The sequence below is a fragment of the Apteryx mantelli genome, chromosome 1 (genome assembly GCF_036417845.1).
Source record: "Apteryx mantelli isolate bAptMan1 chromosome 1, bAptMan1.hap1, whole genome shotgun sequence".
Classification (NCBI taxonomy): domain Eukaryota; kingdom Metazoa; phylum Chordata; class Aves; order Apterygiformes; family Apterygidae; genus Apteryx; species Apteryx mantelli.
In genome coordinates this window covers 207,389,549-207,872,469 of record NC_089978.1, presented here as the reverse complement: position 1 = coordinate 207,872,469, position 482,921 = coordinate 207,389,549, and the positions used below count along the sequence as shown (strand labels likewise).

General features: G+C 38.2%; 6 protein-coding genes, 1 long non-coding RNA gene and 1 other non-coding gene across 26 annotated transcripts; 3 read left to right on the top strand and 5 right to left on the bottom strand.

Moving 5' to 3' along the window:
- Positions 1 to 12,980: 12,980 nt before the first annotated feature.
- On the bottom strand, positions 12,981 to 31,423 carry LOC106485886 (uncharacterized). The gene is made up of 2 exons (XR_001292804.2): positions 30,819 to 31,423; positions 12,981 to 13,282 (listed from the first exon to the last, which is right to left on the bottom strand). It is a non-coding gene; the product is annotated as an uncharacterized lncRNA (long non-coding RNA).
- A 734-nt stretch (positions 31,424 to 32,157) lies between these two features.
- On the top strand, positions 32,158 to 101,337 carry KMT2E (lysine methyltransferase 2E (inactive)). Of its 8 annotated transcripts, none has more exons than XM_067316499.1 (28): positions 32,158 to 32,237; positions 40,070 to 40,126; positions 42,399 to 46,146; positions 50,647 to 50,831; positions 58,095 to 58,206; positions 58,547 to 58,776; positions 60,559 to 60,639; positions 61,968 to 62,026; positions 68,312 to 68,484; positions 69,770 to 69,808; positions 71,826 to 72,038; positions 73,847 to 73,977; positions 75,132 to 75,249; positions 75,383 to 75,492; positions 77,297 to 77,558; positions 79,638 to 79,736; positions 85,454 to 85,618; positions 86,637 to 86,945; positions 89,265 to 89,519; positions 89,728 to 89,872; positions 90,702 to 90,955; positions 91,099 to 91,155; positions 92,737 to 93,300; positions 96,082 to 96,383; positions 97,589 to 97,677; positions 97,778 to 97,897; positions 98,057 to 98,148; positions 99,056 to 101,337. In XM_067316499.1, the coding sequence occupies exons 4-28, from the start codon at positions 50,761 to 50,763 to the stop codon at positions 100,568 to 100,570; spliced, it is 5,565 nt and encodes a 1,854-aa protein (XP_067172600.1). In that variant the 5' UTR covers positions 32,158 to 32,237; positions 40,070 to 40,126; positions 42,399 to 46,146; positions 50,647 to 50,760; the 3' UTR covers positions 100,571 to 101,337. The 8 variants fall into 8 exon arrangements, with proteins under 8 accessions (XP_067172600.1, XP_067172582.1, XP_067172566.1 ...); XM_067316481.1 differs by having other exon boundaries at positions 32,158 to 32,492; positions 42,399 to 44,398; XM_067316465.1 differs by having other exon boundaries at positions 32,158 to 32,492.
- Positions 101,338 to 103,501: 2,164 nt separating this feature from the next.
- On the bottom strand, positions 103,502 to 263,476 carry SRPK2 (SRSF protein kinase 2). Of its 2 annotated transcripts, XM_067316543.1 has the most exons (17): positions 263,419 to 263,476; positions 263,197 to 263,281; positions 154,939 to 155,090; positions 148,434 to 148,542; positions 147,787 to 147,874; positions 147,454 to 147,541; positions 141,263 to 141,369; positions 135,324 to 135,489; positions 132,791 to 132,816; positions 131,031 to 131,277; positions 129,600 to 130,088; positions 124,590 to 124,690; positions 124,380 to 124,487; positions 113,166 to 113,235; positions 112,383 to 112,475; positions 111,830 to 111,922; positions 103,502 to 105,143 (listed from the first exon to the last, which is right to left on the bottom strand). In XM_067316543.1, the coding sequence occupies exons 1-17, from the start codon at positions 263,432 to 263,434 to the stop codon at positions 104,959 to 104,961; spliced, it is 2,223 nt and encodes a 740-aa protein (XP_067172644.1). In that variant the 5' UTR covers positions 263,435 to 263,476; the 3' UTR covers positions 103,502 to 104,958. The 2 variants fall into 2 exon arrangements, with proteins under 2 accessions (XP_067172644.1, XP_013799891.1); XM_013944437.2 differs by lacking the exons at positions 263,197 to 263,281; positions 263,419 to 263,476 and adding an exon at positions 205,031 to 205,143.
- A 22,446-nt stretch (positions 263,477 to 285,922) lies between these two features.
- Positions 285,923 to 309,373, top strand: PUS7 (pseudouridine synthase 7). Of its 3 annotated transcripts, none has more exons than XM_067316459.1 (18): positions 285,923 to 286,051; positions 286,951 to 287,098; positions 287,903 to 287,980; positions 288,637 to 289,030; positions 290,834 to 290,918; positions 291,063 to 291,164; positions 292,054 to 292,198; positions 296,618 to 296,729; positions 298,062 to 298,139; positions 299,971 to 300,099; positions 300,352 to 300,477; positions 300,789 to 300,850; positions 301,886 to 302,046; positions 302,920 to 303,046; positions 303,158 to 303,259; positions 306,471 to 306,600; positions 307,552 to 307,643; positions 308,404 to 309,373. In XM_067316459.1, the coding sequence occupies exons 4-18, from the start codon at positions 288,666 to 288,668 to the stop codon at positions 308,538 to 308,540; spliced, it is 1,953 nt and encodes a 650-aa protein (XP_067172560.1). In that variant the 5' UTR covers positions 285,923 to 286,051; positions 286,951 to 287,098; positions 287,903 to 287,980; positions 288,637 to 288,665; the 3' UTR covers positions 308,541 to 309,373. The 3 variants fall into 3 exon arrangements, with proteins under 3 accessions (XP_067172560.1, XP_067172547.1, XP_013799927.1); XM_067316446.1 differs by having other exon boundaries at positions 290,834 to 290,930; XM_013944473.2 differs by lacking the exons at positions 285,923 to 286,051; positions 286,951 to 287,098 and adding an exon at positions 287,124 to 287,201 and having other exon boundaries at positions 290,834 to 290,930.
- A 393-nt stretch (positions 309,374 to 309,766) lies between these two features.
- On the top strand, positions 309,767 to 322,981 carry RINT1 (RAD50 interactor 1). Of its 3 annotated transcripts, XM_067316406.1 has the most exons (15): positions 309,767 to 309,822; positions 310,542 to 310,746; positions 311,144 to 311,338; positions 311,503 to 311,744; positions 312,676 to 312,849; positions 312,927 to 313,076; positions 314,286 to 314,442; positions 316,395 to 316,505; positions 316,698 to 316,923; positions 317,503 to 317,640; positions 318,171 to 318,370; positions 319,637 to 319,851; positions 320,528 to 320,708; positions 320,797 to 320,915; positions 322,147 to 322,981. In XM_067316406.1, the coding sequence occupies exons 3-15, from the start codon at positions 311,162 to 311,164 to the stop codon at positions 322,361 to 322,363; spliced, it is 2,307 nt and encodes a 768-aa protein (XP_067172507.1). In that variant the 5' UTR covers positions 309,767 to 309,822; positions 310,542 to 310,746; positions 311,144 to 311,161; the 3' UTR covers positions 322,364 to 322,981. The 3 variants fall into 3 exon arrangements, with proteins under 3 accessions (XP_067172507.1, XP_013799960.1, XP_013799967.1); XM_013944506.2 differs by lacking the exon at positions 309,767 to 309,822 and having other exon boundaries at positions 310,101 to 310,746; XM_013944513.2 differs by lacking the exons at positions 309,767 to 309,822; positions 316,395 to 316,505 and having other exon boundaries at positions 310,101 to 310,746.
- On the bottom strand, positions 319,750 to 325,141 carry EFCAB10 (EF-hand calcium binding domain 10). 4 transcript variants are annotated; one of them, XR_010887016.1, is made up of 5 exons: positions 324,976 to 325,141; positions 324,382 to 324,546; positions 324,091 to 324,175; positions 322,015 to 322,073; positions 319,752 to 319,834 (listed from the first exon to the last, which is right to left on the bottom strand). XR_010887016.1 is itself a non-coding variant. In XM_067316430.1 (4 exons), exons 1-4 carry the CDS (start codon positions 325,076 to 325,078, stop codon positions 319,801 to 319,803), a joined length of 387 nt encoding a protein of 128 aa, XP_067172531.1. In that variant the 5' UTR covers positions 325,079 to 325,141; the 3' UTR covers positions 319,750 to 319,800. The 4 variants fall into 4 exon arrangements, 2 of the variants coding, with proteins under 2 accessions (XP_067172531.1, XP_067172525.1); XR_010887015.1 differs by having other exon boundaries at positions 319,757 to 319,834; positions 321,997 to 322,073; XM_067316430.1 differs by lacking the exon at positions 322,015 to 322,073 and having other exon boundaries at positions 319,750 to 319,834.
- An 8,969-nt stretch (positions 325,142 to 334,110) lies between these two features.
- On the bottom strand, positions 334,111 to 461,921 carry ATXN7L1 (ataxin 7 like 1). Of its 4 annotated transcripts, none has more exons than XM_067316365.1 (12): positions 461,704 to 461,921; positions 461,199 to 461,267; positions 417,564 to 417,668; positions 370,275 to 370,497; positions 360,602 to 360,885; positions 355,437 to 355,519; positions 354,339 to 354,595; positions 351,815 to 352,007; positions 349,141 to 349,262; positions 344,629 to 345,562; positions 340,100 to 340,174; positions 334,111 to 336,774 (listed from the first exon to the last, which is right to left on the bottom strand). In XM_067316365.1, the coding sequence occupies exons 1-12, from the start codon at positions 461,816 to 461,818 to the stop codon at positions 336,733 to 336,735; spliced, it is 2,502 nt and encodes an 833-aa protein (XP_067172466.1). In that variant the 5' UTR covers positions 461,819 to 461,921; the 3' UTR covers positions 334,111 to 336,732. The 4 variants fall into 4 exon arrangements, with proteins under 4 accessions (XP_067172466.1, XP_067172483.1, XP_013799980.2 ...); XM_067316375.1 differs by lacking the exon at positions 334,111 to 336,774 and adding an exon at positions 337,823 to 337,882; XM_067316382.1 differs by lacking the exons at positions 334,111 to 336,774; positions 461,704 to 461,921 and adding an exon at positions 337,348 to 337,842 and having other exon boundaries at positions 461,199 to 461,313.
- On the bottom strand, positions 402,247 to 402,361 carry LOC136991185 (U5 spliceosomal RNA). Its single transcript, XR_010883229.1, has one exon. It is a non-coding gene; the product is annotated as a U5 spliceosomal RNA (small nuclear RNA).
- Positions 461,922 to 482,921: the final 21,000 nt, after the last annotated feature.

Below are 482,921 nucleotides of genomic sequence, written 5' to 3'. Positions count from 1 at the left end.
ACAGACTGTATTATTCAGGAAGTGAGAATAAAATCACACTAGTGTCTCCCAACCTTAAGATCTACGATCAAAGTAGGCATCTTGTCAAAACAAATGCTTCATTTACTCCTTTTTTTCTTAGAGAATATATGCATAAAAGCTAGTTGATTACACACTGCCTAAGGGGCTGTTTTGCAAAGGACATTAATGGGAGGAGATGCATCCTCTCATAAACGCGGCATGGGGGAACAGTGCTAATAAGTGGAGGAGTTATTTAACCTGATACATTTGGTATTGGGAGTATATACCTAATTTGGAAATTCAATAAATAATGACTGAATTATTAGGTAATTATTCATACTCCATACAAACTTGTTAACAGTTTTATTCATTTTTTTTCTTTTACTCCCCATGCATTATCTTGCCTGCATCTGCTTGGGAATGGATTTTCTGTTGGGCTAAATGCTTCAAAGCGTGGTACTCATTACTTCACTAGTGTTGTCTCTCACTGTTGATAAGGATACGTCTTCATAGTTACAATTTCAAGTGCACCTGATGCTGAAAGAGGCAGTCCTGCCCACAGCTATTCCTTCCATCTCCAGCCACACATACTTGCTGGCTTCCTTATGTCTGCACTAGGGATTATATGGCGAATCTCACTGAACAATAACACAACCCTGCAAATAAAAGATTAATTTTCAACTAAAACAGATTAACAGCCACATGAGCACTAGAGTCAGTGCAGTGAAGGAGGTCCTGCATGCCAGCATGGTGAACAATGGGCAATAAGTGTACAGACATCAGTTAGGTGCTGCAGATAGCTCGTACACACAAAAAGCAATATCCAGGAGATAAAGTAGTGCATCGAACAGATCAGCTTTCCAGAGGCTGCACGCAAGTGACACAAACAGCAGGACATACAAAGAGACATTCTCTTGCACAGCTAGTTCGTTTCTGAAATTTCATATAACTGGTTAACGTATTTCACACTACCTACCACCAGACAGACTCAGTAAGAGATTTTGCTGTTGCATCTTTTAGTTTTCTTTTGTTTAGGCATAAGAAAATAAATGATCAGTTTGTAGTGTCAAAGTCAAGTTCCTTTTTATCATGAATGAATAGGAAATTGGTTGTATGGTAGCATGAGAGACTGTGTTACTCATTGCAGCTCTGCTCCTACACCACTTGGAGTTAATCATAGACCTCTGTGTGTATGTTCCTCATATTTATTGTCCAGCTGAGCCCTAGGAGCTTTAATCTGACAGTGAATCTTTAATGAATACTGGCCAGTATACTTCCACATAACAGGCCAAATTCTTTTTATTTTATTCTAGTGTAAATCTTTTTGGAGTCACCAGAGGGCACCACTATAGATAATATTGTAAGATACCTAACTGATGCTAAAATAAAGTAGATTTTGGGAAAAAGTACCTGTTAATAGTTATGGAAGTCCTGATAGGCCTTGTGGCATTCACCAGGAAATGGAGTGACTATTTTTTACTGACTATGGCTTTGATTCAGCACCTTGCCACACATACTCACGTGAAAATACACTGCATTGCATTAAATGTTACAAAACCCCACTGTAAATAGTTTAACTTAATCACAAAGAGATTCTAATCAGAGAATTAGGAACTGAGTAATTAAAACTGCACGTTTCTTCTTCAGCATCTCCTTTTCTCCACTTCCCAGTTTTTTTCTTAGTTGTATTTATTGTGTTGAATCTAAGAGACAATAAAAAAAAACTAAAACAAATCACAAACTCCTTGACGCTATGTTCAATTTGACTTTAAATGGTTTTCCTCCTGAATGTGGCTTTGCCTCACAATGTGCTGCATTAGCAAAGAAAAATAATTTGCCTCCATTTACCCAAAGGGATTTAAAAATGAGAAGTCCATTTATATCTGAAGCATGCAGCTTCCTAGCCCTCCTTGCTGGCAGGGAGTCTATTCAGCTAATTCCCACACCTCTTCATGAGCTCCTGCTGCCAGACCTGCAGCCATGTTAAGAACAAGGCAGTTCCTTTCCAAACACGTTTTCAAGGATCTTTTAACAATATCAGACTTCACATTATGACACCCTTTCTACTGATTGTTGATAGATTCATTTGAACTCTACTCATAGTCATTTGGAAAGACAAACTTGCATGCAATAGCAGAATGTGGCAACAGCTGGAGTGCAGAGTGGGCTCGTAGACATGACTAGAAAAATATTTTATATATATATATATTTTTTTAAGGCAAGGGTTAGCTGCTGTAATGCTGAGAAGGACCGATGCACAAGCCAGTTACAACAAGCCAGCAGCTCTACAGGGATTACCTGCCCCTCCTTTCTTCCCTTAAATGGGAATATGTTTCTGCTTACTCTTAGGAATTACAGAGAAAAGCATGCACGCACACAGACACAGACACAGACACAGACACAGACACACACACACACACACACACACAGTGCAACAGCTGACAGGTGGGAGGTGAAGTGTCAGTGTGGACCAGCCTTCAGTGGTTAACAAAGTACGTGTTGCCCTTGCACCTCAGCACTGTCATACTCATACACATACTCAGTGCACACATTTCAGTCCACACACCTACCAGGCATATATCAATATACTATGTGCATTTGTTTTGTCAAGACATTACAATATAACTGTCAGTCTTCTAGAAACTGTTACTGCATTATTCATTGAGGAGTAATTCAGATGCGTGGTAACCTGAAGAGGATAATTCACTCCCAAGTTGCTGGATTTGTTTGAGGTCTCTCCCCCCCCGCCCCCTTCTGATATTTTGCTTTCTTTCATTTGATAATTTAGGTAAACATGCAAATGCTCTTTTACCAGCAGCTGCATCAGACCTGGCACTGTCAGGTTTTCAAACACTGAGCTTGAGCTGTGCAGCCACAAGGAGCTCTTTGTTGTCATTTTGAAGTAGGTAGATTTAATGAAAGAACAACAATGACCACACACTTCGTTCAAATTATTAACAACAACATCCTGTACTTGCGAATGACTGATTTTGCTTTGGAGATTTGTCTCTGAATTCATTTACATTAGCTACTTCAGCTATGTAAATCATCAAAAGACAGCACAGCTTTACTTGTAAGAGCTTCACTCTGTACTTTGCAAGAGATCTAACTACTACAGACAAACTCTTTCCTTCTTCATCTCTGCATGGAGCTGTTCCCCATCCTCTTCATGAAAGGGAAAAGCAGGCGGTGAGACTCCACTGGTCAAAGGAAAAGCAGCTCTTACATCATCCTCTAATATTCTGCAGGTTCTCCAATGTCTGTCCGGGTTATTCATCACGAAGCATCAGACACGATCGTGAAATGGTCCCTCATAGTGAGCAACATAGCTCAGTAGTGCATGATAAAGAGCCCCTAGAGCAGAGCGAGAACTTGCAAGGCTTGGAAGGGCTCTGCTGGAACCAGCCCTTTCATCCCTTCCTCTGACACCACTGCTGCTCAAGTGTGGGAAGGTTCCAGCTGAGACCCAGAAAAATCCTACCCGAGGCCTAAAGAAAATTCTAGTCTTTACTGGGTCAAATTCAAGCATGCCCTCATGTACGTGCAAATAACTCTTAGTAACTTCAAAGTACATACAAAACCATAATTTGATCCTTTGTATTGTACCTGCTTCTTGTGACTAATAACAACTGCTATTAGATTTGTTTTAAAAGCAAAATAACTTGTATATGAAATATTAATTCTATGCACTTATGCAGCATTCTGGTTTTGATTGTTTGAAAATTTCTCATAGGTATTACTTGTTCTCTGCAGAAACACCACATAGTGCCATGGTATTCTTGTAACAATTCTACAGAGAGCAAAATTAAAGCACAAAAAATAAAGTCGCATTCCCAAAGTCATACTGCCACTAACAGAGCCATAATTCTGTACAATTCAGCCACCAGCAAGTAGTATAAACTGTAAGAAGAATAGAATTATGCAGGTAAGTAACTTTGGAAGGATCAACACGGCTTTTGTAAATAGAAAACTTGCCTCAAGAACCTATCAGGCTTCTCTGAAGGGCTCAGCAGCCACATGGATGGGGATGATTTGGCTGGTAAGTGCCCTTCCAAAAGGTTTTAAACAATGCTTCTCAACAAGGCTTTTAAGGAAACCAAGCAGCTGTGCTTTAAGAGGGAAGGTCCCTGCAGGGGTAAATAATTGTTAAAAGACTGGAAAATGAAGACAGGAGGGTCAGTTTTCACAGTGGACAGAGTTCATCAGTGCAGTTCCACAGGGATTTGTGGTAGAGCTGTCTGGTTCAGTGTATTCAGAAAAGGGAGCAAACAAGAACGGGACATAATTTATTGATGATACCAAGTTATTCAGGGTAGTGATGATGAGGGGTAACTAAAGACGTACAGACAGACTGCACAAGAAGCAGAGAATGGGCAAGAAAATGGCAAATGGAATTCAATGTCAGTAAGTGAAATGTGAGGCACAAAGGAAAAACCATTCTAACTACACACATACAAGCTCATGTATGTACTCTGAGCTGACTAGTACTATTCAGAAGTAAGATATGAGGTTATAACGGGGGGGGGGAATCAACTCAGTGCTCACAGAGATCAAAAAATCAAATGCTAGGAATTTTTGGATCAAAGATATAGGAACAGTTTATATATTCAGAATGATTAAGACAGGACTCTCCAGTCTGAAAAAAAGAGACAACTGAAAGGGACATAGTAGAGGGCTATAAAATCATGAGTGTCATGGATGGTGATTGTTCATTTTTCTTCCAAAATAAAGCTCATAGGAAAGATTAAAAAAAAAAAAGAGGTGGTTCTTCACACATGGCACAGTCAATTGACTGCACTCCTTGCCAAAGGAGTCAATTACATAAGTTTGTATTGGTGTCAGTGGAAGACTAGACAATCCTGGAATTGAAATCTGTCAAGGCTTACTAAACACACAACACCCACAAACAGCTCAGGAGACTCCTGAAGAGCAAATGGCTGGAGGCTGGGAGAGCAACAGAGAACCTATCATTTATACTCGCCTTGTTCTTGGACTTTTCTCAAGGCACCTCTTGTGGTGTCTGCTGGAGACAAGACACTGAACTAGACAGATCTTCAACCATACTCAATATGGCCATTCTTGTTTCATATTCTAACTACCATGGTTTGAAGTGATTATAATTCTCAGGAGCTTTCAGGCTGAGAGTTACACTGATAGAAACCACTAGAAACATCACCACAAAATGTCAGGTAGTCCAGCATAGAACAAACCTGAAATAATCAACACTTAATCCCTGAAGAGACAGAAAGACAGAAAAATGCTGGCAAGAGGAAGAGTTCTGGTTTGGTTTTTTTTTTTTTTTTTGCATCTCAGAGATACCAGTAAGTTGGGAGTTTGCATCATACTAGAAAATAATACAATATTTATGTCCTTAGAACAAACTCAAACTTCTACTCCTAGCAGTAGGTACATATAAAAATCAGTAAAATGTATTGCTTTAGGTGGCAAACCACTGAAAGGCCCATGTTTTCAGAGGTGTTGTAGCCGGCTATTTAGTCAGCTTTGTAAGTTAACTTACCTGTTTTGCACCTTATAGCCTGGCACTTGGAAAAATGAGGCATTTCCAGGCATTTACTGTGGGCAATCTGAAAAAGTGTATTTACTATCTGCCTCCATCAGCGTGATTTCTGGGAAGATGTAGCACATTTTCCTGATATTGTGCAGCACAAAAAGGTGAACAAGCATATAGCATAGTCTAGATCAAAAAAATCTAAACTTGCATCATATTTGTAACAGTATATTTCAAGACTTGACTTTAAATTTTGCCCACAGAAATTTGTTAGCAAACATTGCTACTTTTTGAGTAAATCTAGAACCTTCCAAAGAGAGACAAATAAGGCAAAAGTCACCTTTGCAAGTCCAAAACCTCATTCTATGCATATTGTGTAGTTGGAGTGAACTTTGTGCATTTGTGAAGAAGGAACTCCTACACATTAGAGTTACATTTGACTGTGATGCCAGTAGCCAAGCATACCTCTGTTTCTGTGCAAACTAAAACTGAGTCTGAAATGCTGCTGTATTGTACATGCACAGTACACATTCCTCAAAAGTTGTTCGTATCTCAGTACTCAAGGAGAACGAACACAAGAGGGCGCCTGATGTCCCAAGTATCAAAAGTCTGATTTTCATACACTGGCTCTTCTGCAATAGTATGTTGTACTTCCAATGACAAATTCAGATCAAAAACTGATTGCTGGGGGAGGGATGGGAGGGGGCACCACAAAGCCAAGAGTAACACCATAATTGCTTATGGCTTGGCCTCAGATTTGCTAAAGTGAAAATATTCCCTGATGTTCTTGGTACTGTCCCAAAGACCTGATTCTGTTAATAATTCTGCCTTTCCTAAGTAAAGGCCGGTATTAAGTTGCACGAAAGAACTGCCATTTGCAAGACTTAAATGGTAGGAAGAGGCAGAAATGTCTTAAGAAAATGTAAGACAAAAGCAAAAAAGGTTAAATATCTTTAAGTTAAATTTAGCCTGGCAACTGCCCAAACTATGAACTCTGGCAGATTGCTTGTTGGTTATAACAGAAGCCACTTCCTCTGCAGCAACAGGCAGACCAACACTATTGTGCACTTCCTGGGGATGGGCTTTGGGTGTTTTAGACTGAAGCTGCACAACATTGCTTATGTAGAGCTGAGCAATTTAAAAAAACACCAACAGAAAGTCCACCAGCGGCACTCTAGGGAATTCTCCCATGCATATCTAGTTCAGAAATGAATTGGGGTATTTTTCTCCCTCCCCTGCCTCTGAGAAGCCTGACAGCTCCATTCAGCACAGGGGAGGAATGCAAGCTTGGCAAACACTGCTGCTGAGGGCTCCTCCACAGCTGCAGATGACTCATGCTGGAAGAGCCCCTTCTAGCCAGACTTAAGGGGAAATAGTCTTCCTAAATTTTTTCTAAGTTCATTTTAACACAGTGATTTCTATCACTTGAAACTTTCCAGACAATGGCTACTCACACAGAACTGCCTGTGCCATTGTAACCCGAGTATTTTTACAACGCAGGAAGAGCAGCGGGTCCAAGCATACTCTCACAGATGTGCCAGGGTCTGCCTGCTCCCCTCATGGCAGGCACGCTCCTCCCTCTCCCGCAGCAGGGCTCCTATGGGAAAACAGCTCCCATCCTCACTGCCTTCTCGCAACAGGCAGAAGGATCCCAGGAACAGAGAACCCTGTGCCCCCCCCCCCGGCAGGGCCTGCTGCTCTCCTGGACCACGGAAAGAGAAATAGGAAGCCAGGACTTTCTCAGCACTTTCCAGCAGCTCCCAGAATTGCCTGCCAGTAAGGATGCACTTGAAGCTCCTGATGCAGCCTTCCGTTGTTTTGTTTGCTTGAGGGAGGGGTGGGTGTCTTGCCTACCCATTCCTTCCCTTCTGCAGCTCCATATGAGGCTACAGAAGAAGAGGCAGGCGTTATGCAGGCTCCAAGTGCTCTAGGTGAAGAGCTGACTAAGTAGATGGCATGGGGGAAGGACCTGCTGCTGCCACCTGCTCCTCTTGCTCTGCTCCTTACTGAGGCGTAGAGCAGGCTGAAAAAAGGGAGCCTCCATGTGGCTTTCAAAAAAACAGAAGCCAAGTCTTCCAGTAGGGAAGAGATGCAGCCTTTCTTGCAGAGTGTCAGTATGAGCATACAACCATGTTTTCCCCACAGGGGTGGATGAAAATGACATCATTATGCTAATATATTGAGACAGGAAACACAACCAAGCATAAAAAAAACCACTGAAACTGAATATATATATGAAGGGTTACCAGGAGCAATAACAACTGAACTAAATAGAAAATGAGAAAAAGGGCCTGGTTCATCTAACTTCTTCCAGTTTTAGTAATCTCAAGTGCCACTCTAAACAGTAAGCAGTAAAAATAGGTCCTCAGACATGCAGTGTGGGAGCCTTTAAACTTCACATAGAAAAATGAAGATTTGTCTTCCAAGGTGATGGTGACCTTCTAATGTCTTACCCTGGTATACAATCTGAATTCAGTATTTTGACAGCAGTTTGAGGATCTAGATAGACTGGCTGGAATTTGTAACCTCCCCCCTGCTTTTTTCTTGGAATTAAACTAGTTCACTGCCAATGATCTTGGTTGACCATTCTTGCATTTGCCTTTATTAAGTGGATTCCTTTCTCTACTTTCCAGAAAAGTGCACCGAGGTCTTCAGCCTCCTTTGGCATGCCTCATCTACCTCAATATAGCTGTCCAAACCCAAGTCTAGAGTTCTTTATAGTCATGCAGGACAAAGGCACTTTTATTTCATCTTATTTTAAGGTAAACATGCAAACAGGGTCATCTGAATCACAATGCTATCAAAAGGTATTCTATTAATTCTGGAATTATCTAGAAAGATTCCAGAAAACCCATCACAAGGTTAGGCGTAGAATGAAGCTCTCCTCTACCTGTAGGTGAAAGGGTTTCAAACATTACTGCCCCACATAGTCATCGGTGCCCACAAACGGGCAGCTCCTGCTCCTGGGCGCCCATCCCTGCATTAGTGGACGCCAGCCAAGCACATCCTCCCACTGTTGCCTGCAGTGGCCGACAACAGGAACAGCCATGCCCAGCACAGGGTAATGCTCACAGCTCGGGGCAAGGGATGCCTTCAATGATCGCAGCTTTCCTGACAGTTAACAACCACGTAGAACTTAGAGGTGTGGTTTCACAAAACAGTAAAGCCAACCTAATCACCAACTGCTGCCAAAATGAGAAGTTCCCACTCCTTCATCCCTTGCACTAGCCCTGGCACTCATTTGACCCCACAATAAGCCATTCACAGAGCTAACCTGCCATCAGTCTACCACTACAAGAAAAGTGAATAGTTTTCTGCTGAACCAGCTCACCAAGCTCAACTGAATCCTAGTGCTGGTACAAGGGCATCTCGTGGGAGGGAAGGAAGCACATACTGACAAGGGTAGGCAAGCCACTTAGGTGAATCATTAAATAACATACTACACTACTGAACAGGTTTAACTAAATTGGCAAAGACCCCTGTATGGGCATTTGTTTGGCTTACCACTCTATCACAAAGTGATTATATTGATTCTTCTCAATTCAGTAGTGTGTCCCGGTTTGCAGATGTCAATTAGTTTTAATACCACAAAACTAATGACCTAGTAAGGCAAATGGGGCAGCTCACAGCAGTCAGAGCTGCTGTTTCAATGCTGCATGCAGAAGCTGCTAGAGGTCACTCGTTGAGTACACTTCCAATTCTCCAAGGTTCCTAAGCTGTTTCCTATATATTCCATCTTAATTTAAATCAACACCAGGATTCTTAGAGCTGAGATCATGGATATGCGGTTCTGCTTCTTTGCTGATCTGTAGCACAGAATCTGTACAATATAAAGTAAGTATTACAGCCTTAACATGTCATTCCACCCTAATGGTTGTTTATACTATAGCATTTCCTACAAAATAAATGACCCCACACAACTTATGAAGTGAAATACAAGCAGGAGTTGCTGTTATTATTTGTAAGACATTTTCAGTTTCCTGCTGCCGTATCTATACGCTCTGCCTAATGTTTGGAAAACACAGTAATTGTGTCATTACTTCCCCTCATAATTCAGCATCAGATCTTATAAATCTGGAGATATCAAAATATAATTGTCTTAAATTTTGGGAAATCTGATCCAGCAGTCCTCTCCAGTTTTTAAAATTCACATGGTTGAAATATGGCAAATATATTGCTGTTTTATGTAGCAAGTATGATGAAAGATGAACTCAGGCCTCAGTTTTTAAATGGGTTTCTGAATGAAATACACCTAGAGGCCAGTAGCCTTCCAAAGAAGTTTCAATGTCAAATAGGATTAAATAGTCCTAGAACAACCAGTAGTTTTTTTCAGCAGATTGCCATCAAATTTAGAAGGCCTGCTCCCTCCCAGTTATATCCCCCATATACCAGTTTAAGAAGGAAAAGCATCAGACCCACTAGGAATGAAAGCTGCTTACATCTGTGACAGTGACTCCTGATGTGTTTGCAGGTGCCTGTGGTATGAGGTATAGGCCCAGAGTCTTATCTCCCTTAACATTTTTGTAAGGGCCTTCCACATTATAAGAAAAATCAACCCATTCTACTGGGAAAAATGTAACAGTTACTGTTGATTCAGAACCCATTACAAACAATTCTTTGCTTTAACTACTGTAAGGGGTACATGAATAATTCATTCACTGCTTTTGATTTCAGCAGGAACTGGGCTGGGTGGGTACTCTGTCCTCAGGGCCGTTAAATGAGGTTAAGAGAACAGGTACAGAAACAAATAGCAGACCTTCTGGCTTATGTTTCTTCAGAAAACTGAAGAATTCTTAGTGCTGTATCTGTTCAAAGTTTTGCACAAAGACCAACTAAAGCCAGTTTAACAGTTTCTGTTCAGAGTCAACTCTAAAGAAAGTTAATGAAAATAAATACAAGGCTGTTATATGTTTAAAGCACTGGTCTGTCTTCTATCCTGCAGAAATATTTTTATCACCCTCCTCACACTAATGCCCAGTAACACATATGCAACATGACTAAGTTTGGTCAATCTGGAACACATACATTTGAATTTATGAATTTTTTGTTTTATGGGGAACACTTATGATCATAACCTTCCTGTGGATTAGAAGCTCCATGCTGTAGTAGAAAGTAGCATCTCCAAGAAGCTGAGACAAGGGCAGCCTCTGCAGTCCTACCACTGGCAGTAACAGGACTGCTACCAACAGAATCATCATCTCTTTTGACTAATACCTGCTGGAGAGGTAAAAAGACAAAAAACATCACAGCCTTGCTTTTAAAAAAATATGAAAGAGAAAAAAGACACAGTGAAAAGAACCCAAGTCTGAAGCCTTTGTGCCCTGATATACCACACAGTGTAGTTCAGCAGAGCAGTGATAAAAGCCTGAATTACTGAGGCAAGAACTGGAAGTAGACTGCTAGGTAGCAGGATTGTGAACACTCCTCTCAGAGGCCAGTATGAAAGAATTTAGTCTCAATGAGTAACTCCCATATGTTCAATCTACAGACTGAATCAATCATAAATTGCCTATCTTCAACACAACAGGTTGCACAGGATTATGCGATCATTGAAATACATTATCCACCAATATAACTTTGGTGCTCACTAGAGCATGAAGGTTTTTAGCTTCAACCAGCTACTTATCCTTGAACCATTTCATGACAGCACTGGGCCACTTCAGCAATAGTATATATTTACTGAGGGATAGAGCTGCATGTTAACTGCAGATTTTTGGCAGCTATATCCACATCATGGGACTGGTCACTTCCTGCTACACACAGACACTGAAAAAAAAGACAGAAAAGGATTAGTTTCCCACAACTTCTAATCGGGCGTGTCCTTCCAAAAACACTGCAAAGGGGACTCTATTGTGCCAGCCAGCCCAGGAGGAAGGCACTCCCCAAAACACAGGACAGCATACTTGCTCTTGCACCTTCCGAGAGTGGAGCACATGCTCCCATCTGAACACAGCCCTGTTTGTCATACAGTTCGAGCTTCAGTCAACATGAGAAGAGTCATTCCTTGCTAGGGCACGAGGCTACAGCAGTCAATCTAGAGCACACAGAAGACACAGATGAAAAAGCAAATCTCATTCTGAGGGAACTTCTGTTTACTTGAATGCCTTCCCTATAATCTTATTTTACAGGCCACATGTTTTGGGAATGCTGAACAGTCAGGAGACTGGCAGTGACTAAAGAGAGGCAATTCCTTCCAGAGAACTGCTGAAAAGCAGGATACAGCCTTAAACGCTCTCATGGCAGCCTTATGCTTAGCTGTATAAGCACCATCATGATTAATGTTTTGCTCTTAAATAGGTACTGAACTTCACCAAGCAATACATGTAAGTCACTGCTTTTTTCTAAATAATAAAAAAGCAGTATCAGAGTTTAAAATTCATTTCGAAAAAAAATGTTTTTCCTGTTTGAAAAGAGTGAAAAATAGCACCTTGCTTTTTAAAAATATCATCCAAGTTGGTAATGCAGGTGAAACCGGGGGCAGGGGGGGAAACAGGTCTTTACCCCTTTTTGGCCCACTAGCTCCTTTCTTTACAAATAGCTCCATTAACTTGTAGGCAGAACAGCACACAACTCATCAATAGGTGTGGGTGGCAGATTCGGAAACACTAGCCACACTCTCTCTTTTGGAGGGATAGTAGACCCAGATATCCAGTTCTCTTTTTACAGTAATGACTGAGCAGGGATTGAAGTGGGGGGGGGCACACCAGGGAGTCAATCATGGGGTTAGTAGCAACTTGCATTTCCTCTTAACTTTTCTTGCCCTAGAGACAGGAGATACTGGCAAAGCTGCATACAAGTAACTATCAGGCTTACTATGACAATCATCAATTGATTCACATAACTAATAAAACATTGACCTATTTTTACTGATACAACAGCTTTGTTTTCTAGTCAGGAAACCTGATGTGTTAAATACCTCCCCTCCCCCATTTCAGTAAGAGCAGAGTATTTAGTACCTGGGAGGACCAAGCACTTTTTAAGCTGCTGTTATTCCTTTGCATTAGTGTTTTCCATATAGTACTTTGAACAAGAGGGTAGACAGAAAATATAGCAACTCATAATCCTGAAGAACAATGGGCATTTCTGTGAACTGCTTTGCTACACAGGATGTGGGATGGGCCTTCTTGAGCTTGTGTAATCTGTCTGGAAGTCCAAAAACCACACTCAAAACATGCTTTTCCTTCAACAAAGTCACACATACAGTCTGTCTAACATTAGTTTACATATTGTGAACAACAGGCATGGAAAATTTTCATTTGGAAAGGCTTAAAAAAAACCCTGAATATCTCAAATACAATATATAGAACTTTATATATAAGCCTTTGTTTTAATTCCACCAAGGACTATATTTAGGGGTGGATGTGTCACTTCCACTTATTTAAATTGGAGTTAGGAGCTGCATTTCTGGTAGTGCTTTAAATGCTAGTTCACATCCTAGGATCACTTGAGCCCAGAAATGAAAACACAAAGGCACTGGAAACATTTTAATTGAATAAACTGCAAAGGATTTATAAGCAAAAAAATATTCAGATTATCCTATGAACTAGGTTTTTCTAGATGTTCCGATCATAAAATGTCAGGCTTAAATATCTAGGCAGCCCTTTGGAGTTCCTTATTCCACATACTCCACTGAAAATAATTCTTCCTCCTTCTTCCAAGGGTGCACCAGAACATACTCCTTCCCCACAAGCAGGACTGCGCTGCGCAAGGACTGGACCAAGTATAATGGAGACTAGAACATGTGGAAAGGATGATTTCCTCCACAGCTGGCACCTGGCATGGCAGGGTAAAAAAGAGACAGTTATGAAGCTGCATGTTAAAAGGTGCATACAGCAGTAATTCATTGTTTCATATCATTCCACTTTCAGACCAATTAAACAAGGTTTTTGTATTTACTTCAAAAGCATTTCCACTTATCTATAATAAATTGCTTTGATACACTAAAAAAGAGGAACTCACTTGACCACAGAAACATTTTCATCACAAATGTCTGTGCTGTATTTGTAGAGACAGCACAATAAAGGCATTAGAGCTTTTGCATTGGGCCTTGAACTGAGGCCTCAGAGAAATATAACTCCCAGTAAACAGCAGGGTAATGTATCTAGGCATCAGAAAGCATGTCACTGCATTTCAAAAGTGCAATGACTTAATTGGGGTCATCATCAAAAAAAAGAACAAGTATTAGTTATGGTCTTCCTTCTAAGCATTTCATTTATTGGAGTTATCTGCTTGAAAACATGAACCTCTCCCTCCCCCCTTTTCTGTTTGTCTGTCTCTTGCAGTTTTAAAACCTGATTTATCATGAGCAATTACTGAAGTATTTTTAATACAAACTCTCCTTTACAGTGTGTGCTAATGGTAAAAATACAAACCTTAAGTATGACATTAAAAATGCAGTACTATAATGAATTGTTAGGAATGGTTCCACTCTAAGAAAAAAATAGATGTACAAAACCCGGTATGTGCTTTAAAATATTCTCTATCAATTCACCACTGTAGCTTCTTTTATAATATTTTAATTCCCCATGAGACTAGCTAGTGATGTGAAGCTTCATCATCTTTTCCAGTGCTCAGTTTGAATAAATGCTTTTGAATCTACAGTTTCTCCTGCAAGAAGGTTTTCTTTCTGTAGGAAATCGGAAATAACAGAATTTAAGATTGGGCAACTGGAAAAAAGACAACTTTTCTAACATATTAAAACTTATTTTTTCACACTAACATGTTTCAAATGTCTAGAAAACATCAAGAAAGTTTTCCCCCACTTTCATATGTTGAGATTAGTATGGTAAATTCTGTTAGCCAAGTTATGAATTAAGGGATAAATATCCAGCAATATTAGACACTGAGCAGTTCCTACCACACCCTCCTATGTTTTGACAATTACCACACAATTCGAGTCAGAAACTATTGCATTCTATGCATAACTGTTTAACATCTGCCTTCACCTTAGGCAAGTTCTCTTCTGAGTACATATACTACATAAACCCAGCTCCTGTAACTTTGTATGGGAAAGTTGCAAGGAAATTCCAAAACTAACAGGAAGCAATGCTTCTATGATTCAACAAGTTACAGCTTTTCCTCTGGGACAGCACCAAATCAGTGCAAAAAGCACAATATTAACCACATGAAAAAGTGCTTTTTGTCTACATTGAAGATTCCAAGGCCACTTAAACTTTGGGTGACTAAGCCTACCACCCTGCTTAAATTCCACTGTGTGTTCCTTTACTTCATCCTGTACCTCCATTTAAGGTATCTTAAGGGTGAAAAGAAAGTCTTATGTTGCAGAACTGCATTTCACCTCAGAAATCAGCTGTAACAGAAAAAGCAGAGAAAACACCCTTCTGACTTGAATTGCTAGGTTTTCATCCTTTTAGTTGAAAAACAGTTATAAATATAATATGCTTATACTGTAGTTTATCTTTACTAAGTAAAGCAACATATCTCAGTGAAAGCTTACAGCAGTTTTCCCAACTGGACAGAAGACTGCACATTATGACAACCAGACTGGAGCAAGGTACTAGTCACGTCCTAGCCAAAATAACAATACCCAAGGAGTTTGTTAACATCACAAGCAAAAAAAATAAAAATAAAAATCTGATCTGCTCCCTGCAGTTCCGTTCTGTTTTTGTTAGAGAAAACTGAAGCCTGTATTCAAAGACTTCAGACTAAGTTGTAAACATCAGCCTCACTGCTAGCATTACTACTACCTCATGAAATGCTGGAGTTGCCATGGAAAGGAAAGGTGGGGGCAGGGGAGAAGGAAGAACTAAGTCTATGAAAGTAAGACTTGCTCTGTCATTAAGCTCATTGTTTTAATTGCATTGTTTTAATGCATAAAATAAAGTGAAAAGTGTCTGATGGTTAGAAATATACTTGCAGAAAAATCAAGTTCTCATCTGTTTCGTAACATTATGAAGTCAAACAGTAGAAAGTGGAGAAACATCAGAACAGACAGCCCATGCAACTAGATCTCCTTGTTTTATAATAACTTGTAATTACAGGCCACATACTGTTGCCCTAATTTCTTCCTTGTCATGTTACTGGTAAAAACCCTTCCTCATTTGCTGCAAAAGTAATATTGTTAACTTGTGGCAAACTAATAAAACTACAGCTAACAAAAAGCTAAAAGAGCATCTCAGGGTAATAGTTAACAGTACCTTTAATTAGATTTTGCCCCCCATCTCTGCCTTAGGCTTCCTAAGTAAAAGAAAATTCCTTAAAGTTTTTCATTGATCACTAGTTATTAGTTTCTAGATATCTAAGCCCCTGACAAAGGCATTGTGACAAGGTTTGTGTGAAATTCTGCTTACTTACACCTGAAACAGAAGGGGGAGGGGGGGGAAGTGCTTCAGCAACAATATTGGTCTGCAGGGACTCAGGGACTGTGTCTTACGTCATCCAACAGCTCCCCCTTTATTTTGATGATTCATGGATCTGCACTGGGCTCCAGCTCAGAAACAAAGTCCTGGGGTGGAAGAAGGTGATCTACTCATTAAACAGATCAACCTTCTGTTCAGAGCATCCTCTCACACATGATTAGCCCAAGTGAGGTGACTGCACACTGTGGTTTGGTACCAGAACAATAACCCATAGGAGTGGCAAAGCACAGCAGGAGGTGAGAATACACCTTAAGCCACTACAGCCTCTCTCATATCCACAACAGGCCCCAACATACCACCTGGTAATTACAGTTAAGAGAGCTGGCAGTATTCCAGCACTAAGTCAAACTCCTCAGTTACCACCAATTTGGTATCACACCAGTTTTTACTTTGTAGGATAAGAATGATTTGCTAGTTATCATTAGTTTCTCCCAAGTAGCCATGACCATCTCAACATCTCCTTCAGCCACTAGCTCAAGCTAATAATCCCATCAGCTTTCTAGATGTTGCTTTTGTCAGCCCCATGCTTCTAGGTCCAGCGGACTTCTACTTAGGCTTCTTGATGGCAGGTGTCATTGGTTGAGAACCACCAAGTTTTCAGCAACTCCCCACATAAGGTTCCCTTCTGTCACTTCACCTCCTATTTGCTACAGCCGCCCCTCCTCACTTTAGCTCCTTCTCCTACTTGTATTCTCTTGGATTAGACCACCACACTTCTCAGCCCAATACCCTCCTGTCACCAGTTGCCAGTCCCCTCCTTTCGCTGGCTCCCAGTGCTACCTTCATTCCTGGAGTCCTTAATGTTCCTTAGGAGTTCCTTCTTAATGCACTCCTTTCACCCGTGGTACACTTTACTCCATCTTGCTAGCCTACATATGCAAATCTACCACTTTCCTTCATATTCTTGTTGATCATCTGATCAACAGATGCTTTGAATCAGGTGGTTTCTTCCTTTCTGCTCAGATGTTAGGTTAATTAGAAACAATTCTAACAATTAACACATGCTCTTACACCCAGCTTAGAGCAATCCAGTGACCATTATACAAAAAAAGTCCAAACCTTTTCTAGATCTAGTTTACAGTGCATTTCCAGCCTTCAAAAGGTATGTGTGAACATGCTACCTTACACATGACTAAGTTACATTTATCTCAGGTGTGAAGTATGTATAATCTTACCAGCATCAGGAATTGCAAAAGGCTTATTTGGAAACTTAAGCTTCTTAAAGAAACCCCACCCATCACTTGCACTCCTTTTCCCAAAGGAAGGATCCCAGCTTGGACAAGTTTTGGCAGGTTTTCAAATAAGCAACAAGAGCCTTTATTCTATAACATATAAATAAAGAACAAGAGCATGATTCCCCCCCAATTCAACTACCTTAAATTAAAATATATATATATATATATATGCACGCTCTCTCTCATATAGAACTTTAACCATATGATTTAGGGAAACCAGAAATATAGTAAGAACAATAGGTGGTGCCACCAGCCCTGCTTCTATTCAATATCCACAAAGGACCTGCACACAGTAGTAGACCCTACTGTTTAAGGGGGAACATATGTAGACCTAAGCCCCTGTCCTTTATGTGATTCACTGCTTTAGTCATTATTAAACAGTACATAAAGAGTTTTTCCTACCTTTTAATACCAGCAGTAACTACCACTGTCAAACTTCCTAAGGGTTCACATGGTTCTTAGTGTATTACTAATTTCATATTAAATTACTGTAAAGAGAAATATGAAAACTTTCTTGGAAAGAGTTGCAAAGCAAACTAAGTAAATACATATCAAGCCTGTAGAATTACTGCAAAGTAACAGCAAAATATGACAGTTGTCTGCAATTTAAAAATATATCTGAGGACAAATTGAATTGCTTAACTGTTACTAGTCAGGTGACCATGCTGCTATGTCTCTTTTTAACATTAAGTTAGCATGATTCAGACATCAGGGAATTCATTTTCAAAATCCTTACTGTCTGTGCCTAAGTACTGACGCAAGAGTTTAAGTCTTTCTGTAAACAGACAGTCCTTTTTTTCCCCTAGAGTTCAAGATTATTTTGAAATTGGTATTCTCAATCAGTATCCTTTCCTACATAGCTAGTTTTCCAAGGCAGCTAATACCAGCATGAAATTTTTATTTCGACAAAAGGGATCATAATAAGCATTTAAGATCTGTCCATTTCTCCAGAGTCCTAACTTCAAATGAAAAATTAAAACAGACCAAACTGCAAGCACATGTTTATCTGCTAAAAGATATGTGAGGAACACCCCCAAACAAACAGAGCATGAATAAGTGGAAAATACATACTGGAAAACACAGAAGACTGGAAGGAAAGAACATTTATATACATCAGTGACATTTCTTTGTAGCTGCTAGAGGAACATGCTAGGGCAAGCCTAATGTTTCTATCTTTGCTCCACACAGGGGGACACTTTTGCATGCCAAAGCTAGTATTTATCTGCATCTTGCTTGAGTGGTTCCAGGCTTGTTCTGTACACGTTCTACAATGCCAAGAGACTTCATACTTTTAGGTGGGTTGCTGCAGCTTGATTTGTCAGGAGAGGTTGTTTATATTAAGGGTAGGTGCACACTGATTGTAAATGAGATGCACAATCAGACATTTTTCCTCAAATTTAGCACCTGTGTAGAACTGCCAATAAACACATGCAATGATAAAGATGTATTATACAATTTTTGCAATATCTGTAACTAGGACTTTTTAAATTTTTCCCTTAGGAGAAAACCTAGAAGACAGCTATAGATTTCTTTGTGCCTCTATGGCTCAAACTAGCAATTCCAAATTTAAGATTTTTTCCCCTCAGTTGAAGCAGTTTGACATACCTCAAACTAAACACATACTGTTACTGAGTTATCATATTCTTACTTTATAAAACAGCTTTGTACCAAAACCTACACATAAAAGTAATGTGCAATTATGGTTGAGAAGCAACAGCTCACGTGAAGACAACAATGATTACCACCTGAACATATTCATGTTTATGACTAAGACACTAGAGTATTCTGTTTCATTTCTCACATTAGACATGCCTGTGCATAGCATCGAAGTTCCCATGACAGCAACTGGAAAAGTAATTCTAGTTATGAGCATTAATAGCCATGTTTGGGGGCTATCCACATGCAGTTAACAAGCAAGCTGCATTCTAGTTTGAGAGGCTTTATGCCTTTATGTTGTTTAAAAAGGAAGGCAAAGTATTGCGAGTGTGCTATAAGTGCAGTAGACATGCTATCCCTCCAACAGAAAGAGGTCAGGAATGTACTGACATCATTCTTACATACAAACCGATAAAACAGCTCAGAGTTGCTACTTTGCCCCCCCCCACACACACACACACCTTGTTTACAGTACCCTAGGTTTGAGGGGAGGGGAAGACTGAAAACAAGCACTTTTTCTGCTCCCCAAACCTAAAAAATAACTGAGACAATGTTGCTGTAACGTTTAAGTCACACATGCACTCCAAGAAGTCTGAAATACTCCAGGCAAACAGTCACAGAAGCCTCGCTTTTTGCCCAGTTCTTCTGCCCCCCCTCTTTATCTTTATCAAAGAGATCAGGAGACTGTCACAATAAAGTTTACTTTTGATGGAAGAAAAAAAAAAAAAAAAGAGATGAGCCTGTTGCTGGTTATCTTTTTTTTAAGACTATAGCTGTCTGTCAGTATCTCAGAAGTCAGCTAACCAACAACAAGCTACAGGAGCATTCTGACTTGTGAACACAAGAACCAGCATTTCCCTTTCTGGCACCTCTTGCCCTGTAGTGAAAAAAGGGTCAGTGGGTTTAGCAAGAGTTTATCCATCACATTAGAAGAGAGAGAAAACAAACATCCTTAAGTTGGGTATGATGCACTGGAGAAAACCTGAAGTTAATACAAATAGCTAATGTGAGCAAAGGTCAAAAAAAATCCATGTACAGCCAGATGCCGCTGGACAGATTTTGCAAGATGGCATGAATTTAGACTGCACTAAGTTGTGTTCTCCTTCAATTTACAAACACAGCAGTTGATTCTGCTATACAGAAATATTTAAGATTTACCCATCAGAATTTATAGGAATTTAAGTGATACAGAACACTTACAAGACCTAGGAGGCATGCTTACCAGCTTCATCATTCCATCTTCCCTGCAAGGCAAGCACAAGGCAAAAGCTCTAATCACTAAGCCAACAGCTATTTCAGAAAGCTACAAAAAGGAAAGTTGAGCATGAACATCTAGTTCCAATGAGGGATTCAAAGTAAAAGGAATGCCTAATCAGAGATAAGTGTCTCCTTTTTCTGTGCTGTTCATTTCTGGCCAGTCTTCCTTATTCTCCATTCAGTTGGTTTCCATGGCTCCTTTATGTGCTTAACACTGTCCATTTATTGAATAGGAAACTTGCAAGCTGGTTTTGGAGAAGTCTGGTAGGCAGGTGGGAATTTAGGCATAGAATTGCAATTCTCTTACAATCTAGCCTCCAGCCCAGTCACCTTCCTTTGACATTTAGAAATAACACAGGTCATCACATAGGTCTCAGCAAAACTATTTTAAGTTTGGGAAAAGTCCTGAAGTTTTAAGAATAAAAAGCCTAAGTAGGCCTTTATGCTACAAACTAGCCCACTGTGGTATACCATAGCACATCTAGCCACACCGACCTAGAAAGCTGGGGAAGAGACAGTTATGGAATGACATTCTAAACCCACAGAAAAATGGCTCCCACTTACCCTCTCTACCCCCAGAGACTCCAAGGCCTACTCAGGTTTCACAGATGGGCAGGAAACCAAGTAGTCCACATGGCAGATTAAGTGTTAGAAATTTGTCAGACTTCAGAGATGAGCTCCCAGCAGGAAGGAAGTCATAGTGAAATGCAAGACCAATCTGTGTTTCCCTCCGCAAGCTCCATAAAAGAAATGGGGTGGTGGTGGGGAACAACACAGGCTTTCCTGTTACACACCAGCTAGCAATCTGATGCACAACATAGTGCAACTATTTGAAATAGGGATGTTATTCATATGCAGAAGATCACCTCTAAATTGGTCTTTGAGAGTTCTGGAGTTGGCAGAGTACAGTGCTCCTTTTCTCACTGTTTCTACAATCGACTCTGAACAAAGCCTGCAGTCACTTAAAAGCCATATACTGTTCAAGGGCTACAGGTTAAGCCTGCTTATTTTCCAGCCAAGACAGCTGGATTTCAGTCAATTTCTTTCTTATACTCCATCCTGCAGTTAGAAGGCAGAACCTCTAATGATGAAGTCTTCATAAAAAAAGTGAAAGAGCTTAAAAACCCACCAGTGCTGATTGAGAATACTTTTCTAGTAAGTCCTTTCCAGTTACGATCAGGAATAATGCTCTCTCTTTCAACCCACCTATCCTTTCTCCCTCCCTCCAGAGGGCCACAGTTACCTCTGGAAGCCCCTCTAGATCATCCTCCATTTGGCATCTTATAATTATTTGTAAGCACTGTCATTCACATATTTATATTTAGGGATTTGATTGTTTGGTTCATCTGTCACACACTAAAGGATACAAAGCTATTTTAGACAGGCTAAATGGATCTCAGGTATATGCTGTGAAAGCCTGCTCACATGAGCATGTTTTATCCTTACTTCCCCCCCCCCCCAACAGTCAAAAAGGCCACAATTCTCCTTTAATTAGGAAATATTTTCCTTACTAAAGGAGTTTCAAAGACATATCAAGTCAGACATGCTCTTGTTTCATGGGACTGTCAAAAAACACCAACGCTCACATTAGATTAGTGTATGGAAAAAGTAAAGAATTAATGAGTTTAATGAAGAATCTCATCCTTAAATATATGACTAGAGCAAGATTTAACCTTTGAAGAGCTATCAAAGAAGTGCTCCTAAGCAATAAAGAAACAACCTCTCCTTCATTCCAGTGCCAACTGGGCATATCCAAAATTCAGAACCAACCAGAAGTCTCAGAAAGGAGCAGAAAGAGAGAAAGAAGGCCTATTAGACTTACAGAGCTGGGTTTGGTGTCCAAAAGGGTCTTTGGTTCTGTGACATTAATGTACTTGGGAGTGTCAGTGACTGATGAGCCATAGAGTATCAACTCCAAAATACTCACTTTTGCATCATGGGGAAAACAAACAAACAAAAAAACACACAGACTACCTACTTTATTTTAAACTGTGTGACTTCAGCCATCCCCTAATGGCTTTGAATTTTAAATACGGAATGACTTCTGAACAGCTGTGAAGCTGAAGTATCCAAGTCTGCAACATGCTATTTCTAAGATGATACAACAGATGTTTTACACATGTTAATATGTACATCCTATTCTAAACAGGATGTAGAGTTTACTTGTAATGACTGCAATCACCACATAATTGTTGCTCAACACTATTCTAGCAGAAAGAGGCACCCAGAGCCAGACACACTTCCTGTTAAATAGGCTGCTGGGTCTATCAGCAAAATTCAAGCTTTATGTAACAGCTACAGACAGGCACAAGTAGCTTCCAGCGTATAACTTCTGGGTTGGAAAAGCATCTCTAGACAGTTCAGTCTCCCCTTACTTACGATACACTATTTACTACAAAATACATTGGAAGAATGTGAGGATTACAGTCATATGAGAAATCTGAGACATAAGCTTGTAATTCACAGCAGACTAGGTAAGGCAAAGCCATTAAACTGAACAGAAAAGGACCCCAGCCAGCTAACACAAATGTGTTTTGTTTCTTAAAGAGAAAATAGTTCTAGAATACAACAAATGCTGCAGTATCACAGCATTACTGAATTTAAAGAACATGTTAAAACAAACTTAATTTGGACATTCAAACCAACTTAAGCATAAAATAAAGTGCAGCTGCAGGAAAAGAAAGCGTCATACCCCTCAGATTATCTCATCCTGCAGTTAAGAAAGCAAGGTTACAGCAGGTCCAGTGCTAAGTTTTCCTTTAAAAAAGAAAACTAACATTTGGCCTACAAGGCAAAATTTAGATAACTGATACCAAAGACAACAGGCTACCTACTCCAGTTTACTTAAATGAGAACAAGATTATTAACATATCATACTACTGAAACAGAAAACAAGACTAAGTCAGTTAACACCTGCACTTCCAAGACCAAGAATATTTGTAGTGTGCAATCTGAGGGAAACAGTGAAGAGGCTTGCTTGTTCTAAAGAAAGAGAAAGAATCTGCACTGTCAACTCTTAGAAACAGTACAGCCTTCAGAGTACAATCCTAATGACACTGTACTTTGAGACACCCATTCCCTCCCAGTTAGGTCTATGCCAGCAACTATTTTCCCGTTTGAGAAGTCTCTTGATCAAAAGGCCTAAGACATGTAGAACTCAATGCATTTATTTTGCACTGTACAAGTCTTACAGACCTATGATCTTTTTCTTCCTGTTCACAATACTTCTTAGTCCAACTTAGAATATTCCTCCTGATTTCAAAAGACAAAGAAAACCAAGACAAAATGCTTCAGTAATAACCCTTATTTCTGTCTGAACACCATATATTCTCTGAAATGGTCCTTCAATTTTAGGATTCTCTATTACAACAAGAATATGTTGACACCTATATTTAGTATTTATATTTCAGAATGAGCCTGTAGGAGATGGTCTGGGACAAAAGGGAAAAAACGCAAATACTAGAACATTTACAGAACCTACTTGCATGCAGAACTTAGTTGCATTTTATGCAACTTTTCCCAGTATCAATGCAAATTTAAAATTGCTATAGGTATCATACAACTGTATTAACTGAGTTACTGAAACTCAGTAGTGGATTAATAAGCAAGCCCACTATGTTTAAGACTCACCAGAATGAGAGGTACCATTAAATAAAGGTTCTGCCTCTTAACTCTTCTTGTGCTCTGTTAAGAATAGTGAAGCAAGTGATAGGATATCAATTATCCAAATTCCTTTTAAGGTTTAAGCTAGTTTGACAAACTCCAGACCTGTAGCCTTAATTACAGGTAGTTATAGCCAATGACTCAACAGCCCACTGCCACTTTTTTCTAGTTATAGTTATTTCCCCTCTCCAACAGAGGTTAGTTCAGATTTAAGTTTGCTATCTCTATTAAAGAGGAGAGGCTCCAAGTTCAAAAACTGCTGTTAGGAGCCACAGTGTCTGGTCTCAGCTGCATGAAGGATAGCCTTTCCTATGCTCGTGCAAAGATAGGAGACAAAAGCGTTTCTCAGAAACGGTTTAAAAACAGGATCCGACAACTGCCCAGCATGCCTTTATAAGCTTACAAGCTTGCTCCAGCATATGAATTCTGGAACGGTGGAGCACAGCTTTGGAGATTAATTCAAAGTGCGGCACCATGCCGATAAAAGCAATACTTTCATTTTCTGAACAGAGTTGTCTTCTAAATCAGGGTAACTGCTATAACGACATATGAGCAACATGCTCTTATGAAGTGTTCTAATTGGAAGGACCACAGTGCATTTGGCTAGATGTTTTCAGACACAAGAAGTAACCTGGTCTCAATAGCAGAGCAGACATGTAGACCAACAGTAGTACAAACACTTAGGCCCCCAAAGAAGCAGCACAACTAGTGTTTAGTTTAGCACTTACTAGGGAATGAAAGTGGTTAATCATTTAGTCTCTAGCATAGCAATCTCATGGATCAGCCACAGTCTCACTTACAGCCTCTTAAGGTTGCTGCTTAGGCAGCACTAGTAAAGCAGAACAGCTCTGCACCTCCAGCTTGTTTTATACTTCTTAATTTGGGGGAATCGTGAGACAGTGATCTAACCCGATGAGGAACATGGACAGCAAGTTGGAGGAGGGGGGAATTCAGCACCAGACTGGGAGGGGGGAGGAGTCAAAGCCCAAACAAACCTTATTTTCAGACAGCTTTTTAGTTTATATTCTTGCAGGTCCATTCCCTCCAGCTTTGACACTCACACCCCAGAGCTGCCACATAAGGTAGTCTAGGACTTTGTAATAAGATTACTCCTTTTACTTGCTTGGTCTATAGCCATTATACTAGAATTGGATCAAGCAGCTGTTAAAGACAAATTGAACAGAAGTACAAATACTAGTTTCTGTAGATCAGGTACTAAGAATTATGAACTCAAAGCAAAGCTACATTAGTTGCCAATTTACTGAAGTTCAAGAAACTAATGCACTACTATAGCTGGTAGCACTCAGTGTTAGAACACTATCAATTGATGGCAAAATGGTGCACTCAGTTTTCTACACTTTTGGAACTGAGTCCTAATAGGCCACGCTGAATAGACTACAGCGATCTTCAGAAACTAACCCTCTGAAAAAGAGCATGAAGTAGTGCCGCACTCATGCTGCATTCCTACTTTTGAGTAACAGCTACTGCATTACTGCATATCACTAAAGCTGCCAGTGCTTCCTTACTTGACCTCAGGAGTGCAGGAAATCCATTTGCTGAACCTGTAGTTGTTCCCTACACCTTAAAAACACCCATGTATAAATAAAACTAACAAATTCCTCCATACAAGTTAAGAAGTTTCAGCAGGGATAAGGAACCCCTTCTGACAAACATTTAGCTTCTGTACTTGCGTGATTAATTAGTTTTAAATTTACAAGCTCACAAGAAATACAAACACTTGCTTTGCACATGACAGGAGGACCACCTTCAAGTTATAATTCTGGAATGTTGGAGCCTACAGTTCAGCAGCTTCTCAACTCTAACACAGGCTGACTCTCAGCAAGTCTCTGAAGCAGTGTTTTCCCCCATTTTCTTCCTAGAAACCCTCAAGAGCTCAAAGGTAAAGATATACCACTGTTGTACTTGCACTGCTTGCATCTCAACATTGACTGAAGAACTGGTCTTTATTTGCTAGGTATTTTCTTAGTCTTCAAAGAGCTGTTATTTACAGCATTTAGGGCTAGTGGTATATTATAACCATGTCAGGGCAACACCTCACTTGCTAAGAAAGTAATTAAATATACATAGGCAAGTACTGCCCTCCAAAACACTAGATCTTTGTCAAAGGCCCTCTACTTCAAAGAACAAGGCCATGTTACAAGGGAACAAAAGCTACTGCTGCACTTCACTATTGAAATTTTACCAGTCAGCTGGACTTGGTGCAAACTCCCACTCATCCTGGATTAGCTTGCCACACAACAGCTCCTGGTTAGGAGTTAAAACTGTTAAGAATTTCGCCACAAGCCAGCAAGTGCCCTCCTTCTAGAGGGGAAAGTCTTTGCTACATCCCAAAATTAAAAAATAATAATAATAATCCACCACCACTCATTACAACACAAGCCCTGAAGTGGCATGCAAAGGAAGTTCCTGCTCTGTCCTGATGCAGTTCAAGCCTTGAACACCATCTTCCCACATCAAGGTGAATCTTTTGACAGTCACTGGACCTGCTCCACAACATGGAAATAATGCATACTCATTTAACTAGTGATCACTGTGATCCACAGAGATCACAGGTTAAAACAAGATGAGATCAGAATTCATTCAGTTAATTCTTCACTGAACACCCTAGCTACTGGATTCCTGGCCATTTCTGGAACTAGTATGCTTATTCAAAGTTTTACCTGTCCCAAACAAAATAAGCTCATTAAGTCTGAAATCCTGTGAAGACTTAACTGGAATTCCATTCCCTCCCAACTCTAGTCTAGTTAGTTTTACAGACATCCATTTCTGTGAGTGGCAGCTAACAAATATTTCTTGTCATCTACAACTGCAGGTCAATCTAACACTACATTATATGCTCAAAAAAAACCATTCAAGACTTTGAAGAACATGTCTGACTCCTTAAGCAAGGATTGTAGTGATTCTGGCTATAGTGGCCAGCCTTTACAAGCTGCCCCTAAAATTCCCTTAAAATGGTATTTTTACTGTACAAAACCAACAAACAAAAACTCTTAATTCCACTAACAGCTTAAGCCAACACAACTCCACTCTCCCTGCAGCTGCTTCTTCCTATTCCTGATCAAGCAGGAGTGTCTGCGAAGGCAGGCAGCGGACATATCCATAAAAAAACACTAACCTATCCTTTACAATTAGGTTTATGCCAGATCTGCTATCCAATTCCACTTCCCACATGAACACTTGTGCCATCAAAAAAGAGTGGTGCAGAAGCAAGAATGAACAGCTGGGAAGAGGGGCAGGATCATCTTTGAGCACGAGCACCACTTCAACTGTTTCAGCTATGGCATTAATGCATACTCAGATCTACTACACTGTTAGTATCACACTCCTTTCTCCCCTGTATACCCTTGAACTCTTGTCAGTCCTTTTGTAAGGCTAAAGGTAAACAGTACTGTTTAAATAACAGGACTACCAAAGACAGGCCACATATACACACCCAGGCTACCATTGTGAGTTGGAACAAGTCTAACTGTTGGAAAAACATTCTAATAAGGATATTGGAATTGTCTGCATAAGAACTCTAATTCAGCAGAAATTGTTTCTTGCTCTGGTAGGCTACCATAAATGCAAGCTATATGCCTGGTTTTACCAGGTCTGTCTCCTACAGCTCCCTTTCTTCCAACCACCTTCCAGATAAAGGCACAGCTTGCATCACACTGGCTGTTGGGCAAGTTCTCTCCACTGAGGTTTCTGTCACAGAGTAGTATATGCATTTGCTTTTAAACCATCCTCCTACTGCAAAAGGATTCAGAATGCATCACAGGCCAGACTATTTTGAGACGACAACACTGCTGGAGCTACTGCTTCCTTGAAGATAGCCAATACTGCTTCCCTAAAGATAGCTAATAAAGCAGTCTTGAAACCAACAGAACACTATGGCCTTATTACAACTTGCATTTGTTTCTACAACTTCATACAGCCTTTCTACAACTCTATGCTAAAAGCATAGAGACTCATCAGTTCAACTTCTGCTTTAATAAGCTACCACTTATATAGAGACATTAAAACAGTTCATTTTACTTTGCGGTTCCCAACTCAAAATCTAGTGTCCACATGACCTACCCCCCCCCCCCAAAAAAGCTGTTTTAGTAATTAAAGCTCTGTAGCTGCCATACTTAAACTTTATTTCTGAGTATTCCATATGAAACACTAACACAAACATTCAAACCTCTCCCTTGCAATGAAGTAGGCATATTTACAGAATACAAGCATAAGAGCTAATAAAAGTGAAGTGTATTTCCTGATCTTCAGTTCACCTTGATGTTCTTCATTTAACACACTTACAAGGAAATACTATTGCAAGTCTCAAGTAAGTCAGTTCTACATTAAAAGGATCACTGTACATGGAAAGCTTCTCTGGAACCTTTCATTACAGAGGGAGCATTTACCTTGTGTCATATTATGCCTATAGAGGCAGGATCAGCAGAGTCACTGAAGAGTTTGGTCACGCTGATTGTCTCCCCATAATGCTAGCTGAGCTTTGTCTACTGAAAATGGTGTTAAATTCAACACAACCTCCACAACTCAAGAATCCTGCTCTTCAGACTAGCCTGCACAGAACAAAATTAGTTGATGCAATGCTCAGCTGACAGCCATCATGTGACACTCAGAAAGGGTTTTACTTTTAGGAAGCATAATATCATCCAAAAAAATTAGACTTAAATGAGACTCCAAACTTGCAAATGCTTCATAGTTTGCCATGCTTAATTACTGCCTCCTTTTCTTTTTTGGTATTCTTTATATAACCTACAAAGGAAAAATGTAGTACTATTTAGGTGCTTCCAATCCTGTTCCTCTACCCCCTCCCCCACACCGCAACACACATCCCCTGTAGGCTATATCTGCAACTAATATGGACTACTTACAGTAGCTCTCAAGTCCCCAGTCGGCTCTTATATAACTAGACTCCACCTCACCATATTACTTATGTAACACATATTAAGTAGCGTCTATTATACAGGAGGCTGCTATATTAGTCATACACCCAGTAACTTTCATTCCAGTAGTTCTCACAATACATTCAAAAATTCAAGGTTTGTCTCCTATTACACTATTAGTGAAGAAATTCACACCTATCTGTGGGCCTACTGAGAACAGACAAAGTTCTATGAAAGACTTTAAACAGAACAAAGCACTAAGTTTAAAACATCAGCAATTTTAAATTGTTTGTTGGACTCGCTGCAATAGCTAGTTACACCCTACCATACAAGAACAAGGCATGGGAACAGGCACTGAATTGCCTCAGAGACAAAAATAAAAACAACCAGAACAGTAACACAAATCGCATACCTTAAGAAAAAAAAAATGATAGGATTTGCTTGCATTTTTCATTCCCACTTATCAGAATATAGGCAGACTCAAAATACATCTGTCCAACTCCCCACCCACCCAGACTTGAGTGACAAGTTCATTTTCCTATGAACCTCAGAAAAGGTAATACAAGGGACATCTTCAGAATATTTGCATACCAAAGTTATTTTTCATTAAGTACATACTTGAATCCCTGCGTTAAAGAGACAGGCCATCTGCAGCCTTTGTACTATGTGCCACACTACCCTACGAAAAAGCTGCTCAACTCCTAACATGGGAGGCAACAACACACACGTAAAAGAATACTGATTCAGTTTTTCATACAGAAATTCCACTCACATAGAATAATGCCATTAATAGCTTTCAGCTTTTTCCTTAGTTTATCCCTCCCCCCCCGTGTACCCCCAGCAAAGTAACATTTAAAATACAACAAGGTCCCACTCAGAAGAACAACTCTGCATACAGTCTGTACATTTTCCTCAGCTGTTTTAATGAGATCATTTAAACATCATTTAAACTGAACTTTCAGTAAAGTTAGCCCGAGGAAGCCGACTTCCATATAAGTAAGTGCTCTTTTACATGAGAGGCGGGAAGCCGAGAGAGAAAACTGAAGTGGAGTTTGCGTTAGTAAAAGCGGCAGCCGCCAAGGCCGCGCGCGGGAGCCGCGCAATGCTGCCTCCGCGCTCGGGCAGAGCGGGCAGGCGCCCAGAGGAAACTTTCCCTTGCCGTGGGTAAAGCCTTACGCAGGGAGGGGGCGGAATGGAAAGCTTCCCCCAAGAGCAGCTACACCCTGGAGATGGGTGGAGAGAGGAGAGAAGCGAGAACCTTCCTCAGCGGCAGCTACACCCTCGTGCATAAGGTTAATGGGGGAAGGGAAGAAGGAATCAACGCGGCAACGACCGTATTGTGCAGGGAGGGGGAGGGGAAGGGAAGCACGGACTCTCCCGGGCGGCAGCAGCCGCCGCCGCCGCCGCCTCAGCCAGCTTGGTCTGCAGCCAAACCCCGCAAGAATGCAACGCGGTCACATGACCTCCGGCGGACGTGCAACTCCCTTCCCTCTCCAGGGAGACCCTGCGCCATCTTGTACTGACGCAGTTACAAATGCGGACGCAGGTTACTCCTCTCTCGCTCTTTCCCCGCTCCTCTCCTCACAGCCCCAGCATTATTTGAAAAGGGGAAGCCACGGCCTCTTCCTGCTTTCCTTTTCACGAGGTCTTCAGGGATGCCCTGCCCGTGAAGTCCTCCCTCGCGCTGGGATCATGGCGCCCGTTTTCTCCCTTTGCACCAGCCTCCCCCTACAGCTCCCCAACCCTGCCCAGCCGCGGCTGCCCCTGCTGCAGGATGATGTCAGCACCAGCCAATCAGAGCACGCCGGAGCAGCCCAGCCAGCCCGGCTATTGGCTTCCGCAGAGCTCCCTCCCCGCTCCTGACTCAGTCCCCGCCGCGGTTCGCTGCGGAAACGCGGCCAAGGCAGAAGTGGGGGGAGGGGAATAGGAGGGGAAGAAAAAAAAAAAAACCTACACAAAAAAACCGACAACCAAACCCACCAAGACGCCAGCCGCCATTTCGCGCAACAACAGGCAGAACCCGAGCGAGCAGCCCCAGCCAAGCGCCCTAAGGAGAGAGAGAAAGAGAGAAACAGAGACACACGCACAGAAGAGTTAGACAGGAAAAAATACCCATAGACTCCGCCATGATCACAAGACGTTTAATCACCCCCCTCCTCCCTCAGACTCAATGCCCCATTACAGCCGCCTCCTCTGCGTCCAACCAGCTAGCAGATCCCTTCACCTCGGCTCCCTCCTGCCGCAGCAGTAGCTGTTTAGAGCCCCAAACTCTCTCTGCCCAAGGTGTGGGGGGAGGCTAGTCTATGGCGCTGCTGCTAACTGCTTCTCCAGTCACCCGATTGTGGCGGCTCCATCGAGGCAGGGTAGGAGCTGCCAGCCCAGCTTTTATCTGGTGCCCCGAGTTTGCGCACTGAAGGAGGCTCGCTCAGCCCCTGGTGGGCGTCGAATGAAACCCCAGCCGCCGCCTCCCCTCCCTCAATCAGCCGTATGGCTGGAGGGGCTGAAGCCGGGCAGGGAATGCAGGGCGGCGTGCGGGCAGAACAGGAGCAGGGAGGGGATATGGGGAAAGGCACGGCAGCTCGGGATAAACAGAAGCGGCTGCGTCGGTCCCGAAAGGCGGAATGAGCCTCTTGCTTTGCCAGCTCTCAGTGGTCCAGATAAAAGCAGTCCATACCTGCTCTCCCTGTAAGTGCCATTCCCTAAAGGAGGAACTAGACTCATTCACTGCTCCTCTCGTTCCCTGGAGAAAAGAAACGCCTTCAGCTAGCGTTGTTTCACGCTATCACTCGCTTTAAAGGGGAAAAAAAAAGAAAAAACTCTTTCCTTTTTTCCCACTTGCCTGCTATGACCCTTATACGCTCCGGGGAAGATTCTCGGCCTCAAGCGTCTCCTGACAGGACAGATTCAGTCAGACCCTCCATGTCGCCCTGAATAGGACTCAGTCAAACCTCCCGCTCCCTCCCCTCTTTCGTTCGCCCCCCTCCTTCCCCGCCCTGAAGTAAGTTCCTCTGTGGGATCCAGCGAGTCCGTCCGACTGTCCGTATACTTCGTCGCGAAAATTTACTCCTCGGGTTGAGATTTAAAAAGGTGTGTTGAGAGTAATGACGGACGTGAGGAGGAAGCCGGGGAGGGGAGGCGGGAGGAGAGGACAGACGCGAAGCGTCTCTGCCTCGGAAGATGCAGTTCTGAGTCAGACATCCTCCCGCTCGCGTCGAGGCTCCCACAAGAGAGCCTGGGACGGAGCCCCCGCCCCTCCCCCGCAGCCTGCGCCTCCAGAGCTGCGGATCGCCCCCGACAGCAGCCTGGGCAGCACCCGCCTCACCTCCGCTGCCCCACTTCCCTGCCCAGCCACTGCTGCAGTCTGGGCTCTCGGGACCCGAGGCATTTACTGTAATGAGCGAAGAGCTTTTGTAAAATGGACACTGAGGGCTCGGCGGGCGCAGACTGCGCTCCAGCCCACAAGCAAAATGGCGGCTGTTTGGCTTCGCCTTGGTAACCCTGCCCCTGCCAGGCGGGGCGGGTGAGCCCCGTGCAGTGGGAGGGAGGGGAGAGCGGACGCCATTTTCCCAGAGAGAGGCAGTGACATAGAAGGGAGCGTAGGAGGCTGAAAGGAGGGAGACACGGGAGCAGCGGCGGCAGCGGGGTTTGTACACAGGTCTCAAGGCAAAGGCGCTTCCTAGCTGGTCCCTGTAGGGTTCTGTGCATTGAGCTAGTTTTGGGGGGAGGGGGGGGTCTCCTCTTTCCTTTTTTTCCCTTTTCTTTCTTCTAGCAGGGTCTGCTGAGGGTTGAGTCCTGCCTAGGGTAGGGGTATCCGCAGTGGGGCTGTTGCATTGTTTTGGTTGGGATAGAAAAGGGGCTCAGCTGAGGGGTCCTGCTGCCTGGCCTGTGACCATTACAGGTGAGTCTCTGGTTATTGCTAATGTATTCTGCTGTGGGTGCTTTGGGGAAGGGGGTGCCAAAAAGGGACTGAAATGTGATGGGGAACGTTTCATTATCATCTTTTAGAGTATGACTCCCTCCCCCCTGAAATGTGTTCAAATTCTGTTTAAGTTGTCTTGAATTTCTTTCTCATTTTGTAGGGTTTGGATAAAAAATGGCAGGGTGTCGCTGTATCTTGTGAATATGGCGGGTTACTGTAACTAGAGGAGCTGAGGAGAATTTTTTGGCAGTTATGCCAGATTTATGCATTATGCTTGGAAAAAGAGCCAGAAGAAGCTATTATGTGACAACATACCCTTCCTTGGACTCGAGGTTTTAAGAACGGGTTTGTGTGTTGTTGGGACTGCGTTTTGAGTTTTACGAAGCTTAGGGAAATCTATTCTGTTCCTCCATCCCGTATATTTTTGCTTTGTGGTACTAAAATGGCTCATTATAGGCCTAATCTCTCTGCTTTCCACACCCCCGCCTCCTTTCCTCCCTGTCTGCTAATATCTCTGCTTCGTAGTGTAACCTGGACAAACGGCAAAGAGTCTAAAAGTGTTTCTGTGCCAATTTAAAAAGGGATCATTCTCCCCACCCCCTGTCTTGAGGTTGTAAGTAGTTATATTGGTGCATCCCTTTCTTGTTTTAGCCTCTGTAGCCAGTGTTTCTTGGGTGGCATATCTTCATCTTTTTCTTTAAAAAAAATTGGTGGAGCAGACCCTATTGCTGCAGACATAGGGGAGGAGAAACAAACGGTTCACTGTGTAGTACTAAATAGGGTAGAGAAACATAATATAGCCTGATTATAAAGGTCCTGTATTCCCCCATACTCAGCCATTAGGGAATATGCGGTGGCTAAAAGCCCTGAGGTCTCTAAAATGACATATACTACGTTATTAAAGGCAAAACTTCAGTACTTCATCTGGATTTAAGAATGTTTTAGTCTGTTTATTTACATTATTTTAGAGGAATTAATAACGAAACGTTTTTGTTATTCAAGGCTCAGATCAGAGAAAAGAAAGAGATATCTTTGGCTGTACTTATAATACACAATTATTTGGTTATAAACGCCATACTTCTAAAGTTACTTTTTTAAAAATGTGGAGCAAATTTTTTAATTTCCCTCTTTTGTCCTTTAGAGATTCTAAAAATGGCGGCCTCAGGCTGATGTTGTGGTAATCTAATCAGCTCGGGTCCTCCACACCCCATGCAGTGCGTTTGTCTGCAGCATATTACAGTCTTATTATGTTTAAATGAAAAGACCGTTTCGTTCAAATAACATACAAAACATATCTTGACTTTACTGCGATTTAAAAATGCTGTGTTCCAGCTGATTAATTTTATTGGTTATGTGTGTGAAAGGCAAGTGAACGAGACCACTCTTGTCGGGGAAAAGGGGGGTAGAAAGAGGCAACAGACTCGAGCAGCTTCTTTGAGGGGTGTGTATAGGTTTCTGTAAGGTGATATGTATGTCGGTTTAATAATTTGGAAAACCTGCATTTATGGTAAATATGTTCGTCTGTATGCAAGTCCATCCTGTTATTAATATAAAAGCAGTAATATTTATCGAAATAAGGAGAGGATTAAGATCATTAAAGCAGCCAGCTAAATTCTTTGTGGAATCACATTTGTGAATGTCACGTTCATCTTCCAGGAAATACCTTTGCTGGCTATCAGGTAGTAATTCCATGTATTCATAGTTTGGGAATACTAGAATAACTTAATACTTAGGGAAATAATTCAGGCAAGATTATTACCTGTTACTTTATTAGGATGAAGAATTTCTTCTGCCACATTATAATCCTGGTATTAGACTTTTTTTTTTCTTTATATTGTGATATAGAACATAAATTAAATTGTATATGTGGTAACGCAAATACTGAGTGAAAGTGCAGTTCCTCATCTCTAATTCTTTTCCTAAATGAAATATGAACCTTTTAGTATCACCACTATAAATATGCTTGGGTGGGGGTAGGGAGGTCACAAGGATTTATTATTTGGTAGTTGGTGTAGTGTGCTCTGATACAAGCAGCAGACACTGTAAACTGTATGTTTAAACAAAAAAAGGAAAGAAATTCATATTTCTTTATTTCTTTCTCCATCCTTTTCTCTGTCTCTTTCCTTTTTTCTTTTTTTTTAGTCTATCTTTAATCTTGTCCTTGGTTTAATGAGGTATAAATTTCTATTCTAGTATAGCTTTGGAACCTTCTGGATTTAAACAATCAAAAGTGAAGTACTGAAATGGCAAATCTGTCTTCAGTCGTGAAGAACTTTAATTTAGATGCCTTTCATGTATTTAGAAGTATTGATGTGTGGTTTAAGGTATACCTGAAGTTGAACAACAAGATGATAAGACTTTTAGAGTGTTGTTAATGCATGCCTTTCGTGTGTTTTGAGGCCAAAGGCTGAGTGATTTCAACCACCAAGTGATGCATTAATGGTCCAGTAATGCATGCTCCCATCATACCTTCATTATATTGTAGGGATTTCATTTTTGCATAAGCCATGTCTTTACTGTATATTTATTAAAAAGAAGATAAATGGGTTTCTGAAGGGTAAACATATGGGCCTTTTTAGAAACCTTTTGCCTTTCCCTTCCACCTCTCTAGCTTTAAGGCTCCTGTTCTGGTGAATGATTTTTTTTTAACATTACAATTTAGAGGGCTGCATGGCCCCTGTTAATGTCTGCCTTCATGGCCTCAGTCATGTTCTTGGGCAGGCTTCTGATTCAAGATTAGGCTCAAAAGAAACAAGTTTGCTTACCAAAAAGTGTTCTCAAAAAAAGAAAATTGATATACATACTAAAATTTTCTGTCTTATCTTAGAGGTTGCAGATTTTATGCACTAAGACCCTTTTGGGAATTGGGAGATTTTCCAGAGATTTCCTGTATGAGTTTGAGTGAGTCACTTTACCCTTTGTGACTCAGTTTCTCCATTTGTAAAGTAGATCGCAGATCTGTTTTAAGGAGACGATATTACTAAGGAAATACTAGCCTTTTTTTTAAGCAGTGAATTACTTTGGTGTCAATTGTTGCAGTAAAGTCTATTCATGAAAATGAAATAATCTTTTTCCAAACCCCTCCCCCCTCCAACAACCTACTAACAAAGCTACTTAGAAGAGATAAGGTTTGAAATCACAATTTCTTTTTTTAAAGAAACATTTCCGATTTACAAACATTATGTGTTACAAATGCCATTTTCTAAATTTAAAAAAAAAATCTGGACTTTAGTCCTAAAGCCATTTATGTATCTTTGAGCTGTTCAGATCTGAAGGAAAGATCTGCTTACCTGTCATAGCTGAATGCCTTTTGGGAGGTTTTTTTGGCCATCTGGGAAACTTTGGAGGCAAAATAATACTGCTTTTTTTTTTCCTTAACTGTAAAGAAAATTTCTCCTAGTATCAAGATTCAGATTATTGTTAGGGATTACATTACTTCATATCTGTAGTTCAGTTTCAATACACACAACTGGGTTAATATTCTGTTGGAAAGCAACAGGAATACAGAAGTTGGTGTCAAATTGAAGGTTTTAGCGTATCTCCAGGCCTGATCTCTGTATGATTTAAGGACAGTCTTAATATTACATTCATGCTAATACAAACTTCAGTATGCCTATTTGTGGGACTTAGTTAAGGAGTAGGGTAAGTAATTGTAGAATTGTGCAATTGTTCTTAATAGATTAATGTAAACGAAGGCTTAATTAGAGTATTTTGCTGTTTCCATGAAACATTCTAACAAAATTGAATGAGGGCCAGATCACTGGAGATGTAAAATAAAAGCCAGTTCAGACTTCTGGAGAGATCCTAAGAAAGTTCATCTGTGTTATACATCTGTCACAGATATACATGTGTATTTGTGAATCTCTCTCAAAAGCAAGTTTTGTTGGTCTGTGTTTTTGGAACAGGTACTGTGTTTAAATATTTCCATCATACAAATAGTAGTTTTGATTTATTGCTGAGAATGAAACTTAATCTTTTTGTATAGAGCTGCCTTACTTGTTTCAGCATCTGTAGAATATGTATTAAGGAGGAAAAAAAAGAAGAATTTTTTTTTTTTTATAATCCAGCATTTGAAAGAATAAAATGTTAATTGCATTAGGCTGTTGAATGGTGTAAGATGAATGTTTCTAATTACATCAGTGTTCGCATAGTTCTGTGTTCCTGTTCTTACTAACCAAAAATCTTACCCGCAGAAGTTAATCTAATCTCTTTCAGGATCCAAAATTCTGCTCATGACCTTCATACTACAAAAAATGCTGTTATAATCACTTTCAAAGGCTAAACTATTGTTACCTTTAAGGCATAACAAACAAGTTTATTTAAAAAAAAAAGTCAAGGTTTCATATACTTGTTAGCAGGTACTGAAATTATTTTTTATTTCCTTTTACAAATCTTATATATTGATTTGCTGTTAATGAAAGTGGAGAGATTCTAAGCTCTGCAGGTTGTTACAAAATCTTAATAACTGAGGTTATCTGTAAACCTTTGAAGATAGTTCTGTACAAAGTATTTTTTTTAACATTTAATTTTTTAAATTAAAATATCTGGTATGAACTGTGGTAAATCAGTGTCCACTAAAGTTGTGTGTTTTGAAAGTACAAATGAAGAATAAGTTGAAGTAGCACAGAGGTTACATCCTGTGCAAGTAAAATGTGTTTGTTAATGTTTTGCGTATTTTATTGAGAGCTATCTTTCCTTTCATGTGAGACTTCATATGCTGTTTAGATTGGGACAAAGTGTTGTAAAACTTACGAGACTTGTAAGGGACCAGAAGTTTTGCAGATCAGGCTCAATATGTGAAAGCCAAAATAGTATTTAAGTTAGTATTTTCAAAAGGTGCAGGTATTAAAATGTCACAGCATAGATTCAGGTTTAGAAAAGCTTCCCCCCTCCCCCCCCCCCTTCTCCTCATGCATAGTAATGTTTTATGTCTTTCTTTGTGCCATCATAGAATCTAGGTTATCAGTCACTTTTATATCGTTATCTGAATAATAAATTACCTTCAAGTTCAAGGAGAAGATATGAGTAGGTTTTAATGATATTTCTGTACTTAGATTATAGCTCATATGTTTTAAATTGCAATATATTGTCTTTCATGGTGTGTGATCCTCTTATTTTGCCCAGAGTAGACAAAATGAGCTAACTCGTGATTAGTATGGTTATAATGGGACTGTGTTTAAAACTATATCACAAGACAGCTGATATTCAAAGTCTAGACAGTTAATCCTGTCTTAATTGTTGATTTAAAGAAACTTTTCCAGTGAGAAATGTTTTTAGTAGGTACTGCTTAAACTGAAGGTGAAGGCCTAAGCTGCTGCAATTCTTATTTAAAGTGTTTTGGGGAAGGTACAGAGAGATCACACCTTCATTTGTTTTCTGAAGGTATGGTTTTAGAACTGGGAAAGAAACATGAAGAATAGGTGGGGGGGGGTTGTTGTTGTTGGGTTTTTTTAAGAACTTTAATTTAAAAAAAAAAAAGATAATTACCTTATTGGTTATGAGGATAAGGTTCTGCCCTCAAATGCTTTACTAAGTAATATAGCTGATTCCAGTTTTCAGTTTAAGGTAGGAACACTTGATGGAAATCTTAACTCTTTAATTATGCAGTTTTTAATCCATTATAGTAACAATTAAGAAAAGTTCATTCTTTACTGTCCCTTACTTTCTACTTTCCAATCACTTACATCTTCTGCATTGGAAGTAACAAAGACAAACTCTGCATGTTTTTTCCTCTGTGTGGCAGTAGTATTGAAAGTTAAAAGTTGTATTGTGTGCTTGCATTGCTAGGCAGAAGCTTGGTTGTATTTATTCTGGGATGACATATTTCATATCTTCATTGTTACAATTAAATACATACCTAGAGCTACTTTGAAAACACAAAGAGTAAAGTTATAAATGTAGACACTCTCTAAATTTATTAAGCAAATCAGTTTATTTTTGGATGAAAGTTGCAATTGAAAATAAGTGTTTTCTGTTTGTTTTGAAAGTAGGAAATATCTTTGGTTTTACATATATGTATTTTCTGTGTCTGTGCTATCATTGAACATAATGCAGTCCCCTCCATCTGTTCCCTCCTCCTCTCTTGCTCTCCTGTCCATCCACAAAATCTTAGTAAAGAACATCGAAATGTTACCAAGTTGTTAGCAAGAAATGTAGTCTATGTTGAACTGCAGTTAAAATTATGTGGAAGAGATCTTCTAACTGCTGGACGGAGTAAAGATTTCTATTTGAAAGATTGCAACTTTCTACTTTCCTGTGTTTAGATTCTGGTGCACAAGTGTAACAATTAGGTGAATGTCTGCAAATTTATATGAGTAAAAGTGGAAGCGCTATTGTGCTATTCTTGCAAGTCAAATGCCACTGATAAGACAGGGGAACTATGTTTTTTTGGAAACTACCTAAGTAAAAGCATGTCAAAATAGAAATTAGTTTAGCCAGAAGATCAAACTTTGAGTAAATCTGAACTATTTACTTCTTGTGTAGTAGGTATCTAGTAATTACAGTAGTCTTCTACATCTCATTATGCGGCATGGAAAAGTCCCTTAAATTAATTGTTTTACTTGATCTCAAGAAGGCAGCAAAATGTTTGGTTTGTTGAAACATATAACTATTAAATACGTGTATTTGTAGCTGCTTATTTCTCAAAAAAGGCCCACTTCTTCCTTTAGAGGAATACCAGGCTTTAAAATTAGAACCTTACAGTGACTGAATCACCATTAAATTGTTAAATTCAATAAAAAAATTACTTAGCTCTTCCAGTTGTAGACACAGCTTACTGAGCATTTTTATGGAATGTTGACTGTATATACTTGCAGAAATGCTTTATGTTTTGAAATGTTTGTTAGAAATAATAATGTTATGGTAACAGGTATAAATAAGATTCTCTTAGAGAATATTTGGTAAGTCACATACACAAAATGCCTGTAAGTTTAATCAACAGTTATTTGCCACCTCACATTAGATAGAGAGAAAATGTTTGCAATGAAACAACTGATGAGAAGAATGACTTAAAAACAAGATCTGTTTGCCAGACAACTGGTTAGTTAATTAGTTTTCTTAACACTTGAATTTGTATTTAAAGGAATTTTATATTTTGACGGTGGTGTAACACATTAATATTAGATAGCTGAGATTCTACTTATTAGTACTTCTGCAAATTATATGGCAGTATTGCCATCAAAAAGTCATCTTTTCTCTCATGTTTCTTCACGTTCTGTGCTTGTCTTGTATTTTACAATTCCCTGATTCTCACCTTATATAATATTGTTAATAGTGGTATAGATAGGCCTTTGATCTGTGTGTGGTTTATTTTAAGAAGCATGTCAGGAATTTTTTCCCCCCCCTCTACTTTTTAGGTTATTAGTAATCATAGCTAGTGACATCAAGTGATTGGCAGTTAGTTTCTGCTTTTTTGTTGGTTTTTGTAAATATCAAAACTAAAATCAAAAAGCATAGTATTTTCTGTATTTCTATCTGCAATAAACTAATTCTTGCTCATTCTCTAGCTGCATTTACCTTTATTTCCCCTCTACCACTTATTCTTTTTCTCTTCCTAGTCCCATATTTTGTCTCACTTCCACTGAGAGAAGAAAAGGAGTGAAGAGAGAGAAGAGGTAAGGGGAAATCTTTCATATGTTTAATGGCCTGGCGTAAATATCTGAGGGGGAGAGATGACTTTCCATCACTACTTCAAGAATACACAAGAAGAGCACTCTTGGACCAGATAGTAAAGGAGAGAGAGCCTGCAGCTGGTGGAAACTGGTTCTCCTGTATGGCAGAAACTGTTGCTAGCTGATAAACTGATGCCAGGTTCATACTGTTATGGGCAACTTCCTTTCCTCTAAGTAGAGTTGGTGTAATGCATGTAATGAGCAGGGTGTACTGAAGACTGAATAGGTGGATGATGGAAACTATCACTTCTTTTAGTGTATGAATCTTGAATACAGTGGAGGGGGCAGCTTTCTTCTTCCTTGTTCTGGATTCCAAACTCCGTGCGCCAACTCATGAAGTGTGACTGTCTTACCAAACATGACCGAGGCCCTTGTTGCATGAAGAGTTCTGTATTTAATATAGCGGAATGATCATAAGAATGCTATTCAGCTCTTTGCTTCAACTTGCTACTTCTGTCTTTGTATTGGGAGTGGATTAAGAGCAAAGTAGGAAGAGGAGCATTATCCTGCAGTTGTTTGACTGTCTTATCCTTGTTTCTTAAATAAGTTGGGCTAATGATCACTGTGTTTCTGTCAGTACAACCGGTAACTTTAAAACAAAGTTTGGTTAGGAAGTTAGTATCCTTGAGACCTCTGTTCAAGTTCAATGCAAATCCTGTAAGGAGGTGGAGAAGGGCAACTGTTAGTAATGTCTTGGGAGAGGCAAGGAGAAGAAGCATGGTGATCTTGGCCATTAACTGTTCTCTGTGCTAGCAGCTGGCATGTGGGTAGCTCCAAACCAGCCATAGTAGGTACTTTTGACTGGTTGGCAGGGCATGTGGAGAAGGAGCTGAGGTCGACTAGACTACTGAAAATATGTAGGTGAGTGTGAAGGGCATAAGAGGGATTTGGGAGTGTTGTGTGTAAGGCCAAGACCTGTTAATATTGTGGTGAGGAAGATGGGGAGGAGGATATTGCTATGAGAGGGATGTAGAGAACATGGGGTCAGTGAGAACGCTTGGGCACAAACTACAAATATGCAGGAAATAAGATTTCTTGTGGAAGAAATTTTCTTCTATGTGATATAGAGAAGTTGGTTGTTAGTGGGTCCTAATTTGTGTATGGAATTTGAGTGTGCCTGTTCTGTACCTTATTTTTACCTTCTTTTCTTGTCTCAGCACAAACTTGAAATTGATTGCTAATTAGTCTGTTAGGTTACCATAGAAAGCAGCAAACAGCCAGGAGAGGTCTGAATTTAGACTCATAGTAGTTTCTAAGCCTGAATGCTTCATACTGCAACTTAAGTGGTGTAACGTTTGGGAGTTGGGTATTCCTCTCAATCTCTTAAAATCTATACCGTGGTGAAGAGTATTGGGGAAAACAGAGAAAGAACTTTGTTGTGGGTAAGATTAGTCATTTATTCATGTATTCTGCTTCTAGGTCTGATCAGAGATGTATTATCTCCTTAGACACAGGTGATAATACATATTCAGATTACTTTGACACATATAAATGTGTGCGCGTATGTGTGTGTATATATATACACACACACGTGCACACATTTATATATGTAAATCACTATTTGAATCCTATCTAGAGTATTCCATTAGAATGTCAGTTTCTCTGACTAGTGTTTTCCATATAATGTAACTGTAGTATAGGGAAGATGTGAGTGCTCAGAACATGACTAGAAAGCTAAAGTTTAGCAAAGCCTACAATTGCTTTAATAAAGGGTTTTGTTTTGTTTTTTACTTTTTCCCTTCCCCCTTCTCCTGCCCCATTTTTAAAAAAAATGAGTTCATAGGTAGGGAAGCAAAGAATGAAAACTCAGTTTGTTGGCTCCGTGATGGTTCAGGACAGTGGTTTCAACACTGGATTTGTGGACTATGACACACTTTATTGATAAGTCCATATTTACTTAGAAAGTTCTCCTATGTAGATTGTGCTAGAGCGTATGTGAATCTACTTTTCTTAGGTCAGTTCTTGTGGATTTCTTTGTGGGAGGGGTGGTTCTCAAGAGCAGAGATTAAGATTTTTTGGTTTGTAGACTTGAAGTAAGGCATGACAGGGATTGCTTTTGCTAGTGATTGCAAAATGTGTGTGTATATATATATGACGTAATGTTGGGGGTGGGGAGGAAGGAAAATCTTTAGATTGCATGTTTTTATTAAGGCAACTTATGCATAGAAGATTTTTTTAATGTTTGTCCTCTAAATTCTTTTTCCTTTTTTTGCAGTGTATGCAGTAGACCTGATTTGGGGTCTCTCAATTTTAAGGCACATGCATAATTGTCTTCCTGTGTGTTATACAGTGTATCAGCCTCTCCTCTCCTTATAAAGAACTTATGTTTGAGGGGGGAAAGAAGCCACCGACACACCACATAAGCTATTTTTCCTGGTGTTCTAAGAAAATCAAACAGAATAACAACTTTTGATCATCCCTCTGTTACCTGAGATGACCTGCACAAACAAGTAACACCAAGATCAGCAGGAGTTGGTTGAGGTCTGAGAGCAGGAGTGCTGGAAGTCTCTGCATCATGCTCGCAAGACCCTGCTGAGATGGGGAACTGCAGTTAGAGTGATCCTGTGTGACTGTGGAGCCAGCCTGAGCCTATAATAACACAAATTTACTGCTGGGAGCAAATGGAAGTTGGAGTTTTAGTTTGGGCTCAGTGCTGTGTGAACACAGTTATTCTGCTTTTGTATTCAAATTGACTTGAATAGTAGTATCATGTGGTGGTTGAGCTGACAAGTCTTGCTTGACACAGATCAGGGGTGTGTGTGTGACTAATTTGTGTATTTTTTACCTTTGAATCATTTTATTTGTAAATTTGATAATTCTTCTCTACCCTTCCTCCTCTTCCTTGGTCCATACAGAAGTGGAAAGTTGACTGTGCAGATCTTAAATGTCTCAGCAGTTTGTTTATTCCAGCACCCTTCAATTGAACTCCTTCAGATTTGTACACATTCCTTAAAAAAGAATCTTAATGTTTGCACTGTATGTATTCTGATATTTAAATACTACTCCAGGAAATTGTTTTTAATATTTTGCCTGCAGTTAAAGGGGGTAAGGCAACGGATTTACCAATACTTTTAGTTTAGCAAGCGAGAGTCTCTTCTGTGTTTGTGCCTCTTCTGTACTCGGAGGGCATAAGCTCTGCTTAAATATTGGGGGAACAGCATGTTTCTCAGTAAGTTGGGAAATACAGGCTTTATCTCTTCAGAGTTTTAGGAGTTTAGGAGTGTTATTCTCAGATTTTAAATATTCACTCTATTTACTAAATATGGATGAATTATCACTTTCACTTTACAGGTTTTGTGATGTATATTTAAAGATGTATCACTTTACCTTAAGGAGAGACAATTGAAATATGTAGATAGTTTAGAAGGTTCTGGTTCTTTTTTGCTGGTATAAAGACTTTGTGAAGATGCAGAATGGACGCACGTGGTAACTTAGTATATTAATCTTTCTACAGTGACATTAGTTCTAGGACTTTGAGGCAAAGTTGCACACTTCCATGTAAAATCTAAGTAATTATTTATCTTTAGCTATCGCTTTTCTCTCCTGAAATAATCAACCAGAATTATGATTAGATTTTTCTCCCTTAAGCTCTTTCTCTACATTTAGGCAGGCCCTAATGATTCTCTCTTATATTTTAAAACTGCAGAAGCATTCTATGATGAAATCCCTGAGTTTTGAAATGTCTAAAACTTACAGCCCTTTCATTACATAGTTGTGATGTTTTGATAGATGATGACTGATAGAGACAATAAATAGAGCTTTTTCTTTTTTTTGGGGGGGGGGGGGAGGTTAAAGCATATATCTGAGTCATCCAAACAGCCTAAGAAGAATGGAAGAAAAGATCTACTCTTGTAATCCTAGTGATGTGAGAAACTTGAACCGATTTAGCAAACAACTAACTTAGATTAGTGTAGTCCTGTGTGTGTATGTGGAAAAGTGTTAGATACTGAGCTGAGAAGTATCTGATTGCACTTTTAAAGGGGCATCGATGAAATCATGAATTGCAAATTGGAAAATAAAAGTTGTACTGCACCTTCCTTTCAATTCTATTACTAAACTTTATAGTGTTTTTTTTATTTCTAACTTTTTGAATGCTTTTCCTCTTTAGTATCCATCACCTGGCAACAGGATATGGAAATAGATTTATGGGGAAGAAGAGACGAGGAGCAATGACATTGACTATGTAAAAAGCTGTCAAATACGCTAAGTAGAATGGTAAAAATAGATATCTTTAGTTTTTGGTTATTACAGTGTTAGGTGTGAATGGTGGGGGGAGGTTAACTTTTTGTTGTCATACTTATGTGAGATTGTCTTGGTAAATTAATTTCTCATTAGGGCTTTTTATCATTTAAAAAGTTACCATTTGTGCTGTCACCACCTCCTGTCTTTATGGCTTTTATGAAAAATTTTGCATCCATGCACCCTATTGAGAGCTTTAGTGTTCTGATGCATACAACACAGATTCTAGCAGGCTTTCTTTTGTACTATTTCCTCTTCCCTCTCCCTTCTCAAAAATGGTAGAACATCTTGCAGAGGTGGACTACCAATGTGAGCAGGTAGTCATGTGGGTTGTAGTTTTCCTAGTACAATAGATTCTTATTGGCTTGAAAAATGTGATGCAGTATTAACAAAATAAGTGAAAGTTCTCTAATCGGATTTATATTGTTACTTTGTTTTTGAATATAAGTACTGGGAACCCAGCTTCTGACTTCATAAAATAAAATGCAAGTAAAATCAAGTGATTTTTAAATACTATTTTTCAAACTTCTTCCAAAAAAACCCAAAGAAACAAAAAGAAACCTACATGAAAAATGCCCTGGAAGAACTTGTTTGGACTCTGACACCTGGAAGATGATTGATAGCTGGTATTATGAAACCTTATTGGAGTCATCTAGGCAGTTTGGCTTGATTTCAAGTTCTTATTTCACAAATATACTCTCTACCTTGGTGATCTATCATCTGCTTGTTTCCTGAGACTGTTCTGTACAGCTTTTGATGGTCACACAGGAAACAAGTGGAAGATGGGGGGGGAGCTGAAAAAGTAGGCCTGAAGGAGTTCCCTTCAGCCAACATCTGATCATAGCAAATGTATTTTGTTTGGGTTTTTTTGACCATGTAGGATGAGGTCCAGAAATATTCATATAATTTCAGATTATTACCCATTTACCTTCTGATTCAGGAGTTAGACCCTCTATATTTATTTATTTATTTTTCCTCTAAGTACCAGTGAAAAAGTTACTTTTTTCCCCTTTGCTGTCACACAATTGATCTTAAAAGGATGTGACGGAAAGGAAACATGTGGTCTTCGTTAGACCACAGAATAATGTTGTGTAAGTGGAATACCTCAGGGATAATATGTAACTTATTTTCCATCATTTAATGCATAAATGATGTTCTTTGTACAAAGCCACGCAGATGAAATAATTTGGGATGTATTGTGCTCTAACTTCTATTGGAGCACTGATCAGTTAAAAAGAACAGTGCTGGGACCATAAGCAAAGTAAATCAGTGGTGAAGCTTCAGATATTTTAGACTTGATGTGAATGCTAAGTCAACAAAGTTATGTGTATTCTTTAGAGAGAAAAGGAACTGCCATAGAAGATATCACACTTTAGCATTCAGCCACAAGCTGATTTATGAGTTACTTGCAAGAGGTTGATCTTGCACAAGGTAGAAGTTTTAAGCAGGTTGAACAAAAGTTGCATGCTTTTTAAGGTGAAAACCATAGTTAGGGCAAGAGAACCTTTTAAATTCCAATTAAATAAAAGCAAAAGTTTGTCAAATGCAGAAGGCTTTGTCATGTAAAAAAAATTTCTGCTGATTAGATGATAATGGAGAAAATCTGATGAACCTAGGTTAACTAAGAAATTGCCAAAATTCTTTCAGTGCTTACAGAGTCATACCACTAAAAGAATAAAGAGTCCTCCTAACAAAGTTGGCAGCATTCTGATGTTGAGATTAAGGTATGGTATATGTGCTACTTACTTAATAAAGAACTAATCTATAAACTTTGGACCAGCATATTGTGTATAGTGCCTTTTTAACTATATGACCCTGTAATAACTGGACAAACCAGTGCGGTCTTTCTAATTTTTAAATTTATGCAGCCCTTCAATAAACACCTTTCTTAAACAGTGAGTTGCGTATAATTTATTTGGATTGTAAAAAGCTTCTCCAGCATCCTTTCCTTTCTTTCCACTTCCCTTCCCCCCCATCAATTATTTTAATGAAATGCACCTATGAAAATAGTTTCACAGAGGGCTACACACTATGAGGGTGACATAGAGGGTGACACACTATGAGCGTTCTTAAAGAGTAATGGCTTGAAACAGATGGATACTTGGAGAAATTGGAAAGTACTGTAGTGTGATACCAGATAGTATTTCATGAATCATCTAAACTTTCAAGCTTGGAAGGCTAAGCAACCACTGTAAGATGGATAAGAAAGAAAATTCCTCAGTGATAGTTACTTTCTGTTCTTAACCTTTCCATTTTTGTAATCCAAATAGAATCCAACAAAAAATACAGAGTATTTTAGTGTTGTGACAATACTTCTGGTTCTGACACGATATAAAATAATTCTCTTCCTGCATCCCAAATCTGGCATCACTGTGTTTGTTTGTTTGTTTTTCCCCAGCGGGTGTCTTGTATGCTGTCATTTTCATTAGTAGGCTGGCATAGTGTAATGGACTTACGTGATCCCCCCCCTCCCCCCAAATTCCTTGTGGGTGGTTATTCATAAATGAGCTCTGTTTGTTTGAATTAACTTGTCTGGGTAGGTATTGCAAGTTGGTTACTGCCCTATTCTTCTGTAGTTACCACAGGTCAAAGGAAAAGCACTGGAAGGTTCTGCATTTGGTTTTGTGTGTGTGCATGCTGAGGACCTGAAATTTTGAGGTAGTGAAAAATAAGGAGGGAGCATTACAGTCATGTACTGCTTCCTTTTAGGTGAAACAATTTCTGTTATAATGATGTTTGGCTGCATCAGTTCTCCAGTTTTGTTCAATGTGGATAGGTCTGTTAGAATTTTTCAGTGAATTCTTACCGTTGCTTAAAGTTGCAGGTAAATAGCTTGTAAAAGAAAGCTGAGGATAGAAAGTTTCTTGTCTCTGCTTCCCCCCCCCCCATAAGCAATGCTGTACTTTTTTTGTCAGAAACCATAGTATTAATAGGGCCATGCGATAGCAATGAATTTTCTATCTATACATAGCTTTCAAAACTACTTTTTTCTTTTCCTGCTTTACTCAAATAAAAAAAAATCAAGCCAAAACATTAACTTGCTTCCCAGATTTGGTAACCACGTATATATCTCTATCTCCTTACTCCATGTATCTCTGCTGTCTTTGTTGACATGAAGGTTGCTTGAATATGCGATTGGGTAACCTCAGTTGCTTTATGTAACTTTATGGATATCGTAGCCCATGAGGCAGCTCTCTTGCTGGTTTTTCACTGTCATCTGTCTCCTGGACGTTTTTTGACTATGTTAATTTCTAGTTGGTCAGAAGTTTTCAGGGTTTCTTTTGAATTTTCTTTAGCAAAAACAAAACAGTGTTGAGTGTGAGGAACAGCTATATAAGTGATGGTCTCCATCCCAAACTGTTGTCCAGTATGCCTTTTAGACCTGCTTTGTAACGTACTAAAACTTGTTTTGGGGATGATGTAATATCAGCATGGAACAAAATTCCCTATTGCGCTAATTGTTAGCGTAGTTGAAGCTGCAGTTGACAGAGGATCAACCCCATTTTCTTAATGTGGGATAGTTGATTTAGCTGGATTAAACTAGCTGATGATTTCTTCTCAGTTTTTGGATAGTAATTAGTATAGTTTTTTGACTGTTTCAGAAGACGGGAACTAAAGGGAGACTGAAACTTTCTATAAGTTGAACATGCAGCTGTTCAAGGTTCTAGCCTGTAAGTAGAGTAACCTATATGGCAGCAGGATGAGGACTTGCTTAACCTGTGTGAAGATGGGGTGTATTTTTGTGTGGTTTTTTTGTTGTCGTTTTGTTGTTTGTTTTTAAGTGCCTGTTACTGGAGGATATTCTGTACCTAGTTTTGGTTTAGCAGTTTCTCTTGCTTGTTCTTTGTGAAAATCGTGTTTTATTCTTGAATTTTATTGCAATAGCTAGTGATACAGTTTGACACTTGTGGTATTTGATAAGAAAATGCTCAGAGTTTAAATGAGTATGGCAAGAAATCCAGACAGATAGTTGTCCTGATTGCTTTCCAGTTCATTATATTTGGTGACTCATGTAATGGCCCCAAAACACAGCTTCTGCTGTCTAGAGGAGGAATGAGGTGTTGAATGTTTAGATGCTTCAGAGCATGCTGAGACGTTTGGTACTAATTTCCAGACTTCAGTAATGAGATAAAATTCAAGAAAGTTAAATGAAGACTTGATGCCAGTTCATCATCCTGGAGATAATGACTTTGTCAATAAAAATAACAAATTCAGATTTAAGGCCAGGATGCTTCTCTGAAAAATCCCTACCATGGGTGCTCCTCTTTCTACCAGGGCCTTATTAGTTTTTGTTTTAGGTGTAGTAGCTTTGGCAAGAATGAGTGAGTGGGTTAAAATATCTTGGTCTCCAAACGGTTAGGCATTTGTAGACTGCACCTCACTTTGTTGGATGGAAGAAATGCATTTATTAAGTCACTGTATATGCTTCATGGAGGAAGCATTGCTAAGTGCTAGCAATTCTGCATTTTGGAAGACCTTGCAATTCTTCAGTATGGAAATAGGGAAGATGGGGGCATTTTGTTTCAGTTAATTAGCTACTGAGGGGGGGAAACCTTGTCTGTATTGGGGTATAATAAATTGTTTTAATTTACTAATCTGTGAATGAAGACAGATGAGGTACTAATTGTGCTTGCATCTCCTCTCCTGTGTTCTGACCTACTCACTAAGAGGAGGAGACTAGTAATTGCTGCTCTGCAGGTGGGATTATTCTGTTGATTTCTGTGAGTCAAAGCCGATTGTATCTTTGCACTACAGCTAAAAACGACTTCTGCTTCTTTTCAGTTTGCTGCTTTTTTTTGAGAGAGAGAGAAATTACTACTAAAAATGGCCAGAATTATTTTCCCTTGTTAACATCTTCCGATGGCAGTCTATTAAAATGAGATTGAAAGTGTTGCTTTGTGTCATTATTATGAATCATTAGAATGATTTTGATTAAAAAAAAAACGAGTAGAAGTTCTAGCATTGTTTTCTTCTGTGATGCTTGGTTTGTACTGTGGACATTCCAAGTTACTTTTAAAAATGCGAAACAAAAGTAAAGAATACTCTCTGAGAAATACTTCAAAAATTGTATCATCAGACTTCTACTGAAAGTTACAGCAACTGGGCTCTGAGAAAACAGAGCAGTAAGCAAATACACTTGGAATTCAGCACATCTACAATAAAATGAATGTCACCTTACTGAATATGACAAATTAATCTTTTTTTCCCCCTCTTATTACTGATTTAAATGAACAGGAAGGAAAACATTGATTTAGAACAGTTTTAAAGTAGTGTCACTAGAATTCATATTTTTATATTTTTAAAAGACTTTTTTCAAGTTATTTTTTAGATCTGTTCTGTCACTGATTTCCATGCATCTCGTGTGTAGAAAGTGCTCCTTGAAGGACTGTAGTTATTTCACTTTTTTTTTTAACTGTAATATGTGACTGAAAATATATGTTACATTTGGTGCTGTTATTTAAAGGAGGATATACTGCTCAGTTACATAACATTTTTCTTACTTTGGGAAACAATGAATGAATCATTTCTTAAAACTTGATTTGTAGGAAGCTGTATTTGGTAGCTGGAACTCATTTGAAAAATACAAAAATACACTTAATTTCTAAACAATCAGAACCTTGATGGTGCTGCCTGTATGCAGTGAAAAATTATACTAAGACTTGATTTAAAACCTTTCTATTAATTAGAACTGATACTGAGGTATAGCTACTGAAGCTGTTAACATTTTAAAAGTATTCAGCTTAATTTTATACCTTTTCATACACTGGAAAAGATTTTCTGCCACTTCCATTCAGTTTTTCACTTTTTGAGTAATCTAGTAGTTGAAACAACATAAGTGAATAAAATGAATGGAGGAAAACTTTTTTCTTTAAACCATTTGCGAAATTTGCTGTAGCACTTGAGCTTTCTTTACAGCTATTTTGTCAGTAACTTGACTAGCTTTGTAGTAGAACTTGAGTGGCAAATAAGCATTGTTGAATATTTTTGTCATTATGTGGGGGGGGGGGTTTAGTTCAGGCCTTAAGATTATCATCACACTCTTAAAATAAGTGTATTTGAAATGTTCAATTTTATTTAAAAGTTGTTAGTTTAATTTTCCTTTTGTTTGTCTAAAATAAAACGTACTGTAAGTGATATATAATAAAGGTTTCTTTAAAAAAATGCTCTATAGTTTATTTTAAAATAATATCTGACACAGTTTTCTGTTCTTTGCTTTTAAACAGGGTTTGTGGATGCACTTAGATGTTTGCAATGAGCACTGTGGCTGGCATGCCCCAGTGTTTTGGATACCAATGCATAGGACTCCGTAGTAATCGAATTTATCAGAAACGAACGTCATGAGCATAGTGATCCCATTGGGGGTTGACACAGCTGAAACTTCTTATTTGGAAATGGCTGCAGGCTCAGAGTAAGTATGTGAACACAGCTTGTGAGTTTTCTGGGGGGGTTTTTTGTTTCATTTTGTTTTTCCTACTCATGATTGTTTGAATACAGTTGGACAGAACTTAATCTGCTTAGTTATGTTGAAATTTTAATAACTCTTTAATAAGTAATTAACTTTATTCTTAAAAGTCAGTTTCTTCCTTTTGGGGGAAGTTAAAGTTGAAAAGCTAAACTGTTTAACAGATACCTATTTTTCTTGTTCGTTAGACTGAAAAATACAGATACTGCATAGTTTGCTAAAATGTTTTATCATTTTTGTTTCCTTAAAGTTTTTTGATTTCCTGCGTTAGAAAGATAGTCTTTTGGACTGGTAAACTGCAAGAAAGCAGTGATTAATTAGACAATGATATATTTTATTTTTCAAAGTCAAAGACTTAGCTTAATTATCTAATACATTGTCTTCATGAAGTTATTTTATATTAAACTATTTGTAGAAAAACATCCATTTGGTAATTATTCATTTTGGTTAGTACAGCAAAAGTGGATAGCCGTGATTACAAAGAGGCAAAGAAAACCTGGGTTTGAGAAACCCTGCTTTTACATGAAAGAAATATAGTGAATTTCTGTTATTTTTTACTGCTGGTATCTGATTCTACAGTGTTGATAGGCCAGAGTTTAGGTATTGTTGATCTCAAAGTACCTCTGAAGAGTGGGAATTTTGCCTATCAAAATAAATATCTTTCCATGTGTGTAGCATCCACCTGGCTGTTGACTCTTAAGAGAGAAGAAATAGAATTTTTGGCAACTTACTACTTTGAAGGATTAGAGACCAAGCTGTTATGATTTTTATGGGTTTGCAAAGGTTCATCATCCCATTGAGCTTTTTATAACCTAGGAGCAGTAGCAGTTTTTCTTTTTTTTTCTTCTTCTATTTTCTCTGTTCCTGTTGCATTAGTAGAACATCTGACATTGTGGCTTTTTGGGGGGAGGAGGAAGATAGGTGTCACAAGATACTATGATTAAGTATTAAAGATCGAGTTTCTGTAAGATGCAGTGAAATTTGTGTACTTTTTTGCATATTCATAAAAAAATCTGTGGTTCACTTAGAAAAACTATTAAATTCATTGTTTATATTAAATTTGTTTTGGAGAATTTTTTTGGTTTCTTTCTTTCTTTTTTTTTTTTTAACCACTTCAGATATGTCGCTTCTCTTCCCCCTTCTCTGCCTATGCAGTCTTCCTCTAGTAATGTTAAAGGCTTTCCCTATGTTTGGTTGCTACAAGGATGTATATGCCTGTTTTGGATATTAAAACAATGGATTAGATTTATTTTACATACTGGTTTTTCATGCTTAAGGTCTCTTAAAACAAAATAAACTTCACAAAGTGGCCCTTGATTAAGAATAAATAATGGGTGCATCAGATAACCAATATGAACTTATATGCGGTCTTCAATATTAGTGTGCTTACTTGAGAGTGTGTGCTAACTTAGCACTATTGCTTCTTTTGAGAAGTAAATGTCTGTCTTTTGTCAAAATTGAAATAAATTCTTTACAGATTGTGTGGCAAGAAAAACTGTTGAACAGCTTTTTAAAGGAATGTTTCTCCTGTGTTTTCAGTTGTATGTGAGGTTACTATATTAATCTTCTAGGTGATTTTGAGCTACTCTAGAAAACCAAGAATTCTCATTATGAAACTTTATCATTTTAATGGCTCAGAAAGTTGCTTTGTTGTTCCTTCGTATTTTGAACGCTGATTTGCTTGGTGTAGAAAATTCTTCAAGAAATTTGAGAACTGTTTGCAGCTCTTTCCATTATCTTTTTTTGTGGATTTCTTTTATGTTTAGAGAAGGTCATAATCCCCCAGGTTGCCAACATTCCTTGCAGACACAGCAACCCATGCTGAAATTAGAATAAATAAATACAGTTGTCAGTATAAACAAGATACAGTTCACAGTGTGTTACTTGCTTGATACTGTGGCATAGAGGCCCAGTTAGGGACTGCTTCTCTTCAGTTATTGTCTGTTAACAGTTATTCATTAGTGTTTTCTGCAGTACTTATGCTGAATAAGGTGTAGTTTCATGATTGGCTTAATCTGATTCAAAAGCTATGTCATTGCATAAGGAAGTTTGACACGAAACTGTCCCCCTAGCCTACCTGCTCATACAGTTGTAAAAATTGTTCCTTAACATAAAGTTTCTTAAACACTGCTTTCAATTCTGAAATTCATAATTAAAAGCCGTGTCTTTGGCATGCTGACAGATCGGAGGTTATGCAGGAAGAGCTATTTTCAAAAGTAGAACAGAAAATTAAAGCTTATTAAAAATCCCTTGGAAAATTTTAGTCTGATATTACTTCTGTTCAAATGATCTTTTTTTTTTTAATTTTTTTTTTTAACATTTGCTTCTGGAGAGCAGCATTGTGGGTGTAGATTGTCGATAGTGAATATAGATCATTTTTTAACATGTTCTTTTTTTGTTTTTGGTTGGTTTTTGGTTTTGTTTTCCCCCAAGTGGGAGGAGTTGGAATTTCTGTATTGTGACTGACAGGTCTGGTATTGCTTTATTGGTTGCTAAAGCATGTGCAAACACAGAAGGAGGGAATGGCAAACCTGATTATGTAGGAGAAGGAGCCCTGAAAAAAATCTCTTACCACTAAGCATAATTTTATCTTATGCTTTAAACTGAGGGATAAGCCCATTAAAAAAGATGAGTACTTTACCTTGTTACGTGCAGCTTCATATATATCTAGTAATTATTGTAGCAAATTAGCTATGTGGAGAATAATTTTCTTAAAAGGTTTGTATTTTCTTACAAATAGAGTGAAATAGTCTCTCTTCAGTGTCTTGCACCTAAGTAAGCTCTCCAACAGTTCATCTTCATTGTGCAATAGTAGTTGAAACATAGAAAAATTGTCATGTGTATGTTTCAATAAAACTTGCTCTACATGCAGTATTATGCAGACAAAATACAACCTCATAGCGGTATGATCGTATATACAAAATAACCTGTTCTCTGTTATTTGGAGAAGGCTTATTAAAGATGAATACCAGTGAATTCTTAAAAGAATCCATCTTTAACAGTGGAAGACCGCGGAGTAGTAAGAAGAGCCTTGAGCTTTTTGAATGGTCCAAAATGTGCTTTCTGACTTACGAGTGTGTTAGTATTGCTCAGAGCATAAGTTATGCACCAGGGAAATATTGGTGGTGACATTGTGTTCCAGTTTTTGATATTTATATGCATCTTCTAGAGAGAAGACTAATATAATGAAACTAATTTACTTTAAACCCGACAATCACAGTGTATGGATCACTGTATTGAGTTTAATGTCCAGGAGAAAAGATTACAAACGTTGTTGTAGTCTTAAAAAGAAATAAACAAAAACCTACTCACCTATTATGGTTAAAACAGAGATTTTGGGGAAGTGTTGCAGGAAGAATGGGAAGCCTGCTAGTTTATACAAACAGTATCAGGTCTGTAGGGCCTGCTGTGAGATGCTTAGGTAGCAGAAACTGCTTTGTGGTAGAGGAATAATACTTGGTTCTTTGTTTTCTAGCTACTTAAGCCTATCAAATGTTTTGACTAGATGAACTGTCGTGAAATACAAAATGTTACTGCTTTTCGTACAAAATATATTACGTTCCTTTATCTGAGCTGTACTGCAGTCGATTATTGTTTTGCCTTTGTACCAGGATATCTGAGCAATTTCAGACTCTGTGAAAATTACACCCATCGATTGGTGTTCCAGAAATATTTTCTTTAATAATAATAAAAAAGTTTGCTTGAGACACAGTTAGAAGCAAAAAGTTTCCTTTAGAATTTTGACAAATGCTTTATGCTATTGTGAGTAAATGCTTGTAAAAAGAATACCTACACTTTCCACAGCCTAAAACATTGGTACCCACCTGCTTTTGAAAATCTTAGTGAGAGTTTCTTTTTCTTTTAAATACCTACAGTTTTGTAGAACTGGTTGATGGTCCCAGCTTCTAAAGACTGATTGTATTTTGGGTGTTAGTCAAAACCCAGTTCTATTTCTTTTATTAGTCATTCAAAAACATGACAGTATATAAAAGGAACTGGAAAAAGACTTCTTAAAGAGGGTTTTTAACTATATTGCTTAGAATGATTTATAGCAGATTGCTTTAACATAGCTGAACTAAAAACTTGTAGGGACTGAGTTTTTGTGAACTTGATTGAGTTCATGTGTTTTCCTTATTTTGTTTCTTTCACTATTGCCATCTGCTGGCAGCATGCAGAATACTTTTCAGTTTGCACTGTTCTTTTCAATGTGAACAGCAGGAAATGACCCAGAACGTGAGTTGTTTCACCTGGAGAGTGAAAATTATTTGAGAGGTTTTTAAAAATGTGGGCATCTTGCTCTTTTTATTCGTTTGAGAAAATTCTGTATTCCTGTTTTCAGGCTGCAAGAATGTTTTAAGTCATTGCAGCCTATGATATGGGAAGATCTTTTTTATGGTGCTTCTATGGTGCTGTTACTTTGGAATATTTAGCACAATTTTGAATTGCTAACCTTAACACTTGGCAGATCAATATGTATGGCATGATATGCTGACCATGTTATTTTACTAAAATAAGTGACTTATAAGTTGCTAGGGTAGGTGGAAATAGATTTAAGGAGTAGAATTTATTTTTTTGCTTCATAGATTGCAAAGGGTGTAGAATCCCTTTTAATTTTTGTAATCAGTTTATGATGTATGTATAAACTCTCTTTTTAGGGCATACGTTTCCATTCTGGTGTCTATCATTGAATTCTCCCATGTTGAAACAGCTGGTATTTAGGTTGCGGTAAATTTTTTTTATTATTATTTTAAAAGAAGGAAAATCTTCCAGTAATTGTGACATTGCCGAAAGACAGACTGTACATTAATTCCCTGCCTCCTATGTCAGTACACTTTTCTGCTCTGAAAACTGAGTATTGTGCATACACTGAAGAAAATCTAGATTGAGCATCAAACATAGTAGATAAGGGTAGCCATGCTACTGATTTCTTTCCCCTTCAGGAAGTGTTGAAGAACTGCAGTAGAAACAATACAGTGGTAAAGACTTGAATTAGAAGTTCACTTCTTTATGTCTGAGCCATGATGAATGGATATTCAATTTCTAATCCATTGGCATTTTGAATGGCTAGGTCATCAGAAAAATTAACTGGATCAAATTATGATTACTTCACTAAGGTATTATGTCAGCATATAAATATAGGCAAATCTGTTGGAAAGGCACAGCTTTTCCAGCTCTTGTGTCTGAGGGGTTTTTTGGGGGGGAGGGCTGTTTGTGGGAAGGGGTGGTTTTTGTTTTTTGAACCATGGTGTTGCTGAACCTAGCAAATCCATCCTTGGAGATGCTCAGTATGTGAGTTGACGTGGTCCTGGGCAACCTGCTCTAACTGACCCTGTTTGAGCAGGGGAGTTGAACCAGATGATCTCCAGAGGTTCCTTCCAACATCAACTATTCTGTGTTTCTGTGAAATTTTCAGCTGCTTCTCAGGAGATGTTTCTAACAAACTCTGAATAAAATTATTTTTAAGGAAGAATGTGCCATATATTGTGTCAGAATCAAAGAAATGAAGATTTTACTGGACCTATGAAATAAGTAAGGGCAAATGTCTTCAGAGTCAGTTTTTGTCTTACACAGCGTATGCAAGTTCTGTTTCTGAATTGCTAGTACTTCACATGATCTGCACTCTTGGTTGCGTGCTCGCTCTCTCTCTCGTGCTCTCTCTCTCTCTCTCTCTCTATGCAGCTGATGACTGTTAGACATTAGTGTTTTAAAAAGATGTTTGTTCTTTGCACTTTAGAGAGCATTTTTAATTAGTGTTTCTTCTTAAGCAATTTTATTAAACAGAAACAATATACAGAAAAATAAAAAATGCACTAGTACAGATGTTAATAGGACCCTTCATAGTAGATATGAAAATACTGTGCATTTTTTGAGTAAGCTAATAATGATAAGCAATAGCATATTCTTATAAAAATGTTAGCAACAAGTTAGCGCTTATAAAAATGTTAGCAGCAAGTTGTCGATGTCCTTTTAAATCAAACTAATACCACTTACAGTGGAAAAGCATTCATATTTAATGTGTTTCCATGTCTAAGAAAACATAGTCATTTTTGTTTCAATTTAGGATTCAGAAAGGCCAACTTTAAAAATTATTTAAAACAGCACTTCAAGGAATAAGTATGTTGTTTATATACTTGTGATGGGAAAGAGTTGATGCATAATAAGATTAAAATTAAAAAAAGAGAGCTAGACTTGGTGTGTGATATGAGGCAGAAGCCACTTTAATTCATTAGATATTGATATTTTGCTGTGCCTCTCAGTGTAAAAATATTTCTTTAGGTAACTCAGGGTTCGTTTGAAGTTTGTCCTAATGTGATTGGGTCATCCAGTGCAATGAAAAAACTTAAGTTAGTGACCAGATGAACATCTCAGTCATGAGTGTATATGCTTTCATGCCCACATGAATATAATTACCGAGAAAAGGCATAAAGGTATAATATCTTGTACTTAAAAAAAAAAAATCTGTTTTCCTTCATCTTTTTGCCTTAGCTGTGGTTTAGTGCATATAAACCAAAGTTTGTCTGTTAAAGTTTCGCTGTAAAACTTCTCTTGCAAATTCTTCCTCTTTCTTCATTCTTGGCAGTTTAAAATAAATCAGTAAACTGCTCTTTTAAAGATAATTTGCCCTATTCATGATTACTGTTTACAGAAGCAGTCACAGTATGCTGCTGCTGTGGGTACTGGTTCCTATAGATGGCGAAGGGTGCTGCCCTGATGCTACCACTAGATGTCATTGCAGAATCGAATAGGATTAGAGGTAGTGAAGTGACTATATGGACAAAGATTGACAGCTCTGAGATTGCCTCTTGTATTTTTTTCTCATAATTAAGCTGAAGTCTTTTCTGCAGGTTTTTCTGTACCTATATAGATATAGGCATTTTGATGGCTCCCTGACAAACTGCGTAATCCGTGCTTTTCTGAAGTACTCCCAGATTTGCAGAATATCTGAAGAGATTCAGCATTTACTGTTTTAATTCTTTTGAAGAACATTTTGTAACTCTAGAGAAGCTTGTTCTCTGCCACTCTGAAAGCTTCTTTTCAGATGATAGAAAAGTTATTTTGGGGGGGGAATTGAAGGGGGGGGTTAGATTGTTGTTTTGGTTTTTGGACTGTTCTGTATGTATTTTTTAACTGGAATAGCAGGTAATCAGCTGTTGTGAAACAAATATACATAATTACTTATGTATTTTTCTTCTATCTTTTGCTTTTCAGACCAGAATCTGTAGAAGCTAGCCCTGTGGTAGTTGAAAAATCGAACAGTTATCCGCACCAGTTATACACCAGCAGCTCTCATTCACACAGTTACATTGGTTTGCCCTATGCAGTAAGTTTCACACTAAGTATTGTATATAAAATAAATTATGTGAAATTTGCTGTTCTTCACTACAATAACTCCTGATTTGCAATTAAAATTTTATATTTTATTCAGTGTTAGATAAACTTAGTTGATAAAGAGCCAAATACAGAAAATAATGCACTTAATTTTATGTCAAATGTAATTGGTAAGGTAGAAAACAAGATGAGAAAGAGTAATGCAGAAATAACAGTTTATTATTTAAAAAAAATGAAATTCTCATAAGTTATTTTTAACATTTTTGCTTAAATAACCAGCTGAGTGTATGAACATTTAAGAGCTATAATTTATCTTTCAAAAAAAAATCTAGGACCATAACTATGGTGCTCGGCCTCCTCCAACGCCTCCAGCTTCTCCTCCTCCGTCAGTGCTTATCAGCAAGAATGAAGTAGGCATATTTACCACTCCCAACTTTGATGAAACCTCCAGTGCTACTACCATCAGTACATCAGAGGATGGAAGCTATGGAACTGATATTACCAGATGCATTTGTGGCTTTACACATGATGATGGATATATGATCTGTTGTGACAAATGCAGGTAATGAATATTGAATAAATCAAAAAAGTAAAAATGACTTAGAACTTCAAGCTGCACTGATGAAGTAAATGTGACTGAATGGTTTTCTAATTGTGCTGATTCATAAGATGGAGGAAATTTCCTTCATCAAAACAGTGTTGTAAGGTCATATGGCTTTCTAATAGGTCAAGATAGTTGATTAAGGCCAGAGAGTATTTTACACTTTATAACAGTCTTGACTACTTGTATCAGTTTTTTATGCCTTTATTTATGTATTATTGCTCTAAGTATACCTCTTTTTTCCCCCTCTAAAAAGCATCTCTTTAGTATTTTTTTCAAGTTACTTGTTATTACAATGGAATAAGAATGTAGGGATTTGTTCTTAATCTGAATGTTCCAAGCAGTAAAGCAACTTGGTTCAGTTGCTTTGTAAACTATGTATACATAAACCAAATAACTTGCAGGAAGCTAAATATGTATCAAAACCTAGCACATAAAAGACAGAAACTTATCAAATATTAGATTCTGTGCCCATAGTGTTTCTGATATAAGAACTCTTTAATCTGCAAAAGACTTATTAGTCTATTAAAATTCTTAAAGTACTAACTGAGATTCTGATTTGGGAAGCTGAAGTTAATGTTTAAGCTTTCATGTTCATGCTTAAGTACCTACTTGATTGTAGTAAAATAAGTGGGTGCTACTTGAACGTTGGAAAATTCAGCTTAGTGATTTTTAGAACTGAGACATTTAGCAGGAGAAAACAAAACAGTTTCTGGAATTATTCAGTATTAATTAGCCTATATTATCACATTCAATACATTTAATGAACAAAGTGATGCTGCCAAATTTATCAGGGTGTTGTGTGTTTTTAAAATGATTGTAACAACTAATTAAAACATTAATTTGAGCTTCATTCTTCTGGCTGCTTTAATTACAGGCTTGGTTTGAATTTTTGATGATCCTTGTTTCTGATTAAAGTTTTCCTTTATTGTTAGATGTATTTAGATGTTCTTTCAGCAGTGGCAGTGCAGGCAGTCACAGGTTAAGTGGAATATGTCCCTGTAAAGAGGCGATTTTCTATGAGGGTTTGGGAGAATTGTGGAAAAATTCACAAGTGGAAAGATAACAATGATTTCCATGTCCTAGTTCTTTATAGCAGTGTGGGGATGGGCATTATCTAGTATCCTAGGTTACCTTCAGTCTAGCAGGCAGCCTCTCTTCTTGGCTGTGGAAAGCAGTTAAAGCTATTCCTGTGTTGCACAACAGTGCTGCCAGTCATGCGACATCTGCTACTATGCAAGATGTTGCTTGACTGCAAAAGCATATGTGGCCTGGAAGCCATAGGTTGACCCCTGTGGCTTTAGATGCAAAAGCACTTGAGCAATACTTTGCCCCCCTTTGCCCCCACCCTTTGTTGAAGGATACTGCTTGTGCAGAACAGTGCTGATGCATGTTAGTCAGTTTGCTGAGGCTTTTTGTTTCTTTCTTGCTCTCTGTTGTGATAACTTACCATTTTTGTGTTTCCTGTCTTGGAGAAAAATCTCCAAAAGGGAAAATAAGGCTAAGGAAGCAGACATGGAGAGACAGCCACAAGATTGGTATTACAGAGTGATCAGTGGAATACAAAATCAGTGAGCTAGAGAAGTCATGGTGAAGATAGTGTTTGATATGCAGTTTTAGGGAGCATTCACTCTGAGTCAAGATCATGATTAAAGAATAAAAAGCTATACATATACAGTTTTAAAAATTGTACTTACTAAGGGTGTTGGTTTTTTTTTTTGTGTGTGTGTGTGTGTGTTTAAGTGTTTGGCAGCACATTGACTGCATGGGGATTGACAGGCAACATATTCCTGACATATATCTGTGTGAACGTTGTCAGCCAAGGTGAGTAGTTTGCATGTTTTTGAACTCTAAATAACAAGAATGAATAGAGAATATAAGAACTGCTTTAAACAGATGTTTTTTCTTTTAAAAACTTTATAATTTAGTGACCCAATAAGGAGAAGAGAGAGTAGGTTTGTGCTGCATTAAAAGTAGATGAGGTGCATTTCCTGTAAACAGAATTAGTGATTCCTGGATTTAAACTTAGGTTTTCTGAAAGTGTCTGTAGTTGTATGACTTCACTATATCAAAAATAGAAGAAAATCCCTATTCCTTTTCGCATACCCTTTTTTTTTTTTTTTTTAAACTGAGATTTAAAGAGGAGGTACTAGAACAACCAACAGGTTAAGACATAAACCATGTGGCATAATCCTAAGAATCTTAGATAAAGGAGCTACATTTTTGAGGCAAACGATCTCACCAGTCTCCTTTCCCTTCTTCAGAGTGATCATTGCTTCACCTCACTATGTGGCATGGATAAGCAGCTACAAACACTTAACAAATAGCATTGATTCCTGCATGCTTTCTCAGGCTTGGCAGTATATAGACAATCCATTTCATATTTTATTTCATGATTGTCATGCGTGGAGAACCCTAAACAGCAGTGTTTTCAGGTTAGCTGCCCCACAAGCATTTCTCAGCATCTTTCCTTTTTATGATCTCGTTCACTATGTTACAATGCTCATTCTCAGAGTTTTTCACCCTTAAATATGTATTTTGATACCTCCTCTCAAACTTGAAGTCATATGACAAGTCATTTTTTTTCTTCCTGCCCGGTAGGTTTATTATACCTGACTGTCATGGAAGTTGTCCTGTGACTTACTCTCTAAGACACTACAAGCTTGTATTGCTGATTGTTAATTAAATAGTAAAGAAGACATATGTGTTCAGAACACTTTAATTACCAAGAAATCAGTTTTCTTTTGAGAAACTGTTTGAACCTTATTGTCCTATGATCCTTCTGTTATTTTATTATATGTGGCAGTTGTTTTGAGGAATCTGCAAAGAATTGGCGTAATGCTTGCTTATCTGTAATCCATGGATCACCTGTCAATCTTTCATCTGTGTGTCTGTAGTTTTGCTACATTTTCAAGTGATTTGGATAGAGGCATCCTCAAGAACTAGTATTATGTGCTTTGCATTAGTGGTGTGAAATGAGTGTACCAGATACATTTTTATAAGTATCTAAGAATTCAGCTAGTTGTATACATACTCTGTTTATTCTGTAATAGCCAACTGAACATGGTAACTATGAAAAGGTCTGCTTCAGTACTTGGATGTGTTAATGCCTAAGTGTAAAGAATGGACTAAAATTTATTTTTTAATTGCAGGAGTTTAGATAAAGAAAGGGCAGTGCTGTTGCAGCGAAGAAAAAGGGAAAATATGTCAGGTGGGTAAAGAAGGAGCTTAAGAAATTTTCCTCAGTAAAGGTCATAAAATAATAGTATGTCAGCTATATAGACTTAAGAGTGTATACACAGTTCACTTCAGTTAACTTATTTGAATTGCTAAAATGTAAACTGGAACTTTGTTTCATGATTTTTCTTAAAAACTAAGCTTATTTAGTAGAATTGATGGTTTAAATTTTTTTAAAACCTCACTGTATGTCTACCGGTGCTCACTAGGTTTGATCTGCAGTTTGTGTAGAATGTCTTAGTATTGTATGCTTCCACGATATTAAACAGTATACAGTTACGGTAACCTTCAGCATATATAGCCCAGTAATTCAATGCCTTTTACATGACTATCATAAATAAGATAGCGTTATATCAGAATAGTTGCAGTTCCAAGCATTTTGGTAAAGGATGCATTTCCCTCCCCCCACCCTTTCTCTTTTCATTGTGGATTAATCCAATCTGTTTGAACATTATTAAAGTTCACCACATGTTGTTTATATTTAATTACACCCAGCACGGTTAGAATACATTTGTTATGTAGTTTACCTTCTTGTAGAAAAGGAGCAGACATAAGTCTGAAATCTGTATGTCCTAATACTGTAACTTCGTGCATTTTAGTAGTTCTATTTAATACGGCTGCCATTCTGTTGCTGTTGTTGTTTATTTTGATTCCTTCTTAAACTGGTGCCATAGATACACATAGAAAAAAGATGGGAAATAAAGTATGTAGTTGGAGACTTATCCCATCCTTGTCTGATACGTGTATTGCATCTCTCAAGTTGAGGGAACAGGAAAATCATAGCTGTAGAGAATGATATTAGGAGGTAATAAAGGAGACCAAAAAAAAAACCCTGGAGCTAGGCAGGTCTCATGTATTTCACAGTGGTTTTAGGTTTGTACTATACCATTTTTGTATGGTAAAGGAAGAGGACTAAATAAAATGCTTAAGAAAAAGCTCTTAAATAAGAAGCAGTAGTCGTAGACAGTTCTGGCTAAGAAGTGATAGTGCTTTTTTCTTCTTTTAGAAGTATTTAGTATCCTGCAGATTTGGGGGGGGGGGGCAGCTGGAAGAAAGTTTGGTCATAATTTCTCCCCCCCCCCCCCCCCAGTTTGTTTCTCTTTTGGGTTTTTTCTCTGGAATCTTAAGATGTCAAGGAATCAGAGGAAATAATTAATTAAAAAAAAAAAACTTTTTGTGGTTCATGTAGGATTAGCCTCCAATACGAGGAAGGAATTTGGTTGCTTCTTGCAGTTGTGCTCCCTGTTTCAGGGAGGTGGTTGCCTTCTTGGCAGTTTTTCTGGGTTTTGACATAGAACTAGATACAGACTGCACTTTGCATGTTTTTCAAACTCCTTTAAACAAAAACAACGACAAAGTAGTCGCTCTCCATGTCACTCACTGTACTTTACCTAGACTGGAATGAACCTACCCATTCTGGCACAAAGTTCAATTGACCAGGGTCTTTTTATAGTTGAAAAATGCATTCAGTAATTCCTTTCACAAGCCATTTAGTGTTCTTTCTCAGGACTGCATATAGACAGAGTGCTGTATCATAAGCAGAGTTTTCCAAGCACATGTAGGATCTGAGTCCTTATTTTTCCCTTCCCCTTCAGTTAAAATTTAAGTTTCCTAGCCTATCCTTGGAAAAAGAGGAAAGAACTCCTTTCTAAGGAATCTAGGAAAAGGCCTTTGCCTGTATTTTCTGTAAGCTGTGGTAGATGCTTATGGAACATGAAAGAAAGAGGAAAAACTGAAATAATAAAGGCAAGTCTTTTGGGTATTAAATTTAGCTGTCAGTAAAAAGTCTGAGAAATGTTGCCTGAAAGTAGGTGCTCCAGCAGGCAGAATGTCGGTGCTTTTCAGTATAGCTTTCATTTATGGATCCATTTATGATCTTTAGGATAACTGTTCCCTGAAGCCCACTTTGATTATACAGGAAGAAGGGAGTTGCTGCTGCAAACAACTCGGAAAAGCAAATGAGAAAAGGGAAGAATGTAGCTTTTATAATAATGGGAATATCTTGAGTAAGCCGCTGGAGGCAGATGGGAAAGTTTGAGGTTTCTTTTTCTCTGATGAGAGGGATACTAAGCCCACTGTCTTGTTTCATGAAAAAATGGTTTGGTAGTTCTGTCAATTCTTCCCTCACAGTATAGAGCATTTATATCTTAATATCTTAACACAGTTTCATAGCTCGTGATGTTCCTGTCTGATGATATAATTAAATAAGCTTTATTAAGTAATAAATAATGAGCATAATTAAATGAGCTGTAAAGCAATGTAGCAAGTTCTGAGAGGGAGTTTGGGCGTTTTGGTTTTTTTGACATCCACAAAACTTACTAAATCAGATGCTCCAAGAAACGAACAATAAAATTGTATTATTTTTTGCCTTTTGTGACTGCAGATGAGGCTTGTAGTACAAGTACATATTTCAGTCTCTTTAATTTGTATCTTATGAAATTAGCTCTTCTACCATATACAGAATTTCAAAACTGAACCTGTCTGTTGTCATAAATTCTGTCCAGCCATTATCAAAATGTGTTGTGTTTCTGGATTGATGAGTAATCCTGATGATCAGTCTTTTAAATCTGTTCTGTACAGTCAATGTGTGTGTGGGGGGGAGATGTGTCTTTATCAAAACAGAGTTAAAACCTTACTTTTTAATTCTAAAATAAGTCAAATAAAGCTCTAATCTTAGTTGAAGTGCAATGTTAATTACTATGCTATATCATCTCATTTGAAACCAATGTATGCTTGCTGTCTTTGGTTAATTTTCATTCAGCTAATTCATTTGCTTGGCCAAATGCACTTTGTGTGTGTCGATATTACATGGTTCAATCAGACTTAAAATAATTCAGTGTGTCAGCTGTCTTCTGTCAGATACTAGTAAAAATGTCGTGCTTTTTGCTCTTACTACTTGAAATCATTTACAAAAAGACATAGCTTTTAATGTGTCTATTAAATATTTAAAGTTTTTTGTAAAGAAACATTCAGCAGCAGCAGAATGTTACTTTTAATTTATTTAGCAATAAGTGTACAAAAATCCATCCTCTTCAGGCCTTTGACTAAAGGCAAGGCTGCATGATTTAGACCTTGTTTGATGAAGTAGCATGTAATTAGGGCTATTTTTTTTATTAGGTTTATAAATAATAGGGCTTTTCATTTTGAGAACACCTTACAGTATAATGGCTTTTATTGTAAAGATCTCTGAAGTGTCCCTGCTTTTAGCTGTGTTGCCTCTAGAGCTTAACATTGGGAAGGAAATAATAGATAACTTAGTTGGTTTGCCTTAAGAGGTTTTTTAGGTGGAAATTCCATGTGTTGTAGAAGTGGGCAAGAGTTCTAAACTTGTATGTGTAACCACATCACCTTTTTTCCTGACGTCATCTTCAGGAGCTCCACATCTTGAGAGTAGTAGCTTCTTTTTGGATTAAAAAAATTTTTTTTTTCCCTTTAATTTCTCTGGGTCTTTTAGAGGGGAGTGTTTGTACCTGTTCTTGGGCCTGCAGTTGTATGTGGTGGTGCTGGTTTTGTTTTTCTTCCTGGTATAAACTTACAATGCTAATGTGACTTACTGTGCATTGAATTGCTTATTATGGCTCACTGGAGCGTGTTTGTGAAGCCACTTGTGAATTGTATCCAGGACCCTGTTCTGGAAAGATACTTGTGCTAAATGATTTGGGGGGGGGGGGGGGAGGGTCTGTTTTTTGTTAGAAAGATACTGTATCTAGATGTATTATATGTTCAAGCACCTTACTTCAAACTATCAGGTCCTGAAATTGATGCTGATGATACCATTCACTACTTAAAGAGAAACGAATCTAGGCCCGTAATAGCTTTCTGTGAAACTTGGAGTTTATATCTTGCCTTCCATGATTCAAAATCTTCCCTTAGTGTGCTTTATTAAGGCTCTTCAAAGTGAAAGCAGGTTATGCAGGTTAGGAAGGAGTGTCTCAAAACAATCCTATGTAATTAGAAATTAGGTTGAGGTAATACTTCTTTGGAGTAGGCTGGGTTATAGTATAGACAACAATATTGAATTGCTGCTTCCCTGGGGAAGATTGTGTGTTGGGGTTTTTTGTGTTTTGTTTTTTTGTTCTTGTTTTTCGGTGTTCCCCACCCCGGAACCCTGATTCTGTAGGCATTAGTATATAGAATTCAACATCAGTGTTTTCAAGAGTGTCTTGGGTTTTCATTTCTCATTTGTTGAATGTTCTGCTATTCACTGACATTCTTCTTTGCGTAGGTATTTCTTCTTTTCATGTAAATTTTTGTTTTTGATGCTAGTTCAGAAAATAGCCCCAATAGGTGCAAACAAACTCAGAAAAATTCATTAGCCAATATATAAATAACTCTGTATCAACATGTTATAGGTAAACTGTAATCATGTGCTGAACAAACTGTTTAAAACAACACCAAGGTTGTAAAATAAGATACAAAGTTAAGGTTGCATTTGTGATATGAGTTTATCCCTTTTTGTTTAAAAACAAAAAAGTAACGTTATCATATACTCTTTTCTTCCCCTTCTTCTCCCTAGTCTCCCTTTCATATGCACACCATATGCACTGTACACAGTGAATTGTGCTGGCCAAATGAGCAGTCATTCAATATCTCTTTTTTAATTCAGTGTGTAGCCTTGGCCCTTATTTATATCACTATCCAGACATTTATAGATAAACAGAAATAGCAGTTTCTTAGTGTTTTGTAGCACTAATTCTTAAGTGTTTCTCGGCTGATGGTGAATCTTTGTAAAACTTCTGTTAGTGAAGATGGCAGTGCTGCTTCCACTTTAGAATCAGGAGACGGAAATGCAGAGAAACTAAGTTAAAATGAACTCAGTGAGTTTGTCACTAGTTTGAGATATGTAGGACTCTAATTATCCTATTTTATGTTAATAGCATATATGCATATTGTTATCTATGCAGGCCCAGTTTTCTTTGATTTATCTTATAACCCTGAGAGCTCAGTTCTGCAAATCAAGACCGATCTTGTAAATGAACATACAGTTAGTGATTTCTTTACTGCATACTTCATATTTCTTATGCTTTCACAGTGGAGTTTGTTTTTCTGAACTTGTCTCATGGTTAAGACAGATAAATGTCTTTATTTTCATCATACTTTTCTCATTTGCTTAACCTTGTTCACTGTGCTTTCTTAAACTGCATCAGTAGAATTTAACAGGAATTAACAGGAGCAAGAAAAAATCCAGAGAGATCAGTAGCTGAAGTCTTTTATTTAGTAAAGAAGGTTTCAGTAACAGGACCACTCAATGATTAAGCCTGATTAAGCCTTATGCCTGATAAGGCAACATCCTTCTGAGCTCAGAAGGAATGTTTTCTCTGCTTTTTTACCAAGTACCTACCAAAGCCTGCTCCGCTGCAGTTTTAGAAGAAGTCTTGTTTAGTGTGAAGCATATTTACTGAAGGCAGAATATTTGGAGAAGCTGCTTAAATCTCAGAAGTCTGTACTGAGTGTGTGTGAACAGCAGTCTCTTATTTATTTTGTACCATTTCTTCCAGTCCTGCCCACGCTTGACAGCCTTTCATCTTGACAGAACTGGGGTGGGTCTTGCTTCAGGTCAGGAAATATATTTATCTGACGTAAATGCTGACTTGCACTAAATTTCAGGCTTTGGCTTTTAAGACTGGAGATGCACAGCATAAATTGAAAGCAACGGGTGGTTTGTGTACAATCTTGTTTTAAGAAGTAAAATAGACTTAACTTCTCTCTTCCTTGAAAGTAGCAGGGTTTTATTGTTAGGGGATTTTGAGAAGAGAAGTCTTACAGCTAAATTGATGTACTTACCCTTAAAAAGGTACTGGGCACTGAAATTGGAGCTGAAATAGCTGATTAGGACTTATACATGACTGAAAATAGAATATCCTCATCTGAGCGAATCCCAAAGCAGTATTAAAAGTAAAAGCTGTATGTAGGTGAATGAGTTCATAAACAACTTTTTTTTTTAACCATTTTTGCTCTGATTCTAATTTTGCTTGTAATGGGCTACCATAAAACAACTGCATTCGTTGAATGGAATTTATCTGGTGTCTTTTCCTTACCAGACATTACAAATACCTGTTAATAAACCAGCTTCTCACTGGTAATTCATTTCATGCTGTTACAACTGTTGGTGAATTTTGCCTATGAGTACCTGGAGTATTTGACAGTATAGTAGTGGCAGGCTTAGGGTTTTTTTTTTTTTTAAGACTGGACGTATAGTAAAAAGTGAATGTTCTTTCTGTAGTATCTGATTGTTTACAAAATGTTTTTTATTTTAAAGATGGGGATACCAGTGCAACAGAAAGTGGTGATGAGGTTCCTGTGGAATTATATACTGCTTTTCAACATACACCAACTACAATTACTTTAACTGCTACACGAGTTACAAAAGTCAATGATAAGAAAAGGAAAAAAAGCGGGGAGAAAGAGCAGAACATAGCAAAATGTAAAAAAGTAAGTGAACGGAATTCTTTGTTTTATAACTGTGTTATAGGATAAATTATAGTTATGTGATATAACTTATCCAGAGACACCTATTTAAAAAACAGGGTTGTTTGTTAATATTTTACTTCCTGGGTTTAGATCACAGTATAATACTCTGCTACAGTGAATTATATAGTCACTTTGTTTTCCCTTCCTCTTCTGTCTCCCCATCCCTCCCTGCCCCCATTAATTCAAATTAAAATGTACTAGTGTGATAGCCACAGAAGTCTAGTTTTATAATTGAAGCAGAACTTGTAAGGAGGAATCACATTTACTGGACCAATTGATATTCTTGGAGGTGAGGGAAAAACAGGCTTTGGATACCCAAAGAGGAGTTCTGTGTCTGAAAGTCTTCAGTTGTGGTTTTAGTAATGGTGGTTGAAATGTAACTCGATGCCTATTTGAGTTGAAATTGTGTGGAAATGTGCTGTCAGAAAGTAAGCTGCTGAACTACTTTGGTGGACAGGATATTGAAATAATACTGCTTAATTACAGACCTAAACAGTGATTTCTATGTAAAGAAGTAAAAGTACATTGCATTTTCTAGAGTGATGAGTTGCTTTCTGCAAATATGGTGAGAATTAAAGAACTGGATGAGAGTTTTGTCCTTTAAAACTAGAAGTTAGAATTACAGCAACCACTATCATTTTGGAAATCTTGAGTAAAATGTTTACTTTTGAATGAACAGCCCTGATTATAAATTTACTTCTACCACCTTGTGCTCTTCTGTTGTTATTTTCCAATATAACGTAATTGAGATGATTTAAGAAAATAGTTTGTTTCAGAACAACAAAGTTTTTCCAAAAATGAACTTTATGGGTTATCTGTGGCACTGGTGACCTTCCACTCCCCACACACAACCCAAAATCCACACAGGCACACAAGTAGGATAGTGAAGGATATAGACTGTTTACAGATGTACCTGATAAGTTTCCAGTGTTCTGTAAGTAACTACTGACTTACTCTGCCTTGAATACTGAAAACTGTTATAACCTGGGAGAAGGGTAGGGGTACCTGGACTGCTAGCTCTGAAACCTGGGTTCCACCTAACTTGGAATGCTGAATTTTTTTTGTATAGATATTTTGTGGGAGGTGACCTTCTGCCTTCTCAAGGTTTTAATGTAGTTTATTTCTTTTCTCATCCTTTTGAATGTTTTATTGAGAACAGTCCACATAAAAATGGTTAATTCCTTAACAGTTGACATTTTGTTTTTCCTCTTAAGAAAATAAATACATAGTACTTATTTTATTTCAGGCATTTCGAGAAGGATCCAGGAAGTCTTCAAGAGTAAAGGTAAATGTGATTTTTTTGATTGGTTGTTTTTTGTTTCAGACCTTAATTGTACGTTGCTTAAGGCACAGCTCCAGTTGCATTCTGAACTTCTTCCTCTTCATTTTATGTATTTGAATTTTTGGTAGAGGTATCACTTGCATCTAAGCACACTAATTCTCTAAAATATGCTTCATATTTTATATAATATTTCATATAAAATACTCTTAACTGATGTACCACGTACATATCATGGTAATTTAATATAAGATATGACCAGTACATCTTCTATGCCCTGCATAAAGTCCTTCAGAAATCCTGCAAAATAGTGTAGTGTGGATTTTTATTTTGAGAAGTCTTGGATTTCAAAGATATTTATTCTGAGAAGATGTGGTTTTTTTAAGAGCCAGTGGAGTAATTAGGGTACACTCGTGCTATGCAAGGGAGAAAAGTTGAGTGCAGGACCTCATTTGAGCTGCTTAACTCAATCTTTTTAATTTTAAACAGGACAAGACTGAAGCAGCTATATTACTTTTGAAAACTAAGTTCTGCTCTGGGATACCTAGGTGTATAAACAAGTGGGACACAACTTACAATACATTTCAAATATGTAAGATGATTCTTTTATGACTGACAAATAGTGAAGACAAAATTGGAGAACTGGAGAAGAAAAATCATCTCTATTCTGTGCATTTGAATATGCTGTTTGTATGTTTCTATTGCTTTTTCATAGTGTTCTTTGCAAACATCCCACTTTTTTATACTGGTTATGTGTACTATTCTTTCAGTGCACAAAAGAACACTTGATCAGTGGCAGATAAATTGAATTACTGAAGTACTTGTTATTTTATTAATGTTCTGTAGTGTTTCTGTGCAGGTGGGTAGAAAAAAGAGCACTGACTGGCTGCTGCCAGCCTATAAGGCTGCTGCTGCCACCAATGAAGAGCATTGGTTGGCTGCAGCCTGGCTGCTGCTTGTGAAGTCTGGAGGTACAGTGATACTTTTCTTAACAGTGAAAGAGTCTCTAGAAGCACTGCAGAAGGAAGTTGTTTAGTGAGGAACGGGCAAGGGGAGAAGTAGGATCTATGCAAAGCCTATAATGTTAGAATTGTAACCTCCGCACCTTAAAAAAAAAGTATGGATAGGATTCTTAAAGTTTAGTGAGATGTGAAGCAGAAAGTTATGGTATAACTGTGGAAGCTGATAGAGAAAAATCAGATCTGTGTGTAATGAAATGGAGGCTGGACTTCTTTATATTTGAACCTGTTCATAAAAGTTGAGTAGAATGGGAGAACTATCTTCCAGCTTGGGTACTCATAGGGTCATGATGCAGTGTGGTTGAGGGAGGAGACAATGTCAGTCGTCTTCCCCATTCAACTAAAAATCTTTTTTGGGGTTGTATCCATAAGAAACTTGCACTTCATATGCTTTGTGCTCTCCTGTAGGATCTTTGACAGCCATGGCAGAGCATACATATCCAGTTCTGTTGAGAGAAATGTATGTAAACGTCAGAGGAAAATATAACTGAAAAAAAGATTTATGTATTTAAAACCCTTTCAAAGGAATGTCAAGGACAGATATACTTTCAAGTTTGAGCTTCACAAAATTGATTCACTGTTTCTCTCCACAAGGCATTATACAATCGTCATCATCTTTTTCTAAAGGAGAACAAAACTTCTCGGTTTTGTTACTGGCATAGACACTTCATATTCTAATGCCTCTCTATTGAGGGAGGAGAGAATGTATTACTGAATGTGGACAATAGGTATGAAATTGCAAGATTTATTAGAGGACAGATATAATGTTATTGAATTCAACTGAATGAAGTGATGCAGAATTTTAAACTGGACTTACTAGTTGTGGTAGGTGCAAAAAGGACAACAGAATGAATTTATGTGTTTAGACAAATTTAGATCAATAGCTGTTGTACTTTGTGTTGTATTGTAGACTTGTTGAGTTTCTAACTTACTAGTGGTAACCTTTTCTTTTCAAAATTTTTTTTCTTACCTTTTAATTTCTGGCTGTTTACTGTAACTTACAGGGCTCGGCTCCAGAGATTGATCCCACTGATAGTTCGAACTTTGGATGGGAAACTAAAATCAAGGCATGGATGGATCGTTATGAAGAAGCAAATAATAACCAGTATAGCGAGGGTGTTCAGAGGGAGGCACAAAAAATAGCTCTGAGATTAGGCAATGGAAATGACAAAAAAGAAGTCAACACCAGCAATCTGATTTTCAAACCTCCAGTAGAGGTAATAAGCTATGCTGTGATGTGTGCTTGCATGATGTGTTTGTGTCATGAAAAAGATAGCTGTTTAGATGCCTTTAAAAGCAAACAAACAAAAAAACCCCTGTTTCCTATCTTTACATCCTTGTTCTGTCTTGTCTCACCAATACAAGCATCAGTTGTTACAGCTTTTTTAAATTTGATTATTGGTATTCATACATCCTGTGTCACTTGTGATTATATTTGCATTCACACGTTGTTCTCATAAGAATAGTGAAGGTACTAGACTGAGCCTGAAAACTGAGTTGTCCTTAGAACGGTTTTGTGGAGGCTATAACACAGTAAACTTCCCTGCTACTATTTCTCTACGCTGTGAGGAATATCAGGAGCAGTGAGAGTAGGTAGAAGCATCAGAGCTGGAATTTTTTTTCTGTTATGACTGTCAACATGTTGTTATCCACTTTTTTTCCTTAAAATGTGGTAAGTCTATTCTGGCTCTTCATGTATTTAAGCAGAATTTCATTTATCAATTCATGAAGGATATTTATGATGGTAGCTGGTATGTTCAAGACTTGGAAGCAAAATCATGTACCAGTTTGATGTTAGTTAACAACTTTCAGATAGCAATGGCTTCAACCAGATTATGATCTTAGGTGTAGAGGACTTGAATTCTTAAATAGCAATTAGGTTGGTTTTGTGGCCTTTTTTTTTTTTTTAACTAGAAATGGTTAAAAGTCATTACAGCCTGGCTGCTGCTTTTGGAAGTCTGGAGGTGTAGTCTTTTGCCTACATCATCACATCCCTCAGGTGAAGAATCTCTCTTCACTGAGAGGAAGGATTGACTTCAGTGATAACATTTGTGCCCATTTTCAAAACCAGAGTTGAACAATAACACTTGATCTCATAAGACTAGTTTATTTTCTGTGCCACAATACTAGATAGTTTTATAAATTTTTCTTTCCTGTTTAAACAGCTGCACTGTTACTCGCTGTGAAAAACAACAAATCTAGCTATGGATTTTACAATACTATCTTTTTTTTTTTTTTTCTTGGATTGTCTTTTTGGTGAGGCCTAGGAGCCTAAGATACTATTGGTAGTGACATTTAGGTGCTTTGCCTGGACAAGGCTTGAAACTGTTAACAGTGACAACTGCCACAGTTGTCATTGCTAGTCAGTAATTTTTAAAAATCTTTTTGTAAATATGTGTGTATATTTTAAAGCTTGAACTGGGAAAATACAATTAAGTACTTCATTTAATTGAACTTCATTGAATTATTATGTGAAGTTGCATACCATTGAGTATGTGATTCTCTTGAGTGTGTCTTATGAGGATGCACAGATTAACACTCCAGCATTTCTTACTCTTATCAAAACTCATACTGGGTTCTGTATGTGTTCGTAAATCCCTGGATTTGTGAAGGGAACCATGGTTGGTAGTAGTCAAAATAGAGATCCTGGTTAAAAACTTACAATGACACTAGATAACACTCAAGCATTCTACGTAACGCTCTGGAAAGGTGAGGAAAGGTAAGTGACTGTATAGGAACAAAAAATTAAGCAATCAAGATGTTTTGCTAACTGTCTAATGCTCCTTACTGGTTCTTTAACCAGAGCTGCTCATTATACAGGCATTTTTAGACAGTCACCACTTTTAGGTCACTTTGTTTTTTTGTTTGTTTTTTTAATTGGAGGCAACAGTTATTAGAGGTGTGAGCTCACTAGTTTTTAAGTTCATATAGTGTTGCTTTAATAGAGGCAGAACTATAATGTGGTATTAATAATGAAAAAGTTGGTGAAAAAGGATGTTTCATAGATTGACTTTTGTCTTTACAGAGTTATGTGCAAAAAAACAAGAAAATCTTAAAAGCTGCCAAAGACTTGCCTCCTGATGCACTTATTATTGAATACAGAGGAAAGTTCATGCTGAGAGAACAATTTGAAGCTAATGGTTATTTCTTTAAAAGGTTTGTTTATTCCAAATATGTTTTAATAAGGTAACTTTTAAAATGCTGTTTTGCCAGACTCCCACCTCAGGTACCAGTTGGTCTTATTTATCAGCTATGTCTTGGATTCTGCTGTTTTTCAGTTAAAAATAATAGGGACTGGAATTTGCTTTACCTCTTCTCTTCTGGATAGCCTTACAATTTTACTGTAGAACTAGTTTCCTCATGCTTTTTTTGCTCTACCATGGCTATAGCATTCTTGCATTCTCAATTGTGTAGTTATGTACCTTCAACCAGTGTTTGACAGGTTCTGCCATTCAAAAATAATTCATAAGCTAATGGTGAATACCTTCTCTTCTGTGAGAGAAGTTGATTTTAATTCCTTCAGGCCAAGAAGGATACACAGGTCAACTTGGGCCTTTTTACTGCCAACTGCTCTAGTTGATAGGTTACTGGGCAAAGCCAGGCTGCTGCCTTCTTTCTGTGTGTTGTTCTTGGTGCTGTCTGCCTGTGAATTACGGGTAGTAGGAGCAGAGCTCTCCCAGGACCAGGAAGTGCAAGGACATGCCTACTTTGGAAATTCCAAGAGGCCTGTTGGAGAAGCAAGAGCGCAGATTTTGCTCAGTCAAGATGGAAGGGTTCCCAGGCATCTGTAATAGCAGAACTTAAAGTACATCTTGGCAAAGTGCTTAAATGTTCCCTTTCTTCAGAAAAGTTAGGTACTAGTGATACTGCAGCTGCATAAGCTGGTTAGGCTTTTTTTTTTTTTTTTTTTTTTTTTTTTTTTTTTTTTTTTTTTTTTAGATGACCATGAGGCACCTAAATTTCTGCCTCACTTCCATTTTAGGACTTGCCGTAAGAAAACTTTCTTCAGTGAAGAATATGAACACAGTCTTCTGTGTTTCTTGTTTGCCATGTTGCTGTTACTTCCTGGTCCTATGCAGAAAAATAATGTTCGGGGTTGTAGTTTAAATTTGAGGTATGCTGAAAATATATTTTGAGAATATACCAGTTAGAAGTAGGAAGCTTTTAATACCAACTGGTCATTCTTAAATTAACCTACAATTCACTATATCATGCCAACATCATGACACAAAGTTAACTGATGTGAAAAATAAGCCATATTTAACATCTTGAAAAGGATAAAACTGTGGTTTTCTTTTGTCTTCTTTCAGGCCATACCCTTTTGTCTTGTTTTATTCCAAATTTCATGGGCTGGAAATGTGTGTTGATGCAAGGACATTCGGAAACGAAGCTCGATTCATCAGGCGCTCATGTACGCCAAATGCGGAGGTAAGCATATACATTAAGTTTACCAACTGATAATTTGAGCACTTCCTACAATTTCTATACGGGTATCTTTTTAAAAAGAAAAATGATAAAATAAAAAATGCACTATAATACAGAAATGTTCTCTTGGCTATAGGTGAGGCATGTAATTGAAGATGGAACAATTCATCTTTATATTTACTCCATCCATAACATTCCAAAGGGAGCAGAGATTACTATTGCATTTGATTTTGATTATGGAAATTGGTAAGTGTTTCAGCATGCTTATTAAGTTGTGTTGTGATATATTAGGTGTGGCTTTGTCTTACGTCATTTACTTTCTTGCATGCTCCTTGAGTACATGCTTACAATGAACAGTGTATATGAAGGCAAATTTTTTTTCTGTATTTTTATTACTGAATATCTGTTGCCAGTTTCAGCAGTACTGCCCTTATTTATAAATGATTTGGAAAAGATACGAACCTATCAATGTGAATAAAGATGTACTATGAAAATTTTTCAGTACCTAGGTGACCCATAATGTGAGGAGCTTAGTAAAAAATATTTAGAACTGGTAGCATCTACTGCTATATTTCAGTGTGTCTCTGTAGTATAGCTTTAGGAAGACAATTTCTGTGGAATTTAATTGTGAATCATGTTTATGTTCAATTAACTGACTACTTAGTGCTGTAAATTTTATAACCTGTCTAGTACATGTTCTCTTGGATGTAACTACTGCTTCTCTTATGATGTGGGGAAGTTCTAATAAACTGCAGTCTTGCCTGTAAGTGTTGGTTTGAAACTGTAAAGGGAAATAATAGGTTGTTACACTCTTGTACGCATGAACTGTGTTATTCAAACACCTCTTTAAAGTCTGACGGCAAAACAAGGCCTTTGAGTGATATAATCTAGTAATGATTTTTCTTGATTAGTAGCAAATGTTCTAGGGTATAGGTACAATGTGCAGGAACGTCTAAGCTAATACTAACCTTGGAAACTGAAGCATTGAGGAGGCTAGTTCTGCGTATGCACTTGCTCAGGTCTAGAAGCAGTTTCACATCTTGCTGCATCAAGGTAATATGCTTTTCTGTGCTCTGCTGATAAGTCAGCTTGGTGCAGTGCTATGCAGACATGGCTTTATTGCTTCTGGACCTGAGGTGGCATGTCCGTAGAATATTGCCTATTTTATTCAACTTGGGTTCTCACTAGCTCAAGATAATCTTGTAGTGTTACCTGTTGTAGACAAACTCTTGCATCCCTTACATGAAGGTAATCTGAGAAATTGCCCAGTTGGTAGGTTTTTGGTTTTATTATTTATCCATTGTAAAGTAGTTGTTTTAAGTGTCTGCACCTGACAGCCTGTATCAGTTGTAGGAAAACTGCACAAAAATGTCTCTGGGTTCTTTCCAGTACGCTCATTTTGTCTTCTGTCTTTGCATAAAGCAAGAACTCTTTCTGGCATGCTACCGAACAGATACTGCCAGAGAAATTATACAGGGCTGATTTTGATGCATCAAATTGTATCAGTGAATGTTATATGTGTTTGCATGCAGCATCTTACTCTTTAATTGTTAGCCTGGTAAATGCAAATAGAACCGTGACTTACTTGCTTAGCTTGTATATGGATGGTCGGACACATGCCTCAACTTGTTGGGAGGTACACTTTATCAGACACTTATGTGGGGTCCTTGTATACAAGTGATTTGTGTGTTTAAAAAAAAAAAAGGCAAAAAAATAAAGGGGAGGGGATAATTATTGTGGTGGTTATACCTCCATCCAGAATATATTCTTAGTTTTTTTTCTAGTCTGTTAAGCAAATACTAACCTTGAATTTAAAGGAATTCCAGATTGCAAACAGCAACAATTTCTTTCAACCAGTAGCTAAGAATTTTGAAGTGTAACAATGTATATGTTGGTAAAAACTTGAGTTAACTGCTTTTAATATGATTGGTTTACATCATAGCAGATGTTTAATGTGAAATGTATCAGCTTATGTGGTTTAGTGATGAAAAATCTCATTGCTCTGCAACCTAATCAGAATTTGCCTTCTTGCATTTACTTATTTTTTTAGTAAATACAAAGTGGATTGTGCTTGCCTCAAAGAAAATCCTGAATGTCCTGTTCTCAGACGTTCTGAACCTACAGAAAACATCAATACTGGATATGAGACCAGGAGAAAAAAGGGAAAGAAAGAGAAGGATGTTTCAAGAGAAAAGGAGACTCAAAATCAGAACATCACATTGGACTGTGAAGGTGCAACCACCAAAATGAAAATCCCAGATAATAAGCAGAGGAAGCTCTCTCCCCTCAGGCTGTCCATTTCTAATAATCAGGTATTGACAAAAAGTGATTAGAAAGAAAAGCTTTTAAATGTGAATACTCTCCTCAGTAGTTACTAAAGGAATTAGGACACATTATTGAAAAGGATTGTGTGGTTTTATTAAAAATCATAATGATGGATAAGCTGTTTATGGTTTTTATATTAGTCTCAGTTTTTCTTATTGTCTGATTGGATTTAAAATACTTTGGTTCCCTTGCCAGTTTTAATTATGTATTTTTTTTTTCCCTCTGAATTTCTTTGTGGATCTCTAATGTAAAAAGTCTCATGTCATATGCCTTCAGGATCTCCCAAGCCATCCTGGAGTGGCTTTTAGTTAGTTGCATATGTTACTCATGAGCTTAATATTTTAAACATAGCATTAAATAGCCCTCCTCTTATAACAAATTTCAGCCAAATATATTGTGTTGGCTGTGCCTCTGTGTTGAAACAGTTGATTAAAAACTTAAATAGAATTTGAATAAGAAAAGATGTGTTTTGAACTGAAGTACTGATAATAGGTGGATGGTATGGTAAAGTTACCAGGTAATATACAGTGGTAGTCAATTTTAGGATGTGTCTGTCTTTTAACATGTCAGAAAGAACTACTGAGAGAGATCTGTGAAATTCATTATTAATTTAGTTTTGCAAAGCAGCTATTAAAGATAAAAGTATGTAACAGGAGAAGATGGTTACCTTGGTAACCGTCTTTTTTGCTGTGGGAGAAAATAATTTAACTTTTTTCTGGTGACTCTGATGGTTACAATGAAGATTTGAGGACAGAGAGAGAGGAAGGGTTTTTTTCTGGGAGGGAGCCATTTCAAAGTTCTTCATCTCTTTAAGGTTCCTAACAGTGAAGGGAATATCATGAAAATGAGCATGTTGGCACCAATTTTATGTAAGACTTTTGAATTGGTTGGGGGTTCTAGCAGCTAAATTAATTAAATGCTTGGAAGTCTGTAAGGCATGGCATGTGACTGTTACAGGCGATGATCTGCAGAGGTGATGTTCAAACTTTGTCATTGTACTTGTGACTTTTATTTTTTAAAACTGTTAACTGGTATTTGGAACCTTCCCCTGGGCTTTTAGTGTAATATATAGTGCTTATAAAGAACAGTCAAGGGAGAACTTTTATTGTTGTTCACAACAGTGAACTTAAAGTAGTGAGAGTTGTGAGAAGAGCAAAGCTGTTAAACAGTGCATCTAAATGTAGAAGCTGGTCAAGTAATAGCTTTTCTCCTGTAATGTAATGTTAAGGTAAATAAATTGCTATAAAGCTCAGGGGAAAATGTAAAACTGCTTTTAAGACAAATGTTAAGAATTTTGATTAGTCACTTATGAAAAGGTAAAATAGTATGTAGGTCTAGTAAACACTTAATTCTTTTCAAAGTTACTGTTATGTATTACAACAGACCTGAAAGTTACTGTTATGTATTACAACAGACCTGAAAGTTAAGTGTGTTTTTGTTTTGTTTTTCAACCCCTGAAAACATTATCAGTTAGTTAACTTCTGTGGTATGGCAATCCATTTAAACTCTTGCTACAATCTAATGATAAATGTCACTTTATTAGAATATGCTTTTGAGCCGAGAACAATTTTATGTAACTGTTCATTAACATCTCTGACATGACAATATTCATTCTATTTTACTAAAACTAAAGCCCAAGGTTTTTTTTGTTTGTTTTAATGGGCGTGTAATGTAAAGTTCCTAATTAATTCTTTGACTGTTTTAAAAAGTGGCTAGATCAGTGGCCACTGTTAGTGTCTTGAAGATTCTGTTGGTCTAGAGGTTTAATTCTGATAACTTTGGGTGGGGGGACCCAAACCCCAAAAATTTCACAAAGATTAATATATTGTAGAAAAAAAATACAGATGTGTCTATGCTCAGATTGGAAAAGATTTTGTCAGGTGGTTATATTTATAGATTCATACAAGGATTCAAGTGGATATTAGCTTTTACAAATTGCCTTGCTTTATCAGCTTGGTTGCTTTTGAAGTAGTGACCTTGAGGATTCTTAGTTCTGTGTAGCTTTTAGTTTCCCTAGTTTGCAAGCGTAGTGGAGCTTCTGTAAAGCAGTCATTTCCATCTTTCAGGAGCCAGATTTTATTGATGATATAGAAGAAAAAACTCCTATTAGCAATGAAGTAGAAATGGAATCAGAGGAGCAGATTGCAGAAAGGAAAAGGAAGATGGTAAGTTGGGAAGCAAGTAGCTGCTTAAAGTTGTCACTAAGGCTTAGTGACACCTGCTCTTCCCATGCTGATTGCTGCCTTTCTGTAGGCTTCTAGAATCTGAGTGTCTGAAGTCAGATTGCTACATGAACTTCAACTTAAAATGCAAGGCTTGCTTGAGTGAGAGCATTTCCATCTGGCTTGATCATCAATTTCTGACAAACTTGCAAATCTGCTTTTATTTTCAAATGTATATAACTTTCTATTGCCTTTACAAAAGACATTGTCTGTAGAAATTATCTACACTTTTTTCTTTGCTTTTATTGTTGCACACCATTTATATTGGCTGTTTTGTAGGTACTGTTGGGAGTCAGGATTTTTGACTGATTAATTATTTTTGAGTTCCCAGCTTATGAAGCCTCAGAAATCCTAATTTTCGGAAGTTGGTAAAATAATGTCTTACGAAAGCTGGCATTTTAAAATGTGCTTTTGTGTTGGGCATTCAAAAAGTGAGGTGCTTGGAATTTCTAGTTAAATCATAACATCTTGACCGAGGTATATAATGAAAATTTCTATTAATATTTCAGACACTTTAATTTTTTTCTTTGTTCATGCTTATTTTTCCTACATACATCTTTTTTTTGTTTTTGGAAAATCTTTTTCTAAAGCTTCACTGAAATGTACGTGTTCAAAAATGTTTCTGAGTATTTGCAGGTGCAAAAGCATGCATCTGTAATGAATCTTCTGAAAAGACTTGCTTATTTGGGTTCTTCATACAAAAATATATCTAGCTTCTGCACAGCTTTAATGAGTGTATTAACTTAGGGAGATATAAAGTCTTCTTGTAACATATTTCTAAGGAAGACTTGTGCCTTTTCAAGCCTAAGAACCAAAGATTCTTTTGGCTAAAAATTTGTTACAAAGATATTGATTTATAGTTTAGCACTTTATATGAATATTATACATACTCAGTTCTGAATACTACCTCAGTTGTTTTAAGTAGCATCTCAGATTTCTTTGCAAGATTTCTTTTTGTTTGTATTTTATTCTCTTTTTAATTTCCATGAGTTGTCTTAATGGTTACTGTTTATATATAAATTTAGGTTTGAGCTGGTATCTTGCAGACTAGTGTTCTCAATAGGTTCACCTTCTGTGAAGCTGTCAGCCCAACTCAAAGACTATAAACAGCAACAATACGATACAGGTTTGGCAGGAAGTTGTTGCTAAATCCACCAAATGTAAAGAAAAGATTTTGATATAAAAATTAAAACAACTGAACTAAAAAATAAGAGGAAAAATTGCTGGGAACTATTTTCTGGTGCTAAAATATAAAGAAAAATATCTTTGCTCTCTTTAAGAACTGGGTGTTTGTAGTTTTGTAATACTGTTGCTCTGTATTAAACGAAAGTAATAGATTCTCGTATTTTGTACAGCCAAGCGTAACTCCTGTGTTTAGAGATGTTAATATGTAAACCCCCTTGCATCTAGGAATATAAATCTTAACAGCTGAAGTGAGTAGCAGTCAAGGTTCTTTCTAGTACTGTTATGATTCTCACTTGCCTTCCTGTGATATTTTAATATTTTTGATATGCAAGTATCTGAACTACGTGGGCCTGGGTGGTTATAAGGCTTGACAAGAAAGCCAAAAATTTGAGAGAGGATGGGCGAAGGGGCAGAGAGAGGGAGACATTGTCGGCCTTGTTTCTTGGGTTGATCAGAAGTCCTAGAGAATTTGTAATCTTCTTTCTGCTATACAGACATACATCGTTAAGCAATTTCACTCTTTGATCTTTTCTGAACTAAAGCTAGCTGCCAGATGGCAGCACAGTGTGGGAAGGATAGATGAGAAAGGAAGGGCAATTGGTTTTAGGGATAAGAGAGGAATTTCGAGGCGTAGGGAATGGAGATTATATAAAGAGAATTGGAGGTTGATGGTGGAAAGAATATGGAAACAAAAGGAGTTGGAGATCTAGTCTCCTTCTGTCGATTCTCCAACCTAAGAAATACTGTAGCAAGCCAAAAGGAAGTTGACTCTACATTTAAGACTCAATACTCTGCCTGCCACCCTCCTCCCCCCACCTCCTTAAAAAAGCTTATTCACAATATACACAAAGTACAATAAGGATATTACCTTTTCATTTTGCTTGCAGTTAAGTCTGTTTTTCTTTCCGCATACTTTATTGCTACTGCTTTTCAGTTTTTACACCTTCTACCTCTTAGTTCTGTTACCATCACTCTTCATTTTCAAAATTTTATTTCTAGTGTCTTGACTATTAATGAGTTCTTTGAACTCAAATCATCTTCAGTTCTATCCATGGAATCTGCAGCATTACTTAAACCCTTTAACTATGTCGTTTGCATTTATCTCATCCCATGCTGTCTTAGTGCAACACTGCCTTGTCACTGAACTAGGGTTTGTTTTTTTTTATTTTCCCTGTAGAGCCTTAGGGTATGATCACCTGCCAAGAGCCATTTGGTGCATAAAGACTTTAAATGACTTTTAAAGGGCTGGTTTGCTACTTCAGCAGGCACTTGCAACTTCCTGGTATGATGACAAGATCAGTATTCATTTCTCTGATGATATTCTTGCTCATGTTAGATGCCCTTTAAATGTGTTTAGGACAAGCATTCCTCTTGCAATGATGTTAAGCACCTGGTCTCCTATTCAAAATGATGTTCAGTCCATCCTTCATTAGGTCTATAGACATCAATCCTCCTTGGTTTTGACACCTAAAAGTTATTAGAGTAGGCGGCTGTTCCTTTGGCATTGTTTTAAGCTTCAAAATCACACATGGCGGCGGTTTTATACCATCTGCTGAAGTGTCAACAGTACTGTAAAACACACTTTTTTTTTTTTTTTAATTCCCCAAAGTTTTTATGACAACTGATTTTTTGCACCTATTTCTTCATCAGTGTAATTGGATGGCATGTAAGTATAAGCTGGTAACTCATCTGCATTGCCCATTTGGCTGAGCAGATAATGACAGTCTTCTTGTAATGCAATCACATACTGCTAGAATGCTGTGAGGGTTTTCTGTTTTGTTTTGTTTTTTAATGAAGTCAAAAGGTAGATGGCAACAAACTGAACTTCTTCACGATAGGCAAAAACTGTTACAACTCACCATTAGTATGCCCTGACTGTTTCTGGCCTTGAGTTCGTTCTTCTTGTGGACTGTTTTGTGCTCGTGCTATTTCTTGAGCTGTTCATTAATGATTTCTTCCATTTGTGGGTTTCGGTCTCTGGAATATGCATGAATTCTACAACTTACTCTTCTACATCATGAAGGCATCATCTTTTGAATCCTCTGCATGATTTGTGTCACTAGTGCATAAAAACTTTTCTTTTTATTATTTTCACATTTCCGTACATATTTTCTTCTTTCTTCACAATTGTCAGTTGTTTCTGCATACAGTAAATATACATAAGTTTAAAACTTGCACTGTAGTTTCTTAGAGTGTTTGGTATGTTTCCTTTTTCACTCATACCTCTCACCTCCAGATGATCTGCTGTTTCACAGTTAACTTAAAAGATTCATGGAGGCTCATAAAGTTGCCAAAAATCACAGTGGAATTTTTGAACTACAGTAGGTCACACAACAAGTGAGTGAGGAAAAACAGCAGTAATCACTTGTTCTCGCTGTGGTGTTCTTAGGCAAGCTTCAGGCTGCTTCAGCATATTTTTGTTCATCATTAGGCCAACTTTCCTAAGCCCAAATCATTAAACACAGTTGTATTAACCTGAAAGGATGAGAACCCCTGCTTTTTGTGTGTATGTGTGTGTTTTTCCCCTCTTCTTTTTGTGTAAATGTAGTGAACATCACTGTAAACTAGTGGATGAAAACTGTAGATCAGCTGTTATATACTGATTAAACACATGTTTTTTCCAGTAGTTAAATTGTTACTAAAAATGCAGATATGGTCTCTAATATTAAAGAATTTTTTGCTCTGCTCATTTTCCGGGTGTGACAAGCTTATTGATGTTCAGCATTGTCTTTCCTCGGATGTATAACGTCCATGTTCAATCTGTTATTTCCCTTTAAGGTATGATGGTGATAGTTTGGTCAGTGACAGATTTGTCAGATTAGATTCGTTTTTCTACAATGTATTATAAACAGTATGCTTGCTCTGAGGTAGGCCTGTCCAAGCAAAATTACATTGAACGAGAATAGCATGTCATAGCAAACAGAACTTTAGATTAGTAGAATTCAAGGAGGCACCAAATCTATCTGCATCTGCTCGGATCTTACAAGAAATTAAGGGGGTGAGTGGATTTGGGGGAGGGACGGGCTGAGGCAGGTGCCTTCCTTTTGGTCTTCTTATTTCTTGTAATTCTGTCAGTAGTAAAATCCGTAAGACTTTAATTTCTATCTCTGTTAGACATCGGAAAGCAAAATCTACCCAAGTGTTAATATAAAATCTGAAAAATTACAGCATGAGCACCAGTGTTAACAAGTTTAACGGTGTTACATCATGCATTTGAGGAATGGCTCTTGTAGAACACTGTGGTGCTGAGGGCAAGTTGGCCTTTCTTTTGATACTTTAATGACAGAGTGATACTTCAGTTCATGAAGTTTTATCAAATTTAAACACTACAGTTTTGCATTAAATGAAATGATTTCCATTATGACTGCAGTGATTTTTTTTTCCCTAAGTGTTCTTTAAAATTAAAGACAACAACAAAAAAACACTTTGTCCATGCTAGCTAGTTCGTTAAAACACTATGAAAAATTATAGTGATGCTTAAACTTTTTAATTTTTGCTCTTGAAAAGACTTTACAAAATAAAAATGTAAATTTCTTATCAAAGCCAAGTCCATATGGAACGTAATGACAGCACAGTTGCCCTAACTAGTTGTGGATGTAATTAATACTCTAGCTCTACTATGAGGATTACAAATAATTACAAGTTTGTCTATATTTTACTGAAGCTTGAAGGCAAATCTTCAAAACTAAATTATGTTCCTTTTTCATTCATACAGTCAGTATACTTACAGGTATTCTTTCTTTGATATAAATACACCGTTGCTATCAGTGCACTGCTGGTGTCCCCTAGACATTTATATAAAAAGATAAAGCTTGTAATAGAAGTCCCCAATTCTGCAACTTCTGTACTGGCTTAAGTAGAGCTCTCTGTGTAGATCTGCCTCTGTACAAAGATTAGGATCTGAATTACTGATGCACAGAAAATTTAGCTTGTGTGACCTAGTGTTATCTTATTTTGAAATACTGATTCTTAGATGCTGGTTCTGGTGTGGTTTGTGGCACTTGGAAAATAGGTCAGAGGATAATGGTGTTCTGCGTTTGTTATTGTTGGTTTTTGTTCCATACATTTATTTATTTTTCATATCTTTCTGGTCATCAGCTTTTCATTGTTTTAAAATATTTTATATGCAAGAAGTGGCCTAGAGTTATGTGCTCTTTTTACACTTATAGTCTATTGGTTTCCTAGTAAATGACTATTTTTTTTAGCAAGTTCTTAAATCCAAAGTGGGACCCTCTTCTTGTTTGCAAGGGTTACTAAGAATGCAAGCCTTTCTTCCAAAATCTGTAGTAACTGCAGTCTTTGTAACATCTGCCTTTTTCCTGAACTTTGCCTGAAAATTACCTGCCTGAAAATTACCTGCATGTCAACACACTGTACATGTTCTGAAGTACTTATTTTAAAAAAAACAGGACTTTTGCATTTGCGTATGTGAGATCTTATGATCGAAACTTGATGATTATTATTAAATCCATCAGACAAGAGAAGAACGGAAAATGGAAGCCATCCTGCAAGCTTTTGCCAGACTAGAAAAAAGAGAAAAAAGAAGAGAGCAGGCTTTGGAAAGAATCAGCACAGCAAAAACTGAGGTTAAATCAGAATGCAAGGAAGCACAGATTCTCAATGACACTGAATTTATTCAGGTAATTATCTGGAACTTTATTTTAAGATTTAACTTTTAACATGGCAATACTGATTAGTTAGGAATCCAAAATATACTTTAAGATGTAGGAAATACTTTTTTTTTCCTCCCCTGAACTCAAATATATTTGACCAAAATCTGTATAGTTTTCTGATGTACAGCAGTGTTAGCCCATGACTTTCAAGAAATCTATGCATAAACTAAGTGAAATTCCTCATTAACAAATTCTATAAACGCACACATACGCACAACTGCTTTGTAATTCAGTCTCTTTTCAAAGATCAAGATGGGAGGTGTTTACAGATGCTGATTTTAGGCAAAGGAGGTAGGGTTTCCTTAGGCACCCTCTATAACCAGTGCACCAGGACATGATTCTGCAGTGGGTTCTTCAGGTTATAATCCTTTCTTTTTCCTTTAGAGAAAGAGAATTACTAAGGCTTAGTTGGTCCTGAATTGCTCTTGCAGAAGATACTTAAATTGTGTCATATAAATAATTTATGCTGCTTGGATGCTGGTACACTTCATATATAGGATTGTTGCTCCTCATCTTGCAAATGCTATTACAGATTCTTATTGTTCCATCTGTTTCCCTGGATAATGTATGTCAGCATGTTAAGTACTTGTATGACCATGGTAGATGTTTAGTTAACTATGGTGAATTACAAAAAGGTCATTGAACTGAAAGATGTTATGATGTAAGCAGCTGATTTCTAGTCCGTAGATGAATAAATGTGGCACGGCAATTCTTACACAACTCTGCAGTGATCTGAGCAGTGACTGATCCGTGTAAATACTCTGTCTGGCAGTGATGTATCAGGTGCTTGGGAGAAAAGTACAGGAAATCTTGCAGTCTGTCTTGAAGAAAGACAGAACTATTAACTCTGAAATATTTCAGTTCTAACCACAGAAATGATATAGAGGCTTTTCGGACTTCTGAAGAAGGATGAACAGACAATGATTTGAGTGAGGTACTTAGCTTTACCTATGAGATTTGTTTAGTGGACTTTGTTTTGTACCAGGAACCAGCAAAAGAAGAAACTGCCACCAAGCCTACCCCAGCCAAAGTGAACAGAGCTAAACAGAGGAAGAGCTTCTCTCGGAGTAGAACTCATATTGGACAGCAGCGTAGGCGACACAGAACTGTCAGCATGTGTTCCGATATCCAGCCCTCTTCTCCGGATGTGGAAGTGACTTCGCAACATAATGAAACTGAGAATGCTGCACTGGTAGCTGAGCCTGAAACAGAAACTGTTGTTACAGAAATGGTTACTGAAACAGAAGCTCCAGCACTTAATAAATGTCCTACTAAGTATCCTAAAACAAAGAAGGTATGTCTCTTTGGGGTGGGGAGAAGAGGATGGACTTAAACTATATAATTTTTTTTTTTAACTCTGTTAAAGATACTGATGCAGCAGTCTATATAGATAGAAAAATAAACTGTTCGATTTTTTTCTTTAAAAATTACCATTATGTATCCACTCACTGCTAAGAGATCAATAAGGTTTGTGTTACGTCTATCAGTAGAAGTTATTTTGGATTTTACGAGACTTTCAAAGCATATCTTTCAGAAATTTGGAACAAATACTTTTGAATGGAAGTACTTTATAAATGGACTGAAATAATATATGTAAACAAAACATACTTAAAGCTATTGGGTGTTGGGGGGGGAGCACGTATGTTTGGCAAATACAAGTCTTTACTTACTTTATTCATTGTATGCTTTAGAATATATTTTAATGGTAGTGAACAAAATATCTCAGTGGAAATTAACTTCTAGTATTTCTGAAACAGCTGTTCCAAAATGAGTGGATTTAAACCTTCCAAAAGTGAACACGCTTTTGGGATTGGAGACTCTTAATTTTCATTAGCACACTGTTTCTAACAAAAAAAATTTCTAGAGTGTATTGCATACAGTTTGGAGAAATGCCACAGTATTTAAAGGCATTCAAAAAAAAAATCCTACACCTGCGAAACTGAATAAAATAATAAAAGGCATGAAAAAAATCTACAGACGGCATTAAAAAGTTTCATTTTCTTCATCATGCTTTACAAGTTCTTCTGAATATTTTATTCACAGGTGTGAATACTTTATTCAGAAGATAGGGAAGGAAACAGAGGAAATACTGATAGAGATTGAAACTTGTTGTTAAATGAATAAAATGATGTAGAAATTATCATCTTAAAACAACCCCCCAAATATACTTAACTTATATTTACATTTTTTTAAGAAGGCAGTGGAGTCATCGTGTAACACTGCTTATTGCATCACTAAATTCTTATCAGAAGGGGGACTAGAATCTGCTCCTTCTATTTTTGTGTTGCATAGGTAAATCAGAAGTTAAGACATCTGAGAAGTCTGAATTTTACTATATATTTTTTCTGTTCTATAACATTAAGGATATATGTCTTGTTGCCTTGTACCCAAATACATCTTCAGTGAAGAGGGAGAGTCCAGATTTAAAAATAAAAAAATTTAAAGAGATTTTTGAAAGACCAACATCTTAAAATTAAACATCATATTATGACAATCTGTTACAATCTGTGTTAAAGCCTTAATATTTACGTGTGATATTCTGGCAAAGTCTCTATTTAACCACTGTAATATTTAGTGAGTTTAGTTGTGTAAAAGATTTAAAAAGCTCCCTCCCCCACCCCCCCCCTTTTTTTTTAAACTTCTTGGATTGTCTTAAGCCTTGCAAATAAAACAAGATGTTGCATTCTGCTTTGAATTGGTCTTCAAGCTGTTACAGTGCAATGAATACTGGTATTTGTATTTTATGTGTAAACACTTTATTTGGAAGGAGTGGGTGCTTCTTGCAAAAATGTTCACTAAAAGCGGAGAACCAGCTCACAGCTGAGAAGGCAGACACTCTGGTTTTCCTCTTCAAGTCTCTACATTGGAGAGAAGGATTAAATCTACTCATTTTGAAAAGTAAAGAATTTGGAGGTGAATCTCAAAAGTATTTAATTCAAAGACTTATATACCTATTAGAGTTCAGTTGCTTTACTTCTGGTTCCCTGTTAGTAGGAACTAAAATCCACTGGCACTTTTTCAATGAAGAAGCTTCTTGAACCAGGTAGGAGAGAATATCCTTTTTTGATAAATGTGCCTTGGTAAATGTGTTGTAGTTTTAATATGACTACAACAGGGAAGAATGTTTAAGATGTCCTACCTGACACCTTGACTGAGAATCTTGATAGTATGGAAATCTGATAATGAGGAGTTAACTTTGTTTGATTAAGATGTCACTATTTCCCCTCAGCTTAGGTGCTCAAGCTTGATTTTAAAATATATCCTGGGATTTTTAACAAAATTCACATCATAAGTGCAATCGATCTGGGCATCTGTGTAGCATGTTCAGTGAGAATGAAACTAAATCTAAAAGGACTAAAGCGTTCTCAGTTTATTTAAAACAAAACAAAACCTTTTATATGCAGAGCAAATCTATACTGATTCCTTCTCACCCCACCCCATTATCTCACCAAACTGTTGACCCTTTGTATTCTTAAACTTGCAACCTGGGAACTACCTGTTTTCTGACTTGCATAATAGTTGACTAGGTGAATAACTAAAGTAAAGACATTTCTAAAAGCCGCTGATCTAAACCACTTATTAAAACACTTACGTTTTCTTTCTCTTTGTTTAGCACTTGGTCAGTGAATGGTTAAGTGAAAAGAGTGAGAAAACAGGAAAACCTACAGACAGTCTTCCAGAAAGGCCTCTGCGTATAACTACTGACCCTGAAGTTCTGGCTACTCAACTGAATTCTTTACCGGGTCTCACTTACAGTCCTCACGTATATTCTACTCCAAAGCACTATATTCGTTTTACTTCACCGTTCCTTTCAGAAAAGAGGAGGAAAAAAGAACCTGTGGAAAATGTTACGGGCTCTTGTAAGAAGGTAATGCTTCCCTTCATTTAACCTGCTCTTGAAATGAAAAGCAAGTTTCTGATGGTTCCCCATACTATATTACTTAAAAGTAAGCCTTATTTACTGGCATGAATCTGTGCAGAAAAAAGTTGTTTTGACAAAATGATTCTATCACTTGTAACACATTTAGAAATGTTTATTTCTAAACTATTGAGTGACTAATTTATTTTTATTACAGCGTTGGCTGAAGCAGGCTTTGGAAGAAGAAAATTCAACAATGATTGATAGATTTAGTTCACCATCTCAAGAGAGATCTAGAAGCCCAGCCATCAATGGTGAAAATAAAAGTCCTTTATTACTGAATGACAGCTGTTCCTTAACAGGTGAAGCTTTTACTAATAAAATACATGAGTTATGTCAAAGCAGGTTAATATTTTCATATCTATGAAGGAATGTTTGTTTGTTTTTTTTTTTTTTAAAGCAATAAGATTATAAAAATCCCAGAGGTAGTTGAACCATTTTCTGATACCTAGTCTTTTGGACAGTTCTTTGAAAGAAATGCTTAGTTGCATAGTGCTTTTTTCTTGATCTGTAACTGACACTTACAGATAAGTAACTGATAAGTAACAACCATTTATCATAGTGATGCTGTACAGATGCTTACAATCATCAAAAGACTGATCATTTTGAGTATGAATATTAGAAGGTTAGGTTACAAACTCATTTTCCATGCTGTTCTGTATATTCAGAATTCCTTTTAAAGTCGGTGGTTCTGTTGTATGCAGGGGGAAAGCTGTATAATCTTTTAATAGTAGTACAAAATGGGAATGTGCTAAAAACTATGAAAATTTTTGTAAGGATATGGAGTGTATTAGATGATTCCTATATACAATCCTGACTTGAATTTCTGTTTTTGAACTGAACAGTCTGTGCATCTTTAGATGCACAGAAGTTGACACTTCCTTTTTTGAAAACTTTTTTGGAAACAGTGCTTCCCATCGTCCTAGCATGGAAAATTTCAGATGTTAGTCTCTGCAGAATGTTTAAGAGTTTATTTTTCAGGAAGTCTGGCCTTTGAGATTTTTGTAGTCTTACTGATTCTAAAATGGAGTTGATAATTTTATTGCATCAAGTATTTGAGAAACACTTTGTGATTACCATATCTAGATCTCTTCTAGCTCTTTTTCTTTCCACTCTAATTTTAACATACAGATTTAACCACGCCATTAAAAAAACGAAGACTGTATCAGCTGTTGGAGTCTGCTTTCTCAGAAACGTCCACACCTACTCCTTCTCCATATGCCACACCAACTCATGCTGACATCGCTGCCACAGAGCCATCATTGTTTGCTACTCCTCCTAGGATAAAAACGGAAGACGAAACTTGTAGAAATGGTTACAAACCCATATATTCACCAGTTACTCCTGTAACTCCATGTATACATGGAAATACCATGCACTTTGAGGTAAGATTTGTAGTGAATTTCAGTGTGTGGAGATATACCATTATAGTATAAATCAGTATTTGTACTCCAGTTACAAGGTTTTTTTTTACGTGTTCATCTAGGCTGAAAAGAAACTGACTCATAATTTCTTCTTCTTTGTTTAGAATATTTCCTCACCTGACAGTTCCCCAGAAATAAAGAGGCGAGCTTACAGTCAAGAGGTAAGGATCTTTGCAGAAAACTGCAGATGGTCTTGTTCTCTTGATTTGATCTGTACAGCTGGACCATTCTTGGTTTAATGCTTTTTACCAGATAGTGTAAGTTATCTGGAATGTAATGGGTGACTTCCTCTCTTGTTCTGTTTGTTCTTTACTGTATATTTCCATTTTTCCTCTTCCATTTTCTATCTTAAACTGGTTCTTCTCTCTTCTTTTTCTGTCTCACTTAAAAATCCTAATGGTTGTCCTTGACAAGCAATAATTACTATAATTTATAGGTAAGTACAGAAAAACAACGCTGGTACTTTAAAATTTACTTTTATTCTGCTTGTACCATTTCTTCTTGTTACCAGCATCTCTTAAACATTTTGCTTGAGCCAAGTTAGGTTTAAAGTGAGGAAAGGTAATAAATATTGTGTCCAGGGGGATTAGTTTAGGTGCTGAAATGCGCCCAAACTAGTTCCAGATTGATGTGTCTTGTTGCGCTGCACTGGAATGATTCTCATGGTTGAACCACTAGAGGGCGATCTTATCCTTAAATACAAGAACTTTTGCAGTGATGTTTTTGTCCAAAATAAAAGAATAATGAAAATGCATTATGTAAAGCTCCACAACAATATGTAACTTGAATTATGGGTGATAACTACAAAATTTGTATTAAGATGTCCAACCATAAGCTTAACACATAGAAGAAACAGGTAAAATAAGTAACAATAAAAATTTAGCTGATTATATTTCTAAAGAACTTCACTTTTTGATGAGTCTTGCAAATTAATGATCCAAATACTCTTCAATGAATTAAGTATATTTTTAAGTCAACATCTTAAGTGTTGAAATACCAACATTTTTTCTACTGTCATAACTGTGAATTGAATTTAAAAATTTGTTTTTAAATGATTGTAATTGAATTTTTTAGTGTTCATCAAATTCAAATTAAAAAGAGGGGTTTTATATAGGAACTTCTCTTTCTAACAGAAGTTTTAAAAAATAAATAAAAAAATATCATGAAAGCCTTTAAAACAGGTTGGTTTAGAGAAGACACTTCCAGCTATGGATATGTGCTGGGTTCTTCACACTTAATTCATTTATAAGTAGTACCAAGATCAGTTTCTATAATTTCAGAATTTTTTTCTTCTACAAAATACTGGTTTTAATATTGTCTTAAAATTCTAAGGTGTTCTGGGAAAGTTTTTCCTTCTCTTCCCCCTTTCCTTCCTTGAAATAAGTGTGTCATTGCTAAGGATCTCTTTTTCATTTAAGTGAAGCAAGTGCTTTTAACCCTTCCAGGCCAAAGATTTGCTTCTGTTAAAGCTCTTTCTCTCCTTCCTCTGCCAGTCATAAATAAAAGCTGGTATTTAAAATTTAAGTTAAATTTTTGACTTTGGTCCATATGCATTTCATTAAGATGCTTTTACATAATGCATAGAAATAGTTAGAAATAAATGTCTTGTTATAGAGCTGATTCTTAAAGAAATTCACAGCATCAGATGGTCTTAAATCTCACTTAAAAGCATAACTGAATGTCAAAATAGGAAGAGTTGTAATATGGAAAAATAGTTAACATGCTTTTTTTTTTTTTTAAAGGGATATGACAGAGCATCGATTCTAGCACTGAATTCTTTCAGAAATTCTAATCTGACAGAAATGGGCCTGCAAGAAATTAAGACTATTGGATATTCCAGTCCAAGGAATAGGACCGATGTCACACGGCAGTGCACTGGAGAAATGGAATCTGTGTCAGACCTCCAGCTGGGACTCGAAGTAATTGAGCAAAGTGCACTGCATAAAAACCTGGAAGCCCCCACACATGATAGGACTGATTCAAACAGCCAACTAGAAACTGCTCATTGTGGACGGGGCACAATTTATTCTTCCTGGGTAAAAAGTCCCGACAGGACAGGTGTAAATTTCTCAGTGAATTCTAATTTGAGGGACTTGACACCTTCACATCAGTTGGAGGTAGGAGGTGGATTCAGAATAAGCGAGTCAAAGTGCCTGATTCAAGACGATGCTAGAGGCATGTTCATGGAAGCATCTGTTTTTTGTACTTCAGAAGATGGAATTGCATCTGGCTTTGGAAGGACTGTCAATAACGACAACTTGATGGATGGAAATTGCACACCCCAGAATCCTCCACAAAAGAAAAAGGTTATAATTTTAAGAATCACTTGGTCTTTCTTATCTAGTCTGCTAATCGTATTTCTATAATGGAAAGAACCATGCTAATTAAAAAAAAAAAAAAAAAAAAGTGGGGGGGAGGTGGAAATCCTGCTGGCTAATCTTTAGATATTACAGCACAGATGTTACTGAGGAGGAATTATGAAGAGCAAAGTCACACATCCATTAATAAATGTAATTTTCCAATCTAATAGATAAAAATTCACTTTTATTCATAGTTTTCATTTAATGTCATTTTATATGAATCATAAATGACTTGCTCAATAATAAAACTTGTGTTTGGAAAATAAGCACAATCGAAATTTGTAAGTCTCATCACACAGATCTTGTAGGTAAGTTACATGATCATGGAATCAAAATTGAAAGTTATCCTGCATAAATGTCTTGACGACACCTTATTGTCAAGATACATTCCCTTTTCTTGCAGAAAGGATGACAAACATTGAGGATGATAGTCTCCAATACAATAGCTTATCTCTTCTGTCTGTTAACAGACTGTAATAATTTATCTTTCTTGTTTAAAAGATAAGATTTATTTTCTTTGTGGAAGTAATGATCTGGGTGGAGGGAGGCTGTGTGCAAGCACGCGCATGGTGAGGTTTTGGTTTCCCTGCCCTGTTATGGGGGCACCTTCTAGGAGTGCTCATGATTGTTCCTTCCACTGTGCTCCATCAGAACTAAAATTCAGTTTCCCTCGCTTCAAACTGAGACATGGCTGAAGCAAGGTAGTAGGAGCTTTGTTCGTACCTGGTCCCGGACCCTGAGAAGTTTTATATATTTCATTCATGTTACTGTAGCCCTGCCATTTTTGCAAAGCAAGCTAACATAAAGAAGCCAAAATTTCTGTAGCTTCCTGTTCTTCTTCATCTGAAGGTTAAATAAGTTTGTTCTCTTCAAATCCAAGCAATGCTTCAGTAACTGTGCCCCGCCCCCCCCCCCCCTTTTTCTTGCTTACAAGGAATCTTTCCTAGTTATTACTGCTGAGGGCTTGTGATACACCGAATAACCCCAAATGCAAACAGGTGCGGCTCATCTGCCCCCCCACAGGCAGGCACTTTGTGTTCCTGTCTAAAAGACTGTTTGAGAAAACAGCCAGTATCTGTACTTCTAAAAAAATGGGTTTTAGGCTTTCCAAGGACAGGCAAAAATATTTAGTAACTCTTACTGTCTCAAAGGGGAAAAAATCTCACCCAAGGAGAAGGTGAAGGGGAGAATTCAGGAGTTTTGGAGGAGGAGAATAATTAGAAGCCTTTGCCCAAAATCGGATTGATGTGCATGTCTTTATGCAGCTATTCAAGGAAGTTATTCCACATCTCCACGTTTTTATGGGCATTTTCTCATCTGTTTTCTCTCAGTATTGTACAAGTCTGTCTCATTCTAATGAGTCCTGTACATAGTGGCAATACTTTATTTTCTTTTCAAATAGCACCCATAGATTTTTATCCATTCTTTACACTTCAAGTAATATTCTTCAAGAGATCCCAGTCACATGATGTGGAAATAATATCAATTGTTTCAAAGCAAGATCAATTCTTAACCTGAATTTTATGAAAAATTAGATATTCTCAATTCTTCTTACCCTTACACACAGATTAGTCTTTAATAGATAGATCTGGAGGGAGGAAAAAAAAAGAAAGACACCCTTCCCCCCCCCCCCCCAACCCAAGGACTACAGACAAACAAGGCCTTCTTGCACGTGTGCTCTCTCACATGCGCACTCTCTCCCTCCCAGTTTCTCTGTTCACTTTTATTGAGGACTGAGCCATATAAACTTGAATTCTTTCATTATTGCACTTCAGTTTCTTGTTTGGATGCTAGAAAATTCAGCGTAGTTTGCTGTGAAGTACAACAGCAGGTATGAAAACATTAAATGTAACTGGCACAAAAAGAATTTTCTTTTATATAATGAGATCAGAAGTTCAGGATTTCAGTTTTCTGCTTGAAATCCTAAAGATGCATGGTGAAAGCTTTTTTCTTTTTTTTTTTTCCCCTCACTGAAAGTAATTTCTTAAATTCTTAAACTGTTTTCTATTACATAAAAGCTATTATGTACTAAGGCTTTTTTAATATAGAAAGTAGAAACTATTTGTCCTTTCATGTATCATTGTTTTCGGTAATAAACCATTTTACTTGAAATTTAGCATCAAAATATGTTTCAAATCAGTCTTTTTAGACTGCAGTAAAGACATTGATTTAAAATGAATGGGGAGAAGAATGCAAATTTAAGTTACAGATTCCTTATATTGAGAAAAATTTATGAAGAGCTTGGCGAAACCTTTCATCTATGTACTAGAGTGGAGCTAAAGCCTGGTAGGTTTTTAACGTGAGTTAGACTGAAACAAGAATGTAACATCTCTTAAAACTAGCATTATTGTATAAATATTCCTTTATTAGTGCTGCAGTTGTAGAAATGCTGTGAACTCCATTGTATCTTCAACCAACAGTACAACTTCAGGAAGCAATTTCCCCATTTTCTTGCTGATCCACATCAACTACTTGATCTTCTCTGAGGCAAAATCCATACTTCCTTCTCTTGGCAGAAGCTTTTCTTTGCATCTTTCTTTTAGTTCCTACTACCTAGTACACTGTAAATCCACCGTTAATGGGGTGAAATATCTTCAATTAATCTACCCCCGTTTTCCTTTAGAACCAGGTAAATGGTATGTCTTACTGAAAGTATGCATTTAACTTACTCCCCTGAAAGTGTCAAAAAGAAGCAAGTAAATTTTCCCTCTAATCTTTTCTCCATAGGTATCCTTATTAGAATACCGTAAGAGACAGCGAGAAGCTAGAAAAAGTGGCTCAAAGACGGAAAACTTTCCCCTGGTTACTGTATCGCCTCATGCTGCTGGTGGAGGAAACATAAGCAGTAACAATGGTGCTAATGATGGGTTTAACAACGGTGGTGAAAATGGGGAGCAAACTGATAACGCTGCAAGCCTGCCGTTACCACTGCCAACTACTGTTTATAATGCAGCTCCAGAAGAGATTGGCAACAGTTGTGCAATTAAGGAAACTTCTTCCAGTGAGAAGAATGAACCAGAAGTTCAATGGTAAGCAACAAAACTTTCAAAAGAATTATCTACTTAAAAAAGCCTGTTGTATTTGAAATGTGTGACTACTGATCAGAAGCTCTCATTTCAGATTAGTGAGTAGTTGTTTGGGCAAGACAAGTCGTGTATTACTGTAGGTTATAAAACTACACAGTATAGTTAAGAGTGTAACTCTTCAGAAGATGATATTGATGAGTACGCATGCTCCTTCCACAACTGCACGAGTCAGGCTGTGTGTGCTGGCTAAGGAGTACGGAGGAGGGAGCAACAGTATGATGGAGAGAGGCTGGTCTGACGGCTTGAGAGTCTGGTTCTCAGCGTGGCTGAGGCTGCGCACTCCACTGCAGTGGAGGTGCAGTCCTTGCATCTCCAGTGCTTCATCTGTGGACTGAAGGTAATGCTGCTTCATGCAGAAACTAGCATTTTATATTGTAAGCAAAGGATGTGGAAAATAAAACAACAAAGAATTTACCAGTAACTTTCTCCAGTAATCCTGCTGACTACACAGGAATTTGTTTTAGCACAACAGTATTGTGGAATATTACCATATGTTCTTGCCTGAAACAAACGGAGTTTTGTAGAGTGCTGTTGTTGTTGTTCTTCTTCTTGGCCAGATTGTGAGAATGAATTGATTATAGAAGAGACAAAGACATGGTTGTCATTTCCTACGCGCTATTTGGCAAGTTGAATCTAAAAATTTAAAATTCTTTGTAGTTGTCTAGTATTTACAACTACGGATCCAGTTTTAAAGAGCAAACTCCTTTTTTCTTAAAAAGAATAATTTTTTTCCAGCTTTTGAAGAAAACAGCTTTCTACAAATGGTGAATATGAAACAGTGCCCAAAGCCTCCATTTCTGAAATGTAGCTTTTGGTGTTAGATTTGTCAACTGTTTAAAATATATATAAAATGAAAAGAGCATTCACAGGTCTGTTGTGCTTTTTTTTTTTTTTAAACAGGAATTTTCAGTTTTCTTAATGTAAGAATGTTGCAGGAAATTAATGTATTAAAATATTTTAAGTGTGAGGAAAATCAGATGTAAACTACCTAACAAATCACATTCCTTAGGTGGAACCAGTTATTTGGCTCTTTTGTGTAGTCAACACTGTAAACTTTCTCTGACCCTATATTTGCATATACCTTGTCCTAAATTTAGGACATGTGGGAGTACCTTCTCTTAAATATAAAATATGCTCCTCTCTTCAAGGACTGCATCAACCTCTGTGGAACAAGTGAGAGAACGAAGTTATCAGAGAGCTTTACTTCTCAGTGATCATAGGAAAGACAAAGACAGCGGTGAGTTGATTTATCATGTCGAAGGTGGATTAATCTAAGCAGTCCCCCATGGTAGTCCTTAATCATTCTAATATTATGTTTGGGTCTCCTTCATCTGTAGGAGGAGAATCACCTTGTAGCCCATGCTCACCGTCTCATGTTCAGTCTCCACCTTCATCTCATTCAAATCTCATTTCCCAGTTGCAGCTTAAGGTCCCTTCTTTCACTGAATTTATGGAAGGTCAGTAAGCAGATGACCTTGTATGACACTTGACATATTGAATAGTCTCTTACAACAACTTTAAGTAGCTCTTTAGAGTCAAATGTAAAGTGCTTAGTGGTCTTTGCAAAAGACTTGTTTTTTTCCTGCTTTTATATTTTTTCTGATTTATGTCTGTAGAACCTGATCCTGAAAATCCAGAGCCCACTTCTGAATGTCCGTCCCCAGATACTTCACAAAAGATTTGTAAGAGTCCTTCAAAAGCAAGCAAGGTAAAGCACTGTCTGTGCAGGTGCATGTGTGTGTAACTGTGTGTGTATATATTATATAATATGCATATTAATACATACATACCTCTTGGATTTATTTTTTTTAAATGTTAGTTTCATGATTTAGTTCTTTAAGATGGACATGTGTGCATGTAATCTTTCTGTTAAATATTCTTGCAAATGTTTATATTAATGGTAGCTCATACATGCTAAAAACCTGATTTATGTTTTGTTGTTTCAGTAGGGTATCTATACATAATCTTGCATTCTGTACACACAGAAGATATTATATCGGTGGATTCAGTATCACCACAATTCTGCAGGTTAAATGCTGAAGAACTGACAGTCAGAACTGACAGTAGTAACATGATTTAAGTACTTCTTACCTTAACAGGAGTTTGCTCTTGCCATGTCAGAGTTTGGCACTGTTTGTCAGTTGAGGCATTGAAGTGGAGAAAGTAGCTACCTGTACAATATTAAATGCAGTAATTCAGGTTGTAATGTTCAGTCAGCTTGTTCACATTATCCCCATGTTAAAATGTTAAATCACACTTAAAATTGCTTTGTAAATAGTCTGGAATTATTCAGACTCAGAAATCTAAAACTTTAACAAATAATCTAGATTCTGACTTTGACCTGATAGGTCATATTTCTGTTACTACTTTAAAACATTTGCTAATCTTTAACTTTAAAAGAACAATTCATATATACTGGTTAAAAATAGTGCCTGTACTAAGTTTGAGCTTCCTACCATCTTTATTTTTCATGTACCAAAAAAATATTTGGTGCCATAACTGTCTTTTCTTATAGTCGCAGAGAAAGATACCACTATTCTGAGAAGACTCTTTTAACTTATGCATAGTTAAATGTTTTGAATGTTTTGCACTGATTTATTTTCTTTTCATTCTAGCCTTCTTCACCGAGTCCTGTAGTTTCAACACAGTCACTTGGGAAAACAACCACAAAACCAGATTCACACTGGGAAACTGCAGCTAATGCACCAGAGGCTGAGTGTGTGAATCATCCGAAATCTGAGCTGCAACAAAAACAGCTGACAAATAACGTCCAAGCACTTTCAAAAAATCATCCATCTCAATTGCATCTGCGCAGTTCAGCTGAGCAACTTTCACATTCACAGAAGTTGCCTTCTGCACCTTTAAAGCTGCATTGTCCACCTTCACCTCATGTAGAAAATCCTCCAAAATCATCTACTCCTCACGCACCTGTGCAGCATGGTTATCTTTCACCAAAGCCTCACTCGCAGCAGTTGGGATCTCCATACAGACCTCATCATCCACAGTCACCTCAAGTTGGAACACCCCAGAGGGAAACACACCGAAATTTTTATCCAGCAGCACCAACCCTTCAGCCTAGTAATCAGCAGCAGACTAGTGGACCGCTGTTTACTCAGACAACTTCAGGACAATCGTCAGCTTCTTACAGCCAGTTTAACCAACAAAATTTGAACAGCAGTGCACCACCTCCTCCTCCACCCCCACCGCCTTCTTCTACTTACTATCAAAACCAGCAGTCCTCTGGAAACTTTCAGAGTTACAGTCAGCTGAAGGGTAGCATACCCCAACAGACTGTATTTTCATCCGGACCAAATCAAGCACTTCCTGGCACTGCAGGTCAGCAAACAGTGCCAGGACACCACGTAACTGCAGGGCATTTTTTGCCATCTCAGAACCCCAGTATTCATCACCAGGCTTCATCATCTGCTGCTCCACCTCCTCCTCCTCCTCCGCCTGCTCCAGGACCTCACCTTGTACAGCAGCAAAGTTCTCATCAGCAGCATTCTGTAGCACATGTTGTTGGTCCAGTTCACGCCGTGGCAGTAGCTCCTGGATCACATATTCATTCTCAAGCTGCTGGACATCATTTGCCACCACCACCTCCACCCCCAGGTCCTCTCCCCCACCATCAACCTCCTCATCCGTCAACTGGACACCAAGGTTTGCAAGCACAGCACCAGCATGTTGTAAACTCTGCACCTCCGCCACCCCCACCCCCGCCATCCAATGTTATAGGCTCGGGGCACCACCCAACATCAGCACAAGGGTTACACCACCCATCTCATCAAGGACCCCCCCATTTTCCTTCAAATGCTCATACAAGCGTGTCCTCCTATTCCTCACAAGCCCCACATCATACAACGTTAGGACCTGGACCTCAACATCAGCCTGCTGGAACAGGACCTCATTGCCCACTCCCTGGTCAGGGTCCTCACATCCAACCTCAAGGACCAAACAGTATTCCAACACCTACTGCTTCAGGGTTCTGCCCTCACCCCGGCTCTGTAACCCTTCCCCACGGAGTGCAAGGACCGCAGCAGGCATCACCAGTGCCTGGACAAATTCCAATCCACAGAGCACAGGTGCCACCAACTTTTCAAAACAATTACCATGGTTCAGGGTGGCATTAAAATGGATCCCTTTAATTCTAAACATTTTTAAAATGTTCTGTAATATAAACTGTGTATATTTCATATGTACCTATTCAAGGTACTTTTTAAAGCTTGTACATGATACTTTGTATAAAAGCAAACACCAGTGCTCTTTCATTGTATTCTTTCCATTTTTTGCTTTTTAAAATTCCTGAAAAATGTGCTGTTAAGCCAGTATTAGGTATTTCTTTTTATTTTGTAAGTGAACATTCCAGCTGTTTTTTCTGGCAGTAGGTTTGATGCTGCATAATCTTTAAAATTTTATTGTTGCAGTTAAATTCATTTAGTGAATGTTTTCTATATTACTTTAATACATATGTAATTAAGTAAGTACACAGGCTAAGTGATGGCACTAACATTTTTTTTTTCATTTTCTTCTGTCAACAGTTCTTTGTGTGCATAGAGATAGAAAACAATGCAATACAAATTTTTATAGTTTTGGTGTGGTCATGGCTTTCTGTTTCATCAGTTATTTGCAGAAAATGTAATTTAATGTATAGACTGTTTCTAATGTCTCTGACAAGTGCTGTAAATACTGTATTTCTTTTGCTTGTAAAATTGCTTAAAGCTTCTTTCATTTGATATAGTATTGTATATAATAAGTCTCTTTTGCAAAAAAAAAAGTGTGATCTTTGTGAAAGTAGTACAGTATATGATCTTTAATTTTTTTTTAATATACTGTCACATTGCAGCACTGGTTGGGCATTTTAATTCATGTTAATAAATCACAATTATGTCAGTTTTAACCACTTGTCCTGAAAGGATGGTGTCTGTTAAGGGAAATGTCCATATGTGTATATAAAACAAACAAAACCCCTGCTGTTACCTTTGGGCTATTTCACTTCCCCCCAGTTTCCAGTTGTGTGTTTACTTGTGTTCTGCTTCACCAAGTACAAATAGGTATGAAGGTTTTTGTAGGATGTGGGTTTATTTTCCCCTGCTGAGTCTAGAGGTAAGGAAAAAGTACTTGAAATCTGCTGGAGTATTGTGTCAGTTTACTCGCAGGTAAAACTTATACAAAATGAATCAACACAGTATAGACGCATTATACATAATGTCCATACACCAGTACAGCTGAGCACTAAATCCATATCAGACATGTTATTTTGATCTTGATTACAGACCACAGTAACACTTGCACAGTTTAGTACATATCTGTTGTCCTCTTTTATTGGCTCTTTCAGAATTCTTGTTATTGCAATATATAGTAACTGAGGCCGCCTTAAATTTTCAGGAAACTTGATAATAGGCTAAAATATTTTTATAATGCAGCATTTCTAATTGTTGTTCACCCCACACTGGAGATTCCTTTGCTCATCAAAGGAGAAGTAAGTGTTATTTTGTGGCTAAAACTGGATATGGAGTTTAATGAATTATATAGCAGTAAATTATTTTTTAAATGGAAGTTTACGCCTGCTTCCTAAGAACAGCTAAGCAGAGCAGCTGCTGTAGAGCAGCTACGATGTTGCTGTTGACGTAACTAATGGGTGCAGATTTATTCCATAATTATGCTGTATGATGTCCTTACATCCTGTAAATGAATGCTCTAAACTTTGCTAATATAACAAACTTATCCTCGATGGCTGTATCTCAGAATCCAGAGAAGAAATCCAGCATGCAACTTTCTTTACTCTTGCCACTAGAAGACCTGGAATCAAATGACATTGGAAATGGATATTCCCAACTATTGAAAAAAGGTTATACTTGTTTTGTTTTTTTTAAATGTCAGACTGATAGTGTAGAAAAACTGGGGCTACTTTAAACTTAAATTTGACTGTAATTATTAGACATTTATTAGTGAAAGTACAACACCTGAAATACTTCCCTGTGTGACCAGTGGCTAGGCAAAACACACAGGCACACTATGAATTGCACAAGTATAAAGAAGAACCATCTTTGGCCATCAATTGGAGGGGTTAAAAAAAAGAAAAAAGACACCTTATTCTATTGGCCAGACCCTCATTTTGAAAAATTTGTATCTTGACCCCTCAATTTAACTCCAAATGTGGTTGCACAGACCCTCTTCTATTCATCCCTGAAGGAGATAATTGCATCACTGCAAAATAAGAAAATATGCAGAGTGTATGCAGTGAAATCTTACAGCAGGATGAGGAGTGGAGTGGGCAGGAGGACAGGAGAGTATTACTGTTGCATATGTTTCCTTAAAAGTTTTGTTATATTGACATGCTTAAAGGGAAAGAGGTACAATAGCGGTAACGTTACTCAACTTACTTGGCTTGCATGTAAAACTGGCACTTCAACTCCTACTATTTTCTTTTCTTCTCAAGAACAAACTTTCAATTAGTTGCAGCAACTAGGCACTACTAATGGCAACTCCAGGTGCGAAGTGGAAAATCATTTTTACCTCTGTTTTTGGATTCCATTGTAGTATTTTTCTTCTCATTAGTGTCATCCTTGTTGCCTTTAAAAGAAGTTCCAGGATGAAGTGCTTGAGAAGTGGATGGCCAATGTACTCTGTTCGGAAACCCAGCTGTTGGCATCGCCTTAGCGTGTGGATGAGTTTCTCTCCACTAGTGCATTCTGTGCTGCATCCTACTAGGAGGCTTTCCCTTTTCTTTTTGGATGATTGGCTGCACGTTCTTATCAGGGAAGGGGTAATCGTTTACTCGTTCAGATTAAGTTAAACACATTGTATGAAATAGTCTTTTTCAGTTCTGTCCTGTTTCATCTAGAAAGCACTTAAGTATAGCCCATTGTTCTACATTAGCCTTCAGTATCTTCTGATTTATACCAGGTAAAGTATTTATAAATTAGTATAGTACAGAAAGCTGCTTTTCACTTTGGCTAGGCTAAAAAAAAAAAAAAAAAAAAAAAACCACCCTACTACGAAATGTAACTGTAGCAAACAGTTGGATTTATGGCTAGCAAACACTCCAATGACCAGCACACTGTCTGAAAAAACAAAACACTTTAATTAGACAACTGCAAGCACCTCAAACAATTGGTTATTGTTACAACATGGGGCTATCTTCTCACAATCTAGTTATTGCAAAGGCATGTGAATAAATTTCATATGGACAAAGTCAAGAAAAAGTGGCACCATAGTTAACATGAAAACCAGAAATAAGCTTACATTCATCCCACTGACTTCTAAAAGAGGCCAAAATATACCTCCATGTTTTACATTCTAAAATCTGTATTGCCTATAAGCCTCAGTCTATGTAGCTTTTTTTTTTTCCCTAGGAAACACTTAATTTTTGCGTGCAACTTACAGAGGGTAATTGTATGTCTAGTTCTGGAAAAAAATTAAAGCTAGTGCAAATTGTTTTAGAAACATGTAAAGCTATGAATGGAATGAGCATGATCTTGCTTGTTGGATTATTTTACCCACTGCACTGTAAATACTTGCATCTATCCTTCCTTAACTGATTCCAAGCACACACTTCTATAAAACATCAGTAATTTTACACAGAGAGTGGTTCTCATGCTCAATTTTTAATTTTTTTAAGGTATAGTACAACTTACAGTGCTTATAAAAAGGCAACACCATATGGTACCATGTCTTCACTATCACATTGTAAGGGAAATTGCTATTTTTTTCTTCTTAAAAGCACTTAAAATAGGCAAAAGTTCTAAAAGGGAGTGCTAAATGATAATGCATACTTTATTAGAAAGAAGTCTAGCCTTCCTTTAAAGTGCCATTTGGGGAATGAAATCCTGTAAACCAGAGCCATTTTGTTTAAAATCCAATGAACGGGAACTGCTACAGAATAGAAAGTTTACACAATTCCTTAAAGCAGTGTAAAGTCCACTACATGCAATTTGTTTGCTATAAAGCTCTCTAAAACTTAGTAGCTTTATGCTGAAATTGAGTCCCCAATCCCATATTTAAATGGAAATAAACATTTACAGGGTGCATTTACATACACTATAATACAAGAATGACGTCCCTTTGCCAGAAGATAAAATTGTACAATTCCTCGCCATAACTCAGTTCTGACTTGATAAATTTCTTATGCTTGTAAATTATATAATATGCATCAGCTAAAATATTTTTTTCATAAATAGTTACAAAACTTGCCAAAACACATGGGGGGAAGTTTTTTTTGTTCAAAAATCTGACATCTGAATGCCACACAACACAAGAAACAATGCTTAAAGACATGTTAAGTGTTTTCTGAAGAAAGTGGGTCAGTAAACTACTAGCTGAAGACAAAAAGACTACCCTTCCCCAAGAACACAGTGCACAAAAAGCAAAATGTCAAACAGTACCTCAAGCAAAATAAAGGTCTGAGGATTGAAGCCAGCTCACGTGTGATCCTGCTAAAGAATTTGTGACAGTCACCATTTAGGTCCGATGCATTGGAAAGTGGTTGCTGGCTTATTTTTACAGTTGGGAGATTTTGCTAAGAATTCAGCCATGGATGCCTAAGGCATTCTCCAGCTGAAGCTCGTTTCTCCGGGACCATTTCTAGCATAGGGATCAGGAAATCTGTAAACTGTGCAGCATCTTCGTGAGGCCAACCGTACTTCTCCACGAGCACATCAAAAAGACTCCAAGGTTTCAGCTTGGTGATGTGTCGGAGTTCTCCTGCAAATAGAAATATTACTGGGATTAGAAAAAGACCTCGTTATGCCTGTTTATGACTAGTCCCTGTTCAGTTTTTCTCCCACTCTGTGTTCACAGCACCGTTACATGCTCTGAACAATAAATTAGGCAGGCCAGTATATCGCAAGCTTGCTTCAGGTCCTTAAAGAAAAGGAATATATCCAATGTCAAAAGCAAACTATGTTATACCTGGAGTCCACTGTAAACATTTCTCTTGATTTTTTTTCCTGTTGGCTGCATTATGCCTTCCTTATACAAAGAAGCATTCACATGCACACTCACACTGCATGCACAGACCACTGCAGCCCTTTTCCTGTTGCTCAACCAGCAACCCAAACATTAGAAAAACTGCTCAAATCTGTAAGACGCGAGGTCTCGGCAACACCGGTTACTCTGGCTCCGCTGCATCTGCTGACAGTGCAGCAGTGCATTGAGCTGTTGCAAACCAAGCCAAGCACAAAAGGTTTTACACTGGGAGCTCCTGCTCCAGCTCCCAGGCAAACCCACCCACCCGAGCAGCTTGGGCTGAATTCTTCCTGAGAAGGAAGAGCTGCTGCTGCCCAGGTCTCCTCCAAAACCCACCACCAACACAAGCAGGGGCAGAAAGCAAGATTTGTGTTCCACCACAGAGATTGCATACAGCCAGCGTGGCAATGTACTTGAAACCAAAACAAATACTGAAGGATGAGAGACTCCTTCTGCCATTCAAATCAGCAATATTATCCAGGGGGATCCACAGGTCATCCTGTTTGATGGGCAGGAAGGCTCTTCTGACCCTGCTGCCTCCTCCTCCATTGCTGTCTCCATTTGGCCCAGACGTATATCTGAGCGAGACAGGCTCTAGCGACACTACCAAAAGCAGCATGCTTAAGTACTGCAGAGATTCGGGTGATGATTCTGAGATATCCTCTGGACTCTTGAGGACGATAGTGGTTTCTCAGCACATACTGGAGTTTGAACATGAACTCATCCTATTTCACAATTTCATATATACATAAACTATATATACATATGTACACACACATGTATACATTATACCATCTTGTATGGGTGCATGCAGGTCATATTCTTTTTAAACAAATTGTAAACCTAATTGTTGCCTGTGGCTGAAATCAGCTTCCTGTAATCTACTGCCCATGAAATGCTATCATCAGATGCCAACTCGTGGGTCTGGGTTTTTGTACGTCCCTGTGGCTACATGAGTCCCAAGGCAGCCTAAGAGCCCATGTCTTCAGAATCCCACTGGGAATCTCAGCCTCTGAGTACAATGGATTAAAACCCACCGCACACCAGCAGGACTACGCTGCTGCTCCCAGGGTGCAACGCCTGACAACGCCGCTCTCCCGGCGCATTCACCGAGAACCCCAGACCCTCCTTCTCCAGGCAACCGCAGACGTTTACTAACAGCGGACATGTGCGAAGGCCTGTCACTTGCAAGAGAAAGAAGTGACCTACTAGTAATATAAAGTCAAGATGTGTTGCCCATGTGCACAACCCACTCTCCTTTCTATCTCACTGTTCAACTTTTGGAGGGATACTGAGACAAAGAGGAACTAAATCACATGGTGTTTTCTGCCAGTTTATGTCTGCACATTTACAGTACAAGCGTGTCCCAAGATTTCCAGTTCCAACAAACAAAAAGACTTTGGTTTGGGCCTACATACACCCACAGTATGTGAATGTACAGAGGGACAACACATCTCAGAGAACTTTTTTTTTATTTCCAAGCTTACTCTCAGCCCTTAAAAATCACTGTACACCTCTTTAAGTAAGTGCTGAAAATCTTAACCTTTTGAAAAAGTGTGCGTTGCTGCCTACTAACAAAAACAGGTAGTAAACTTTCTCATAAGAATTTATAAACTCAAGTATTGTGCAACAAGCAATCTCAGCGACAAAAACCATCAACTACATGCAAAAAAAGGCAAAGAAAATGAGCCTGTGTCCATAACTTCTCCAGGTTATAGAGTTCACTGCAAGGGTTGCTGTAAACATTTACAAAACTAGAACGGCTTGAGGGGATTACTTTTTTAAATGCAACATGGTTTTCACCTCTTCATTTAAATTATGTAGTTTTTAGTTATTGTATTTTCAACAAAAAAAACCCCCACAAACCTATTCGAAGGCTTGGAAATTCAAAGTTATCATCCATTTTGTTCATAAAACTTATCTATAACACTCAATTGTAGCATTCCCGTATTTGCCTCTTTCTTTCCATTCTCAGGTGATATAAAGCCAGTCTGACTGCAGTACAAGGTTCCTGCTTCTTCGTGGGTGTTAGTGTGGAAGCTGAGTTCATACTGTTTGCACACTCTTTATATCTTATTTTCTGAAATAGAGTCTGAATTTGAAATATCCAGGCTAAGACTAATGCATTCCAGGCAGCATAACATTCTTTAGTGTTTTTCTGCTGAGGAATAAACTCTCTCAGTACTATGATTTGAGGTTGTCCAAAAGAAATTCAGTAACAATTGTGCAAGTGTTTAAGAAGATGGAATAGAGTAAAAATTATCTATGCATTGTCCAAGAATTAAATTAATGCTTCAGTTTTCCATAAAGATAATGATACTGACCATGGAATCAAAATCAGGATAAATAAAAGGCAATTAACACAACTGAGGTGGACAGAAAAACCCCAAAGAATTTATTTTAATTTAGAGAGTTCATCTCATTTCCAACCTAAAACTCTGAAGAGCAAGCACAGGAAATGGAGGTGTGGCAACAAGTATTTTCTTCAAGTTCATGAAGTTTGTACCATATAGTTGGAGGATAGCAAGGCAGTACCTATATTTAAGAGAAAAATGAAAAGTACAGGCCTACTGGTCTGACATCATTTGTATCCAGGGGATTAAAATGAATTTTGAAGGAAACACTTAAGATGCAATAGTAGGTGAAAAGTCATTAACAAAAGTTCTTGTCTGGATTTTTGATAATGAAGCACATACATAGGAAATTGCCTGAGAGGATTTTGGATTATCAGAATTGTAAGAACCATGTGTGGCCAAAGGGGCCACAGTAATAGACTGTTTTGAAAAAGGAGGTTTTAAGTCAGAAGGAAATTACTAATGACATTTCTTGAGGGTCTGTTGAGGTGAAGATGCTACTTAATACTTCTTTGTTGACCATAACACAAAAAAAACAGGGATAGTCTATAAAATTTGTCAATGACAAATTTGAGATGTCTCATCAAGAAAGTAGAGGATGGTTTATTGAACAATAAGAAATGGATGACATGAAGAACCGGAGAAATAGCAATGGGATATAATTTGCTACTACAAATTCTGAGGAAATGCTCCAGACAACTAATACAAAAACTTCTGATGAGGTCCTATGTTACAGCAGATGCAGCAAGTGAGGTGGAGAAGAACCTTCTCCTTCCCTTCCAGGATGTTAAATAACTATAGCAGTGCTTTTCTTTTAACAGCTTCCCACAGGCAAATCCTCCAGTAGCGAGCCAGCACCTCACACAAGTTTAGCTCACAAAGAAACAGGGGGAGCAAACAGCAATTCATTCAAAGAGTCTGCAGAAAAAGAAAGGGGACTGAGGTCTAGAAAGACAAGGGTTTTAAGTTCTAGTGCCAAAATGTGTTAAGCATTTTTAAAGACAAAATAGCTTCCAGGGAGGCAACAGAGAAAAGGACTCCTTGGAGCTATTACTAGACCCAGTATAAAACAAGATGAGACCCTATAAAAAGAATGTATTAGTGTTATTATGACTAACAAGAAATTATACCTTTTTTTTTTTTAATACACACTCCTATCTGAGGTCACAAACTGCTTCATGCAATCACTGAAAAGAAAGGCCTTCATCCTGTTAACTCATTAGTTGGTAATAACTTTCCTTTTACGTCTGTGATTTCGGTGGAACAATTCAAGCGCGCAAAGTTTGTCTCTGATGGTGAACCTGCTTATGGACAGGAGCAACACTTTATTTTTCTAACTTCTGCTCAATGGTATTAGTCTTTGTCAGAACAAAATAAAATTCCTTCAATGTCATCTGGATAAAATATTCTTAGACATTCAATACATTAACAAAATTGTGATTTCTTGATTTTACCCGAGTCTGATTTTTCCAAAACAGAAGCCAAAAGTTATATTTCTAAGCCCACATTTACCTCACAGCATGAAATTTTCAGAAGAGTCTCAGGACTGCACCTCCTGCAGCCCCTAGCTCAAGTTCAGCCCACGAGCAGCTCAGAGGCAGCACAAAACGCAGCAGCTTGCTGGCCCACTATGAAGCATATCATTCCTCACCAAATGCAAATCCCTCCTGGTCCCTCCTGGATGGAGCTGGGGGAAAGCATCCACAGCACCAGAAGGGCTGGGAACACTGCGGTGGTGAGGAAAAGGAAAGGGGACCTCTGGTACCTGATTAAATGAAAAATCTCAAATGAGCGGGCAGGAAACTCAACACTTCAATTTTTCCTCTTCCACCATGGTTCGCAATTTTATTCCTCTGCAAAGCCTTTCAATTTTCCTGATTTATAGGAATTTGTGATAGCAGAATAATTAGTGTCATTTGAAAATGCCACTTGGACTATTCGCTCATTCATCTTGTATTTGAGATTTTGCTATTTTCAGTAAAACAGGTGAGATCCAGTCTACTTAGCTTACAGAGCAAGCTTGGACTTAAATTTCATGTGCACAGTGGAAAGAGGTTATATCCACCATAGAGCCAACAAAGGTGGTGCCTCCACACACTCTGCCACTGAAATTTAGGATTCATAGGACAACAGCGACTCTCTGCAGTGGAAATTCTGAAGGAAAATAAGATGCTCAGGAAGGCAAGTTAAATCCTCCACTTCATGTTAATTTTAGAAACTGCCCTCTCTTGTAAGCCAGAAACACTGTTATTATTATATAATCATTAGGTCATTTAAAGGTTTTTCTTTATGATCTCATTAGAAAATACCAAACAATCTGGTGTAAACTAAAAATTTGGAACATGAGAAATTCCTTAACGGGTCAGGCTGTGGATCCCAGCTCAGTATCCATCTCTGACAGTGGCAATAGGAGCTGCTATTTAGGGAGCGCACATGAGCCTGGCCACTTTCTGCAGCCCATTCCCCTCTTGCTAGCACCTGCAAGTCCTGCATTAGGGAGGACAGAGGGAACATTCTTGCCCAGTCCTTTTACTATTTTATACATTTATGGACACGTGGCCCCTTAGTTTGTTAATCTCTTCTTGAACTTGCTTGTACTGCCTACCCCTACAACCTCCCGCAGCACCGAGTCGCTGAACTTCACCACCTGCTGTGTAAAGAAATACTTAGTACTTCTGTGTTTTAGATGCATCCCTGCAAATTTCTTTGAGTGCCCCATAACTCTCATACTGTGGGCACTGCTGAACAACAGCTCTGCATTCAGCTCATCCACAGCCTTTACGATTTCGTAAACCTTTATTATCCCCCCATCAACCTTCTCCTCTCCAAACTTTCTCCAGCTTTTTTGGCCACTCCTTGTAAGGCAGTTGCTCCATTTCCTTGATCCAATCTTCCCGTTGCTCATCTTCACACCTTGTCTAACTCGATTAAACCCTCCTTACGGAAATCAAGCCACACAGAGGTCATTGCAAGCTCAGAACAGGCCGTTCTCATGCAACAGGAGAAAGACTCGCTGGCTTGTCTGCCGCCTCGTCACCCCATGCTTGCACAGCCCCGCACCGCAGCCTCGGCCCGCCTTGCTGACCCCACCTGCCCGAGCAGCTGGGCAGCTGATGGTGCCGTGCCCTGCTGACAAGCTGCACGCTTCAGGCACGTGGAGCCATGGGCAAGGGGGACGCTGTAGCTGTTGGGCAGGAAAGCATAGTCGCCAGCTGCAGTCGCCAGCCCTGGGTGTTCCCACCACACAACATCATCTCCTGCCATACCCTGTCACTCCATACAGCACAGTGCTGTCTCGTACACCGGGGGAACAAACGACGCAGGTCTCACCACATTTCCTCATGTTCAAAACCCTGTCTTTTTAAAGACCAGCCTGAACACAAAATACAAGAAGGTAAAAGAATCACAGACTGATGGGTTTGCTAAGATGATTTTTTTTGTTCTTGCGGCAATTGACACTTTTGTAAAACGGCAAACACAGCTAAGTCCTGACCCATGGCTGTGGCTCTCAGATGTTAAAATAATTAGTAGCATTTGAAGTGAGACAGCACTGTGCATGGAAGAGCACCTTCCTCCATCACCCTGCCACAGAACTCTCTTTCTGCGCACTCTCTCTTCAGGAAGCCTAAGAGAAGGTGAGGACTGCACACATCTATGTACCTATTGCCCATATACTCCTTTTCCACCTACTTTAATCCTTATCAAAAGCATATGCTAGACCATCATATACGATCAAAAGTGGCTGACAGCTAATTTTCAATCAAGTTACAAGCTATGCATTATTTGATGATTCCTTACATTCACATAAATATTTGACAACAGATTCACAAAAGCGTTAGCTAATATCCACTTTGTTGAGTACATCGCAAAATAAATTTTAAGCAAAGAACTGAAAGGAATACTGAAAATGTTTGCTTTTTTTAGAAAGGCAAGTTCACACCAAAATTCTTCTTTAACAAGAGCTCTCCATTTAAATGGATATATTTCTTCAGTACCCCTAACTGAATGAACATATTCTCCTTTTGGATAGTATTATGCTTTAAATTAGTGTTGCATAAATACCGTTACCTTTTTTGGTGAAAAACTCCTTGGAATATTTCCCCAACATAGCGTATTTTCGAGGGATTTTTCCCAGCAGTTCAATGATCAATGCTATGTGGTCTGCATTGGAGAACATTGCCAGCAAAACAGAAACATACAACAGTTTAATCAGTACATTGCATGCACACACTAACACTGGCCCGGTACAGACAGAAATAGATTGATCCTGGTAAAACAGACACATGCACACTAGTCAGTGTGTTGATAAGGCTAACGGGGTTAATTAGGAAAAACACTTTCAGCAAAATTTCCTTGTCAAAAAGACATTTGAGTATCAGCTACTATATACATGTTTTGCTATACAATTTAAAATGTACTAATAGTTATTTTTCAGAAAGCTTAGCTAAAGAAGTTGAGTTTGTCATAGATTTCTGCCTCTAATTCATGTGCATTTGTTTTTCAAAAATATTTTTTGTTGCTAGATTTGAGAAAATGCTCTTTAGTGGGACATGTTACAACCAGCAACAGCAATTCCACTTCTGTCTGCATCACGGCACCTTTCAAAAAGAAGAGGTACTACCTCTGCGATTGAAGAATTCCCGAGAATATTTTCCAGATAGAGCAAAGTGCCTTGGGATATTGCCTAGCAGCTCTATGATGTGTGCTATGTGGTCTATGAGGGAGAGAAAAAAAGGATACGGGAGTGGAAGGGGCAGGGAAAGGATGGGATAAAAAGAAGAGGAAAGAAACTGGAATTAGTAAAAAATCAGAAATAGTTTCAAATCAACAATGTTTGCAGCAAATCCATGCAGAGGTTCCCAGGATCAGCAGAGCTCTGGCATCATTAGCAGCATTTAGGAACAATGAATGATGCCCACGTTACCACTGCAAAGGGCATTTACAAGCAAACAAGCATGAAAATGGACAGGTACACAGATGGAAGCAGGAGTTAAATCTGGTTTCAAAAAAATTAGTAATTGCCTAATTCAAATAAAAATACACAATGTAAACATTATTCCAGTGTCAAACTTATAAAGTTCAATTTTGATGTTTCTTTCGTAAACTAAAACATTGTTATTCTCAATCAGGTTTCCACACATATGCAGTCTTACAAAAGGGCAGTTTAATTTCTTCAGGCAGTTGTTAAGTAGATGAGTATCTGCAGAAGGGAGTTTTTGCCCATCTACTGCTACTGATGGGACTTAAAACTAAAAAGAAAAAAAATGTATTTATATTCTAAAAACAAAGTTTATGAACAGTTCAATCAAATACAAAAATTAACCCCACTGTAAGCTTGCTAGAAATTTAAGAAGAGGAGTGTGAAAATATACAGAAACTCATAAATTTCTCAAAAGATTCATACCTTCATCCCTGGAATAGTCTTCACCAGAATGTGGTTCAAACAAATAATCTCCAGTTGCTAGCTCGAATGCCTATAACATAACAAACATATTTATGGGTATGTCAGAAATAATTATTTTAATCTTAAAATGTCAGCAAAACATCCCAACTGTCTTGGAACCAAGAAAAGAATTAGCTTCAAAGCTAGTGCTTAACAAGGCTTAAAATCAGACTTAAGATTCAAGAAAGACCACTTACCTGAGAACCATCATTCCTGAAGTACAATGACAGCCCAAACCCACCTTCTGGAGAAAGTCCCATGCCCAGCACCAAGCCAACTCCCTTTCAGTAAGAGAGGCTGGAGGTGTGCAATGGGCAGACAGCCTGAAGCCCACGCGTTCTACTTGACCGGGAACAACGAAGATGACAGACAAGGAATAAGGACCTAGGGCACCCGTCCAACCAGTAATTCCTGGGGCTTAACTGGCTAACTGAGAAGTATTTCTGTCATTTTCAAAAATTCAGCATCGATCCTCTTGCTAACAGCATCTGGCCACAGAGGAAGTGATTCTGAAGAAAAGCAGCTACATACTATTACATGGCAAGGAAGTGCGAACAGGGCTTCAGTGTAAGTTAGTGTTAAATATGTTTTAACATGCTAATGTGTTATGTGCTAATCATGTTAAATAGGTGTAAGTTAATGAAACTCAGAGTTATTCCTAAGAGAATAAAGAGCTGCACTTGTATCTGAAGTCTATTTATCTTTCAGAGATCCAATGCTGGAAACTGAAATTAAAAAGTCTGAATTGGAAATAAAATACATTTTTAACAATAGTTATCACTTGAAATTATCGCACAGGACAAGCTCTTTCTTCCTTGATCACTCTGAATCTAGAATGGTTTTTAAAAAGGTATTTTTGTTGAATCACAAGTCATCAAAATAAATACTGCAATCATGGGGTAAAATACTATGACTGATATTGATGAAGGCAATCAGAGCAGATACCATGATGACTGATCCCTTCAATCCTTGGATGGATGCTAACCCTACATTAGGTCAGTGACAAAACTCCCAGTAGAGCAGAGTTTCTCCATATGAGTATGCACCTTAAAATCCTCAAAGCACAGAAATAACGGTGAGAGCACCTATTTGTAAGGAAACATGGATTAGTCTAGACTAATCTGCTGAACAATTCTCTCTCTTCTCTGGATTTATTCTCGTAGTACACAGATTACCCAAACAGCCATGGGAATCTAATTCCTTTAAGGTTGTTTAAGTATCACAGTATTTTCCCTCTTCAAGACCAGAAAAAGCATCTGATCCAGAAAATCACTCCAAAAATCAGACAGAACTTCTTGGCATGGTGCTAGGAGGAAATTTCACTCCGTCAGATCATTTTCTACACAATATTTGTCTCCTGGAAATAGACATGCTTTTCTGTTCCAATTCATAGCCCAGAGTTGTTGAATCACCTGTAAATTTAACCTATTTATGGGTACTTGGCTTCTTCAAGCTGTGAACTGTGGAGTGATCCAAGTGGTCTACTGCCAAAATAATTTATTGCCATCATAAATGGCAGTCGAGAAAGTGGGTATGTATGTCTTTTGTTGACATTTCTGTCAATCCTACAAACAAGAAGTCTGTCACTAATAACCAAACTTTCACTTTTTTCTTCTTCTATGTTGAGTTCAAGATGGTGAGCTTTCATTGTACAGCTTAAAAAAATCTGAAGAACTTCATAAATTATCAGGTGTTACAGAAGCTTTTACAGTAGCCAAAACAGCTCACTGGTGGAGATCTTCAAACAAAACACAGAGTGTATAGTTATTCTCTTCATATGAGACTGAGAAAACCCCAAAGTTCCCTTCATCTAATGGGAACAGAGTTGTTGAAAAAGCTGGGCCAACTTTTCTAGGAGAACACACACTGGAGGGGCTTATTTCTGAGGACATTAAGAAACATATACCTATTCAATACAAATTCTTGGAGAACAAAGGAAATGTAGCTGAATTTAGCCACAAAGATAAAGTCCTGTAAAGAATACAGTTTCTGTCCCTAAAATGAAGTATTAGTAGCTGAATATGTCTGGAAATTAAATTGGAAAAACTATAAAAACTGTTCACAGATAAGCACAAGAACTAAGTATAAAACAGTGGCACACACACTTTTAAATCTGACTATATTCAGTTAGAGCTGCAAGTTCTCACAGATTTAGGATATTTATACTATCTTTTTCCTGAGCAGAAACTAAAGTTTTTCAAAATTTTGATGCTGCTTCTTTTTCCTTTTTGTATAGCTTTGACTGTGTGCCCAGGATGGGCTGGAATCACAGCTTCTGAGATCTTTCACAGAATCACAGAACAGTTGGGGTTGGCAGTGACCTCTGGAGATTGCTTGGTCCAACACCCTGCTCAAGCAGGGTCAGCTGGAGCAGGTTGCCCAGGGCTGCATTCAGTTGGGTTTTGATTCTCTCCAAGGATGGAGACTTTGCAACCCCTCTGAGCAACCTGTTCCAGGGTCTGACCACCCTCACAGTAAATACGTGTTTTCTTACGTTCAAGTGGATTTTCCTGTGTGTCAGTTTGTGCTGATTGCCTCTCGTCCTGTCACTGAGAAGAGTCTGGCTCCATCCTCTTTACGCCCTTCCACCAACTATTTATAAACACTGCTAAGATCCCCCCCCAAGCCTTCTCTTCACATGATTACATGACTCTCCTAAAGGACTCTGTACCAAGAACGTGGAAACTTCTGACTCCAAGGCACACAAAGGCAATCTAGAGACAGCCCTGCCTTTGGGAGGTGCAGTAAATATCTCTAGCAATAGTCCTCATCATCCATGCAGGGAAATGGCTTGTGGATTCATCTGTAGCAATCTGCTAACAGGTTCCTAGATATTTGTAGGATGGACCAGCTAGATAACACAAGATAAATAGAATCATTTGGGCCACATAAAAAAAGAAAATCTTTGACCTAGGTTTTTACCATAAAGAAACAAAACCAGAATCAATGTTAAAAATACATTAATAAGCAGGTAAATAGCAATCAGAAGGACACTGTGAAACTTCTGAATTGTAACAGTCAGAATTCTTCTACTTACTAAGTTGTTATCAAAACGTGTGATGCACCAGAAAGCACATGCAGTCCCGTTACTGACTCAGTGCAGAGAGCAAGTGCCACCAAAAGAAGGGATCTCTGCTGCTAGTATTCAAAGTGACAGTTCCAGAAATACACTGATGCTTTACACTTAACTTAGCACTTTTCAACATTTATTATCTCTTAATATCCAACTGTAGGAACATAAAACCACTGAGTCCCTAACTCACAACTGGCTGAAAATCTGTGATAAAATAGGGGCCTGGAGACCCTGAAAAGTCAGCAAGTTGAGTGCAAGTCAGCAGTGCACTCTTGTGGCAATGAAGGCTAACCACATCGTGGGCTGTACTAACAAGAGTGTTTCCAGTTCATCGTGGGGAGTGGTTATTCCCCTCTCCGCAGCACTCACAAGGCTGTATCTGGAGAACTGTGACCAGTCTGGGACCCCCACTATGAGAGAGACATGGACAAGCTGGGGAAAGGCCAGTGGAGGAGCAGCGAGATGGCAGGGAGCTGGAGCACAGGCTGCAGGAGGATAGGCTGGTGGAGCAGGGCTGGAGGTTGTTCAGCCCGGAGAAGGGAAAGCCAAGGGGGGATTTGGTTGCGGCACTTCCCTGCAAGGTGATCATAGAGAAGATGGAGACAGACTCGCCTCAGAAGTGGACAGTGAAAGGACAACTGGCAACAAACGCAGGCTGCAACACGGGACATTTGAACTGCATACAGGGAAAAAATTCTCCCCAGCCATTGGTTAAGCACTGGAACGGGCTGCTCAGAAATCTGTGGAAATGCCATCCCCACAGATATTTAAAACTCTGTGGGACAAGGCTCTGAGTAACCTGATCTAACCTTGAAGTTAGCCCTGCTTCTAGCAGGAGGCAGACTACATAACCTCTAGAGATCCCTTCTAGCCTAATTTTTTCTGTGATTTTTATGATTCTATAAATACAGATTCACCCTATTCACTTAATTAGATCCCCTTTGAAAACAGTCATTTTTAAAAACAACAAATTTTTGACAGAAACCCTGACTTTGAACTATCGTGATCACTTTTTTATTAATGTTGACATATATCTCAGCACAAACCAGTATTTCAAATTTTAAATGAGAACAATAAATAAGATATGGCATATTTAACATTTGACACAAAAGCCCAAGGCAATCATCTATCACTTTCCTATGGCTACCACAGAAAAACAGTCTAGACTACAACAGTTGGAGAACCTTTCAGATAAAACGGCCACGTGCTGCTTTGTGGGCTTTGGAGAGGCTACCCGCATTCTGTCCCTGCCAGGTGATTGTAAATGGACGTACCACTATACTAAACTGCTGGAATCACCTATCATGTACTATGGATCCATATCTAAGCACACGACTGGAAATACCTACATTTTCACTGTGTGACAGCTGTGTACCTGGTCTGGTGACTGAAAATGGATGCACATCTAGGGAAAGATGTCTGGAAGAGGACTGGAAGAATAATTCATTTGAACTGCATCAGGTTCCCTGCAAACCTTCTATGAAGTCCTAGCTGAAAAAGGGCAACAAACCATAGGCCAGAATTTACTACTGTGACAGACCAGATCCAGCTCTTGGCCAAAGTTTCTCTGACCCAGCTGAAATGAAGAGCTGTAAATGAGAAAATTGTAACTGCTTTAAAAATAGGCTTAGTTTAAGAAATCAGTTTCACAGGTAAGTGGGAGCATAGCAAGAAGAGCAAAAGGCTTTTTGAGATGAGCACTCCAGCTGACAGTTCATTCGCTCCTGAACATCTCTCTCGACAGTCAGGCAATGGAAAGAATATAAAAGGAATTTGCATGGCTACTGCCTGGTAAGAAAGGCCAGACGTACAAAGCAAAGACATTCATGGGTTGCTTGAAAAGGAAACAGGTTTCTATTGTTTTCTACAGTCTCATCTCAGAACCATGCAAATGCTGTGTGGTTGCTTTGGAAAGTCACTGTATCTTCAGAAAATCATTTTCTTTTGAATGTTTCAGGTTGTCCACCCACCACCTTCAAAGCAAAAGGGTGTACAGTGATTAATAACAGCATTTCGTACTGTATCTGCCTACTGAAAAATATGTGCATAGTGACTTAAGTTCTTCTTTTCTATCAACCAGATTTTTGATTTTCCAATTTTCCTCAAAATACTTTTTCTGGGCAGACTGAGGCTTGTCATCACACCTTTGGTTGGTGCCGCTCACATGTACTGGCATGGTGATACTCATGATCCTTTGAAGACATGATCATTTTCTCCCATTTACAATACAGAAAGAGTAGTTACATTTAGGAGACTTGCTGCCAATCTACAGCTATGATCTATTAGCTGTTTCTTTTTATAAAAAGAATGTATTTCAGGAATCACAACTCTCCACAACAGCCACCTCAGAAACATATTAGAAAAATATTGTCTTGTTGATGTCTTAGCTTTTGACTTACTCATCTCCCCCCCGCAGCTAACACAAGATTATACATAATGAACAACAAAAGTCAGATGATGAGACTCATCATTTCAGGTGCTTTTCCTGTCTCCAATCCAGAGCCTGGAAAAGCAGTGGAATCATGTTGCTCGCAGTCATTTCCAGGAGCAATGCAAAGGGATGCCCTCTCTGCCAGTACTAACTCCCTTATTTTGCCAGGATTTCTTGGCAGCAGCAGTGGAGTACTGTGTTCCAAGGACTTCTGGATTTAGGAAATGCTACATCATGCAGCGCCTGTTTAGTTTATGCTCCACAGAAAGCAATTCTCTTACTTCTGCAAATGTGGAAGTTCAGCCTCAGAAAATAACATGATCAAGGGTGGTTTTAATTCTGTCAAAGGCATCACTGGCTCCAAATCTGCTCCTTTTTTCAGTGAAAACAAGAGAGATGTACCTCCATGTCAGCATAACTAAAATAGGATATTTAATAACTGTGGGGAGAGATTCCCAGTTTCTAGCTCTGGCATGAGAGCAGTTGAGTATCCCACATTTAGATAAATAGGCCACGTTCTTAAAAAAAAAAAAAAAAAAAAAAAGCACCGTGCAATTCCCTTAGCAAAATATGTAAATGTCCAGCAAATGATCTCAACAATCACTCAGGCCTGGGCCATCATACTCCTTTCTCCCTGCTTTTTTTTAAAGACTCAGATTAGCTGAGCTGGTACTGGTCTGAGGAAATTCCCCTCTCATCCTTTAAATCTGATTTGAAGACCAGTTTTTCATGTTTTGGGCACAAGAACTGGGCCATGATGAAGCATCTAAACTTAGAAGATTCAGCTCGCAGGCTGCTGGCTTACAATACTACTTATTCACTGACACAATGCCAAAAGAAAAAGTACTGTAAGGTTATTATCACTGAGTTACTGCTCCATCTTTTACACCGCTTCTCTTATATGATATGCTGTTCAGAGCAGAGATCTTAAATGGCTCTGTTTATGTAGACTTTCAGCACAGTTTCAGAGTCTGCAGCTACAACCATACTAGAGGCAATAAAAATAGAACAGGACTATTCTTTCTTAAGAAGCTGCTCCAAAAGCATGGGGTTGGGGTTGGTAGGTGAAGCCAACCTGTATTTCCACAGCACAGCTGAAGAGAGCACAGCATGTAGACACAACGTACCAGTTTCTGAAAGCCAGATTTGTAAAGAGGATAATCTGTCACTTGCTTTGCACACATATACATAAAGGAACACACTTTTCACACAGATGTTTGCACGCTCAGGGACCTCTGTCAGAAGCTTTTGTTTAAAAGGTCATCATAATCTCCATCCTTATTGCTAAAAATGAAGTAAAATTGATAGGCGAATACTATGACTGAAAAGACAGTCTGCTATGGTTATGATACAGCATGACCTCTTAGTTTGGCTTAACAATACTTTATGCCATAAATACAAGTCAATACAAGAGCCATTGCACAACTGCTCTCCTAGTCAATGCTAATCCCAATGACCAAGTGATCTTGTTAGTAGGGAAAGGGCAGCAAATGGCCTTAGGCTCAAATGGGAGATCCATAAAGCACCAAGTTAAAATGCCAGGTGGATCCCAGTCCCACACATTCCAAGTAGTCCTTCACAAATTCTACAAACCAGAAAACATGAAAATATTGAGGTGCTTTATGTGAACATACGGAAGTCAAATACTGACATGGAAGCTCCATGGACCCTAAATGAATTCAGAGGAAGGAAGGTCTGTTTTTATTATAATTTATTTTAAAGGAGAAATAATCAAGAATATCTGACACAGTACTGGATATATGATTATAACAGATGGAAAGTCCCTTCTATTTTGCAAGGTAAGCAGCCTTCTTATGGTGCTTTCACTGCTAAGCAGAGTGTTTGGGACTTCTTGGGAACAAGCCCTTTCAGAAGAGCTTGGCAGCCGTGTTGTCAAACTTACTTACACAACGCACGCTGCGATGGAGAACCTGACCATGATTTTGAAGTGGCGGGTCTTATTTCAGCAAGAGCTACTCAGGTGGAGGAGTGAAGAGCACGGCTAAATCACTCTCAGTGAGAATACTGGTCAAAAGATTTGAGGGTGCTGGGTACACACAAGATCTACAAGATATATTTGCACACAATTCCATCCAAAGGGAAATGATACAAAAATATTTTAAACCCTTTTTCAGTGCAAGTTCAGAGAACTAGCCCAATAATTCAGAGGTGTGAGCCAGGAATTTCAAAGCATGTCTCATCTTTGTTCAGATACTACCTTATTATTCTTTGAATCCGCAATAATTCACATCATTCATATCCAGCACACACTTTTGGCTGTACACTAAGTATCATTATCTTTCAATAGATAAATTGAGACAAGAAAGCTTATCTGAAGTCAAAATCATTATCAGAATAAAGGACAGGATCTATAATTTTGTCACGCAGCTCCTAGCGCAAAGCTAAATTCAGTGCAAAATGTCTCCTTTCCTAGCAGGCCAATACAAGTCACAAATGTAATATTTCTGACAGAGGGATATGAAGCATTACCTACCTACCCTGAACACAACATCAAGCTTACCATCACTTCTTAACACACAGCTAGCCCTTAATTAATGATCTTTTTAAAGCACTATATGAGAAATGCAATTTAAAATAAACACAGGTGTCAGCCAGTAGAACACCACTTCATGTGTGCTTGCTACAATCACATTAGGCCAGGTTTGGAAGGATGGAAACTAGGGAAAAAAAGGTAATGGCAATACTGCTGAATGACTCATTTTGTATGTGCAGCTTCCAAAAATGTCCTTAACAACATTGGACCTGTTGTACAAGCAAAGGAACGTGACAAAGAAGTGGAGAATCTCCTTGCACTCCATTGAATTTGAGGTTTTGGACAACATGGCTAACAGATATGGCTGAGCCATATCTTCAGCCAGTCACAGCAAAATAAACAGCACCTCCAGCTCCTCCTCCAACAGACAAACCCTTTGAAAACACACATAACAGTAACCACTATGGAATAAAGTGAATTAAATATGGAAACAAGAGCAATGTGACCTAGAGGGACATTTTATGAACCACATCTAGGTACAACAAGAATCCAAACCTGAAAGAGCAAGTGGGACTATAATGGCATTAACACACTCAGTACTTCACAGTTCTTAGATGCTCCAGGAACTGGAGAGAATCAAATCATAACTTCCAAAGACAGGCAAGGTAAATAAGTTCTTGGCGTCTGTGCAGTTCCACATCAGGGATGTTCCCCTTGCCTCTTATTCCCCATTGAAAGTTCTTTGCAGAAAAGAACTGTTACTGTCTTCAGTTAATACCTACCTCACAGAGTTGTATTCCATCTGATACTGGGATCAGCATTAACACCAATCTGACCCATTTTCTAACCATACAGGAATGAAAGCAGATCACAAGTTTTAAAACTATAAATTTCTGGGGCGAGCTAGAGACACCTGATCTGCATCTTTTCCATGACTTCACTTGTACAATGAAGACAACTGAATTCAACAACCATATGTCACTGCTGTAAAATTATTAAATTTCTACAGTATGTTACAAGGGCAAAAATACAAAGTCTGTGGCAGAAGACAGAACAGAATTCCAATGTTTCTGCCTCAAATACTTTGCTATCCCTAAAGCTTACATAATGAAAAAACAGCAGCATAATTTTCTCATTACAATACTGCAGTTTCATAAATAATTATGAACCTGAATAAATGGCAAAGATTCTTTAGGTTTGGGAGGGGAGGGGAGGGGGTTCTTGAGTTTAAGAAAGGACTCGCACAGAGAAAGCAATACAGCTTATATAACATCAACAAAGATAATTCAAGTGTAAGGGGCAGGATGACTCTCATACAGTGAAACAGCCCAGTATGTGCTGGCACGTTCATCTTCATCTCCTCTCATACCATTACAATTTTTCAAAATTCATTCAGTCACTATAAAGGGTTAAAATCAAATAAACAGTCTTAGAACATAAGATTAGAACTCATACACCCTGCCAGTAACCGCTGCCCTTCCAAAGATACCTTTCCTATTTAAAAGGAATAAGAAAGTCATCTATAACTCATGCCAAGTATTATAAGAGTATTATATTCTCTAGGTGTGAAACTGCTATGAAGTATCCCATTTTATTTAAATGCAATTTTAGATGGATTTTAAATGCAAATTTAGCCTGGTTTGTGTGGCTCTAGCTACAGGGTCGACTATAAAATTAGCAGGATGTAGTGCACCTATACAAGCCTTAAGGAAGAAGAATATAGAAACCAAAAAAAGGTATTAAATTGAACTGAGGTTGACAGAAAATATCAGATACTAGGAATGAAAAAGTAATTTTGCTACAGTAATTTTATAGTTAGTTAAAAGAAGACTCATTAAAGAGCTCAAAGAATTCACAACTTAGATTTCTTGGAAGTTTAACCTTTACACTGACATTCAAGCTTCCTAAATTACCAGATGTCAATCTTTAAAAGCTGATGCAACTGAAAAGCATTCAAGGATGATTTTGCAATATCTTTGCTAGGAAAAGTAGCAAAACCCAAGAACTAAATACAAGTCTGACAAACGCTTCTGCTTGTAGGACCATAACTGTGGAATATCTTGTATGCTTTGTTTTCAATGTAATAGAAAAATTCTGTTTTGCCTCAAAATGGATGTGTAAATTTGGAAATGGTTAATCTTTTATGCGTACTAAAGCAAAATCTAGTATTAAACTCTCAGAGAAAACATACTTGCATTTTTGCTTATGAGTTAGTTACTTCCAACACATGGCTTACTGAGCTTATATCTGTAGGATTTTATGTTCTTTTCAATCCTCCTCCTCTCCCTCTGAGTTCTGCAATTCTTCTCATCACCCACGCCTGCAAACTGTGTCTAGTATTTGAGTCTTCTCCTCCTCCTCCTCCTCACACACTCTTTTCAGACATGCATTTGTAAGAAATAAAGATTTGAATGTGGTTTCACTTTTAAAATAGAAAAAAGTATTTCTAAATGTATTTCTAAAACTATCTCTAATCAGTACATGTATGCAGCTTATTTGTCCTCAAAGAGACATTGTAAACAGAATGCGTGTTTCAAACAGATGGTTGAATGATTAAGTTTTAGTTTTTCCTAATCTTTAAATCTTTTTTTAAATATATCATTTCAGTTTTATTGTGTGTTAAAACAAATTCTACAGAACTTTAAGCACATATTTTACTAATAAACTAAATTCCTTCCCTCCAAGTTTACAATCTAAAGCTGTCATCTGCAAACCTAATCTGATGAATGGTTTCACTGAAGTTGGCAAGAATTTTAAGTATTTTAGTGTTCTATTATTTTATGGAAGCAAAAGGAAAGGAAAAACAGCAAACAGTTGCACAGATTCTAATATCTAATCACCTTTGAAGAAACCATGCAATTGTACTATTTCAGTTAGATTTTGACATTTAAAATATACATAAAACTCCTTGCAAATTTGCATATTTTTGACTACAAGTTTAAAATGCATTAAATCAAAATTAGAAACTTCCTCAAACATACTTCCTTTTAATTGAGAATGCTTAGCAAATTGAAATAAAAGAGAAAAAAATCATCATCAGCTATCTGATTCTACATCATTTATAATAATGTATTTGTATCAAAATCTCAGAACCATCCTAGTCAGGCTCCCTCATTAAATACACAATTGTTTTTTCAGAGGTTTATTCTTGTAAAATATAGGTTTTATTGTTCTTACCATACATGCTGTACTCCAGATATCAGCAGGTGTACTGTAACCTGCTCCTATTAAAACCTCTATGGATCTATATTGTCTTGTCTGGATGTCTTCTGTGAAGTGTTTATGCTACAATAGAAAGAACAGCATTAATGGAAAAAAAATGAACAATAAAAAGGCCTGTTCTAAATAATGAAGGCTAAGTAACTAAAGTGATGCAGTTATACTTACCACCCAGCAGGCATTTCCCAGGTCAGCAATTTTAACTCTAATTTTATCTGCATTTCTTGGGTCCAGTGGATTCACCAATAAGTCAGCAGCACGAGTTTTTGCTAACACAAGCAAAAAGCAGAATAGTTAGTACTTAAGAGCATATTGTTCATTTATATGAGCAGTTTTGCCTTGTCAATTTATCCAGTTTTATAATACCTTGACGGTATGAAAATAATTTGCTGAATGTTATGAGAAATTAAAGCAACATAGATAGGATTTCTTACATGGATTTCTAAATTTCTTTACACATTTTAAGTGTAAATTGTTTGCATTTTTTAACAAAATGTCAAATGACTATTATTAAAATATCTGGAGGAGCTTCTAAGCAAAAATGATGCGTATGTTTCCAAGAACAGACTTGGAAGGAAAATTTTAAATCTCAATCTCTAAGAACTCCACATGAAAGATACATTCTTAGAACAGTTTGGTTAAGAAAATAAATTCAACATTTCCATTCCTGGCTAAAGTACATAAAATTTGGCTGTATTTTTTTAATCTGTCCCATGGGGAAGAAAACTCACCAAGATTTGCCTAATGTCAGAGCCTAGGGACTGTCACCCATTTCACAGATAAATCAGCGTTGAATCTAAGTTCTCTAAAGGATCTATCTGCACTGAACATGATACAAACTAAGAACACAGAACTTTAGACCAATTAATCCTGCAGTCTTTATCAGCTCCTGGGACACTGGGGGCCCTAATGTATGACAGTGAAGGATTGCTGCTTTTTTTAGGCTTGACATAACACCCACTATATCCCAAATAGCATGGGAAAGAAAACAGATTGATTTGAATGCAGAAGAAAGGAACCAGATATCACAAATCAAATGGCAGCAGAGGAAGCATCTCAGTTTCCTTATCCCAAACTTATGAAGACTAAGATTGGAAAGTGATGGTAAGATATGAAGGAGGTACTAGATCAGAAAGGCACCTGGAACTCCAGGAGGGATATAGTGATCAGTGAAACTGGTTTAAGAGCTGGAAGAGGCAACCGCACCAGACAGGGAGATAAAGGAAAGAAAGTCTAGCTAAGTAGGAATGACTGAGATCAGAACTGCCTGGACTCCAAACTTCAATGATCAGTCAAGGGAAGGAGATAAAAGCTAGCTGGGAAAGACAATGGTGGGATCAGCCAGGAGAGAAAAGATAGGACTAAATGGCAGATAAACTGAAGGAGAAAGGTAGAAGGGGCAGTGACCTCAAGGAAACAGTCCTCTAAGAAAGCTGTAACAGAGTGTATGGCTCAAGTTTAAAAAAAGCCCTGAGATATGGCACAAAAATAAAATACACTAAGAGAATATATTAAGGTTGCAAAATTTAGCACTTAAAAGGAATTATTAAACTCAATATTAACTTAAGGTCATCCCTTAAGAGCATGCTGCACAGAACAGACTTTATCAACACAATCACATGCATTGTTCAAAAAATAACATGATTTTTCTCAGTTCAGTAGCCCTGCCAAAAAGTTATTGCCTGAGAAATCCTTGCCATACTTCTCGTTGAAAGTAGAAGATTTACAAATATATATATTTGTAAATAAAGCAGGAGCATGAAGGAAGGAAAAGAAAGGCCTCTGCAGTAGGACATGTGAATGCAACCTTAGGAAACAGCATTCTTCAACCTGCCTCAAACAGAGAGACCTGACAAGGTCATAGGCAAGTGCCTGCAGCTTTGTGTTTTCCTCAGTAACTTGCTAAGTTTGTGTCCCATATTTTCCAAGATGAGTATGAGACCTTGGATTCTGGTTTTGACAAATGCTGATGATTCACAACTGCAAGTGAAGTCAAGAGAAGTGTACTTTTTAGCAAGTACTCTCAAAAAAAAATAAAATAGTATCTTAAGGAGCTCAACCTGAGCACAAACTTAATGAGTATTTCTGATTTTCTCTTTTGTGCGTCCTAGTTCCGTAAAACTGAGAAATATCACCTCCTCTTCTCACAGTCACACCATGACAATATACTTAGTAAACACTCAGACACGGGAATGAGGAGGAAAGTCATGAGGAAATAAATAAATCTATCTTAAGAGCATTTGATCAGATGGTGAAAATTTGAAGAAAAGAAAAACTTAACAGCTGCTCAGCCACCGAGCCCAGATCAGCCTGCGCACTGACCGAGGAAAGCATCCTGGAAAAATGAAACCTTGTCACTTGAGCAAGGGCAGCAACGACTATGCAGAGAGGAGCAAACAAAGACGTCTAAACAAGAAAAAGGTACCAAAGTTACAGCAAAAAGTAGCACCACTTAAAAATATTGAACAGCCTACAACTCTCATAGCCTTTTTCTTTCTGACATACTTTAATCTGTTTTATTCCTGTTTAACCCAACATTATTATTGATTACATTAGTATTAGTAACATTTAGCTTTTCTTCTTTCTGAGGAAGGTGTGAGCTATGGCTGAATTTACTATCTTTCTACTTTCCTGGCACACAAGGCTTCTAAATTGCTCTTGATGTGATACCATCGAGGATAAATCAAGTAGGTTTCTCTGACTATGAAGATAAGCTGCTCCTCTGTTGCCAGTACAGGCTTTCCTCGCTGGAGGCATGGGAGCTGCACACATCACCCCAGGAAAACACACCAGCAGGAGCGGCTTTTTGCCTGCACGTTGCCAGCAGCACGAATGAAGAGCCTACGAGGCGCCTAGGAATCTACTGTCCATGTTTAAGGGAGTACTGACTTGGATGCACTTAAGGAGATGGGCTAAAAGACTTACTAGCTTGAATCTTGACATCTTCCAGAAACTCTTTACCCAATTACACTTTATTTAACATTTTTTGGGCACCTACAGATTACCTTACTAAGTTAGACTCCATAAAACCGTGAATTGCTTTTCTGAAGTCTTAAACCAAGAAATATACTCTACTGTATTTTTCAATACACCTCTTTTTAAATTTAATAACTTTATCTGGGACAATGTTCAGGCAGATTTGGTGATCTTCTCCTGAGATGTCTCATTTTCCTCTATCTGCTTACAGATTTAGCCCCTTAATATTTTCTTTATTAAAGTTGAAACCCATATATTTATCATTTAGCCACTGACATTGTAAATAAAATCTGTGGGTAAAAGCCTGTAGCCCTTGAATTCAGTGGCAAAAATTCTGCTCTTTGCAATAACACCAACATTTCACCTTCTGTGTCTTCTATAAACAAGATCTACAAACAAAGGTTTTTAGTCTGAGCAGTTCTGGCGGCCAAAATTTTAAAATCTAAAACCAAGCTGAATAAAAAATAGCCATAATGAGTTGAGGGTTGGAAAAAATGTCTTACGTAGACAAAGAACTCATCTTGTTTAGTTTTATTAAAAAGAAGATTACAAGATGAATTGTTTGAAACAAATAAGAACCACTAATGGATGAAAATACAGCATATTAAAGAGCTTCTGAATATGACAGAGAAAAGACATCACAAGAAGCAATAGCTAGAAGCTGCAGACAGACAAATCCAAGCTAGCCACAATTCCCTTGAAACAATTCAAAGTATGGACCAGTGGAATAAACTACAAATATACTGAATTTTTTATTATTTCATTTGTCCAAATCAAGAGCGGGTATCCTTCTGGAAAATAAGTTTTAAGCCAAACATAGGTACTAAACTCAACAGAGGGATGAATTACTGACTTGCTATGAACACAAAATCAGGTTAGATGATTTCATGATCCCCTTCTGCCTTAAACTTTGCTTACTTGCATCTATTTCTTCCTCTTCTCTTTCCTGTGTAGACTGTTCTGTCAAGACAAATACATTGTCTACAATAACTTATCCAATAAATTTACCTAATACCTTTAAAAACATGTTCTATGATAGAAGAAAAAGAATCACTGTTTTGCTTTCCTGTTAAAATTTAAGATGGCCAGTTTGTTTGAATTTAACAGGAATTCTTTTGTATTGTGTTCCAAGCTACGTCTATCAAGCTCCCAGACTTGAATGCAAGAAGAAGCATCCAATTTGCTTAAAGTAAGCTAAGCTATTGCCTTTGATCAGAAAATAGTACAAAATTTTCTTAACTGAATTATTGCCTTTCTATTCCACTCCTTTGACTCACTCTTTTATTTCTAATGTAATATACACCTGTGGTACTAGGCAAGAGATTTGCATCAATTCAAATCAAAACATCTTTTTTTTTTCTATTTCATAAAGTCATTCAAAACTAACACATTTGTTTTTTCTTGAATCTTGGTCCTATGAGCTGGAAATTCACCAGAATGCTTTTGGACCAAAGTAACCAAAAGTCTCCTCTTCGGTTCTAGATATCTGCTCTGCCTTTCTGCCAAAAGCTTTCTAAGATGAAATACTAAATTTAAAATAATCATAATTGAGTTTTTGCATTCATACAATATAAAATTAAATGAGCAGACTATCCAGGGCAGATGCAACCAGGAAGGTTAATTCAAACCGCATGGAATAAAGGGTTCCCAGCAGTGGGCTGCAGCTGTACCCCAGTCCTGGTTAATCTGACTCCATATCCCACTTCCTGCTCAATTCTGGGGAGTGCCCAGGAGAAAGAATATTTGGGAGAAGTCTGCACAGATTTCTCCAACAGCGGAGGCTGGCACACAGACACCATCTTTTCAGTGGGCACTCTTCAGACTCTGGCAGGAAGCAGATCAGGACATGAGTACATTTGGCACATATCCAGAAAAAAAAGTTCAAAACACTGTAGGCAAAGAAAGGCCAACATCGCTGAGATGTGCTAGATTTACTGTACAATCAAAGGTCAAGGAAATGGTTGTGATAGAATCATTTTCTGCTATTGAAAGAAATATGTGATGGCCTACCACAGAAGGCCTAGTACTATTGACTGAATTTTCACCAAAAGCAAACAAACAGTAAAATCTGCATACCCATGTCACTGAACAGAGAAAAAATATATATATAAGGTTTAAGCCCATTACTCATTCTGCATAGGACATCACCTGCAGCTCCAAGAGACACCAAGCACTGTATATGACACCAAGGGCAATACTTACTTTTAGGCAAATCCCCAGTGCTTGAAGCTGAAACTGTCCTGCTCCTGTCATGAGATGGGCTGCTCTCCTCTCTTTCAGTTACAGTTGATCCTTCAGAAATAGCAGAACCACAAGCTACAGACTCTAGAGCCCCAGAAAACACTGAAGCTGAAAATTCAGAGAACTGTGACTCGGGAATTTTATGACGTCCATTTGGCAATTCACCATTAAATTGTTCATAGGAGCTGCTATAAGAGTAATCACTTTTTGCATTTGGCTCATCAAGATTATACTCCTCTGGATTTGGACATTCTTCCTCTTCCTCATCTTCATCTTCAATCTGTTGTTCCAATAGGAATGGGCCATTCACAATATGGCCATTTGTTTTGGGGGATTCTATCCACTTAGGGTCTGTAGGGTCAGTGTTGACAAGTTCCTGTTCAACATCGTCATCTTTTTCAGTGTTTTCTTTCTCTGTGTCTTCTTTTTCATCCTGATCTTCTGCTTCACCTGAAAAATTTTAATGAGCAACACATTAGGTCATACCTCAATATATCATTTCAAAATTAGGCATTCAGAATTTTTAACTCTTCAATAAATACTTAACTTCTGAAATAGCACAAAAAGAAACACTCAATATCACTGAAATACACAAAGACTTTAAAGCCTACTAATAAGGCTGTTAGAGAACCAATGGGAAGTGCATCAAGATAGTGTAACCAAGGGATCAATTCAGAAAAGAAGAATGGTATGAAAGGAAGACACAGAAAGTCTTGAAAACAAGCACTACAATTCTACGACTCAATCAGTGTCAAACAGGGAGTCATAGAGGTAGGAAAATTCATAGTATGACCATTAAAAAAAAAAAAGATGGTCTCAGCAGTTGTATTTTTATCACAATTGGAGAAAGTCAACAAGAAAATCTGGGAAGCTAAAAAAGAGCTGGACTGTAACAATCATGGTACAAACCACCAGAACTAAATAAAAATTGTAACAAGACATCTTAAGAGGGAAGAAGCTGTAATTATCATTACCTGATAGTCTATTACCAACAAAAACATGACAAAAAAAAGAAGAAAGCAAGGATGATTCTAACTGCATTAATGTTATAGAATAAAAATTGAGGTTATTTTTCTTCTAGCTCACCAAGATACTTGGTTATGCCACTTAATGTGGTATGATAACTGACTGTTCTGTTGAATGCTCCAGGTGTTCTTTTGTGAGATTTGATAGCTAGATGGCTATTGATGTTTTTCTTCACTTCTACAATACGTTTGACTTCCCTTTTCATTTTAGACTTTTAGTTACGACTTTATCTACAGGAAAAAATGAAAAAAATGATCTAGGAAAGTTGAGCAATTTCATTCATTACAACAGATGAAATGCTGCAATTACATTCCCCTCTCAAACAGTAACTTGGTTTCAGACTCAATAACAGCAGCTAATACTAACCATCATCATTTCCAGGTTCTTCATCTACTACCTCTTCTAGATCAGCTGTTTTTAGTTTCACCTCTGGGTGGTACTCATCTTCTTGCTCATTTGATGGCACAGCTGAGGTTACATTTTCTTCTACTTTTTTCCTTTCAGCTTCTCGCTCTAGTTCTTCTATTTCCTGCAGGCGTTTTTCTAATAGTTCAGCTTGCCTCTTCTGTTTTTTCTTCAGTTTTTTCTTTTTGTTTTTGGATATTTTCCCAACCTGAAATATTAAAAAACAAGAGAAAACAAAAAACCCTAAACAATTTTCCTCAAGGCATCTCATACCATAAGTTCACTTGCAGTGTGATTACTTTTTATTTGAAAATGGCAATCAATATAGTAAATAATTTGTTTTTTTTTTATTTCAAATCAAGAACCACTTAGGATTACATGAAGCAAAAAAGCTATCAAAATCTTACATGGTTATACATGTTGTTATATGTTTTTTTATTAGACACAAAAGCAAAATACAACTAGGACACCATAGTAAAATTTCTACAATCTTACAATCTTGACTAGCACAATAATTTTAAGCTATAACTTATATCAAAAGATCATATTGTTATATGTGGAAGATATTCTGCTATCATTTCTATTTATCCACATATAAATTATAGCCATGATTTCTCTCCCTGTACATTGCAGCTAATAACCAGCCAAAGTAGGCTAAGAAAAATAAGAGAAACCTGAAGAAACCGAAAATGGTAAAGAATTTTGAATAAATCCTGTGTTATTTAGCTACTTCCCTGTGAAAGAGAAAGCAGTTTTATTATTCATTTCTGGTCCAAAACATATGAATCACAAACAACAGATGGCCATTACAAAAAGTTTAACATTTTATATATAACACAAGGATTGAAAAAATCAGGTACAGTAACAAGGAAAAGAAAAACTAAGATATCTGAGCTAACATTGAAACAGTTTTTATTATATTTTAATTTAATTCTGATTTCTAATTTCATTATTGGATAAATTAGTTCTACCCAATTTTTGTTCATTGTTCAAATACCACAATAAGAAAACCTTGTATAGTTCAAAAATGAAGCACAAGAAACAAAGAGAAAGATTCAGTTCTCAGATTTTTATCTATAAATCCTATTATCTTAAAAATAAGCTATAGGACAGCCAAAACCAGTTATTTGATAGTCAAATTACATGCACGTTGTATACACATTTAAATTATATATGTTACATACACAGACATAGAAAGCAGGTTTGAACTTGGATGTTACTATCCAAGTATTTGATGTATTATCACTGTTTATTCGGTATACACATACGCCAAAAACATCTTTCAAGCCTCATGCAAAAGTCTCTTTTTTAAGGCCTTCATGATTAAGACCTTGAAGACCTTAAGCTGCCCACAACGTATGACACTCAGTACATGTGCACATTTTTGTCAGGATTTGAACCTAATGGATTATTCCACGAGAGATGAAAATGGTAATGCTTAACTTTCTTTGTCATGAAGTTGTTGTTATTATACCTATAGAATTGTAAAGGCTATGAGAGTTTCTATCAGAGAAATATTATGCTTAAAACTTGTGCCTAAGACTTCTAAGTCTTAGGTCTTAAGAAAGAGTATTAAAAGAAAGGTATTCTTTGAAAGGTAAAAGCTATATTCAAAGGAAGCTTTTAAAAGGGGTACAGACTACCAACAGTCTAATTATTAGTAGTACCTACAGAAATACAGAAAACAAGATAGTTAATCTGAATTATATAACAATACTTACAGGCTTTTGTTGTGGAGCTGTACTCACTAAAAAGAAAAAAGAAGTTTTAAATATACATTTTTACAAAAACAACTCTGTAAAAGCAGAAAGTAGTAGTAATGACGTAAAAGTATTCTGAACTAAAACCCAAAGCAGAGATTTTTTGTATTTATTAGTAGCTTTTTGACTCTTTACAACTGTCTGCTACTGCCTGAAACCTTTTGATGTCTGTCAGACACTCTACTGTGAACAATTTTGTTCTGTCTTACAGCAAGCAATGAAAAGTAAATCTGTGACTGCTCCTCTCATTCCTTTAAAGAAATAATTATAAAATTGCCATCTACATTTTCTACTTAATAAACAAATAGAATTTTAATAAACCAAAGCTGCTACATTTTGAACAACAGGATAAAAAGAAAATTATTTCCAATATGAAGTACTAGCGGTTTAAGAAGAACTCCTGAAAAAGTTTTAGACTTTCCAGTATTAGAAACCTGCACTGATACCCAACGCAGGCTTTTCTGCACCTGCACTCACAACTGTCAGTTTGCATCCCCAGCATCTGGAACTGGAAGGAGCTGGCATTAATTTGTGCTCGCTCTGTTATGGTGGAGAATTAATGAAATTCAGAGAGGGAAGTCTGAATCAGTACACGCTGGGCAGGAAACACGAACTGACTGTAGATTTGTCACAGATGAAAGCTGTCTGGCCAGCTATAGATAGATTTTAAATAGTTCAGGGAGTATCACCAAAGATGACTACTCTGTCATACTGAACAGAAATGTCAAATATTCAAGTTTCCTTCCTTCTGAAGCAGAGTACTCTCATGGGACTGCTGTAGGCACCAAGAAGTGCCTATGGCAAGACACGCTATACCACCTCCAGCAGCTACCTCTTCCTGTGTGCGTCTCAGAAAGATACCATCAGTGACTAGGTCTGATGTGATTACCATGCTAACCGCAAATGCACATAACAATAGCAGCCACACAAAAATCCCCCAAATACTTGAAAACAATAAAAACAACCAAATATGTGAGACTGCAGCAAAGTGGAAGTGGGGAAGAAGAATCGGAAGGAACTTCTTTGGACACAGAGGCATACAGCCATTAACAAGTGCAAAATAAAAAACTGACATAGTTAAGATTTCATAGTTCTTTTATAGGTTCAGCTTCCACTGCTAAGTTCAGAGAAAAACTGCTTGTACGACCCTGAAAGGGTGATGTTTTCAAAAAGTTTCTTAAACTTCAGTATCATCCCTTTTCTAAAAAGTGAAATTATGCAGAACCTGTTCCTGAAATGCTGAAATAAAATGCATCTTTAGCTCCTGTCTGGAAAATCATGTTTTTAATTACAATTTGCTAAGAATAAAGTGTTAAAAGAATTCCATCCATGTCTTCCTTAAAATGGTGTTTATTTTAATGTCAGGAAGAAGTATCAAGGCTGCATAAGAAAAAACAAGTTACTTCTCATATAAATAACACAGAGCCTTTAGCTACATGATCACACATGTAAAGTTCAGTTCAATATATTCCTGATTTATATACTTTTGTATCTTAATACATATATTGTGAAATATCACAATCATTTTTGGCACAACAACAAAAAAAATCACAGTCAACAACTGAGTCTAAAAATGATGCTGAAAAGAAAATGTTTTAGGAAATTTTAAGAGTCTGAAAATAACATGCTTTGTAGAAATATTTATGGATTTTGATCACAGTGATTGTTCACGATATAACAGATGTTTTTATTACAACTCAGCTATTTTACTCTGTAATATATTTTCTGACAAGATTACAAAGGCATTTAAATGTTATTATTTCTCTACTGCCTGTAGCTGATGTGCTAGCCTGAAAAATAAATAGCAGCCATGGTACTAAAGATCAGTAGAAAAACCACATTTCCTTCTTGTTTGTCTTCACTGATTGCTCAGAATTCCTTTACCTCAGTCTCTCCTAGCTAGGCATACTGTATCAGTTAAACATAGAAAAATGTACAGTTCCTGTCTAAACTCTTGGCAAGTTTAACTTAACATATTTCACGTGCAGTGTGGGGGAGAAGAGCTTATCATAAATTCAAGTACAATAAATTCCAATTTCAAGCAGGAAAGTCTATGGAATCTAAGACTTTCTGTTGACTTGTGAGAATAAGTTATAATCAACTAAAGGTCAGATGATTTCACATATATGCTGATGAACTTATAATAGAATTAGACATATAATTTAAATAAGATTATTAATTATTGTCAGTACTAAAGAGGCAAGGCTCTAGTGCTGCTACAGGCAGTCATAAAAGCAGGGTGGGGGTGGGAGGGTTACTCCAATACATCTTTTTATGTATCAGAGGACTCCGAAAGCTTGAGCATGCAAAACAGAAAAACAAAGCATTCCTCTGACAGAGCTTCAGAGCATAAATGTTAAGTAGACATACATTAAGATCATTTAATATTCACATGCAATTATTTCAAATATGTTAATTTTCATTAAATAAAATATTGTTAGCATTAATATACAGATGCAACTTTACTACAACATATTTAAATACGCCATCATACCTGCTGAGCCGGAAGGAGGAGGAGCACCAGCCTTCTGCCACTCGGTAGCTTCAGCAGCCATTCTACGAACATAGGCATCATCCACACACATCAAAATGTTTTCTGGCTTTATATCTGTATGAATGATCTTGCACTTGCTGTGTAGATAATCTAGACCTTGAAGTACCTAATTACAGAAAGATTTGAAATCTAATTTAATTAGCCAGACCAAGCTAAATGTATCTATCTTTAGTACAGAGATGTCAAGTTACTGCCAGCAGTCCATATGTGGCCTGCCAGAATAATTTACTTAGCTCATAAACCCAGTTTTACAGACTTTCAGGAATAAGATGCTGGCTGGCTGAATTGTCTTGATGACAGCAACCTGCTCTCAGACCTTCCATTTCCCGAGTGCTCTTTAGTTGATCTGCACAGGTATAAAAAACTTAATATTTCTTCCTCTGCAACAGGAATTTGACTGCTCAGTCGGAAAGACTGAGCATCACTGGTTCACTGCTTGAAAGACAGTTATTCCAAAATAAACACTGTAAATACCACATGCTATAACTGAAGTCTGGTTTGCAAATAACCACCTTATACTTAATTATTCTAAAAGAAAACACATAAAAGCAAATGTGTTGTTTGCATGAAATGTTAACTATAATTTTCCATAGAACTGCAGTAGTAATTCAGCTTTAAATGTGAACAAGATGTCACATAAGGATTTTTCTACCTGTGTTTGTTACATATATGCTTCCACTGGTCTTTCACATTCTCTGCAGGCTAAATTCTTCTAGCTTATGTTAAACCTGAATATCCAAAATCTTAAATGTCTTCTGGGACTAGAAAAATGCCATGATTTTTTACAGGATAATGTAACAGGATAAACAAAGTTACTGCTATGATAATCTGCATAAAATATTGTAGAAAGATACCATCAGGAAAGAAAAAAACACAAACCAGCTAACATTGCGTACAAGATTTCTTTTGATTTTTAAAGAATGATCTATAGGAAAATATTAAATCACTTATTCCTGAGCTTCAGCCACAAGCACATCCTTCCATTCTAGACATTTTATAAATAAATTAGCACATGCCCTTCCCTACTGGCTCTCAGGATACTTTAAGACATAAGTAGGTAGGGTGAAATCCAAAAGCAAAATGCATGGGTTCAGAATAGCCATAGCAGAATGCAAAGACATTTGTCTGCCACCTGAGCCGGAGCTAGCACCAGAACTGTTACACCCAGAGAGCACACAAGGCAGCTCAGGTAAGAGACGCACAGTAGCGTGCAAACGGTATTTACATTCAGGCTAATGTATCTTAGAGTTAGCTCGAGCACATGGCTTTCCCCTCGCCAGTTCTGGAGCTAGCCTGCTCACCAACCTTCCTGAAAAGCTTCCATCTTGAGCAGGTCTCAGTGTCAGTGCCCATGATATGGCTAAAACTGTTACATTTGTAATAATCTGGATTTTTTTTTCCTGCGAATCCAAAATATGCCTGAGTGCTTGCCAAAGCAACTGAAAGAACATACAGTGTGTCTCAAAGTAGGAAATATTAAAGAAAGATTGTTTTCTACTAGGAACACAGTTAATGGAAAGCGGTCCAAATTTTAGAAAAGAGGCATTAATAGCAATATCAACATAAAGACTGATTATGATGGTCTCCTCCATCCTTGTGGCACACAGCATCTCACAAATTACCATATAATGTCTACCATTCTGAAGCTAAGAAAAAAGATTTTCGAGTACACTGAAAGCCATAAACTTTCAGAGGAAAATGAAATCTGTTCTACTGTGATAAGTAGAAATGATATTAATATGAAAGCTAGATTTGATATTTCCCACTTTATAAAGATAGCATTTTCCCCTTTTAAATAAAAGTCTTAGGATTTCAGCTTTGTCTTTCATTTTGACTGAAAATTCTTTTTCAAAAAAAACCCCACACAGTATTTTTCCAAAAATACGTCTCATGTCTAAAGAGAAAAGAATGTCTTATTAAACATTTGCACTTAAGTCAATTCTATGTATCTATTCACCTAAGTAGTACTATTGACAGAAAACTTGCAAATTATTTCAGAAAAATAACTATAATACATGCTCAAAAGAAATAATAGCATTGACTATTCCAATGCAGACTTTGCACTCTCACAAGAGTCCATGAAGCAATCATTAAATTCAGCGTATTTAAGTAAGACACCTGGAACTGTTCCTTTTTACTCTATTAAAGATCAAATACCTATTTTTGATAAATATCATAATCAGTTCCATGATTTATCCTAATGACTGTACTGTTAGAATCTTACAATTACCTACCCTAAAATGTGGATTGGATTGCTTTATCCTAAAACCTGAAAGTATGTTATGCCACTAAACCAGTAGGGAAATGTATCCAAAATGTATAGCCTTCGTACCATGCTCTGAGGTCAGAGAACAGGGAAAACACTCCTACTTTTTATTTATTTGGCCACTGAAAAACAAAAATCTGAAATGGGTAGCGTATTGCGAATCTGAAAAATTAGGACAGATCCTGTTAATACAATTACAAATGTACCTGACAAGATTGTATTTCTTCCTTTGTAAAGGTCAAATGGTTAGCTTCACATCGACAAACTTTTTGCCATAATTTGCAGTTTCTAAATAATATTCACTTTCTTTTTCTTTCAAGGAGCCACATCATATTGACCCATTAAACAGATTATTTACTATATTGCACACCTGCAGCAAAAGTAAAAATTTTCGGGGATCAAATACATGACGCTGATTTTGATAACATCAGTTTCAGAACATGCTCCTTTTAAAACAGACTAATGCTATATATTTTACTACCCAAAGCAAGGGCCCTAGAATTAAATAAATTGACGCTTCCAATCATCCCCATTGCAAACAAAAGGAATTGTGACAACCGGCCATTTTTCAATTCTGCAGAGTCATCTCTTACATGACAGTTCATATAACCCTGCCCCAGGGAAAAATACTGCTCGAAACTGAAATGAAATTTCTTATTAAGAAATTCAACTCTCAGGTGCATTAAAAAAAAAAAATTTGTCCCAGTGCTATAAAAGTACTCTGAAATTCAAATTTTTTTTTTTCCAAATCATGGCATACAAGAGTTCTTTTCTATTATAGCATGGAATCACAGTACTGTTAGCACAGTGCCTGCTGTACAGTAACACCAGTGCGGTGCAGTGTTTTTAGAACATGCATGGTACAGGTTTTGTCCGAGTAGAAGAAAGGATACAGATCTGTGTATTTTTCATGACATGAAGAACCTGGAAGGCTTACCAGCAGTCACAATGCCAATCTAACTTGTCCATATAGTTCATTCCAACCTCACAAAATTTAAATCTTCATCTTCTGGGACTAATCAGTTTCTCTTTTGAACTGTTTGAACTACTTGGGATTTTCTCTTTTGCTTACATTCATAGAACAATCTAGGTTGGAAGGGACCTCTGGAGATCACGCGATTCAACCCTCCTTCCCCCCAGGCAAAGTCAAACCAATTTCAAAGTTGGACCTAACCTCAGAATTAGATCAGCTTGCTCAAGAGCATTTTGCCAGAACAGTTCTGAGTATCTCCAGTGATGGAGATTGCGTAATACTGTAGGCAACCTGTTCCAGTGTCCGACTACCCTCACTGGAAAGAATATTCTTCCTAATACGTAACAAGAATTCCCTTTTTTGCAACTTGTGCACACTGCCTCTTGTCCTATCTCTGTGCACATCCAAGAGGAGTTCGGCTCCATCTTCTCTATAACCACTGGTTACATAGTTGAAAACAGCAACTAGTTCCCCTTCTCTTCTTAAAATTGAACAAACATAGCTCTCCCAACTCCTCATACATCATATGTTCCAGCTCCCTAACCATCTTGGTAGCCCCCCATTGGACTCACTTGAGTACATCAGCGTCTTGTACCGTGGGGCCCAGTACTCCAAATGCAGTTTCAGAAGTGCCAAAACTGAAGGGAATAATCACTTCCCTCAATCTGCTGCTTCCTCTCTTGTTAATGTGGTCCAGTATGTGATTAGCTTTCATCACCACAGGGGCCCACCACTGACTCATGTTCAGCTTGTCTGCCCAGACCCCCCCATGCCAATGTTGCCATCAGCCTTCACATTTTCAACCAGCTCCTCCTTAGCAAAGTGCATCCCCTAGCTGGCTCATTGCCAAGAAATGTCTCACCATGCTAAGAAACTGTCCTCAGCATCCTCTAGAAATCTCCTGGCTGCACCCCACCACAGCAGTCATCAAGGTGGTTAAAAGTCTCCCATGAGAACCAGGGCCTAAGATCAGGAGGCTTACTCCAGTTGTCTAAAGAAGTCTTCATCTACTTCTGAAAATGGCAGCCCGTAGTAGTGCCTACCACGATGTCACCCTTGCTGGTCTTCCCTCAGACCCTGACCCAGTCTGCATATCATCCACTCTACAGCAAGGATTCAAGCTTTTAAATTGCTCCTTTATGTAGAGGTCAACCCCTTTTCCCTGACTATCCCTCCTAAAGTGTCTTTATCTGGCTGTTGCTGCACTCCAGGCATCTGAGCTATCCCACCACATCTCTATGATCCCAGTGAGGTCACAGCTCTGCAACTGCACATGCATTTCTAATTCCTGCTTTTTGTTTCCCATGCTGTATGCATTTGTATAAAGGCACTTGAGGTGGGTCCCCAGTCCTGACTACTAGAGAAAACGCAGAGAGCTTCCTCCAAAATATTGTCCCTCGGGCAATTCCTCGCTGACCGCACTTCTCATTGGCCTTCCCATCCCTGAAAACCCCACCTGAAAGCCTTCCTCTACCAGGTTACAGGAGCCTGTTGGCAAAGATGCTGTGAGCTGGGTTCAGAAGTTGACACTTTCCTTCCAAAAAGGGGTTGTTTTTAACTCGGATCTGTTCAGTGGTCTGGTATACAGCCTGTTTCTGCAAATAAGTCAGGGTAACTGAGGTAACAATAGAGTACATTAGGGAGCTCCTAAACCTGGCTTTGCTGCTAAAGCCAGTGTTTCAAGCAATTATATCATAAATTCCCAGCTTTCAGCCAAACTCCAGGACAATGGTGCAACAAAGCAAAAATATTCCAAACATAAAAATGACAATATTTACTGAAAAGAGTGGTTATACACATAGACATACAATACAAATACACACATTCCTAACTTGATAGACAGTTTAATAATACTAATATATGTAATGCCAGTGAAAGGTAATATGAATTTCCTTAAGTGCCAAACTGAAAATATTTCTTTGGTCTTTTGTAGAAATTAACTGAACATGGTTTAATTGTAAATACAAAATCATACAGAAACACCATCTATAATTTTTCCTTGTCAAGACATCATTTCTCCTTAAGATCACCTCCCACCAATTTGGCTTTCATGTAGCAAGACAATATATTTTGAAAGAATATTTCTCAGTGAGATTTTCTGAACTGCCTAATCATGTTAGGGCTTTGACTCTAAAACAACTTAAATATAGAAAGATAACAGAATTAAAAAAACAAAAAACAGATTTTCCTTTAGAACCTAGTTTTCAGACAGATATACAACTGTTGTTCAGTTTTATAATAGTATATTATTTCCCAATGTTCTGATGTTGCATTTTCCAGGACAGCTTAATAAGAAGCACAACATACTGATGGTTTTGTTAACCAAATTGCAATTAAGTATGAATATCCTTACATATATGAAAATGGCATCATCATTGATCATTTCAGCTTTTTGTTTTCTAAAGCAGCACAGGAAACGCTCTTATCAGCAGGGTATCTTGATAATAAAAATACAATATACAGAAATGCAGGCTATGCAGGCTATGCAGGAAGATAGTCTTGCAAACCCTCCCTGGGACTGCCTATAAAATTAACTTATCCTAGATTTGTTAGTAAGATTTCACTTGAAATATCATCATTTTAACCTTCAGACTGTTAACAATTGTGGAAAAAGCTAATTAGAACATTAACAAATCTTACCTGTCGAATTATACTTTTTACGCAACGGATGGGAAGGCCTTGATAATTGGACTTGATTATCCATTTTAAGAGATGATGCCCAAGTACTTCGAAGACCATACAGACATCTGAGATTTAATTAAGGATAATTTCCAAAGAAATTTGTTAATTAGATCAACCAAAAATGTTTGTTTGAGTATTGGCTAAAGCACTCATAATCCTGGAAGAAAACAGGTCATCTTGAACCAAGCAAAACATGATATATGCTTTAGTACTACAAATATAAAACTGTTTTCAATCATATATAAACTTTTGCAAGAGCAGTACCTAAATACAGAACAAATTAAAGTAAAACATTTTAATGATGCAATTCTTGTTAGTTATTTCTAAAAGTAAAAACAGCACTAAGGTAAAGAATGAAATAGCTACTTGTAAAAAATAACTCATTTTTCAGAGAATGGTTAAAGTTGGAAGGGACCTCTGGAGATCATCTAGTCCCAACCCCCCATTTTGTTTTCATTTGAAACAGTTCAAAATACTGATTTTTCCTATTATCTCTAGTTTCTAATAAATTTTAAATGAAATAAATAGAAGGTTTTAACAACAGAAGAGTGGAGCAACAAGAGTTTATAAAATGAGACATACTAAACACATCTTTTTGATTAGGCTCAATTGAGAATCACCTGACAACAGAGACTAAAGTAATAAAAGAGGGGACCTCTTACCACTGCTTCAGAAGTTTTAACCGCAGAGCATAATGGCAATCATTGAAGAACTCAGAAATAAAGAAAATGCATAACCCGGAAGAAGCAATATACACAAACACAAAAACACAAAACCAAAAAGTTAATTTGACCCAACATCTTGCCACCAACAGAGACCAACAGCAGATACCCAGGGAAGAATATTAGAACAGAGCAAGTATTTATGAACTTGCAGTGATTTGTGGTTCAGGACTTGCTAAGTTGGGAGATTCTATATTTAATGCACCTGCATAGATTATTCATCTATGAAGAAAATATTCAACCTAATTGCAAGTTTTAGCATCCACAACATCCTGGAAAGAAAATACACAATTTCACTATACAGCATTAATTCTCAGACATAAGCTGGGAATAATTTTGCAACGGTAAACTGAAAAGAATGTTAAAATCTCAACTACAAGATATGGTAAGCTTGCAAAGAATAATGCAAAACCCATACAAGAAAATGAATTAATGGACAGATACAAAATAATATCCCTACTTCAGGAAAATCTCAACACATGGAAATTAGCCTGATCCTGTATTTCAGGACTACTGACAGAGAATCACACTATTAGGGTAGGTACCTTACCTAACTTACCAAAGTTATGTTAATTAGAGTCTTGGCAAGGATTTCACAGTCATTGCCTTAACTCACATCAAAATGAGACTTGTCTATGGATCTATCATTTATATTCTTCTCAAGTACCTACCAACATGCATAAAGCTAAATGAAGTTTTAAAATCTGTATCACCTGCAGTTAGACTGAAAGATAAAAGGTCAAAGTACTTTGTGAAGAACTGTATCATTCTGATTGCTGCTACTCGTTCATCTCATCTTATGTTCCTTAATTCCTGTATTAGAAGAGAGAGTGAATAATCATTCCCTATTCATATTAATCAATCTACTCAGAATATTATAAATCCCTATTCCATTCAGAAGAGGAAATAGTCTTGGTTGCCTTACCACACAAGCATCCAATGGACAGAAATCCGTAGTAAGCGTACAACCAAAGAGTATGAGCCGAGCACACCCAATTAGTTCTACAGGGCTTATTAACTTGTGGACACCAAGTTAACCATGAGGCAGCAATGTGCCCTTGTGGCCAAGAAGGCCAATGGTATCCTGGGCTGCATCAGGAAGAGTGTTGCCAGCAGGTCGAGGGAGGTGATCCTCCCCCTCTACTCAGCCCTGGTGAGGCCCCATCTGGAGTACTGCGTCCAGTTCTGGGCTCCCCAGTGCAAGAGGGATGTGGCACTACTGGAGCAAGTCCAGCAAAGGGCTACAAAGATGATGAGGGGACTGGAGCATCTCTCTTATGAGGAAAGGCTGAGAGAGCTGGGCCTGTTTAGCCTAGAGAAGAGAAGGCTGAGAGGGGATCTTATCAACGTGTACAAGTATCTGAAGGGAGGGTGTCGAGAGGGAGCCCCGTGACAGGACAAGAGACAACAGGCACAAACTGAAATACAGGAAGGTCCATCTGAACATGAGAAAAAACTTCTTCACTGTGAGGGTGACAGAGCACTGGCACAGGTTGCCCAGAGAGGTTGTGGAGTCTCCTTCTCTGGAGATATTCAAAACCTGCCTGGACGCGATGCTGTGCAACGTGCTCTAGGTGACCCTGCTTGAGCAGAGGGGTTGGACTTAGATGATCTCCAGAGGTCCCTTCCAACCTCAACCATTCTGTGATTCTGTGAACTTCGCCCATGCAAAGCCATAAGGGCTGCCATGGACATAGAAGGGGGAGGTCCACAAGAAAAAAAAAAAAAAAAGATGTTTACCTGAAAAAGATTAGAATATTTTGCTTGGGAGAACTCTGACAAACTCAAGGAATGCTCGATACTGGGGAAGCAACTAAGACAGGGAAAACACATACAGGAGACTCAAAGTTTTGATTAGATATGCAAAAATGTGAGTGTTGTCTGATTTACTCTCATGTGACTTGAAAAAGATTAACCTTAAGCCAGTGTGTTCACAAAGAATAACTAGGGAAAAGCTGTGCATAAATTATTAGGATGCCAGCCTTGGAAGCCCCAGGATCCTCCTACAGCACCAAGGTCCTGAGAGATGACTATGTTCAAAAAGTGCTCCAGAGAAAAGACACCACCTGAAGCCCACCCAGCAGAGCTGCCTCTTGGGAGGTGCTCTTGAAAGCAGTTAGGTGAATACCCTAAAGGGGAAAACCTATCAGAGCAGCCAAAGTGAGAGATTACACATTTATCAATTGACAGAATTAAGTACTTATAACTGTTTGTTCTTGACTAAAATCCTACATTTAATACACACACACGTGTGCGGATGCACCCCCACACACATATGCACTAGTGTAGCATTTAGAAACCTGATGAAGTTTAAAGACTTGTTAAACTAAATGTCATACAGATCTGGTACCAAGGCAGAGCACTTCCAGATGTATCTCAGCTGCTTCTGCGCTGGCAGCAGTTAGGCCCTATGGTATTAGGTAATACTATATATTCTTTAAAGATAAACTTATAATGTTATAAAGGAAGTCAAGAATGCTTCCTTCTTTATTTTTCACTTAGCTTTCCAAACACTTGCTTCATTATGTGATTATTTGAATCTCTTAAAAAAATATGCTACTCTCAGTTAAACATTTATTAATGCTCTAATACATACCCAATGCAGAAATAATACAATAGTATACCTTTATCAAAACCACTGAGCTGCCCAAGTTAGGAAATTCTGTTATTTCCTGAAAAAAGTCATAATTGCAGTCATTTTAAAATACACAAGTAGTTTAAAAAAAAAAAAAAGTAGCAGTCTAGTATAGTGTAACACACATTGTTAAAATTCATGTATATATAAACATTTATTACAGTTCCTAGGAGAAAGATCATTGTTTTCAGACACACAGTCCAGGCTAATGGCTCTGCACATTCCCAGCCCTGTGCTACATGGTTCTTGACAGATTTCCCTGTTTGGAAGTTCCACGACATTTTGTGGTATTAGCCATTTAAAGGATTCACTCACCTCTCTTCTGTATTGCTTTAACTTTTAAATCTATTTCATTTTAAATCTATTTCTATCCTTTATCTATGAAGCATGTGTCATCTTAATTTACAGATGAAGAACAGATAATTAGTGGCTTGCTCAAAACAAGTCAGAAACAGCACAGCATGGAAAACTCTTAAATTATTGTACTTCTCTCAACATGTTCAACTCAATAACAACATTAACATAGCACTAATATGGCTTTTTTTTAATGGAAACAAATAGCAGTGAATACCTGTCCCCTTCCAAAAGAACCTGCACTAAAGATTTTTTTCAAAGGAGATAGAGAGGAGTTGTTCAAATAATCAGTGCAGCCAACTCAGGATGCACAAATTGTTCATACAAGAAAACTCAAAGCGTAAGATACCTGTTATCACATTTTCACTGGTGGTTTGGACTCTGACAGACTTCCAGCTGTAATTTAAATTTGATCCCAGTCCAGGATCAGCCCATCCTGTCTACTGTACCTTTCTGAAAAATTCACTTCCCAGTAAGGCAGGAATATTTTTGTCAAGAACATAAAAACAACTTTTGAACTGCCAGAGTTTTCAATGTAAAGGTAAAACTGAAATGGAAAAGATCAATATCAGCTGTCCAGTTTTGATCTACTAACACAAAGCTTATTTTTGCCCTTATTTTTGACTAATAAACAGTCTCTTCTCGCTTTGACAACCTAAGTCCCTGGTTTCAAAAAAGTTTGGACATGTTTTCAAAATATTATCATTAACAAAACCTGCTCTTAACACGCAGAAATGGCTTTCAGCTTTAATAGAGATGTATACATACATGTGAAAAATCAATAATGTAAGAATGTTATTGGGAAAATACTGTTATAAAGATAAGAAGAAGCATTTCTATGTATATGTGTGAATTTATTTCCTTATTCCCTATTTCATATTAGTGTTTTAATGACAAACTAGTTTTACAATGAAAATAGTATGTCAGATCTCTGATTTCTAAAAATTTTAATTATTCTTCAATGGTACAGTTGTCAGCTGAAGACAGTACTGTACCATCTTCTTGCACACTGAACATAGCATATGGAAGCCAAAATCTAAAGGGTTTAATACTTTGGTCACATTAATTTTTAGTGAATATATTTAGACAATATTTTTACAATACTTCTCAGTAAGCATCTCAGCATCACAGATTAAAACCTATTTTTTGTATCACAGTAGCACCAAGAAACCCTAATCAGGATTCTTTGCCTCATCGTGCTAAACAGTTTCCTTCATCACAAATAGTTTTTTGGGGGTGACTACTAGCAACTGCATGATTTAGTTTAATTCATATTAATTTGATGTTAAAACCTAGAAAAGAAAACCAGACTATACTTTCTTCACCTAAATTTAAGCAACTGTCACGCTAGCTGACCAGTTAAGAAACCAGGAAACAAGCCAAAACAGGACAAAGAAAAAGCAGTTAAGATCCCATTCTGCAAATCAGAATATTTGTCCCCACACTCTCCAGTTCCCTTATTAGACGCACAAAGGCTTCACAGCCAACATCAAGAGGCGGATGGACATGATGAAACCTGCTTGCACACTTCTCCCCGAAAGCATGCACTCTAGAGCATGCACTCAGATTTACTGACAGCCACCTCCTGATTCCTCCCCTAAAGGAGGAGAGGGAGCTGATGAAGAGCATCTTAACCTAATCTGCTGAAGACTGGAGGTGCAGCACCAAAATCAACTTAAGTCTTAAACTCTCTAGAGCAGGAATCATCTCTATCTTGAGCAATGAGGTCTGTTATTAGGGCTCCAAGATACAACAATCATACAAATATATACTAAGTGGAAAATTAAACAAAACGGCAGTAACATCGTAAGCTGCTGAAATATCTAATACAATTAGCAAAGATAATTCATTTTAGTTCAACTTATAAATCAAATATATTCATAGGCCCAAAATTTTACCTGAAAATAATTATTTAGTCATATATTCCTTTGGCTCCATTTTCTTCTTTCTGAGGAGGCATTAGAAGTTACATTTTTAAAATCTTCACCAACAGAGAGAGGTTAACACCTGGCCAAAAGAGGATCATATAACCAAGAACAGAATCTCCATGCTCTTAAACTTCTCAGAAGAAAACAAAAAACAATTTCTTCGTGAACTGACACTTTTTTTCCCTTACTAGTCTAGAGCAAGGCATATTTACTGTAAACCTCAACCATTACAAATCTTTTCAGTAAAACTTCTGTTTCTAAATAAACTACCTGCTCTAGTTTTAATATACCACAGCATTAATGTATTTTTTAATTTTTGTGTTTAAAAAAGCTAAGCTACTTTCATTCAGGTGAATGCATAACACGCTGGACTATTCTTTGTATCTGCATGTATTTTGGTGTTTCTACATTACAATTTTAAACTAAGACGAACTAAAAAAAGCTAAAACTAAATGCTTATTGTGTCAGTAGATCATTTTTAATGAAAGTACAGTGTTTTCAAAAGGATACGTATTCCATTCATTCCAGAAATTTTGAAGTCATCGATCAGCTGTACAACCATATCTTTGTTGGGATCATTAGGGTCACTTTCACGAACCTAAACCAAGAGTGTAAAGATTGACATGTTAGGAAATAATTCGCTTTAAAATATCTAATTAGTTAGTTTTGCCTATGAAGTTAAACAATAGTTTGGAGCATCAAAAATCATGGTAACATATAAGAAGTCAGCCATTTAGAAAAAAAAAAGTAAACAAAGCTTAAAAACATTTTTCCACCTCATTTTTTTGAATTTATTATTACTGTTATTGATACTGAGCACTGTATTGCAAGACTTTTACTTACACATTTGAGCAACTTTATTTCATCCAAGGCTGTCTCTGTATAATGCTGGGCACTTTTTACAACTTTCATTGCAACAAACCTTTTCCCCCTTGAAAACAATAAAAACATTTTCAACACACACTCTGAGCTAAAAATGGACATATTTTAAAGGTCTGGAAATTTTAAATAACATAGTTTTTAATCTAAAGTATTCTGATAGAAAACTAGAATATACTAAAAATTACATTAAAAACAGTTTTTTAATATCATTCTAGTAACAATCTGATTTATTGAGTATTTTTTCTGCTTGACGCTAATGTCTTTAAAAGAGGAACTTGGGTACACATTTTCTCAATCAATGTTTCTTTTTTTTATTGAAGATATGAGAGGAATAAAAACATTAGCTTACTCTTACAAGTTCAAGACAACACGTAAATTCAATAAGCAAAACTAATTTGTACCAGAAAATGGACTTACACATATTTCTGACAGGTTTTATAAAATACACCCTTAACCAAGAGCAAAATAATATTGCAGACATCTTTCTGCATAAAAAGACACCAAGAATTTACATAACTATAATGCATGTAAAACAGAAGTCACCGCACACAAAATAAAGCAACATATATTAAGAAAAAAGAAAGTGAAAGGAAATATAGTTTTCTTACTGCATATCCCAGCACAGCCAGACTGTAGAGAAGTGTCCCCATCCCAACTTTCTAATAACGTGGTAGCGGCCATTGAAAAGATCGCCAATTTTCACTGGATGATAGCCTCCTTTCACGAAAAACACAAGTAGAAAAAGAATATTCAGAAAAAAAGCAGTATTTCTAGCTTTTCAAATAATTATTTTAATATAAATTTTCATCCTCAAATTGTCCTGTACTAAAAATAGGAAATCTAAAGAAAATTTTACTCTAATGATAAGAATTTTGCCTTACTTGGCCAGGAGGGAGAAACCCATGTCCTGCACCTATTGTAGCATTTCTTCACTCTTCCCTGTTATGGCTTTTATTTGCAGTAATATTACCATCGGTCCTTTACTTCCCCAGGCTTATCTTCTACTTTGTAGAGAGTAAAGGAAACATCTACATTATTCCTTTGATTATCACATTTGAAGTTTCTCTAGTCAATATATTTTTGTATGATTGTACAATCTCAACAGAGACTCTTTTTAATTCCCATTTGTTTTCTACTAATAAAGGCAGCAATAAAATACTTCCTGAGAAAATATTAAGAATAATACAGAATTTATTGGTGCTCTTCTACTTTGCTCCTGACACAGCAACAATGCCTTTTTCTCAAGTCTGAGGTTTATTTCAGTGCGGAAGCAGAACGAGCGGGCAGCTACAGGGTTTGCCTAAACTACATTTTAAGCGAAGGCTGCAGGCTAGCTATCCGTTCACACTGCTGACACCCTACTGCCACTACGCAGGATCTCAAAAGCCACAGCAGGCAGAAAGGCCAACATGACTGAGGAGACTGGAGCTCAGGTTTCTCTGCAGTGTGAAGGGGTTGTAAGAAGTAGTGCTGATGCTTATTGCCCCTCCATGAAGCTTTTTATTTCCTTCATATTTTAAGAGGCTTTCTTCCTCCCACTCAAAAACACAGGGAAGACAGTGATCAGACAAGACTTATTATTTAGAACCCTAAGCTACTAATAACAACATTCACAATTTAGCCTAAATTACAAACAAATAATACAGCTGCTCTATGGAGCACTACAAGATACCACCCATGCGGAGCAGCTGCTGAAGAATCATCTCTTCTGTTCTTTCTGGTCCTTCATAATGTCACCTCCAACTGTATTTTAGGTAGAACCCTTAGTTATTGATTACTATCACTATTGGTTACTCTTAATCTTACTACTTGCTCTAAGTTGTTATATTTGCTTTGGAATCCCTAGAAAAACTGGTTAGAAGTGATGCCCAATTAAGTTGCCAATGTGAATTTATTACTTTATTCCTTGGATCTAAAAAGGGAGTTCTCTCTTGGCTCTTTCATATCTTTGGAGCCGTGACACCAAATGTGGATATATTCATATCCTTTCTTTGCTAATAACACCTTTTACCTTAACAGAGATTCAGGGGTTTAGTGAGCTTGTCTCGAAGGCTTCCAGGCAGATTAAGAAATTGCATGGGTGATAGAACTATAAAGATTATATATTCAGCAGACAGAACTATAAAGTTTTTTATATATATATATTGCTTTAAATGTTAGTATGTCCAAATTGAAACTAAAACACACGGTTTGAATATTTGTATGTTAAGGTGTAACTTTAAGCTTCTTTGACTTCAACTTTATACTTTTAACCTGTGGAATTATATATTCACTATCACACACAATACTTGATTTTGAAAATGCTTAGGTACACAGATACAAAACTCTTCCGTTAAAAAAGATCAAAGGAGAAAGAAGGCTTCATGAGCTATGGTGAACTGCAGGACTGAAACATAAGGACCCAGCCTTAAAGACTGCGAGCCACAAGACTGCCCCGCGGGTGAAGAGTTACAGTCTAGCACTAGGAAAGAAGCGTTCATAAATGGCTAGCAGGACACCTGGAAGTGTGTCACCGAGCAACCTAAAACACTACCTCAATTTCCATTGTTGAATTGTGTCCACTTTAGTACGCACATGCAACATTCCCAAAAAGGAATTCCTTACTTGTCAAAAAAAAGAACAAAATCAAAACAAAGCAAAAAAAAAACAAAAATAGTTCTTGTTTGGAACAATGGTCCGAATCTACACTGCAGGAAATTTATAGCGGGAGGGAAGAATTTATTTAGAGAAAATGTTGACTACTATGCTGTCCTCTTCATTTGCAAAAAGAAACAGGACTCTTAATTACTAGGCACTGCAGAATATGAAGCTAGCATCAGGCACATATGCAGCCAGACTCTATAGCAGTTACATTATTACAGAAATTTGCCAGATAAAGTCATGCATACAAATCCATGTCAAGACCAGATACTGATAGAACATAATTTTACCAACAAAACTCAAATCAAATTGCCTATTTACTTAACTGTTCTTGCTGTAACAGCTGAAGATGAAAACATTAAAAAATCTGGATAAAAATAATCTTGTTGTAAGACAGCTATTGACTGGTTTAAAACTAAAATTCTTTTTATTCTTTGGCAAATTCCTTCCATGAAACTCTATCCAGGATGATAAAGTGAAAATCAAATGACAGATATGAGTGGAAGGTTAAGGTAGGAAATGCAGCAATTCTAACTTTCGATTACTGAACAGGTTTGCATTTGTGAAAAGAACCAAGTCACCTGACTTGCCAGCAAGGATTTTGTAAAGCGCTTCCATACAATCCAGTGTCACTTCTTTTTATGTTTGTCCTGCAAATACCATTGCATGAAAACAGTGAGAAATATTAAATACTATTCTGTGCAATCATTATTCCTTTTGCAAATAGATATAGAGTCAGAAAACCTGAAAAATATTTAAAACCTAGTTTTAACACCTCTCTGAAACAGATTTTAAAATTCAACAAGATAAGATAAAAATTTCTGAAATGTTTTACAATCTTCCTAAATATCTAGTCATATTAAATCATTCATGTACATAGTTATATAGCTTCAAAAGTACATGAAAACACACACAGCTTACAGAGCCTTTTGTACTGGTAGAAGGGTACCAGTAGGCCTTCAGGTATATAAAACTAAGGCCAAAAGTCTTTTTTCATACTAAAAAAGGTATTTTCCTTTTTGGAGAACATATCACCCAGCTATAAAGAATTTAAAGAGAGGTAAATATTTGTTTTTAGGAATACTTCAGGGAATAAAGTGTGTTGTAAGTCTGTCTCTCTGCAGATAATCTTTGGGATATTTGTGCCTCTAAGGGTCAAAAATAATCCAAAACACAAGACAGTTTCTTCCCATCACAGATTGGAGAGAGAACACCCTAAAGCAGAAATCCATCAAAGATATCATGTCAGTAAATCCAGGGATTTTAAGTTATTTTAGTAAGAAGCTCTGTATTGCAAGAATAATGGTAATACAGATGTAAGAAGCCCTCTTATTTTGGTCACAACAGCACCCTAACACTATTAGAACAGTAGACTAGCCTGTATATATTCTGTAAGTAGATATAATTCAGAACATATTTCCTACCGTCCTAAGCCACAACAGAAACAACTGGGGATAGTCAACTACTGTCCCTGTACACGCTATTCCTTGACTGTTCAAGTCAGTAAGGTATTCATTAACAAGTTGCGGACAACCAGTAACAGCACGCTTAGTAAAAACGTATTTTAGAAACTGCTGCCACCTTTGCTATGATGAATGTAATTATTTAAGTTCTTCTTGATGCAGAAGCTATTTTCAAATTGCAATAACAAGAAAGCATCTATATAAAATTAAGAAGTTTGAGAAAAAGGATGTACTTTTGGAAAAACAACATTAGTATTTGAAAATATACAATGTATAAGTGGTACTGCTGATAATGTAACAAAAATCTGTTGTGCTATTCAGTTCAGCAAAAAGAAAAAAAGTGTCTCATACAACTAGCTACATGCACTCAAGAAAGAGGATCAGAAAAAGGAGATCATTATTCCTAAAAGTCTCCTGAATGTATTGGTAATTGTAGCTGACTAGTTCTATGTTTGTATAGGGAATTATTCCCTTTGTGAACTGGATGAATCAGAGACATCTCCAGGGGGCAAAGAAGAAGATCAGAGAAGCAAAGAATTCCAATTATATCCACGACATGACACACACTTGAAAAAATCTCCAAGTGTTTCAAGGCATTTCAGAAAGCAGAAAAAATAGCTTCATTGTCTAAACAACACCTGTAAAGATCAGGTAGTTGGCGTTTTGATATTTTCATTTCTTAAACATTTAAAAAGCATTTAATACAAATTCAGTGATATCAGTAGAAGTCAATCCACAGATTTAAATGGACTTTGGGAGAAAGTCCCTGGGGAACAAAGGAGAGTCTAAACACCTTACACAAAAGGGTGTTAGATGTCTCTCTCACTTCAGGTGCTAATTCAAACTAATCCAATTCTCTGATTACAAATACTCTTATGACTGGGAACTATTTATTAACCAGCATGTAATGTAGTGAAGGTGTGAGTCCAGCTCACAGTAACACATCCATAAAGATTAAAAATAAAATTAGCAACAAAAATACCAAGTCAATGCAAAGTATAGTTAACAGGTAAAATATTAAATTCAGATAAAAAGTGAATTATATGCTCCCTTGTCAAAATGGCCCTCCTATGAAATTTCAAACCAGGCTTGAGAACGGATGAAGAATGCTCTGACCCTACTCAAAAATCCCAGGAGAGTCCCATTTTGGAGATAAAATTAGGAAGAAAAGAGTGACCCCATTAACATATGATAATTTCCAAACATTATCTTCTACTCCTTAAATACAGATAGGATTGCCCAAAACAGAAAAACACATATTCAAATTAATAAAACAGGTCTCAAAAAATTAGAAATTAATATAGCTAAAATATAGCTCTATATATAGCTCTCTCTCTATATAGCTATAAAATATAGCTATATATATAGCTAAATATTCCAAGCACACCATGAACCATCTTTAATATTCTTTCGTACATTCAGAGCTTCATAATTACAGGAATTCAAAAGAACCTTTAAGTGTACAGAAATTCCCTTTAATTTTTCACAAAACTTGCAAGTATTCTTAGCCTAACTTGGAATTCATTTTAAAAGCATACAGATATCGCTACTGACCTATTATAAATAGTCCCACAGACTCCAGTAACAGGTGACCTATAAGCAAACTGTAGAGTTAGATTTTTTGTGTGTCTGCCATCTAGCTTCTCCAGATGGTGACATTTTGCAAAAGATACTGGGACACAGACAATAATGGATTGTTTGAAATTAAATTCAGCCCTTATTTCAGGGAAGAATTAACTGAGGGCCTAGGAATGCTTAATCTCAACGAAATACAGTAAACAGATGTTCGAACAACAAATCCTTACTTACTCATTGATGGAAGATGCTACAGATACCAAAAGAGTTATCTTAAAAGAACAAATGCATTCTAAGAGAAATAATTTTAAAAAATACAAACAAGTTTTGGCTATATATATTTCTTTTCCCTGCTGTACACTTCAAAATTTGGCTTGAGTTTACCAGTTTGTTTTCACTATTGGTATATGTAAGCCATTTAAACATTTGAAATTGTGCAGATTAATAAAACTTTTTACACCAAAATGAAATAATCACTTCCAATCGTTAGATCTGAAAAGACAAAAAAAAAAAAAAAAAGACTTTTTCCATCCTGGGAGAAGAGAGTCTTAAAACAGCACATCACCAGGCATATATAAAATTTCTGGTTCAGACAACATTATCAGATTTGGCCCAGCAAGTATTTCTTGATTTGAGGGATATGGAACAGCAGATATAGTCAAGCTGTATATTCCTATCCCTGAGATCTACTAAGATAGATAACCCAAAGCCGACAGACCTGTCATCTATGATTTTCCATGTAAGTACAGTGTATGTATTGCCCTAGCGGAAGCAGTTTAGGAGCAACATTAAAACAAACTTAAGTATTGACGCAGCTGTACTACAGTCACATGCTGTGTAACTATATAAAAAAAGCACCTAATCTAACATAAACTACAAAAATGAGATAAGCCAAAAACTAAAATAAAGGTGTAGGGAGCCAACAACACTGAGGATTACGAAAGACAGCACATATTAAAAAGCATGTAACATCTCAGGCTGGTGCGGGTAAGAAAAGGAGAGCAAAATAAGAAACAGACCCTAATACAAATTTAGCTGATGTTGTCAAAGGCATCAAGGCATTTAACAACCTTTCAGAGTGTGGTTTTCTGGTTGGTTGGTTTGGGTATTTTTGTTTCTTTTACAACAAACATCAATCAAGAAAAGTTCCCCCTCTGTTCTTGTATCTAAGACATAAGGAAGAAAACAGGTGTTCAAGATTTGTAATTTATTTATTATAAAATGCATAAATAAGCTACGGCTGAGTAAAAAGCAGAGCTGAAGACAGATTTGCATTTGGGCCTGAACCTGGCAGTCATTCATAATTCCTGTACAAATCAGTTCCATAACTGAAGAGCAATTCTTTAAACAGCTCCCAAGAACCAGAGTTAAGATTTACAAGACGACGTTTTCCCACCGACATGCAACAACCGCCGCACCGGTTAATGGCACACACCTTTACAGTAATCCGCAGGATCCTCTTGCTCCTCATCATCAGATCCCAAAATCTCCTCCTCAGGCTCGGGGGGGCTGGGCTCGGGCAGAGGCGGAGGGGGTGGCGGCGGCGGCGGCGGAGGTGCAGAGGGAGCTTTCTGTTGAGGCTCTGGCCTGAAAGCAAGCAGAAAGCACGCTTACTGCCGCGCTCAGTCACGGGGGCCGTCTGGCCGTCCAGAGGGCACGAAAAAATGCCTTGGGAAATGGAAGTGAAGCAGGTCGCACAGTTGCATGAGGTATACAGCATTGGGTATCAGCGGGTATGGACCAGTTTTTTTGAGTTCCTGATGAGCAAGTGAGGTGTTGGACCTATGTTCTTCAGCACAGTTGAGAAGAAATATTTTTCAGAGAATATCAAGATAATCAAGTTACTCAAAAGCTCTTGTCTGCTGGCTGAAGGAAGAAAGATTTCATTAATATACAGCAAGGAACAATCTTCTAGTGACACTGACATAGCTCACATGACTCAACACACTTTTCTTAGCGGTAACTTCTGCCAGGACTACAGAAAGCCGTAACGGTATAGAAGATACAGAAAACAACTACTAGTAAGAGAGAAAAGTTAATCTTCCTACTTAACCTATGCTCTACCCCTGAAACACACACAGCATGTTTAATATGCAATAATTGGAAAAAGGGACCAACCAAGAGGTGCTTTTATAACTGTTCTGCTTCTAGAGTTTAGAAAAAACAAGTAAATGAAATATGCTGTTACTCAAGGCAAATGAAACATGTTGCTACTTATATCCTAGTCTGAGAAAAATTGTACTTGGTATTTTTGAACATCTACAAACTACTCACATTTTGAAATTCTGAATATCTTCAATACATATATAAAAGAAGGAAATACAGGGTTGAAGCACAATGTTTGTTAAATAATTAAGAAAGCCTTCTCCAAGCAGGTTGATGCTATTTATTTTGTGTACTCACACTTTATACAAAGAAAAAATGTACTTGCAAAGTAACCTAAAGCTTTTGGGCCATGAAAAGCTGCTATAAATTTGGTTTTATATCTACTTCAAGTCCAAGCTGTCTGAAAAACACCATTCACATTAGTGGCATTTTATCATTCAAATAATAATAATCAGGGCTGAAAAAAAAGTTTCATAATTTGTTAATTTCTCAGCTCCTAAAATCTGGATTCAAATACTACCGGGATCATGAGCAAAGCTGTATTTATATTTACCCCACTCCTATGTTCATTCTTTTCATAACTCGCCACCACCACTTTTTTTTTTTGCAGTTGCTGGAGACGGACAGAGCGGCTGGAGTAGAAGGGTGCACAGTTGGTCAGAAATAAGCTCCACTGGCAACATGCGCCGCCTGCACAGCAGCTGCTCTTACGCCTTGGCTCTAAAGGACTTTACTGGAAGTTGCATGCCTACCAAATTCATCTGCCTGATAACTCTTTCAGAAAAAATAATTCTTCTATTATTTCAGTACACAGTCTGATTTAAAAAGGAATAGTTGGAATTAATATAGTAATGAAATAAAACAGTTTAAGTTATAAAGAGCAATCTACTCAAAATAAATACATTTATTTTTAACTGCATAAAGCTTAGGGCAGAAGTGAGAGAAGGGATCCATTCACAGGATAAACAATAAATGTGTTTATAAGTGCTTCTGCTTCCATAACTTATGATTTTTTTTTGCCTTTATCATTCCTCTTCTGTTCCCAGCAGATGTCTCTATATTATACATTGTGAGGAAAGTAAATTGATTTAGTCAATGGAAGGTACAGTGCATTCTCTGACCAGCCATGTTAATCTTACTACTTGTTAGATTAACAGACCTCCAAAAGCCTGGCTTTACTGTGTCAGCAAATAGATGGCCCCCACGCCCAGGCTGATGGTGGCAGAAAGCTTTAGTCCACTTAAATATACACACACACACCCCAAAGCTCCACATCACAAGGCTTGAAACCTCAGCTCCTGGGCACAAGGCCATTTTAGATGCCCTGATCCAGGCCTAGACACTGCTCAACATTAATCCTGATGAGCCAAGAACAATAAAGCCCAGGAAAATGGGCTGCACTTCATCAGTCCATCTGAGAGTGGTGAACCAGGCAACACAGGTGACCAGGTGACACTTGTGGATGTGGAATTGCTGTTTGGGGTGGTACCACCCTTCTACCTCTTTTTGACCATAAAATTCCATGTTAATGTTTTGGCCACATAAGATGGTACAAACACAGCAAAACCCTAACTGAAGGGCAGATAAGGGCAACATGGTGTAGAGGTCATAATTTTAAAAATTCATTAAGGTTGCATTTGACTTTGTCTTTTAAGCAAACAACTATTTGCTCTATTTCTTCACCTGATAATACCTTAAAGAGAAGGGGAAGCATTGCTGGAATCGAGATTCACCCATTTTGTCACTCATTTTGAAATGAACGTGAAGGAGGACCAAGAATCTCCCTCTAAGACACAAGAGGAAGCGCACTCTTCAATACTTAGATTCACATATTGGCTTTTTCTATTTCTAAGGAAATAGATTGACAAAATTGAGCTTCATCTGGGTCTTTCTCAAGCTACTGTATTTGATTTTGTTTTGAAAAAGGTTATTTTCTTTCCATCTACAATCCTTGCTGTGTTTGGTATGCTGGAATTCAGGAGTATTTTCTTATGCTCCTTTGTGTGTATCAAGAAAGAAGGAAAGAAGGAAGGATTTTATTTATTTCTTTCAGGGGTTATTTACGATTTTATCTGCAAATAACCCAACCCTGATTTAAACTTAGAAGAATCTTGGGTTTGTCCTTTTAGCTTTGATTGCATCTTTTGAAACAATTAAATGTTACTGTGTGAAGAAGGGTGAAGGGAAGAAATGTTGCTCAGCTCCACCAGCCCAACTGCTAATTCCGTATTGCTGTTATTTTGCTGTTTGTTTGTTTTAGTTTACGACTCTCAGGAAGAGACAGTGTTGTTTGTTTTTGTTCAGCATTACATTTCTGACGCATACGCAAAGATCAAGTCTTCAGCACTTGATCTAACTGCTTAAATTCTGCCTCCACGTTCAAAAGCTCGTCGCAGCGTTTCACTGATGTTTGCTCTTCCGCCACTACGCAATTTCACAGTATTAGGTCAGGACATCAGTCCATGAGAACTCCAGTTTTGCCATTTCTTAGTAGCCCTTTTATTGAACTGGAAATATAAAATGCTATGAATGTTTCAACAGTATCTTTCTTTGTGATGTATGGCATAAGCATATGTTTTATTTGGTTATGTTTAGATTTCATCTTTTCAGTAGAGTTTGTTAAAATGTGAATTAATTTTTCTTTAAAGTGGACTTTGAAACATCTTGGGCATTAAAAGTCCAAACATTAAGAAAGCTGTAATAAATGTGTGTTAATCTCCATTTCCTTTTTCAGAAACATAATTATCACAAACTATCATAACATAACACAGTTTTCAACAGCCAGAACATTTCAAGTTACTTTTATACTTCCTAAAACATTGCATGTACTAATATGCATTAGGTAACGCATGCAGAGGCACATACCATATACATTTTACTTTTTCTGATGTAATCATTTGGTACTCTGTGGTCTACCACCACTAGGTTATTCATCACCATCCAAGCATAAATACTTAATTAAATGAAGATGACAACACATTATTTCTAGATCCACAATATTCTGTCAGCAGGTATGCAGAGAACTGACCATCTCCCCAAGCTACAATGACTTTATAATCTTATTAAATAAGCATTACAAACAATTAACACACACCAGGCAGGATATTTTATCTTTTAATTACTCCTTTTTAAACAAACAAAAATACACTTACAGCAGAGTCCAGTCAAAACAATGAAATCCTATTTTTAACCTGCTTTTAGTAGGAATGCTTCTTAAGACACAAAAGACAGACTGAAGCATTTCTCCTGTATAGTGAACTTAAAGCAAAATATAGTGAAATGCTGAAGAGAGTCTTAGAGAAAATCAGTTACCCGCTTTAAGGAATGGAAAACTACTGAAGAGTTCATTTTACTTTTCTCCCTGCACGAAATGTTGCTCCATGTTCCAACTGGGGAACAGCCAACAGCAAAAGTGATGTCCGTAACATTAAAACCTGAAAACATTGAGAAGATTAAAACAAGAGAAAACTGGGAAAAGGTGTTGATGGGTTTTTTTCAAGGGGGGGATTGTTTTGTGGGTTTTGTTTGTTTTGTGTTTTTTTTTTTTAATCTATTCTGGAAATATTTTGGCTGGAAAATATAAAATTGGAAATATAAAATTTTAAAATCTAGAAATAAAATTTTTTTAGTTGTTCTGAAAAAGGTTGGACAAGGGCAGCAAAGGTGATTAAAAACGTGAAACGCCTTCCATATAGGAAGCATCTGAATATACCAGGACTCTTTGGCCAGGAAAACGGACAAACAGAGAGCTATAAAATCTTGAGAGGCACAAAAAGTAAACAGGAAATGACCATTCACTGCTTCTCCCAAACAAACTGAGCCAAGTTCAGAACTAAAAGAAAAAAAATTATTCATGCAAAATGAAGTCAGCTAATGCCATTCTTTGCCCTAGATGTTATGGGTGAGAGAAGCTTCCAAGGGTTCAAACAGGGTTCAGAAAAACTCATGGAAGAAAAATCTATTGAGGGCTAATAGAAAAAACCCTTTGGCTCGGGCAGCCCATGAGCTAGAGATCGCTGGAGGTCGGGCGAGGATTCAGCGCACATGGGCCCAACCTCGTGCTCTTCCCAAGGCGGCTGCTCTTGGCCAGGGAGAAGGCAGACGTACCTCGGGTCTGACCTGGGGCACTCATTTCATCTTCAGACATCCCTTCCTTTTTCCTCAACAAATGAATCACTTCCACGACTAAAAAACAAAAGACTTCAAACCTCTTTATCCAAACCCCTCATCAGACAAAAAACTTTTTTTTTTTAATTATCAACAGGCATAATACAGGAGGTGTCCTTCCCTATGAACACTGTAGGCATGACAAACTACTGATGACGAACTACTATTAATTTGACAATACTGGCTATAAATACCATGCTTTATTAAGTTTGTCTATATTTTTTTAAAGACTACATTCAAGTAAACAGAACTTTGCCTTGAGCATAGCTAAAGCCTGCCACTGAGTTTCAGAAGGGCACTGCCTCAGAAGGAAGACACACTGACTCAAATGAAAACAGTATTGGGGAGAGGCAGAAATCTATGGGGCTAGCCTAAGAATCACCCTAATCTAAGGGGGAAAAAATTCTCCTGATGATTTTCAGAGGACTCTATTGAGAGAAGATTTTTTTACATAGCAAATGCATTTAAAAGGAAGTTCAATGATTCCTTCATATACTTAATAAAATAAAATTTGGAATCAACTGCATTCTAACGACGTTACAAATCTCCTGACATGTCCACAGAGGCTCTTTCAGGAATTTCAAACTGAAAGGAAGAAAAGGAGACAGGGGGAGGGTAAACATCAGAAATGTGCCACGAGCCTCCTAGCACTCAGATGGGTGCTTTAAGACATCTCTGAGTGGGTGCGAGTCCATCTGGCAGGAGTTCCAGCAACGCTTCACTGCAGCTCCGGAGGGCAAAATCTCTCATGTTCCAGGGCAAGACACTCAGGTGGTGTTGAACTTCAAGTCTGAAATTTCTAAACACAAATTTCTTCCAGCTATTATTAATTGCTTAAGGACTCAGTTATTTAAATCTCTTTCTCATATGTCCAAATGGTGTCTGCTTAACTAGTTGAACTCTTGCCTGTTCTTTTTCCCAAATGCAGATTTAGCTTAATTAGACAAGTGCCTTCTAACAGTGAGCTCTTTAAATTTCAGACAGCCTTAAATGAAGGCTTTGTAAATAATTTTATGCATATAACAAGCAACAAAAACATGAGAAAGAAATCAGAACAACCCTGAAACTCTGGCTTAAAGAACAAAATCATGTTGCACGTTTCATATAAGATCTTGAAATTCTTATTATAATTATTTGTAATTTAACAATTTAATGCTATTTTTATTTGTAGTTTAATATTGTAATTATTTGCAATTATGACAGAGGTCATCTTACTGTTTTTCAAGTCAAAGGTCATAAATCCAGAAAAAAAAAAGAAAAAAAAAAGGACATCCTATTCTCTTTCCATTCTTGACCATGGATTCTCTGCCCTGCCTTGGTGCTATATCCAGCAATTACACAGCCACAACGGAAAACTAATCTCTGAGCTGAAGTGCCTCACTCTGCAGCCACATGATCCACAGAAGGAAGACAAGGCAAGCAGGAAGAGCACATCGCCAAGAGCAGAACTGACAGGAACCAGTGGCAGCCCACTATTATATCAAATTACATGTAATATGAAGCAGTACGTTTTGCCAGGTTTGTAGTCATTACAGGAGGTTGCTCTTTCAGGCTTTCTTTGGGCTTGAATTACACCAAGTACCCAGAAACAATTGGTTTCAAGTTCTAAAAGCCAGTCCCAACTGAAATTTTGTTCTCCAACAGCTGCAATTCTGTTAAAAAGTTTGTAAGAGAGCAAGCCATAAGCCAAATCTATCCAGGAAGCCTCAATCTTGAACTTGCCAAGGTATCACGTTTTCTTCTCAAATATTGGTTTCTTGCATAGTTCTACTTTCCAGACCAGTTCTCCATTACAGACTCGCGGAGAAGGAGAAAAGTCAACAGTTAAAAGGGGAAAAAAACCAGACCCACCTGGTGACACAAAAAGAAAAGACCTAGATATATGCTCAGGAGCTTTCGGTTTACTCATATATCTGCTCTCTAGTGAAGTGTTGTAAAGGTTGAGAAAGTTATAAAACAAATTTGACCCAAATTGCGAAAAGCCAGAGGAGTAACACAGCTGTCATAACTCACAGAATATGTACTAAAGAACGGAGAATACAGAGTTTCTTATATACGCAGCCTAACAGATGCCTGAAATGAAACCTTCATCTGAAGTAAATTAGATAAGGAATATTCCTCCAATACAATGATAAAAACCTAGTTAAAAAGCAAACCAATCTCATAACCTGCATATGTAGCTTCACTTTCTCCAAATTCTCTTGTGACAAGAGTCCTTTCTGATGCCACACAGTTCCTTCTACCACCTCACTACATATGTACTTCTATTTCTGACCAGGAGGAGTAATTAGAAGACCTTATGGAAAAACTGGTATTTGTTTTGGCTTTTTTTCCTACTACTATGGTTAAGTTCTGTGATAAATTGCTTTTAACAGAACAACCTACATGTTTAAATAGAAATAATTTGTGCCTTATTAATAAGATATAATTAGAAAACATAATACTTGTTGTTTCAGTATCTTATAGCCACAACTGACGACAAATCTGCAAGTTTTGAGCAGGGTGGGGTGAGTGGGTGGGTAGAAGAACCTTCTCTCTGAAAGAACTACTTACCCCCGCAAAAATTAGATTTCACTTAACCTGGCATCAAAAACCCTTAAGTCAACAAGCCTTTGAAGTCAAAGCTGGAGGTGAAATTCAATAATTAAATTATGAAACACAGGATTTATTCCTAGCTTATCATTACATGCCAACAACTTCCTTAGAGTTATACAAACGTACATAAACTGCAAAGAAGTATGTATTCATTTTACATCGTGTTATAAACCATATGAAGACAACTGTCATAATCTTAAGGGAAGTGAGCAGGAAATTAATCAATAAATACAGCATTTAGCACTCCTTTTCACCTGTGTAACCAAGCCCAGTAGAAAAGACTTAATAAGAACAGTGAGATTGTAATCCCTCAACTAATACCAAACACAGTCAGCAGTGAGTACTTTTTGCTTTTCTGTCCAGTAAGACACCCCAGGAGGATGTAACCCTGACTTCAGGTGATCATCTCAGTGCAAAAAAGCAATTGTCCTCTACATGATGAGCTAATGTTTGGAAGATACACCATTGTGTCTGGGAACCTAATTCTACAGGGCAGTCAGGAAAGGGTAAGCAGGCAAGCATTTTGGATGGGACAATGATCTACTTCAAGTTTCTCTCTTTGTATTGCTTGTTAATGTTAATTTAAGCACCCACTTTCATAACAGAAATGTATAAAAGAAGCAAAAAGATTGCAAAGTTCAGCAGCACTCAAAAGTGAGATAATGGTAAAATTACCATCATACATGTATTTCAAGAAAACTCATTTCCATCTATGTAAGAGATGGATATCCCTAGTGAGAAGCTGGCTTTAAATATGGCCTCAAAAACCACAGGCGTATAGGGCTGCACCTATACTTGGAGGTGAACAAAATTTTAACAGCCATTCTTCTGTATCTAATATTATAATCAAGAGAATAATTCTGAAAACTGGATACTGATCGTGGATAAGCTAGGACCTAGAAATAAACTGCCAGTACACATAAACATGGTATATTCTTGCTAGTCTGCACAGATTTGCATCCTGTCTTTGCTGCACTTTCTCTGCATGCAAGGGGAAGGAGTTTGTAGAGCAGCTATTCCATAGTGGTGAAATGAAAAAGCAGCTGGCAACCTCTTCTGCATATAAGAACATGGCAACTCTTTAGCTCTGAATTACAGTTCAGAATGGAGACACCAGCCAACATCATTCTGGCAATTCAATAAAGACTGGTTTATAGCTCTTCATCTCCAGTATGCAAATTTTCATACTGTAATAAGACTGACTCAGCGACGCCTTTTTCATTTTCTTCTCAGGTAATATAACATGCAATTTAAGGTCCCTTTACTTCGTCTTTCTGTCTTCTTGTCTTCATCAAGGTGGTAATACTTATTATTGTTCAGACACATGGAAACATTCTTTATCTAGATAATTGTTTGAGAAGGTGATCCGGAAGAAAACAATACCTTCAGTTTCTGACAAAAAAAGATCTTTTTAAGTGCCTGGATCTCAGAATAATTTTTCCAGCTTGCTTTCACACCAGCTAAAGCCAGAATTCACTGGAATGCCTCCATTTCTTTAATGCAAAAACTGATCTCTTGCCCAACCACCATCTGCCTCTCTTAAAGAACATGGCATTTTCTACTTATGGCAAATTTCACATCATATGTTTCCAAAAGCAGCTGCAGTCAGTGTACTCTCCTGCCACACATCCTATCAGCACAGAGGTCATTACTCCTCAGTCTGCAGGACTTCTCACTATGGCGAATGACCTATTCAGCACTCCCAGGAAAAAAAACGCCTCTCGGCTCCTTATTCCCATCAATCATTTGTCTTGTGGGTGGCAGAGCTCATCTTGGAGCTCTCCATTTTGCTTGAGGCTTGCAATTTAAGGTCCTTTCATTTGGTTGTATCTTCACCGAGCAGTGGCTTGTCTCAGGAGAATTCAGAAAGTCACTTCAGTACTCTAGAGCTCTGTTCAGCTAGCATGACATCAAGTGGCTTGGATAAGGCAGTTTTGGTTATCTAAAACTCCCATAACTTCTGATAAGGTTTTCAGAATCTCTTCTGTGTCAACAGGTCTGAGAATAAGGGTTATCAAACCATCTGAGTCATCTCAGCACACTTTACCTCACAGCATGGATGCCAGGTGACTCACTTATTGGAATATTCCTAGTTCTAACAGTAGGAGAGATGTTAATTAAGGATCAAAGGAATCCCAGTCTTTGTGGCATTTGGATGGACATTCTCACTTGTAGAAAAGATGGAACTGTAAAGAGGCACCTACCTCCTATTTTCCCATACCCTATACCTTGATACCAGAATACTGTGACTGAGGCTCCCAACACCACTTCAGTAAGCTGTTAGCCACAAGAAAGGAAAGCTCATCTTGCAAAGGTAAATCCAGAACCCAGTTTATAACAGGAAGTGGACAGCAACTATTACTACAGTGAGGCCACTGCCTACATTTCACCTCTTCTACATGATTAATCTCATCTTATGGTTGTAAGGACAATGTCTGCACCTGACCACTACACAGAATCATCTGAGACATGGAAGAACTTTCAGATTCCACGCTTCGAAAATCAAACGTCCAAAATAATTGGTATGGCACAGCACAAGACTGATGTACAACACAAAGTACAACACTTTGGTGCTGAGACCCAAGGACAGTAAGGGATGGTGACAACATGACTTCAAACCCATGACACACTAGAAGCAGAAACTGAAGTCCAAGGAACTTCTTAAGCTCACCACTGTTGAAAATGGAAATGATAAGGTGTTGTGGTGCTGACAGCTCCTGATCTGACTGATGCTAAAGCTAAGACACACGATGTATGTTTGCAATGTATTGTCTTGACTTTCACTAAGCTGAGTCAGTGCCAAAGACAGCTAAGTCTACTCCAGCATTGGCTCAGTTTCGTGACAAGCCTCAAAGACGTTAGTGTGCATAGCTTCTTGAGTTTCTCATATCAAGACTAATCGACAGGAAAGAAACATGGCCACACAACTGAGGGAAACTCAGAGCTGAAGCATTGTGTTTTGAGACAGGAAACTGAAAGGAACTGAATGTGTACCAGGTTCATCTCACCTTCTATACCTATGATTACTGCAGAAGGAAGATTTTTCTCTATTCCTGTTGGAAGTCACTTGCAGTCATATGCAGTCACTGTCACTGTGCACACGGACTATCACTTGAGAACAGAAGTTTAAATTGCTAAACTTCTTAAAAGATGATAGCTGAAACACAAGCTGACTGCAGGATGAGACGGAGATATTCCAATATAAAGCGAGATGTCTTTAAAACATTAGCATGACAAGGCAGCCAAGCCTCGGAGAGCTGTAAAATGCCTTCAAGGTTAATCCCAATTGATAGTGAGAGGGCCAGACTGATAGGAAAGAGGCTAATACTCATCTCTGAACATTTTACCTACACAGAACGCTACAAGAGTCCCAGTTAGGATAAATCAGTTTCCTTTAGATATTTGATGAATTCCTGCTAGGCAACACCAGATATAGATTAGCTGTATAGTACTAGGGTTGGGAAAGAAAGATCAGATGATTCAGTGACATGAATGGAGCCTTTCATATTTCTGAAGAATGCTGCTTCTAGCCAGATTCATCTTCTTGGGAGGATCTGACTTCTCCAAAAGTTCCACTTCGCCGAGGTGGGCATTTTATAGCATAGGCAGCGTGGAGAAACGCAGCGATGTGCAAAGCTTCACCCTAGGCCCCTCAAAGATAAAAGAGAAACTGAAGGCTTTAGAAATCCCTTCCCTTAACAACTCCTGATACCCAAACGAAAATGCAGTGTTTCTAGAAAGCTTCTTGATACCTCTAAATCATGTGTTCCTCACTCCTAACGTTTTCTTTAATATCAAAGGAAAATAACTACCTGAAATCTCATCAGTATAGATTCAATTCTCTGGAAATACAGCTTCTAGGAAAAAAGTCTTTTTTTCCTTTTAGGAAAGTAAGAAATACAGTTGCAATAATAGCTCACACATGAACATCACCTTCTTCACCTCTGAGTGACAGCCCTATCAGCAATCTTCACAATACATGGAAGACAGTTTGTAAAATAGATGTCCCTAATTCATCTAATTTCAGCCAACTTCCCCACAGGTATGTGTGCCAGCTACAATCACTTCTTGAGCAAATAACACCACCACCTAATACAGAAACAGGAAACAAAAGTGTACAAGGAGAAGCAACTGTACAAAACTACTGGCCAGCAAACAAGGTGTATGAGTGGCCTGGCTTCCTTACCCCTCTCAGTGGTGGGGTGGGGGGAATGTAAAGGAGTCAGTATAAGAACTCTCCCCATCGTTATGATCACACAAAGAGTAGAAGGAGGGAAAGTGGGACCCGCTGAAAGATCAGAGGGTCGAAACAAAAACCAAGTCAGCATTATCTTTCAAAAATCTGGAGGAAAAACAGGATAGCATTCCCATAAAAACGAAGAAAAAGATTTTTCAAGAAGTCATTAAAAACCTTTGTGATTTTTAAAGAGTGGAGAAGGTGAAATCTAGATTGGAAAAGCTAGGAGATTAAGCCAAAAATCAGTCTATTTTGTCCCTGTTTTCTTCCTGGCACAAAACTTCCCTTGCCTTCAGGACAGAAGATTTCCCTGCAAATACAACAGTAATAATTGTGTATACACTTAACAATATTGTTCTGTAATGTTAGGGATATGAAAGGAGAATTAATTTTCTATTGGAGACAGCAAACGAGGTTTCAATTTCTATTGTTATTCAGATCTACCTTTTCAATAGATTTAGAAATATTGTTAAATGTTTTTATGCCTTGAGATACATTTCCTATTTAAAAATGTAGGTCTGAATCTCTTCCCTCGCATAAAAACACCAATGGCAGCACAGTAAGAGCCTCTCTCAGAGGGCCTCACTGTTGCCATGGTAACTGGCCCTGATTTCCACTGCCAATACAGGCTCTGTATAAGCAGAAAAAGAGCTTAAGTAATATTTATATAATATGCAACAGAGAACATACATACAAGGTTTATGATTTCAGTGGAAGCCTGAGGACTGATTAAAGTGGCTTGAAGAATTCTCACATTGTTTCTATCAGACATCCGAAGTGGATTTATGTTACTAGCCTCAAAATCATACTGTAGGAAATACATACGTATGGGGACTTCTGTATATTGTTTTCTCTTGTTTTCAATCAAAAAGACAGGCAAGCTCAGTATTCTGTAAGCAAATAAAATCAGGTGTTCTTGAATTGTACTGTGAAAAAAATGGAATTTAATTTATACATTAAGGAGTGAGAGTTAAGCCTTATCTCTCTCTCATTTTTTGCAACAGGAAGATTTTGAAACAAGGCAGGCCAACCTGACCTACAGCCTTATTTGAAGTCTTCAAATTTTTGATAGGATGACATACCTTTCTTCTTTTTTTCTCTCCTTTAAACAAATTTTCTGTAAAAAACACTGCAGTAAAAACGCTACCCTGCAGTTCTGGCTTTCTGAACAGAAGCCATATACAGCCACACAATTAGCTTTCAACCTCTGGCTTGAGAGCAGGAGGCAAATTCCAACTTCCAAAGAGCAAATGACACGTTGGTTAATGCCAAGAAAAAATGCTTTTAATACCAAAGGAACCTTATTAAGACAGCTTTACTGAAAATGACAGTTAGAATGGAAATTACCTTTCAAGTCCGTTTAAAGGGGTGGCAAAAGCTGCAAAGACTCTTAAAAACAGACGAAAAAAATGAAGTCTCATTTCTCTCACCTCTGTTAGACTTTGCTGGAACGTTTTTTCAAAGGTCCTATGTGTTCAAAAGAACTCTGTGTCTGAAATTTTTTGGTCTGGAAGAATTTCTGACTAGAAAAATAAGACTGGGAAACAGACAGACATAGGCGCTCAAACTGCAGCTAGACAGCCTGGGCAAGAGTCTCAAAGCCAGGTTCAAATCCTCGATTTGCATGATATAAGATTAAATTTCTACTTCAAGTATCTGTGGTTCTCTCCTATACCATAAGCCACTATGCATAGTCTATAGGTAGGGTAAATTTTACTCTCTTCCTCACCTATATTGCCTTTTTCCAAATAAAATGTTTTAAGTTACAAAACATTAACTAGAATGAATCATCTTCAGACAGAAATCCCATGGAAAAGAAGTAGATCCAAGAACTTGATATTAAAAGGGCTCTATCAGGAAAAATCAGAGGTCCGTATATGCCAGTATCCTGTATTTGAAAAATAGCCATGTGCAGATGTCCAAGGAAGAGCAAGACATCAGGCTAAGCACATGTGGATCCTTCTTTCCCAGACAGTCTCCTGGCATCCAAGAAATTGCAGATTAGAGATTGCCTGAGGCAGATGGGATTTCGATATATTTAGTAAGGCTCAGCAGATTCTTACTCCATAAATCTATCTTTTCCCCTCAAGCCCATGGGAACTTTTAGCATCCACATACTCCGGCATGACATGCCAGGGCACTGCTTCCAAAGCATCATCTTGCTTTGTTTGCTCTGAATCTGCAGCCTGATAGCTCCAGCTGACACCCCTTGATTCGGTGTATTGCAAGAGGTAGAGAACAGTCATTCTGCAGTCACCCTCTCCCTGGCACACAATTTTACAGACTTCTACTGTATCCCCCTCTGTCAGCTGTTTTCCAGCCTTGAAGAGTCTTACTCAGTTTTGTCTTTCCTCATAAGGCACCTGCTCCAAAATTCAAGATCTTCCATTTCTCTCTGAGCCTTGTTGTGCTATATCCTTTCTATGCAATACTCCGTAGGGGCTGCATGACGGCTTCACTTTTTGGCATAATGATGTTTCTACTTTGTTCTCTATTTCTTTCTTAATTCCTAATCATCTATTTGCTTTTTTGATCACTACTGAGCACTGAGATGATGCTTTTACATAACACCTGTTTTAATTTCAGTACCCTAAATAATGACAACCATTTCATAATTCATTATTTTATATGAAAAGTTAGGATTGTTTTGATCTGTATCACTTAACATTTACCTACACTGAATCTCATTTGCCATTTTAACATCCAAAACATCGGTATGAATAGAGTGAACAAGGCTTGGTGTCATTGTTTGGTCAAGAACCTCCACGATAAAAAAGAAAAAACAAAATGCATATGCTTCCACCAGATAATCTTGCCAAAATAAACATTTTTGTATTTTCATCCATGCAAACCAAGGAACTAGTTTTTGTTGGCACGGGGGTGGGGGTTGTTTCTGACATCCTAGGTCTACGACTGGCTCATATGATTGTGACTCCCCAGAATTGTCTAATTATTTTCTAATTAGAGTATGATCACGCTATGAATTATTACCTCTCCAAGCAGAAATAGATTAATCAGTAGCTCTAAAAGGAAATGACATTTCCTTTTAAAATATCATTTTATATAAAAAGAATTATGTCTCATGAAATTTAAGTAAATAAGATTTTACAATTGCAAAGAGACTTGTAAAGAGAAATTAAAAGTATTTACTCAAGTCATATGTAAGAGTCTTGCCCAGCTTTAGTTAACATTAGACACCATCATAAAGCATATATTTTGCAAAATCATGCAGAAAAGACATGTTAAGATAATTTTATCTTTGGCTCAAAGATACTACCCAGGTGTCCTCTCTCCTGAAAAGAACATGCACAGATTATCTATGTAACCTGTGATTACAAAATAGTCATCACATCCACAGAAATGCATGTATTAAGAAATAATTAATTCATGTATGAAACAAGAATAATTTTGTCACTGACAAAACAAGAAGAAAGCATCCACATGAGAATACTAGATACCACAGGGAAGACTCAAACAGGAGAAAAGCGTTCCTCATTACACTTCTGAAGCCATATGTCAGGAAGATAAACAGCTCCTACCGAATTTAGTTGGGTAAGGAGACTGTTAGAAAACTAGCTGCCTTAAACTCCCTCTACAGCAAAGGCAGAAAAAAGGGACAATCCAGACATTAGATAAGTAGTAAAACAGGTATTTAATTTAAACTGAATGATCAATGCTATATTAATAAATGAAAAAAAATTACTAAATTTTGCTTTTTATTGGCAGAGGACAAGATTAAATACATTGTTCAACATCTTTCATCTGTACATTTCCATGATAGCTAAATGCTTACACTCACAGGACATAAAAAAATGAACTGAACATGTTACAAAATGAAGTTTTCATCAGAAAAACAATACTTTTCTAGAAAAAGTTGCATTACAGAATGTCATAGTGAAAAAATGTAAGGTAAACAAGAGAAACCAATTTTAAAATCAAAAGCATGAGCCGCATTTGTAATCTATTTGCAAAAGCCTAGAATCATCTCAGCCAGTGCAGGACAGAGAGCTCAGAGCAGAAAGCAGATCTGATTAAGCAGTTCTAGGGAAAATGGTAGTTGCTTCAAGCAATTTATAAATTAGCAGAAATCACCCATATGTTTTGTAGTAGGACAATATATTTAAATATATTTATTAAATTTTAAAGTGCAATATGTTTCATTTTCACTATTACAATTGTGTTGGAGACCTGACAGTTGTCATTTTAATTATTATTTCTCAACTAGTAAGAATATATTCAACTAAGACCCAACAAAAGAGTAGCAGGTTGATACTTAATCTAGTGACATAAAAAAGCCATCTGCCCTTCATCCGTTTCTGTATAGAGAAAATGCTGTTCTCAGAGATGCCTGTTGCTTACGTATCATTAAGGACATATAAAAATAAGTAAAATATCTTTATGAAACATTGAGATTCATAAAAATGAACAATGAAAACAATTCTAGTTTGAAAGCAGGTGCTCATTTTAGTAAGTGAGAATTCTAGTACTATATTGATATTTGTTTAGAAATATAGTGTGGTGTTCAGCAGGACACAAAAGTATGTATTACACAAAAAACTGCATCTTCTACCACACAGGGACAACATATACATTTTTCAACAGTTTTAAGAATCTTAATATCAACCAGGTAAAACACTAAGATCATTGTAATGAATACATAAAACATGACAAAATGAACAGGAATGGATCCTTAAGTGCAAAATGCTTTTTAAATATAAAATATTAGTTTGCACTTGAATTTCATGATAAACCTCAGGCAGTTTGCTCTGACTTTATTTTAATATTATTTTTTATGTCAGATCCCACTTGAAATACCACCATATTATCTCACATGCTAACATATACTGAACTACACGTAGTTAAAGCAGTTTTCAAAGATACTCTTTAATCAGAAGAGATCTTCAATAACCCGAAGCAAAACTGAAGTGTCTTTTAAGCTCTAATTTTTTTGTTTCAATCCACTGGGTAAAAGAGAAATCTAAGCTAGGAGAAAGATAACTTAGTGGAAAACTTTCCTGTTCATCTTCAAGCCTTGTTCACTGACAGCTTCACGCTGACAGTGCAGGGCCTTCAACACAACCTCCCCCCCACAAGGGCAGACACCAGTCAGGAGACGTAAACAGGAAGACACGCTCATTTATTTCCTGTATATTTTCTGACTCTGCTAAGAAAAGTGTTTAGATCAGTGAAAGGAAAACAGAGACGTCAGAAACGTGCCCTGGCCCCTTTTTTCTTGCCAGGTTTGGAGTTGTGGCTGGGCGCTACAGCTTATCACAGACTCCACCCCAAGATGGGCTTTCAGTTCAAGAGCGCAGATCAAAACAAAAGGAATTAATAAGAAATTCAAAGATTTTGCCTCAGCTGAGACTTTTTTTTTTTTTTTTTTTTGCCTCTTCAGCCTCTGTCCCTCTCCTTTTTTTGCCATTTATTTCAGGCACTACTCTATTTCAAGTTTTAATACGTAGTTACGCAGTGTGTTATCGCTACGGAGCAAAACCACAACCTGCCTCACAAAGCGAGTGCCAAGAGCCCGGGAAAACCAAGCACTCCCCTTTTGCGAGGTATAAGCTGGTAGCACTGCTCAGCAAACCAACTATTTGTCTTGCATACACAATTTTTAAAGAGTTCAGTGCAACTGTGAATTCAGCATTCCTCCGTCCCCACTGCGGCTGCTGGGTTCAGGCGGTGGAACGAGGGAAGGGAGGCTGCGAGCGGCGGCTGTGAAGGGGAACACGCACCAGCCACCAAAGCCCCTGTCCCGAAAGGCAGAGTCGCCTTTGGCATGCTCTATGGTGCTACGGATTCTCCGTCTACCTTTACTGTGATACTGTTATTTAGTAGCTGGAGAAGGGACTTACTGGCTCAAAGGTATTCAAGGCACCTACACTCTGCAGCACTGTACCTTCTGCTTTTCTTCTGGTGAAGTTAATGTCTGTGTCTGTGTCACCTTCTCAGACACAATCCCCTGCACTTGGATCAGAGCAGTCTAACCAAAAAGAAATGTAAAAAGTATACAGCTTATTAGAGTCAAGTTGCTTTAAATGAAAAATCAGTAAACTCTAAACAGGAAAAAAAATGTTTGGGAAACAATGAACATTTCCAATATCTATTGCATCCGATGCCACAACAGCTTATGGAAGAATAATTTGCAAAACATGGTTCTTAAAAGCTTCATCAACAATATGTAAAGGAAGGATCAGAACACAGTGTCATTCAGAGTACTATAATAAAATGGAAATATCAGCATACACACATACACAAACAACAGAGCACACACCCAAATACCAACAGATACACTTCAAAATATATGTCATTTTTGAAACTTTTTCTTGCCAGACCACAGAAGTGAGACACAGGCACCACAAAACTTCAAGGTTCCAGACAAATTTTAGCATAGTGCTATCACTTAGAAAGACTGAAACCAAAAGATAATCCAATTCATTTTTCAGATGACATGAGCATCCTTAGATTTTACAACATAATTTTATTCTGTTCCAAGGAATTCTTAGGGACCAGAAGCCAGGCAAGCAAGACCGCCACTAGACTTTTACAGAAATATGGCAGTAATTTGTCTGAGAATAAAAATGAGCATGCCACACCATATAATGAATACAGAAGAGAATAAATTGTCTGTTCATTTTTGTCTGATTTCAACAACAAAAAAATTTAGGTTATTTCCATACCTGATTTCATAAACTCCTCCCTTTAAATTAAATACCTACTGCACGCATCCCGGATATCCCTGTCTTGCCAATAAATACAGTAACCAAGAAAAAAGAAAAAAATATTTTAAACCAACTTTTTTTTTTTTTTACAATACAGTATTGGAAAACTGCCAGATTTTATGCAGATAGGAAGAACACTTAAAATAAATACAAAAATTAGATGAAATATCATTATCTTTGTACAATAAGCAAACACATATTACAGAATATATTGTCCTTATAACGGCTCTTGGTTTGTACATCCCAAAGTCCTTTAGAGATCAGTAGTATTTACACAGAAAGATGAACAGCATTTGTTTTCTGTATGAATTAGGAGCACGATTTGTCTGGTGTGAGTGCCATTCTCTGAATATGTTAAAAATTAATTAGGTCAAACCATAAAATTTCTAAATCCTGGCATCACTAGAGACAATTAGATTGGAATAAAGCTTGTTATAAAAATAAACATGCAAGCTAGCTGCATGGTGCAATGCAAAATGCATTAAGATGGACTCCACACTGAAGCGAGAAAATATTTATTATTTGTGCCTTAGAAAACAAAGCAAGGATATTAGATTATCTAAGGCAAAACTCCAAGCAGCAAAGAGAAGAGCTATTTAATGAACACTGGTACTTTGGACCAGTATCTAACACAGAGAATTAACTAGCAAGTAAGCAAGCTTTTGATGGCTATTTTGACCTTCTCCTCAGGAAAGCTCCTTCTCTGCTAGGACAACCGAAAAAATGGTAACTTTGTGCTTGCCAGCAGTAGCACACACTGGTCCTACGTTCCTGTAAAAACATTAACAACAATTCTGGAAAATACATCATCTAGGAAACAGAAAACATTTTCTCACCATTTCTTCAGTTAAATTTGGGCAAGCAGACTTTCAAAGGACTGAAAAACAAGCTGGTCTGATCAACACTGGCTAGCTAAATATCAGCACTGCCCTGTGAATTAGTCAATTAACAAGCAACGTAATCACAGTAACAGCTATGATACTAACTGAAACTCAGGGCCACACGGATGCTGGAGAAGAGGGCTTTAAGAGTTGCAGAGTGAGAAATGATTCCAAGTATCATCCAAGAAACACAGAAAAATACATAAAAACAGGTAACTATATGAGAGAAAGCCAAAGCTTGCCATATTCTTTAGCTTATTTGTTACTCATTTATATATATTTGGACTTAGCAAAGATTTTCTTGTTGATTTACAACTCAAACGCAGTGATCAGGCTGCATATTGATACAGGAATGGTTCTTCTGAAAACCTGGAAATACTTGAAGCCACAACTTGCTTATTGCACCATGCTACTTTCCGTACCCTCTGTACACATCAATTTATTAATCCTTCTGAGAAAATCAGAAACTGGATGCAAGCACTCATAGTGTTACATATAAATACACCCCAGAGCTAGCTCTAACTATAAGCATTCGCCTACTGGTACCTGCACTGGAAACTGAAGTTCCAGCTGGAGACTTGCCCCGCTCCAGCACCAGCAACAGAGGAGTCAGGGCAGAAAACAAGGGAACTGGTAAGGCCTGCAGAGCCATATTCTCTTTATGCAGAAGAATACAGCTTTAGCAACATATGTGAAAAGAGTGTCTAGATTTTTTTTAAATAAAATTTTGTCAGCTTGTGACAGTTCTGTAAGGCTAAATAATTGAGCATATGATTCCATGCCTAAAAAAAGTTTACGGATATAGACTTAGAGAAATCCCTACCATGCTTGCAGTGCTTGGATGCTTTTTTTTAAGTCAAATTACGCTGCTTTTCAAGGCAGCGTAATTCCCAGCACTCCTGGGAAGTAATTTTCTCATGGAAAGGATCAGATCTAAAAATGAATAGACTGCCTAAATAGTTAAAACTCTGGCAAAAAATCCCAGGTGATTTACCAAGCACCCTATTTAAAAAGTGTAGGTACTAGAAGGACAATAGTTTTAGACTATGGCTGAAAATAAACTAACAGTTCTTCTGTCAGCTTCTTTCTTCTATCTAGGACCAAAACAATGGTTAGGAACCTCACCCAAATGACCCACATAAATTTAAGACTTCACAGAAATTTTATTTCATTTTTTGTCTTCATTCTATACTTGCATGAGGGTTAAGTCAAACTAATAATTCCATCTTCTGCATGCTAATATGACCATAATGGGAATGGAAAGGACACTCAGTAATTGTGTCATTAAGTATATTGCTACATAAGTGACTATTAGGGCTGGACAAATGCCTCTGCATGAAGTTAAATGCTTAAGGTCAAAAATACAGAAGGCAGCAATGAACAAAGTGTTCCTCTGTATTTTCCCTCTAAATCAAAATACTGAAAATAGATCTGGAATGTAGGTCTCTGGAGGCAATATCAAAAAAATAAAAAATGTAAAATAGCAACCAATTAAAAAAGAATCTTTCCTTAAAAATAGCCTCTGCAGTTCCTACTTTGCAGATCAATCACCAGTCTAACCCAAAGGAGACCATATTTTGCAGAACTGCTCTCCTAAAATAAGCATTCAGAAAGGATACTAAATTTTAAAAAGTACTGCTGTAAGAGTGTATGAATAGAACAGCAAGTGACAGTTTTGCAAGTCTGCTTTCAAACTAGCAGAATGTGCCCTCGATCCTTCCAGGACAGGGACTGTAGTTAAATCAAAACATGTCTGCATACAGGGTCTAATCCACACAGAAAGCTTATCAATGTAGGCACTCTCTTCTGCCCACCTAACTTCAAAGGCCATGGTAGGCCATCCTTCAAAAAGACTTTAATTCTAGAAAGTAACACAAACAGCTGTTAACTATTTTTCTGCTTTACTGCTCCATCTAATGTATAATACTTTGGAAATATGACAAATAATTGGATAATTAAAACAGGATAGCTTAACATGAATGGTAGGATGGATAACATTTAAGAAAACTGGAAAAGGGTAACCAAATCTCAAAATGCAAAACTAATTCACCCAGCATTTGTTATAAGACTTAGCCTTCAATGGCAAGTGTATCAAAGTGCTGTTAAAACTGTAAAAGTCTACAGATTTAAGGAAACAAGGTTCACCAAGAGCAGCGACAATCTTTTAATAAAATAGTTGATACAATTGGAAATGAAAAGCAGACTAGCATTCAGGTTCAAGAGTTCTTGCATGAAGCCTGGCAATAAGCTGTTTCTTGTTAAATTTGAGGAAAAGGCTCTAAGCCCAAAAATGTGTTCACTTCTTCTAACTAAGCTGGTCTAATAAAAGCATAACATATTTGGTAATGTTAATGGCTTATGTTGCAAAATTGCTTCAGAAGATCATCTGTGGGTACAGATCCTATATCCATGCAGATGACAGACTGAACAGTTGGGTGTAGTTCTCATAGATCTTCTGCACACACACAACATGGAGATCCTCAGACAAAGCCTCAGACATCTGGCAACCTCTCCGTCCCTCTGTTACGATGCCACTAAGCACTTCCTCAGTGGCAGTGGCCTGAGTGCAATACCACCAAATTCACTAAATGAAAACCACTCTTTGCTAGTTTTTCTTCTTCTTGCATGTTTGTGCAAAGGGTTGTGGACAGCACATTGCTGCTTTCTCAACAACAGAATGAAGCAGGTCAGATTTGTTTCTGTCACCTAGCTAGAAAGGCATGTCCACAGAGTTTCTGGTCAGCGACTGGCTGCTGACCTTCTTCGCTAGCAGCTTCATGGGATTTGGAGAGCCAGGCAACCATATTCTCAACTGTACTGGCCATGCCAGAGCAGAGCACCTGGAGAGGGAGCATCCTGCCCACGAAAGCCATACGGCCGGGGCCAGCCTGGCTGCTCTGGTCCTGCTGCCCATCCCAGTAAGGGCTGCTCACACTCAAGGGTCCCCCTAACGTGCTGCCCAGTACCGCACAGTGTTACAGATCTTCACAGCATTGTCCATGCAGCTAGGGAGTTTCAGCAGAAAAGTGGCGATACCACGTTTGAACATAAAAATCTGAGGACTTTTAAAGGAGCTATTACTTGTATTATGGATTCTTTCCCTTCTTAATTTAAGAAGCCAGGGGAGAGAGACTACTGCAGCAAGGCACAAAGAGAACAACTCAAATGCAGTGTGAAGGCATCCAATTTAGACTTTCATTTTGTACTTTTTTTTTTCTCTCATAAGAAACAGGTCACTGCATTTTCTGGACACAGAGTTGCTGAATGTCTGGAGCACACTAATATCAAGCAAAGCTTGGAGCTGAAGTCACTTGCCAATATATTGTACCCTCTCCAAAATCAAAAGAGTTCTTGTTAAAATAGAGCATCCCTTGCAGGGTATGACAGTTAACAGACAGCCTTCGAGAGGAGGTTCTTTGTAACAATGCTGTAGAACAGTCTGTGGAAAAACTCAGCTAAAAATAACCTTGACTTTTCTCAGAGAAGAGTTTAATGAAACACAATGAATTAAACCATATTTTTATGAGGATTTTTTCTCCCTTCTGGCAGAGGGGAGAATCTGCATTCCAGTTACACAACTTACATGATACCCTAACCTCTGAGTTAAATCACCTCTCTCCAAAATTGCATATTGGTCTGGCTGAGTACAACCTTACTCTTTAGCACTGCTCATGGAACTGTCATTCAGATTAAAAAAAAAAAAAAAAAAAGACTCACAAGTGGATGGAACATTCAAAAAGCAGCATATGTTGCAATCAGATTGTGTTGAAAGATAATGCTAAATCTTAGCAAACTATAAGGAACTATTGGCATGGAGAGCACCTAAAAAATCCGGATTGGAGAAAAGCAGAAGTGACATGCATGTCAAAGACTGCCTTTATATTTACTTCTAGTTTCTAATTACAACTGGATTTTGCACTTTTACTATACTTTTACTTTCCTTTCCAAAGGAAAAAAGAAGGAAGCACATAATCTGTTTCTCCATTATGAAGCATGGAGATAGAGTAGAACGAGCACAGCTGGCATCCACAGAAATCCCCGTCATGGATATGCCAAACCACAAAACTTTGAATTGGTGGGGGTTTTCTACACAGCCTTATATGAGTGAGCAAAGCTACATCCAAAGTATATATCTTTTAAACCCAGATTCTCAAACCAACCTGGGTTCAAAAAAGCATTAATGAAGCTACAACTTTAGAACCTTTTGAGATATTAGTCTAGCCTTTAGAGACTCCAAAAGAGATTGTATTAATACTACATTTCTAAGAAAGAAAGTATCAAGAGTATTAAAACTTGTGAATAAGATTTTAAGGAATCTTTGATTTCCTTATGTTTACAGCAATTTTTTTTAAGAGAATTTTTAAAGCAATGTTTTGTAGCAGTTCCAAAAAAGATAAGTGAGCAAAACAAACTTCAGCATTTTCTATGGAAAATATAATTAGATTGTCACTAATTTGAATGGTGTCAAAATTTCATGACTAATATTATAAAAGTGCCTTCTCATTTTGTTACAAAAAGGGAGAGGTGCAACTCTTTTTTTAAGCACAGCTGATTTTCAACATTTTAAAATACTGCTAAAGCTCTGGATAAACACAGTATCACTGAATAAGGCTCGTAGCTTCCAGCAAGTCCCTTACAAAATTAATTTTTTGTTAATGATTTCTTGGTATCCTGATTAAACTTAGGCTGCTATATCATTTAAGATCTGCAATTTATAAAACAAGATAATTATACTTCTCCTTAAAATATTATCTAAAAGATTCTTATAGCCAGATCTACACCAAACAAATTAGTGTATGCTTTGAACCAAACATTTTATGGCAGTACTACAGCAAATGAATACTGAAGTTCACTTGCAAGATTCTTGTCAAATTGATGCAAGAGAGATGGAAACAAGACTGGAAAACCATCAGTAAGATTGAAAACATACACAAAAACCAAGCTGAATCTGATGCCAGCTACCACATATAAGCATCAGAAAGTGCAATGTACCTACCAGTTAAGAAGACAGGACAGCAGCACTTGAACCTATTTAAATAAAAAATGGACCCTCATTTATCTGTATGAACGGGATATATGGTAGCTTAAAATTTCTCAACTATTACAGAGGCAAAAGACTGAATAAGACTACTGCTGAATACTGAAAGTAACTCAAAATCAGGGTTACAACACTGAGACTTGAGCTTAATCAAATTAGGGAGGCAACAGCACCAAAATTTACCAAGAACTAATACTCCTCACACAACAAAAAGTTCTGGGTTTCTTCACATTAAGGGCCCCAAAATAATCTCATGATCTCATCCATTTTCTCTGTGTGTATGACCCCCAGTTCTACCTTCCCAACATAAAAATATGCATAAAATGTGTGCCATGCCTATGATAAGGCATCCATAACAGGTAACTACTGAAAAGGTTTGTCCAGTTTTGTGTGAACCCCGTGATCTGGCCATGATCTCATGTATAACACAATTATTTTGCTACTGTCACCAGAAAATTTTCTTGCGCCTGTCTGCCGGACTACTGCTTAAATAAAAAGATTACCCTCAAAAAGGGGAAAACGTAGGATTTGCACCCTCCCCTTTAAAAGTGCTTTATGGTGTTTGAAAACTTATAAATTTTCATTTTGGGATTTAAATATTTTTCACGCTTGTTCTTACTTTAGATATTAAACTACTGTCTATGTTAGAAGACTCTGTAGGTGGTTAAAAGGATGATGTGATTATGACTTTAGAGACATCATGGATGATTAACCTGAGAATCAGGATGAGATGGGAGGGGTTTTTTGTTTTGTTTTGTCCCCTCCACCCTAGTCTGCCTCGTTAAGGATTCAACAACTCTGCCACTTTAATTAAAACAGTGAGAACTACTAATGCACATCTGACTCATCCACAAAAATCTCCAGCAAAACAGAGAAGACACCAGACTTGATATTCTATTTAAAAGATGTAAAAAGCTGGATGAGAGTATCAAAAACATTTTGGAGAGTAGGAGGGGAAGAGTCCAGAACACCTTCATAACTTCTGTATGCATTTTAAAAATAAGGTACGTGGTTTTTTTCTTCTTTGTTCTGTACAGCTTCAAAAAAACAATAATTAGGAAAAAAGCAGTTATGCCCTTTTGCTTAACAGCTGAAATAGCTTCATTAACTTACCACTCATCATTTCAAAATGAAGTCTTTACAATCAGGAACTGTTACAGGAGTATTTTCTAGGTCAAGAACCTCAAGTTTGTTATTTTAGTTTTGACATACGATCCAATCACTTCCAAAACCACACACATTCATTTTTACTCACCTACAGATCTGAGGCTTTAGTCACATCGTATAGTGATCTACATTACCTAAGTGCTTTAAAAGTTTCCCATGAAATTGCAGTATTCCACACTTGGATATGTGAATTAACCAAAGTTCTGCAATTTTACCATGGAACTGGAGAAGAACTGCTATTCTACCATTAGAGAAAGAATAATCAACAACTGCAGGTTTTTTTCCTAAAGAAAATATTTTTCTTACCCTATGATCTCAGAAGTGATCAGTGTCAAGTGTGGTCCATTAGTCCTCAGTAACAGAAAGCCTACATTATCCTGGGCCATTTTCACTTTACAACTTAATCTTCTCAGTAATAAATAAATAAATAAATAAATAAAACTTGTTTCTTGTAAATACATAGAGCCACTTTGAACTCTGCTAGCAGAAGAACGGCCAGCCTGGGTCAGCTCAGAGTTGCATCTGTTCTGTTATCCTGTTTCTGAGAGGGGCCTGAAAGCAGACATCTTGGGAAGACTGAATGAGACAAGCAAGTAGTGGTATCTTCTCCAAATACTCACCCAGTTTTGCAGCAATCTGCCATAGGTACTTCTTGTGCTACAAATCTTATCTCTGTATTTAACAGCCTTCATTGAACTACTCTTCCATAAACTTGTCCAGTCACCTCTTGAACTGATAAAATTTAACATTAAAATTTAACATAGAATATTAACATCCTGTGGACAGGATTTCACCACATTCACTACCCACGTTTGAGGAACAATTTCCCTTTGATTGTTCAGTACTGGCTTGCAAGCTAAACATGGACGATTCTTGTATTGCAAGAAACAGTGAAAAATATTTCCTATTTATCGTCTTTGTGTCATTTACAGTTCTATAGACCTTCATTTTATCTCCCCATCAACACTTCTTTTCTGGTGTAAAGATCCCTAGTCTACTTTGCCATTCTCTGAATTAAATTTGTTTCATAACCTCAATCAACCAAATCATTTTTCTCAATCATTTCTCTATCATATTATTTCTGAGATGAAGAGCACAGAACTGTGTAAAATATTCAGGGCATGGGGCACCTCACATTTATACGCAGATCACTATTTCTTTCCTGATAATCCCTAACATTCTATTTGTATTTTTGACCATTACAGAACTGAGCTGTGATTTTCATATATCTAATACTACTACAATATTGATAAGTGTACTAGATCCCATCACCAGATGTGAAGGTAGAACTGTTTTTCCCCATGAGTTTCATTTTACATTTATTTACACTGAATGCTACCTAACACTTTCATGTACATTAGCTTTCCCTCTTGTAGAGTTGTTTTGAATTTTTCTTCCAGTCAACCCTCCATTTTATGCTCCAAAGTTAGTTAGTACTATCAGCAAACTTTGTCACCTTACTATTCCCCCCTTTTAAAGATCATTTATGAACACAGTATATAGTACACATGCCAACACAGATTCCCAGGACACTACAGGTGACCTCCTTCTACCATCAAAAATCACCTTTTATTCTTCCATCATATCTTTTAATCAATTCCAGGCAAGGGTCCTTCCTCTTATCTTTCAGATCCTTCTGTAAACAACTTCCTCAAATACTCCTCCTCACCACCTCCAAAATCTAAGTAGATTATATCAACTATGAACAAGCTTGTTGATTACCTGAAAAAGCTCCAACACGTTTTTGAGACTTGACTTTTGCACAGAAATGCCAGCTTGATTTTCTTATGATTTGTCATTTACCCAAGTGTGAATCTGTTCTTCATTATAGCATCTAGAGAATTCATCTGGTACAAACTGCAGGTTTATTGCTCTGTAGTTTCCCCGATCTACCTTGGAACCCTTCTTAAAAACTGGCATCTACTTCAACATTTTCCAGTATTCAACCACAATGGTGGTATGAAGCAAAGGTTTACATACCACAGTTTTCAGCTCAGACTGCTTCACAATTCACCGTTTTGCATCTATCAATTTTGTCTTTTTGATCCAGTACCTCTTTCACAGATACTTAAATCTGGATCAGATTCTCTAATGAGTCTCTCAGAAAGAGAGTTCTGGCATGTGAACCACTAGAAGCTCATACACAGTGAACATGAGCAAAAAATTAAATAATTTTTTATGTTGGCTTTATTCTCTCTGAGCATTCCTATCATCTACAGGCCTTAGAGATTCTGCCACGTTTAAGCTCTTGTTTCTCCTGAAAGGATGCTAAATCTTAACATACTATCATCACTGTTACAGAGTGACTGTTTCCAGGACCTCAACACTAGCTGGACTGAATCAGAGGATGAGTCTCTTAGGTCTGTTTCTTGACTTCACTGACTGTGTCTTAAAGTGTCAGCATCAACCCTCAGTGTGGCCAAAAAAGTCTTCCATTCCTAATGTGTTTTGTGTTCTCACTCTTGACTTTCCATCATCCTACCAGTCAGCATTATCATTTGCTTCAGGCAGGTACTTTTCCTATTCTGAAACCAAATTAGGATAATATACAAACAAAAATTTGTTTCAGATGTTGCAAGTAATACAACACAGTTACAAATGGCTGTAAAAACACATGGGTGAAGTGAAAGAAAAAAAATTGTTAATCCATAAAATTTAAATAAGGAAAGTCTTCCTCTGTTCCTTTATCCACTGACTTGCTGTGAACTTCCTTCATTCCCTGACTTGTCAGGAAATTTTCTGCATATTTTACACCTCACATTGCATCCATTTGTAGGATGCATCCTTCCCAGTGGAACATATTGGCTTTTATAACCTCTCCCTCTTTTTTCCTTTTTCTTTTGATAAGGGCTAGAAAGCTTTCACATATGATTTTATGAGATGGGGGAGCCAGTTTCACAGTCTACCATTCCAACAGGGGGAGGACACACTCCTCTCTGATGTTTTTCACCTGCCTCCAGCTGCTCACTCCCTTCCTGCCACTGATCACGGACAGGCACTGAAATTTACTGAACTCCTGTGTGAACCTCTCCAATTTGCTAAGGGAAGAAAAAAAAAACAGGAAAAAAAAAAACGGCCAAAGCAAATCAAGCTGGTTAGCATTTCTGCCTCCTGAGTTAAAAGCAGTGCGCAGAAGGGCCCCATGAGTGATAGAGCTGATGCAAGATAGGGCACAGAATACACAAAAGCAGAAGAATACACACAGCACAAGATAAAATAAGCCATCACCTCCCACTCCTATGTTTTTGGTGGCAGGGAGCTTATTCTCCTGCTTTGCCTCTCCTAAGGGCTGAGTCAATCCGCAGTTCACTGATACATGCTGAGACAACCTGATAGCCTGCTGCCACTAGAAGACTCAGCCTTGCTCCTCGCTCCCCGCTCCCATGCCCACGGCATGCAAACCTGCCCCTTTCCTTTCTACCAGCTCTACTGCTTGTTTATTCACTTTTTTTGGAGGTTGGTTTAATGAGCTGAAATGTAACGGACAAGTGGCAGAATGAGTGAAGGGATAAGATGATGCAGACAGGAGCGCACATAAGATGGATAAGCCATGTCAGTGATAATGAGCTATCGGATTTGTTCAGTTTATCTGGCATATCTTTTGAGTAATACTTATTGGAGTTCTCTCTTCAAAAACTGTCAGAGTGAAACTTTACAACTGACTTAAGCCGATCTAAGTTCATGCTTCCAGTGGGGGGCGGGGGGGGGGAGATTGTCCTGCCTTTCACTCGTTTTCCACAAATTCCTTACAAACTATGCAATAACACATACCATGCAAATGGCTGAGAAGGGTAAGCACACACGACTTATTACTGGCTTCTCATGCAGACCAAAACTCTGAGCTAAAAGTAAGCGTGAGCAACCGACCCCTGACATTTTTCTTGTAAGGGTATTGAAACAAGTACACATATGTACATACACACACACACACACACATGCACAATCTTCTCCAAACCCCAAATTTGCTATACTCTCAGTCTGTGCGGTAGGGGTGTCCCTGTACTGAAAAGTCAATTGCTCATTAGCTTTCTATGTACATTTCAGCATCACCTTAACTAAGCTATACTGACCTGGTTAATTTAACATTCTGCATCATAAATTATAATAAAGAAGAAACCGAACACTTTTGAACAGATGCTGTCTTTAATACTGCAGAGAATTTATAAATGAGCAAAAATTATATAAAGATGGGTAGTATTATCTCCATTTTGGGCTGAAACAGTTTGCCAAAGGTAAAAGCCTCTTAACTTTTACCATACAAATAGGGTTCCTTTTCCAGGTTTTTCCTTGATTCTCAGAATGAAACTGAATAATGCAATAGTTATAATCACTGAATATTTGTACTGTTTAATTTCTCAAGCCCTTCTTTCTTTACAACTGTTGCAGGGAGAGCAAATGCCACCACTCGCACCAGCTCGGCTTGTCAGAGGCTTGCTGAACAGTAAATATTCTTTTCCTACCTCCAAACAGGACTATCAACAAGGTAACACTGTCTCCTGAGGTTACTAAGTCTCAGATCAAATGTCTTTCCGCATGAGCATGCTCTAGCTGTGCACTGTTCTAACACTAAAGCTTAAACATCTTCCCTTTAACCAAAACATAACAGGTTTTGGGCAGAGTGAACTTAAAACACTTGTTATGAACTATAAATGGGTGCTTTCATATTTCAAATGTGTCTTTGAAAGTATTTAGATCTTCAGTTCCCAGCTGATGTAACTGGATCACTGAAATGGGCAAACGTACATATAAGGTTATTTTCCAGGGCTTTTTTTTTTCCATTTCGATTCAGAAAACTTTCTTTTATGTCATTGTTGAACTGGGTTAGTATTAAGGAGAATTTTCTGCTCCAAAATTCATCTTAAAAAAAAAAAAAAAAGCTTTAGCATTGATTACAGATTAAAACACCTTATCTCATTCCACGAATAAGTATTTCTTGCTATGCATCATAAACTAAGGAGGATGTTACGCTGGGAACACACCACTACTTGATAAGCATTTGAATCCAACTGCCAGTGCCCTGCCCAAGCGAGATTCCATTTTCAGAAATACACATGTGATACCTCACAGCACACACGCTGTATACACAAATCTCCTAAGTGAAAATGTTACATTACTAAACAAATTATAGCTAAACTAAACTACTACTGGAGATCCCACTTGACTTCCACAGCCAACACTGGAGCATAGATGCCGTTAACATCAGCTTTCCTCCTCTTTTCCCCTTTTGAGAATTAAGTCTCTGTTCTGGAGGATCATGGCTTCGCAAATACAAGCTAAACTGATGGCACTGTTGTGTCTTCCAGTTTTTAAAAATGTCGATGCCTCTATTCTCAAAACTTTGTTACAGAGAATCAGAATGCTTTAAGAAAACCTAACAGCTTCACTGCTGCTATTAAGAACTCCTGAGGCAAGAAGTTAAATGATCTTATACTGCATAAATTAATTGTTGCTGCTGATCTGTGAAATAGAAAATAAAACAGACACTGGATTGATCAGTAGTAGAGAAAGACAGAAAAAAATAGAAACTGTAAAAACGCTGGGCTATCCAGCTATCCTAGCCATCTTTGGGGTGGGGTTATAAGCACATCATTTCTCCTCCTGAAGGGCATGAAATTGTATTGGATATCTACGATCCAGAGAAAAAACAAAACAAAACAAAACAAACAACAAAAACAAAACAAAACAAAACAAAACCAAAAAAAAACCCAGAAGTCTTAACTTTCATTCCCCAAAACTGGAAGGAGCTGGGCAATAAGGCTCTAAAAGAGCAAATGAACCTGTGCTTTGCTGGCAAGCTCTTCCTCTATCCTGTTTTCCACATATACGTTTAAGTAGTGGTTGACTTTGAAATTTTTTTCCAAGCCATGTGAATATATCTGAGAATACTTGATGACTTTCTCACTATTCTTGTTTCAGTTTAACATACATTAAACCCAAGATATCTAAACAGTTATCACTATCTAATCATTTGTCAAGATGAAGGAGACATCTACGTATGGAAGGATATACACTTATTGTACATTAGAAGAATTACTGCCAAAGGAAAATTGCAGTTCATGCTAGGACTGGATTAAACTCAGTTATGTAGAGTTGCGCATAAACTCTGTCAGGCATTTGATAATAAAATACATTAAAAGACATGACAAATACAAAAGGTACAAAACAAACAAGCGTTAACTTAGATTAACTTTTTTCAGAATTTTCTGTTAAGTTCTAAAAGTTGGATCCCAACATTCTTCTTTAGCTAGTATTTAAGGTTTGCAAACTGTAGTTATAACAATAAAGGGGACTACAATAAAAAAGTCCATAAAACAATGCTGAAGTGTTAAGACTGATGTAAAACAAGTGCAAAAGAATTCTGGAAGAATTTTTTAAACCTAAACATTAATGTCATTACCATTATTAAAAAAAAAGAAAAAAAAAAAAGAAACTCCACAGCTCATGGAATATAGAATTACTGTTAGGTCAGCAGAGACCAGAAGAGCCCCTTGCGGGACCCTGCTAATACCCCATGCAGTGAGAAAATTTCCAGAGAGCAAAAGTCATCATCTGAAGGCACCAGTGCACCTTTGTTCCCAAGGGAAACCACAACCAACTGGCCAGGAAAGAAAAGGCGGCGTTCCCTGAAACAGCTGAGCCAACGCAACAACCAAAACCGGGGGGCCTGATCCCTCGCCCTCCTCTCCTCCCACCCCCCATGCATGCTCTGGCATTTACCTGATGCCCCAGTGAAGGGGTTCGGTTCACCGAAGCGACAAACTCTGAGGGCAGAGAGGGGGGAGGAAGAGTGGCGCAAGTGGAAAAGCTGCAACTGGGGCCAGATCACCTGTTGCAAGTAGAGAAACGCATGTTCTGTTTGACTGAGGTCAGGTTCTCATGGCACCACACACGCAACGACTCGCCTCTCCCTTCTAAGTTGGTGGCGGGCGTACAAAGCAGTTTGGATAAGCTGGTCATCAGTACCAAAATTCACTTACAGAATTTGCCAACCGGAAATCCATGAAACACCCAGCTAGAAAACAACTGGAGCACTTAAGATACGACTAGCTCTTTAGATACTTTTTCTATGCCAGAAATCAGCCTTCCTGTACAGAAAGAGAGCATGGGATCAACCAATGGTACACCCAGAACCTGGGTTCAACCCCCCTTTAATGCAGGTACGACCGCAGACAGATTCTCTAGCGCGCCTGTTCAGGCCCCAGCGGGGTACCAGAAGCAGCAGTGCCCTGTGAACTGAGCACTCCTCACACCGATCTGCTCAGCTGGTTTATAGGCAGCCGTTGTCTCTACATGGCATTGCACAGGGAACACGCGCTAAAAGCTTGAGAAGACCTTCCATGTGCCACCGAAACAGCACAAATATCTAGAGCACAAGCTACATTGAAAGGTAAATCACAGTATGTTAAAAATAGTAAAGCAAGCACACAACTGAACCTCAGTTCCTCTCTGATCCATAATCTCATACATAACATGGAGAAATAAAAATGACACTAGTGCTAAGTATTTACAAAATGGCCTAGAAGTAAAGCAGCATGAATATTATGAATACAAAATCGTTTGAGAATCAAGCATAGGCCTTTCTTTTGGACTGTCGCAGGCTGGGATCATCAGAGACGGCACAATCTGACCCTGAGGGAAAAGCAAGGGCTTCCATTGCTCTGCTGAAAACCCTAAGGACAATTCAGCTACAGTACTGATGAGCTCTAGAGGGAGATACATCATGCTTTCCTTGAGCAAGGATGTTATAATCAACCCGGATAAAAGAAAGATAGAAACAGGAGTACCAGACAAAAATACGTATTTCCAGTCAAGACAGGGACAAATTAATACAAGCCTATTGAAATCAGAATTTTACCAGCCTCAGCATCTGTATCTTTTATTTAAAAAAAAAAAAAAAGGAAAAAAGGCAAGAAACACTCAACTAAATTAAATACATAACAATTTTTTAAACAATGTATTGCAATTACATACATCATTGTACTTATGTTTTACAGGAAGGGATAAGACATTTTAATTTCTCAAAATTGACGTCTCATTCCTTCTAAAAAACAAAATCTGAAAAAAAATCTTTACCTTCAGAGGACCTACACATCGTATCTTTCCACTAACCATATTCATTTGGAAGAAAAACATAACTTAGCTCTTTCAAACTGAGAAGCCTGGTCCTTAAGAAAAAAATCAAATCACATGAAAGAAAACTTTAAAACAGACAAATCACTGTTAACATCTCTTGTGAATAAAACATTTCCCCTTTGTGTTTATAATGTTACTGAACCTAATTACATCATAACACTGCCACCATCTTAATTACGTTTACAGTTTCCAGTTCAACATTACATGAGTCTGCATTGCTCTAAGTGTGCCAATATAGCAATGTGCAAGTGACTACAATTATTTTAAAAAATAAAAAGTCTCGAGCAAATACATAATATGAATATTTAGTTGATTTTGTAAAAATTAAATTAGTATCAGCTATACTGGAACAGTAATTAGCAGTATCTAGCCATATTTGCCAAATTTAACTAGCATGAAGTCCATAAAACCATGGAAAAAAAGACCTTGTCAAAAATATATTACAGCAGTATAAATAATACTATCCCTTCTGCATATTTTATAGCATTCTTTGTGATCCTTAAGTTCAACATATATAGTACCTTTCATAATTTCTAACTGCTTCTCTTAAATTAGAAAGATTTGTGTTTTGAAGTAAAATGAAAATACAAAATAAAAAGTGAGTTACAAACTCTTAAGCTTTCATTTTACTATCCAGTTAGTGATTCAAACCAAACTAATCATCTCCACTGATACTTTGCTGGCACCATAAATAATTCTGCCCAACAGCAATTTAAAAGCTCCACTCTGGCACACAGAACCGCATTGTGCATTTTGCTGGAGTTCTAGTGCTTCCTAGTACATGCAGTGAAATAAAATCTTAACTGAAAACAGACTTTTTCATTACTATCAAATTATAGGATTGAATGCTAACAGCAGCAACAAACATGCCAGGAAATAACTAGAAAAACACTCTTACTTTAAGATTTTCAAACTTCACGTAACATTTTAAATTACAAAATGTTGATTTCCAACTCAGGAAGATTTGATTAAAAAAAAGATTAGATCACTTGATAAGAAGCATAGTTTTTAAACTAAAATACATCAATATCTTCCTCCTTTAATCACAATTAAACCACTCATCATGACCCATTTACACATCACTTCAAAAACCTTACAGCAAAGGCACTCTACAGAACATAATTATTAGTTCACCATCTCAAAGCTACCTTGAAACAGCATAAATTTTATTGCAATCAACACAGTCAATAGTTTATAAACCCCAAAGCAGTCTGAGCTCTATAGTCCAGCAGACTGGATGTGAAAATCTTGTCAGCATGTTCTTTCTCCTAAGAAAATTTCATGATTGTCCTTCCTAAAAAAATCTCTTTTATTTTGCAAGAATTATCCTCTTTCCTGATTGCCTACTGGTTCTTCAATATTCAGGTCATCCAGCAGGCTACCAGCACTACTCAAAAAGCTGGATCATCAAGTGAGTGGTACCGTGGTCTGTGATACCTCCTGTCCAAGGGACGCAAGAAACAAATTCAACAGGGAAGAAAGAAAATAGATGCAGGTGGGGCTAAAAAGGAGGCAATGTTCCAGTTGTTGGAAACTGGAAAGTTATTACCAAATGCTTCCATGTAAATCATTGAAGTTTACATTTGTTCAAATATAGTAATAGCCCACTAATTCTCATAATATGCGTATTCTAACAAAAATACAGTGCAACATATTTTACAAATAAATCTTGCACACGAATATCCATGCTGAGAGCACCTTCATTACATTTGGAGTTAGCAGTTTTTACCAATCTTTATTTAAATTAAAAATACAACAGTACTCATTTCACTTGAACACAAAACATTTTAAACTATTCTGTATCTTTATTCTTTTTTTATCATCAAAATTTTTTCATTTTTAAACTCTGATCATAAGTTTATTCAATAAGCAGTGTTCCGTATTTTTTGTCATTTTGAGTATCTGTAGTTTATATTCTATTACTTGTAATGGGCTGGTACAAGTCACAGATAAAAATAGCTTTCTAGCTGCTTAATTATGAAGAGTATGTTATGCTTTGCCCAGTTATTACCTCACAACACTTTCCGTAGAAACCAAAACTTGGAAGATGTTTAAACATCTTTGTTAAAAGCAAGCAAAGATAAGAATGCCCAAGAAGGGCAAGTTTCTGTAAGGCATATGACAAGTAAATCAGTCGCATGTCTTAAAGGAGTTAAATCATCACATAATGAATATAATGCAGTAAAAGCTTCCTCCTTAACCACTAAGGATATGAATTTACCATAAGGGGAAAAAAAAATCTTTTTTTAGAATCTGCTGAACATTTAGTAGCTGAAAAACCTAATTTACTATGAACAATTCCATGTATCTTAATTTTTTATAATAGTATATGCTACTGAAATACCCAGAACAGGTGATGAACAGCAATCAAATACTTCCCTTTTTGAATGCCTTTGCCTTGTTCAAGACCACTGTAAAACTGCTGCCCATACAGATCTGACCTGATTCCTACCCTAGACAAAAAACAGCTAAATACCAAATACTGAGGTGAAGTCTAGAAACAGCTAAGGGGAAAACGCAAAGACAAAGAATGAAGTATTGTATACTTAAGTGAAGCCCCAATTACTGCAGCAGGCAAAACAAATAGCAGAGATAGAACTAGACCAGCGAGACGTCTTTCGGGCAGGTGTTTTTGCAGGTTTCGACTTTATGGCCGATAACCAGGAACATACAGAACTATATCAAAGAAAAGCTAAGCACTCTCATGTGAATTATCTGACTACTGAGAAAGCTGCTTTTTATAGAAAAAGATATGGACCAGCTAAAGAAGCAGCAAGTCTTATGATTACAGCACAAGTATAGAAGTATGAAAACCAAACTACTGATGCAAGAAGGCTTTATTTTCAAACAGAAAGGAAAAGCTTTTAAGAAATCTAGTATTTTTCAGTTATAGTTTTAGCTGAATTTCAAAAAGTAAGCTTTATCCAAATACTCTGTTTTCACAGTCAAAGAATAGTTGAGGTTAGAAGACATCTCTGGAGATCATCTAGTCCAACTCCTTGCTCAAGTAGGGTCACCCAGAGCAGGCTGCCCAGAACCATGTCCAGTTGGGTTTTCAGTCTCCAAGGATGGAGACTCCACAACCTTTCTGAACAACCTGTTCCAGTGTTTGATACACTAAAAATGTTTTTTTTCTAATGCTTAAATGGAAGTTCCTGTATTTCAGTTTGTGCCCATTGCCTCTTGCCCAGTCACTGGGCACCACTGACCAGACTCTGGCTCCATCTTCTTTACTCTCCCCCATCAGATATTTATACACACTGGTAAGGTTCTCCCAGAGCCTTCTCTTCTCCAGGCTGAACAGTCCCAGCTCTCTCAGCCTCTCCTTGAATGACAGATGCTCCAGTCCCAACATCATCTCAGTGACCCTTTGCTTAGTCCAGTAAGTCCATGTCTTTCTTCTATTAGGGAGTCCAGCACTGGACACAGCACTCCAGGTGCGGCCTCACCTGTGCTGAGCAGAGGGGAAAGATCACCTCCCTTGACCTGCTGGCAACTGCCTAATGCAGCCCAGGAGGCTGTTGGCCTCCTTTGCCACAAGGGTACATTGCTGGTCCATGATTAATTTGTCTAACAGGACCCCCAGCTCCTTCTCTGCAAAGCTGCTCCCCAGCTGGTCAGTCCCCAGCCTGTACTGGTGCATGGGGTTATTCCTCCCCAGGTGCAGGACTTGGCATTTCCCTGTGTTGAACTCCATGAGGTTCCTCTCTGCCCATTTCTCCAGCCTGTAGAGGTCCCTCTGAATGGCAGCACAACCTTCTGGCATATCAACCAATCCTTCCAATTTTGTATTGCCTGTCAACTTGCTGAGGGTGCACTCTGCCACACCATCCAGGTCATTAATGAAGATTTTTAATGGTATTGGCCCCAGTATCAATCCCTGGGGGACACTACCAATGACTGGCCTCTGCCTGGACTTGGTGCTGCTGATCACAGCCCCTTGAGCCCAGCAGTTCAGCCAGCTTGCAATCCACCTCACTGCACTTATCTAGCCCATACTTCATCAGTTTGCCTACAAGTAGGTTATGGTAGACAGTGTTGAAAGTCTTGATAAAGTCAAGATAAAACAACAGCCCCTGCTAGTGCTTCATCAATATTAAATGTATTTTAAGCCTCTAACAGTTTTGTCTTTCAGTATATATGTAGAACATTTTTTTTCTGTGTCGGAGCAACTTCTATTTGTTTCTCTTGAGAACCCTAGCTCGTATAAGCTAACTGGTTATCTGAAATATTATAAAACCTTTGTCAAAAAAAAAAATGCAGAAGCAAGTACTATCATATTTTCATACTTATAACTTTCACTTCAAATATTCCATATCTCTTTCAGCCTATCAGTATTTGAAAATAAATTTTCAAATAACCAGCACAAAATGAAAGTCAGGAGTAATAAAGCAAGTAGACTGTAGAGGACTACGAGCAGGTGGTATGTAAACAGAAGGAGTAGACAACAAGAATGAGGACTGGGTGTAAGGTGACATCTCTGGGATAATCGTTTTCTTAAATCTTAATAGATTCTTCATAATCTGTTATTTGCACATAAAACTCCACTGCAACTGAATCTCAGCTTTCTTTTTACATGCAAGAGTATACACATGAACATATATTAGCTGTGTGGACAAAACAACTAGGCCTTAGAAGTAGTTTAGAGTGCTAGGAAGTCACGAGAGTTGCAGAAGCTTTCAGGAGTTAATGAAGGAGATGTATCTATGCATGCATGTCAGCTCCAGCTGACTCCTATGGGCTTGGACCACTGGAGCAGGGCAATCAAGCATCATGTGATAATCTAAAGCCAGGCTGCCTATAAAAGAAAACCAGTCACTTAGAGGAAAAACAAAAAGAAAACAAGGATGGAATAGATCTAAACAATTTTGCCTAGAGAAGTCTGGTGAAGATTTGGCAGAAGTCTGGGAAGATCCTAAAGCAGCTCACATCTGTCCATGAGAAAGGCCTGACTAGAGCTATTTACAGTAAAGGGCAGGAGTCTTCAAATGCCAGGCAACACAACTTGGGAAGAAACCGTAGAGTTTAGCAAGTGAATAAAGGGATTATAGGGTGCATAAAGTCTTTTTCTTTAAGTTATATTTTAAATATGACATTGTTAACCTAAAGAACTAATTGCTGTGATCAAGTTGTTCTGTAAATAACTCTGTATTTATCTACGATCAAGACTGATAGTTGGGCTAAATGCCCTCCTTTTACTCTAAATAAAAAAAAGTAACAAGAGACCTTTTATACAACAGCTAGGGGAAAAAAAAAAAGAACTGTCCAAAGCAATGACACATCAAATCTAGTCAGACTGTAAGGTGTGTGGATTGAAGCATTTTATAAAAAAATTTTGAAATTAACGGAGTTGGGAAAAACTGGTTGCAGTTATATATACCCAGGGCATTAGGCAGAAAAAAAACAGCAAAAAATATTGTGCCTGTGAGCTCAGGAAGGTGGAGGAACAAGTTTTTGTTGTTTTTTTTTTCGTTTGCTACAGTACTTGCTAGATAAGCAGACTTGAAAACATCAGCAAAATAGCTGCCTGTTGAGCTTTGTTTCTACTCTGTTCTAGCAAACAGAGCTCTGTTTACATTCTCAGTAAATAAACAGGACTGCACATACACACACACACAAAATCCCACAACCCTCAAATCACATAATCTGCTTCTCCTCCTGAGAGAAGCAACTTGGCAAAGCGTCAACTATTAGCTAACTCTTGGGCTCTTATTATATTAGAAATAACACATGCCAAGGTTTTCTGAATGCAGATGTCAGATAGCCAAATACTGCCTAATATATGTTGTGGGTCTGCTTTTTGCCTGCTCAGCTACCTTGCAATGAAATTGAGCACTCTCTCAATATTTGCAGGTCAAATTAACCATTAGCCTTCCTGTCCACCTTGGATACTGGATTGCCTTTTGCCTTTTATTTTAAACAGGCCCAAGAAATACTATGCAATTGCCATTATTAGACAGTTCTTTTCTTTTCCGGACCAGAACGAGCAGAGGGAGGGTGTCTAGTTTGAGTTGTTTATGCTCCAGCACTCCTACCCCCCGTGTGTCCCTGGGCACCTTACCTTGAATGGGTTTTGCAACAAACACAGAGCACTGTTTCAGGGGAGGAAGTAGCACTATTTGCTTGTGGTCATTGTTGAGCTTTGTCTGTGCTGGTAAATCTGTATGAGACTAACATCTCCAGCAGGTGTAAAGTCTGAAGCACAGTGTATATATTTAACACACTGTAAGAAGACACCTCAGTTTTCCTTTCCAGAGATACTTCTCTGCAAACTGAATAGGAATCAAGAAATAGACAAAACTCTGCAACACTGTAAATTTACAGGAGACCAAGAAGTTGGAGAAAAGGAATTGCGAATTTTGTATACTCAGCAGATTGCAAGCTTTTGGGTGTCCACGTCAGGTTGCCAAAAATCCCTTTCTAACAGGTGCTCCTAGGCCCTGGGACATAGTTACTGGGGAGACTAGTGTCTAAGGTACTAGTGGCTAGTCACAATAAAAACAGATCCAGCAAAGATCAGAGGAAAACAATAGGCAGAGGAACCCTAGAAACCTCATCAGCGAAAGAAGATTATTGCCTGAAGGGTTATGGGACTTATTCTGGGATGCAGGGGAAAAGAGCATTTGGGATTGTGTAAAACTTATGGGATGCTTTAAGGGGATTATGAGAACATGCAATACTTATTATGAAATGTTTAAAGGAAGCAAACAGAGGTGGAGAAAGAGAGGGATAAAGGTGGATAAGGGAGGATCATGCATGGAAAAATAGTGGGGAAAGATAAATGGGGAAGCTCCAGTGTAAACAGGCAGCCAGTCAGTACGCTTGCTGACTGAGCTCGGCACTTGATCACTACAGTCAGTCATATATTGTCATTAAATCCTATTTCTATCTATCTTCTGTGTAGGTGCACTTTCTGTTCTGACGGTGTACATGTGAAAGCTAGTGAACTTCAAGCCAGACCAGTCATCTAGTAAGGTAAACTACTGCACTGGGACCACAAACCTCAGGGCCTAAAGGGTCCAGCTGCCAGCAGCTGGGTAAGAACAAGGGGTCTAGGTGTCAGCTGCTGGACAGAGTGTCTAAAAAGAGCTCCTGGAGTGACCCATATAGTGCGTATGTGTAAATCCCCTCGTGGGCTTCAATCCCGACCAGGTGGAAAGGGGCTGTCCAGGTATTTCATATGTGGTGCTCTGCGTACATTTATGTGAGTGTCGATAAAAGTATTGTTTTAAGTCTGTGCTGGTCTGTGTGGCAAGCTGGGGGGGGTGGGGTGCGCACGTGCTCATGTGCTGTGAATAAGTGCTCAGCCTCATTACTGGCTGGCACTGGGGACAGAACTGCAGCAGCCTTGCTTCTATTCAGCTGGGACAGGACAAATCCCCCTGAGACCCAAAGTCCACCACATCTGGCTACCTCTAACAACTGGCAGGGCTAAAAGGACATGCACCTTTAACAAGTTTCTTAGCAAAACTCTCAGCAATGCTTTGAAATGTGTAACTCCACTACTCTGAAACTCTCCATCTGCTTTTGATTTGAGCTCAGGATGTAACTTCTATGCCTGCTTAAGTTGTCCTGCATTTGTTGGAACACATTCAATTCAATTTCACTAAAAATTTTTGTAAATGATTAAGTATTTTAAATGATAGTAGAAAAATGTATTAGCATTTCTCAGGCACTGTTCTTCTACTCTAATTGCATGCCCTCTGGTTCTTTTACTAGCCCTTGAAATTCCTGAGTGCTAAACATGTTTGAAAGGAATCTTGACTGGATCTTTCCTATGTGTTTTCTTCAGGAGTCAGAACACAATTGTACACCATAAGGGGAGAGTAACACACATAAAGCAAAAATAGAGATAAGATAAAATATATGTAAATTAAATTGCAGGAATATATTTAATAAGTTTGCCTTGGAGAAACCTGTAAACAGATTTCCAACTTCAAATACTAGTGGCCTGCACAAGAAGTCAGGCGTTGCGTGGCAGCGTACTACAAGCAGGGAGCCCAAGGAATAGGGACTATGCTCATTCAACAGTCCACCCACAGGTGCTAAGAGTACTTTGAAACGCTGGTGATAAAGAGATGGGTTGTTTTCTTGTTCACCAGTAATTTTTTTGCAAGTTCGGCATCCTTTGTCTTCTGCCATGAAAAAAAAAACATATCGAGGAAGACTGTCTTTTTTATTTGGCTTTCTAGAGTAACATTCTAATATTCTGAAGCATTAATTACCTGGGAAGGAGTCAAATGAGACTTCAAGCTAAGTGTATAAAGACTGTTTGGACTCTAATTTATATTATATTGGAACAAAGTATTTTCACTGGTAAAAGTGTTCACCACATTACACAGAGCTTAGTTCTGTGCCTTAAACATCTGAACTCTGAGTAAATTTATGTTTCAGAATCACTATGTTTAATTATCTTTTTCATACTTCTTAGGGAAGTCTTGGTCCAAGGCAGTATTACAGTCTTTTCAGAAGCAGACACCTGTCCTAGCTAAGACACCAAGCAGCAGTGGCAGCTCCTGATTCTTGTTACAGCAGCAATAGGACCTATGAAAAAGGCTTTCTGCTGTCACACTGGAAACGATAAAGCACAGCTCTGAGTAGGATACCACATGTGATGCTCCGGCATGTGTAAGGTAAGTCTTTTTATGGATTAACTAGTAAAAAACAGAGCTAATTCCAAACAATGTTAAACCTAGTTTCTGGCATGGACTAAACCGAGACTGATATGCCCACTTGGTATGCAGCCGTGACAGTACATGAATGCTTTGGTGGACAGCAGCTGAAGAAGGCAATGAGAACCTGAAGGACCTGATGCTGGACAGAGAATAATGAAACAGTCAGCTGTCCACTGATCCCCATATGAATTTCAGAACCCCTTTCCACCTCCACACTTGTCAAAATCACTGTTGGAGATTTTGATACAGTACCTGCAATAGTGGTTACAAAATAAAATAACACTCTTTATAGCAATATTAGCGACAAAAAATATTCTGCCAGTTTCTCCCAGAACTATTGCTAATATCTTTGACAACACAGAGCAAACACTTAGCTTTAGAAGAGTTTCAGCACTAATGTGGCTTCATTTGCCCTAAAAAGGAGATACACAATTGATTTATCCCCATGAACATTAATACATAGCAACAAACATATAGTCAGGTCCTTGGCTTCTTAGGAAGGCAGTGGTTATCACAGCAGATTTGGGGTGTAAGAAGCTGCTTCTTGAAGATAAAGCACCAAACTCTAAAAATGTCTCTTGTTACCCTCCAATGACATTTTGCCAAAAAGAAAGTAGCTTTAAAAAACTTCTCTTCCCTCCTGTGGAATTACATTGCTCCAAGGCTTGAAAAAAATGGTCTTCAGATTAATCAACGAAATATTAAAATATGCATATTTCACAAGCTTTCAAAGATGAAAATATGATCTTTTTAGTGATATGCATGTTGCTGATTTACAATTATTTGTCATTTTGGAAGACTACAAGTTAGAATTAGGGCACATTTATCAGTACAGAAAGGCTACTTAAAGTGCCTTCTCAGTATCCCATTAAACATAATGGCCAAACTTCACGCAAACAGAACACCTAATTGGGATATGGTTCTTGTTTTGAATGCTGAACATTCACAGAAGAGAAGCAGTCAACTTGCCTGATGGACCCAAAGCCATGATCAGAAGAAGACAGCTGTGCTGATGAACTTGGTAAAGAACTGGCACTCCTTTTTTTGTAGCACAGAAGACAGGCAGAGTTTGGAGCTGCATGTGTTTGTTTTGCATTTGGTGTTTTAAGGAATAAAATGAGAGAGCAAAAGGGAAGCAAAAGAAAAGGAAATAACAAACCATCATCCCCCTAGTCACAGTCAGCTGTGCCAGTCTGGTAGCATCATAAATGAGATGGCTTTCATAATGTCTTTAAGCGTGTTCAGATTTTGTCAGAGAGCTTACCCCAGCCTCAGGGTCAGGCATGAAGAAAACACAAAAGCACCTGAGGCAGAAACTGGCTAAGGAGAGTAAAATTCCTAAAGACTTCTGGTACCAGAACTTCTGTTCACAACATCCTTTGGACAGGAAAGGTGTCGTAAGTCAAACTGGAAGACTAATGGATATCCTCTGAACTGTACAGCAAGATTCACTGCAACTCATGAACTGAGAGATGCCACAGTTTTCCTAAGCTAATATTCTTATAATACACAAAATATGCAACAAAATTAATGCTTAAATCCAATATACATTTAAACTTGTGGCTTAACTACTCATGGTAACTACATCAATTGTATATCAATGAAAATACATGTATCACATCATAGTAAATATATAGAGTAATATGAACATCTAAATATTCTGTTATTCGTTTGTAAGTATACAACACACAGATGCGGAAAACCGCAACAGAATTTATTCTATAACACAGGACAGCAACAACAGAATTGCAGTAATTTGGCATAGGTATCCATTGTTTGGTGCAATCTATCAGGCAATGTTCCCTGAACATTTGCTTAGGGGCCTGGAGCAGACACTTCAGTGAAGGCACGATTAAGACAATGATTAGGCAAAAAGCTTCAAGTCATGAAAACAGACTAAATTTGTAATATGAAAGGCTTTTCTTAAAATTAACTGCTATTTTTTCTCTGACCTTTTTCCCTAAGTAAAATTGGATACATACATTTATCTTTGAGAGATAAAATATATTACTCAAACCATATGTTTTTATGTATTTACATATATGTTTTTAGCCATTAGCTAATTGCATTCTAATCATCACCAGATTGATTGGATTAGTTTCCAGTGAAGAACAGTTCATATACAGGACAGTCTCACATAAACCTCCGGCACTTTCAACCTCTCCCTTTCCCAAAGATCTCTCATCTTAGTTGCAATAGTTAAGTGCAAACAACTGAGAGATTCAAATTCTTCAGAACAAACACCAAAAACTTCCCTGTAATAAAAATTTCACAAATAACTGTATGATGAAAAGATAAAAAAAAAAAAAAGGGAAGAAAAATAACCCCCAAATAGTGCACAGAAGATAATCTGAGTAGTAGTGAATGAAAAACATTTCTACATTTCACTTGCCATTAAATATCCAAGTACATGATTTTCTTATGTACAGCAGAAATTCCAAACAGAGCCAGGAACAGACAAAGTCTATCACTATGCATTTCAAATTCTAAACCTTTTCAAAAGTTACTAATAAACTGATTCAGTCACTTCAGTCACCATCAGCATATTTAGACCTAAAAAGTGCAGTGTCCCCTAGAAATATCACCTTAAGTGAAAAAGCTGCTCCACAACTGCCTGTTTCTACATATGCTATTTCCATTTTTTTTCCACACAATCACAAAAGCAAGTTGCAACACCCCTTCCCTCTACATCCCTTTTGTATTTCACTTAAAAGTCTGACACACTAAACCACTGAGCCTGTGAAACCTCTAATATGAAAAATATACAAAGACTGGGATCTGTTTTGGTCCAGTTTTAGCCATCTAAAAATTAAATATCTAGTCTAAGATAGCTAGACAGGCTCCTTACACTGTCACGGAACAGTTAGCTCTCCTATGGGGGAATGAAGTGCACCCCTGGATAAATAGCTTAGGCCCCATGTTAAGATAGGATGATTTCCTCCCTAAATGTCAAATAACCTAAGATAAAGCATGACAAACAGCAGTATTAGTTTGTAATTTTGAAAAAAGGGAAATAATATACATGTTCACCGTTATTTCACATTAAGTAAAACTAAAAAAATTAAAGCAGTATGATCAAGAGTACTACAAAAAATAACTTTGACATGTCCTGAAATAGAAGCTAGGCAATATTTCTTTTATACTGAAGTTTAAATACTTCATTAAAAGTTAGTGGAACTAATGAAATAGTTGCATTATTTTGCTAATCATATTTGGTTTCAATGTTAGTTACAAAAAAACCAATAGAAATATTACTTTATAATGCCCTACTATCTAATAATTATTACTAAACATTTATCTGACACACAACAATGTCAGGTCATATTAAATGTTGTAAGCTGATTTCTTCCTCCACTTTTTAATGTGTTTTATTCCTGTAATTCATTACAATAAATGACACTTGTGCCTCAGGAGAAACAGTGCATCCGCAATTAAATAAATAAATAAATAACCACTGGTTTCTAAACCTTAAGGAATCTTTCAACATCACAGCCCATTTCACAATGCCTCTTACATCAACTAGCATTAGATCTTTTCTTAAAAAAGGAAACAGACAATACTCAGTCTCCATCTTTTTTCCTCCCCCTCATCATTTTAGATTTCTTCCTCCTTTACTTCATCCCTGACTGCATTCTTGGGATGACCTGATCAAAAAAACATGTAAAAGCATTAAGAAATGTATGCAATTTGTTCTGAAAAGATAAATTACAACGAAAGAGGAGTTTACATAGCTCAAGGCTAAAAAACAAAATGGAAATAAAAACAAGGAACAGTTGTCCTTAAACCTTGCCTACACTACCCTCCGCCCCCAAATACTTCTGCATATTTCAATAATAAGAACTTTACTGTTTTACTGTCATTTGAAAATATCTTCCCTTTACTGCTATTTTTAAAAACCCTCAGATCGTGAAAATTGAATTATACACATACACTGATTATCTATTTTAAGACTGCTCATGAGTGCTTGATTGCTATTGATTTTTTAATTTTTATTTGGAAAAACACTGAAGCATAAATTCATTTTAAAGCAACATGTATATGCAACCTGTTCAGAAAGACAGGAAAAGAGCAGGTCAAATACTTCAGACCTATCAGCCTCACTAGCGACCTTTACCAGCAACACCTTGTGGTCAAACTACATTACTAAGATCACATAAATTTAGAATCCAGAAATCCCAGCTGCAAAAATACTGAGCTCTGCCATAATGTACAAAAAGGAAAAATATTATATGCATTAAATTTATTGGAAAACAGTCTAAAAACTAGAAAATGATGTGGGTGGAAGAACTGACATTTCTCAAAATGGAATAAAAAAAATCACAAGGAGTTCTACAAAGTCCTTAACAAAGCAATAAAAGAAAGAATAAATACAGCTCAATAACTGATACAATAAAAATAAGTATTTTTGCTTTCTTTGAGAGTTCTTGAAAAACCATTCTCCTCTGTCTGGTTGCTGATATTAGCTTTCTAATGATGTTTATAAGAGTTGGACAAGTAACCTCGCATAGCCACCCCTGAAATGTTCAAAGAACATTCAGGTTACACAGTAGTCAAATTACTGCTTATTAGATAAAGAAAGCAGGTATGTGCCGCATTGCAAGCGTGTCGGAGAAAACCTTTCCATGGCGCTCTTAGCTTCTTTCAATATTTGTAAGAGTTCAGACATACAAACTATTCGGTGCAACAAGTCAGAGCAGGTTAGCTGACCCGCTGTAAGCGTCCATGTGCATGCTCACATACGTGGTTACCAGGTTACCTTATCGCACCATGAAAGAGCACTTTGTCACAGGCTAACACATACACGGACAGTAACTGCAGAACACTACTAACTGGTCAAAATTTTAGGACTTGAAGATGCTATTGAATTGTGTCTACCTAATGAAACATCCCACAGAACACAAAATATCAGCATCTGATCCTCCCATCAGCAATTAAAGTTCTTCTGGTGGAGAGGTGAGGGGAAGGGAGGATGAACCTTAAAAAGGAAAATGTCTCAGGTTTATATTAATTAACCTTTCAAGACTGAAAGGTCTTGCAGGATCCTCAACACAAGGCTTCATCTTGCTTTCTTGCTAATGTTTCCTAAAAGCCTCTCAAAATCATAACAACAAACCATCCTAAGAGAACACTGCAGAATCTCTAACACGGAGTTTCCATACCAGCCAAACCATCCATTATATTCCAGCTTCCTTCTATCAATTTGTTTCTCTAGGATAGGATAACATATCGAACTTGCAAAATGAGCAGGAGAACCTACAAACACCAACAAACTCTTTCATGGGGGGAAGAAAAAGGGAGGGGGGAAATGATGGACTACTCTCATTCCTTCTCTACTCCTATTCCATCAGTCTCTGTAAATGCATAAAGCACCTCCTCTTGCTCGCCCTCCTTACATGCGAGCACCGTCTAGCAGTCTCAGCTAGTGCGGAAAACAAGAAACAAGCCATGGACTCCAATTTAGACCTTCCACCTGGTATTTCAGGGTACTCCAGCTTTGCAGAAAGTCCAACCTCTATAAGCAAGGGTAAAAACTAATAATAATAAAAAGAAGTGCACAAGTTTGCATTAATATTCTACGTTTGTCAAAACATGTATATTTTCATGTGTGCGTATGTGTGCATGCTATGAACACACACTGCAATCTCTACACAGCAGACAGAGACAGTTTTGCAGTTCAGACACTCAATACAACTATTTTTTCTTTCAAAACATCTTATATAGTAATTTTGAAAGGGCCTTGTATGGAACTGAAAGCTAGTAGAATGGGCACCACTGTTTCATAACAGCTTGCAAAAAATTCAGTCTATTTTTAGATACGGGAAAAGAATGTGCTTATTTAAAAAAAATCTCAGATAATATGTAAAGTTGTTTTTATTTATAACTGATCAAACAAATTGTGCAGCTGATTTGCCAAATCAATCTCTAAACGAATAGTACCACACATTTAAATCCCTCAAAAGGGGTAGGTTTATATATATGCACGATGTTCACATTTTAATCTTTGCTGCAAGTCTTCTGCATTATTTCCTGTATACTATTTATGCATCAGGCTGTTGTAAAATCTTACTTTTTAATAAATGGCATTTAAATATAACTCAGACAAATGGATCCTTTTCTATTTATGCATAATAAACATTTACAGGGACACATTCATCTTGGACAACCGTTAGTTTAACTACAGGCATGTTTTGCTTAAAAATAAACTGATCAGTTCTAGGGTGCTGCATAACATTCAGATTGGTTAAAAAAAAAAAAAGGATATATTACAAACCGAATTCTCCCTCAGGAATGCCAACTCTACCAAAAGCCTTCCCAAAAATCAAGTTAACACCTGTTTCCTTTACTATTTTCACCCCATCATCCTCTCTGTTATCATCACCATTTTATTAGCCTTGCATCTAAAAATTTTAAAGCATCAGGGTGAGATAGAGGTAAACAAATAAACATTAATATTTTCTCCCATGAATCTTAATTTTGAATAAATAAATCAATAAAATAAATCTCAAAGCTATTATCTCTCTCCATTTTGGAAGGTGACTTAACAACTCACTCCCCCCCCCCCACCATTTTATCTCTCATTGCTGATATTTTGCTATACTACAGCTAGTGAAAGGCAATATGGTTTGCTGCTATCTTTCACAAATATACTTCAAATTGAACTGCTCATTTTGATTTTTAAAACCATGCATGCCACACAGCACTTGCTCATTTTGAAAGATTTGTCTTTTATCCTGTTTTCTTAAGATAGCTTTCAGTGCGTTATCATGTCTTATTATGTTGAGCCATTCAATAAAGTGTACTTTAGATAATTTCAGCTAAACATACAGTCTGAGTGCATTAAATTAATAACTATTTTTTGCCAATGACAAATATTAAAATGGCAAAATATAACATTCAGATGGCCTTTCGCACACAGCTGAAATGATTAATGTAAATAATTTGATACAAATTGATATTATGTTGCTCCGGACTTAAGCAAATTTATTAATAACAATTTCTGTTACAAACAAGCCTCAAGCAAAACAGGAGTGAACAGGCTTGATCTTTTAAAAACAATAAAATAGTCACTTGGAGATTATTCCATGTCAGAAAACTTATTGTGTATTTAGTACCTCGAAATATTTCTTTAAAATAAAACAGCTATTTAAAATTATTATAATCTGATTGACAGATAAAATAATTGCTTTAAAAACACTTCTGAGTCATTTTGTCCTTACCGGCAGGCATGAACCATTACTGCATGCAGTGACTGCTCCATTTCCTAGCACAGACTTGAACAAGGATCACATCTATCTTACAGAATGTGACTAATTTGAGGATTTGCGATTCCTGAGCTACTTTGCAAAGGACACTCCCTTTCTACATAACAGGACATTAAACGTTTCACCAAGTTATATTTTCTATTAACCTAAATTCAAAAGAACCCTTTGTAACCTTTGAATGATTTTCTAAAATGTAACAAAAACACTACATGTTTAAAAATGAATTTAGAAATCGAGATGCTGTTTGCACGAAAGTAAAAAGGAACAAGGTTTGCCACAACAGCACACACAAACCAGTAGCCTGCTGTATTATCATTTGCATGCTGCAGCCGAGTAGACTTCATTAAAAAAAAAAAATCAATAAACCTTTGCAAAAAGGCACAAAGCTTAACTAAAAAACAGGGATTCAATTAATACATTACAATAACAAGCATGCAATACATCAACAATATTAGCAAACTCGACAAAGAAAAAGAAAGCCCTATGCTGCTGCTTTGCAATGCTACACCATTAATTGTTCATGCAAGAGATGTAGCTGTACCTTTCTGAAGAGGACGACTTCTCAGAGTTAACTGACATCAGCAGCTCAATCTTCTGCTTGATTTCTGGAAAAATCAGAGAATATTCACAACCAAGATTGCCTGCCCTTGCTTTCCAAAGTCTTGTAACGAAATGATTTTTTTCCCTAATCCCTTTTGTTTCAAACGAGGCCACAAGATTCACAGTACTTCTGTGAAGACTGATTCAATCGGGCTACGAAGGAAAAAGCTGCCGAGGCACCAGGCCTGGCTAAACTCCGCACATGACTGTTTATGAAAGCAGGAAGTACCATTGCCTCGAGCAGAGGGGGGTCTCCTTTCGGCAGGGTGAGCTGACACGTTGCCTACATGATTCTTATCGCAACAGTTACCAATGGATGCACACATTTGCGTTTCTAAGAAAAAAAATTAAAACAAGTGGCTTAGGGCATTTATTACTTTTCAGTTTAATTATGTAAATGTTGTTTGCTACCCTCAGAAACCTTCATTTCAAAAGCCCTGAAAAACATGGCTCTTTGAATCATTTTTGTCACAAAGAATGAAGTATTAAATCAGTACTTTAATACATGGGTTAGAAATCATAAATAGAAAATACTACACGTACTTGGATTTTTATTTTTTTTAACTGTCCTGCATTTAATTTTTTTCAAGCATACTTTGAAAAGTAATATTCAATCTTCCTTCAATTATTTTTTATATATTAATTATCAATCTAGCACTCACAACCAACAAACAGAAGCATCTACTAGCATAACCTCAGCTGATGTGTTATACTGTCGTAAAAGAAAACGCCTGACAACACGCTCCAGAACAGAAACCCCGAGAACCAGCTCAATTTTTACAAACAGACCACTCTCATGGGGGGTGGCAGAGGGGAAGGAGGGGAGGAGGAAGGATAGATACATTCTTGTGCCATCTGTGACTTGTTTCACAAGATCACATCAAAACAAAATAGCTGGTTGAAAAATGAATTCAGATTACCAGGAACTATATACTTAAGATGTTTGCGATTAAAATAGATAGATAGATAGATAGATAGAGAGATAGATAGACTGTAACACAAATATGAGCATTATTTTAAGATCCCGTCATAGCTGGAGATAGTAGTGCCACCTATAGAAATACTGGGAAGGGCTGTGCAACATTAAGACTATGTTCAGTTTTTTACAGCTTAAGTAAACTTCAACCATTTGGGATTAAAAATTCTACGATAAGAGAGCCTCAATTTGGCTATATATATATAGATATGTATGTATGTAATTTCAGATACAAAAATCTCAGAAAAATCTCAGAAATCTCTGAAAATAGAAGAGAGAAGAGAAACTATAAACTTTTTACCCAAATTAAAAAATAATTTAGCATCCCCAAGCTCTAGTGGAAGGTTTGAAAGTTACAGGGATCACTTCCTGATTTAAGTGCATGTCACTTGTTCTTCCCAAATCATACCTAGCCAGATAATCCTCCAAGAAGAATCCTAGCTCTCCCATTCAAAGCAGTTGCTTCCCAGAGCTTTCAGCATGTACCTTTGAAATTTCTGTACGCACACAACTGGGTCTACTGCACGACCGCAAGGACCAAGCCAGGCCGGCTTTACCAGCACCCATGCCAGGCAGCAGGTGCTCCTCCAGTTACAGGAATCTCTCTATCCACCCACACTACCCTCGCAACACAGGCAGCAGGTAGCTGCTTAAGGAACTTCCAAGCTAGCCATGGAGCAGCTCCGCAGGGTTTGGGCAGCACCAGAGAATCAGCTTTTCAATCCGTTCTCTTGGACTTGATTACCTAGTCTATAGCAGTGCTAGTTTAGGCCGTATACATCTTTCCCTCTGTGCCTCAGTTCTCCAGCTAGCAAAAGGGGATGACGGTATCAACTAAATCTCACTAGAGTACTGTTTAAAAAAAAGAAAGAAAGAAAAAAGTAGTCAACTTAAGATAAAGCACCAATATGCCCCCCTTCCCTTCTCCCTGCCCCAAATTATTTAATTCTGTGCTCAGTGCAGTCTGGAAAATGGCTCTTAAGTAACTTAGACCTACACAGTGAACAAGAACTGAAAACACTGAGCAACCACTCACTTAGTGAAAGAGCCAGGCATGTTAGGGTAAAAAAAATTCAGACACATCATTAAGAACGATGCTGCACAGCATAAAGGCTTCAAGAACAGCTTTAATACCACCTAGTTTTCATCTATACAGTCATACTGTTATTTTAAAACAGATTTTTAGTGCAACCTATGACATTGGTGTTGATCACACAAGTTATGCAATGCGCTGGGTATATTGTTACTTATTTTAAAGATTGTTTTAAAGAGATGGAGGCAATCATATTATCATAACACAGTATTTTCTAACATCTTTATGTTTAGACTGTATGAAGGCAGTGTAGAAGATTAACTAGATAGAAGAATAGTGGCAAGGGGTAATCAAAAACATTTCCTATAAGACTCAACCAGGTAATTCAGAACACTGCAAAAATATTTGTGTGTGTTAGAATATACAACCTAGTATAAATGGACATAAAGTTACAGTACTGAATTTCAGCTTGAAAACTGAAAGAGACTGTCTTTAAGATAATTTTACATAGATAATTCAGAAAAAATTACTTTGTCAAGTCTCTGAATATAGACTGCTTCATATTGCACAGGTTAAAAGAAAGTATACATTGCCATACCTCTTTTTCCTAATCTAAACTTTCTGTTGTTATTCCACAAACTTTGCTTCCTTCCTGCCAGGCCCATAAGGTAGCCATCAAGTCACAGGTAGAATCTACCTTGCTTTGTAACCCATGTCAGCACTTAAGGTCAACTCCAAGCAGAAGATAATATTGACCTACAATATCTGTAAGGAAAGAGGAATGTCAGTGTTTGTTTCTAACAAGAAAGTTCATACAAGGAATGAAACACATTCCTATTTCGGTACTGAAGACAACATGGCAACTTTCCCAACAATTCCTCCCTCCCATTTTATATACACTGATTCCATTCCTTAATACTTGCCTTTTTATCAGCTTAGAACCCCAGCTGTTCTCAAATATCCATCCAACTTACTAAAAGGCATTTATAATGCGTACTGTTACAAAACACATTATATGTGCAAAGTGTCATATGTTTGTCCTCTTCCAAAACACGATGTTTCATTAAAGGCAGGTGGACCTCTCTCCTACGTGTCTTCTCTGCTCCATGGCCATTCCACAGGCCAGAAATCCCTCTTCTTGAATATGATCCGGTGCACAATGAGAGCCCACCTGCTTTCAGGAAGTAAAGTCCCTCTCCCTTCTCCCAGTTTCCATTTCTAACTGCTACAGAAGAGCAAAGTTTGGAATCTCAGTTGCATTGCATTAGGACTTGACCCAAACAGTTGGTAAGTCTTGGATGTACTGTTTTCTTAAGGACCAGCACACCCATAACTCCTTATTGATTCTCTTTTTATACTCTGACCCAATATGGTTCAACAAGAACAGGATGCTTTGTTACACATTTTGCTAGCAGATTTATGCTGTCAATACTAAAACCTAACAGCTACATCACAGAAAATTTTGTGGATGGAGGAGACTGAGGGTTTTGACAGTTTTGTTGGAAACAGCTTCTGCCTTTAGCACTCTAGACTTTTTTTTTTTTGGTATGAAGGTACCTATTAGACCTGAGAAGAAAAATCTGCCAGGTTTTTCACCCTCAATTCTAGATAGAGATAAAACTGACAAATTTGGAATTGCTCTACCCACAGGTGCTTGACACTGACTGACTGAATACACATCTCATAATCCAAAAATTTTTTTTTATTCCTAATGAAGTTATTTAACCACGTTAAAATTTAAAATTGATGATACAGACAGAAATTACAAGACTAGGATTCTATAACAAAACAAAATCCACAGAGCTTGGAGTAGAGCAATCAACTGATCCATTCTGTAAGCAAGCCTTCAAGCAGGCTTTTCGCATTACCTTAATATAAAATGAATGCTAAGACATTATTATACTTAAGTTTTATTGCTAACTACACACTCCAAGATGTTAAAAATAAAATGCAAGATACAAGCTACTTCGCCTCAAACTTCAAGCATGCTCTAAAAGATGCACAAAGACATTTCACTTGTATGGCTATTCCAGTAAATATTCTAATTTCATTTTTATTCAGTAGTATCAAGGATTTATTTAATATAGGGATAACAAGAATTTAAATAAGTTGAGACTTCACAGCAAAAAAAAATACCAAAAAACTATAATTAACACACAGTTTCACCTATGAGTCAATACAATTTCCACCACAGCATTAAATAATTAACTTAGATTTTTCTTTTCTTTCCCCTCTTTGCCCCTCTCCTGTCAATTTGAGAAACTTTCTCATTTGGCATTTAGCTATCCTTTGTCTCTGTTATCTGAGATTTTGCAAGAGGACTCATTCCCACAACTTTTAAAGCAAATCCATACCTTTCCGCATCCACTCTGTAACTGCAAGGTCATGCTGATACTGCCCCTATCACTCTAGATACAAAACCGATGGCAGAAATAATATCACCAAAATAAAACAGATGTATGCCTATTTGAGTTTTATACTAAGTGCCTTTCGGGCCAGGAGAGAAAGATAGCTGCAGAAACAGCAATGTTACCATTTGTTTATTTTGATTATAAACTACATATCCAGAAATCTGGGCTTGTATACAGAATTTATTAAAACATACACATTTTATCCCAAGTCCAAATAAAGAGCCTGTTCAAATAATAGTTACTCTACCACCTGCTCAGCAGCCTTCACAGACATAGCCTAGAATAATGTAAAATGCAATAACATTTGTTAAACTCAAAGTGGAAAAAAAAAAAAAGTTTTGCAACTAAGCAGCTCTTCCTGAAAGCCTCTTGGTTCCAGTCCCTACAGCTTGACTCAGAGAACTCAAGAGTTCAACTTTTGGTTAACATTAACTGCTGTGACACAAAGACAGCGGTAAATGCTGAGCTATTCAGGACCAACACCAGTTATGGATTCAAAAACCACCACCTTAAATGGCTTTTATGAGTTAATTATATAACTGTATTGATCATTGCATTTCAGCATAGTGAACATTCTGCATATACCTCTGCTTAGTGAGCAAGCAACTATAGTCTCACTGAAGATTTCTGGACTGTCCTAATTTCTGAGGCAACAAAAAGATGGCGTTGTAAGGAGAACCACATCCACAGGAATAGATTGTTCTTGATGAAGAAAGATAAAAATGAATAAAAATTAGTCCCTGGAAATCCAAAAGCAGCAGCAAATGCAATAAAATTCCCAAGTTACCAAATAAAAATAAAGTCAGGTATGGAGAACCATTGTCACTAACTCATCAGTTGTTCCATACACTTTATCGGCTCACTCCAAGTAACACTACATTGCTTACAGATCAAGTGTCAGACAACTGGCTCTCATCCAAGACCTGAGCAAAGCAGATACTCTAAGTCTCTAAACCATACCATTCAAATTGCAATTAAATGGAAACAAAAAACAAGCTCAGGAAGGCTCTGCACTGCCCAAATGACTGCTTAATTATCAGGATTTATTTATTTATTTGTTTAACCAAAGCAAAGCACACACTAACCATTTAGAGGAAGCAGGGCTCAACTTTTCTTTTTAGCCTAGTCCAAGATTTTTCAGGTGTGGATTGACTCAGAGCAAAAGGCATCAGATGAAGTAAAAATGGGAAGGGATCTCCTTTTAGAAAGAGATCACTTGCTTTGACAAAAAAGAAGACCAGAGACTTGGAAAAATGGAGAAGAGAATCCTACAAAGAAATGCTGGCAGAGTTCTTGAACTCAAAAGGGATTCGTAGGAGAGCATCATACCAAACACTCCAAGAATGAATAGAGAAACCTAAAGAAAGTTTCCACAGTGAATCTAGAACAAACAGTGTCAGAAAGGATAAGGCAAGAAACTCTTCAGACCAGCCAAATAAAAGCTATTTTATTTCAGTAACATGAAAGGATAAAAACAATCTGATACAGGAATTAGGAACTCTCTGAGGGATATATAAACTGGAAAAAAAGAACAGAGGTATCTAGCCTGGAGTTCTGTTTGCTTGTTTTTACCAATAAGCAAAACACAAGACTTCTCCACAAACAAAAGAAAAAACCCTCATTGCTGTTTAGCACAGATGGAAAAGTGCAGACAAAGTACACAACCGTACAAAGCATGTTCCCTATGACATATGGGAAGATAACAGAGTCACCACTATTGCAAAGTCAACTGTTTTTTTAATTTCAGTAAAAACTTAATTGTGTCTATTGCAAACAGAATATCTCAGTGGTCTACAACATGTTCAGTCAAGATAAAAATATCTTACCAACAAGGCATGTATGAAATTTATCCAAAGCAGTGAACCACTTTTGCAGGAGTCTTTTTATGGCTTTTTGTTTGTTTATTTCCTTTGGAGGCAGGGAAGGGAGAGGAGCAGAGTCAAAGTGGTAGATAAACATATTAACTTAAATTTATTACAATGTAACCCCCTGCAAATAAAATTCCTGACAGCCCTTTTAAAATAAACGTTATAGAAAACAGAAGCAAGAAAATATCTGTTTATTAATATACAAGCTCATGCACGTTTTGTTAATCTACCCTGATAATAATAATAAAAAAAAATTCAACTATTTTCTTTCACTTTCTGTGCAATGTCTGTTTGCTAGGACATAAGTTTAAGATGGCTGTGCTACAGTATATACTACAATATTTTTAAAATATATCTTCTCCCACCAAAATCCATTCTAACCTATTTCCTTTCTTCTTTTCCTTCTTTTAGTCATGGTAGAATTACAGGTGTTCAGATCCTACCTTACATTTTTCCTATTATGACTCTCATTCCCCTGTGACTTGATTATACTTCTAATGTTACTATTAAAATAAATGATCCCGATTCCCAAAATCCCGTAAAGACAGATCTGAAAATATGATGCAAAATAATTCAACCAAACAACCAATTCTAAATAAATTCTTAATCCTGAAACCATGAAATGCCTTTTTTCACTATTACTAACCTGATTTGATGTGGATAGATCTATGTTTTGAGCTGTGGAGAGTTGTTGTACAAGCACTAGACTAAACAGAACACAAGAAGGCAGTAAATTAACATGCTCCTGCCAAGGCACCAGGTATCATAGAACAATACTAGCCAACAGAGATATAAATACAATTTGAGAGAGTCAGTCCTTGATCTCTGTATTTTAGGTAGTGTACTTTAAAATAAGGAACAGTTCTACCAACTGAACTGCTAGCGTCACAGGCTCCAGGGGTTCTTCAGAAGACTGCACAAACACAGAGCAAGTCTAAATTTGATCAACATATGAACATTCATTTACAAAAAAATGAGGTGGTATGGAAGCACAAAGGGTATAATTACCCTATAATAAATCATTCTTCCAGATGTTGCTAACTTTTTGATGCAGGAAAATTAGTGCTTGTGCCCCAAAATAATGTTCCTTGCTGTTCAGATGGAGAAGTTCACTAGCCATTTATTAACAGACGAAAACCCCCGGCTGGGCATCTCTGATGAGACTGCTTGGTCTTACAGCAACTTTATATGACCATAAAGAACTAGGGAGATGGCTTAAAAGGTTTTTTCCTACTATGATAGAACAAAACTCAACAAGTAGAAAGCAGGTATCTTTTCTTCTTGCACCAAGTGCATTGTGCAACTTCAAAAAGGTGAAAAGATCAGTTCATGTGGAATTTCAAGATTATGATACACTGAATTTGAGATGCATAAGAGTCCTTAGGAATGTAAAACACTATCAGAAGTGTCAATCAGTACAATGGGATTGAAGTGAGATACCAATACAGTCACCCTGCAGACCCTGAGAAGCTTGTTTGCTAGTTTCTTTTTAACAGCATAAAGTCAACGTAGTAGTCTTCAGTGAATTTTTGATCTGTTCTTCTGACCTATTCTTATAGAGAAATCTTCTTTTCCAGAATCACTTATCAAAACAGAATTTCCTGCTTTGTATGCATTTTTCATGAATATACTGCTGGAAAACATCAGCCCTCAAGCAACTAAATGTCCATGTCACAAGGTCTGCGTACAGTCATGAATTTTGATTCCAAGATACCAAGAATAAGCAGGTTGAAAGAATACAGGAGGTTGCCCAGGGGCATCTTAAATGATCTTTAATGTTGTTTTCTCTGGCTAGCAGGTCTTTCCTATGAGTTCAGCACTGAAAGATAAAAATGGTAGCCATGTGGACTTCTTCAGCAATGACCTCTAATACGTAACAGTCACAGCAATGCTGATACATAAGCCAGTGATTTTCTCAAAAAGGAATAAGTAACAGAAAAACAGCTGGTTGCAATCTCTTGTTGTGGAGATTACTTGAATATTTTCAGTTTTATTCCCTTTTAGCATCCTAAATAATATTTCTGCCAAAGGCTTGAGAAAACTGCAATAGAACTTTTAATCTTACGCCATATTTCAAATATAAGATTATCATTTTAAAAAACTGTTAGCTCCAAACCAATAAAGCTAACCCTTTCCTTTTCTAAAGGAGCATATCGAAAGTCAGTATTATCAAAATATACAATATTTTGGACATTTATGTAAGAGCCATGTTTTAGTTACTGCTCAGAATGCAAATACAGGAGTTTGTTTTAAAAAACACCTCCCCTCCAGACATACACAAGTAGTAGAGACTGGATGAAAGACAGAAGCAGGAATGCAGAGCTTTCACCTGTACACACTGCAGACGGGGACACGAGCACCAGCTAGTGCTAAGCACTACAGGCATATGTAATAGGACTTAATACCCACCCAGAAAGAATTGATTTACAGAAATCAAGAGAAAAATCTGATGAAAAGAAATATTTCTTTTTCCCCGTGCATAAAATGGAGATAAGTGACTTTTTCAAAGTTACAAAATGTTACACATGAACTTTCACAGTTAAATTGGAACTTACTTACAAAAGTAGTGATCTTATTTGCTATGTATGAAAAATTTATCCTAGCTTCTCAAAAATAGTCATATTTACTCTCGTTGAGACCAGGATGCAATATTTACTCCATATTTACAGGTACATTAAGCTGACAGTGTTAACAATACATAGTCTTTTTTTTTTTTTTTTTTTTTTTTTTTTTTAAGAAACTGTAGGTTGCATCAGCTCTTACCCTAGTGATCTCAGAGATATAGAAACACTGATTCTTCACATTTTCTATATACTTAAGAGCCCACTGAAATTTTCTGCACAGGTACTTCTAAAGAATATGTTAATATCACTGTTATTCTTTCAAAATTAGTTTTCCCCAAGTTTTTAGCTGAGGTTGGTACATAATACTTTTACAAAAATTCCAAAGAAAACCCATCTTCCTTCAAAATGGCAATCACCGCCCAGTAGTATCAAAGAGAGACGTCTGCGCATATGCTTAAACAAAGACGAATTCCATCAAGATGACAGTGCTAGTACTTTAGCATCGATCCCATTAACACAAAGGGAGGCCAAGGACGATTGGAAAGACAGTTTATACATTTAACAAGGCAGTCTTTGCTTTTTTTTTTTTTTAATATAAACAGAGGAAAATGGAAGATGACAGTATTATAGAAACAAGGCAATTTGTCATGAAATTTTCTTTTTCTGTTAAGGACTTACTCAGGGAGATATTTTATTCATGAAAAATAGCAGCTCTAGTACTACCATTTTAAAACATCAATTCATGAATCTTCATGAGGAGGAGGACATGGCAGAACATGGGATACAGGAAGGATGAAACACGACAGGAAGGAAACCGGTGTTGCAGGCGTTCTCAGGATGGAAACCAGAAGCTTGAGTCCCTCAACAATACATTCAGCTTGGCTTCTATTTCTCCAAAAAGCAAAAAAGCATACAACATATAGAGATGAATCTGCCTTTCAGTTTTCTAAATATTTAGTTTCCAAATATATAAATATCAGCCTAAGCCTCATAGTAAACATCCCTGACGAATTTTTCATATAATCAAATTCTTCAGTTTCTTGTTTATGCTTGCATATAGAAATTTTTGTTTGCAGATAAACTTGAGAAAGCATTAGGTATTTAAGAAGAAAAGCATTAAGGTATGTTATAATTACTCTAAAAATGACCCATTATAAACCCAGAAAAACAGTTACAGTTAAAACTTTATGCATTTGAATTTAAGACACCCACATAACTTTAACTAAGTCTTGTTAACATAATCTGGCACTTGAACTCTTGCTAGGCTGTAGTATTTATTAATAAGTGCTCAATGAAACACACAGATGAGATTCAGAGGAATTCTTCATTCTTCTAGTTTTCATTGGTCTGGCAACATTCCCTATACCAGCTGTTCTCCCAACACCACATTGTCGCTTTTCCGGGGTTTCTCTCCTATCAGGAAGTCTTCTTGCCTTGTGCCCAGGCTCCTCCCTGGTGCACACTAGGTAACACGCCCTTAAGTGTGAAGGGGAAGGAGAAAAAAGAAAAAAGAAAAAAAATAGCCTTCTCCCCTCCCCCACCAAAAGCCAAATAACCACGCTGCCCGATGAGTGTTTGAAAATCTGTGGTCATACAAAAAGCCATTCTTCCAAGACAAAAATAAAAATAAAAAAATTCAACCATCTTTTTGCATAACTACTTGTGAGATTAAATACTAGTAAAGCACACCAAAGAAAACATGACCTATCCCAAACATGACTGTGTTTATTGGTATTTTCTAGTTATTCGTATGTATTTATTTATCTGTCCTGTTTATGAGAAAGTTTTTGATTGAAGGGGCCAGGGACAGAGTTAAGAACATTTCTTAGAGCTGCTGGAAAATAGAAAGCTTATTCCTGAAAGTATATCCATTCTAGGAAGAAAACCCAACATATTCAGCTACGTACGTTAAAACATATCCTCCTGTCCTTTATAATAGGCTGCCAGTTGCTTCCTGTTACTAGGGAAAAAGCATCTTCATATAGGAACAATCACAAAAAAATCTAGCTAAACAGACAGTAATTTAAGAAGTTATTACTCTGCTAGTTAAAACACAATAAGTGATTACAGACATATTTTCCAGACCTTCTCTAATGAGAAGTATTTAGGTTAGTCTGAATGCACATGTCAGCTTTTCCGTCTAGGCTGACGGAAGTTGAACCTCCAACAAAAGACATAATGTCAGCTATCAGTGTTTTATTTTTTTCACACCCTTTAACTAGATCATTTCTAATATCTTTACAGTCTTAATTCATCAGACAGAATTGATAATTTCTGATTTCTAGTCTGATTTATTTCTAATTTATTCCTTTTATGATCTAGCATGCAATCATTATTGTGCTAGGATTCTTCTGACAACAGCATTTTCTTTCAGGTCTGCAATTTGCCTAAATGCCTCTATTCACATTTTCAAATACTATTGTTTTCCACTCATTTGTTATGTGCTTTTTCTTAAAATTTCAAGAAAAAATTAAATTGCTCAGACGTTGTGGAATGACAAATTAAATTCCAGCCTTTGGGAAAAAACAGATTTCTATTCATCTACACTGAGTCAGGCATATGTTACCTTCTAAAGAGTAACAGAATGACTCAAAAAATCTTGCATACATTCCGATTTCTGACTCTCCTAGGAGATAAAGCATAATTTACCCAAAAGGATTAAACTGGGTCACAATTATACATGTTATAATCTCAAACTCTGGGTTAGAATTTCTCTTTTGCCTTACTTTTTATTATTATTCACTGGTCTAGAGAGTTGTATGTTTTTACTTTTTGTTATAAATTTTCAAATTAAAAATCCTTATAATAGAAGTATTTTTGAATTGAGATATTTTACTAGGATATTCACAGGCTGTTTTTCAGTATTTTTCAGTATGTTCTGTCAAAGTTTTTATATTGTGCTGATCAAGGTAGTATCTGCATAACTGGCTTTGCAAATATTCTTGCAGGGTTTCCATATTGCTTATCCATGCTTTATCCAGTTATCCAGTTTTAACAAATTGGTATACTCCTTGAACTCTATGCTGCAAAGAGGATGGTTTTAGCTCTGTTCCTCTAGAACAAGAGACAAGACTTGTTTTGCCTTTTCTGGACTCATAAGAGGACAATCAGTTCTAAGATAAAGCTCCACCAAAAAAGTACATGTCATCCTGAGCACAAATCAAGCCAAAAGACTTAGCATCAAGTTCTACCAACCGTTTTTTGTGTCCCACTAAATAGGAACATGGGTCTAGGTTGTTGATCATCTTACCTAAAACATAACTCTTCAGGAACATCAGGAAGAGTAAATAGCTCTTGCAGTCAAATTTCAATATAGCATGTCCCTTATTGATTACAATGGAGGAGAGAAGGGAAAGAAAGAGGAATGACAAGGAGTTCTTACAAGGAGGAGGAATCAGAGCGTCTGTGGAATGCAGGTAAGGATGAACGTCTGTAGCAGCTATTACAACTGCCAAAAGCCAAGATTTTGATGTTGGCTGCACTGTGCCACACAAGTCAAATAATATTCAAATATTCCTGCTGTTTTTCCCCATGGTTGCTAGATTTGGACGCTGTACAACTGCTGTATAAATAAGGCTGTCCAGGTCCATTGCCACTGTGTACACTAGATTCCAGGAGTCACTGGCACTACTGTACGAAATATTAAGGCTTTGTCTCACAGCAACCTTCCTGTTCTAAAAACAAACCTAGAAATTCCTAATCTGAACAGAGCTAGGCACCTAAGACAAAACAGAGTATCCCAAGATCCTCACGCAGGTTCTTCACAGCTAGTTGCTTGTGGAAAAGACAACTGAAGGTTAATACAAACTCTTTAAGCATGCTTTGAAATCCTCTTTTAGCACTTGTCAGATCAACATCAGTTACTGCAAGAAAAAGGCATCAGATCATGACACCTGGAAACGAGCCTGTCCAACGCCTTCATTACCTCTGAGGTGAAGCACACAGCTAGCAGAAGGCAGGAGAAATGAAAAAACATTACCACTTTCCAGTCATCTTAAATGCATGTGCACTAACTGTAATCATACCTGCTTCCCGCACCCGCTTTCCTGGGAGCATAAGCACCGCCAACAAAAGCAAAAATTGCTACACTGCACGGAGGAGAAAATCAGTCTATTATAATGGACAACTAGTAGCAACGATAAAGCAATAACAACCATCCTTGAGCACAAGTATAGCTCTCCATTACTATAGCATCTTTTAACTATTCTAAAATAAAATTTTAATAAACTAAGCAGAGATGCTTATTTTTAAACTACAGATATAAAACAAACCCTACATACTGATCAATTTTAAGCTTTCAGAAACAGGATTTTTAGTAGAAAGCTATAATACAGAAAAATTCAATTTGAAAATTACTGCAGATAAAATTGTACTGAAGACAGATTTTAAATATGCACACAGTGCCTACAAAAGGAGGAACCTTCTAATTATATTTTAAGGGCGTTTCTCTGGTATAGTATTTTCAATCATTAAGTGCCAGTGCCTGCGTTTACATACCAACATGAAGAGACATTAGTTTTGTTTTTTTTTTTTTTCCTCTCTCTCTCTATTGGGCTTCTCCCTACACTAACAGTGGACATAGTATTAACATAGGAAGACATTTATTTAAACTGATACAAATGTTAAATACCCTCAACATGTTAACCTGGCACTCAGCCAAAATCTTCAAGCAGAGAAAATCTTTCCTTTACACTTTCTTTTTCACAAGGAACAGAAATAGCTTTAATACTTCAGAATACTTCAGGCTTTCTAAAGTCGACATGTAATTATAATATAATACATATATATAGAATATCTATTATTGAATATTTAGGAGAGGTGCTTTCAATTAAAGGGATGCTTTGAAAGCTTCTATTCTTGAATGACTTCCATAAGGAATATTTTCAATTTGACACATAAGACACATAGCACACATGCAAATATATGTCAAAACATCTTCTTGCTTTGCATGTGCTCTGCTGTTTGGAAAAATATGATGTTCACTTTCAAATAAAATAGCAGTGTTATACATATACAACAACAATAAATGATTGGAAAGAATCTGGAGAAATATCTCTAATCTTTTACTGCAAGATTTAGATAATTAAGGATGCCACAAGAAAGTATCATCTGGAAGAAAAGGAAAAAGTATGAGAAATGAAAAACAAAAATCTTATCTGAAAAAATTCTGGCATATAAAACATTCCCAAAGAAAAGGAGGAGGGAGCTAAAAGTAACAACAATAATGGAGGAATTTACAGAAAGCAGAAGTCTGCCCAGACAGGAGATCTGATCTTGCAATCAGTAAGGCTATTTACTTCTTCATCGCCTTTTTTTTTTTTAATAATATCTCATCTAAAACATATCATAACTGGCTATTACTGTAGAAAAATTTAGAGTGTGCTTTGCCGGTCCCCAAGTCTCCACATCTCTTCAAGTTTAACGCTCTCAAGATCTTCTTAGCTCTCTCCCTTTTCTTCTCACACCCTCCCCCTTTCTCCAGTTCACTTCCCCATTACTTATTCAGCAATCACATGAAAGACTTGGTATTGCCTTGCCTAAAAGCTGGCTACAAATAGTTTCTTAGGCAGCGAAAACACAGTGATGTAGCTGGTGACTCATCACCATCCACTCTGCAAATGTGTGGTGACATCATACAGCAGCTAACCTTGATGTCATGCTGTCCTTCGTTGTCCCCCGTCCTCTCCTACATTACATGAAGCTGATTTTGTTGAGTGAGGCCACCCGGAGCTCAGAACTACGGCACTCGACCTTCTCCTCTGCTCTAGCACTCCCAGCTCTTTCCCAGGTCACTGTGCTGATGGCTAGCATTTAATGAGTCAGCACATGATGTCACTTATGCATGTCCATACACACACACTCTCTTCTTCTGAAAAACAAAAAGTTAGAACCTAGATACATTTCAGTCCTTTCTTGCATACACGACCAGAGCAAAATACCCCAATTTCACTTTTCACTGTTGGCAATAAACCCACAACATACAGTCCTAATTTGGCAGCTGATAGAGCAAGGCTTTAAACAATATACAATGTTGAACACACTGCCGGCAGTGTCAATTATGTCTCGGAGACAGACCTACGGGAACTAAGATAAGCTTTGTTGTTAAAAAATAAATATTTATATATACACACACACACACATATATATACATATGAATATTTTGGTGTATATATATATATATATATACATGCACACACACACATATACATACCAAAACAGATAAAGCCATCAAAAGGAAAAATAAAACAGGAAAAAAGGCAGATTTACCAGGAATCCTATGACTGAAGACTCGGAGAGAGTCCCTCCTTGATACTATACACACAGCATTTCCCTTATTTATAAATACAGCAAAAAAATTGAGAAAACAATGTTAAATAGAAGTCTTACGAAAGAGTACTGAGAGTAACCTGTATTCTCTTCTAGTTTCACAATCCTATTCACCATTCCCTAAAATATCTATGTTTACAGTCACAGAAAATACATGCTGAAAGTCAGATAATTCAAGTTGCAACAGGATTGGAGAGTCTAGCCTAGACAAAGCCTAATGATGATCATCCTGGCTCCCTTTATAGTAAAGGAAACATGCATCAAATATTATATGCATTAGTATTAGATTAAGGAAAAGACTAGGGAGCAAAGAAAAATCAGCAGGAATCACTGACAGAACAGGAAAAATCAAGCAGGAGAAAAATAAAGCAAAGTTTCTGGGGAGAGGACAGGAGAAGAAAGAATGCTGTCAGGGAGAAAAGGTATGTTGCCAAGGCAAAAATAGATAGCTGGAGACAGTAGACAAAGAAGGATAAGAAGCTGGGGAGAGTGTAGGAAGGAAAGTGAACTAAAAAAAGATAGGGACTAAATCTTGCAAGGGAAGACACTGAATGTAGCAAATGTGCTCAACATACAGCAACCAATGAGTGGTTGTTTAGGAGAAGAGCACTTTAAATATTTTAAGGAATATTAATGTGTACTCTCTTATGCACCATCTACAAAATACACTAGAGTATGTACTGGAAAATGATACATCCTTCCCTTCCCCTCAAAAAAAGAAAGTCACAGTAAACCGATAACTAGTCCTTCCTGCTGCTACGTTGCTCCAAGAAGCAACTAAGCAGTGATAACAGCAGTGGAGGAAGTGGCAGGTCAGTTATTTGTATGCATTACCTTACACTTAAAAGTACTTTTCAGAGGTTCTTATGTACCAAAAAATTCAGTATCTTCAGTACAATTTATATCTATTTTAAGAGAGTCCAAAGCATATTTGGAGACTCTGTAGCATCCACTTTTTTAAATTAGTAATTCTGCTTTTGCTTATAAAAAACTTGTGAATGAAACAGTAGAATGACATCATGAATATCAAAAGCAAAATGTAAACTCAATAATGGGATTTTTATTCAGACTTGTGCATTTTTGCTGTTATTTTCGTGATTATTAACTACAAGAGTAGGGAGAAAGCTTGCTTTCTTTTAAGCATGCAACACCCCAATTGCTATGTTAAAGCTGGAAAAACTCCCAATGAACATGAGTCATCAAACCATTCCTCTAACAAGAAGACAAGGACGACAAGACTTAACACTGCCCTGGTTTATTTTCACTTAGAAATATCAACAAGAAAAGCGACTGAAGAAGATAAGATATTCAGACTGCCTCTATCCCCCAAGAAACCAAGAAGTCTTTACTTTGTTCCTTTGCTGATATCCTTGAGAAGACAGGTAAATGACTAGATAAAGAAAAGGAGGGCCAAATCCAGAGGCAATATATAAGAAAGTGTCAATTAAATTAAATTTTTTAAATTTTAAAGCTAGAACGGCTTCAGAAGCTACCCGACCCAGCTACCCGTTGTGCCCTGCACCGGAAGCTGCTGACCCCCACAAAACAAACAGAGGCGTCTGCCTCATTATCGGCCAAAGAACGCAGAAAGAAGCCAGCTCATCCTGAGGCAGGGAGCACAGGCGCTCTCCTGGTCCAGTCCGACAGCTCTGGTACAGCAAAACAGATAGCTCAGACAGTAATACCTTAAAACGCTCTTATTATACATGTCAAAGCTCATCTGACCATGCCAGAGTTCTACTTAAATCTGCTCTAATACAGAAACAAGTCTAAGGCACAGTCTACAAGGAACTCTAGCCACGAGGGCATTTGTACTGTATAAATCCTTAGTGTAGTATGGAGATTATTGAGGATCTAGACATTTTTCTTAAAAACAGAAGGAATTGCCTTCCTAAGGTAACTTGTTCCACTGACTGTAGAAGCATGATGACATTTTAGATGGCTAACTTTTAGACAGCTTAAACCAGGTGAAATGAATCCTGCCTTTTAATACCTACCTCTGAGTTACCTGAGATTCCTTTTATAGTAGAAAGAAAAATGGGAACTTCAGGACAGAGTTAATCTCATCTATTTGGTAACTCTAATTCAAAACAAGATGAATCAGACCCTAGAAGTGCCAGTTTCTCTCCACTGATAATAAAGGAGTCTATGTAACTCGATGCCTATATACTGCAGACATAAGGTCAAGCAAATCCCACTGGATTCAAGCAGTTATATCAATGTATATAATCTTCAGGTACTTAGGTTTCAACTCCTTTAGAGTGATCTGATGGGGTGACTGTATCATCTAAAGCCACCATGTTTTCTGACTTGAAGTTCAAGCAACTCCAACAAGAGCCTCTTTTTGCCTCTGCCAGGAAGGTTTCCTTAATTGATTCCTTTGTTTCCAAATCAGGGCAACATTGGCATATTTTCTGTAACCAGTTAGAGTTTAATTGTTTTATTCTTAAAGTCTCTCCTCAAGGAACAGGTTATAGATTAAACTGGGTTTTCAATAATGTTTGTCAGTAAATCTCTCACTTTCCTCAGTATGCTTTTAAGGGGACTTTCCACCCCTTGTCCTTGGAAGATACACCAAAATTAAAAGTTCCAGATTGCTTCTAATTTCACATATTTTGCCTTAACAACAGTTTGAAAGTTTACAACCAAGATTTAGACCTCTTTGCTAGTTAAAAGTCTTCTGGCTAGGCTAAAATTAATTATTAGTTACTAATCATTACAGTTATAATACTATAAAATGTAACACCATAAACCATAAAAGGATAGATAACACATTGCATATCATTAGCTGCTAACACATTCCAAACACAAATCTGTGATCTGAATATATTATTTACATGCTGTGTTATTAGTCAGAAATCTAGTTTAAGCCCTCAGCAGGCCTTTATCAATCTTCCCTTTTGCAATTGTTAAGTACATGTTCTTAAATCACGTTAAGGATTCTTCTTTTTGCCTTACGCTTAGACTATTTTTGTATACTAGATATTTTGTTTGTTTTAAACTGCATATTAACCTGTTGAAACCCAGGATGGCAGTTGCTGAGAGCTAAATGTGTTTTAGACTACCGGTCTCCCTTATATTGTGTGGGAGAGGTAGTAAGAAAATGTTAAAAGGATGTTTTCTCTTCTTTCCTCGAAGAGAGCACAGATTACACAGCAACAGCAGTATAAAATCAGAGAGAGACCTCTACCAAAATCTGAATGTGAACACTGGAGAAAAAGATTAATCCTATAGTAGCAGTCCAAAGATAAATCATAAATACGGATTCAAAGCAAAGAAACATTTTTTATTCAGACAGCAACTTTTCTCAGGCTGAGTTTGTTTCTCAAATAGCTTTATTACATTGAAGCAGTGTTGCGACGAGCTCAAAAACAGTGACCTTTGCTGAATTTGAAAAACAATACAATAAAGGTCATGCAGTAACTACAAAAACAAACAAGGTGAAAAGTTGATTCTCTATTTTTAAACACAGAGCTACGCACCCCGCAGCTACCTAAAAAGAAAGATATTTTTCACTTCAATTCCTCTGACCCTATCGGTCAGTACAGTATTTTCCAAGCTTCAAAATCTGCCAGCAAGTTTCATTGCAAAGGTATTTATGTACACTGATACAAGAAGCATGCAGACTTACCATATAACTAGAGCTAGACTGGTTCTCCAAAAGAGGAAGACAAGTTTAATGCTGTCGTTAAGTTCTGCCCTATAAGATCCATTTTGCCAAGTACATGCTCACCCTTCAGTGAAAACTTTCAGCGGTATAGTGGAGGGGAGACAGGGGTTGAAAACAGTATTTTATTGCCATCAATGCTTAACTTTAAAATCCCTTCTTATTTAAAAGTTTGCCTTACTGTTTGAAAAAATCATTGATCATCTTTTCCATTTGGCATTTCTCAAGGCAGACTGGTTATAATACTTCATTCTGCATCTGTGTAAGGAATATTATCTATAGGAGATATATATATATATATATATATATATATATATATATATATTCCTTACCTATACATTCTATTCTAGCTATAACATTTCCATCAGACACAGAATTCACAGCAAATGCTGGGACTCATATTTACAACAGTCAGAACATCTTCCATAATAATGAAGAATTCTTATATGGTGTTTATATTATATTAGCCTCAGTTAGAGCTAGAACATAGCGTTCCACAAAAACAGAAACACAGACAAGACTGCTCCCCTGAAGACTTTACAAACTAAGAAAACAAGCAATATACTGGGGGGAAAAGGAATGCAGGCATGGGGAGATAAAAGTAAATTTAAAAATACATTTACACAATGTTTATAATTAGAGTAATACGATTGCCAACCATATCCATCATCCCCTCCATTGCTTATGGGTATGATAGCAGAAATGGCTACAGCTGAAAAAGAAGAGTATAGTAGCTACAAATGTTGGAGAGAGGGTTTTTACAAGAAACGTGACAGGAGGAAAAAAGAGCATTCACAGGAGATAAGAAATGAGTGGGCAAGGCTCACAATGTTGTCAGATACAAAGGGATGCAGTGAGATTTGCACATGAGGAAGGGACACAGTGGACAAGCTCAGATAACAGAAAAGAAAAAAAGGAGCCAGATCACCATAACAGGGAATGTTGATGAAGAAATCCAGAAAGGATGATTTGGTCAAAATAAGAAATTAAATATATCCGAAAGGTTTCCTGGGAGGACTAGAAGGGACGATGCTGCAGTAATCAAGCTGCTAGATGAGGCATACATTTTCTCTCTCACACAGATTGGTTTTTGCCCACTTGAGAAGAAGCCTTTTAGAATGTAAATATATTTTATTGCTCCCAGGCTCAATTAAGATTCTCTTCTGCATTTCATATCTTAAGCGATAGCATGACATCAAGCATTCTAGCTTTTTTTTTTTTTTTTTTTTAAGAGCTTTCATGATTCCATATTAACTTCACATAAAAACAAGCTGAGAGTCTAATAGAGTTTCATCTGCAAGATGGTATCTTTGGCAGCACTGTATTCTTCAACATACTGCATTAATATTTCGCAAAATATAGCATCTTGAAGAAGAAGAGACTGTAATACACCTGCAGTGATGCCACCGAGGATGGAGCAGGAATATGAAAATAACATGAATTACATGATTGTGTCTTTAAACGTTAAAATCAAACTCTTAAAAATACCTTCTTAGCTGTTGCATGATATCATTAGAAAGACAAAACTACATCAGTCTCCTATTTCTTCTAATTCTCAGCTGAATTCTATATTTGCTGAGTTATATTGCTTAGTTTTAGGTAACAAGTAATATCACAGTAATATTGTTTACCTTTAAAACACTGGTGCATACATTTAACCTTAAACCCATCTGCATCTACTTTTTGCCTCCAAACATGCAGCAAATATGGAGAGACTTATACCATATCTTTATAATCTGTGTTTCTTGATTCACACATTTTTTCCTTCATGAAATCTGTAACAGCACAGCTTCATTGGCTGCTGGTAATTATCAACAATGTACGATACCACATTTTCTCCCTACAAGTGACCCCAAACGACAAAAAGATATTAGTCAGCTAGCTCTCCAAAAGAAGGTTACAGGTCTCTTCTCCAGACTCTTTGAAGACACTAGAGAAACAAAAGTAGCATTTGCCCATTACAACTTTCACTCCAAATCTATTCTCAGCCTCCAATGTTACAATAATCTCCTCTACCTAAGCACCACTTCAAGGACCAACTTAGCATACAGAATTTCTAACTGCACATGGATTCATGGGAGAGAAAGACTGAACAACAGCTATTTTTTTATAAATCAAAGGACATACATCTAATGAAGATACTTCCATTAACAAATACCCAGCTAACAAATAAGAAAGATCAAAACCTTTTTTGTCTATCAATTGCTTCTCTTCTCATTCTTGAACAAAACGCCCTACTTGAATTTTATAAGTCAAATTATTTTAATTGAAATGTAACGATCTTGTTGCATATCACTGTCATAATCACTGCCTGCTCACTGAGTCTCTGAAGAGTTTAAATTGTAATAGCCATCAGCACATTTATGATATGGCTCCAACTCTCCTTACCGTCAGGACAGCGCAGTTTAATTCCCCTGCTTTCCTAGCATCAAGACAATGGACTAAAACAAGCTACACAAAACTAAATCTGTGAGAAAAATAACGTAGAAGGAATATATTTAAACTGATGTGTTTCGAATATGACCATCAGAGATTTTCAATTTTTAGGGACATCTGTACTCCAGGCAATTTTTATTTTGAAATGTTTTTATGTTCATGTGTAGTCTGGATACATGTCTGAATCTCCAAATGTCTTACCTCTTTGGTGAACTAATGGAATGAAGTCTACCAAAGCTTATTTTCAATGATCACTTTTAAACCTCAAGTACTCCAACACTGTCAACTCATCTGATCAACAAGTATGCAAAGTACTTACTCCATATGCTAAAGAAAAAGAAAGGAAAAGGCTTTACTCATGTACATAATAGCTTTTTCATTTATAGATCTACAAATACTTTAAAATTGAAAATTTCTATCCTCATTTTACTTAAGGGAAGGCTAAGTTGGAATAAACATAACTTAAGATCATTTTGTCTTTTGGTGAAAGAACCAGTATAAAAAAATCTTATGCCTTAAATCATGGATATCAGGTGTTTCAGGGTAACTCAGAGATGGGGAGAGTAGGGCCTTTGGAGACCATTCTCTGAAGTACTAACATAATTCATCTCTCTAGTTGCCTCATGCCATGTTTTCACAAAGGTATCATCCTTTTTTGCAACTTTTTCTGTGCCTGCTTTCTCAGTTTCTTTTCCTTCCTCTGTCAGCAAATGTTTTACTAGCTCCTCTTGTTACTACACTTTCCAGAATGTTACGTGCCATGCCACTTGGTAGAGAGCTGGAGCAACTGAACTGGACCAAATGCCATGAGCAAAAAAAAAAGGTGAAGTGAGAGGTGCTTCCCAAGCATAAGCAAACTATAGGTTGTAGCAAGAGAGTTGCTTCCCGAGCCTGCTCTGGCACAGCAACATTATCAACCTAATAAGCTGTCGCCACAAGAGAAGGTGATTTTTAATGCACTACCCACTGTTTATCTTTGTAGCCATAAATTCATTTGCAGCACAGAGCACAGTGGACTTCATGTCCTCATTTTCACAATTCATCTCTCAATCTCCTATTTCATAGATTTCAGCTGAGATGCACAAGTTAAACTGGTTTGCATTCTAGCCCTTACAAATCACTTCCCATTCTATTACTAAGAAGTTTGAGTACTTGAACAGATAATCTCCAGATAAAATATAAATAAGGCTCTCAGTTAAAACCATTAGCTGTGGAACTTTTTAAAAGCATGCTGAAGCTAGAAAATATTGACCTCCACAGTTACAGTACATAATCAAATAAAAACATAATCAAAAGCATCTTGGACTCCCCCTCCTTTCTTTCTTTCTTTTTATTATTATTAAAGAGTCCACTGGAGTAACATATTAATCATCTATTAGCTCACTACTGTGAGCTGTTTAACTTAACATGGTATATTTAATCTATGTCCCATTAAAAATACAGAAGGTAACTAACAAGGCAGAAATATAACTTCTGGTACTTAACAGGATAGGCTTTCATAGGACAATGTTTTAATATTTATAAGTCACTAATAAAAAATCCTGGGCCACACTCAAGGCTGTTAATTTTCAAAGCAATATATACTGCAATTGCTTAAATATTAGTGGACTAATCATTACAAATGAAGGATGCAATAATGTAGAAAAATCATTTAGAATTCTCTTTGAAGAAAGATATCACAAGCGATTCCCAGGCATGGGTTTGTGTTTGAAATTTTTTCTATACAGGAAAGACAGATCTCAAAATTCAGAGCCATTGGTACTGAAGAGGGAGTTCATGAGTTAGCCTGAGAAATGTCCCGAACGGCCTCCAGTGTCCTCAACTTGAAGTTAATATCTAGGAAGAGGCAAATGAAAGAATATAAAACCTACTAAGAAGATAATTTAAGAGAATACAAGATATTTTTCTTTGTTGGAGAGCTGGCAAACTGTGAGCTTTTACAATGTTCAGTATTACTTACAGAAAATGATTACGGAACTTACTATGATCTAAAAGATTACCTCAGGTTTAAACTCCTGGGAAATGAAATACAGGTATAGGAAGAAAAATGAAACAAAAAGGATATCACCCTCAAAGCTAAAAATAAAAAGTAAACTAAAAAAAAAAAACAGTTTAGCTTAACATATCTATTAACAGGCAACATACTTATTTTTTTCTTCTAGTTTTTTAAGACAGCAATATAGATTTTGAAAAAAGCTAAAAACTAGTCAGAACTGAAGCAGAAATAAAGATCCCTAAAGATGACACTGATTTGCTAATGTTCCCAGGCCAAACCAGTGTAACTTTGCTGAGGATGATCCTAGCCAATACTGCTTTGTGGATTTCATCTATTAGTGTCATGACGTGAAGAATTCAAATTTAACTGTGTAGGATAAAGAACTTCTACGTGTACATGTGACTTTGCATTGCTAACTGCCGATTCAATTAGGGTTTGTTTGTTTTTTTTTCCTCCTTTGCAGACTAACATTAAAAGGCCTGGAGAAGCCATATTGCAGCTAAAAGCAGATAAAAGTGAACCTGCTATAGGACACTTTGTAACTGTTTGCCAAAGGACTAGCAGGTGCATGTATAACACCACGCTGCTCTCCCACCACTGAGTGCTCCTTACAACGACGGCCTGTGCTCTGAAAGCCAAAATCAATGCCACCGGGGAAATCTTTCAGATAAAAGCTTGGAAGTAATGAGGCTCGAAACAAGTTTCTCTCTCTTGAGAGAGCTACTGTAAAACGAAGCACTTCTCAAAATCTAAACATCTTGAGAACACTCAACAGAAATTTACTTTTTCCCCTTTACTTATAGGCTGTTGATTTAGCTTACTATCTTCTTAGAGAAGCACTGAAAAGGCATGCTTTCATCTCTGATGTATTAGGGCTCCAGATTTATAACTACAGAGTTTAATAGCTACTCAGGATATATGAGGCTGATAAAGTTATCGGCATATAGAACTTCTAACATCTTACTAAGAGACCTAAAAGTTATCAAACATATTCTATTTCAACAGTCTTTAATTCAATTATCAAAAACTAGGCAAAAAAGGCAAACAATTTCTAAGATATGTATAGTAAAAGATCCATATAAGATTCATCAGTCAACAAATAAGTTTGACTCAAATGAATCTACTTTTCAAAATTCTGTGGTGTATATATGTATGTCCCTCAAAGGGATTAAAAAAAAAAAAGTGTTTAAAACACGAGGAGCATAAGCCCATCCTCTTTACTTCGTTCTCTTTTAGATGTGATGAGTGATTCCTACTCTGATGGAGAATCACTGTACAGATACTCTGAGCGCCTAAGACAGCATTTAACATTCATTTTATAATTTAATCACTGTAAATTAGATGCACATAAACAAAGAATTTGTTTCCAAAGCCCCGCCAGCTGATGTCTGAGATGGAAACAGGACTCCTTTGTCTACCTAAAAGATGTATTTCTAAGTGATTTTTGACATGCCACTTAAATAGAAAATAGGAGACTAATGCCTTCATGAATCTAAGGTTATACGCCTATTTGCTCAGTCAGGATAATGCTTTTGACCTTTGCTAAAGGCTTTGAATTTACCTAGCATAAGCTGTTGCAAAAAATAGTGTGTTAAATTTAAAATATCAATGTGCTACAAGAAACATCAAAATTGAACAACCTGAAGTGTCAGAAACAAAATTAAATATAGGTGTTATGCACAGTAAAACAGTCTTATTTACTGATATCTTTAAAACAATAGAGGTGCAAGAATATTTGGTTCAGATATATGCATTCCTGTAAGGACGTAAAAATCAATACAACATTCAGTGTCTAATCATATTCATCATCTTATACTGGGTTTACTAAATTATCAAAGATCTTGATTTGAGTTCACCATCAGCAGCATCACAATCAAATAATGAAGCAAATTCAGAAGTAGGTTCATGCTGAAATAATCCACTGTGACTTAATATTTTAATTATGCATGTTTCAGCCCACTATAAGCTTCTGTAAGGTTCTTCTTTACAAGTCTAAGATTTTTTTCTCACCCTTGCCTAAATAAGTACCTACATGTTTCTAATTGCTTTGTTTTTATATCTCCATTGAAGCACTGGCAAATAATATGAGTAAAAGCCCTAATTTCTGTTTAAAAACTTCATTCCTCAAATCTGACCCAGAAAAATTTAATATGCCATTTTCTATGATTACTTTTTTAAAATAATTCCCAAGCAACCTCCTCAGTGATCTAAATTATTTCAATTAAAATTAGTTTTCTCTCCCTATTCTTCTGTTATTAAAATTAAGCTGTCCCCCATTGTACTTTCTGCTGTTTTGATGTGATATAGTAAGACTAACTTTGATTGCTCTTCTCACATGATTGAAGTATGCGCCTTTGAACTACTTACGCCCACTTCATACTTCTCACCTCAGTGCAAGTGCAAAATGCCACATCTAAGGTAATGACATCATCTTAATGATATTCAAAAATTTAAATAACACGGTATTAGCTCCACTCACACTATTCATTTCCTCATGCATTCTTAAATAATACCACACAAGCTAAAGAACAGCCTAAAATTGGTACCTACTGTTCCCTCTTTTAAGTGATAACCCCAGTACATTCAAAACTCCTGAAACACCATACCTATAAAGCCAAAGCCACACTGCTGATCAGCACAACTAAGATATTCAGATAAACTTGTAGTGTCAAGCCAAAAATAAAGCAATATAGGAATAACCTGTATTTGCTTTAAGTTTTGGTTATAAAAACACAGTAATGAGAGTTTTCCTAGGGTTTTTTCCCCCCCCCACAGACATCGCATAATAGCCTTGCAACAAGTCACATAAATGCAGCTCTCTGTTTAGACAGAAATTATATATTTAAAGAAAGAATAATTCAAGCTCATACAGATTCCTTATTTTCCAAAGCAGCACATCTCAAGTACAGCATGAGAATAATCCTCACAGCAGTGTACCTCCCTTTCAAGTACAAAGCAAGTCTACAGCACAGTTAGCTCAGAGACGTAATGCAACTAGACAGCAAAACTCTAGGTCAGAAATTCACTGAGTATGTTCTGTTACAAAAAGATCCACTGTTACTAATCGAAACAGCTATTTTTGTAAAGTTCAATTCAAATTCTCCATAATAAAACTAGATATTAACTAGATATTCATAATAAAACTAGATATTAATACGGACGTATTACTAAAAAAAATGCTCCAGTTTATGAAATAGTAAACACAAATGCAAATCAGGTAATTGCGCCTGATGTCTGACAAGTCAGCCCTAATTTCAGCACAAGTCTTGCAACCTAACAGGGCCACCACCCAAATTCCCTTCAGATAGGGAACTTGAAAAATAAAGCCTGAGAATTTCTCCAAACACTATTAACTGAAGTCACATAAACTAAGCACAAAGCAGTTCTTGGAAACAAAAATCTGTGCACAACTGCCTTCAAACCTGCAAAGGAACATGAAAGCCATTAAGATCTCAAATTGCTAGGAAACTCGGACAAGTAGTCAAGGTGCATGTTTACATTATGAAACAGCTTCCATAACTCCTCATAAAATGTAAAAACCTAACACCAGAACTATGAAAAGCATTGTGATGCAGGGAACTTACCCTTTACATAACAGGCAATTCCACTATTTTCCTCATTTTCTCTGGACCTGTAGTCCCAAGGCAGCACAATGTGTTGTGCATCATGCATGCTTTCGGTATGAAAAGTGATGACAATGCCACCCAGGAGCACTTTTTTTTCCTGATGTGTTCCTCTACCATATACAGGATTAAAAATGTTCTTTGTAGACCTGTGAAAGTGATTTAATTCTTTGCATACTTTTTAATCTGGATTTCATCTTTTTAGTAAGCACTTAAAAGGAAAAAGGGGGTAAGATGGGGCCTACATGATACCCATCAAGTATTTACTTCATGAAAGGAAAAAGACTATATATTGAGAGAATGTTCTTAATGACAATTCTATTTATTATTTATGCTTATTTTAGGACAAATTTTTATTTAACCATGCCCACCATTTCAATAAGAAAACAAAAGAACTCATTTCCCTTTGCTTCCCGCACCACTTTTCACAATGCACTCAGTTTTAATTAAGTTTTAAATCTATTACATATTAAAATTTTAAGTATGTTCAGAAAATAAATTTAATGGAAATGGGTAGAAATACTTGCAACACTAACTGCAAACAAGCTGCCTTAAATGAGTAGCATAATTAAAGAATCCTGGTTTCAGATGATCTGAATCTTTTTTCCCCCACTGCTCTCTTCCTACCCCTCACTCACCGCAGCTTCTCCAGTATTTTCTCTGATATGCCTTGCCGACATGGGAGGGCAACGCTTGCCTAGACCAAGAGCAGGCTGATTAGCCAACCCTCAGGTCCTGAGGATTATGGCTCAGTCCTACCTACAATTCCCTCAGTGAGAGCACTTGCATTTCTCTGTGTCCAGCAGGCAATTCCCACGTCATTTTCATGAATGTTTGCCTTTGAGATTTGCGTCTCTTTCTGATTTGGTTTAAGGGCTCCTAACAAAACAAAAACAAACAAAAAAAAGATTTTGCTTCCAAAGCCTGTTAGGTCTTGAGGCTCTCTTGACTTTTCAGGAACAAGGTAGCACCATTTTTTCAGAACACTACCTGTATTTGGTAGTTACAGAATGTATTTCTAGTACTCACTATTATTTTCAGTCCACGTCCAATTCATATGCATGTCAAGGGACTGACCAACATGTAAAGCTCATCTTAGCTCCTCAAGTTGCTAACATGGAGATTAATCATTTTCATTAGTAAACTGGAGTAGAATTTTAAACATAATATAGTCTAAAAAAATGAGAGTTTTTCTACTTGACAGACTACTTTAGACAGAAATAAGAGCCAGTGTGCTCTCTGCACTTCTCTCCACCAAAACAAAATGTTTGCTATACTGAAGAACAGAAAGAAAATATTTATTCAAAGAAACCTCACTGTAGAAGAGGGAGGTACTTTACAGAAAATCTGAACAGTACAATGGAATCAGAATCCTTCAACACATTCTCAGAGAGGATATAACTTAAATTCTCATTCTTCAAATGAAAGAAAATATCATGCTAGTTACAGTATCATGATAGTCACTAAGACAGATGCATTTCTTCTACACTCCCAATTCTAACAAACTACCAACTACACCTACTTTTGTGAAGCATTTTAAATGAGGATTTTTTGACTGATTTTACTGATCTTGTAACACCGTCAAACAGAAGTAGGTAGGAAAGAAGTTAACTGAAGCATACAGTTCAGACAGAACACAAACTGAAGGGCAGTGCTCCCCTTGTTCCCCAGATCTATCTGAAAATTTTAAACAAAAATCAAGCCATAGTTTAAAAAAATGTACTAAAAGAAGAAGCTTTATCTGGGGGGAGGAGTGGAGTGGGGGGGGGGGGGGAGACTGACACTATTTACTATTTGTCTTTATATTCAGATTATTCATACCACACAGATAACTGTACGTGTTTTGCACATACAATTCTATTAATTCAAGTGTGGCAACCTTCCATTATTGGAAAAAAAATAGAAATAATATTTTTTTCTGATCTTAATGTAGTGTATTATAAACCAAAACCAAACACTTTAGCACATTTAGAAAAAATAGAAGAAAAAATATGATGCTCTTTGCTGTGATGTCTCAAGTGTAATAAAAACATACTCCAGAATCTTTAAAAATCTAGAGAATTTGCTTAATCTACAAAAAATTCCAGTTTTAACCCTGTAGACATTCTCCATCATCTGCGCAGCTCTTTACATTGCAAATTTCATTCACATTTGACAAAGGGAGTAGCCCCCTTTTACTGCAGTAGAAATGAAGTAAAATGCTACAATGCTTACCCCGTAAAGAATTCTTGAACATAAAGGAAAGAAGTTTTAATTTAATGGGAACACTTAGATTTTGTGGCATATGACTTAGTTATCTTTCAAAACAACATTTTGGGCCTAAGCTACGTGGATAACTTCCATATTAAAATCTGAAACAATAGAAACATACAACAGAAAACTGTAATACAATAGAAAGACTATTTTTCTTTGTATTCAGTATTTACTAAATGAGTCATATAATTCCCTGCAGCCAAACTGCATTCACTGTTCTTTTTTTAAAGGAAAAGCAAGCAAAGAAAATAGCTCTAATACACAAAGGAATGTTTTTGTATTGCAGCTACCAAAAATAGAGCCTGGCTTTGGTGATCCAGTTTCTCAAAAGCATGGAGTACTGAAGAAGAATGAAAATCCACACAAGTAGAAGACGGACTCTGAAGCTTTTGGAGACAAGACCACTCTCATCCCTCAGCATTTCTCTCTGACTACTGCAAACACTTACTATCAACTGTTTGTTTCTTGTAGTTCTGCAAATCATCAGCGCTTAGCTGAACACAAATAAGAAGGTAGAGCAAGAAGCAGTAACCTGTACTGAGCACTTCTGGTTATTTTAAAGAGACAGTGTATCTGCTAGCTAAAGTGCTGAGTGGTTCAACCTCTACTGCCTCAGAGGACCCTCTACCATAAGGTCTTCTCCTCTCTAGGAGCCCCCATCTCCCTTAGCACAGAAGCAGCCTGCTGCTGCTAGACATCAAGCCAGACGCTGTTCTGGACCAGTGGGAGCCATAAGCCAAGTGTATATCAACGGAAGCTACTCCCTTCTCAAGGCATGGAAGGGAAAAAAGCAAATCTGTTTTTTGCATGGAAAAATACTACATGTGCAGTCTATAAATTTTAAATCCTGAAGCACTGCAAAAAAATCAGACTGAATGGAAGGAGTTAAAAGAGCTAACACTTGCAGCATGTGAGGCAGACAAATAAACAGACAACCCACAAAACCTCCCACTTTCTGATGTGCCTTGGACAAAAAGACAGGGATATCTATAGAGCACTAATCCCGATAGCACACTTGCTAAGGCAGGTAGTTCAAGTGCTCCATCTGGATTTTTCTCTATTTAAGGACTCTTCTTTTCAAAGACAAAAAAAATGCTTCCACAGACGAAGAAATGAGATCAGGGACCCACTTAGTGAATAACCCATCTGAAGTCAGTAACAAGAGACCCCGCTTTTACAGAAACAATGACAAACAGTACTGATTCTTAATGAGAAGCCTCAGAAGAAAAAAATATATATATACACTGAAGGACAATTTCAACATGAGGGGAAAAAAAAAAAGTCAGAACAAACCACACCACAGTGGATACCAAGTCACAGGGAACGCTCAGTTTGTGTCATACCTGTCTTTCTTGTTACATGTATAACTAGAAACCAGGAACTGCCAGAAGAGGTAAGAGAGCAAGAGTGAGGTACAAACTACAGGAAGCCTTAAAGGATAAACATTTGGAAAGGCTCAGACACAGCAAGTCTGCAGTAACATGGACATCATGATACTCAGTAAAAGCAATCTTCCAGCACTATGAAAGATGCATATGAAGCAAAGCATTTGCAAAAGGAATGCCACAAGGGCATCGACACACAGTGTGCAAAGCACATGCCACGCCTGAACGAAGAGCCGTTAAGCAGATACAAGACAGCATTCAATCTGCTGAAGACAATTCTAGATTAGAAGGTGAAGAGAATTATAGATGTTTCTTCATAATGGAAGAAGAAATACCAACAAAATTCAAAATTGATACAACAACAGAAACTTTATCCTAATACAGAACACAGTCAAGTTTCTGCCTTGCACTAACATCAACTATCTCGAATAAAAGCAGGACACTTCACCTATAGGAAAATGCAACATTGAATACAAATGAGGAAAAACAACAGCAAGAAATAAGTTTTGGACTTCTGGTCAGCAAAGGACTAAAAACCTTTAAAGCATTTCCCAAGTCTTTTTGCCTCATGCCCCTCTCCTAAGTGAATTTTAGTGTTCACATTCCCTGCCCAATTATCCTAGACACAGTATCGATGTGGCTCTATTGCTCCTCATACCTAAGATAACTCATATCCATGAAGCACTTTCTACATGTCCTCTGAGATTATAGTACATAAACTATGAATTATTGAACTTAATAAAAATCTGAACAGCAGTAGGCTCTAGAGAAGCAGATCTTGCCAGAGAAGAAAGTTTTGGAAATCTTTTTTTTCCTGTCCCAGTGATGTTTAAGTATCTACTGTAATATTGCAAGATTTAACTGCCTACATTTACAGAGATGAATGCATGCACAGAATCAAGTTACACTGATGATGCTACCATATATGATGTAATTTACAGCTCCAGGAGTCCCAATCCCCCACAGCAGTGGAGTTGCCAGAGGGCTTCTGTGCCATGTGAAACGGTACATCATAACACTGTAGCAGAAGGCTGGAAACGGGTTACTTCTTGTAGCAGAAGAAAGGCTCTTACTCCTCCTGAAGACTTGCAATTGAGGAACAGGTTTAGTCCCCTCCAGGATGAGGAGGAGCTGGGCATGGCTTCAAGGGAAGCAACTGGGCCAACAGACCATGCCATGCGGGAACACCTGGAAGACGCGGCGAGTGATTGTTGTGGGTGACTCCCTGCTACAGGGGACAGAAGCACCTATCTGCCGACCTGACCTCATGCCTAGAGAGGTTTGTTGCCTGCCAGGGGCTCGAATATGAGATGTCATGGAAAGACTGCCAAGGCTTGTCCATGTGTTGGACTATTACCTTCTGCTGCTCTTCCATGTGGGCACTAATGACATCAAGGGCAAACTGGAAACTATCAAGCAGGATTTCAGAGCTCTGGGGATGGTGGTCAAGGGTCTGGGAGCCCAGGTCATTTTCTCCTCAATCCTGCCAGTGAGGGGATGGATGGGAGGAGGAGTAGACGGGTTTTCCAAGTTAACAACTGCTGCTGGCATTAGCAACAGGGTTTTGGTTTCTATGACCATGGGACTCTGTTTGAAGATCAACAACTGATGAGGAAAGATGGGATCCACCTCACTAAGCGGGACATGCATGTCTTTGCCAACAGGTTGGCCAGCCTGGTAAGGAGGGCTTTAAACTAGGAAAGATGGGGGAAGGGGAGAGTTATAGAGACATGGTAGTTGGCAAAAGACAGCTCAAGTCAGGATGCCTCCAGCAGATGCATGCAGCCAGGGAAGTGTGTACAGGACATGACTATGGGAGATCCTCTTGTATCCCTCCTGGGAAACCTGCATGCTCGATCACCTCTCTGAAATGCCTGTACACCAATGCACGCAGCATGGGGAACAAACAAGAAGAACTAGAGATCTGTGTGTGGTCGCAGGGCCACGATCTCATTGCCATTACAGAGACATGGTGGGATAGCTCGCATGACTGGAGTGCTGTCACAGATGGCTACGTGCTTTTTAGGAAAGACAGGCCAGGAAAGCGAGGTGGTGGAGTTGCTCTTCATGTGAGAGAGCAACTGGAATGTATCGAGCTGTGCCTAGGGGTGGATGAAGAGCGAGCTGAGAACTTATGGGTAAGGATTAAAGGGCAGGCTAGCGTGGGTGACACTGTTGTGGGTGTTTACTACAGGCCACCTCATCAGGAAGAGGAAGTCGATGAGGCCTTTTACAGACAGCTGGAAGTAGCCTCACGATCCCAGGCCCTGGTTCTCATGGGGGACTTCAACCACCCCGATATCTGCTGGAAAGACAACACAGCTAGGCACAAACAGTCCCGGAGGTTCCTGCAGAGCATTGGTGACAACTTCTTGACACAGGTGGTGGAGGAGCCAACAAGGAGAGGTGTGCTGCTGGACCTCGTACTAACAAACAAAGAAGGACTGGTGGAAGATGTGAAGGTTGGGGGCAGCCTTGGCTACAGTGACCATGAGATGGTGGAGTTCAGGATCCTGCGAGGAGGCAGCAGGGCACTAAGTAGGATCACAACACTGGGCTTCAGGAGAGCAAATTTTGGCTTCCTCAGGGACCTTCTTGGAAGAATCCCATGGGTGAGGGCCCTGGAAGGAAGAGATATCCAAGAGAGCTGGTTACTATTCAAGGATCATTTCCTCCAAGCTCAAGAACAGTGCATCCCTATGAGCAGGAAGTCAAACAAAGGTGGCAGGAGACCTGCATGGATGAGCAAGGAGCTCCTGGCAAAACTCAACCAGAAGAAGGAAGTATACAGAAAGCGGAAAGGGGGACAGGCCACTTGGGAGGAATATAGGAACGTTGTCAGAGTATGCAGGGATGCGACGAGGAAGACTAAGGCCCATTTGGAATTAAATCTGGCAAGGGATGCCAAGGACAACAAGAAGAGCTTCTTCAAATACGTCAGTAGCAAAAGGAAGACTAGGGAAAATGTGGGCCCTTTGCTGAATGGGGTGGGTGCCCTGGTGACAAAGGATGCAGAGAAGGCAGAGTTACTGAATGCCGCCTTTGCTTCAGTCTTTACTGCTCAGGCCAGCCCTCAAGAACCCCACACCCTGGAGGCAAGAGAGAAAGTCTGGAGAAAGGAAGACTTTCCTTTGGTTGAGGAGGATCGGGTTAGAGATCATTTAAGCAAACTTGACACCCACAAATCCATGGGCCCCGATGGGATGCACCCACGAGTGCTGAGGGAGCTGGCGGATGTTATTGCTAGGCCACTCTCCATCATCTTTGAAAGGTCATGGAGGACAGGAGAGGTGCCTGAGGACTGGAAGAAAGCCAATGTCACCCCAGTCTTCAAAAAGGCCAAGAAGGAGGACCCAGGGAACTACAGGCCAGTCAGCCTCACCTCCATCCCTGGAAAGGTGATGGAGCACCTCATCCTGGAGGCCATCTCCAAGCATGTGGAGGACAAGAAAGTGATCAGGAGTAGTCAGCATGGCTTCACCAAGGGGAAATGATGCTTAACCAATCTGATAGCCTTCTGTGCTGGAATGACTGGCTGGGTAGATGAGGGGAGAGCAGTGGATGTTGTCTACCTTGACTTCAGCAAGGCTTTTGACACTGTCTCCCATAACATCCTCATAGACAAGCTCAGGAAGTGTGGGCTAGATGAGTGGGCAGTGAGGTGGATTGAGACCTGGCTGAATGGCAGAGCTCAGAGGGTTGTGATCAGTGGCACAGTCTAGTTGGAGGCCTGTAGCTAGCGGTGTCCCCCAGGGGTCAGTACTGAGTCCAGCCTTGTTCAACTTCTTCATCAATGACCTGGATGAAGGGACAGAGTGCACCCTCAGCAAGTTTGCTGACGATACAAAACTGGGAGGAGTGGCTGATACCCCAGAGGGCTGTGCTGCCATTCAGAGAGACCTGGACAGGCTGGAGAGGTGGGTGGAGAGGAACCTCCTGAAGTTCAACAAAGGCAAGTGCAGGGTCCTGCACCTGGGGAGGAACAACCCCATGCACCAGTACAGGTTGGGGCTGACCTGCTGGAAAGCAGCTCCACGGAGAAGGACCTGGGAGTGCTGGTGGACACCAAGTTAAGCATGAGGCAGCAATGTGCCCTTGTGGCCAAGAAGGCCAATGGTATCCTGGGGTGCATCAGGAAGAGTGTTGCCAACAGGTCGAGGGAGGTGATCCTCCCCCTCTACTCAGCCCTGCTGAGGCCACATCTGGAGTACTGCGTCCAGTTCTGGGCTCCCCAGTGCAAGAGGGATGTGGCACTACTGGAGCAAGTCCAGCGAAGGGCTACAAAGATGATTAGGGGACTGGAGCATCTCTCTTATGAGGAAAGGCTGAGAGAGCTGGGCCTGTTTAGCCTGGAGAAGAGAAGGCTGAGAGGGGATCTTATCAACGTGTACAAGTATCTGAAGGGAGGGTGTCGAGAGGATGGGGCCAGACTCTTTTCAGTGGTGGTCAGCGACAGGACGCAAGGCAACGGGCACAAACTGAAACACAGGAAGTTCCTCACAGTGAAGAAGTTTTTTCTCATGTTCAGAGGGGTGACAGCGCACTGGCACAGGTTGCCCAGAGAGGTTGTGGAGTCTCCTTCTCTGAAGATATTCAAAATACGCCTGGATGCGATCCTGTACAATGTGCTCTAGGTGACCCTGCTTGAGCAGGTGGGTTGGACTAGATGATCTCCAGAGGTCCCTTCTAACCTCAACCATTTTGTGATTCTGTAATTGCTTATCATTAAGCATGGAGAAGTAGTTGAAGTTAATCAAATCGGTAAAAAAAACAAGCATGATCCATATTTGCCTAGACTTCACAGGCCTAAACATAGCAATAATAGGGGAACACTACATTTTAAGAAGCACCACTCATTAAGTCCTCTGCAACAAACATTCCAGTCTGGTCTACGACTGAGTGGACTGGGCACAAAGACCATCAAACTAAGCACTTTCAAAACCACTTCAAAAATATTGCTTCAAGAGAATGTCTCTGGTGCATCATTCATACCAGAAATACTTCAGGAGAAGGTGCATGACATATAAGGACTGAGAAGCAAAGTCACTGCAACATTCTAATACAAAGCAGACAAGGCAAAATTCCTCCTGAGCAAGACATCAGAGCATGGCAAAATATAAATCACTCCAGGACAAATTAGTTCCACTGGCCACTGCCTGGTGAAAAGATGATAAATCCTGATCCAAATAAAATCCAAGAAATAAAGCAAGAGAAAAGCTTCACAAAAAATATGTGAAAACCACAACAAGACTGTCAACTTACCCAGCAGCATTAGTACAAATCATTGAGAATAAACCCCCAAAAAACTAAATACTCCAGTAAGAGGAATAGTCTATCACATTCAAATCAAATCTAAACCAGAGAACAGCATAGTACATAGATGTTTCACAAACACACGTGGAATGGCGCAGGCAGGACAAAGCATGCAGACAGGAGCTGACTGCAGTAAACTTGTAGTCAAACAGAAATGCCACTGTTACTGAACGTCAGCAATTTTATTATATGAATTCCCAAAGTAATAACCCAAACAGGACTGCAATATAAACTTAAACAGTTATTAAGCAGGAACATTAGCAACAGCATCTTCAATAACTTTTCAGAAAAGAAAGAAGATATACTGAATAAACATCTAAATAAAGGGACAGGATACCCCTGATAAGACAGGTCCTGATACTGATACAAGGATACAGTTTCTGTATGCGCTAATCTGATCTGCAGAAAGCAGAATGCATTTGAAAGCTATTTAATGACAAGTCTGTTCAGCCTTCTATCTCATGTACAACTCATCCTATGTTACAGATCCAGCAAGCAACTTAAACCAAAGAAGATATAATCAGCACATCTACTAACAAGTGTTTGTAACAGATGCATTAACTATTTCATAAGTTTATCCATAGCCAGTAAGTAAATGTATACTGATTTTACATTACCTAGTTTTTAAAAAGTGATACATTAAATCAAGGAGAATTTGTTTTTAAAACAACACCGATACAATTAATTCTTTCTAACTGGCAGGCTAAAACACATACCATCAAAAAGTAGTAACTTAACAATTCACTTTTTCACGTGTAAAATACATGGCAGACATATGAAAGCAAAAACAAAGTTTCCTCTGCATTCAAGTGAATATACCTAACTAGTCTCAATCAAGTATCACCCACATCACTTTTAACAGAACACCTCCTCTCTTGATCAGGATAACAAATTTTAGATACTAAACCAAATGTTTTCATATAGAATATAGCATGTTTTCACTTTAATCAAATCTACTGGTTAGTGTCCCATTTTAGATGACAACTCTATATCACTTTTTGGAATTTTTTAAATTGATGTTGCCACCTAGTGGTTTTTTTCAACAGTACTAAATATTCACAAAAGCCAGAATGAAAACCTCAATATCTAGAGTGAGTTTGAGACAATCCACCAGTTTTTTTTTTTTAATATAGAAAACTTTCATATTCCTTTCTACCCACAACAAAGGAAATTACCAAGGACTATTAATACAATTAAGCCTAAGGTAGTAAATTCTCTCTAAAATAAAGTTATTTTTATGGGTAGAATAAGATAGCATCATCAAATAAATTGGTTTACATTAGGTAGTAACCCCATTTGAACAACTTTCCGTAACTATTTCAAGCACATAATTTCAGAGGAAAAAAAACTAAAATCTGCTTACTGTTTTTAAAAAGATTTTTCTTTCACTTTCTTGAATATGCAATAGAAAAGAAGAGCATATTTCCAATGTGTCTTGTCTTAGATTTACTGTAGGTTTGCTGTTATGTGTTTAATGGCAAATCTAAGTACCCTAAGCACAGGAGATAAAATGCAGAGCAAGTCCTACTTTATCCAGTATACAAGAAAACAACTTTCAAAATGGTTCTACTAGAAAGTTTGGCTAAACAGTTAAAGAAAAGAGAGAAACTGGAAAAGAAGCTCTCAGTATTGATGCAACTTTTCCAATGCCATTTCTTTCTGATCCAAACCAACACATACGTCTAAGAGAGTACTGCTCTTACAGATAACCTCGTTCTTTGTTCAGAATACATCTACATTCAGTATCTCTTAAAAATCCAGATGTTGATCAGGCAGCACTAGTAACAGCTGCTTGATGAGACTGTATGTCACTTCCATCACTTCTGTTGATGTCCCTGTTTCTACAGGCTAGCAGAAAAAGACAAATTAACTACATTCTAATCAAAATCTTTCAATATTCTTTCCAAACAGTTCAGTGGTGGTTATTTTAGTATTCTTAGAAATGAAACATGCAAGAAGAAAGCCAAATGGATCTGAACAAACACAAAGCCAATTAATTTCAACTAGTAGTTTGTTTTTTAAAGCTATCTTTCTTCTAGCAAAGAAATATAGTTCCTATCATTTTTTTAATCTTGCTTCTTAAAAAAAGCAGAGTTTATGTAATCATTCTGTGTCTGTCCAATTTTTTTTTTAATTATACTTTTCAAATGTTGTTCAAACTGGCAAGTGGATGAAGGCCTCAGAGCTCTTTAAGTTTCTATAAGTTTTGTGAAAACTGGCCACTGGGAAGAAGGCCAGAAGAAGAAAAACCCTCTTAGTACCTCACAGAGGAAAAAAAACAGGGGAATCCAGCTCTTATATTTTTGCACTACATAGGCTTAAAAGAAACAGAAGAGGCAGGCTTACGGAAGGGGGAAACTGAAGCATAGGAGAGAGTAAAGCTATTGAGATATGACTAAGGTGGCATGAGGGTCTGTACTGCCTACTTTAACCTTTGTCTTATTGGCATTATTAATAACAAGTCTCTTGCATACATACATACATATACGGAATACAGAGATTGGTATTATTACTAAGTTTTTTATACATTTCATATACAGGTGCTACTAATGTCATAGGGGGAAAAAAAAGAAAAAAAGGTATTTCTTTTTTTTCAGTCTTAAACAGATCTATAGACCAGATTGTCTTTTGTTTAAACCACCATCCTATAAATACTCAAATGATCTCTCCATTATTTCCTGGCACACTTTTGATCTACTTTAGAATATGAACAGTATTTCTGTAATGAAGAAAAGTCATACCTTGAAAACGCTTTTCAAGCTTGCTATTTCAACTATTTTAGTGAAAATTTCTATTTACTGTACAATGCTACATAGCTTTGTCCACTTGAACACAAAAGCCTGTAGAATTCCTTTTATGAGGGCAGGCACAAAGGTTCTCTTAAGAAAAGAAATAGTGGTTGAATGTTAAATGTAAATAAAACCAAGAGTCACTCTGCAGATCACCAACATTTTAAGATACTACTTTAACAAGATGCAACCTTAAAAGGTCTTTACAAAGCCAATGTGCAAATGAGAAGTCCAGGACTTTCCCACTATCAACTACTGCAGTTCCCAGCACTGAAATAACTTTTTAAACATTAATAATAAAATTAAAGTCATATCAGCTTTCTTTAAAAACAAACCAAGTTGTATTTGAATTTTAACTCAGCTAATTCTCTTTAAAAATTTTCAAATGTACAGAAAAAGGCCCCTTCCCTTTGATGCCATTTCTGCTTACAATGTTCTACAGTTAGGCGAGCTATGGGCACATATTCTCTCAGACATGCTGATCTAGGTACCGTCTTTTCATTTCCAAGGTCATCCATTTTCCTGGAAAAATCTCCAGGATACCATTTCATTTTGTCATCACTAGATTAGCATTAAATGTATGTCTTTTCACTTCCTAGAGGCCTCCAGCAAGCTTTGCAAACATTTCTGAGCAGCAGCAGCAGCAGCACAGATCAGAGCATGGCAGAGGTTTAAGGAATGCAGTATATTTGCATTCAGGTTACCTGAACAAACAGCAGTGATTACTCCTCGCTACAGACCACACACAGCAAGGCAGCACAGCCCAGTAAACACGGTGTTGCCATTGTTCAGAATGTGTCAGACTTTGGGTTAAGCTAGTAACACAAGCCTCAGGACTTGGCAGGCCAAGACAAGTTCAGACCAAGCCTGACTGGAGATTTGTTTTAGCTTGTAACAGCAACTGACCGCTGACCAAATGGCTTAGTTTTAGTGTAGCTTTGTACAATCGTGTGATTTAACACCTATTGTTATGTGCACTTTTATAACTAACATAGCAATAATAAGCAGTTATTTTGTGTAGACTGAATTATCGATGACACTGGACTAAAATGCAGCATAAAGAGGCAAAGGCATGGGACAACTGTAGAAGCCTCAAAAGTCACAGGATGGTATGAAAGGCCCCAGGGCTACAAACAACTCACAAATGCTCAACCACTGGTCAAAGGATTGCAGCCTGGGTGCTGGGAAAACCCTGTTTTAGGTATAACAAAGAGAACAAGTATCCAACATACGTAAAATACACCGTTATATAGTAAATCTGGACTTCAACATGGATTTGCAAGTCAGTGAAGAAAGAACAAGCTGCAGAACATGTTGGCAAACATATAAAAATGACCTAAGTGGATCTCAGAGTGAAGAAGAAACTAATAACATCAACGTCATACTCCTCCCAGTGGAGGACTTAGGATACTGCTGACTGGCCATATCACTCCTCCCAGCTGAAGCCATCAACCTTAGAAGCGTGGGCATAACATCAGAGAAAGGGCAGATACTACAAAGTTTGTGTATTTATTATTCTTACTGTTTCAAATGTTACTATCATTGTAACTTGACTATCAATAATTCTTTGACAGATTGTTAAGACTTTCATTAGACTAACCACAAATTCTTCACTCTGCATATAAAGTGCATTCCTTTTGTCCATAGCAAGATTTTGAGTGTAATAAACTGGTGTGAATTCAAGCAACCTATTCTGCAACTTGGATGCAACAAATTAGTAAGAACAGGCTCTAAGACGAGTCGAAAGAACAAGTGTAGATGGATACATTAGTAGCTATTTTCCCTGCTGTTAGAAACAGAGATTCAAGCTGCATTTGCACACCACCTTAGCAAGTGGCAGGAGAGGATCATGCTGCAAACATGGGAGAGTAGCAGTGGAGAACTTCAGGCTGAGAAAGAATGTACACAAAAGCCCTAAAGCTGGATTCTCTATCTCACAGCCTCCACCAAGAAAACAGGGCTTAGAATAAAATTCATTTATATTATTTTAAATAAGGACAGTCAAACAACATAGTATTAGGAAGGAAAGTAGCAAAGATTTTATATTTTATATATATATATATATATATATATATATATATATATATATATATGCATATACATAAACACACACACACGCTCTCTTCACCTCACTAATTTCCAGTTTCCAACTTTCTGAGAGCCGTTTCAGCATTTCAGTTGTTTGATCACACCAACAGGAGCAAATACCCATTTTTCCCCTTTAGTGAAACACTAAATTGTAAATTAGACTTTTCCCTCTCCTTTACTCAGCCTCTGCCTTGTCCTTTATTTCCTTCCTCCAAATACCAGCAACTATACCCATGTATGTCTCTCTAGATAGGGAAACGGCATTATACAAACCCAATTGTCATTCCACTGTTCTAGGATAAATTTATTGGCAGCAAATCTGGACTTCGCTGTTTTCCATTGGTGCCGATAAAAGCCAAAATAGAATTATATTATGGGAAATGGGGTAGAGGTGTTTTTAGTTCTTGATTAAGCTTTAATTCCACGTTATCTGTGATCATTCACGTTCAAAGAAAAAAAATAAAACGTATCATCTCAACAAACAAAAACAAGGCAGCTTCCTCCTTTATTTTCCACTTGCTTTTAACGTTCTAATGCTTTGATGAGAACACCACAAGAACCTGACCCCTGAAGAAAGATGACCTTACTAAGCAAAGAACTGGAAGGGAACCAATTTTTCTACTTTGTTGTTTTCCACATCTCCTGAAATGCTAAGAGATTATATCATCCCTGCCATTATACTATTACCTTTATAGGGTGGTAAGAGACTTTATGCACTGGTTTGAGTTTAAGCTACGTTTAAAGATCCCCAAATGAAGTTTGTAAAGACAATATTTTATCTGCATATACATACATAATCATTATCTAAATCAATAAATTATAAAACATAATGTGTAGCATTTGTTTTTGTAAAAATTACAGTTCCTCAAAAATAAAATATTAGCATAATTGGCATTGAATATTACCAACTGTGGAAAAAAATTCATTAAGGATACAAACACTGAAAAAACAATCAAATCTGTTTCTTATCATTGCAATGTTATTTTGAAAGAGCTGCTCTGTTACTGATGTAAAATTCATGGCACCAAAATATAAGTACTGTCATGGAATAAAATCTGAGTAGGGGCTTTGAAAAAACAGACTGTCAGAATTAGCTATCAAGCCATCTTCCTGCTGGCGAATACTACTCCAGAGCAATCAGAGCTAAACCAAATGTGCCAGCAACTCATGCCTCACAGTCCAGAGTTTAGCCTATTAATTTAAACCACACCCAGTCCCAATTCAAGTTAATACCTCAGACTGCAAACTCTAATTACAAGGAAGCTGGCATACATTCAGTTCCCTTGCATGAGGCCAACAGCCTCAAAAAAGAAGCCTAAGTAGACATCCAGGGATGCCAATCACCCATCCAAAGCTTTATCTTAAAAACACTCTGAACAAACTAACATGCTCGTTCTCTGGATTTTCTCCACAGGGCCCTGATGCTATGGAAGAACCATCAGAGGTCATACCTGTTCTGGTTCTGCTTTCTTAAGTCTTTCTCAACTCTTGCACTATTATCATTATCTTAATCATAATTAACCACATCCTTGTTCAGATTTAAAAGGCACACCGTCAATATGATTAATACCAGTTTCTATTTTAAAAAACTCAGTCACACTATTCTGCTTAAAGGTATGTCCTCCAGAAAAATTAAGTGAAGTTTCCTTACCCATTTCTTGATGTTATACAAAGAAAATGTAAAGCAATATCTAGCTTTTTATGAAGCTCATAAATAAACGAAAAAGACAATGTTCTGATGCCACTTAACTCTTTGGTGTTACAACAGTCATGAGAGGACTTTCTTTTATCTTTTTCATAATTTTATTTTTAAGATAACTTTACTACTTGACATACTTCTCTAAAATGCCGATTAAATGTTTCAAAGGGAAATAAGGAGATAGCACAACAATGCAAAAATGTCAAATTCTTTGATTCAGATGTGGAGCAATGAGAAGTGTGCATTATTTCTTTTTACACACATACAATCTGAGTCAAGTTAATGTGTGACATTTTCCTCAGTTGTAAAGAGAGAATATCATAAAAAGCTATTTAATAAAGACCTTGATTGTTTCTAAACTATTTTCAGATCTTCACACAATAAGTATATAAACACAACTCAGTACTATTTTAATATAATATAAGCAGAAAAAAAAATCAAAAGTAAAGTCTATTATTTAAAGATTAAAATATTTTTGATGTTTGGTTTGCTGTGCTGTTAAGAGACTCAGGTTACAACACATGAGGATATTTTATTTTAGAGCCTCCCCATAATCAGTCACACTATCTTAATATGTAGCATGCTGTCCTAAAATACAAGGAATATCAGAAAATTAACATATACACAGTTACCAATAATGATGCATAAGATTTATTACATATAATGTCAACAGTTTACTGTGGAGAAAAGCAACTTTTTTTTAAACTACACAGTTTGAATTCACAGCCTCAGCCCACAGCTCTGGTGTCCTTTATTTCTTTTGTGTTGCAGGTGATGAGGTATTTTCGGAAGGACAGTGCATTAGTCTCATTTAAACAGCATTGCCAAGCTTGGGGAAAGAAGGGACGTTTGTACCAAACGCCTGATCACTGCACTCTCTGAAACTGCACAGTTACTGACTCCAAAGCAATGAACTTTGTTTTTAAATATTGCTTGCTTCCAGTGTCCATTTTCTTTCATTTTCCTACAGCCCTGTTGCCCACAGCAGCTAAGACACACTTACCTCTACACCCTCAGCTATGTTACCAGGATGGGCACAGGTGGTGGCTAATCCAAGGTCAGAGAAGCTGGCAGCAGACACAGGACAGTCCAAGCACAGCAAACCAAAATGAACTGGAAGGCCCAAGGCCTCCTTACAAAGAAAATCAGCAACATCTGGGGATTACAACACTGAAAAGGCTGCAAAAGAGAAGTGGCTAAGGCTGCAAGGCAGCGGTGGGACTGCCAGGGACAGAGAACATCAACTTTGCCAGAAACAATGTCAGAGCAAAATTTCCAGCCAGACTCAAACTTTGTTTCCCTTACAAATCCACCCAGTGGTGTCAATACATACTGAGTCTATTAACCATCACTTGTGGCCATGATGGTCAGTTCTCCAGGACTTAAAACTAGGCTTACTATCACATCTGGTTAGTCTTAGATTTTCATAGTCTCTCCTATGAGCCCTACTGAGACAGAGGAAACTTTCCAAAAAAGTATGTTTATTTCAAATAACAAATGCAAATTAAAACAGAGTGTAGAATAAAATATTATACTCTAAATTTAATTTAATTTAATTTAATCCATTGAGTTTCTCCTACTCTACTATCCAAACCACATTCTTATTTAATTAACAGTGGACTATAATATGACTACTGCACATTAAGCATTGATACATGGAACAAATTATGATGAAAACAGAAAAAGTCTCAGAATAAATCTTTAAATGTTTTCCCTTCAATATACATATTCAGTTGTGATTTATGTTAATCTTCCTTTTAACTGCAAATATTAAAGTACTTTTTTTTCCACTAGCCTTGCAAAGTACAGGACAGGCTTTTACTTTATCTCAAGTTCTAGCAAAGTTAAAATTAGGACAAGATATGGCACCTTGTGATACACAAGCTACTGAGAGCCATTTTAGAAACTCAGAATTAGATCTGAATGATCAGTTTACAAAGTTAAGTTCTTTATTCCTAAAACAAAGCATAAAACAATTTTTTTGTGGCTTCAGAAGTAAACATTATAGAATACAATTATTTAATTTCTCAATATTAATAAAAGGACAAATCATTTGATCTTCTGCACCATGTTTACTGTAAAATATGCAGAAAGCTTGCCAGTTCTGATGCAACATTTTCAGATAACCTGATCAATTCTCAACAATACTTGTTTTAGACAATTGGGAAAAAATAGGTATTGGCTATTAAAGAGTTTTGACAGTTTCTAGATGCTGAATTTACTGAGCAATGACACAACTGGTAATAGCAGTGAGAATGCAATACTTGAAAGTAATCGAGCAACACTGAAGACCAATGCAATTATCTAACAGATACCTAGTGAATTAAAAGATGGTAACCTCAGCCTAGTTCTCTATAGTCATGTCCATGTCACAACAGCTTAATCAAAATTGGAACACATACTACCATCTTTTTATGGGCTATTATCCCAGAGCTTTCTTATTCTGTTCCAAATTCTTATGTAAGTGGAAAAATAAAGAGTTGTGTCTAATTTCTACACAAGGTATGTAGATTAAAAAACTCCATGAAAGTAGGTTGTTTTCCATACTACTTGAGTACGCAGCCAGCACTACTCTAATCCTCCAGTTACACAATCTTGCATGTTAACCAAGCACCACCACCATGAAGGGAGTCCTTTTTTTTATCCTGAGTGCTTTTTGTTGATTATATAATACAAGGACTATATCAGATTTATACTTAAAATTATCAGCTTATTCAGCTTATTTTTTTCGTTATACTACCCATTTACTATACCCAGACTTATCATATTGTTCCTAATATTTGACAAAACAGATAAAAAGCTAGACCAACATTGCCTTGCATATCAACTAGAACAGAAACAACACTTAAGTGTTAGGTATTTCATACACATTTCAATTTTACATGCCTGTGCTTCTAGGTCAGCACTTACCTGGAAGGTCAACTGGGTAAACTAAGTATCTTAGCATCTCTCTCACATTTTAAGTCAAATTAAGATTCATAAATTGTGTCTTCACATCTAGTTTATTTAAGAGACTTCACTGGCAAGCATGCTCAGATTATGTCTAATCCACAACAGCAACACTGTGTTCATCATAAAGCTCCCTGTTCACAGGACTGATGGTCCCTTTTGATTAAAGAGTGACTCTATGATATGTGCAGCACTGGAAGCAATTACCAAAACCTTAGGTATCATCTTCTCAACCCTGTTGACACAAGTCATTCCATACAATCTTATATATTAAGCATTTCTAGGTAACAGCAAGTATATGAAAATCTCTAATTTACATAGAAAAAGAGAGGCAGATCTCTTAAAGCATTTGACTGGACTTTGATTACATGTCTATGACCAGTATCATGAGACTTGGAAACCCACACTTGTTGGAATACTGTCTTACTAATACACAAGACAGGTAGCCCCAAGCAACAAACAGCCATTAAAAACAACAACAAATAAAACCAAAGAAAAATGCTTTTTCAGCTACTATTATCTGTACGGATGATTCCTATTCCTTTGAACTAGATCTCAGAAGAGTTTCATGAAGCTTCTGGCCTTTTCCAAGCTCCTCTGACAAAGCAGTGATTTTAAAATATTCACACGGCAACAGAGGTGTCTGTCATACTGTGCCTTGTGACCCCAGAAAAGGGAACTAGAATGAAAGTTTAAGCCTTTTATTTCCTTTGGTCCCTCACTCATAAAAATGCTGAATTATGACTGCTATGCTAAAAAAAAAAAGAAGTTTCCTTTTAACTATCTTAACAGCCTCATTTTGATCAAAACATTGTCCGTTTTTGGAACTTAAGAGTTACTTGGCCACAAACAACCAGCATGTTGATGCCTGTGTATCAGTAACACTTCCATAGCAAAGCTTCCCTTTTAATCACTTGTCCTCTAACTCCAGTCTTTTGCTCTTAATAATTCAGCAGAATAGATATAAAGCTACTGTCCTTCCCTCACACCAAAGCCTAGAACACCCTATAATCCTGCGACTGACACTTGCTCATGGCAGGTTGAAATAATAAGCTTGAAATCACTCAGGCATTGTATCTCTCATTTCACAGATGAGTGAATTATTGAGCTACTACCTAAGCATGAGAACTGAAGCTTAAAGGAAGTTAGTTATTCACAGCAACATATGGAAAATAAACAAAACCCTCAAATTCATGGCTTTAAATCCAAAGCTCACTTTGGCATCGAACTCAGGCCTGCAGGTGGCATTAAAGTCTACAGGAAAGTAGCATTTCAGGCACACCCATTCCTTCAGTCCATCCTACTCCTTGGCTAAGGCATCCCTCCCAGCCCCTTCTTTCTTCTTTCCCTTCCTGCATTTGGGCTTACAAATGAGTATTTTATGTATGGTATGATTCTATATGATTGTTAAACTTCAGATTGACAACTAGGTTCACTACTGATCCAGATACAGGAACACTGCATGTTAGATCATTCAAGCCCCTTTTGGATCTAGGCTTACAGTTACAGTCAGATGTTTGCTCCTCTAGTGAATAGGTCTTTAAAAATCTAAAAGCTGCCACAATAATTCATATCAAAGACCTACCTAGGCCTGTACCATACCACTAGATACCAGAAACATATCCTCAAAAATGAGCATAGAAGTGGATCACTCTATATTGGAAAAAGCTTGCATGACAGTGTTTCAGGAAACACTGGCTTGGAAAGTCAGAAAAATTGCATGTGCAGTAATATACTTAATAACTACTGACGGTTCTAGTGTCTATTCTTATCCTTCTTAAACCTGTTTATAATTTGGCCTCTATAATATCTTGTGAGGACACATTCTGCTGTTTGTACTGTATAAAAAAAAATTTTTTTGGCATTAAACATGCTCTCCGGATACCATAGTTTTGTCATAAGAAGAGGCAAATTATTTACTATTCACTTCCATATGAGTAAAGATTTAAGCACTTCTGTGAAATACCTGTTAATTATCTCTACTTATCCGAAAAGCACTAGTCATAAGTGAAGCTGCTGAATATCCTTGATCACCTTTACTACCTCCTTCATTAAACATTTTCTAGTTCTACTACATCCTTTTAGAGATGGTAAGATGAGATCCATATATAAAATGAGCACAAAGTGTATTTATATAGTAGCACAATTTAGTTTAAAAGATTTTTTAATTAGCTTTCAAACATTAAAATAATCAGCTCTTAAAAAAAAAAAAGAAAGAAAAAAAAAGAAAGAAAGAAGTTGTCCCAACCCAATCTATTCAGGGGTTTTGTTAATATGAATTCAAATAGTTCCTAAATGCCTCTACTATGACACTCTTTTAATGCTCTTTTAAGTTTGTTTTTAATTTAGCTGCCCCTTACAGTATAAATACTTTTCAACAGTTATATCTTGAGTCGGACATTATGCTCTGCTCAGGTTTAAATTAAGAATTGCTTCTCCTCATGAGGTCTGACTATGTGTTCCCCAAAACAGTCCATTGTATAGTTTAACAACACATTCTGAATTATGTCTTGTTATGATATTTACTTAATTTGGAGAAGTCTTCCATTCATATATTTTTACTTCCACTATAACTAAAGCTCCCTTTCATGGTCAAACAGTCAGTAGGAACACTGTAATCCTTCCAGGTAGTCATGGAATTTCAATCCATTAAGATGAACACCACCTTTGTGAGACATCTAATACTTAACATTTTTGACTCTGCGCTTTAATATAAAGGTCACTTCTCCATCTACTTTTTACTCTGTCACTCCTATATTGTTTGTTCCCTATGACAAAAATATACTGATCACCTTCTTTTAGTCAAGCTTCTGAGATCATGTGTCTGCCCTCATTGAAGAGAGACATTCAAGTTCACCCATTAATTTATAGGATTTCATTTTGTTTATTCGGTTTAAATAAAGTTGCCATGTTATGTACCTTGCTTACCTATGACTTAGATACACTTAACTGGCATTCTTTTAGTTACTTTCAACCTGAGTTTTAATAACTTATATTTTATCATTTTTCTGGGATTCAAATTTCTATAGTTTTGCTTCTACAGGATACACGATCCCAAACTGTCTAACTGTCCCTCATCAAAGGCAGTAAGTGACCACTGGGTACTTGTACTCTGGTAGGAGTGAGAAATATAACCAGTTATTTTAACGCACTTTCATAGTTCCATGTTAAACAATAAAGCAGGCCTAGCCCACTTAACTACCTACAGTTCAGCAGGACAAACGAAGACTAAGTTTCTGAGGTTACTGAAAAGGAATTCAGAATTTTATAGTAACCTGAATCTTTCTTCCGTGAATGTTTAGGCATGAAAAGCCTGATGAAAAGCAGCTCTGTACAGTAAACATCTGTTTCCTTTCTTAAAGACTCTGGAAGAGGGAGGAGCATGATGCAATGAAAAAAGCAATCAGAACCATCCTGCTCTACTGACTGTACACACTCCCTTGAAGATGCAACTTAATAATGTATTTCCTATTCTTACAGCAACCTTTCAGGCAACCAGTCACAGAAGCACTTCAATCATACACATCTACAAGCTCAGTGCAATGACCTAAGGATTTCTTCTACAGTGATTTTATACAAACAAATGTAGATGTCTCAGCCCATGAAGAATGAATAACATGTCACGTATAGGTGAACAAAAGCAGGAGGGCAGAAAGTGGGAAACAAGCAAAACAATGAAATAGAGAAATTATGGCAGGGGGTGAGGGGAAGGAAGAATGATGAAACAAGACCAATGAGAAGAAAAAAAAAGATGTACCAAGAGAGGATTTTCTTTAGAACAACAAATACAAGAACAGTATATTTTTAGAACAGTTTGAAAATTAGTAAACAAATTCTTTTAATATCAGAATGTATCATACAGATATTGTACCTAGACAGTTCTGACCTTTTTCTCTGCAACAAGTACAATAGAGAGATTAAATCTTTTTCCTCAGGGACAGGAAAATATCATTGACTTAACTACAGAGTTCTCGCTTCTATTTTAGAAAACTGCAAACTAAGCATTGACAATAGCTCAAGGCAATTGAAGCCCTTGATTGTTTTAGTCTTCTACATTTAAATTAGTGATTTTTTAATCAACTAATTTTAGTTGAGGAAAACTGTAAGGAACCAATACTAACAAGAAGCATTATTTCACAAGAGCTTGTTGTGTGGTTTGCCTTTAACCAACAAGTTCAAGGTGAGATTCCCTTCCTTAGCAGTAACACTCAAAGAGATTCCTCAGCTGAACACTACTTCATTATTCAGTCTTGATATAAAAATCAAGTCTGACAGCTGGTTTGCTAGACAAAACTAGAAAATGTAATTTTTAGGTATATGCACCATTTTAATTATAGGATTTTCAAGTATGTAGGCTAAATTCCAATTAAAAATGGTATACACATAACTCAAAAGTAATTTACTATACTTAGAAGTGCACTTTTAAACTTAAGTAGATCATTTGCTTCAGCCCAAAAGTTTATTCATAATGGTTTTTGTTAAATACAAATACTTTTTCTATGGTTATCTTCGGCTCCAGCAGACATAGACCATTGTAATAATGCCCTGTAATATGTGCTTTATTACTTTATGCTTATCTTTCTAACTATTTCTTTGCATATCTTCTGCACATTATCACAAATCCATTCAAATACAATAGTTCCCAAAGAGGGAGCTCATTCTTAAAAAAAATATTACTGGCATGCAAAAGGGGGCATAAGAAGATCACTACCAAAGCTCTGGCAACTTTAAACAGAGCCATTCCTCTCACCATGTCTAATAGGTGACTGTTGAACAGATAAAAGTAAGAAATGAGAAAGCAAGAGTAAGTGTCACATAAAAAAAAGTGGGGATAGGAGAACCAAGGGTTATCACTTTGAATATATGAAAGCTGAGATCAGCAGTATTTTAGATATAAAAATATAGGAATATGTAAAGATGCATATATAAAGGCTGGTTTTTGTTCCTTCAAATCTCAGTATGATTTTTTTTTAAAGTCTAGCAAAATTGAGCCCCAGTCCTGAAGTCCCCATAGTAAACTAGTGAACTACAACAGAATTAGTTATTGGATTGTCATCATACAGGCTAGAATGCAAAGGTAAGATCTGGGCAGAATTTTAACAGGAATCATCAGGTAAGAAGAGGAAGTGACTGTGCAGCTAACTGCTATATAATTATGCTTTCATCTTTAACAGGCCTATCCCTTTCTTCTGTGCAGGATCAACATCACATCATTTGCTTTCATTAAATATTGGCATAACTTGGGGGACTAGTCTTATGAATTTTTCTCAGTCCTTCTCTTGAAAAGCTATTAAACAATTAACAACTAACACTGGTTTCCCTGACAATCTTTACTGCGTCATTCTAAGATCAAAAAAGGAAAAAAAAAAATAAAAAAGCCGCCCCATATTGTTAATACAGTTCTTACATTCTGAATCCAAATTATCTGCATCTTCTCATATCCCATTCTTCAGGACAAACAGTCATTGCACTGTGAGCTGTACAAAACTAAACAGAAGTAGAGCAATTTTCATTGACCAGCCCTTCTCCATAGCATTTCTCAATTCTGAATTTCTCTGTCTCAAGTGAGCGTTAGAAGCCTAACTTATATGGTCTAATTTAAATTATCTTTTTCAATAGATGCCCACTATGGTCAAGTCAAGTATTTTACATGTTAAAGAAAAAAGGCTTTTCAGGAACTTGTATCTGTACACACCGCGTAAGAAGAGCACAGGAATGATATTTCAGACTCCCTTTGTGGAGGGAATCAAAAAAACCTGGGCTGATTGTTTATTTCAGAACTACGAAAAATTTGAGATGCGTCGAGAGCATTACATCAGTCAGGAGATATTACACAGAAGTGTTCCTCAAGGGCAAAGGGAAGCTTTAGACAGCTCTTTTCTGCAGGCCTGTGCCAACAAGGGAAGAAGGGGCTCCTAACAGATGTTTTAAGTCATCATTTACATTCTCTTAGAATCCACTTACACATTTCAGTTGAGGGGCAGTTACAAGATTGCCTCAAACTTTGAAGGTTCATATAGGAATCCCAAGAAGCTTTTTGTATACACGTAGCCTTTGCTCAGTGAACAGAATACATCCAACAAATACCTATCGGCACAACAACTACCCATCAGATGCAGGTCTTAAGTGAAACAACCTAGCTGTCCCAGCGACACAAAATAATGTTTTTATCCAAGCCTAACACATTTGAGGAATCATTAAAATGCTTGCGCAGTTTCCTGGACACCAAGTAATTCTCCAGTTTTTTTCACCCACATTTAGACCAGGCTTCCTTCAAACAAAAATGTTTAAATAATTTTTAATTTCTATAATATATGTACATATAAATATATGTACATATATATAAACACACACACACATTCAGTAGATGATAGTAATATCCAACAGTATTCTCACAAAAGAAAAACAGAAAAGGAAGTTAGATAATATATATTATCTAAAGCTCATTGTCTTTCTTATGCAATCACAGCCAGAGACAAAAAGGGTTTCTGTAGAGATATAGATTTACTCTTTTATTACCAACATTAAGAAGAGAAACAGATAAGAGTAAATCCATCCAGTAAATCCATTGTTATAAGAAGCATGTGCAGTTTCCACTGTCCTAAAGATCATTAGTTATAAAGGCAGATGTAGTCCACACCAACCTTTGCCTCTAGCTTCTTCAGTGAAAAGACAAGAATCCTGAAGATTACAATCTTCGAAAAGCATTTTAAAACAAAAATCAATTTTTAAACACAAAAACCTAGTCTCTTAAGAGAAGAGTAACAAAAAAAGTCTTGTGTTCAGTTCCTCAGTAGGACCAGCAGTTCTCCACTAAATGAGGAAACGGAGATAGTTCAATATGTTGAACAACATTCTCATTAACCCACACTTCTCTCTCTTTAATGGAACTAGCTTATCTAGATACATTTGCTTCTACAACTCTTACTACTCCAAAAAATGTTTGAGATTGGACACTAACTTTATCTGAGAATAGTCACATTGTAAGGCAGCAAGCAAAAGTTGAATATTTGCTATAGATAGCCATAAGAACAGGTCTCTTTCCAGGTTTTACTTTTGTCCTATGTTTGGATTATCTATGGCCACCAAACAGAACTGTGCGTACACCTTACAATCTTCTTTTTCACCCACAGTAAGTTATTAAAACAGTCAAAAAGCACTTTTAGAATACCATTAAGAAGCTAAGTAATAAAGAATTTTTTTCCTTTATGTTAACATGTAGGAATACAGAGGAGTTATCCAAAACTAAAGGCTGGACCAAATCAAATTAAATTATTTTTATCAAACCAAAATTAAATTTACTATGCAACCTGATGTTCCTTTTTACCCAGTAAAGATTGCCATATATATCTTTAACTGCAGTTGCCGGAAAAAAAAAAAAAAAGTCAATAGCTTCCAGTCTGTCACCTTGATGACAAAAGGAGAAATGACTAATGTTTTTCTTTCAAAATCCATGGCCAGGTCTTGGCCATAAAATTTATTACCATCTTACTTTATAGTTACAGTAAATAACAGAGTTAAACAAAACAAAAAAGCATTCCAGAATACAAGTGGCCTTGTCTCTCATCATGATAGTTACTCCCCAACAGCTCACCTCAATATGATCTGAAACATGAAATTAAGTTATTTTCCCTCCCCTACTAAGGCACTTTTGTCTAATGGAATTGTGTTGAACTAGGGTTTGGGGATTTTTTTAATAAAACAAGTGTTATTGAAAACAATGTTGTCAAATATAACTATTACAAATGAGATTTAGGTTTCAGAGATTTAGGTTCATTGCCTGTTCATAAAAGGCATTAATCTTGGCAAATTCTTATGACCAGATAATTCTTTGATAATAGATGCCCTGACACTTATATGACAGTAACTACTTTCAACATACAAATCTGCGGGTGGACTTCTACCGAATATTGGAAATTCTGGAGTCACTTCCGTTTCAGAACATGTTATTAGAGCTGTGGGAAGATTTCTTACTCAATGACATTGGGAGTATCAAAACAGAAGAACTAGCACACTTTGTAATACACATGCTAGTTTACACTGAAGTTTACTTTAGATTTCATCAGATTCTACAAACAGTCTTTGACATGTTTTATTATCATGATACAAAGGAACATTAGACTATATTACTCAAGCATTTAAGATCAAACATATCACAACTCCAACTTAAATTTCTGTAATCTCAATACATACAGTTATTTACTTCTTTGCAAAGTAATTATTAGTATTATATCTAGACAACTAAAATCAACCTTTTTTTCAGCTGAATCTTTCTGTATGTTGATTTTTTTTCTTTTTAAGAAGGAGCAATGGTAGTTACTAAAGTCTAGACAGACGTAAGTGGACAAAAAAACAAGGCAGAAAGTTAGAGCCCTACAATACAGTTAGCCTAATGAAATCTTAAAATTCAACAAAAACAGAAGGCAAAGCACCATTTAAAATATTCTGAGCAAGAAGACAAAAGGCTATCATGGCAGAAGACTAATAGGACAGTAATAATTCCCATCATCACATTTTGAATAAATACCCAAACCAACATTGAGTGGACTTCATAAGCTGAACCAGTCTAGGACAACATGTGGCCACAGATCACCAGTAGCCCAAAGAAAAACTACAAAAGGCATTGCACACATAGATGCTTCCGTCCTTGCAAGACAACAAACGAAAAGGTTTGGATGGGATTTTCAAATGTTTTGCAAGTAAAAAATAAACTAAGCTAATGAAAGCCACTGTAACACTGTGCAAGATGATGTGGGTATTTTTTTCTCCTCAGAAACAGTGAATCATTTTCACAGATTAAGACCCTACAGTGATGTCATATATTTAAAAACCTTGATAACTGTACAATGCATACAGGTCCAAGATGATGTTAGTTATCTGGAAGTGCACAGTACAAAATTCTGGCACTCTCCATGTTATCTAACATATGTACTCTTCACCACTATAAGGCAATATTGGCATGGTCACCATCATCTGTTCTGAAGACCCCAATATGCTCAGTACTGCTTAAAAAGACAAAACTAAAAAAACACTCTACAAGAAAACTGAATTTTGAAGCAGCAGTCTTCATGTTTGGTCTTCACATTTGCATCTACGTATTTAACACACTTAATCCTCTCCAAACATTCATATGCCACACAACATTAGCTGAATTTTTCTACATACAGAACTCTATTGTTAAACTTTTGGTAGAAATTGGCATTAAAGAAGAAAAATCTCTGCTTGGGTCCTCTTTTGGTTTTTGTGATATTCATTTTGTCCTTAAAATCAATTGGAAATAAAGTCAAGCAAAATAAAAATTATAAAGATAGATGTTTGTTCCAGCTTAAGCCACTACTAGTCTGAATATAAACAAGAGCTTACATTTCTGCTGAATGCAAAAGTTAGACATACCTCAGACCACTTCTTACATAATTGGGTTCTGTTAGTGCTGAGTAAAGGACAGCAAACAAGCTTGTCTATCTGTGAGCAAGTTTATCTCTGAACACAGATGGGGCATCTGTTGAAAATGCTATCTCACAGACCTCTCTCAATGCAGACCTCCATTTTAAGGAGAAATAGTTCACAGAGGACCTGAACTAACCATTCTGATTAATCTTTTGCCTGATCCAAAAAAAAACAACACATAAATCATTTGTACATGCTGCATGCAAGTCCATCCATTACCAAAACCAAGTGCTACCCATTATTTTAAAACAGTCATACTACATTATGCTTCTTCAGTAGTCTGGGTAATTGAATTCAAGAGGCCATCTCTTTTTTTTTATTATTATTATCACATACAGTTTTACATTTAGCCTTGATTCAAGACAAAGTGCTTTCTCTTCAGAACATGAATCACTTACCTTTTCATTTCTTATTCTTCCCACAATATTACACAAACACTATGGATTCAACTCCACCAGTTCTCATTATTGACTTAAGGGGTCAACATTGAGCAGGCACAGGACTGATTTCACAGCCTTCTGTGGCAATTAAGGTCATAACAGACAAAAAGCTATTCAGAATGAAAGAGCACTGCATTTTTTTTTCTTCTTGTGTCATCATCTTAATACTATTCAAACAAAAGCCTGCAAGTTACAATGCCATGCAACTCTCCTAGCCGATTCTAGAAGAATACTGCAGTTCCTTTGAAGCACATCATTACCAGCAATAATTGAAGTTGCTCTGTAAAGCTATGACCCCAACAGACAAGGGTCTTCCTAAAAGCTACAGTTAAAAAAAAAAAACAACAACTTTGGATTCAAAACTGTGTAACAGTTATTACTCTGATCTTATGTTATAGAATTTGCACCTCCTAAATCAACATTTTCATTTGCAGCTACTGTGTATTTAATGTGCACCGCAGATGATATACAGCTCTATAAGATACTAGTATATGCTGCAGCAGTTGCATTTAAAGCAAGGCTAGAAAAAAGGAGAAAAAAAAGAGCTATTTCTGCAGAGATTATTTTCTGAAACAATGTCCAATACTAGCTTTACTTTGTGGGCCTAAACTATTTAACCATATATAAGGAGACATATAATTTTGAAAGAAGTTACCAAAGTAGTATAAAAAGATCTGGATAGCATAAAGGGGGTTTGAAAAGAATCATATGTAGTAGCAAAGAAATGATGGCTCCGTCGTCTACGGCAGCAAATCCACTGTTTCCCAAGGCAACTGAACAGATTGGGCCATTGCATCTGGAAATGCCGACTCAGTATGGCAAATAGCCAGCTACTGACTGTGCACCCTGACTTAACAGTAGCCAGTTTCTTCAGCAAACACAAAGAGAATACCAGTTTTGTGTCTGTTAAAGCAGACTTCTAACAAACTCATTCAGCAAGACATCCCAAGGCAGCCCTGGTAAGAAACATCAAATGTTGTATCATCTAACAGGAACAGTAATTTTTTAGTAACCTTGTGGTTAAGATTCAGCTGAAAGCTACAAATACAATTCAGAATCTAGAATTATAATAAAATTTGAGATTTTTCTGTTTTCAAAGTGGCTAAACAAATCCATGTAATATTAAAAACTGACTTTCTGAAGGCTTTTAGAAACAATGGAACTAATCCAATCATACTGTGTATCTTGTATGCAAAATCTGTTTCCCTCACAACAATAACAAATTCACATAACTGAAAGCACCACGTGGCTTTCATACAACACTGGAGGAAACAGCAGTAGCAGGACAGGATGTGGATGAAAGTTAACTGTCAAAACCTGATGACAACCACAACAGAATTACATCCCATATTGATTTTACCCACCTCAAAGGGGGGGGGAAAATTAATTATAAAAAAAAAACAGGATGGGGGGAGGGGAGTGTTTTCATTTGTTTCCATAGAAATCAAAAACTTGCCCTAGAATCATTTATGGTAACACACAGCAACATCTTTACCCCATTACCTATACATATATACATCCATCCGCCATGTCCAGCTTCCCAGCTCTTAAGACTGGCAAACTAAGAAGAGAGAGATATGAGGAACATCTGTGGAACATGTCTCCGTCAGAAAAAGGTAGGTAGACTAAATCCCCAAGGTACAAAAAGAGAGACAAGAATCCAAGTGAGGCATCATGCCAATAAAGTCTCACTGAACAAAACATAGTAAAAGTTAATGAAAGAAATGCATAATCCTATGAGAAGAAAAAGTAAAAGAAGCAGAAGTCCAAGGCCACAGTATCCTAATAAGGACTCCTAGGAAAAGGCAGTTCAAGCAGGAGTGCGATGGAGATGGAAAAATGTTCTTAAATGTTCCAGTGAAAACAGGTATTGTGAGAATGAGAAAAGATGAACTGGACAGTGATAAGAAAATGAGGGTTACCAGGAAAAAAGAGGGAAAAATAGCTAGTTACTAGAAGTCAGTTTCTGCAAGCCCAACAGAGATCTTAAAAAGATATAAAGACACAGAGGGTAGGAGCACTCACAGGAGAAACGGCTTCACCTAGAAGAAGCACTAGTGGGAGAATTCCCAGGCAGTTAGACACATCTGGAAACAGGAAATACTCTCACAGCACTGAGAAGGAGGTGTAGAACAGGAATGGTATATGGGGCTGTCAGGACAAATAAGAAAAGGATTGTCTATAGATGGGACAAGACCATTAAGCGAGAGAGAGACCACGGAACAAGAAGCACCCCGAGAGAAAGAAGGCCATTACGATGAGAAGTCCAGGGGTAGTTCAAAAGGGACGTGAGAGGTGATGACCACAAAGACCAAGACTGTGCGGATCCCCAGACCAACACAGGTTTCTTAGAAGCTCCAGGAGAAAAGTACCGCAGCGATCTCGGGAAGGAGACAGCGGAGCGCCCAAGAGCAGGCTTCGGCCGGGCAGGAAGGCAGGGTCTGCCCCACAGCGGAGGAGGCCTTGCCCCGGGGTCCCGCCTCGAGACCCGGGGGGTCCCGGGGGAGACCTCGAGACCGCCCGTGGGGGCCGCGCCCGGCGGCGCGGGGGGAGGGGTAACGGCCGCGGGGCTTCCGTTGAGACACGGCCATGGGGGGCGGGGTGGGGATGGGGGCAGCCCTGAGAGACGTTACCGCGAAAGGGAGGGGGGCGAAAGCGGGAGGGAAAGAAACTGTCGCCGGCGGGAGGAGCGCGAGCGGCGCGTGTCCCACGCAGGGGGCTCGCTCCGCTCCGCTCCGCTGCGGCGAGGCAGCGATCCTGCCGCGGGGGGGTCCCGCAGGGGGACGGCGGCGGCGGCGGAAGGGGAGGCTCCGTCCCGGCGGGTCCGGGCTCTCCGTACTCACTTTTTGTGCGGCGGCGGGTGCTTGTCCCTCCTGCCGGCCGCCGCGGGCTGCTTGGGCCGCCGCCTGCGGGCCTGCAGGACCAGCACTGCGGGGCGAGAAGAGGGAGAGGAGAGGGAGATGAGCGCGGGGTTAGCGGCGGGCGGGCGCGCTGCGCTGCCCTCCCCTCGGCTCGGCTCGGCTCGCCTGGCCCCCGCCCCGCGGGACTGCCGGCCGGCACGGTACCTTTGCGCGAGCTCATCGCCCCGCGCCGCTCCGCGCGCTCCTCCGCACGCGCGCGCGCCGCTCGCGAGCTCGCCCGGCCCCCGCCCCGCCCGCCCGCCGCGCCGCCACCGCGCGCCGCCACCGCCACCGCGCGCCAGCCGCGTCCGCGCGCCGGGCGCTGGCCGGCAGCAGCAGCAGCGGCGGCACCCGCCCCGCCTGCCCTCCCGCCGGCTACTGCGCAGGCGCAGCGCCGCCGGCGGCGCCGCGGCCGGAAGGGCGGGGGCGGCGGCAGTGGCAGGTGGCGGCGCAGCGCGGCGGCAGCGCACCTGGCGGCCCAGCTGGCGCTGCCGTGCCGCGGGGGGCCGTGCCCGCCGCCTTGGCCTTTCCGGCCGGGCCGGCACAGGCGGGAGCGGCGGCGGGCCGGTGCCGGGCCGGGGCAGCCCGGGCTCGGGCTCGGGCTCGGGCTGGCGACCCCCCGGCCCGCAGCGCCTCTTGGCTGCCGCCCGCTGCCGGCGACGACGAGGGCCCGAGGCCTTTACCTGGAGCGACCGGCCCTTTGCCTTGAACCTGCTGCACTTCCCTTTCCTTCCCCCCCGCCCTTTTTCCCCCTATTTGCCTGCTGTTTTGAAGTCGCATCTTACGTAGTGATTCTGCGAGCAGTTCACTGGTGGCTTATTTATGTAAAATACTGCTCATCTGTATATTAAAAAAATATTTAGAGAAGGCGAATGCCTTCAAGCGTTGGGTGACGACATTCTTCCACTTGGACACCCGGTCCGTCTGGTCTGACGCCTTTCCCTGGGCTATGCCGTTATCAAATGAGTACAAGTACTTTCCATAGGAGAACTGCGTACGTCGCTTAACTCCTAGTGTAAGAGATTCCTCCCACTTTTGAACCTGGCTTTCTAATGAAATAAGAGTTATGCTCTCAGTTCCTGCTGAATAACTTTCAAAGCCCCCAGCCAACTTCAATCACGTTTGATATGGGTTTCAAAGAAATTGTGTTCTTGGAGACTTTTGAAAACAGAGGGTCTGATAGAGGGAAGAGATACTACTAGTACTTGCAACAGCAGGTACTCACTCCTTATAAGATTATACTGCTACCCAAAGGGACATTTTTGCCCTCTCATCGACTGCTATGCTTCTGCCTTCCCTTTACATGGGCCCAGGTCCCTCACCTGGGTATCTATGCGGTGAGTTTTACCACTTCAGAGAACCAAATGAAAACTAATTCTGCCAAACACCACCACCCCCAAAAAATACTAGTTTGCAATTGGGTTAGCAAACTGATCCCCCCTGTTGCTGCATAATTGCTCAGAGTTGACAAAAGAGAAGGAGAAAACCATAGTGGGTGTGGAAGTGTCGACCTGCCCTTTTGGCAGCTGCCTGAAGCTGGATCAGCTTTAGCTTATCACGAAACTGTAGGGTTACATGCCAGAACCAATTAACCTCATGACATAAAGTCAGAGATATTAGATGTCCTTAATTCTGGTTCTCACTAAGTTAGTTGATTGTCATTACTGACAATTCTTTAACTCTACTTTTTTTTTTCTGCAGACCATGATAGAAATACAGTGTTGTGTTGCTCATGATACCAAGTTCTATTTATATTTGGCCTAGTTATGACCTGTTAAAAATTGCCACTTCTTATTTGTGCTTTGCATTGCAGGGCTACATTTTAATAGTGTTATGATTTGGAGATTTTGTGTAGTCTATAAATTCTGCTTGATGCAGAAGACGATCTGGGTCATACTGAAAACTCCAGTATGAGTGGGAGGCTTGTCTAGCTTCTCTTTTATCTCCATGTGGGACTGGAATTCAAAGGTATAATGAGAGAAAAATAATAATGGACAGTTATTAAATTTCGATTTTGAACCTCCCTAAATACCAAGACAAAGAATCCACAAGGATGAAGATCCAGGAGGAGTTGTGGTCAAGGCGTTATGATGAGTGAAGGTAACGGGCAGTAATCACTAGTTTTACGTAACTGGATCATAAAGATTTCAACTAGACAGAATAATTGTATCCCTAGTTGCAGGCAGTTCAGGTTAGTAATGGGACAGGACTGGAAAGATAGTATCATTCCTTCCTAGTAGGTCTCACATAAAGCTGGACAACTCAGAGAGGACATACCACAATGTATAATACTTTTTGACTAGAAAGCCTAGCAAACAGAAAACAATAGGACCATGAAGCTACTAAACTACAACTCTCATGACGCACCACAGCTGCATTTCTAAATCAAAACATTTTTTGTTTTCCATCCTCCATCATAAAAGGTCACAGGAAAAAAACATTTCCAGTGTAATCTATTACTTGTTTAACACACAATGTTAGCATGTTACATGTCTCCCTTTCTGTGGTTAGTCTAGTTCAATATGACAGCACACCAATGTAGTCAGTCTGATAGATCAGGCACAAAAGGCTATACCGAAACTTTGAAGGCTTTCTGCTCAGAAAGTGTAGATGCGTGAAAATTAGTAATAGTTGAATGTTGAAAAGCAGATTACATATTTCCCCCTTTTTTCCAGGCTAATTTTAACTTCATTGGTTTATTGTGCTGCTGCACAAATTCTTGTGTCTCTATGCTAGAAACAAGCAGCTGATGGGAAAATGGTGAGACTACTTTTTTCTTTTTCAGTGGCAGTGTTGGCTTAAAGTGTTCTTGTAGCTATGGCTATAGAGTAGAAATCATATCAGGGTCCCAAACATCTTTTCAGCTACTCGTGTAATTCTATTTACTTCAATAGGAGATTTGTATGTAGAACTGATTGGACAATTAGGTCTTAGATAACATCACTGAGCTTTGCTTACATCAACAGGGTTATAAATTTGCCAAATCTGGACTCAGGATGGAATTTCCCTCACAGGCATAATGTCAGCAACATAATCAGGGTGAGGGAACAATCTGCTAGCGCACAGAGAAGGAATTATGTTAGGATCAGGTGGGTGTATACTACACAGTCGATTTCTTTCCATTCCATTGGGTACATATTTTTGGACTGTATTCTTCCTGCTTTATTTTTCTTTTTTTTTCTGAAGAGCCACGTAAATGGTGCTCACACAGAAGTGCAAAAAACTCACTGAGACTCTGTATGGATGTATAGAGGATTACCGTGTGCAGTTAACTAAACTGGAGAGTAAATTAAGGTCAGTAGAAGCTAAAACTATTTTGAAAAAGAAGAAACTGTATTTCTCAGACTCTGAGAGTGTAACCCCCTTCTGGCTTATGCATATTCCTGAGGACCCAAGCAGGGAGTGAAAGTTCAGGGTCAAATATTTAATGGAATAATTTGAGGTATGTTAAACCACCTCATTTTATAGATTTGCCTATTTTTTAAGTTTAATGTTTCTTTTAAAATATGCTGTAACTCCATTTGAGCCTGCAATCTGAGAAGTAATTCAATAGAAGATGAAAGAGTCAGGTTTTTGTCTTAATCATAAAAAACTTAGTAAAGGTACTTTCAGTGAAGGCAAACAAGCTGCTCACATGAATAAAGCTTATGTGCTAAAGTATTCACTGGATCAGTCTACATTTGACAAAAATAGAGAAGGGAAGGGACTCCATTTCAAAAAAGACAGAAAGCAGTTATTAAGAACAAATGTACCCTGCATGATATCTATTCAAATTCACTCATTTCAGTGGAGTTCTCCATTCTTATTTCAATATATATCTTATTATATGTAACTTACCTGTTTCAAAAATCAACAACGAGTCAAGAGGGAGGACATACTAAATAGTGAAAGAAGTCATTTGTAAAATCAATAAACAATGTAAATTAAAAACAATGGCCTGGGACAGAATGTATCTGTGCCTGACTCTCTCTCCCTGAACATAATATCAGAACAGGTGTCTGGTTTATTGTAAGGATTACCATAGAGCTCATTCACGCTGGGGAAGGGCACAGTGAGGTTTAGTCACATGACTACCCAAATAGGAGGGACAACAGCAGCAGCAGCAGATTTAGATGATCCTAGGTGCAAATATTAGGGGAGAGGAAGGAGAAAATGCCAAATTACGGAATGATATTTTTACCTGTTTATAATGTAGTTTGAACCAGACATCTGACACCCCCAAGATGTGTGCTTTGTTTCCTTTTCACCTAGCTTAAAACACTTCACTTAGACAAAGAGGCATCAACTTTTCAGACATGAATGAAATATACATCTGTAGAGAATAAAAAACAACCTAGCAGCAATCCTATAAATATGTGTTGTCTGCTGTCTGAGACTAATACAAAACTCTTCCTTGAGCAGAGAGATGTTAGAAGCTGTTGCCCTGGCGTTCTGATTTATGTAGCAGGTCCTTTCAGCGTTACTTCTCCCAGTGTGTGGTAGCATGCTCTCTGAACTGCCCTTTCTCCGAAATCAGGATATTGGCCAATTTCATGCTGCTCTTGCACAGAATGGAAACAAACAAGAAATAACAGATCAGGCAGAGCGGGAAAAAAACGAGGGGTGGTGGAAGGGGAAAAAACCCACAATGTAGAGAAAGGAAATACCCAATTAAAGGAGAGTTCTTATTAATATGCAAGTCCAGCCTTCTCATCCTCTCTCCTTTCATGATTGTCTCTTGTTCCTTCAGTTCCCACCCCCATTCCGCATTTCCTTATAGTATGATACGCTTGTGTGTGCATACTAACAATTAGTCTATCTTGTTCATTTAAAGAATTTTCTGGCTACAAACATGCTTTTTCTTCTAGTATGTAAACAAAGCAAAGAGGACAATTCTCAGCTTGGCATTGAGCAGCATAGACAACGAGCAGATAGGAAGTATTAAGCAACAGTAACTAATGAGCTAGGTTTGCTTTTAAAGTCAGCAGGACTGTTGGCTCATCACTGCTTGAGTATAACTTCAATTAACACTAATAGGAGCAATGCACACTTAAAAAATTTAGGCTTGTTATCTCGGCACTGCAACTGGAGAAAAATACAGCAGGAAACATGAGTTGGAATTTCTGGACAAAACAGGAGATGAAAAACTCCTGAATTTAGACCCCTGGCTCATTCACTGATTCATTGTGCTCTTCATAAAGCAAATTACATGATTCATCTGATTTATTTTCTTCATCTGTAAAATGGGTCAGTGTATACCAGCTGCAGAGAGTCAACATCGATAGAGAATTCTTGTTTATCAAGTAAACTGGGATAATTAATAAAGGAAGCAAGTTATAAAAGACAAAGCAGACCAGTTTAACACCAATTTGACATTAAATTAAAGATTTGCCTATGCCCAGAAATAGCTGCATCAACCCAGATATGTACTGTACTAGTGTAAAATAAGGCAGAAACTGGCAGGACTTAACTCAGATCTGAAATAGGATAGGACAGACTGTGGCAATACTTTTATGCTAAATATTTATTCTGGGTTTAGTCAATCTAGTATGGAAAGTACCCAGATCTCCAGAATGACTCACTGTGTCTTTCCTTCCTCCTACTTTCATTTCTCCCAAGTTCCAGCTTCCCCCATTACTTCTAGCAGGCTCCCAAGCATCCCTTCAGATTGACTTCCTCCAGTTTTCTGGGTTCTTTTCTTAAATTTCTTCCCCAGCTCCCTTTCCTCCTAGTTCCCAACTCTTTATTCATCCTACACTTCTTATTTCAACCTCCCTCATCTCCTTGTCCCAATCTGTTGCCTTTTCTTCTCTGTCTAAATCAAATGGTTTCTTCCTTTGTGTTGATTAAATGTCATCAAGGGACGAGAGGATCACCAAGAGCTCTCAGTGACTGCTCTCAGTTTCCTGATCCAAAGCTCAATACAAGCAATTATAGGGAAAGTTCTTCAACAGTGAGGCAGCCGTGGTTTGGACACATGCCTACCACCTCTCTGTGAATGGCACCGCTGCAGTCTGGTCATGTGTGTGAGATGCATCTGTTAAGTGAATATGGAATATTTTGAGACTTACATGCTAAAATCCAATATTTCTCTGTCAGCATGTGCAAACTGCAGTTTTACAAGTCTCATAATCTGGCCAAATTTGAGAAGATTTTCATAGGGCTTGCAAAGGCACATGTTTGATGTTAAGGCCTTTTTCTATGAAATCTCAACTCCTACTGAAAGGGAGGGATTCACAACTAATGAGGTAAGAGTACATTAGAGATGAGATACAGGGTGTACCTAACTTCCTTCCCTCTTGGCTTGGACTACACAAAACAGTCACAAGGAAAACAACAAGGGACAAAATGTAAGACAGGATAGCTCAAGCTTTGTATAAAAGGAAGCAAATGAGCCATTTTCTCTTGAAGAACTGAGCCTCCTTCTTCCCCACAGTCTCCCCTGTACTCTTACATAAACTTACATGAAGATGTTTACACAACCTTCAAAAAAATCAGACATCAGTTGACTAGTATGATGATGCCATGTTATGTCACTAATGCCCCAGAACTGTCCTTTCCTCAAGGCATGCTTCAGGACGACATGCCTACGTTGTCCTCACTAACACCACCTTTCTGGGAAATTGATAGCCACCACCGTGTAAGGCGACACCTTGGCAAGGAGCAGGGTTCCTTTAGGACACTGCAGTCTGAACTAACCCCTGTCAGTGGAATGGGAGTACAGAAGTGCTGGCCAAACTGGTTTGGCTGGGTACGGCTTGGGAACTTCATCTAGACAACAGAATACCTTTGTCCTGTGTTATAGGAAGCAACTGTTTGGTAACTGATGTCTCAGTTACAGAGTCAATGTGCATTAGCAGCTACAGTTACTGGTATGCTATTGTTTACCAATAAAGCACAGAACAATGCCAATTTTGCTTAGTTAGGCTTGACTAAATAACAAAGTCAAGGAACTACTGCCCTACAGTAGCATTTTAAAGAAAAATCTTAGGATCCTTTTAATATGATCAAAACAACATTCTTTAAAATGCATGTATTATTTTATTGCTCAGCAAAGAATATTTCATCCCATATGATTAAAATTTTAGAAAGTTAACAGCAACTGGATCTTACAAAGTGTAATGTCAGCCAGCTTCAATCATCACTAGCATTATCAGCCAGGTTCATAACATGTGTGAACTAGCCAGTCAGTTTAATTTTACCTAGATATGCCCTTATCTTATCTAAAAACATTTGTTTTACAACAAAATGAATTTTTTAGAAGCAGAAAATGCCATAGGTAATCAGTAGAGGAGAAGCAGAACTGGGCTGGCTTGTCAGCCAACCAGTATTAATAATTCTTTCCAGTCTTTACAAAGAACACTCATGAATGAACGTAGTTAATTTCTGAATAAAGACTGATTATCCACCTCTAGGCACTTGAAATTCCCTGTGCTCCTACTATAAGATGAATAACATCACATAACAGTGAAAATATTCTAAACAGTCAGCTATGTTTTCATCCAAAGCACACAGAAATAATCCACTACAATTTGGCTTGTACATTGTTTCTTAGAAATGAATTCAGTGGGTTTGATATTTCAGTTTTGATTTAACCATGTTTTACACCCACTTTGCCTTTCATTGTAGTCATATCAATGACTGCGGTGAGAAATATTCACATGCTTTTGCCTTCAGAGCTGCAAAATGTTATAATAAACATTAAGAGTATAAATATTGTCACTTAAGAGTATGTCTTCATTACAGTATTTACTCAAGCCAGCCCCTTTTGCAAGTAACTACACTGTAAAACTACACTCACACAATATGTCCATCTATCTACAGTAACTTCTAAGCATCAGGACTTTTAGCCATGTCCAAGAGCATTCGGTATTTGCTATTTGGGCTGCTCTCCAGTTCTGTGGCTCAACTTGTTTATACTTTTTGAGCCCACATACAGAGGAAGTCCGAGACAGATTATGCAGAAAACTAACAGATTATGGCTATTTCAGTTGCTAGTGAGGTAGGAATCCAGTGCAGGACAATGATTTCTTCTTTGCCCAGATACCTGGCTTTCACCTGTTCCGGAAACAAGGGCTCTTAGTCCCTTCAAACACTATGTACAATAGGCATATAAACCTATTTCCTAAAATCTCCTCCTCTGTCCTAATTTATGAATTACATTTAGTGCTCAATATACCTAATATACTTAATACTCAATATGCTTAAGAACACTCGGCAGAAAAACAGTTGCACAATGGTAGTAGAATGCACATCTGATTAGCTGATGGTAGGACACATCCAAATCCATTTGTTTACCAGTATGCTCAGTGCTGCTTGTATTAAATGGAACAATGTGCTATATGATTTCTGTGGGGACGCAGGCAGGCAGTGTTGCTGTGAACTCAATACGCTGCTAAGTCCAGTGCGTACACTCAGGCCATGCCTCTTAACGCGGGATCTCCAGGAGGTGCCTTGTCTGCCTCTCCCTTGAATTGTTGTTTGAAATCCATGTGGAAACGTGCTGTTGCCAATGGTTTTGTCCACATACCAATTTACCTAATTACTGTTCTGGTTATATCATCTTTGTCTGCCCTATTCAAAACTTTGAATACAGCTCCCTGTCTCATCTTTCTTTCTTTCTCTAAAGTCATACATAGTTCAAGATCAAAAATTCTGTTACAAACTAAAGTACTGTTTAAACAATACTGGGAATCTAGCTGCAAATATGTAAAAATCCTATTTGCAGTGAAATTAACAGTAATTGCAATGGTAATGGAACTGTGCATTTTCAGCATACTAGTCTCCTTTTTTTAGATCAGCCTGGACGTCATGTGAAAGGAGTGCATCTCCCCCAGTGGTCTTTCATTTCGGGAGCTTATGGCTGTCTATCACTCTTTAAACTCTGGAATTCCTTAGAGAGCTGGTGGACCTGGTAACGTGAAATATGTGTCCCCTGTATATCACTCACAGCCTGGTAAAGATGCTGGGTCTGCTGCCTATTGGTCAGGAGGGGAAGGAGCAACTCAGGCTATACCTGATTTTGTAACTTGCATTCCCTCACTTTCCAGTTGTTCTCTAAGTTTTGGCAACCACTTTTTTTCTTCATTCCCTCTTTATCCCAGCTTCTCTTTCAATAGAACTCAAGATTCATGTTAGATCCATGTCTTTTTTGTGCAGGTTATCCCCGAGTCTTTGTGCTTTTTAATCTTTGCGGGTTTGGGGTCATTTCTACCAAATATGTATTCTGATTTTGCCCACAGAAAGAAAGAAAGAAAGGAAAGTATCACCTCTCTTATGTTTTGTATTGTGCTAGGTCTTAAATTAATATTTTATATGCTTAGTATGCCTTCATTTCATCTCTCTTTTCTGTTTAGAAGCAGTTATATCCCATGCTGCCAGTCTACAGAGCCTATAGTATTTCATATTAATGTGTCATACCCAGAAATTGTGATGGTTAGGAGGCCTTTGCTAAGGGACTGAGAAAAGGCCTTCAGATGAAAGGGATGTTTATCACCTCTGGTTTCAAGCAGCAGTGCCATGAGAATACATTAATCAGTTGGAGGGCCCACATTGGAAGAAGGAACAGTTTTTCCCAGCATCTGGTAGAAGACTATCCATGTGTGTTAAAGAGCTGTTTCTTTATTATCTTGTGACCGGTTAGCAAATCACTGAATGCAGAGAGCTAATAAGCTGCAGACCAGACAGAGAAAGATAGCTCTCCCCAGCAATTTCACTGACCACCATGATTTTCTTATATTTTAATCATTTGTAAGCCTCATCAAGCAGGAATAGAGAAAATATGCAGGTGAACATTAACAAGATGCTGAATTAGGATGCAGGGACTAGCTAAAAATAGATGTGTCTCTTATCCTGCTGGCTGGAAAGCATACTGTGAACTGAAAGTGACAGGAGACCAAACATTGCAAGCACAAAACGACTTTTTCACTTAATACAGCAAGTGGGACTTATTATGCAGGCTATCTGGGACAGTGCTTTCATGCTACTACCAGTATAACACTCACAGAATTCAGTAGATAAAGAGATATGCACTTGGTTCTTGCTAAGCCTCTAATAAGTTTAATAGCTACCAGTTAAACCCTGGCTAGAGTAAATCATTAATTGCATGGGTAAATTTTCCCCAGCTGGAATTTATTTTGGATCATATGTGCACATATCCATTCGAATAAGAGGTCTGACAAGGGGAAGCAGAAAGGGAGATAATGCAACTTCCATCCTTGACCAAAGGAGGGGTCATGCTATAGCATTGACTATTCTCCATAATAATATCTGCATTGGTTATATTTGGTGAAACTTCCTATTCATACTGTAATCCTGTCCATAACAGAGAACAAACCTCTTACCTGGTGGCTCTGGCATCAATTCTGTTTCTACTTGAGTCTATCCTTTAATAAATCTGGGAACACAGTACAGATTCTCTGTCTTTTTGGTTGTATTGAGGCACTCTAAATCTAGGTTACTGCTTCACTACCTCTGCTGCTGGAATTTCACACAGTACTGCCCTTTTTGCCCCAGTCTAAAACCTGAGGCAAACTGTTCTCCCTCCAAAGCTGTCAAGTGTTATTGCACCAGTAGATCGAACTGAGGCTTTTAATTTTTTTTTTTTTTCTGGCATTGAATTTCCTCCCTGCTTGATCCTTTCCTTCTTAAACTTACAGGAAATAATCATCTGTAAGTGTCCCATCCAGAATTATATTCTTTGCTGTGCTCAACCCAGAAGACTACCAGAAGGTTGGTGCAAGCCTCTGGCTAGCTCACAGTATGCTGGAACACAACTGCTCCAGAGTATCTTTTTTGCATTGCTTAATTGAACTAAGCTGTATTAGAAATGAAGAAAGTCATGTGAAGACAGGGACTTCAACTGCTGTACAGTCTCTCATACTCAGGAAGTAAATGGAAAATGAATAAGTAGATATATAGAAATAGAACTTGAATTGTGCTGGCCCTTGGAGTAATATCACAGTGCACATGCCATCATTCATGTTCACACTGCAAAATACATGGGATGGATACCAAGTAAGCAAAACTTGACTTTAATTTATTCCCTTAGCTACGCAAATAAGACTAGACTCAAAGGACTTCAAGAACATTTCCTAATGGGACTTTTTCATGAAGAGATGACAAGGTATAAAAGTATAAGTTATGTTTCCTCTTCTGTCCTTTTTTGCTACATCAGTGGCCAGTGTAACTCTAACCTTTCCTTTGTCTGAAAAGAAGTGGTTCAGCTTTTCATCATAGTCCAATAATTTTACTTTTTGAGTTGTCAGGAACAAGCATGTCTTCCTGAAGGATTTTTTTTAAATGTCCACTGCAGTCAAAGGTACAAGTGCAACTTGCACAAGCACATCTTTGCTAGCTTTAAATGAGCCAGCTTGGGGTACATAACAGCAACCTGTTACTGATGCCCTGTGCTTAAAAATGTGAGCTAAATCATTGAATTAAGAGTTAATAACGTAGGAAATGAGCAGGCTACACTACTGGAGAAACCCAAGCTAACAAATTAAAGTTGGTTCAAACTTGTTAATACAAGCTGCACTTACACAGGATCTGCAGAGCTGAGAATTATTTCCTGTGGTCTTGGACCCTAAGTTATAACTTTTCATGTAGCAATATACTGCAGTCTCAATGGCCAGTAGGTCACTTAGTCAATGTTATGCTGAAATGAAATCCAGCCACACTTTACCTTCCCCACCACCTGGTTTTGATGGGTGGAATGAGAATTAGGCATCAGGCCAGAAAGGAGCTGTACCACGCTCTGGGCTGGTCTCTGATCTGAAGAACTAATGGACCAGAGTTTGGGTGTATTGCACAGTACAACTGTTCTTATACAGGACTGAGCATCAATGCCTGCTTATACAGGACTTGAGCAAGTTTAGACTATTTTAGACTAATAATGAGTTTAAGTAGTGAGTACATAAAAACAATCTTTCTTTTCCTAATTTAATCACACTGCGGAATCATGCCTCCTTAGCAGAGAGTAAAATAGCATAGACATTTTAATTATTTCCCTTTTTCTTGAAGTAGTGTGTCATTGATTTCCTTTTTCTTAAGAGATATTTTTGTCAGGGCTTTCTATGCTTGACTTCTACTTAAAGGAATAATCCCTATTTGTACATAGCAACAATTCCCCCCATATACTTAGAACACTTAGAATTTGAAAATAGTCTTATTTTTATTACATTCATCTTTTCAGGAAGGTTTAAATTAATTAATGAGGTCATAGCACCCTCATTCTAAACTTCTGCTTGCAATGTCTGAAAACTCTGCAAAACAGCTATCTCAAAAAAGTTTCATGTTTCTTACCATGCTGCATTTTTGTCTGTTTTCTAAGGTATAAAACCATCTACTAATGAAGACCAGACACTCAATTAACCACAAACTTAATGTTTTTTATTCAAACAGTATTTAAGTAAATTGGAAAATCATTGAACCTAAATAGAAATATTGAACCTAAACAGAAATATATGTCAAATTGCTCTCCCCTGCATGAGTACTACAGCTTGCAATACAGTCATTTTAAAATGCCAACAAATGCTAGCACCAGAACATTTGCAAATGTCAGATTTTTTCTAGTTAGGTTTTTAAAGCTTTATCTCTGAGTGACTTATTAATTTCATAACCCATTCTACTTCTTTCTAAATGATAATCTTAAGCTTTTTTCTGAAGTGGAAAATTATTTATTTGTACTGAGTGCAAGCAATCTAATATTCTAAACTAATTAAAATACGTAAAAAGAGTGAATCATCCCAAAAGCTACTCTAATTGCTATTTTCCTCACATCTTAGCTTCTTGGATAGGATTTGCATTAACTTTTTCTTAGCTTACTTTCTAAGAAAACAAGGTTTGTACGAAGGGTTGGTCCTCATCTGATAATTTTTGAATTCATTGTCCAATTTCATCTGAATCTGGCAGAAGATTAGAGATCTCAAAGATACTAAGAAGATCTTAAGGAGAGACACTATTGCTGTCTCCTTTGAGAGGAAAGAAAGGAGAACTCAGGAGCCTTCTACTCTGTTTGACAGGAGTTATATGACAAGTTGCTGCATCCTAGCCAGTGAGTCAACCCATTCTGCTACTGGTTCAGACAACAAGTTGAAAAAGGACAAGTAAAGGATAAAGGGTTCTGCCTACAAGGATGTACAAATGAGCTAGGAGTGTTGCAAGGAGCGGGGAGAACATTCGAGATACAGAAGGGAGCTGTGGGTATTGGAAGGAACTGTAGGAGACAAGGAGGAAGACTGGAGAAACACTTTGATGGTATCAAAGTGATGGTACCTGTTGAACTTGAATCAATATTTAAAATTAGAAGAGATTGTTATAAATGATTATATAATTTGGGGACACTGTCTCAGGATTTCAGTATATTTTCCAAACTTGAGAATTTGATGATCTGCAGATAAGAGAGTTTTGGCTTTCCAAATCTGGTAAACTGAGAGATCAGCAATTAGTACAATTGTCACATTTATTTTCAGCTCTATCCATGAATATATTATGATTTATAAAGAGGAGCAGTTTTTAAATGAATATTGAACCTTACACCTTGATTCTGATAGAAGCAGAGATATTGTAGGGTAATGATTTTAAGATAATACTTTCTCATTTGCATCCAGTTTAGTTCTCTGCACTTAGTTTTATGTTGACTAGCCGAACTGCATTCTTCCCAGTGTCTAAATTCTGTTCACATTTTTGCCATTTTGTCTCAAGTATATTTGAAGTCAAATAAAAACAGATCCTTCGTGGCCATTCTTAGCTCTTCAAGTACAGCTGTTTGTATGTTGGTTATGTGAACTGTTTAATCTCACAATAGAAATTCAGAATTTAGTATATTGTTCTTTAAAGCAAATCATGGTTATGTTAGTTTGAGCTGCAACTTCGCTTAAGGTACATTGTTCCAATTGCAACCATGCAGGCAGTCAAGCTACCTCCTTGTTGAGCGTGTATTTATATGGCAAATCTTGCTGGAAAAAACTGAGCATGCCTTTATTAATAAGCAGTTATTGAGCATGTTGGTATACTGGAGCACAAATCAGGTGACTTGCCCTGTCATGTCTGCAGTTCTTGTAAAAGTTATGGAAAATCCTGGTCACCTGCAAGTAAATTCTTTTAACTTGTATGCAGCACTGTGAGCTATCATTCAGGTTCCCTTGAACTACATGGAGCAGAATCCTTCTGAAAATCTGCCTGCAGTGTGTTGTAGAGCATTTGTTTTTCCTCAGCACCATATCAATGGCAAGTACTGTAACCTGCCAGAGGGTGTGCTTTGTTGCCTGCACACTGCATAAGTACGTTTTGTAGAAATGTAGACTTGCCATGATGTTGGGTTTTTTTTGGAGGGACATCTGATTGTATCTTAAGTGACTGGGTGATTGAATAGCTGTGTAGAAAAATGTTTCAAGATATGGGAAGAATGCTTTGGTGTTTCTTAAACTACATGATTATCAGTGAGATAGAAAGCATAACAAACTTGGAAACAAATATGATGCATTTGTACAAGATAATGCATGTTGTAATTGGTGCTCTGTCCTCAACTCTGCTTCTGGAACTGGAGAACTAAGACCAAGACGGTGAGTGGAATTATTATTTGTAGACCTGTGATGACTAACATTGGCTCCAAAACTTAATGGACCTTATGCAAAAAGAACTGTCTACCCACAGAAGACTGTGTGGTGTAGAGACAAGTCACGGTACAGAAACTGGCCACCTATGGCTGCTCTGTTCCTGTGGCTAGCTAGTTTGATGCTGCAGTTCAGTAGTGATCTACAATGTTGTTGGGAAGGTTGTTTACTTAGCATCAGCATCATGACTTTAAAAGAATGAGACTTTCATACTGCACTGGAGAGAGCTTTTAACATTTTCTCAGTTTGTAAAGGGCAGTTCCAGATCCTATTGTAGGGAGGAGTGTAGAGTCAAATAGCTGCTGATTAATGCCTTCTGTTTTGTGCCTGATGAATTTTATGGATTACAGTGAATAAAAGGCTAATTTGTCTCCTAAAGCATATATTGACATAAACGTGATGACTTTCTGCACTACCTAGCTTGGGTTAATGGAGTGTTGTTTCAGTGTATTGTGTTTCTTGCTTGTTCTGACTATATCAATAATGTCTTTGTGTGGCCTGAACTTCCTATTCATTACAAATCAGTGAACAGCAATAAGCACTTCAGCAAACAGATATTTCTTAAGTTATCAGACTCAAAGCCTGAATAACTTGAAGAGCAGTGCAGTCAGACTTGCCAACTGTAAACAATAAGCACTTTTTAAAAGTGTAGAATGGCTTACAAATCAAACACAACCTAAGAGTCAGGTTGAACTGCAACTCAGTTGTGCTTCATGAAAACATTAGTACACAGAACAACAGCAGCACCAGTGACCATGATATCAACTGCCTGCTTCTCTGCTATTCTCTTTTCCCATCCTGCCTCTTTCATGCATAGTGCAACACAGTACAGGCATACAGTGGGAAATGGCTCTGGGTGCCCTGAATTGCTCCAGTTAACTTTCTTCATGTTTGACTGACAACTCTTGTGCGAAGAAGAGATTAGAGAAAGGGAGTTTGGCCCTCCCCATTAGCTTTGACCTGTAAGAAACTGTTGAAATTCTTGGGTCTGCACACACTTACACTTGAATTTGAAAAGATAATGCCATCTTCTTAGTTACTTTTTCCCCATAATCTCCATTCTTGCAAGCTACTTTTTTGGTTCCCTCTGCTTTTCCTGCAGTATTTCGGAAGGCCCTACTGAACTTTGGACGTTATGTTATCTGCTGCACATTTCCTTTTGGTTCTGTGGCAGCATGTGTGTACAGAGGCTAGATAGGAAAAAAAAATTTTTTTGTGGTAGAAATAGACTCCTCTCCCACCTACTACTTCTACAGGACAAGGCTATCAATCACAGCTTTAGCCTGGTAGATGTTTTATCCTCACCCACACCTCCAGGTAGCAGGCAAATGTTGGTTAAAGTTAAAACAGAAGAAGTCACAATATAATTTTTAATCTATGTACTATTTTTAAGAAAGGTGGCTTACTCCAGGAAAAAGTAATTTGACTGTCAGTGAAACAGCTATCAGGGAACAGAAAATAAAGAGCTGTGTTTATTAGTCAAGGCTCTGCATCTGTCTTTCATGGCAATTCATCAAAAACATGCATATTTTGGAAGCCCCTGAGTGGAAGAAGGTGTCTTTTCAGTCTTGGGAGAGTGTCCTTTCAAGGATACAATGGTGCTTTTTAGAAAACCAGCGACTGTGCAACATATGGACATATCAATGGAAAGGTCTTTCCAGGGTAAACCTTGCTCTGCCACTTCGGGTAACTATTGACTAATTGACTAGAATTCTTGTTTCCTGAAATATCTGTAAATATCACATGTTTAATATGAGTAAAAATCAGGGAAAATACAGATAAATTGCTTAAGAAAATATCTTTTGAATGGTGTCTGTGAACTAGACTTCTCCCTCACCACAAGTTACGGGGAGGAGAAAACAGAACTGTTTGGACTTTGGCATTGAGGGCTTCTCTGACTTATCCCCGCTGAAAGTGTGACTGGCCAACAGGACCTCTGCCAAAAACACTTTACCTCTCTTTCTCTCCTCCCCCCCCCCCCATTTTTCCTATTCCACTCCCACAGTTTCCACAGAAACAGACTAGCACAAATAGTACAGTTTTTGGGTGCCTTTCCACAGCAGAAAGTGTTGTTTCACAGAAAAGTCTAAATGAAGCCTTGGCTAATTAACATCTCATTTCGGTGAAAAACTTCAGCAGAGTTTAGATCCAGTAGTTATCTGGATACTAAAAGATATATTTGGAACTTCTCCCCCCCACTCAACATTTTAAACCTTATGCACTAACTCCAGGGATTGCATGACTATCTGAGAGCAAAAATACTAAGCTAACATTGTAATTTATTGCTTAGTTTAGGGCTTTTTCTGTTTGTTTTTTTTTTCCCCCCCCTGCTACTCATCAGCAACATTGGCAAGTTTGTGACACAAGAAACAGATTCAGGCAAACCACTCTATCACATGCCATGTGCCAAAGCCAAGCTTCTCAGGAAAGCAGAATCTTCCCTAATATTGCACTAATTTGATGACCATTAGGTAATTTTGTACACCCAAAATGCAGTGAAGATGGCTGCACTTAGCATGTACTCCATGCTCCTGGTAGACCACCAAGCAAGTATCTGAAAGAGCTGGTTCACTGAAAGGCTTCCTCTGAGTTTGCCACGGAGTAATTCAGATCAGCCTCCTGACCTTGCTACTGCCTATAAATAATTTCCCTTTCAGAAAAATGTTATCATGCAAGTCATTGGGCTCAGTGCTTAAAGAACTGGCAAGCACCTTTAGTTCCATATAACAGACACACATTGCTGGGATATTTTCAGGCTTCTGGTCCACGTCCTCAGCTGCAGTGGAGCGCTTATGTGCAAGCTCACAGTACGGATATGGTGGTTCAGTGAATATCCAGCTAAACAAGCTGCTATGAAATTACGTTGCTGTGGAATATGTTCCTACTACCATATTTGAAATTGTGAGTGTTAACTATACTCCTTCTTGACAGAAATCAGAATTCAATTGTACTCCTTTTACCAACTAGCCAGGAGGATATAGGGATTATTTTTGCTCATGCTAATTAGCTTAGACCAATCCATAAGTAAATGAAGAATCAACAGTATCTCTAGACAGCAGCAAAGAGAATGGAGGTAGAAAGGTGGAGGACTGCCTGTATTCTGGATTTTATCTTACTCAAACTATGTGAAGAATTAGGCATGTAAAGTAAGGATACTGTAGTATGGCTACAGCCTGGAAGTTAGCCAAACACAGGAATCAGGATTTTCTGTAGGGATAGTGAGGAATGAGGTTTTAAAGTCAATAAAAACATACTGCAGGAACTGCAATAATGCATTGTAGTTTCAAGTCTGTCAATCTTTGACATTAATGCTGTGACTTCTAAAGCATTTTCAGTGGTTGGACTCAGACTTACTAAGGACAACAGTTATTTTGCTGCCAGCTTCATAGGGGACAGAATTTCAAGCCAATAAGGGTGATTAAAGGCAGTCAGAAAATTCATGGAAAACCAAGGATGACAGCAGACACAAGACAGGCAGTCATTTAAAGAACACATTCTGCTACCCTGCAGGTCAGCATTTCAGCAACATGTGCTGCCAGGATAGCTCGTTTTCTCCTTCTACCCTTGCAGTCTTCTGCTTTTCCTTGTGCAGCAGCTTTGCTGCAGGAGATGGTCCCACCCAGCACCACCCAGTGGTGTCCCCCCGCTCTTCGCTAGCCCTTAGGAGAGCAGTAGCAACAGCCAGCTGTGCTGGCAGGAGCTACTTCAGGCTGTGTCCTGGCTCTGCTAATTTTCTTCTTCCCATTCACATGGCACTAGCCCTGCTACACAGAAAGAAAAGCCTTTCACCTCCTAGAGGCTAAAGGCCTTCTGAGATAATTGTGGGTGGAGGCAGAAATATATATTTATTTTCCCAGATCAGCTTCCTATTCTCTGCAATACTTGCTCAATATTGTCTTTGCAAAAATTGAATGCTGCCACTCAAAGACATTTGATCTGTGGGCAAAAACATCCTGTTTTGCTATACTGCTGCAAAGAGCTTTATTCCTTTACGCCATCACTGAATCTTAACAGAGAAACAAAAGGAACAAAAAGAGAATGTATTTTACAGTTATCCCCAATTCTGTGGTTAAGGTTTTACTTAATCTTCTACAATCACGTACATTCTCAACTTAAAATTACTTGTACAGCACAGTACCTGACTGTTTACAGCTACCTTTACACAATTAATTTGATAGAGAGGAACCCAATCCTCTCTGCCTGAAATTCTTGTTTTATCACTAGATAAGATGCTTTTCCCCTTTCTCCCATTACAGACTAATTCACCAAGGGATTTGGAGAGATGAATTTGAAAAATCACACAATCACAGAATGGCTGAGGTTGGAAGGGACCTCTGGAGATCATCTAGTCCAACCCCCCTGCTCAAGCAGGGTCACCTAGAGCACGTTGCACAGCATCGCGTCCAGGCGGGTTTTGAATATCTCCAGAGAAGGAGACTCCACAACCTCTCCGGGCAACCTGTGCCAGTGCTCTGTCACCCTCACAGTGAAGAAGTTTTTTCTCATGTTCAGAGGCAACATCCTGTGTTTCAGTTTGTGCCCATTGCCTCTTGTCCTGGTACCGGGCACATCTGAAAAAGAGTCTGGCCCCATCCTCTTGACACCCTCCTTTCAGACAAAAATAAGCAGCTTTTCATTTTATAAAAAAGAATGGAGGAATTGCAAAAGGTGATGGCCTATTAAACCCTAATATACTTCAATAATTTGTGTTCTCTGAAAACCATTTTTAGCATTCTTTTGGAAATCTGTATGATTCTTTTGGACTGTCTCAGCACATTCAAAGAACCTAACTGAAATTACTTACCTCATGCATTAAGTTTTCTGTCTCCCCAAAACCCAGGATTTCTCATAATACTGTACTTTTAGATTTTGCATGCTAATGAATTATCATCTCCACTTTTCTCTTCATACAAGGCTTCAAAGTAAGCATTAGAAATGCAAACAACCTACCTATGAAAAATACATTAGGCTTTTAATAGTCTTTTTATTTAATTCTCCATGGTGCTGTTAGTGACATAGGTAAAAATCAGACCAGTTAAGTGTAGCTGGTGCAAAGAGGTGTAAAACTACAACTTATCAGCATGATTGTGCCCCTGGGAGGCTTAAAACTGAAGAAGAGTGTGTGCTGTTACTGCTGCTCTCTTTCATTAGTTTTTTTTTCACTGAGTGGGGATGGCTCAACTTTGTGCCTTTGGGCTTTAGAGGAGCATCCTTGGAGGAGGCTTCTTGTTTGTGTTCTCTTCCTAAGCAGATTCATGCTCCCACCAGTCCATATGTGCTATTGTGATTTCCCTTCCTCGGAAGCATGAGTATAGGAAGGCATTATAAACTTGAACTTATTACAAGCTGTATGTATGGTTGATAATAATCTTTTCCAACAAAGCAAACTTCCTTTAGGTTGGATTAAATAAAGTTTCTATGGGAACATACTGATATTCACATTTTAATTAAGATTAAAAAATTAATGTAATTGTACCACCTGCCTGGTATATTAGACCATTTATAATAGTGTATTTCTAATTGTTAAACCTAGAGGACAAATTTAAGCTGAAATTGCAGCTGTATCACTACCTTCCTATTATATTTTACATTATACTTTTGTATGTAAAAGGAGCAATTGACTTACGTAAAAAGAAAGTGGTGATGATTTTGCCAGCTCTTTGCCAGCCTGCACTTAGAAACCATGCTGGGGGTAGATCATAGCAGATCATGACCGATTATACCATTTTTAAGTTCTGATGGTCTCTAATTTCCACCATGGCTCCTCAGTTTTATTTTAGAAACAGAGCTAGAGAGTCTCTCCTTCCTGCCCCTGAACTGCAGGAAGGCCAGCCTCAAGGCTTTTGTCTGCAGACTCTCAAACACAGGTAAATAGTTCTTTTAATATGTTAGAAATTACTTATTAGTATTGAAAAAGGAGCAATAAGCTTTGCTGAATATATTAGAAAACTTGAGAAATGCATAGTAGTGATATTATTAGCTATTTACCTTGTGGTAGCACCTGCAGGTCCTTCAAAATTTTGTGTCTTCACTGTATGAGGCACTTCATAGCACTCCAAATTCTATTCAATCCAAGTTAATGGTAATGGATGGTAGATGAACATAGTCAACAGAGATAAGTAACAGCAGGGTAATTTTCATACCAAGGACAGGTTATGGCATAGAAACTATTTAATTACTTTCAAGGATTTTGTAGATAGAGAGGTACTTAATGTAGGAATTTGGAGGAGTAAAAATAAGTTTTGTTTTTAGGGAACTTCTCCTGTACAAGAGGAAAGAAGCAAGAAGCTATACAAGAAAAAAAGTTGGACTGATTCATGGTAAAAGTCTTGCTGAAGGATTCCCCATTTTCAACCAGATGATATGGTGTCTTCACCTGAGAGAAGGGACTACCTTTCAACGTCTACATCTACAGTTATTGGTCCGATGACAGCAAAATTTGCATGATACATAGTTCTTTTCACATTTTCCCAACCACCAAGACAGCCTGGTAATTGGACAATAGAAGTCCTAGCTCTGGATTCCTCAGCGATGCTACCGTCTTCAGAAGTACTACATTCAGTCTTATCTAGGTAGCTAATAAACCGTGTCCTGTTGACCTATCCTCAGGAGCATAAGCTTCCAGCAGCACATTCAGCCTGTTCCCTGACATCTTTACCGGTTTCTAGTAGGTTATTTAAATCCCAAGTGTGAAAGGTAGTCAGGGAGTAGACTAAAGTTCTGTAATGAACACAGTTTTGATCCTCTAGTACAAATGAACTCGCCAAAACAAAGGTAAATCCATGGATCCATCTCCCTTAAGAACTAAGGATAACCACTAATCTTTGCTAAGTGTGTTTTTCATGTGTGCCACAGAGTAATGCATGTATACATGATTTTTAAAATCTGAACCAAAGCACTCCGTTGTGCAGCTTCTCCTCTTGGAGTAAAGAAAATGAGCACAAGGGATGGGGGAAAAAACCCATATACGCAGCAGTTTTAAGTCTCATCACACACAAGCGTAATGAATAGAATGTAATGACTAGAGAACGAGAAGGGGAAGAAACTGAAGAGAGGCATTAATAGCCTGGCACAGAGGAAGAGGTTGGCTAGGATTAAGATATGCCACAGGGTCTTAAAAGTAAAGGCAAATTGTATGTGTAGAATGCAATGAAAAGATATTCTGCGCAGTACTGCTTAAAATGAAAGGGAATAGGATAGAAGCTGATGTTCTGACAAGGTCAGAAAAGGCTCATATTATGAATCCAGGCTGTGTTTCTATTTAGTTTTAAAATGATAGCACAATTTGCATGAATATGCTGAAGTTTTTGAAACGGTACTCAAACACGCCTGTGTCCTGGGACTAACGTTCAGTTAGCACGATCTGCTGCAAATGCTAGGAGTGCTCAGGAAGGCCACTCTCAGTAACCACCACAACTCACTGCCTTCGCTATAGCTGTACCAGAGAAATTAATTTTTTTCCATACTGTTGCTGTTCTTTTGGGGAATTTATACTAAATTCTTCTCTGCTTCCCCTGGATTCTCCAAACTACTATTTTTCACTGGTTTTGATTATGGCAAAGGAAACTCTGGTAGGCCAGGGCAGTTAAGGAAAGGTGCGCCAGAGCAGCCCTTTGGTCGGCATCACCTCCTTCCTCCTCTACCCGTTTGACCACCACCGCCTCCCTGAGCCAGGCTTTAACCCTTTGGAGGAAGCCGGGGCCGTCCCAGCTTGGAAAAAACGTTGAGCTGAACGACGCTGAAGCTGCTGGAAGCCTGCTGGCGACGCCTGGTGCGGGCACATGCCCCCCCTTCGCGTTAACCCTTGAGGCATCTCCCGCAGGGCCGCGGGGAGGCGGCTCACCCCCCCTCCCGCCCTTCGCTCCCCCGGGCCTCGCGGCGCTCCGGCCGCCACCAGCAATTATCTGCGGGGAAAAGCGGAGGGTCCGCGGGGCCGCTACCGCCGCCTGCACGGCCGCGGCCGGGCAGGAGAGCCGCGGCGGGGCCGGGCGCTGCGGCGGGGCCGGGCGCTGCGGCGGGGCCGGGCCGGGCCCCGGGGGCGGCCTCCCGCCTGCGCCCGCCCCCGCCCCCGCCGCACACGCGGCGCGGAGCCGAGCCGAGCCGAGCTGGGGCGGGACGGGCCCGCGCCGTTCGCTCCCGCGGCCGGCACCTCCCTCCCTCCGCTTCCCGCCTGCCCCGGCGCCCTCGCCAGCGGCGGCGTGCGGGTAAGTGGCGGCCCCCGCGCGGCTTCCGCAGCGGCGGGCGCGGCTGCGCAGGGGCCGGGGCCGCGCTGGGCTCCTCGGCGGTGCCGCGGGCTCGGCCGGGAGCGCGCCGCCCCCCCCCCTTCTCCGCGCGCGTTCTGCTCCCTCGCAGCTCGCCGTTGCGGCGGCCGGGGGGGCCGCGGCGGGGGGGGGGGGGGAGAGGGGGCGCGGCGCGGTGCATGCCGGGCCGGTAACGGCCCCCCGTGGCCTCCGCGCGCGCCATGGCGGCGGCGCGGGCGCGCTCCCTGCCGCCTCCTCCTCCTCCCTCAAGCTGCGGCCGCACGCTGCCGCCGCATCGGGCGCCTTTTAGTCCCATTCTGATGGAAAAGCGGCAGCGTCGGCGTGCTCGCGCTCTTCGCGCGCCTCTCCTGAGCGCCTCTGGGGCTCCCGCGCGGCGGGCGGTGCCGGCTGAGGGCTTCCGCGGGCGCGCGTTGAGCCCCTGGTTCGTAGCGGCGTGCGGTCTCCGTGTGGGGGAGCCGCTGCGGCGGCGCTGCTTGCGAAGGTTGGGGCTTTTATGGAAACGCCCGTTTGCTAAGGAAAGCGTCGGGCTGGTTGGGCAGCCAGGTGCCACAGCAGTCAGGTGGCCCTGGTGGCCCGCACAGCGAGACTGCACGCGTGCGTGCCCGGTCACCGCAGCGTGCTCCTGCACTGATCATCCTGCCAGCGCTTTCCCTGACCATGGCACCAGAATAGTACTTCACTATGTGAGAGTTATTTCTTTGCCATGTGAATAGGCCGTATCTGCTAGCTCTAAAGTATTTGTGGCCAGCGTTGAACTCTGTTAACAGTTTGTATCATTTAGTACCTAGGTACTACAGTTTATTTTGCAAACACAAGACGTGTCTCGTTCCCTCCTTTGGCAGGCTGCTCAGGGGGTCTCGGCGTGCTGAGTTCGGCTTTGTTCGTCATGCAGCGGGATTCACAAACCATCCAGAAGCCTTTTCCGCACGAGTGTTTTATAGCTAGGGCTCTGTGAGTCTGGGCAGACGCGAGAAGAATCTGGAGATGCTGGTGAATCACTTCTCTTGGCTGTGATTTATTTTTTCTTCCAAAAATGCTTTTATGCACTTTCTCAGTTTGAGAGCAAACTGAAGTTGGTGCTTTCTAGTGAAAGGTACTACTGAGGTTTGCTGATCCGCTTTCTTCTGCGTGTGTCTCGTCGCTCCTCTCTTCAAGCATCATACATGCATTTTATAAGTCTCTTCTTATTTCCCTTTTGTCAGTACTTTATTCTAGCTTCCATTTTCAGTTCTTCATTTGAGCAAAATATTTTACATGTTCCTAAAACTGTTTTTCCTGTCTATTTACCGTAAGTTTATGTGACCTGTACAACTGAATGTCCAGATATGATTGTCAAGTCAGTAATGAGTCTTCCTTTAAAAACATATCTTTTAAAATTAAATAGAATGATATCTAGCAGTTGGGAGAAATAATGTAGGATGATGTATGTAGCTCTAAAATATTGCTCTGTGCTAGAATTAATTCCTTACTTAACAGCTGAATTTCATGTTTAATAATTTGCATGTAGGTGTCATAAGAGGTCTCTTTTAAGTGTTATAAACCATTTATGTAAGCCATAAATTCAGGGTCTTCTTGATACTTGCACAGGGCAAATCCTACGGAAGTGTTACACGTACCTGAGCATTGTGTAATGCTCACTGTGAAATTTCAGCAGAGTCATTGGAGCAGTTGGGATCTGTCCAGGTGCCTAAAATTCTTTGGGGATATCCTGTAACTCTTAACGCATCATTGAAAGACAGGAGCATCCTTGCAATCTTTGGGTTTTTTTGCCTGAAACTTTCCTCTGTTTTTCAGATCTTAAGGTTCTAGTTCTGCTGACCCAAGGGTGGCTGCTAAGGTTACCAGTGAGGAGTCAGAGCTCTGTCCACCAGTGTGAGTAGTCACATTTCTCTCTGAGATCATTTCACTTGCTTGTTTTTTTGTTTGTCTCACCTCATTCAGAGATTTTGTTATCTCATCCCTATTTATCTTTTGGTCTGAATTGCTGCCCTCCTGAGTTTTGCGAGGGATTATGTCTGTTAGAAGAGATGAACATGGAAAGGAAGAGATGAAATTTCAGGTTTAGGGGAATGCATCAAGTCATCCTCTCTCAATCCTTGCAAGATGAAGTCTTGGTAGAACAAGGAATAATTGAGAGTAATCATGTTTAACAGAAAGATTTCTAGGTGCTAAATTTATATAGACAGCATAGTCTGTGTGGAAAGGGGTTGGATGCAGCTGTGATACAGTTGGCAGGAGTGACAGTGGTGGTAAATGGACTGTTTAGTATTGAATCTTTTTCTTTTATAGCCTAACTTGCATGCTGCCTCAGGTGGGTATTAAATCCCCTTAACATCTCTCTTCTCTCTTCCCAAGTACATAATGTTTCTAGCTGTACAAATTCATTAATTGTTGTTTAACTTAAAAACATGGAAAGTTATATGGTCTTCCTGAACTATTGCAGGGCACACAGTCCTGGGAGTGACGAGAATATGTATTTGTTTTGCTCTTAAGCAGACAGGAAATAAGCCATTCTTCTTGCTCCTCAGGGCTTTCTATCCTACACTGTGCCTTAAACATGGAAACTGTAGAAATGACTAGTGTGTCCTTGAAACGTCCTCATTCTGAGGATGGTGTGGCTAATGCAGATGAAATTAAAAGACAGAAGATCTCAGAGAAGCCTAAGACAGGGAACAACTCTGGGCAGAGCGTTGAGACTGTAACAGAGCAACCTGAAAAATCTCTGCTTGAGGACACGAAAAATGAAATAATCCCCAATGAGGAAGGTGAGGAGCAGGAAGATGAGGAACTAGAGGACAGTGATGAAGATGGAGATCCAGAGAGCTTTGCAGACATGATGAAGCATGGACTGACAGAAAGCGATGTTGGCATAACTAAATTTGTTAGCTGTCATAAAGGGTTTTCTGGAATCTTAAAAGAGAGGTAACTCTTTGTCTTGTTATGTATGTTAATTCCTTGTCTTAGCAGCTGTTCTCCATTTTCCTTTTCTCATAGGATGCAATTGGACTGTGTGTGGCCATTAGGGAGGTTCATCGCTTTCTTTTCCTCATGCTGAGACTGAAAGAAAAGTTTTATTTGGGATATTCTAGATTGTTTTTCTGTTTTTTTTTTCTTTCCTGTCGAATGGAACTCTGAAGAAGGAAGCTCTGTATGTTTGGAAATACATGATTATACTAACCTTTGCTATTGACCTTGCTGTTCGCAGCGGTATACAGCATAAAATCTTTTTACACTATGCCTACCTTTTACACAATTCTTCAGTGCTGATACAAGATGCACTGGATAACAGTGTTGAAGACATCATTCTCCATTTCTTCCTTGCTTTTTTGTGCTGAAGTGGCTGAGTGCATATATCGGCAGATGGTCCTTCTGACTTTAAATAATACTCTGAGTTATACTATCATTTACAAAACACAAAAGCAAGGAGGTTTATAGCTTAGGGTGTGGAATCCTACATCATATACTTAGTAAAGCTGCTTGGTTGTTAGTATTTTTATTTCATGAAACTTGTCTTTTTTTTTTTTTAGTAACTAGCATCTTTCTGTAAAACTCTCAGAATGCAAATGCAAAACCCTCTAAAGTGAGCATCCATTATTGCCGTAACTTAGCAAAGCAGTTAAGCATGCTTTGTTTTAGACACCAAAAAGTCCTTATTTTTATATACTGGTTTCATATATAGGTCATCTTACATATGGACTATCTTATGTGCATTTTATTATTTATATATTTAAACTTTATGTACGACATAAAAGAGCTAGCATAATCCTCCACTGGTGAACCCAGTCTGTGTTGAACTGCCTTCTCTGAGATTTGCCCATCTCAAACAGAGGTGGCCAGATGTAGCTGTGTGGTAGAGATGTTTGCAGACTCATCGTTTTTCTTTGATCCTAGTTTGTAGCACCTATAACTAATTTAATCCTGATATTTGTATGGTGATCGTCACTAACATGTCTAGACAGCTACAGATAATAAGGCAGAGGACATGTAACACTCCTAAGGAAGGAATTCTACCAATATGATGTACAGCTGCACAGAGGTATGGTAAATGTAGGCTTGGAGGAGATACGATAGAAACGTTCCCATGGTGAAGTTGTATTCATCTCTCAACTTTTCATAAGCCAAGGGTTTGGGGGTTTTGTTTTTATCTTTACAAGCAGTTGCTATGTAAGAAAGAGTCAGGATGTTTTTACTATTGGACATAGTGACTTGGTCTAAAATATGACAGTCAAATTCTGTTTTGCTGTCCTAGAGTGTACAGAATAACTCTTTATTTGAAAGGCGTTCTTTATAATTGAACATATATAACAGAGTTGAATTTTGTCCTGCTTTTCTTAGAGTAGCTAACATACACTTTATTCTGCAGAACAACACAGTTAATGCATTTGTTCATGTTGTAACAACACAGTAGAGCCTTAATTGTCAGTAATGACTAGGACTGAGGATATGAATTACTGATCTCTGTAAGTTAGTAAAGAAATGACTCAGAATAATTACAGCAGTTGTTTGGTTATTCACATAGAAGTCTACTTTGTTTAGATACAGTAGACTTTCTACTATGTTTTCTTGGTATGTTTTTTGAGGGGCAGGAATAGCTAAAGCTTTCTAATGGCTGAAGTTTCTTTTATGCACCCCTGAATAAATTCTGGTAACAAATAGCTTCTTGGAAAGGGAATTCTTTCTTTTTTTTTTTTAACTGCAATCTTAATGCATGTTTCTTTTTATCAGATACTCAGACTTCGTTGTTCATGAAATAGCAAAAGATGGGCGTGTGAGCCATTTAAATGACTTTTCTGTTCCAGTGGATGATGAGGTAAATTCTGAGGTAAAGATTTGGTAATGACTATACTCTTCAAAAAAAAAAAAAACAAAAAAAAAACTTAAGAGAGTGGTGCAAATTGTTCTATATGAGTTACTGTGTGTGTTTTTTTTTTTTTTTTTTTTTAAATATGCTTAGGACCCATCAGAAGAAACATTTACAGTTTTGTCAGATGAAGATAAGAAGCGTTTAGAGGAGCTCCAGCTTTTTAAGAATAAGGAAACTAGTGTCGCCATAGAGGTAAAATTAATAAACAGCATGAAATTTTGGGGGAAAGGAGGGTAGGAATGAGTGAGTGACTGGAAGGTACCTGCTTTCTAGTGCATGTAAGGTGTAAGAACAGTTTGAACTTCGTATAACAGTAGGTAATACAGAAATGTTGCCAGTTTAGGGTTCAATTCTGTGAAGGTAAACTCAAATTCATACACATGAGTAGTCATTTTGATTTCAGTGGAATTATACACATGAACTCAAATGCATGTCTTAATTTTTGTGTTAAAGTTTTGGCTTTTTGTCTAGGAGTATTTTATAGGGTCATTGTTTAAGAAGGATTACATAAACATCCATCCTGATGGAAAAACTATTTCCAAGGTCAGTGTGTAGTGATTTAATAGAAAAGAGGATAAATATGGTCTTCCGTAACAAGAAAAATAAAAAGGTAGAAATGAAAAAAAAAAAAAACCTTGATATTTTTAAACATCCAAATATTCCATACTTGAAGAACTGTTGAGCTAAATTTGGAACAGAGAAATGAGTAGAATTTTAAGTTTGACAATTTCAGATAAGCATTCATATATTAAAGAATCTTAGGGTCTTTTTTCTTTAACGCATATCGAAAAACTTAGTTTTTCCAGAATTGCTCCAGAAAGGTGAAATTTTGTTAAGCACAAAAGAAGTAAATAACTCTTGTGAGTTTTTGTTTGGTAATATTGAGACTGGGGCTTGTAGCAGAGTTAGCTGTTTATTTTTCAAACTAATTTTAATGAGTAGGCCAGACTGTTTAGTGTGATTCAGGATGTTAGTGTGATTCAGTAGGTTTTCTTTAAGTATACAAAACTTTAGCTCTGACAGAATCCTTCTCTGTTTGTATTACTTTATTTGGTTTTTGCATGCATGTATTTTAACACAGGTAATTGAAGACAGCAAAGAAAAAAGAACAATTATCCACCAGGCTATAAAGTCCTTGTTTCCTGGCTTGGAGACTAAAACAGAAGATCGAGATGGAAAAAAATACATTACTGCTTATCATGCTGCTGGGAAAAAAGCACTGGCAAGTGAGTTTCAGTATCACAGTAGTTGGGTAAAGTAAATGCTGAATTTAAACTAAAAATTAAAAATCATTAGAAAGCAGGGTAAGCAGAGCATACATCCTAACTTAGTCCAACGCTGTTGTTTTTTTTTTTCTCCTTGCACTGAGGCGGTGCATCTAAATAGCTAGGAACACAAGGGATATTTCCTACTGTAGTTGGCTGAAATACAATTTTAGATTTGTACTCGCTTTTTCTTTCAGATCATTAATCAAATAGAATTATGTTAGAAGTGGGAGGATTCTTTACTATTACAATGGGAATAGGTGAAATAGGGGCTTTATTTTATGTATTGCTTTAATTTAGCTTTTCTGAACTTAACCTGGATCCATAAGTATTTGCGCATTATGGAAGTAAGGGGTTGTAGATGAAACTTAATTGGCGAAATCCTGACTTTCTTGAAAATCCATGACAAAATTCTCAGTGACTTGAATAGAGACATGAGCTGCTTGTTTTCTCAGAAGTATAGTTTTATATCAGCACAATATATTTACTGTGGTCTTTAAGACAGTTTTGGTTATCAGGTTAGTTCTACTTCCAAAGCTAATTATATTTGCAGAAAATTGTCATTACTCATAAGTTATAGTTACTATTCTGAAAGAATAAAAATAATGAATAATACTGCATTTTGAAAATCTTTTGCCTAAATATTACCAGATTTAGGTTTGATTATTGAGGATAAATTAGTGTGTTCTAGATCTATTATGCTATTATTGTTTATTTGCTTCTGTAAGTCCAGAGGATTGTCTAAATGCAGAATTTTGCACATGTAACTGAAAGTATTAGTGTTTGGTTTTGTTTTGTTTTGTTTAAACTGATTTCATTTCAACCTGCAGATGACATAACATGTAAATCTATTCCTTTCATTTTAAAGATGAAGGAGATGGAGAAAGGAAAAGAGAAGGAAATAAGATAATTGAAAAGTTTAAATAAGAACATCTCCACATTCAGTTCAGTTTGTTACTTTCAAGGCTTTTTCTAAGCGAATATGGGAATGTTGTACAAATTGGTGCAAATTATGTGTTGCGTATTCTGTTCAGCTGTGTTTAGGAAACTTGTATGTTTGCATGCTTTATGCATGGAATATGCATACTTAACAAGAACAAAATTCTCCTCAGCCAGTTTCGTTTTGTGTTGGTTTGTAATAATTTTCCCTCCACCTTTCCCTTTTGCTGCTTATATTCTTTAACCATTGTTACAGTCAAGTGGTTCTTATTAAGCTGACTGGTCTTAACTAAGAGATACTGTATAAAAGAATTTTAAGCATTTGGAGTACATTGAAAATAATTTAGTGATATATCGTTAGGATTAAAACATTATCTGGAGCACCTTCTTGTGATGCAGAGGAACATCATCTATTAAAACTTGGATTCTTAAGTTGTGATGCTGCAGACACCTGTTCAAATTGGTTGAGGTGTATGCAATTCAGTGAGTGTGTGTAAATGCTTGTGAATTCAGGGTTTGAGAGTGCAAGTTGTTTTTTTTTTTTAAGTCAGGATTATATTTGTCTTTTGTGTTTGTACAGCCAGTAACACATCTCAGTCCTGAGTGGGTCCCCTAGGCAAGAAACATTTCAGGAGCACATAATATTCAAATATTACCTGAGAGAGCTGTTTACTTTTGCTTTCAGTATAAAAGGTTACCAAAATACTTTTCTAAAAGATAAAATCAGAGCTGTTTTGTGTGTAGTAAGTCCACACCCAAAATACTTTAAATGCTGCCTTAATAAATTGTCAGTAAATTGCTGTTTCATCATTGTCCACAAATGAAGTTTGTTGCATCTCTGATTGAAGCTTTCCATACGTTCACTGTTTGCCTCTGCACGATTCCATTGCATAACTGTCTAAATTGCTGTCATCCACCACCTAACTGTTGGATGCTGTCTACAGCATAAACAATCCCATAACCATATACCTGCATGTTCACCTCTAAAAACCCTTCAACAGTTTAAAAATTAAATGCTGCTGTTTTGTGCTCTTTATGCTATGCATTGGGACAGAGGTCAGAACTGCAACAGGTAAGAGATGTTGACATTTCATACTAAAAAAATGAAATGCCAACTATTGTGACCTCCTAACAGTGCTAAGACTGGCCAAACTAGTAAAAAATAATTCTAAAAAAACCTACACATAAGTAACATTTAAAATTCTCAGAAACAGCCAATAATTGAGCTTGTGCTGCCTCTTCTTTGCCAGTGCAGTATAGACCCTAGTCATTCAGTGCAGAGAAAGCCTGCCAGTAAGAAGTGATATGAAGGACCAGGATTGATGATACTATTTGAAATCTATGGTAAATTTCCCTTTGATTTCATTAAGCCAAGACTTTGCCCTTTAGAACTTATTTTGAACACCACTGTCTGGATTTAGACAACTTTAAAGCAAACATCTCATATTCTGATATTAAAAAAAGCAAGCTTCTAGCCCTCAAATTGCAGCAAAAGGTTTGAAAAAAAAGCTCGAAAAATATGATTCTACTGTCAAATATGTAACATGACTCTAAAAAATAGTAATAAGGAATACAGACTGTCCCTCACATCCATCTACCCAATTGAATAATTTCAGGTGTTGGGCAAGGAATAGTTAAATATTGGGACTGTAGCTGCAGCCTTCCACCCCTGGGGATGGAGGGCAGTGCAGTGGATAGGCTCCTGGCTGTAGTGACCTAACCATGAGGAGGCTGTTGGTATATTGTACATACGAGTGCTTTAGTCTCACTTTGATTAGGGCTCCCTTTTTGAAGGCTGTCTAAATGAGGGCGTGCAAGATGGAATAGTTAAACTTTGAGAAATATTCCAGCTGGAGAAGACTTTCCTTGTGAATCACTGTCCGTTTTTCTCTCTTCTGTTCTAATTAATGAATCCTTCATGAAGGTATCTTGCTCTTCAAACTGAATGCAGTATTTCATTGATCATGCTTAAGGATATGCGTGAAGTAAATTGATTGGTGTCTCAGAAGGGAGGCCAACAGGAGCATGAGGCTTCTTAACAGCTTTTTGATCATAGTGTCCAGTTTAGGTCCTAGAAAACTCCTTAGTATTTTGGGGGGGACTTTGTTTTGAAACCAATGGCGCAAGGCAGGTGTTGCAATAATTAAGCAATTAAAACTATATACATAGGATATTCCATACTGTAGCATGAGAAATTGTTTTGACAGAAGCAGTTGTATGGATGGTACTTTCTCAAAAAAGGCAACAGTTGTCTTTTATCAGAAAGTTTAATGAGGCTTCAACATACTCACTGCCTGCATGGATACATGGGTTTTATTAGACTTACGTGAACAAACTAGCAAAATTTCCAAAGAACTGCCTTCCCGTGTCAGTGTTGATATACCAGAATAGGACTGGCTTATTTTTTTAGCTTTTACTGTTAAGAAAGGAGCTTAAGCCATTCTTGTACAAAAACAGAAGTATCTGCTTCGTGGCTATCAAGAGAAAATGGATTTTTTTATTAAATAGAAAAAGAAACTCAGTTTTGTTCTTATCAAACAAAAAATTGATAAATGAGGCACCTTAAAATTGTTTGCTAGGCTCTTGTAGGATCAATCCCCCTTCCCAGTAATGCAATCAACAGTAAATAATTGTAAAATGAAAGTTTATGTCTGAAAACATTACCAAATGTGCTGACAGTTTTGCTCCCCTCTCCAGCAAACCCCAAATAATTGTACAGTATTGTAAATCTCTTGTTAGTCTACAAGAGCTAAAGTTATCTCTCCCTTCAGCATTCTCTAAACATGGCACAGTTTCGGCTTTGAATTATTTGATAATTTTTTATTGTGGCAGATTTACCTCTTTCAAAGGACTTTTTTTCTAAAATTCACCGTAAGTAATTTTTTGCCAATATACTTTTTTAGGCATTTGTAAAGATATAACCCATGCTTTTACATTACATGCAGGAAAAAAACCTACAGAAATAAATACCACATTAGTAATGTAATGTAAGGAATGTTGTTGTCTTCACACAAACAGGGCTCTGGTGGTCCTTGTCTATTAACTTCAGCAGGCATTAGAAGAAATGAAGAGTGGTTTTATTGCTGAAAGTCAGTGCACTAATAATGTTTTTGAGGAGCTTAATCAGGCAATAAGGCAATTAAATGGCCAGGGAAAATTTTTTAGGTAACTTAATGCAAAGGAAACTGTCATCATTTGTTCAAACTTTCTTAAGTGACAGAATTGATACCTTTACATAGAAAAGTATACAGCCCAGTGGAAGGGCAGAAGGTGCTTCTCAAGTGCTTTGCAGCTGTAGCAGTCAAATTTTTTTTTTTTTAAGCAGATGGAAACTATGAGAAATCACAGTTGCATATCTGTTTTAAATGGAGCTGCAATGGCAACTATATTCATTAAATTAAAAAATGAAACTTTTGTAATTTTAACTTTTTGTTTTTAAAGATCCAAGAAAACACTCTTGGCCAAAATCTAGGGGAAGCTATTGCCACTTTGTACTGTACAAGGAGAACAAGGATACTATGGATGCCATTAATGTGTTATCAAAATTTTTAAGGTAAGACTATTTGGCTAGCATGCAATCCTCTCCTAAATATTTCGTGTTACTGTGAATATTGTGCTTCAAGAGTATGTGAGAGTAATACAAGTGATTACTGTCATCTAATTTTTAGCCGTTGTTAAAAAACCATGATTTAGAATATCAAATTTGAAACTTTAAGTTTTGGGTGGGGGGGAGAATGCAACAAAATAATCCCAAGCAATTTATTTATAAGACCGCACCATATTACTTAAGGAGAAAGAAATTCTACAAATTCAGTTGGCTGATCCAAGCAAACGTCAGGCAGTTCATAGCCTTCATGTGTGTATTATTGAAATTAAAATTTTCCCAAGTGTGTGAAGATATTCAAAGATGATACGAATCTGTGTCAGATACTGTTGTGGTAATATGCTTACCATTTCTTGAGCAGTCACTGTTGATAATCTGAAACTGTAGTTCCATATATTAATTTCTCCATGGCAACACAGTCTTAGTTCTGTCCACCCCATCCAATGCAACAACAGAAAGATTTGTGAAAGTCATGATGTGAACATAATGAATTGCAGAAGAAGAACTATTTTTAAATTGAATCAGTTCAGTGATCTATTCATAGGGAAGCTTCCCTACTCTTTCCTTCCGCTTCCCTTCATCCTTCCCCTCCAAAAATAAATGTTTATGCTTCAGACTCTAACCAGTGTATTGCTAGTATTTGTATTTGAAAATGGGGTGTAGTTTGGTGGAAATGTATATGTAATGGCAATCCTGCTATCCCCGGTACCCCTAGCTGGAACAACCGGAAGCAGTTTCTGTTTAACACAGACTGTAAATTGCAATGTGGAAAGGAACAAATTTTAAATTAACTTCTCTTATTTTCACATAATGTGCATGCATGGTGTTCGGATAGGCATATTATTTGAAATTTAAAGAAGAAATGGACATGATTAAATTTTTTGATAGTGATCACTGCACATTCTTCCACTGAGTGGATGTATATAAAGAAATATGTCAAAGCTCATATTCTGAAAGAACAGCCATTCTGTAAGTGAATCTGTGCATATAACAATATCTGGTAATTAAAAGAGGAAAGTTTCCCTGTGTTTTATATACTTACAGATGAGGTTAGAAAATGTCACATATATTCAGCAGTGTCAAACTCTAGCATAGTTCTGGGCAATAACTTTTTTTTCCTGTTTGAACAAAATAAAACAAAGTTGTTTAATGTATTTTTTTTCATTTATTTTTAACATAAAAGAGAAACTAATAATTCTAGCTAGTTATGCTGAAAATCAGTTGTGTCCAATCTGTGTTGACCTCAATATATATATAATGTTTTTTACTGTTGTTTTTAAGAGTGAAGCCAAACATATTTTCCTACATGGGAACTAAAGATAAAAGGGCTATAACAGTTCAAGAGATTGCTGTTCTTAGGTAAGTGAAAATATACTGGAGTATTTGCACTCCTAGCGTGATAACTTGGCTACCTTGCTAAAAACTCTGAAGACTCTTGTTTTAGAAATACTCTTTACTATGCATACTGTTTAAAAGCAGTATTTGTACCTTTTGTTCTTAACCTAGACTCTGAGGCAGGTTTTCTGCTTTACTGCAGAAAGCAGTATGGCATGTGACACAAACGGCAGATTCAGGTCCTGATCTTGTAAAGCTCTCGAATGTCACGTGCGTTAATGGAGATGCACTGTACTCTTTTATCTGATGATGATTGCTAATATTTTCAGTCAGTCATGTTCTTGAGTTGTAGATGGGGCACATGGGCATAGGTTTGTTTGAAGCAGTGAGCCAAGTTGTGTACACGCTGTCATGCTGCATGACTCATGCAACAGCAGAGAAACAGAATGACGTGATGAAAATTCACCCCCATTTCCTTCCTGACTTTTGTTTCCCCCTTTCTCCGGTTGGAATCCTATTTTCCTTTCTCACTGAACTCTCTCTGAACAGCTCTGAAGAACGCTAAACACTGCCTTTACTCATCTGTGAGTAACCAGGAGCAAAAAAAGACTAGAAAAATTTCCTGCCTTAATTTACTTCCATAAGTAGCCTACTAAAATAAAGTAAAATTATTTTGGCATACTCCAAGATAATTATATGATTCCTTGGCACTTCAAATTAGTGCTACATCAATAACTGAGGATAATAGATGCCCTGCAGTCAAGCTTTACAGTATCTGTTTAGCTGGTTAGAATATTCTATCTCCTCTGCTTTTACAACTCTTTGAAAACCACACTTGTCAAGTGGAGGAGTTCTCAGATTTGAGAGTTTTAGAACCAGTAATTTTATCAAATCCTTGTTAAAAGGAGGGCATCCTCCCAGGGGTTTGCATGTGCATATGTTTGTGCATGTAAAAGGAATTACTAATTCATGTCAGAAGCCCTAAATTATCATTCCTGAAAGACAGGTGTGCCAACTGATGATGATCAACCAAACTTGTGATATAGCCATCTCTGTTACTGTTCTGTATGTCTGTAGCATCACATTTAGCGTAGTGTCCAAGAGCTTCAGTGTGTTGTAAGCATTGCCTGGGGGAAAAACTATCTATTCTGGTGTCGGTTCAGTACTGCTGAACTACAGGCTCTTCCATATAGCATAGGGGAAGGAGGGGGTAGAAAAGGGGAAGTTACTGATCATCAGCCCACTCTGAAATGAGTGTGCTGGCCATGCTGATCGACGAACTGGTCGATCTGGTCGATCCTGGTGTAAATTATGGAGAATGGCAAAGAGCAGATCTGCAGTGCAAAGAACAGGATATGTTTCCAAAACTGCCCGCAACAAAAATGAGAACTGCAGGAGTGACAGGTAGATTTCCTACTCCTTCATATGCGTTAAGCTTACACAAAGGCTAATTAGCTATGCATTTAAGACTGTGCTGACTTCAGTTCATTCATGGTGTATTTACTCAAATACAGCAAATAAAGCTGTGGGGAGCCAGTATACCTCAATATTGCGATTCTTTTTTCCTGAGTGTTTATTCTGACATAGATGTGAAAAGATACGATGTGAACCATGTCAAAGTATACGCAGTATGCACTTTGTCTTGTGAATATATAGGTCTTGGGGAAATATCTGTCCTTCCCTTTTAGATACTTAAAATAAATATTTTGAAGATAACAGTAGAAAAATGGGGAAGCTGAACCAGTTACTTATTAAAGCATTTGCTTTTTGTCTTGAAATGCTGACACTTCCATGTTTAGTTAACTATGTGCTTTTCTAGGCATAGATTGATCAGTGTTGGTCTGTTTCTTTTTAGAATCACTGCACAAAGACTTGCTCATTTGAATAAATGCTTGATGAACTTTAAATTAGGAAACTTCAGTTACAAGAACCATCCACTGAAATTAGGAGAACTGCAAGGGAACCACTTCACTGTTGTTCTCAGGTAATGTGTTAGTATGTATTTAGATAGTTCTGTTAGGTTCCCCCCCCCCCCCCCTTAAATCATGGGATATCAGTGCATATAACCTTACAACAAAGAAGAAAAGTAATCTATTAGGAGTTGGAGGGAGTCTATTGAATTTCATAATTGTTATATAACATCGATGTTGAGCTTTAATACTTTGGAGATCATTAAATAGTATGGGCCCTTGAAAATCTGTAGATAACAAAATGATATTTTTAAATACGTTGCTAGAAACATAACAGGAACTGATGACCAGATAGAGCAAGCAATGCAATCTCTCAGGGAAATTGGATTCATTAATTACTATGGAATGCAAAGATTCGGAACTACAGCTGTTCCTACATATCAGATTGGCAGGTATGTGTTGTTTCATCCCATCTTTATTTTCGTGTGGGTTTTTTTTTTTTTTTTTACTATATTAATTTATTGTATCCTTGTATAACTTCTAACTTATTTTTGCAAAAGTTTTTCTATCATATTGCCTGTGCCAGTTTTAATTTTGATTCAAGAAAGAAGTTGTCTTTGAAGTTGCTCCAGCATATACCTTACATAGCATTACTACCACTAATATTACATAAATCCAAACATTAATACTGCTTTCTTTGGGTAAGTTTGCCACATACTTAAATATATTAAGTTCTTAATAAACTTTGCTGTTTGAATTTTAGAGCTATTCTACAGAACAATTGGAATGAAGTAATGGATTTGATATTAAAACCACGACCGGGAGGTAAGGACTAAATATTTCAAGTCTGTCTGTCTGTCTGTCTGTCCCCCCTGCCCCCCCCCAACATTTTTAGATTCTGTGGATTTTTTATTATTATTATTATTATTATTATTACTTGTTTATTTGTTTTAACATTTAAAAGGGCATTTGTGTGGAAAGCTTTGCATATGCTGTACTTCGGTCAGTTTAGTGATGGAAAGGTAGCCTTCAGACTCTCTGCCTTTTCTGTTTCTACTTCCTTGCTGTGCATTTTCTTGAGGTGTGGGTGAAAAGGGATATGAGTACTAACACACCGAGTGTGCTCAGGCTCCGCTTGGAGCCCTGGTACTGTTTTCCCGCACAGCCAGGAGCTCTTCCCAGCATGACTCCTGAGTGAGGAATAGCTCCCTCTGGCTTCTGGGGGAAAGGCAGGGGATCCGTAAGAATGGACTTGATCCCCTGTGCAGTGCTGAGGGCGGTGTGTAATCTGGCCCTACTGGCACTGATTGACAGGCACAAAAGAGTGCTGACAAGACCTTTAAGCATGGAAGAGTAGGTGGTTTTCCAGGCGGAAACTACCAGAGCCAGCAGTCTATTTTGTTTATGCTGGAGATGACAGGAACGCGCAGTAGGGGTGGGGGCAGTCCCACTGCCTGGCTAGTCGCCTCACTGCCACTGCTTCCTCAGCCAGGCAACCCCGCAACCCACCCGTCTCTCTGGGGCTTCACTCTTGCACCTGATTTGTCTCTGTCATGTCAGCATACAATTCAATTTACCAGTGCTTCTAAAAAACCTTAAACTGACCATTAACACTTCCAAAAATTATATATTTTTTTCCTTCTTTTCCCTATAAAATAACACATTACATTTAAATCTAGCAGCACTTAGTAGAATTTATCAAAACCATTTCCTAAGTATACATCAAAATACGGTGGGAGAACTGGTGGCACATGCTAACACTAATTATGATAACTACAACTTTAAATTTTCAGTTATTAACAAAAAGATGAATTTTTTGGGTGTGTAGTTAAAATATTTTATTTCACGTTCTTGTTCTAGCTGAGAAAGGATACTTAGTAAAATGCAGAGAAGAATGGGCAAAGACTAAAGATCCAGCAGCAGCCCTCAAGAAACTGCCTGTAAAAAGGTGTGTGGAAGGACAGCTTCTTCGTGGACTCTCAAAGTATGGAATGAAGAACATAATCTCTGCATTTGGCATAGTGAGTGTGAAAGTGTTGTGGGGTGTTTCCTTAAATAAGCATGCTGTTTTTGTTGTGATGGTCTCATGATGCATTTGAAATAGACTAATAGATGCTTAATGAGGGTGAGGTTACGTGTAAATCTTTACATGTTTCCTGCCTGTTTGCTTGAAGTACTGCTACATAGTAACTTGTGACATCTGTAATTAATGTATGCATAATGAGCTCCCCAAATAATACAACGGTCTTTCTTTTTAAGTTGGAAGCTATACTGTTACACTTAGTAACCATGTCTAATACAGATCAGAAGCTTGTGCAGAAATGCAATATCAAATTTTTTCTCTTGCTTTAAGAGTGTGAATCAAACTCATAGTGTGCTAATGAAACAATTTGGCACTGAGATAATGGGCTCACTATCATTTTCAAGTACTGTAATCAAGACTGGATCTTTGGAGAAAATGCCTCTTCACCAGCAGGTTACTGGACCCTGTGTAGAAACTGAGGAGTAATTTCTAGTTTATGAACAAGATAATTAGGATATCATTCTGCCCTGACACCTGCAAAGTTTACTTAAGATATCGGGAGGTTGAGTGTTATGTACCAGCCATCTGTTAAGCTGTTTAATAAAAAATTAAAGCTTTAGTTTTTTTGGTTTTTTTTAATCTAAGCACAATGTTTGTGTGAATTTCAAATGTATAAAAGTATTATTTCTTCACATACTCTTCCTCCAAATAAAGACCAAAAATGAAGTCTGTGTACCACTAAAGAGAATGCTAATCATGAGGCTGGAGAAGGAAATGTTTCAAATAAATCCTTTTTTGGGGGGTGTGATGGAGAGAAAAAAATAAAAATACTTCTCTCTAATGTTTTTTTTTTTTCCCCCCTTACATCCAGATACCAAGAAATAATCGTTTAATGTATATTCATAGCTACCAGAGTTATGTATGGAACAATATGGTGAGCAAAAGAATAGAAGAATATGGTCTTAAAGCTGTACCAGGAGATCTCATACTTAAAGGAGGTAAAATCAGATGAACAAAAAGCCAGTGATGCTTTATAGTCCAGATTTTGCTAAGGTAATTGTAACAGACACTCATACTGGTAACTCTTTATTTTTCTGTTCTGACTGTAGCCACAGCTGTTCATATTGAAGAAGATGATGTTGATAACTACACTATCCATGATATAGTGATGCCACTGCCTGGATTTGATATTATTTATCCAAAGCATAAAAGTAAGTTTGAATGTTAACTTGCATAGTCACTCTGAAAATGCAAATCTTTCTTAAGATTGCCTAGGTCTAATTTTCCTTTTAAGAACAACTTCTGGCATCCTTTAAAAAAATAATCAATTTCAGAGCTCTGATACTTTGATAATATACTACTGTTAGCTGGGATAACAATAGCCTGCATTGTCACTTGTTTCATTTAGCATAAATCTGTTTCATATTTCTTTATAGCAAATAGCTTTTCCAAAGAAAGAAAATACTAAGGCAAAATGTTTTGCTTCATAAAACAGCACGGGGGTGAGGGGAATAATTGGTGAAATGTTCATAGAAAAGTGTGTGTGTATTTGATTTTAAAGTAGAAAATGAACTAACTTTCTGGGGTTCATAGCCCAAGCAAAAGCTTAAAGGTAGGAAAAAGAACCAGATCTGGTTTAATTAAAGGTTAAGGGATATATATGTGTGTGTGTGTGTGTGTATATGTATATGCATATATTTTTTTATGTTTATCTTTCACCTTTGCATATAAAATGTATTAGATCTAAATTGCTTTTGTTAGAGTAGGTTGAGTTATCTATAATTATTTGCATGGAGCGCAATGTTGTTATTAAGGCACAGAGTTGTAGAATCATTGGGTTGGAAAGGATCTCGGGATCCTTGGTCAAAGCAAGATCAACTCCATATTTGGGCCAGCTTGCTCAGGTTTTGTTGTGTCAGGTCTGAAACTTCCAAGGACAGATGTTCTCTAAGGTCTCCCCTAAGCCTTCTCTTCTCTGGGTTAAAGAAGCCTAATTCTCTCAGTCTCTCCTCACAGAGCATGTGCTAAAGCCCGCCGGCCATTGTGGTAGCCCTTCAGTGAATTCATTCAAGTTTATCAGTATCTTCTTTGTACCAGGGTGTCCAAAACTGGACACGGGATTCCAAATGCAGTCTAATGAGTGCATAATAAAGGGCAATAAACACTTTTCTCCATGCAGCTACTGGGTGCACTCCTGTTGACATATCCCAGTATGCTGTTGGCCTTCATTGATGCCAGGGCACTCTTTTAATTAATACTTAGCTTCCTTTCTATTGGGACTCAAGAAATTTTCAGCAGAGTTGCTTCACAGCCACTCAGTCCCCATCCTGTACCACTGCAGGGGGTTAGTCTGTCCCAGATGCAGGAATTTGCATTTGTACTTGCAGAATTTCAGGAGGTTCCTGTTGGCCCATTCCTCTAGCCTGTCTAGGTCCCTCTGAATGGCAGTCCTGCACTTGAGTGTATCAACTGCACCCTCAGCTTGATGTTGTCCACAAACTTGGTGGGATGAATCCCAGCTCCTCCTCCAGGTACGCTGGTAAAGGTAGTTAACATGTTCCAGGATAGACTCTTGAGGAACTTCACTTGTAAGCAGCTTCTGGGTGGATTACAAACCAGTAGCCACTACCCTTTGAGACCATGATCCAACCAGTTCTTCACCCATCAAGTAGTCCACCCATCCAGACTGTAAGGCTCTAGCCTTGGATACAAGGATACTGTGGGAACATGTCAAAAAACTTGCTAAATAAAGGCAAGGCAGACAACATCCACTGCTCTCCCTTTGTTCACAGAGCTAATATTTTTATCATAGAAGGCAGAGAGGTTGATTTACCATTAGTAAATCCCTGCTGGATGTTCTCAATCACGACCTTCTCCTTCATGTGCTCAGAAAAGTGTTTCAAGAGGAGTTGCTCCATGATTTTCCCAGGGATCAAAGTAAGTCTGACTGGTCTGTAGTTCCCTAGGTCATCCTTTCTGCTCTTTTCGAAGATGGATGCAACATTAGTCTTTTACTAGTCAACAGAGACCTCCCCTGATCTCCATGACATTTCAATGATAGAGAATGGCATTACGACGACACGAGCCAGCTTTCAGCCTATGCGTCTTCTCTGGTCCCATGGAGCTGTATGGGTCAAGATTTCTCAAAAGATGCCTGACTTCATCCTCTTCCACTACTGGTAGTTTCTCTCCTTTTTGAACCTTGTCTCCAGGCACAGAGGCCCAGGAGACCTTGTTAGTCAAGACTGAGGCAAAGGATTTAGGAGCCCACATTTTCCTTGTATTCTTTTACTGCTGATGTGGCAATTAAGCTCTTCTTAATTGCTCTTGATGTCTGGTGCCAGTTTCAACTCTAGCTGAGCTTTGGCTTTCCTAACACCATCCCTATGTGTCGGGACGTTTGTACTTTCTTTGTAGCCTGTCCAACCTTTCACCTCCTGTATATATCCTTTTTACATTTGAGGGTAGTCAAGTTTTGCCAAGCCAGTCTCCTGATACATTCCCTTGTTTTCCTGAATATTGGGTTGAACTGTTCTTGTGCTTGGAAGAGGTTGTCCTTACAGACCAGTCAGCTTTCTTGAGGTTCTTTGCCTGTCAGAGCTAAGTCCCACAGAATCCTATTTACCACCCACTGTTGAAATATTTGGAAAGTAACAATCTGTTTGAGATGATGTGTGACACTGAACCACATGTAATTCAAAGATTGAAAAGAAAAGCTGAAATTTTTAATATCAGTATATTTGTAATGTGATCTGCCCTTAGTAAGCTTAAGTTATTCCTCTTGAAACTTCCCAATTGGACAGAAGTAATACTGGAAATTGCACTGCAGAATAGACACATCAAACTGCATATTAGTTGCAGTATATCCTTGTATTTCCATTGCCAACCTCCTCCCCATCATGTGTACATACGCGTACTCTTACTTAAGGATACAAGACCAATGACTCATTCTGTTGGCTGTTTCAGTTAGAAGTACTCAGTGTTCCCTATCAGCTAACTTCTTCAGAGGGCTTTTTTTTTTTTTTTTTTTTTTTAACTCATTTTGGTCTTTGCTGCTTTTTCAAAAATAGGAATGGGTACTCTAGTCCCTCTTTTTTTTCACTCCCCCCCATATACCTGAGATTGAGTCTTGCGTCAATAAGTGAAGTGTCAATAAAATATTTTATGTAAGTTTTGTTTTCAGCTTATATTTTGATTGTCAAGCAAGAGATTCTGGGTTCCTTGACTCTACTAATCAGGTTGTATAAGAAAACATTGTAAGTAATATGATTTGCGACAAATAATTTTAAACTTCTGTCTAACATTTATCCCACATATGCTGAAGATCACTGGAAAACAAGGGAAGGAATGGTATGTAAAAACTACCTCTATTGAAACTGGCCATACTAAACACTCTCTGCTTAATGTTTTCCCTTCTTGCAGTTGGTGAGGCCTACAAGGAAATGCTAGTAGCTGACAATCTTGATATCAACAACATGAGGCATAAGATTAGAGATTACTCACTCTCAGGAGCATACAGAAAGATCATCATTCGACCTCAGAATGTCAACTGGTGAGTAGGAGGATAAAGGAAATTACACTTGAATTGACAGTGTAGAGTATATGTAGGATGACTAAGAAAGTGCCATTAGATCATGGTGGGTACATGTAGACCAAAATGTAAGTAAGAAGGAATCTTTATTCATTTTCCTCACATTTTTACACAGTTGAACTTGAGCCTTATTTCATCACTGAGCCTCTGGTTCTATGAGATGTGTTAGTGTCAAGATGTCTATCTAGTTGTTAATATCCCTTGCAATAAGGCTTGCCTAAACACTTCATAGATAATTAATTATTCATGTTGAAACTACAATAGATAATACAAACCAGGTGTTTTGGCAATCTTACTGTGAGAAAAGTTGGTCTCCAATTGCCTGCATGTTGATCATTTGTATTATTTAAATGTACTAAATCATTATTATGAGGGATACAACCTAGTTGTCATATGGCAACTGAATAAATATCTTTTAAACAGGTTATTGTACAAATGTGCAGAATGACCTGATTACTGTGTTACACAGAAAAGGATATGGAGGATTTTGGATGGAGACAAAAATTCAAATACTTGCATTTTATTTTAGTTACTGCTGATTTTTAGAGCTTATCTGCTTTCTCACTTACTATTCAGCCTAGCTTTATTTTTTTTTTCCTTAAGCATCCTTTTTAGGGTTGATGCCATTCTTTCTATAACTTCATAAACTACACTTGTATAGCTGGAAATCCTGATATCCCATGGGGGAGGGGGGGGAAGCTGACTTATGTAAAGAAATTTCTCACTAGTTTATTATTTTGTGATGATCTTCATTAAACAGACTCAAGCTTTCTATTTAAAGCTTTATCAGTTATTGCACCATAAATAACACCTTCCCAAGTTTGTACTGGTGAATCATTTCATCTCAGGGATATTTTTGTAGCTACCAAATTTTAATAATAATAATAAAAAAGTCTTATGTATATTATAAAGGGAGGTCGTTGCATATGATGATCCTAGAATCCCACTATTTAATACGGATTTGGATAAGCTGGAAGGAAAACCACTACCAGTTCTTCCTACAGGTAAGTTAACATTTCTGCTGATGTTTGCAAAATAGATGTTTGATCTTACTGTTGTTTCAAACCGCAACATATTGAAAGCTCTTTTAAAGAGCTTACTGTTAGGTAATGATAGAGAAGAGGAGGTACCCAAAGTTAGGTACCTGATTAAGGACCCTTATTTCTCAAAAAAGTACAAGCAAGCTCTTCCAGCAGTCTGTATTGACTGTTGGATTTTCTTACAGATCTCTGTAAAATGAAGTAAATGTCTAACCATAAACGTCTATGAAATGTATAAAGAAAAGGTGGAATTAAGCCACAAATTGGCTATATGCTTGAGCACATATTATTTGTGCTAAACATAAGAGACTATTCAAATACTTAAGTCAACTGAAATTTTTTAAAATAACTTTGGTCCCAAGGTCTTTTGATTCTGCTTTCCAGAAAATAAAAGGTTAAAGGGGACTCGGAATTGTTTTGAAAGAACAGGGTTTTTTTTCTTTTTTAAAAGAAGACAAAAATACCCTACTCTGACAAAATTGATCAACTATATAATTTTTGATAAATATTTATCTTACATAGTCACTTCCTGCTGAGAGAAGATATTAAATGGAAGTTATTTTATGAAATTTCACTTTATGCTACACTGTGTACAGTATGGATTGTAAATTGAATTTTTTTTTTAAGTTTTGATGTCCACTTTTGATGGTATCCAGGATAAGCATTTTTTATGGTCTTAACAGTCTGTTCTTGTCTGTATTTCCTCCTATCTCTGATATGACAGACGGTAAATTCCGGGCACTAAAGATGGAGTTCTCCCTTCCCCCATCCACTTATGCTACTATGGCAATTCGAGAAGTGCTAAAAATGGACACAAGTATAAAAAATCAGACACAGCTGAATACTACCTGGTTACGCTGAATGAACTGTAAAATGAGTTAGATTTTATCATGTATAAAGTGTTTTACTACTTACATGTTCTGGACAAATCTTTAAAGATTGGTAGCAAGAGATTTGTATTTTTTAAAGTTTTTATTAGTGCAAGAAATTAACATAAATCATTTGCAAGGTAGTGGTTGTAATATAATGTAGATCTTAGTGATTGATGCTTTTTAATGAAAGAATAAATTGCTTGAGGTGTAACATGGCTGCGTCTTTAAGAAGTGGGCTCACAATAGTTTCAGACCTGGAGGAACCTTTAGTTCACTTGTCTGGAAGTGCAGCGAGCATTGAATGTTTTCATGAGTTTAGCACAACTTAAACTCTCTCCAAACATATTTAATTACAGATTAGGAAAACCAATTCCAATGAAACTAAGATATTGATGAATATTTGTATCAAAAAAGGAAGTTTATGAAGCCCTAGGATGCCGGTAGCATTTGCGCTGATGTGGTAGAGGATTCTGTTAGCAAGCCATTTTATGTGGGGTAATGGTGTACAGCTGTTTTACTTACCTGTAGTCTTTTACTAAGAAAATATTTGTGCGTATTTTCCTGTTTTACTAATACCTGTACTAAAGAACAGGTAATGAAAATAAATTAATCAAAAAGTCTAGGTGAATGTCATAACTATTTCCTCTACGCATCTTGGTTTGTCCATTGCTGGCAGTGGATGAGCCAGATGCCTAGTAGGGGGGGAAAAAAAACATTATAAAGCCATTCTAAAATGACAGTTACTGCCTTTGCAATCTGTTTCTATACCAAATAAGAAAACTTGTGTTGCTTGTGTTAATAAACTCATGGAAATACAAAACAGTCTCTGCTGTTGTACCTTTTTATTGTTCAAATGCAACTTAAATCCTTAAAACATGCCTGATGATAAATGCTCTGAAGAAGATGGAGGGGAGGTGCGTTCTTGAAGCAGCAGGACTGTAATTTCCACGCGGGAATAAAATCAGTGCTACAGCGAGCTGCTCTGCGCCTCCGCCGCCACAGCGGCTGTGAGGGACGAGGCCGTTACGCGCCGCCGGGGCGGGAGGGCGGTGCTGCCCCTCCCCCCACCTCAGGCGGCTGGGCGGGGCCGGGGGCGGTTGGCCGCTCGCCACAGAGGCGGGCAAAGGCGCATGCGCTTTCGGCTCCGCCGGCGCCCGGCCGTGCGCGGCGCTGTGCGCGCGTGACCCGCTGTGGCGGCCGCCGCCCCTGGGCTTTTTCGGCTGGTGACGTGGCAGCGGCGGGGGGCGGTGCCGCGGGCGCGCGGGCGGCAGGTGAGCGAGCAGCCCGCGCGGTGGCGGCGGGGCTGGCGAGCGGCCGCTGCCCCGTCCCGCCGGGAGCAGGTGCGGCCCGCGGCGAGGCGCGGCGCCGCGTAGGCCCGGAGCGGGCCCGGCCCGGTAGCTGTCCGTCTGGCTCGCGGCGGCCGGGGAGCGCTGAGGGGCGGACAAGGGCCGGCGGAGCGGGGGGGGCCGCGCGGAGGCGGCCTCGCGGAGGCGGCGGGGCGCCTGCGGGGCCCTGGCCTGGCCGGGTGCCGCGGGGTCTCCTCGGGGCCTCCGTGAGGGCCCGCAGCCCGCTGTGGTGCTGCTCGGAGCACGCCGCTTGGCGGCCGCTGGGCTGCTGCTCGCCCTGGGTTTTGCGGACAGCCTGGGGGTACTGACCGCTCCCGTCTCTCGCGTGCGGCGCCCTCCCTCTCTCCCCCGAGGGCCTCTGTCCTCGGTGTTCGCCTCTTCCCAGCTACTGTCTCCCAGTTTCTTCTTCCTGGTGCTCTTTCCTGCTCTCCCGACTCATCACTTGCACCTTTTTCCCACGCTTTCCTGTTGTCCATTTAATATGCTTTTTCATTTAATTAAAATGGATAAAGCGCAGGTGTATGAACTACATTTTTAAACACTGTTTTGAAAGTGGAATTAAAAAACTGAATTGTAATACAGCTAAGCAGTCATTGTTGCTTTTTTTTTTCTTTCGCAGTGCATAAGCATTTTCTCAATTTCAGGACCGTTTTTTTCTGGATGCTGCCAAACGCACGGATCAGCGTGTGCCTCTTCTGCTGTTATACTCTATTCTTTTATTATTGATATTTCACTGATGCACTAACTTTATAAATCGTGCTTATTCTGCAAGACCTGACTGGATACTTTGCTAGTCATGGGTCACCTCATCATTTGACATTTCTGGAACATCCTAAACTGCATGAAAAGGTAAGTAGGTCATTGGGTTTTTTTTCCTTCATGTTTAATAAAAATACATGTTTTTTCCAGTATTTTTCCTTGCTTTCAATACTAGAAGCAAGCATACTGAACTATTTTTAATTAAACTCAATTTTGGGGCAGCTGTTTCTTTAAGTAGCAGATGTATTTCACTTTACTAATTAAAAGCTGATAAATCAACAATGGAGTGTGTATTAGCAAGGTTTCATTGTATCTCTGCTAAGCCTTATCCAAACAAATTACCTCATTTACAGCAATATTGAATATCTTATTAAGATTTTACTTAAATTTCAGTTGAACTGTCCTTCTCATGGAATTTTGTATCCTCGGCAGATCAACAATTGGTAGTACTGTCTTAGTGGTGACTAACTAGAAATCATATGATCAGTATTGCAGATAAGAAGACATGGCAACCATTAATGTTAGAAAGAAAGAAGTCACTAGAGATCCAGATCACTGTGATATCCCATACTATGTTTCTGAATTTGTGGAAAGAGAAGTTGGAAATGACTATGATTCTCTGAGGAAGCTAGACAACCTTATTGATAAGCTATCTGAAAATAAAAGGCAGTTAGAAGAACAGGTAAGTGTCTCTTCAGATTTTCATGGAAATGCTAAATATGCTGAATGATTGATTAAGCGTATTTAACTAAATTGGGGCAATTTATTAATATCCCATATAAAATCACTGCACTATACAGAGAAATACTATGTTATTTTATGCTTAATACTTCTCTATAAATATAGGTACTTACAGTTTCATCAGAAGTCCCTAAAAGAATTCAGAATGCTTTAAAGAATGCAGAAGATTCTAAAAAGTCTCTTAGTCGGCTTTTGGAGGAAGAAACCCTTTTATCCAGTTCAATCAGTAGCCACTTACTGAAAGCTCAGCCTTGGATGGAGGATCTTGATGTACTGATTAGTCAAGTAGAAGAGATTGAACGACACCTGTCTTACCTGAAATGGATTTCACGAATAGAAGAGTTAAGGTAAAATTGAAAGACCTTTAAAAAATTCTTACTGGTATTATCACACAGCTTTTTCGAAGCTTCAGTGTTAAATAATCAGATTTAATAAACACATAAACATAAAATTTGATAAACACTGAAAGTCATCTTAAATGCAATTTGTTAATTCATTTACTAGTGAGAATTTGAGATTATTGCTCTGATTTCTGCCAACTTTGAGAAAGAAGACAGTATCTGGCAACTTTTTATGTGAGAGAGAAAAGATGAAAAAACATTTATGCTTAAATTTTTTTCAGTCACTGTAAATTACAATATGATAATTAAAGTAATACCTGAACATTTTGAGAAGAAACATGACACTTCAGACTTCAAAATTCTAATTCTTTGTTTTAGTGCACAGATCTTATTTTAGTACAAATGAGCAAGTTCATGTTAATTAATTCATAGCTTCTTTCAGCAGAGAATTTTTTGTAGTGCACACAAAGAATTTCAGAAATTAAAAGGCATTGTTGGATCGAATTTTATATAGACAAACTTTAGTTGTGAAGTATTATGCACAAAACTATAGAGATGGATTAGGCAGGCCTGCTGCTTTGTGAAATTTGTTTTCAGTGTTGTTCTTGGAAGTGAGAGGAAAAACAGATCTTTAAAATGACTATTTCAAGAAGCTGTGCTTAAAAGAGTTTGAGGCCTTCCTCCTTTTCTCATCTTCCACTCCTTTTCCTCAACAGTTTAATCCTCTGTGACAGACTCTTACTTCCTAGGAAGCTTCAAATAAGGAGCTTGGTCCATTAATCATGTCTGGGTATTGTGCATATGTGCTCAGAGCAGTAACCTAGTTTATCATTTAAATATTTTAGATTAAGCAAGTTTTATCTTAATTTCTCAATATATAGATGATTTTTTTGTGTGTAACCTTTAGTGAATTTTGAGCCTCAATTTTATTTCATAGTGATAGCATTCAGCAGTACCTGATGACCAACAATGTTCCTGAGGCAGCCACTACTTTAGCATTCATGGCAGAACTGGATATTAAACTTCAGGAGTCATCTTGTTCTCATCTTCTTTCTTTTGTGAGATCCACTGTTAAATTCTGGCATAAAATTCTTAAGGACAAGTTGTCAAGGTAAGCAATGCACCATTATTCTATCATCTTTGCATTGTACCATAAACTCATGTTAAAGTGCATGTTTTGTGTTGCAGTGACTTTGAAGAGGTGTTAACCCAGCTTCATTGGCCATTTGTGGGGCCACCGCAGTCTCAGGCACTTGGCCTTGCTGCACCAGCCAGTGCTCCTGATATGTACAATAATTTGGAGACATTGTTTTGTCAACTTCTGAAATTGCAAACCTCGTATCCTTTTGAATAGTTGTGTGTTTTAGTAAGGATAATAAATGTCTGGTGTGCAGGTTCTAAAGGGAAATTATTTAAAATTTTATTCTCTCTGAAGACAGAATAAAAATTGAATTTATGTTACTTTGTATTAACATTAGAATATATTTTTTACACAGAAAGTGTCAGGTGAACAGAGCTAGAGTTTAAAACTTGTGTTGAATAGAGGAAGTTATTCTTTATGGCCATAGCAATATTACAACTCCAAGTCACCAGATCCAGTGATCTCATGGTAGCTGACAGTTCAGGTGTCATGATGATCAGGCCTTATATACTTTGACAGCATTACCTATGCTAATAAAAATGGTGATATATTCTCTGTGAGGCATAGCTAAATGCTTTTCATAGGTGTTAAGCAGCGCGTAATAGGATGTAAGGGCTCTGTATAAACCTGATAGCTACTCCTCTATATCATGAAACAGTATGCATGTTTGAAATCAGCCTTAATCCCTTCAAGATGTCCCATCCCAGAAGGAGTAGAGAGAGAGCTACAGATACGTGTCTCAGAAGGAGACTTTACAAAAAGGGGAGGCCACAAAAGGATTTTCAAAAACTTCAAAAGGGGCCATTGCTCATCCTGTTTCTTTTGTTTGTAAATTAAATAAAGCACAGCTAAACAATTTTCACTGGAGAGATTGTGGCCCCCCCCCCCCTTTTTTTTTTGAATCTTGAACTGGGAAGAAGCAAAGCCACTCTATGCAACCCTGCATTAATAACAGTCTTGGTCTGTCAGTTCAGGTCACTTAAATCAGCTCTTGAAAATGAGAAATGATGTATTGCCTTTATTAATCCCATGAATTTTTGGTCCTCCTGTAAGAAATACGAATATGCAATATGCATGTGTTTTGGTCAGACCCTGTTGGTGTCGTGTTCCCCCCCCCGCCCTGATAATTGATTTCTTAAACCAACTTCAGTGACTTATTGACTGTTGAATAACTAATCCTTATCAGCCTGAGTTACTCAAAATATTTCAGTTTTATGTAATATTTAATATATTTTTCTTATTCTGAGAATATCACAGCCTGTATAATAGTGCCTTAAGTCAACTAGGTAAAACTAAGAAATGTTCATTTTTTATAAACCCATTTTATTGAAATTATTATGTTGGGAGAATTCAACACTTGCATAGTCTATTAATAAAAATGTTTTATCCTTGACCTTCAAACTTAGAGATGAACTACTAACCAAACCTAAACAATTGCCAGAAAAGTACTCTCTACCTCCATCACCACCTGTTATCCTTCCAATGCAGATCATGCTGAATCCTCTTCAGAAAAGATTCAAGTATCATTTCACTGGAAATAAACAAACCAATATTTTAAACAAGGTATAGGAGATTTAGTTGATTGTTTTTAATTTTGGTTTTAGCACCAGATACATTACTGTATTTAAATTACATAGTTTAACACTTTTTTTTCCCCCTGAAATTAAGATTCTTCAAAACTCCATGTGTGGCAGACATCAAGATAGCACTTTTTCATTTGACGTGAAACAAGAGAGGTCCAGTTTACCTGTGGGAAACTGACTTTTTTTTTTGTGTATGTGTGAATTATTATCAAAGATTGAATATTTTTATCTGAGAATTATCATTCAGGCAGGCTTCCTACAAGTAGAACACATATGTTGCTGTAATGCATCTGCAACTGAATTTGAGAGCCGTTTTATAACGGTTTAGTATGTGTGCTTGCATTGACAACACTGGGTAAATACAAATATATTTCCACTCTGAGAATTGCTACTACAGTGCATTCTTAATGATGTTATGCATATTAGTGGGGAAATAGTGACTCTCTTTAGTTCACTAAGGTTTTATAGACAGTTCAGCAAAATGTTCTTATAAGCAAACTGGGAAAATTATTTTCTAGAGATGAAATTTGTCCATAAGGTTGGGTGCACAACTGTTCTTTTAAAAAGACTTGTAAAGAAGTTACAGGTAATCTAGTGTCAAATCGGAAGGATATTCTGGCAGGGCATGGCTCTAGTCAGTTTATTTTCCCTAATAACTTGAATAATGGAATAGAAAAACTACCTGTATAAAATACTTGAAAGACATCAACCCAGAAGGGGTTACAGGTATTTGAGAGGATGGAATCAGAGTTGACAACGATCTTGACAAATTGGAAAGAGTATCAAAAAAAGTGAAATTTGGTAGACAAGTGAAAATACAAAAATGAGAAATAGACACAAAATGTGGATAACAGAATGCATCAACAGAAATTTCTTTGGTGATTGGTAGTGAGGAGGTTAAGAACAACTTCCATTTGCGCTAACACTGAAAGAAACATTTATCAGGCTGCAGGCCATGTTTCTAGGTGTGAAAACTATGGAAAAAGATTAAAGGCATTATGATGTGAAATGAGAAGGTGGTAGACTCCCCAGTTCCAGTGCACACTGAGGTTAGGTACAAAGACTCTAAGAACAGAGCTATTGATGAGTTTTCGAAGGAGCATGTCCTTTCTGCTGTGCCTAGACTTGCACAAAAGAACAGGGAGAAATGTACGTGGAAGTAAAGAGACCTCATGACTGAGAAAGCAACAGAGAAGGGGGAGATAAAAATTTGGAGTTTTTACTTGGAGAAACAAAATAATTAGTTAATTCAAGATACTTCAAGTGCACAAACGCTTCTCTGATGTTGCTTTTTCTTGTAAATAGCTTTAATTTTTATAAGGGTGTTGTGTGATCAGAGATCAGGAGAAGGCAGGGGAAGAGATCAGTATTTTTAGGTGTTTGTCTTTTAAATATTAAGTTAATATACCAGGACAAAAAAGAAGATAGTTTCTCTATAAAGTATACACATACAGTTCTAATCCGCTGTTTATTCTGTTCCAAAAAACAGAGTTAAAAAAAAAAGCACCAAGCCTACTTTTTTTTTTTTTAAATTGTGATGTAAAAGTTTCAGTTGAAAAAATTCAAATTTAAAGCTAATGTTCCTTGCCTTCCTCTTTATTGTTATTTGCCTAGGCATTTGTATTCTGAGTACTTTTTTTAAACTCTAACCGCTGGTTTTGAAAACTCTTCATGCCTGTAACATTTATAGCATGTTAGAACCCATCAGCAGCAGATAACTTCCATTTTTAATATGACTTGTATGAGTAACAAGCAATATGTTTTTTTAATTTCTGTGTCTAAACTCGATTTCAAATATTTCCTTTGTAGAGCATGCATTTTCTTTATCTTTTCATGACAGGTAACACATTAAACGAGTGTATAGATTCAACACTTGGATAAATGTTGTTTGGATGGGTTTAATATTTATTGTTGTTAATCTTTTTTAATAAGCCTGAGTGGTATTTAACACAAGTGCTTATGTGGATTGGAAATCATGCACAGTTCCTTGATGACAAAATCCAGCCCATATTGGACAAGGCAGGATCTTCAGTGAATGCTGCGGTAAGCAGTTTTGTGGTTTAATCTGTATCATACATTTGATGACTTCCAATAGACATGGGTGCAAGCCCATTTTTCTGATTTCACTTGATAAGTGGTGAGACTTAACTCAGTCTAGTAACAGTTTTAAAGCTATCTACATGTTAATACTTACTTACCTCTGAACTTTATTTATTTTATTTTATTTTTTTAAAGCTTGAATTCTCTCGTGGTCTAGTAATGCTGATTTTGGAGAAGTTGGCTGCTGATATTCCATGCCTTTTATATGATGATACTCTCTTTTGTCACCTTGTGGATGAGGTACTTCTATTTGAGAGAGAGTTATACAGTGTTCATGGTTATCTCAGCAGCTTTCCCAGTTGCATGCATATTCTCTCAGAAGAATCCTGCTTCCAAAGGTGGCTAACAGTGGAAAAAAAATGTAAGACTTATAATGGATTTTGTTGGCCTTTATACATATTTTCTTTCTGATTATATAGTGTATACTTACAGAAATAGTCCCCTTAAATAGGGTATATGTAAAGCTCTTTATTTTTATATTCTAGAATTATTTTGTCTAAAAATTGCTTTGACTCTGATAGTGCTTTTGTAATTTGTAGGACTGTTGCCCCTAAGCTGTATGGGATTTAGTAGGCTTGCTTTTAGACAGTGATATATTTGTGTGTGCGGAAAAACGATGGGCGTTTAGATTGAATTAGGAAAGGTATTAACTTATGAGAAGTGAAGAGGAAATATATTGGAAAGGAGCAAGCCAACTATAGAAAAAACTCAACTCTGACATAGTTGTTAACAGAATTACAAATGCAGAGATACTGGAGATGATTCTGTACAAAGCCAGTCATCAGTTGTTTTCACACTCTGAAGATGTAAATTTTTATCTTATTACAGATAAGGCTTTTATATTTTTATGTTCTTATGTACGATCATGTATTTTAGAGAGTTTTTGTTAGGCAATTATCTGTTAAACATTTAAACAATTTACAATTTTTGTGCATCTCAGTTGCTCTTCAGAAAATGGACTCTATGCTTTCATCTGAGGCTGCATGGATATCACAATATAAAGATATCACTGATGTAGATGAAATGAAAGTCCCAGACTGCGCTGAAACTTTTATGACTCTCTTGTTAGTTATAACAGGTAATATCAAGCTATAGACATTCATCTTGTTTAAAATGAATAATAGAAAAACTGTAACTTAATAGATTTATTTTTTACAGTAAGTAATAAAAATATTGTACCATTACTTTTGATTCCTTGACACCTTAGAAGTCATTAAGTACCTTGATTTTCCAGAACAGAAGAGCAAGCAAGTATTCAGGAGACATTCTGACTTGCATACTCAAATGTTTTATCTTACTCTGTGGGAGTAGCCTTTTGGGGCCATGTGGTATTGCTGGGCTGGTGTGGTATAGTAACATATTACTTATATATATATGTTAGAATACAAAATGCCAATGGAATCATGAGTGAAAAAAACAGGTATGTTGTTTCTTTACACATGTTTAGCTTTTGCATTGAGTGGTTTCCCTAACTATTTTAAAGTTAAATATTATGTGATGTGTTCACAAAAATAAGGTTGTGTAATAAGACAGCCATAACACTTCTTTACTGGGACTCAGTTTTTCACGTGTTGGAAAATGTAAAGCAACTTATTACTGTCTTTGCAGACAGGTATAAGAATCTTCCAACAGCTTCCAGAAAACTGCAGTTTCTGGGGTTACAGAAGGAATTAGTTGATGACTTCAGGATACGATTAACTCAAGTAATGAAGGAAGAGACTAGAGCTTCTTTAGGTTTTCGATACTGTGCAATCCTTAATGCTGTTAACTATATAGCAACAGTGTTGGCAGACTGGGCTGACAATATAGTAAGTAATTATTTTGCTTTAAAATGGAGTAGTAGTGTTTTATGTTTCATAGTGAATGAAATTTATTTTTAGCAGTGTTCATCTAACTGTATTAAGTAGGATTAATCATGGAAAAAATAGAACTAGTTATAAATTTAGTTTTAATTAAAAAAGGATAAATAAGTGTAGATTACTGTTTGGGATCTTAGCTATATTAATTATAAACTTTCCAGGGAAATGGGAGGGGAGGCTGGGGAAGGGAATAATCTGAACAGACAAAAAGAGGGTCTCATTTACATACTTTGTATTGTAAAAATAATGACGATTGACTTTGGAGTGCAGAGATCTCTGAGCCACTATTAACAACATTGCTGTTAAAGTGCATGCACTGCAGTGGCACGTGAATGTTGCTGTACTACTCCCATGCCAAGTTAGCTTAAATGGAGCCAGCATGGGTATCTGCATTACAATATAGTTAAAATTTCCTCAGAAAAGCCACTCATTGATAATTGGGAATTGAGAATCGATTATTTTCCTATATAACAGCCTGGTGGCAGCATGGCTGCTCTGTAGGATTTCAGCTTTTCGATGGATATTGCTATAGAAGACCATGAAACTGTCATATGTAAAGTGTGTTGAAGTAGGTATTGTATATGAAACGGTCTGCCTCCAAATTCTTTCTGTCTTCACAAAAACTGTAGATCAAGCAGAGGATAATCTTGACTTTCTAAGACAACAGCCTTCATGTTGTATAGCTACATCTACACACAGCTGCTTGATCTGCTTAAAACCCAAACCAGCAACTTCTTACTGTTACCATTGTGTTACATTACACTCGATCCATTTTCTTGCCTTAGTCAGCCCAGCAAATCTATTATTTAATGAACTGTTATTTCTAAAAAAAAAAAAACCCAAAAAACAAAAAACCCCAAAAAACAAACCCTAAAGATTCTAGTTTATTTTTGTAAATAAACACATTTTGACCCTTTAAAAACATTTTACTGTAAATCTTGTAAAATGTTTTTCAGTATTTCTCTAAATCTATTCCTGTTACCTATCTGCTGCTGTATTTGAAACCCATACCAGTTTCATCACTGTGAAAACACCATGTTTTATTTTTAATATATTAGGACTACAGAAAAAATAAGAGTTTTTTTAATCTTAAAATTTTAAGTTTATAAGTGTGCCAGGAAAATGTCATCTTAGAAGCCTACCTGTTAAAGTACAAATCAGAAATTCAAATGATAGAATTGGTTTTGGTCATATTTGTCTGGTTTTGTTTTGTAGTTCTTCTTGCAGTTGCAGCAGGCTGAACTAGAGGTTCGTGCAGAAAGTAATACTGTCAGTAAACTACAGCTAGGGCAGCTGGCGTCGATGGAGAGTTCTGTCTTTGATGAAATGATTAACCTCCTAGAACGTCTGAAACATGATATGTTGACTCGTCAGGTAGATCATGTCTTCAGAGAGGTCAAAGATGCTGCAAAGCTGTACAAAAAAGAGAGGTGATTCTTTTTTTTTACTCTCCTCTATTACAGTATTATTTTCTGTTAAAAACACTGAGGCAAATGAGGGCAAAAATAGTTAACAGGAAAAATTAGTTTCCTGAATAGGAATGGTTAATGGTAGTAAACCTTGGAAAATTCTTTGTTTCCTTCAAAACCATTTTAATGTTGACTTACGTTTTCTAAACTAGTCCTGCAATAAGTGGGCACATTGTTTTCAAAACCCTAGGAAGAATCTTGGCTTAATTTTTTTGGACAAGAATTATATTCTTGGAAGTACAGTGGTATTAGAGTAAATATGAAAGGACCTGTAATGGCTGCTTCTATCTTCATGGACACAAAAGGCTTCTTGAGTGTTTGCTCCTCAGCAGAATTTGTAAAGTACTTCATAAAATGAAGACAGCAGCTAAATGATTTTATGGATTAGCTGATTCATTGGTTTCTTGTTTTTGTATGGTATATTTAGAGATTTTTAACAAAATGGTGAGCTTAACACTTTAAATGAAATTTAAATAGAGCATTAGACTATGGTTATTTTTAGACATTTGAAATGTGAAAGATCTCTCTCTACAATACTGTAAATGACTAAGGTTTTTTTTAAAGGATAATTTTGATTTCAGTTGTTTTCATATGAATAACTTCGTTACAATGACTTCAATGTGATCACTTTCTTTAGGTGGCTGTCCTTACCATCCCAGGCAGAGCAAGCAGTAATGTCTTTATCAAGCACAGCTTGCCCAATGTTGTTGACCTTAAGAGACCGCCTGCTACAGCTAGAACAGCAGCTCTGTCACTCGTTGTTTAAAACTTTCTGGCAAATGCTTGCAGAGAAGGTGGATGTATTCATATATCAGGAGGTAGGTGTCTGCAAAATTTGGTTTGTGCAGTACAGTGTAGGTGTTAGTGACTAGTCTAAACACAAGGTGTACCTCTGTGTGTATGCAGGTAATTCTGGCAAATCATTTCAATGAAGGAGGAGCAGCACAACTCCAGTTTGACATGAGTAGAAATCTGTTCCCTTTATTTTCACACTACTGCAAGAGGCCAGAAAACTATTTCAAACAGTAAGTAGGCAAACTTCTGATGTATTAATATTTCAAAAGTGAATGGATGGATATATATATATGCTTTACATTTCACAAGTTTTTTTAATAGTTTTGACTGTAGGAGAACCACTTAAACTGTATGGATCATCTCTGCTTCCAATACTTACAAGTACATAAATTTTGATTCTAATATATACTCAGGTAGAAATTGACTGTGGCATGTGTTCTTGGAGTGGTTTGCATAGTCAGGTTGTCTACTGCACACAAGTAACTGAACTTGTGAAATATAAGCAACACAGACTGCCAAAACTGGGGCCAAAGAAAGTACTCAAAGATTTAGTTACGGCACAGGATGATACATTTTCTTTGTCATTAGAAGAAAGGCTGCTTTAAATTATGTTCCTGCTCAGAATTGTCTTGTATAGCAGCCTAGTTGCTTTCACTGATGAGAAAAGAAGCTACTGTCTTTGTGGTCAGTCTTTTTAAGTAGCCCGGAGTCCTCCAAAGAGTCCAGTGCTAAATCCTTAGGCTGATTGGTTTAAGATTTCTGCCTCAGTATGCTTTCAGTTTTGAATACTTGAAGACACAGGTGATATATTGGCATTTTTAATTGGAATATTTAAGTAGCATCTTCTGGTTTAAGATTATTTGAGCATTTCCATTCACAAAGGTAATTGATACATATGTATTATTCCCAGCCTAAGACAGCATAGGGGGAGAAAGGAACAGTAAGAACTATGTTTAACTGGGTACCTGACTATCATATTTAGAGACTAGAAACAATGTGACAAAGGCAGGGTATCAATCTCTTTGCTCCTTAATGATATTAATAAGGGAAGATGTTCAGACTTTAGCAATTGTCTGTTAAACTGTGCTCTTAAAATACACTGACTAAGAAGCAATTTCTAATTATCTTGCAGAAAACTGTAGCTAGGGAAGGCTAGCCAGATTATTAAGTGGTAAATTCAATTCTGTATTTTTAGTATTGATGGAAAAACTAAGAAGCAAAAGCTGTGCCAAGCACTAGGAGGCAAAATATTGATGCTTTTGAAATACGCATATATAACAGAAAATACTTAAATAGTATAGTTATTCTTACTATTTATCTTCATCTTACTTTTCAGTCCAGCAGTTCTGATCCTTTTCAGAAGTCGGTGGAGGCATTTTTGTTAATCACTGTGCATACAAATTTGTTAAATACATCTCATGGGTGGTACTTATATTAATCCTTCCCCCCCCTCTCCTGTAGCATAAAAGAAGCCTGCATTATCCTGAACCTCAATATTGGCTCTGCCTTGCTTTTGAAGGATGTGCTACAGACAGCCTCAGAAAATGAAATAACATTAAAGCCAAACCAGCCATCTGCAACAGCAGCGTTAAATGAACTTGGGGTTTATAAATTAGCTCAAAAGGATGTTGAAATTCTGCTGAATTTGAGAGCTAGTTGGCCAAATACAGGAAAATAAAGATTTTCGTGAAAAATGGTTAATAACTTGGTCTAGGTTACTTACTTCAAATAAAAGTAAAGCAAATGCATTATATTAATATACTTCCTGATTTTTTTTTCACTGTTATATGCTTAGAGATTGGTTTATTTTAATTTAGTTTTGTGCCTTCCTATATTTACTGTTAAAATAAAATGATTTCAAAATGCTACTGATCTGGCTTTTGACCTCACAGCAGAAGTGGGATATTTTCTATAGCCTTCTTGTAATTAAAGTTAGAAGCTAACAGTACCTTCAGCTCTAATGAATATTACTTGCATGTTGTCAAACTATTCCTTTGTAAGGAATACAGAATGAATGTGTATATGCAAATACACCTGCACACAGTGTGGAAAACTGTTCCATATGAACTGGTGCATTTTCAGTTAAAAATACAGGTGTTTACATCTGTAAATCTTAGTTAATGGACATCTTATGTTAAAATATGTATATCTAGGACACTGTTTTCTTTATCCATGCTATTTTGATTTTTTCTTTGTTGTCCCAAAGTCTCTCCTAATTTTTTTTTAAAGTAGGATCACGTTTATTACTGAGCCTATTTAAAAATTGTGTAAGTACTATGTTGTAAATATGAAAATAGTATTTTATTTGGAAGTGCTATCTTTCTTCAAATTTAGACATTTCTCATAGGTTGCTGCAGTTGGTCTTCTTTCCTTCAAAAAAAAAGTTAAGAAACAACTTGTCTCTTAAAGTTAACTTTATTCAGTGGTATTATTGATGGACAAGCCAACAAGTAACAGAGTACTGCTGCAAGCTACACTCTGAATCCATCACTCCTGTTGCAGAAGCTCCAAAACGCCATTTTTGCTGGTTAAAAAAGATCTTTTTTAACAATGCAATCTTGTAATGGAAGAATAGCAATTCTGAAAAGATACCCCTTCAATGGCTTGTAAAGATGAACAATTTTTTTGTCACTTCTCCTTTACATCTAATTGCTAAATTTTGGGAAAAATTGAGAAAAAGAGGACATTGCTTAAAAATGAGAGGACAGCAGCTGTCCACAGATGAAAAAAGAGAAAAAAGATTGAGGAGAATGCTTATTTTGTGTGTGTGTAAATAAATAAATAAATAAATAAAATATTTTAAAAAATGCATATAGCTACAGCTGAAACTAATATATAGCCCAGCTCTCCAGCATCTTTTTATTCCTAGGACAGAAAAAAAGAATTCTGGTTAGATATGTGTTAGAATAACTAGGTCCAGTTATCTTTTGGTGACTGTAATTTTTACTGAAATTACAGTTACCAAAAAATTGCCCCTAGAAACATACCTTGACTATGAGACACTATTAAAACTCTGAGCCTGTTTCATCTAAGAGATGTGTTACTACTTCAGGCAGAGCTGTCACCATAACAAATGTTTCATATTTCTAAATCAGTATTCCAACCACTTAGGCTATCTGATGACTGGGTTAATTGTCTTCGATCTGTGGGGGAGCTAATTGGATAGGTCTGCTTTAATAGGATCTAGAAATTAAGACAGTTGAGGAAAATGCTGAGTTTGAGTCTTATGTTCAGATGTTCAGATTACTGCAAGTCAATCAAGTTAGAGCAACAACTGAGCATTTTCAGTTGTGCAAAGCAAAGTAAAGCAGCTAAGCTTAAACCAGTTAGTCCTTTAATTATATGCTTTTGTAAATAAAAAATAACAGTTAAGCAACAACAAAAAATCCTTGCAATTAAACTTACGCTTCTTCCTTGAATGTGTCTAGTGTGATAGTTGCATCATCTTCAGAGTGCAGACCTTCTGTGCTTAGTCCCAAGGTTTTAAGAGCTAAAGTTAAAATAGAATTTTCTAGAGCTTCTAAAGATAAAGGTAGCAGTAAACATATGTAATTTCTTTAACTTTTCAACTTGCAGATTGTGTAATCATCAAACGTGCTGATACTTTTTAAAAGCAAATATGCATGGTTCTAAAACTTTTAATAAAATTCTTCTTTGCAAACAAATCTTACTAAATGTTATTCAAGCAAGGCTAACCTTCTTTGTACTGTGCCGAGGTTATGTAGCCTTGACCTGCAACATCCATCATCTCAAACATGGCAGTCAGGTTCGAGTCATCCATGAGACAAGGATACTTCCCCTCACCTAGTTTTCCAGCCTTCACGCTTTCCAGAACCTGGATCAAAAACTCGCGTGGTCTTTCTGCAATGAAGTAAAATTAACCTAACTAACTGCGCCAGGTCTCTCAGCAGACACCTGCTGGTGACTGAGGCAGTTAGTTAAACCAGCTTCGCAGTCCCTCAGTAGTTCCTTGCAGCACTGCCATTAACTAGCCTGACGGGGAAAACAAACAAAAAAACCACAAAAAGCAAAACAAAACAAATCTGCCGCCTCGGAGAGATCTGCGCAGGCCTTGGGGGCGCTGGCTCCTGACGGCAGCTTCTCCGAAGCCTGTGGCCCAGCAGGCTAGAAAAAAGCCACCCTTATTTACCCCCACCCCTACCGCCACGCCCGCGCCGCGGAGGGGTGAAGGCCGGGGTCGAGACAACCGCGGGGGGGAGGGGGGGAGGGACGCCGCTCGCCAGGCCTGCGGCCGTCGGGACTGGCCGCGCCGCCTCGCCTCGCCCGTACCGGGCCGGTGATAGAGCAGCAGCGCGCCGAGGCTGTGCAGCAGCTCGGGGATCCGGTGGCGCTCCAGGTACTCGCGGCCGCGCTGCTCGCCCGCCGCCGCCATCCCGCGTTGCCAGGCGACCGGGCACGCGGCGCCGCCCGCTAACGGCCCGCCGCGCCCGCGTGGCACGCGCCGCGCCTGCGCGGTTGGGGACGGCTCGGCTCGGCAGCGTGCTGCTGCGCCCGCCCGGGCCCGCCCCGCACGGCTCGCCCCCCCCCCCCCCCCCCCCCCGCGGGGCCAGTGCGCGCCGCTGGCCGTTAACCGTTGCGGGGCGCGCACCGCCGCCATCCCCCCCCCCCCCCCCGGGCCTCAGCGGCGCCCGGATCACGGCGCGCGTTTCTGAAGCTTTTCGCTAGCGAGAGATTAAGGAAATAGCTCAGACCGGGGGTATGACGCAGTAAAGAGCGTGTGTGCGCGTGCGCGTGCGCGTGGCCGGGGGGGGGGGGGAGGCGAGTCAGGGAGCTGGTTTAGGGCATGAAACACTGGGATTTTTTTCGTCTGATTCTCTCAGAATTGGCATGGTATCAATATAGTGGACAAGTTCATACAAATTATTAGACCAGGAGAAAGAGCTAACGCTAGTACATCAGATGATTACTGAGACTTTATTGTCTGTACAGTACCTGCTTTAATCGGTAAGCAAAAATTAATTTGCCTAGATTTCATTATACTTGCACTAGAACAGAAAATCATTGCTTCCAGCAAAATTACTAGTTTGTACCACGCTTGCATTAATTCAAGGGAAGAGCAACTTCCACAGTATTGAATTTAACATTTCTGCCACTCTTTTCTACTCCAGCCGCATTTTTTTTTTCATATGTGGTAATGCAGTCTACACCTTTTACTTTTTCCCATTTTTCTTCCTTTGCCGGGACGCGCTTGCTAAAGGTGTTTTTACTTAATCCTAGTAAATGTGAGTGGATAGCAAAATGTTTAGATGCCACCTAGTGGCATCTAGTAATGCATGCTAACTACAGAAATAATACTAGTGCCACACAATCATTTTTTAGCTTTACTTTACATCCCAAAGTTATAAAGCAAAGCTACCTCTACAGGAAATTGGAGTCTGTCCTCTGTATGTTGTGAAACTTGGCCTTGATATGTTTGTCAAGAGAAATCATGCAGCACAAAACAAACTCTTTAGAGATCTTCTAATATCCTGTAGTATTTGAAAAGATCGCCTGTAGAAAGATAACTCTCTTGTGTAAAATCAATGAGTAGCAACAAAGAGTAAGAAACATGGCTACTTTTTAAAATCATTATTTAGGTTTGCAGCATAGACTGTAAACAGCAGAACAGACATGAAAGAACCTCATGATTATCTTTCTCCTACTCACATTGGGTAATAAAGTGTCCCACTAAGAAAAGAAAATTCAAGCAAATCTAGGAAGATAGATACCCATCTGCCATCAAATGAAAAATAAACAATAATAAATGGGCATATAGTGAAGAAAATGGAATTCCTTTGAAACTTAATTCTAGTACTATCCATATTTAACTATTTCCCAAAACTGAAATATCACAAAATATTAATCGAATCCACCTATTTTTGTTAGAGAAACAGCAGGAGAAAGGCAACATTCAAAACTGCAGAGACAGTATAACTACATTTTCTCTCTATTCTTTAGTATATTTTTTTAACAGATTATGCCATCTCCCAGAAGTCTTAATTTGGGCTAGAGGAACTGTAGGTTCATAACTTTTACCTCCCTTGGCAGCAACCTGGCAGTACTGGAAATCTTCATCTCCTAAGGAATACAGTTCATAGTTAGTTACTGAATCCAGTCCTGTATTTCACTTTTATATCACTTTCAGTAGAACTTGCAAAGAAATAACAAAGGCTTTTTCCTACAGGAAGTGAGATGGGAGAATGTGTAGTTTGAGGTGCAGAAAAGTACAAACAAGAGACTGAGTTGGCCAGCAGAGGAGAAAAAAAGACCTGGAGAATGTTTCTGTGGAAAGGAGAACCTAAGGATAGGAAGACTGACTAAGAAAGGAGGAGCAAACAAAAGACTGGAGAGAAAGAAAGGTATATGTCAGTGTTTGGGGGGGAAAACAGCATTTAGCAAAGAAAGTTTCTCCTCTAGTGGTCAACAAAGATAACCATCATTAAACATGTGTTGAAGACTGAAATTTTAAGCATAAACACTAGCACTGGAATTTTGGGTTAAAGTATGTTTCTATGGGAAATGGTTCAAAAAAATTTGATCTACTACTAGGAATACAATTTTTAATTTAAATTCATTTTTAGGAGAGCACAATTTATTTCCTTGAAAATATGTTCTGATAATACATCATCTAGGGATTTTATTATTGTTGGTTCATATGAGAGTATCAGCTATACATGAGTTCTAAAAGTATGATAATTTAGGACAATTTGTGAAAAGCTCAGACATTATTGTAGGGAGGGGATTGAATATCTAGTTCAAAATGTGATTTGATAAGTCATCAGAAAGTTTTTTGGCTTCTTTATAGAGATGCTGCTAATTAAGTTTTTTATCAAGAACTCAAGGATCAAATCTGTTTTCATGTATTTAAAGTGTCCTGGTTATTTTAAATTTATTTTGGTTGAAAGAGTTGATATCTGTTGTGACAGAAGCTGAGCTTTTTGCAGAATATTGTTAATAGCTTAAGCCTTTTATCTTATCACATATGACTAGACTACCTAGAATCTCAAAGATTGTAACAGAGGAATTGGGACTGTAGGACAGATAGCTGAAGCTGGTTGCAGAGCAGGCATTTGGCTTGCTGAGGAAAACAGGCAGATGGACTTTTTTTTTTCTCTCTCCAAATTGGGATGTAAAAAACTATAACATCTAAGGCTGTGGGAGGAAACAGGAGCGATAAGTGCTGGGAAGATGCCTAGGTCTGCTTTATACTTAGTGTGAACATGCTGAGCAGCAGCTCACCTGAATGCTTTGCCTGCCTGTGCTCCTGCTCCACATGGGCATTACAAAGCACTCTGTATTAGGGAACAAGGCTGGAGCTGTGGTGAATGGGTGGTGCCATTTCTGTAGCTTCTTTGAAAGAGCCCCATTACACCTTTCCATTGTGTGGGATATTTTCTTTCACTTGTCCAGTCAAGTTTTCTCTGTCTCCAAGATGGAGATTTCACAACCTCTCTGAGTCCCCGTTCCAGTGTTTGACCGCAACACAAAGAATTTCTTCCTTACCTCTAACCAGAAATCTCCTTTCTCTATCTTTTGTTTATTCCTTCTTTACCATTTTGCTGTGCATCACCAGAAAGAGTCTGGCTCCATCTTTTCTACCACCACTCATTATATAGCTCAGGACAGCAGTTAGATTCCCCCCCACCTAAATCTTCTCTTCTTACAAGTGAACAAACCAGTTCTTTTTCAACCTCTCCTCATACATCGTATGCTCCAGCTCCTATTCATCTTGGTGGCCCTCCATTGAACTCAGCTGAGTATGCCAATGTCTTGTACCGTGGAGCCCACAACTGGGCACAGTACTCCATATGCAGTCTCTAAAGTGCCAAAACAGACAGGGCTAATCACTTCTCCCAGGCTACTGCCTACGTTTGTGGCCAGGTATGTGGTTAGCTTTCATCACCACAGGGGCCCACCACTGACTCACATGCAGCTGGTCTGCCAGGACCACCCCAGGTCCTTTTCCTACAGAGCAGTTTTCTTGCCAATCAGTACCCAGCTTGTTCAGTTACAAGGGGTTATTCCTCCCTCCCACATGCAGGACTTTGCCTTTACCTTTGTTGACCTCATGAGGTTTCTGTCAGCCCAGTTCTGCAGTGTATTGAAATCCTTTTGAAGGCAACCCTGCTTCTACTGTATTAATCACCCCCCCCTCCCCCGACAGCTTTTGTTGTTATCCATAAATTTGCAACCCATCCCAATATCCAGAATGATAATGAAAACCTTCAGTGTTATTGGCCCCAGTATTAACTCCTGAGGAATGCTGCTAGTAGCAAACCATAAAAACTGAAGCAAAGACGACACTGAGTACCTCAGTCTTTTCTCCATCCTTTGTCACTAAGGTACCTGCACCATGTAGTAGGGCCCACATTTTCCTCAGCCTTCCTTCTACTGTTGAGGTACCTACAGAAAATCATTTTGTCCTTCACGTCCCTCACTAGTTTCAGCTCCAGCTGAGCTCTGGCTTTCCTAGTTCTGTTTCAGCAAGCCCAGGCAATGTTTCTATATTCCTCCAGGGTAGCCCATCCCTGCTTCTACCTTATACTTGCCTTTTGCATTTGATTTCTGTCAGGAGTTCCTCATTCCACCAAGCTGGCCTCCTCCCATGCCTGCTCAACTTTCTGCACATAAGAATAGACTGTTCTTGTGCTTCAACTAGTTCTCCGATGTCCCTTTGCCCTTCAGGGCAGTCTTCAATGGGAGTCTGCCAAAGAAAAAAAGTGCCTGAATGAGATAGTCTCCTCTCCTGAATTCCTCGGTTGCAGTTCTACTATTTATCTTGCTCACTTCTCTCAGGATCTTAAAACTTTACTATTTCAAAGTCTCTGCTGCCATCAATCTAATATCCCTCACCAGACCTTCCTTGCTTGTGAGTTGCATGCCTAGCACAGCAACACTCTGTGTGAATAAATTGTCCTCGACATACTACAGAAGTAACCTGAACTGCTTGTGCTCCACCATGTTGCCTTTCCAGTCTTCTCCATGAGAATCAGAGCCTGCAATTGTGAGGCCAGCTGTGAATGTTTTCTCCAGTCAACTGCAAAATGAGGACTATATCTGCTGACAAAAGGTCATATACTGAGAAGAATTAAACATTGGGAATTAGAAAAATATTTCCATTTACTGTTTCTGAGTCAAAGAGTAAAAATGTAATTTATGTTGTGTAACTTAATGTTTGGAAACTCAGCTGTCTTACAGAACTGGCCACTTCCCAGTTGAATGAAACCCAAGAAACTAATTTCCTGGTATTTGGGTGAGACCTTTACTGAAGGCAAAGGGAAAAATGAAGTTACTTAGAAGGAACCTGCATTCTTTGCAATATATAGTATATCCTTCTTGTGGCTCTGTGCCCCAAGCTCTTAAGACCAGAGACATATTTTATCCTAGCAGTATCTGTAGACTGAGTTCAGGCTACACAGGGCTGTATAGATCATAGTTCACCTCCATTGCTTTGGTTATTCTGACCCCTCCCAGTCCAAAAAAAGAGACATTTTGAACTACAAAAAGGAGGAGGGGAAGCAGTTAGGAAGCAAATGTAAGCATGGAATGTGTATCTCTAAAGACTCAAGTTACTGGAGAGTAACTTCTTTTTTCCTATATTTGACCGTTAGTTCACACGTGTATTTTAACTGTAGTCACTTAAGTCAGTACCCTATAAAAGTATAATTACCAGGAAGAGGTCTTGAAGCACTTCCTGATGTCAGCATTGCTATACCAGATTCAACACTCTGGATGCATCGGCATTTGGTGAATGTGAATGTCAGTGTAGATGGTTTCCCACAGGTGTCAAGAATGGAGATACTCTTCCCATGGGCTGTAACAGTGCATGTGCTATAATGGAGCATGTTCTGATTACTGGGGATAGCAGATTCAGAAAATAATGCTGTGTAATCTGTTACACAGTTAGCCATCCTTTGTGTAAAGGTGTTCATGATTTTTCAAAAACAAAGATTAACATGCTTGGAGAACATCTGAAGTGCTTGTTTCTGTGAATGTAAAAAGATAAGACTCATTAGAGCAGACAGTAATTTCTCAGCCTCACTCTATGATGTCTCAGAAACAAAACAGGTACGTTGATTCAAATAAAACTGTGATACATCTCCAGGGAGAGATTTAGAAAAAAATCCAATGGAGTACCTGTCTGGGAAAGACATAGTAGAGTGCCAATGATAAGGCCTTAGATATCAGCAGCTCCAAGTGGGAATTATAGCTACTGAGAACTAATAGCTACCAAGTTACTTAATGAATAATATTAAGACCAAGCAATGAAGAAGGCTCAGTATTGTGAAAATACCTAAGAAGGCTCAAAGGAGCATTTCTGAGAAACTGACCCTACAGGATAGTCCTTGCGGACAGATCATCATTATTGCTTCCTCAACATTTGGATCATATGATAATTCAGACTCGAAGGGACCTCAAGAGGTCTGTAGACCAACCACCTGCTCAAAGCAAGGTCAGCTTTGAGGTCAGACCAGGTTACTCAAGGCTTTATCCAGCTGAATCTTGCAAACATCCAAGGTCCCCCAGGACCTGGAGGCTCTGTCACCATTCCCTCCTAGAGGCGAGGCTGGAAATAGCTGACATGGACACTTTGGACTCACAGGTTTGCACTTGGCAGTTTATCAGGCCATTCATTATGTTTACATCAACAGGCCTTTTACACCCGTAGTATTCTGTAAATACACAGAATCACAGAATGGCTGAGGTTGGAAGGGACCTCTGGAGATCATCTAGTCCAACCCCCCTGCTCAAGCAGGGTCACCTAGAGCACGTTGCACAGCATCATGTCCAGGCGGGTTTTGAATATCTCCAGAGAAGGAGACTCCACAACCTCTCTGGGCAACCTGTGCCAGTGCTCTGTCACCCTCACAGTGAAAAAGTTTTTCCTCATGTTCAGATGGAAGTGTCTGTGTTTCAGTTTGTGCCCGTTGCCTCGCGTCCTGTCGCTGGGCACCACTGAAAAGAGTCTGGCCCCATCCTCTCGACACCCTCCCTTCAGATACTTGTACACATTGATAAGATCTCCTCTCAGCCTTCTCTTCTCCAAGCTAAACAGGCCAAGCTCTCCCAGCCTTTCCTCATAAGAGAGATGCTCCAGTCCCCTAACCATCTTTGTAGCCCTTCACTGGACTTGCTCCAGTAGTGCCACGTCCCTCTTGTACTGGGGAGCCCAGAACTGGATGCAGTACTCCAGATGTGGCCTCACCAGGGCTGAGTAGAGGGGGAGAATCACCCTTTGATCATTCTAGACAAGTTTTCTGAAAAATTAGTTTTTTGTGGTGTCACATCACCCTTGCTAGTAACTGCTTCAAAATAATCAAACCCAGCTTTAATTTCAGAACTAAATCTTTTGGGTTCTGGAAATCTGCAATGAGGTAGCTGAATGTTCTGCATCACCTGCAATCACTCCTAGTGTCTTTACCCTCAAATCAAGCTCTGCTGGATCCTGACTGTTATTTTTGTCAAGCTTCCCTTAAACAGCCCCTTTGTGGGGAGAGCAGATCACAGACTAGGTCTAAATGTTTCTGCAGGTCAGCTATAATAAACAAGCAAAATCAAAGAATCTAGCCTGTGTCATTTGTGGTGCATTACACAATGAAAACAAGAAAGCACTGCATACCTTCTGCCATGCTTATACAGCCAAAGGGCAGACAAGGACCTGTTGCTGAACTATCAGCTTTATCTTTCTTCAACTTAGGGAAGTATGTTTTAAAAGAGGTCTGTACTTGTTTTGAGCAGTAGCTTTCAAGAGGTAATCCAGGAGCAAAACAGCATAAAAATTTGCATGAAATCAACATTCTAGTATTCAGAAGTCTGAATCTGTTCTATGAATCTCCTCCAGATATTTCTGGAATCATTATTTGGCATTTCTTCCAGTTGTGGATCCTGACAGATTTGGATGAATTAAAGTTACTGGTTACAGACAGCAACAATTTTATTTTAAAAGAAATACTTCTCTTGTAAAAACAGAAGCATAAAAACTATAATGCAATGAACAAAAAAGTTGTAAATTGATCTGCTTACCTAAGAAACTGGGGGTATATAGAGTATGTTAGATAATACAAGTAAAAGTTCTGCTACAAGCAAAATACTTATTGCATAACAAAACAAAACAAAACGGTAGGGGGAGTGAAACCAATTCCAAATAGAGAACAGCTTGTAAGCCATTAAAACAAATCTACAAGTGCTAACAAATGACTCACCCAGTCATACTTAAAAAAATACTTTACTTTAGTGGTCCTTGACCCTTGCTAGCCATGAGCAATGATAGCAAGCAACTAAAAACCTGTGGGGACAATACTCTATTTTTTTGCTTGTAGTTTTGATTTCTTCTGTCTGCAGTTAATATCAAAGCATCTTATAAACAAAACATCACTTTTCAGCCATACTTGGGGACCACTCTCTGTCAGACAAAATATCACAACCTCCCGAATTTTCAAAATTACTGAAATTTCAGTATCTAGTTCATGATGTTCAGTTTCTCTACAGTATACTGAAAAAGTTAACCTCAAAATTAAAAAAATCCAGAGTTCTCAAAATAGAAACAGTTCAGACCATGACACAAGTTGGGCAGTAAGAGGAAGTTCAGGATTAGCTTTTGGCACATGCATCAGAACATGTAAGACATTACATAAAAAGCTGCTCATCTAGAAGGCAAAATTTTCCTCCTTCAAGTACTGTTTTCTCTAATGCAGGACAACTATCTATCCTTGCTGCCAGTTCTGAGCGTTTGCATGCAAAAACCCAATTTGCAGTTCAATTTCTTGCCTTTAAAAAGATCGCACAGTAAGTGTGAGCTTCTTCCCTACGCTATCTCCAAGACTGACCTTCCAGATACCTCATAAAAAGGAGCATAAAACATTCATCTTCCCCAGATAGAGGAAGTTTGCTGTGAGAGAAAAAATTGCAATTCCTCTCTGCAGAGCTGACAAGCAATGAACAATTTAAGTCTCAATTCATCTGTAATTGCAATAGGCTTTACACAGATACTGGAATCTTAATGCCTAGATAAAAGTTGCATTTTTAACATTAACAACTATAAAAAAATTGTTATAAATTTGCAATGTCAATTAAAGTGAGAATTCCTACATCTAGCAGCTCCAGCAAAGTTAATTCTCACGCTGATAAGGAATGTAAAAATGCATACAGCTAAGCAAAGGAATTTAAAAATGATATATCAGTACAAAAACTCAGTAGCCAATCATGACACATGACCTGACACGTAAATATAGAAATACTTTAGATATGAACAACACAATAATCCCAGAGCAACTCAGCCCTATACAGAGAGTTGGGCAGGTCATCTGAAATACTTCAGTCAAATTCTCAATACTGGTTATCCACACAATGTATTTCAGCCTCTGTCAGTTTTCTAATACATACCATTTTTGTTCTGTAATGATAAATAATGACAAAAACCATTCGTTTCTTACAAACATATAAATTATTTTATTTACAAAGCCATGTTACAAAAAAAAATAATAATAATAAAGCAAAAAACAAAAATACAATCGCTCACTAGAGAATATCTCCAGGCCCGGTGTTGAACCATGGCAGTATCAATCAGATACGTTTGTTCTGTTTTTCCTTTTTTTAAACTGTAAGCCATAGAATTTACTATTTACACCTACTTTAGACATTTATTCTGCTTACAATTATCACAAGCATGGAATGAATTCTATTTGATACTGCTAATACATAAAGGTGCAGGACAAAGAATGAAAATACTTAGTGTTACAAAATATGGATTGTAGAAAAGAAATTGGCTGTACAAGTATGGCCTTTTTTTTTTTTTTTTAGAATGATTGGACATGCTTTCTTCAAAAGTCTTCTGGAAAAGGTTCTAAAATCTGTAGTAGGAAAGCACAATATAGCAGGTGCAAATTCATTTCTGTGCAACAACAGTTATTTAATATACCCCATGACTGACCAGCTATGCAAAACCCACAGAGTTTTGTTAAAGTGCCATGGGTCAACAGCATAACAAAATATAAGGTGTAAATAGAAAAATTTCTTTTTTTCTCCTTTTTTTTTAAAACAATAGTTCACTGAGAATCAGCAATAATAGAATATGCTGTATAAACTATTCTCTACAAAGGTTGATCAGCACTATTTACAATTGTTACATCAATACAAAAGAAGGCATACAAGTTATCCAAGTCGCTTTTTTATGGCTGACGGGCCTATGCATTGCGTATGTGTAACAACCAAAGCTTCTGAGCCTCTATTGCTGGAAACGAATCACAAGATTTTCAGGCAAATGGGGAAGAAAAATAACTACCAACTGAATGCTACACTAATAATGCATTATAGGCTGGTCCAGTTTATATCCATTTTTTTCAAATATTTATTTCCATTTCACTTTTCAGGCTGAAATTTTTAATACATATAAAATTAAATAACAATTCTTTGATGATGAAAGAATACTGTGGGATTTTACTTGGTGCTTAGTTTTCCTGAAATGCTGTCAGCTGTAAGCCAGTTTGAAAGAAAAAAAAAATAAATTAAGCAGCATTCAAAGGACAGGCTTCATATTCCAGCTTTCCAATTGAAAGATGCATGGAAAGAGCTAAAACTTCCTAAAACTACAAAATTGCTCCTTCAGTAATTGACTAGCATTATTTCTCAGAAGCAACCACTGAATCTCACAACCACTGTTTTCCCTCTACAACTAGAAATAGCAGTTCATTGATTATAGAGGATGACTTTGTTACTGAGATTTTTAAACTCCTGCAGTTTCATAACTCAAAATAAATTAAAAAAATCAACATAGTACTGCTCCTAAAACTGAACAAGACAAAAATTGTGCAAAAATAACAAAGATATGTACACATTTTTCAGTCTGAAGAAATGTACAATAAAAACATAATCCAAAGAACATTTTAAAAATATAAACATTGCTTAAACTTTCCTAAGTTTCATACTGTTTCTGAAACTATTCCAGTCAGTTAGCTCTGAAGTATAGCAAAACATAAATTATTACAAAATTAACACTATAAAATTTATTTTAAGAATATTTCTAAACTTTTTTCAAAGGGTCTAGCCTTGTTTATAATTGCTTAAACATTTTTAAGTCTTAAAATTTGCCTTAAGCCTTCTTTTTTTAAAAAAGAAAGTAGTAATAATCTCCCTATTTGCAGTCTCTCGCCTTTCCCGAAGATGTAAATAAACCAGCATATAAGTGCACTTTTAACACTGTAGAAATAAAAATTAACTCCTCTGTACTATTGTCCCAGTACCTAGTATTGGTTTCCTGATTATAAAATCTATATTTTATTAAAAAATTATTCAGTAATCCTATAAGAAACACTGTCAGTGCAATTCTATTAATGCAAACCAATCTGCTCAACTCCTGTCCTTGCAAACCCAAACTGTTTACTTAAGTTATCAAGTACTATGATCTTAAGGGTCTAGAACTCCATCAAGATATGGGGATTTTACATGTTGAGCCTCTGGTAACATTAATTGCTGTTTGGCGCAAAAATCCTCTATGCATTGATTGAAGTATAGATTCCTTAAGAGCCTGATCCTGGAAGAGGCTGAACACTCAGAGTTCCCACTGGAATTAATAAATGCTGTGGGTACAGAGCACCAGTCAGGATTAGTCCCTAAAGTTGCAGTGCCCCAGCTGTTTGCAAATTGCTAAGAAATGCACCCAAATTTTATCCATAGGACAAGCTTAAATACAGAATTACTGTAGTTTTTGTTTAATGAAAAAAAATTGGAGATCATTTAAAATAAATTTAAATCATGATCTGATTTTTTTTTTTTTGGAATGTCCAATGTGTTGTGATAAGGAAACAAAGGGAGCATTGCAATGCTAACAGCTTGAAAAGGCATGAAACATAACTAAGCAGAACGCACAGATCAGTGGCAAATACAAGTGAAAAACTAAACAAATCACTATTACAGTTTTCTGTAAATTTAATTCTTTTTAAAACCACAAATTCATAAAAGGTTAAATCCATCTGCAGGACATAGAAAAGAAAAACCCTGTGGAGTAGGGCTGCTGAGAGCTAGAGATTATAGGCTGGTTCCTTTTCCTTGTTATGGAAGAGTCCTTATTCTACCAGTCCGGTTTGATGTCTTCTAAAAGAGAAACCAGAGCCAGGTTCAAAATCACAAAATGTCTTTCAGTACATAATACTTTAATAACATCTGCATCTGATAGCACAGGACTAAAACCAGGAATTTATGTTAAGTTCCCCAGTTAAATTCCATCCCTATTAAAAAAAAAAAAAAAAGAGAGAGAAAGAATCCACTCCAATTACATTAGACCTTCATGAAAAGGAGCTGCTTTGAATAAACTAGGTATTTCCTTTTGAAATTGCTTTTAGTATGCTTTGGTGAATTTTGTGTTAGTTAGCTTAGTGTATCTGGACAAATAAAGAGCAACAATTAAACAACAACTCTGAAGAATCTTTTCCTCTACAGCTGCATGTATTCAGCACCTCAGGCACAAGGAAACACCATATGGCATACATGTCACCTTCCTTTAATAAAATGATCTAGTTACTCAATATTTAAAAACCACTGCATACTGAAGTCTTGAAATATTAACACATTCAGGCACCTAAAAACGCTATGAAGACAAAAACATTTGATTAGTTATAAACCTACAGAAGGATAAAATCTGGAGGAAAAAAACTTTCAGTACATAGTATCAACAGGCACTGTGAATTGGACTGTAAAACAATCTTGTATTTGTACAACTGTAAAAAATCATGCCATTAGTGTTTATTAAAAAACAAGTAGGGTTTGTAGGAAAAAGTATTTTATTAAACCACCAATAGTTGGAAAAACAGACAAGCTTTTATGTATACAAACCCTTCGCCAGGTCTCAAATAGATGCAGTTCAAGTTAAACATGAATTGAGAACAAATTGTCTGAGTTTAACCTGACCGAGTTTAATGCAATAGGAGACAGCAAACAGGCTCCACAACAGTATCACCACAGTCCATGAGTCCTACACAGCAGTATCTGAGAATACAATGCATTTCATCACATGTAGCAAACGACCAGAAGAAACTATCTGGGTGAAATCCAAACAGCCACTAGGCACCTTTAGCTCACAAATCAGTAATGGAAAACAGGCAATTGTCCGTGGCGGGTCACTTTCACGGCACTACCAGGTGACCTCTTGCCTCTGAGGGATGCCTTCAGAAAGAGAGTGGGGAAACTCACTGTCCTAGTAGGACTGCATACAAGAAATAATAGGTTCAAAAGAGAGACTGGTTTTATGGCCCATTACAATTTTCAAAATGCCTCATTCTCACATAGTCCCTCAATGTCCTGTGGATGTTAAGGACCCCTCGCCCTTTTCTTGAGAAATAAGAATCTTCTCCTCCCCTTCTGACTTCCCCCTTTGCTCCACAGACAACAACTACCTTCTCTGACAAACTGCTTAACCAATTAACATAGTGAATGCAAGTCCAGAGTAACTGTTCTAAACTCATACTTAGCTTGAAGTTGCAATTCGATTTCAACTGACTTGTTTAAAGCCTGTTGTTCAGACTTGAATTCATGAAAACTTGGCTGTTTTTTCCAACTGTAACACCCTGTGTAATAATAGAGATCATCTCTGCCAACAGACCTTGCCTCACTTGGATTCTGTGATTATCATAACAACACTGCTGTTAAGAGCAAAAGAGCTCAGGCTGCCGTAATAATACCTTGACTGCCACAGCATATACTTCCCACTTATTATTATCTAATTAATAACAACTTTATAAAGAAACATTACTGCACAGTTTAAGCCTAAAATTTTATTCAGAGACTATACAGTTGCCAAATTGGAGATGAAAGCTGTCAAAGCAGCTCAAATTTATTTTGGTTGTGACAAGCATTCATTAGATAGGTAATCAGTATTTATGGTTCAAAATACTAAAATTCTGTGTTAGGGTTTAAAAAAGCCAAACATTTAATAAAACCTAATACATCTAATTTTATTTTTATTCTGAGCTCCAGTTTCAACTGCTAAACTGATAGAAGCACATTTTTAACACTAAAGATTCTCTGGGGCTAAAAACAAGCAAACACTTCTTTTTTCATAAAGTTACAGAAACAGGCAGGTGAAAAGTTCAGTAATAGTCTCTGTTTACATAAGGCTGCCACAAAATTAATGTTTTGTACTCTTAGGTTTTCCCATGGGATCTAGGCAACAGTTACCCAACAAACTCTGTTCCTAGGGTAGTGTATATTTTATACAAATACAGTAGGAGGAGGTTAAAGCAAAAAGGGTTATACTTCAAAACAGATTTATCCCATGTCTGTTACCAGCAGCTGGTAACACAGTGTCTCACACAGAAAAATGCCAGTCCATAGAAGCATTTTGGTGTGAATGGATTTTCCATATTGTTTTCCTTTAAATGTAGTTGTTCTTCCATATCTATATTCATTTGCATCCAGTAGCAAAAGAGATAAAAATTATTTTACTATTTGGCAGTTCATCACAAGATGGGAGTGACTCAGAATATTTTTAATGGGGACAATGTTGTGGGTTATCATAATGATAATTACTATTATTGCTCTTTATCTTTTGCTTTGTCTACATAGGAGAAATTAAACAGCCCAGCCATTTGGAATAACTACTCCTGTATAATTTAGAATACATAACAATTCTAAGATACTGAATGGTCATACAAGAAAATTCTCTGGAATAGGAATTTTAGCTTACTTGTGACTACACCTTAGTGAGGTGGGAAACCTTGTTCATATCAAAAATTCTGATAATGAATTCTTGATAAACTACCAAACTTGGAAAGTCAAACAGTAAAGGCCAGATTAAAAAAAAAAACAAAAACAAAAACAAACCATGAGTCCTCAAAACAGAAGGTAACAAAATTACCTGTCTACTAATCTGTGTGGTAAACAGGCATGGTGGGAGTGATAAGGATTTCTTACACTTTAAGAGGAATTCATATTGGGCTGTGATACTTAGTTTAGCTTCGCTGAATAGTCAAATCCCGTCTTCTCTCTGTCCCGTTTCCCTTTTTGCCTGTTTATAAATGCTGCCCCTTCTGTACCTGTTTTGGGACTTTGCTGTGCCAGCTTGCTTGACAGGAGAAGTTAAAAAAAAAAAATGCATTAGCTTGGCTGGATCCTGAGGGGATACAGTTTCTGCTGCTGCTGCCAGCTTTTTCATGACCAAAGGAACAGCCAGTGGGCAGCACATAAGATAACTTGAAGCATATTACAGGTGGTGAAAAACAAGCAGAAAACTCCAATCTTAGAGGGGAAAACAGCTGCACAAAATATTAAATGAGAGGAAAAAAATCTAGTATTAGTTCACTGAAAAAAGCTTTGATTTATAAAGAAATGTATTTATAAAGAGATTGTATTTTAAGGCTTTCCATAATAATTCAAAACCACTTGAAAGATTACTTAAGTACATCTGTTTTTTAAAGCAACTTACTTGTCTGTTGTGTACCGGGTTTGATGTACTCGACGGACTGGATTGTGACAAAGCTACACTGCTATTTTTTCCAATCTGAAAGACATTAATTGAGCAGTATTGAGAGGAATATTTGTCACTTGAATGCACATGCTAGTAATGGCCTTCTCTTTCCTGTGTAAAGTGGTACTAATTGCTTTGCATTTGGAACATAGGTATTTTTGCTATTCCATATTTTAAAACATACTTCTTCAGATATAATCATAATTATCTCTTGGAGCCTGTATACTTTAAATAAACTCTTAAAAGGCAGATAAACATCAGAAAACAACATCAGAAATGCTAACAGAGAATATAGGTTGCAAAACCCACTTCAGGTGTCTGGTTTAGTTAATGTTGTGACCAGTCTGACATGAGATACAAACTGATTAGAGATGGCTGCTTCAGCATGTGCATCTTGTAAGAGCCTTCATAGTTAAACTATGCCTGGCACAACGTGTGCAGAGAGGGGCTGTCAGGGCTGGAGTCCCATCGAGACGGCAGAGTAACTTTGTGCAGCCAGGCAGCAACCGACAGAGCACAGAGTGTGCACGGGCACAGAACTCCTCCCCAGGAGGCCTCCCCCCACCTTGGGGGTCAGAGGGTTAAAGCAAGTGGCCAAGCACCAATAACATGCCTTAAATTATTCCATTTTCTTCCGCATAGAGAGTCTTAATATTTGCTTTATTGAGCAATAATAAACCAGAAGAGTCAAACTTCAGAGGTTTAAATTTGCAATTATATCAATTTACTGGATCAGAGATTTCTTTGGGAATGACTGCAAATTAATAGTGTGTATACACACACATTTAAAAAGTACTTAATTAAAATACTGTAGTAAAACACATGCATATTTCAGTCCTTGAGAAATTATAACACTCTGCAAGAGCAATTTCTCTTATTTTTTTCCACAGTGACCCATAAATATACCATAGATATTTCTATTGCAACACAAAAAGGGGAGATAGCTGTTGAGTCAAAGGAACAGTTTCCCAGGGATTAAAAGGCTCATACAGAATTAACTATGGACATCTACCTATAAATTGCAGATGACTAGATTTTGAATAGTTATTTACATAATCAATGGATTTCAAGTAATTTCAACTTTAATCATTTGATGGAGAGGTAGTAAGAACCTGTCTTTTAAACATGGTGAGAAATGCATTTGTGAATTTCCTACTGAATGTATGGGACTTAGGCATTGGTTTGGAGGGTTTTGACCAACATTAGGTTTTTCTCCTTCCTTTTTGCAACATCATTTGCTATTTCGTCATTTGATTTATACTGTAGAAGGTAGCTTTTGTATCCATATCCATGCTACTGCCCTTTCTCACGGTGACTGTTTAGAACAGTTTTTTCTATTCACATTCTATCCAAAAGAAATATATTAAGTTTTCACAGTCAATTTTGATGTGTAATAGGCAGTTCCTGTGGTGCACAAAGATTAAAAGCTAGGGCTCTGCCTACTCTGTTCACCTTCAGCTTTTTGTTTGTGTGCCACAGCTGCTCTTCTCTAAGTAGTAATGTGCTACATCAGGCTTTTTTTGATGTGCAAATCTTGAAAAAAGACACACAACCTTGTAAAATCCTTCCTAACCATTCAGAACATCATTACAAACCTGCAACAGCACCTGAATAATATTAACAGGTAAAACACATGAAGTCTGTCTTTTTTCAACAGAAGTGAGGATTTACAATCTTTCTTCTTTACATCCATCATTATGATGCTCATAAAGCCCTTTAAAGCTTGGATGTGAAAACTCTTTACAATAGAGTACAAGTACATCCCCATTTTAAACATGAAAGAATAGCCACTAAGAAATCGACTTGCTGAGATACTAGAATCATGAAAGGGAGTAAAATATACCTCTGCAGGCTTTCATTCATTCAGTGCTTCTAAGGCTAACAGACTGATTCTCTACATAATACAAACAAAGCAAGGAGCAACACAGCTTGCAGCAATGCATGCTGCTTCGAGCTGGTTTACTGGCACACCGTAATTCGGAGCTGGAGGGCCTGCACTCAAGAGCAGAAGGGTAATTCAGACAGACTGAACAGTTATGACACTCAATAAAAATAAGAATGAATTCCCAGTTGTGTTGGGTCTTTAATGATGGGAAAACCATTTCAAAAGGATTAGGATGAAGCCAGGAGTCAAATTCTTTTCTTATAAAGTAAAGTATACTTCAAAACCAAATGATTAAGACTTTCAGATACTATCTACCTGGGCCAGACTTGAGTTAGACTAGAACAGTTCCAGAGCCTATCACCAGTCACTTGAGCTTTTTTTCAGTGCTCTTACTCTCTTAATTTAATTTACATCAGGGAACAGGAGGAAGATTTTAAGTGACACTGATTTTTTTTGGTGTGGAATTTTTACTGTGTTTGCATTTCTAGAACACAGAAAATCAAAATAATAGATCTTAAAAGTGATTTAAAATATTCTGCTCTCCAGAGTTTTAATACTTACATGTAGAGTACACAATGTTATTTGACCCATATGTTTATGTGGGTACAAATGTCATTTGTTTACAGCACAAATAAAGTAGGAAATGTCTATTTTGTATAGCATACAATTCAGTATCCTTGTCACAAAGACAATTAGCTACCAATCAGAAATCTGAAATACAACCAACTCCACTTTACTTCCTATTTTTGTTTATTAGTGTAGCTCCAAAGGCAGCATTGAGAGGAAAGTATGACTCTACTTTTATACACAAACACACACACATATGTATATATATAAAATTATCATGTTTAAATATCCTTATATCATAACAGTCATTATATATATCTAGCCTCTCACTTAAGGGAAGATTATTAGTTTAAATTACATATTCACAGATATTAAAAAAGGACCTCTAATTGATTCTTTATGGTTTATTTACTTCCATTATTGTGCAGCGTGCTGAAATACACCACAAACTGGAACAGGAACGTCCCAGGGTAACATGCCAAGTCCCTGAGAGAGTTAGAATTTGAACTCAGGACCTCCTGAATAGATCTATAAGACTTCTGCAGACTGCACAATCTACAGATACAGTCTATGTACTGTGAAAAGAGGATGCAGTCCATTTCTTACAACCAGTATACGTACCAAAGTAACAATCTGCAGTTACTTTTTCTTCCCATTTGAGATACTGTGTCTCAGGGCAATTTAATCTTTTGGGGTACGCTTACATTTCAAATATCAGATGTGTGACAGAATGATGAATTTACAGCATGCTGTAAATGACTGGTGACTTAAAGATTAGTTCTGATTGCAGAACATGGATTTAAAAGGCTTAGAATAGAAAGACAATGCCATTATCCATTTTTAAAAGCCAAACAGATCATCTCAGCTGCATCTCTACTGGGAGTAGGAAAGAGAAAATATACTTGTTAAGCCACTCTGAGACTGTCACTCTGCCTGCTACAAAAGTGTCAGAACTTGTTCATTCCTTCCACTCCTGTCTGCTACTATCATCTACGGATTGCCTTGCCCAAGATATTATCCTATTCCCAAATCTCATTTTATGACCTGTGTCTTCAGGAAGTGAGAGTTTCATGAGTGTTCAGAAACAAAAAAAAATGTCTTAAGCTACCTACTCTAGATTTTCTAAGGTATACTGTTTTCTCTGTTTCTCACTGCCTTCCAGAGGTTAGGGTCAAGCTTTGTTTTCTCTGCACTGCAGAGTACTGTACACATTAGCAGAATTAACAGTAGATCATTATATAGATAATATTGGCAGTGTTTCACCAAAATTTATCAATTCACATATCTTATACTTTTGTCCTTATATAGCATCATGATCTGAAATAAATAAATAAATAAAATCAAAGCTCTGTCGTTGGTGACAATGACATAAGAGATTGCAACCTTATCTATTGCTCTGACTTCAATATTCTGAACACTTGCGCACTTAACCCCCCCCAACTGTCCATTAAAGGCCATCGGATTAGTATTTTAATTTCTTAATTTTTTCCACTTTCAAACAGGAAACAGCATCTTAGGTCCAGCATCTCAGATTCCCCCCAAGGAAAAGGTAGATGTAAGCAGTTTACATAGGAGAGAAATGAGGTGACTTACATAACATTATAAAATGAATCAGTAACAAGTTTGGGAAAAGAAACAAATGAACAGAAATGCTGACTCTTATCTTCCTGTTTTAGTAACAGACAATTTATTTCAGAGAGACCAGATTTAAGATAAGAAATTAATTTCTGTAAGTTATTTAACCATTCTGGACATTCAATTTTACTTTCAAAGATACAAATGGCTACTTTATTCATTGAATAAAATTTGTTATAAAAATATTTTAATATAGTATAAATGCTTTTTGTACACTCAAAGCATCTTCCCATAATGGGTACAAAATAAATACAAATATGTTTCTGTATTAACCTATGGAATAAATAGTGTGATTAAAAACAATCTGAGGCAAACATTATACTGTCTTTTTCATAATGCAAGAAATATTTCAAATAAGTCAAACATGACCCGCAAGAAAACAACTGGAAGAGTCCCTTACCTGCCGAGAGATGGAGCTGCTTGTAGGATCTGGCACCGCAGAAATAAGGTTGGCAGTGCTCTTTCTATGAACACTATTCATACCAGGCATTTTAGTGATTTTACAGGCTTTGCTACTAGAACTAGAGTTTTTACGTTTTTTTCCTTCTGATTTGTCGAAAGAAAGGGGTAGAGAAGACACTGCATTATGTGCTCCCAGGGAGTGGTCCCCCGAGTGGTGCACAAGAGAGGATACAGACAAATTAGAAGAGTCAATACTGCTTACTACCATGCTCATATGTTTTACTGAGTCTGTTGAACTACTTGATAATGAAGTCCGTCCTGAGGGCTCCGATTTGGCACTGAGTGGGCTTGTTCCATTATTTGTATTGTGCACAGACATACTGTTATAGGAAGATGTAGCCTGATAGGAGTTCAAAGTTGAACTGGGGTTCAGGACACAGTTCTTTTTGTGGGACCCTGAAAATGAAGATGAGGAAGATGTCTGCAAAGATAACGAAGACGACGACTGCGGCTTTTTCTTTTTGTTACTTGAAGACTCATCACTACGAGATGACAGGTCTTTAACTTTTGAGGATTTGCTGGTTTTTGTTTTGGATGGCTTGTGGGATGGGGAAGGGATGACTGCTGGCACTGGTGACACAGCTGATGGCGCCTTGAAAGTTGAGTCCATGATACTTAAACTTGCAGCCACATGAGGAAAAGCTGTAGTGTGTGACATAATCGAATTCGTATCCGACGTTGTCACGAAGGCTGCATTTGGTAACATGGCTGATGTCATTATGTAAGAAGAGGTGATTCTTGAATTGATAGGTGTTGAAGGAATATACACTGCACTAGGGTTGCTGAAAGGCTGCAAGACTGATGCTGGAAAAGGAGTGGAGGCATGTGCTGCTGGAGAAGGCATGGGGCTATCTGCCGCAGGAGGAATTTTCCTAAAGAGGGCGGTGGGAAGGGGGAAAACAAACAAACAAACAAAGAGATTTAGATATGTATTTTTCACTCTGCCTAAGAATTTCCACCTGAACAATGAAGATAGGAAATAACTTCCTGGAAGGACCAAGTTATTAAAAAAGTCAAACCTAGGTCATTCTAATTATGACCCCTATTCTACCAATCACATATATTTTAATATTCACAGTGCAAAATAAGCTCTGCAGTCTACAACAGCTTAAAATGTTTTTACTTCTGATTTTTGTTCTTCTTTCTAAACTTGCAATTCAAATATTAAGTTCTTTGGGATTTAATAAAAAAAATAAAATAAAATAAAAAAGACCGACCCATGTGTTTTAATATTGTAAGGATTCAGTAAGGCTGGATCCTGAAGTATATTTTCCTAAAAATTTATTTTAAAATGAGGCACATTAATTCTATGAAGGTAGTGGAGACCTGACAGAAGATTAGGTAAAGAACTATGCATCATAATTTTCCCTACAAAATTCTGTCATGGCACATGACTCCTATCCTTTGTAGTACCTCCACTAATCCAGAACTGTCCTCCACTTCAGCACAAGGGCCCCATGTGGCAATTTAGTGTATGATGTTGCCCTTTAGCACTTTCTTACAGATTTAGTTTCCTTTTTCCTCTCCTATTTTACAAAACAATTAAAAAAATGCGAATAAAATGCCTGATAGTAGACCTATAAACATGCTAGTCACTATGTTTCATTCATTGTATGTGCTTTGCTTGAAAGTGCAAGTTGTGGAACAGTTTAAATATTAACCTAAACTTACAAGTTAGATTGATGAGGGTCGCAACTGAGTCAGTTCTGGGGTTTGTGAATCACTTTATCACTGAGGTTAAAGGGGGAAAAGAGGAATCAGGTAATTTAGTTCATCCCTTTCCCAATGCACTATTCCCAACGGCCCATCTGAGAACTGGTTAGTCGGGATTAGCTAGGTAAATTATTTATTAGTTTCACTGATACTGAAAAATTGACAGAATATTAAACAATGTTTGTAAGCTCTATAACGAGTTGAATACTATTCAGAGAATAAAACATAATAATATCACCTGTGAAATTAGTAGGCTATATTCAACTTCCTTTCTACTCAGCCACTAGTAGTACATCTTTTATTGCTTTATATAGTCCAGCGTTAACAAAGAACCAGACTTCCATAATGTCTCTTGCAAAATTATTACGTGGTCTTTTTTCATCATTTAGACTAAGATATAATTCTCAGTTTAGTTCTATTTCTCTTGGCTAATATCCTCTACATCACCATAACTCAGCATTTGCTATCCTTAATGCTGACACCTTTTCAATGTTTAGAGACCTACTCTTGCCCTCAAAGAAGTATTCCTAATCAATCTTTTCTGGGGTGTTAGTGTTTTATTATAAATCAAATCCTAACTACAGGTGTTCTCTCCTGCTCTTCTTCTTATGGAGACTCTCAGAACACAATGCTCACAGCAGAAATACATATGGGGTTACATACAATCTCTGCAGCCAAAAATGAGCAAGTTCTGCTGCCCATGACTTGCTACATGACTTTGAACAAAGCTGCTTACAAGATCCGTTCCTCAGTTTCTTTATTTGTAAAGAAGGGCCAGTAATTCTTAGCCACCTTTGTAAAATACTTTGAGAACTAGGGATGAAAGTACTTCTTAAGTGTTACTATTGTTCTCAAAATTTGACCTTGCACTCTTTACCCCTTGTCTCAGCTGGATGAGCCACAGCTACAGAGCTGCACTAGCATCAGTTATAAAATAGCAGCTTTACACATGCCCCTGCTTGGGAAAGACAAGAAAAGATAAATCCAGAGGAGGGCTGAGGATAACAGAAGAATACAACAGGGATCAAGCACTGTGAGCTTCTTGTGTTCTGTAAACAAATATTGATGGAATTCGTTACAATATTAGACTTTTCAGAAAGAGCTAGAATTTGAAAAAAACATTTAGAACTGGATTTAGTCAGAGCAGGATGAGGCCTGTTTATTTCTTGTATCACCGAACTAATATGGAAATTGTTTTTGTTTTTTCATGATAGGGGTGATACTAGTGACATTTTCTCAGATGCATGAATGTCTTTTCTCTTGACAAACAAAACCAATAGATAAAAACCTTTCATCTTTCTGTTTGGAGACATCAAATTAGTTTTATTTGTGGAAGGTAAAACAGAGTGGCAGACTAGTAAACAGCCAAATTTACAAATTAGAAGAGAGGACCCCCTTGCAGATCAAGCACTAGCTGAATAAACGAACACGAAACTGGCCCTTTTATGGCAAACCCACCCATTTCCAAAATAGGTCTCCCAGGGTAGTAGCAGTTATCATCAAGTTACCAGGTTAGTCAGACAAGCCAAGCTTTAGTGTTTCAAAATATATATTCAAATAAAAATCAAACCTTGTTTATCTAATGGCTGCCATCCAATGAATATAACACAGTCCTGATAAACAGTAACATGAAACACTGCACTTTAGTGTCATTATAGTGGAAGACATATGCATGTTCCATAGCAGAATACAAAAAAAAACAAAAAAACCCACATATCTGTAGATCCCATGAAGCTTTCAAATAATTAATTTTTTCAATTAGCTTTTTTTTATATATATATATATTTTTAGTAGTAAAGTCTATTTTAATGCATGCGTGTAGCCAAAGCCTATAGTGCTTGGAACCTGTGTATATGATACAGAGGTGTTGTGTGTTCAATATGCAGTCATGAATAGAATATTAAGACCTCAAAGCCAGTGAGTTTAGAGGACGCTGGACTTAAACAAACGAAAAAACAAAAACAAAAAAACCCACACACTTATGCTATCTTACACACTCTGGCAAAGGTCTAGTGAATTCCTTTTCACACAAGAATCTTATGGAGCAAAGGCTGAATAGGAAATCTGATGTGTGATACAAGTATAAAAAAGTTTCCCATCCAATTTTGAGGGAAAGGAAAGAGCAGCATGCAAAGGTCCCCTGATTATGCTCTTCATAATCTGTTGACTGGTCAGCAGTCTCCAGAGCTGTTTTAACAGCAGAGAAAAGAACTGTTTGATATGTTTATTTCGGTAGAGACAATTTTGTACAGTTCAGTAAAGATTAGGTACATCGGTGCATTTTTCTAGTCTCTCTACCATTATGTCCATGATGTCAAGAATAACTTATAGGCCTCTTACCAAGTCTCAGGTAGAAACCAGCCTATGTGTAGTACAGCTATATGATAGCAAGACATATCTCTCCAAACCCAGAAAACACTGAGCTTTAATGCACTTAAAATGTTAACAGAACTACTCCTTCTCCCTAGATATGGAGGAACTTAAAAAAAACAAAACAAAACGAAAAAACCCACCAGTCCTAAGTCTTAAATCTGACAGAAATTTACTTCAGAATAGAAGCTTGGTCTTCTGTTGTGCTGCATATTCTTTAACAGCAAAGTGAAAACTTGTATTCATACTACTAGCATGACTTAATGCAAAGGTAACTTTAAAAATGCTTCCCATGGAGTGTTTAATTTAAAACTTTTACAAAATTAGAAATATTAAACTACCCACCAATTATAAAACTCTCACTTACTTCCACATCTGTGAATTCAAGTGTTTTTCTACCATGGAGTTTAGTGCGAATCGAAAATGGTCCCATCTTCTGTCAAAGACATAGTACCCTCTTCCCATTAAGCGACTGCCATATGAACAAAACTGAAAGAAAAAAATGTTTCGGTGCGTTTTATAAATAAAACAAGTTTATACATTATAAAGTAATTATTATTTATAGATCAAGACACACATGTATTATGTAGATAAAATATCTTAAAAAGGGTATTTTCCACTATCTGCAGCATAATTACTTTTTGCATGACATATGAAATACATGCCTAATGTTTCAGGTTAGTGTAAAGTATACTTCGTACTTCACTAACAATTCAGTTTACTATCAGGTAGCTATATGTAGCAGGGAAAGTATATAAAACCTTAGGTACTGTTGGGGAGCATTTCTGGCTTATACTATTCCTACTGCCTCAAAAACACAGTTATACTATTCTGTGCCCATTAAATCTCATAATTCTGTAACAGGAATCAAAATACAACTGAAGAGGAAAAAGACACAATGGGATTATCTTTAGCATCTATTTCATAAAGAAACAAACTAGTGACATCTCAATAAAAGAAAACAAAGCATCACCTATGGCACATCCTCTACAAAAGGGCGCCCGATACACTCTTCACAGTGTATGGAAATCAACCAAAGGACAAACAAATATTTTCAGAATTGTACAAAGCTCAAGAGTATCTGCACCATTTCCTCTGCAGAATTTTCTGAATTAATTGTAAACCACAATGAAAAGGTATTGGGGGGGGGGGGAACCTACCCTTTCTTTTTGGTCATTCTTACTGATCTCACATCAGGTAGAGAACTGCTGCAACACTCCTTTGCGCGCGAGAGAGAGACCTATTATAAATCATCATGTTCTCACGACAACTCTCCAACATGCAGGGAAAAAGTCAAACAAACAATGGCTGAGAGGAGAAACTACTGATGCAGTAAAAGCAGCAGCAGTTTATACTACTTTTCAGCTGATCAGACAGTGAGAGTGTGACTGTAACTTTTTATCTTAAGTCTGTTTTATGGCAAGGTTAAACAAGTTAATTTAAACCACCACCTAGTCGATAAACTAACCTCACTTTGCAGTCAAACAGGTCAGTTCCCACTGAGAGGTAGTTTAAGAAGCTACTGCCTTTTACACTGTTGATTACTACCACCTAGCTGAGAGAGGGAGCATCTAAGGAAAACTCTTAGGCCACTTTAATACAAAATCTAGCAAGTTAGTTTAAGCTATGCTGAAGGTGATTTACACCATCTTTTCTGACTTCGCATCAACATGGACTAGAAGCACTTGCCCTATCAATAATTGCTTCAGTTGAGAAATGCTAACTAAGATTTCAAAGAACAGATGAAGCAGTGGGATTTGCCTTGCAACAGCACTAGGATCCTAAAAGAAAATGACTGGTGGTACTGACAGCCATGCCTCACTGATTACACCTACACAAGAACTGGCTGGATTTGGATTATTCTTTAAATTGTGTGGACACATGTGCAGTGAGCCTTGAGTATTTAATTCATAAAGGAGGAGAGGCCAAAAAGCTCACCAGGCCAAACATGCATTGTAGACATGAGCAAAGATCAACATTCTCTAGAAGCAAAAACAAGGGGAATACAAAACTACCAGGGAAGCAGGAGGCTACTGGATATCATTTTATTATATGGAATATAATAAGAATTCTTATCTTCTAGATAAGAACCATATATGCAATTTCATCTCATAGTCATTTCTGTTCATCTCTTATTTTTTTGTAGTGTCCTACCTTTACACGTTCTCCTTTACTCTAGGAAAGACAGATAAAGCTACAGTTATCACAGTACTTAATTTTACTGTGCACATCATACAGAAAATATATAGCTGAAGCGTTCACTAATTGGATTCTTTGATCTTTATGAGATCTGACTGCTCAGAAGTTCAATAGTTCTCCCATTACTTCTTGGATTGTACTATGTAAACAAATACACACTGCAGATAAAATGCCATATGGCTGCCCTTACTTCTTACAGTAAAATTTGTTACTAACATGGGGGAAAGACAAAACAGCTGCCAGGGAAGCACACACACAAGCCACTTCCAGAGCAGATGGGCTATGCTGTGCTGTACACTCTCCATTTCTAGATGAATGAAGCAATAGCTTCTATGTCCACATACACTTACATAAATGATACTTAATTACTGCTTCAAGGCAAACTACAAAAATGAGTAACAAAGCACTGTAATAACACTTTGCTGCCATATGATTTTCAGAGCTATAACCAGTCACAAGGGTTAATTTCATAACAACTGAGACAACAAAGATAGATTATCTTTTCATGTTATTTCTAAAACAACGCAGTTGTTCTCAGTTTAGCAGAATTATGCCTGATACAGTCTACTGAGACAAAAGTCTAAAACTACAACTTCTTTTTATTTTTCTGCTTCTTATCCTGTCCTGAAACCTAGTAATGTCACATGCATTGACCAGTCTTATCCTCCTGTCTTATCCAATCCATACCACCATTTTCTGTCAAATGTAGTTGTCCTCTTTAGAATACAGTTTTTTGGGACATAAGGTCCTCATTCCTTACATTTTTACTAAATTACATCTTTTTTCTCCCCTCCCTAATCACATAAGAATAACAGCCAGGCGTGCCAGAGACAGACACATACCCCAAGAGGTCTGGGATGGTGTCCAGAAAAATGACAGTCTAATTTCTCAGATTCCTCAGCTCCATCCACTTCTCCTTCATCACTGGATAATCTGCTAGTTAAATCTCCTCCCACGGAAGGCAGTGGCAGTTCTGGTACATACCCACTGTGGTTTGAAGAACTGTTGCTGTTTATGCTATTTGCAGATGATGGTCTAGAAGGAGAAAATACATTTAACACATCAGTGTGCAAAGGCTCTGTAAACCCGCTTGCCAGAGTCAAGCTTCAAAGTAAATTATGCAAGAAATGAACATATACAGAAGGAAAGTAAAAGATACAGAATACCTGACATTTGGTCTTGTCAGAAAGATGTCATGGGTTATCATCAAGTTAATGTTGAAGAAAGTACATTTGTATTGCTTGAAATTACATTTGAAACTTGCCATAAAGCTGAGTTTAAGATCTTCAGAGAGGCAAATTATATTAAAAATGCAAACAAAAATTAGATGTGTAAAATCTGTTTACATAGCACCATTACTATGCTACTTGATAAATCCCAAAGGTCCAGCTATGAAATTTCATTTCATACGAAAGTTCTACTGATATCAGTACAGTAAATATAACAGGAGCGTTAGGTTACTTGCTCTATAGCTAGTTTTGCAAATAAAGCAACTGGGGAGCACCTCCTGCAGCATATGTTTTCTTTACCTTTGTCTAAAACTCAGTAAAACAAAGAGGGAATATCTCTGCACCACCAGGGTGCAGTGGTGCCTTGCCTTTCAAAAGAAACTTGTAAACAAGTCAAATTAAAAGGGGAGATGGAAAGGATTCTTAATTACTTACTGTCTATACAAGCAAGTATGTAATGTATGTGAACTCTTTGAGATTGGAGGACATGTCCACAGTGAGCAAAATCAGAAGATTAAAAAAAAAAAAGCCATCATTTAGTCCTCCTTAATCTAGTAAATTTATGCTATCAGAATGTAGCAGTCAATGAGCCTGTGGACAGATGTCCTCTTCTGAACTGAGCAGGGATTGTTTAATGTCCATCAGCTAGAAATTACTGCTGCGGTAGCTCTTGCAGGGGACAGATTGTGCGAGTGCTCCTTAGCCTTCTTCAGGAAAAGTTGGCCAGGTCAAGCTAAGTCACCTCCAGTGAAACCAGCAAACTGTGCTGCAGCAGACCAGGGAGCACTCCCAAAACCTCCTCCAGCACCACAGCCGCAGGCTTGCTGACTCCCAGCAGAGAGGCAGGGATGCTTTCCTATAGCACAGCTGCTTGCAAAAGCAGACAAGACAACAGAACAGAGGCGCTGCAGTAGAAACAGAAGCGTGAATTGTATAAACACAAAATGTGACTGCTAAAATCTTCCTTGCATACCATTCTACCTTTCTTTGGGAATTCTTCAGCTGACTCTCACTGAATCATATTCAAGTTTTGTTTCTTTGACTGTAACGCCTACTAAAAACAACATTGGCCAGTCCCTCTGTGCTCCCCTCTATATAAGGGCCATATAAGGTCACCCTTTTAATGAGAATTATGTAGACTTCTCAGCAACTTATCTACATGTATTCTTTTATTGCCCATTCACTCAAAGCCCTGCAAGACCCACCTCTGTCATGGTATGACTAAAACTTCACTATGACTTGATGAACACAGAAAAAACTGGAAACGGCTGTCTCTGTAAGATTTGAGATAGCAAATATCCCTTTGAGATAGGGACAGTATTTTTGTACAAATGCCCCCAAATAGGTACTCAATCCTGACCAAGCCTTCTGGAAAGAAAAGAAATATGAAACAAAATAAATATGAATACACCCAACTAGCTTAGCTATTCCAGCCAAAACTAGTACAGAAGAAAACATATGGAAAGTTTATCAGAGGATAATTAGAATTCAGTTATCCAATAACTTATACTAGTCCTTCTAAAGGTGAAAGGGTTTCACTGATGTCTTTAGAAGTTTGGATTGTCTTTCTGAAGCCTCTTTTACCCTTGTAAGGAAAATCTTCTAAATGAGAAAAGATATACTATAGCCAGACAGTTTCAAATTAATAGTTTTAAAAACTAGATGCTTATATCTTCACTTACACTAAATTACACCTTTTTTCACAAGTCATTCCATTGATATTACTGCTGAAGTATCTGCAGAGGAAATTTCTACTTAAATGTGCAGAATTCCCCCCCACCCCGTACCTGTCCCAATTCATCTAAACAGATTCTTGTTCCAAAATGTGTCAGAATGATTTGAATATAAATGTTCCTAACTGTTACTGACCATTTTAGCCAAAACATCCAACTAGTCTGATATTCAGAAGAGAGGATGGACACCACTACTTACCTCATTCCCAGTCAGACCATAGGCTACTGTGGAGAGATTTATGTTAATGTAAGCATAGTGTATTTTCTACTGCTGAGAGAAACTCTTATTATTTTATCATTCAATAGCACAAAAGAAATACAGAATGTATATTGCATAAGCTGTACATAAGACATTTGTTACAGCAATGTCAGAATGCAACAGTTCACGCTGAAGAATCACTTACCTTGGAAGTACAGAATTTGGTGGTCTAGATTTTGCAGGAGATGTTACTTTAGATTCTTGCCCAGAGCTCACTGAAGATCCTGACAGAGAGTCTTGTGCTGGTGTGGGCTGGCTCTGATAGCTTTCCCTTACAGATGGTGGATGTTCTTTGTCTTTTGCAACTTCTTTTTCCCTGGATCGAGCTTTGTGTTCAGCTAGAAGGATGTCAAACTGTTTTTTACGGCCTGGAACTGCTCGTCGATGGTTAAGTGAATGAGTCTAAAAATAGGGTGGTTAAAAAGCATTTGTGTGTGCATGATATTGTTTATGAGTCCTCTATACTTCTGATACACCACAACTCTAAAAGATAAAAACCTACTTTAAACAACTTAAGCCATAGTTATGGAAATAAATCAATTATCTTTGATAATTTATGAAGTCATTCACAAGAAATGCCAACTTCAATGCTAAAATTACTTTTTGCAACAATTTTCATAATAGATACTACTGACTTACCTTTTCCAAGACAGCAAATGTTATTCCAATAATTTTAGAACATAATATTAAGTAAAATCATTGTAGCTCTTAGCTTACAATGAAAAATTGATTTGATTAGATTGAAAAATGTGAATACATATTGAAGTAAATCTATCTGATCATCTCTACTGACAGGCAACACATACACATACAAATGTTCATTATAAATGTCTTATGTTGTTGCTACTTTTTGACATGAGACTCATTATCACAAGGGCAGCCTCCAAGTAATTTCTTATGGGAAAATCATGTTAATTTTAACTAAAAATTGACTATACTTCACTGTTGTACACATGAACCGAAAAAGGAGCATTTAAAATAACACTTGTGCTTCTACATGAAACGTTAATGTCTTTTGCATAACAAAATGACAAGAAAGAAAAACATCTTTTTAAAAATATCAGTGGAATAATGCAGATGCTCTGATTCAAAGAAACAGAATTACTCAAAAGAATTACCTGAGGACAGCGTCTGAATACCATACCCATTGTCTGTAAGACAGGAGCAGGTATGACCTCAAACTAGTGTGGTGGGATTTAAACTATAACAAAGCATCTGATATTTTATCTTCTAAGAAAAATACCTTGCAGGTGAGCGATCTTGTGCAAGGTTTCTTTGTTTCAGGATCCAGTACTCCACAGTGTTTATTTGGGTCAAATTCTCTTTCTGTTTGAGGGAGGGGGAAAAAAAGGGGGGGGGGAGGAGGGAAAAAGATTATTTCAGAGATTTTAACCACAGCATAAAAGTTTTGCCTGATAGTACTTGATTCAACCAGGCCCAACTTGAACCACCATTCCCAACACCAGCACCCTATAATAGTGCCACATGAATCACTAATACAGTTATGCATTTTTTTGTCCTTACATGTTTCACACTATTCAGAGCAGGATTTCAACCACAGGCTTCATAGGAATAAGCCTGCATAGAGAGTGCTCCGAACACAGGCCCAAGTGAAGTACCTTTGAGTTCAATTCCCTCTCTAACACTGGCTCCCTCTGAGGAGCATTTGCAAATCTGGCCTCCGCGTTCGGCTGCCTAACTTAAGATATCCACAGACAACATATCACACATGTTTAACATCATGTCTTTGAAACACTCAAACTCTGAAAATCAACCAGTGGTGTCTGAAAAGCTAAATACAAGATTACTAGTGACATTAGGGAAAAAAAAAGATTAATCTAAATCTCTTTTTCAGGAAGTATAAAAATGTGTTTGTCAGTTCATATTTCCCTAAGTCAGTGGGGGCACTGAGCTTCAAGTTTACAACGATTTTGAAAAAGAGGCATTTACATGAGCTCTAATCATTAACAACATTAGAACTGCATTTAATATTTAATGTGGTATATTTGCATATTTCAGTCATTAATATTTTATTATTTTTACACCACCTATAGCATCACCTCCTTTAGATTAGGTTTAATATAATATTAGGTTTTGCACTACAGGACTGTAACAAAAATATGGACATATACTTTTGAGTTTATGCCACATAAAAAAATCTACCATTATCTTTATATACCTAGACATCATATGTTGTCATTGGCAGGGCTGATTTGCTTTAGTTTGCTAGTGGAATATAAACTATTTTCCAAAGTCTATTTTAACTAGACAATTGTGTTGCATTCAGATATAACAAACACTTTTACTTAAATATAATTTTTAATCTACAAACTCTTTACAAACAAAAAAATCGGTGCCAAGATGGAGAGAGCAAACGGCTATGCTAAAGCATTGGGACAGCCTCACAGTAAATAGAATAACTAGAAGAAGAAACCGGATGCCAGGTAATCTATGTTAGACAACTCCTGTCTTCCAGATATCAACATTACTAGCAGTTATACGTATTGTGCTATCTGGCCTTAAAAATAATAAAGTAAACATTAAATAAGTGGTTATGTAATTGGCCTAGCAGCAGAGATGTACCAAAAAGTGATCTTGGAAAAACAGTTGGCTGTATGTCTTTTGGTGAAGTCCAGAAGGGACTGACAGCTGTCACAAGTAGTTGTAGTTGCGGTGACTTTTACAGCACAGCAGAAACAAAAATATATCCGTGTATGACTAAAATTAAAACAAACAAACAAAAACAACAACAACAAAAAAAACCCTATTTTCTACCTAATAGATGAAAATGTGTGTTCATGAGCTAAAGGAGTTAATTCCCTACCCCAATTTTTGAGTATATAATGTGCCCATCACAGCTTCTTGAATCATCTGCCTAAAATCTTTCAATACAAATTAAAAAATAAACTAAACAGACTATATGGACTCATAAATGTGCATTTGAACAAAAAAAATCATGAGGGTGATGGCAAGGCCTTGGAACATGTTCTGAATATCACCAAACTAGGACTGTTCAGCATCGACAGGGAAACATATTTCAAAAATCAAAAATGCTCCCTCTGGGAACATCCAGACTGCAACCTGCCAGTAAGTGTGTCCTGATCAAGTAAGACTTTCAGGACTGATTATAGGGAAAGTCAGTTTTTAGGAAGCCATATAGAGATAAAAATCAACATAATGAATTGTAGTCAAAAAAGTGGAAGCCTCTGCCATCTACAGAACAAAATAACATGCTTTCTCTGAGAAAACACTAAGCAAACAGGAAACCGCTTTGCTTGGCTGAAGATTATATGGATTTTCCAGAGGAGTCATGAATATCTAATTGTTAGCTACAGATGTGCCTGGCTTGGGTAACATGTTAAATGAAGATCACTGCCTTATCAATAATGAAATGCAGCTTCTGACTACTGTTATATTAGGTAATCCATAGCATGAGACTCCCCAGGCCCTCGTGCGCAGGCACAGCTTGGGAATGCTGTTTCTCCAGAATGGATCCCACCTCATCACATTCAGTGGTCAGAGCAAAGCAGCATTATAGCCCCACCTAAAGAAAAGGTAGGGCCAAAAGTTAACTGTCTCAAACTCCTCTTTGCAGCACAACAAACAGTCCTGGTTTAAATGGGACATCTGTATTCTCACCTTCTTAGCTTTACCCCTAAGGAAACAGGAACTAAAGAAAATTATTATTATTATTATTATTAGTTTTATTTTTATTTTTTTGCAGTTTGCTGTTTGGGGACACTGATCCACTTGTGCTGGGCAGCTACAGACTGTCTTTTGTGGTTTCATGAGCTGTTTACTCTCTCACCCGCAACAGCTCTCCCGAAAGGAGGGCAGGTTCATTCATCACCCAAACAACCACTAGCTCTCAGCAAAGAAAGCAACTTTAGCCACAGTCAGGGGAAGTGGAGGTTGCTAAAAAGGAAAGAAAAATGATGTAAACCAGCCAGACCTATTACAAAGCTCAAAAATTAACAGCTGTACAGTTCCACAGCAGAGAACTGAAGGGAACTTAAATTTCCCAGCCATCTTCTCATTCTTTTTATGTGAAACAAATTAAATTTATAGTATAGCTAAAATAATCATCTTATTGACCTTCCAAGGTCTTTATCTCAGCCTTTGTACAGTTCTGTATAATAACAGAGAGGCATCCATCCTACTGACACAATCTACAGACAATTAATTTATAGTGTTTTCAGAACTTGTTACTTGCATCATCACTAATTTATTGTATTGTTGCATCAGTATGTGAGACAGCAGAAGCAAGATTTAATGGATTCTAAATCTGATGAGAGAAGAGCTTTAAAAAAAAATTTATCAATTTTGTGGATTTGATAACCCCATAAAAATAAACTAACGTTCATCAGAGTACTCAAACAGTGCTATGCAGAGCCCCAGCCTATTTGGAAGTTTCCATCAGTGAAACTTTCCTGGTCCTAAAAGAGACAGTGAATGACAGCTTATAGATGGAATAACGATGGAGCGTCACCTCCATGGAACAAAACAAACAACTTGAAGGAAGGCCCTACAGAAATGATTCTCCTTTATGAACACAGTTCAGTGAGTGCTTGTACTAAATAAGTCCAAGTGTCACCTGCAGTCCTGTATCACTACAGGTAGTACGTGACATGAGGAAAGCAAGTGTCAGTTTCAAGTGCCTAAGAAACAATTCAAAACTGATTATTAAAAAAAAAAATTAAAAATTTTTTAAAAAGCTTCAAAACATTAAAGGAAAGAATGGCTTAAAAGAAATCAATATTTTAAATTAATTGTAAAATATACTATATATAGTTACTCATTAGACTAACAAACTGGATCTCGCACGTGACGCTTAAGGTATAAAAGCCAAATCAATTATTTTTCCTTAATATTTTTGTTTTGCAGAATTCTATCATGAACAACTGTTTTGTTTTCTTATAGGCCACCTTTAACTAGTTAAGAAAGAAATCACTGTACTGAATGCTTTAAGGCAATGGCATTGTTCCACACCACACACAGCCCTAGCAAACACACCTCTCACTGCTTTGGAGTCAAGCCATGGTAGCAGTACCATACAGCTAACTGCCAAATTTGAAAAAATGAAAAAAATCCAAACCAACAGTTATTCAGTAAAAAAATAGGGCATACTCATATTATTATCTTGTAAAACTTATACTTGGTTCATAACTAGTGCACATTTAGAAAATCATGTGAATTAACTTTCTGTCAAACAGACGATCTAATCTGGTTCATGCTGCCTTTAGTAAAATTAGCCTTTCAGTACACACAAGACGTTCTTGCCCAAATCACAAAGTACTGCCAGTAGATGAATAGACCCTGCACAGCTTCTGAAGAAGGAAACTTGATTCAGTTACTTTTGCTTTAACAAACAAACAAAAACCCCACCACCTCAAAACACTTTGTTTCCTTTCATTCAGAACAAAAATATGTTTTCAGCTTTAGGGGGCAAATTCTCTACTCACTGCCCAACAGTTGGCTTGGGTAACCTCTGGGGAACTCCGAGCAGAAAACAAGGGAAAATTCTTCCTGCAGAATGGGTGGCGATAGGCCCTTTCTAACCAACCCTCTACACTCCCACGATGCTTCTGCCTGTGCTTCAGTGGCAGATTTGCACAGGGACCTCCATCCTCCCTCCTGTCCGCCTAAGGCCTTCCAGGGCATTCCCACATTTTATACTACTCCCTCAACCCCACTGTCCTGTCTTCCTGAGAAAGACTGAGATCACAACTCTATAAATTTCTTACTTCGCTCATGTATGAATCATGGGCAGAGTGGGGGAGATTTATGACTTGTAAGTTTTCCCCAACACTCCCTGTATCTTCCTAGAATTTCCCAATATTTACAGGCAGAATGAACATTGTTAAAAAAAGTTTAGTATAGGCCCAGCATTTAATGTGAAAGACCGATGATACACATAATAGGCATGTATTTTTCAAGTGGTGAAAGTTACATTTTTCACTGAAACTGTCTCTAAATATTGTTACATTAATGTCCTAAACCTCAACTGTTCAACTCGATCTGTACTAGGAATACTAGGATCATCGCTCAGCTTAGGAATTTTCTTGTCTACTGTAAATAGATTCAAATTATATAATAAGTTAAAATGAGGAGACCACCTGCCTTTGTTTTATTGAATTTATTCCCTTAAAATTTTACACTGAGCCTGGTGGCCATCTGAGAAATGCATCACACACCCTAATTTAAAGCTAAATAGAATGTGTATTTTGGAAATATTTTACAAATAAGAGTTTGAAAGCTCTTTATTCACATATGCAGAACAGCATCCTACAATAAAGGACCTAAACAAACCCAACCCAAAGCATTTTATTAGTATATTGTTTCTAAGCTATAGAAATATTAATGAAGAATGATGAACTACCTCAAAACGTGAACTGCAACATCACTCACCTGAAAGTCTTTTGTAAGGCTTGTTACTGCTTTTAGTGCCATTTTGGTGTTTCTTGTCTATTGATGGAGCTATGATTCCTTTGCCGTTCAGAATCTTTTCTGGTGATGGTGGCACTGACTTAGATGTCAAACCAGATTTAACCAAAGTTGGAGCAGGTATGGTGGATGAAGAGGCTGAGGAGGAGTTGATGGTGGTAGTGGTTGCAGAATTCATTTTAACATTGGCACCATCTGCCTTCACTAGGTTAGGAATTTTCTCTAGACTGACTACTGGAACAGGAACACTGCAAAACCAAAGAAAAATCTTCAAGTTGTATTTTCTGTACCACAGATTTACAGTTCCTTAACTCCCTTCCACAAATATAAAAACTTTTGATGCAAGTGACATAACATCTTGGGACCAGACTAAAACAAAATACTTGGTACCATTAGTCACTATTTTTTAATCATTTCAATTAAATGTTTACAAAAGCAGCCTTTTTTAAAGCTTGGCAAGGTAGAGAACTATGAAAATGAAGCTTCACATTTTTCCAAGATCCATTTCCCTGCTATTCAGAAACAAAATAAGCCTTTGGTACTAACCAAAACATATCCCCTTACATATATGGTCTCATGCCTTTAACACAAGTACATATTGTATATGTGTATGCTGTACAAGACTTATCATGATGATGAAGTAGTGTACTAACAATACTAATATTTTTAAATAAACACTCAAAAAAGTTAACTTTTTCAGAAGCGTCTGAATAGCATACGAGTCCTGGAGAGAAGGAAAAAAGAGATTTTGAACCTAGAAGCTTTAACAGCGTCCCTTTAAAAGTATTAAAATCCTTGACAGTTTGAGCAATATTAAAATATTTTTTAAATAAAATCTTGTGAACTAATGAATAAGAACCCCAGTACAATTAGCAGCTTAGCTGGCCCTTTTCAAAATAAACTCTGCAATAACTAACTCTGCCTCATAAATAGTGTATTTCTGACACTAACAAATGCAGTGTTCTCAATTTGGTAGCAAAACAGGTTAAGTAATTTTTAATTCCAACATTATTTTGACATTACAGGCTCATACCTAAATGAGTAAATATGTAATAACCACAGTTGCTTTTTACCTACATACAACCCCAAAATCAGATGTCTTGTGCCTACCAATTAAAATTGTATCTACCCCTCCTCACTGATGCAAGCCCAGAGAGAAAAGATAAATTTAAAATATAAATTTAATTTAAAGATACAGATGCTCAGAGCTTTAAGCCCGGGTTTCACTGGAGGCTGCAAACGGAAACATCTCACTTATTCCAGTGCTTCCCATATACTGTCTGAGCAGTCGCTTTTGCCAGACAGTTGACTAATTGCCTTGCAAGCAAATTTACACACTGATCACGCAAAAGCTGCAATTTTCAGTGTATCATTCCACATTGAACAAACAAGAGAACTGTAAGTTTCCTTAAATATAAATGCAATGGTGAGGTTTATGAGGTAAAACAAAATCCTCATCCAGAAGCATAAACATCTTAAGAGTATTCTTGTCTTTTCCTGCTTGGTCGCAAAGAACTAAGCTAATCTCTATAATTTTAATCCCAAGTATAAAGGTGACGTTTGAGGTGGCTGAACAGAAACACTTCTTAAACTCAGAGATTCCTTAATCTATTATTGTCTTAAAGGTTTAACTTGATGCACATGCTAAAGGTAGAATGAAATACGTTTACACTGAGTACAAAGTTATTCCTTATCAGACCATATTCAAAGAACAAGCTGCTTACTGCAAATCACTGCAGTAATTTTGAATGCTAAGTGCTGAGCGTTCTGCAATTGCATTACAGATAAAAACATGATGCTTGCTGAAAAAGCAACCTCTGCTGAATCAGTATATATTCTGAAGTATGCTGGCATGTTACAGTGCAGTAAGTGGAGTTTCTTGCCAGAAACCGTGCTGTTGCCAGCGTGCCAAGACTGCAACAGCTGCCTGTTTGGACTGTTTGAGGTGTCCCCCCATTCACAAATCCCACGTAATTTCAGTCTTTTGTGCCTGAAAGATGGCACCTTCTCTGTGTTCTTGCTACAGAAAAAAAATGATTAGCAAATACAGAGTTTCTGCCATCAGAAAAAGATGACGACTTTGACAGGGCATTCTCCATAAGAGACCCTTCGGAAACATGGGAGGAAGGGTCCAGAATAACTCAAGTCTTGACCTTCACGGCATGCTAAAAAAAATTCTCTTTCTCCAAAGCTGCTGAAGATCATAAACAGAAAGTACAGAATATATGGCTGGAGCGAACTCTCCCACACTGGAAAGTTGCATTTATTTTTGTTTCCTGTGCCATATTTTAAGGATAATTCCATATTTTAATACAGCAAAATGTATAAACTATTATAAAAACAATATGCGTATAAAACTAAAAAGAAAATTTAGACATCAGGACATGATCTGTAGCTGGAATTAAATCATATAAATCTTTCACATCCTGTGGTATTGTAAACACAGAAGGAAGCTGGTCAGAAGACAGATCTGAGCACAGTATAAGGTACAGCACAGTCCAGTATGTAATCAAACTTACCCCAAAAAACAGAATTGCAAAACTGTTTTAATAGCAGTGTAAACATGAAGCTATGACAGAGAGGATTTCTTTCTATTTTTTAAACTACTCTGAATTTATTCAGCTAAGTGACAGACAATAATATCTTGGGGTGGGAAGTATTTTTTTTTTTTTTAAACAGAAGAGAGAATTAAATTTTCTGAAAATAGAAGAATTTTTGACCCCAGATCAAGACATTTTACCATATAAAAACAGCTGAATGCATCTTCATTCTCAGTTTATGAGATCTATCTGTCTCAATTCAAAGCATTAATACACAATGGAAGGGTCAAGTATATTATCTGTTCTAGCAGTAAAATACAGTTAATATTAAAGAGAGAGTTAACAGTTGATCTGTTCTGCAGTTTTAGCCAGTCAGCACCTCAAGCCCTAGCATATATACAGATCACTGTGCTACGGATTGCTGCGTGAACAGCGCCCAAGGGAGGGAACGTTTTGGTTTAGTTTTGTTACAGACCAGCAAGTGAACCTCAGGACTGGAATAATTATTCATTAAAAACTTCTCTGCAATGTAGAGGGGAAAAGAGAGAAGTACTCTGGTATAAGACACACATATTACAGCACTCCAGACAGTCTACAGTAAATTAGAGATTTTAAGAGTTACAGATGAAAATTTCTTTTTTAAATACAAGTGGGTACTTCATTCAGCATTAAAGAACCCTAGTTCAGCCTTAGCATAATTAATAAGGATGAACTGATAACTGCACTGCAAATTGGAAGCTGTGTAGGACCACTGACATCTGAGAAGGATCAAAAAAATAAGTAGATCACAAATGCTCATATTTACATTTGACAGTTGAAGAGAGTACTTCCAAACTGAGGATTATGATGAGTGGAAATTGAGGATTTCTTTAAAAAGTTCATTAGAAAAATAAAAGAAACATAACTCCAATATTAAAAAAAAGATTTTTTGCAAGAAAAGTCTATTTAGGTTTAGTAAGGGCAACTGCTGAAAGAAACAATTAGAAAAACAATATACAGCAAACTAAAAAAGAGAAAGGGCACACAGCAATCAGTACAAATGAGAGAAATGGGAGTACAGAAGATTGCCAAAAACATGTCAGAAAAAAAATCTGTATTCAGTAAAGGCAAGTTTACTGGGAACAAAAGTAATCTTAACAATAATGCCAGTACCTAAAGGAGAGTAAAATTGTTATTAGCGATGCAAAAAATGAGAGAAATGTTCGGTATTTCTTTTATGCTAAGACGGAAGCGTGATAATGTACTCCAATCAGATAAGAAATATGTATTTCTGTTTCCTTCAGCAACTGTAAAGTGCCAGCTAAAAAAATAGCATGAGTATTTTTCACATAAGCAGAGCTGGATAATGTATCCATGAATTCTAAAACAGTTGAAAAGATATTTGTTCTGAGCATATTAATTTCTAATTGAATCTTTGCATATTTGGCAAATTACAGAACACTGGATGAGTACTGCTGTTGCATCCGCCTGCAAAACCCAAACCAGAATGTCTTGGAAGAAATAATGGAAAAGTCAATAAAAACAAGCTGATAAACAATTAGTTCACACTGTTGTACTGAAAGCAGATCTTATCAAGGAAATCTGGTTTCACTTTTTGATGAGGATACAAGTTAGGCTGACAAAAATAACTGTCAAAATGTTCCAGACATTCAGAAGGCACTATAAAACACAAATAAAAACAGTATAAAGCAAATGCTAAACGTAGAATTAAAAACTAGTTTTCAGAGATTCACGATTCAGTAAGGATGCTTCCTAGTGGGGCACTTCAGCCACCACTACTAAGTCTTGACACTATTGAAAACTTCATCAGTATTTAGAAATAAATGTAAGATTACTGCTGATAACATTTGCTGATGGAATCAAGTGAAACAGTGAATAATGAAGAGAAGGCAGCTATAAAAAGTGATCTAGAATGTTTTGTAACATTGATTCACTTAAAAACAAATCGTATTTTACTATAACAAATGTAAGATTATAAATGAAAAAAATCTATTCAGTCAACAGTGACATACGGGGAAAAACATATTGGAAAATAGTGACAAATATTTAGTGGTCACAGTGGATAAACAACATGAGCTTTTATTGTGTTGCTGTGACAAAAGGGTTAATGTAGATGCTTATATAAAAATGGAACTAGTAAATACGATTAAGGAGCAAATTTACTTTTCACATGTCCTTGGTTATACAGATACTGGGATGTTCCTTCCAGTTTTGCTGACCAGTATGGATACTGATGAATTAGAAGAGAACCAGAGAAAGGCTACAAATATATCTGATGGCTAGAGAAACTGCTTTATCATGATAATCTTCAAAAACGCAGTCTTTTACTTTTTCAGATAAGATGACTGTGTTAATAATGTATCAAATGTATCAAAATTAGAAACTGAGTAACCTAGAAGTTTTACACAGTGAGACAGTAACCAATTGGAAAAAAAACTTACTGGGTCATCCAGCTAACCATGTTATAGAAAAGAAAATAAATTTCTTTACATTTTATCATGGTCTTAGGCCTACACAGTGAATAGTAGTAACTCGTTTAGCAAAATCCCTGACAAACTCCTGAAACAAGGAAGAATTCCCCTCCTCAGTATCTCATGGAAAATTTTTTTTCAGTTCCAGGCTATTGCTTGTCATTTCATTCCCAAGAAACATAATGATTTTATGTCACAATACTCATGTTATTTATAAACCACTGTATGTCCTTAGCACCTGTGTTTTCCTTTCTTCAGGCTTCATTAAATTATTTTTTCTTGTAGTCGGGTAATTTTGCTGTTTTTGTTGTCAACCATAACTGGATTTATTCTAAAATCTCAGCCACATATTCAACTCTTACTAATTTGAAGAAAATGAAATTAAGAAAAAAAAAATTACAAAACATTTAAAAACTTAAAGCACTATTCTGTTCTGCATTTCTGGATTTGCCTACAGAGGCTCTAAAATGTAACTCAAAGTATTTGTGGTTGAGTGGTTAGAATATGTAGTCCAAATTAACTCTGCAGAATTTTGTTCCCAATTCCATGTTGCTTTAGGAATACCCTTAAATCTTGGCTAGCTTCACTTTCTCAAGTTAAGTGCAAACAATGGTATTTTCCTATCACAAAGAAATAAAGACCATGAGCTTATTTAAAAAATCCTTTAGAAAGCTACATTATAAGTTGTAAGTGATTAGATGTTTAAGCCATAGGAATACCTTTGTGATCTTATTTCTATTTATAGAAAGACTGCCAGTTTCCTACATGTTGATAAAAGCATATAAATTCTATCACGTTTCCTTCATTTTCAGAACTTCTAGCAGGCAAAGGCAAATCCTCTGTATTGTGGAGGTAAAGGAAATTTGCTTTAGCTGGTACCACAGGGGTAGCTGGCTTTAACACTTCTCCCCAGTTTTAGACTGCCTCACAAATGCGGTGCGGGGAAACGAACACCCTTGCAGCAACAGTCTCCCATCAAAATCCTGGCAGGCAGCGCTCCGAGCCCCCAAACAAGCAAACAGTGCGTGGAGGAAAGGTGGGATAAACAGAGTGTCAGGTGCACAGGGGAGACGAGCAGACCATCACCTCTTCGGCACCAGAACGCCTTTTAGAAAGGAGCAAGTACCTGGGTTATTCTTATGCATTATTATCGCTTATTCATTGTTATTACTATTACTTTCAATCGTCTAATTCTTTGCCTTTTTCACTCTATTTTCTGTCCTTCTGCTACATCTCCTACAACCTCAACTGCAAGCTTCAGAAAACACTGCTTTGCATTTATCTTGAGCATAACGTCGTGGTGCTTCTGCACTGCTCCAGCCTCTGAGCACTGCCATACTAATAGCAACAAAGATACAGGGAAAAAATCAGAACTGGCAAGTATTTTGGATAATGTGTTCACAGTAATATTTCACATTCCAACCACAACAAAAAAAGTACCAAAACAGCAGCTACAAAAATTAAATAATCCCCAATCTCCTTCACCTGATCATTCTTATCATTCAATACTTTTTACAGCATTCGCGGAGGAGCTCTCTGAGCCCTGTTGTGCATCTTAGAGCAACACAGGACGTGAAGATGAGAGAGAGATACTGGGTCAGTGTTTAAGATGGAGATTCGAGCAAACCAGTAATGAGTTAAACAGTGGAAAAGTGTGGTCAACATGCAGGCAGGCATGACAGCAGACATTTACCGGGCCAGATTAGTGCAGAAGCCATTGCTTAAATACTACTACTGACTGTAACAGATAAGGTTTAAAAGAGATGCTGAAAAAATTATGAAAGATGCGCAACAAACCTTATCCCAGGCATGGAAAGCAATCATTACAAATGACAATTTCTGAACCAGGGTAATTTGATAACAGTCTGGAAGAAGCTATGTGAAGTAAGTATTTGTGGTATGGGACTACAATGTAACAGACAAAAGCCTTGAATAATTGAAAGCTCCTGAGGACGATAAATCTCAGCTTACTTGGATATGTGATGAATTCTATATGCATTTTTTGAGACAAATGTATTTGTGTCAATTGAGTATTTCTTTCTAAAAAATAAGTGGGTGAAATTCTATGGCTCATACAGGTATCTGAATGGCAGATTATAATCTTATCTTAAAAAATAAAATTTATGAATAAGATAATCAGAACTGCTGTATATTTTCAAGAGCTCTAAATAAAAATAATAATTCACTAATGGAACAGGAACAAGCTCATCTTCTCTCCTAACAACTGCCAGCCCGCTGTAACCTGTAATCAGACTGATTTTATTTTTTAAGAGGTCATCAGATCTAAGACACTTAATACTAAATTTTGAAAGACAATTTCTTTGATGTCCAAATTTCATACTGTTAGTGATTTGTTATGTGAAGATTACAATATCTTTAACAACTATATTCCTCAGTTTTCCCACTGGTAAACAAAAACCACAGTATTGTCCCCCAGCAGAGCCAAAAGAATTTGGTAATTAACAGATAGAACTGCTGACATGCTCATTGCCTAAGTGTTAACAGACTAGTACAACAGTTTTAAACAACTAAATCACAGAATCACAGAATGGCTGAGGTTGGAAGGGACCTCTGGAGATCATCTAGTCCAACCCCCCTGCTCAGGCAGGGTCACCTAGAGCACGTTGCACAGCATCGCGTCCAGGCAGGTTTTGAATATCTCCAGAGAAGGAGACTCCACAACCTCTCTGGGCAACCTGTGCCAGTGCTCTGTCACCCTCACAGTGAAGAAGCTTTTCCTCATGTTCAGATGGACCTTCCTGTATTTCAGTTTGTGCCCGTTGCCTCGCGTCCTGTCGCTGGGCACCACTGAAGAGAGTCTGGTCCCATCCTCTCGACACCCTCCCTTCAGATACTTGTACACGTTGATAAGATCTCCTCTCAGCCTTCTCTTCTGCAGGCTAAACAGGCCCAGCTCTCTCAGCCTTTCCTCATAAGAGAGATGCTCCAGTCCCCTAATCATCTTTGTAGCCCTAAATACATCTTCTTTATCATCAATAAACATTTGGGATGTTCCCAATAAGGGGAAAAGGAAATGTTTAGTTATCTTGTTCCCTTTTGGCTTTTGTTGACTGACAGATTGCTATCTGTTGCCAAAATAAAAGATACTCTTTACAGATTCAGTCAGTATGCTGAAATGTGGATATCCAAGTTGCCGTTTGTCATGGTGGGATGGCAAACAGGTCAGTAATGTTAATACTCTCAAGTCCTTTTTGAATTTCTTTTAGAGTTAAAAAACTCTCTTGTATGAAATTTCTCCAACATTCACAAAAGGTTACTATTCAGTCAAGAGTATTATTTTTCTTACAGTAAATGAAGCAGTTGCATCTTAACTAGAACAACCTCTGTCTCATCTGCATGTGCGCACATGTGTCTGTGTAATCTAAAGATCTAGAATTCCTATTTTCATCAATTGCATACCATAATTGTCTAGAATTCTCATCATACCTATAGAGATGGCAGATTCAGATGTATAGGAAAAGCAGATTTTGATCAAGTTTGTTCCAATGCAAGGTAAATTCTACAGCTAGGCAGAAGCTGCTCTCTTTGAAACCATAGCAAGTAGCGCACAATGTCTTAGACAGAAAACATGGTCTATTATTTTAACATAATTCGATTTTATGTTTTGTCCTATTGGTGAATTGTTTAGATTAAATTATTTACTGCTTTAAGGCAGTTGTGTCCAGAAACGCTACCTAAAATCGCAACCTTCTTTTGCTAGGTATTACATATAAAAGAGAGAGATTCTTACGCAGAGGGTAGATAAAACTTAGGGAAAACAAAAAATGAAGTCCTATTATGTCTACAGACACAGAACTGAGGCCAAAGAGACTAAGTCATAACAGCAGCCTGTGTAGAACCAGGAACTGAACCCAAATCTCTTGAGTCACCAAGCTAGTGACCTAATCACAAAGCATCTTCCTGTAAAGAACTAAAGACAAAATGGTTTCTTAAGGCATAAAATAGAGTGACCCAATTCTGCTCTCATTTACATTTCTGCAGCTCTGCGCTATCATCACAATCACAGGAGGATGGGCCCAGCAGTTTCAAAGCCTGTATGTGTATACATCACAGTACATGACGCAAGACTTCAAAAAAAAAAAAAAAAAAAAAAAAAGGAATTTTTGCAGTCAAAACTTTTTCTGTCTTCTTAAAAAGCATCAAACATTATAAAAACACAGAATAAGCTCAGCAGCAGCAGCTGGTGTTGAAGATAAATGACTATAGCCAGTAAGTGTTCATGAATATCAGCTGAGGCAATATTAGGAACTCTACAAAAATTATCCTGCTGTTTAAATGCATGTTTTAAAGGCTGATATTGTCATGTCAGATGGACCTTAAAGATAACAAACTGGGTCACTTGCTATAAACTTTCATATGCATCTCAGAAAAGCAGATATTTGATGGAACATTAGAAAAGTGAATCATCAGTCCTCATTCCTCTTCCTAGGATTTTTTCAAAATTTAAAAACATCCCAATTTCCTCCCCTAGGAAATGCAGAGGCTTAAATTGTAAGCTTAGAAAAGAAGAAAACACAGATTTTTGTGATGCTCATGAAAATACAGAGAGATACTTATTATTTTTTGAAAGCAAACAGCTCAGCTATCTGTTATTTTGGTACTTACCATGGTTTATCCCGCGATACTTTTGAAGGAAAGACTGTGTGCTGTTTGCTACTGGAGGTAAGTAGATTGTCTTTGGGCGTTTTGAATGGCTTTGAGTTGCTGCTGACAGGGTTATGGCCGCTGATACAGGATTTCGGTTTCATTTGTACTAGGGATGTCCTGGAATTGCAGGCTGGAGAAGCTGGAGAAGGGGAAGGTTTACACATTGAACCGTGTCTTCGTTCTGTAACAGAAGAAGAGTACACTTTACAGCATTTCATAGGCCAAAAGGAAAAAAAAGAAGTCAGGAAAGAGAAATTGTGCCTCTATGTTCTAATCACAATGACTCCATCACTCCATAGAAAACTAATTGATAACCATTGCGAAAGGAATCGTGCCAAAAGATTAAACCAAATCAGCTCTGTGAAGTGCTCTCAAGAATATAAAAATAGTGTAATAAACACTAAGTAGCAACACAAATCTCCCAGGAAATTTCACTGAGAAGTCTCAAGCCATTTTGCAAACAGTAAATGACCCCTAGGATGTGCGTGAGGGACGCTAGGTGGGTGTCTCAGCACTTGCATGGAGAAGAGAAACGGGAGACTGCGTAACATGTTCCCAGATGACTCGGTGAAAACTCTGCAACAGACATGAGATTGCTTCTGTAAGAGTCTGTAAAGAAATCATGTGACCCGCTTACTGGGCAGTTTACTTTATGACTCTCCTGCTTTAATTTTAATGGAAGGCTATAAAGAAAAAAAAAAAACACAGAAGACTGAAAAGTAGCTAGAGGAATACAAATCTCTTCTAAAGAGACAACCTCCAAGCTATTAACCAAGCAGATCCCTATCTCCAGTACCAGTCAAGGGAAAAAACTCATTTTTATCACATAGAGCAAGTACCAAGTGCAGAAGAGCAGAAAGTTCATGATCAGTTAAAAAACACTGTGCCTGGAGGTCAGGCACTTGTTGAAGAACTGCTCACACCAACACTGAAGACCTCTGAAGTACTGCAGAAAGCAAGGCCTTGCTGACCCCTAACAGGAGAACAGGCTTTAAGACAGACAGATTTGAGTAAAAAAAAGTTTGGGCTTGGTTATCTCTTTTATATCTAAATGCTCTATCCCTGATACTATCTCTGAAATAAAAAAGTTATTTTAAGAAGGCATTTGGTCATTCTTTTCTTACCAAAGCCAAACTTCTCATGGGGAGACCTGCTGGTGCTTGGCCAGAGCGCTGGATCGCAGGACACTGCCAGCACCAGGCGCGCTACTGCCAACTTGAGCATGACTACAAAATATGACACGAGACAGAAAGAGGCAGCGTGCACTGCACCAGCACAGTTTGGGGGAAAGAGGAATTTTCCAGTCAGCAGTTCTGCACTAAACAGCAGCTGACTTGCGTTTGCTGGCTGCCCGGGAACCGAGAAATACTCCTGCGGCCCCAAGGCTGGGATCAATTAGGGACGCTCACTATTGATCCAGTAATTGAATATAGCAAGTATAATTTAATCACAGATTGAGAACTTTTGACAAGTTAAAGTTTATCTTTCAAACACATGGTAATTTTTCTTGTCTTCAGAGTTTAACAGAATCCAACAGAAAGATAATTTTGAACTTGCACAGTATCACTCCATTAGCCAAGAACAAGTTAAAGAAGCAATTGCAACCTGCTGCTCCAAGAAAAAGTTTTGTATTTGCATCATAAACTGTGCACTCTCTCTGGTTTGGTATTTCAAGGATAACAAAAAAAAAAATTTCCCACAGAGAATCAAAACATGACAATTTGTGTGGCATCTTCACAAGTAAAAACTTGCCTATAGCAGAAAGATTCATCCATGATTAATTTGCAGCAGGCAGATACCTCAAGAACAATAAGAAATGCTTAAAAATATATAAAGAATATTTCAAACTGTTTTTAATGCATCTCCAATGACTAAATACAGGAATTTTCTATTAAAAATTAGGTACTTCCATATCTTCATATTCAGAACTTTAATTATAAATGCTGAAGTCTTCTCAATACTCTCCCATAACTGAAGAACAAAACTTTTTTTTTTTTTAAACAGAGAAAAGTAGCTCCCCCCGGCCAACCAAATGCCAACCGTCATTTGCCAGTTTTTATCCTGCCTCAGACCTCAGCATACAGCCTCTGCCTTTAGAAAGTCCTTCCCAGGATATAATTAATTTGCATTCATTTCACTTCAAATCTGTGGCAAGAACCATTTTAGCTACGCATCTGTTTCTGAAATGCAGAGTTCCTTTTTTTTAATATTTTTTATTTGGTAGAATATTTTATTTAGTTAAATAATAGTTACTGTTTTAAGATTTACCAGCCTTCTCAGCGACTACTTAATCTAATTTGTTACCTTAATAAAAATACTAATAACTTATTTGAAATTTTACCACTAATTTCTTGAGGGCTGATGAAAAGGAACAGCTATGTAACCAGCAAAACCAGGCTGTATATAAAGTGAAACTTTGGAAAAAATCATGTTTCTCATATACATTCATGATTAATTACTCAAACCTTCACCACAGCTACTGGTTTTCTCAAGACTGACTGCCTTCTAGGACATTACATCTGGGACATCATCCCTAGGGATATATTTGGAAGTAAAACACACTATTCCGTTATTCAAATCAGTACTCTGTAAAGACAGACATTCAAGACACTGACCATCTCAAATCATATCTTAAAGTCATCTGAAGTATCACATACCATAGCAGCTTTTTTTTTTTTTAAAGAGTCTCTTTACACTCAATTTTTATTCAATCTGTTTGATTTTTTCTCCCCAACACAACTTTTTCAATCTATTAATTTCCAAGAACAAAACAGTGCATTAACTTTGGATTTTTGAATAGATCACATAAAATGGTAGAAGAAAGAGGCACAGTTGTAATGTGACAATATAGTGAAGTGCATCCTACCATTTTAGATATATGTGGACTTAAAAGATAGGGAAGGAGAAGATTATAAGATCACTTATTTTATCAAAAGTGTGTCAGAGTAGTAGTCATTCTTCTGATCAGAACAGACCGCTATATTTGGCATTTCCTTTCATCTCTTCAAACCCCACTCTTCCCCCAAAGCCTGGCCACAGAAAGTCTCCTGTATTTTAGACAAACTTAGATACTTATTGGAGAATTATCCGTGTTAGCCAGCTTCTCTTGAAATTTTCTAGAAGCAAAGTGGAAATTACGACCACTATAAAGTCGCACAGGAGAGGGAACATAAGTAACTAGTGTCGCATAACCATTCATATTTGCAGATACAACTAGGATGGGGAAAAACAACATGTTTATTTATACAAGTTAAAATAGCCTTAGTATTATCAGGAGAAGAAGGAAGCAACATCTTACAGGTAGGGCCACTGTGGAGTGCCAGAAGAATAACTCCTTTGAAAGGGGCAGAAAACCAGGGCTGCAGCTGGGCAAGCATGCCTGCAGGATTTGGGGCTTTCCAGGTGTGAAACCTTATAGACCAGTAGATGAGAGGTGGGGGAACAAATCATAAAGAGCTAAATATTGATGTATTCCTTTTCAAGAACTATTACATTGGCTCTCATTTTCCTTTCCCTCAGTGCACGTGTGGTAGTAAATCAGCCTCAGACATTGGGTAATAACTTCCAAATGGAAATAATGGGAGTATTTTCTCTAGTATAATTAACAAAGCAAAAAAATGCATCAGCTGTCAAAATCAACTGCTTAAACCAGGGTGGCTGTGCTTCTCTAACAAAACTGAGCTTCCTGGTCACACACTAGGACCTAGGACACATCTGTTCTTTAAAAATTCCTACTAATATGCCTAGGGGTATTTTACATATACGCAAGGAATTATACACACAATATATACATTTGCTTTTATATAGCCCATGTAAGAAATTAGTATGTGAATAAAAGACATTTGCACATCAAATATATAAAATTAGACATTCACAACTAGCCATCTGTGTAAAACTTTCTACACTCATCTGCGGTGCATGTGTAGGCAAATTAGGTCTAGCAGGGCAAGTGAATTCATACACACACAACTGCGGATATGGCTGTACCTGTTTATATTAAGAAATGGCATAGTCACTGCACACAAGTCAGCCTAAAATAAAATGTAAATTTTTGCCCCTAAAAAAATGAAAAAAAAATCTTGCAGAACTAGAACGCCAATTATCACTCACAAAACATGGACCTAAATTCTACAGCCATTATGATTTCTGCAGAACCTTGCAAGTGTGTGTTCAAGTTTAAAATAGGAAAGAAAACTTTACCAATTCACTCAAATACTTCCAAATAGATGTTTACACTCTGCATAAAGAACAACACATATGCCTTAAACAAACACACACACACACACACACACACCCCACCCTCTTTACTGCATTAATCCTCCTGCACCCTCTCGGCAGTCTCAGAGCAGTCACTGACAAGCAACGTGACTGTTGGTGTCAAACAGTTAATGTATTAATGACATTAATCTCTGAGAACAAAGATTAACACACTCTCACTGAATTAACAGCATTTTCTAAAGAACCAATTTCAGATCAATATTTGTTATTTTTTCTAGTGAGTGCCAAGATTATAAAAGGTCACTTTTGTCAGTGCAACACAACATATTCTCCTAATCCACATTATAAACTGTGCATCGGTAGCCTTGCAAACGATCTTAAAAGTATTCCAAGAGATTCTCCATGTCCTATGGAAACATGGATATAATCCAACTTTCTCAGCCAAATCTGAATTGTTTGCTAGATGCAAAGTCCTTATGTTGTCTGAGACTTAACAGACCCTGAATCTCCAGGGCTTCTCTCTCATGCCCTTGTACTTCATTTCTAGTCCTCCTTCCTGCACCCTACACAGTGCAATCTTCTACCTTTCCCAAAAACCTTTGCTGTGGCTGCCAAAGTCCTCTAGGTCTCTGAATCCTTAATTCCACTGGATCCTCCTTGACCAGTCACCAGGGAATACTAGCAGCTGTTTTGCAGGAAACGCCACATCTCCTTCTAATCATAAGCAAAAAAGCAACGCAATAAAAAGGCAACATGATCTCCAGTTCCACCAATACAGTGTGTGGGAAAAATAGGCAAAAATATATTCTGAAGTAGCAAGTTTTTTCTCTAATACTTCTTTTTGCCTTGACTCTCTCTCACACAAGATCAAGCACCTACTTAGCTCACAGCTAAGTTTTTTAAGGTTTTTAAAAGACAATGACTGAACATGAAACATGTTACTAGTAAAATATGCCAACCATATGTTTCTAGGTGGATTGCAGTAGTTTTGTACCCAAAAAAGATCTCTTTATGCTACCAAAACTGCAGTTTTCTCTAATTTGGACTACAAACAAATACAATTCTTTCTTAGCGTATTTCATCTAAATCCATTCTTACCCAGCATGCTCTAATCAAAATTGGTCAAATCAAGTGAACAGTTTTTGCCCACAGTTCGTGTCTCCTCCATTGGTGAGATGTAAAAGATTGCAAAGGAAAAAAAAGTCATGAGATACTTTGAGGGCAGAGAAAAACGTGCTTTTGGTCTTTCAGTATTTTTTTTGCAGGTAGTTCAGACAGACAAAAAAAAAATCCCTCTTGTCAGAGGAGACGTACTAGAACTTTGTCAGCAACAGTCATTTTGAAACACAACTCGCATTTAGCACAATCCTACTTCCTGCGTACAAAAGGCCTAAAGCAAAAATCAATTTTATGTTGATCCATGAGTAACTCAGTGACCCAGTATTAAGGCTTATAGTTTAGTATCACATTTGGTAAAAACAAACAAAGCATAATTGCTAAAAATCAGACATGGAATAAAGTTATTTGCTGCTAGTAAATAGTTACAGTATAATAAAGCTCAGTTTAATGCTTACATTCATCACAACAGGTTAGTTTATAGCCATTTTACTTGCAATAGTATAAACTAACTAATCAGACTGTCCTCAACCCAGTATTAACAGCTTACTATTCTTCATTTACAGTATTTAACCACATGTTAATGAAATCTAGTATCTCATCCACGATGTGATTCTGTTCCAGTAACACAGTATCACAATCCTACTGCTGAATACATTCCTTATGGTAACTCCACGCAACACCTAGGTATGAATTACAGCTTTGCTGTTTACAGTATGTTCTGAAGTGTTTTTTGCAGAGCCCTTCACTGTACAAAGTTGAGCAATGTATACTTACAATTTCAGTAAATATTAAGTGAAACTCTCCACCTTGTACTTATCCCAGTTCAAAGTTTGAAAAAGTACTTGGCATTAATTCTAATAAAAACCAAAACAGCAAAAAAAACCCCGCATGCCCAAAAAGCTGCAGTCAGCGACCAGAAAATTGAACAACTAAATACTCGCAGAAATGTGTCATCCTGCAATAACTGGCAGCTGGTTCATAACAAGAGTTCATAAACACCTTGTAAGCACTTTCATTTTGCAGCCACAATCTGAGAAAAAAAAAAAAAAAAAGAAAAAAGAAACAACCCAGTGCGTGAGGTTAAGCAAAAATAAACTTGGATTTGTTTCTAACAAACTACAGAAGAATGTTGCAAGGCCAAAGGATAACTTTACCAGCTTGTTTGACAAAACACTATTCCAAGTCCAGTTGAAAAAGTTTGGAAATAATATCCGCAAGCTGTTCCACCCTTGCACTGTGGAGGAAACGGCACAGTCAGTTTCATTTTGATACTTCTTGTAAACTGACAAAGGAAATAAACTGCCAGCTCAAAACCCAGAAGTGATACGCTGGATAAAATGCAGCTCAAGAACTGTACGCTCCATTCCAGGTCAAATGACATAACTGGGAAATTATCAAGTGCTAAAATAACCACCATTCTGCTCATGTGCATTTACAATAAACACAAGCTTCACTTTCTGACATAAAACCACTAAAACAATTCTCCATTTCACAAGGCTATAAATGAGTAGGATCAGCAAAATTATGCAAAACATCCTGCGAGAAGAAGAAATGTAAACTAAGCCACTTACAGCGAGGAACAGACTGCCAACTTAATCTGATTCTACGACGACTGTAAACATGTACTTTGGGAATGTGAAATGATTCACGTTGCCACAGATGCCGTCAGAGCAATACAGCAACGTGATTAGGTATTCTGCACACGGTGGAAAGCAGGCAGATGACCTGCTGCAGCAAATACCAGGCCAGGGCTCGCACACACCAACTGTTTTGACTACAGGCACTTGTTAAGCACCAAGTTTCAGGTCCTACCAGTTGGACGCCAGAACTGACCCCGTGCCAAGAACAACAAGCATTGGGGGGGGGGGGGGGGGGAACCCTGCAGCTGTTTTTTTTAATTGTTGATACAACTCCAGTAACTGCAAAAGTGAACCAAAGTGCAAAATTAAAGGCAACAGAAATGGCAAGTATATTTTTATGGGGAGCTACTCTTTTTTTTTTTCTTTCTTTCTTGAATCAGGAAAGAAATAGGGTGTTTGTGTCCAACCCAGTAGGACAAACCTGTTGTTTCCCTGAAAGATCTTTTATTTATGGAATAACTTTAATATTTGCCAGGATGACTATACCAGAGATGGCAGAAATAATGTTCAGAATATCACTAAATTACTCTTAAGTGCAAAATCCTTTAAAAATGGCCATTTTCTAAAAAAAAGCCACACACAGCATTTCCCAAAACAGTTTTCTCTTCAGTTGAAAGTATTAACAAAAAAGAAAAAAAAAAAAAAAAAAAGGAAGGATCAAACAGAACTCCACGACACAAAAATGCTTCCAATAATGGAATTTATTAAGCTATATGTGAATAAAGCTGCTAGTACTTGCTCGCTTCTTTTGCGAGTATTTTAAGATCTAACGATGAAGCTGCAACGTATTGCTAAGAGGGCACGTTAAAGAGACAAGCAACGAAAGAGCGAGCGCTTGCCTAGGTGACAACATCGGGCTCCACAGCCCGAGACAGAAACCCGAGATTTAATTCTGCTATCAAGGCCTATTTCCTCAGCTACAAATGGGGATACTAATGATTTAGGCTATCAACTTGCTTAAAGGAGAAATGTGAGATTTATGTGGGAATTTATCACGTCTTATAACGACACAATTCTATGCATGTGAGCAGCAGCTACTGCCTGACGCACCGCTATCGCAGGAAAAGCGACAGTATTCCTACTGTACATCATACACTTCTCTTGGCTCAGCGAGACCAGAAGTTCCTGGGTAAGACAAATAACTGCAAATGAATCAGCACTGACCACCACTGATAATTTTTACACCATTTTTGTTCTTAGATCAACGAAATGCATTAATCAGCACTAAACTACAAAGCTTAAGGGAGAACATGAGGAGAAATGCTAAAATATTTTAAAAATCAGGCAGCAGTATTGGTGTTCCGGCAAAGGGGAGCACTGCAGATGAAACAGTTCTGTGGGTGATTTAAATAGGCGAGGAGAAATCTTTAATTAGGCTACATGTTAGATGCAAGGAAAAAAATAGATACCTATATCTAATGCAGAAATACAATAAGGAACAGCACTCTAGTTTACTAAATAAACAAATTTAAAAGCAACTTGTCTACAGACTCCTCCAAGAATCTGACTTAAATAATTTTACTCCATATACATTGTTGCAAATTGAAGAAAATTTGGTTTCCCTCCCTCCTTATCCTTTATATTCATTACAGACCTCTTTCCTCAGGCCTAAGGCAGATCTTTCACCTTTGGGGTCATCCGATAATGCACATTTTTATTTGATTGTATTTCTTATGTAAAATAGTTCACTGTATCTTTAGCTCCATTTCAATGATATTTACAAAATTCTAAAAAATAAAAAAGGTAATTTATGTACATGTAGGAACTAATTAGATGTTTCCCCTTGCACCTCCTCCACATACCTATCATAAAAGCATTACAAAAATTGGTACTTCTGCTACTTCACTATTTTAATTAATCCAAACAGAGATATAACAGTTTAGTAGTATTTCCTTTTACAGATAGGAAAAGATAAGCCGTAAAGGAGTCAGGATGAAATATTGAGGCGCTTTGGCAAGGCCACACAATGAGCACAAGATTAGATGTCATGTATTTACTCCATACTCAGACCAAAACTATCAGATCAGTGATACTTAACCCTTCCTATGAAATTAAACGCAATAACTAAAGGTTTTCAGGTAATTAATTGAGCTAATGGTACTAGTCAGGCATACATTGTACATATGCTATTAGGAGTCAAAGTCATATTTCTACAAGTCTAAAATGACTGCTATAAAACAGAAAGCTAAAGCAAACAAACACAGCTCAGCTTGCTATAATCCGAGTAAAATACCTATACTTCAGGTTTCCAGCAAAACCCAAACGCCACAAGTCAGAGAAAACCACCTAATACTTTTAGGAGACTTAGGTTCTTGATCTGTTTATGAGCATAATATCGTGCCAGATTTTATTAAGTATCAAGACAAACCACCACCAACTCATTTCATTGTTCCCTAGAAGACTCTTGGACAAAAACGGTAACTTTACTGAAATTCATACAGAATAATAGCTTTGTAGTAGTTGTATAGAATCTATTGTTTAAACCTTCTGGCTTTTGCAGCTCAAACTGCTATTTGGGATCCAAAACCAGCATCTGGTGAAACAACACATTTCTTTTTTCTATATTAATAACAAGCTGTTCCATAAGCAGAGAAATAAAGAAAACTGTTTTTCTTAAAGTCTGTGTTTTTCTCCCCCAAATTTGCCCCATATCAACTACCCTGTGCTTCTCTGTGCTCCCCCCCCCCTTAGTTTCACCCCATGTCCACTGTCTTTTGGGTCCCCACCAGAGACACACTAGGCTCTGCGTGGTCAGAGGTACGTGGGCGGCAAGCGTGGCAGTAGCACACTCATACGCCACAAAACTACTGTTCTCTGGGGGCATGGTAAGTAACGTGTTTCTTCACAGTTGTTGATTTTCACAAAACTGCAGGAATTCTATATTTCTGAAGCCAAACTGGCCAAAGAGTTAAAAATTTTTAGATGAAAACTGGTATGACCAGCATCTTTTTTTTTTTTTTTTTTTTTAAAGGAAACTCAGTTAAACTCAGTTAAAATTCAAGTATTACACCATTTACTTGCCTTTCTGTGTTTGCATCTCCTCATGAATATTCCCAGGTCTCAAATTAATTCCCTTAGAATATTTTGATATCTTTAAAAGTCAAGTTAAAAAAAAAAAATCTGCCCAACCAAGGGCGACTGTTTTGTGTCGAAACTGAATGAGTTTATATCCAAGTGTCAACCTCCACTACCAAACCCTGCTATGAAAGCAGCATAAGGGTCAGCGCAGAGCGTTTTCTCATTTCTAATGTTTTAGATAAATAAGCTCACCCATCTTTCAGGCACCATATTTGCCATAGATAATAAAACCTACTATTTAGAATGCTGCAGGAATACACATCAATTATCATCCCCTAATACACAGACTCCACCAGATTGAATGTGCAAAGTAATTTCCAAGTAGGTCATCTCTTCGGCTTTCTCTTGCTACATACAACGACACTTAAAAACACCACTTTCTACAGAACAAAAATTGGGACTCAAAGACATAACAAAATCCAAAGGAGGTCTGTAAAGCATTTTTTTTGTTAGCTGTACCTTTCTCTTTAAAGTCTTTTTAGTTCTACATTTACATGCAACTTAAGATGTAAAAAGATGGTTTCTACTTTAACCTGCATCATTCATGACTTCTAAGTGTGCAAACTAAAGAAACTCAGACCTAACTGCACATGAATAAAATGGATGTAAAGCAGCCTAAGAGAGTCAAAGTGAAAAGTACTTTATATTCTATATCTGAATATGTCTTGATCATCCTTCACTACAACCTAGCTTCACCTGCTAAAAATGTCTCGTTTTGGATAAGCTACTTAGACGTTCATAATGACAACAGGTTTCCCGTCATTGCCCGAATGGGAGAGAGTGATACTAGGTTATGATTTAAATGCCTGCCTTACCTGAATGATTCCTTTCAGATAAGCCTTTACTCAGTTTTTTCAAAATACGATATAATCAATAATAAATCAAGACTTCCAAGATTTGTTAAAGCATGGTTACTGCTTGATGTGCTGTGTGAGCCAGGAAACTTACCAAGGCCAGACAGCAACCGGAGTCAGGACCTGAATTTAAGGCATTCCAGTGTTTTCACTCTGCTCCTGTTGCCTCCCATAACTCGCGAGCGGGGCAGGAAGGGGACGGAGGGAAGGGGACGGAGGAAAAGCTGACAGAAGACTGTCGTCAGCACGACCCAGCGCGATGCAGGCGCCCCGTGGCACGGCCAGGCTGCGGCTGCAGGGCTGCGCAAGGCACCTTTCCCTCCTCCCACTTCTAGCGCCTGCCACAACCTGTCGCTCAGTTCAGGTGGTTCAAACTTTCTGTGCATCTTCTCAAAACGCACATACATACTATTTTTTAGAAGAACTTTTTGGACTAAATAAATGTGTAGACACTCAGCAGCTGAAAACATTGGACATTTTTCCTAGGTGATACTAAAATAACTTTTCTTTAATTCTTGCATATTTAGCTACACATTTGTCAGGTGTTTTCATTTAAACTGCATTGAGATTTTTGTATAAACTCATTGGGAAAAATATAATTTCATGTTAAAACAACTAGCTCAACTCAAAACAATTCTTACGAATTTTAACAGGGACAGTAAGCAAACAAACCAAGATCTTTAAAAGTCTGACTTGCAAGCAAATCCACAAGAAGGATTCAACCCTGCCTGACGATATCTGTCTGTGAGATACGCCACCGGAGGTCTCAGGGAACATGCAGGGAGCGGACACCTTTCCAAGGTATCAAACATGTGACGTGTCAGCTGTTTTTGTATTAAACCACCCCAGTCAATTGGAGCATAGTTTAAACGTATTAGGATGATAATTTCCCATGAGGGGCTGAGTTGGCTTTTTAAAGGGCTGGAACCTGGCTTCATCCATGCCGGGTGTAACATGTCACCTCAGATGGAAAGAACAGGAGCACAACAGCTTGTCAGCAGATGGGAATAGCCTTAGGTCTGTCAAGAGATGATTACAAGGGGAGCAGGCTTGGGAGCTAACAGGAAGAGAAAACAGTTTTAAAACATGGATTTCAAAGTGTACAGACAGTTTATTTACAGAGTTGACACTCAGTTATCTGTGGTCAGATTATCTGTACCAGAGATGCAGGAACAAATCAGCTCCAGCCAGGCTCATTAGCTTAGGTGCAGCTCGGTGCAAATGTTGCTATATTTCCAGGCATGACTTGGGTCTGGAAATAATACAACTTTGTTTCAGCATAACACTGAAGTCCTTTTGGATCTAAACTGATGATGTTTTGGATGTCTCTGTATGGCATTTCCACATGCAAGAGCACTGGGGAAAACGGCATTAACATACTGCTTAAAAACACATTCAGTCAGCTCAGATTCAGCTGTATTTTTAAGCTTTTGTCAAGGCAGAACTGAATTGACTCCACATAAAGTCACTACCTTGCAGAGTTATCTCAGTGCTCCAGGTCCCGAGAACCGTCACTAGCGCAGGCACAGCGTCCGGCTCGGGGCATTCCTGCCCCGGTGCGTCATGGCCGCGTCCTCCTCCTGGAGCCAGGGAACGGGGCGGTTCAATGCAGACCAGTGCAGGATACTTGTGACAAGGCAGGAGCCAGGCACCAGCCAGCATGGCAAACACTGATAAACCCAAACACAGCTGAGATGGCCTCCTTACACAGGGAGTGAGCTGTGAGATCACTTTATATTATGATTTACAGTTAAGTCATTTAAACCAGAGACTCTAAATAAGGGGAAACTTAAAAAACAAGAGCTTTTCTAATTGTAAGAAGAACAAAGCAACAGACAATACCAATCCAGACTGAAGCTGTTTTCCTGACCACAACACCAAAAGCATAATTAACAATGAAATGAAAATGTAGACAGGGAAAGAAATGGAAAAACAAAAAACGAAAAACATTTCCTACCTGCCAATTGTTTCCTCTGAATCAGACTATCTGTGTTCATTCTGCAGGGCTGAGTCCTTTCTCCATCTGTCAGGAGATAGCAAACTCCAGAAGAGACTTTATGCTCTTTAGACCCTTCTGGAAGTTGTCCCTCCTCATCAAATTGATGCTGCTAAAGCTGAAAGAAATCCTACTATTCAGAGATAACAAGAGATATTTCTAAATTGGAGGAGTTTGAGATTCAATTTATTTTTTTTCAGCTACGGGAGTAACTTGACCAAAGAGGCAGGGAAAGGACAACATGCAGGATACTAGCATGAAAAATCTCAGCTATAATCAGCTGACTCCAGCTTGATTACAGAGGAGGAACTCAACTCTGTACTTGGCAAATGGATCACAGAGCAAGTTTTTTCTAAAGCTTATTGCTGAGTCTGCCAATTGGTAGCTAGACAGTTCAGCAGATTTAACCAGCAATGGCTAGCAAGTGAACCAAAAGTACCCATGCCTAAGCTGTCACCGCTGGGGGTTGCCTGCTCCATCTAAATACTAGGCAAAAAAGATTTGTCTATATTGGAGACCACAATGTGCAGCACAGAACTAGGTAAGTAGTCTCAAACGATAACAAGAAGCAAAGAGTTATGGAGTATAGGACAAGGAAGAGAGACAGGGTTATCCAACCCAGCAGAACAACATTATAGCCCTTGGAGAAACCTGCAGAGCCTAAAGCTACAACCTCATTACCCCTCCTTTCCTTCTCCCTAAATCCTTTCCTTCTCTCCTTGAATTTCCAAGTTTAGGTCTGAAAAACAAATAATTCAAGAAAAAAAAAGTTCAAAACCAGAATTCACCATCATATTATTTATCAGAGGATTCTGGCACTTCTGGTTGTTGTTGTTTCTCCTTAGACTTCAGATTGCCTAATGGGTGACAGCAGTGGAAGTTACAAAAGGTTTGTTGTCCTTTTTTGCTGTTTTACTTTAGGACAGGAAATATAGTCTCATTATTTGAGACTAACATATATTGGATAACAAAACATTCAGACAACAAAAATGGAAAACATCATCTGCCGTACAGTGTTTACAGGTCTTCTGTATGATATTTTTCTTGGAATACTTACTAATGATGAGAGTATCACAAACACTAAAAGGGAAAGGACTCAATTACTAATAAACAACTGGGAACAAAAGACTTTGTTAAACATTTGACAATTCATATGAACAGAAAGTTTGACAGCTTTCACCTCTCATTTTCTGTAACAAGGGTAAGGCCTTCCCTCCCCTTCTCCCATCCCAGCCAAACCCCGGCCAACTGTGAATGACCATAAGTGCAAAACCTAAGAACTGAAGCCCTGTACTACATTACTACCACGCTGGAAGTTTAAGTTGTTGTAAAGTTTGAGGAAATACCCATGAGGTGGACAACTGCCACAGCAAATTTCCATCTGCAACTTGCAGGTAACTTGTCTGCGTATCAGTCAAGCACATACTCGCAAACTATACTTAAATAAACCTTCTGCTCCACTACTGACCCTGGGAGATTACCATGCCAGTAACATGATTCGCAATGGACTGCGAGACACTTTCACAGTGAGCTCAGAGGTGGCACTTGTTAAAGGACACTGGAGGTTTTGTGGCCTGAAGGCCCTGAAGTGAAGGGGGGAGGCTGGAACTGGGCCTTGCATGTCATACGCATATCAAACAGATGCAATTTCTGCTTCTTGTCTGCTTCCCTTTCGAAACGGTCCAGGTTCATCTTTGGCTTCAACCTTATATTAGCACATGGCTGCATTACGGGGTAGGAATAGGCAGTAGGCAAATTATGTAACACAACCTTGAATCTTTTGGTAACTGCTTCCTAGAACAGGCTGTTCCACCCTGCAAGTGCAGCCCGCGTTGCCTCTCCAGAGAGGTACTCTCACGGATTCAGTACACTGAAATAGGCTTACTGAGCCCGTTTTAATAAGCAATCCACATTCATCCTTTATCAGGGACCTCTACCTTTTAAATCATTTTATGCCAATTTGTTAGTCACAAGTCTTGCACACGCTTTTCCCTCCTCTTCCCGGTTACTGTTATTAACTACTGTAATGATGTGGACTACTTTTGTAGCACTTGTTTTCCCCTTTATAACTAGCTGTCATAATCTGCTGTATAGCCAGTTTTAAACCCATTAAAGATATTCTATGCCGGTTTTATATTTTAATTAAAATATAAAAGCAGCACTAGTTAGATATCTCGGAACATTTCTAGCTTTACAGAAATCAGAGCTCACTTAACAGCCACAGTCTCTCATGGATGTAGACCGATACCACCTTCCATCAGCTGACACTGGTTTCAGGTAAACAAATAGTCCCATCTCCCTCTCCCTCCCTGAAACCTCTATTAAAGTTCTCTAGTGGCACTTTGATTTGAGAGTTATAACTATTTAAAAATGATGTGATGGAGATGCAGAACTTTTTCTCCTACTAAGCTCCTTAGCACAAATAAAGGAAGGCTGTAATCCCTGCACACAGAAGGTAATTCAGCTGCATGGTACAGCAGGTAAAGCAGTAATGATGACATTAAACCTGATCCTATATAGCTCTTAAAGCTTGCAGGTAATCTCCCTCTCTTGAAGAGCTCCAAACTGAAAGAAATCAGATATATTTAGAGAATAACTCAATATCATGAAAGTATTCACTTTTTTTTTCTTTAAACTTAAACAACTAGAATTATATCCTAGCTTCCAAAAGTAAAAGCTAAGTGATTCCCTTGTTCTTTTTAAAAAGCTCTATGGAAGTAATTTAAGAGATTCAAAAAACATTTGACAGCTGCATGACTACTGATTCAAGAGTCAGCAATTTCCCATTACAGTGGCACACTGTGTTTGAACTGCTTTGGTACTGCTGTCATGTTATGAATAAAAAAAACTCCCCCCCCCCAAAAAAAAACCCTATATGTTACGTCTTTTTAAACACTACCTATTACCAATGTAACCAGACACAGCTCCTGCTATTTTTTGTGTACCAAAGTGTCACATGTGAAATTTAAGTGCCAGAGCGAAACAAAACACACAGAAATATATACTATGCAAAAGGAAGAAATCATGGTAACTTCTTTGTTTATATGGGCCTAGTTTAAGCTTCTAGATACTTGCCTTGCTCTGTCTTTTTTCAACCTTTCTGAACAGGCAGTGATATGGATTACAAATGGTCTGTCTGTCTGCTAGCAAGTTAAAATATGTCTCTGTAGAGAAATTTGCATAAATTTGTGCAGACAAAAATGAAAAAAAACACAAAATGTTTTAGATTCCAAGATTCTAGGCAACATGAACTATAATACTTGCACAACAGTACGCTGATATAGTTAGAAAATCAGTACAGATAAACCAAGGGTCAAAGTTCTGGTTATGCCCAGAGTTTCAATTGTGGCACTTCCTGATTTGAATCTGAACTAATCTTGCTTAAATCTGTTTTGTCCTTCATTACTTCTATCATAAAGCAATGAGCTACTATTTTATTTTTTCTTTCCAATTTCATGTATCTACTGCTAATTTCCTCATTTACAACCTTAAAAGTATTGCGCGAGTTTTAAGAGGTTTTCCGTTGCCTTGCAACTTGCAAGTAAGATTCTGCACCGAGCCTTTCTGAACGAAGCTCAGCCCAGGCCAGAAGGCCCCGGGGTGGGGTGGGAGCTGCAAAGCTCCCCTTGCACCCTTCAAATTCGCCGCTAGTCTGAGTGAAGCCCAAAGGAGCTGCTGACAATCCTTAGCTAGGTGCCACCTCTCTGCATGTGAAACACGTGTCTAAAAGCGTGGAAGCGTGCATCTCCGGCAGGCGTGCTGCCCTGGAGCCTCGCAGGCTCCTACAACACTTTGGTAACATCAGTCTTTCTGCACAGCAACAAACATGACCAGGCCCTTCAACAAATCAGACTCACGCTTAGACCCCACTACAAAACAGCTTTACTGGCCTCCTTCCACTCATCTGCAGGCACAATTTCCCCCGATGAGAGAACCAGGGCCCGTACGGGATGGAAGCACGGGCCACGGCCAGCGCGGTGCAGACCCGCGGTGGAAGCACGGGCCACGGCCAGTGCGGTGCAGACCTGCGGTTAAATTCATGGAGCTCGGCTCCTGACACGGAGCCTTCGAGGCTGCCAAAAGAGATCTGTGAGCTCCCTCTCCTGGGCCCGCACTAACACGGTGCGCGCCTGTTTGGAGCCATGCTGCTAACATGGAGCGGCGCCAAGTAAACAGGAGACACATCGCAGCAACGCATGCTCCCCGCGGGCTTTCAGTCCTTTTTTTTTTTTTTTTTTAAAAAAAAACAAAACAACATACTCAAACCGACAACTACGAAAATCCCCAACAGTTTAAAAGCTTGGAACTGACAAAGTAAACGCAAAAACCTTCATAACCAAGTCCCTGTTTCGTTACCACCCAATTCTTCCCATGAGACCTTGCTTGCCCAACTCCCATCCCAGCGCAGGCAAGCTCAGGGAGAGCAAGGCCCCCAGGCAAACGCAGCCAACACTGCCTCAGGCGCCGCAGGGGTTTCCAGCCGGCTTGCTGAGTTTGTCTCCTAGACTGCCGTATTTGCTAAACTCCTTTGAACAGTGCGCGGTAATCAAGAATTAAAAAATTAAGCTTCCGAGGGTCTTATCATCACTGATTTTATACAGAAGTGGGCCCAGTCAGGATTAAGATCTTGTCACAGTCAGCTGCTGTATAAACACAAAGTTCTTTATCAAGTGCTTTTCTTCTTGAGTACTTACAAGTACTCAGATATCATAGCTCTGGTGTCACCACCAGAAATAAAAAGCTACATAAACAAGCTAGGCTTTGCTGCAGCAGAGCTCTGCGTGCTAAAGCATCTCCCAGCCAAACCTCATCCAGCTGACCGCTGCTAGAACATGTAGGTTCCCCATTAAGCGGAAATACTTCTTTTGGCAAAACTCAGAGCATTTCGAACAGGAGTAAATTTAATGCTCATCCGATACCATTACAAGCAATTTTTGTTTCAGTTATATTTAAAAAGGTGAGAGAAGAACTTGATTCATGAAGGGGGAAGAATGCAATAGAAGTGTATAAATAAATGCAGCCCCCCTGCTCTTTCAATGTAGAAGCAGCTCCAGTTGCAGCAGAGTGGCTATTTCATTGAAATTGAACATGTATTATTCCAAAAACAGCAAAAATATCCATTTGTAGTGGACTAGCACGGGATGCTAGTTTAATGCAGATCTATTCTTGCATCTGTTTCCAACCTGAAATAGGCTGACAAATGCAAGCTCACATCACAAGGTACTTACAAATGCCTTTGCATTTAACTTCCATGTATTTGCATCCGTGCACGGAGCACTGTGCCCCAGGAATTAAGCTTAAAGATGTTTTCTAGAGCAGCATGTTCACTGGCTGCTCACCCTCCCTGACTCCACGGGGATCCCGACGGGGCAGGAGGGGGGAACAGCCCCGGCTGCCCTGAGCTTCTCTCTTAATCACACAATCCTCTGCCTGAGCCCTTGGAAGAACAGAGAAAGTGGATGAGGAGTGTGAAAATACAAGCCAGTACTCTCAAAGATCAGTTGCGGTGAGGAACCTCTTCAGCTGGCATTGCAGGGCCTGCTGGCAGCAGTTGCAAACAGGGTAGAAGACAGACCCAGAACTGGGTTCAAGATATCCTGGCCCACTGGATCTGAAACGGAGCCTGGAAATTTAGCCAACATACCTGCTGTGAGAGTGCATAACCTGTGGTTTGTTTGCTTGTTTTTGGGGTGGAGTTTTAAGTCTGAAAAACAGATTATGTGCTTGGGGCATGAACCTGCCCTAAGCAAAATAATCCTGAGTGCTTTAGGGAATTCAGTGTAGGAAAGCAATCACTGCAGGCACACATCCCTCATAGAAAGCAGTCACACAAGCCAAAGAACAAGACAACAAAATAAAAACAGGACAGAGAAATAAGCAGAAGAGAAACAAATAATAGGTATAGAAATAATAGGCAAATAATATTAATAGGTAAATATATAATAAGACAAACAGGTAAGTAAGAAAGTTTAAAACTGATTGGAAAGATACACTAAAAAGTATGCTCATAAAATGCTCAACCAAAGCTGAGGGGAACAGAGTTGAAAGAAAGTAAGGGTTGTATTACATACTCCATCATTTTATGGCTAGGATGTTAGATACTGCTAATAGCATATATAGAGCATATATATTTATTCTTTTTCAGCTTGATTCTTCCAGAGCAGCTGCAAAAGCACACTACAACAAGTGATCCTGTAGATGCCTGGAACAACTCTTTCAAAAGCAAGGCTCTTGCAAGGTAAGCATGTAGATAAAGTTCAAATCACAATTCTTGAATGGCCTGCAAGTCATAGCATGGTTCTGAACGTTTAAAATATAACGGAGGGTTGCATTAACGAAGGGTTAACTTTCACATAAAAGCAAACCAGTGCCCCAGAGTTTTCGGGGGGGGGGGGGGGGGAAAAAAAAGAAAGAAATGCATACTGATCATGTGAACAACCAAGCAAAAGGAAATTCAAAATGACGCTTTCAGCATATGAAAATAAAAATCCATTATCTGAAAAGTGAGGCTAACATTAGCTTTTGGTTAAGATACCGAATATCGAGATATGGAAAACTGACAGTCTCCTGGCTGTATCTCAAGAGATCCATCAACAGATCGCCCGAACCAACGTTTCAGGAAGTTATAACCAAATGCTTCCATTTTCAATCTAAAAAGGAGAATTTATCAGAAACATCAGTAACTCTTTTCATATATAAAAGGAATTCTTCAGCAGAAGAGCTGAAGACCACAATAATTTTCCGTATGAATAGATAAACTTTTTGTAAGCGGCTTTCTTTACACAGTGCCATACCAACACAGGCAGTCTGCGCTTTGAGACACAAAATTCTGCCCTTAGTCACACGGAGGAAGCGCTGCACAGGGAATAGGTATTTCCTGCTCCAGAATCCTAGTCAGGAAGCTCTAGCTACAGAACCCCAAATCTTTAAAGAGAACAAGAACAGAACAAATGAGTTAGAAGTACAATTCTTGGTAAATAATATGGAAAATAAAAGTTTTTTTTTTTTTTTTTTTTTAAGGATCATTCTCTTTGCTTACGGACTTTAATCAAGTGGCTAAGAAATAAGGAGCAGCAAAGAGTGATTCCTTTGTATTCTGTTTTTCTGAGGCCACAAATGTGGCTCTGGTAATAGTACTACTTAGTAAAAGCATTATGGAGACTGCCCATTTACCCATGCTTGGATGCAGACATTAGCATGCCTGAGCCAGCAACAGATGAAGTCAGGATTCAGGGCATCACTTTAAGAAGAAAACATCTAATCCACCTCTGTAGCTACTTTGGGACTAATGGAGCTGGGTTTGTGGCCATTAAAGAAAAAAAAAGGGAGATATGCCAGCATCACTTTATAGCAGCTTTTTTGTGCTGTGCATCAAAAGAATATTCTTATGGAAGTTTCAGTAGCAGGCCCCAAATTTAAAAGTTTAAGTTCTTTCCTGATGGACACTGTCACTATCCGACAGCTTTCTTGTTTTAAACTGCTTGAACCTGGGAACTTCTTAGTACCTAGTACAGAAAGAGACTGCCTGGTCTGCAACGTATTCTGGGACTAAAACTTCAAAAATGCAGAAACAAGAGTCCAATCTGTTGGGAAAATACATGTTTCTTGCTAAAGCCGTGCAGGCCTAAAATAGTTGCCAAAATTAATTTTGTTTCCTCGTCGTGCTAGGCAGGTCAACATGCAGGGGTTTTTCCACATTGAAGCAAGGCTACAGCTTCAGCAATGCAGAACTGGCAAAAACAACAGAACGGACTTCAGGCAAAAAAATTAACCTGACAAAGAAAGGAAACAGCAGCGCATGTATTTCAACAGCAGCTGGATTAAGCGTTGTGTTTGGTTTTTGAAATTGTACATTAATCTCAATCCAAGCCTAAATCAGGCTTCTGATGTTTCACTGCTGAGGGTATTTCAGCACCACAGGACAGAAGAGGGGTTTTAAATCCTCTCGAGGCTGTTAAGGGCCGAGCCAGATCGTTTGGGAAAGCCAGCAATTCCAACAAGATTATAGCAAAACCATTCCCCAAACTCTCTGCCTGATCATTTCTGCAGACTACATGTTAAAACTGCCAATCAATAGCAAAAAACAGCAGAGTGGACCCAGATTTCTATGAGTTCAAAGTACTGACTCAACAACTCCAAACAATCAAGGGTCTGATGCGTTTTCAGAAACGCAGTCTGTGAAGTACGTTTGGGGCCTATAACACACTTCTGCTAGTCTTAAAGCATCACAGAACTTCACAAATAAATCATACCACCATGAACATCCTGAGAGAAAGTACAACTGCTCCACAAACAAGTGGTGCTTCAGGGACGTTCAGTTATGCTTATTATCCTACAGGCCAGACTGATGCCTCAGCAGCCCCAAATTTTCGCAGCTGCTCCCCCAGAGAGGCAAGGGCACCCTGGCTTCCAGTCCTCTTGGAAAGAACATGGCAGAAAAGCAATGAGCACGGGTTCAGCTGAGGAGTGAGTACCTTAGTCCTGAACATTTCACTCCTAAGGCAATAAATTATACCATTATTTTGGAGAAATCCTAGAGGGCCTGATATACACCCAACCCCTTTCTTTCTGCTTGATCTTGCCTTGTCCACGTGTCTGAGATTTTCCTTCATTCCAGGCAGCTCTACTCGCGTGACGTTGGCCCCATCCTTACTGATAAAAGATGCATGCCAAATACAGTTCTCCCTTTCATTCTTTATCCAGGTCAAGAAGCTGTTGCCAATTTAGATGTTAATAGGCATTCAAGAGACTTTTTAAAACAGCTTCAAATACCTAGAAAGCATAAGAGAAGACAACTCAGGATCTGCTTTTTTAGGAGAAACATCATCTTTTTTAAAAGGTGCCTATTCAGTGTCTATCACAACAGGGTTCTTTTTCTCAACCATGATCCCTACAGCTTTCTTACAGATTATTTTTAATAAGTGAAAATTAAGTATTGTACAGATAAAATTAAGAAATTAACTTTCAACCTAAATTGTCCAAGCAACTGGAAGTATCAAGAGGCTGATCACACCGTCTTCCCAAAACATACTTACAATTAAAGTACAGCAGCAACACTAGGCCTCAATCAGAAAAATTCTCACTGGACTAGATATTGCACAAATGCATAAAAACCACCATCTTTGTTCTCAGCTGCCTACAAATGAGGGTATCAGTCTCATCAGAGCTGTGGAGGTCAGCAGCACCACCTTGGGCAGAGCACCATGCTTACATGCTTCTAAGAAAATGGATGAAACTAACCCCAAGGGGAAGGAACACTCCTCATCTGATACCAAAATCTGCAATTCCTTGAGCAAGCTCAAAGAGACAGCAAGCTCTTCAGTATTAGATGCGGTCTTCTCCTACACAACCTTTTTCCACTGCTCTAAGGCTGGGAAAGTTTTTGAATATTCTTAAAGAATATTTACAGGCAAAGGATTAAGCTTAAATGATGCATAGAGAGTTAATGCACAAGTAAAAATATGCAAAAATAGCATTTCTTATAGCAGGAATGCTTCTGTACATTGCAGTGCTTTTCTAAGTTTGTTACTTTAGTCCTCACATGTATATTGCTTCCTTAAGGTGTTAGATGAAAAGGCCTCAAATGTATCTGTTAAATGCTTATAGCAAACCAGAACCTGTTTGCCTGATGTGTGCAATACTGGATAAATCTTTACAAGCACCCCAAAGTTACACTTCTTAGCCTTAAACTGAGATCCCACAGTACGAGGTAATATTGATATCTCTTACTGACTTAACTGGAACTAACAATAAAGGTTTTCTTTCAATTAGTCTCTTAATCTCACGTTAGAATTAGCAATTTAGATTTAAACTATATTCACATCAGTATTTTCACGTGTTCTGTGGGTATACTGTATATATGTTTTGACAGTAGTACAAAAACATACTGTAAGTTGTCTAGAAGCCGATTAAAACTGTCAAACCAGTATTTAGTTGCTTGCTGACATGTACCTCAGTAAAGACTTAGGAAGAACAGCCCAGAGTGCATTTAGCTGAACATACGAAAGCACACTTACGATCGCTCAGAAAATACAAAATGCTTTAAAGTCATCTGTATGCATGATATTATTATATTTTCTATTCCTGAATCACACATCACAGCTTTTTTCAATCATTTGCACTTGGACTACAGCTACCACCTCAGACTTCCAGAAATTTTTTTTCCACGTATTGGATAACATTTCCCCAAAAGTCTGACAGAAAGTTCTCATGGTAAGATTAAAAAAAAGTTAAAAAGTGGTACCAAACATAGAAAATTGCTTTCTTGCTTTGTTCTGATCTCCAGCCTTTGAAAAACTGTAACATGTTCAGTCTCACTGAATACATTTATTCAGATAATGTACAGTAAATGCAATCCCTAACTAAATTCATAAAAAGTTTTGCAGAAACGTCTGTTCAATGTGTTATCTCTTCCCTTCTAAATGCAGTGCTGCAAACACTAATATTCTGGATATGCAGTCCAGCAGGCCTCACTTTTTTTTTCCCCCCCATTTAATTCTGAATTTCTATCACTTACAGCTTTTATTTTCATCCTATTCAGTCTGTACATAGGGAATTTTAGAAGTACTGAACTTGCCCCTTGTAGACGTCCTCTGCCTTTAGATAATGTCAACATACTTGCTCAACACATTTAAGACTTACTCCCTAGCACATCCCCTATTAGAGCTCTGAATTCTTGTTAGAGAGAGATGAATGTGCATTTCAGGGGGGGAAAAACAGCATGCTGCCGCTAATTCTTAGTAGTATCTATAGTCTGTAGCTACCAACTACCAAGAAAATACTCAAAACTGAACAAGCAGAGCTCAGAAAAATACCACTCTTAGGTGAATTCAAACAGCAAATATTTCATCCTCAGGTCTGGTGACCTTTTCCAAAGATATGCTTTTAAGACTGTAGTTTAGCCAAGACAGCCTGAGCTGATTTAATAACTAAATATTTAACTTAATAATTAAATATTAATTTAAAAGTTAACCAACGTGAATAGACTTCTCTTATTAATCGACAGCAAGTTGACAAGTCTCACTAAGGGTCAGATGACCTACAGGACCCACGGCTAGCAAGGAACAGGGTGGCACTGCTGGGGAGGCCGGGCACGATGGGAAGAGCAGCCCGTGCCTCCGTCGGCAGGAGCGGGCTGCTAGGGCAATGCAAATGCCCGTCGGACTGCAGCCTGGCACAGCGATGGCGCTGCAGAACGGGCACTGGTGTCGCTAGCAGACAAAAAATCCTGGACAAAGTTTTAAAGCTGCTGAAAGTTGTTGCTGTTGTTGAAATTGATTCTTGCCTTAAAATAAACAAACAAACAAACAAAAATAAAAAAAATTGCATCTGTCCTTGCAGCGAGCCGTTCACCCCGGCAAGGAGCTGGGCTGCACCTCGCAAGCAAGCCAACAGCGGCTGCAGCTTCTCTCACAGCTGTGCCTCAGACCCGCTATTTTTTCTTGCGGTCTATGAAAATTTATCATCACGGCTGAACAGTTTATTCCCACCAAGCCTCCCTGAAAGCCGTCCCGTTTATAACGGGGTTATTTTGGAAAGCACTGACCAGCGTTACCTGTCCGGTAACACTCACGGGGCGTGCTGCGCCACGCGCTGCCCCAAGCTCACCACGCTCTTGTCTGCAACCACGCGCTTCACACGGTAAAAGGACATGACAAATGTGGCGAGAATGACCAACTCTGTATACAGTGATATTTTCAGAAACATAATCAGAATTGTGGATACAAAAGGAGAAAAACCCTCTATTTGCTGTGCATACGCATTACCAAGAACGAGCGTGGCGAGAGCGAGCTTTCTTCACTTTCAGGAACAAAGCCCTCGAACCAGTCGGCACTGCGGAGCCCACTGCATCTTGTCTCACCGTTTTGTAGAGACTTTTGTGCATCTAACCAAGACTATTAGGGAAGTACTCTAAGGGAGAGGCACGAGGAATTTCGTGGAGCGTTTCCACTCGGTGCATTTTGCTAGACTTGAGACTCAGCACTATCAGAATATTAGTACCTAGCCCTGCCACTGAAAATGCTCCAGCACCTCAATTTCAAAATAAAAATATCTGCATTTTAATTTGCCCCCAAGTTTTCAAATAAAAAAAATGAACTGGAAATACAATACTTGCACTAGTTATTTTCTTAGTTAACTAGAAGTCCAATTTTTAGTTAAATTGAAAGTTTCAAAAAAAAATTTCACTATATTAAAAGTCCTCTGGAAACCAGTAAGTGTGCATTGAATAAATGCAGCACTGGTTGTCTGTCAGAAGAAAAATCAGTATAAAAGGTGTTCAATAATTCATTTGCATGATAAACATTTATTATTGTATTTCTTGCAACACTATATTAATATTCCAAACATTATGGAAAGAAAGACCACTAAAGCAACAGAAGTCAGGAAGCCTTTCAATAATGTAGCGAGAATAAGTGGAGTACAAGCAAAGTTACAAAAGTGAGCTGATACAATACTAGGAGAATTTTACTGTAGCTGGATAATACACATTAATAAAAACACTACTAGACCGCATTACAATTAATCTTTTAATTTAGATTAATTTTAACTAATACATAATGTATTTTAATATAACAGTATAGGTTACATTTTAGAATTGTTTAGTCATTTTTGCCATTTGTACAGTCTAATATTTCGAGGAATGCAAGTTATTTTTACGAGGCAGCCAGCTGCAGACGTTGCTGAATGTCAAGTATGTTCAGTTCCAGAAAAACTGGGATATTTACAGTTCTGTATAAGCTTTCAAAAGTTTCCCTAACATGTGAATGGAATCTTTGTTTGAATGGCAAACAGCAAAAAATTTTGAAACTGGATTAAAGGAAATAAACAGTGATTTATCTGCAAGGTATCTTTATTCCACATAAAATCCACTTGTGTTGGGCAACCAAGATTTGGTCCACACTTACGAGAAGGTACTACTGCAATGATATATTATGAAGTAATCTTTAACAATTAATTAAGAACAACTGCTTTAAAAGAATTACTTTCATGCACACAGCAATACAGAAGGCAATGATGACTAATGGGGAAAGGCATTGCGTGGCCGGCTGCGTCCTCCAGCGCGAGGGAGGCACCGCAAATGCCAATAAGCACTTGCAGGGCAGGTAAAGAAGCCACTCTCCTACGTCTAGGGTAAAAATATAAGGAAAAAAATCCTATGCAATCTGCTATAGGAGGAAAAGCTGACCTGTTCATTAGAATAAGCTGCTAAACTGTCTGTATAATTCTGTGAAAATCCACTTTGCTTTCACTTACTATAAAGTACATACTGAACGGCTAGCTCACAGATAGTTGTCCATACTGTTTCCACCTGAAGACAGGCAAGATGAATTCAAGCCTAGATCTCCATTTCCATAGTATTTTTAAGCCCACATGAGAGCATCTTACTTTTTGTAGTAATACTGATTCCTGGATATTTTAGCATTTGCTCATTTTACAAAGACATCAACAGGAAAAAAAAAAAAAAAAAAAAGGTATTTTAATCCACAGCACAGCTTCATATACAACACTCTATATAGCTCTTATTCTACAAAATTGAACAAATTACTAATTATTACAAGTTCAGCCAGCAACACTTCTATGCATGTTAATAGATGAACTAATTAAACATCATGTTCTTAAAGGAAAAAAGCAGAGTTTGGCTTTGTAAGTATAAAATATAGATAGATAGATATAGATATAAACAACAACAAAAAATTATAGTATCTCAAAATTTCCAGAAGCTTTACATCTCCAGGTGATCTGAATCAGACATCTGGTGCACCCATTGCAGTCTCTGAGGGTGTAGAAAGCAGCATCACCTAAGCTTATGTTGACCCCAACATGGTGAAAGCCCGAGTCCGTAAGGGACGGAGCAGGCGCAGCAGCAGTGCCTCCGCTTAGCCGTATCAACCTCAGAACACTTCCGTGAAAAGCTTCTGCCAGGACCTTTCGGAAACAGATCCCCCAAATCATCATTTCTACCACAAAAATCAGTACATCTTGCTAAGCAAGTGGATCTCAAAGGAGACAGCTCCACTTATTTGCAGACTGTAACATGTTTATGCTAAATCCCTAGTCCTCCTTCAGCGCGGAGGGTTTTGGACCTGGGCTGACCTTTATTAAAGAATAATGCCCTGTTAACTGGAACATTTCTAAAACCAACTGGCAACCGATTAGTGCGATTCAGCTGCAGCACAGCTTTAAAGCATTTCTTAAAAATGAGAAAAATGAGAATGGCAAAGCATAACTGGTAAAATTAGCTTAAGCCAATACTGCTGCTATCTCAACCGATGCAAGCACCTGATGGGAAATGCAGTAAGGAAAAGAACTGCAGTTGAAAGGAAAAAAAATAATAAAAGAAAGAAAGAAAAGAAGAAAAAAGAAAGAAAACAACAGGGCCAGGCAGGACGAAATACGGCTTTTAAAAACCCAGCATGATTTGCTATACACACGCTGAGCAGCCAGCAGCTTCCTCTCGAAATGAAGCAAGGCTCTGACCTCTTCTTGTTTCGCAGCTACCCCTGCTTACTTAATACACTTTCTACTGGCAGTAAAACAAGTAACAATTCTATCAACTTCACAGACATAAGTGTATTTAAAAAGTTACATATTGATATTACATCCAGTTTTAGAGGAGATACAAGACATTTTGAATTAGTACCTTCAGATCTTTGCTGTCTTGACTGCCTAGCAAAATTACTTGTGATGAAATACTATTTATCCCTTATAAATTACTATTATTAACATGAGGCTTTTTTCTTAAGCAGATGCTGTACAGCCACATAAGAACACCAAATTTCTACTCTAAAAGTTTACAATAAAAAAAAAATTAAAGAAAATACTGTCTTTATACTTCACCTAACTCCAAAAGATCACTTTAAAAACCCAGTTAAGCAAAGCTTTGTTTATTAATTTCCTTCACTGACTTCAAATATACAGCAGGTCAGATCTTCAGTTAACTGGCTACAACACAGACACAAAATAAAGTTTCTAATGATTATCTGAACTGAATCCAAAACAAGACTTATTTGAGCTAACTTTACAACTTAACGTTAGACTAGAATTTTGCCCCAGTTAGGCTTTTTGGCCGCACTCCAGAAGGTGAGAAACCTGAATACTTACGTTTAAAGATTTTATATATCTATTTTTCTTGACATTGCCAAATCTTGGCAAAGCTGCATTAGCTTCCCATCTGCTTGATTTAACTTAACTGTATTCTATTAAGTTTACTATTAAGCGTCTCTCCAAAAACTTCATAAAAACAGCCATTTACCATAAGGTAATGGCTTACTGAAAAGTAAAGTATCCTTCATGAGTAGGTCAAAATATCCTACATAATCAGGCTGCAGTATTTTCTGAAAAAGATTTTCTCAAAGAGAGGTTTCAAGAAAAGAATGAAAGAAGTGGGTATGCTTTTGGGGAGTTTTTTAAATGACTTTTTCTTCCCCAGACTGAAAGACTGCGCAACAAAAAACACAATTATGTCTGAACGAAAGAGTCTCGAAAGGTCAGTCGTTATACAGCACGGAGACTGCAAGCGTACGTGAGTCGAGAGGTGGGATGGCCTAGGCAAGGGATGCCACGACAGCTGAAAACAGAAGTGAACAAGCATAAAACGAGGTTGAGAAAGTGAGAGGCAGTATAACACAGACACACAGTGAATACAACTGGTCAAGAAGCTAATTCCTCTAAATCATGTCTTGCCAAAGCTAAAGAAGGGAAGGCTGCAAAGGAAAGGTGTGATGTGATGAAACAGAGACGACAGTTTTGCTGGATGATAAACAGATAAAAGTATCACCTGCTTCTCAGTTGATATTAAGCAACTCTGCAGAAAGTTAGCCGCTCTATGCATAGCCTCTCACCATTAATCAAGACCTTCCAACAGGTATCCTAACCTTCCCTAAGCATTAAAGAAAACAATTACATTGTGTTTTTTCTCTTTTCTGTTGCATGCTTTGAAACATCATTCCAATCTTAGTGTGCCACATTAAATGTCATACTTCAAAAAACAGAAACAAAAGACACAAGGCAATTCCACTAAAACGACACTCAGATTCAATTTAAAAACTGAAAACCTTCTGTTTTTATAAAACAGATCCATGGAGCAAAAATCCAGTGATTGAGCTGAAGCGAAAAGAAAGGCATACATTACTCAATGAATAATTAATGATTAATGCAAAGTCTTGCATTAAGCAAGCTGAAAAGTGTTCAGTGGAATACATTTGTCTCCATATTTCTTTTCTGAAACCATATGTTAAGCTCCAAGTACTGTTTACTTTAATTTTGTTCTAGCTCAGTGATACTACCTAGCTAAAATTGTCACATCTGTATCTGTGAGTAAAAAGCTTGTTTAAAAACTGCTTCTGGTGCTAATGCTGGCAACAACTTCATAATTTCTCCATATGACCCTATCGCATGATCAGCAGCTGGAAATAAAACTGTCCCAGCACACAGGCTCCTGAGTAACCTGAAACCCTCCCTGTGGATGAGGGTGAAGCAGGAGGAGTGACCAAAGGCAACTTTGCCAGGTTTCGCCGATACCGATCTGGGAAATGCAAGGGAGGAAATGCCTTGCACTTCCAAATTCTGCCTTTATCTTTGACTTTTTTTATCATATGATGATTGAATAGGATGCTCATAGGATCAAGATGACTGGGCATCCTTAAATCAGCGCAGAGCAAAAGCTCAATTGTGTTCCCTCACATCTGTCCGCAACAGTTTGCTGAGAGCATTAAGACAAAATCGCAGTGGGCAGATAGGAAAGCACATAGATAAAATGGCATGAAGCTGCAAGGAGGATGAACTTAGAGGGTGCAGAGGCAGCATCTGCACTTGACCCATGTTAACTGTAAAATAAAAGCATTTTGAATTTTTGTTTCCAATAACTCCAAAATTAAGGAACCATTCCTAAGTATGGTAGCAGTCTTGAAATTACTGATGTCTGTAAGACATGGTAATCTAGCACTTATGGATTTGTTTTTCTAGTTTATAAAAATAACGTTGCATATAAGTGAAGCTGTGAACATAAGACAAACTGGATTAAAAAAAACCAAAAAAAAAACCAAACCACATCCCAACTTCCCTCTCTTCCTAGCACCCTTAAAAACAGAACAAAACAAAACAAAACAGCCCTGCTAAATGTGCTCTTTGCTGTAGCATTTTTTGTTGAACTTCTTTCCTTGCCTCTTTTCAGTTGCAAAGATAGGGGCTAATTTTGATTTGATTTATTCCCAGAATGCCAGACAGGGCTTATGGAGCAGTAGGGATTTCAGCCAAGGAAGAGAAGAAAACCAAAAACACTCCAGTTCTTCCCAAGTCTGACAAGGGGTTAAACAAAAGAAAAAACTACAGATTACTGCATCTGGGAAAAAAAAAAAAAAAAAAAAAAAAGCTGAAATACAGATACCAGATGAAACATTCATGACCACCAGGACTCCAAGCTGGGACATGTGAATTGTGATATTGGGGTTTTTATGTGCAACATTTTAGTGCACGTCCTTTCTCTGCTCTGGGGACAAGATACAAAGTTTGTTGTTATTGTTGTTGTTGTTTTCCTTCTTCTTCCTCCCTTTAACCTCTTTGCAAGGAAAAAATCTGACCTTGATAGGGAACTGTAGTATTATCATGTCACTTGTTAGAAACTATTTAACTCAGTGCATGTATAGCCCATAGATCTCCATCCCTGACGGAGAGACTGGACATTAGTTTGGAAGTGATGAGACAGAATGAATCATACGGGAATGCTCAGTCCTTGCCAACCAACCAAACACTGATAAACTGCTGTTTGAGCATCAGGACTGCCTTCAAAATCACTTTACATTCACAGAATCACAGAATGGTTGAGGTTGGAAGGGACCTCTGGAGATCATCTAGTCCAACCCCCCTGCTCAAGCAGGGTCACCTAGAGCACGTTGCACAGCATCACGTCCAGGCAGGTTTTGAATATCTCCAGAGAAGGAGACTCCACAACCTCTCCGGGCAACCTGTGCCAGTGCTCTGTCACCCTCACAGTGAAGAAGTTTTTCCTCATGTTCAGACGGAAGTGTCTGTGTTTCAGTTTGTGCCCGTTGCCTCGCGTCCTGTCGCTGGGCACCACTGAAAAGAGTCTGGTCCCATCCTCTTGACACCCTCCCTTCAGATATTTGTACACGTTGATAAGATCCCCTCTCAGCCTTCTCTTCTCTAGGCTAAACAGGCCCAGCTCTCTCAGCCTTTCCTCATAAGAGAGATGCTCCAGTCCCCTCATCATCTTTGTAGCCCTTTGCTGGACTTGCTCCAGTAGTGCCACATCCCTCTTGTACTGGGGAGCCCAGAACTGGACGCAGTACTCCAGATGTGGCCTCACCAGGGCTGAGTAGAGGGGGAGGATCACCTCCCTCAACCTGCTGGCAACACTCTTCCTGATGCAGCCCAGGATACCATTGGCCTTCTTGGCCACAAGGGCACATTGCTGCCTCATGCTTAACTTGGTGTCCACCAGCACTCCCACGTCCTTCTCCGTGGAGCTGCTTTCCAGCAGGTCAGCCCCCAACCTGTACTGGTGCATGGGGTTGTTCCTCTCCAGGTGCAGGACCCTGCACTTGCCTTTGTTGAACTTCAGGAGGTTCCTCTCTGCCCACCTCTCCAGCCTGTCCAGGTCTCTCTGAATGGCAGCACAGCCCTCTGGGGTATCAGCCACTCCTCCCAGTTTTGTATCATCAGCAAACTTGCTGAGGGTGCACTCTGTTCCTTCATCCAGGTCACTGATGAAGAAGTTGAACAAGGCTGGACCCAGTACTGACCCCTGGGGGACACCGCTAGCTACAGGCCTCCAACTAGACTCTGTGCCACTGATCACAACTCTCTGAGCTCTGCCATTCAGCCAGGTCTCAATCCACCTCACTGCCCACTCATCTAACCCACACTTCCTGAGCTTGTCTATGAGGATGCTATGGGAGACAGTGTCAAAAGCCTTGCTGAAGTCTAGGTAGACAACATCCACTGCTCTCCCCTCATCTACCCCCCAAAAATAAAACAAAATGAAAAACAACAAAAAAAGCCCAAAAAACACCACTGAAATGGAGCCTCAAAAAATTCCTTGACTCTCGTTTCTGTTCCTCTCCAAGGAAATCTTTAGTAAAAAGTGAAAGATTTATACGATCTGAAGAGAAACCAGAGTATTCAAGATATATCAGTAGTTATCACTGATCTGATAAACGTAGGAGTTGATATCATAATGGCTTTTTTTTTTTTAATTTACTATTTCCTGACAGTTCTGTACCTGGCTTTACATTTCTTTTAAAAACACCTATTTTGGCTTGGTTCAGGGAGCGTGTGTGTTTCTAAAATTCTCACTGATCAAAAAGCTAAATATTTCTAAATATATTTGTACCGAAAAGCTATTTAAAGCTACATCTCTAAATGAAAGGTGGTGAACCCCAGTTAGATGACTGCTTCCCTGACTAAAGCACTCACCTTTCTGCCACAAGTGATTTGAACCTAAAACTTGCTACTTTGCAGAAGAGTGCTCTGATGACAAAGTATTGTGAAGGGGGTTGAGAGGTTGAGCAGGATTTCGCTCACTCTCCTGCCGAAATTATTTCACCTTATATAAACAATCCTTTCCCATTCACAGATTGGCTCCCAAGTGAGTATCCTATTTGTCAAAGCTAGGGATTTGCGCTCTTTCTTACTCTCTTCAACAGCTATTTAATTACTTTATTCAAAATAAAAACTTCCATAGAAGAGAAGAAACCAGCGTGGACTTGAACCAGAAGCATTCAGTCCCTCAGAGTACAAACAGTTCTGAGGGGATGAATAATCCTACACAACTCCTCAAGCCCTTCCATGTCTCTTCCGTGCAAGGCGGTCAGTCACTGGAGCAGACACCGGCTCCCGAGCCAAGCTGTCACTCCGCTCCCCAGCAGACGGGATGCCCCAGCTCCCTGCTGGCATTTCCTTACTTCAAGCAGAGCGCTGGCCATGCGAGTGACTACAGACACCCGCCAGCCCTAGATGGCCTGCTCTGGGTGCTCTTCATTCAAATCCCCGCCGATTAGGGAAGAAAAAGGTAAACAGGATGACCCTCATCCCAAGTAACTGTTCTGATCGCCAAGCCAGGGGCGAAAGGAATAGAAACAACTTTGCAAACATGGTCCTTCACTTTCTCTGGTTTTTCTTCAGTGCCCTGAAGGAAAGATTTCATCTCAGGTCAAGTGGAGCACTTTGCCTCTAGTGGCATGAAGTTTATTTTGGTAAGAAAACATGGGGCAAAATTAGTTACAACAAAGCCATTTCTTAGCCTGAAAAAACTGTTTTCTTCGCTAAGCTAGGAAAAAAACCAAACCATTTTCTCCAAACAGGTCTACACAGAAAGTGGCAGTGTAACTACTCCCTCATAGTTGTTTTAGTATTAAGGCTACAATTGCATTCAGGGTACGATGGGTTGGTCAGCCAATATGTATATATATACACATATGTACGTATGTATAAACCCACCTTTGCTTCTTTCCTCACCCTGACAAAACAGGGGCCAGAAGCACAAACCACTGCACAAGTATTAGACAACAGAGGGTCCTCATCTACTTTAATGAAAAAATGCAGCTAGGTATTCCAATATGACAGAAGAGGGATGCAGAAACAAAGAAATTTAAAAAATGAAGCTGAATTACTACCTCAGAATCAAGGCATCAAACACATTCAAAAACATGGAAAGCTTGAAACCTGTCAGAAAGCCTGAAAGGACAACAGATCATCACAGCGTAAAAGGAACATTCAGAAAAGATAAAGCACAATAAATATATTTTTTTTACATCCATGTCCCCTGTAAGAACATTTTGAGATTCCCCTGCCAAAAGCCTTCTTTAGGAAAGGCTCAAAGACTCTGCCTCCCACCAGTAGAGGATGCCACAAAGCATGTGGACAGAATTCCATGGTGTTTATCCAGGCATTCCATAGGAACCTATGGATGCAATTACTGAGCTCTGAATTAGCAAGCATGTCCCTCACTGAAAGCCACCTTGTATTGGAATATCAGAAGGTAACACTAACGTATGGGGGAACACAAGAAAATAAAGACTAGCTAGTCTGAAATGTATCCAGATGTGCTGTGGAAACTATAAAAAGGAATCAAATTAGGGTATATATGGATAAATATGATATATTGGGGAAAAGTCAATATATTTTGTGACGGACAGACATGAGTCACAAATACACTGGAGTTCTTGGAAGGCACAAATAAGCCTGTGGACAAGGGAAATTCAATTGACACAGCCTAACTGAATTTCCAAGAAGTAAAATGAGGCCATGTATTAAAGTTTCTTAAAGGAAAAGCTAGCTACTATGGGACAAGAACTAATGTTTCATTCCCCCCGCCCTCCCTGCACAGCACCCAAAGGCTAAGTAACTACCTACAAGACAAGGAAAGGAGGATGATAATGGCCAGTTTTCAAAAGAGAGGGGAAAAAAAAAAAAAAAAGAAAAAGCGTACCAGTGACTTCTAGCAGGGGTCTGTATTAGGGCCTGAACTCTTCAACATATTTAGAAATGATCTGGAAAATTAGGTGGCTAGTAAGAGAATAAGATTTTCAGTAATTAGTTACTCAGAGTAGTAAAGATGAGTATCAGACTGCAGAAAGAGCTCACAGTACTGAATAGTATAATAAAACAGTAAATGAAATTCAAATGTAGAGAAATGTAAAGTGACAGACACGGAGGGAAAAAAAACCCACAATCAACATTATATACCAAATTATGGTCTCTGAACTATTATTACACAGTAATGAGATACCAGAGTTGTAACAGACCAGTTGTAAAAGTTCCACAAAATTGTCGTCTCAGTGTTTGAGGCGAGCTGAATGCGAGGGAAGGAATATTAAACCACTGGTTTCCTCCCTTCAAAAACAGTTCAGAAGAACTAGTTAAGACGCAAACACACATGGCAAAGACACGACGAGTTTCTGTGAGAGTGACAATTAAACAGATTAGGACTAGTCAGCCTAGAAGCGCGATGACAGCAGAGGATTATGATGCACGTTTCCTATGAAGGTGGACAGGAAGTGATTATTCACTGGTGGACAGCAGGTTCCCAACCAAAAAAAGGTGGTATTTCTTCATGCAGTATACGGTTAAGTTTTGAAAATCCTTCCTACATGACCCTAGCTGCTAAAAGTTTACACTAAGTTCACAAAGCAATGCATCAATAAAACTGTTTAGCAGCAAAATGACAGAAGACTACCCTTTTGTTTTTAAGGTTCAATTTTTTGCTATAGCATTCCTATATTCACCTAATTGAATTTTCATCTAATGGAAAAGTATGCTTTACTTTAGGTTACTGAAAGAAAAGTTATCCTGTTCTAAAGTGACCTAGAGCCAAACTATCAACATTGACATAGGTTTTGAACTTCTGCAAAGTTATTTTTGAGTACATCCTCTTCTGTTTTATTGCAGACAGTTTCTGCATCAAGGCTGTAATGACTTCACGCAGGTTTTTAGTTAATGGACAGCAAAAAGCTACTACCCAGAATACGCTGCTCTGTGCCGTGCGGCTCTCTACAGCTGTAAGTATCAGTGCCTGCCCATGCCTTTCTTGCCTGTGCAGAAACGCTGAAAAGCTTTCCTTCTCATTTCGACATTCCCACTACGTGCATCTGGCATTAGATAGTGACAAAAAGATTAAACAACTGCAAACTAATTAATCCCTTGTTGTCCTAACCAATTAAACCCCCCTGTTTTTACCCCTAACTTACAGTTTTCATGTACCTAATGTTGCCGAATGAGAAACCCCTGTTTGGGCTTATTTGGACACCTGCAGAACTACTTGCAAGTTTGACAAACCTTAAAATACGTGCAAGGATGCATTGGACAAAGTTCATGCTATCCAACCAAGAATCAAACACTAAATCAAACTGAAAACATGCATGATCAACATAAAACTTGTAATTACTGTTGGTCGAGAACTGTTCTATGTTTTAGCTTTCACAGACAGATTCCTGTTTCAGTATTTCAACATAAAGGCTGCATCAAAAACCAGACTCCTCCCTGCAAACCTTCTCCCCACAAACTGACTTAAAATATGAAAAGATTTTTCAGTCAGCAAAAGCTTAAAACTATACTGTTTAACCCCCCCCCAAAATCCAATTAGATATTAGTAAACCACAACACGCATGATATACTCAACATGAGAAGATGACCCTATATAATACATGATCTATCCAGAGAGAACAAAAATAAGGAATTGTATAAAATAATGATAAACTAATGCTCGATTTAAATGTATTTTCACATATGCAACGCTTGATATTTTATGTAAGGAAGGTATTAGGTATACTTCACTAGATGCAGAGCAGACGCTAGGCATGGTGAAAGATTATTTCTCAGAAACAAGAAGTGTGTCCAAAAAAAAAAAGGGGGGGGGGGGAAAATTTGTTATTTCCGAGAACACTAATTAAAGAAAATGTTCCTGGTCAACAGCATCATTAGTTTCACAAACAAAAATAACTAATGAGGCAGATTTCATTTAGGCATCTTTACAATAGGTAGATTTTGGTGTAGGGAGCTAAATCAAATATTTAAAATTGAATCAAAATCAAAATAGATACCTCATGAGCTGAATTAGTTGCCCATCATCATTTGCCTAACATACTTTAAACAGTTCTTTCATTACGTCTCGTAGAATGTAATTCATTACTCTGTCTAGATCAATGCAACAATTTTAGTTTAAAAACAGAAGCCTACAGTGCTTCTAACATACCCGTAATGATCAAATATATTTTAGAACAAGGCCTAATTCAATGTTTTTGGATTATACTATGACAATTATTACATTAATATCACTAGTTGAATAGAATAGCATTAAGCTATTAAGATCATTATATGAATCACTACAGGCTTGTGAAATAGGAAACACACAGAGGAGCTTCAGCTATGTTTGAAATGAGCAGAATTTTAAGTACAGTATTTTATGCATGCAAATAGGATGTTTTGAACAGATTTGGCACTATTCAAGCACCAAAAGATTGTATACTACTATTACAATGAAATAAACAGAACTCACTGGATTTTACACATGAACTTGTGACACACACACTTGCATATTTGAGGATAAAATCACATCAAAACAAACAAGAAGAAATATTTAAAAATTAAGAAGGTATAAAAAAAAATCCAGAACAAGTATTATTGAACACTGCAAAACAGGTATCTAAAGTAGATTTGCAAGGTTGGTACTAACCAGCTTATCATAGTTGAATTGTCCTCTATTAAAAAAAAAAAAAAAATTAAAAACATCAAATCAGAAAAAAAAAAATTCTACGTGAAAGGCATTAACATAACTGCTTCTGATGCCGAAAAATACAAAGCTCTTAAACTACAGCTCAGTATTTGATTTGACTTGATACAATCTCCAATTTCTATCCACGGCAGCCCTTTGAAAAAGGACACCTCGCTATCCTATCGCCGACATGCATGCAAAGGGACTCGTCTCCCGCACTGCACCGTAAGTCAGCTGCAGGTGCTAGAAATGGCTACGGAAAGAGCAGCGGAAAGCAGGATTTCAGAGCATCAGAAGTACTTCTGGAAAGCAGCAGACTGCCACGCCAGGTTTCTTTCCACTCACCACTGCACATACCAGGGTAGTCTCGCACTAGCAGCTGTGAGGGCCAGAACAGTCCTAACTATTTTCAGTTTTGCCAGGTTTTAACAGGTTATGATGGAAAGTGTTGAGCAACCTCAGCAGGTATATTACAAGTCTTCCCCATCCCTCTCCCCTCCTGCCACAACCGCCATCCCTCCAGCACCGAGGCGGTCGGAAGAATGACGCACCGAACTCAGCCCTGTAAATTATAGCATATAGGAGATTAAACTTAAGCCTAATGCTACAGTCAACCTTCAACAGCTGAGTTCTATAAACAGATACTCCTTAAAAGAAATCCTTACTGGTTACTATTTAAAACCCCATCTCTTAAAATCTTGACTGAAATGAATTACCAGTGATACCTATCTCCCATCAATGCCATGACAACAACGAACAGTACAAGTATATACTGTATCATTTAACACAATTTATGTGCAGTTAAAAAAAATATATAACAGCTCACCAATCAAACACTATTAATGAACACACTACACAAAAGAGATAATGCATATTATAAATTAGCTTATGCATAAACTAGACCAATGCACTTTCAGTACTCTGAAAAGCCCAAAATCATTATTACTCCTTAAGTCTACTTCCTACGTAGAATTATTTAAGATCAGCATTAGGAAATTACAGCACAATCAAGGAACAGTAAAAGGCACAACTTAATTGAGGAGATTAGGGAAAGGACAATCAATCATTATTTTATTTCCACATTTTTCAATTTCTTGCATAGGTCCCTAAATAGGAAAGAGGGGAAAAAAGGTTACTAGGTTTGATGGCTGTTGAATACTCCCTGTTCCCTGATGTACAAGCCTCAGAGCTTGAAAGTGCCAAAATGTTCATGCCTTCTCATTCAAAGAATCTTTTGAATGGAAAAAAATGGAATTATTGAAACTATTTAATCTATTTATAGAGAAACAAAAACCTGTTAATTTTTAAAGTGCCTAAGTTATAAGTGGGAAGCTCACAACAGCCCCAAAATGCTATTCATTGATCTTATGTATCTATTCCTCTATCCAAAATTCTGTTTTAGGCTCTCTCACTGATCATAAATTAGCAACAAACAAGACAGCAGCAGAGGAACGGTAGTAGAAAAAAACATATATATACACACACTTTTATATATATATATATATATATATATAATATATATATATAATATATAAAAAAAACACATATATATAAACTATATAAAATTAGCAAATATTGTGCTGCTTGTTTCCAAACACGTATCGGCAGGTCTGAACTCGGCTCCACTCGTAATTCCCACGCTAGACTAAGAGAACACAACGAGCTCCCTCCAGCCTTGAGCAGACCGCAGCGACCCGGAAGGGAAGGACGTGCCATGTTTCCTGCTGCTCTGAGCAGAGGCTGCACCTTTTTCAGTCCCTGTCACAGTATTTCCCTTGGATCTCAGTGTTATTCTCTACACTCAGCATTATTTATTTTGTCCCATAGATCTCCAATGCAAAAAGCATTCACTAGTCTTGTTTTTGCCTGGGTTACGGTTTGTCTGGTGGTTAGGGCCATCTCCTCTCCTGGAGGTGGGAGACCAGAGAATAGCTCCCAGGTGGTAAGGTTACTAAATACAAATCTCTTGCTTCCTGGTCAAGTAACTACAGAGAAGGCAGGATTTTTTTTTATTTTTATTTTTAATGAACATGGCCTTACTATTGTATCTTCTGCTGAGCTGTACGCGGTACACATAGGAAAAAAACAAGTTGTTTGCAGTTGTGGATGAGCAGAGTAATCAATACTGAGGTGCCCAACACTCCTGGGCATGTAAGCAGCTAGGAAGGATTTTTGCTTATTGCTTGATCTGAATCAAGTACTAAAAATTCAGTTGATTAGCTTTTAGGCATCTAAGCACTTTCTTTGGATCTGGCCAAAGTCCACTAGCAGCTAAGGTCTAGAGCTGTTCTCTCAAAGGAGTAAAACGAAGAGAGAGTTTGCATTTCTGTATCTATTCAGAGACCCAAGAATTGCTATGACAGTCTAAAAATAGAGCATTCCAAAAGGGTACACAGGGAAAGAGATGATTAATTTAAAGGCCGTGCTGTTTTAGTTTAGCCTCGGCAAGGCTGACATTCACCCTACCTGGACTGTCCATGCAGTGCTTTACCATTTAAGTTCTACAGGGATGACGCAGAAGATGGATGGTGGCCTCAGTTTCATGCAGTTTAAAGCAAGTGAAATGAGTTACAGACAAAATCAGTATATCCTATGCAATTGCACAAGTACAGTTAAAATGAGTAAGATGAGCACAAAATAGTCAAATCCTTCCCCCCTCCCAAAGAAAAAGCAAACTTGGGTTCTTGCCAGTCCAACTGCTAACACTGAACAACTGTTGCCATATTTACCAAAAAGCTGGAGGGATGAGAGTAATTTTCATTATTTTAATTCTCTTATGCATGCAACCGAACCATGTAACTGACAACCAGAGCATTAGCTGATGAACAACAGCACCATATCACAAGTTTTGACAAGGCTGTGAAAAATCACAGCAACAGAAGGGAGAATCACTCAAAATGCCATTGTCCCAGAAGGGCACAAGAACACTCGCACTGAGAAAGGTCAAATGCAGTAGATGAAATACAAACAATGACAAAACCCCCAAATATCTGTATTTAACAAAAGCAAGGCATTGAATAATTGGAAATAATATCAAAACTGAGAAGAATCTATCAAATGCGATAGTGATACCAATATCAAAATCCTGATGCAAAAAAAAGATGTCAGCTACTTGATATGTTCCAGCTCTTGTTAAGTAAGCAAATCATTCTCATTCACACGATAAGCTTAGCCTTCTTTCGTTAAATCATGGTTCATTAAATTATAACATGCAACCATTCCAATGCAAAATAGCTAGTCTGAGTAATTCAAAATATATAAACTCTCTTACAAAAATAATTATGATCTGAAAGGGAAAATAATTGATTTATAATCTTCAGTGCTCCATTACTTCGTAGCTTGTTTTTTCTTTTAAATGATGCTTATACAGCCAAATAGAAGGAATAAAAAGGAAATATCCTTTTCCACCTTTCATGAGGACATGAATATGTCATCACAAGAATATATAACTCAGAAGTAATGAAAAATCAAGGAATGGTATTTTTTCAAGTAATAAGAATTTCTACCTCTTAATTAGAAACCTATGTTAGAATAACCTTAGAGACAGGAAAGATAGATAGCAATGAACTTGCAATAAAAAAAATTAAAAAGAGAGAGATCTTCACAGCCATTTTTCCTCAACAAAGCATAACTGGTCACTTCTATACACTATGTCATCAAATGGAGCTCTGAACTATTCAACTCATTAAGATAGCATCCACATTTTTGGAAATTGTTCCAGAGTATGTTTGGAAACTTTCTTTGATGGTTATACTACAATTGTTCTTTAGCTAAGCTAAATTATTTTAAATAATTCAAAAATTGTTAAAATTTTAATTTAATTAAATCCCCCCAACTTCACTTTTAACACTTTCCCCTCATTAATTTACTTCCTCATACTAAAATAAAAAGTAAAGTTAATTTGACAAGCTCTCTATATCTACACTGCTTGTTCTTCACTATTCTGGAGCTACCTTTTATATGATATTTTCTTTTTAACAGGAAAAGGCCAAAGTTAACAAGCCTATTATTGTAAGGAATATTTTTGAAAAATAACCAGAACTGTATTTGACACTCTTTAGTCTGGTAAAAGATTAACGCAATATAAAAATATCAAGCTTTATTCTGTCTGGGGCCAAAGGAACACAGAAACATCTCCTGAGAAATGGTATGGGTCTCATCTTAACAAGTAAGAGACAGGCTGTCACAGAATTTGAGTTAAGAAAATTCATATGGCCAGACTGCTCTGCATAGATTGCTATCCTAAAAAACTTATAGAAAATGGATATAATGGAGGGGGAAAAAAAATCCAACAACAAAAAGCAAGAACATTACGGTACCTCCAAGATGCTCTGTTGTCCCCAAAAACATTCTACACAAAACTAAAATCCTCCCCACAGCAAGTACAGTTAAGTTTGCTACAAGCTATACAACCAGGCTGATGTCTCATTTCAAACTGCTTTATGGAGAAATAAATACAACTAGGTGTTCACTCATTAATAAAAATCTAAGATGCTGTACCACTGCAACAAGCCAGTAAAAGTGCTATTCACAACAACTGGGTTCAGAAGCAAGCAACACTATTTCAATCCCATTTTTTAATTCTATGATACACCATTTTCAAAATGTACAGTAATACTGAATGACCTCAAGAAATTATTTGATTTTTTTATAGTTTACTCAGCAGTCTATAAAGCCAAGTCTCTCTTTCAGTTGGCCTTATGACACATGTACACGAATGGTTTAATCCTTGTAAATGGATGTAAATCCTTATCCCAGAGATATAAGGACATGAAACTCTTAAAAATAGTTCAGTCTTTGCCCAACCTAGAACCTAGGACAGATCTACTACTTTGCAACACTGAGCTTCATGCTGTGTTTATTCAAAGACTCTCAAATTTAGCAAGCCAGTCCCCCAACTAGCCAGGCCTGCTTATTTTACCTTTCTGATTACTACTGGTCTAAGGTTGTAATATGCATCACTTTCCATTTAAAAAGCCTGAACCACAAACATATTTTTCTTTTTTCTGACTGATATTCCAGGAATCAAACCCTTAAAAGTTAAATAACATCTGCCTCTACAATCTTCACAACTTCCCTGTGCCATCAAGGACAGCTGCCACATGTCTAGAAATCAGAGACAAATGCAACATTGGGTCTTCTTATGCTCTACAGAGAGGCAAACGCCAACAAGTGTTCAAGAGAGGTGTCACAAAGCACAAATGTTCACTCAACTAAGCATCCCAGCGCTGCTCCAAAGCCAAGACCTTCAAGTTACAGTACAGGGAAACAAGAGACATAAAGCACAGGTCTGGCATGGGCCTAAATCCTTACTGAGAGGATACGGACTGGATCTTACTGGGGATATTAGTAAGAAACCACACATGGGAGATTCTGGGATAGATCTCTACAAGTCCTTGTCAGCAGCAATGAAGACACCCCATGATGTAGCCTTCAAGAGCTAAAAAACAGTAGTGGCTTTTAATGCTTTCTCATTTCATTGTCTCCATTACAACTTTAAAGCTGCAATTCAAGACATGTAAAATAATACATTTTACAGTAAATAGGACAGTTTAAATTACCTCAAAGTCTACTGACTGAGGTGTTCAGTATCACTGACTTTAAAGGCATACTCCTGCATGACCCAATTAAACAAAATCCAATCCACCAAATTGATTCCAACGCTCGACAGGTGATGAAATTCTAAATAAAACTAAGACTGGAAATTAAATATTCCTGCTTCACAGAATCTGTTGAAGTGATCTGTTGATTTCACTCTCTTAACTGACTGCAGCCAGATCCAGTGTGTCGCAGTGTCTCTTGATGGATTATTGATATCATACCATAATGTAGTGAGAGATTATTCTAGCCCCAAGCAGCTTGCAGTTGATCTGTTTTCTAATGCAAGATTTCTATCATTTTCTCCCCAGATAATACAAATACAGATCTAAGTAATAAGGCAGAATGTCCAGCCCTTCTTTAGATCTTACTCAATTCTTATCAAGATGATTATATATTAGTGGACACGTCAGTTACACAGTACATAGTACTTTTAACAGCTTCATTTTTTTTTTAAGAAGAGTTGTTTTATAATAATCACCAAGGCCTCCAACAACCCTTCTGTCTTCTGAAGCTTCTTTTATATAGTTTAAAGCACATCACCTTTTAAATAACATATTTCATCTATATTTTTAAAGCTCTTCTACAGGTCTTTCAGCAATATCCCAGTGTACCTTTCTTGAAACAAGGCTGATTAGATTAAGTACAGTCTTCAAGGGGATAACACCATCTATCAATTATTTTCAGTATTTTCCATTTCTTTTAATGCAGTCTACATTGTTTGCTTTTTAGGTCCTTATTGAGTTTAGCCTTTTAAAGCAAGCAATTCAGAACTTAACTCTCAATTGCCCAGCGTAACAGAGGATTGTGATAACAAAGGTGAAGCAAAAGAAACTGCGTAAATAATGAAATAATGGAGAAAAGAGAAAAAGAAGAAAGGCCAGGGATTCACGGGATCTTTGCAGCTTATGGGCAACATGCTAGTACTGATGTTAACTGGTTACTTACAAAGAGCTCAAAAAGTTTCTTTCACCATGGACTGCTTTACCCTTGTCTGTAGTAAACTCCCTGCTTCATCATTTTGTCCCTTTGCTTAGTTTTAGTATATCCTTCCACAGTTCCTTTCAGTATCCTCAGTATTGTTCACAGGACGCATTCATTGCAAATTCTTCCACCTTTGCTCTTTATACTATTGTTCTTCATATTAAAACCTAAACATCAACCTTAGCTACAGAATCCTGAGACACTGAGCTGTTAACCTTCTGCAGTTTTAAAGGCTCAGGTTTACAATCCTATCTTTTGACTAAAAAATATATTGTCAGCCCATGTTTTGACTTAACCTCTTAGTATAAGAAGCACCATTTTAAGCTTTAAAAGAACAAGCAGATAAAAAAAATGCAACTAGATGTAGAGTCACACTATCTATGCTTCTTTTTAATTAAAATTTAATTCTTCATAGGAAGCACTGAAAACAGGATACTGATGAGAGTATAATTTTAAATAATTCATCTCAGACAAAATTCTGTTAAAGGTTTTGTGTTTGTGAGGAAACTAAGTTACTGTCTATTACCTTAACCATAATACTCTTAAAATGAAGCATCTATCTGCAGTGACCTATCCTATATTAAGTGGTTGCTGTATCTAGCACTACGGCATCTCAGTTTCTCACAATCACACATTCTTATCAACAAAACTAAATCTCATTGAGTCTCATTCAAAACTTCTGCATGATAACAGCAGATGCAAAAGTTCTCTGCAAAGTTTCAACCTCCCTAAGTTTCTCCTAATAAACAAAAATCTCACGACCTTTTTTCAGACTACCTGTTTGTGACATACTTAAGAAGTTTTTGTTGTCTAGCTGGCTGTTTAAATTCCCTTGGCCATCTTAATTTCTGCCTTACAATTACTTGTCATTACTTATACTCTTATTATTTCTTTCCTGTGCTGTATTTCTACTCTATAGATAAGCCTGCAGGCCCAAACTCTTATGCTGCTTACCTTTCAATGACGCATTTTTTACCTTTTTGAGTACGCTTATTTTGTAGCCTAGCATTTTTCAGAAAACATTATTTCAAAGGCCCTTAATATAACAACCTAAATCTCAATAACTTTACAGCTGATAGATTTCACATTCATTTTCCCCTCCCTTCCAAATTTTCCTATCTAGTTTTGAAAATGAAGCCCCTAAAGATAAACTTGGCTTCCCAATTTTATGACTTGCTGAAGCCAGAAGTTTCTTCTGCCTTCTTCAAAATATAAGTCTTTTGCCTTAGCATTGGTGACATATGATGCCATATTTGAACCATTAATGAAATACTTATACAATATGATATAATGCATATTATGTTCAGGCCAAAACTGCGGATCCAAGCTCTCCTATGAGTGCTGATAACTCTTCTCCCTCCAGTGTAGGTCCCAAGACACTCTAGCCATTTTGGAGTCAACACAGGAAAACTCCTTCTGCAGGTCCATGTGTGGTTGGAATAGATTCCCAAGAATGGAGAGGAGGAGACATTTCTACCAAGTCTGCCTTTCAAACTGGTTTTGCAGAAAGAAAACACTGTGGGAGAACCTCTGAACCGCACCGCGTTCTGCCCTTCCCCTCTGTCCCGAGGGGGCAGAGCTCCAGGATCAGCTGCACTGTGGTGGCTGCTCAGCTCTTACAAGGAACATGACTCCTAGGACAGAAGGTGAGGAGAAAAACCTTACTTTCAGTATAAACCTTGGCTTGATAGTGAGGTTCACTACCCTCCTAGCTGACACACAACCCTGTGAGCATGAGATGTGTCACTAGGACCAACATATCAAAGCCTACAACTCAACTCAGTAACTAAACTAAAACTAAAAACACAGCTTTAGGTTCAGTTGCTGTTTTGCCTATGTAATCCTGTACCAACCTTGACTATCAGATAAAGAAATCAAAACACTGATCTAGCATTTCAATCAACACTTCTAGTAGTTCTCTATACCTGCTGCACGAAAACAGGACCAACTTTCATACTACTACTCCCCAAACAAGCATGCCATGACCAGAAAAAGCGTAACTATGAAAGGCTACAGCAAGTCATTTTTCAATGGTCATTAGTCAGGAATTCAGCAACATGTGTTATAACGATTTTTCTGTTCAGTAGCACATCTTTTATTAATGCACCAATTTAGTGCATGGTACCCACTGTACTTATGACCATATGCAGAGAAGCTTCTCTGTCACTGAAAGAACCATAAAATACCTGAACCTAGGCAGGAAGAAACCACATATAAAACTATGCATGAGAAAAATATTTAAGAAAAATGACTCATTAAAACTCTGGATTCTCTTCCTGCCAAATAATTAAATTAATATTCCATTCTCCCAGTATATTAATGCTTTCAGATCTTTTCTTATTCACTGGATACCAAATGCAATTTACTTTTTCACAATTATTTAAATCCAGGTCAAAGGTACTGTTGAATAGTACAACTGCCTTTCGACATGACTGCAATTGCTTCTGGCTGGTCATTAGCAGTCCATCCATACAAAACCACAGTAATATTTTGGTAATCTCTCCTCCAAAGAAAATAAACTTATACATTTTCTGTTCATTCCACTTATGTTTTCACTTACTGAGTTGCTCTGTTACCGAGAAGAGTGAAAGAGACACAGAATTTGTGAAGTCTATTTGTGGTATTTAAGCAAGTAAAATCTTTCTGGGTCATTCATTTTTGACCTTCTTAATGTATTTCACTAATCCCATCTTCAGTACTAGCTACCATTCATTATCATGCAATCACCTACAAACTAACAAAATTAAACTGAATTTTAAGAAGAAAAATTAAAAACTCATACAAAGCTAACCACTTCAGTCACATTTTGCAATCCTTTTAAAAAGACAGAAATAAACTTCTGGACAAATAATAAATAAGTCGGATCTTGGGATGAAGTTTTTCAGGGAATATTACAAGTAGTTTGTTAATCAATTAAAAAAATCTTTTTCTAACTAAATAAGTTTTACTTACAAAAAAAATCTAAAAATTGTCATCTTGCTGTTGTCGTACTGAGAAATACATATCTGCATATTTCTGCAGCTTCTCAAATTAACATTTTCAAGAGAAAGTTAACAAGTTTGACTTAATATATCATTCATTAAAAAAATTAAACCCTATGAAAAATATAAAAATAAACCCTATAAACCCCTATCTGTAAATCCCATCTTAAAACCATCCATCATAACATCCAAGTTCTAGTTAACATAGACCTGCATCACAGATCTCACTGTGTAGCTTTGACAAAAGACAATCCAATGTTACCTCATAATAGTTTTAACCTAGCTACTATCTAACAGGATTTCTTTATTGTAATAGGTTAACTTATTATAATTTGTTCAATTTGAAAAGCCCAACTTCTAGAACAATTATTTTAACTTCTTTTACAGGAAACATGCCTATTTGAAGGCATTCCTGATATCTTCTGTGGAAAGAACCCAAGATAACCAGAAAAGTCTATCTGCAATGCCTCTGTCATGATCATATGCAATGATTCTTGAGAATCATACGCTGGTTTGGCACTGTAATTCAGGAAAGAAAACATTCACTTACCGCAGTGCGACTGGAAAACCTGTGGCTTGACTACCTGATTGCAGATATTGCACACTACAAGATAGAAATCATCATGAGCTGGATAATGGCCAAATAAGTGCATATCTGTGGGAAAGTTAAAAATATATACAAGAATTAGAAATTATGCTTTAAAGAATATATTAAGAAAAAAAATGAAAATACTGTAGGGCCACTACTACTATATTAATTAACACAAAGCAAATTTACACATTGCTCCATAAGAGCTTCTTACTAGGTTAAGAAATTTTTTTCCTCTTCTGGGTGCCAAGGTCCCCTATACTTAAGATACAATCACATCACCTCATTCTGAGCCAGAATACAGGCAGTAATATCCTTGTCTTAACACTGACTGCAGAGAAGTGAACTAAACATTTCTACACTGGCCAACTGCAGAAACAATAAAAGAATGCATCTCTTAACATCTCTGCTAAAGGTTATTTTAGAAAACATGGTGCATGAGTTATGCTCTATGTTAGAATATTCTAAGCTTGACTACAGATCATCAGAGAAAGTCTCATGCTTAAAAGCTAGTTATTTGACCAAGGTCAAGGATACTACAGCTTAAAATACAGTCAGGAATGCCACCCCAGTTTTGACCCAGATGTCATGACTCTGGGAAGAAACAAAGATGGTGAATGAGGTACTTCTCAGTGAAAGCACGAGGAATTTCATGAAATCTATCAATGGGTACAGTCAAATGATTAGAGGCACTTAATCCTCACAGCTGAGATACAATAATGCAACACATGCAATCTTAAGCCATTACAAACACAGAATAAAATGGGTTTGCTTTAATTATACTGAAGGCTTAAAAGCTTTAAAATTACAAGTGAGTTAACTTGTGTCACTTTGCATTGCTACAACTTAAGAACAAGCTGACATACTCATTCACCACGTTTCAGCTTAGAGGGCAGTAACTCCTTAAGTCACTCTTGCTCACTGGTGTGAGATCATGTTACCGCACCCAGTGCTGCTAAATGAAGGTGTCTACACCAGACAGGTGGTTACTAATGCAGCACCAGCCACACAGATCACACCACCCCTCAGAACGGGGCAGTGACCTTTTTATTTAAAGGCATCATAAAATGGCACTCCAATGTTAGTTAGCAGCATCAGAAGTCTATCAGAGAACCTGCGAATGCAACTTCTGACTCCGACTGAAATAGCAGCTTGGCAGTATTTAAGCAGGCAAGGCACATAAGCAGGAGCAAAACCAAAAAGATCCTCAGTGTGAAATGCACAACAGCAGCTATGATTGGTAAACACATCAATGATTAATTATTTCTCCAGTAAGTTTTTGACATAAATCATCTTTCTTTAAAAATAGCCATTGTTTTCAAAGGGTAACTGAAACTGGTAATTTATTTCATTAGTTATTACTGAAAACAAACATTCTGAATTATTTTGTCCTGTTTACTATTTCGCCCTATTTATTAATTCTGCCCTGGCCTGTATCCGCTGCATAAGACATCCCACCTGAGTAATAACACCATTCCTTATGGTGGCAGTGCTCGGAGGAAAAAGCAACAAGTGTCTTCAGTCCCTGAGAAACCAGCACAGGGACAGGGCAACCACTCTCATGCTAGTTTAGGCAGTATCACAAGGAGACCCAAAGATTCTCATTCAAGTATCCTTGGGCAGAAACCAGCACTGCTGACCCTTAGGTACATGACGGTCTGAGCAGAAGTGAACATCTGCTCTATCCCCAGAGAAGCAAGTGCCTCCTCTGGTACTACTCTTACCAGGTTATGAAATCCCGTTGAAAGATTAACTAATTATCACCTCTTACCAGGATTAGTCTTGGACTAACCAAGTCTTCAAATGCATTACAAACAGATGAGTGCTATCAACAAATTCCATGTAAACTTAAAGTATTTCATTAGTGAGATATAACAACTTTTGTAATTTCTTGCTTTGGTTAGTGTTAGTGCTGATGAAGCCAAAACCACATGCTTGGATTAAATCCTCCCTGATGGTACTGGTAAAACAAACAAACAAAATCCTAGCCAGGCACTAGGGCAGGCCTGTTAGTTTTACTCTTGCTTTTAATATGGTAATTTTTAAATTCTGGAAATAATTTATGCTACCTTAGCCTCTGGATTAAGCCAGTGATCTTAAAAATCACTTTACACTGGCAATTCTTAGCCAAGGATCTGTTTCCAATTGGGAACACACAGATTCCCACTGACAGCCTTGTAAACTCCACAGAAAAGATTATTCCTCCAAGATATAATTTGACACAAACTCTCAGCTCAAGAACATGCATTAATTATATTTATAAAATATTTCAAAAATGGTTAAAATGGTTAAAACATCTCAACAACTTAAAATAATTTTTTCTATTGTTCGAATAGTCCAGAAATTATTTTGCTATAAAAACATACAGACTTTGCCCTTCGCAAACATTAAAGATATTTAAAAAGCTGCATCTTTTTTCTGTTCTAAATTCTTCAAGTCCACTTAACCCTCACAGCTCTATACTGGACTTCAAAATATGCCTAGGTCTGAGGCATATGAAGTCTGGCTGGGTTGCACTGAGTTTTATGAGGTCTGACAGTAACTTATAAAAACACATAAGGTATTAATACTGCAGGAATCCATCCAAGGACACAGACAGAATTAGAAATCAGGTTAGTTCGCAGGATCACAGAATCATCTATATTTTCACCAGACGCTATGAAGGAGACAGAGCGGTGAAGGAAAGGTGCTATTATTGTGACCACACTGCACAACCGTGGCAAACAGCACAGCACAGCACTGGGGAAAGAGCAGGTTTCAGGGCTTTTTTAAATGATTTTGAAATGGCAGAAGTTGAGACGGCAAAAAACCAAATGGATATATAGGAGAACATACCAAAACAGCACCATGATAAACACGCACCAAAACGATGCGGAGATGCAGTGCATGACATTAGGAAAGGCAGCGCTGTGGAAGTTTTCTTCAATTTGAAGATTCTTAAGAAATAATCCAGCAGAGGTGCAAATCTCCGTGGTAAATGCCAGTCTTCTGACATTAAGCCTGATGTTATTAGTTACCTGTCACAGGTCCACTTAAACTAATCCAAAAATCTCAAGGGCTGATGACAACAGTTTGGAAATCAGAAATATAAAACAGGTACCATAAGCAAATTATTGTGGTTATTTAATCACAGAGGCTAAAAAATTAACTAAACACTCTCTTTCAGACATGATTCCTTAAAAATTTGTTACAGAAGAATTTGTAAAAGGGAAAATTTGTCAAGTCTGGCAAAAGCTCAAAGAGGTTTAACTCACCTTAGCAGTTCCACTGATGTTAGCAGGATTGGCACAAACCAATTTTCGAGATTAAATTCACAATTTATGACCACCTACACAGTACACAAATTTTTTTTTAATTAAAAATCGTACCAAGCATTAATATTGTCTCCCCAGAAATTCCACTCAGGGACTCGCTTTACTAGGCACGACAATATTACAAATGCAATCCATATCATGGAGAATTGACAATGAAGAAAACAAGGAAAATATGAAATGAAAAGGGAAGTAGAAGACATAAACAAGTACATGCATTTTTATCCACATTTTCTGGTTTTTATAAGAACAGTTCAAGGCTACTGCGTGCTGCAGGCAAAACAGTCTCAACTCAGGGAATTTCACTTAATTTGTTACCAATTAACAAACTTTGAATTACCCTTTTGGGTATTCAGAAACAGAGACATAAACAATTAAACAAACACTTCAGGAAACACCTTTGCTCAGGCTCAGCTCTGCTTGAGTCTCCCCTCGAGGGCAGCCTCGCCCCCTCGTTTTCGCCCGGGGGTGCACTGGGGCCCCTTGGCACAGGAGGTGGGGTCAGTGCCCAGCAGTTTCCTTCTGCCGCTCCTCCTTGGTTCTTACTCTTTTCCTTCTGCCGCCACCTGCCTCCCGTCTCGTTTCTCCAGACATGTCTTCACGTTCCTCCTCTCATGCCTGCTCTCACGTGGGTCCTCACACGTCCCCTCCCGAGTCCCCTGCCCTGGCGGCTACTGCCCTTTCTTAAATACGCTCAAGTGGTGGTGCCGCGTGCTCCTCTGAGCGGTTGCAGTTTTGGTGCACGATGCGCTGTTTTCATCCTTTTCCCCCGCGTTGGGGACCGGTGTGGGGCAGTTCATGGTCAGCTCCCACACAGACCCCCCTGCAACCAAAGCCCTGCCATCTCTGCCCAATACACCATGTCCTACTCAAAGTAACAAGGGCTCAGTGGTTATTTTGGACACTGGCATTGTCAAATGGCCAAAATCAGATTGCACGCACAAGGTCTAGATTGTTCTTCAACAAGGTCCGTGGCCTCCCTGAAAAAGACTTCATCACCTAAAGGGAACATTCACACCTCACCACCTGCTTACTGGAAAACAAAGATTATCTTTTCAGAAAAGGTTAATTTTGGAGAAGAAAATACCTCTTTTCAAGGGTAGGTTGGGAAAGACTTCTCCATGGGATAAGGAGGAAAGAGCACAGAAGACGACAGCAGGTATCTCAGAATAAGGTGAGCAACCATCAAATAACACTGAAATCATTGTTCAAGTACACAAAGAACAGGGAAGGACAGAAGGGGGAGAGGGACTGGGAAGCGTATTTGGTTTCTACCAACACTGGGATCCCCATAAAGGGTAAACAAAGTGACCAAAGTCTGCGTTTCCCATCCCAGACGGGCATGATAATCTCCGCCAGAAGCCGTGCTCTGCATGCTTCTTAACTGCAAATACGGGCAGCTGTAAGAATAAGATTGGAAAGAGCTGCCCACCCTTTCTGAAAAGTAAAAGCAGTCCATGGCCCCCATAACATGAGTTACCTCGGTTTACTGGGAGATGCTTTCAGAAGATTTGGAATAGACTCTTGATGGCAAGAAAGAGCAGGTAACTTATATTCCAGCTTTGTGGAAGCGCTATCTAGGCATATTCCACTCCTTGCCATATGCAATCACCATCCCCTCAAAATGAAATCTTTTGGCCAGTCATGCCTGTTGATACCGCACACCAACAAAAGCCTTGCCTTGCAAATTAACTACCTGACTAACGGGATGTGATAGTGTCCCATATCACGTGAAAAATATCCAAGACAGGAAATCAGAAACAGGGAATGCTGCCTGTAGGAATCCTGACTTTCCTAGATTAAAATCTGAAACCAAATATTACTGTGTGTATACTTTACCATGGTGCTCCGAAATCAAATGCAACTTCTGCTTATAGTTTTTATATTACTAACATGTGCAAACAAAAAGGCAGCTGTTGCCATACGACACAATTTTGGAAGACTTCAACTTGGTAAAACATGCATTTAAAAACACAGATCTCAGAGAAACAAAAGAAAACGTTGCTTCTGCAAACTATGGCACAAACACAAAAATGCAGGTGTCAGATATGACTTTTTATCTTCTACAATAACACACACAGAGGAATTATTTTAGTAACAATCAAACCCGATGACTTATATGAAACTCCTTCCCTGTTTTTATATAATTCATAATCATTTACATCCAACTACACAATAAAACACAGGCTAGAAATAATCCAGAACATTCTTCCACTAAAGAATTAAGGTTGCCGAACAGTAAGACCTCAAAATACCGCATGGGAAATTTTATTTTTAACGATGGTATTTCACTTTACGTATCAATGGCTCCACTGAATGTACATTTAAAGTCTGTTCTGAAAAATATTAGTGAACACACACACACACACATAAAATATTCAAGCCGCACCTGTTTAAGACTAAAAGAAAAGCTAAAAAGAATGTAGTTGCAATGGAACAGGAAACAAATCCATCTGGATCTTCAGCTCTTGAACATAAAGATTTTTAAAAATTTCTATCTAGAAATGTGCTTAATATTCCCCTTTTGATCCAGAGGAAAGACAAATCTCTGCATCACTCAGAAATGATGAAATGCAGAAAATCTTTCAGTGCATTAGAGTAATTTTACATTTGAGATTACTTTAAAAAAACTAAGTAATTTGAATGGTGAATTGAAACTTGAAACTGAAACAATATAAAGGTGTCTTCAGAGTATTATTATTAAGACAGCAGTCAAACACACTTGCATAGACAGGATAGTCTTATCTTAGAAATAAATGTCACACTCCTTCCATTTAACAGCACTTTTATTCTCCAAGTATGTTTTTCCTTTGGTTTTCCCTTTTAAGTAAAAACAGGTAAGTTGCTTTAGTAGTTAGTTATCCAGTATCACTTGCATTTATCCCTGAAAATGCCAGAGTCACAGTTGTAACTAAACACAGAATAATTTAAGCTTAAAGAGTTGAATGTCATTTACTCCAAGCCCCTTCTCAAATCAGGGCTAACTTCAGTCAGAACCACAAAATAATGCTCAAGATGGTTTCTCTTCTGATGAAAGAAAAGATAGATCATAGCTGAAGTAACCATAAAATTAAGCAAAAACTAAAATTCAATATTTAGGACAGAAATTACATAGTGTCAAACACAACTGTCATAAGTCCTGACTGATATCCTTTGGGTGTTAACATAGGAAACCAAAGACTCCGCATGCTAAAACCGCAAGTGATTAGTGAGAAGAAAACAAATATTGGACTTTTCAACAATGGCAATAACAAATGAAAGACAACAGTGACCAAGACAAAAAAAAAAAAAGATTAGGGAAAAAAACCCAGCAAACAGACTTGACCAGTGTCTGTGCAGTAAAGAGTCCAGGTGGTGACACCTTTAACCAAGAGCAGTGACTTCGAATGGTATGCTGCCTCCCAGCACAGAGCAATCATGAGGATGCTGGCAATCCAAAAGAATGTTGGGAATTTTCCATTAATTACAGTTTATACAGGAAATACCACCCCCATTGACTGAAGATTTCATACTGCACTGCATTATCAAATGACTAGGCATTGTGAAACTGTATTGAAGATGGGAGTGGTGCCTTCCATTTCCAAACACCCATAACGAAAGAAAAAAAATGCTGATAATTGCTCATTAGTGATTAAACAAATATCACAGATCAGTATCTGCATCCTTTTTGGAATAACAATCTGTTTGGAAGAGATTATAACATGAGCTACGCATCACTGACACTAGTATTTTGCATAAGGCATTATACCTCAAAAAGAAAAGAAACAAACATGGAAAATATAATAAAAACTGTTCTTGCAGGATTCTGAAGACTTTTGTGAATTTTACATAGGCTATTCGCAATTCTAGTGTAAAAGAATTTGGCAACACAGAATCAGAATTGCCTGTGCCACCCAGACTAATGAATACTGGAAGAGAAATTCCAAGTTTCACATGTCTAGAAAATATCCTGCATACCCATAACGCCAAGAAATCTCAGTTTTTTTCACATCTTAGAATACCTAGAGGATAATACAGTAGCTAATGCAGGTTTTTCCTCCTAAAACCCCCCTCAATTTCTTACAATTTGCTCATATGGGAGCACATACCCCCATACCTCATGGATTTGGTAGAAGACAGCTCATCTGCTTACGGAGTCATTATTTCACTCTCTGTACACAACTCTGATAAAGTACACCCTCCAACACATAATAAACTGATAAAGTGCTCAGCAACTCTTGTGTGTTTGCAAAGGCATTTAATTTCTTCTGGAATGACTTTTTTTTTAACACCATACAACACAACATAAATGTTATTTTGCGATTTTCTGTTTCAAGTGTAAGACTGGCTGCAGTTCTACAAGAGTTAGGCACTGGTATGGCAAATTCAATATGACTCTTAACCAGGAGAAAGGTAACAAAAGCAAAGAAAAAGAAAAAAAAACACCCAGGAAAAAAATGTATTCTACAGTTTAACTCCCTGAACCATCCCACTTCAGAACCAGATGAACACTACTATAAGCGTAAGGGAGGGAGAGGTAATGTGTAGCTCGGCACTGGACAGCAGGAGGACCAACAGCAACCAACAGGACCACGAGCAGTTTAAACCGCTGCAGAACAGCAGCCCTCCTCTAGTTCACTGTAAAATCTGGCACACACATAACTGTGCAACATTAAAGGAACACACTTGGCTCCAAACAGCAGCTTTGTAAAAATAAAGTTGCTTGTCTCTGAATGCTTTGTTGGGAATTAAAGATAGCAGTAACCAAAGGTATTAATTTGTACATCATCTCATTTTACATAATTCTTTGCAAGTTTCTAACACTTCAGATTACTAAACTGATCTTTAAAACCTAGTTCCCATTTCACCATTTAATTTTTCTATTATTTTGTACAATACAACCAGACTGTTTAACTTTTCTCTTTCCATTCCTAAACACAGAGACCTTACTGCCTGCCCTTCATTTAAAGATCCCTGTCGGTTTTTGATTTGAAGAGGGTAGGTAATAATACTACGGAAAGCTGAGCACATTAGGGGAGGGTCACATATCACGCTCAGGTCTGTTTGGATGGTTATGTGGATTTTGATTAACACTAAGTTTTTATACTGGGGGTTTATACTACAGGGTGAATGCAAACACTGATGCTATTAAAATAAAGTTTAGAGGATATCTGCAATGACCTCTACAGCTCAGGACTGGAGCGACAGGAGGATGATCCTGGAAAGGACCCAGGTGGGGCTAAGAGATCTTTCACTGCACAGACCATTCTCAAGTCAGCATGGAAGAATTTAGAGAGCGGAACAAGGCTGAAGGGCAAAGGCAAAACACAGTTTAGCCAGGCGACAGGCAACGAAGCCAGTGTTAAGGAATCAGAAATGTGGCTGAAAGATGAATTAGAGTTAAGTCCTAGGACTGATCACCCATTTCAATTACATAATATTTAGTTTTAACCAGTAAGTATAATCGTAATGCATGGACACTGAACAATTGTAACAACTCTAGCAACGTCAAAACATTGCCTACAAAATTTTAACTGTTCTTAAACTTTTTGTAATGATTAGATTACACTGCAAGGAAATAATCTCAAGGACCATCCTCCTCACATGCTTGGATTTTAAGATCCCTCCAAATTCACATATGCCAATATTATATGAGGAACAAGAGCAACTTCTTACGAAGTATTGTATTATAAAATTGCTTAAGGTCAATATCTGGAAGTAAAAAAGGAAAGAAAATCCTATCATGTGGTAAAGTAGCTTTTACTTTAGGTATTAAGGTCCAAAGACAGAAACACAAAGAAAAAACCCCCAAACTCCCACCCATTGGTTAAATAACTAGCCTCAAAATCAAGGTGAGCAAAATACAAGAAATACTTCCATATGTTTGAAGGGAAGGTAGAAGAGTCATGCAAGTGTACACAGTATCTTCAATTAGACCAACTGTTAAACAGTTAGATCTGGCTTTAAGGAGATGATGTGTGCCCAAAAATGTCTCTGTTTTCCCCTACCAGCTACAGTTGGTCTGATTAAACATACTACCTTCAGCTACAAATTTCACCTTGCTTATGTCTGGAGATCATCAGGACAGCAACATGATTATTAAATGACAGCCAAAAATCAAACATACATTATTTATAAGGACCTAGACTAGGTATTCCATATCCAGAAGCAGAGATGACATTCCACTTGTAGAGCACATGGCACAACTACTCTCAGATTCATGATGCTGGAAAACATTGCAAAGAAGCTTTCATCAGGACACTTTCTTATCCTGCAGAAACAGTGGATTCATTTGTACATGCTCATGTATGTCACTATCAGAAAACCTTGAAAGTGAGCAAGTGTGTCCACACACGTGCACACAAAGGAGAGAGAGTGTGTAGGAGAGTTATTAGTCTCTGTATTAGTCTTCTGATTTCTTAAATTTCCACAGCCAGGCTACAAAGGGAAGAACAGCTGGAAATCTTCACTTCTATCATAATTCAAAGTCAATGTCAGAGGATACACCTTGACTAGAGAGTCTCGAAGAACCACTATATAGTAACAAAACAATTCATTTTTCCTTGAACATGTATCAGCAGAGATCTTGCTGCAAATGTGACCTGTCGGTACAAGTAGTATCCTTCATGGATGACAGGACTAAATCTCAGTTCAGATTGATGCATGGCTCTCCTGAAATAGGCGTTTGACCTTTAGCAACATGAGATGGCTAAGCTTTTGGATATGCCATATACACTGAAGAGGCAAACAAACAATGAGAACATCTTGGTACTGCAGAAGAAGCAGGGTGAAGATGTGGAGATATCAAAAGCAGGTTTAAATGTTTCAGGCCTTTTTAATATTTTTCTCAAATTTTCTTGTATTTCTAAGCTATGGAAGTACTTAAACTATGAAAAGATATCTGGCACCTCTTCTCAGCTTTCACCACTGGCATTACAACAGTTGATGACTGTCACGAGGCAAAATCTTTGTACTGCTGTCCTTCATTAGTGGAGAGGGCAACCCTCATTGGTACCTGAGATATTAACAGGTTTTAAAAAGCCTACTGGACTACTACAAATGAGTAGAGTCCTGACAGTCTACATATATTAAGCTGTCTAGAGCCAAGGTGAAAAAACAATATTGGTGACAATTAGAACATCTTTTGTTGAATGGAGGATTCAAATACTCCAATCACAGATTAAACTCTCCTTGGTAGTCTGGCACTAGGAGTCTGGCTAACGATGCTAATGGTAAAATAAGGCTTTTTCCCGTTTTCTAAGTGAAGATGACAGTCTTCTCTAAATATACCTCTACAGCAATACTGGCATCCATCCAAACACAGGTGATTTACAACATTGCCAATACTGGCACTGAGCCAGCCAACAAGGCAAATGGTGTTTGGGGGATGGAAAAAGGCTTTTCAGTTCCTTGGAAGTGAAACCTGCAGAATTTGAAGGAGCTAGCTCTGCTTGACAGATGGCAAAACATACCTATTTATGATGACAGAGAACAATTATCATCTTGGGAAGCTGCCTATATACAAGGTATTGTGGCTTATTACCAAAGTCTGTATTAATGCAGGTTATATCCTGGTACCAGTGGACCTGGATCTGCCTGAATTTCACTCCCTGAGTGCAGATTTAACAGGAAAAGAACACTGCTAGCTGCAGGCTGCTGCTTCTCCTCATGACTGGGTAGTTCTAGATCCTCCTTGTCCCTTTTTTTTTTTTAATGTGGTCGATCTTGCTTCTCTTTCTGAGCTTTTCAGTCAGCATCTCGTTTGATTTCTTTCGTTGCTTGACTTATACGAGCAGCAAAGTTTAGTCCAGGAGTTGGTGATCAGATCACAGCACTTGCAAGGAAAGATAAAAAAGGTTTGAGGGTGCGTTCATTTAAACTGAGCAAAGTAGTAACAAATAGGACATTCGCCAAGTCCTACCTTGCTGTCCTGAGAAGAAGTTGAGGGAGAGCTGCAACTGTTACTACCTCCGCCTGACTTTGTATGGGGAAGACTTTAGTTTCGAGCATCTGCTGGCAAAACCTGTCATTCACAGTTAAAAAATACCTAGTGTCACATTTGAGTGGTGTGCACCACTGCAATGGAACCAACAGCAACACACACTCCAAGAGCCCGTTTTATGTACATAACAAGAATATTTCTCTTTCTAAAAGGACACCAGTTAAGACTTTTTTTAAAAGTAAGATAAAAAATATGGAATAGTCATTCAAAAATACAAGAATTTCTGTTCCATAGAAAATGCAGGCCTTACTCTACATCAAAGCAAAACTTGCAAATACTTTTCATAGTCAAATTTAGACATACTTTCTGGCTGACTACCTGAAAGGACAAAATGAGCTATTGCAAGGTTATCAGAATAGCTGAGAAACAGGTAGAGTGACCAGAGAAATTTATTTAGATCTTAGTTCGCCAGAAACGTTACTTCTGATAGCATAAACCATTGCCAACCTTCTCACTTCTTCACCCTGCCACAATCTGTGTTCTGTATTACAGCACAATAATCCTAAGGGCTCAGTTTAACAAATAAGTATTGCTAGTGATGCAGATATGCTATTGCTGGGTATCAGACCAGCAGGGTTTCTACATGGACTTGCTTAGTGTAAAGATTTGATGTTTTCTGTTGTAAATAAATAACCCTCCTTCAAACTACAAAACCAGTGCACTACCCTGACCTACTGTAAAGATGATCTGTAAGCACTGAAGTGTTTTTTCCTTATTTTCCCCATTTGCTAAAACTGTAGCTGTAATGCATATTAAGCGTATTGAAACATAGTTTGAAAAGAAAAAATTTCTCTGATATTTATTTATATTTTCATTGCATCTCTCCCTTTTTTTTTTTCTTGTTCTTTCTTTTTTTGGGGGGGAAAGGGGGAGGAAATCCTGAATAAATCTATAATATGGCTTACTGAGGAGCAAAACCAAAAAAACCCACAAAAAACAGAATTTTTTTTTTAAAAAACAATTAATTTGCAATACTTTCTATTTTAGTAAATCCATCATTTACAGTGTTAGCAATGAAATACCACAAGGATGGCAGGTTTTCTTCTTACATTTTCTTGTCAATGCACGCTAATACATTGACTATGGAGTCAAGCAGTCCTCAGGAGAAAAGTCCAGTGCTGAAAAAAAATGTCACTCCTATTTCTTCTTGGCAGACTGCCATGAAACAGACCTTAATTCTTCAACTGCTGTTTTCTTCTTAAATGCTCAGCAAGGCACGCCTGGCACTCACATGCTAGCTTGGGAAGCAACATGTTCTGCAGAAGAGCAACTCTGGAGTAAGGCACTGCAACTGGACTGAAGGAGATCTCGCTTAACTCCTGGCTCCACAACAACATTCTTGTATGACCCTGATTAGAATTTTCTGTGCCTCAGTATCCCATCCCTAAAATGGGGATAATATGGTCTTTGTCTGCCTTGTCTGTTTAGATTGCTGCCTTTAGCATTCTCCTACTATTTGTCCATACACTGCAGCCACAATGGGGCCCTTCATCTTGGCTGGGACTTCGCTATTACTATAACACAAGTGATGAATAAGATAATTTTCAGTATGTTTTAGAACTGTTGTGCGACAACTGTGATACTATCGCTAAGACTTATTAAGAAATTTTAATATCTTTAAAGGAGCATTTTCTGATCCAAGTGGTACAAGTAGTTACAGCAAATATTCTTCTTCGCTGACATTATGAAATAAAACTTTTATTAGGTATTCTTTATAGAAACCCTGCTTTTTTGAGTAGGAGCATAAGTTATTAAACATTAAAAAAAAAAGTAGTCCTATAAACAAAATGTTTTCATAGGTTTCAAGCCTAGCTCCCTACCAACAAGATTACTGAACTTTTATAACAATAACAATAATATTATTATTAACAACAGTATCAGGAAAGTGTTGCTAAAACGATGACTAATGAGTACACTCTTCCAATTTTTCTAGCAAGGAAAACAGTAAATAAGGAAAAACAAAAACCCTAATTTCACCTATGTCTCTTTACAAAATATTAAGCATGCCACTGCTTGTCCATATATAGGAAGAGTAAACCCACATGCCATTCTCATTTCATCAGGTGTTATGTTACTTACTGCTGTCAGAAAATCCATTACTGCTGAAGAAAGTCAGTATTTCTTTATACTCCACAACTCAGCCATCAGAAAACTCAAAGAAAATTCAAATCTAGTTTCTCCTCTTCTTTTACCATTAGGTATGGACTAAATCTGAAAGAAGAGAAAGTGATTCTTCCACTGCTGCCTAAGTAAAACAATTGCATTTCTCTATCAAGCTGCTATAGACAGCGAAGTCCCGAACCTCTCCCAAATCTTATCTCCTATTCCAAAACTCCAGCAGAACAGAAAAAATCAGGAAGTGAAACAGCCTTCTTTCTCTCACAACACACCAAATGCTCAAAAAACCCCACATGGCTTCAAGAAAAGTCAGGTATTTGAAAGTTTTGCTAGCCCAAGAAAAATCATATTGTTGATTAAGTGCTGCTTCTAAATACTCTATAAAGAAAGCAAATTACTTTTGATTTTTGCTTTCAAAGTTCTCCAGCAATACAAAGTCATCTTTAAAAAAAACTCTAATCCCTCCTCTCCCAAAGTAATCTGTACGTTTTCACAATTGAGTTGTTATTTCTTTATGAAAACAAGGAAAAAGAAAAACCCTGTTGCTTCAGTACATCTAAGAAAAAGATGCAATATCCAGAAAAATTACAAGTTTGGAATATATAACCTTTTACAATTAAATTGCTACTTTAAAGCAAATGGCTAATGATTCATACCAACTATTAAATATTTGGTAGCCACTATGTAATTAAATTTTTTAAGAACAAGTTTCCCAACAGACCATCACAGCTAGATCAAGAACATCATTGACAGAAACTGAGCTAATCTTTGGCAAGTCACATCAAAAGACACTCTGAGATAATTTGCTATTTACCTGTTCTATAGCCAATTTCAGTTTCTGGGGCTGTCAGCTCTTCAAAAGCATAACTAAAAGAAAAGTCAAATGTAACTAAACACTTTGCACCTCAAAGCAATCAGAAGCACCTTCTGAACCTAATTAGTCATGACATGTACAACACACATGCACTTTACAAGTGAAGCAATCTGCAACATGAAAAAGTTGACTAAATAAATTTAAAGATGGCACTTTCTAGGCAGCCACATATATCAAAATTCTTCCAGTAACCGCCTGTCTTTTCATAACCTCCAAGTCCAAAGGTACCAAAGGTACTTCTGTTACTCCAATTCTCCCTTCAACAGAAACCAAGGGCAAAGACCACCTTACAAACTAAGAACTCTCCTCTCGCTTGGATGCAAGGTGCCTGTGCATTTTTAATCAGTATCTGGATATCATATGAAAACATATGCATTTTACTGCTATTCTAAAAGGACACAAATAATTCTCATGCTGACTCTTTAATTTACCCTTCTGCCACTCTCTGTGCCTTCACCATATTGCCTCCTACACCTGTAACAACACTTCTCTTCAGGAATACTGCCTCTCATGAAATTAGTCTCTCCTAAAACATACCTTCAGCTACACTTTCAACAAGATCACATTTTACGTACCTTCTCTCTTACCTGAAATGATATATTTTACATCATACTTCAAAAAGACCCTGAAAGTATAAGTGTCTTGGAAACATTCAGTCACCTCATTTCCTTCATATCTCTACTCTGTTTGGCAATTCACAGTAACTAGAGAGGCAAAAGTCCTCATCTTACAGTACTTCGTACATGTACAAACCCCTATATCCACAGAAAGGGGCTTCCAAACACAAACCTTAGTATTTGTTTACAAAATGCTATGTGAACTGGCAGATGCAAATGTTTCCGTAGGCTGTTACGCAAAATATAATAAGGTAAGTAAATTTTGTAGTCAATACATCAAAATACTAGAAAATGGCACCTAGAAGGCTAAGTACATTAAACTGTCCCCCTTCTTCTTTTTCCACCCCACAACTACAAATGAAATGGATTTTGTTCTCTTTCTTGTTGGTGTGCAGAGAGAGGGCCTGCTTAAAGCTTTAAACCGCACTGTTTATTTCAGGTAGAGGGTGGTATGCAAAAGAAAGAAATATATATATGAGAGAAAGTTCATTAATGAATAGCAAGATGTGGAAATATGAATGAGAAACTTCAAAAAGTTTGAACACACAGAAACTCTACCCCAAGGCCACTCAGACAAAATAGTTAAAACAGAAGACAGTACTTCTAGCAGATTAAAGAATAGTCTTTAGTTCCATAAACTGGCAACTCTAGAAAATAGGTCTCTTGCTTTAGGAATTCTGCTCTCAAGGGGATAATTATCCTAGAAAGTACAATCGATCACATGTTTTACTGTCTGAAAAAATCATGTATCATCAGTCCTGGTTTTACACTGAGAGTCATAGAGTACAGTTACATGCACACCACAAATGTTTTCCAAAGAAGAGTATGGTACTACTGGTAAAGCATGTTAAGCACAGACAAACTATTTTGGCCTTGCTGCACTCTCTAGCAATGCAATCATCTCTCCCCTATTCGCGAAGGAGCACAGGGAGACTGCACGCGCAGCTGCGCTAGTATAACCGCGTCCACGCTGAAAGCCTGCTGCACACCTCAGGTCTTACACCTCTGAGAGACATCCCCTTACCGAAGGGCACTGTCACATATGGCACAAGGGTCAGGAAAAGTCCATACGACACTAACACGTCCACTGAGTCTTCAGTCAGAACTTCCTAAGAACATACCTACACACTGCATTCAAAGGTATTCCTCTCCTTCCCACTCATCTCTTCTTCCATGGGTAATACTAACAAAGTTAGAGCTTGTTACAAGTATAGAGTCACCCACAATTTAAGGCCTCTCTGTGGTTCACCCCAGCACTCGGACAATCCTAAGATTCACTGCCTAGATGAGAGAAAATGATTTTTTGTTATTGTTGTTGTCAAATGCTGCTAAGTCATGCAAAAAAGAAGGCCTTAAAAAACTCAAAAAGTGTCATCTACCAACTAAGAATGAATAAAAGAAACCATAAGTATTCCCCCGTCTGAAATATTAGAGAACTTCAGTTCTAAGTCTTTGAAAACTGAAAGAGTGAGTTTGAAGAAGCCTGGACACCTAGTAGTGCTGAAACAGCAAAAGAAAGAAATGAAAAATCAATGGAAGACACATGTGTGTGTTAGTGGTATATGTCAAAACAATGTTTTCTGTACTTGTTATGCTGAACAGTACATATACATAATACAAATTATCAGTTTAATATTGTCACTCAGATATACAAACTAACATAAAAGCTATTAATGGGGGTCTTTCCTTTTAATGAAGTAGTTTAATAGTTCAATCACATTGTTTTATTTCATTTTGTGCTGCATACAGAGTATTGCACAAATCATTTTGACATGCACTTATGTAATTCTTGCTATGTCATTTAACACACAGAGAATTACTTAATTTCATTTTTGTATTCTCAGAGATGTAGAAAAGCTTCAGTTGTATTGGAGTTGAGTTTTTTTTCCTGGATGGGAGAGAGAGGTGTTTTTTGGGGAATAAACAACTCAAAATAATGAGAGGGTTGGTTTTTTTTTTCCTAATTCTATGTTAAGTATAACTACTTCAAAAAACCTTCCAGCTCACTCTTTTGCATTATGTTGCAGCAGAAATGACTTACTAGTACTTGCTTGGTACCTCAGGGTGCAACACAGATACCACAAGGTAGCCCAGGTCTCCTTATTTGTGAAGGCTGAGAAACCCTTCTGTTTAAAGAAAGGCCCTGCACATAATCAAAAATCAGCAGGCTGACTCAGATCTTGAGACGTGCTATGCTGACATACACAGTAGAAAATAGTGTTTTACAGTCACATGATCACCGAGTTAATGAGCCTGCCTTTAGATTTACAACCGTTTGAGTCAGTTTTCCTCATAGTGGGTGCACTGTAACTTTGTTGCTGTTGGCACCTGAGTGACATTGGGATATGAAGGGCTCTGCCACTGTGACTGGGGAGCTAAGACCCTTCGAGGAATACACACACAGACGACTGTGCCGAGATCAGAGAAGGTGCTGAAAATGGGTCTGTTCAGCGACAGTCACACGTTCGCAAGCGCGACAGCGAGAAAGGTCAACGAGAACATTCACCGACTCGTGTCCCAGAACGAAGCTTTCACCAGCACCCGGCTTCACAGGTAGTCAGTCTCATCCACTGACAACAGCTCGCCGAGACGAACGGACCACTTAACACTTCTTATGCTTTAGTTTGATGCCTGTCAACCTTGCTTAGAAGGAATCTCCCTTCCAGCATTACACTGTGTTGAGGATTTGGACGTAGTAAAGCAATTGTTCATTTATTTCATCCAGTATTAAGTGTTGCGCAAGCTCCGCAACCACTAACATCATCAAAACCGCTCTATTCAAAGATTGACTCTTCGAGTGTTTTGAAGAAAACATGGATAAACACAGATTCTAGCCTGCTGTGCCTCCTGATACTCCACAATTTACTTAATTATAGGGTCATTTGAACAAGAGGTTTCCTAGATACAATCCAACACACAGCTTTTCATAGACACTCTCAAATAGACACACTCATAGGCATACATACATAGACATACATACACAGATATTCTCATAGACACACTCAGATCTCTGAAACTTGGCTTGAACAGTGATAACATCTTGGAAAGACAGAAAAACTAAGACAGAGAAGCAAAAATGCACCATCTTGTCTCATGCATTTACTGTACATTTAATGCAACATCATAAGACGATAAAAAGCCATCAGGGTTGTTGGACAGAGACCACTTAAAAACTTTTTTCCACCAATCCTGCCAGATAAAAATATCCTCTAAACTTTTACAAAGAACAAAGCTTATCCCCATTTACTGTAACAGTATGGGTCCTTGGAGGACCATTACCAATTACCATGCAGTCCAACAGAAAAGACAGTAGACAGAGGAGGAGTCAAAATCCTGCACTCTGTCACTATCCTAGTGGGAAAACCAGTTCTTAGTGTTGCTTTCCCTGTACATACAGAAAAATTATATACATTGTAACTCCTAATTAAGCACTTTCAGATTTACTGATGAAAAGCACCATGCAAGAGAAAACATGTACTTTCATTATTACGTGCATCTTCATATGCACCTCACCTGCAAGTTTATGTAATAATTACAATGGTATAAGTGACAGCAAATTCCCATCACAACATTTCATCCAGGAAAAAAAAAAAAAAAATCTGGTATCTCTATTTCCAAAACACTGAGTTCAACAAAATTCAGCTTCTGGGGGGGAAAAAATTAATAAATAAAAAAAAAATAAAAAGCACCTGAATATGCTGTAACAGCTGTGTAAGTAAACATCTGTCCCCTGGAGGAAAACAGCCACTGAGAATTGTTTGCAGCTTCTCCACGTGGAGCTACACTGAGGATCAAACTCTGAAGCTGCCTGTGCAAGCCTTCAGTGTGAAGGGGGTACACACGTGTCTTGAGGGAGCCAAAGCATCTCAGTACAGGACCACACTGCGTACGCTGTTGGGGTAGCCAGGCCCGTGGGAGCTGCCTGCCTCAAGGACCTTGGCAGCAGTTGGGTGAGAGACAGACGTGGTCCATGGATTTAATGGAGGGCAAATGAATATAACGTCAGATAAAAATCACTATTTCACAACCTAAAGAAGTTGTGAAATTCTTTCTGTAAAGAAGGCTAAATGTCTGAGTATAGAAGTGCAGTAACACGCACCCCACTCAGCACAGCACAAGGAAAGACTATATACGTTTGCAGTGTACATATCTGGAGTATCACTCAAAAAGGGTCCAAGCTAGAAATGCACACATTCATTATGAATTTCTTGTTCAAACGTGAATTTTGTTGAACTCTGAGATACCACTTGCTAACGTAAACTCCCTGTTAATGAAGATTTTGTAAATGGACTATCAAACTATTTCACAGTTAAACACCGTTCTGTTTCTGAGATTATCACAAAGAGTCTTCCCAACAACTAAGATCTGGAAAGGATATTTGGGAGTTATTGCAGCGGGAAATCTAAATAGTCCATTTGTTTTTTCAAGCTTCCCTGATAGAAAGTCTTTGCCTAAGGAAAACTCTTAAAACCAGAATACATTGCTTTGCACAGTGTTAACATATAAAGTATCTTCAAAGCTTCTATCATGGGCATTTAAGTCTCCAAGTTCAAGTGTGTACATCATTTGATACCTAAACAGAGTCAAATGGCCACATTTTAAACCTTGTCTCTCAATTGCCAGCATTAAAGACACAAACATCTTTGTAGTTTTATAAAACTGAACTGTTTATTTTGATTAAAACAATTTTTCTGCAATGGGGAAAAAAAACCACCAAAAGCTGTAAAAATCACTATGTGGAAGCACATATTCTTGAGTAAATTATCAGGATTGCATAATTACTGCATAACTACACAACAGAGTTAAGGCAGTCTAGATACCTTAACTATGAATTTCTTCACTGATTTAAAGAGTTCTTTTAATGTCTGAACTTAAACTTTACCCCTAATGTCCTACATTCATAGTACTTGTTTGAAGGATACTTGCAACATCCCTCTAACTGTTTCAATCTTGTAATATCACCACATTCTCCACACGATTTCAACCTTATTGTAGTTTTATGTTGGCGAATTTCAGAAAAGAAAATTATTTTCCCCAACCAAATCAGAAACAAAATTTACTAATTTCAGTTCTATTTCTTTATCGTTGTAAGTGGAAGCAGTTTCCATTTCATGCACCAAGTGTATTTTATGGTTAACACTTATCAAATTCATTAGCTATTAAATTCATCTACAGTACCCTCATTTCAATACTCTTATTTCAATAGAAATTTTGAACATAAGTAAGATCCACCCTTAGATTCAAAATCTTAGCCTATAACTGTATCTATACGAAGTGAGAGGATTTGGTTTAAGAGTTGTATTTTACAGCAAGGAAAACATTGCAATGATCTACCAATTGTAATTCAGAAGCTGGCCATGGCTATAATATGTGGCCGACAGATCTGGCCACATATTATATTCACGATTAATTTATTTTGGTTTGGCATCAACAGTGTAGCTACCAGAAATAAACTATGAAGTGATAACCTCTCCTCTGTCAAGAAAAAAAAAAGAAAAAAGAAAAAAGGGACCAATCATGAAAGAGAAAATATAATACATTAAGAATTGCCAGTAATATAGATAAAGTAAGCATTCCTGTCCACTTAATTACCAAAATGTACCTCAATTCTTATTGAAATAACATACTCATAGAGAGCTTAGAATCACTGTTTACATTCCAAGATAATTTACAAGCACTTTACAATGCAGATTTCAATAACCTTACAAGGACTTTTATTCCTCTGTGGAAACAGATCATCACAAAGTGTCAAACTTGTCGCAAAATTGCTGATGAAGTTATGAATAAAATCATCTCCACTAGAATTCCACCAAAAAGATAGGCCATACAAAAAAAAAAAAAAAAAAATTAAAGCATTCCTCCCACGACTCTTTTTTCTTTGCAAAAATAAAAAAAATAAAATAAAAGGACTACTTTTCTAGTTCTAATATCAACTGTTATTTCACAGTCTGCAATCACATTTTACTTTAATAAATTGACAGAACAAACACACAAAGGCCTGAACTTGTATTTTAGTGACTGGATGACCGTATTATTATCATCACATCTGCATACAAGGACACAAAGATCTCCTTAGTGACATGCACCGATTTGTCTGCACAGTTTCCAATTACATTCAGAAGACTTGTAAATTTTAAAGCCTCCAGATGTAAATGAAAAAGAAGTGTTCTCATTTCAAAACAGTCAAAATTCTAAACATTTAAAAAGGTTTTTGGACACATAAGGAGAACAAGATCATTCATTATGGGAGCTATCCTGCTGTTAATGAAAACATTGCCTTCTATTTTGATGCGCAGAGTGCTTAACACACATTTCAAGGGAAATGTAATCCCCCAATAGCCCAGACACCATCAAAACTCAGGACACTCCAAGCAAACAAAAATTTAATCATTTACTATGCTTCTTGATTCCTTCAAACAGATTCTGGCAATTTGCAAGCTTCCATAGTCTTCCCATTAGGCATATTTAAAGCACTTGCACATAAAGCAAATTAGGCATGAGGGAAAGCTACTAGCCAGGGCACATTCCCAGAAACTTTAGAAGAGAGACTCCCAGACCTCTACTATGGTGCAAAACTTCCCCCTGCTCCTCCTCCCTATCTGCCTCTCCCAGGTAACTTCCTCTCACCTCTAGCCCTCTGCCCCCTCTCACCTGCAAACCCCCCTCTAATTAGAAGCAATCCTGCTACAGAGAATGCAAGGAGCAGCTCAAAACCAAGTAGAAGATTATATCATACACTGCTGGAATCCTGAAGTTCCATGCTGCAAAATGACTCTTTGAATTAGCCAACTCCATAGGACCATTCTGAGTCAGTTTACTCTAACAAAATGAAAATAATAAATTGATGCATACTAAAAACTGAGAGAAATCCTCCTCCAAGCTACTGACCATTTACAGTGACATAAAATTGCTACTCTGCCAGATGCTTGGAGCAAGAGGAAATTCGGGGGGGGGGGGGAATCAGAAATCTGAGCTATTTGAAGCTTCCATAGACAGGTGGGACATTTATAGATGCAGTCCACAGTTACACCTGTATAACTAGTACAATCCAAGGTAAGGATTCGCCAGGGCTGTCTGGGCAGAAATCTAGGTTCTGTTAAGTACCTAGAAGGCTTTGTTTGACTACAAGTTCGGCATAATTTTAAATACAACAACAACAAAAAAAAAAAGCACAACTTTTCTGAAGACAAAACCCCTGTCATAAGATACCCCAATAAGACTGGTGCTTTATGGAAAGATATGGAAAAGAACATTTTTTTAATCTTCAAATGAGGGAAGTATTAAAACTTAACTTGCCAGCAGCAGGCAATGTGAACCTGTTGCTGGTCTCAGCCTCCAGGTTCCCAGATACCATATCTGGTCCTCCACTATCTTGCTCTTCATATACATATCAACGGCTACTCAAAGTGAGGCAAAGCAGGATGTAGCTTCTTTATAGATGTAACTACACTGCATAAATAACAGTATCTAGGTCTTTTGGGAATGTTGTTGAAAATGCACTATGTACTGCAATTACAAGCAGTAATTTTTTTTTTTTTTTTTAATTACTCTAGTCTCACAAAATCTCCAAATGAAGGCACATCTAACCAAAGCACTCAGAGCTGGAGATTTATCTTATATGTTTGGAGCAAGACACTTGGCCTCTCTCCGTTTCTGTCTCTCCATCTGTAAAGTGTCATAGAAAGCCCGAGAGGCTAAACTGATTAACAGCAGGTCAAGTACTTTAGACAAGTGTGCTACTAAAGTATTAAAATTGTTTCATTGGTTCTGAAAGCATAAATTGTTAGTCAAAACAGAATAAAACAACAATATCCTTAAAGTAAGGCTACACTATTTGAATAGAGAAGTATCACATTTATCTTATTTGCCTTTTTGGAGGGGGGGGGGGGGGGAAATCCAGACTTCAGGTATTTTATTTCAGTAGGACACCGGAAAACTGACTCTCTTCTGAACCCCCTTTCCTTCCATTTATTCTTGCAATCCTGGAGGAGGTTATATGCAGAGAAAAACAAAACAGCAATGCCAAATTTAAGTGGCACATGCCTAAGCAGATCACTGTCTCCAGGCCCCAGGAGACCCCTACACACTGAGGCCCAGCAGCAATTTCTAATTGACAGCCAATGTCAGCTACCAGTCATCTGATCAGTGCAGAAAACTGTCTAGATGCTAGTATTAACAAGGGCAAAGTGTTCTCAACAAAAACCAATATATTAGTTACTGGTTGCAAATACTGTTTAAGCACTAGACTTCTTTTAAAAGCGGTACCCACATGAAGTTTCATATCTATACAAACTCCTGTTTCAGTCATTCGCTCTTCTGTAAATGTTCGTTTTGCTCTAATACCACTGACAATTCAAAAGCCACCCATGGTGAGAGAAACTCTCCATCTAAAATAGTGATAATGGATAACCATTGTCTAAAAAAATACCCCCTATATAGTACAGACACATATTGACCAAACACCCAAACAAGTTCCATGCAAAGAGTACATAATTCATGTACTCTTTACTCATTCTTTATAGCTAAAACCAGTTACTAAAAAAGAGACACTTTAAACGAAGTAAGAACCGCAAAAGACAAAGTTATAATACTCTCATTTCTTCTTGTAGTTTTTCAAATTACTAAAACATGAATAGCCAAAAAATGCAAATATTCTCCAATGCATTGCAAATGAAAAGCAGCTTTCAGTGAGGCAAGACGACCCCCACCATGCTGTGCAGAGCTGTAAGATACATGTGGGAATTTCACAGAAACCTCAAAGAGGGGCATTTCGAATCAAAAAAAAAAAAAAAAAAAAGCTTTTAGGATATCTGCTGTAATCTGTCCGTACAGTTTCAGCACATAAAGATGACAAAGCTGTAGTGCCATCCTTCATCTTGTTCTCGCTAACCTTTTTGTGTGCTTTAGATCTTTTTCAGACTGCAAACATGTATTTGCACTACACTTTGCTGCCAGTTTATCCAGCACACAATTTGAAAGATGGCCTAATTCAACCGTCAGGATTGCGCACTGGTTCTCTGCACCTGCAAGCTCCTACACCGCCACACAGAGTTTCAGTCCCACACTACTCAAAGTCCACACCGCAGAACCTGCCCCAACCACAGCTTCGTAATCAATCACTGAATAGTCAAAGTAACAACAACTTCTTCCTGAGGGGTCCATGTGGCACTCTCAGCAGGTGATCAGCAGTGAGAAAGCAGAGCTCCATTACAATCAGGCTCACAGAGATTTCATACCCCTCTCCTGGCGCTGGCATCTGACTTGTGCACCACATCAAGTACATATTGTTTAGCACGAGTTAAGGGGCTCCTCCACATAGTCTCCTTCCAGGACAGGAATTCCTCCAAAGCAAGGGATGGCTGTCCTTGGTCTCCTGGAGAAGCACACTGACATTCTGCTACGGGGAGCAGCGAAGGGAGGAAGGGCTTCTTCACAATCACATGGAAACACGTGATTCAAGATGTCCTGCTTTTGATGTGTAGCATGCTGGCACAAAAAGCCAAGGAGATGTGCAGAACACTTTGGTGCTGTCATGTGCTATATGAGGACTGGAAGCTCTACAACTTGTTTCTCCTAATGCAAATACAACTTTTTGAAGATGAGGTCCAGTTCAATTTAGAATTTGAAACTGTTAATAACAATCCAGAGCATAATCTTTTTCAACATTTACCTTGTTCCTGTAGAAGCTAAATGAGAACTTTGGGGCTGCTAACTTTCTGCTTAAATAAGAGCCATGAGAAACACCATCTCACAGGAAGGTGAAGCCTTAAGCTTTCTACAGTACAACAGAGTTTCCATACATTTAAAGAAGATTTTTATCTGACAGTAATCGTAAAACACACCTGCCTATACCGCCCACTGAACCATTTCCTTGGCTTGCCACACTGGGCAAGTAAAATAAAAATTGGAGGAAAAAGTTATGTATCTATCCTTACTGCAGGATATCCATCTCCTTCATGAACTGCTGCTTTCATATTAGAAATGATCATTTTCAAAGCTATTAATGCTTTATGTCAAAGCAAATACTATCTTTCTGCAGGAAGATAAGATGTTGTCTTATTTGCCATAGTCTCAGAGATTGTTTACCTGAATGCAGGGGGGGAGGTGTGGATTAAATGATGCTGGTGAAGATTAAGTAGACCAAACATCTGCTCATTCTTAACACAGTTGTTAGTATTCTGCAGGGCAGATCATGACTTAAGTTCAACACTTGCGAAACTGTTGATAGAGGGATCTACACAGTGCAGAGAACATGACAGCAATATTCAGTCCAAGTCTAGCTTACTACACCTAGAACAGACTACATGCAATTCAGAGAGCAAACTTCTAAATATTCTGTAATGACTCAGCTAAGAACTAACGAATCAGACACCTGCCAAGCTGTGTCACCTTCTCACAGGCAGCAACAGGGAACTGAGGGAGAATCAGGTTCACCGGACCTTTAAGACTCTTACTACAAGGTAGCACAGGACATTTATGACCTCGGACATTCCCAATCAGAAACAGCCTGAGTTTATGCACACAAAAACTCATAGCTCTAGAACAGAATACATACTGACACGCATTCAGAGGAAACTTTATCCTTTAATTCGCAATTTATTTTACCCTTTCCAGTTGCAGAAAAAGACTAAAAACATCTATCCTGCAGTCCTGAAATTGTTTAGGTTGGGTGTGTAGACCCAGAAACCTAACATTTCATAAGAAGAAATTAAATACTGAGATTTTTTCTTTTAGAATCTCATTTGAGTATTCTTATTTTAGAAGTTTTTGGAGGCAGAAATACTGGTAAAGAGATGAGACAGGAGAATTTATAAACTGGAGTTCTAGCACATATACTTTTCATATATTTTGTATACAGTGCTCACAAGAGTTATAGGACCACTGAGGCTGCCAAAATCTCTTTAGGTATGTCTTCACAGAAGGTAGGTGAGGTGCTTCCTTTAACCCCCCCCACACAAAAACTCTCGTATGAATTGAACTGTACCTTAAATCTGCATTGATTGGTCTTGATGTGGTATGACCAAAAGAACAAGTGACACTTCCACACAGACTGATTATTTCCTCATTTTGCAATAAGGAGGTAAATTGAATGACTTAAGTGCTAAAGTCTTCAAAAGATTCCTTTTGCAAAACCAGGACAAAAAGAGTTCTCATGTAATTCATTAGAAACTACAGAGCCGCTTACCTTAAAGACTGACCTGCCATGCCCTCAAATCCATGGACAAGAGGGCAGCACCAGGAAAAACATGTTAACAAAGATGCTTTGCTTTGCAAACAAAGCAAAACCAAAGATGTTCAGGCCCAGCTGTCAGTTATACAAACTAGGCAGAGAAGGCCCAAACTGCATGCAGTGTTACTGAGAAGGCAAACAGCTATTTTGGTAAATGATTAAATTGTTCTTACAGTCAATGAATGGAGGAATGTGGTTTTGATTACCAGGAAAATGCAAGTGGTACTTCCTCTTTTACATGTCATTGAAGGACAGTTCCCTATTACCCATCCAGCTAGAAAGTTGCTTTGATCACCTACAAGATCCTATCATCTTTCACACGAACCTCTAATTTAACAAAAGACGCATTTAACATGTATGAAGCTTCTGTGGGAAGGAGAATTAAGAAATCTTCCTTAAGATTTGGACTGAATTCCTACATTAAAACAGGCCACAGAATTTCATCACATTATTCTAGCTTCAAACTCAAGCTTTCTGGTTGGCTAAAGCATGCTTCTTGGGAAAGCACCAAGGCCTTATGCAAGGATTTTGTGCAATGGAGAATCTACTACATCCCTTGATAAGCTGTTCCTATTTAATTGCATCATTAAAAAACTGCACCTTATTTCCAGTCTGAACAGATCTGGCTTCAGCTTTCAGCCACGAGAATCCCCTTAATCTAGTCGACAAAGAACCATCTGACTGTCAGATACTTTCGCCTTGTCTAAGTACTTATAGTCTTATCAGGTAGCCTCTACTGTCTCTTGATAAACTAAACAGATTGAGCTTCTTAAATCTTCCATTCTAAAGCTGATTATCCAGACCTCAAATTAATGTAGATTCTTCTGAACTCCTTCTAGTTTTTCAACACCTTTTTGAAGTGTGTACACCAGAATAAGATAAAGTATTTCAGTAAAGCTATATGAAAAGTAGTAACATCCACCTCCCCTCCTACTCTCTATTTTCCAGCCATGCACTTTCAGTCTTCTTCAAGGCTGCTTTGCACAGGGAGTAATGCTTAAATTAATCAACCTTCCAGGGGTAACTCTTCCTTTGCTACTTATTTTCTAGATATAAGTTCCTCCTAACACAACAAATTCAGAATGAATCATGACCAAATTTATCTCTGTTTGTTAAACAGAAAAACATATTAATTTTTCACTCCAGTTGCATAAGCTGTATATATATGGTGAAATGCATGAAATAAATACCTGTATTTTTATGCAAGAAAAAATGCAAAGATTATGTTGCAGTCATATAATAGTTACCTAAATTAAAGCTACCTCATTAAACCTATTTCATTCAGTAGTCTCACCACTTCCAGTCTGTTTTGCGCTACAGAGTTCAGGTGCACACTTGTAAATACACTTCTTGAGGTACTAGGTGGCCACAGTAGACTATTTTCAGCAAAATCCAGTTGCCACAATGCAAGATTGCTTTAGTTTTAGGCTGGAGGCAGTGTTCAACCAGACAAAAGGCAGAGCTGCAGGCTAGCTATGGAGGATTTGCTAATGTTATAAATCTACCCACAGAGTGGAAATTAATTGCCAGTTACAATCTTCAATTATTACTGGATCACCAGCTAGTTTCCCTATCTTAAGGGAAAAAAGAACCCAAGTACTATCATGAAGTATGTGGAAAAACTGCTTCCACAAAAAAGAAAAAAAAAAAAAAAGAGAGAGGGACTGAGAGAGAGGGACCGAGAGATTGAGAGAGAGGGACCGAGAGATTGAGAGAGAGGGACCGAGAGATTGAGAGAGAGGGACCGAGAGATAAGATTAGATCCTTTTCTGGTAAAGCATCCATGGTCCTCACTGGCACAGCAGGTACAGAAAAGAAGATAAAGCTAGTTTGCTTGTGCAGGAAAGAAGAAAACAAACTAGCTTTGGGAGCAACAACATCAAGTTCTACTTTTAAATAATTTTAAAATGAGAGAAAAGCATCAGTGTTTATGGTGCCTTGCTAAAATATGCTAGTGAAATATTGGTTTATTTGCTATAATAAGAACTGGCCTACTCTCACAAGCTCAGCTGGGGTGATGTTAACCATTCTTTGGGAGAAGATTAACCTTGATACTGTATTTTAAAAGATGACACTTTGATCACTGGCACCAAATTTCGCTCATTAAAATTAAGCAATGGGAGCACCATCTTTAGGAAACTGATTAACAGAGCACTAGTCAGTGAAGTACAGCAGGACCACTCACTTTGACCAAAGGTGCTTTGGTCAAAAAAGTATTAAAGAAAAATCTCTGCCTACCTGCATTCTCCCTGTAATTTCAAAATAAGATATCATTCCTTTCCTTGTCAAATCATTATGTAGTAAAATATTTCAGTGGGAACTGGATTACAACCTATTGGTATACAGAAGATTTTCAGAATTCTTTCACCTAATTGCAGTACAGGCTGGGATCAGGCTTTAAACAGCAGCCACATTTGCATTCAAAGATCCCTACACACACACTTCAATGATAAATGGATTAATTTCTGCACATAGCTGGAAAAGACTTTGGGACTTTTTCCAATGAAAGATGATACACAAACATTATCAGTAACCAAACTTGCCTATTCTCATGGTTTCTTTCCAATTCATTCGCTCCCTCTGCCTCTCATCACAGTGATACTCAGGTATGCTGTAGATGTGAATCATACATTTCATATCCTTCCTTTAGGACACTGTGTTTTTTTAATCATTACTCAAAGCAGCTTAATATATGACTTTGAACATAGGAAGTCTTTTTCAGACATTATAAACATAACCTCAGAGCATTAAAATGAATAAGCTTTGAAAAGCACGTTCTATGTATTGTTCTCATAGCACTCTATGCTTGCACATGGAAATCTGCCACAAAAAGCCCATATTCAAGGGGTTGGATGATGTTCTCCTGAAATAAATTCAAACTTCAGTAGAATTTAGTCACGGCAGACAGATTGTAAGGATGGAAGGCCATAACAAGAACCAAAGCTGCTTAGAACTTCATATCTCATTTAGCCTCTGATCCTATAACATATGAACAAATGGACATATAAGAACTAATTCAGAAGGAGGAGGAGCAGTATGAAAGAATGACAAATGCTGTTGCAGACACACCATCTTAGTTTCTTTTCACTTCGTGGCTAATATTAAAACTGGGGCATGATTCAAGAGAACAGATGAGAGAGAAGCCTAATAAAAAAGGGAATGTGTAAGGAGGTATTTGGAGAACAGAGGGCACATTTGGGAAACAGGGTTAAACAAGATTAAGATTTACCTTTCAATATTCATACCATTTTTTCAGACTGATAATTACAATTAGTTTCACTTTCCATCTCCAATACAGTAAGACAATATTAAAACAGGGAAAGAGTTGTTTATTAGAAAAAAAAATGCTGCTTTCACTAGTAATCTGTTCTGTACACTACTTCCCTGTGTGCTACACTATCAGCTTTGATGCCTCCTTCCTCCACATCAACTAGTTATTCTCTACCTCCTTCAAATTCCTCCTTAAAATAGCTGCTTGCATGAATTTTTTCAACATTCATAGATAGATTTTTGTGTCTTCACAACACATACTGCTTATGGTTTTGTCTGAAGTACACTGCAAGCTCTTTGGAATAAAGACCACATCATCTTATTTGTTTTTTAAAAACTAACATTCTTATGGTTTTTATAGCTATGCTCTACAGCATTTAAACACGCAGTAGGTTTCACATCCCTTTAGAGCTTTTCCAAATATACGTTCAGTAAAAAGGAATTTTTAAAAAACTCAGATTCAAAATAAACTCTTACCTGCCAGAAAAAGCAATAAAAATTTACAATACCTTTGGTTTTGTCAAAGAACTTGGAAAACAAACAGTAAAAATAGTAATAGGTATACTGAAAGGCAGGAAACAATAATAAAAACAGCGAACTAAAACTTCTAGCATTCCCTTGTTCAGAGATGCAGTCAGTCAATAAGATTTTTTTTTCCTGATGAATGAGAAACCCCCAAATAATTAAAGCTGCCTTATCTCTTTTAGAATCTCAATATCTATGAGGCTGGGTAGCACACCCCCATTGTGTTGGGAGAATAGCTGAAGAAAACTTAGATCAAGCACAGAATGCACAAAGACTCTAGGGAAAATATAGACCTATACTTAGCTCACAACTTACACATTTTTCCTCTATTTTCTCCTTATATTTTTCAATTACTACAAATTCAATTTCTTAGTGTACTTGCCCAAGACCTTCCAAGTCTTTTAAAAAGCCAAAAACAAAACAAAAGCATGAATAGATTAGAACCTAAAATATTACAGTAGTGCACAAAAAACCTCTGGACTTAAGAGACCCTTCAGTCACAGAAGGCAAAGATGTTTTTTACAAACATTAATTCGTTCCCAGTAACTCTGCAAGGAGACTTGTATCAGCTCTTGGGATGACTGAACATTGACAACATACAGGGACAGGCAAGTTGCTTGGGAAAGAAGGGCAGGTAATGACTAAAACCTTCCAAGCTAAAGGATCAGCTCAGTTCTCTGTGTGTAAGCAGACAACTCTCTCCCCTAGCATTCTCTTCTTCTTTTCTCTTTCCTTTCACAGATGTTTAGATCTACTAAAGAGACATAAAAACCTGAGATTAACCCCTTAAACACTGAGAAGTCAGGTATCAGAAATGACAGCCATTCCACATAACACCTCAAAATCATTAAGCCCCACTTTCTCAGAAGAAAGAGATTCTGTATCATAAAGTGTGCCTGCCTGAAACACGTAGACAGAAATGAGTTTGCTCCGCCCTGCAAGACAAGCAAAAGCCATACAGTCATGTTGACTGCAGCATTGTGCCCAAGCTCCGAGGATACACCCTGCTCTATATGACTTATTAGCCTGCGTTGAGTCCATGATAATGTAATCACATGGCCTTGTGGTGGCTCTGAAAGCAGGAAGCACAAGTCAGTATCACTGTGTGATGGATCAGGTAGACATACATTTACTTACGAAGCACTGCGAGGATCAGCTCTACTGAGCTAGAAACCAGCAAGCAAACTCTGTGTTCACGTCCTTCACGCCATGTGATAGATATGACCAGTGACCAAAGCACAGAAGCATTCTGCTGCCAAAGCCATGGTTTACACACTCTTCTCCCTCCTCAGAGAAAAGGCGACATCCTCTCGATTTCTCTAAAATCCTCCTCCTCTTAAGGGCTTTGCACTTTCTTAAAGGCACCTTATGGATTCTAACACAGGATTGTTTGAAAGGACAAACCGCCCATAGTATCCAGTCATCTCCAGAAATAATCTTTCATCTAAAACTGACCAAAGGCTGAACTGGCATATTCTGAATGGCATCAGCTGTCTGTCTTAGCACTGCCCATCATTCCCATCCCATTATTTCTGAGGGACTCCACCTTCATCATGCAGTACACCTAGGACACCACCCTCTTTCACAGTGATACAATATTTTCCCCCTTCCTGTTTCCGCCCCTTTGCATCTTTTTTGCACCTCTCTCCCACCACTAGGTCCAACTCCACCTGCCCCAATCCCTTGCTCATCTTAAACATCCATTTCCTTTGTTTTATTCTTGCCTGTCCTAGAATCTGCAGTGGAAGAGGAAGCCAGTCTGGAAACTAGGTTATTACACATCCGCTCTCGCTCTCTCCCTCTCCCCTGCTGCTTACTAAGCCATGCCATTTCTCCAGTTGAGCTGAACCCACACCTGCAATTTCAGCCTTTTTTCCTCCTACTTTTGACTCACTCCTCAAACCTTTTCTCTTATATCCATTTCTTTCTCCACAACAGAATGCAAATATTTATTCCAAGAGAGAGCCAGAGAAAATATTAATTTCATGCTCTCTCTTCCCACTCCCTTCCTCTTCCTTACAGCTCTCTCTTCTTCCTCCTATCATAGGTACAAATCACATCTGTCCAAATCCTTCCACTTCCCTCACTCACATCACCCAATTCTTCATACCTACTTTCTTACTTTTCTGCTCAGTTTCTCCCTCTCCTCTTACGGAGCAGTTACACATCCAATCAGTCTTTCCCATGTTGGGAAATCTACCTCTGATTCCTTGCTTCTGTAACTATACTACTTCTCTTTCTATCCTTCTTCTGACTCCAAGCTCAATATAAACTGTTTAACGACAAACTGCACTTGTCATTTGCACACTCCTCTAACTCCAAACTGAGCTCTCTTCAGCTGTCCCTTGCTCTCCACTGAAACTATTTTCACTGAAATGTCTAAAAGAACTCTTGCTATTGCAACATCATTTCCATCCTCTATAAGCCTTACCCATGCTTCATAAAAATCAAATTTCTCCTCTGAAGCATTCTCCTTTTCCCACTACCACAATTCTACCCTCTCCTGCTTCCCTTCCTCCCCGTAAGGACTCCTTCACTTGTCACTGGAAGGCTCCTTATTCCCTCTTCATCTTCTGTTCGGTCCCTACCAAGATACATCTTTTGCCCTTCCTTTATTTCTGGGAACTTCATCCATAATTTCAGTTCCTAAGGAGACAGGTCTCACATGGAGCAGATTTATGTCTAAACAAAAATCTCAGCCTATCTTTCTGGCATCTCTTGTAATTGAGTAACTGTCAGCTTCAGCCCAATACAGCTAGCGCAGAACTTAGACCTCACCTCTCCTGCCCTCCTTTCTCCACCTCCTTTCTTGATCACTGCAGACAGCATTATCATTTTGCCCATCCTTCAGATATGAAAACCTGTCACCCCTGACAATGACTTTTCGCTTGGTTCATTTATTCAGGCTACATCTATATCTAAGTGATTCTTCCTGTCTTGTATTCTTAGGATAAAAATCTTTCTTAAATATCTTCAGAGCTAAAGCTTTGGGCCAGGCCTTCATCTCACATTAGTTACAACCGTGCAATTTTCTTTTCTTTGGCGTTGACAAACACTATGCTTCTTGTTCACTGTTCCAAAAGTGGATTTTTCTATTTTGACATACTGATCTATCATTACTCTCTCCACATCCTTCTACACACAATCCTCCATTTTAACTTTAAACACTATAAACTTCTCATCTTTGCTTTCCAGGCTTCTCTGTCCTACCTATACTATACTCTCTACACAGTGCTTGCTGTCACATCATTTGATCTCATTTCTAGTTTGTTCACGAAGTCAGTATCCATTTATTAATTAAAAAAAAAAAAAACAAAAAACAATCTATACCTTCATTTAGGCCAACTTCTACGTTTATGTACGGATATCTCCCAAGCACTTGCAAAGCTACTTCAGTACCCTCTGAACATCATCTTAAAGCTTTTCTTTCCACAGTTCTATCAAAAGATCATTAGGCTACTAGTGTACAAAGTCTACTACCTAGCGTGTTGAGCAATTATGTACTTTTGTTTGTCAATACTAAACTCCTGCTTTGTCATATATTAAAAACATTACCTCTCTAGGACACAACAATTTAAAAACACACATACACACCCAACCCCTCCCTCTGCTGGCAGGGCATACAATAATGTCTAGCCCATGATGGGCCTGCTAGGCATTAGGAGCATGCAAATTGTAATATTCCCTTCTTAATCACTGCAGCAACAGATGAATAACTTATGCTTGCCCAGATAACTGTCCTAACACAACCGATTTCATTATTATCAACCCCAAACAAACAAGGTTTTGGCTCTGTCAACGCTTGTGGTGGTTTGACTCCAACAAACTTTCCAGATTTAAATCATTAGTAGCATCCTATCTCAATGAGACATAACTAAGAAAAGTGTCAAAAACAACTGCAGATGCTAACTACCACAGACAATCTACCCAACCTGCACAATCACATGTGGCCAGCATAAAGGCCACTGAGGACAGAATACCTACCAGAGATAAAAAACACATGATGAAATACATTTCTGTAAGTCTCTCCTTCCATTTTGATCATTTCAGCTCACAAGAATGACAGGCTACAAATCACCTTCTTCTGCCACTGAAGAGGTCCCACCCATCCTGTTTTCTCTTGGTGGGCAAGGTACTTCTGATTTTACTCCAACAAACATTTCAACAACTATTATTTATATGAGGTTAGCAGGGTCCAATCTGAATATAACTTAAAATTTGCAGAGACTCTAGCCCCCTGTGTTATCTCCCCTGTGTATGCCCCACTACATATCAGAAAAAGAATTATAAACCCAACAAGCCAAGAAAAAAAAAAGAAACCCACCACACAGAATCAGCCCCCATGAACTCTTGCCCTTTGCCAGTCATTCTTACATCTTGAAGTTTCTTCATCAGTCATTCTCTCTCCTCTATCTCTTCTGCTGAAAACCTGCTTCAAGAGAACGGAAAGGGAAGCAAGCCTAAACCCCTTGTGTACTGTGCGCAGCTCTGTCACAATGCAACTGCTTCCGTTTTACAGATGATTCAGTGGGAGCCTGGGGATTAAGTGAACTGCGCTAGACATAAACTGGTACCAGCAGAACCTAGAACTTTTGTCTTCAAGTTCTTTGCTACTCCTAGCAGATGCCCTTTTTGATCTGGGAGAATTCCACTTCTTTTCTCCAACGCATCTTTTTCTATACACGCACACATATACAAACACCAAAAAGCAGTAAGACCAGGCAATTCTAAATTCTGAATTGCTGTCAAGAATACAGAAAACGGGAAGATGTGTTGGGCTTATGGGCTGTATTATAAATAAACTTTAGTAAAATATAAAAGGAAATTTCAGAATAATCACGGCATTTCAAAAATAAGACATCTCTATTTCCTTTGAGTATAAGACCAAGAGCAATCAGGAAGCTCACTTCTCCAGCAACATTAGTGGCTTTCATGCACAACTTTTAACAAGCCATAACAAGTTAACAGTCCCTTAAATGATCAACAATCTACCACAGAAAAAGGAACACAAAAAAGGAAAAGAAAGAATTGATGCATGAAATCATTGTTTTCTTCTGCCCCACATCTGTCTTAACTAACTGTCTTGGATCCCATCTTCAATCTGAGTCAGCTCAGACAGCTGCACGGCACTAAGATAAAACAAACAAAACCAGATCATTTTACCCACTCTCAGACTACTCAGGGTCTATCTTTCTCACCCAGCAAGAGAACCATCAAAGACTCCTTGCTACAGACTTGCTGAGAAACTTCTGCCAAACACCCTTACCTGCTTCACTATAGCATTAGCCACAGGTTTTCTGGCATGCAAATTACCTAAAGACACTAGTTCCACCTGGCATCCTGCATTACTAACTCCTGAATCAGCTGTTTGACTTGGTGCAGAAGTACTTCAGCTTGTCCTTGAATTTGGATGCTATATACTCAAAGAGAGACCCAGTAAACCAGTATTAATCCATACTCATGGAAACTGAACATCTTGTTTGCTAGTTACTCCAAAATTACTCTTAACAGCAAGCTGTTGGAGCGTTCATATAACCTTATGGTGGAGTTCACTCTTTGGAATACCCATATCTACATACTAGTTCTTCTGAAGGTGATCCTCATTAGCAGTGGTGCAGTATTACAAATCTAAACTTTCACTGGGACTACCAAAAATTTAACCCTTCTGCTACAGGAGTCCTGTGATCCACAACTTAGAAAAAAGTTTAGAACAACATTTTGATTATTTGATTATCAGGATTTTCCACTGCTCCCACCTCTACACCTTAGCTCTGGTTAGAAGACTAACATCTGCACCAGTGGTAAAACAGAACCTGATGACGTCCTAACTAGGACAGTTTTAACTAACTAGGAACAAAAGGCCCATTTCAAGGAATTCTTTTCCACAGTGGCACAGGGTTCAACTCTTGTCTCATCTAGTGTTTCTTTATATGTGGAAACCTATACTTCGTCTATAAACTATTAATCACATACATAGGCAGATCAACAAGAAAACACACACACATTTGTCCCTAGATCTCAATCAAAACTAGATACAACAGTACACTTTTTGTGGTGACAACAGGGCTTAGGGTGCACGCTAGTAAATACATGTCATTTCTTTCTCTCAAGCCCTGCTATAAATTGCAGTGAGTAAAGAAATGTCAAAGACAGATCTTTAGTGTCAACGCTGTCAGTTGACAGAAAACTATACATGGTTTCCCTGCTACTGTCAAAAAAAAGAAAAAAAAAGGAAAAAGAAAAAAAAGAAAAAAAAGGAAAAAAAAGGAAAAAAAAGGAAAAAAAAGGAAAAAAAAGGAAAAAAAAAAGGAAAAAAAAAGGAAAAAAAAGGAAAAAAAAAGGAAAAAAAAGGAAAAAAAAAGGAAAAAAAAGGAAAAAAAAGAAAAAAAAGGAAAAAAAAGGAAAAAAAGGAAAAAAAGGAAAAAAAGGAAAAAAAAGGAAAAAAAAGGAAAAAAAGGAAAAAAAGGAAAAAAAGAAAAAAAAGGAAAAAAAGGAAAAAAAGGAAAAAAAGGAAAAAAAAGGAAAAAAAGGAAAAAAAGGAAAAAAAGGAAAAAAAGGAAAAAAAGGAAAAAAAGGAAAAAAAAGGAAAAAAAGGAAAAAAAGGAAAAAAAGGAAAAAAAGGAAAAAAAAAAGGAAAAAAAGGAAAAAAAGGAAAAAAAGGAAAAAAAGGAAAAAAGGAAAAAAAGGAAAAAAAGGAAAAAAAGGAAAAAAAGGAAAAAAGGAAAAAAGAAAAAAAGAAAAAAAGAAAAAAAGAAAAAAAGGAAAAAAGAAAAAAAGGAAAAAAGGAAAAAAGAAAAAAAGGAAAAAAGAAAAAAAGAAAAAAGAAAAAAAGAAAAAAGAAAAAAGAAAAAAGAAAAAAGAAAAAAGAAAAAAGAAAAAGAAAAAAAGAAAGAAAAAAGGAAAAAAGGAAAAAAGGAAAAAAAAGATATTAAACCAAATGAGAACTAACCTCTTCAGAATAATTGATGTGCAAATACTGGGAGAAATACAACCCAAATTCTATCAAAATATGTGCCAGGCCTAAGACTTTACCCCACAGATTAAGAGAATCCTAAAGACTACGTTCTTATCTATCCTATGGACATATTTTCATCTCAATAAGGTTACTTAATTATCTTTTCTTATTTTAAGTTGCTGAAAAAAGTTGGCTAGTGAATTAAAAGAAGTTGTCAACACTGTAGTTGTATTTCTTTCAACTGCCAATCTCAAGGACAACCTAAACAAAAAAACAGAAATTTTCTAGTATCTTAGGATAAATTATTTTAGAGACCAGCCACCTAACAAAGCCAGTTTTTAACAAGTCATTTCTGGAAAAACAGTTTCAAAAAAGTCGAAATCCTGATTCCAAATGTAGAATTGCTGATCAGAGAGCATAATCATTAGTCCACTCTTTTTCCCACTGTGGGTTGATGAGCTAAAGGACACAGACTCCAGGTTTCAGAAAGTAACTATGACGCTAAACTACAATTTTGACTAAATCTCTGGGCTCTGTCATAACACTATCGTATCACCCAGCCACTATGTAATACGTTTCATGCTCCCTCTTTCCCTACTCCTTGAGACACATTAAATGAGACTACAGCCACAACCAGGAGCGCCCCCCACCCCCAACCTTGCAGAAGCTATCCATGGAAAAATAAAATAAACAAAATAAATAAATATTGGAGCCAGACGAACATATACTGAACTGATCAGGCATTTAAGCATCAAAACACAGGCCATTTAATCCCACTGTCACGCCTCATCCTAAAGACTCCCCACCAGGACCTTTGCTTATTATTCTTATTCCCAGCAAATGACAGGAAAAAGTTTCTCCTGACAACAGTGACAGTTTTGTATCTGCCAGTTCTCAGTTCTTTCACTCATCGAGCTCCACCTGAATATTGTATCTGTTTAAGAACCAGTATTTCTGGAAGACCTGATTAGCTTACAGGGAAGAGAAGGAAAATTATACAAAACTCTCTTCTGCCTGCTGGAAAAAAACAAAACAAAACAAAAAAAACCCCACCAACCAAGGTGATCCAAATTTGATAACCTCTTTCTTTTTCCATATGTGTTTAAACTTCATCATCATTTTCTTTCTCTCTCAGCCCTTCCCAACATTCCCCACCACCGCAAGACGATGAAAGATGAAGGTGGCTATGAAAGAAAGGAAAACCAAGAAGTTTTATTCTTAAGTTTTTGCTTGATATATTTTTAAAGGAGACAAACAGCACCATCCACAAACCACTAGTAAACAAAAGAAAATCAAATCCGATGCCTATGCTTACATTAACCAGCTGTTTTTGTCTTCTCTTCTTTCACAATCTCCTCATAATTTTAGTTCTTTCTCTTCCTTTTGCTTTTCATATAGCAGATTGTTGTATTCTATATCCTTTTTTCTATAGAAATGTTCCCTGCCATCTCCCAACCTCCTTCACTTCTTATTCTTCCAAGGAGAACAATAAAATCATCAAGATTTTTTTTCTGGAAAAGAACAGAATACTTAAAAGTAAAACTAATTAGTATCCCGTTAATTTGTTCTGATGTTGCCAGAGCATTCCCCCTTCTCCCCCAAAAAAACCCAAACCCCCAAAACAAAACAAAAAACTTTCCTTCAGATATTTACCTGGGAGGTCAAAAATGAAAAATACATTGGAAATACCTAACCTTTCACCTAAATTAACTCTGGGTAACTATCCAGTAGATTTAAAACTGCAGTTTGCATATCTAATCATCAAGTAAAATGGTCAAGTTTGGAGCTGTGCAATAGTGATAGATAAAACCTCAAATTTTAACATGATGTCAGAAAAATAGAATGGATTTTTTTATATAACATCCTTTATGCTAAACAATAATGAGTCAGGATGGTTAGTGAAAAGATTATCTGAGACAAAACACACACAGCATCAGACTGAAACCTCAATAATACAAACCCACTGAACTGAGAAACTGAAGTTGACTATGACACCAAGTACCCAGATATAGATCTAAATCCCACAGGTCATATTTAACCCTGCTGTAGTTAGTGAAGATAAACAGGCTCTCTTTCACTCCTCTGTAGCCAGTGCCTGCCTACAAATACTGCCAGCACTTAATGCTGCACATTTGCTAAACTGAGTATATACATTACAGGCCTGTAGCTAGCGGTCAGCACTTAATGCTGCACATTTGCTAAACTGAGTATATACATTACAGGCCTGTAGCTAGCGGTGTCCCCCAGGGGTCAGTACTGGGTCCAGCCTTGTTCAGCTTCTTCATCAGTGACCTGGATGAAGGGACATGGTGCACCCTCAGCAAGTTTGCTGATGATACCAAACTGGGAGGAGTGGCTGATACCCCAGAGGGCTGTGCTGCCATTCAGAGAGACCTGGACAGGCTGGAGAGGTGGGCAGAGAGGAACCTCATGAAGTTCAACAAAGGCAAGTGCAGGGTCCTGCACCTAGGGAGGAACAACCCCCTGCACCAGTACAGGTTGGGGGCTGACCTGCTGGAAAGCAGCTCTGCGGAGAAGGACCTGGGAGTGCTGGTGGACACCAAGTTAAGCATGAGGCAGCAATGTGCCCTTGTGGCCAAGAAGGCCAATGGTATCCTGGGCTGCATCAGGAAGAGTGTTGCCAGCAGGTTGAGGGAGGTGATCCTCCCCCTCTACTCAGCCCTGGTGAGGCCACATCTGGAGTACTGCGTCCAGTTCTGGGCTCCCCAGTACAAGAGGGATGTGGCACTACTGGAGCAAGTCCAGCGAAGGGCTACAAAGATGATGAGGGGACTGGAGCATCTCTCTTATGAGGAAAGGCTGAGAGAGCTGGGCCTGTTTAGCCTGGAGAAGAGAAGGCTGAGAGGGGATCTTATCAACGTGTACAAGTATCTGAAGGGAGGGTGTCAAGAGGATGGGACCAGACTCTTTTCAGTGGTGCCCAGCGACAGGACGCGAGGCAACGGGCACAAACTGAAACACAGACAATTCCATCTGAACATGAGGAAAAACTTCTTCACTGTGAGGGTGACAGAGCACTGGAACAGGTTGCCCAGAGAGGTGGTGGAGTCTCCTTCCTTGGAGATATTCAAAACCTGCCTGGACGCGATGCTGTGCAACGTGCTCTAGGTGACCCTGCTTGAGCAGGGGGGTTGGACTAGATGATCTCCAGAGGTCCCTTCCAACCTCAACCATTCTGTGATTCTGTGATTCTGTGATTAATAAGAGTTCTGTAGGTAAGACACACTATCTTCTTAAACATGGTATAAAGTAAAACATATGCCTTCAAAGTTAATCTAAAATCAGTTAGAGGTTATTATAGATACAGTGATCTTCTAGTATCAGTCTCAGTCATGTAGTTACTACAACTTTTTACAACACACAACTTGTCAAATAAATTTCGACTCCTTTTGCTATACGTTATCTACAAGAAAATTTTCAATTCTTCAAATACGCCATTCAACATTTAAAAACTCAATATAAATTCCAAATGCTGCTCCAACTCTGCAAACCCCTGTTTTAGCTAAACTAGTTGGTTGGTAGTGATTTGTCAGATAAGTTACACAATACTGTTTCTGCTTCCTGATTAGATAAGGAGATAAGTTTTTCTGGCACACACATTTATGCATAAAATTTTTCATTTTCTGTGAACACTTGCAACTTTGTAATCTACTCTCCACAAATCTACATGTCACCAAAAGTCAACCACGGACATACTGCATTCACTAAGAGAAAACATAAATAAGTACTAGCATACAAAAAGCAATTCCATCTACAAAACTGAACAAATGTTCAGGGAATTCCTCTCTCTCTGTACGGCCTATATAAATTCTGTAGAATAAAGAAAAGCTGTGAACAATCTTTTTTAGACTTCACTTCTCCCCCGAAGATGGGGCAGAGGGGGCACATGGCCTCAGTGCACCTCCTGCATTACAGAAACAAACAGCATGGCCAGATTGTGAACCCCGTGCCCAGAGATGTGCTAAGAAATATCAGCTACTTTGGCACATGGAGATTTGGCAGTGACTCTCCTCCCCACTATCACAGGGCAATGCTGGCTCCTGGGTGAGAGCCTGGGCCAACAGGAGGAGGAAGCAGGGCCCACCACGCTAAGCACGTGCAGCGCACAACCAGAAAGGAGGCAGCAACGCAGGGAAGAAGCTGGCTGGAAGCAGCTTTTAACATCTGGTTCTACAAAACCAGAATGAACCACCTTGCCATGGTCCGGAGGAGACCGGCCATCTTCCCACCCCTTCCCCCAGCCTCCTTTACAAACAGTCCCCCTAGTCTCACGGAGCTCCTCGCTCAATTGCTTACAAGTGAAACGCCATGTAAATTTGATCGTATTGACTAAAGTTGACACAACTGAGATAAATATTACAAAAAGTGAATGAGGCAAGATTATCTTTAATCTTTATTGAACGGGACAGTAATTTCTAATACTTGAAATGTTAAGTGTTAACTCAAGTTAACTTTTACAGGTAAAGTCTGATTTTTGTAAGACACCACTTATCTCCTGGCATCACAAATGGCAAAAGAAGGCCTACTCAAGCATATATGAGTGCAAAGAAAAATGAGCTGGGTTTGGTATTAAGACCTACCATGTTCACAACCCTTGTCTATTAACAACCCCCCTCGAAAGAACAAACCAATATCTCATGCGACAGATGTGGGCAAGACAAGAAAAAACGTGCAAGTGTTCCTGCAAACATGACAGCAACGTTTTCTGTAGGCCAATCTAGCTCTTCAAATTTTTCCCCACCTTTATTAACAAGGATGGTGAGGCTCAGGGAAGATTTACAGTGGGTGTTCAGACACACAGATGGGTGTGGTGGAAGCACCTGTATTAACAGACCGCTTGAGTGAATACAGTAGAAATATTTCAACACGTACTAATTTATTCAAACTTCTTGAAAGTTCTTTCTAAATGATCCAAAGCAAGTTACTACTTGGAAGTAATAAAATTCCTGAAGTGTTTTATTTTCTAAATATAACTGTCTTTTTTTTTTTTACTGTACAATTAAGTACTATAAAAGCTAATAAATACTTCACATCTGTCACTATCATAATTTCAGCAATGAAGTTAAAAACTTCATTTGGAAATAACATTTCTGGATAAAACGTTTAAAAGGATTTCATTTGGTGAAGTCTCTAACACCCCGAAAAACAAACAGTGACAGACTACAGCTGACAATCTATACTGAATCATTCTAGAAAACAATCTGCGTATTAAATATGACTAAGTAGGAGTGATGCTCTTCAATCTTTATGTCTCAAGTAACTTTATAATAAGAATTTGCATTCAAGGACTTGCATTCAAGCAAAACATTTAATCTTAACAAATTAAACTCCTTATGGAAGCCAAGTTCTAATAGCAAGATTTTTGTTCAATTACTTCTGAATAAAGAGTATGCTCAATATCACCAATAAAAGCACAAATTATTTGAGCCTTGAACCTTTTACCTGTAAGCGAACTACATTAAAATCCCAGTTCTGTCTCTTAATTTATTTTCAGGCTGGCAAAACAGGAATACAGGCAAGTTCAAGACTAAAGGCAGGAATATAATCAAGCTTAGGATCTCTGTAAAGATCTTTCAAAACAGAAGTTTTATAGGATTCTAATATGATTTATTTAATGTGTACTTTATGCAATTTTATAGTTTATCACATAGATTTACGTTACCGATTAATTCTCAAGACCTTGTTTTGAAAACATGGAATTCATTTAAGTTGCCAATACGCTCAGAATAAACCCAGATATAATGACAACTATAATATAACGAGAACCTTAACATCATTTCAGGACACATATTATGACATTACACGTAATAGTGGGATTTCTCCCAGCATCAGTATCTTGCACAGAAGTTTCACTATGACAGGGTCATTCCTTAAGAACCAATTTCACAAGTATTTCTCGTGACAGAAAGGTTATAAGTGTGTAATACTTTCTTAACAGAACAGAGACAAATAGAAAACTACATAAAAATACGCCCCATGCCGTTTCTCTAGTTTCGTTATGTGCTGCTCCAGCATGATGTTAACAATACACATCACAAACCAAATGTGTCAGTGTGATTTGCCTACACTCACCATTAAAGTTTCTCCTTTAGCAACTGACAGAACTATGTCAAGTATGGCGTATTTGCAGATACTATTAGGCTGGAATTTGCTTGTTCATATTTATGGTACCAGAAGATCTGACAACCCAAATGACCTATTATATTGGTTTTTGCATAATGTGCATGACTGGGCCTAACCTAAGGTGATCTCCAGCACTGGCTGCACAGTTGACAGCGAGCCGCACTCACCAGTGAGAGCGAAAGACCAAAATGGAACCTGAGCTAAGGTGCACGAACTCAAACATTATAATAGACCGGTTCTTTCTGAGGGAGGAAAAATGTTTTTAGTTCGGCTGCCAATGATAACACAACGTTTAAAGTTGATGCACAGGCTTATACGATTACCTTCACACAGAAGCAAAGGAAATGTCGCACCAAGAAGGGATAAGAGTCCTCCAAAAAAAAAAAAAAATCCAATATGGCCACTGACGTGCAGTTGTCTTTTGACTTAAAATCGCCTCCCCTGTCACCGGGCCCGCCGGGCGCCGCGTACACCTGCTACGCTCGCGCTCGCCCAGAAGTTGCCACCGCGGCGGCCGCCTGCGCGCAGCCGCCCCGCGCACCGCTACGGGGGCGCCGCACCAGCCACTTACCTTCCTTATTCAGCCGCATAACCTCCCTGCTCTTCGCGCCCTCCTTGCCGGCCTCCTCCAGCTCCGCACCTGCGGGAGAGACGCGGAGTCAGGCGGCGCGGCGGCCGCGCAGTCATTGTCTGCGGGGGGCGGCGGGCAGCCGGCGCGGGGGCTCCGCTCCGCTCCGCGGCCGCGCACACACAATAGCGGCAGCATCCGCCGCCGGCCCGGCGCGGCCCGGCCCCCCCGCCGCCGCCGCCGCCGCCCTCCCCCGCCGCGCAGCATCCTCCGCGCCCGCGGCCCCGGCACCTCCCCGCACGCATGGCACCGGGGCTCGGCGCGTCAGCGGCGCGGCGCGGAGCGGGGAGGCGGCACCGCGGGGGGAGGGGGGGGGCCGCGCTGCGCCGCGCCGCGCCGGGCCCGCCGGCCGCCCCGCTCCGCGCCCGCCGCCGCGCGTGTGCGCTCAGGGGGAGGGGAGCGGCGTGGCCAGCCGCGGGCCGGTCCCTGCGCCTGGCGGTGCCCTTACTGTGCGGGGGGGCGGCGCCGTGCGCGTGCGGGGGGGCGGCCTCCCGCACCCAGGCGGCCCAGGGCTGGCCCAGGAACGCCTCGGGACTGGGCACGGGCCGCTCCAGGGCCGCCATGGCGCCGCGCCTGCTCCTGCCTCCTTGTTGCTTTTCCCGTTTCCTTCGGCGGCGGCGGCGAGCGAGCGAGCGAGACACGGGATTCGAGAACGCCGCACGTCATCCTCGGGACGTTCCGCCGCCCACACGGGGGTAGTGTCAGCCCCTGCTCCCTATCAGATCGGGCTCCCCGCCGCACAGTGCGCATGCCCGCGCCGCGCACCGCGCATGCGCCGCCGCCGCCGCGCCGCGCCGCGCCGGGCTGCCTGCGCCTCGCCGCCGCCGCCGCGCCGCGGAGCCCTGCCCGGGCGGCGCCCCGCAGCACGGGCCCGCGCTGCCGCCGCTCGCCCGCCCGCCCGCCCGCGCGGGAGCGTCCCGGCGTGCCCGCGGCGTGCCCGCTGCGCGGCAGCTGCCTCAGCCGCGCTCGGGGGGTCGCCGGCAGCCGCCGCGCCGCGCCGCGAGAGCAGGTGGGTTCCGCGGGGCGCGGGGGCGCCAGGCCGCGCTGCAGCCGCCCTGCGGGTGTCCTGCGTCCCCTCGCAGGACCGGGCGTCTCGTTTCGGCACGGGGCTGGGAGCAGGCGGCGCTGCGCCGCGGAGCTTCTTCCCTCAGCGTGTCCAGCCCGCGTCAGGAGCCGCGGTCCGGACCTGTTGCTCCAGCTCGCGTCCGTAGAGCCGAGCACCAGCGCCGCTGGCGAGGGGCCCGCTCCCGCCCACCGGCCTCGCCGCCCACCGGCCTCGCCGCCCGCGCGTGGCCCCGCCCGCGGCGCTCGGCCCCGCTGCCCCGGCCCGCGCCTCACGCGTGGCCGGCTCGGCCGCTCCGCGTGCGTCCAAGTGGTCCCGTCCCCGTCCCCATCGCTGTCTGAGCCCCCGCGTCACTGCACGCTCTCGACCTGTTGTGGGGCAGCACGGCGAAGCAGAACGCGGAATTAATCCAGAGGAAAAACGACGTTTAGGCACAGCTCAAGGGTTGGAGCAGCGGCCAGAGGGGCTGGACAGGAGTTGCTGAAATCAGCACCGCTGCTGAGAGAAACCTACGTGGCACTACACCTTGAAACGGATTAAGTAGGTCTCTTAGAATTTCACTAAAACTGTATGGATTCTTTTTAGCCCGAAAATGGGTAAATATTTTGGGCAGAAAAGAAACACCCTTTGCCTTATATACACTGTCAATAGATGCGGTATTAAATATATGCAGCATTCTCACTCCACCTCTTCCAAAAAGTAGTGGAATGCACAAGGCCCATTCTTAATACCTGGAGGCAAGCCTAAAATCATTCATACCATACGGCCTGGCCAAAGTGCCTCCAGTCATGTAGCATTAGTTACAAGAAACTACAGGAACACAATTAAAACAATAAAAGAAGCAGAAAAACTCACCAAAGTATGTCTCAAAAGAAGAAAACCAGTCAATCACAGCAGGCTTAGCAACCAGTGTGGAGCAGCCATGAGATGTGACCTTGGGTATATCATCTATGGCGTTTCCAGAAGCAGGAGAGCAGGCATGCTATTGTACAAAGCACGGGCAAGACCTATCCTGCAATATTAAATACAATTCTAGTCACCAGTGTTTGAGCCAGTTTAAATAATCTTTCTACAAACAAGTACAGAAAGGGTTAATCAGAATGATCACAGGAATTAAGAGTCTATCATACAAGAAGAACTTGACTTAGTCTAGCAAAATGCAGCTGGGAATGGATATGATTGATGTCTTTAATTATAAAGAGGCATAATCATCAGTGAGGAAGGAAAAAATAAGGTAAAGTACAAATAGACATAAATTGCTCATGAATAAGTTGAGGTTGGAAATTAGAAGGTTTCCATTAAGGAATGAACTATACAATAGTTACACTCAGTGTAAAAATAATTCTAATCTGTGTTTCACTTTTCATTAAACAACTATCACAATACTAAAGTATTTCCTGATTTTTTTTTTTTTAATTCTACCAAAGCATCCAAGGATTTCTATTCCTGGCAAGAAAAATAAGCACCTATTTGAAAATCAAATACATCTCAGTCATGATTTCAGTAGCGCTTTACGACAAAAAAAACCCCAAAGCCCTGCTCACTCCATTTAAAACTCCTTAGTCAGGGACAGCAGGATGGAATTCCCTAAGAATCATCATAAATGACATGAAGTTAATAGTTAACCATGTCTGGCACTGGTGCTTCAATTCAATGCAAGATAATTGAGCAGAAGTCTTGACAGCCACCAAGTAGTCTCCTAATTAAAGAAGTTACACTATGCAGCCATATATGATATAATTTCTGTGATTATCTAGATAAGTATCTCAAGAGAAGATTCGAAAGAAAAACATGTGAGCACCCAGGAAATCTCCATCAATAAAAACCCATATAAGATTTCGGAGAGGTATGTATGGCCAGACATCTAACTAATATTAAACACTGCAGAGGGCACAAGCAATAAAGCAATTCCTAACCACACAGCTGGGAAAAAAGGGGGAGCGGGGGGAGGAGAAAACTATTTAATACAAGCTGCCACAAACCAAGAAAAAAAGTGAAGGAACTTTCCAACTTTAACACATGGCACTAATCTACATGCTGCTTACCATGACACACTGCAGAACTACAGTCTAGGCTCTAACAGAAACAGACCATATGAAGGAAAAATTAGCATAAAATCAAAGATGCAAGATGTACCAATTCCTTCCTAAAAAGAAACAATCTAGTGACTTACAGTTTGAGGGAAACATTTCCAAAGCCCTCCCAAAGGAATTCTACCTCCTCCCTACCATATGTATTCAAGAACAACATTATCATTAAACGAATGGTTCCACAATTGTCAGAACAGATACGCCTGACTTTCCAATGATCAGCACCTTTTGTTTCAAAAGTGCAAGTTCTGCTTTGGTTACGTCTACACTACCTTTGTGATCTGCACCAAGGAATGAACCCCATCCCAGAGCAAACTGTAGACTGTTTTTTCTCCATGACGTATCTATACGCTGGAGCTGGAGAGAAGTAGCCTCCATTCTGCTCCAAGGGTTCCTTGCCAAGGGTTCCTCACCCAGGGAGCTACTTATTTCACTGGGACTGCGCACTCCAGACTGGAGCCAAATCAAGCTAGTGTATGCAGCGTGGCCAACTGTATTTTGCTCTAGAGCTCAACAGCAAAATAGGGAGAGAGCAAGTCTGACAATACAGACACATCCCAGAAGCTTTTCCCATCATTGGGCATTTGAGAAGTTCTCTCCTGTGAGAATTCTCCAATACAGTGTGAACATAGGGTGCAATTTTACTGCACCAAGGGCACTTGAATGGTTTCTTCTTCCCTTTTCTTGGCATCTACTTTCACAAAATTTTTAGAAATGCAATTATATTTAGGACTTTTGCTCCTCTTTCAAATTTGGTTGAATCAATCAATGGATCAAAAGTTATTGGTAGAGAGGAAGAAAGGGAGGGAAACACAAGTTTTATCACAGAAGACTTATTTCCATAGAAAACTAATAAAACATTGCACATAAAGGCACAGATTAAACATCTCCTGTGTTTCTTTTCCACCCGTACAACAATACAGAAATTTAATTTATTTTTCTACGACCTTGAACAAGTCACTCTGCCTTAGAAAAATAATTAAGTCAGTCAGGAAAGGTACTTCTTTCCTTCCCCGGTCCCTGTGGATCTTTTTTGTTTTGACTGCAAAATAGAGACTTCCTTTTACCATGTGGCTTTTCAAAATTTAATATAATGCAATCTTTATCTTGGTTGCAGCTTCTAAATACTACAGTGATCCAATCATAACATGGAATTAAAAAAGTAAACCATAAGCAAATTGTCTTTTAAGTAAGAAGGAGCAAAATACAGATGCAACCTTAACTCTAATCTTTTTAATCCACAAATCACTGGTCATTTAATAAGACAATCTCCAAATACAAGCTTTCCATGAAGTAACCAGGAGATAAAATCATATGTTCCTATACGTACTTAATAGAATTACAGTTAAAGGCTTTGGTTTTACAGCATCGCAGGAAAAGTTACAACATTTAGAAGAAAACCGGAACAGTGTCCCAGTCTTTAGCTTATGTTGAGACCTACCCAAAATATGTATAATTTTCAGGATTTAAATGTGAGCGATAAAACAAAACACAGAAATTCTCAAATGTGGCTATTGGGAACATCCCACGTAGTCACCATGTATGAATAACCATGATGTGTTTGTATTTTGACTCCACTGTCATGCACTGAGAAAATACCATGAGTTTGCTGGAGCTGTGTGTGCAGCCGCAAAAAAGCCCCCAACGATTTGTGAACTTCTCATTTAAATCATGTGTACCTGACAATAAGTGCACCAGATGGCTTTAAACTGGCTGCAAAATATTACAAAACCCAGCTGTATAAGCCTTCAGTATCATAACAAGATTATAAACATAAGATGTTTTTGTGACAAAACTATTATGATTTTAGCAGGTTGGCAAGAGATTCATTAGTACTTCTCGGAATCCTATTTTACAATGGATTTACCACAGTCATGGTTTTATCTTATGCAGCAGATATTATTACATAGCAGACAGTTTTATGAACCCAGGTATCTACTTTGGTGGGAACAGAACTGTAAATGAATCAAGACTTTCTTAGATCGTCAGTAGTGGAGTTTGCATGAGAAAAGCACCAGCAAACTAACTAGCTATCACAGAAGTACAGAAACTTCAATCCTTTTCCAGGATTTTCAGAAGTATAAAATTAATTTATATGTTGACTTGTGTACAAATCATTTTTATAGCCTATTTTTACACTCTTGCTGATTTTAACCTGTTGATTATGTATTTATAGCAAGTCTTTCTTTCCACAGTGGATAAGTGAAGTTTCTATTTAATGCTAAAACTCCATCTCAGGAAAAAAGATATCAAAGAAGTTTAGATTGAGAAGGTGAAAAAACAGCTAAATTGTCCTGCCTTGACCTGATAGAACTGATTCTGGAACTTGTCTTTTTTTTTTCTTTTTTTTTTCCCGAGTAGCAACCTAGTCTGCTATGTGATAATTACGGTAGCTAAATTCATTAAACAAAATGAATAATTAAAAATAAAAAATCTTACGTCTAGGTTTCTGCAAACAGTCATACACAGGATTTCCATTAAAACAACTCCACACCTAGAGAGCCAAATGTGAAACCCAGTGTGACCCAGTCTCCCTATACACGCTCAATAGGCAGAAGTTCAGTTCCATTTGTGTTTTCTTCATAATTTCAGAAGGTGTTCCAGACGCTATGCAAATGCTATCATAGAAGAATTTGGCTAGAAAGCTGGATTGAATAGACACTTATAGCAGAGATCTATTTTAATGTCCTCTGAAATAAAACATGAGAAAAAAAAATCTAAATTAAGCTTTTGGTTCCATCTTAGCCAAAGAAGCCAGCACTTAAAAAAGAAACAGTCAGAAAAATGGAGAACTGAAAAAGAAATTCTTAGAATATAATTTTTCTTACATAACACCACTCCTGTATCCCAACAAAGCATGTTTCTCCAACAAGTGTTGCAGCTGCTTTACCCAAAACAAAACAATGCTTGAAATACTATAGCAGCATCAAAAACACTTATCAGATGAAACAGCAAATCTAAAGAAAGGTATATTGCACAGATTTATGTACAGACAATGCACAGTAAGATACCTTATTACAGTGCACTCTGAGGAGTTTAAAGAAAAATGCTGCCAAAAATGGCCATGAGCTAGAGATGGAAATCAGCAGTTAATACACATTTCAAACCCAAGGGAGTTACACAAGCAGTGTGAAAAAATAAATTGCGAGTCCTTCTGTTCCGATGCCTAAAAGCCTGTTCTAAGCAATGTAACTTGCGTCTTGGTTGTAGTCTCAGTGCATTAACATAGCACTGTACTAAGGCTAATCTATTCTGTTTTTCAAGAGGATAAATTATTTACTGCATTACCATAGCTGGAGTGCTTCTGGTATCAAAAACTAGTAGCACTAACTACCAGTGTATCTGTAGGTAGGACTGCATCGTACAGTGCAGGCCTACACCTTCACTGGGCACAGGGTCTTACCAGTTGCCTGCAAGAAGCAAAGCAGTTTCATTTCTTCTGCAGCTGTTTCAGCCACGAGTCTCGGAGAGTTCAGTTCAGACCTGTTTTCCTCTACAAGGAATCTCCCTCAAGAATGGTCTCCATGTCCTGGCCTCCACCAAAAACTTCTACCTTCAGCTTCAGTGATATGGTACAACCCATATCAGATGTTGATCTCAAACTCACTTCTTAAAACACAATGCTCGAGGTCCCTGGTCAGCGCTTCATCAGATGGACTTATGGCAAAGAAACTAAGATTAGACCAGGTCAGAGGAATGCGGTTATTGCAGAAGCTCATGGGTGGATTTTTAATAATACGGCTATTTAGGAAGATGGGTGACCTGAATGACAGGTCCGAGTATACCTCAAAGGCTAAAATTGTATTTTCCTGTATTGGCAGGTAGTCAGAAAAGAAGACAGCCGAATTCTTTTAAAACAGTGGTAGCTTATAAGTTTCTTACTTCTTCTTAACATTATTCAGCATATTTAGCATTGGTGCAGCAAATGATTTACATTTTACCTATTAAATATTTATGTGGTTGGTTTTATTCAAAATAATTTCTTGGCAAATAACAGCAATAATATTATTTGTAAAGGCCTTATTCAAAATCTAAAGGAAGGTGCTTAAGATCCAATCAGCACAGAAACGAAGACACTCGCAGAAGTTCCCTGTGTTTTTGAAAGGCGTGACAAAGTTCTTTAGATTTTGCAAGATCAAAAAAACCACTTGTAAATGGAGAAAGTTACCTTGCCTCAGCATTATCTTAAGTCTGCGTTCAAACAGCTTGTTACTCTCCTAAGTTTTGCTCTCTCCAAATGCTCATGTGAATAACTAAAAACTACAAAACACAGGTCCCTAAAGATCTTCCCACATTTCTCATGAGGTAGGCAAAAAGGCATATTAAAAATTACATTTGCCCTGCTGAGTAATGTATATTCTCATTGTTCATTCCTGGGCCGTGTAGTCCTCCACCCTTACCTTTGCTCCCAGAGCGCTCCGGTGACGACACACAGCATGACCCTCGCTTACCGCCTGCCCCTTGCTGGTTTATGAGCAGTCTGGTCCTGTTCCTTGTCAATGGAGATGCCGTATTTTTCCTGCCTGTATCCCTCTCTCCTAGATGCCGACATTTTCTGCATTGTTTCTCTTCTCTGTCACTTTTACCCTAAAACTACAGGTTGGCTTTTCACATGTCGTCGGACCTGTTTTGTTCCCAGACTCACCGACCGCCAGCAGCCTCGAGCGCTCACCAAAGACCTTCCATGCTTTCTAATACGCCCTGCCTCACTTTTTCCTCCCCGCTTTGCCATCTCCTCATGAGAGACCTGTCCTCAGCAGAGGACAGGTCCCTCCCAGTCTTCGCGAGCCCCCCACCTCCCACGCGCGCACCCCCTCTCCCCTCAGGCTGCCGTAGTCCCTCTGGAGAAGGAAGACATCTCCCCTCCGAACCCTTCTTCCTCCCCTCCCGCCAGGCGCCAGCTCCCGCTGCCTCTGCCGTGGGAACGCGGCTGGCGTCCAGGCTCTGCGACGTGGTGGCGATCGTTACGGTGTGTCCCATCCACAGCTTGCACAGGGAGCCAGCGTGTTGAAATCATGGGGGAAAGCAAGCCTGTTCTTCCTGTATTTCTGGCTAATGCTGGAAGTGGAGTGCTAAAAACCAATTGTGTCTCCTCTATTGTTCGGAGAAGTATTGTGGAGCTCCTCGCCTTGAAACGCTGACTTTGCAAGGAACTTGGTCCTGATAAGAGTCCCATCCCCACCTAGACAAGTCGAAGATAATAAATGGTCTTCAGATAAGCCTTAGCAATACTCAGTCCAAACGGATCCCAGAGGCCTTAGCATTTATTCGGGTACAGTGACCAACATGCCTGACGACTAAAAGCAACCTATATAAAAATATGTTTGATATTTAAGCAGTTGCTAACATGAAGCAGGAGGTTGTGTCACAGACTTTTTGAGCCAGGGACTGCTGTCATCCTTCACATGCCTCATAGGCCACCCTGCGCTTTTGTCATCAAACTTTTTACTCAACATTTTACAAAGGCAAAATGATTCCACAGACCAGACCGGATGTGTTGGGCCACGGTTACAGTCTCACAGATCCAATGCCTTTTTTAATTAAATACTCCCCCTAATGATATAAATTGGTCACCCTTTGATGGAGTGATTTAAAAACTATTGTTTGACAAGTGTTCCTAAGGCATTGTTTTGTTCTGGCAGACAAAGCATAAAAACATAATCCTAATGATACTCTGCAGTTAATGCAAGAAAATACCTAGTCAACAGGACAAGATAAAAATTGAGACTTTATTAAAAAAATCTAATGTTGCTTATGAAGGATGCACACCTCCGAAGTGCATAGGAGCGAAGATTGCTGGCCAGCTTTCCACACTCACATTAAAGAAATCTCTGTAGATCTCTGTTTGACGTAGCCATCAAGCATTTTAACTGACTAATAACCTCCAGATCTGTACATATAAGTGTTTTGTTTTCATGTGACATCTAGTACATACAAAAGTGGTAGCACTGATGAAAAATCAGTAATACAATTTTAGGAAAAAATTAACTAAAAATCATTATAGTTAGTATACATACTATACATATACATATAAGTTAGTACTGGGGTATTTAGTAGTTCAACTGCAGATACACATGTGTTTGATACAAGATTGTGGCCAGAACTGGCTGCTGTTTTTCAGATCTTCTCTTCACTGACAGATTAAAAAAATGCTGTCCCTTTATGAGACAGTGAGCATCTGTGAATTCCTCCGTCTCTGTTTAATTCTGCTAAATAATAGAAATAATATCAATTAAAAATCAAGTTCAAACCAGTTACTAAACACAAACTCCTCTTTTTCCTTATGTGGAAGTGTAGTCTTACTCCCTGTGTGCTAAATCTAAGAAGTTACTTTTTTCTTTCCACTCATATTTACGTTCAAGGACCCTACTGGTAACCTGGTTAATACAGTGCTAGTTTTCCCTTCTGCACTAAGAACATTCTTTTTCTTGGCATTGCAGCTACTAGTGACTTCCGGGTACCTTTGAAATTGCAGCCTCTGGTATAGGGAAGGCTACTGAAAACAGAAGGCTTTATACATGGTGGGCTGAAAAATCTAGCAGAAGATTATCTGTCTAGGCATATTTTGATTTTCAGTCCTTTGGGACAAGAGGTGTCTTCTGTTTACAAGGACAGTAGAGCCCTTTTCGCTGTGCCCTCAAGCATCATCATAATTAGCACAGTTGATAACAACAACTATCGATTTTATCAGTGGCATAACAGTGATATTTTATTGAATTGTGTGTTGGCATCACAGCACAGTTGGGCATTTCTAAATATTTCTAAAGCTATCCTGAACCAGTGGGGCAAATGGTATGTTGTGGTCGTATAAACAAATACAAATATGAAGTTAGAGGTTATATGTAAACAGAGTGAGTTGTGGTGGTGGAAAGACCTAACAGTAGTCTTCTCTTGAGAAACACAACATTTCATAGCAGTGCAGTATGAATTCCTTGAAATGGAGAGATGAGTCTGTATTGATGGGGTTAGAAATGATCTTATTTGTAGAGCTTAAGGCACTGAGCCATAAACACGTTTTCTGGATTTGTAGAGGAAAAAACACTGAGGGCATCGCTAGGTCCTGAAAGTGCTCATAGGTGAGAGATTCCTCCTTAGGTAGTTCAGGGCTGGTAAGGGTAATCCCTCCTACTGTCTCCTGTCCCGCGACCTCCGCAGCGTATCCCCTGGGTACAGCACGCGGCAGGACCTCCCCCTTGGTCGCTCCGTCTTGCTCTTAGCCTGCCTGCCTCACCTTTGAGATCAAGCTTCAGGTAGCTTGCTGGGCTGCCCCCTCATCTGCTGCTCCTGCTCTCCAGCCTTTGGAAAGGCTTCAGAAGAATCATATAACTATGTGACTATAACTAGTCCATCAAAACTGAACCAATTTGTGAAAGACGGTTGAACTCACCAATGTTTTATTTCAAAAGGGAATGCGGGTAAAAAGTTCCATCGGTATCAAAACATCATGTGGTAGTATTTAAGGAACAACGATGAAGTCGTATCATTTTAGTTTCCTTTTCTCTTCTCCTTCTCTCAAACCGGATCTGCCCTGGGATTAAACGATCAGCAAAAGAAATTTTATTACCATAACTTGCTTCTTGTGCTTAAAGAGCACAGATAGACTGACTGCAGCACAAAAAAAGAGATTGTTGAAGTGGCCAAATGTAAAAGAGAGTACACAGGTGATTTTGACTGACTCATTTATACCCGTGTCCTGCTTTAGCATGATTGGCCACACATCAATGAGACAGAAGTTTTTCTTTCTTTTCCACCCATCCACTTCCCTAATCTGTTTACCTAAGCAGCAGGAGTCATCTTAGCAATTGTTAGGAAGACAAAATGTAGAATCTGATACATCTTCTTTTCCCTCAGGAAAGACTCCTGGTAATTTTTTAACAAATATTTTATTCTCTCCAGGATCCTCTGAATGTAAATATAGAAGGAGGAATTTCTCCAAATAATTACAATTTAAATGCTAAATCCCAAATCTATTTATTTCCATTGCTTTTTTGGTGGTGCATATTGAATACATGCTTTAAGAGATTTCTTTTTTGTGGTTGCTATGGTAAAAAGCAGGCCCTAGTCCATTTACTTAAAACCCATGAACTGCAATTAACTGTTTAATGTTGTAACATACAACAGCTCTAGTAACACCTTAACAGCTTTGAGCATGATACTCCATCATCTCAACAGATGGTGATTTTTGGCATTCTGTGTTTTCAGTTTATTCTTCTCCTTTATAATCCTTGCCATTATATCTTTTGAAAAATGCTCCTGGGCTAACTTAATTGCAATTTGATTATGCTGAGGCATTCCTTGGATCTTTTTGAATTTCCCTTAAAGATGACCAACAAATGCAAAAAAAAAAAAGTTAGTATGTGTATCCCTGGCAAGGATTATAAGAGCAGATTTTAAAGTATTTTAAGGATATGTTTCTTCTTGTCTGTAACTGTAAATGTGCAGTCTCGAAATACCCTCCGTGTATTGTAGGAGCCTTACACCTCAATAGAGAAGGAGACATAATTGATTTTTTCATGAAGAAAGATTCACCCTGAATGTTTGTCAAGAGTCTGAATTAAATAAGAATTACCAAGTTCAACTTGTTTTTCAGAAGGGAGTTGCCCATTATTGTTATTCCTGCAGAGCTGAAGGCTGAATTCCCCATGAATTTTGCTCATTGTTTCAAAGATTTATGACTCGTATAAATCTGTTTTAACATGGAATTTTAACCATAATTAGAAAAAAGTTGCCTTTGTCCACACATTATCAAGAGCAAGATGATCTAGTGAAACTGTTTTTCAATTGCTCTCTTTCTCCCATATAATATATTTGCATTCCATTTTTAATATTTTTTTGAGTTAGAAATGGATTCTTTGGATTCAAAATCAGAACTGTTTTTCATTTTGCTCCTCCAAGGGGTCTCATGTATTATGCAACTAAGACACGTCAGGTGTAGATGTTGTCTTAAATTCTCTAATGCAGGACGTTCAGCATTGTACTGAATAAACTCTTTTTTTTTTTTTTTTTTGTATCTTCATCAGCAGTACAGGCAGCATTTCTTATTATTTAGGAAAAGAGAACAACAGGGAAAAGGAAAAGAACAGTTTTCCCAGAATCATAACAAGATAATTTTGCAGTTTCAAGTTTTAAAATATGAATGTCTCACAGCTATTTCCTGGCTGACTCCAGGTTTCTATGATTATTATTTATTCAGTGCTGATAGTGTGCTTGACACTGTGCAAATATAGAAGGAGATATTCATGTGGACTATCTGCCAGGATTTCCTAGTTGTTAGTGGCAGTGTTAGCCTCTTTAAGCAAAAGCTTGAGGCTGTCTTTAAAATGGAGATGCTTATCCATCTTGCCAACATGCAGGTTCATAAATATGACCGTGGGAAACACTGCTCAAATGCACCCACCCAGGCTTTGGAAGGATTGACCCAGTGGAGTTTAATTTAATTAGGACATCAGCAGCATGTGGTAGCTCTGATTGATCAAACCTTTAAGAATAGACAGTCTTAATAGTTTCAAAAGCTGGAACTTTTTTAGGGAAAGGTAACTGGGAAGAATCAGTCCTCCTGATCTGACACCTAAAGAATCAAAGAAAGACTTTGCCTGACTACTTAATGCTTTTAAAATCCCGTCTTTTATGAAGTCCATGAACTTTTTCTAACTTTTCTGTAGGATGTACCGACAGCACATGTACTTAGTTCACCTGGACAGTGATGTTCGTGTCCCTCAGATTGGTGCTGCCATTGGCCAGGTTGTCAGCTGCCAGACTGACTTCTGACACTGGCGTTGTTAGAAACAGTATCTTCCAAATGGCAGCAGTGGAAGGCTTTTTTCAAGGAGGAATATCTCAGGTTAGTGACATTTGACAAAAAAAATTTTTTCTTAATCTAAATGAGATAATTGATTGTATTTTCATTAAAAAAGAGTTACCATCTTTGGATTTCCTCTCAGATCCACAAGAAAAGCATCCTATTAGATAGATAGAATCTTTGGTGACTGTCTCTTGACTTTATGTATGAAAGAGCAGAAGGTTTGCTATTTCGCAAATGAAGAATATTTTCCTCGTGAACAACCACCCCAAAATCCCACAAAAAAGAAAGACCTACCTTGACCCCCTACAGTGAAGGGAAAGGCAGAATGTAAATACTTACCCTTGTTTACTCCCTGGCCAGAAAGGGCATTTCGTCATCTGACCTGTTCAGATATCCCAGCAGAATGAATGGATGATGACAATACGCTTATCTCTTTGTCTGAGATGGTGATACCACCCCTCTGAACTAACACTCAAAACCCTTCATTAGAGCAACGCAAATCATATATTGGAGTTAGTATCAAAAACCTCACTTCCAGAAGTGAATACATCTGCCATGTATTGTACAGAAGCAGCCAAAACAAAAAGACTCTTAGAAAAATGCACTAACCTCTGAGGGATTTGAAAGATCAAGTCAAATGTATTGAGCTCAATACCAGAACTATGAAGACAGTTTAAGAGGTATATATGAAATCTAATGAATAAAATACAATTCCTGTATTAGTAGTAGTTATTAGAACCTAATTTTTGTTTGGAAAGGAAAAGGGAGTGCTCGAATTTCTTTACCCCCCCAGAATAAGAAGACTTCCCCTTTGCTTACAGGCAATGTTTTACGGAGCAAAAAGCCTGGATTACCCTCAGAGGAAAAGTTTAATTAATTCTCATTTTACAAATCCTCCACAATATTTATTCAAAAGATTGGCAAATTCCAGGAAGTTCATCCATCCCTGAAAGAGAAGTTTTGTAAACAAATCTGGCAACAAATTTATTTTAACAGCAGCAACCCTGCTAATCTGTCAAGATGTAGTTCATTTCTGACACTTGATTAAGTTCTTTTTGCTTAAGAATAGGAAGTAATTTGCTACAAACAAGCCATTTAGCTGGGATATGGTGACTGCCCCTCTGATATCTCACAGAGCATTTAATCCATTTCAACGGAAAATGACTAATAGTAGTATGTTAAGCATAAACATATTTTAAAACAGAAGCATGTCTAAATTTGTGTATCCGTTAAACAGCCACAACATTTTTAGGTTTCAAGGTCTGTAAATCCCATTTATGGTGTACCTCGCAACCTGGACATGCATTACTCCACATCCTCTGGACACAAATGCGAGAAGCGTTTTAGGCTGTTTCCACAGGCATTTTCTTTCCCATACCCCCTGTTTCCTGGCCATTTGTTCCTGGCCGTGTCATCCACTCCCTCTGTCCCTAACCACATCCAGTTCCCTGGGGGCAACACAAGCAGTTGTGCTGTCACATCTGGTGCTCAGGGTAGCCCAGGCTGAGATGAAACAACTGTGAATGGACAGAACAGCTTAGGCTGGCTTTGTTAGGGAAAAAAACTTGTGTCCAGAAATACGATTTTGACAAGAAAACAGTCTTAGAGTTTTGCAGATATTGATAGAGCCAAATGATTAAAAAACACTGTCTGTCATTAGTGTCAACTGAAAGTAAAGATACATACGTGCTGTTGTTAAACATTTAGGGACATGACTATTCCTTGCATTCAGACTGTCCAGCCAACTGTACTGTGAGGCATATGAACGTTTTGGGTGTCCATTCTTTCTTATAAAAGAGATCTGGCATTTCAGCTCACTGCTGCCGTATTTCCCCTTATAATGGGGGGATTAAATTTATGAACTTAATTTATGTCATAGTTTTGTACAGCTAGGTATATCATGGGTTGAAGGTGCAAACATAAGTAGAACCCATGAGCAGTTGTACAATCAGGGAAGATGTCCATCCTCTCTGCTCCTTTCCACCCAAAGAGCTGATCGAGAGCCCAAGGAAGTCAGTGAGTTTTCTCTCTGTGCTGGATCCAGCTCTTGGCAAGTACACAGCTCCTTAAGTACAGCAATTAAGATATTGAACTAATGTGAGTAATCCTCTCTTGCCTGTTTGGAATGCCCAAACTGCCTGAGCTAGCCTTCATCTGGGGCAAAAGTCTGGGGAAGTTGGTTGGTTTTATGTTGCATTCAAAAGATCAGTCTGTGTCCCTGTGGACTAGAGGGTATGGGAGAATTCCAGAATTTGCAGCCAGCTCCTTTGTATTTGTTTCTGGAAGCTGTTAGCTTAAATATTTTAGCCAATCTTAGTGATGGGGGAACGAGATGTTAAGAGTGAGGGCTCTAGAAAGTTGTATTTATAGGTGCTTTAAGATATATTCATAAATCTTGCTTTTCAGATTCCTTTTTAGAAGGAATTTTAATTCTGCATTATTTATGGACATTAAGGGCAGTGTAGATATTCTACTTCTCTAATATCACATGCATGAAATTACCTTCTCTCAAAAGAAAAGACTATACCCCCCAAAAAATCCTGGCAGACTTTGACACCAGTAACTTTATACACTAGCATTATTGTGAGACACCTTAGAGTCTAAATATTTCCTCACTTGGGAGAACCTGTGATACACATTTTTTGCAGCATATTTGAAATCCAGCACAGAAAAGGAAAAATCTCCTGTAAGGATTTATATTTGACAGTGTGAAATAACAAATTCTTAAAATATAAGCAAAAGTGTATAGCAGCCTCTTGCTTAATTGGGATTCATGCTATTAAAAAAAAAAGTAGTTGTAGCTTCTCTCATTCTAACTCTTCTCAGGCTGAAAAATATTATTCATTTACATTATTGACTCTGACTCCCTCTGTGATTTAATCCTTTTCTTTACATCCTTAGTGGGTAGAAATAGTGGGAAAGTCGCAACCACAAACAATAACATGCCAATTAATTCAGAGCTACTGATGGGACATTTAAGTAAATTTAAGTCAACATATATAACCATTACATTGCTGGCTTGAAAATCTGGACGTTGTTTGCAGTTGGAAGTTTTGATTGCTTAACTGATATTGATTTTCAAATTGCTTTTGAAATTCAACCACTGGTTTGAATCTGCTCCAGATGGGCAGTAACTGAAAACTGTTATAATCTGGCAAGTATTTAGTAGCATAGATAAGGAGTCAATTGCCTCATTAAAAGTATCTCAGACATATGCACAGATTTAAAAAAGCTTCTCACTGGCTCAGCAGTGTTGGCTGAGGGGAACTGAGCTGCTATGTCACCCCTAAGGGCTCTTTCTGGCACGACAGTGGAAGGAAGCTGCTAATACTGTTGCCCACAGAGGTGAATATAAAATATGTTAGGGTCCATTTGTCTGCCTATCAGCGAATGCAGTGTGGAATAGGGCAGTGCCAGTTTTCACTGTAGTCCATGGAAATGCGTTTGTGAATAAGCGTCCCCCCGCCTGAGCAAGAACCACACAACTACGCTCATGGGTTTCAGGAATCTGAAAGTGGTACTTATTTTTCCATCAACAGGTTACCAAAATTATTGCCTCCCTGGTAACAAATGATATAGAGAGACAGGAACTGGGCGGGTGGAGTCATATGAGCATCCGAGCTAGCCACCTTAAACCCCCTTTATTGTCACTGGGGAGAAGCAGACCTTTCAAAGGTACCGTGCGTCCCATCCGAAAGGAGAAGGCTAAAGATGCTCCAATGAATTGTGCCCTGGTAGAGCCTTGTTGTTTCTGAAAGGAGCCTAGGATGACTGGCTCAGATATAAGGGCTATATTTTAGCTTTCTTAAGGTAGGGGGATCCCATCCTAAATGTCACCCCATCATTCTGAGTGCCAATTGCTAAAACATTATATGAATACTTCTACACTTTTTTACAGCCTTTGAACCTGCTCTTCTCTCCAAAGCCTTATATCTCAGTTTCCACAACATGCCATCATTTTTTTAAAGAAGAAAATGTACAATTTTCTATAATAACCTTATCAAAGACACTGACCAAACTGATGTCTCTGGCGCAATTTTAATATGCTTTGTAACCACCGCATGAATTGCCTGGCTCTTTTCTACTGCAGACAGCTGGATTTCTGTGTGGCACTAGATGGCAATATTCCCTCAGCTCCAGCAATGGTCATGGGAATGATACACAGCAAAGGGACGTATTCTGACCTTGTTTTCTTGTTATCACCCACGTAGCTCATATTACAATGGCCAGGTTTTATGAGAGTGAGGTCTGTCTGGGCTGCAGAGGTTTTCTCCTCTCTCTCTGCATTCACCCTCCTACCTTTAGAGCTTGACAGTTCTCTGTCAAAACGTTTGCTGGACAAGTATGCTCACTGCATCAGGTCTTCTGTTTCATGCAGAAAGCCTTTGTGGTCTCAGTCTGTTCCATGATGTTTATGCTCAGATCCACAGGCAAGAAGTATCTTTATGTGGAATATTGCACAGCTTTCCTGCTGCCTTTTGAGTACTGATGTGGTGGTGGAATCAGTCAAATCATTACTGAGATATATTGTTGCCTCATGTCACTCGGGGGGTGACTCATTTTTTCACTCATGTTTGTTCTCAGCTAAAATAAACGTAAGCTAAGTTCAGCAAGTGTAGCGCGATGATTCTATATGTGTACCAGATGAATTTGACCCCTATCTCTATGTGATATTTCTAAAGCTTTCCTCTAGTCACAGAGCTTACAGGCATCAAGGAACTTAGAGCCAGCTGTGAATATTGCATCGCTTTTGTATAGCTAAGATTTTGTTTGCCTTAGGGCCACTTTATTCAGGCCCAGGACTACTGAAATAGCTCCTTTCAAAATCAGGCTTGTCACTGACCTCTGTGAGACCAGGATTATTATAATTATTTTTCAAGAGCATAGATGAAATGCCAACACTGCCCAAATGTAGGAAGATACCAAAGATGCTTGTAGACAATGCGTGTCCCAAGCAAGATAGTGAGGTAGAGACTGAAATTATTGTGGAAAAGTTATTTTTTTCTGTTCCCTCATTCGCATAGGACCACCACAAGCCTCTTTAAGCCTATGCCTGCCACTTCCCATTCCTCTCTACCATACAACCTCTTTTTCCCAACTCACAAACCTAACTCCATGCTGCCACAGCTGTCCTGCCACACCTTTTAGATGTACTAAGGCACAGCCGCAGAGGAGAGCAGAAGCCACATGTTCCCCAGGGGAAGCCTATGCTAGGAGGTATGTGGAATATCAGGCTTTTCCTAGGTAGCTTGGCCATACCAGTGCCTCGAGGAGAATGTCCTCCCCCAGCTATGAGGAGCTGTAGGGCTCCAATCTGCCTAAGAGAAATTAAAAAATTCAGCACCCTTTGGGACTTGAGGCAAAACACACTGGAGCCCCGAAGCAATGGGAGAGAAAGGACAAGGATTAGGGAAAAGTGGAATGAAGTATAAGCCAAGCAGCTAAGGTAGAGATTTGCTGTTGTTTTTTACTACATCTGATTAAAAAATCAAAGCAGCCTTTCAAAGGAGCTCAGAGGAGCTCCTCTGTCGTCCCTTTGGGTTGGGGAAGTTCCTACGTGGGCCTGCCGGCTGCTTTTCTGTCTCTCAGTGAAACCCTATGCAGTCTTCAGTGCAGACTGTGTCTGCCAGGCCTTGGGCCTTTAGGGTGTATTGGGGCATGTCAGGTTTTGTAAGAACTAGTTCCTGTGTGTTTTTTATTTCAATATGTCCAATCTCAAAGCTCTCTAAGTTCTTGAAACCATGAACAAATGATGTTTTACACTGTTGTGAAATAGTGAATTATCCTTACTCTTGTTCAAAGGATGGAGAAACTTAAATTAAAAAACTGTCCACCTGTGACAGAAGATCCATCACCCAAGCCCTAGCCTTGGGTCCAGCCACACTCTTTTCTGTTAATTCCATACTCTTTTTTTTTCTATCGGCAATAAAAATATTCTATTTGTGCTAAAATGTGAAGTCACTTATGCTAAATATAAGCAAATGTCTTTTGCTGAATAGAATATACAAAATGTAGTACACTTCATGATGCAAGTGCCTGTTAAAGTAGTTCTTGGTGGTATATTAAAATATTTGACCAGGTGAAGTGCATCATGTTGTGTACATAGAAACCTCAGAGTTTCTGTACGCATGTTTGTCCAGAGCATTCTTTCTTGTTGCATTTGCATCATTTGCTGCCTCAAGTCCTTGTTTATATATTTACCAATCAGCTCAGGTGGCCAAGCAATTACAATAACAGACAAACTTGTAATATGCAGCAAATACTGTATCATGAGGTACAGGGCATTGCCACATGGGCTCAGGCCCTGATCCAGTATACAGTATGCTCAGAAAGAAGGCTTCATTGGTTTCAGTGCATTTTTCACTTGATCTTTACTTGCACTGGACCTTTATACTTAAAGATGAATCACATGGTTAAAATTCAAACAACATACATGGCTGGCATGGACAAGAGAAGGCATTCCTTACAGGCATTGAATGCCCTACATCAGCACACATTTTTGGTCTTGAACCACAAGGCACAAAACATTTGCTGGTCACATTGGCTTTTGCACAGGCAAATGAATATTGAATTTCATGTTATGTTAAACCCCCCAAAATATAGTATTTTAAAGCAGCACAAGAACTTCTTAGAAAATTATTTGGTAACCGTGTACTTTTTACATTCATGGTGTCCTGCAGTTGGCACGATTGAGCTTGGGACCGGGAACAAGTACTTCGGCTCTGCTAGGCTTTCTGTGTGGCCTTGGAGAAGTGTCTCTGTAGAGAGGATTCAAATACACCTGGAGCCTTCTTGAACTCATGTGCTGAACCTCTCCTTGTAATCGTCTGCCTCAGTTTGTGTTTGTTACTACGACAGGAAGGAAGGCAGAGGGTGAGCAGGCAAGATGGAACAGAAGGCATGGGAAGGGTCAGTAAATCTCTATCTTAATGCCTTATATACCTGAGTCCTCCTAAAGTAAGTGCTCACATTCCTTGGAAATGGTAAATGAAGCAAGACAGACTCGTAAGATACCTTCTTCTTTGGCAAATGCCCTTACCACTGGGGTGTGTAACCACTGGAGCAATGGAAGAACTTGTTTTCGGTACCGACAGCAGCTATGTTTTCAGGCTTCTGTGTGTACTTACACAGATTTTAGGCTGTTCTCTACCTAAACCCCAAAAGCTGTTGATGGGATCAAAGCACTTATTAACAGCAACCTCAGGTTAGTTAACAAGGAGGTGACTAGTGGGTTTAGGTGTCTACAGGTCCATGCTAGAAAATAGATAGCCCAGATAGCATCTGGGAATTTTTACATAATTGCATGGGTTCAGGTACTAAACTAGCTAAACTGGGATCACTTTAGGTGAGATTAAGGTAGCCTGGATACTATGAATGGCTTTTAGTTTGCTTGTTACTCACAAATGATACAGAGGAAGCTTTTAGCTAAGGAATTAAATCAAATGGTGCATAAGTTTTGGGTGTAGGATGCTGAAGTACTGTTTTAATATTTTAGGAAAGGTTACCAAGGCAGCGGATGGAGAATTTGTACTGTTTAAAGAGGAAGGAGAAGAAAATAAAAACTGATAGTCTAGGTAATTTAATTAGTGGAATAACAATAATAAATACTAGGGCAGAGGCTGGGTCAAGTGTATGAAAACTCTCCTTAGGCTGCTTAATTTTTGCAGGGTAATTATCACAGAGCAAGATGTCTCCTTTCCTGTGAGTAGTTAAGCAAAAGAATGCCACTGCTCTGGCTGAAATAGCCATTAATGGGAAAATTATGTCATGAACCTCTGATGCATTTGAAAAGGAAGAGAACATTTCTTTTCTATTGATAGACTGGAAGTCAACTGAGAATTAAATGCATAGAAAAAAGATTTATGATGTCCTGAGCCTGCACATTTTGTTATGCAAGCAGACTACTTCTCTGAAGCTGGCCTTTGTTAAAATCCCTCCTCACTCACTTGAGGACGGGCAATAGAAAGTTTGCACATCAATTTCTGCTCTGTCCCACCCAATTTCCCCAGTTTCCCATATTCTTTCTCTGTGCATCCCAACCTAATGGCAGCGCAGTCTCTCACAGTACAAGCTGTTGGTCTTTCCCCAGGAAACAAAACCCCTTAATTTCTTGACAGATACAGCATGTTTCTCTCACATTCTCTATCTTACCTGATCCTCTAGAAGTGTTTCTGCACTACTCTAAAATGCCCAGCTTTCAAATGGTCTTGAAAAATAAGAATTGATTAAAAAAAGAGCTCCCTTCTTAACCTTTCCATCTGCTCCAATTAATTTTTTCCTCCCTCTGGTTTTCCTGGAAACTCCCTGGTTGTACTGTTGCTTGCACTGCCTTGACCTCTTTTCGTCTAGCTGCTTTGTATCCCCAGAAATCTCATTTGTGTCCTTCCTGCAGCACAGAGCTGCTGTTGCCAGCATCACCAGTGAACTCCTACCTCTCTCTCATTTTCTTTACTCATCTGTTCCTAACCAGTTCTATATTTGACAAAGCGATTAAACTTATTTCTACTTGATTTTCTTCCTGTTCTGGGCTCTCTTTTAACTCTGGTGTCTTTTTCACCTTGCAACCTGGCAGGACAAATCAGAGAACCACACAAATCCACGCAGCAGAGGAATATAAGAAAAGAGAAATTGGAGAAACGTACTGAGAGATGCTGGTAGTGACTGAACGAAGAAGAAGGAGCCAGAGCCCTTTCCGCTCTTACATGCTCCTC

Excerpts from the sequence above, each read along its gene's own strand:
- SRPK2 (XM_067316543.1), bottom strand. Across the intron at positions 148,543-154,938 it reads TCCTGCGGATTACTGTAAAG|GAGGCTATCATCCAGTGAAA; the intron begins GTGTGTGCCATT and ends TTTTCGTGAAAG. Across the intron at positions 147,875-148,433 it reads TGGCTGTGCTGGGATATGCA|GGGGAAAAGGTTTGTTGCAA; the intron begins GTAAGAAAACTA and ends ATTGTTTTCAAG.
- RINT1 (XM_067316406.1), top strand. The coding sequence starts at position 311,162 with ATGGCAACCATTAATGTTAGAAAGAAAGAAGTCACTAGAGATCCAGAT. Across the intron at positions 311,339-311,502 it reads AAAGGCAGTTAGAAGAACAG|GTACTTACAGTTTCATCAGA; the intron begins GTAAGTGTCTCT and ends CTATAAATATAG. Across the intron at positions 311,745-312,675 it reads TCACGAATAGAAGAGTTAAG|TGATAGCATTCAGCAGTACC; the intron begins GTAAAATTGAAA and ends TTTATTTCATAG.
- ATXN7L1 (XM_067316365.1), bottom strand. The coding sequence starts at position 461,818 with ATGGCGGCCCTGGAGCGGCCCGTGCCCAGTCCCGAGGCGTTCCTGGGC. Across the intron at positions 461,268-461,703 it reads CGGCGCCGCCCCCCCGCACA|GTGCGGAGCTGGAGGAGGCC; the intron begins GTAAGGGCACCG and ends TCTCTCCCGCAG. Across the intron at positions 354,596-355,436 it reads CAAGATCGCTCACCTGCAAG|ACTCATTCACTTAACCATCG; the intron begins GTATTTTTCTTA and ends CCCTATTTTTAG.
- EFCAB10 (XM_067316424.1), bottom strand. The coding sequence starts at position 325,078 with ATGGCGGCGGCGGGCGAGCAGCGCGGCCGCGAGTACCTGGAGCGCCAC. Across the intron at positions 324,547-324,975 it reads GCTGCTCTATCACCGGCCCG|AAAGACCACGCGAGTTTTTG; the intron begins GTACGGGCGAGG and ends ACTTCATTGCAG. Across the intron at positions 324,176-324,381 it reads CTCGGCACAGTACAAAGAAG|CTCTTAAAACCTTGGGACTA; the intron begins GTTAGCCTTGCT and ends TTTTAACTTTAG.
- KMT2E (XM_067316499.1), top strand. The coding sequence starts at position 50,761 with ATGAGCATAGTGATCCCATTGGGGGTTGACACAGCTGAAACTTCTTAT. Across the intron at positions 62,027-68,311 it reads AAAAAGGGAAAATATGTCAG|ATGGGGATACCAGTGCAACA; the intron begins GTGGGTAAAGAA and ends TTTATTTTAAAG. Across the intron at positions 75,250-75,382 it reads CATGTACGCCAAATGCGGAG|GTGAGGCATGTAATTGAAGA; the intron begins GTAAGCATATAC and ends TCTTGGCTATAG.
- PUS7 (XM_067316446.1), top strand. The coding sequence starts at position 288,666 with ATGGAAACTGTAGAAATGACTAGTGTGTCCTTGAAACGTCCTCATTCT. Across the intron at positions 289,031-290,833 it reads TCTGGAATCTTAAAAGAGAG|ATACTCAGACTTCGTTGTTC; the intron begins GTAACTCTTTGT and ends TCTTTTTATCAG. Across the intron at positions 300,851-301,885 it reads ATTAAAACCACGACCGGGAG|CTGAGAAAGGATACTTAGTA; the intron begins GTAAGGACTAAA and ends TTCTTGTTCTAG.